At 43.0% G+C, this 576,716-nt stretch overlaps 5 protein-coding genes, 1 long non-coding RNA gene, 1 other non-coding gene and 2 pseudogenes across 18 annotated transcripts; 5 read left to right on the top strand and 4 right to left on the bottom strand.

Moving 5' to 3' along the window:
* Positions 1-8,131: 8,131 nt before the first annotated feature.
* BCAT1 (branched chain amino acid transaminase 1) lies at positions 8,132-129,554 on the bottom strand. The gene is made up of 11 exons (XM_062195527.1): positions 129,478-129,554; positions 88,752-88,832; positions 79,352-79,552; positions 62,748-62,858; positions 59,496-59,615; positions 46,449-46,612; positions 34,256-34,398; positions 28,113-28,198; positions 24,061-24,201; positions 21,843-21,917; positions 8,132-9,947 (listed from the first exon to the last, which is right to left on the bottom strand). Exons 1-11 carry the CDS (start codon positions 129,481-129,483, stop codon positions 9,906-9,908), a joined length of 1,170 nt encoding a protein of 389 aa, XP_062051511.1. The 5' UTR covers positions 129,484-129,554; the 3' UTR covers positions 8,132-9,905.
* Positions 10,102-10,284, top strand: LOC133762594 (U2 spliceosomal RNA). The gene has a single exon (XR_009866282.1). It is a non-coding gene; the product is annotated as a U2 spliceosomal RNA (small nuclear RNA).
* A 10,694-nt stretch (positions 129,555-140,248) lies between the features above and the next one.
* On the bottom strand, positions 140,249-159,415 carry LOC133762209 (transcription initiation factor IIA subunit 2-like; annotated as a pseudogene).
* A 10,021-nt stretch (positions 159,416-169,436) lies between these two features.
* IRAG2 (inositol 1,4,5-triphosphate receptor associated 2) lies at positions 169,437-281,037 on the top strand. The gene is made up of 40 exons (XM_062195232.1): positions 169,437-170,004; positions 171,181-171,294; positions 175,815-175,992; positions 177,106-177,188; positions 177,274-177,352; positions 180,438-180,596; positions 182,070-182,187; positions 185,417-185,467; positions 188,571-188,648; positions 197,710-197,766; positions 199,957-200,016; positions 200,115-200,179; positions 202,100-202,196; positions 203,990-204,124; positions 204,925-205,026; positions 206,625-206,788; positions 212,887-212,911; positions 219,654-219,746; positions 220,171-220,333; positions 228,703-228,767; positions 230,041-230,121; positions 230,836-230,932; positions 233,617-233,761; positions 235,122-235,206; positions 259,785-259,831; positions 259,935-259,999; positions 260,124-260,231; positions 262,209-262,279; positions 265,158-265,215; positions 266,627-266,690; positions 266,776-266,803; positions 267,073-267,213; positions 271,680-271,814; positions 275,196-275,343; positions 276,112-276,155; positions 278,511-278,573; positions 278,671-278,720; positions 278,993-279,094; positions 280,149-280,256; positions 280,794-281,037. The coding sequence occupies exons 1-40, from the start codon at positions 169,437-169,439 to the stop codon at positions 281,035-281,037; spliced, it is 4,338 nt and encodes a 1,445-aa protein (XP_062051216.1).
* Positions 280,084-382,094, bottom strand: DNAI7 (dynein axonemal intermediate chain 7). 3 transcript variants are annotated; one of them, XM_062194945.1, is made up of 15 exons: positions 382,009-382,094; positions 369,683-369,767; positions 368,362-368,453; positions 364,738-364,839; positions 348,357-348,494; positions 344,220-344,366; positions 339,255-339,358; positions 337,351-337,681; positions 309,159-309,234; positions 301,971-302,131; positions 297,767-297,923; positions 285,302-285,516; positions 283,507-283,674; positions 282,248-282,361; positions 280,084-281,620 (listed from the first exon to the last, which is right to left on the bottom strand). In XM_062194945.1, exons 1-15 carry the CDS (start codon positions 382,009-382,011, stop codon positions 281,345-281,347), a joined length of 2,169 nt encoding a protein of 722 aa, XP_062050929.1. In that variant the 5' UTR covers positions 382,012-382,094; the 3' UTR covers positions 280,084-281,344. The 3 variants fall into 3 exon arrangements, 2 of the variants coding, with proteins under 2 accessions (XP_062050929.1, XP_062050930.1); XR_009866234.1 differs by having other exon boundaries at positions 281,534-281,620; positions 282,148-282,361; XM_062194946.1 differs by lacking the exons at positions 301,971-302,131; positions 309,159-309,234.
* Positions 382,095-382,203: 109 nt separating this feature from the next.
* ETFRF1 (electron transfer flavoprotein regulatory factor 1) lies at positions 382,204-390,440 on the top strand. Of its 9 annotated transcripts, none has more exons than XM_062194949.1 (5): positions 382,204-382,301; positions 383,240-383,296; positions 386,597-386,684; positions 389,256-389,350; positions 389,431-390,440. In XM_062194949.1, exons 4-5 carry the CDS (start codon positions 389,300-389,302, stop codon positions 389,650-389,652), a joined length of 273 nt encoding a protein of 90 aa, XP_062050933.1. In that variant the 5' UTR covers positions 382,204-382,301; positions 383,240-383,296; positions 386,597-386,684; positions 389,256-389,299; the 3' UTR covers positions 389,653-390,440. The 9 variants fall into 9 exon arrangements, with proteins under 9 accessions (XP_062050933.1, XP_062050934.1, XP_062050935.1 ...); XM_062194952.1 differs by having other exon boundaries at positions 382,224-382,305; XM_062194955.1 differs by lacking the exon at positions 382,204-382,301 and adding an exon at positions 382,536-382,554.
* A 112-nt stretch (positions 390,441-390,552) lies between these two features.
* KRAS (KRAS proto-oncogene, GTPase) lies at positions 390,553-434,736 on the bottom strand. 2 transcript variants are annotated; one of them, XM_062194947.1, is made up of 5 exons: positions 434,613-434,736; positions 430,839-430,960; positions 411,707-411,885; positions 410,165-410,324; positions 390,553-394,926 (listed from the first exon to the last, which is right to left on the bottom strand). In XM_062194947.1, exons 2-5 carry the CDS (start codon positions 430,947-430,949, stop codon positions 394,810-394,812), a joined length of 567 nt encoding a protein of 188 aa, XP_062050931.1. In that variant the 5' UTR covers positions 430,950-430,960; positions 434,613-434,736; the 3' UTR covers positions 390,553-394,809. The 2 variants fall into 2 exon arrangements, with proteins under 2 accessions (XP_062050931.1, XP_062050932.1); XM_062194948.1 differs by having other exon boundaries at positions 434,626-434,732.
* LOC133761948 (uncharacterized) lies at positions 405,556-410,071 on the top strand. The gene is made up of 3 exons (XR_009866235.1): positions 405,556-405,730; positions 409,014-409,059; positions 409,261-410,071. It is a non-coding gene; the product is annotated as an uncharacterized LOC133761948 (long non-coding RNA).
* Positions 434,737-517,036: 82,300 nt separating the features above from the next.
* On the top strand, positions 517,037-518,059 carry LOC133762211 (magnesium transporter protein 1-like; annotated as a pseudogene).
* The last annotated feature ends 58,657 nt before the right edge of the window (positions 518,060-576,716 follow it).

The following is a 576,716-nucleotide window of genomic DNA, read 5'->3' on the forward strand; positions in this document are numbered from 1 at the left end:
TCTACTGGAGGCCTGATTAGCACAGCTTCTTAACACAGCACTTTTGTGAGGCATCTGTGCCCTCCTTGTCTTTGGGTTCAACATTTACTTACTTATTTTTTTAAGGAAATGCTTATTTATTTGAGAGTCAGAATTGTGGAGATGGAGGAAGAGATAGGGAGAGAAGGAGAGAGAGGGAAAGAGAGAGAGAGAGAGATCTTCCACCTGCTGGTTCACTCTCCAGATGGGCACAATGGCCAGGGCTGGGCCAGACCAAAGCTAGGAAGTAGAGCATCTTCCAGCTCTCCCACATGAGTAGCATGGACCCAGGCACTTGAGCCATCTCCTGCTGCTTTTCCAGGTCATTATCAGGAAGGCAGATTGGAATTGGAGCAGACAGGACATGAACCAGCACCCACATCGCATGCCAGTGTCACAGGTGGCAGTTTTAACTGCTACACAACACCCGCCTCTCAACATTTACTGTCAATAAAAATTTATCCTGTCACACTTTGCACACTATTGCCAATACTTCACAAGTATTGACTTATTTAATAACCCATGAAATTGACATTACATTCTCCATTTTCCCCAATTCAAGCCCATTAGGAATCACTAGGTTAACCAATGGCTCTCACCCATTCTCCCATTAGGCTGCCCACATATCAAGAAAGATGTTTTGTTACATTCTACCATGGCTTGAAAGCAGTCAGGGACTAAAGTATGCACCATTTCTATTCATCATTATGATGAATCAATCTTTAATGGGAAATATTTGATTACATAACTATCCTTAAAATAAATGCAGTTTATCTTTTTTCTGTTGAGTTCTATCAGCTCAGCTTACAAAACTGTGTATCTGGGATACAATCAGCATGAAATCTTTCGGCTTTACAATTTTCTCGTGCAATTTTTCAAAAATCTTACTTAGTGACAAAGGTCACTGGAGAAAAGGACCACAGGTTTCAAGCAACACTGCCCCTGATGCCTTACGGACATAGCTTAAAGAGCAAACCCAGATTATTTGAGACATACAAAGAGACTATGCCTTGAGCTCTGGGTATTTTGGTTCCAGGAAAGCTATCCTTCAAGTTTTCACCATTACAATTAAAGTCAGGCTACAATAGCATATTTTGTTTAGAAATAAGCTGTCATGGTATAAGGCATATACCATATGCCATGTATGTGAAATCAGATTCTTGACTTGAAAAGGATGCTTGAGATCACATTGAATCAGCTTAGAAAAAAATCATTCTACAAGGTCAAAATCTTTTTCTTTTTGCTTCTTTCTAAATCGATGTAAAGAGACATTTTCTACCCTGAAGGTGATGTCTGTCTCATCCGATGTATCACAGAGGCTCCCGTGTATGTATGCCATCACCCTCAGGAATGTCAGAGCTCTGTCACTCTTGTGGAAGCTGCGCATCAACACTGCCGGAGACCTTGGCTAATGACCTCTGCTGGACCTTGCACATTCTGCGTGTAACTTCTTCATAGTCATCTGGATGAAGACCAGCATTTTCATAAGGTAACAAGATCTGGAGAAGAGGCTCACTGAGCTCTCTGACACTTTTTCCAGTTCAGTTTAAAGTAACTCCTTGAAAAGCCTTGGGTTTTGCTGCATTTGTAATTATCTGGACAAATCCTAAGAAAATGAACATGTAATCTATGGCTATATCTGCATTTGGCTTTATTCTCTCAAGTAGATGATTTCAGGACAATTTTTGACAAAAGACTATGTATTTGAAAGGCAGGGAGACAGAGATCTTTGGTTTACTCTCTGAAATGTCCAGAATAGCAGGGCTAGGAAACACTGAACTCAACAGCCGGGAACCCAGGTGGGGTCTTTCATGTGGATGCAGCCATCACCTGCATCTCCCAGGGTGCACATTAGCAGGAAGCTGGTATCTGAAGTGGAGCCAGGACTGAACCCAGACATTCTAATATGGAACATGGGTGATCCAACCACCGTGCCAAGCAACCATCCCCCTTCCAGGGCAACTTATACAAGGCCTGGTTTGGTGAAAAGGACACACCACTGGTGTTCAGATTTTTATCAGATGTCTTTCACCTTATAAAATTTATTTTATTCTAAAGCTAATTAACCACATAGGGGCCTATGGTGTAAGAGTGAATGGGAAAAGGTAACCCTCATTCTGTGCAAAATTCAAAAGACAAAGCTAAATTTTACTCAAGATAACTCCATAACCAGGGGAAAGAACAGCTTTGAAATGCTCACTGTATCTCTCTTACCCAAGTGTTTGAAGACAAGATGTATTTAGATTCCACCAGCTCTTTTTCTATGTTCGTCTTCACTCTCAATGACATTTCAGTTTTAAAATACCCTGTATTTTACAACCCCTGACCCAAAACTTTGAGGACATAAAAACAGTAATTAAGCATTATTATTTCATACATCTAACAAGTCTCTTTTCATGAGGCTACACAAACACGATTCCTTTAATTTGTTTTATTGATGACAGGTTCCATGTATAATTACAGATCTGACGAGGAACTTACAAATGATAGAATGTGTCTATTGCCAGCAAAATGAAATGACTCCAGGTCCATTAGACATACAAATATAGACGTCGTCACACCAGATGGCTCTCGTACAAGAAAGACATTTAAGAGTGTTGTGCTTTCACAAAACCTTCAAAGAATGAGGTAGTTTCTTTCACCCACTCTACTGTGCATGTTCCCATTTGGTTTCATAAGCTTCCATCTTTTCAACATGACCCCTCAGCAATTTTTCATGAAAGCCAATCCTCATGGATGAAGTGTTTCTTTCTACTCCAATTTTCTTAAAACGAATTCCAAAGAAAAACACAAGAGAGAGAAGAAAGACTTGCCATCGTGGGTGGGGTTCATCATTAGAACATACATTGCAATCAGATTCAGATGCAAGAGAACAGGGTCCTAAAGTGCCACAGTGAAGCAGATGTTCTGTTACTACCTACAAGCCCTGATTTTAAAATTCCCTCAAAATACTTACTTTCCTGCGGCTGTCATATCAAGTAGGCACAAATTCTCTAAAAGCGTGGGCAAGACTCTAGCTCCCTGTATTGACTAACTGGGTATACAATACGATCATTCATTTCTACAAGTCACCAAAGAAACATCTGCAGGATTTACAGCACACAGATTAGCTAGCTTATTTTTAAGACCTGATTCAACATCTTCTTATAACTATATTCTCGAGAATTCCTGCGCTCTTCAAAGGATATTTGCCATCCTTTCTTAACGTTGAGAATGACTTTAATGAACTTGTGCAACTGGTCTAAGAAAACTGCAGAATATTGTTAGTTAACCACTTAATAATATCCAATTATTTCCAGATAACTTAATGACTTCCACCAAGGAGAAGGGGACAGCGGTAAACAGTATTTTTATGAAAAAAAAAAAAAAAGTTATAATATACTCCTTCTCATTTATTTAATCTTAAGAAGCCTCCATGAATCTTGGAATAAGTGGTTTAGAAATGATATAGTAGGTCCTACAGTCTATATAATTATAAAGTCTCATCCAAATTGGTTGTAATCTTCAAGGGTTAAATATAACACAGCCATCTGATCACAATGTCAAGATTGTGATCTAATCCTAATATTTGGTAAACTGGCCATAATATTAGTCACTTCCCTAAAGGAGTACCATTTGTATTTGGCACCTATATTGAAAGCTGAAAATCTCAATGCATGGCAGAACAAAAAAAAAGCTCCTCTGGACAACACAGAATATGTATGCCCTCCCCATAACATTCCTTTCTTTACCTCCACCTGTTCTTCCTCTCACAGCTTCTCTGTTTAAATTTTTCTCCATAATTCAATGATAGGTGACTAGGAATCTAGCCTTTATGATAGTGGATGTTCAGAGAAATCATATTTAAATTCATTTCTATGCCAACAGATTATATCAATGTTTACGATGCCAACAGTGGATTACATAAATTGTATGTATGGAAGCAAAGTTTTAGGTATACTTAGTTGGGTTCACTATGGTATGAAAAATATATTTTCAGACAGGATGATTTAGACTTCAATAAACTATCTAGCAGATTTTACAGAGTACTTCAATTTCAAACACTGAGTTTCATGCCTGTATCATTAATTTAAGCACATATGTTTACATGTATCTGACCCCAGGGAATTATTTACCCACAAACACTAACTATACTCTAATGATACCTCATTATCAAGCTGTCCAAATTAAATAATTGAGAAGTATTTTATTATGGTATTATGAGGATTAAAAAAATCACTTTCTTCTGGCTTTGTAGTTCTTAAAAAGATTTATTTATTTTATCTGAAAATCAGAGAGAGAGAGAGGTAGAGACAGAGACCTTCCAACTGCTGACTGACTCTCTGAATGGCTACAACAGAAAGCCTGAAGCCAGGAGTTTCACTTGGGTCTCCTACATGGGTGGCAGGGATCTAAGCACTTGGGCCATCTCCTGCTGCTTTCCCATGCAATCACCACGGATCTGGATTGGAAGTGGAGCACAGGATTCATAGCCCATGTGGGATGCTGGCGTAACAGGTGGCAGCTTAACCCTCTGCAATGCAACACCAGCCCTACCTTTGTATTCTCAACTCCCTGCTAATGCCCCCGGAAAAGTAGCGGAGGATGGCCTACATGCTTGGGTCCTTGTACCCACATGGGAGACCTGGAAGAAGCTCCCTACTTCTGACTTCAGCCTAGCAGTAGCAGCCATGTAGGGAGTGAACCCATGGATGGAAGCTCTGTCTCTCCCTCTCTGTAATTCTGCCTTTCAAATAAAAAATAATCTTTTTCCAAAAAGGGTTCTTTGGCAATGAGAAGAATTAATCTCTTTGTAATACTTTAAATGGCTTTTCTTTGGTAAAACTTCAAATTATGAGAAATCATAGTTCCATGTAAGTTATTTTCTGAGTAGATTCCCAAGGGACATTTTCTTAAAAAATTCACTCTAGGATCATTTTCTTTGTTTATTTCAATATGATCAGCTTTGAGGTGAAGACTAGGAAGGATGTTACAATCTGCAGGGTTTGTTAGATAAAGCATGCTGACAATAAATGCATGAGGTTGGTAATAAGGAGTAAGCCACAACGTGGGTAATTTATACTATACAGGCTGGGACAGAGTAACTCTACAGGCTAACCCTGCGCAGTCGTTTTAAACTACAGAAAAAGGAGAGGAGGAGAGTTGATAAAAAGGACCAATTTCCTTTAAAAATGAGACAGTGTATTTTTTGGCTCAGTGGTTAAGATGCCTACAGCCCCTACCGGAGTACCTGGGTTCAAGTTTCAGCTCTGCTTCTGATTGCACCTTCCTGTTCACGTTCAACCACTTGGACCTTTGCCATCTCTATCTTGTGGGAGATCTGCACTGAGTTCCTGGCTCCTTCCTTTGGCTTGGCCCTGCCCCGGCCGCAGCAGGAATTTATGAAGTAGACCAGTGGATGGAAGATCTCTTGCAGTCTGTCTCTGTAATTCTCTCTCTGCCTTTCAAATAAATAGTAATAATAAGAAACTTAACTAAAGAAATGGGATGAAATAAACATGCATTGTGATTTCTTGATGACAGATGTACTCTGGAATTTCTCTACTTATTATCTAACTATTAAGAATTGTTTCTATATCTAAAACTAGTTCAAGTAATAGACTATAAGTCTCTTAAGCGTATTGCTTACATACTATTTATTTTTTAAACCTAACTTCCTAATCCCTGATCAACATTTATCACACGAACTATAAAACCTCTAATCAATTAATATAATCTCTAGTCAACTACATAATCTATAGTCAACTAATAGGTAAGGCTTCTTGAAAAGCTGGGACCCCTTACACTTATTTTTGGTAGTGGTAGGGGAGGAGCTTATATGGAAAATAGAGAGTGGAACACATTGTACTCCTGGCAAAGCAAGGGAGTTGTTATCAAACAACCCTTTTAGCACTGCCAACTGTAACTTCAGTTTTTACATATCCAGGTAAGGAAAAACCTCAACACCCATATTACAAGGAAGAGTTCTTTGAGCGTTTTAAAAATCAGTTCATGAAATAAGGAGTTTCTTTAACCCTGTCTAAATACTTTGCTTTGGTGCATGCAAGGAATATTAGAAATATTTTAGATATCACTCACTGAACGTGAACAAAAGTTGTTTTCTGCTTAAAACACATCCTCACCCACCCCCCCCCCCCCATAAGGGTAAACTGAATGTGGATGTTTAAAAAAAGCAACAGAACAGAGTGATGGAACATTGAGTGGAACTGGGACTGGGGAAAATAAGTAAGTTTATTTTGGCAGCTGTTTTCATAGCACAATTCCCCTAAAGCAGAACTGAAACTGCAGCTTTAATAACCACAGCTTGTACAATTCTCCTAAGATACACTCATAAACTGCCTTCAAGGGCCCCAGAATGCTCAGATTGGAGCCAAGCAAGACTACTTGTACGGGTACCATTTTATCAAGTAACAAAACCAATATGGTGAAGAAATTTACTCAGGATGTCTGAGGGTACTTCAAAACATTCCTGGAAAATTTAGAATTAAAACTGTGAGTTTGGGGGCAGGCATTTAGCACAGGGCTTCAGTTGCCAGTTAGGGCGCCCACATCCCATCCTGGAGTGGCTGGATCAAGTCCTTGTTCCTCCACTTCCGGTCACGCTTCCTGCTAATACGCCTGAGAGGCAGCACATGGAAGTACTTGGGTGCCTGCCACCCATGCGGGAGACCTGGGTGGAAACTCCTGGGCTCTGTCTGGCTGAGCCATGGCTGCTGTGGGTATTTGGGAAAGTAATCCAGTGGACAGAAGGTCTGTTTGTCTGTCTCCATCTAACTGCTTCCAAATAAAACGAAAAAGTAACTTAAAAAACGAAAGTGAGTAAATTTTGGTGCAATTTTTTCCACCAAATACATGGAAAATGCATCTCATGAAAAAAAATGATGCATGTCTTTAAAAAAAATTTTGAGACCAAAATAAACTCATACTTTAAATGTGTAATTCCTTAAGATTTCTCATTTATTTCTCTTTCCCATTCTCTCTGTGCTTTGAAGAGCAAAGGTGAATTCAGGTGTTATTAATGAAATCAGTTCCTGTTGTCTGTAATGTACAGGTCAGAGTACTCATCCCCGAGCTGGACTCTTTTTGAGAGTTTCATGGACTGAATCCTTAATAAATTATGCTAAGAAAGAAAATTCTTAATAGTAAATCTCGTAGGAAATGTTTAGAATTTTTTGCTACGCCTGAATAACATTTCATTTTAAAATCCCTGTTTCCACAGAGACATTTTAGAAAAAGCTGACAAACTTGGTCTGAATGTAAAAACTGGAGAAAGTGGGAAGAAGAGCACATGGAAAATAAGTTAATCATTATCATTTTAAGTGCCACCAAGTCTGTTTATATTCATGCACATGTGAGTTGCTGAATCTCATTTGATCAACCCAATTAAACATTAAATAATTGCAGCCAATTATGCAAATATCAGCAACAATATTAATTTGTTGATCTTTTTGAGCAGATTAGCCTCACATGTTCCTAATGCTAGACTATCTTACGCCTTAAATGATCAATTAGTGTTGCGATAACTAAGTCTTGAAGAATGGATAATTGCTTAGATAGAACATGGCACTCTTGCTGTATTCCTCCACTGTAATTAAACAAACAGTGAACAAGGAAAAAAGATGTGCAGATGTTCTTTTTACATCTTTTTAACAAGTTAGTGTCAGGGTCAATTTCCATTACTTCAATGAGAATGGCAGACTGTGTTATCTGCATTAGGAGATTTCCCATTTTAAAAAATGTATATCCTTGGCCGGCGCCGTGGCTCAACAGGCTAATCCTCCGCCTTGCGGCGCCGGCACACTGGGTTCTAGTCCCGGTCGGGGCACCGATCCTGTCCCGGTTGCCCCTCTTCCAGGCCAGCTCTCTGCTGTGGCTAGGGAGTGCAGTGGAGGATGGCCCAAGTCCTTGGGTCCTGCACCCCATGGGAGACCAGGAGAAGCACCTGGCTCCTGCCATCGGAACAGCGCGGTGCGCCGGCCGCAGCGCGCTACCGCGGCGGCCATTGGAGGGTGAACCAACGGCAAAAGGAAGACCTTTCTCTCTGTCTCTCTCTCTCACTGTCCACTCTGCCTGTCAAAAAAAAAAAAAAAAAATGTATATCCTTAATCTTCACTGAGTCTGGTAGAAAGGGCATAAAATGCTCTCTGGAAAAGCAATCTGACAAAATCAATGTTCTCTAACTTTCACAATGGGCATGTCCTGTGTATAAAATATATTTATGGCAAACAAGTCATTTCCATTTCTCATAGGAACAGATTCTAGTTATTATGCATTAGATGATCATTAAAATTACCTGAAATTTTTTTTCGAGGCTACTGTATTCAGAATGAGGGGAATGAATTTAGCTAAGCCAAAGCATCCCCTTAGATGCCACTTGGTGAGACAGGAGCACAGAAGATCTGAAAAGGAGAGCCCTCCCCAAGGCTTAGATCTCCAATTAAAACTCTCCCCAAAGATACTGCCACCAGTCTTTTCATCTTACACTTTGTTAACGTCCATTTTGCCATTCAATTCTCAAAGTGACCCTAAGGTAGAAAGTTTTGGAAGAGATTCAAAGTCCATTTACTACATGCTGATAAATGTCTTAAGGAAACTTTTAGAATGTATTTACCCCTTGCTCTGAAAAAAACCAATAAAATATGATAAGTAAAATGAAAATGATTTGAACTGAAGAAAACCAAAATTCAGTATCTGAGAGTTGACTGTCCAAGGACAAATGTTTCCTATCAAGATTTAACTTTCTCCTAGATAAACCAGTTAGCACGCAACTCTAATTCACAGCTCTTCCCCTCTGTCTCCGTGTGCTCACTTGGTCTCCAATCAACAGAAAAGACCACTTACAACAACAGCATATACCTCTTTGTTTTTTACCTATCCCCGACATGAAAGACCATCTATTTTGTATTTAACACATGGAGTATAACATTTGCTATTTCCATTTGCTGGGTGTGATATTATGATTTCTCTCCAGGATGACTGTTTCAGTCTCAAAGTGGTCTTCAACCAGGAAATGATTCCTCCAACTAACTGTGCCTCTGAGTACCTATCCTGATTAAGTAGTCCATGGAAAACAAGGCATGAGGTAAACACACACAAAGTCAGAATCCATCACTAATTCTAAGAAGGAGGACTCATAATAGAGGAACAAAATGCACTTGTACAGAAGCTACATGGTCATTCATTCACCAGGTATACCATGGACTTGAGTACCTAGTGTGCAACAGGCACTGGGGATCCAAAGGTCTTATAAGCATACGATTTCCTGTCTTGTAGATGCCTGACAGCCAATGGCACTGCCGAGTGGAAAGGGCATGGTAGACCCGTGCTCAGGTCTGACATACAGGTTGAGCTTGGAGCACACTATGGCACCAGCAAGAAGGGAGATATGGCCCCTAGGATGGACCTAGTGGTCTGCAAAACCGTAAGGTGAAGAAAATCCGGTTTTTCAGTCTTGAGTTAAAAAAGCAAACACTTTCCAAGGATAAAGATGTGATACATGGAACACTACCCATGAAATGCATTTCAATCAGCTTTCAAACCCACATACAAAAACACTGAGTTTGGCGGAGGAGGAGTGTATAATTTATACCAAGGAGTAAACATTGTTGTATCTAAGTGAAGGACTAAGGGAGGCACTCAAATTACTGAGCAAAGTCCTATGTTAGATGGCTTTCTAGGAAAAGGGAACATAAGCTACTACCAAGCTTACAGAACACCATGAATGACTGCAATTCATTTTCTCTAGCCTAAGAAGAGAATCACCCTTGTAATATACTGATCCTACAAGCTACATTAGGACAACTGACAGGTAGCCAAAGGAATCTATCACAATTCCATTGCAACGGGTTCATCCCAAGCTCATACGGTTGAGGTCTTGTATTTTCCTTTCAGGATAATACAATTGTCCAGTCACTTTCTTCTCTTCCATACTACAATAAAGAAAGCAAGGAAGCATGTGTCAGTACAAAAGTTAACACTGCAGAAATCGTGTAGACACAAACTTACTAACATATCCAAGGTGGAATGAAATATTCAATTCTGTTCTGAACATTAAAAGCATATTCACATTTCAAATGACATTACACTGCTTCTCATCCTATTGGCTAAGATCATGTGTAGTATCTGTTCTGATCAGTTTATAAAGAAGATTATAGGTCTTATATAAACAAAGGAAACACATACAGGGGGATTTTTCATACCAAATACCTAGAAAGAAATCACAAATTTCATAATTATTGCAGAATTTAAATTTAGAGTTGGCATAGGACCTAACATTTCTGTCCAAGGACACTTCAAAAAGTTCCTGAGGGTACAGGTGTTTAGACTTCAATTAAGATGCCCAAATCCCACATCGGTGTGCCTGGGTTCAATGCTTCGCTCCAGTTCCTCACTCTAGCTTCCTGCTACTGCGGAGGCTACAAGGCAATATGGTTCCCTGCCATGCACACGGGAGACCTGGATTGTCTTCCTGACTTCTAGATTTGGCCCAGCCCTATCCCAGCTGTTGCAAGGCATTTGGGGGAGTGAACCAGTAGTGACAATAAGGAACTTTCTGAAAAATGTGCCCTGTGAAAAAACTATGCATGGATTTCAAAATGTTGGTGCCAAAATAAATTGCTCTTTTAACTCCATTTTCTGACAAACTTTTAGAAGGATGTTGTACTTCTGTTCGCCAAACGAAATAATATAGTTAAAACTGTTTTTTGTTTTACTTTAAAAAATGTGATTAAGGGTGGGAATCCAGCAAAGTAGTTAAGATGCCACTTGGAACAGTCACATCCAATAAGAAAGTGCCTGGGTTTGAGTCCCGGATCCACTCCCAACTCCAGCTTACTGCTCTCGTGTGCTCTAGGAGGCAGCAGGTGATGGCTCAAGGACTTGGGTTGGGTCACTGTCACCCATGTAGGAGCCTTGAACTAAATTTCAGGCTCCTGTCTTCAGTATGGGCCACACTGTCCTATCAGTGGAAGGAAGATCGTTGTCTATTTTTCAAAGACACTTTTAAAATTAAAACTAAAATGATGCTGGAAGTGAATTCCTCAGACCGCCAGGATCAGCATAATCTGGCAACCTGTCAGAAATGCAAATTCTGGGCCAGCGCTCACTAGGCTAATCCTCCGCCTTGCAGCACCGGCACACCGGGTTCTAGTCCCAGTTGGGGAGCCGGATTCTGTCCCGGTTGCTTCTCTTCCAGGCCAGCTCTCTGCTGTGGCCTGGGAAGGCAGTGGAGGATGGCCCAAGTGCTTGGGCCCTGCACCTGCATGGGAGACCAGGAGAAGCACCTGGCTCCTGGCTTCGGATCAGTGAGATGTGCCGGCTGCAGCGGCCATTGGAGGGTGAACCAACGGCAAAGGAAGACCTTTCTCTCTCTCTCTCTCTCACTGTCCACTCTACCTGTCAAAAAAAAGAAAAAAGAAATGCAAATTCTGAGGCCTCACATCACAGCAGCAATCTGTGGATGGGTCCCAACATCCTGCGTGTAACAAGCACTTCTAAGTAATTGTGATGTGCATCATAGACACAAATAGTAAGTTAACAAGCTCTATGGATCTTTTTTTTTTTACTTTTTGACAGAGTGGACAGTGAGAGAGACAGAGAGAAAGGTCTTCCTTTGCCGTTGGTTCACCCTCCAATGGCCGCTGCGGCCGGCGCACTGCGCTGATCCGATGGCAGGAGCCAGGTGCTTCTCCTGGTCTCCCATGGGGTGCAGGGCCCAAGGACTTGGGCCATCCTCCACTGCACTCCCTGGCCACAGCAGAGAGCTGGCCTGGAAGAGGGGCAACCGGGACAGAATCCGGCTCCCCAACCGGGACTAGAACCCGGTGTGCCGGCGCCGCTAGGTGGAGGATTAGCCTGTTGAGCCACGGTGCCGGCCAAGCTCTATGGATCTTACACAGGGACTTTGTTCTCTAACTCAAAGTTTTTTCTGTTATGCTAGGATCCCATTTTTTCCTACTCCTTCAAAAGTTATGTAATTGTTATCAATCAGAATTTGGTTATTTGCATTAGGAGAGAATTTGCTTTAAAAGCAAATCTAAGGGGCTGGTGTTGTGGTACAGCAGGTTAAGCTGCCAACTGCAATGGAGACATCCCATACGGGTGCCAACTCAAGGCCTGGCTGCTCCACTCTGACCCAGCTCCATGCTAATGTGCCTGGGAAAGCAGAGGAAGGCGGTCCAAGTGCTTAGGTTCCTGCCACCCACAGTGGAAACCCAGATGGAGTTCCAGCCTCCTGATTTCCACCTGGCATAGCCCTGCCCAGCGTAGCAACTTGGGGAATGAACCAGTGGGGGGAAGACTCTCAGCTTTTCTCTCTGTAACTCTGCCTTTCTTTTTGAAATGCATTAGTCATTTAAAACAAATTCTTTCTCTGTGAAAAGCAAATACAGGGACCAGCACTGCGGCGTACCAGGTAAAACCGCCCCCTGCATTGCTGGCATCCCATATGGCTGCCAGTTTGAATTCCGGCTGCTCCACCTAAAAGCCAGTTCTCTGCTATGACCTGGGAAAGCAGCAGAGGCTGGCACAAGTCCTTGGGCCCCTGTACCCACGTGGGAGACCTGGAAGAGACTCCTGGCTTCAGATGGGAGAAGCTCTGGCCGTTGCAGCCAACTGGAAAGTAAACCAGTGGATTGAAGACTCTCTCTCTCTCTCTACCTCTCTGTAACTCTGCCTTTCAAATAAATAAATGAATCTTAAAAAGAAAAAAAAATAAAGAAGTCAGAGATACAGAGAAAGAGGGAGAGACAGATAGATCTTGCATCTGCTGGTTTACTCCCCAGATGGTTGTATCAGCCTGCGCTGGGCCAGGCTGAATTGGAACAGGTGGGTCTTGAACCGGCATCCGTATGGGATCCTAGCATTGTAGGCTTTACCCACAACACCACAACACCGAGACACCTAAATAAATCTTTTGCAAAAGCAAACCTGGGGGCTGATGCTGTGGCTTAGCAGGTGGGGCGGCCGTCTGCAGTGCTGGTATCCCATGTGGGCACCGGTTTGAATCCCAGCTGCTCCACTTCTGATCTAGCTCTCTGCTATGGCCTGGGAAAGCAGTGGAAGATGGCCCTAGTCTTCCGGCCCCTGTACCTGCGTAGGAGACCCGGAAGAAACTCCTGGCTCCTGACTTCAGACTGGCACAGCTCCCACTGTTGTGGCCATTTGGGGAGTGAGCCGACAGTTGGAGGACCTCTCTTTCTCACTCTGCCTCTGCCTCTGCCTCTCCATAACCCTGTCTTTCAAAAAAATAAATAAATCCTGGGCCAGTGCTGTGGCTCGGCTGGTTAATATCCTGGCCTAAAGCACTGGCATCCCATATGGACACCAGATCAAAACCCGGCTGCTCCTCTTCCAATCCAGCTATGGACTGGGAAAGCAGCAGAGGACAGCTCAAGTCTTTGGGCCCCTGCACCCATGTGGAAGAACTGGAAGAAGCTCCTGGCTTCGGATGGGCGCAGCTTCAGCCACTGCAGCCAGTTGGGCAGTGAACCAGCGGATGGAAGACTCTCTCTCTCTCTGCCTCTTCTCTCTCTCTGTAATTCTGATGTCTAATAAATAAATAAATCTTTAAAAATAAATAACAATCTTTTAAAAAAAAAATCAAACCTGAATTTAAAACTGAATTAAATGAAATGATAAACCATGTCAGAAAGAAAAGGCTAGGGGCTGGTACAGTAGCATAGCAGGTAAAGCTGCCACCTACAGTGTTGGGCATCCCATATGGGTGCTGGTTCAATTTCCAGCTGCTCCACTTCTGTTCTAGCTCTCTGCACCCATGTGGGAGACCTGGAAGAAGCTCCTGGCTCCTGGCTTTGGAAAGGCACAGCTCTGGCCATTGCAGCCATCTGGGTAGTGAACCAGCAGATGGAAGACCTCTCTCTCTCTCTCTCTCACTCTGCCTTTCAAATAAATAAATCCTAAAAATAATATAAAGAAAGAAAGAGAACCCTAGTTCTATATTCATTCAATCATTCATTCAAAAAACATCTATTTAAATAAGCTCTCACCCTTTGAGCCATTATTGCCTGGCAACACCATTATGGCAAGAACTACAAAGACTTATTAATATCTTATTAATCTTAATAGTATCCCTAGGTAATATGTGCTATTACCAATGCCTTTTTATAAATGAAACTGAACACTAGGGAGATTAAGCAGCTTGCTCAGGATTGCAGTTGGTAAATGGTAGAGCCCAGGCCCTAGCCAAGATCTCTCTCCCAAGTTCTATTTTCTTGACCTCAACCTACACCAGCTTCTAAATACACCCGTGGCCACCATAGGTGGAGACTGACATAGAAGAGCTCTCCCTATCTGAGGTATGAGACCATTAAATCTGTCCCCGTATGTTTGCCTGACTCACCCAGACCACATCCATTTTCACATGAAAAGGATCGTCAGTCCTAAAATGACTATAGGTTAAATTAATACGAAACTTCAGAATTTCTGAGTTAGCAAGATCATCAACAACCACAAAAAACACAGGGGATGACCCAAGTGAACGGGACTCTCGGTTTTAATTCTTGGCTTCAGAACAATTCCACTTTTATCTGCTGGATATACTGGGATTCCAGGAAAGACTACTTTTGAATTAAGTTCTGCTGCTCTTCCAAGAGAACAAATTTTTAAATTTTTTAAAAATTAATTTATTTGAGAGGCAGAGACAGAGAGACAGAGGCAGCTCTTATATACAGCTTCACTCCTCAAATACCCACCCCTGAGCAGTGACGTTTAATCCCAGCTTCCACGTCACACAGAGGAATACTAAGGTTCTGGGTTATGCAGTCCCATTCTGCTACCTCTGTACAATGTTCTGTTCTCCAGAGTGCACTGTTCATGAGCCATGCTCCTCCTATAAATGTTAGTGCAATCTATCGAACAGGCAAAAAATACTGCAAGATAAAAATGGGTTTACCCACCAGCTTGTGGTTTGGATGAAAAGGAGGGTGAAGCAAGCCTGAGGACTCTGGGTGACTCACAAAACCCACATCTGAACGAGTTGCCTAAGGAGTGGTGCCTCCCACGATGGCCGGCCTCCCTTGCTTCAGGATGAACCCTGAAGGAAATTGCTTCTGTTCTGCCTGATTTGTGGGTAATGTCAACTCAATTTAAGATTAAGAGTAAAATATGTATTTTATTTCCTGTGTTTTAATTCTCATCAAATTATAAGACATTTTTGCCATTAACAAAAATCAATTGTCAGTGCACTGGCACTCTGGCAGATCTATGAACTGTGATTCATGACCATTATCACTTCATTTGTCAATCTCACCGGTTAAATTTGTCTTCAATTAGTGGTTTTACTTTTATACATGATTAAAATCAACTTTGGCTTAAAATAATAGTCACAGTTCCTATCGCACTGTGAATTTGCATAATATATACTTGGTTTTTAGCACGCTCATCCTGCCATTTATGCTTTAATGTAAGATTATAGCACTTGGAGACACAGCCAAGAAATGGGGTATTACAGGTAACTCATACCTGTAATATACCTAGGCACTTGCAAATCAAACTTTTCATGTGACTGATGGATAATTATATTTAATTTTATAAAGAAAAATGACTAAGTAGGAATGGAAGATCTTATCAGAGATAGAAATTCTATCCTTCTTTAAGAGTAGTGTCCAGAAGCCGGCACCTGGTGCAATGGTTAAGACATGCTGCTTTGGTCACCTGTACCCCGAATTGGTACACCAGGGTTTGAGATCTGGCTCTTCTTCTGATTGCAGTCTAACTCTTTTTTATTATTTTTTTTTTTATTTGAAAGACACAGAAAAGGAGGGGAGAAAAGGGAGAAGGGAGAAAGATGGTGGAGGGAGAGGGAGGGAGGGAGGAGGGGAGGAGGAGAGAGGAGAGAGGAGAGAGGAGAGAGGGAGAGAGGGAGAGAGGGTGAGAGGGTGAGAGGGAGAGAGGGAGAGGGAGAGAGAAAAGAGAGAGAGAGAGAGAATCTTCCATCTGTTGGCTCATTCCCCAAATGGTTGTAATGGCTGGGGCTGGGAGAGGCTGAAGCCAGGAGTCTGGAACACCATCTGGGCCTCCAACATGGGTACCGGGGCCAAAGGTCTTGGTCCATCTTCCCCTGCTTTCCCAGGTACATTTGCAAGGAGCCGAATCAGAAGTAGAGCAGCTGGGACTTGAACCAGCACACATATAGCGTGCTAATGTTACAGGCAGTGGCTTAATTCATTGCACCACAATGCCTGCTCCTGATCCCAGTATATTTTTTTCTTTTAAAAAAAAGATTTTATTTATTTATTTGAGAGGTAGAGTTACAGACAGTGAGAGGGAGAAACAGAGAGAAAGGTCTTCCGTTTGTTGGTTCACTCCCCAATGGCTGCAAAGGTCAGAATTGTGCTGATCCTAAGCCAAGAGCCAGGAGCTTCTTCCCAGTCTCCCATGTGGGTGCAGGGGCCCAAGGACTTGGGCCATGTTTTATTGCTTTCCCAGGTCACAGCAGAGAGCTGGATTGGAAGAGGAGCAGCTGGGATCGGAACCTGTGCCCACATGGAATGCTGGCATCGTAGACGGAGGATTAACCCACTGCGCCACAATGCCAGCCCCCCAGTATAATGTTAATGTGCACATTGGTAGGAGCAGGTGAGGGCTCAGGTAGGTCGATCTACGCTATTCACATGCTCCACCTTGTATTGAGTTCCTGACTCTCACCTTTGACCTGGCCCAGTTTGCCTTACTTTGGGCATTTAGGGAGCAAACCAGAATGGAAGATCTCTGCCTTCCTGTTTTGCCTTTCAACTAAATAAACATTTTTTGTTTAAAAAAGAAAAAGAGTAGGTATGACAGCAAAAGGACAGAGAAAACACATCTGCATGGACTTGGAAGTCAATACACTATTGCTAGTGTCATTACAGAAACAGGCAATACCTTCTGCCCGCCTCTTGTCAGAATGTGTTAACATACGAGAGTAAAACATTTTTGCTTGTTAGCACTGCTCTCTGCTAGTGTCTCAGTCACTCTTTCATTCCTTTATTTGTTCACTCAAAAAATATTACTGTATGTGTGCTGTGTGTCTTGGGCCCTGTGCTGCACACCATGGAATAAAAATAGAAGAGAACAATTCCAACTCCAAGAGTGGTCAGAGAGCAGAGCTGGTTTGGAGAACAGAGAGAACCCCAAACAGTGGGAGCCAAAGTGATGATGCTCATAACGGGAACAGCAAAAAGTAACGGGAAGAAAAGCCATAGAGAAAGCATGGCAAAGGTATTATTCTCCAAGGTCAAGTCTGGCTAAATATGAATGCAGACATGTTTTTCTCTGCTGCTTAAGCAAAGAACCAGGAAAAAGGAAGGCCACTTGTATTTGAAATGCTGCCCTCCCAGGGGGCACTGGTAGAGCAATCTAAGAGCCACAGTGCTGTATGGCTAATTAGCTACATGGGATGAACACTCAACCTTGGAGAGTCTTACTCATGCACAGAAGCAGAGAAGTTAGAAATGAAAGCCAGATCTTGTGGTTCAGCAGGAATTCTCCCCTGGGTCATACTGGCAGGAATCTTGAACGATTTTTGGTGGCTGTTGTTCTCTTCTTCAATTTACCAGAACACTCTGCAGCGAGCATCCACATTCCCATGTTATGCCAAGAGATCAAATGTGAAACGTGATGCAACTCCATGCTTTTTCCGCAATAATTACGGAAATTATTTTTCTTGGAAACAGACAACCTAGCTGCTTGGCGGACAGCACCAATTTGCCATCTTGTCAGGGAGTAATTTTTAGACTTTAGGTTCCATGTGCACAAGCAGAAAATAATTGAAGAAGATGTGGTTTTTGATTACGAATGGATGGATGATCCTTTGATACTTAGCAATTTGTAGCAGATTTGGTACTTCTGGTTTGTGGTTGATTCAGAACCACTGTCTTATCTCTTGCGTCCTGTGACTACATTTGTTTGTGTCTGTTGAGTACGGAGTTCTATCTGTATCATGAGTTTTCAGTGTTACCATCACTATACTTCACTATCTAGGGTCAAATAACCAATTATCAATTGCTTTAGCCACAAGCACTAACTTCCATTCCCTTTAAGTTAGTTAAAGGACGAAGCTGGCACTGTGGCGCAGCAGGTTAAAGCCATAGCCTGAAGCACCGGCATCCCATATGGGCGCTAGTTTGAGACCCGGCTGCTCCACTTCTGATCCAGCTCTCTGCTATGGCCTGGAAAAGCAGTAGAAGATGGCCCAAGTCCTTGGGCTCCTGCACCTGCGTGGGAGACCCGGAAGAAGCTCCTGGCCCCTGTCTTCGGATCTGCACAGCTCCAGCCATTGCAGCCATTTGGGGAGTAAACAAGCAGATGGAAGACACCTCTCTCTCTCTCTCTGTATAACTCTGACTTTCAAATAAATAAATAAATCTTTAAAAAAGTAAGTTAGTTACAGGGAAAAGTTATTTTTCCTGACACTGCGCTACATATCTATTTTTTTAATTTTTAACTTTTTAACATGGGCTCACGTATACGTCGAATCTTCGTGTTTTCCTTCTGTTATATCCGTACTTCAGCTTTTTAAATATTTTTGTCCTTTTTCACAGAGCTATGCCATTGGCATGAAGGACAGCCTCTGGCACAATATTTGTATTCAATATGAGGGCGCTTCAAGAAGTTCATGGAAAAAATGGAATTTTAAGTTACATTTATTTTGGTGGAAAAAATTTAAAATTCACAAGTTTTGCCAGGAGCTTGTTCAGACTGCTTCATAGACATATTTGTTGAGTGAATAAACAAAGAGCATTTCTTTTAATCACTCCCGTTCTTTGGTGTCCACAATACTACTTTTGAAAATGTTCTGTCAGAGAACTTTGATCATGGTTTCCCATCTTAACCAAAATTCATCTCTGAGCTTCTTTTTTATCCCTACTTTTGGGAGTATAATAATATGTAAAATAATTACCGTGTAATAATGATAACAGTGCATACTTAAATATTTATTTATTCATGTTTTTACTTTATTTGAAAAGCAGAGAGACAGAAATAGACAGCCAGCCAGAGGGAGAGACAAAGAGAAAAGGAGAAAGAGAGAGCTCTTCTGTCTGCTAGTTTACTTCCCCAATGCAGGCACCAACCAGAGTGGGCCAGGCTGGAGCTAGGAGCCGGCAGCCAGGAACTCCACCTGGGTCTCCCTTGTGGGTGCAGGGACCCAAGTACTTGAGCCGTCGCCTGCTGTCTCCGAAGACGGCACTGGTAGGAAGCTGGGTGGGAAGCACGGAGCTGGGGCTCACAAAAACACTCTAATGCAGAACGTGGGTGTCCAAAGCAGCAACGTGAGCTGCGGATCCGACTCCGTGCCTCCATGGCACCTGTTTTTGTCACCAGCTCAACACTGCTGAGTCGTATTTCCGCTTGTGCCTCCTTGTGGTTCCTCCCTTAGCCAAAGCCTTAGGACTGTGTCTGCTGACGCCTGTTCAGATCTTTCTTCCAATTGCAGGTTAATAGGGTTTGATTTTTCTCTCAGCCCAGTGACTTGCACCTTTTCTGTTAATCTTCTATAACTAAATCAGACAAGTTTAACATTCTTGTTTCATATTATCTCTAAGGGGTAATCCTGAAATGTTATTTTCTATATTAACTAACTGGTACCAGATACACAATTTATTCAAGAAAATTTTCCACATTGACCCTTCTTTCTGAGTACTATAGCATGTATTCACCTTTTACCAATCTCTAATGTATTCTGGAAAACTCTTTCATAATCTACCAAGCCGTATTTTCTTCTGTTATTTGTTACTTATTTTTTTTAGTAAAAAGCAATAATAAGCATGCTCAGATTTACTCACACAACTCTGAAAACAATAAAAATGCTCAGACCACCCATGCAGAAATTTTTAATAGCTTTCCCTCAGATTACTTTAGTTGTTCCTATGTACAAAGGTAAAAAACAACTCTTAAGTAAACTTACTCCTTTATTTAACTCACAAAAAAATTACAGAAAATTTTTGTTGAAGAGCAGAAAACAATTCATTGTTTCAAAAGGCACAACTAAAAGTCCCTGAGTAGGGCCAGGGCTGTGGCACAGCAGGTTAAACCACCGCCTGCAGCACTAGCATCCCACATGGGCACTGGTTTGAGTCCCGACTGCTCCACTTCCAATCCAGCTCCCTGCTAATGCACCTGAGAAAGCAGCAAAGGATGGCCCAAGAGCTTGGGCCCCTGTACCACACGAGAGACCTAGAAGATCCCAGCTCCTGGCTTTGGCCTGGCCCATTCATAGTCATTGTGGCCACTTGGGGCGTGAACTAATAGGTGATCTCTTTCTCTCTCCCCATCCCCTGCCCCTGCCTCTCCCTGTCTGTAATTCTGACTTATAAATAAATATTTTCTTAAAAAGTAGCCAAGTAAGTCTTTCAAAATTATCACTGTTATCACTATCCAACAATTTCGATCAGTCTTTAGAGACCCACTGCTTTCTCAATCAGCTTTAAATTCTGTTTAGTTTTATGACTCAACATCATCTAATATCACATAAGCCACCACAGTTTATTTTACTTCTCAATATGTGTCTCTTTTCATACTTTTCAATATGTTTCCTCTTGGGAAACTTTTTCCTTACTTACAATGGTGGTAACTGTGCTCAAAAAAATCCTCCAAGAATTTATAAAACATTTCCGACTTAAAGAACAGTCTCTATGTAAACCAGTGGTATCTTGTACTTGATGTGCCTATTTAATCACCTGATAAGATTGTACTATCGGTTGTTGCTCAGAACTAAACAGCAAAACAAAGTTAGCAGCATGAAAAAACTTGTGTATAAATATTTGACCCAACATTTACAACCCCAAGGACTTACTTAAAGGAAATAATCAAGAATATACTGTTTATAAGAGTAGAAAAATTACAAATTGCATACATGTTCAACAATATGATTTATGTAAAAAATTAGTGTATCAGTTTAATGGAATTCAATTAAACTTTATACTCAGTGTTGAGAAAACTGATATAAAAAAAGCTTTAGAAAAACAAAAAGCATATTAAGTAAAAAAACAAGTAACAAAATTATTTCTAACATAATCTTACTTTGCTAAAAAAAAGTATTTCAAAGTATATAAATGCTTAGTTTAACAACAAAGATTAGGAATAGCTGTATCTTGGTTTAACATCAAAGGTTAGGAATAACTATATCTCAATGTTGGAAGCACAGGTAATGTAATTTTGTTACTGTGCCTTCAACAACTTTTTAAACAAAACAAAATTATCCTATACACTTGGTGAAATTTTAAATGTCAAAATTATACTTTTAAAAATTGTTTTATTTGAGAGGCACTGAGACAGAATGAGAAAGATCTTTCATATATATACACACACACACACACACACACTGCTTCTACCCACTGATTTCCACTGATTTATTCTTTACAAACATCTTCCAAGAGCTGGGACTTGGCCAGGCCAAAACCTGGAGCCACAAACTCAATTCAGGAACCAAGTCCCTTGAGCCATTGCCATCCCTTCCCAAGGATGGAGGGCGGAGTCTGGAGCAGGAGCAGCAAGGTGTGAAACCCAGGTATCCTAATAGGGGAGGCAGGTGTCCCAACTGGCATCTAAACTACAAGGCTAACCTTGGCTGCCATATTTATTTTTGAAGATGGTAAGCCATTTGGGGGGGAGGCAGGGGCAACAATATTTTGTTTCTTTTTTTGTAAAACTCAGGGATCATCTTTCCCATTTCTGCTTTGCATGTGCCCACATTTATCATCAGGATTATCTTCCACAGATTAAAATGATTGATTTCAAATTGTAATATTCACTCTCTTCTCTGTATTGAACCATGAGCTGGTTCTAAACTCTCAACAGGTGATATTTAAAAAGAAAGACACCCTTACCTGGATATCAGTCAATTTGCCCAAGATACGGCTTGCAAGCTTAGGACCGTTCTCCATGGTTGGAATGTGCATTTTCTATGAAAGGAAGAGAAACAAGACAAACTGAGTATGTCCACATATCCTAGCAGAGTGATAATAGGGGAGGCAAGCAGCAATTCTACTCTATGAAGGCAATTCCACTGAAGAGTAGCTCCATAGCCTACTGCCCATGGGTGGTAGCTCATATGCCAAAGGCTCCTTTCTACTGGGAATAGGATTAAAACTAACTAGCCAATCAATGGATATTTACTGCCTCCCCACTAAACTTAGGGGACAATATTCTAGATCTGAATCTGAAGAACCAAGGAGAAGCTAGACATACCTAAGATAGTGGCTGAAGGTAAAGAACTGCATCTCTTCCAAGAGTCTGAAGATCTGTGAGGATGAACAGTTATCTTCTACATCTAACCCTCCGGCAGTGAATCAGAGTTCAAGGATACTTTGCCCCAAATTAAAGCAAGTTATTTCAGGGACATCAATTAAAGCAAGTCTATGCCTTCACGTAAGGGGCTTCTAAATGTATCCTGAGCCCACGCTCACACTCCAGGGGCCACAACCTCCACAATATTGGGGAGCATGATTACATTAATGGCTGGAAGAAATTTCCTGACACTAATTTGTATCTAAGTCATGCCCGTTCATGCTTCGCTGGCTTGCAGGCTCTTCATAGTTTGATTTTGGTAGATAGTCTGTGCTCTTAGTATAATAGGATAATTAGATGTACCTTTTGGCTCTAAGTGTCCCCTAAAACAGAACCATTAAAAACACGTTAGACCTTATAAACTTATTTCTAGGTGAAATAATTGGAGTTCAAAAAAATCTGACCTGCTGACAAAATGAATTCACAAAGAGGACCGAGACCATGATCTGGACACTTCTCCAATGAAAAGACACTAAGCAATAGCTTTATAATCATGGTGAGTATTGAAGTAAAATGGGATAGTAATTCCCATGTGAAATGATCAGTTCATACGCACAATTATGTCAGAAGCCATCCCTTAAAAATAAGTTATAAACCTTATGAAACACAGCAGCCAACATTACAATCAGCACAAAAATCGATCTTATCAGTTCAGGAAAAACAATTGTAACACAGGGAGGCAGGGAGGGAGGGAGGGAAAACCATTATGTTCTTAGAATTGTATCTACAAAGCACAGTGAACCTGTTAAAAACTAATTAAAAATTTAAAAAATAAAAAATAACAAAAAAGCTCAGCAGAACTCATTAAATAGGAGATGTGTAGCCTATCTGCATTACAAGAATAAGGCCCACATGCTTTAAAGTTAGGCAATTAGATTCCAATGCTAATCCTAACTACTGGAACTCTGTTATAAAGAGGAAAGCAAAAACACGGAAGAGAAAATGGGAAGAATAGTACAACATAAAATCAGACTTCTTTACTAAGAGAACATTTCTCCCAAGCAAACCTCAGATTCCTTTTGGAAGATCTTAGCAAATGCACCAGGTTGGCCAACTGAAAAGTTTGTGAAGTGTTCTACTTAACAGTAACTATGGCAGGGGCTGGCGTTGCAGCAGAGCTGCTGTGGCCTCAGCTGCTGTGGCCTTCTAGGCAGTCAATCAAGATACAGCACGATGTTTCTCTCTATCTGGGTCTCTACCACCACCACCACGCCCCCCCCCCGCCCCCCGTAACTCTGCCTTTCAACTAAATAAATCTTTTTTAAAACATAGTAACAATAGAAATAGTCACTAATGAAGGAGTTGAGTATTACTAAAATTCATTTCCTATAACCATTGGCCATTACAAAATCAACAGTTTTGGAAGTACTTTAGGAAGCCAGAAATGAAATCTAACTTCCTCTAGAGGAGCACTTGCTTAACGAGCTGGTAGAAAGAGGTGAGAGTGCACGTCTAATGGCGCAGCTCCAACATCAAAAGCAATGTAGGGCAGCTATGATACTTGTCCAAGAAAAAAACAGATTTCCCACCAGGTTTGAACTCAGACAAAAATCACTGGGAAGATGAGAGTAATATTCTAATACAAGTTCATCTGGACAACTGTGCCAGTTAATGCAATGTCAAGTCATTAAAACAAATTAAAAAAAAAAATCCTTTTGCATCTTGGGTCCAACAAGAATTTCATTCACACTTTATAAATTAATTAAATTATAGGCAAGTGTTGGAAAATTACAGGAAGTGAAGAAATACTTATCTCACCTCGCCCTTGTATAGGATCCCAGAAACTGGGCAAACAACACACGCTGTCCCAGCGCCAAACATCTCCTTCACTCTGTTCCCCTCCAGGGCAGCTGTCAAGTCATCCATGGTGAGGTACCGCTCTGACACCTTAAACTCACCCTGTTGGGAATATTAAAAAACCAAAAAGCAACATTGATCTTTTTGCATTATATTCTGAATGAACTCAGTCCCACAACCATCCTTCAAGGGATGGCTGGAAATGATACATAGCCTATTGCTGAGCAGTGGTGCCTAAGCAATCTATGTCAAGGTCACAGAATTGATAAACGAGATGATCATAATACAAAAGAGGAGATTCCCAAAATTAGACACATGGTGTATTTTAATATATGCCTGTCTTTGTTGTCGGGACAAAGTCTCATAACCTGATGGGTTACAGATGCTACTTAACGCACGCTACAAAGTGTCTTCAGCATTACCGTATTGTAAAGGAGCCCACATTGCATTATATAATACCAATTAATAATTATAACTATAATTTGCGGTGACCCTTTATGGAAATTTCAGTAACCCTAAAGGAAATATTATTCCCACTGTACAGAGGAGAAAACAAAGTTTCAAGAAGGTTGTGTGAGGCCAAATAATTAGCACAGGACAGGAACAGGAATCCGGGCCCAGGTCTGATCTGTTTGGGTCCAAATTTGCCCCTCTTTCTATTGTGTCTCTTAGATGTTAAAAACAACAACAAAAAGAAACTTAGTTCAAATATACAAAATATTCATTACTTTAAAAAACTGACATATATTTGGACTTGATGTGAGAAAAATTGTATATATTCTTATAAACTGACTGATGGTTGACTACAACGATAATCTTCTTCTTTCTCTTTTAGTATCAAACCTGAATGAGTTCCATTGTAGAATTAGTGGTATAACCTCACTGACTTTTTTTTTTTTTAAAAAAAAGGTGGAGGTGGGCCGGCGCCGTGGCTTAACAGGCTAATCCTCCACCTTGCAGTGTCGGCACACCGGGTTCTAGTCCCTGTTGGGGCACCAGATTCTATCCCGTTTGCCCCTCTTCCAGGCCAGCTCTCTGCTATGGCCCGGGAAGGCAGTGGAGGATGGCCCAAGTCCTTGGGCCCTGCACCCGCAGGGGAGACCAGGAGGAAGCACCTGGCTCCTGGCTTCGGATCAGCGAGATGCGCCGGCCGCAGCGGCCATTGGAGGGTGAACCAACGGCAAAAAGGAAAACCTTTCTCTCTGTCTCTCTCTCCCTCACTATCCACTCTGCCTGTCAAAAAAAAAAAGAAAAGAAAAGAAAGAAAGAAAGGTGGAGGTACAGAGAGGCAGGGGCAGAGAGAGAGATCTTTCATCGGCCAGTTCACTCCCCAAATGGCTGCAATGGCTGGAGCTAGGATGATCCGAAGCTTCCTCTGGGTCTCCCTTGTGCGTACAGGGGCCTAAGGACTTGGGCCATCTTCTACTGCTTTCCCAGGCCAAAGCATAGAACTGGATCAGAAGTGGAACAGCCAGGTCTTAAACCAGTGCCCATATGGGATGCTGGCACTGCAGGCAGCAGCTTTACCTGCTATGCCACAGCACCAGCTCCACTTCATTGACTTTTGCTGAAAATTTTTATTATCTTCTTTAAGAATAGGAAATTAAAAAGAAAACTGTGATGCTTCTAAGCTATCTGTTTAAACTGTTTAATAATTTTTTTTTTTTTTTGACAGGCAGAGTGGACAGTGAGAGAGACAGAGAGAAAGGTCTTCCTTTTCCATTGGTTCACCCTCCAATGGCCGCTGCAGCCGGTGCACCGCGTTGATCCGAAGCCAGGAGCCAGGTGCTTCTCCTGGTCTCCCATGCAGGTGCAGGGCCCAAGCACTTGGGCCATCCTCCACTGCACTCCCGGGCCATAGCAGAGAGCTGGCCTGGAAGAGGAGCAACCAGGACAGAATCTGGTGCCCCGACCGGGACTAGAACCCGGTGTGATGGCACCGCAGGCGGAGGATTAGCCAAGTGAGCCGTGGCGCTGGCCTAATAATCATTTTTAAAAGATATATTTATTTGAAAGTCAGAGTTAGAGAGAGAGAGAGAGAGAGAGAGAAAGATCGAGATCTTCCATCCACTGGTTCATTACCCAAATGGCCACAACAGCCAAGGCTGAAGCCAGGAGCCAGGAGCTTCCTCTGGGTTTCCCACGTGGGTGGCAGGGGGCCAAACACTTGGGCCATTTTCCACTGTTTTTCCAGAGAATATCAGCAAGGAACTGGATTCAAAGTGGAGCAGCCAGGACTCAAACCAGCACCCATATGGGTTTCAGGCATCACAGGCAGTGCTTTTACCCCTTATGCCACAAAGCAGGCCCCAATACTCATTCTTTAATCTGTTTAATTCCATTCCTTTAAATTAGTGGTTAATACTCAACATTTGTTAACAGGATATTCAAGCCAAGAACAACAAACAATGGATGGCATTAAAAAAAAAAAAAAGATGGAGTATTTTTGAGAACCTAGAAATCCACAATAGATAAAATAGAAATCAAAGCCCTTGGCAAGATTCAAATCATTAGAGGAAGAATGCATTATGCTTTAAGTGGATTTGGAAGGATAGGAAAATATGTCTGAAATCAAAAGATGGCTCCTTGCAAGTTTCAACCTATTTTACTCTCCAATTACAATTATGTTGTTCAAAGGTAAATAAATAAATAAATAAAAAGTCCAGAAAATCAGCCAAGTTATTTGAAAACAAGCTGAGTTTTTATGTTCTGGAAGAGAGAAAGAACGAAGTCTCTTGTAAATAAACAGAATTGTTTTTACTCTGCTCACCCTTACTTGTCTTTGGACAATTTCCCCTGTCTGGCAAGTAGGGGTAACCCCCCACATGCCTCTTGGCATATTATGTCTCACTGTTTTAAAATAGCTTTTAAAATAAATTACAGCTAAGGAGTCAAGAAAAAAACTTCTTCCATAATAACCTATTTTTCATGCAGGCAAATCATTAGTGTGGGAAGGCATCTCCACTTGCAGCTTGTCATCAAACCTTCTGTACTTGGTTGACTTTTTTTGTCTAATAAAACAAAAATTACTGAGCTTTGAAAATATCTTTCCAACTGCAAACATATTTAGGACAGGGCAAGCTGTTTGAAATTATACCAACAGTTTGTAAATGTCATGCCCAATGTGCCAGGCACCACGTGGCAGTTGGGTCTTGTCTACATCAGGGTTTTGTAGAATTATTTATAGACATTTCCTCTTCTTTTTTTTTTTTTTTTTCAAAGCCTTTTCCAAAGAAACTGTGCAAGCACTCTCCCAGATAAGGCAGGTTTCTACATCTGTTCTGTTAGTACCATTTGACCACAGGATGCACAAAGACTTTCCGTGGTCTTTGGAGGCCATTTTAACACATGAGTCAGAGGTTCCATCCACAGGCCTCTGCCAGATAAGCAACTCACTCAATATTCATCTTGAATATGTTATGTCATTTTCAGCACCAAACAGCTACACTTGCTTATCTCACATGGACTTGAAAGTCTACTGAAAACCACTTTTCATTTGCTTCAGTGTTTTGATGTTGAAACATGAAGAAATCTGGGAGAACAAGGGTGTGTAAAGAAGAGAGAAAGCAGACAAACTAATATTACATTAGTAAACATTTACATGTGAGTAAAATTGTTTCATTTCTACGAGAAAACATGGATACAATGAAATAAACGGTGGGAAGGAAGAACTCTGCATTACTGTTGTATGGGAGACACTCTTAAACAGTAAGGGCTGGCTGGGAACACACAAAGTGTAACCTCGGTATGTTGGTAGGAAAACCAACCTGTGTGGCAAAGGGATTGAAACCAGCACTAGGATACCTTGCTGAACTGGTTCCTCTCTGTCCTCTCTACAAACAGGACATTTCTGATAATTCTGCCAAGACACTCTTTCTTGAAGAGTTCTTTTCGCTCAAAGATGAGATAACATTGGGTGGAGGCACAGGATACTATTTCACCACAAGGCTGGGCTTATTTTGATTACTTTCCATTTGAGGTTTACAAAAGTGACTCATGTCAAAGGCACCCACCCACTTGTGTGCCAGGTCCAGAATGCACTGCCTCGTCACTCCTGGAAGAATGATGCCATCTAGCGGAGGAGTTGCCAGTTCTTCTTCTGCCAATCAGAAATTGGAACATTTCAAATTTCAACTTGCATCAATAACCATTCAAAAAACCATTTCTCACAATTTTGTTAGTAGTAAGTATAAACAGACAACATTACTGCTGTGCATTGCTAAATTTCCCAAAATCAATTCACACTCGTGGTAGATCCTTATTTCAACAGTGCAAAAAAGAAAAAGCAAACTATTCATCTGATCATTTTTTGTTTATTCTTTTTGATTAAAATAATGAGACAAAATAATAACTCCAAGCAATAAGAGTCAAAGATTCTTCACAGGGACATTCTGCTGTCAACATTTATCTTCACACAGAAAAGCTGGTTAGCATTTAGAATAATGGGGACAGTCTTACTCTGGAACTCTGGTTATTACCAAACTGTCTAAGAACTCTATGGAGGAGCCCAACCCTGAAAAGTCTGCTCAGCCTGGTCACAGCTTCCATGCTGCCCTTTGAGGAAGTCTACCGGGCCTTCAACCTGCTGGCCCATCAGCAGTAAGTATGCAGACACTAATTTTACCCTCAGAGACTCAGAAGTAATGATCTCCAGGTGAGCACAAGCATGCATGAGAAATGGCTAGAAAGGGAAAAAAAAAAAAAAAAAAAAACCTACTCCAAGGCTGAGCTCCTGGCCTGCCATGAGAGGAACACAGAGGCCGGCGCCATGGCGCAGTAGGCTAATCCTCCACCTGTGGCGCTGGCATCCCATATGGGCGCCAGTTCGAAACCCGGCTGCACCTCTTCTGATCCTGCTCTCTGCTATGGCCTGGGAAAGCAGTAGAAGAAGGCCAAAGTCCTTGGGCTCCTGCACTCTCGTTGGAGACTGGGAAGAAGCTCCTGGCTCCGGATCAGTGCAGCTTTGGCCGTTGCGGCCATTTGGGGAGTGAACCAACAGAAGGAAGACCTCTATCTCTGTCTCTTCCTCTCACTGTCTGTAACTCCACCACTCAAATAAATAAATAAAATCTTAACAAAAAAAAAAGAGGAACACAGTCAGCTGCAAACTCTAAAAGACTTCTTCTGGCAGATATCATCTCTTTTTTCTCCACCTATGACACTTAATCTAATGAGAAATTCAAAACTTAAGTCATCATTTTACAAAGCTGCTGGACCTTATAACAGACAAGGCACTGCCCACCATGCATTTGCAAAGGAATTCATAGTCTGTGTGAAGGGATCACCAAGTAGAAAAAGTAAAGGAGGAATCACAGTGCTAGCTCCAGGTTTACCCAAGCTGTCTTATGTAGTTTAAAAGAAATTCAGAACACACTGTACATCCATATCTCACACAAGAATAAACAGAGGCCCCATAAACGTGACTTGCTAAGGCTGGGGATACTAGTGGACAGCTAAGATCAAAGCACAAGTGTCCTGACAGTGAGACCACCATCTGTTCCCCCAGTGCACAGTGGCTCTAGGCTGGTCTGCTCCACTGTGGTGACATCAGCCTTGCCCAACAAACAAGCTCTGTCTGGAAGACCAAAGCTCCATATTCATGCCTGCAGCCCCCAAACTCAGCATCACGCCTGGCCCATGGCGGGCTAACAAATGGTTTTGATTTTTAAAAATGAACGAATAAGTCCTTTTTGCATGGACACAGCAGTAAGGTTTATAAAATTTGTTGTTTCTGACAATCATCAGCTGAAAATTGCTTTCTGGAAAGAAGAAAATTTGTTCTTGGCAATGTCCTTGGGGCTACTTTTTGTCATGTTTAGAAGCATTGATGATTTCAGATTAAATGTGTGCTTTGCAATAGCTACACACACACACACACCCCAATCTCCAGTGCCCCCAAATCTGCCCTTTCCTGAAGCTTGCTGAGCTCTAAGAACCACGTGTAATGAAGGGGAAGCAGCAGCCCTGCGTGTGCAAATGCTGTTTTGTGAAATACGTTTAACACCCAGAACTCTAACCACTAGCCTGAGGTCAAGGAACAGAACAGCTGCTTTTCGGGTTGCCAGCCAGAGATGATGACATGACAACATTTGGGTGACAAACACTCATTTTCCTCTGCAACCACAAACATGCTTCCAAGAGCCAGAACTCACTCCAGATTGCCCAACATGAGGAAAACAGAACCTCCAAATGCAGCTTGTTTTGGACCGAAGCATCATTTTCAGGAGAAGAGGAATTTCACAGGCAACAGCAGCACAGTTCATCTGTGACTTCCCAAAGTCAAGCGCTAATGGAAACCAGGCCTGCAAGATTGCAGAAGAGCCCGGAACCCCACCAGCACAAGTATTTACTCATTCAACAGACACACACTGAATGCACTACACTGTTCTAAATTCTAGGGACCTGGCAGAGAACACAGATGACACATGAGGGCTCTTCAAAAATCCATGGAAAAACTGAATTAAAAGATGAGTTTACTTTGGCACACTAAACATTTTTAGAGAGCTGTACTGGAAGCAGAGCAGCTGGGACTCAAATTAGCACTCTGATAAGGGATGAGCAGGTCCCAAGCAGTCAAAACATCTGCCCAGCAGGTATAGTTTTTATCACACATTTTCCATGAATATGTTGAAGCTGTGGTGTAACTCCCTGCTTACTTTCTCCTAAGGAGAGGAAAACAATTATTGTGCTAAATAGTACATTACAATATGAGAGAGAAAAAGCAGGAAGAACTGTGGAATTGCAATGGTGGAGGGAGCTTCAAATTTTGATTGAAGGCTCAAGGATGGCCATACTGAGAATGGAATTTGCATGCAAAGACCTGGAGGTTGGGACAGAGCCATCCATGCAGACACCTTGCTCCAGGTCAAGTCAGTATCAACACCTGATGGGCTGGACAAAGCTTGAGATCTGTGAACTGAGCTATGGCTCATTGCCATGGTCACTCTCCCCAACCATGAACTCAACCCCAAAGTCTGGGTCTTAGCTCTCAGAGCACCTCTGTGTTCAGGCCGTGATAAAACTGCTCATTCAGATGCTGAGAAGCAAGTATATGTTGTCAAATTATTCACCAACACAGGAGAGAGAAGAATCAAGGCTGTGGGCTCTTTTGCTTCTAATTTTTATTTATTTACTCACTTATTTAGTTGAAGACAGATGGAGTAAGCTCCCATTTGCTGTTTCATTACCCAAACGGCTACAATAGTCTGGGCTGGACCAGGGCAAAGCCAGGAGCCAAGAACTTAATTCAAGTCATGGATAGTAGGAATCTAAGCCCCTACTCCATCCCCTGTTGCCTCCTAGTGTGCACATCAGCAGGAAGCCGACATTGGGCGCAGAGCTGGATCTGAACCCAGTCACCTTGATGTGGGATGCACATTCACCAGTTTAATCATTAGGCCAAACACCTGCCCTGAGGCTATATCATCTTGGTGTGATATTATCATCATGGCTGCTGTAGTAGAATTAAACCCTCATGAATTACAGACCGAGAGCCACAGATAGTTCCTGTGCTCGGAACTCACACCATCACCCTTCACCAGCCATGCCGTCCAAAGGGAGCAGTGAGTGTGGGTGCTCCTGGGAAGATGGCCAGTTATTCCTGGAGGAACCCTACTTCTACCTCCTGGCGATAAGGTTTGCAAAACAAACTCGGCTGATTTTCAATTCAGTATTTCCTGTTTTATCCCAAAGCCACACAATGCAGAGTTCGTTCAATGCCTTTTTTTTTTCTGCAGCCCAAAGGTTACTCTTCATGTTCTATGTACTACTCTCAGAGTACTGTTGCAATGTATTCCATTTTCTTAATTCAGATTTAATTTGGTCTGTTAGATAAACACACACAAAGGGAAGGAGCACAGCATAGCCAACGTTGGGGTAGGCATTTGGTGCACTGGTTAAGACACCACTTGGGACACCCACATCTCATACTGGAAGATCTGTGTTGGAGGCCTGGCTTGGCTCCCAATTCCAGCTTCCTACTACTCTGTACCCTGGGAGGCAGAGTGATGGCTCAAGTACATGCAGGAGACTGGACTTGAGCTCCTGGCTATTGTGTGCCACTGGGGAGTGACTCAAAGGACAGAGCTGTCTTTGTCTTTCTGCCTTTCAAATAAAAGAACGGCACCAATATTATAATAATACCAATGTTATCTCAGGCATTCACCACAACTAAATAGCCACTCTTTTCAGGGCCTGTATATTTTGCAAGAGGCAAAAGACAAATTCGCTCATTTCCACTCTGACCTTTAAAAGCTACAGTGGAAATGTTCCATGATTATTGTTTGGAAAAGGGGCAATTTCTCACCAGGACACTTTCTCGTTTCGCTGGTTGAATCACGCGGCCCTGATTCAGACTGTGCTGAAATCCCGACATCTCCCAACCATAAATAATGATGGACCTGCTTCTAAAGGGTGAAACTGTTTTCCTGTGGGGTTCTGTGGGTTTAGGGGAAGACCCAGGGGTATGGTAGGCGTGGTTAAGCGGGAAGAACAACTGAATCAACCTGTGACCTTCTAAGTGCAGACTTCAACACCAGCTGTCATGTGTCAAGCAAAGCTTTTGTTATGTTATATATGATAACTCCCACTTTGAAATCACAAGCAAACCACATAAATTTTGTTTTTAAATAGTGCCAAGTACAAACAGCAGGAGTGGAAGAATGACTTGCAATTGTATCCGGCATCTCCCATGCCAGGGACTGCTAGCAGCCAACCCCGGGACAGGCAGTCCTCACCACACCTTCTGTTTATTCTACCTCTGATGGGAACATAAGACTCATCCTGTTAGTCTCCACCACGAACACTCAAATTAGTCCCCAGCTCTGAATTCAGCCGCATCTGAATCACCGTTTTCCTCTTTTTGTTGCCAAATAACATAAGTGCAACAGAGGCCACTGTAGCTGCTTTGAAACTCAAATATTTTAATTGAAGCCAATACTGAGACCTCATAAATATTTGGAACATTTTTACTTTTCTCCTCTCCATACTCACTACCATAAAATGAAAAAACTAAGACCGAAAACAGAAGCCTAAAAGTATGTTTCTGAATTTTGTGTGTCTATCAACATTCTAATGCAAATAAGTGCATATTGATTTATTTTCTCACTGTGGGCCATTTAATTCAATACCACACTCATCACCAAACTTCCCTAAAACCCTAAGGTTTCTGCCAATTAATACAAAAAGATTAACAAAGAATGGCAATGAGCATTCAGGCTATTTCCTTCAGCAGACACATAGAAGCCCTCATCCATGACATAGAATCTGCATACAATTCAAGAGATAGTGATTTGTCTTTTAAAATAATGTCCTGGGGCTGGCACGGTGGCACAGAGGGTAAAGCTGCCTCCTGCAGTGCCAGCATCCCATATGAGCACTGGTTCGAGTCCCAGCTGCTCCACTTCTGATCCAGCTCTCTGCTATGGCCTGGGAAAGCAGAAGATGGCCAAAGTCCTTGGGCCCCTGCATCTGCGTGGCAGACCTGGAAGAAGCTCCAGGCTCCCGGTTTTGGATTGGCACAGCTCCAGCCATTGCAGCCATCGGGGGAGTGAACCAGCGAATGGAAGATCTCTCTTTCTCTGCCTCTGTAACTCTGCCTTTCAAATAAATTTTAAAAGTCTTTAAAAAAAATAATACACTTCAATCAAATGGAGTTCCAGAAAAGATCTGAAGGATTTCTGATATATTAGCAAAACATATAGAAAGGGCAACAATTGGTAACGAAGTATGGTAAAAGAGAACACAAAATTCCTTATCCGTAGAAGCAGCAGGTTGTATTTATTGCTATAGTATTTTAGCTACTGTATAGGATCAATGACCCTAACTAATTTGAGATCTGTCTCCAAAAGCAAGTTGTTCAGATAGTAAAAATATTATAGGACAGCATGAAGGCAGAAAATTTTCAGATCATAGACTTAAATCCCTTAATCCAACAACTCAATAAGTAGGACATCTGTAGTCAACAAACAAAAACTAAGACAATCTTTGCTAACTTCTTTATTCTGAAACTCATGCCTACTGGAACACTGAAGGCACAGGGGTTCTCAGTGTTTGAAACTGTGCTCCTTACTGTTATTCTACGTTTCTAGCTCTAATCTTTCCAGCCCCATTGGAAAAATGGCAGAAAAGGAGCAGAGCTGAAATGTGAGTGGATTACCTCCATCTTCGTTGATCCAGTAAAGGAAAAGATTCATAGTCCCAACTTCGGTTATCTGATTGTCCTCTCCATAGAGCCACAGCACCTGCTGACACCCATGCTCCACTGCTTCACATTGCGCAAAAAGAGAAGAGCCGTAATTCCTTTTAATAAAAACACAATAATTAGGATATACTCACATTACTGCAAACCCCTATATCCTCAAGTTCTTAACTCACACGCAGACAGGGTCAACTATTGCGTTCTTTACATGGATTCTCTAGTTAAGTGCATAAGGTTAAAAGAAAACTCAGTAGAGACCCTTTGTGATGTAACTGCCTTAATTTGAATAGTACAGCTCTAAATCTGTGCTCTCAGGGACTTATTCTAGAGACACATAAATGACAGAGTCTAAATGCTTCCCAGAAATGGCACAAATGTAAAAGAAACTCCTGACTTCAACCAAGAAGTATTCCAAAAGATAATTTTTCTCAACTTCCACTATTCTTCCTGGAATATTAAATCAAAAGAACACAGAACATCTTCCTAGAATGACAATTCAGTAATATTTCATATTTTATTTAAATCTAAATTACCAGATAGGGATGGATGCCTTAAATACAACATGAATATCTTTAAATAAATATGATCTCTGCCTGCTTCTCTATGCCACTAGGTGCATAATTCACTTTCCTTGGCTTTTGGAGGACATTAGCAAACAAAGTGGAGAGGCAGAAGTGGCTTGGGAACAGACTCACCACTGGACTAGGAAGCCCCCAGAAATACACAGAAATGAGCAACCAATCAACTCAAATTACTACAAAACATTAATGTATGTAATCTTCCACAAAATACCTGCGTAGACCCTTAAAAATTATTCATTTGAAAAGCAGAATAACAGAGAGAGGGGGAGAGACAGAAATCTTCCATCTGTGGGTTCACTCCCCAAATGGCTGCAATGGCCAGGCTGAAGCCAGGAACTCCATCTAGGTTTCCCACGTGGGTACAGGGGACCAAGCACTTGAGCAGTCTTCCACAGCCTCCCCTGGTACATGAGCACGGAGCTGGCTCAGAATGGGGCAGCTGGGACTTAAACCAGCACGGGCACCCCAACACTAGCCCCCTGCTTAGGTCTTCTAAATGACTACTTTCTCACCTCGGTAGGACTACAGTGTGTAGTGCTGTCTAGTTTGAAGTGTCAGTCACAAGAGCTATATATATAGTGAATATACTCTGTTTTCATCTGCACAGCTTCCCTTCACACTCTGTTCCCTCTTGATGAAAACAGCCCTTGCTCTGGAGAAATGTCTTTGTGCTTAAGTTTGACAGCCATAGTCAGGGGCATTGACTCCAGTTCCAGTTACCCCACTTCTGATCCACTTCTGCACCCAGACCTGGCCAATGAGGTCATTTGTAAACCAGCAGATAGAAGACCTCTCCTCTTTCTGACTCTTTCAAATAAATACATGAATCTGAAAAAATAAATAAAATGACAATCACAGCATCGTGCTCTACCACAGTTGAATTTAACAGTATGCCTCGGACCTAAGCTGTTCATATTAATTCTTGTCTGGGCTTGTTCACCGATTCATCTTAATGTATAGAACCTGAAAGATGGTCTCCCTCCCAAGGTTGCAAACACCAGGGCACAGGAAACTTGGTAACCACAATGTGAGCCTCTGGAAGTTCTACTACTACCACCCTACTTAGATGAGCCATTCAACCCCTTTGCTACTCGCAACTGGAAGAATACTGACTGGTAACTGAAATATTCTAGAAAGCTGATGATTCGTGTCAAGGTAATGTCAATTTGTTGCATGATCCTCAAATCATTCAACAGATGAAAAAAAAAAAACAGTCCATTTGAAGAAGAGATAAGTCTGACATCTGGAACTTTGATTTGTTAAATGAGCATGAAAAGTCCCATCACTGTCACTCGAAATGGAGGGAAAATAGGCAATAACTAGGGCAGACTTTTGGTGCAGTGGTTAGGATACTGTTTGGGACACCCAGATCCCATCTCAAGTCTTTCTCTGCTTCCTACTCCAGCTCCCTGCTAAGGTGGACCCTGAAAAGCAGCAGGTGATGGCTCAACTAGTTGGGTCCCTGCTGAGACGTGGACGGAGGTCTCAGCTCTGGCTTTGGACTGGTCCAGTCCCAGCTGTTGCAGGTAGTTCAGGAGTAAACCAGCAGATGATTCTCTCTTTGTTCTCATTGTCTCTCAAATAAAATGGAAATTAATTTTTAAAATACACATTTAGTAATAGGTACAAAATGGCCAAAGAGAGGCAGGTGACGTGGGACAGCCAGTCTAGCCACACTCAGAATACCAGCATCGCTTAGAAGCACCAGTTCGAGTCCTGACTGCTCCACCTTCAATCCAGCTCCCTGCCCAGGTACTGGAAGATGGGAGACCAGGATGGAGTTCCTGGCTCCTGGCTTCAGCCTGGCCCAGCCCCAACAACTGCAACCATTTGAGGAGTGAAGCAGCAGATGGAAACTCTTGATCTCTTGATCTTTCTCTTGCTCTGTAACTCTGCCTTTCAAATAAATAATTCTTTTTTTTAAAAAAATGACCAGGCAAATAAAAGAGCTGTCTGCACCTCAATGTTCATTGCAGCTCAATTCACAATGGCTAAGACCTGGAATCAACCTAAATACCCATCAACAGACTAGATAAAGAAATTATGGGATATGTACTCTATAGAATACTATATAGCAGTAAAAAAAAAAAAATGAAATCCGGTCATTTGCAACAAAATGGAGGAATCTGGAAAACATTATGCTGAGTGAAATAAGCCAGTCCCAAAGGGACAAGTATCCTATGTTCTCCCTGATTGATGACAACTAACTGAGCACTTACAAGGAAACTTGTTGAAGTGAAATGAACACTATGAAAAACAATGACTTGATCAACTCTTCTCCTGACTGTCGAGGAACAAATTACTCTTTTATTCCTTTTAGTGTTTTTTTGTTCTACTTAATACCATTGATTGAACTCTTTAGTTAACACATAATTACTCTTAGTTATTTAAATTTAACTGAAAAGTGATCCCTGTTAATATAAGAGCGGGAATAAGAGAAGGAGGAGATGTACAGTTCAGCACATGCTCACTTGGACTTACCCCTAATGGTAGAGCTAGAAATGTGCCAGGGGATTCCAATTCAATCCCCTCAAGGTGGCATGTACCAATGGCATCTTACTAGTCAAAGTGATCAGTTTAAGTTCATAATTAATCAAAAAGATAGGATTAAGTGTCAAAGGGATTACATGAATAAGACCAGTGTCTGCAAATTATTGATAGAATTAAAAGGAGAGAATGATCCTACATGGGAAGCAGGATACATAGCAGATTCACAGAATGGCAAATGCCCTAAACAGCACTCTGGCCTCAGCATCAGCCCTTTAAGCCATTCAGATCTGGCTAAAAAGCCCATGAGAGTTTTGCAGGCATGGAAAGCCAAGACACTGTGGCCAAAAAAAAAAAAAAGACCTCAATGAAAGATCTCTGTGAGTGAGATCCCAGTGGAAAGAATGGGCCATCAAAGAAGGCAGTACCTTTCTCTGAAGGGAGGAGAGAACTTCCACTTTGAATATGGCCTTGTCTAAATAAGATTGGAGTTGGTGAACTCAAGAAGCTTCCATAGCTTGGCAGCTCATGACAAGAGCCTCGGGTGATTACTGATATCATAAATAAGATTGTCAATTGTTATATCAACAGCAGGAGTCACTATGCACCTGCTCCCCATAAAGGACCTTTGCACTCAATACTCTATACCATGAGAATTAATGGTAAAACTACTACTCAAACAGAACTCTATACTTGGTGTGTCTTTGTGGGTGCAGTCTGTTGAAATCTTTACTTAGCATATACTAAGTTGATCTTCTGTATATAAAGAGAATTGAAAATGAATCTTGATGAAGAATGGGATGGGAGAAGGAGTGGGAGATGGGATGGTTGCAGGTGGCAGGGAGGTTATGGGGAAAAGCTGCTATAATTCAGAAGTTGTACTTTGGAAATTCATATTTATTAAATAAAAGTTGAAAAAAAACTGCTTTATTGTTCTATCTTTTATGTTATATGTGTAGTCATATTGTATGTCTACATGGGAAAATTTATTAAGAGCTTTGTTTTAATTGGCTTATAGATAAAAGATTGCTCATCAATTTAAAGAGCTAAAATCAAGCAAAGATACATTTTCATTCATGTGACCTAAATCTCTATATTACATGTTTTAAATCTGTTGGTAGAAAGAAACTAAAAATGTTTTTATATGTTTGTGCTTGAGGTAGTAGGTTAAACAAGCTACACCATGTTAGATACTTAAGAGATGTTTCCAAATACATGTATTCTTAAAATTTATAGAAGGCATTGAACCTTCTGGTAAAGGTTGTTATCTAAGGGTTGAAATTACTTGCTAAGTTTTCATTTGATATTGCTATTGTCAGCAAGCAATCTGGGACTTGCTCCTTCATTTATCTATTCCCTTAAGATGGGAAACTGACTATTCTGAAGGACTCCCCAAGATGCACAAGTTGATTTTTAGATCTTATAAAAGGGATGGCTAACATTTTCTATAATAGCATAGACAAAAGGAAAGCTTAAATTATAATTTCACAGACCAAACAAAGGGAAAGAAAGTTTTAAAGTGAGGACATAGCTTTCTTTCCTCATGGGCATGTCTACCTCAAAATAAACCACCACCAGAACATGCCTGTGACTATAGACTTCTTCTAGTTTAGGCCACAAAGATTAGAGACGGGACTTAAGCACCCCCTTGACTTGCATAATCTGTTCTGCTTTAAAAAAACCAGGAGGAAAAGAAAGCTAGTCATAGAAGCAATGTAAAGATAGGTAGCAGGCCTATTAAAGGCTGCTCTGTACAGTGATCTGCCCTCAAGGAGACCCAGCAAGCCAGTCCACTGCAGTGGTTTTTGATGTGGAAATCTAGGGCTTCAACAGAAGTCAGCTTATGAAGAGCCCTGGCAGCTCTGCCAGCCAAGAGTTGGATCACTGGAAATGGACCTGCCCTGGAATTGAAGGACGACCAGGTCAGAGCCACAGATCTTGCTGGCTCTAAGCTGAAAAACTCTTCACTTGGCCTGGCTTCCAAAGTAACCACTGCTTTGGAGGGGACGGCCAAGTAGGGTCAGCAACATTGCAGGCAGAACTGTAAATTTCCTATTAGAGATGCCACCTGCCTTTACCTGCCAGCTCTCCTCCCCAGCCAGCTAGGTAATGGAAGTCAACAGGGTGCCTTCCCCAAGGAGGTTCACACCTCCCTTAGGATGTACCCCATGTGAAGAGATAGATAGGTTTGGGCCTCATAACTGACAAGGCCTTAAAGCCCACCAGATTATTATCAGGCCCCTTCTGTCAGTTTCTATTTGGCTTAGACAGCACCTTCCTTAGGTCCTCTCATAATGACTCTGTCCTTTGTTCTAGACCTTGTCTAGCCTACTTTGGGGCCTCATTCCTTTGTAATCATAGCCTCTACTCTTACATCAATAGCTCTGCTCCCCCTGTCTTATCAATAATCCTCTCACAAGTTTGGGGATGGCCATCTCCAGGCTTTTATCTTCCAGCCCTTGTCCTCCAACTGGTATTTGCCCCCCTCTCCTGTTCCAATTTTACCATAAGAACAGCTCCTTGTTTACTGATTAACAAATTAGGTATCTGACCCTCTGAGGACTCTCTTGTGTTATCATGAGCAAGCCAGATAGGAAAACCAGGTCTTCTGACCTCCAAGCCAGTGGGCTTCTTGTCCTTGGATTGGTATTCACAGTTACCTTTGGAACTGTCTGGCAGCTGCCTGAACTTTTGTTTCAGAAGGAGCCCTAAGTGGCTGACTGTAAACTAGGACATCATTGGCCTAAGGTATTCTTAGGATAAACAAAAAAGCAACTGTAACTAGACAAGAAACATATGGATGGTTCCAGGGTTGGTTTGCCAGTTCGCCATGGCTTACTACTCTACTATTGGCACAGGCTGGCCCTATAATTCTGATTTTCCCAACCCTGCTTATAGGACTGTGCATTATAAACTGTGTTACTAGATATGGTAGAGAAAGAATTATCACAGTGAAGTTAATAGTCTTGAAAGCAAATTATGAATCCTTAAAAAGTACTGAAGAAGATGAATCAAAGGTTTGATTAGTGTCTAGAGAAGGGGGAAATGTAAAATCAGAATAAAAATGGAGTGTGGCTAAAAGCTAACTGCAGATCTCTTGTTTTTGTACATAATAGCTTCACTTGCTAATGTCTAAGGGTGTATCTTGTGAAACTACTGGTGGGCCCAGTTCCCAGGAACTAGGTTGACCTAAACGTGTCCTTCGTTGTTATCTTACAATTGTATCTTGGATCTGTTACTGGGTTTGTTGTTGTTAACTGTTATCTTACAACCAAATTTTGGTTTCCCACTTTATTGTTCACTGCATACCAGGGGTCTGGTTCAAAATTGTGAGCCCTAGTGGACAGAATACTATAAAAAGATGTGTAACACGCTGTTGGGGGCTACGCTCTGGTAAGGAGTGTTGGTCCCGAACGGTGTCTGGTCTGATCGGTTACCTTGCCTCTCATTTGCTTCTCATTTTCAATAAATTTCATGTGTGACTGTCAAAAAAAAAAAAAAAAAAAAAAAGACCATGGAGCACAGGTTTGGGGGCAGCAAGCCTGGTGGCAGTTCTTCCACTTCTACCACAGATGATCTCCAACACAATGATATTTTGTTCCCCTTACGATGGTGCAAAGGTGGTATGTATTAAATGGAGGCCCATGCTTTGAATGCTGATTGTGGATCCCTTCCCAGGCTAGCGATGTGTGATCTGATTCATCCTGGGCAGTGGCAAGGAATCCCAGCCTCATGAGAAATACTCTACAGTGCACTGTGTTGCTGAGTGATGATGTTTCACAGCTTGGGTGTATTTGATACTTTTTTTTTTTTTATCTTTTTTATTTTTTTTTTTGGACAGGCAGAGTGGACAGTAGAGGGAGACAGAGAGAAAGGTCTTCCTTTTTGCTGTTGGTTCGCCCTCCAATGGCCGCCGCCGTAGGCGCGCTGCGGCCGGCGCACCGCGCTGTTCCGATGGCAGGAGCCAGGTGCTTCTCCTGGTCTCCCATGGGGTGCAGGGCCCAAGCACTTGGGCCATCCTCCACTGCACTCCCGGGCCACAGCAGAGAGCTGGCCTGGAAGAGGGGCAACCGGGACAGGATCGGTGCCCCGACCAGGACTAGAACCCAGTGTGCCGGCGCCGCAAGGCGGAGGATTGGCCTGTTAAGCCACGGTGCCGGCCTATTTGATACATTTTTTGATTTATGGTCAGTCAGGACATAAACACATCATTAAGTCAAAGAGCACCTACATCTCGCCCATGCAAAGTTAAACAAATCTGTTCGTAGTTGTGCCTTATTTAACTCACCTGGCAAACGAAAACACTTGCTTTATTTTAGAATCATGCTGTTTGTAAAAACAAATACAGCAAATGTAACAAAAACAGGTTACATAAGCCTATCATCCTAAATGAGTTTTTTAAGAAATAACTACTTTAATTAACTTTTCTCTGATTTGTAGGTATAACTGTGTGATCTTATTCCATCGGAAAAGACACAATGTCTCTGATTATATTCAGCGCTCTTTACTCTATTCAAAAATTGAGGATTCTCCCAGTATGAACATCTAGACTTACAAGGAAGTGTCTAGAAGGAAACACATGCACACTATTGAAGATGAGGCTGAACTGAATCTATGGCTCCTCAGCATCATGTGGCTACAGGAGCAAGGAAGAGAAATTAAAGATTTCTATTCACTCAATGCATTGAAAGGAACAGGTGTACTTTTTTATGTGTAGGGTTTAAGTGATTGACTCGTGTATTATTATGTCCCATAGATGGTGTTTTTCTCAAATGCAATTTACAATTTTTTTCCCAAAATTCTCTCTCAGGTGTATGCTGCATTATTAATGTCCACAGAGTAATTGCTACTTTGGTAATACAGTTGCTTTCCTTCCCATTTAAGTCAATATTCAAAAGAGAAATACATGTTCTCAGAGAAAGAACAAAATGAAAAAGTGGGAAAATTGCCTACCTAGAGAATGTGCAAGATAATTTAAAATAGAATAAATACCTTGGAGAACAGAAGTATTAAACATGCCCCAACAAGAGAGTACACTCTGCTGTGAGAAAGCCAGCTGTATTCTCAGATAAACAAGAGTCCAAGAGATGAACTAAGGAAGTCAAGTGCAGGCACTGGTGCAGCAGTTAAAGACACCGCTCAGGCATCCGCATGCCCTGTCAGAGTGTGCAGGTTTGAGTGCCAGCTCTGTTCCCGATTCCACCTTCTTGTTAACATGCACCCTGGAAGGCAGCAGGTGGTAACTCACAAAGTTGGGTCCCTGCCATGCACATGTGAGACCCGGATTAAGTTCCAGGCTTCGAGCTGATTCAGCCCTGGCTATGGCAGGTATCTGGGAAGTAAACCAGGTATCTCTGGCTCTTCTCCTCTCAGTGTCTGCTCTTCAACTAAAAATCAATGCATTTTAAAAACAAACAGTGAGAAAGCCTCACCAACCAATGTCTGCTGAGAAGTTTCTGCCTGACCAGCAGGACACTGCGTACTTAACCATATCATTTCTTGGAATCACCTGAAAATAATCCTTGGAGTTTTCATGCTTTTGAGGACTTGAAGGAGTACAGGATTTCACTGTCCGAGATGACACAGACAGTAGGTGTGTGGCTCCAGGAGCTCCTGCCTCCCTAGCCTTTACAGAGTGACGTCAGACCACTCACTTGTTGAAAGCCCCATCCTAAGCACTTTGGTATCTCAATTATCTCAGTCTACACAAGGAAGGCAGGTATTGGTACCAGGATTTTATAAATCAGGAAACGGATACTGCCAGCAGGGAAGCAATTGGGTTTTATGTGTGTGTGTGTGTTTGTGGATGTTTGCTTTAAAGACTGGTTTTTCTTAAAGGCGGTTTACATTCAGACAAGTCACAGAAATTTCTCATACACTCCTTGTCCCCCTCTCCAGCATACCCTATCATCAATGTCTTGCAGCAGAGCGGTACATTTACAACATGGACACACCATTACCGTCACAAGTCCATGGCTTGTATCAGGGTTCATTCCTGGTACTGCATATTCTATGAGTTAGCTTTTGGACGATTTCAATTGGTTGTCAAGGTGGAGCTGCTCATGCTAGAACTCTCAGCTAGGCGCCAATGCATTGCTTTCCTCATTCGTGTATATTTAGAAATAAATGGGTAATACTACCTTCCCTGGTTTCAAAACAGTGGAATAATCTTAGAATAAAGATGGAAAAAAATATTTCTCTCCTTTCCTTAGGTTCAATCAGACAGAAATCAGAAAACTATTGAGTTTATGAGAATCAGTAGACCACAAGGGCCTAAAAAAGTGCTTGAAGGATGGTTACTGGCTTTATTATGTTTACAGAACAAGTATTAATCCACTAATCTGAAGTTGATTTCCAATGTCTTTGCCAACTAAATAGGAGGAAGCTTAATGCAGGTCTTTGGTTTCCTTTGTATTTCCTTCAAGCTGGAAGCTTTGGAGTAGGGAGCTTAAAACTTCCGGCAACAACTGTGCACTTGCTCCTCATGTGGGATCTCTGTCCTTAATGTGCTGTACATTGTGATTTAATGCTATAACTAGTACTCAAACAGTATGTTTCACTTTGTGTTTCTATGTAGGTGCAAGCTGTTGAAATTTTTATACTAAATTGATCTTCTGTGTATAAAGAGAATTGAAAATGAATCTTGATGCAAATGGAAGGGGAGAGGGAGCGGGGGAAGGGAGGGTTGCGGGTGGGGGGGGGTTGTGGGGGGGGGAGCCATTGTAATCCATAAGCTGTACACTGGAAATTTATATTCATTAAATAAAAGTTAAAAAAAAAAAAAAAAAAAAACTTCCGGCAACAACAGGCTAGGTTAGATTAGTTAGATTCACAGAAAAATTGAAAGGAAGGTACGCAGATTTTTGTCACTATCTTCCCTTTTGCCATTTTTGCTTTTATTTATAAGCTCTAATACTGCTTTTTTCTAGCCTCTTCCTCACCTGTAAGATTCATGGCCCACCTAAGAATAGAGTCAGGTGCCACAGCTCACTAGGCTAATCCTCCACCTGCGGTGCCGGCACCCTGGGTTCTAGTCCCAGTTGAGGCGCCAGATTCTGTCCCGGTTGCTCCTCATCCAGTCCAGCTCTCTGCTGTGGCCCGGGAAAGCAGTGGAGGATGGCCCAAGCCCTTGCGCCCTGTACCCGCATAGGAGACCAGGAGGAAGCACCTGGCTCCTGGCTTCAGATCAGCACAACGCACCGGCTGTAGCGGCCATTTGGAGGGTGAACCAACGGAAAAAGGAAGACCTTTCTCGCTGTCTGTCTCTCTAACTCTGCCTGTCAAAAAAAAAAAAAAAAAAAAAGATAAAAAATAGAAAAAAATGATAAAAAAGTAAAAAGATTAAAAAAAGTAAAAAAAAAAAAAGAATAGAGTCAGAGTGTTCATTTTTCTCATAATGCACTCTGTTTTTGGAGTACTTTTAGATTTACAGAAAAATTGAGCGAAAGCTACAAAAAATTCTCAAAGTTCTTCCTCACTACCCTCCCAATTTTGCCTATTATCAACATATTAAATTAAGATGCGGTACACAAGTCCATAGTGTATAGTAGGGTTCACTCTATGATGTACAGAAAATATTAATTAAAAAATTTTAATGTTTTCATTTTATTTGAAAGGCACAGGGAGAAGGAGAGGAGTATGTGGGGAGAGAGAAGACAGGTGGAGGTGGGGAGAGAGAAATAGGCACATGATATCTGCTGGTCCATTCACTAAGTACCCACTAAAGCCATTGCTGGGCCAGTATGAAGCCAGGAGCCCAAAATCAACACAGGTCTCCCATGTGGGTTGCAAGGACCCAACAACTTGAGCCGTCATCTGCTGCCTCCCATGGTGTATGTTAACAAGAAACTGGAATGGAGAGAGCCAGGACTTGAACACAGGCATTCCATACGGGATACAGGCATCCCAATGGCTGAACTACTGCACCAAACGCCTGCCTCTCCGTAAATACTAAGTCCTAGCTGGCCTCCAGTGACTGTATATTCTGTCAAACTGCATCATCTCATCTTTATAATAAATTACAACCTGCTCAAATATAAGCCAATCAAGATTTCTCTGCGATTTCTCTGTCCCTATGTTATCTTTTCCCTGAGCAGGCCGGGGTAGCTAGAAAGCAAGATTTATGAAAAGGAACCTTTATCCTTACTAGCTTTCAAGATGGCCATTTTCTTGTAATGTGTACCCTAAGGAGTCTTAACGTAGTTCATGTGGTAGAAAACAGAGCATACGCACAACTCGGTGCAGAAGTCTGAACAAGTAAAAAAAAAAGCAATCAAGAGAGTAATGCTTTTTCTTCCACCTGCTTGCCTGGGGCAGAGGAAGCAGCGCTCCTAGCTAGCACAGGAAGGCCACTGCCAGCTTCACTATCATCCAGAGGATTATGTTCAGAACTGCCTACATCCAGATGCAGTACCAGGGCCCAGGAGACTGTCCCTGAGTCACCTTCCGGGACTATCACTGTCCTGGGTACATGATGCCCATCACCAGTGAGACAGACAAAGGAGGAGCCCACAACGGTCAATCCAGTTAGTCTGGTTCACCCACTGGGGGATTCCTAAATCTTGGCCAAGTCCACCCTGAGACTGTCTAACACCTTTCAAATGCTCTTTTATTTCCTGCCAGCTACATATGGCCTACGAGACCAGCCTGACAGAGCCAAGCTGTCCCTCCGCCAGCTGGCAGCAGGTGTGGCCATGATCATGACAATGAAGACAGCCCTTGAGCAGAGCAGGCGTCTATGGGGAAGACGCCGTGGAGCCAGCTGACAGCCTCAACCCCAGGACCAGATGCCCTCCAGCACCAACCAGCAGCCTGCAGCCCCAGAGGCCCAGGGTCCAGGGCTGGCTCACTCCAAGCACTCAACTGATTCCTGCTTTACTTTCGTTCTTACCTGGGAATTGTATTACATGCTTCACCCTAATAAAGGTCCCATAGTTATGCTTTAAGTAACTAACATGTTAAAAACACTGAAAACTGAACATGAAACAGAAAGGAGCATTCAAGTTTGACTATCATTATATGTCTTCACAGTCAAGTTCAAGGGCAGTAACTACGTGGTCAGGCAGAGGAACAGAGTTACTTACCCTCCCATCTTGTAGGCTCCAGTTCCCCCTTCCCAGGCTCTTACATACTTTGGGTTGGCCCACAGGGACACAGGATTGAAGGCACCACTTGAAAAATAAGGTCCCACTGGGCTCAAGATCACAAAGAGCAGGGCTTTCGTAGGCTTCTTGATTCCAAGAGAAGCCTGCAATAAGATAAGAACACACACCGTTGTCACTTAGAGCGCAAACACCAGTCTTTAAAGTGAACAGTAGGTCTGTAACTACCTCCCAGAAAGGGCCATCAATTCAAATTGAGTTAAACAAAGCCTGACGGTCTTTTAAGAAGAAAACATTGAAAAATGGAGAACTTCACGGTCAATTTGCTTAGCTTTCTGAGTTAGGCTTTGAGATGAAAAGTGAACTTGTCAGGTTTTTGTTGTTCTAGGACTTTAAAGAAGTAACAGACATAGAAGTTTATTTATTACATATGTATGTACGTATGTATGTATTCGAAAGTAGAGAAACAGCAAACTGGCTCAATCCCCCCAAATGCAGCAATAGTCAAGCCCGGGTCAGGTGGAAGACAGGAGCAGGGAACTCAGTCCATTTCTCCCACAAGGGTGGTAGGGACCCAACTACTTGAGCCATCAGCCATTAACCCCAGGGTACACATTAGAAGGAAACTGAAATTAAAACACAGCTAGAACTTGAATCCAGGCGCTCCAATATGGAATGTGGGCATCTCAAGTGAGTTTTAACTGTTGCACATCAAACATCCACCTGGAGAAACATAATTTGAACAACTAGTTATAACACTTTGTAAGGTTGTATCAGCTGGGAATTGAGAAAGGGAAGAACTCAGATCTTAGTCCTTGGAGGCTGAACACATTCTTTGCATCTCTAATGGACCCTTCTGTTTCAAAGCCTAGCTGTTTCGGACAAGCCAAGTCCTCCAGAAGTGGTAGACTAGGGGAGTGTGCCATTACTACACCTGACTGTGTCGGGTGGAGCACAGCGAGAGCGAGCGAGTTTCGGCTGGACGTTAAGATAGCAGGCAGGCGGCAGGTGTTAAGCCTAATGGTTAAGATGCCTGCACCCCAGATCACAGCGCTCGAGTTCTCTGGTCTTGACTCTGGCTTCCTGCTGATGCAGCTCAGATTGTTGGGTTCCTGCTGCCCACATGGGACACCTCGATGGAGTTCCTGCCTCCCACTGTCAGCCTGCGCCCATCCTAGGCGCTTGCAAGCATTTGGAGAGTGAACCAGTAGATGGGAGCTCTTTCTCTGTCTCTCCAATTAAAACAAAGACACCAGACAGCATAAATACCATCAAAAAGATGGGACAAACTCAGGGACCGGTATCATGCGTAACAAAGGCTGAAGACGGCCTTGCCCACAAATACTGAAAAATCACAAGCAATGCAAAAATCACACAAAACCACCCTCTAATACAACAGCAGTTCTAAGGAGCTGGAGCCACTGGCTTATTAAAGAAGATAATTGAGACAAAAGTTTTGAGAGAGATGTATTTAAAGGGGAAGAAGGTCACGGGCAACAAGAAAGCAAGTCAGGAGTATTCAGTTAAGGTCTCGGGATACAAACCCAGTCTGCCTGGAGAGGGGTAGCAATCTGTCATGCAGAGAACCAGGTAAAGGGACAGTAGACACAACTGTAGCTGATCCTATGTCTCTGCACTGTTTGCCGAAACTCACTGGACGTAAACTTCACATTTTTTTTTCTGGATTTCCATTGCAGCTCTCCCTCCTACCCTGTGCCTCTCGGTCCTCCTGCCCACTACGAACAACACCCAGATCATGCAGAATCAGAAAGGAAAGAACGTGTGCATGGCGTCATCTGAAAAGCATGCCTGCAGGGTGGCGCACAGCACAGCGATCACCAACAGGCAGTCATCAGTCCACACGCAACAGATGTTCTGGTTCTTTGCTCATTTGTGTTTGTCCCTTAATGAGGACTGAAGATGGAGTCAAGGATAGGAAGCTTTCAGGCTTCACTGATCTCTCTTGATATCACTGTTTAGGAAGCAATCCCCTTAGCAATAATACACAACACTGCCAGATCCCCCAGCTCTGACAACACTTGGCTATCTCACCCCTGTGCTTCTGTGCACCTATCATGAAGAAAGTTCAGAGAGAAGCCGGGCACTGTGGCATAGTAGGTCAAGCAGTGCCTGCAATATTGGCATCCCACATGGCTGACTGTCTTTATTCCAATGTCGGCTGCACCACTTCCGGTCCAGCTCTCTGCTACTGCTCCTGGGAGAGTAGCAGAGGATGGCCCAAGTGCTTGGGACCCTGCACCCACAGAGGAGACCCAGATGAAGCTGCTGGCATTGGCTTGGCCTACCTCTGGCTGTTGTACCATTTGGAGAGTAAACAAGGAGATGGAAGATTCTGCCTCTCTCTGTCTTTCCTTCTTTCAAATAAATAAATAAATCTTTAAAAAAAATTTAACAATAGTACTTTCATTTCATGGGAGTTTTGAAGGTTAGGGTTATACATTTTTTTAAAAAAATCAGTATAAAGAAGAGTTAAAAAAGGCTTTTCAGAGCAGAGTTCTGACTCAGCAAGTTAAACCACCATCTGCAACGCTGGCATCTCTTATGGGCACCTGTTCGACTTTAGTTGCTCCATTTATGATCCAGTTCCCTGCTAACGCGCCTGGAAAGGCAGCAGAAGATGGCCCACGGGCTTGGGCCCCTGTTATTCATGTACTGTCCCTGCTACCCCCTGCTATCCTGACTCAGCCCTGGCTGTTATGGTCACCTGAGAAGTGAACCAAAGGATGGAAAATCTCTTTCTCTCCTTCTCTCTGTGCAATTCTGCCTTTCAAATAAATAAATCTTAAGGAGGAAAAAAAAGGCTTTTCAACACAATTGAGAGGTATGATGTGCTGGGACTTGTCTCAGTAATTTACTTCACTTCCACTTGTTCACTGTGGACAAGCTAATAGCATTTTATTGGTTATCATATGAGTATTTGAGACTTTTCTCACTTGGAATCCATGCACTTATGCAAACTTCATTGTACTAAAATTAATGACAATAACTCACTATCATGTAAATTTTTCCCAGAGATAAATTTAACCGTTTTCATCTTTTTGTGATTGACAGGTAAATCTGCATTTATTCCACTAGGTGGTAGTAGAGAGAACACAGAGGGAAAACAGACTAATTCCATACATTTAATCTGTTTCTTGAAAAGTCTGGATAAAATAATGATTTTATTGTTATCAAGGAAGTAAATTATACACATGAATTTTCCAGTGCTGGCAGCAAAGCTGCTTATGTATACTAACAATTTATTTTCTGAAATTTAAGCACTGTCAACTCCTGTCTTGAAAGGACTTCAAGTACGTGGATGCAGCTTAGTCGCCTACATCCCTACATGGTTACTTGTATCGATTATCTTTTCATGAAAGAAACTGGCGATTTTACTGAAAATATTCATACAGCTTCCAGTTAAACAGAAGATCATTCTAGGCAGGGAGCTTGGTGATTATGTCTAGTTCTAGTCTCAGCAATCATTATGTATTGGTTCATTTGTCTTAATTCTCCAATAATGTTCAAACCATTCTGAACAAAATTCTGTGATGACAGGTCAGGCTTCAGATTAAACACAGCAACATTTTCCTGCGTAAGTCGAGAAAATACGAAGCCAGCACCCAGGGAATCGCTTCAGTAAGTCTCACTTCCTTGTGAACATTCTGATTGATTGGCTTCTTACTCTTCTCTGCCAGCTTCCTGGATGATTTAGAACCATAAAGAAGTGAAACTCCCATCAAAAATAAGGACTATAGCATTTTAGAATGCAAACTATGTAACTTCTCAAGAGACCACAGTGTCTTTGAAGTTGAAATGCTGATGTGTCAAAAAGTAAAAAGGTTTTTTTTTCCACTTCCTAGGCCCTATCTCACAAATAAGTAAATACATGGTTTTTCTTTATTCCACACAGAAGGTTAAGACTCGGGAGTGATGGAAAATAAAGAGATATATCTCAGCGAAAATCACTTCTTTCTGGGCCAGTCGGCTATCACTTTATAGAAAGGTGAGGATTTCAGAGGTTATTCAAACAATAGCAGAAAGAGCTCTGGGAGCTAAGAAAACACTCTTAGTCTATGATTTGGCCTGAAAAGCAGAGAGAAGCCCAGCAGTATTGGAAGGCTTGGGAATCAGGACGCCCAGGCAGGTACATAAAAGACAGAAGAAATAAGACGACTGGGAGTAACAGAAGAACATTTGTCAAAATGTAACTTTAAAACACACACACACACAGAAAGAGAGAGAAAGACCAGTGTGATTAGTGTTCTAATACAGCCAGTTTTTTTTAAAAAAGGTTATGCAGCCATTGTAGAAAAAACATTGATGTTCCTCAAACAATAAGTAGAACTACCGTATATGATGCAGCACTCCCACGACGAGGTTGCTATCCAAAGGAACTGAAATCAATTTGTCAGAGACATCTAACGCCCATATTTAGTGCAGCAGTGTTCACCACGCTGTCTATCAACAGATGCACAAAGAACATGCGGTGCACGCACGCTGTAGAACACTCCTCAGCCCTAAAAGCGGGTGCAGTTTGGTCACAGAGCTGCAGGGCATTATACTAAGTGAAATAAGCTAGGCAGAGAAGCACAAATACCACACGATCTTACTCATATGTGGAATCAAACGTTTGTCTCACAGAAATTACTCAAGGCTAGGAAGAATAACACGGGTCAGGGAAGGATACCCACTGACGAACAGGTGCCAAGTTACAGTCAGGAGAAAGACCGGCTGGTGCTCTACTGCACAGCAGGGTGCCTACAGATAACAACAATGGACTGCATATATTTGTTAAAGCTACAAGCGTCTATGTTTTCATCAAGAAGAGATGATACATCTTTAAGGACATAGCTATGTTCTGAATATGACTTGAATATTCTACACATAGGGAGACATCTCACAGCCCCCGTAACGTGTACCATTTGTACTTATCAGTTACAAAGAGATGGTTAAACAGCTGAGTGAGAAAATGGTTAAGAATTCTAGAATGAGAGGCGCTGGAAGATGGCCCAGTTATCCATGGAGGAGGGTGGGATGCTGTCACGCTCCTAGGGGGAGTGAGCACCCCGTTTCCTGTGGAGGCAGAGAAAACCTGACACTTTTAGTCCAAGACTGAAAAAGTTACCTTCTACTACCCATTGCTTTTGGCTCCAGTGATGATCTACAATCCTTATCTCGCGTAGTACAACAGCCCAGGAAGTTTTTTTTTTTTTTTTTTTTTTAACTTTTATTTAATGAATATAAATTTCCAGTGTACAGCTTATGGATTACAATGGCTTCCCCCCCCCCATAACTTCCCTCCCACCCGCAACCCTCCCCCCTCCCTCTCCCTCTCCCCTTCCATTTGCATCAAGATTCATTTTCAATTCTCTTTATCTACAGAAGATCAATTTAGTATAAAGATTTCAACAGTTTGCACCCACATAGAAACACAAAGTGAAACATACTGTTTGAGTACTAGTTATAGCATTAAATCAAAATGTACAGCACATTAAGGACAGAGATCCCACATGAGGAGCAAGTGCACAGTGGCTCCTCTTGTTGACCCAACAAATTGACACTCTAGTTTATGGCGCCAGTAACCATCTTAGGCTGTCGTCATGAGTTGCCACGGCTATGGAAGCCTTCCAAGTTTTCCGACTCTGATCATATTTAGACAAGGTCATAAAAGACAGAGTGAGGATAGTAACCAATGATCCTAAGAGTGGCATTTACCAGGTTTGAACAATTATACAGCATTAAGTGGGGAAGAGGACCATCAGTACACACATGTTGGGAGTAGAGCCATTGGTGGTAGAGTAGAGGTTATGATTACAAAGGAATGAGGCCCAGGAAGTTAAGAACTATCGCTTCCACTTTCACGTCGGAGAAACCAAGGCTCAAAATGAATGATGGGCTTGAGAATTTAAAGTTTTCTACATTATAGACATTCTACTCTGAACCCAAAGCTATTGCACTATATCAAAGCTTCAAAGCAAAACTCTTGAAGCTCCAAAGATGTCCTGACCTGAGCAGAGCTCTCTTGGGTAACCGCCTTCTTCCACGACCCCCTCAGGCTCTGCACCCCAAGCTCACATCACAGACACCATCCAGGCTCCTCCTGTCCCCTCAATGCAGCACTGCCTCCATCCAAGGAACTCTCATCACCCAGCCACCACCAATTTTGGACTGAATTGTATCCCTCCAAATGCGTATGGTGAAGCCCTAACCTTCAATGTGACTGTTGGAGATGAGGCCTTGAAGGAGGGAATTAAGGTTGGATGAGGTCCTCAGGGCGGGACCCTAATCTCCAATACAAATGAGCGCCGTCATTAAAGGATGGAGGAAAGACATCACTGACCTCTCCCTTGTGAACATGCAGCAAGAAGCTGGCCATCAACACCCCAGGAAGACAGGCTTCCCAGACACCAACCCTGCTGGGACCTTGATCTTGACTTCCAGCCTTCACAACAGTGAGCAGATAAATGCCGGCTGTTTCAGCCTCCAAGGCTGTATCCTTGGTTATGGCAAACTAAGACGCACCCACACGTCCTCCTAAATAACACAGACCTTTCAACCGCAGTGGAAATGTCATTCAAATGTCACTCCAGCAAATGATCCCACTGGAACAGGTGAGTATGTGCCATTACAGCACCCTGACCCTCAAGTTCAGGCTAATAAAACACTACCACATTTTTAAACAGATTTAATTAATTCTCTGCCTCTTCATGTTGCACAAGTCCATTTTTGTCTTGTACTTTATAAAAGGTTTTTACTAAAGAATCAAATGATCACTCTCATCTTTTAAAGTTGTCTTTAAAAAAAAGTATTTTTTCATTTAAATGGCAGAGAGACAGAAAGGTATCTCTGATCCACTAATTCACTTCCCAAATGTCTGCAGCAGCCAAGGCTGGGTCAGGCCAAGGCCAGAAACTTGGAATTCAATCTGGGTCTTCCATGTGGGTGGGAGGGATCCAAATATCTGAGCCATCACCTGCTGCAGTCCAGGGTGTACCTTAGCAGGAAGCTGGAATTCAGAGCAGAGTCAGGACTCCAACACGGGCACTTTGATACAGGATGCAGCTGTCCCACAGGCACGTACCTGATGCATCAAACGTCTACCCACAACCAACCATCTATGTGTGTACAGAAAACGTTTGTGAAAATACTTGGGAGGTTCTCCATCATACTCTAATTATTTGGGTTACATGGGCCTTGTGGCAAAGTGTATTCAGCTGTTGGTTGGGATGCTGGCATCCCCTACTGGAGTGCTGGTTTCAATCCCGGCTACTTGGGTTTTGGGTCATCTTCCTGCTAATGCCCACAGCAGACAGGAGATGATGGCCCAAGCACTCCTGCCACCTGTATGGGAGACCCAAATGGAGGTCCAGCTCAGAGCTTCTGCAAATAAATTAAGTTTTTCAAAATTCAAAAATAAAAAGTTTGTATCTGATGCTAATCCTAATACGTTGCATTGTTACAAGAGAGAAAACATTCCTTTCTCTCGTGCCTGGTTTTCTTCAGTGCCAGCCTCGGGACTTATAAGCAACTGATATATAGTCAATGAAAGCCTATCAGGGGCCAGTGTTTGGCACAGTGGTTACGATGCCACTGGGAGATCTGCATATCCTATGACAGTGAGCTCTTCTCAGCTCTGTTGCTGATTCCAGCTTCCTGGTAATGCGTACCTGGGAGGAAACAGCACACAATGGTTCAAGCAGCAGGGTTCCTGCCTCCCACTTGGGAGATTTAAACAAAGCTACTGGCTTCTGCTTTCAGCCCCATTCCCAACTTATGTGGGAATGTGGGGAGGGACCATACCCCTCTCTTTGTCTCTTTCTACTAAATAAATTTTTAAAAACTTACAGGCCTGGGGCCGACGCTGTGGCACAGTGGGTTAAAGCCACGGCCTGAAGCGCCAGCATCCCGTATAGGCGCTGGTTCTAGTCCTGGCTGCTCTGTTTCCAATCCAGCTCTCTGCTATTGATTGGGAAAGCAGTAAAAGATGACCCAAGTCCTTGGGTCCTGGCACCTACGTGGAAGACTCAGAAGAAGCTCCTGGCTCCTGGCCCTGGATCAGCACAGCTACGGCCATTGCAGCCATTTGGGGAGTGAACCAGCAGATGGAAGACCTCTCTCTCCCTCTCCCTGCTGCTCCTTCTCTCTGTATGTAATTCTGACATTCAAATAAATAAATGTTAAAAAAAAAAAAAAAAAAAGACGACGACAGTTTGGAGATACCTCAGAAATCTGAATATAGCCCTACCATACAACCCAGCCATCCACTACTTAGAATTTATCCAAGGGAAACTAAACTGGCAAATAAAAGAACTATCTACCCCTCAATGTTTATTGCAGCTCAATTCACAATAGCTAAGACATGGAATCAACCTAAATGCCCATCAACAGAAGACTGGATAAAGCAATTATGGGATATGTACTCTATGAAATACTATACAACAGTAAAAAATAATGAAATCCAGTCATTTGCAACAATAAGGAGGAATCTGAAAAACATCATACTGAGTGAAATAAGCCAGTCCCAAAAGCACAAATATCATATGTTCTCCCTGACCTGTGACAACTAACTGAGCTCCTAAAAGGAAACCTGTAGAAGTGAAACTGACACTATGAGAAGCAATGACTTGATCAGCACTTGTAATACCAATGGTTGAACTCTTTACTTAACACAGAATTATTCTTAGGTGTTTAAATCCAACTGAAAATTAATACCTGTTAAAATAATAAGGCATAAGAGAGGGAGGAGATGTAGAGTTCGGCACATGTTCCCTTGGACTTACACCTAAGGGTAAAGCTAAAAACTTGCCATAGGACTCCAAATCCCATTAAGTTGGCAGGTACCAATGCCATCTTACTAGTTAAAGTAATCATTTTTAAGTGTATAAGTGATCATAAAGATGGGAATAAGTTGTCAAATTTATCATATAAGTAAGACCAAGTGTCTGGTACTAATAATAGATAGAATTAAAAAGGAGAGAATAATCCAACATGGGAAGCAGGCCACACAGCAGATTCACAGAATGACAAACGTACTGAACAGCACTCTGGCCTCAGAATCAGCCCTTAAGGCATTCGGATATGGCTTTAAAAAAGCCCATGAGAGCATTTCAAGCATATAAAGCCAGGACACTGTGGCAAAAAATGACCTACATGAAGGTCTCTATGAGTGAGACCTTTCCCAGTGGAAAGAAGGGGCCATCAAAGAAGGAGGTACCTTTCTCTGAAAGGAGGAGAGAACTTCCACTTCAATTATGGCCCTGCCTAAATAATGTTAGAGTTTGTGGACTCAAGAGGCTTCCATAGCCTTGGCAGCTCATGACAAGATCGTCAGGTGATTACTGATGTCATAAATAAGAGTATCAATTGTTAAATCAACAACAGGAGTCACTGTGCACTTGCTCCGCATGTAGGACTTCTGCCCTTAATGATTTGTACTATGAGAATTAAAGGTAAAACTAGTACTCAAACAGTACTTTACACTTAGTGTCTCTGTGTGGGTGCAAACTGTTGAAATCTTTACTTAGTATAGAGTTGATCTTCTGTATATAAAGATAATTAGGCCGGCGCCGTGGCTCAATAGGCTAATCCTCCGCCTTGTGGTGCCGGCACGTTGGGTTCTAATCCTGGTGGGGGCACTGGATTCTGTCCCGGTTGCTCCTCTTCCAGGCCAGCTCTCTGCTGTGGCCTGGGAGTGCAGTGGAGGATGGCCCAAGTGCTTGGGCCCTGCACCCACATGGGAGACCAGGAGAAGCACCTGGCTCCTGCCATCAGATCAGCGCGGTGCGCCGACCGGGGTGGCCATTGGAGGGTGAACCAACGGCAAAAAGGAAGACCTTTCTCTCTGTCTCTCTCACTGTCCACTCTGCCTGTCAAAAAAAATAAAATAAAATAAAAATTAAAAAATATAATTAAAAATTAATCTTAATGAAGAATGGGATGGAAGAGGGAGTAAGAGGTGGGATGGTCTGGGGGTGGGAGGGCAGGTATGGGGGAAAGAACCACTATAATCCAAAAGCTGTACCTATGTAATTTATATTCATTTAATAAAAGCTTTCTTAAAAAAAAAATAAAAAGAAGGTACCCACTGACAGAAGCCAGGATAGTAACAAGCTGATAAACAGGTAAAATCAATGAGACACTAAAAAAGAGACAATATTTGATGACACTAAAATGGTAATAGAGCTATGCAAATGAAAATATTGAAAAATGTTGATCAACAGTGGAATGAATATATCAAATGGGTCTGCAACAATGCATTAAAGATGTGGACAACATCCCCATCAGTAATTATAAATTGTGGCTAGGCTAAGTCATTGTCATACCTGCTCAGATTCTTTTGCTTACTAAATTGAAAGGACTGTGATATATATATGCATATATATGCATAAATAAAGACAGTGCATAAATAGAATTGTTTTCATGGGAATTACTGTGATTATGGGTTAAATTGTATGTGCAACATAATGACTTCAGAGTGACAAAAGAAAATGAGGGGCTGGTGCTGTGGCGTAGCAGGTAAAGCTGCCGCCTGCTGTGTCGGCATCACATGTGGCCACCGGATTGAGTCCCAGCTGCTCCACTTCTGATTCAGCTCTCTGCTATGGCCTGGGAAAGCAGTAGAAGATGGTCCAAGTTCTTGGGCCCCTGCATCCACGTGGGAGACCCGAAAGAAGCTCCTGGTTCCCGGCTTCAGATCTGCCCAACTCTGACCATTGTGACCATTTGCAGAGTGGAAGATCTTTCTTTCTCCATGCCTTTGCCTCTACCTCTCTACAATTCTGCCTTTCAAATAAATATTTAAAAATAAAAAAAAAAATAGAAATGAAAGTCACCTCTGAGCAACAGACATGCCCTTGAGCCCCTGTGGAATGAAAGAGCAATGCAAGAGTAGACCAGGCGGGGCCCACCACTCGGATCTCCGTTCACTCACAAGGTGGCAGCAACTCTCATGAAAAGCTCCATGCTGAAAGATTTGCCAGGAAGTTGCAACTGGGAAAAACTGTCTATGTCAGATGATTTAAATGTCTGCATAATTCAATTATATCTTGTGCATCAAAGCCGGGATTACCGAAACATAACACTGTTTCTCCACTTGAGCTCAACTCCTGAACAGAAACAATCCACATGGAGGAGTAAGAAATGAGTGGACGAAGAGAAATGAGTCAACTCCCACAGTAGCCAAGGTCACCTGTCTTATTTCCTGGAAGATTGTGGATCAGCCCGAGGCCTGATCAAAGGTGCTGGGTGGTCCTGAGAGAATGCATGCTGTCTCTAACATCAGACTGGGTGCTTTCCAATGACACTTATTGCCAGCCCTGATATAGCTTAGTGTTGTCTTGCTCTACTACCTTTTGTGGGATATAGTATGACTGAGATAGGAGGAAAAGGCGGAAGGAGGCTAAGAGCAATGATCAACAGGAATTTCATTGTTTATAGTCGTGCAGTTTTGCTATTGGCTGTGGTCAAGGCACCTCTATACTTAGCAGAATCAGAGTGGGAAGAAAATCTGTGTCTGTTTGTTTGTGCCTTCAAATCACCAAACCTGCATGGAGCTAATGAACCAGGCAAGGTTGCATGAAATAGATGGCTTAAAATCAGTAAACTCGGGTCTAGCGGTGCTGGGTTTCCAGTATTGAACCTGTCAGTCATATAATTCTAGCTTCGCCTCTGGTCAAGTGAAAATCTGGAATTCATTCATGTAAGTGTTCTGTGTGTACATGTTATTTCAGGTTTTATCCTAATTTCTTTAACTGATACCTAATCATCAGTTGATTTAAACACTCCAGCTTTTATTTTCTATGTGGTTATCAATCTATAAATAAATGTCAGAAGATAATGATTCAAATGATACTGAAATTCCTCTTTTAAAATTTTTTTTATTCACTTATTTCAGAGATAGATAGAGAGCGCTCCCACTCACCAGTTCATCTCCTCAGTGTTCACAGTGGCCTGTGGCCTGTGGCTGTGGCGTGCGGATTCAGTCAAGGTCTCAGCTAGCTGAGCCATTAGCACTGCCTCCCAGGGTCTGCAGGAGCAGGAAGCTGGAGGAAGGAGCCAGAGCGCTGACTTCAAGTCAGGTCCTCTGATACAGGACATGGACATCCTAACAGGCATCTTAACGGGTAGGCTAAACTCGCACCCTTAAGATGCTTCTTTAATATAAGAATTTTTTGATAATGTGAATGATTTTATCCTCTAAGCTTTTCACAAGGGGTTTATGTAAATTAACATCCAAATAAGAGCATGGATTTAAATGTTTATATTATACCACACAAAAGTCACACATTTCATGTTGGTAATTATCAGGTATTCATGTGCACATTTATGTATTGATATTTAGTACTGTGTTTAAGAATGGGAGTGCAGGGGTCAGCATTATGACAGAGTGGGTTACACTGACACCTACAATGCCGGCATCCCAGATAAGCACAGGTTCAAGTCCCAGCTGCTCCACTTGTGATCCAGCTCCCTGCTAATGCCCCGGGAAAGCAGTGGAGAATGGCCAGAATGAGAAGGCCTCTGCCACTCATGTAGGAGACCTGGAAGGAGTTCCTGGCTCCTAGCTTTGGCCTAGTCCAGCCCCAACCACTGGAGCCATTTGGGGAATAAACCAGAGGATGAAAGATCCACCTCTCTCTATAACTCTGCCTTTCACATAAATAAATAAATCGGAAAGGAAGGAAGGAAGGGAGGAAGGGAGGGAGGGAGAGAGAGAGAGGGAATGAACATGGGAGCTCTTGATGGAGTTCCAGGCTCCTGTCAGGCTCAGTCTGACCCTGGCCTGCCTTGGACCTGGCTGCTGTGGCCATTTAGGGGAGTGAATCAGTTGATGAAAGATGTGTATCTATGTGTATCTCCTCTCTCTGCCCTTCACATAAATAAATATTTTTACAATCTGATAATCAGGAGAAAGAAATAATTAATGTGCCTGTTGTGGGCTATTTATCTACATACTACTAACTTCAAACAACCCTCAGAGGGACAACGTGTCCACCAGACTACACCGAACAGGGAGCCAGCCTGTACCTCAGTTCCGATGAATGCAGGCCGAATATATAGACTGGCAGATGTTGAAGAAGGGACCCACTCTTGATCTAATTTCACAAGTTGTTGAATACACTCCAAAAGCTCTTCCTTATCAAATCCCTGCAAGAGTGAAAAGCACAGCCAATGAGAAATGTTCTCTTACTACAGCATTACAGTCAGTATGATCAAGGAAGCTTTTCGACTATTAAAACTGTAACAACAAAACCAAACAAAATTATTTTTCTGTTACTGATTTTTCCCAAAATAACAAGCAGAAATATATAAGCTCCATAAGAAAAATGAGAAATTAGATCCCCACCTGTTACCATACTTGCAAATCAATTACAATAGGAATGTCTTTCATTAAAAAATCATAACATATCTCTGTGAACTTCAGGTTTGAAAGGATTTTCAAAAAAAAATGCAACAAAAGTTATGAAGGAAATAAATACAATTTGACTATTTTCATCAAAAAATCTAAAGCAACAAACTGGGTGAAGTTACTGGTAACATACATACAACCAATACATCACTATACAATCAATATATGTTAAGGTATCCTAAAAATCAGCAAGAGATAACCTTACAATTAAGTGAAAAAGCAAAGAGCGGTTTATTTCTTAGCAGACAACCTTTTTCGTATATTTGATGGGCGACAGCTTAAAAATAAATTAAGTCTGGGGCCGGCACTGTGGTGCAGCAGGGTAAAGCCCAGGCCTGAAGCGCCGGCATCCCATATGGGCGCCGGTTCTAGTCCTGGCTGATCCTCTTCTTATCCAGATCTCTGCTATGGCCTGGGAAAGCAATGGAAGATGGCCCAAGTCCTTGGGACCCCGCACCCAAGTGGGAGACCCAGAAGAAGATCCGGACTCCTGCCTTCAGATCAGCACAGCTCCGGCCATTGCAGCCATCTGGGGAGTGAACCAGAGGATGGAAGACCTCTCTCTCTCTCTACCTCTCTTTAAAAAAAATTTATAATCATTAAATGAATGAAAACAGAAATTTGTAAAAATGAAGAGTAGGAATGGGAGGAGAAACGAGGGTAGGATGGGAAGTATCACTATGTTCCTAAATCTGTGTACATGAAATACATGAAACTTATATAACTTCAATAAATTTTTTAAAAAATTAAGAAACAATTGAAACTAGGACAAATCGAAAGAATTTACATTAATTTCCTTTATGCTACTATACCAGGTACTTCAAAAATTTTGAAAACTTTTTTCATAATTACAAGACTACAATTACAAACCTAATTATAAGATAAAGTTAGGGGCCAGCACTGTGGTACAAAGAGTTAAGCTGCCCTTGCAATGAGGGCATCCCATATTAGAGAAAGCTTTGAATCTAACTTACTGCTTATTTGCCTCGGAAGGCAGCAGAAAACGATGCAAATTCTCATGTCCCTGTTATCCATGTGGGAGACCAGGATGGAGCTCCTGGTTCCTGGCTGGCCTGGTGTTGAGCTGGCTGTTGCAGTCATTTGGAGAGTCAATCAGTGGATGGAAAAAACATTCTCTCTGGCCGGTGCCGTGGCTCAACAGGCTAATCCTCCGCCTTGCGGCGCAGGCACACTGGGTTCTAGTCCCGGTCAGGGTGCCAGATTCTGTCCCGGTTGCCCTTCTTCCAGTCTAGCTCTCTGCTATGGCCCGGGAGTACAGTGGAGGATGGCCCAAGTGCTTGGGCCCTGCACCCCATGGGAGACCAGGATAAGCATCTGGCTCCTGGCTTCAGATCAGCGTGGTGCGCCCGCCGTGCCGGCCACGCCAGCCGTGGTGGCCATTGGAGGGTGAACCAAGGACAAAGGAAGACCTTTCTCTCTGTCTCTCTCACTGTCCACTCTGCCTGTCAAAAAACAAAACAAAACAAAACAAAACAAAAAGATGACACATTCTCTCTCCTTCTGTCTCTCCCTCTCACTCTGTGCCTCTACCTTTCAAATAAATAAGTCATCATAAAAAATGGTAAATGATGGGGCCGGTGCTGTGGCATAGCAGGTAAAGCTGCCACCTGCAGTGCCGGCGCCGGTTGGAGAGCCGGCTACTCCACTTCCAATCCAGCTGTCTGCTATGGCCTGGGAAAGCAGTAGAAGATGGCCCAAGTCCTTGGGCCCCCACACTCACGTGGGAGACCAGCAAGAAGCTCCTGGTTCCTGGCTTCAGATCAGTTTAGCTCTGGCCATTGTGGTGGTGAGGATTTAGGGATGTGGATTGGATCAGGTTGCTAAGGTGGAGCTCTATGGTCAACCCACGACAGTATACGAGCAGAGAACATACAGAGGGTAGAGGACTAGCAAGCTCCCTGTGTCGGACTGCTTCCTGGTTCCAGGGAACACGGCCTCCACTGGCCTGCAGCAGATGCTGACCCAATGGGGCCGTGCAATCTTAGATGGTGAACCTCCAATCTGCCAGTCAAATAAGCCTCCTTCCTAGGAAGCTCCTCTCGGGAATTTTAGCTAAAGCCATGAAAAGCTGACTAAAGTGTTTTTAATTATTTTTCTACAAACCTTTGGAAATCCCATAACATCATTGTGCCTAAAGGAGGGAGGTAAAGCCTGAATTAAAAAGATAAGCAGGAAAAGGAAGAGCCTAGCTAAAAAAGAGCCATTTCCTTGGATTTAGCTGTACTCAGACTTCTTCGACACACAGCTTGGGCCTGGAGGTCAGAAACACAGAATATGTAACAGGAGAGAAGGGCATTTTTCAATGGAAAAAGATCACCTATAGTTGCGTCTTGTAAGACCGAAACAACCTGAGACACTTCTTACCTAAATGTGAGCCTTAGGGGGTTGCATCTAATAAACCTTATAATCAATTCTGCTCTCTACAATGTTATGGTCAGGATCCAAAGACCGTATAGAAGTCTTTTATGATATCTGCTTTAAATATCAAAACAAAATTTAGGATAAAAATAATTAAATCACTTTATATCGTTAATACCTAGAGCAATTAGACAAAACACCCCTACAATATCTGTGTTGCACAGATTTTGCATTTTCTACATTAAAATTTCATATGGTCCTGAGATCTCTTTATTTTTCTTATCCTATATCACTCATATACACATTAATCTCCCCAGATACCACACAAAGAAATAGAAATACGGAATTGTTAAGTGGTGTTGATGATTTCCTTGCAAAACAGTTAAGAAAGAGTGTCAATGATCACACAGTTGGTACAGAACATCAGTCTCATTAATCAGAAATGAGAAATCCACGACCTTTAGCGAATCACAAAAACCAAATTTACCTACCGGCAATGTTGTCCTCACAGCCGATCGGAGCATTCTATCCATGTTGAGATGGGGTCTGAACAATCGGATCTTATTATCTACTCCTCGGAACGCCTTCAGTCCTTCAAACAACTAGAAATATAAGAGAAATTCATGAAAACAATGCAACAGGCTGACTGTTCTATGGGCACTCATCTCACTCATCCCGAGAAGCTGCTGACATAGATCTGAACTTGATATCATTACACTTAGCACAGAACAGTAAAACCTGCCCAATCACAGAGCATGAGTTAACTGTCTCTCGACAATACACAGACACCAAAGCCTCCAAGTCACTCAGCCGCCCTCAGCCTGCGAAACTATCCATTTCCTTTTATTTCATGCAGCTCATTCAAACTCAGGATAGCAGACAGTTTGGATGTACAGAGCTGATGCAGTCCCCCAAACCACAGAAACCTGGCACTCTAAGACTGTATGATGTCAAGGCTTTGTCTCCTTCTTCAAAGTGTCACCCCAGAAAAACCAGTGTGGGGACTCAAAGATTGTGAAGTCAGTACACACTGATAAATACAGAGCAAAGAGGAAAATCAATACTTTTGGTGGGAAATTTTAACACTCTTTCTCTAAGTAACAGATAAAACAAACAGGCTAAAATGTTCAGTAGAGATTTGGAAACGTGAACAGAAAATCCTTATATGATGGCCAGAGAGACCACAAAAATACAGTTTTTTTCCACAGGTTTTCCAAACACAAGATATACCAGAATCAATACCAAAAAGATAACAACCAAATACCTGTATTTTCGAAAGTCAGAAATTCATTACAAAGTAAACTATGGATCAAAGAAGAAAACTAAGAATGAGAAAATATGTCGAACTGAGTGATAATGAAAAGAAGGGCCCTTAGAGGTTTAGAGCCTAAAGTATGACATCACAAAAATGTAACCACGCAGTACAATTAAAATGTACAAAGACATTGCATTTATGTCCAAATACATTAACTTATTAGATATAATAAAGCTAAAACTTCACTGAAAATCTTGAGGTTGTCAAACTGGACAGAGTTGACAACACCTGAAACAAAAAAAAAAAAATACAGGAAAAGAAAAATTGTGCAAAGATCTAAAATAAACCTAGTGGCATACATACAAGTATTAATAAATATTAAACAAAATAGAACCTTAAGGCAAGACGTTGCTAGAGATAAAGAGGTGACTTCACAAGGTTCAATTTACTTCACAATTTAAAAAAATATACACTTAGAATGATTATTATCAAAAACACAGAAGATTGTAAATACTGGTGACGATGTGGAGAAAGAGGAACTCGAATACACCACTGATGCAAACGTAAATTAGTACAGCCATTGTAGAAAGCTGTAGAGAAGCTCCTCAAAAAATCAGAATTGGAACTATCATAGGATCTAGCACTCTACACCCAAAGGGTACAGCATGTCAGTGAGACACCTGCACTCCGTGTTTGTTGCAACATTATTTACAATAGCCAAGATATGGAATGAATAAAGGTGAATGAATAAAGAAAACCTGGCATATACGCACACAATGGGATACCAATCAGCCTTTAAAAAGAAGGAAACCATAGCATCTGGGACAACATGGCCGAACTGGGAGGATACCAGGCTAAGCGCAAGGAGCCCAGCACTGAGACAAACTGCGCATGCTCTCACTTAAACCAGAACTCTGAAAGTGAAACCCATCAGTGTTCAGAGCAGCATGGTGATTACTAGACGCTGGGGAAAGGAGATCGGTAGGGAGAATTTCAGCTAGAAAGACCTTTTTTTTAAGATGTATTTATTTATTTGAAAGGCAGAGAGAAAGGCAGGGCAGAGAGAGAGAGAGAGAAAGAGAGAGAAGTCTTCTATCCACTAGCTCACTCCCCAAATGGCCGCAACAGCCGGAGCTGTGCTGATCTGAAGCCACGAGCCTGGAGCCTCCTCCAGGTCTCCCACATGGGTGGCAGGGGTGAAAGCACTTGGGTCATCCTCCACTGCCTTCCCAGGCCACAGCAGAGAGCTGGATCAGAAGAGGAGCAGCTGGGACTTGAACTGGTGCCCACATGGGATGCCAGCGCCACAGGCAGCATCCTTACCCACTATGCCACAGCGCCTGCCCAGAAAGAGTAACTTTTTAAGATTAAAATGATTAAAGTGAAATGATAGTTTGTTAATTAGCTTCATTTAAATAATCTGATATTGCATATCTCAAAACATCACACTGTATACCATAAACATATGCAATTATTATTTGTCAATTAAAAGATAGAAAAACAAAAAAGTACATATACTTAATGAGATAGTTTCATATATATGTAAAGACTATAAAAAACTCATTGAGCAATGCAGATTAAACATACACAAAAGAATAACAAAAGATGACAGATTTATTTCAGAAATAGACTGGTTTAATAAAAGAAAATGTGATTTCACAACAGCATTTGTGATTTAAAAAACCTAGGCAGTGATCTCATTTGATACAGCACATGTTTCTAATAAAATCACATACTCATTTATGATTTACAAGTTTTCTTGGATGCAGGCATCTAGAGCAATGGCTAAAACTCCACTTTGGTGCCCAAAGCTCATTTTGGAGTGCTTGGGTTCAAGTTCTGGCTGAGTCCAGCTTCCTGCTAATGAGCACCATGGGGGCAACAAGCATTGGTTCCAGTAACTGGGTCCCTGCCACCCATGTGGGAGACCTGAATGGAGTCCCAGGCTCCTTCCTTCTTTCTAGACCATGCCCTGTTGAGGGCATGTGGGGAGTGACGAGCAGATGGATGACCTCTCTCTGTGTCTATCTCTCTGCCATTCAAGTAAATATTTTAAAGTTCTCTAGGTAACAAAGAAAAAAAGAGTCCTTCCTTAAGTGACAAAGTATATATAAACACATGGCAAAGATGATGATTAATGGTCAAACACGAAAGATTCCCTATTCAAATTATCACAAATGACTTGCTGTAACCACTTAATCAAATAGTACAGCATCAGTATAATAAGGTTAAGAAGAATGGAATAAAATATAAGGTCTGGAAAACAAAGCTGTCATAGATCATGAAACATAAATACTATTATTGAATATATAGCCGGCGCCGCGGCTCAGTAAGCTAATCCTCCACCTTGCGGCACCGGCACACCGGGTTCTAGTCCCGGTCGGGGCACCGATCCTGTCCCGGTTGCCCCTCTTCCAGGCCAGCTCTCTGCTGTGGCCCGGGAGTGCAGTTAGAGGATGGCCCAAGTTCTTGGGCCCTGCACCCCATGGGAGACCAGGAGAAGCACCTGGCTCCTGCCATCGGAACAGCGCGGTGCGCCGGCCGCAGCAGCCATTGGAGGGTGAACCAATGGCATAAAGGAAGACCTTTCTCTCTGTCTCCCTCTACTGTCCACTCTGCCTGTCAAAAATAAAAAAAAAAAAATAATAAAAAATAAAAAATAAATAAAAATTATTGAATATATAGAAAATCCAGATGGAATGATGATGGATAATCTTTTGAAATTATTTCTTCAGGCAAAATGGCCAGATGCAAATTATATTCCTAAATAATAGCAGTAGTCAAAATCCAAAAGCACTGATTATAACAGAATTAAAATACAGTAAATTACTGGTTCAGGCACTATGGTGCAGTGGTTAAGCCACTGCTTGGGGCTCCTGCATCCCCTATCAGAGTGTCTGGTGAGTCTCAGACACTCAGGACTTCCAATCCAGCTTCCTGCTAATGCACCTGAGAGGCTGCAAATGATGGCCCAAGCATCTGGGTTCCTGCCACCCATATGAAAGATCTGGATGGAGCTGTTGGCTCCAAGCTTTTGCCTGGCCCAGTCTCAGCTGCTGCAAGAATTTGGGGGAATGAACCAGTGGGTGAAAGTTCTCCCTCTCCACCTCCCACTCCTCTGTCACTCTGCCTTTCAAATAAAGAAATAATTAACTCTTTTTTAAAAAGGAACATTTGGGGGATGCAGTGGAAATCTAACAAAAGTCAAAGACCCAAAAGGAAAACACAACCTTTTACCAAGTTAGGACCCCTAAACTGATTTCTTTTCGTTTGTCTTTAGGATTTACTTGTTTATTTTGCAAGGCAGCATTACAGACAGAGTTCAAGAGCCAGATCCTCCCTCCGCTATTTCACTCCCCAAATGGCCACAACAGCCTGGACTTGAACCAGGGTTCGCGTGAGATGAAAGTATAGCAGGCAGACGTTTAATCTACTGTGTCACATGGGAAGGAGAATGGCTACAAACAGCCAAGGCACTGCTGAAGGCAGGAGGAGAAGGCCTTGTCCTAGAGGAGACATTAAGACGGTGCAGGGCAACTGTGTAGTCAACCAAGCGTCACAGGAAAAGGGAACAGAGACCAAGACGGAAAAGAAAATGAAATAAAAATAGACGCCCGTATACATGAGACTTGACTCCATTTATCAGAGGGCAAAAGGACAGCACAGTCTATGTGGGTCTGTAGAGGAAAAAAAACAAATAGACCCCACTTCATACAAAAATTAACTTCAAACAATATTTAAAGTCTAAACAAGGCACAGAGAAAAACAGCCAACATAAAGCAAACACTAACAGATTGCTCTGAATTTAAATGTTTCCTGCCATCAAAAAACTATAGAAAAAAAAAAAAAAGAATGTGGGAGAAGATGGGGCCAGTGTTATTGGCTACTGTTTTTGCAGTGGATTAAGACCCTGCCTGCAACACAGGTATACCACATGAGTGCCAATTCCGATCCTAGCTGCTCCACTTCTCAACACAGTTCCCTGCTGATGCACCTGGAAAGACAGAAGATGGCCCAAGCGCTTAGGCCCTTGCCATCCACAAGGGAGACCTCGTGGAGTTTCAGTCTTCTGGCTTTGGTCTAGCACAGCCATGGGGATTACAGCCACTTGTGGAGTGAACCAGTAGATGGAAGATCTCGACCTTTCTTTGTCTTTTCCTCTAATGCTGCCTTTAAACAAATTAAAATGCCATTAAAAAAAAAAAAACAGAATGTGGGAGAAGATATATTTATAACATATATAACTGGCCGGCGCCGCGGCTCAATTGGCTAATCCTCCGCCTTGCGGCGCCGGTACACCGGGTTCTAGTCCCGGTCAGGGCTCTGGATTCTGTCCCGGTTGCCCCTCTTCCAGGCCAGCTCTCTGCTATGGCCCAGAAGTGCAGTGGAGGATGGCCCAAGTGCTTGGGCCCTGCACCCGCATGGGAGACCAGGAGAAGCCCCTGGCTCCCAGCTTCGGATCAGCGCAATGTGCCGGCCACAGCAGCCATTGGAGAGTGAACCAACAGCAAAAAGGAAGACCTTTCTCTCTGTCTCTCTCTCTCACTGTTCACTCTGCCTGTCAAAAAAAAAAAAAAAAAAAAAAATATATATATATATATATATATATATATATATATATAAAACTGACAAAAGATCTATGTCAAAAATATATGAAGTACTCCTACAAATTGACAGATTGAAGAATTCCAAGATGGCAGAACAGGGAATAGCATGCTGTGCTAGGCTAGGGATAAGTAGTAAAAAAAAGAAAAAAAGTGGGGCCGGTACTGTGGCTCACTTGGTTAATCCTCTGCCTGCGGCGCCGCCATCCCATGTGGGAGCCGGGTTCTAGTCCCAGTTGCTCCTCTACCAGCCCAGCTCTCTGCTGTGGCCCGGGAGGACAGTGGAGGAAGGTCCAAGTGCTTGGGCCCTGCACCCACATGGGAGACCAGGAAGAAACACCTGGCTCCTGGCTTCAGATCGGCGCAGCGCCGGCCTTAGTGGCCACTTGGGGAGTGAACCAACGGAAGGAAGACCTTTCACTCTGTCTCTATCTATAACCCTACCTGTCAAAAATAAATTAATTAATTAAAAGAAAAAAAGAAAAAATTTTAAGAAATGCATTGTCAGGGGACAGTTACAGAGAAAACTGCAGTAGAAATTAGAAGCTATAGGAACACTGTGGGTCTGTGTGCAAGATATGGACGTGCAGCCTGAACATGAACACAACACATGAACACAACACATCGGGCAGATGAGAGCCCAATAAAGTGACAGCTCTGGAGACCAAGGTGAGATGTTTAATCTGCAATAACTCCTGTCACCGCTGATATAGCTGGAGGGTGAATCTGGTGTGAGTCCAGCCTGGAGTCCTAAGACGGAGAGGGTACCAGCAGACCCATAGGAAAAAGGAGGACACATTTCTCTCACCCTACCAAACCCACAACGGCACCCAGCAAATGGCTGAGAGAGGGTGGGCGCCATTTTGGGCATAACCGGCAGCCGCGGAAGTCCTTGTGCATGTGCATGGCAACTGGCTGAGACAAGATGCCACCTTCTCAGCAATACTGGTGGTGGCAGCTCCAGTGCAACTGGCAGGGGAGAGGGCGACATCTGGCCAGAGGCTACTGTGTACACATGTGATCCAGAGATTCTAGCACAGGGAAAAATCCGCATTACCCGCTGACTGAGTCAGGCTGGGAGGACTGACAGACTTCGTGCTCACAAATTCTCAGAGTCCCTGGACTGCCTGGGGCTGGGTCACTGCCGTGGGATCCACACTCACACATGCTCAGAGTCCCCTGGTTGCTTGCGGAGAGTCACTGAAGTGGGAGCTGTGCTCATAGCAAGGAGTGCACAGATCCTTTCTATGGTTCATACTGAAGTACAGGTTAAGTATTGCACCCACTAAGGGCTAATACCCGGGCATTGAGCACATTGGAAAAGAGATGAGGGTGTGACCACACCTCTCTTCTGTTACAAAGAGGAAATCTCCCATGTCCAACATGGGTGTCACCTGGCTACTGAACCCAACCTGGACCAGTGACCAGAGATCCCTGGCTAAACCCAGCACACAAGTGGGTACTCACTGAAAGGGCAGACATTCCACTAAGCCAAAGAAGCATAGTTCATAGACAAAACCCATCAGAGGAAAAAAATCAAGTATCTCCACAAATGTCTAAAAATAAACACAGAAATTTAAGAAACAAGGAAGATACCATGATGCCCCGAAAGGAACACATCAATACATCAATATTAGTATGTGAGGATGAAGAGATTGATGAAATGCCTGAAACAGAATTAAAAGATTAATCACAGAATTACTTGGAAGCATTCAGAAGCAAATCCATTACATAAGAAATCCATAGATGACAAGAGTAAAAATTTTTCCCATGAAATTGAGATTTAAGAGAAACCAAATGAAATATTAGAAATGAAGAATTTAATAGATCAAATAAAAAATGCAGTGGAAAGTCTTAACAGACTTGGTGAGGTAGAAGAAAGGATATGGGAGCAAGAAGACAAATCTTGAGAAATCTTTCAGTCAGACCAAAAGAAAAGATAGAAATTAGAAAAGTAACAGTTTTAGAGATTTATGGGATACTATCAAATGACCAAACATACAGCTATTAGGAGTTCCTGAATGTGTGGAAATAGATAATGGACTAGAAGGCTTATTTAGTGAAATAATTATAGAAAACATCCTTGATTTGGACAAAGAAAGGGATGTCCAAGTATAGGAAGCACACAGAACTCCTAATAGACATGACCAGAAAAGATGTTTACCATGACACATTGTAGTCAAACTCTCCACAGTAAAACATACAGAAAAGATTCTAAAACGTGGATGAAAGAAACGCCAGATTACTTTCAGAGGATCTCCAATGAGACCCTCAGCTTAAATCTCATCAGATACCCTACAGGCTAGAAGAAAATGGTGAGATATATATATACCATGCTAGCAGAAACTAAAGAAGAGCTAGCATTGTCATGCTAATATCATACAAAATACACTTTAACTAAAAACTGTTAAAAGAGACATAGAAGGGTACTATGTAATGATTCAGGAATTAATTAAACAGGAAGATGTGACTATAATGAATGTATATGTACCCTATTACAAGGTACCTGGCTATTTAAAAGTTAATGGATCAAAAGGGAGACACAGACTTCATTAAAATAGAATTGTGGACTTCGACACCCCAGGATTTCTGTCAGCAATAGACAGAAAAATCTACAAAGAAACAACAGACTAATCGACACTATGGCCCAAAGGGACCTGATACCCATTGAATTTCTCATGCCCCAGTTGCAGAATACACATTCTTCTCATCACAGCATGGAATGCTCTCTAGGATAGACTATATGTTAGGTCATAAAGCAAGTCTCAGCAAATTAAAAAAAAAAATCCAAATCATACCATGAATATTCTCTGACCACAATGGACTGAAGCTGGAAATCAACAACTCAAGAATTTCTAGAACACATGCAAACAAATGGAGACTGAACAAGATGCTCCTGAATGAACAGTGGGTCATAGGAGAAATCGAAAATTTTCTGGAAACAAATGAAGACACTACATCATATCAAAACTCCTCAGTTAAAAGACAAGACTGGCTGAATGGATTAAAAAAAAAAAAAAAAAACCTATCTATTTGCTGCCTACAAAAAACACATCTCACCAACAAAGACGCATGCAGACTGAAAGTGAAAGGCTGGAAAAAGATATCCCATGCCAACAGAAACCAAAAAAAAGCTAGTGTAGCTATCCTAATATCAGACAAAATATACTTTAACACAAAAACTGTTAAAAGAGACAAAGAAGGGCACTATATAATGATTAAGGGAACAATTCAACAGGAAGATGTAACTATTATAAACCTATATGCACCTAATTACAGGGCACCTGGCTATTTAAAAGACTTGTTAAGGGATTTAAAGGGAGATATAGATTCAAATACAATAGCAATGGGGGACTCAATACCCATCTTTCAGCAATGAATAGATCAACCAGACAGAAAATCAAAAAGGAAACAACAGAGCTAATTGACACGATAGACCACATAGACCTAGCAAATATCTACAGAGGATTCCACCCTACAGCCACAGAGTACACATTTTTTTCTCCGGTGCATGGAACTTTCTCTAGGATTGACCATATGCTAGGCCATAAAGTGAGTCTCAGCAAATTCAAAAAAAATTGAAATCATAGCATGCATCTTCTCTGACCACAATGCAAAGAAGCTGGAAATCAACAACTCAAGAATCTGTACATCATGTGTAAACACATGGAGTATGAACAACATGTTTCTGAATGAACAATGGGTCATAGAAGAAATCAAAAGAGAAATCAAAAAATTTCTGGAAACAATGAAGATTCCAATACATCATATCAAGATTTGTGGGATACAGCAAAAGCAGCGCCAAGAGTAAAGTTTACAGCAATTGGTGCCTACAACAAAAAAAAACTGGAAAGGCACCAAATAAATGATCTATCTATGCACCTCAAGAATCTAGAAAAACAGCAGCAAACCAAACCCAAAACCAGTAGAACAAATAATTATGATTAGAGAAGAAATCAACAAAATTGAAACAAAAGAAACAATACTACAGATCAGCAAAACATAGAGCTAGTTTTTTGAAAACATTAAACAAAATTGACACAACATTGGCCCAACTAACCAAAAAAAGTAGAGAGAAGACCTAAATAAATAAAATTAGAGAAGAAAAAGTAAATATAACAACAGACACCACAGAAATAAAAAGAATCATCAGAAATTACTACAAAGAGCTATATGCCAACCAATCAGGAAACCTAGAAGAAATGAATAGATTCCTGGACATATACAACCTACCTAAATTGAGCCATGAAGACACAGTAAACCTAAATAGACCCATTACCAAAACAGAAATTGAATCAGTAATAAAGAACCTCCCAAAAAAGAAAAGCCCAGGACCGGAAGGCCTCAGTGCTGAATTCTACCAGACATTTAAAGAACTAACTCCACTTCTTCTCAAGTTATTCAAAACAATCAAAACAGAGAGAATCCTCCAAATTATTTCTATGGAGCCAGTATCACCTTACTTCCCAAACCTGAAAAAGATACCAATCAAAATAACAAAAACATTCTTCTCAGATCTAGAAAAAACAATGTTAAAATTCATATGGAAATACAAGCGATCTCAAGTAGCTAAAGCAATCTTATACAACAAAAACAAAGCCAGAGGCATCACAATACCAGATTTCAATACATATTACATACAGTTATCATCGAACAGCCTGATATTGGCACAAAAACACATATGTAGACCGATGAAACAGTATATAAACTCCAGAAATCAATCCACGCATCTACAACTAACTTATCTTTGACACAAGAGCTAAAATCAACCCCCAGAACAAGGATAGTCTCTTCAACAAATGGTGGTAGGAAAATTGGATCTCCACATGCACAGGTATTAAGCAAGACCCCTACCTTACACCTTATACAAAAATTCACTCAAAATAGATCAAAGACCTAAATCTATAACCCGATAACATCAAATTACTAGAGAACACTGGGGAAACATTGTAAGACTTTGGTATAGACAGAGTTCTTGAAAAAGTCCCCAGAAGCACAGGCAATGAAAGCCATCATAGACAAATGGGATAGCATCAAGCTGGGAAGCTTCCATTCTGCAAAGAAGTACTCAAGAAAGTGAACAGGCAGCAGACAGAATGGGAGAAAATATCTGCAAACTATAGAATTGATAAAGGATTAATATCCAGAATCTTAAGAGCTCAAGAAATTGAACAATAGCAAAACATGCAATCTAGTTTAAAAATTGGCAATTGACTTAGATAGGCATTTTTCAAGAAAGGAAACTCAAATGGCCAACAGACACTTTAAAAAATGCTCAGGATCACTAGTCATCAGGAAAACACAAATCAAAATCACAGTGAGGTTTCATCTCACCCAGGTTAGAAAGGCTTTCATACAGAAATCAACAAACAACCAAAGCTGGTGAGGATGTGGGGGAAAAGGTACCCTAATTCACTGTTGGTGGGAATGTAAACTGGTGCAGCCACCATGGAAGAGAGTATAGAGATACCTTAAAAATCTAAATATAGGCCGGCGCCGTGGCTCAACAGGCTAATCCTCCACCTAGCGGCGCTGGCACACCGGGTTCTAGTCCCGGTCGGGGTGCCGGATTCTATCCCAGTTGCCCCTCTTCCAGGCCAGCTCTCTGCTGTGGCCCAGGAGGGCAGTGGAGGATAGCCCAGGTGCTTGGGCCCTGCACCTGCACAGGAGACCAGGAGGAAGCACCTGGCTCCTGGCTTCAGATCAGTGCGATGCGCCGGCCGCAGCGGCCATTGGAGGGTGAACCAACGGCAAAGGAAGACCTTTCTCTCTGTCTCTCTCTCTCTCACTGTCCACTCTACCTGTCAAAAAAAAAAAAAATCTAAATATAGACCTTCCATATGACCCAGTTATCCAACTCCTGGGAATTTATCCAAACCAAAATAAATCCGCATGGGTTATCTGTATCCCCACGTTCAGTGCCGCTCAATTCACAATGGCTAAGGTATGGAATCAACCCAGATGCCCATCAACTGATGACTGGATAAAGCAATTATGGTATCTATACACTATGGAGTACTACTTAGCTGTGAAAAAAATAAAATGCTTTGTTTTGCAACAAAATGGATGAAACTGGAAACCATTATACTTAGTGAAATAAGGCAGTCCCAAAAAGATATCATATGTTTTTCTGAATGAAAGGTAATAGAGTACCTAAAATGTAATATATTGAAGTGAAATGGACATTTTGAGATTAATGATTGTTTACAGCCTTTTTCCTTATTGTTGAGCAAGTGTTTTTTGAACTCTTTATTTAGTATAGGGTTAACTTTCAAAGTATAAAGTATACTAAAAATACATCTTTGTACAAATTAAGAGTGAGAATAGGAGAGGGAGGAAGAAGAGTTGGAGCACGGGTGGGAAGGAGGGTAGGCTGGAGAGTATCATTATGTTCCTGAATTTGTATATATGAAATACATGAAATTTGTATTCCCTAAAAAAATTTTAAAAAACAGTAACAATAAAAAAGGCATGACTAATGAATGAATGAATGAATGAAGAAAAACAACACAAAAACACAGATGCTGTGAACCTCAAAAACTTAACAAGGGGTTGTTGTAACAATTTTATACCTATATATTTGAAAATGGAGAGAAGATGGAAAATTCCAAGAAAAAAATAAAACTTACCAAAAGTGATTCAAGAAACATTACCCATGCACAGATTGAACAAGTTACCAATAAACTTCTTACACAGAAAACCAAAAGATAACAAAATAGAAAAGTGAGCAAGAGATTTGAACAAATAAGCACTTCAAAAAAGACATCCAGTTGACCAATAAATACATGAGATTCAACCTTTTCAGAAGTGAAAAATAATATCCTAATTGAGATGTCATTCTACATTACCTAAAATTATAAAATTTGACTATACTAAGAGTTGTCAAGGTTGTGGCATAACAGAAATACTCACGGTGGGTGGGCATAAAAATGGGTAAAACCACTTTGGTAACAAGTTTTCTCCTTTCTTTTACAACTCATGGTATGATCAGCAATTGCATTCTTTTGTTCAAAAAACATTTTTTTTATTTAATTGAAAGAGTTACAGATAGAAGTAGAGACACACACACAGAGAGAGAGAGAGAGGGAGGGAGAGAGGGAGGGGGAGGGGGAGGGGTCTTCCATATACTGGGTCACTCCCTAAATGGATATAATGGACCAGGATGAAGCAATCCGAAGCCAAGAGCCAGAAGCTTCTTCCAGGTCTCCCACATGGCTGCAGGGGCCCAAGCACTTGGGCCATCCTCCACTGATTTCCCTGGCACATTAGCAGGGAGTTGGATTAAAAGTAGAACAGACAGAACTCAAACCAGTAGCAATATGGATGTCAGTGCTGCAGGCTGGGGCTTTAACCTGCTGCGCCACAGCACCGGTCCCAGCAATTGCATTCTGAAAGATATCGTTAAGCAGCAGTTCTTAAATTTTTGATCTCAGAATATTTTTAGAAATTATGAAGACATCAAAGAGTTTTTTTATGTGATTATTCTATCTGCATATTAAAAATAAGAAAATTTCACAAAAAATAAACTTTGACATGTTAACATATTTTAATGAAAAAATAACTATTTTACAAAAGAATTAGTGTTTTGTATGGCACTGTTTTAAATTATTTCAAATTTAAGCATTTGGCTTAACAGAAAACAACCAGATTCCAGTCTCAGATTCTGCATTCAATCTCCTGCAGTCTTGTTTGGGTGGCAGTAGAGGTAAAGGAAACCAAAATATTACAAGACTTGCAGTCAAGAGAGGGAGGGTATTTTTTACGACCTTTTCAGACAATTGCGGAGATTCTTCTTTGACATCATGCCAAAAATCAACAAATGGCAGTCCTGTTAAGGTTAGTACACTATGGCATCAGAAACCCTATTAATTAAATTCCAGATTCTGTTACTTTTTTACAATCCACTGGTCAGTCAGGGTTCAACTCAAGTATAGCCAGTAGGAGATACGTATATTATGAACAAACTTATTGAGGAGCAGCTGGCCAACTCCCTTGTAGAGCCCGCACAAAGTCTCAAGGACAGGCAGCCAGAAGGGAGACACTGCAAGCAGGCTGGAGCCTAACAGATACGAGCTGCAGCCCCTGGGTACCTGTCAGTCCAGTGGAAGAGACAGAGAGAAACAGAGATCAAGTGCAGGTCTAGCTCTATTTGGAATCTCTCACCTTAGGGAGTTCTCAAGGTCAGACTCACCCAGAAAAATTCTCCCTTTTCACTAATATTCAATCAACAGATTAGGGACTTCAATCACACCTGCAAAATTCCTTCACAGTATCACCTACATTAGCACTTGATGATGAACCAGGAGGTGTGGATGTGCACACAGCCAAATAGCTGCCACTTCCCTCCATACCCCAATGATCCCACCAGAGAGTATCCTAGTGGTTGACACTCACAAGGAGACTAAAGTGGGATTATGGGGACACAGCAAAAGGCCATCAGAGGAGCTGGCTTTGTGGTACAGTGGGTTAGGCCACAGCTTGCAATGCCAGCATCCCCTATGAGAGCGATGGTTCGAGACCTGACTGCTTTGCTTCCAATCCTGCTCCCTGCCAATAAGCCTGGGAAGGCAGCAGATGATGACCCATGTGTCTGGCCCCTATCACTCATGTGAGAACCAGGGTGAGGTTCTTGGCTTCTGGTTTGGTCTTGTCCATCCCTGGTTACTGGGGCCACTTGGGAAGTGAAGAGCATACAGAAGATGTCTTGTCTCTCCCACTGTCATTCTTTCAAATAAATAAATAAATAATTTTTTTTAAAAAAAGCCATCAGAGTATACCTTGCACTTAATAGATTTTCATCCATGCAAAAATTTGTAATTCATGCAGTGGTCATTTGGAAAATATTGGCTCAATGAGTTATGCAGGTCTTTAAAAGATTAACATCTTTCCATAGTGTTAATATAACCACTAATATCATCAAAAATCTCTTTAATAGTTCAAAGTAGTTCAGTTCACAGTGGTGGATACCATTTACCAAAACTCTAATTTTCACTTGAAATTTTGATTTTTTAACAGATTTATTTATTGACTTAATAAGTAGAGGGATGGGGCAGGGGTAGGGTTGGGGAGGAGACACACACACACACACACACAGAAAAAGAGAGAGATCTTCCACCTGCTGGTTTACTCCTCAAGGGGATTCAATGGCTGGGTCATGATCAGATTGAAACCAGGAGCCTGGAACTCCAACTGCGTCTCCCACATGGGTGGCAGGGACCCAAACACTTGACCCATTTTCAGCTACTTTTCCCATGCACATTAGCAGGGAGCTAGATCAGAAGCCAGTGTTGCAAGCTGCTGCTTATCTCACTGCATTAGAATATAGACTCCATGCTCAGTTTAAGAATAAGTGCCCTTGGCTTGGCTACATTCCAAATTTAAAAGCACAAATTCATTATATCCTATGACATGGTAAGGGCTTGGTATAAATAATGAAGAACTCATTCAATGTAATAACTATTAAGGAATAACACTGAGAGTGGAACTTAACTTCCTAAATTCAACAATTTTGGGGTCCATATGCATAGGCAATGAATTTTCAAAATTATTTGATGTATTTTTTTTTTAAAAAATATACTTATTTGAGAAGCAGAGGGGCAGACAGAAGGCAGAGATCCCATGTGCTGGTTCTCTCCCTAAATGCCCATGACAGCCAAGGATGATGGGAGGCTGAATCTGGGAGCCATGAACTCAATCCGCATCGCCCTTATGGATGGTGGGGACCCAATTAGTTGAACCATCACTGCTGTCTCCCAGCACCTGCATTAGCAGGATGCTGGAGTCAGGAGGTAGAGGTGGGTATTGAAGCCAGGAACTCTGATAAGACATGTGGTTCCCTGCCTTCTCATATACTGTTGTGTATTCTTGGGCAAGAAATAAACTTCTCTGAGCCTACCTCTGTAACAGATGCTACTGCTCCATCATGGACTGATGCAGCTAGCAAGTCTGGCTCCTACCACACAGCATGGCTGGCCCTATATGCTGGAATGAATGAGCTCATTTTTATAATTACATGCACACTATGAGTTAGACAGCATCACTACCACAGTTCTATACATAAGAAAATTAAAGCACAGATGACTGCCTTTCCTAAAACAGAGTGCCCTAGGGAGCAACAGAGACAGAATGTGAGCCCAGCAAGTCTGACTCCAGATCCTGAATGCTTAATCACATGCTTCCTCACTTAAGAAAACTAAATGAGGTGCTGCAAATAAAGTCCTTAATACAGGCCACTCTGCAGGATGTCAATGAGCAAAAGTAGTTATTTTACCACAATAACGACTAACATTTCACCATTTTTTAGTCTCTTAACAGGTTGACAATTGTTCATTTCCAGTGTCCCTAATGTTGTGGGAAAGATGTCCAACACAATAAAACTAAAGTAAAATGTGAGATCAAGAGAATGAGGAGTACAGTGTACATCTGGTTAACTGTGAATCCTCAAACGGTCCAGGGAAAGAATTCTCTCAACATTTTATGATTATAGTATTCTAACTCATGCCTGAAGGAGGACATTTAATTACATGTCCCTTAATAGGCACAACGATCTGTTAAAAACATGCAGATACAATTAAAGTCTAATCCTAACATTTTACTCAACAGTGGCCCCTTCTCAATCACTAGAAGATCTGAGAAGTTAACAGCACTGTATAAACAGTACCGTCTTTTTCATTATTTTCACTACCAAAGATACTTTCTATTTGCTCTAGAAGTTTTTTAATTGACATGAGAGAAAATTCAAGATCTGACAAATTAGTTCTTCAGACTTATCCTCAATCCAACTGTCTACAGCAAAAACTTTAAAGGAATTTATGACTTCCTCCAGTAAATATGATACAACTATACTACCAAAAGCTACCTTAAAATTTTTTTAAACTTTATTGGAAAGGCAGAAAGAAAAAGCAGTATAGCTTCCAGTTGCTGGCTCACTCCCCAACTACCCACAACAAACTTGGGCTGGCTCAGACTGAAGCCAGGAGGTTGGAACTCCATGTGGGTCTCTCACCTGGGTAAGCAGGGACCTAACTACCTGAGCCATCACCTCTGCCTCCCAGGATGCTCATCAGCAGGAAGCTGGATCAAGAGCAGGACCCCGAAATGAAATGCAGACTTTCCAACTGTTAACCTAACTGCTGTGCCGAATGCAACCCTCCCCACAAAAGCCGCTGTAGCAGGGGAGGTACTCGTACCCACGTCAAGGAAACACTCGCACCCCCGTCTGGTCCCAAGGACTCACCTCCACTCCATAATGCAAAGCTGAAGATCCAGGATGCAGCGAGAGGTTCTGAAAAGGCTGGATGTGGGGCTTCTCCCATCCACCCTCAGACGACCACTCCACTGTCAACATGTGATCGGTGAACACACTTCCAAACACCAGACCACTCGGGTCTGGTTTCTCTTTTAAAATGGTGGCTGGTGTGATTATTAGATCTTTAGCCTGGGAAAGAAAAATCAGCACCATTAAAGAATAGTAACTGAAGGTCCATAGAGAGGGCCAAATGGGAGAACACTCACGCGACTTTTAATAGCTGGAAACGAACAGAGACGTTAAATATTACATGAGCCAAACAAACCATGCCTGTGCTCCAAACTCAACTGGTTATTCAGAGACTCTGCAGTGTACACCTCCTAACGGATTATCAAACCCAAATTTCTGTGATATTCATGAACAGTGACAAGCTATCATTGGAATAAAATGATACAAAAAAAATCAAACAAATCCACTCTTCACTCCCAGCATATGATTCACATAGAAGGGGTATCTTCTATAATAAAAAACACTCAAGTCCACAATAATATATTTTTTCTAAATAAGAACTATACCTCTCAGGGCCGGTGCTGTGTCCTAGCAGGTAAAGCCTCTGCCTGCAGAGCTGGCATCCCATATGGGTGCCGGTTCGAGTCCCGGCTGCTCCATTTCCAATCCAGCTCTCTGCTATGGCCTGGGAAAGCATCAGCAGATGGCCCAAGTTCTTGTGCCCTAAACCTGCATAGAAGACCCAGAAGAAATTCCTGGCTCCTGGCTGTGGATCGGTCCAGCTCTGGCCATTGCGGCCATTGGGGGACTGAACCAGCAGATGGAAGACCTCTCTCTTTCTGCCTCTGCCTCTCTGTAACTCTGCCTTTCAAATAAAGAAATAATTCTTTAAAAAAAAAAAAAATCACTGCTGCCACTCAAAGGCAATGCTGAATGTGTTTAAAAAAAAAAAAAAAAGAACTGCAACTCTGCTTGGTAATGGCTGTGTGCCAACAACTCTCAAAGGATTCTTGTACGAGCCTTCAACACCTGCTAGATGCACTGCTGAAGAAATGAACACAGGGAAGTAAACACCCTCTAAGATGTACATCCTGTGTCCTGTGGCCAGCACTGTGGCACCGCAGGTTAAGCTGCCACCTGTAATGCCAGCACCAGTCTGAATCCTGGTTGCTCCAGGTCCTGGTAAGGAACCTGGAAAGGCAGCAGAAAATGACCTAAGGGCTCGGGTCCCTGCCTCCCGTGTGGGAGACCCGGAAGCAGTTCCTGACCCCTGTCTTCAGCCTGGCCCAGACTTAACTGCACTCTCTCTCTCATTCTCTCTCTTTCTCTCATTCTCTCTTTCTCACACCTCCGTTCCTCTTCTGCTTTTCAAATAAACAAATCTTTAAAAAAAAAAAAAAACACTTATGTTCTGTACTGGGCAAATAGTGAACAACTGACCTCATATTCTAAAAAAGATAAATAACAGGAAACAACTTCACACTGTAGTGTTTTGCCGGCTCTCCACACAGCCAGCTGCCCATCACAAATGGCTAACTGCTGTATGGAAGCCTTCTAAGGACTGCATTACCACCACGCTGTTTGTAGACTACCAGCAAAACCATGAGGGAAGGAGTTCCCACCAGCTGGAGACAATGGAAAGATCCACACTGTTAACAGGTTGCAAGGAATATCAAAGTTTATTTTTTTTCTTTGTTTTGTCTATATTTATTTAAGAGACAGAGAGAGAAGACAGTCCATTTGCTGGTTCACTCCCTAAAGGTCCACAACAGACAGGGCTGGGCCGAACCAAAACAGGCGCTGGGAATTGAATGCACACTTCTCACTTGTGTGGTAGGCTCCAACGACGTGAGCTCCCACCACTGCCTCCCAGTGCCTGTGCTAGCAAGAAGCTGGAACTAGGAGCACAGCGAGGACTCAAACACAGGCACTCCTCCAATATGAGATGCAGGTGTCCCACCCAGGAGGCATCTAACCACTGGGCAAATAGTCTGTCCTTCGCATTTCCCTTACTACACAAAAATCCTCCTTCCTCCCACCACAGCAAATACAGAACTTTACTTTTTATCCTCAGCATTTATCATTACCATAGTCACTCCTGGATCTGCAGGGGGAAAACACATGACGTTTTTGCCTACTACCTTCTAAAGAATTCCTTCTAACAGCTACTCATGTATCATTTACACTACATTAGGCACTGTAACCAATCAAGAGATGACTTCAGCTGCACAGGAGGGGATGTGGACAGGTTACATGCAAACTTTTTCAAGACTTTACTTGGACATTTGGTTTCTACTGGGGAACCTGGAACTAATCCCCGAAGACACCAAGGGACAGCTGTATTTTTTAATGACATAAATATTTCTGAGTGATTCACTTCGTTACAGCTACCTGGACTTTTGATACCTTAGGAATGATCAGTTATATAGGCTGAAAAATGTGTTCTAAAATAACCAGAAAGCTGCCAGTACAGAGAGCATTAGGACAATCTTCAGCTAGTGTGGTCTAGCCACACTCCTTTGTAACACACCAGTAAAAAAAATGTCAACTTTGGACAGAAAATTGACTTTCTTCCACCACTCTCTAATCCAAATAACTTAACTTCAAATGCCTCACCACATGCCCTAACTTTACGTAAAGGGATATATCTCAACTAAAGCATTTTTCTCTTTGAACGACATTTCTCTCCCGTTATCCTCCAGGCTAAGTAGGGAGTCAGGAATATTTCAGCTGCAGGCCAAATGCAGCAAGCAGGCTAATTTTATAAATAACAGTTTGATTGGACCGGTTGCACCATTCTTTACCCAGCAGCTGTGGCATTGTCCACTGGCTGTGACAGAAACCCGAAGGCTCTCAGCCTACAGTATTAACTGATCCTTACTAAAAAGTTCACTAAAGCCTGTTCTGACTGGCTAAATCTCCAGCCCTAAGACACTGTAGGTCACAGAGAAGAGTGCAGATTTGTTTACTTTTTAAAGATTGATTTATTTATTTGAAAGATGGAGTTACAGAGAGACAGAGCGAGAGATCTTCCACCCACTGGTTCACTCCCCAAATGGCTGCAATGATTAGGGTTGGGCCAAGCAAAAGCCGGAAGCAAGGAGCTAGGAGCTTCTTCCAGGTCTCCCATGTGGGAGGCAGGGTTCCAAACTAATCTATAATAGTGAGGGCTCTTCTGTGAAATACAATCAACAAGATATACCTAAATACATGAGGGGACTTTTTTAAGAATTTATCTTATGTTATTTTTGTAGGCAGAGCTACAGAGAGGGAGAGGGAGATGTTCCATCTGCTGGTTCACTTCCCAGATGGCCACAACCCCAAATGAAGCTGAGCATGGAGCTACATCTGAGTCTCCCACATGGGAGGGAGGGATCCAAGTACTTGGACCACCTTCCACTGCTTTTCCCAGGCCATCTGTAGGGAGATAAATTGGAAGTGGAGCAGCCAGGACAGGAACTGATGCCCATGTGGGATCCCGGGAGGCTGCTTAACCAGCTATGCAACAACAGAGGCCCCAGTGCAGGTTTTCTTAAATACTGACGTCTGGCTGACCTCAGATGCGTACCACAGAGACTCACAGATGCACTCACAGAGGACAGCCAAGACTGAACGGCAGTGAGATTCTAGCAAACTTGTCATTGCATGAATAGAGACACAGTACTCTTCCCAAGGAAGCACATCTGATTTTGTTTGCTTAGTTAGCTATTTTTTGGTGGAATGGGAAGATGAAGATGACTGGCTAAGAAAAATCTAGGACCCTATCAGCCTACTAAGACAAACTTCATGCCCACTTCCTTCTTCTTCTTCTTCTTCTTTTTTTTTTTTTTTTTTTTTTTGACAGGCAGAGTGGACAGTGAGAGAGAGACAGAGAGAAAGGTCTTCCTTTTCTGTTGGTTCACCCTCCAATGGCCGCTGTGGCCGGCGCACCATGCTAATCTGAAGCCAGGAGCCAGGTGCTTCCTCCTGGTCTCCTGGTCTCCTGTGCAGGTGCAGGGCCCAAGCACCTGGGCTATCCTCCACTGCCCTCCTGGGCCACAGCAGAGAGCTGGCCTGGAAGAGGGGCAACGGGGACAGAATCCGGTGCCCTGACCGGGACTAGAACCCAGGGCGCCGGTGCCACAGGCGGAGGATTAGCCTAGTGAGCCGTGGCGCTGGCGCCCACTTCCTTCTAGTAAGACAACTAGTGAAAGTTTCTTAGTAAAAGGGATGGGATAAGGCAAAACAGTGAGCAGAAAGGGTGAACTTTTTATATCACTGAATTTTGGACACATTTCTTGTGAAAGCATTAGACCCTAACTATATTTTGTTCAGTTACAAAAATAAATAATGTGCAGGGTTCTTCAAAAGTAAAATAAAAGTTTCCCTCACCAGCAGCTATTTCTATCATTAGTCAGTTGTGCTTCCAAATATAAGCTAGCTAGACATAACCTTAAAATTTTTTATTTTACTTATTTTACTTATTTTCCTTATTCAAAAGGCAGAGTTACTGAGAGAGTGGGATAGAGAGATCCCATCCACTACTTTACTCCCCAGAAAGCTACTATGCCCTGGGCTGGCTCAGGCCAAAGCCAGGAAATTCATCTGGGTCTCCCACATGGGGACCAAGCTCTAGGGCTATCTTCTGGTGCTTTCCCTGGCACTTTAGCAAAGAGCTGAATCAGAAATGGAGTAGCCAGGACTTGAACTGGTACCCATATGGGATGCCAGCATTGTAGACAGCAGGTTAACCCGCAGCACCAGAACACTGGCCCCAAGATGATCCTTGTTTCTTTAGAAGTATGTGTGCTCTTTAACTCCTCCTGCCATGAAATGAATAAGCAATGGGTTTTTTGTTCCAAACTTAATTTTTTATTAACTTTTTGAAGCCCTTCACACAACTTCAATGACTACGTGCACAAGAATATTTTTAATACAAGACCATGGTTTTGCCTCATCTCAACCTGTGGAGCATTTTGGCCTCCTCCCTTGTTTCTCCAACTTTCTTCACTGTTTTTTTTATGCTTGTGTTTACGTAACTCATTGTACCAATGACTGTACCAGCTCCATGGCTCAGCCATGGCACGAGGCAAACACAGGATGTCCAAGATGCCCATAACTCAACCCCTCCTCCTTGGGGATTCACACTATCAGCCATGGACACATACTAGCTGTTGCTATGATTACTCATTCATTCAACCTAATGTTTTTGAACTACTAAGTAGGTGTACTGCTCTAAGCCCTAAGAAACACCTGAGAACCAAACAAGAAGCGTCCTTAAGAGGAACAACAGCAAGAAATCAACAAGGGGTGATTAATGGATGCAGACAATTCAGCAGCTAAAGACTGGAAGGAGTCCCAGAGGCGCTGTAGCTACTAAAGGGACACAGGGATGGAGCAAGACAGGCAGCTACACCACTGTGTCCTGACCAACACTGCCACTTATCCTTCAACTGTGGCTCTACGGCTCCTAACATCATACCCCATCTTCCTTCTTCCTTCAGGAATCCTGACAGTGGGCTGCTGCAACACAAGGAAGCCCAGTTCAACACCAGGAAGGTTGAAGGAGCCACTGAGGATAAGACTAGAGCTGGGGCTACCACGTTTTAATTTCTTGTTGTTTTCCAAGCAGGAAGGAACAAACCAGGAAGGAAAGAAAGGATGGTTTACACAGTGGTAAAATACAAGAATCTCAGTAATGCTGACCTCTGTCCTTGAGTCTCCACAATTCTCCCTTCCCATCAGTGACTTTCAACTCTGGCTCGGAAAGTCCATGAGATCTTCGAGGGAGATAGTGGGGTGTGGTTCTCAACCCTCACTGCACAGTTACAATCGTTCTTGTGACGTGAAAAAACAACCACACCCCTGTCTCACCTCTCTGAGGTTCTGGTTCAGGATCTAGAATGGGATCTAGATTTTTTTATGTATATATATATATATATATTTTTTTTTAACTGCAAAAGTTAAAATTCTACTTGTAGCCAAGAGCCAGTGTTGAGCTGATCACAGCACAGCCAGCATAGACAACCTTTTAGTTTTCTGACTCGTGTCTTTAAAATACCTCTAGGACCAGCCCTAACGACCGACTGGCCCAGAGATGTGAAATCAGTTAATAACAAAGCAGAGATGGAAAATGGGGCTTTTGCACACTGATCTGAGTGCCCCTGTAATTATAGCTTGCTAAATCTCTAAAGCTTGACTATACATGATTAAATTCCCAAGTATCCGTTCTCTTTCAGCAAACCAAGGCATCCTTTTCTAAGACAGGTGATTTCTCAGCAGTAAGAACAACCCTCAACGACTTCGATGGGTCCACCACTGCCCTACATCCGGTTGTCAACGTAACGTACAAATCAGTGGTTTCAGGGTTTCATCAAGAACTCTAATTTCCTTTCTCTAAGAAAAGATTTGCTGTTCTGAAAACTAAGACGTCTTCAACTTGAACTCAATGAGAAATTACCAAAGACATCTCAAACTAGGTGACACAGCGGCCGGAGGTCCAAAAGTCAACAAACAACCCTAAGCCAAGGTGTGTCTGCACTTCAGAATAGACACGACATGCAGTTCCAAGGAGGAAATGACGGACATACAAGGAACTTGATAAACAAATGTCATCGGTGTTCTTTAAAAGCCACTTTGTTTTTTCCACTTTCCTTCCTGCAGATGGATAAAAACCAGTGGTCCTTCTCCCTGCGTGATCAGCTTCTGACGCTCCACATTCTCTCACGACGTCAGGGCCTGGGAGTTTCCAACCACAGGCTTCCAGAAGAACACGAAATGTCACAAAACTGATTAGGAAATGGGGAGAAATACTGACAAAAGCCATTTCGTAATTCTAAAGTCTTAATTGGTAACCATGCGTTCCGACAAGCGGAGAGCGTGGCAGAGAAATACACCTTGGTTGGATGCACCTGAGGACTCCACAGCCAGCAGTCGCTGAAGCCAAGTCTAGATTGCAGTGGTCATGCAAATCTGCTCCCCAAGAGGCTCCCCAAGAGGCTCCTTTTCTTACCCTATTTGCAAAGCCTTGGGTGCCATCCTGATCTTTCAGAAATACTCCTTTAAAATCTAACAAGGAGATGTGAAAAAGAGAATTACCGTGTGGAATGTAGACAGACCGTTGGGCTCTTAAACACAGAAGAGCCTGTGGTCCCCAGAAAGATTAGGGCCCTGTTAGCCTCACTTTACCAAGGCTGCATCAAAATGGGAGTGGAGAAACAATATGTAAACTGCCCATGAAGAATCGCAAAGAGAAAACAGTTATAAATGGAGTAGATTAACAGAGATAGAAAAACGCACCAGAAGCCAAAGATGACATCCACCATTTTTATCCAAACTATCATGATCATTTTACATTTGCCTCATCATATGTGCAGGAAATGTATCCACCACTGTGATTCATGTTTTGCTTGTAAATAGGCATATCACATGTCCACAGACAACCCTCCCTTTAAAGCCTAACATACAGAAATCTAAATTAACACACAGATTATTGACAGCATGAATTCTTTGTTTTGGAAAGTACAAAAGTATAAAGGTCAGGAAAAATTTTATTTACCTTTTTCCTCTGAGAAACTCACTGCATAAAATGAATCTTAGACAGTATGAAGCAGAGGAGCCATATCTCAGGGGAGCTGAAACGGGCTAGAGCTTAAGATGACCAGAGTGCTGCTGCCGCAGAATTACAAAAAGTATTATCTTAAAATTTTTTTTTAAGATTTATTTATTTCAGGGACCATCGCTGTGGCACAGCAGGTTAACGCCCTGGCCTGAAGCGCAGGCTTCTCACATGGGCACCAGTTCAAAACCCCGCTGCTCCACTTCCTATCCAGCTCTCTGCTATGGCCTGGGAAAGCAGTAGAAGATGGCCCATGTCCTTGGGCCCCTTCCCCTGTGTGGGAAGCCTGGAGGAAGCTCCTGGCTCCTGGCTTTGGATCGGCGCAGCTCTGGCCATTGCGGCCATTTGGGGAGTGAACCACTGATGGAAGACCTCTCTCTCTCTCTCCGCCTCTCCTCTCTCTGTAACTCTGACTTTCAAATAAATAAATCTTTTTTTTAAAGATTTATTTATTTCAAAAGCAGAGTGACAGAGAGGGAGAGACAAAGAGATCTTCTATCTATGGATTTGCTACTCAAATACCCACAACAGCCAGGTCTGACGCAGGAGAAACCCAAGTATGAGCTCCATGATCCACTGCCCCTCCATCCCCCAGGTGCATTAACAGGAAGCTGAATTGGAAACATAGTGTAGCTGGGACTTGAACCCACACCCAGAGATACAAGACGCCAATGACCCAAGCTACAGCTGAAACCACTATGCAACAATGCCCACCCCAGAAGCTAAAATAATACAAATTGAATACAAATTAGAAAGAGAACTCCAAGAGTCTATTGTGTGTGTGTTTTTTAAATCTCTGGTAGCAGAGACTGAAATTTTAATTACTGTTAGATTTCCAATGCCCAGTACACTGTGAAAGCTGAGTGAAACTCCTCAGTCAAGTGACACTCCCTCTCTCAACTATGCCAGGAAGTGAGATCATTAGCACCCTCTACAATGGGTGACAATGACAGGCAGGCAGGCAGGAGAGCACAGCCCTGCACAATGAGGAGCGAAAACCTCTGTTGTTAGGGGGAAGGTAGATAATGACTGATGGGGGAAAGACAATATGTCTGCCCCGTATAGTCTATGACTTTCAAGGTACTGTGATGAGATTCTTATCATCTTATTCCCCCATTTAAAATATAAACCCATTATTCAGACAGAACAAGAAATGCAACCCTTCAGGGCCAGCAATATGGTGGCCTAGGGGGATTAAGCCACCTCCTGCAAAGCCAGCATCTCACATGGGTGTTGAGTTGTCCGGCTGTTTCACTTCCAATCTTGCTCCCTGCTAATGGCCTGGGAAAGTCCTTGGGTCCCTGCACTCGGGTGAGAGACCCAGAAGGAGCTCCTGGCTCCTGGCTTTAGATGGACTCAGCTCCGGCCATTGCAGCCATTTGGGGAGTGAACCAGCGGATGGAAGACTCTCTCTATATATTTATAATGTATCTGTAATTCTGCCTTTCACATAAATAAATCTTTAAAAAAAATGCAACACTTCTGTACAGTGTTACGTGCCCCTTAATGAGATGACTGAACAATTTCAGCTTCTTCCTCCAGGAAAGGAAGGGCCGCACCTAAACTCCATATTATGCACTCAGAGAAAGGTCTAGGCAGTATTTAGCGTTCGCGAAATAAAGCGAGCAACGAACAGCCAGGCAAATGTTTGTTAGGAACATACCCAGAGGACCTAAGCTACATGTAATTCACGCAGTGAAAATTCCCCCAAATCGCAACAAGCCGCGAATTTACCCAGCTGGATGTGGCTTCGCACACTTAATCCCGGGCAAAACAACTCACCTGGAACGTCTTCGCCACCTCTCCGGCTCCTCCATCTCCTCGGTCTCCGGCACCTTCCGCGGCACACGCCTTACTGCAGTCCTTAAAAAAGAAGGCAGGCTCCATTAAGTCCACCCAGGTGGGTGCCGGGGGTCCGCGGGGGTCGCTGGGACTCACCATTTCTCCGCGCGCTCCGCTAGGGGCCCCGGCAACCCCGCTCCGGGACCCGGGACCCGCACCGGCGCGCCCCGGGAGCGCTGCTCTCCGCTGCCCGCTGGGCGCCGGGTCGCGGCTGCGGGCGCCCCTGCGCTGGCCTGGGCAGCCCGCTGAGATTCCAGGCCAGCCAGGAACAGGAAGGCGATTGTCCCCGTTATATCCGAGGAAAGCGTCCAGACTGGGCTTCTAAGCCATTTATAGGAAAATCTCCCGGGCGCGCTCAGCCTCGTGGCCTCGTCAATCACGCGCGCACAATAGCAAGCCTGCAAGGGGGTCGGGGACCGGCGGGAACCATTTTCCCCACGGGCAGGGTCCTCCCGTGCCAGAGCACCGACGCCAAACCCCACCAAGCCTCCTGGCGCTAGGGCACAATTGAAAAGATAAAAAACAGCGTGACCCGAGCTAATTGGGAAAAGGTGCAGGCATTTAAAAAAAAAAAAAATCTGCTCAATAAAACCGGGTCCCAGCAGGGAGAAGGCTGCGGTCAAGATATTTTGGGGGTGGCTGCGAGGGCTGGCAGCCCAGAGATGCCTCCCCCCTAAGCGGCTTCCGTGGCGACCCCCACGTCTCCCGGGAAGGGTCACAACCCCGCGCGGCCGGCAGGGACCTCTATGGAGGGCCGGGGAGAGGCAGCAGCGGGTGCCAGGGTTACGGAAGATGCTGCACCAGGGCGCGGACTCCGCAAGCCGGGTTCCAGCGCTCCCCCGTTCTGCACACGCGGGGGCTCCGGTACCTGGAGGGAGAGGCCCGCGGCGGCGTGCAGAGGGCTGGCCATGCGGACGCTGCGGGGGCGCTGGGCTGCGGGGCGCGGCGGCGGCCGGAAGCGGGCAGCTGAACGCCAGAGCTGGAGGTGCGGCCGAGTGCAGGTGCTCTGCCTGCAGCCCCGAGCCAGGGTCCGGCGCAGAGAATGGCACAGCCCCTCCAGCATCCCCGGGAGGGGAGGAGCCTCCCACGGTCCAGGCCCCCGGGGTGTGCAGGCCTGCCCGAGCCTGCCCCGGACCCTGGGGGCGGGGGTGGTGCCGGGAGCCGAGCAGGCAGAGCTAGAGTCACTCCAGGACGCACAGCGGGGAGAAACCTGGGGAAAGGCATTTACATCTGCTCAGCTCCGGACAAAAGGCTGGCTCTGCCCCGGAGCGCGGGCGGCGGGGGGCTGCCTTTGGGCGCCGGCTACTGCTCGCCACCGACCCCAGCAGGCAAGCGGAAGGGGGAGCAGGCGAATCCGGGATTCACGTTGATTTATTCTTTATCACTTCTGTGCACCACCACCCCAAGTCGGATTTGTAACTCCGGGTGTGAACGGGGTGCCGCGCCCACAGTCCCTGAGATCTCCAAGCCATTCTCCGTTTTCGGGCAAAAGACACCACGATAAACTCCCAATGACCTGAGGCGGACAGGGTTCCGGTGACAGCAATGTTCGGATGCAAGACTGGGAGACTGGGCTTACAAACGGGTCGGGGGCCAGCGCTGTGGCACAGTGGGTTAATCCGCCTACAGTGCCCGCATCCCAAATGGGCGCCGGTTCTAGTCCGGGCTGCTCCACTTCCAGCGCAGCTCTGTCAGCTTTCCTGGGATCTCATCCTAAATTATGAGACTAACTGGTTTTAAATGAATGGGAAGTGGTGACTGGGGCTGGCTTGATTTTGGGAAGGGAGAAGAGCTGTTTATTCTGGGTGAAAGAGATTAAATCCAGTGTGGCTCACGAATTGACCTCATGCAACCTTACTTCTCACTGATGCAGACACCCACCTTCATGGCTCCCTTTCTGCGACACAGAAAAAGGCCTCTTCTGCTCTGGTGGGGTCCCAGGCCTCAAAGATCACAGCGCCCAGGCAGGTCACTTGGGCCGGTGGAATGCCATGTGTTCCTGGAAACCCTAGTCTCTTTATAAAGAAGTTTAAAATTTAAAAAATAAAAGTGTTTTAAAAATAAGCCAAGTAAACCTTAGGATGCCAGTTTGTCACTCCAGCCAAGGTTTAAGAATAAAAAATTTTTAAAAAAAACCTTAGCCAAAGAATTATAAACAGCTGATTTCCATTGGAAAGGCTGGTTTAACCTACAGCAGACATTCACTCAAAGCTTTCTTATTGTTGTTAAAAATTTTGTGGGGGCTGGTCTTGTAGCACAGCAGGTTAAACTGCTGCCTGCATACCATCCATACCTTGTAACTCTGCCATTTAACTAGCCAGGCTGGACCAGGCCAAAGCCAGGAGGCTGGAACTCCATCAGGGTCTCCTGTGTGGGTGGTAGGGGTCCAAGTACTCAGGTCATATTCCTGTCCCTTTCCAGGCACATAAGCAGGGAGCTGGATCAGAAGTGGAGCATCAGGGACCCGAACTGGGGCTCATGCCAGGTACTGATGTCAAGGCAGCTGCTTAACCTGCGGTGCCACAGTGTCACCCCCCCCACACACACACACACACACTGTTGTTTTAAAGGTAGGCAGCTGCACAGCCCCAGCTTTCTGAGCTTTCTGGATGCTTTTAATGCTGCCCGTGAATCCTCCCCTTTCAGCCAGTCCAGCACATGTAGGACTGAGTAGTGTCAGCAACGAATTGCCCTCCCTGCCACTGAGAGGGCACCAGGCCCAGCGCCCTCTTACCTGCCACCATTTCCCTGCCTACAAATGACTATCCCTTGACCGCTGTGCAGTCAGACCACTACACAAGGTTCCTAGAGCCTCCACGCGGCTCAGCTTGCTGTTTCGCTTCTTGTGCGTTTTCACAGTCATACCTATATGCTGATGACTCCAAATACATACTTACAGTCAGCATGGCCTCTCTCCTGTCAACTGGTCAACTGGTCTAGAATAGGAATTATGTCTGTACCACGTGCAAAGCACAGGCAGGGAGGCTAGGGGTGCATCCTGAGCTTAGCAACATTCTCCTCTCTTGCACCGTTCCCAGCCAGAGAAAAAGGTTAATTGTGTTAGCAAGTGTTAACTATTCCCTCCAACAAATGCAAGATCCTGTTTGTAACAAGTGCTACCTGTGCTGGAAGAGGATGGTTTGTAACTGACTCTCAGAGGGCTGAAGAGGCTTTCCAGAAAGTGGTTCTTGTTGGTTTTAGGAAAGAAGGGACGGAAGCCACCCATGAGCAAAGTGAGTTCCAGGCAAAAGGAACAGCTCGGAGGAGGCAAAGAACCGGGGCTGGAGTGGAGAGAGGGTTGGCGGTGGGTACAGCTCTGCCCAGGGTGAGACTGGAGGGTAGGCAAGGGGTAACCAGTAGCATGTTCCATAGAGAGTTAAAGGTGTCATACAGACCTGCAATAAACTCAGTTACAGAACTTCCTTATTTCACATAATGAAGTGACCAGGCAGATGTAAACTGTTTCAAAGACCAGACACATGTATAGATCAAGAATGTTGAACTGAATGTGCAAATGAAAACTGGCTTCTGCACAGTTATCATTTGAATCCCAATCTCATTCGTGTGTCTTCAGGCAAGAATTAGTTTCATTCCTATCAGTTATCTGAACTCAAAAACATTGTAAAGCAAAATAAAAGGACCTTAGAAATCAAAATCCCATAACTTCAATGGTTTGCTCACAGGATGCAGGTTTTCCATTGAAGAACAAAATTTTTCCTGTAGCAGCTCAGTATAAGTTCTTCTTTCAGCTAGTGTTGTAAATCAGCAACTACTAGGGTAAACAGACATATTAGTCACTCTGTTATATTAAGAAGCTCTGATTTAACACTTAATTTTTTTTTTTAATTTATTTTTGTTTGAAAGGCAGAGAGAAAGACAGTGAGCACTTTGCTGTCTACTGGTTCACTCCAGAAATGCCTGTAATAGCCAGGCAAAAGGGAGCAGATGGGACCTCATGAGTCAGCATTAGCAAGAAGCTAGAATTGGGGGTGGAGCCAAGACTGTGAACGCAGGCACTTCGATACGGGATGCATGGGTACCCCAAGTAGAGTCTTAACAGCTGCATTAAAAACCTGCCCCTTTAATACTTTCCATTTTTGTTTAACCAAAGGGCAAGAAAATTCAATGAAAGGTTACAGGTTTTGTGAGAAACGGGGGTTGGGGGGTGATAAATGAAATGTGGCAGTTGCAGTTTGGAGATTGGAAGAGGGTCTTGGTGGAGACAGATGAATCCCCGAGGAAGCTGCGTGTGATGCCTGAACAAGGTTGACCACAGTGACTCCATTTTGACGCCCAGCGACATCAGTGAAGGACTTAGCAATCACCCAGACACATTGCCAGAGTTCAGTGCTGAGAATGACCTAAGGGAGGCAACAGACGACACAGAGATTCTTGGACTTAAGGATAAGGATAAAACCCACCCAAAATAAAACTGAATCCCTATTCTAGTGTCCCTGAAAGCAAGGCCAACATATTCTTGGGACCCAGCAAACCACCCTTAGCTCAGGGTTTCCTTGTGTTCCTTTAAGATTGCTAAAGGACTTCACTGAAGAGAGGGAGTGGTGCAGTTGACCCAGGAAATTCTCCAGTAATTCACATCTAAATGGTCAGTTTCACCAGGTCTGGCTTCCGGGGAATTCTTGCCCAGGGTGGGAAGCAAACCACCTCTTGCATGGAGCTCCCAGAATTACTGAAGCCCACTGGGCCACCATAAACATCTCCTGCAGAGCATGGCATTGCTGACCAATCAGAGGGAGGTCAGGAGCACCACTGACCAACCAGGAACTTGGACATGAGCTGAAGGGGCGCGGCTCAGTCCCAATTTCCATCTCTAAGAACCTTCAGACCTGAAACTCCTCTAAGAATTAACCAACAGCCAACCAGCTCCTTGCTTTTTTTTTATTTATTTATTTTCATTTATTTGAAAGTCAGACTTATAGAGAGAGGTAGGCAGAGAGAGGTCTTCCATCCACAAGTTTACTCCCCAAATGTCCTCAATGGCCAGGCCGGAGCTGAGCCAACCCGAAGGCACGAGCCAAGAGCTTCTTCCAGTTCTCCCTTGTGGGTATAGGGGCCTAAGGACTTGGGCCATTTTCCACTGCTTTCCCAGGGGCATTAGCAGGGAACTGGATGAGAAATGGAGCAGGTTGGACTCAAACTGGCACCCATATGGGATGCCAGCACCGCAGGCCGGGGCTTTAACCCACTGTGCCATAGTGCCTGCTGGATCTGAAGTGGGTATTCTCGTCATTAAACTTCACTACCTCTCATTGCTACTCTGTCTCGTGTCCGAAATACCTTTTTGCGTGAGCACAAGGACTTCAGATCCAGCTGTCTCTAGTAACAATCCCATTCATGAGTTGGAATTGGCAATTGGCCAGGGGTAGTGATAGCGATAGAATCAGCCTGGCATCAGCAAGCTTTAGAATGGATTTGAAGAGGCACAAGGATGAGCAGTATTCTCTAAGAACAATGGAACACTGCTCCAACTTTTTTTTTATGTATTTGAAAAGCAGAGGTGGGATGGGGAGGGGGTGTCTTTCATCCTCTGGTTCTTTTCCCCAAATGGCTGCAACCATCAGGACTGGGCCAGAACAAAGCCAGGAGCCAGGAGCTTCTTCTGGGTCTCCCATGTGGGTGCAAGAGCCCAAGCACTTGGGCCATCTTCTGCTGCTTTCCCAGGTGCATTAGCAGGGAGCTGGATTGGGAGTGGAGCAGCCGGGACTCCAACCAGCGCCCAGGTGGAATGCTGGCAATGCAGGTGGCAGCTCACTACATTACACCACATCGCTGGCCACCTGCTCCAACCTTTTAAGAGCTGTCATGCAGCCTTTATGGCTGAGGAAGTGTTCAGAAGGAACAGTAGAAGGAAGAGAATAAAGGAAAAGGAAGGGAAAAGACTTAGGGTGAGAGCCGACTTGTGGATAAAGAGGCACGCTATCTAGGGGAAGAGGAGGACCATGTTGTCTATTAAACCATAAGCAGTGACAATCGAAGTCCTGTAGTATATTAAATAGATACCTAAGCACTGTGCCAAATGCCTGCCCGTGTCATTTTTGTGTGTGTCCTTCCAGCAGGACCTCCTGTGTCAGTGGGAAAAGTCTGTATCTGCAGTGTTTGCCAGAAGCCTGTTGAGAGCTTGAAATATGGTCAGTTTAATTGAGGAACTGATTTTCTAATCTTGTTTAATCATAATTAATTTACATTTAAATATAAATAGCCACATGTGGCTGCAGTCTTAGTAAGGTTGTGGGCATTGATCTCACCGGTTTCCTGGCTCTATCACTTACTAACCCCACAGTCTTAGGGAGATTGTTAACCCTTTCAGTTTCACATTGAAAATCAGAGTAAGTAATAAGGCAGTGATGAGATTCTAAATGAACTCTGTAGACAGGACTCAGCAGGACTTAGCATTTAATAATCACTCATGAATGTTATTTATTTCTATTTTTAATGTTAAAAAGTCAATTATTTTTCATTTGTAGTCTGGATTAGGGCATATTGATTATTATAACAGCATATGAGAAAAATCTCTAGTATTTCTAGAAGCTTTTTTTGTTTAATAAAGTTAGTGAAAAATAAGACTGAGCTTCATTCAAAAAAACAAACTACACAGCTCTTATTTTCATGCTTCCTGCTTGGTACTGGAAACACAAAGATGGTTAAAGCTTGGGTCTTGCTTGTCCTCTCCACCACTTCCCACCCCCTTTCAAGGCTCTGGGACCATGAGCCATAAGGAAATTTTGGGCAAAGAATCCCCTCGGGTATATTTGATGTCAAAACAAAGGAGCAAGTCTATGTAAGAGGTATGTAGTGACTCTTATCAGTGTCCTAGGGCTGTGATTACAAAGCATACAACCTGGGTGGGTGGCTGAAGACCACAGGCAGAAACTGTCTCCCACTTGGGAGCTGGGTGTGGGCAGAGGGATGTCGCCTTTGAAACCTGCAGGGGAGAATGCTGCCTGACCTGGACGAGTTCAGCTGTTGCCTGGCATCCCACATGAGTGCTGGCTTGAGTCCCAGCTGCCTGGCTTCCAATCCATCTCCCTTCTAAGGTGCCTAGGAAAATAGTAGCATCAGATAATGGTCTGAGTACTTGGGCTCCTGCCACCCATGTGGGAGACCTGGATAGAGTTCCAAGCTCCTGGCTTTGTCCTGGCTCCAGTCCTGGCCATTGCAGCCTTTTGGGGAGTGAATTACCAGACTGAAGATTAATCTCTCTCTCTGTAACTCTGCCTTTCAAATAAATAAAAATAAAATTAAACAAAATGCACATGGAAGATGGGATTGAAAGATGAGTTTATTTTGGGTACAGAAAAATTTTGAAATTCATGCATGGTTTTTAAATAATAGTCACTTTCCACAAAAGTTTTAAAGAGCCCTCACACTCATAGATTTAAAATTATTTTGGCATCAAAATAAACATCTTTTAATTCTTTTTTTGAATTTTTTTTTTAAAGGCAAAGTTACACTGGTGATAGGAGCACAACCACCAGGTCCATCTTCCATTGCATTGCCAGGCACATTAGCAGGGAGCTGCATGGGAAGTGGAACAGCATGGACTTGAACAGGCACTCATATGGGATGCCCAAGTTGCAGGCGGCGGCCTAACCTGCATGCCACAATGCAGTGCCCCCTTTAATTCCATTTTTGTACAAACCCTTTCATGTACGTTCATATATCTTTGGGGAGCACACTTCAACCCAAAACAGTTAAATACTTTAAATAATTGTTTTCTACTTTGAGCAATAACATTTTTAAGAATCAAAGATACTGCTTTACAAAACATGTGACTTTCATGCAACCTTTCCCCGGGGCATGATAATACATCACAGGTCCCTAACAATACAGTCTAAAAGGACTGATCTCAAAAGTGAGAATGAGCCCTACCCCTAATGCCTTTGTTGGGCGTTGTCAGGCCCAGCGTTTCTCCCTCAGTTTGCAGTTCCTCTGGAAAAAATAACTCATTAAATTAAGGGGAGTGACACATGGGTAAAGCCAGTGCCAAGCCCTGATCACAAAGACCCAAGTTGCCCATATGGTTAACATCCCGGTTTTGGCCTCTATTCTGAAAGCTTTGCAGGAAGTCACAGGACCTGCTCAAGCAAAGTAATACCCAAGCTACCCATGGAACCAGACAGTCCGGAGCCTGTCTTTGCCATTCCAAAAGAAGCACACTGGCCCCTATCACTGACCAGTGAATGGAAGGCCACATGCAAGGTGGACCAACTGAGGCCAACACAAGCGCTGATCATGCACCGCTCAGTACCCACTTTAAGCTACAAGATTCACGGCCTTGGAGCCCCTGGGGTGTTAGGGAATCAGTGAGCCATAGCTGCCAGATTCCTTGCTATGCACACTGCAAGTGAAGTCCTGATTTCTTCCACCACCCCTACGTCAATTATTGGTTTGATCTGTGTCAAGTGAGCAGACTCGGCTTCAGGGGTCCCACAGCGAACCCTGCAACCAGTTTTGGAGATATATAAAATAAAGTATGGTTCTAGGTTTTCCTTGTGCCTTTCTTGCCCCAGACAGTAAGTTACCAAGTCACCCTGAACTGGCTCCCTGCACACTTCCTTTCTCTACCCACCTGCCTGCCTGCTGGAACAGCCTGGACCACCGCAGCCTGAAGCCAGGGACCTGAAATTCCATCTGGGTTTCCCGGGGGGCGGCAGGGCCCAAGTACTTGGACTGTCTTTGGTTGCCTTCCCAAGTACCTTGGCAGGTTGCTGTATCTGAAGCCGAGCAGCTGGGCCTCCAACTGGCCTTGCAAGTGATGGCTTAACCTGCTACAACGCCAGCCCCTCGTCTTCCTTTCTTATTTGTGTTTGTTCTGTTTTGTTGCAGCAGTCTTTCAAAGCCAGTTGTCCCCTCTGCAAGGATTCTCAGTTAACGCTGGATGGCCTAATCTGTAAATCTCCTTAACCCACTCACACAAGGGGCTGCAAATCGCAGCCTGCTGGCAGAGAGCAAATGCGCAAGGCTGCACAGGTGGACGGCCAGCCTGGCGGTCCCTCAGGACACTTGCAGCAGTGCAGCAGTGGGGCAAACCATGCACGGGATTTTGTATACACACGATTGTTGAAGTGGATTCATTCTGAGGGGCAAGAGGCACAGAGTCACCACACAGACCCCAGGAGCTGGGGGAAAGCAGGCCAGAGGTGAGCTGCCCTCAGACTCGTTTATTTCAGTTGATACAGCAGCTTATATAGCCAAGGCAGCCAATCCAGTCAAGGAGCGGTTTATGTCCTAACCAATCACAGCCCATTGCCAGGCAGGCTCTGTTGCCAGGTGGTTCCCCAGGGGGTTCCAAAGCCACTCCTGAGTAATTGAGGCTAGCTTGCCAGCGGCCATATTGGCATGACCTTCTCATTCCACCACACACAATTTAATTTCTTTCTCATGGGTGAGAGGGGAAAAACAAGTAGAGTCAGTTCTTCAGGCAGCCCAGTGCTCTCTAGCATATCTGGAGAACACACACTTCCTTAGGGGCCCAGTGTACTGGCAGACAAAATGCAGGCTTTGAGCTTAGGGTGCAGGTTCTGCATTTTGGGGAACTTCCTAGCTTCCCCTGCTCTTGCTGTCCTGCCTAACCCTTCCCTCACTGGTACTTCCCATTCTCCTCCATACAGAGAGGAAACCCTTAGCCTGAGCAGTCTCTAGGTCATGTCCAAGTGCCTAAAAAGGAGTACCGGGGCTGGCGCTGTGGCCCAGCAGATTAAGCCACCACCTGCATTTGAGTGTGGAATTCTGGCTGCTCCGCCTCGAATCCAGCTCCCTGCTAATGCGTCTAGGAAAGCAGTAGAAGATGGCCCAAGTGCTTGGGCCCCTGCACCTGCATGGGAGACTTGGATGGAGTTCCAGGCTCCTGGCTTTGATCTTGCCCGGCCCCAGCCATTGTAGCCATTTGGGGAGTGAAGAGTGAATCAGTGGGTACAGATCTCTCTCTCTCTCTCTCTGGCTTTCCCGCTCTGTGTAACTGCCTTTCAAATAAAGAAATACATCTTTTAAAAAAAAAAAAAGGGGGGGGGGGACAGATGGACAGAAAACGGCTGACCATTCTAGATAGAAGGATTAGGAATTTCACTTCATGTTTGTAAATAATCAGGGTTATACTCACAAATAGAATCACATATCAACTTCTGAGAGGGCGGAATTAATCTTAATTAAATGATGTTATGTTTTAAAATCCAGATACTTTATCCTTGGTTGCTTTGGGGAACATCTGTTTTATACCAGCACATAAGTAAATGCTCTACTTTTAAGAGTTCAGATTAATCTACTTTGAGAAATTAATAGCAAAAAGAAAAAGCATCGGGCTGTGACCAAGGCAGAGACGATTTCAGTGTTATTAATGATTGTTAAGTACACGTAAGTATCCTGGAGGGATTGGCTCCAGGACCCCCAGTGGAAACCAAAATCCGAGGATGCTCAAGTCTCTTATATAAAGTGGCACAGTATTGGCGTAGAGCCTACACACATCTGCTTGTACAATGTAAGTGCTATGGGAATAGTTGCTATATGCACATGGACAGAGGGCTGTATTTACCATAGAATACACAGAAAATACCCATGAAACTAATGCTAGCAAGTACAGGGTCAACATGAGAAAAAGAGAGTAACTGATGACTGACAATAAGCAAAATATATGCACTGGCAGGAAAAATGGATAATTTGGAATATACTACTTTTTTTTTTGGAAAAATCTAGATGTTTCTTTTCTAAATGTGATCCGTGTTTAAAAAACATGAACCACTAACTTATCTGTGCTAGTCTGAGATGCCTGTCTCTCTCACCAGTGAAATAAACGTGGCCCTCAGCATCTCCCCTTTGAGTCCATTCAAAGAATGTGACAGAAAGGACGAGAGGGTCCATTGTGTCTTCGTGGGTGAAAAGGCCAAGGTTTCGCTTGGTGTCAGCAGAATTTTTTTTACAATTTTTATTTTAGAAAATGTTTGATTACCAAGAAATACCTGCACACTGTTATGGGGTACAGTGCAATATTTCAAGACATATAAGCAGCATAAACCAGTCAACCCAGGCCACCAGCCTTTGCACCTGCTTATGTCTTCTTTGTGTCGGGAGCCTATCAGCTCCTCTCTTCCTGTTCTTTAGATAGGACATAATCGAGTATTGTGATCTGTATTTACCCCTTCGTGATTTTTTTTTTTTTTAACTATTTATTTATTTGAAAGACAGAGTTACAGAGAAAGGTCAAGACAGAGAGAGAGGTCTTCTATCCGCTGGCTTACTCCCCAACTGACCACAACAACCAGAGCTGAGCTGATCCAAAGCCAGGAGCCAGGAGCTTCTTCCAGGTCTCCCATGTGGGTGCAGGGGCCCAAAGACTTGGACCACCCTCCTCTGCTTTCCCAGGCCATAACAGAGAACTGTTTTGGAAGAGGAGCAGCCGGGACTAGAACCAGTGCCCATATGGAATGCCAGCACTACAGGCTGGGGCTTTAACCCACTATGCCACAGCACTGGCCCCTCCTTCATGCTTTTTATAAACCTCAGATACTGTTATTTCTAATGTGGAGAGAGGCATGGAACAGTGCCAGGTCTGCCACCTGGAGGAGACATGTGTTTGCTAACCTCCACTGTCCCTCTCTGCCTTGATGCTGTCAGGACTGGAGTCAGGGGATGGCAAAGTCAAGGTCTTCACAGCAAAATGGCCACCACCTGGTGTCTCTAATGCTATGGCAGCAGACAGTCAAACTACCTGCTTCCCAGGCCAGGCTCCACCATGAGCTGGAGAGAAGCCTCAGAGACACAAGGATACTATCCCTGCCAGCAGATTACGGGGGCTTGATGAGAAATTTGACCAACTCAGTAATAGAAATGATCCATCTCTCTCGCAGTGTTTGAAGGCTCCCAATGAGTAAGAGTGAATGAAAGGAAAGTTTTACTTCTGTAAACTGGGACTCAGGCAGTAGAGAAAAGGGGAGCTGGGAACAGAGATTTGGCCAGACGTCCCCCACCTCGGAAGGCTTCTAGCAAGGCAAGGCTTGGGAAAGACTTAAACATAGGTTTGCCAAAGGATAGAATTACAGCAGTTGCAAGATCTTAATTGGGACGGAGAGAAAGCCAAAAATAGATACCGATATGAAGTCAATTGTGGTAGACAAAAAACAAAAATAGATTTTAAATGTGGCTTTCTGTTCATGCTGTGTGTCATAGATCTGTCGAGTGCACTTACTACACAGCCTCTACCTATGTATATAGTATTTTTTTCCCTTTACTTCCTAACCTTTCTGGATTCATAGAGACAAGTCCCTGGGACTCTTTTGGGCTTCATTAGAAGATTCGGTCGTAAGCTCTAGCTGCATTATCAGATAGACGTTTGTCTGGTCGGTCAACCTTGAACAAGTCCTCTACTGTTTTTGACTCTCACTTGAATATATTTGAACACCAGCTACCATCCTTAGAGAAGTAAAAAGGAAATCTATATGTAAGTAAGGATGTTTTGCAAACTACCAAATAGAACACGCCAGTTATTCTAACATAAGCTTATCAAGATGTGGGGCTGGTGCCATGGCACAGTGAGTTAAGTCACCATCTACAATAGCCAGCATCCCATATCTATCCTCTAGTTCACTCCCCAGATGGGTGCAACGGCTGGGGCTGGACCAGGCCAAAGGCAGGAACTGGAACTCCATCTGGGTCTCCCATGTTGGTGGCAAAGGCCCAAACACTTGGGCCATTGTCTGCTGCTTTCCCAGGAGCATCAGCAGGGAGTTGGATTGGAAGTGGAGCACCTGGGACTTGAACTGGTACTCCAATATGGGATGTTGGTGTTGTAGGCAGAGGCTTAACTAACTGAGCCAGGAGGCCCAGGTTCACTATTTTAGAGGTTCGCCATTCAAGATGAGTGGGTCCCATTGGTTCAGCCTCTGGTGATGGTGTTCTTGTTGACAGAATCCCAGGTGGCCCAAGGGTTCACATGGTGAGAGGAAGCACTTATGTATCCATGTCTATGTGGTCTCATAAATTCTCCAGGATTTAATCATGGGGATTCCACCGTAATCACTTGGTCCTATCCAATCACACATACCCCAAAGCCCCTAAATCCATAATTAGATTAAACTACCCTCCCCCTTAGTACCATCAACATTAAGACTTTGGAAACAGAATTCCTGAGTTTGGGGTGATGGGTAATCAAACTACAGCATAGATCTATAGGAAGACCCCATTAGGCAGTGCTAAAGCCTACAGAGACTCTGAGTGATAGTTAGATTCCATTCCAGCAATGCTACTTTCTACACTTGGTCAAATTGTCTACCCTGTCTGTGCCTCACATTCTCCATCTATGAAATGATATTAATAACTCAGTTTTTATTTGGTGGAAGTTAGGGAGGGGGGGAAAGACAGGTGCCTGCCCTAGCAGTTAAGTCACTAAGATATTGGTGTTCCACATGGGAGTGCCCACGTTTAATATCTGGGTCCAGCTCCCAATTCCATCTTCCTGTCAGTGCAGGCCCTGGGAGGCATCAGTGATGGCTCAAGTAATTGGGTTGCTGCCACCCAAGTGGGAAAACTGGAGAGAGTTCCCAGGTTCTAGGATCCGGGCTTAACCTCCGCCATTGCTGCCCGCTGGGGACTGGGCCAGCAGATGGTGGCTGGCTCTCTCTCTGTTGCCCTCTCTGATTCTCAAATAAATGAATTCATACTTTAAAAATGATAATAAGGTTTCTGTGAGGAGCACCCAATATACTTATTATAATTCATATGCTATGAATCATTTACAACCTGTGCTGGGGGCAGCATGTGGCACCGTGGGTTAAGCCACTGCGTACGACACCAGCGTCCCATATCAATGCTAGTTTGAGGCCCGGCTGCACTGCTTCCTATCCAGCTTCCAGCTAATATGCTCCTGGGAAGGCATTGGAAGATGGCCCAAGTACTTGGGCACCTATCAGCCATGTGGGAAACCTGGATGAAATTCTGAGCTCCTGGCTTTGTCCTGGCCCAAACCTGGCTGCTATGGGCATTTGTAGGAGTGACCTAGTGAGTGGAAGATGTCTCATCGCTCCCTCTCTTTGTTGCTCTTCCTTTCAAATACATAAATCAATAAAGCTTTAAAAATTGCTTGTGTAGGGGGCCGGTGCTGTGGTTTAGCAGGTAAAGCCATCATCTGCTGTGCCGGCATCCTATATGGGCACTGGTTCTAATCCTGACTGCTCTACTTCCAATCCAGCTCTCTGCTATAGCCTGGAAAAGCAGTGGAAGAAAGAGGCCCAAATGCTTGGGCCCCTACACCCAGGTGGGAGACCTGGAAGAAGCTCCTGGCTCCTGGCTTTGGATCAGAGCAGCTCTGGCCGTTGCAGCCATTTGGGGAGTGAACTATGGATGAGAGACCTCTCCCTCTCTCTCCCTCTTTCCCTTTCTCTCTCTCTCCCTCTTTCCTCCTCTTTCCTCTCTCCCTCTCCCTCCCTTCCTCCCTGCCTCCCTCTCTCCCTCCCTCTCTCTCTCTCTCTCTCTTCCTCTGCCTCTTTGTAACTCTGCCTTTCAAATAAATATATCTTTCAAAAAATGATTGTGCAATAAGATCTCAATTCATGAAAGTTGCCATTGTTACTTGAAGATATATATTGAGTCTGAAGGTTTTTTGACATAATTTGGAGTCTGGGGAACCTGAATTATTTATAATGTTGCCTCTCTATAAACTGACCCCTGCGGTGCAGCTTAATGAGAGCCCTGCTGCACCGCAGGGGAGTGACGCTTGACCTTGGATGCTCCATGAATCCCCTTGGCACATGGACTGCTCCACGTGGGCAGCGCTTCCACCTCCTACTAAATTTTTCTGAGGTTTTTTAAGTGTTCACACGTGGTCCTCCACTAGGTTAAAACACTTCTTCTTCTTCAAAAAAAAAAAAAAAAAAATACAAAATCAAGTTAACCTATTTCTGTACTTTTAAAACTTTACGGTGGGTGGAGGGAACAAGTTGGCCGTGGACATAATGTTACAGTCAGACATGAGCACTGCACTTATCCATTGCACAGTGGGGTGACTACAGTTAACAAAAACCTGTACTTAAAATCACTGAGGGGCCTGTACTGTGGCGTAGCAAATAAAGCCGCTGGCCGACATCCCATGTGGGTTCCAGGTCGAGACTTGGCTGCTCCACTTCCATTCCAGCTCTCTGCTGCGGCCTGGGAAAGTCCTTGGGCCCCTGCACACACGTGGGAGACCTAGAGAAAGCTCCTGGCTCCTGGCTTCAGATCAGCTCAACTCCAGCTGTTGTGGCCACCTGGGGAGTGAACCAGATGATGGAAAACCCCTCTCTCTGCCTCTGCTCTCTGCAACTCTGCCTTTCAAATAAATGAATAAATCTTTATTAAAAAAGAAAAGAAAAGAGCACTTAAGTCCTGGCCACCTACCTGGGCAACCTGAATTGAGTTCTAGACTCTTGGTTTTTAGGCCCAGCTTTTGTGGGAGTTCGAGGAATGAACCAGTGAGTGGACATGCACTTTCTCTCTCTCTCTCCCTCCCTATGCCTTTCAAATGCATAAGTAAAGTTTTTTTTTTTTTTTGAAAGTTCTTTATTTAAGACAATAATATATGGTCAAAAGTAAGGAACACCCTTCTCTCTACCAGTCTATCTTGTGCCACAGAAAAAGAATTTTTTTTTAAGCTTAAATGTATCTGTTTGAAAGGCAGAGTGGTAAAGAAAGAGGGGGAGAGAGAAAGAGAGAGAGAGAGAGAATCCACCTGCTGATTCCTTTCCTCAAATGCCCGCAACAGCTGGGAACGGGGCGTGCCAAAGCCAGTAGCCAGGAACTCCATTTGTGGGTGACTGGAATGCACACACTTGAGCTATATTCCACTTCTTTCCCAGGTGCACGAGCAAGAAACTGAACTAAAAGCGGAGGAGCCAGGACTCAACTGGGCCATCTGAAATGGAATGCTGGCATCGGAAGCAGCAGCTCAACCCATTGCACCATAATGCCCACTGGAAAAACAGTTTTACAGGTATGAGCACTGTGTATGTTCCTGTCTGTTTCTACGTGTCTCATGCCGCAGTGTGTGCAACTACACCACCAGAGAAATGCCTTCCTTGGTTATTTATTAGATATGATCAAATAAAATATCCTATGCCAGCTCTGAGTTTCAATTCATCATCACCAGACAGCTCTGTCAATGAGGAAGCAGTGAAAGCTAGGGAGTTGCGGGGAATAGAAGAGGAGGAAAATACATTTCACTTTATTATTCAATTTCAGAAGGTAGTTAGAGCACCATTAAGGAGCTTGTATGCCCACAACTTATTTAATGGGCAGTGGAAACCTTTGCCAGGGCATGTGATTCAAGAGGTCACTTGGGGTATCCCCGTGCCAGCAGTGTGCAGAATGGCTTTTAGCAGGAGGAGCACAAAGACAGCAGCCCTGTGGGGAGTATATTCCAGTGTCGTGCAGCCTGACCCAGGGAGGGGAGAGCAGACAGTGCTTGGCCGACATGCTGCCTCCTCCAGAGCTGAACACTGAGCAGTAGGTGGTAGAGCAGAGAGACCGATTTTCATTCCCAAATCCCCATTCCAGCCGCCCTCGACACCACCATGTTTTAATATGTAAACATTAAGGGACCACTAATGGATAGCTGCCGAGGACGGATGACTGAGTAAGAGGCTGCCTCAATCCGGAGCCACAGTGGAAAGCCTGTGTTAGCCTTGAGTTCTGCCCTTGGCCAGGGTGATTTATAGTTGTCTTGAAAGCCAGCTTTCACACAGGGTGATGCTTGTGGCGTTGAGGCATGCTACGTGCCGGCCAGCACACAGTCCCAGGGCTGCGCTGTCTGGAACATTAGAGATACCTCATACTGTGCAAGCTCTCTGCATTACTTAATGAGACAGTCAGCAGCATTCTCCCCATCTCACAACAGCCAGAGGGCAACATTTGAAAGAAGTACAATTGCAGAGGAAGTGTATTTCTGGGGCTGTAACAAAGGAAAGCATCAGAAAAGAAATGCAAATTACTCATTTTTTTTTCATTATTTATGAGGCAAAAAAAAAATATGGGGTAGATGTTTGGTGCAATAATTTAAATACTACCTGGGATACCCACTCCCCTACTGGAGTGTCTGTGTCCAAGTCCAGTTCTGCTGTGACTCAAGCTTCCTGCTCCCGTATTCCTGGGAGGAAGCAAGTGAGGGCTGAAGTACTTGTGCCCCTGACCCCCATGTGGGAGACCCGGATGGAGTTCTGGGCTCCTGGCTTCAGCCTGGCCCAACCCTGGCCACTGCACATGTTTTGAGAATAATAAACCAGCAACTGGAACATCTTCCAGAATGTGTCTGTCCTGTCTCTCTCACTCTGTCTCTTTGCCTTTCAAAAAAAAAAAAAATATATATATCAGTGCAAATTTAAAGACAGTCACTTTTTTGTTTTAACCAAAAAAAGATTTTTCATTTGAAAGGTAGAGAGACACAGGCAGAAATCTTCCATCTGCTGGTTCACTCTGTAAATACCCACAACAGCCAGAGCTGCTCCAGGGCAGGGCTAGGAGCTCAGACCTCAATCTGGGTGTCCCACATGGGTGTCCCACATGGGTGTCCCACATGGGTGGCAGGGACTGAAGTGCTTCAGCCATCAGCTGCTGCTTCCCAGGGTGTGCATTAGCAGGAAGCTGCCATCAGAAGCAACACCAAGACTTGAACCATGATCTCTGATACAGGATCTGAGAGTCCAAGCAGGTTCTTGCCTGCTATGCCAAATGCCCTCCCCATCACAGCAGTATTCTTGTCAAGAGGTTTTGTTTGTTTGTTTGTTTGTTTGTTTTTGATAGGCAGAGTGGGCAGTGAAAGAGAGAGACAGAGAGAAAGGTCTTCCTTTTGCCATTGGTTCACCCTCCAATGGCCGCCGTGGATGGCGTGCTGCGGCCTGCGCACCGTGCTGATCTGAAGCCAGGAGCCAGGTGCTTCTCCTGGTCTCCCATGGGGTTCAAGGCCCAAGCACTTGGGCCATCCTCCACTGCTCTCCTGGGCCACAGCAGAGAGCTGGCCTGGAAGAGGGGCAATCGGGATAGAATCCGGCGCTCCGACCGGGACTAGAACCCGGTGTGCCGGCGCCGCAAGGCAGAGGATTAGCCTATTGAGCCATGGCGCTGGCATATGTGGTGATGGTTGCACACCTTTGGTTTTTTTTGTTTGTTTGTTTGTTTCTTGTCAAGAGGTTTAACCTGAACCTAATTTAGAAAAAAAAAAAATTAGATGGGGGTCGGTGCTGTGGCATAGTAAGTTAAGCTGCCACCTGCAGTGTTGGCATCCCATATGGGTGCTGGTTTGTGTCCCAGCTGCTCCATTTCCAATCCAGCTCCCTGCTAATGTATATGGGAAAGCATCAGAGGATGGCCCAAGTTTTGAACCCCTACACCCACATAGGAGACCTGGAAGGAGCTGCTAGCTCCTGGAAGCTTTGGCCCAGCCCCAGCCATTGTGGCCATTTGGAAAGTGAACAGGTAGATGGAAAACCTCTCCCTCTGTCTCTCCATCTCTCTGTGTAACTCTACCTTTCAAATAAATAAAGATAAATCTTAAAAGATTTAGACAAATCCAGATTGTGAGATGCTACAAGACAACAGGCCTGAAATCTTCTAAGCAGATGTTCTAAACATAATACCTGCAAAAAATATAGGTATTGTTTGACATTAAAAGAAACAGAACCAGAGACAGCATTGTGGCACAATGGCTTTGGCTGCTGCTTACAACACCAGCATTTCAGTTCCACCTGTTCTGCTTCCAATCCAGCTCCCTGCTAATGCACGTGGGAGAGCAATGGAAATGGCCCAAGTACTTAAGTCCCTACCACTTATGTGGGAGACCAGATAGAATTCCTGGCTTTTGGCTTCAGCCTGGCCCAGTCCCAGGTGCTGTGGCCATTTGGGGAATGAACCAGTAGATGCAAGATTTCTCTCTCTTTCTGCCTCTCTGTCTGTAAAGATTTATTTATTTACTCGAGAGGCAGAGTTGCAGACGGAGAGAGGGAAAGACACTGATTCACTCCCCAAATGGCCACAATGACTGGAGCTAGGCTGATCCAAAGCCAGGAGCTTCTTCCAGTTCACCCATGTGGGTGCAGGGACTCAAGGACTTGTACTGCTTTCCCAGGCCATCAGCAGGGAGCTGGATTGGAAGTGGAACAGCTGGGACTCTAACCAGCTCCCATACGGGATGCCGGTGCCTCAAGTGGACGTTTACCTACTACGCCACAGCACTTATCCCTGTTCTTTCTCTTTGTTTCTCCCTCTCTTTCTCTGTTGCTCTGCCTTTCAAATACATAAAAAATAAATTAAAAAAATACAATGAACATATAAGCAAAATAAAATGAATACAAGATTATAAAAGATATTTAAAAAGATATTTTGAGGTAAACTGGGGAAAGTTTATATAGAAACTATATGAGGGGGCAGCGCTGTGGTGCAGTAGGTTAATCCTCCGCCTGTGGCACCAGCATCCCATATGGACACCAGTTCTAGTCCCAGCTGCTCCTCTTCCAGTCCAGCTCTCTGCTGTGGCCTGGGAAAGCAGTGGAAGACGGGCCAAGTCCTTGGGCCCCTACACCCATGTAGGAAACCAGGGGGAAGCTCCTGGCTTTGGATCAGCTCAACTTTGGCTGTTGCAACCACTTGGGGAGTGAACCAGTGGATGGAAGACCTATCTCTCTCTCTCTCTCTCTCTCTCTCTCCCCCCCTCCCTCCCTCCCTCCCTCTCGCCCTCCCTCTCGCCCTTTCTCTTTCTCTCTCCCCCTCTGACTGTCTGTAACTCTACCTCTCAAATAAATAAATAAAATCTGGAAAAAAAGAAACTGTATGAAATGATCTTACTGAATTAATATTACTTTTCTTAGGTGTGCAGTATGGGACAATGTCCCTCTTATTGGGCTATAACATACTTAGATGACAACCATTGTTAGAACCACAGTGTATGTTCAAGTGACTCAGCACTTAGGAGAAAGATGACGTATGTGGAAATCTTGACCATTGGTGGATCTAAATTACGGACAGATGGGATGCTTCTTTGCAATATCTTTCGTCTCTGCAGCAGGGGTGATGGTTCATTTCTGGGTTGCCATGGTGGACCATGGTGCCCTGTTGCTTAGTCAAACACAAGTCTAGATGTTGCTGTGAAAGTACTTTTCAGTGAGGTTATTTAAATTAGCAGATGAGCCTCCATTCTGTGGGTGGGCATCGTCTAAGCAGTTGAAGGCCTTGTGAGAAAAAGACTGAGTTTTCCAGAAGAAAAGTAATTTGGCCTCCAAACCACAACATAGACATTCTACTTGGCTTTTCGTGTGTATTTCAGACTCAGGGCTACACTCTCACCACTAATCAGAGCGTCCAGGCTGCCAGCCTGCCCCGTGGATTTGACTTCTGGTCTCCACAATCCCATGAGCCAATTCTTTAAAATAAATCTTCCAAATCTATATCATCCTGGTTTTTTTTTTTTTTTCCTTGTGGAGAAGTGTTTGTAATTGTAAAATGTGGGTCAGATAATTAAAAACTACAGTCTCCAAACCCTATGTCAACTCTAAATAATTGTTTCTCCTTTATTAAAATTGTTATCTGGATGGCGCTGTGGCTCAAAAGGCTAATCCTCTGCCTTGTGGCGCCGGCACACCGGGGTTCTAGTCCTGATTGGGGCGCCGGATTCTGTCCCGGTTGCCCCTCTTCCAGGCCAGCTCTCTGCTATGGCCCGGGAGTGCAGTGGAGGATGGCCCAAGTGCTTGGACCCTGCACCCCATGGGAGACCAGGAGAAGCACCTGGCTCCTGCCTTCAGATCAGTGCGATGCGCTGGCCGCAGCGGCCATTGGAGGGTGAACCAACGGCAAAGGAAGACCTTTCTCTCTGTCTCTCTCTCTCTCACTGTCCACTCTGCCTGAATAAAAAAATAAAAAATAAATTGTTATCTGTGGGCTGGTGTGGTACGTTGCAGCATCCCAAATGAGCAACAGTTCGAGTCCCAGTTGCTCCACTTCTGATCCAGCTGTCTGCTGATTGGAAAGGGAAAGTAGCAGAAAATGGCCAGATGGCTTGTGCCCCTGCCACCTACCTGGGAGACCCTGGGACATCCTAGCTCCTGGCTTAGGCCTTGGCCCAGCCATGGTGGTTGTGGCCATTTGGGGAGTGAATTAGCGGATGGACAATCTTTCTCTGTCTCTCCCTGTCTGCAACTTTCCTTTCAAATAAATAAATAAATCCTTAATATTTTTTTTTTGTATCCAAAGCAGTTGTTTGCTTTGAGTTAAATGTCATGTCTTTGATGCTAATGAAATGACCAAAAGTCCAGTGATGGTAGAGAAACAAGGGAATTTGAAGAGATTTAGAGAGACAGCCTAAGCAGCAGGTTATTATAGATCTTTAAGAGTCTGCCAGTGAAGTCATGGAGGGTGAACACATGTGTCTTCTTCCTCGTCTTTTTAGAAACTCGCTTACACAACGCGGTTTCCTTATGTTTAGCCCCTAGAGAAAAGAACAGGAGACAGTACAGCAACAGTGAAGGTCATTAACGTGATTTGGAAGCTTGGAAGCTGACAGTGGCAAAGCAGCTTCCTCCCTAGGCCTTGAGAAATGGAAATGATTTTGCCCAAAGAAGAAAATACTGCCGAGGAGCCAGTTTCCCACAGAGAATCTCAGGGAAGTCTCAGAACAGAGGCCCTGGGCACTGCGGAAGTTGACGTGTAAATAGAGATTTTTGATGAAAATGTGTGGTGCTATTTACTGAATGACAAATCACTTTAGGGAGTGCAAAGAGAAAGAGCCGTATGTTTCTGTCACTTCCACCCCACTTTCAAACATCCTTCTCTCCTGTCTGCAGATGATCCGACTGATTCATTTCCAAGTGCAGCCACGTGCTGCGCAGGAAAGGTTTGGGCCGAGACACGCAGTGCGTCCGTCATTAGCTTTGCAGTCGCGTAGACGTCAGAGCGTCCTTACGCAGAACTGCCAAGATGCGCATCGCCCTCTCCCCGAGATACGCAAGGCTACCGCTAGCGTCACACACAACTTTAACTAATAGACATCTCTATTTGTTATTTGATGTCTATTTGATTCCTGTATCTGGGAGGCAGAGAGATGGAGAGAGAGAAACAGACAGAACTCCTGTGTGCTGGTTCACGCCCCAAATGCTCGACATGGCTGGGACTGTAGTCTGTAGTCACCTGAGTTTTTTCTAAGTAGGAATACACTCTAAAATAATAATAGAAAGCATACCATGGGAGTGGGTGTTGTGGCGCAGCTGGTTAAGCTGCCCCTACAACATCAGTGCTGGGACCTCATGTAAGTGTTGGTTCCAGTCCCAACTACTTCACTTCTGATCCATTTTCTTGCTAATGGGCCTGGGAAGGCAACTGAAGATGGCCTGAGTGTTTAGGCCCTCACCGAGCACGTGGGAAGCCAGGATGGAGTTCATGGCTCCTGGCTTTGGCCTGGCCCAGTCCTGGTCATTGTGGAGATTTGAGGAATTAACCACTGGATGGAGTTGTCTCTTCCTCCCTCTCTGTCTCTGTGTTGTTTGGCCTTTCTAATAAAACAGATCAACCAATAAATAAATCTTTAAAAAAGGTAAGTATGATACAGGGGTGGACATTTGGCCTAGTTGGTGTGCTATACTGGAGAACTTAGATTCAGTTCCTGCCTCTAGCTCCTGATCCCAACTTCCTTCTAACACAGACCCTGGGCAGCAGCAGGTGATGGCTCAAATGGTTGGGTTCCTGCCACCCATGTGGGAGATCTGGAGTGAGTTCCTGTTTCTTGGGCCAGCTCCATCCATTGCGGGCATTTGGTAAGTGAACCAGCAGAGGGGATTCTCTCTCCTTTTCTCTCAAATAAATAATTTTTTAAAGTTCAGTCTATACATAGACCAATAACATAGTTGGTTGTTTATTGTCAAGTTTCATGTGCTGAACATTAAGAGTGTATGTATACTTTTAAGGCTGGCAGCACAGTAGGTGTGTTTGTACCAGCATCACCACAAACACATGAAGAATGTGCATACTACAATAGTATGACCGCTATGATGTTGCAAAGGGACAGAAATTTTTCAGCTCCATTATAATCCTATGGGACCACTGTAATATATGATTCTCTGTGTCCCTCTGCCTTTCAAATAAAAATAAGTAAATTTTTTAAATTAGAAAATCAATCTGGCTGGCGCCGCGGCTCAGTAGGCTAATCCTCCGCCTTGCGGCACCGGCACACCGGGTTCTAGTCCTGGTCGGGGCACCGATCCTGTCCCGGTTGCCCCTCTTCCAGGCCAGCTCTCTGCTGTGGCCAGGGAGTGCAGTGGAGGATGGCCCAAGTGCTTGGGCCCTGCACCCCATGGGAGACCAGGAGAAGCACCTGGCTCCTGCCATCAGAACAGCGCGGTGCGCCGGCCACAGCGCGCCTACGGCGGCGGCCATTGGAGGGTGAACCAACGGCAAAAAGGAAGACCTTTCTCTCTATCTCCCTCTACTGTCCACTCTGTCAAAAAAAAAAAAAAGAAAATCAATCAAGGTTGTATTAATTTGCTTTTCATTACTACAGTGAAATACTTGAGACAAGCTATTTGTGAAGGAAAGAGAGGTTTGTTTTGACTAATGGTTCTGGAGGTTCACAGTGCAAGATGGGGCAGGGCCCCTGGGTTCCATTTCTGGTGATGGTGTTTTTGCTGGCAGAGTCTCAAGGTAGCTCAAAGCATCCCATGATGACAAGGCGCACATGTGTCTGTCCCTCCTTATAAAGCTACCAGGATTTGATCAAAGGCCTCCACCCTAACAACCCAGTAAAATCTATTCACTCCCAAAGGCCCTATCCCTAAACACCAAGTTGTTTTAAGTTCCTACCCACTTAGCATCATGAACTTTCAGGAGTCAGCCTTTAACACATGGGTCTTTGTGGGACCCCCAACTAACATCCAAACCATAGCAGAAGTCTAACATCAGACCAGTAAAGGATTGAGGAAGAAAAAAGAGAAAGCTAGGGGGAAGAAATGATATAGGCCAAAACTCAAGAAGATGTCTTCGGGGAATGGTAAAGGACCCAGGTCACAGAGTTTCTGGGTGCTAGAGATAAGGAGAGGCCCTGGATGCTTCAAGAAAGAACCAAAAAGAGGTACAGGTGAAAAGGATCTCAAGTACAAGTGCCCTTGGATTTCTCATTAGTTTCACAGGAAAGTACCAAACAATAAAGGAATTCCCTTAAAATTCTGATGAAAAGTCACTTCTACTCATACCAGCTGAGCAGAGGTTAGGCTATTTTTCCTGAACGGGATAATCGTGGGCAGTTCTTTCACCAGATAATCGCAAGCAGTCACTTTGCAAGGTTGTCTCCAAGGCTCTGTTTTCCTCCCTTGGTCTTTGTTGTAGTTTTATTCCCCCTTCACCTCCCCCCTTTGATGCCCTCTCAACCATCCTAAGTTCTGTTACAGCTTCTGAGTTAACTGGTTGGTAGTTTTGGAGGAGTATCTGAAGGTTTATGGTCTCCAGGTGGGAAGAGATAAATTGGGTTAGTACGTTAAGGGTGCAGGGACCAAAGACGAGTGTCATGAGGAGAGGGCCAGTTAGTGGGAGGAGCCACAGTGCCCAACTTCAAATATTGCTCCAAGAGTTCCAAAAATCAGCCAATTCTTATCTCTTTTGTTGCCCATTTGTTAAGTTGTTGGACCATATCTCTAACCCCTCCTGATGTATTGACATAGAAGCAACACTCTTTGTTGAAGAAAAGGCCAACTTCCCCCTTGCCTTCAATCAGTAGGTCAAGTCCCCTCCTGTTTTTTAGGACCATTGCTGCTACGGAGTCCAGCTGATCCTGGAGAGCCACTAATGATGTAGCAACTCGTTGTACATCATCTGTCAAGTCTCCAAATAATTCGTTGTAAAAGGTGGCTGATAAAGCAATTTCTCCTATTCTGGTACCCACTCTAGCTGTTACTCCCAGGCCAACTAGTAGGGGTATGAACAGGATAGCTCTTTTTATTTGCACTTGCTCAGCTACCAGAATAGGTAGAGTTTGGTTATTGGGGACAAGGTCCATTTGGGAAGTGAGGAAAGCCACGGTGCAGGTGCTCTTCCAGTTGGCTGATAGACATACACAGTTGGCTAATAGACATATCCATTCTGCATATGGGGAACGCTAACCTGTGTGGAGGCAACACTAGATTATGTCAGCAGGAAGATTGTAGGGTCACCAAGTCATCAGTTCACGTATCCGTTCATGTTGGCTGTTCATTAACTCACTGCTGGCTTTGTCCCCATTTTGTTGGTAATATGTTGAGGAGCCATTTGGATTTGCTCTATCCCTCACATTACTGGAGTTAACATGAGGGAGCCCAGTGGGGACTCATAACTGTTTTTATAGGCAGTGGTGTAACCAAATATTGAGGAGCCTCTAGTGATAAGCAAAGCCAACAATCTAGTGCCAATTGGGGGTTAGTCTCATTGAGGAGGTGATGAGTTGTGTTTAGGACCTGGTACAGGTGAGTATCTAAATCTAGGGCCCACTTGATTTATGTCTGGCCAAGAGCTGATAGCCTGGATCAGTGGTCCAGCAGGCAGGGGCCTGAAGTTGTAGGACAGTTTTGATCTGGCAACCCCCAATAATGCTGGGGTTTTTATCTCTCCTCTCTACTATATTTGCCCATTTTATAACAGGAGTAGACTTCTGTATCATAACATCTATTTGGCATTTGGCAGTCACTGACAGCACAGAGGCATGGTAGCAAGGCCACTGTTCTTTTTTTGACAGGAGGATCTGTAGCAGAGGGTACAGAGGGTACAGGGGCAGGAACAGGTTTGTCAGGGGCAATGGTAGGAGAGCAGATAGAACATTGTGGCTGAGGTCCCATTGCATAAGTCTGCCCCTCATGCACAGACTCTGTAATGTGTCTCTTAGATACATCCATCAAGCTTGTTGTGCCATGAAGGGGGGCGGTATTGTTGACAGGTGCATGGTGGGAAGGTGGTATACCCCCATACCTTAGGGCTTAGTAAAACACAGTGTACTATAAGAAACAGAAAATTTCTCCAGGTAGACACACTACCCCTATGTAAAACATGTCTAGAGCAACACTATGCGACCAGCTCCGGTTGTTTGGAGCCGTCTCAGCCAGACCTACAGAAAGTACCAAAGTCAATATTATCATCAGTCCCAGTGGAATAGGGTGTCATCCTGACCCTATTTCCCAGGTGTCCCTTGTTGAACTTTCCAGGCAGCATTTCAGCTCCCAGGTTTGCAACTGGAGCAGGGCTGTGGATTCCTCAAGCTTCGGCCATGCTTAGGTTGAGCAGCCTCCGGTGTGGTCAGAGCAGGGCACTGGGCTTAGAGGGTGACTCTGGGGTTTCAGGATCTCCAGTCACTGTGTCAGGTATGGTGACAGCCTTCACTTGAGAGTGGTGGGTCCAGGTGTCTATATCTGCACACTTTAAAATTGTAGGAATGGTTAAGAAGCACAGAGTAGGGTCCCTTCCATGAGAGATCCAGGTGTACTTTATGCCAATCTTTTACCCATATACTCTCCTGGCCTGTGAGGGGGTACTGGCTTGCTTAAAGGCATAGGAAGTCTCTCTAATACCACCGGTGCACTGGTGTAACTGGGCTATAGTAATGGCCAGGAGCTGTAGCTGGGTGTGGATTTCTAAACTTCCCATTTCTCTCCTATCTTCGGGAACCTTTGTAGGGAGAGGGGCTCCTACCAAACAGAATGTCATAAGGTGAGAGTTTTATTCCCGCTCGGGGTTAGCATCCCACTCAGATGAGAACTGTAGGTAGCACTGAAGTCCAGGGTAATTGAGCCTCCTGATAAAACTTACTTAGGGTTTATTTTAGGGTCTAGTTCATGTGCTCAACTTTCCTTGAACTCTGGGGCTGGTATGCCACATGGCCCTTGCCAGTCCATGAAGGCAGGCCCATTATCTGACCCAAAAGAGATAGGCATCCCATATCTGGGTAAGATCTTAGCCAGCAAAATCCTAGTAACTTCCCTGGCTTTCGTGGTCCTGATGGGGTATGCCTCTGCCCAGCCTGAGTATGTACAAACAATGACCAACAGGTGTTTATATCTTCTGCTGAGCCGTAGTTCAGTAAAGGCTATTTCTAGGTCTTCAAATGGGCTTTGACCAGTCCTCTGTATTCCCAGTGGCCAGGAGTGCCCTTGTTTGGCATTGTTGTAGGCACAAGTTTGGCATCACCAGGTTACATTCCCACAAAGTGTGGGGAGTTTGGCTGCATAACAATACTGGTTTACTGGAGTGGAGTCTGTTCTTCCCATGTGGTTGTTTTCATGAAGTTGATGAACCAGGGCACAGGCCAGGTGGTCTGAGACAACAGGGCATCCAGTGGGTAAAAGTTACCATCCGTCTAGACTCTTGGTACCCTTTTCTCCTCTTGCCCAGTTCTCTTCCTCTGGGGCATAATTTGGGTGCTCAGGCAGAGCCAAGATCTTTAAAATCTTGCCAGGAGGGGCCCCATAGTCATTGGCATGGCTGTCTGTTGTGCTTCGGAGTCTGCCCGCTAGTTTACTTGATTATGGGATCTTCTCCCTTTTGATGTCCTCAGCAGTGGGTAACAGCAACATCTGCAGGACCCCAGACCACTTCCAGGAGACGCCAGGACCTCACGGTGGTCCTTCATGGCCTTGCCCCCTGCAGTGAGGAGTCCTCTCTCCCTATAGAGGGCCCTGTGCTTATAGAGGGTGGCTAAGGCATACCTCAGTTCTGGGTAGATGTTCGTTTTTTTGTCCCTTGCTGAGCTCCAGGGCTCTGATTAGGGCTAGCAGCTCTTCCTGTTGGGCAGATTAGCCTATCGGAAGGGCCCTGACTCTACTATTTGTTTCCACGTCAGCCACATACCCTGCCAGACATTTTGCATCGACAGGAAGCTGCTTCCATCAGCGCAGACGGTATGATCTGCGAAAGGCCAAGGTTGGTCTCTGAGAGCTGAGGGCTCGAGTAAACATCATTCATCTCAGTGCAGTCATGGTCTGGAGCCCCTGGCTCAGCGGGAAGACAGGTGGCTGTGGTCAACATTTTGACATTTTCCAGACACACTTAGGGGTTTTCACAGAGGAGCCCGTGGTAGTGGCTCATTTGTGGGTTGGTGAGTCCGGGGTGCCCTGGGTGATCCATCAGTGCCCGTGACTGCAAGTGGGACCTTAAACTTTAGGCTTTGTCCCATAATCAGTTTGCCTCCTCAGCTAGGAGAGTGGTAGCAGCTAGGGCTCATAGCAAAGCAGCCATCTAGCTGCCCTCGCTTGGACAAACAGCCATGGCTGGCTGCCAGGGTCCTATGTGTTGGGCTAGGACTCCCAGGGCCATTCCCTTTTCCTCATTGAACAAAATGAATCTGTAGGTCACATCAGGGAGTCCTAAGGCAGGGGCCTCCAGCAGAGCCTTTTGAAGGGTGAGAAAGGCCTTTTGTTGCTGTTGTCCCCGTTCAGATGTTTTATTTATTCCCCTCTGTGTAGCTTCGCAGAGGGGTCTATCACTGAGTGACTGGGGATCCAGAAGCAGCAGGAGCCGGCTGCCCCCAGGGACTCTCAGGCCCGCCTCTGGGTTTGTGGAGCTGGGAGCGCCCAGACTGCCTGTTTCTGTTCAGGCCCCAAGGCCCAACGTCCTTGTGAAATCTGAAACCCCAAGGATCTGACTTCCTCTAGACTAGCCTGGGCCTTCTGGAGGACTATCTACCACCCAGCCCTTTGGAACAGACCTAGCGGTGCTTCCACTCCCCTCTTGAATACTGGCACTTCCTGACCGTCCGAACTCTGGCAGTCTCTGGAGATGGGCCTGAGTGCCAACCTTGCCCTCCAGGAACAAGGGACACTGTCGGCCCCTCAGAGGGTGGGCCCCTGGCAATAGCTGGGCGGGTGGGTGGCAGCCAGTCTGGATGAGTTTCCTTTAGTCCCAACTCCAAGGAAGTAGGAGTTCCATATTTCCAGGGCGGGGTCCATGGTCATGACAGGTGAGAGTGAGGTCTCCATTCTTCTGTGGGAATCCTGACAGCCAGGATCCGTGAAGCATCCTCCAAGGGCCTCAGCAGGTGCAGAGGAGCACGGCCATCAAACGAAACTAATGTGGGCCCCAGCGGGGGCAGCAGGTGCCATCCCAGAAGAGGTGCCAGGCACTCTGGCATGAAGAGGAACTCACGTCTCACTCGATGTCCTCCCACTGGGCAGGTTCATGGGGGCACAGAAAGAGTGCTTGGAGGAAGGCCCAACAGCCCCTGTAATTGTGGCCTTCTTTCCAAACATGGCACCTGCTGGTCTGGTGACTCCTGGGTATGTAGCGCCAGTGTCCACCATAAAGTCTCTTGCTTGGCCTCTGACGTCCATGTTAACCATGGGCTTGTGGAGGCTGGGACTTGCCAAGCTGTGTCTGTCTTGGTCTAAGTCAACCCCAGGGAGATTGGCAGTGGGAGGCTCTGCCTGGTGTGGAACACGGTCCCGGTTTGTGGGCCTTTTTCCTTTGAGTTTCTTGGGACAGTCATTTTTCCAATGTGTGACTTCCTTGCAGTTGGCCGGCTGATCTTTCTGTAGGGGGAGGCAGGGTCTGGCCCTCGCCCTTAGTTGCTTGGGCCTGGGTTCTGGGGCCACCTGTCGGCAGAGAGCCACCGTAAGGAGAACCGCCTTTTGTTGCCTCCTCCTGTTGGCCTCTCTCTCTGCCATCTGTTCTTGGTTCACGAAAACTTTGTTGGCTATTTCTAACAGCTGGGGACTGTTCATCGCAGCAAACCCATCAAGCTCGTGGAGCTTGTTTGAGAATCACCCCATGCTTGGCCTACAAAGGCAGCGTTCACCATCTGTTGATTTCCCTGGGCTTCAGGATCCAAGGGGGAGCACAACCTCTCATAGAACTCAGAGCAGCTTCCGTCTGGCTGCTGGGGGACCACAGTAGTCTTGGACATGTTCAGTGGCTTCTTTGCACTTGCTCTTAGTCCTTTCAGCAGAGCCTGCTGGTATCCCTCTAGGCTGGCTCACCCTTCCTGTGAGTCTGGTTCCTAGCAGAGGTTCTCTTCAGGTTGGAGGCCCCTGGACCAAGTCTCGGCATTTAACTGGCACAGGTGACCCTGCTCCCCGTAGTTGCTGGCTCTGAGCTGAGTGGAGACATCTCACTACCTGTTCACGGTCCTTGGATCGTGGCAGAGCTGAAACAGATGGTGGTGGGCTCTGGTAGAGGAGGGGCCCCAGGCCTCAGTGGAGGGATGTACGGAGGAGGTGGCAGTGGGGGCTCTTCTAGATCGCCCTGGAGGCTCGGCGGAAGGCTATGGGAGTCTTAGAGGTTCCTGGGTCTCTCGGCTGGGACTGAGTCCTGGCCACAAGGATTGTACTCTGTCCCTGCCTGCCAGCATAGTACGTATCCAAGGGGGCTGAATTAATGCACTTTGCAGGTGTCTGTTCCCTGGGGCGCTGGTCTGGACAGCGGTACTCCCCAGTTACCAGCAGGTGCACCGCCATTATCTTGGCCAGATCTCGAGTGCCCTCTGGTGGCCATTCTGATCCACAGAGGGCTGTCCGCTTTTTCGGAGCCATTCGAACACCATAATCTGAACAACCCCTTTGAAAGGTTTTGATCATACCGTCTAGGACAGCGGGTTTTGAAGGGGACCCCTCCCCATAGTCTGCCACCCGCTGTTGGCGATGACACAGAACAGGCACTGATCCAGACAGCAGTCATTTCACCTGCTGCCCTCGCGGGGAACTGGACACTTTTTGGAGGTCCTCACTGACCTGCAGGTTGGGGCTCCGTTGGACTCCGTGGCCGCAAGGCCGTGGAGCCGCCAACGCGTTCATGCCACACACTGTCCCCAGATGGAGGTAATTGCAAGACTTGACGGAGCAGACTCCGGGCGCCGCAGGGCATCTCTGTGCAAAAGTCCAGGAGAACCGGCCCGCTCGTGTCGCTCAGTCGGCTGTGAGGAGTCGGTCTGAGCAGAGGAATGAGGATGGGGAGAACGGGGCGGGGGCGGGACTGGAGCCCCCAGCCTGGGTGGACGGCACAGCCGGTTCTGGCCAATGCACAAAGATGCTACGGGAATCTGGGCTGAGGAGGGCACCAGGACCGCGTGGAGGATCAGACACAGTTTATTCACGGGTGGGCTGGATTGGAAGAGGAGCAGCCGGGACACAAACCAGCGCCCATATGGAAAGCCGGCGTCAGAAGCGGAGGTTTAGCCCACTGCCCACAGCACTGGCCCCCAGCTATACAATCTTTATAGTTACTATAATGTTTGGTGTACACATTACATTTACCTTGCTTTCTTGAGCTATAATTAAGTACAAGATGTTGGAAATTTTATACAGAAATATATCTTTGACTTTTTTAATTAATTTATTTTAAAGGCAGAGTTACAGCGATGGAGAGAGAGAGAGAGAAAGGGGGAAGAGAGAGAGAGAGAGAGAGCAAGCGCTTTCATCGACTGGTTTACTCTCCAAATGGCAGCAATGGCCAGAACTAGGCCAGGCCAAAGCCAGGAGAGTGGAGCCCTCTGGTGGGTGAACCAGAGCGTGGAAGATTTCTCTCTTTCTCTCTCTCTCTCTCTCCCTCCCTCCCTCTTTTTCTGTAACTCTGATTTTCAAAACAAATAAATAAATCTGAAGGAAAATGGAAGGGGTGGGAAGGTGCCAGCTCACCAGCAGACACATCAGTAGTGTGAAAGGCTTGCAGTAAATTATTAAGGGGCATAAACCCTCTGGACATCTTATATTCACATATTCACTGAACCACTAACATCATTAATAAAACATTGGTCCCAAAGCCACTGAATTTAAAAATGCACTTTGGTGGACAGCATCGTGCTTTATAACCAAGGAATAAAAGGTGCTATATAACCAAGGAATAAAAGCACCCATAATGTTATTTTTTAAAAAGTCTTGCTTGTTTATGTGTTTGAAAGGCACAGAGAGCAAGAGTGCGATGAGCAGAGGTCTCCCATGGTTCACTCCTCAGCCAAAGGAGCCGGACCAGGCCCGAGTCAGGAGAACAGAACGCAATCCGGGTCTCCCTGTGGGTGGCAGAGACCAAAGTCCTTGGGCCGTCACCTGCTGCCTCCCAGAGAGCACATTAGCAGGGAGCTGGAACTGGAAGCAGAGCTGGGACTTGAACCTAGGCCCTCACATTGGGATGAGGTGTTCTTTGCAATGTTAAGACTGCTGCCAAATGCCCATTGTGTGTGTGTGTGTGTTTCTAAATACACATATAAACTCAAACTATCAGCCTAGTCAAGCATAATGGTTTATGTTATAAGCAAAATAAAAGGAAATAAGTTAAATTACAGGAGCCCTTCCTTCTGCCCAGCTTGGGGGGCCGAATTGTTCACAGGGAACTTAGAAGCTCTGTTTCTTGGAATATCTAGATAGAATGGAACTGATGCTAGAAAAATAAACTCAAAAGAACAATCCTTCTTTGGAAGAAATAAAAGCCCCAAATGACCTAATTGATTTTTTTCTTTTAAAATCCTAGGATTCAATGAACACTGCCTCTAAGTGCCTCTTTTGTTGGGTTTGTTTGTCAGGCTATGCATTCATTAGTTTGCTTAAAAATGGCATTGTTTGCAACAAAGAAAAACATGTTCAACAGTATTGGAATTGGTTAACCTTCCAGACTCATGACCTTGCTCTATATTCTAAGTCAGTTCCGGGTGTTTCCTTTTACCCACTGGCTGATCTGAAAACCGTTCTGATGCAACAGATGGCCTTCTGGATCGGTTCGTTATGACTTGCACAATGTTCGGTCCTGTTGCTGTCTCTGCAGAATCTTTGTGAATGAATTTCCACAGTCATTCACAATTTGTTTACTTACAGTCTATTTAGAATCTACATGTGGCCTTATCTGGAACGTTCTGTAAGAACATCAATCAGCAGACAGCTGCGATGTAAGACAGGTTTGGCAACAGGCATACAGACACATCAGTACTGTTTTCTGTGTCCTTTAGAACCCTCCATATATCTCTGGGGAGTCTATTAAAGCTTTGACCCCAAAGAAATCCAGATGTGAAAAGATATATGATGTACTATTCAAAAACAAAGAGTATAAATAGAACTATTTAGTTTGGATCCTGGAGTTCTAGAAAGATGGATTTGGCTTAAATTTCAGTAAAGCACCAACGATGATGCCATGTTCAGAGTAGAAGGAAAAGCAAGGTTGCTGCTATGGATCATGATGCTGGTTCCTGTCTCCAAAACGCCACCCCCCGACCCCGTCCATCCCACTGGGCATTCATGGTCGCCATTTTGGAAGATGCCTGGGGAGTGAGCCAAATGGTGGGCAGTGTGGAGCAGAGAGGAGCACGGGAGTTCAGAACAGAAGCCAGGAAAAGGAAACGCGAGGACTCGTTCTGAGGGTTGGCAAGTCCTGCATTTTGCTGGGCAGAACACATCCATCTAAAAGACTGATGGAAGAGACTACAGGACGGTCTTCTGCCCTAAATTCAAAAGGCGAGAGGAGTCTGAGATTCTCCGTGGGAGGCTGATGTCAAATTAGTATTTTCAGAGAATTAAGCCTGAGACCAGCTGGGAGAGTTGTGGGATAATTCAAGCAAGAAGTACTAAGAGCATAAACCAGTATGACGGTAATGGGGAAGGGAGATTCAGAGAAGGTGGGATCCCCAGGACACAAGACTGAGTGAATATGAAAGATGAGAGAGTAAGAAAGAAGTAAAAGATGGCTGGCCTTTGGACAAACATCTGCCCTGACCACAGTCAGCCATGGCTGCGGCAGGGTCCTCTCCTGGGAGCATGGCCACCTAGAGCTGCCCCTTTGACAGGCACTACAGTTAGCAGTTACCAATCAGGAAAGTTAGGCGCCCCAAACTACTGTACTCTACCAAGAAACTGTACACTCCAAAAAATGAAACACTCACGCACACACTTCACTCCCGGAGTTTAGACATTTAATAAATTAGAGGGGCTGGCGCTGTGGCTTAGTAGGTTAATCCTCCGCCTGCAGCGCCGGCATCCCATATGCGCGCCAGATTCTAGTCCCGGCTGCTCCTCTTCCAGTCCAGCTCTCTGCTGTGCTCTGGGAGGGCAGTGGAGGATGGCCCAAGTGCTTGGGACCCTGCACTCATATGGGAGACCAGGAGGAAGCTCCTGGCTCATGACTTTGGATTAGCCCAGCTCTGGCCGTTGCGGCCATTTGAGGGGTGAACCAGTGGTTGGAAGACCTTTTTGTCTCTCTCCTCTCAGTCTGTAACTCTAACTCTCAAATAAATAAAATCTTTAAAAAAAAAATTAGAGAGCAGATGCTATGAATCTAGTTTTAGTCTGTGACTACATGAACTTTATAAAATAAAACACACACCACTTAAACTACTGGCTGTCTTTCTCTTTGGACTAAAGAAAAGTGATTGGAACTTATCAGATTCAGCAAGTGCTGTGGAATTCTGCTTATATATTCTCATGTCACAGCTGACTGCAGAGGCCAGAGCTGACAGGTCTCCTCTGCTCTGAGTACTACAGCATTTCAGTATTGTCCACCAGCCTTCCACGCTGCATGCGCCGTATTATCCGTGTTTAACAATTTGGATATAAAATATCATGCCCGTGATTATCTGGACATTTTGCTCGGGTAATTGTCCATAATTTTCATAAGATTTACAAAACAGTGTCAGATTCAACAAAGGCCAGAAGTGCTACAGAAGTGGACAGCACACTGAACCAGAGGTCAGGATGGGGTTAATACTGGCTGCAGTACAGGGTGGGGGCATGTGGGTCAGCTGGTTAAGTTGCTGCTTGAAACACCAGCATCCTACGCCAGAGAACCTGGTTCAAGTCCTGGCAACTTTGCTTCTGATGCTGCTTCCTGCTAATATACACCCCAGGAAGCAGATAGCCCAAGTACTTGGGTCTATGCCACCCACATAGGAAGCCCAGGTTGAATTCTGGGCTCCTGGCTTTGACCTCACTCAGCCCTGGCTATTGTGGGCATCTGAGTAGTAAACTAAGGGATAGAAGATCTCTCTTGGTCTCTCTCTCTCTCTCTCTCTGTGTGTGTGTGTGTGTTTAAGATTTATTTGAAAGAGTTACAGAAAGGGAGGGAAGGAGAGAGATTTTTCAACCTCTGATTCACTCCCCAGATGGCTGCAACAGCCAGTTCTAGGCCATGCAGAAGCCAGGAGTCTAGTCTGTCTGTCTGTCTGTCTCTCTCTCTTTCAGTCTCTCTCTCTCCCCTCCCTGCCTTTTCAATAATTAGATTTTAAAAAAGAATAAAATAACAGCTCCAGTGCTTTCCCCATACAAGTGTTCTGAGCTTACTTCTCAGTGTGAAGCCATTTGCATGGCATGTAGGAAATATAAAGCAACATCATCTCATTTAAACAAGGAAGTTCTCCCTGGAGCCTGAATATTTTTTCAGTAGACACCCAGCGGGTTCTCCTTGTCAAAATACAGGCCTTCACTGCCAAGAAACCACACATTCCCTGGGCAACACGTTCATCTTCCCCGTGGCCACCCTGCTGCTGTTTCAACTCTTTTACCGTCAAAGTTCAGAAGAACACTTGCTCTTTCAGTCTCCCAACCGAACATCTAGCACTAAAATCAGAACATTCCAATGTGATCTCCCAGTCAGCTAAAATGCAATGAGACGTACTTGGCCTTGGCGAAGCACGCTGTCCTGCAGAGGTGGAATGCAAACAGTGGCCCAGGGATCAAAGCAGCAGCTCCACTCTTGGCCTCATGCCCCTGCACACTCAAACTAGGTCTCCACGTTGTCTCTGTCCATCACACGGGAGACAACTGTCGCGTGCTGGAGCTGGAACAACCCAACAGGTGCCCCTTCTCCTGCTCTCAGCAGGAGTCGGAGTCTGAGCCCTCTGATCCTGTGCCTGACGCTCAAGGCACCCAAAGGTGGGTCACCATCTGGATGCAGAATAAGCAAAATCATTTCTCACAGTTGCATGGTAAACTGAATGAAACCCATCCATCCTCGGATCTACTCATCAAAAGAAGGCACTAAAAAATGCCTGCGTTCTTTTTTCAGATTAAACATAGGACTATATTTAAATGAAAGTAGGTGAATTTTACAAAGCATCAATTACTTTACAGTATGCCTTTAGACTGCTCTTGACTACACTGGAATGTTCTCTTTTTCAAGCTTATCTGGGCTTTTTCTGTTTCTTGACCGTTTTCCTGTACGTTGGAAGTATGATTGTCTCTTCCTTTAAGATTTTCTTTTTCCCCATTAATAACTGAACACAAGAAAAATGCTTTGCAAAATAGCTTTTCCCACAAAAAAGGGCATGGTGTGTATGACAATAGGGAACTATTTATGGACCATGCTATGCTATACTAAAAATATACTAATCACCTTATTAGTAAGCATAGCATCTATTCTATAGGATGTATGCACTATTTCTGGGGTAATATGATTTAGATTTCTGTATTTTAGAGAACTAATTATAAGCACAGGTCAAACTTGTACTTGAACCCTGGGGTTATAGAAAAGATTGATTCTGCTTTGGTTGCGCTTAGCCACTCACATTGTGAACTACAGACTAGGTTTTATGATACACATGTGTGCAAATATTTATCAAGGTATGTTGAAGAACCAGGGCATCCCAAGTGCTCATTCTTGAAAACTTGATTGATTTATGTGGGTTCCAATTGTACCGTCCTTGGTTGAGTGGACAGTGACCTATCTTCCCAAATGCACTACAGAGGCTCCGGAAAAGCCCATTGATCACAAGCTCCGTGAAACATTGACCCGATTTGGATATCTGTTATGTGGATAGACACATCAGAAAGGCTGCCCAGCTTCGCAGGTGTAAAAGGAGCAGATCTGCCACAGCACCCTCCCGAGTTCAGAAACAATGCCAGGGGCAGGCACTAGGTCCACCGGTTCAGTCACAGAACTTGAAGTTCAACACCAGCCCCCTCTGGCCCCTGACTTCGGCATCCTGCCACCGGGGAGGCAGAGGTGATGATGCAAGTCACTGCGTTCCTGCCACCCACGTGGGTGACCCGTGTTGAGTTCCAGGCTGCTGTTTCAGTCCAGCCCAGCCTGGTCCCTGCAGTTTTGGGAGTTTCAGGAATGAAGCAGTGATACCTCTCTCTCTCTCTCTCTCATAAATAAAGAAGTTAAAAAGCATGGTAGATAGTGTCCTACAGAAAGGAAAGGAGCATTCCTGGGTTGATAAATTCTATCACAGAAGGTTCCAGACTTTTCCTCTCTAGCAGGACAACCAAAGCCCTTGAGCAGAAAGACAAACACGCCGCTGCGTTTCCCTGGGGTGGCACCTGTTACTGAAAGGAATTACGGTTACCCAGACTAAAGGCAAATATAGAAATCTCTTCTTTCCCCTCTTCCGATACCCACTGGGAAGAGGCCAGAGAAGTAGGTAACCTGAAATCCCAAAAGACAAACCAATCCAAACACTCAAGATGTCCACAATTGGAACCAATGCTTCATTCATGCACAGAAATAATTTATTCATAAGGCCAGCTCTCTCAGGTTAACATGACCCAAGTTCTTGTGTGCCAGTGGAAAGAGACAGATGGCCCTTGTGCCGTAAGCAGAAAGGACTACATTGAGTAGGCCAAGTCAAGGTGCCAGGGTGCTCTCCTGACCCAAAACCAGGCTCCTTCAACAGCCAGGAGGAACAAATTTTATAGGGCTTGCTTCCAGGGAAGCTACTCCTATTCATTAAGCGGTGGGGATATTCCAGGAGGGATTCTGCATACTCACAAGGGGCAGGCATGCGTGCTCAGTAAGTCGTGGAGTCCATGTTCAGTTGAGGGTGGAGACTTCACCAGGGAGTTTGGGCCTTTCTCCATCAGAAAGGTGAAGTTGAGGATGAGACAGCTGGGTAAGGACAGAATCCTTACCCACCTTTGGCCAGATCAGAGCTTAGGGTTTCTTGTCTAGAGTTTGCCCAGGGAACGTGTCTTTATCTAATCACCTGTGATTCCCATCCACTTCCAAGGGCATCTGGTTCATTTTTAATTGGGATTGAGGAGGGGGTGGTGGTGTTTTGCCACCAGCTTTCCTACCCTTCACTTCCTTTTATTTTTTTTTTTATTTTTATTTTTTTTTGAAGAAAAAGAGTCATCTATGCTTTTATATAAAATGTGGGATAGAATACAAAATGCCATAAAGTCAGTGGTGCTACATAAGATATCTTTGTTTCTTTTTCTTGGGAGAAAGGAACTATATGGATACTTTTTTTTTTTTTTTTCATTTTTTCATTCCTCTATGTCCAAAGTTGTAAAGACGTCTAGATACGAGGAAAAAAAGAACAAACTCTACTTGGGAAAGCCCAGCACTAAAAAAAACCATAATTTGATTTTAATTCTTGGCACACACTTGACTTTTTTCAACCTCCTTCCATAAGGTTTTCAGCCCATTTCCAGTAATTAAGATCACCTCGTATGGAACAATGACATAAGGCTCAGCCGTTCTCCCTCATTGCCTCAAATAGATAAACCCTGGAATGTACTCCTTGTCCTTGAATCTCAATAGGGTCTCACACCCTATAGCCTTCATACCCCACCCCCCACAGCCACCTGAAAGACAAGTTCCAGGAATTCCTCTCTTCCAGCTGCCCCCTACCCCACCCCCATCCCCAGCCTTCCTAAAATAGAAAAAGGCCTGGCTCTTGGGGTCAGGGCCATCAGTGTGCCTGTGGGCAGCTGGTCACCCACCTCTATAGATTTATTCTCTCTGGATAAATTCGGTCTGGCTGTAAATTCCTGCACTGCCTGCTCTCTATTCTGCGCCTCCTTTTCCAACATTTTGGTGCCCCGTGTGGGGAGGCACCAATCTGCAACTGTTTTCCTAACAATCTCGGTTTGAGCTTCAAGAGAAATTCTTGCATACAAATGGAAGGTGTTCCAGAAAGTCCCCTTCCTTTCTCCAGATTGTGAAAAATCAAAAGAAGTTACTCATTGTTGAAACTCACCAGATAAAATAATGGCCAAAACCACATTCCCTGCCCGCCCTTCTTTTTCTCGCCACCACGCTTTCTGCCTTCCATTGAGCACTAGTGGCTTAACTCACTTAGTATCTCGGAGTCTGGCCCCAGGCGCCACAGCTGGGGTCTGGAAGGTAAACCACCCCTCCCCCTACCATGCCTCAGGGTCCTCAAACCCCTCCCCCGCTTCCTCCACTCATCCATCCCTCACTGGCAATGATGCACCTGTCCCCTTCAGAATAATTTTAAATCCCTCCCTTAATTCATCAAATCACAACATGCATTTATCGTATTTCATACACTCAACGCATACGCTGTTTCCCCTTCAGCTGCCCTTCTGTCCGCGTCTATCTTAAAAAATTGAGGGTACCTCCAAAAGCTTGTGGCAAAACTGAATTAAAAGTTTATTCTGGTGCCAAAATTTTTGAGATCCGTGCAGCGTGTTTTCATAGAATGTAGTTTTTGAAGATGCCTCGTACACGTGGGCTCCAACATTCTTGGTGAGCAAAATAAAGTTTCCATCCCATTTCCCACAAACTCTTTAAAATTACCGCTGCATTCCTTACATTGTTCATAGAACACAATCATTTCTTTCCCCATCTTGCAAAATATCAGAAAACTGAAATGAGATATGTTTTAGTGTTGCATGTTATAACAACGCTCTTGTGAAAAGAGCAAGGGTTTTTGGACTCAATGTTAAAATAAAAGACACATAATACAGTTCCACAAAACAGGGGAAAATAGGAGAAAAGCAAGTCCATTTATTCTCATAATTTTCCTTTCACTCAGGAAAGTGTATTTTTCTGCTAAAATTAAGCAGACAGGAGCAAGCCAGAAATAGAACACCTAAATATAGAAGAAAGGTTGCTAATTTTTTTTCTACTGTGCACTATGCATTTGTATAATCTCTTTTTAACCCCAAACAGAGTTGCCACCAATGCTTAAGCGTTCTGGAAATTTGCTGGGTGAGTAAGGTGCCAATTTCAGATGATTTATTCTAAATGAAATTGTGGACAGGGCTGTCTTGGTTAAGAACAGCTGAGAACCACACAGCTCCCTCCTTGAAGACTCTGAAATGTGCTTTTATTTCTCCTAAAAGCGCAAACTGCACTCCGGAAACCCCTACGATCTAAGATGCAGCTTTCTAGAGTGTGAAACCAGAGAAAGTGACACACTTAACAACACGGGACCCCGCCACACCTCAGATCTCCCAAGTAATTGACAGCTAGGCTAATTATCCTAGATGAGCATCAGAATACAAGCCGGGTTTAATACACGAGAGTCCCCAGGCTCAGTATCTCCTGGACGCTCTAACTTGCACAAGACACAGAATAAGATGAACATTCCGCTATGAATGACTAAGGAGGGCTTCCCCCCTCCTCAAGTGTCTCCTTCCTGCATCACATACACCCCGCAGGAAGCCTCGTTTGCAAGCTAGGGGACCCGCGCCCCAAGCCGCCTCCTCAAAGCTCCCCTCCCCTCCACCTCCAGCGCATCTTAGAATCGAGAAAAGCTTCCTTTTCCGTCCCCAGCTGCGTCGGCAGCCCTGGCTCTCCGTTCGCCAAGGCAGCGAGGGAAAGGCTCAGCCTGAACCGGGGGCGTATGTAGGGGAATCTGCACCGCACCGAGGGTCCAGACAAAGCACGATGGGCAAAGATGTTGCAAATGCTCGCCGCGAAGCAAGGCATGGGCCTCCCTTTGTCCCCCCGTCTGCCAACCGTGTCCTTTTCGGAGAAATCGCTGATTCAAGTTCAAACATTTTTTCCCCCTTTCGTTAAATTGCAGACAAAATCCAGTTACCTTCATGGTTGGCTTGGCCGTGAGGGTGTAGCTGGAACTGAGCCGAGAGCCGGACCCGGAGTGTCGCGGTCCCCGGCGGTGTGGATCGGAGCGAGGCTGCGGAGCGCGGTCGGCGGCGGCGGGGCTGGCGGCGGGCACACGTGGCGGGCGGGACCGCAGAGTGGCCCTAGCGCGGCGGAGGTCGACAGGCTGCAGATTGCGTCAGCACGCGGCCGGAGGCTGCGCCCCCCAGACAGACGGGCGGCCCGGCCTCTCCCGGCGCTGCCCTCAAAGGTGGGGGTGGTGGCGGGAGCGAGCGCTCCTGGGTGTGTGTGCATCCCCCATTCAGAAGTAGGAAAGCCAACACCGTAGAGCGGATGGGTCGGCGTGTCCTGCATCCCTCGTGTCTGCCCATCATCCCCAGGGCTTACTGAGATGACCCTGGCGCAGCCCGGCTCGGGAGGCAGCACTGGGGTCCCCGCCTCTGAAGCAGGCAGGCCTGAGCCTGGCTTTCAGGTTAGCGCATCTCTGCTGCTCCAGGCCCCTCCTCTAGTCCCCCAGGCTCCAATGCGACCCTTGTTGTTGCCCGTGTCCTTAGCACACGGGAACAATAGTAAGCCCTGGATTTGCACACGCACAGTTCTTCCTGCTCCAGGCCAGCGCTGGTTCTCGGTGAACTGCGCCTCCCTACAGGGCGCCTCTTGGGCGGTTCGCACCCCGACCGTGCAGCAGGGGCCCTCCCGGCGCCCCCCAGCTCCCTCCCTGTCAGTCTGGCCGCCTTTTCTTTGTCTTAATGGCAGGCTTGCTGACTCGCTCCAACAGATGGCCCCTTGTCTGCACAGCGATTTCTCCATGTCCTCCGTTAAGATCGGTTTTCTCAACTCTGTCTTCATTACTTATGGGCACAGATGCTGCTACCCTGGGCGATGAGATTTTTGAGGGCAGATTTCAGGCCGTGTTCCTTTCCGAAACCCAGTGGCCTCTTGGGAAGAGAGGAAGTGTTGCCTGCAAAAGTGTAGGTGCTGTGCAAAGATGTCAGTGCTTTAACTGTGGGCTCAGAGAGTGAGGGATCAGATTGTTCCTCTGACAAATGAGTTATTTCTGTGTCACAGGCACCGTGCAAGAAGCTAGGGAAGAGGGGTAGCAAATACCAACAGGAAACTTATTATCCTCAAGGTGTTTCTATTCTAGTGGGACAAAATAGCCTTAAATCATAAGTCAAGATGTCCATCCATTGATGAAGGGGTTAATAAAATGTGATATTCTTCATATGCTGGAATATTACTGAGCAATGAAAAGAAATGAATGATGTACATAGAGTACCACACAGATCATGGAGGAGCCTTGAAAACATGACACAGAGCTGGGTGTTTGGCCTAGCAGTTACCCTGCCACTTGGGACCCTTGTGTCCTACATCAGAGAGCCTCGATTCGGTTCTGATTCCACTCCTGTTCCAGCTTCCTGCTAATGGAGTCCATGGCAGGCAGCAGTGATGGCTCAAGTCATTGGATCTCTGTCACCCATTTGGGAGACCTGGACATAGTTCCCAGCTCCTGGCTTCAGCCTGGCAGCCCCAGCTGTTGTGAGCATTTGGGGAGGAATCAGTGAGTAGGAGATCTCTCTGTCTAGTACAGAAAGAACCAGTGAGACAAAAAATACATGATGGTTGCCAATCTGGGGAAAGTAGGAAGTAGGAAGTGACCACTAGCAGGTACAGGATTCCTTTTGGAGGCAATTAAAATGTCCTACAATTAGGTAGTGGTGGTGGTTACACAACTCTGCAAACCACTAAAAATCATTGAATTAGGGGGTTCTGTTGTCACACAGCAGGTTAAGCCATGGCCTGCTACACTGGCGTCTCCTATCAGGAGCTGTGGTTCGAGTCCCACTTGCTTCATTTCCATTCCACCTCCCTACCTATATGCCAGGGAAAGCAGTGGAGGGTGGCCTCTGCAACCCACGAGGGAGACCCAGATGGATTTCCAGGTTTCTGGTTTCAGACTGGACCAGCCCTGGCTATTGTGGCCATTTGAGGAGTGAACCATTGAATGGAAGATCTCTCTTTTTCTATCTCCCTCTCTCTGTGTAACTCTGCCTTTCAAATAAACCATCAATTTTTTTTTAAAAGAAAGCTTTGAATTATACTCCTTAAAAGGTTAGCTGTATGATATCTGGATTATATCTCAACAAAGATGCTATTTTTGAAAACCAAGTAGCACATGATACATGTTATGAGAAGCACGGTAAGAGGGATAGAAAGCAATGGGATGGGTGATAAACCTGAGTGAATCAGTGAATTAGCTCCAGAGCAAGTATCGCAATGGTTTCTAAATCCAATGAGATTCCTATGAAAAGATTATTTTAAAAAAATTTTTTTGAGCGGCAGAGAGGCACAGAGTTCAGGGAAGAAAGAAAGGGGGGAGTGGGGAGAGGGATAAGAAACTCCTGTTCACTGATTCACTCCCCAAATGCCCACACCATCTGGGGCCAGGAGACCAGAACCCAATCCAGGGCTGCCACATGGGTGACAGGGACCCAGGTGCTTGGGGAATTACCAGCTGCCTCCTGGGATCCACATGAGCAGGAAGCTGGAACCAGGGACAGAGCTGACTTGAACTCAAGCATTCCGACCCGGGCTGCAGCTGTCCCAACCACGCGTCTTAACGCTGAGGCCAAATGCCTGCCCCTGTAAGGATTCTTCTGACGTTATCCACAAAGGAAGAGTGAAGTGGTGCAAAAACAAAGTGAAAGAGGAACTGGGGAATGAGATTCCTGAGAAGGCTAAAACAGTCTCTCCGTGGCTGCTTTCCATCTCCTGTTGTCTTAGGAGAGGAGGCCTAGGGTTCTTCCTCGGTGCGCTCCCAAAGCTTCTCTCCCAGACGGCAAGCCTGCCTTTCCCTAGTGATGAGGCTCATCGCCAGCCAAGGTGTTTGCACTGCCAGACTCAAGTTACAAGGAAATCACAGTTACAGGATGTTTCAGAGGGAATTCTCCAAACTTGATACATATGGAAGCATTGCTAGGGGCAGTGTTTTGTACTGACCTTGAACAAAAGACAGAATTTCTTATAGTCCCCAGTCCAGTTCCAATGTCATCACTGTTTTTAACAAAATGTGTTATTGTAATCATGAAAAATTGTTGCCAATACCTACACAACTTCTCTCCTGTGTCTTCTCTAAACCTCTGTAGAGGAGGAGAAACTCACAAATCTTCTTGGCCTTGAACTTTTAACAGCTCCTGGGACTTGGGAGGAGAGCTGGTAACAGACAATGATTTTCCCTCTCTCTCTGTCTCTGAAGTGTAGTGGAAAGTCTGCTCTCAGATCCCACTGCACAAACTCAGCAGAGAATGTCCTCTTCCATCTCCATTCTTATATTAAAAAATATTTCAGAATTTTATCTTTTTGATATTTCCTGTCATACTCATAGCTGTTATCTTTTATAGATGTACACACAGAGAGAGTTCAATCCTCAAAAATCATTTATTTAGTATATTATGGGAATTTTTAAAAATTTCTATGCAATTTATAGCCGGTAGATTTATTTTTGGCCTTGTTGAACAGGCTCCAATACCCAATCTGCACATAAAATTAGAATCACATTGGGGCCAGTACTGTGGTATAGTGGGCTAAGTCCCCGCCTGTGGCACCAGCATCCCATATGAGTGCCCATTCGTATCCTGGCAGCTCCTTTTCTGATCCAGGTCTCTGTTATGGTCTGGGAGAGCAGTGGAAGATGGCCCAAGTGCTTGAGCTCCTGCACCTGCCTGTGAGACCCAGAAGAAACTCCTGCCTCATGGCTTTTAATCAGCTCATTTGGGGAGTGAACCAGCAGTTGCTGTTCTCTGTCTCTCCCTCTCTCTATAACTCTACCTCTCAAGTAAGTAAATAAATCTTAAAAAAAAAAAATTAGACTCACTTTACCAGAGAGGTTGGCTAGCCCATCAGAAGCAGATGAGCACCAAGTTGAATGATCCCTTGTGCCTGCAAGACTTAGCATTCAAAGGGAGAAGGAGGGTTACCCACTGGCTTCCTGCTGAATATGGAGATGGTAGTAACCTCCACATGGAAGTCTCCCTAAACAATGAAAGGAAACTCTTCCTGGACAGTGGGGGAAAAGATGAGTTTTTTCACTGCTCCCTTGTTTTTTCTTCTTCGCTTGATTCCTAACTCCCGCAAAGAGCAAGCAGAGCTAAGCCTAATCCTACAGCAATCTCTAACCCAAGAAGATCAAGAGGCTGCTTAATCAACGGCCATCAAACCAAGGGGAGACAGGAGGGAGCCAAAGCAGAAGCCTCAGAGCCATTCCTGGGTTTGTATTTCTGGTTCCACTCATTTGTAAGGTAGGGTCTTTCTCAAGTTACGTAACCTCTCTGAAACCCAGTTTGCGTTTTGAATTCTGATCACTAAGATAAGGGAAAGAGTGCTTAAGTCAGAGGGGTGTAACAGGAGAGAGAAAAGGGCACTAGATGTCCACTGTCCAGTGCCGTGGGCCACTCTGGGGGTGTCCCAGCCAGATCCCCAACCACCTTAGAATAAATACAAGTTCTTCTCATTTACTAGGAGCGAGGGAAGATACAAGCTCAAGTAGCAACAAAGCAACGTGTGGGATATTGCAAGCATGCAACTTATTAAGAAAAGAAATCTATTTTAAAGAAATTATTACTTGTTTAATTATTTATCTATAAGGCAGAATAACAGAGAGAGAGAGAGAGAAATCAATCTTCCGTCTTCTGGTTCACTCCCCCAGATGACCGTAACAGCCAGGGCTGGTCCAGGCTAAAGCCAGGAGCCAGGAACTCCCTCTAGGTCTCCCGTGTGGGTGGCAAGAACCCAAGCACTTGGACCATCATCCACTGCATATTAGCAGTGAGCAGGATCAGAAGCAGAGCAGCTGGGACTCAGAACTGATGCTCCTATATAAGATCCAGTGTCGCGGGTGACGACTGGACCCACCTGCACCACAATGCTGGACCAAGAATCCTAAAGGGGATTCGTGGACTCTTCTGACCTCTTTAAAAATAAGTAAATTCTCATCTGTCTTAAAAGGGTGTTGTAAGTCTTCCTTCTGCCAGTTCAGCCTCAGGGGGCAGAGTGTGCACCTGCTCCCACAGATCTGACCACCTTCGCCCTGAAACTCCTCCCTTGCACGGGCTGCTCCTAATCTGCTCCAGACTCTGCAGGTCCTTTTCCTTGATCACACATGTCCTTCTTCTCCTCCTCCTTCTTTTTTTTTTTTTTTAAAGATTTACTTTATTTATTTATGGGGTGGGCAGAGTTATACAGAGAGAGAGAGATTGATCTTCTATCTGCCGGTCCTCTCCTCAAATGGCCGGAATAGCCAGGGCTGAGTCAGGCCAAAGCCGGGAGCCAGGAGTTTCATCCAGGTCTCCCACGTGGGTGCAGGGGCCCAAGGACCTGGGCCATTCTCTGCTGCTTTCCCAGGCACATAATGAGGAAGCTAGATTGGAAGTGGAGCAGTTGGGACTCGAACCAGCATCCACGTGGGATGCCGGTGCTCCAGGTGGCGACTTTACTGGCTACACCACAGTACCAGTCCTTGTGCTTCTTCTCATGCCCTCCAAATGCAAGGGATGCATCCCACCTGCATCTGATCTCAGGTCTCTTCTTTTTATACGTTGTCCCTGTGTGCCTCGAAAGACCTCTAGTTTGTTCGTTTCCAAAGCTGTAGCAGATATTTCGTTTGTCGCCATTATATCAGGCCCATGTAAGCCAAATGCAAGTACATGATCTTCCCCCCTTAAGTCTGCTGGTCCTGCCATCTTCTTTCACTCTGATGATGTCATTGACATCCTCCTGTCCTCCAGGTTCCAAATCTTAAAATAGTTCATGTCTTTGTGGACAGTGTTTAAAGCGGAGGGGAAGCTATGAGCATCCCACATCCAGTTATTGCTAGGGCACCCCAATTCTGTCTCCACAAGAGCTTGCATTGCCGTCCCTCCTTCTGTTCCCACTCCCAATGCCCCAATCTAGTCATTCATTACACCCTCCCCCTGGGTTTCTGTGATGCCCATCTTTAATCTCTCCTTGCCCCAACCCACCCAACACACAGATGGCAACTGATCTTCCCAGCTCTCTGTTCTAATTAGAAGTTTGCACTGCTCAACAGCGTGTGCTTGCACTCACATGGGCCAGACAGGAGTACATGCTGTGTGTTCATGCCTATCTGAAGTCTTCCATCATGGTTTCCTTACAACATTACTTGGGATTTCTTTACCTCCAACTTTGCTTGCCTAAACAACATCCAGTCTTCAGGATCCTTTTTAGCAACCCTCCCCTCCCCCTTTGCTACCTACTCTGTGGAATGCCTTTGGCAATGTCTGCAGACATTTTTTATTATACTACTGTTACTGGAGGGAAGGCAGTGGAAGCCATGTTCTGGTGTGAGACAGAGAGCAAGTGATAAGGCTTTATTGGGGACAGGGCATCCATCAGGATGGAAGGGACAGAGAGAAAGCATGCCCAGTCTCTTGGACTGGGGGAGAGTTTACATGGTTGAATGGAGAGAATACACCTGGGCAGGCTAGGTGGGCGGCTAAGCTGGGAGAGAGAGGGCTGAGCGCTCAGTCTGTGTGGACTCCCTAGGTGTTTAAGGGAGTCTGTTTACCCACCACTCCTTCTCCTTGAGGACAAAGGGTTTGTTGGGTGAAAATTAGCAAATTTCTCCCCAGAGTAGAGTCTGAGAAGGTTTCATTGCCCCATGTTATCAAGTAACCCATTTGGTCCTGAGGAGAGAGAATTCTCCTGGGAGCTTTCCTTGGGGGAAGGGCTGGGACCACCTGGGAGGTTATCAGGGTCTGAGCAGGACTTTGAAGTGCAAGATGCTGGGCGTCTGGAGCTTCCGCAGTAGGTGCTGGTCTTCAGGCCTGTCTCACAAACACACATAGGCTGAATTTCTGACTTCCTACTTAACACTACCAAGGGGACTATGGGAAAGTTATTACTGGTTCCTAGTGGGTATTGGTGCCAGGAATGTTACCAGGCATCCTGTATTACACAGAAAATAATTATTTGGCACCAAATGCCAGTGTTGCCAAAGTAGAAAAACCTTGATTATAGACTCAGAGCAAAGTTTGTTAGTATTTGTAAAATTATGGATATGCTCGATGGCTTTACTACTAAATTCTACATAACATTTAAAGAGGAACTAACTCTAATATTCTTCAAAATTTTCCAAAATATTGAACAGGATGGAACTTTGCCAGACTCCTTCCATGAGACCAGCATCACTCTGATACCAAAACCGAACAACGACCAAACCCAAAAAGAAAACTACAGACCTATATTCTTGATGAACATAGATGCAAAGATTATTGACAAAATATTAGCAAACTGAATCCAAAGCCACACAAAAAAAGATCATACATCATGATCAAGTGGGATTTATCGTAGAGATGCAAGGGTGGTTCAACATTTACAAATCAGTAAATATTGTAAATCACATCAACAGAATGAAGAATGAAAACCATAGGGCCATCTCAGTAGATATAGAGAATGCATTTGATAAGACTGAACAGCTCTTCATGATAAAATCCCTCCACAAATTGGGGATAGAGGGAGCATACCTCAAAACCATAAAGGATATATGTGACAAGTCAGTAGCCATCCTCTCAGATCTGGCTGAAGACAAGGATGTCCACATCCACCACTGTTACTCAATATCATTCTGGAAGTATTTGCAAGAATAATTAGGGAGGAGAAGGAAATAAAGGGTCTCAAAATTGGAAAAGAGAAAGTCAAAATATTCGTGTTTGCAGATGACTTAATACTGTACATGAAAAAGCCTAAACATTCCACCAAAAAGCTGCTAGAAATGATAAACAAATTCAGTAGTGGTCCAGGTGACAAAATAAACATATAAAAAACAATAGTTTTTTTTGTACACCAGTGAAAGAAATCCCATTCACAATAGCCTCAAAAAAAATCAAATATTTAGGAATAAATTTAACCAAACAATTGAAAGATCTCTACAATGAAAATTATAAAACATTGATAAAAAAAATAAGCAAAGACACTAAAAAATGCAAAGTTATTCCTTGCTCATGAATTTGAAGAATCAGTATCTTTAAAATATCCGTACTTCCTAAGGCAATTTACAGATTCAGTGAAATCCCTATCAAAATATCAACGAGATTCTTTACAGAATTAAATGCAACAAACCTAAAATACATATGCAATCACAAAAGACCGCAAATAGTCGAAGTGATCCTGAGTGAAGAAAATCAAGCTGGAATAAAATGTAGGAGAAATATTGCAAGACATCAGTATAGGTGAGGACTTCTTGGATAAGACCCCCAAAGCAAAGGCAACAGAGCGAACTAGACAAATGGGGTTTTATGAAACTCAGAAGCTTCTGCAGAGCAAAGTAAATGGTCAATAGAGTAAGAGAGATCCAACAAAATGGGAAAAAATATTTGCAAGCAACCTGACAAAAATTAATATCCAGAATACATCAACGACTTAAAAAACTGCAGAACAACAACCAAAAAAACCAGTAAAGAAAAAGGCAGAGTATCTCTATAGATTGTTCTTATAGAAGAAATACAAATGCATGAAAAAATGCTCAACATCATTAACTATCAGAGAAATGCAAATCAAAACCACAATGAGGTATCATTTTACCCCTCTCAGAATGGCTAAAATCCAAAAGACAGACAGTAGTAAATGCTGGTGAGGATGTGGAGAAAGGGGAACACTTACACACTGTTGGTATTAGCACAGCCACAGAGAAAAACACTATGGAGATTTCTTTAAAAACTAGAAATATACCTTGTTGAACCAGTGGTTAAAAATGTTATACTACTCTGTTTTAATGTTCTGGGATTACATTAGGATTTTCTGTTTGTGGATGAATTGATTATCTTTCCATTTGACTTTTGTTTATAGTCCTTGCCTACGGTCTTGCTGAACTACCATAGTTTTGCTTTTTACATGTTGAAATCTTTATTTGGTGGAAATTAAGCCCTGGACTGAATGTAAATTAAATATATGTCATCTCAAAAACTAAAAGGAAAGAAAGAGGGGGGGGGGGGAGAAAGAGAGAGGGAAAATCATTATGTGCTTAGAATTGTATCTATGAACTATATTGAATCCTTTAAAAAATAAAAAAGACAAAATTTTTTAAAAAGAAATTTAAATTAAAAAAAAAAAAAACAGTGGGGGAAAAAAGGAGGAAGCAATGCCGACCACAGTGGGTTGGCAACCATACAGCGTGGACGTGCTCGTGTCCCAGCTGGTGACACTGGAAGCACCTAGCTGTCCCTGACCTCCACTGCTATCATGTAATCAACTAGGGGAGGTCGCCACACAGGCTTGCCCACCAGCTCCTGCACCTGCCCTGACTTTGGATCATCATCGACCTTCTAAAATAGCCCACTGATCTGACCAACCTGTTTCTTTGTTAGCGTGGGTGACGAGTGTGGTGTGTGGGGGTGAATAAAGCATTAAAGTAAAAGGCAAAAAAGCGTAAAGTACTAAGCTTAAGGGTGTGTACATCTTAGCTGCTCTCGTCTAGGATGCCTTTTGGATGTCTTTGTAGTGACCGTGGCATTGGCCCACTGACGACCTTCCTGACTAGGCCTTCTCAATCCCTTCACTCCCCCTCTAACTCTTAGCATCTTCTCGAATATTCTTCTCCCTAAAGGTTTCATTCTCTATCTTCGATTTTTTTTCTCACATTCATTTACATGCTCTCCATAGAATTCATCTACCCTGGCTGATATGGTCACTTACCCACCAAAAGGCCATTTTCCTCCATTTTTTTCTTCTACCACAACTCCGACGTTTTTCAGGGTGGGGGTGGAGTGTGCCAAGTCCTGATGGAGAAGTAATTCATTAATCTAAGGCGCTATGACAATCTCCACATACTCTATGACATACTCATTTCCCCACACTCTGCTAGGAGCAAGGGATCAAGTGCTAGCCAGTAAGAGTTAAACAGAAGACACCTGCGAGGCTTCGAAGAAGGATTTTATCTCCTGATAAGGAAAACAGCAGCTCACGGCAAGGTGACCTGGCTGGTGCCCCCTCCTCCTGCTGCTGCTGCTCCTCTACCTCCTCCCCTTCTTCTTCTTCTGTTTATTTTTCTTTTTAAAAAATCGTATTATGGTAAGAATACTTGATATATGATCTACTCTCATAGCAGGTGTTTAAGTGTGTAATACAGTGTTGTCCACTACAGCACACTGTTGTGTAGCAGATCTTTAGAACATACTCCTCTTTTTTGGAATTTTAAAATGAGTTTATTAAAGAATGTTCTTAGGAAGGCAACAACTTTTGGTTTGTCATTTTAAAAAGTTATGTTTTTCCATGCTGTATAATAAAGATAATGGGGGCTGGCATTGTGCAGTGGGTTAAGCCACCACCTGTGCCGCCATATTGGTTCCTGTGCTGGCTGCTCCACTTCTCATCCAGTTCTCTGATAATGTACCTGGGAAAGCAGCATAAAATGGCTGAGGTTCTTGGACCTCTGCCACCCATGTGGGAGACCTGGATGGAATTCTAGACTCCTGGCTTTGTCTGGTGCAGTCATTTGGGCAGTGAATCAGCAGGTGAAAGATTTCTCTCTGTCTCTCTCTGTAACTCTGCCTTTCAAATAAGTGTTTTTTTTTTTTTAATAAATATAATGTAAGAGGCAATGGAGTTACAAGTTTCTTTCTGCTGGAATTCTGTTAGTGTAGCATAGTATAGTCATTTTTACAATGCTAAGATCAATTTTTAAGTCTATGCTTCCCTTCATAAGGTGATGAATAATAGCAGAATTTTCCCCCTGTTCATTCTGTAACATTGGAGCCAGTATTTTTGCCATCACAGGCTGCAACATTCATTTTACCCACTTTAATAAATCCCGTCACCTCTCTGATTTCAACATGATTGAATGCAAAAGTCTACCCAGTCTGGCAGAATCCTTATGTATTTAGGAATCTTCTGAAATTGACTCCATTCCCACTGTCTGAGCCAGAGATGCATCTATAGCCTCATCAAACTGAAGTGGGACTGGAAGAGCAAGTTAGGGGTGATCTGGTGAGACCTGGTGTCTCCTGAAGGTCGTTTCCCACAGTGGTGTTTCTGTACAACTGCTGTGCCACAGCTGGGGAGGAAGACACTGTTCCTGTTATCCAGGCTGCTTTGTTGTCTGATAGGAGAAGCAATGGTGGCAAGCAGCCTGGAAGGAGGTCCCTCCTTCCCTGACCACCTCTTCAGCCGACTTGAAACAGCAGAGCTGGGCAGATGCCAAGATTAGAACCAATTCCTCTTGAATGACTGAAAGTTTATCGCTGTGGATGGACAGGTTCTCATCTTCCCCCTCCCCCAGTCCTGGGCAGCCATTCTTCTCTTCTTTGTTTCTTTTTCCTCCATTTCTTGCTTGGCCTTTAAACATTTTTCTTTCTTAAAGATTTCTTTCTTTGAAAGGCAGAACGTGAGGGTGTGTGGGTGAGACAGAGAGAGAAAGTGAGAGAGAGAGAGAGATGGAGAGAGCGCTTGCTTCCATCCTGTGGTTTGCAACCTGGATGGCCACAACAGCCAGGACTGGGCCAGACTGAAGCCAGGAGCCTGAAACTCCATCTGGGTCTCCCACATGGGTGGCAGGAGCCATGTACTTGGGCCATCTTCCACTGCCTTCCCACACGCATTAGCTGAACTGGAGATAGAGCAGCTGAGATTCAAGCCTCTCTTTGATGTTGGATGCTGGTGTCATAACGCCCTGTGTGTATCATAAAGCCGGCCCCTCCTTTCTTGTTTTAAGTGTTGTTTACAGATCCATGTTTTAGGGAGCTGCCAACAGTCAGCGTGCAATCATGAGAGACAAACCAAGGATCAAAACCTGTGTACCAAGAACAGCAAGGCAGACTGAAAGAGTGCAGGCTGCTGCTGACGTCACTGAGTCTTCTGGCTATCCCTGGGATTGTCAATGTTTCGAAACTTGTGCTGTATCACCTAATTACATCTCTTTCTTGTTTTGCTCATGTATTTTATTACTACCACTGAAGGCATTCCTTGCTTCCTGTAGCACCATACTTAAGTGCCATCAGCTCCAAGAGCTCCTTTCTCATCATCTGGCTTAATGTGTATTCTCCATGTTGGACCCCAGGGCATCTGCAACTCTGTAGATTTTTATCATATGTGTAATTAACTTACAGTCACTCGAAAATCTTTCTGTGTGTCCCTTTCCTTCTTTCTCTGTAGAATGTCATCAACCACATGCTTGGTAGACTCTTTATTAATTTTCTTTCTTGCGGCCGGCGCTGTGCCCTGGCCTGAAGCGCCAGCATCCCATATGGGCGCCGGTTCAAGACCTGGCTGCTCCACTTCCTGTCCAGCTCCTTCCTATGGCCCGGGAAAGCAGTAGAAGATGGCCCAAGTGCTTGGGACCCTGCACCCACATGGGAGACCAGGAAGAAGCTCCTGGCTCCTGGCTTCGGCTCAGCACAGCTCCAGCCATTGTGGCCAATTGGGGAGTGAACCATCGAATGGAAGACCTCTCTCTCCCTCTCTGCCTCTCCTCTCTGTGTAACTCTGACTTACAAATAAATAAATAAATGAATCTTTAAAAAAATTTTTCTTTCTTTATAACAACACTATTTAACTGATAACCCAAACAATAGTCAGTCAGCTGGGTCATACCTTTCATTTATTCTCTTCCAGAGTGATCGTTTATTATCTCTATAAACTATTATTTCTCAAAATGATCTTTTGTTCTTCACACTCATTAGAATTCTTATCTTGAGTTACTGCCTCTCAGTTGGCTATTGACCCATTTTGTTGAGTAAAGATTTATTTTATTTATTTGAAAGGCAAAGTTACAGAGACAGACAGAGAAGCAGAGAGAGAAAGAGAAAGAGAGAGATATCTTCCACTTCCTGGTTCACTTCCCAGATGACCACAATGGCTGGGGCTGGTCTAGACTGAAGCCAGGAGCCAGGAATTTTTTCCTGGTCTCCCAAGTGGGTGCAGGGGTCCAAGGACTAGGGCCATCATCCACTGCTTTTCACAAGCCATTAGCAGAGAGCTGGACCAGAAGTGGAGCAGATGGGACTCGAACCATCACCTATATGGGATGCTGGCGCCACAGTCGGTAGCTGTACCCGCTGTACTACTTGCTAGGCCACAGTGCCACTATTCCACAACACTGGCCCCAGGGACATTGGGCTCTTAACTTGTATCTATGTGATGTCTTGGTACTTTTACCTGTGTTATTCTTATTTTCTTTTCCTGTAAAATATGGACAATAAGCCATGAGGTTTGCAAAAGAATTGAAAGATTTTATATGTATAAAGTAATTAGAAAAATGCATAGAACATAGTAAATGAACAATAAATACTGGTTATTACTATTTCCTTTAACCTGAACCCTAATTTGTGTTTTTGAAATTATTCTGTGTGATTTTTTTTTGTAGCATAAAATACTGCTCACCAAATCACCACTGCCTGAATCCTCTACTTTAGCACAACGGCCGGAGCTGGGCCTATCGAAAGCCAGGAGCCAGGAGCTTCTTCCAGGTCTCCCATGCAAGTGCAGGGTTCAAGGACTTGGGCCATCCTCCACTGCTTTCCCAGGCCATAGCAGAGAGCTGGATCAGAAGTGGAGCAGCCAGAACTCGAACCAGTGCCCATATGGGAGGCTGGCACTGCAGGCGGCAGCTTTACCCGCTATGCCATAGCACTGGCACCCCATCATTGTCTTCTTAAATCACTCATTTCCATAGCCATACCCTGGGTTAGGATGCTAAACCCCAGGTCTTATCCCAGATCTACTGAATGAAGAATATTAATAAGGGAGGTTCGGGGGTGAGACCACCAAAATCTACATTTTAACCTCTACCAGGGGAACTGAGATGTGATTGCACATAATGAATTAGAGCTTGCCATGTCCCAGACTGCTATATCTACGAAATCTTAATTGAAACGTTATCCTCCATACCAGACCTCCAGCGCCTCCAGTTTTCTCAGTCACGACAAACTTCTCCAACCTCATCTACCCCTTTAGCTTTTTGACTTCTCAACTAGGCATAGAGAGGTCCTCAGCCACGTTTTATTGGTAAAAATGTGATTGCTCTCTCGGACTTCTTCCGGGACTTCGTGTCTTTCTACGTCCAGGTTATTACACCTTTGCCCATCATTTAGTATTTTATTGACATATAACTTCCGGTTTTAAACATAAAGGTTGTTTTGGTACTCTGTGGTTTTTCTCTGTTTGTAGTGCCCCTTTCCTCTGCTGTATTTGATTGTGGATGGAGGATCAGCACCCCTAACCTCCGAGGCAGAAATGCTGCCGCAGCCGTTTGAGAGGCCAGAGAGCTTTATTAAACCAACAGAAAATTTTCTCAACCATGATTGACCTTGCAGTGGGATTCAACACAGACATTCTGCTTGTCTGGGTTTCTCATTCTGAGATTCATCAAAGTTAGAAAGATATGGAAGTTGTACCATATTCTTTTTGCTGTTTTCTTTAATTATAACTGTATGTTCCAAAACAGAGATAAGGTTTGCATAGCATTGGTAGGACTTAGAGAAAATCTTAGAAGAGTTTGTTGTGAAGTTTGTACTTGGCACAATGCTATGCCCATGTCAGTCAGTGTAAGCTGTTAGTCCAGGGTGACCAGCTGTCCCAGCCCCAAGTCACCTAACACTGTGTAGGACACTCCAGGCTCTGCAGGTACCTCCTGCAAGATCCGCTGTTATCCTATCTCCCAGGGAACCAGGCCTTGGCTAATCAGCACACTGGATGTCAAAAATGGCTTTCTGTTGGCAAAACTAGTATGTGTATGTTTATTAAGAAGGTAGACATTAGAAACTAGCTCTCAGGGTGAGCACTGAGCAGAGTGGTTAAAATGCTGCTTGGGAGACCCACACCTTACACTGGAGCCTCAAGCCTGGGCTTAAGTGCCAGTTCTGTTCCCAATTCCCACTTCCTGTGAATGCAGATTCCAGGGGCAGCAAGTGATGGCTCAAGGAGTTGGGTGCCTGCCACCCATGCAGGAGACCTGGACTGAGTGCCCAGTTCCTGGGGTTGGCCTTGCCCAACCTGGTTTTTATGGGCATTTGTAGGTGAGTTTTCATCATAGCACTCTCTGTTGGTCTGTCTCCCTCAGCCTCTCAAATAAATAAACAAACAGTTAAAGGTCTAAAATGTTTTTAAAAGTAAAAATAAATGCACTTTGGAAAAGGAGGCCAGGTGTTTGGTGTAGCGGTTAACATGCTGCTTGGGACGCTCCATCCCACAACAGAGAACCTAGGTTGTTGATTCCAGCTTCCCGCCAGTGTGCACTCTGGGAGGGGGCAAGTGATGGCTCAAGTACTTGGGTCCTTGCCACCCACTTGGGGTCCCAGATGGAGTTCCCTGCTGCAGACTTACGCCCTAATGTGGCTGTTGCAGGTTTGGGGGAAGTGAACCATCAGATGGAGAGCTCTCTCTCTCTCTCTTGCTGTCTGGCTCTTTTTCTTTCCTTCTGCATTTCAAATGAATGAATGAAAATTCTAAAAAAAAAAAAAAAAAAAAAAAAAAAAGGCACTAGCCCTCATGTATAGAAAATATTCTCTGTAGGCAGCACAATTTAGGGAGCGTCCCTAAGTCTGTCCTTAATCCATGTCCTTAATCGGCTGCCCTTGGAGATCCCTGCCTTCCTGTAACAATTTCTTCTGCGTTTGCTGAGCTGATCAGAGTGAGGAGCCTATGGCACTGGTGATGAGATGTCATTTCCAAAATTAGACTTACAAGGACAGCTGCTATTCTTGTATGCTTTCTCTCTTCCTGTCTCCTCTTGAGTTTCTCATCCTGGGGGAAGCCAGCTGCCAAACCATGAGGCCACCCCACAGGGAGGCCGGTGTGGAGGGGGTGGGGCCCAGTGACAACGTCAGCGATCCTGGAAGCAGAGGCACTGGCTAAGCTGATCCGGATTCCTGACCTTCAGACACTGTAACATAGTCAAAGCCTGCAGGTTTGTTATACACAACAAGCCACTCAATCCGCACTTCATTCGGTCATTATTGCCATTTGACAGGTCAAGAAAACTGCTCTAAAGAAGTTCCGTTGTTACAGAAACCTGGGGTGGGAAAACTCTCTGCATTCAAACAGGCACCAGACACAGTGGAGGATCAAGCAGCTTATTACACCAGCAGGCTCAGCTAGAATCATCTCCTGAGAATTGAGCAACAATCCCAAGATTCTTACAATATTCATAGGTTTTTCAGTGTCACACTTCAGCATTGGTGGGTTTAAATTGCAGCCTACTGGAGTTGACAGGAGCAGGACTTAGGACATCTTCCCTCCCTAGACAAGGTAACAGTGGGCAGCTGCTTCACTAGTTAATTGCAAGCAGCCACTTTTCAAGGTTTTTTTGGGAGGAGGGGTCCGCTTTTCTTTCTTTGTCTCTGGTTGCGTACGTATTTCCTCTACACAGTCACCAGTCCACATGGAGAGTTTAGAGGGAAATGCAGGCAATATTGAAATGGAATCCTTGCTGTGTTCATCAGCTCCATAACACTGGCGGCAACTAACTTTGTAAAGAGAGGAGGCATGTTTCAGTCTACAGTTTTGGAGGTTCACAGTCCAAGATCAGTCAGAGGTTTGGTCTCTAATGAAGGCTCTCCTGCTAGTAGAGTTCCGAGGTGGCACAGAGCATTCTCTGGCAAGAGGGAGCACATAGTGCCTGTCTATGTTCACATGGTTTCTCCTCCTCCTCCTCCCTGCTACAGCTGGCGTTGCGTCAATCCGAAGCCAGGAGCCAGGTGCTTCCTCCTGGTCTCCCATGTGGTCGCAGGGGCCCAAGCACCTGGTCCATCTTCCACTGCCTTCCTGGACCACAGCAGAGAGCTGGACTGGAAGAGGAGCAACTGGGACTAGAACTCGGCACCCGTATGGGATGTCGGTGCCACAGGTGGAGGATTAACCAAGTGAGCCACGGTGCTGGCCCACATGGTTTCTTCTAAACTCATTCTGATTTCGTTATCAAGGGCACCACTCTGGTGACCTAACAAAATCACCTTCTAAAAGCCCCACCTCCCAACATCATAACTGGATTAAGTTCACATCCTCTCAGCACCAGTGACATAAGACTTCAGGGACCAAATCTTTAACACATAGACCTCTGGGGGACACGCGACATCCAAACTTGTGTCCAGACCACAGCCCCTGCATCTCACCTCTGTGGTGCAGCCCCTCTGTGGTCCCTGACAGCAGTTGGAGTGAACTAAGTTTGGCAGTAAGGCTATCCTGGGCAAAGGTGGAAGGGGGCATGAACAGAGAGGAAAAGCTGACCAAGCTCTCTAAGACTGAACTTGAGTTTGTAAGTGTAATCTGTGTGAATTAAATTGCTCAGGCTCCCCACCTAAAGCAACCAGTGGACTGTGGGGACATCTGTAATTGGGGGTGGGGGTTGGGGGAGGGGTGGCACTTTTCCAGCAAGGCAGGGGCCCAGTGACAGACATAATGCACGAGACCACCAGGGCTCTTTTGCAGTGTTGTCTGTTTTAGCATTTCTCCCTCCAGCTGACTCACTCAGCAGAAATAGGTTCACCAACCGATTAATCCAAAATAAATAAATCGCTATAGTTTTCTACAAACGAGTAATGAAAACCATAGATTATTTTTTTTCCTTTATCTTCCTTTCTACTAATGCCCTCCAGGCACTCAAACATCTGGCTTTTAGGAGTGAGAAGGAAGCAGGCACCTGGGGTCTCCGCTTCCCCCTACTTCTACCCCCCTAGATGACATGAAGACATTTTCATCTTTACCCTTGGTGCTGTCAGAGCTGATCAGAGGGAAAAACAAAACAAAACACACCCCAGCACCCTTTGATTTTTTCTGATAAAAATGCCTCATTGAAGGTCAGCCAAGCCCCACTCAGCTGTTCCACTAACATGTTGCAGACAGTGGATGAGCAAATTGAGGAAAGTATTTGAATGCAGACAGACATACTGATATCTCTCTCTTATAGCCTACACGAGGCTAATATATATCATGGTGCTAGGATCATCCTACTAATGGGACAAGGTCTTACCTGGCTGCTGATTGCCACAGCCTGATATTTAGGACTAGAAATTCTTCTCTGAGAAACTTCCTGTCTCCCATACCAGTAACAGAGCAGACTCATTGACTTGGGTGTGTAGAGTGTGCCTGGACTTCACCCGGGATGCCGGGTCGATAATATAGCTCTGTGTACTGTGTATTTTGTGAGTACCTTAATGGGGAGGGAAGTCATGGTGAATAGGGGACTCCATTTTGTTTATCATAAAAGCAGGAAAGTAAAGGTAGTATTTGTGTCACAGGAATTTTACCTGCCAGATGGGAAGAATAAAAGGATGCTTGACTTGCAAACTAAACCAGGGTCTAGTTCAAATATATTTTTTAAAATTTTCATTTATTTATTTGTTTATTTTTTGACAGGCAGAGTGGACAGTGAGAGAGAGAGAGACAGAGAGAAAGGTCTTCCTTTGCCGTTGGTTCACCCCCCAATGGCCGCTGCGGCCGGCGCACTGCGCTGATCCGAAGCCAGGAGCCAGATGCTTCTCCTGGTCTCCCATGGGGTGCAGGGCCCAAGCACTTGGGCCATCCTCCACTGCCCTCCCAGGCCACAGCAGAGAGCTGGCCTGGAAGAGGAGCAACTAGGACAGAATCCAATACCCCAACTGGGACTAGAACCCGGGGTGCCGGCGCCGCAGGCAGAGGATTAGCCTAGTGAGCCACGGCGCCAGCCTCTAGTTCAAGTATTTATGATTGCACATTTGGAAGGAATGAAATAGCTCTTCCATTTCAACAACACTTGTATGTGTTCTGTTTGGTGTTCTAGTGTAGAGTATGGAAACACAAACCACTCAAAGGATTATTTTCAAAAGTACAGATTTATAGAAAGGGGAGCTAAATCAAATAGCACAGTCACTCGATGCCATGTGCGGCCTCCTCTGGGAGAGAGAACATAAACTGGGCTCACAGGGTGATGGGAGTACATCACACACAGCCGCTCATTCCATGGCCATGTTCCTGACCTTGTTACCGATAGCTTGCAGCCCCGTTGGATCCCAGATCCTGTATCCCACTTTGACTGCCACCTTCCTCCTCCTGCTGTCCCACCATTCTTCAACCTGACTTGTAGTGAGGCTCTGCAGATGGCACCCTGAGGTGTGGCATTCAATATGCTGAACATGTTGGTTTTGGAATTATTTCTTTATTTCAGTTGAGAGAGAGAAAGAACGAGAATGAGCTCGAATCGACTGGTTCCTGTCTTACAATAGCCAGGGTTGGACTTAGTCAAAACCAGGAGCCAGGAGCTCAACTGGGGTCTCCATGTGGGTTGCAGGGACCCAAGTTGCTGCCTCCCATGGTTCACATTAGCAGGAAGCTGGAAACATGAACAGAGATGGGACTTGAAGCAGGTGCTCACGTGAGATACAGTTATCCCAATTGGTTGTTTAACCGCTTGACCGAACTCCCACTCTAGGCTGAGTGCTTTGAATTAAAAGAAATTGGAAGGCTTAAGGACCTGCCCCAGAACCAACAGTCTGCTTCCCCCCTGCCCTGCCCTGAGCTTCCCTTGTTCTCTCCTACCCAATGGGCAGGGACTTTCTCCAAAGTTCCCTTCAGCATCTACAGGCTGGATCTGTAAACAAGGAATCCAGTTGCCTTCAGTCCTCTACTGAAGTCTCAGCTGCCTAGGAAAATTAAACAGCGCAGAGAGGAAGAGACTGAAGGTCCAACACCACACTTAGAGCCAGAAAACTCCCATAAGCCATCGTCCATTCTACAGCCCACTCATTTCTCCTAAAAAGTATTTGCTCTCTCTCTTAGTTTCCCACAACGGCATTTCCCTCTCCTCTCTGAAAAAGAATACATACATTTCTAAATCTTTTTGGGTAATCCATGCAAGTCAATAAACTTGTGTGTATTTTCTTTGGATAATCTATTGCCAATGGATTTCAGCAGATAAAGCCTGGAACCCTCAGAGGGGAAGGGGAGATTCCCTTTGCCCCAGTGCCAGGATCATCCATCCCCTCACCCTGACCCTCATCCCTGGGGGCCACAGATTTTCATGCTGCCCAGCAGTCCTGCTGTGGTTTCCTAACCATTCCTCTCCCAGACTATTTCACACTTTCTTCTCTTCCGCAAACTTCCCACACATCCTCCCTGTGGTTTAGCTGAGATATGGAAGCAATCAGGGCAAACCATTCACCACTCTCTCCCCTACAGCCCCCTCCTGCATCTGTGCCCACTCTCTGTGCTTTCCCCTGTTCCTGGGCATGGCCCATCTCTGCTGATTGCTAGGTCAAAGCGCTCCACCTGTGCCCAAGGGGCTATCCTCTGCCACAAATTCAAGACAGGTCCTGGCATTCTCAACTCTCTCCTCATCCTCAATAGTTTCATCCTGATTAGATTATTCCTTTAAGCAGGTAAGCGTGCGATTGTTTCTCCCAACTAAAACAAAGTAGCCCGTATCAGAGTTCCTGTGTTTTATATCCACCTCTGTTTCCCGACTCCAGCCTTCTGCCAATGCAGGCTGCAGACCCTGATGGCTGAAGTACCTGGGTCTCTGCCACCCAAGTGAAGAGATCTGGTCTGTGCTCTGGCCCCTAGCTTTGGCCTTGCTCAGACCTGGTGCCTGTCCCTCAAGCTCGGTGTTGTGAAACTCATCTGGTATCCTCCCTCCCTCCAACACCTTCTCTCCCAGTAACAGTTGTAGTCTCCAGTTGCTCAGGCCAAAATCCTGAAATTGTTCTTCTTTTATTACTTCCATACCTCACCTGTGATCTGCAAGCGCCTCCTGTCTTATCTAAGGGTCCATCTACCCACCTACCTACCTACCAGTCCTATCTATCTATCTATCTATCTATGTATCTATCTATGTATCTATGTATCTATCTATCTATCTATCTGTCTATGGCTCCCTACCTATCATTCACCTTTTATATGCCTATCTACCACCTATCCATCTATTATCTAGCTAGCTAGCTGTCATCTAGCTCTGCCTTCCTGCCATCATTGCTCCCCTGGGATGACTGTAAATGTCCAGCCTGTCTCCCTGTATCAGTCTCTGGCTCTGTTCAGTTTATTGACTCATTCGGAGCACATCTCTGCTCTGCTGAAAGCCTTCCGTGGCTTCCCACTTCACTCAGGGGAAAAGCCACCATCCTTCTCCGATCCGAAGGCACCGCCTGCGTTTCTGTCCCCTGTTAATGGTACGACCTCACCTCTTACTGCTCTCTCATGCACTCCTTCACTCCTTGCTGTGTCTGGAACGGTCAGGCGTTGCTCTCTCTCTCTCAATTTCCCTGCACCCACTCTCCCTTCTGCCTCGATGCGTTTGCTCAGGCGTCCTCTGAGGAGTGTTCACACCGGGCCCTGGCAAAGCCTTTCTTGGCTGCCTCACCTGCAGTTGCCACCCTCCCTCCAAACTCAATCTTCACTTTATTTTTCTCTCTCTTTCTTTAGCTTCAGTCTGTAACAAACTAGATTTTTTTTTTTTTTGGCCAGTTCTGTTAATTTTCTGTGTCCCCTTTAGCAAGTGGGTTTATGAAGCACAAAGTTTGTCTATTTTGTTCACTGTGTATCCCTAGCACTGGAATGAGCACAGAAAGCACTCAGTATTTATTGAGGGTGAAATTTAATGTTGATGAACACGAGGAAACTATACGGCCTAAGAAGGCAAGAACACACAAGGTGCTTACTATTCTATATATTTCTTTATTATTATTATTATATTTATTTGAAATAATTACAGAGAGTGGTAGAGACAGAGAGAGGTCTTCCATCCACTGGTTCACTCTCCAGATGGCCACAATGGCCAGAGCTGGGCTGATAAGCCAGGAGCCAGGAGCTTCCTCCAGGTTCCCCTCGTGGGTGCAGGGCCCAAAGACTTGGGCCATCCTCCACTGCTTTCCCAGGCCATAGCAGAGAGCTGGATCAGAAGTGGAGCAGCTGAGACTAGAACCGGCGCCCACATGGGATGCCGGTGCTTCAGGCCAGGGCTTTAACCCGCTGTGTCACAGCGCCAGCCCCTCTATACATTTCTGATAGCTATCGTTCAACAGTTATTATTATTTTAAGGTTTTATTTATTTGAAAGGCAGAGTTAGAAAGAGGGAAAGAGAGCCCCCAATGGCCATAAAGGACAAAACTGGACCAAAGTAAAGCCAGGAGCCAGGAACTTCTCCTGGGTCTCCTAGGAGGGTACAGGGGCTCAAGGACTTGGGCCATCCTCCTCTGCTTTACTGAACACATTAGCAAGGAGCTGAATTGGAAGTGGAGCAGCTGAGACTTGAACCAGTGCCCTCATGGGATGCTGGCATTGCAGGTGGCAGCTTTACCTGCTATGCCACAACACTGGGCTCTGAAATTTGTTATGTTATCTTGAATCATCAAAAATGGAGTCCCATATCCAGACAGTTGTTAAAATGCTACAATTGTGAGCTGCTACCAAAAACGTGTGGTTTCTATAACTGTAGAAAATTCCTGCAGTGACATTTCAAAATTAAGATACAAAAGATGAGCATTCTAATGATGCATTATCTGAGCACAGTAGCAATCACAAAATTGAGGGTATGATGAATTTTAGCGGAGTCATTGAATTTCAGTTAGTCACCAGCAGAGGGTGCTATGGATCCACATTTTTGCACATATAAAAGTGGTTAGGCTGAACTAGAGGGAAGGTTTCAGTAGCTCCAGATAACCTTACCTTACACATCCACAGTATGGGATACTCAGCCACCCACTAGAGCAACTAACTTGGTTTTAAAAACCTATTATTTTTCTTTTTTCATTTAAATAGGTGATGTGATGTTACACAAAAATATAGTATTAAAAAGTATATAAAAATACTTAAATCTTCTACCCACGTTGCCAAATCTTCTAGTTTTGCCTCCTAAATTCTCACTGTCTCCAGTGTCTTCTGTATTTTTGTGCATGTGTGTTTTTTATGTGTTTGTATTTTTTTTTATTTAGGTATAAAAGTCATAAGCATTGCTCTTTCATACTGATTTATAACTTACATTTTGGGATCCCATATTAAAATGTATAGAGCCTTTTCCTCTTAGATTTGTAACTGAGCTGCTTTGAGGCCTGTTAAGCAAGTTTTAAGTATTTTTACACACAGTTTTATGGAGATGTACAAGGTCATCTGTAGGGTAAATCCCTAGAGCAAACTGTGTAGTCCTCTGAAATACAGTGAAGGGGGAGTCCTATTTCCCTACCCATGAGAATAAGTCCTGAATGCATTAAATCACAAAAGCTCTAGAAAAAACACGAGAAAATGTTTCCATGATTTGAGAGTCATAGTGACTTTCCTTTGTTCTTTTCTCTCCGGAAAGCGAAGGTTTTGGATGAAATTCATTAAACATTACCTAATGTTCATCCTTATGACACACGCATTCCCTCCTGCTCCCTATCTGCTGTGACGTAAACAAAGATGTTTGACTGAGGGGCTGGTAGTGTGGCACAGCAGGTTGAAATGCCACCCATGGCCTCAGCATCCCAGGTGAGCACTGGTTTGAGTCCTGGCCGCTCCACTTCTGATGAGACTCCCTGCTAATGCACCTGCAATAGCAGCAGAAGATGGCCCCAGTGCTTGGGCCCCTGCCACCCCTGTGAATGACCCAGATGGAGTTCTTGGCTCCCGGTTTCAGCCTGGTCCAGCCCTGGCTGTTGCAGCCATTTGGGGAGTGAACCAACAGATGAAGGCGCTCTCTCTCTCTCTCTCTCTCTGACTCAGCCTTTCAAATAAAAATAAATAAATATTTTAAAAACTTTTAACTGAAACATAAAAATTGTAGCAATTTATAGAGGGCCATGTGGAAAAGGATTTTCTGAGTCCAGTGTGAACTCAGAAGCCACGAAAAAAATTGAATTCGGACTATGTTAACAAAAAATCAGCGGCTATAAACACCGTAGGAAACACAAACTTCACACGTGATGTGTTGTAAAAATGCAGTTGTAATATACATTTAAAAACTGAAATCCAGGCCAGTGTGTGGCACAGTGTGTTCAGCTGCTGCTTGACACGCTGGCATCCCAGGTTGGAGCACCGTGTGGAGCCCCGACTGCTCCACTTCTGATCCAGCGATCCTGCTAATGTGCTTGGGAAAGCAGAAAAAGATGGCCCCAGTGCTGGGCCCCTGCCGCCTGAGTGACAGACCCAAATGGATTTGCTGACCCTTGGTGTCAGCCTGGCCCAGCCCTGGCTGTTGCGCCATTTGGGGAGTGAATCAGCAGATGGAAGATTCTCTCTCTCTCTCCCCCTCCTCCTCCCCCTCCCCCTCTCCCTCTCTCCCTCTCCATCTCCCTCTCCCCCTCTCCTTCTCACTCTCCCTCTCCCTCTCTCCCTTTCCTTCTCCCCCCCCCGATGCTCTACCTTTCAAATAAATTAAATACATCTTGAAAAATCCTGAATTTAATGTTATACAGTGCTTGCCTAAATTGATAAAATCAAATTTTAGTGAGAACTGGCCAAAGATGACAAACAACTGGAATCTAGACGTGAAAACACAAATACGAATGGTGTAACCACAGACATCTATATCCACAGTGAGGAAAATGCAGCCTGGGAGGAGGAAGACCACCTTTCCACATTTCCCCTGCCACGCTGGCAGAGATGGGCGCACTGTAGTCACGAGGCTGTGGGAGCCAGCAGGCCCCCAGGGGCAGGGGAGACTGTCCTGGACAACACCCTCTATGGAAACCAGCTGGGCAGCAGTGATGAGAATTTGGAAGTAAAAGTTCATGGAGTGCTTTTTTTTTAAATCAAATCTCTTTATTTGAATTAGCTGTGCATCCTCAACCAGAAAGAAAGGTATATGTCTTTAACATGAAAACAAAATGTTAAAATGCTTAATGTTGCATTTTTATTTATTTTCATTTTATTTGAAAGGCAGAGAGAGAGAGAGACAGAGAGAGAGAGAGAGAGAGAGAGAATCTTCCATCTGTTGGTTCACTCCCCAAATGGCTGCAACAGCCAGGGCTGGGCCAGACTGAAACCAAGGGTCAGGAAATCCATCTGGGCCTATCACACAGGTGGCAGAGGCCCAAACACTGCGGCCATCTTTTACTGGTTCATTCCCAAATGCCTGCAGCATCTGGGGCCAGAACAGGCTGAAGTCAGGGGCTGGGAACTCCACCCAGGTCTCCCACATGGTGTCGGGGACTTAAGTGCCCTAGCCATCATTTGCTGCTTCCCCGGGTGTACAGCAGCAGGAAGCTGCAATCATGAATGGAGACAGAACCCAAGCCCAGGAACGCTGATACAGAACCTGGGCACCCCAAGTTAGCTTATCTGCTGCATCAAATACGTGCCCCAAAATGTTAAAAATTTAAGGAAGGTGTTATACCCTTTGTGTTCAGTAGATGATGAATAAGTTGAGCTACAGAAATTTACACGACAACTAAAGGAATCTGGTGTGTGTGAGCAAGAGTGAGAGAGGAAGAAAGAGAGAGGGAGAGAGAGAAGGTCCTTTAGCAAACAAAGAGCACTTTTTTTTTTGCAAGGAAGGCAGAAGAGAGTTTAATTCACATACGTGTTGAGGATTCAAGGGAAACAAGTGGTAGGGGGCACTCCATGGTGCTACCTTTGTGGCTTTAAGAAGCCCTTACGGTCACCACGCTGCCATAGCAATCAGAGTGAGGGAGGACTTACAAACTGGGCCATTTCTTTAGGAGAGGACAGCTGCCAGGCACTGAGGAGAAGCAAGAGTGGCCTGGCAGGGTGGGAGCGGGGACAGCCTACACCCCTGGCTTTTCCTCCTCTTGTCCATCCATGTACCGCTGCTGCCCCTACTGAGCCAAGTCAGCGGGGAAATCAGAGGGCAATGGGGCTAGACTGGTGCCACCAGCAGAGGGCAGTCTCGGGGACTGTGAGACTGCTTACTCTACTGTCCACAGCTTCCTCCGGGTCTCCCATGTGAGTGCAGGGGCCCAAGCACTTGGGCCATCCTCTGCTGCTTTCCCAGGTCCATTAGCAGGGAGCTGCATTGGAAGTGGAGCAGCCGGGTCTTGAACCAGCACCCTGTTAGAGGTGGAGGCTTATCTTGCTAGCTACTACACTGCCCTCAGAATAATATTTTTTAAAGATTTGTTTATGTATTGGAAAGGCATTTAGAGAGAGAATGGGAATTTTCCACCTACTGGTTTACTTCCCAAATGGCTGCACTAACCAGGGCTGTGCCAAGCTGAAGCCAGCAGCCTGGAACTCAATCCATTTCTCCCAAAAGGTAGCATCACCTCTAGACTACTTATAATATCCAGTAAATGGGCATGCTATGGAAATAGTTGACGCATTGTATTGCTTACCGAATGACAAGAAGGTCTATGCTTGCTTAATACAGGTGCAATTTTTTTTCCCAACTATTTTCCACCCCTGGTTGAATTAATCCATGGAGGTGGAACTCACAGAGAGGAGGCCTGCCTGTACTCACTTTTGGGAATTGTTTTTGGAAGAGAACCCAAAGATGACTAAAATTTACAACTGCTTTCTTTCTTGAACAGAATTTTTATGCAAATTGGCCTCCTGAAGACTGTCCTTACTAATTAAAATTTAATTTGAAAGACACTAAAGAGTATAGATAAGCAATAGTATATTTTCTATAGGATGCGTTTTGGAGAAAAAAAATGTGGAGGAGGATGCCACCACCTGAATTTTCTTTCTTTTTCTTTCTTCCAACAGTGCCCCTCGCAATAGAGCCTCTCCCAACAGTGCCTCTCCCAATAGTGCCTTCTCCATCCCATTGATACATGGCTAGACACAGTGATTCCTCTGGATCAACTGCATAGTAGTCTTGGATCAAACAGATTTTTTTTTTAAGATTCCTTTATTTACTTCAGAGGCAGACTTACAGACAGAGACAGGGAGAGACACAAAGAGAGAGAGAGAGAGAGAGAGAGAGATCTTCCATCTGCTGGTTCACTCCCCAAATGGCTTCAATGGCTGGAGCTGGGCTGATCTGAAGCCAGGAGCCAGGAGCTTCTTCTGGGTCTCCCACACTGGTGCAGGGGCCCAAGCACTTTGGTCATCTTATACTGCTTTCTCAGGCCATTATCAGGAAGAGATTGGAAGTGGGGCAGTTGGGACTTGAACTGGTGCCCATATGGGATGCTGGTGCCGCAGGCAGATGCTTAACCCACTATGCCACAGCGCCGGCTCTGATCCAACAGATATTTAAAGCTACTGACTGGATGGTTTGACTACACTGAAGATTCCACTAGAGAGAACAAAACATACAAGGGGCCTCAAAAAACTCATAAAACATGTATATTATGAAAAACGGATGGATTTTAAATTTTTTGCACCAGAACAAAACATCTTACAATTCCAATTTCTGTGAACATTTACTTTTAAAGATTTCTTTTTATTCATTTGAAAGGCAAAGAGAGAGAGACAGAGAGAGAGAGAGAGAGAGAGAGAGAGGCAGAGAGAATATCTTCCATCTGCTGGTTTATTCCCCAAATGGCTACAATAGCTGGGGTTTAGCCAGGCTAGAGCCAGGAGCCAGGAACCCCATCCAGGTCTCCCGTGTGGGTGACAAGGGCCCAAACAGTGGGGTCATCTTCTGCTGCTTTCTCAGCCCATTAACGGGGAACTGGACTGGAAGGGCAGCAGCTGGGACTGACAGTCACCACAGGTGCAGAGTTAACTCACTGGGCCACACCACTGGCCCCTTGTGTGAGTTTTTGGAAGTACCCTCCTAAGTTATGTAAGTAGACCTTCTGACGTATGACATGAATTGCTATTTTGAAGACTGGGACAGGCCTCCCCTGGAGGACTGCTACTCAGGACCACCCAGCTTCTTCCAGGTCCAGCAGTATCAGGGCTCTTGTCACTGCATCCTAAGGGGATATGACTTGGCCAATAAACAACTATGCTCTTCCCAACTCTGTCTCCACTAGAGGCAAACAGGAACCCTTGAATTGGGTTTATTTCTGTAAAGTTCTGCACTTGGTCTCCTTCCCCCCACCCCCCCTCCTGTGTTAGCTACATTTTGGTAGAGAGCAGGTAGGGGATTCACCAGCACCTGCTGTCCAGGGCCTTTCCCTTGTTGGCTCCCAGTGAACAGAGCCCATTATGGTAGGGTTCTATGGGAACCTTCGTGAGGACAGTGTTAATAATGCATTAACATGTGGATCAGTTCAGTGCAGCTCTGCTGGGGCGTGCTCAGGTCATCCCACCTGCTCTGAGAAACACCAGGCAGGACACACTCCAGAGGAGCACGAGGGAAGAGCATACTTTGTCAGACAGGCGATAGGGTCTAGTGGATTCAGCATTTGAATGTTATTTCTGGCTCTGCTGCTGGCTTCTTTATGACTAAGAGGGGAATCTCTGTGGCTGTTGCTAGTTTCAGTATCTGTGGATTGATAGGCAGGTCACAAGCATGGGTGTTAAAATAGCTCATTTCTTGGGGAACTGAACAGAGCACGTCTAAGGAGAAGAATGGCTTAATTGGTCACTTCTTTCTAGGCACAGTTTGGTACGTTCAGAGCACACATAATGTCTCCCTAGATTGGAGTCTCTCAGAAGGTAGATCACAACACCTTACTTACTAAGGGCTCCCATGGGCCAGCACGCTCTGAGGACTCTTTGTGCCTGGTCTCATTTAATCCCTGGAGCCAACCCAGGAGGCTGCTGCATGACGTTGATGCAATCTCACAGCTGAATAACTGAGGCACAGAGCTGCCTACTCTGTCTGGGATTTGAACTCAGGTTCTTTTAAAATTGGCGGGGGGAGGGGGGAGACTGCATGAGAGAACACTCCTATCTGATGTTTCAGTCGCCAAATGCTTGCAACAGGTGATGCTGGGAACACAATCCGGGTCTCCTAAGGAGGTGGCAAAAACCCAGTTGCCTGGGCCATCACTGCTATGTCGCAGGTCTGCATTGACAGGGAGCTGGTGTCAGGACCCGGAGCTGGGCCTTGAACCCAGGCCCTCGGATGTGTTAACTGCTGGGATAGCTGCTTTCCTTTGAACTCAGGTTTTTTGAACCCAAGTCCCCGACTCTTAACTACTGCACTCCTCTTGTGTCTCCCCTGGTGACAGAAATGAGTATCTAGATTTTACATAAGTCTAGATACTATGGAAGTAGATTTGTAAGGGCTGGCTCTGTGGCGTAGTGTGTAAAGCCACAGCCTGCAGTGTTGGCATCCCGTATGTGTGCTGGTTCGTGCCCTGGCTGCTCCACTTCTGATCCAGCTCCCTGATAATGTGCCTGGGAAAGCAGTGGCTGGGGCCAGCACTGTGGTGCAGTAGGTTAACCCTCCGTGTGCAGCATAGGTGTCCCTTATGAGCACCAGTTCGAGTCCCGGCTGCTTCTCTTCAGTCCAGCTCTCTGCTATGGCCTACAAGGGCAGTGGAGGATGGCCCAGGTCCTTGGGCCCCTGCATCCGCATGGGAGACCGGGAGGAAGCTCCTGGCTCCTGTCTTCGGATGGGCGCAGCGCTGGTTGTTGAGCCATCTGGGGAGACAACCAATAGAAGGAAGACCTTTCTCTCTGTCTTTGCCTCTCACCGTCTATAACTCTACCTGTCAAAATAAATGAAAAAAAAAATTTTTTTAAAAGCAGTGGAAGATGGCCCAACTGCTTGGGCCCCTACATCCATGTGGAAGACCCAGGTGAAGCTCCTGGCTTCCGGTTGGCACAGCCCTGGCCATTGCAGCCATCTGGGGAGTGAACCAGTAGATGGAAGACATCTAGATTTTTAGAATACCCTGGATGGAAAGCAGTGGGGAAGTGAGCTGGAAGCAAGGATAGCAAATTGGGTGGGGGGAGGGCAGCATCTGTACGGGGCACCGATGGCCTGGCCAGAGCAGCCCACCGCGACCTCCACCTGCCAGCCCGAGGACGCAGGGCTGCACCTGGGCTGCATCAGGCTGTGCGCTCACAACCTGGATGCTGGCTTCCTTTTCTGCTGGTTTTGTGTTGCTCTGTGTGTGATGCCTCAGTCCCAGCTGAGCCTCCTTGGCCGAGAAAGGCATCGTAGAGCGGGCATTCAAGGCTGACTCCTGCCTGTCCAAACTGACCTCGGTTTCACTGCCTCTCCCCATTCCATCCTCTGCTCACCCCGTCGGCATACTTCCACTCCCCTCCCACCACTGCACGGCTCGGCCCAAGCCCCCATGCACCCAAAGCACTGTGCAAAGCGCCTCTCCTGCCCCACCTCCTTCTCAGCCCGCCCAGAACTCTCCTGACCTGACTTCGCGTGGAGCTCACTGTCCACTCTCCCCTACACAGCCTCTGCAGCCAGCAATGGTAGTGAGCATACAAGACACAACCAAAATCATTCCTGTTTAAAAACCCAAACAGCAAGCTGGCGCCGTGGCTTAACAAGCTAATCCTCTGCCTTGCGGTGCCGGCACAACGGGTTCTAGTCCCGGTCGGGGCACTGGATTCTATCCCGGTTGCCCCTCTTCCAGGCCAGCTCTCTGCTATGGCCCGGGAAGGCAGAGGAGGATGGCCCAAGTCCTTGGACCCTGCATCCGCATGGGAGACCAGGAGAAGCACCTGGCTCCTGGCTTCGGATCAGCGAGATGCGCCGGCCGCAGCGGCCATTGGAGGGTGAACCAACGGCAAAAAGGAAGACCTTCCTCTCTGTCTCTCTCTCACTATCCACTCTGCCTGTCAAAAAGAAAAAAAAAAAACAAAAAAAAACCAACAACACTGTGCCCAGGAGAAACGTATAAAATTCAGATTAAGGCATGATGTGGCTGTCGGGCTCCCTGAGTAGAGCCGGTTCCAGGTGAGCCTGGTTTTCTTGTTAGCCCTGGTGGGGAACGCACCCTAGGCACCCTAGGCCGGCTCCTCTCCTTATCCCGGCGGGACCCAGGGCAGCTGTGGGAGATCAGCCGGCTCCCTCGCCCCCCGGGCATTTGCAGGTCGTGCTACTTTGTAGAAATGAGCTCCACCCCTCTCCATCACCTGATCTACGGGCCTGCGCTCTGTCTTAGTTCTCAGGAGATGGTTCTTGCAGTGCGCGATAGAGGTGAGTTTGTCCGCCAGAGGGGAATGGAAACTTTGCCCGATGCTTGTCCTTTGTCTTCTAAAATCAACAAAGTAGCTGCCCACGAGCAACTAGGGAGGGGAAACTAGATGCGTGGTGATGCTCGTTGTAAACTGGCCTCCATTGCAAAGTGCTCATGGCTGAAGCCATCACCTGCAGTAGCAGTTAGGCTTAGAGGCTCCGCAGGCTCACTGAACGCTGGAAAGCAGACGAAAAAGTAAGGGAAATTGGAAATTTATATTCATTAAATAAAAGTTTAATAAAAAAGAAAAGAAAAAGTAAGGGAAAAGGATCAAGAGTCGAGAGGGAGGAAGCTGAGTTCCGGGAAAGCCCTGCTTTCAACCGTAGGCAAATCCCAGGATCTTTTTTTTCCAAAGATGCTCTTGAATGCATTAGGTTCTAAATGGTCATTTCTAGGCTTAGTCTTCTGGACCCCGGGGCTGGTAAACATGGGAGTCCGTGAATCTGGGGTTAGAGATGATAGTAAGTCCCCTCTCGGTTTCTGAGAAGAAACCCAGACTGCACAAAGTAACAAGTGAAACGGAAGAACACAGCACCGGCGTGACTCTGCTATTTCAGGAGTTGTTCCAATAGTAAGCGTGGTGTGACCCAGCCCAGCAGCTGAAAAGATCATGGTTAAGTGATAGGTGGGAGCATTCGGTCTCTGGCAGTTTGCATTTATGAACCACGAGAAAGACTTGCCCGTGAAGGCTTGGGGGAGCATCTCCTAACCCCGGGGCTTGTGGCTTGTATATCATGCTGAGTATTAGCAGCCACCATCCTAGAAAGGGCAGGAAAAAGCCGGTGTTAGGATGTTACCACATAAAACATGAGTCACAGAGAGACTGGAAACAGTGTAATCCGGCAAATGTAAAATTAGCTGGTTAAGTGGAAAACCATGCTGCACCCTCCCACTGGGCTTGCTCAAGATGTGGCTCCTGGGTTTGTGTTGCTGAACAGGTGTTTCTTCTATATTGTGATGAAGATTGTGCCATCTAATCGTTAGTGAAAGACTGTTTTGTCAAAGAATCGCTTGTTTATTAATATACCTACACAAGCATTTTTTAAAAATTTATTTATTTCAAAGGCAGAGTTAGAGAAGCAGGGGTGGGGTGGGGGGGGTCTTCCATCCACTGGTTCACTCACAGTGGCTAGAGCTGGGCTGATCTGAAGTCAGGAGCCTGGAGCTTCTTTCAGGTCTCCCACGTGGGTGCAGAGGCCCATCTTCTGCTGCCTTCCCAGGCCATAGCAGAGAGCTGGATCAGAAGTAGAGCAGCCAACACTTGAACCGGTGCCCATATGGGATCCAGCACTGCGGGCGGCGGCTTTACCCTCTATGCCACAGCGCCGGTCCCCACATGCATATTTAAATTTAAAAAATAGGTTCATTTATTTGAAAGGAAGAGAGAGAGAGGGGTATCTTCCTATTGCTGTTTTACTTTCCAAATGCCTGCAACAGCCAGGGCTGGGCCAGACCAAAGCCAGGTCCCAGGAACTGAATCTGGGTCTCCCCTATGGTTAATGGCTTCCCAGCTATCTGTTGCCTCCCAGGGTACACATCAGCAGGAAGCTGGAGTCAGGATCAGAGCTGGGATTGGAACCCAGGCGCTCTGATACAGGATGTGGGCACCCCACGCAGAGCTTACCCATGGCATCGGATATCCACCCTTACATTTTTCACATCAGTTAGAGTTTTGCTGTAATGAAATCGCCAAGCTGAGCTTTGTCACCTGAGTTGTGAGATTTGCTTGGATTAGTAATCACATAATCAGTGATTTTTTTTATATAAGTCTTTTTAAAATTTTTATTTAGTAAATATAGATTTCCAAAGTACAGTTTATGGATTACAATGGCTTCCCCCTCCATAATTTCCCTCCCACTCGTGCCCTTCCCATCTCCCGCTCCCTCTCCCATTCCATTCACATCAAGATACATTTTCAATTTTGATACAAACCTTAATAACATTAGGAAAGGGAGGAGAGAAAAGGTGGCTGATAAAGGTAATAACATTGTCAACATAAGCTTTTTTAAAACATTTTTTTGAAAGGCGGCATTACAGAGAAGAAGGGGAGAGAAAGAGAAATTTATCTACTGGTTCACTCCCCAAATGGCAGCATTGGTTGGAGCTAGGCAAGGCCAAAGCCAGGAGCTTAGAACTCCATCCGAGTCTCGCACACAGAGTACAGGGGCCCAAGCACTTGGGCCAACTTTACTGCCTTCCCAGGCCACAAGCAGGGAGCTGGATCAGAAGTGGAGCAATAGGAACTTGAACCTGCATTTACATGGGATTTCACGTGGCAGTGTAACCTGCAGTGCCACAACACAAGCCCCAACATAATTTTTTTTTTTATAAAGGTAGATTTATTTATTTGAAAGGCAGAGTGACTAGGGGTAGCAGGTGGAGGGAGAAATCTTCAAGCCATTGGCTCACTCCTGAAATGGCCACAGTGTTTAGGGCTGAGCCAAGCCAAAGCCAGGAACTCCGTCTTGTTCTCCCACATAAGTGGCAGGGGCCCAAGGACTGAGCCACCTCAGCTGCTTTCCCGGATGCATAAGCAGGGAGCTGAATTGGAAGTGGAGCAGCCGAGACTGAAACCTGCGCTTGATGTGCGATGCTGCTGTTAGAATGCCGGCCCCATCTTTTTGGGGTGGTGGGGAGGGTTACAATCAGAAGACTTTGGTAGGACTTTGAGTCATCCTGAGACTTGCTAACTTTCTCAAGACTGCTGCTTTTGTACCTGTATATAAATTTCATGCCTTTCTTTGCCATGAAATCCAGTTATTGCAGTTGATTGAAGAATTTAGATATTATGTTTGAAGTTCGAGGAACATGAAATGCCAACAATAATACACATGCACAGTAGGTTGACTTTTTTTTTTTTAATAAATTTATTTTTGACAGGCAGAGTTCGAAAGAGAGACAGAGAGAAAGGTCTTCCTTCCATTGGTTCACCCCCAAAGTGGCCGCTACAGCTGGTGCACTGCGCCGATCCGAAGCCAGGAGCCAGGTGCTTCCTCTTGGTCTCCCATGCGGGTGCAGGACCCAAGCACCTGGGCCGTCCTCCACTGCCCTCCTGGGCCACAGCAGAGAGCTGGACTGCAAGAGGGGCAACTGGGACAGAATCTGGCACCCCGACCGGGACTAGAACCCGGGGTGCCGGCGCCGCAGGCAGAGGGTTAGCCAAGTGAGTCGCGGCCCCAGCCAGTAGGTTGACTTTAACTCACTGAACAGATGTCGATTTCTGGGAGTCTCAGTGCAACTTTAGATAAGAACCAAACAAGGCTTATTTATAGATGTTGCTAGGCACCACAGACTTTGAATTACTGCTTTGTAGTTTTGGAGGAGGCAGATGATTGAGAAATGTTGACTCGAGCTTTAACTGGGGCGGGCAATGTGGCTTGGCAGATTAAGCCACCACTTGGGGCCCCCTGGCATCAGGCCCTCATCCAGGAGTGAACCAATGGATGGGCGATCTCTCCCTTTTTTTCTCCCCCTCTGCTTGTTGCTGTGTCTTTCAAATAAAGAATTTAAGACAATAACAGGACTGAAAATTGTATAAACAAGAACCACAAAGCATAATTCGGTCAACAGGAGGATAACAAATAAGATTAATACAATAAGGGGCTTGGATAATGATGAATACGCTTTTTCCTTAGATTCAGCACATTGTGAATCCAAGTGGAAATTCCTAGAGCATATTCATAGTTTGGCTTTAAACGTATTTTTTAAAGATTTATTTGAAAGGCAGAGCATTAATGAGAGAGAGGAACAGAAGATATCTTCCGTCTGTTGGTTTACTCCTCAAATGGCTCCAATGTCTGGGGCTGGGCCAGGCCAAAGCCAGGAGCCCAGAACTCCATCCACATCCACCACGTGGGTGACAGGGGCCCAAGGACTTGGGCCATCCACTGCTTTTCCGAGGCACGTTAGCTGGGACTGGAACCAGTGCTCTGATACAGCAATGCTGGTTTTGTGAGCCGTGGCTTAACTCACTGTGCCACAATACCGGGAAGAGTTCTGCTTTTTCAACCTTGTGTTAATGAACCTGGGTTTAGCGAACAGTATGTGTAGCTTTATGTTCAGTGCATGAAATGCAGTACTGTGTCCTCACTCCCAGACTGGCATAATCTCCTGTTGCATGTTCTCATATCCTCTATCTATACACGCACTTATTATTTGCAAGCTTAATTATTTGCAAGTGTTAGTGCCAGATGTAGCTAATGGAACTAGGAGAAACCCAGGTGAAATCTGAGTTTTGTGTAGACACCAAATAATTTTTCCTTATATGAGGGGAATTCAAACAGTTCATGGAAAATTGGTATTAAGAGCTCATTTGGGTGCAAAGATTTGTAAGAATTCATGCATAGACTTTGCATGATACACATATTTCCCTGAACGAGTTGAAGGCCCCTAAAATATTTTCCATGAAACATCAAAGACTTCCTGGCACTAAAAATCTGTCATTGTTTATTTAAAATTCAAATTTCATTGGGCATCCTGAATTTAATATGGCAACTCTAGGGGCTTACTTGTTCATATTGGAATCCCCATGGATTTATAAAAGTTAGAAGAACAGGTACTCTGTTTTGCTCACCACACTGTCCACAGTGTCTACACAGGACTTAGCGTATAGAAAGCGTTTATTAAATGTTGGTTGACTGCCTAAATCAATGAATACTAAGAGTATTTTAACTGCAAGTAAGTAGAATGTAACTGAGATTGGGAGAATTTAACAACAAGAGCGGGTCTTGGAGTTGGGATTTCTGCAGATGTACCATTGTTACATAAACGCCTAAAACAGACAAATAAGGAAGAAATCCCTTTTCAAAGACAGACTCCAAGTAGCTGATTGTCCTGATAGAGCGACTCTGAGCTTTTATTTGCGGTGAAGGTTTTTTTCAAAGGCAGTTAGATGTGAGTCAAAGTTCTAAGTGAGTCAGCCTGGTATCTGGAAGCATTAGTGAAAACTGTGGTTAATCCTTTCCACCGGGATCTACGATCAAAAAAGAGGTTCCAGGAGAGACAACGAGAGACATTTCCAGGCTATATATGGAGAAGGTAGCACAAATTTGAAATCTTTATCATCCCATCTTATTTATTGAACTCCCACAAATGTTCTGTTCTGTATTAGAAAAAGCAAACACATTAATCTTGAGAAGATCTGTCAGTGTGTGGAAGGCCAGTGTCTTAGCGTACTCTTAGGAAGTGTTACCTTGTTAACTGCCCAGCAGGCTCACTGGCATTAGTCATGGAGTTCAGAAAATCAGAACACAGTTCAGGATGAGAAGAGCTAATGGACAAGGTTGCCTGCTCAGCGAGGCTTTGATCAAGGCTTGAACAGCATCTCACAGCAGTGTTAGGTGACATGAGTGGGCGGGCTGGGAGTCTTTTTACTTTTTTTTTTTTAAGATTTATTTATTTGAAGCCTGGTTCCATTATGTAATGGCGAGCACTCTGGGCTCTGATTTATTTATTTGAAAGGCAGAGTTAAACTGGTTCAGTCCCCAGGTGATCACAGTGTCTGGGGCTGGCACAGGCAGAAGCCAGGATACCTGGAACTCCATTCAAATCTCCCACATGGTGGCAGGAATACAAGGACTTGGGCCATCTTCGACTGCTTTCCCAGGCTTACTAGCAGGGAGCTGGATTGGAAGTGGAGCAGCCAGGACTTCAACACTCATCAGGAATGCTGGCCTGGGAGGCAGTCCTAGAATCTGGGGGGTTCCAATTCTACGATACTTATAATCCTCATCCCAACTTGCGCCTCACCTCTGAGGTTCTAAAAGGGATAAACTCTTCACGGACGTTGAGAACATTGATAGAGACACTGAACTAAATTTTCATAAGACTCTCTGATTGGGGCTGGCGCTGTGGTGCAGTGGGTTAATGCCCTGGCCTGAAGTGCCAGCTTCCCATATGGGTGCCGGTTTGAGACCTGGCTGCTCCACTTCCTGTCCAGCTCTCTGCTGTAGCCTGGGAAAGCAGTAGAAGCTGGCCCAAGTCCTTGGGCTCCTGCACCCACGTGGGGGACCAGGAAGAAGCTCCCGAGCTCCTGGCTTCAGATCGGTACAGCTCTGGCCGTTGTGGCCATCTGGGGAGTGAACCCTCTCTCTCTGCCTCTGCCTGTCTTATTTCTGTGTAACTCTGACTTTGAAATAAATAAATCTTTTTTAAAAAGACTCTCTGATTGTCATAGGGAAGTCAAATATGCTCATGATAAGGCACAGACAGCTGTAGATTTGGGATGCATTATGTTCAGAGATGAGTTCTCTAATTCTGTCATTACTACTCCCTCATATCCACCCTTGAGGACCCAAATGGGTAACTCCTGTTGGGCTTTGGGGGAGTTCTCCAGAGAAGCTGGTAGCTTAAGGGAGTGAGGGGCCAACAGTTATCTCAGCTGGGGGGAAATTCCCTAAGCTTGATGACGATACACATGTTTACATCTCCACCTTGTCAGTTACTCTGACAATTACTGGGTATTTAGAAATTATTGGGTATTTAGAAAAAAAATCACAGTGTGGCTTTTAAATTTCAAAATGTCAAGGAACATGAAGAGAACATGTATTTGAAATAACACAAGAAGATGAAATTTAATTGCAAGACAAAACACGTAGTACAATTCTACAATGTCAGAGAGATAGAGTCCAGTGGGTGTGCACTGATGGCTGGATTTCAGTACAGGAATGTGTTCTGGGCTTGTTTGTGAAAGACCAGCCTTTGGTAGATGAAGAGTGTTGCCGAGTGAGCACATGATGGACTGGAGATGGCCCTTGCCTTAAATAGTCAAGGATTGTATGGGTGGAAATGTCCCGAGTGGAGCTTAGGGCCATCACATTCAAGTTGGAGTAAGCCAGAGGGAGGGGGTTTTGGTTCTCTTCTTCCTAACATGTCTGGATAGTCCTTTGACTTGGAGCTTCTTAAAAATTTCTGTACCTTTTGTTCATTCCTTATGAGGTGGTTTAACAAAGATCTATGGAAATGGTGGCTAAGGTCCTGAAAATCATGACCTTGGAGCTCCTTACAACTATTCAACTGTTTGCAGTTATTCACACTATTAGAACTCTTTGTCCAGAGTATTTTAAATTTTTCCAGTTTTTGGGTGCGCATCTGGCACAGGGGTTAAGATACCACTTGAGAGGCCCCCATCCCATATCAAAGTGCATGACTTTGAGTCCTGCTCAGCTTCTCATTCCAGCCTCCTGCAAATAAACACCCTAGGAAGTGGCCGGTGATAGCTAAAGTATTTGGGTTCCTGTCATCCATGTGGAAACCTCGATGTAGTTCTGGGGTCCCAGTTTCAACCTGGTACAGCTCAAGATATTGTAGGCATTTGGGAAGTGGACCTGTGGATGGGAGAGCTGTCAGTCTTTGCCTATCTGCCTTGCAAATAAGTAGATAAACTTTAACAGATTAAGTAAAATTGAGGATTTATTTCTAAATACCCTAGTTACTGTCTTGCAAAAAGTAAGGTCATGCTTTTTCAAAAAGTCACAAACAAGTATATACCTACAAGATCATAGAAGATGAAATTCAAAGATAAGGTTAGGGGCCAGTATTGTGGCCCAACAGGTTCATCTGCTGCTTGCAATGCTGGCATCTCATATTGGGGTGCTGGTTCCCATATGGGCTGCCCCACTTCTGATCCAGTTCCTTGCTGTTGCACCTGGAAAAGCAGCAAAAATGACCCAAGTACTTGGGCCCCTATCACTCTGTGGTAAATCCAGATGGAATTCCGGGCTTCAGCCTGGTCTAGCCCTGGCCATCATGGCTGTGCCTTTAGCAAAAAAAGAAATTTTTCTTGGTGCAAAAAATTTTGCAATCCATGCAATTATGGATTCTTTAAAAATGTCATGGAAAGTGTAAAGTATGAACATAAGCATGAATTTGGAAAACTTTTGTCCTGAAACCTTTTAATTACATTTTCCATGAACTTAATGAAATATACTTGTATCTGGTCATATAGTAAAATTGTTGGAGTTAGACCTATTTTGACTCAAAGATGTGACCATTAGCAAGTTACTTGATCTCTTTGAGTCTCATTTCCTTATCTGTAAAAAGGGTATTTCCATACACCTGGCAGGCTTTGGGTGAAGTTTAGGCGTGATATATGTAAAACTCTTAATGTGGGGCATACTTAGTAAGTTCTTAATAGTTGAGAACCAGAGCTGTGCTGGTGGTAGGTACTCAAATGGGAGGTCTTAACAGCATTACTGCCATCACCATTGTCATCACTCTTGACATTATTATAAATGAAAATCAAGGTTGTCTAGAATCCAGTCTCAGGGGCTGGCACTGAATCATAGTGGGTAACACTATGTCCAATTCCAGTATCCCATATGGATGCCAGTTCATGTCCTGGCTGCTCCACTTCTGATCCACCTCCCTGCTAATAGACTGGGAAAGCAGAAGATGGTCCAAGTCCTTGGGCCTCTGTACCCATGTAGGATATCTGGATGAAACTCCTGGCTTCAACTTGACCCACTTCTGGCTGTTGAGGCCATTTGTGGAGTGAACCAGTAGACACAGACCTCTCTCTGTCTCTGTTTATCTGACTTTGAAATAAATAAAACTATCTTAAAAAATAGTTTTGGAGCTGGATTGTCTGGGTGGAATCTGGGCTCTGGCACTTACCTGGGGGTTACCCTGGGTCCCTTGTTCTTTGCCTGCTAGTGGAGGCACTATTGATATTAACCTCAAGAAGTTGTCTTGACAATGCCTTGAGCTGATAACATGTGACGGGTTTTAGTCCCATGCCTGGTGCATAGTAAGTCCTCTGTATATTAGCTGTATTCACTTCTAAAAATTGAGTGCCAAAGCTAAATACATGGAAAATTATTTAAAGCAGTTGAATATGTTGCCTTCATCCCACAAAGTTGATTTGGGAATAAACAGCCTATTACAAAATTATGATTAAGATGATGCTAACTTTTAAAAACGTGTCTGCTTTTACCTGTACTTTAGCCATCTCTTCTATTGAACTGGAGAAAAGTCTACGATGGCTGCTACCAGGAAGGGAACTGAGAAACGACATCACCCAGTGGAAAGCATTTGTAGAAAAATCAGAGCCATCCAAAAGAGAGAGGTGACGTCAAACCCAATTCGCCAGATCATCAGATACCAAGCCAGCGGTTCTCAGAGTCCCCGGGCCCACGTCAAGAAGAACCTGGGGGATCTGCTGAGGATAGGGATGGCTGCTCACTTTCCTGTGCCCGCCTCTCCTTTCTCAAGTTCTGAGCAAGTTGGTGCCTTCATTTCTTGTCCTAAGGTGGTATCTCCAAGAACCCCACCCCTCGCCCCTCTAGACTCTCCTGGGAATAGAACATATTCTGTTACACTGACAAGTTCTGAAAATGCTTTGAGACTGAGATCCAGCAGCAAGCAGAGTGGCACACCTTTGCAATCACGGAGGAGACAAGGGATGTTCTTGAACGAGGATTTGGAAACCTGTGGTAGTGAAAATTGTAGAACCTTCACACTTGACTTTGATTCCACTTCTGGCCAAAGCTCTGACTCTATGACTCCCCAGGAGTCAGTGGTGAAACAATTATCTTTGAATGAAGATGGTAAATATTCACTTGTTAATATTCACTCTTCCAATATAGCCATATGCAGGTGTACTTCAGCAAAGTCCACATCACTGGAGTTCGGATGGAGCAATCCACCTGTCCCTTTTAAGTATATTTCCTCCTTTCTTCCCTGAAAATCTTATGGGCCAAATTGTAGGTATTTTGGATGGTTTCAATTAAAAATCTGAAGCAAACTGTGGATTCTGTTTACAGTCATAACCTCGTGGTATTTCTCTACTAATCGGAAAACAAGCCTTTTCCGGACCCAATTAGAATGTCACAGTGGGCAGACTTAGACATAGGAGAATTAAAATTCATACACATCCCCCACTTGCCAAAGTGATCAGTTTTACATTTCTTTGTGTAGGAGTCAAATAAGCTTAGGAAAAATGGTTCCATTGAGTGAATCGGAGGGAAGCTAAAGGAGGCAGTAACTGTTGCACCTGAGTTGTGATTTAGGGAATTCTACTTGGGAGATGATTGACAGAGTAATAGACTCTACAAAGCAAAATAATGTAAAGTGGTGCCCCGCTGTATAAGTGGTTTCTGCTTTCCCTCTTTCTTCCTTGGAAAGCTCATTTTATTTGAAATGGAGCTGTTTCATCTGCTGGTTCACTCCCTGAGTGTCCACAACTGCCGTGCCTGAACAGGCCGACACCCGGATGCTGGAGCTCCATCCTTGTCCCTTAGGTGAGTGGTAGGTGCCCAAGCACTTGGACCACCTTCTGTAACTTCCCCAAGTCTATTAGCAGGGAGCTGGATAGGAAGTGGAGCAGCGGGGACTCGAGCCAGTGCTCATATGGGATGGCAGTGTTACAGGTAGCAACTGAATCTGTTGCACCACAGTGCCAGCCCTTCCATTTCTCTTAAAAATATTTTTATTGGTGTTGTACCTGTTGTGTTTCACACGTACAGTATTAATATTAGAGGGTAAATTTCATGTTTCTCTCCATCTTCCTCCCACCCCCACTTTTATAACACTCTAAAAAAAGAAGAGTGAATAGGGAAACTTTCAAGTCTGTCTTTTGAATGTAGTCATTCAAGTGAGGTCATCGGTACTCACTGCTGGTTATTAAAATAGGCCTTCGTTGTTAAAATTAAACCCCTGAAATGAGAAATGAATCATTGCAGCACAGGAAAGCATCTGGGTTGGCAAATGTTTTCTTCTCATAGAGTGGAAACTGGGAGGTGATGACGGCAAAGATGATGTCACCCCCGGCGCGCACGGGGCCCCGGGGGATGAGCCGCTTGCTGGTATTTTTCATGCATGGGACACAACATGCAGAGGTAAGTTGAAAATGACCTGCTCAGATATTGGCTCATGCTCACCGAGTCATCTGTACTTCCTGTTGTGAGAGAAAGGGAAATCAATGGTTTGCATGGGGGCTGGGTAACTGTCTACATGTGTCGTGGATACAAACTAATTTGGGCGATAGGTTGGCTATTTAGGTCTTGGTTAATTCTTGATAATTTTCTTGTTCCTGTTTGGCTTATTTTAACAGTGACTTGAGTGATGTATTTTTTTTTTTTAGCTCATTAACTGACTTAACAGCTCTGATCATTAATTGGAACTACATGTCACAGGTGTCTTCTCACAAGAAATACACACTTCAAATACAGAAAACCACTATCCAAGTTTAGCTCAAAAATTTTAGCTAATTTTAGATTGTCACTTCTGGTTTTTTTTTTTTTTGAGAAATGTATTTTTATAGTGTTGCAAGTAATTTTTAGTATGTAAATGATTCATGCTCATCATAATGAAATTAACAGTGTGTTGATAAGCAAAAGGAAGGGAGAAATCCGTGGTAATTCTACACATATTTCCGTGAGTAAATACTTGTTAGTGATTTGTTGTATCTCTTTCTGTAGATGCTTCATCGATACGTTGTTTTATTTGGCTCAAAGCATTTTTTAAAATTTTTATTTATTTATTTTTTTGACAGGCAGAGTGGACAGTGAGAGAGAGAGAAACTGAGAGAAAGGTCTTCCTTTGCCGTTGGTTCACCCTCCAATGGCCGCCCCGGTCGGCGCACTGCGCTTATCCGAAGCCAGGAGCCAGGTGCTTCTCCTGGTCTCCCATGGGGTGCAGGGCCCAAGAACTTGGCCCACCCTCCACTGCACTCCCGGGCCACAGCAGAGAGCTGGCCTGGAAGAGGGGCAACCGGGACAGAATCTGGTGCCCCGACTGGGACTAGAACCCGGGGTGCCGGTGCCGCAAGGCGGAGGATTAGCCTGTTGAGCCACGGCGCCGGCCATCAAAGCATTTTTTATTATAGGACATTTCAAGTATATTCAGAAATAGAGTGAATAGTATAATGAACCCTTATGTATGTGTCATAAAGAATTAGGGTCATTTCATAACCAACCCATTTCTCTCTATTCTGTCCTGCATTATTTTGAGGCAAATCCCAGGGATCGCATTATTTTGTCCATAAATCTTTCAGCACCTAATTCTAAAAGGTAATTAAGGTTTTAAGCACAACTCCCATGCCATTATTGTGACAAAAAAGTAATTACTTTCCTAATATTTTCAAATAGCTTGTCAGCATTCAAAAGTTGGCATTTGTGTGATGTCTTCTCAGTTTCGTTGTTCACATCAATATCCAAGAAAGATTGGTTCATTGCATTTGATAGTCTGCCTTACCTCTGTGATAGTTTCTTATCTGCTTCTTTTCCCCTAAAATATAAGTTACTAAACCAATTTTTTCTCGTTTCAGACTTAGTCACAATGTGAGATTTGGTGATTGTGTAGTTGTAGGAACACTTAATCTGAATTTCTGCCTCTACTGAGAGGGGCTTTTTTGAGCCAAGTATTATGCATGGAGAGCATTATGTGTTTTCATATTAGTGGTGAGGCCTAGATCTATTCTTGGAATAGGTATTGCGAATGGTGGTATTCCATTGTGTCTCTCCAATTTGTCAGCTGGGATATGTCTAAAAAGAAACTCTGACATCTTCATCAGTTATTTGGCTATCCCGAGTCTTGGGTCCTATAGGAGAGACAGGATAAAATCTTGATCGTGTCTGTTTATGTGATAGTGTTCAAAACAACAAATTGGTTCTGCAGGTACTTGAAATGACACTAACAAAGTCTTTGGGTATATTTTGAATTAGTGAGTTGCATATGTTTGATATCTTTGATCCATTGTAATTATTTTTCTTATTCACACTCATTAACCTCCGATACCAGCTGGATTCCTTAGGTTGGGGGAGGTGACTTCATTTTCCTAAAACTTCAAACTAACAGAAAAGTTGGAAAACATTGTTGACATTTTGTTCCATTTGCTTTATCATTCACCTGTTCCCCTTTGTGGCTCTGCCACTGGTGAGTAGGTTGCAGCATACATTGTGGCTGTCCAACCCGACCTGCTTTCCTCCCTGCCACACTGGATTATTCTGAGGCCATCCCAGGTGTGTTTTTCCTATGAACAGTGTGTTTGCTTATGGGACCACAACACAGTAATCAAAGTTTAGATATTTAACTAATTCACAATTCTACATTTGAATTCTGTCAGTTGTTCAAGCAATTCATAGTTCTGGTGTTTCCTGGTTCAGGGTCCAATCCCGAATCATTTGTTGCTGGCACAACAGATGGTGGCTTAACCCGTTGTGCCACAGTGCTATTCCATAAATCTGTTTTTAAAAGCAATTATCAAGGCATAAGAATTCATTTTTTAAAAAATATTATTTGAGAGATAGAATTACAGATAGTGAAAAGGAGAGAGAGAGAGAGAGAGAGGGAAAGAGAGAGGTCTTCCATCCACTGGTTCACTCCCCAGGTGGCCACAACGGCTGGTACTACGCAGATCCGAAGCCAGGAGCCTCTTCCTGGTCTCCCACGTGGGTGCAGGGGCCCAAGGACTTGTGGCATCCTCTACTGCTTGTCCAGGCCTCAGCAGAGCGCTGGATTGGAAGAGGAGCAGCTGGGACGAGAACCGGTGCCTATGTGGGATGCCGGCACTGCAAGTGGAGGATTAACCTACTGTGCCGTGGCGCTGGCCCCTGTTGTCACATTTTTGGCTGTCACCTTAATCTTGAACAAATCCTCTGATAGTCAGTCTCTTATGACCTTACCCATTTTGAAGAATGTTACTTCTTCAGCAAACAGTCCATCTGGATAAAAGACACATGCGAGTTATTCATACTATGGTCGCAGCTCTTCTAGTGGTTTTAAATTACAGTTGGCCTCTGTATCTGTGGGTTCCACATCCGCAGATCCAGCCAACCATGAACTTGACCAACCATGCATCGCAAGAATTCAGTCTGTACTGAACACGTGCAGGTTTCTTTTTCTTCCCCAAAACAATACAGAAAAGCAACTGTTTACGTAGCATTTACACAGCATTACATATTATAAGTCGTTTGGAGTTGATTTAAAGTATCTGGGAGGACCTAGAAGGAGATCTTCCCAGTTTTGAGATACAGGATTCAGGGTTTAACATTTTTTTAAAAAAATTAAACTGTTTGAGAGAGAGACAGACAGAGACACCTTCCATCTGCTGGTTTACTTCCCAAATGGCTGCAATGGCTGGGGCTGGGCTAAGCCAAAACCAGGAGCCAGCAGGTTTCTCTGCATTCCCACGTAGTGCACAGGGGCCCAGGCACTTGGACCATCCTTTCCTTTCCCAAATACAGTATCAGGGAGCTGATCAGCTGGGAACAGCTGGAACAGTTGGGACTTGAACCGGCCACTGTGTAGATGCTTGTGTCTCAGCTGCTGGATTAATCCACTGCACTGCAACTCCAGATCCCATAAGTGGTGATCGATTATGCATACAGTCACTATGGAAACCTCAGAGAAATCTGTAAGATGGGAAATCGAGACTCAGAGAGATGATGGAATTTCACAAAGCTGCAGAGCTGGTCATCTGCAGAGCTGAGATCCACTGCTGTTCTGGAACCACCCACGCCTGGGGGCATGCCGCTAATGCATGGCAAGCCAGTCGCTGACATGGGGTGGTGGCTACTTTGCAAAGTGCAGAACAAGGAGCACAAACAGCTACTACTGTACAACACCTGACTCCTCAAAGGGTTAAGGGTAAGGGCTTTCATAGACTGAAGTAGGGGTTGAGAGTGGTGTGTGTCAAGCACGTGTCTGGGTCTCTGGTTGGTAAGCAGTAGTCCTAGTCCTCCAATTTTGTATTTGGGGAGTTTTGATTATGACAGAGTGGGTTTCAGTCACTCTGGGGCCCTTGTCCAGTTGGTAGCTGCTTGTTGCTCAGGGTGTAGGGTTCTGCAAGACTAAAGAGCAAGATGTTACCTACAGGGACTGGCACTGTGGTGCAGTAGGTTAATATTTTGTCTGCCTGCAGCACCGGCCTCCCATATGGATGCCAGTTCTAGTCCCAACTGCTGCACTTCTGATCCAGCTCTCTGCTATGGCCTGGGGAATAAAGATGTTCTCTGTAGGGGAGATAAATGAGCTCAAGAGTCTTTTGACCTTGGACTCTCTGAGGCTGGCTGCACCAATGTCTGAATTTAGTGAGCCAATTTTAGTAGTTTTTTCCTTACAGTCATCGAAGCAGGACAAAAGAACTTTAAGCTAAGGGAGTGAGACTGGGAGACTCGGCCTGTTAGTTTCCAAGATCTGCATCACAGATCCTGGGTTGGGGCTCTCTCTAAACACCAGGACCATTAGATGCCAACCCAAGACCAGGGCCTCCCCCAGTACCCTGCCTGCCCGCCAGGATTGCAAGGTTCTGTCTGTTCCAAACCCAAGAGATCTGAAAGCGGTAAACAGCATCTTACCTGTCAAAACTGTGTTTTTCTCAGTTTTTCAAAGTGAATTTGCCTTTGTTCTTGCTAAGGCTCAGGAGGAGTGGGCAGAATCCTGGATAATCTGAGACACACTGGGCCAGAGCCTGAAGACGGCGGCCTGGAGGAGCTGAGGCGCGTGCTCGACCCTGAAAACAGAGGCCCGAGTGTGGGTCTGGAAATGTTGCAGGCCACTGTGAGAGAGTGGATGACTCACTGCAGAAGCGAACGGTAATCAGGGTCCCAGATGGGTGTGTTCTAAGGCTTTGTTGGAACAGTCCTTATGATCAATGCTGCTCCAGGTTTGTTGGGTTGGCAAACAAATGATGATCTGGAGTTTTTCCTACCACAGCAGCATTGGAACCTCCTGAAAGATGTTAAACCTGATCCCTGGGCCCTGCCACCCTGATTCAATGGGCCTGGGGTGAAGCCTGCTGATGCCCTAATCCGTTGAGACCCCCACCCCCCAATGATCTGCCTGTTTGTGCGTTATGTGTTCTCTTTATGTTAGATTGTAAGTTGATGGGTGGTGCAGTTAATGCTTGATGCCTCTTTGCTGTCCCCCTAAGTGGCACAGAACTGGGATCTAAATAGTCAGAGGTTGTTGTTTTTTTTTTTTTTTTTTTTGGACAGGTAGAATCATAGATAGAGACAGAGAGAGGTCTTCCTTCCGTTCGTTCACTCCCTAAATGGCCGCTACGGCTGGCGCTGTGCCGATCTGAAGAATGGAGCCAGGTGCTTCCTCCTGGTCTCCCATGTGGGTGCAGGCACCCAAGCACTTGGGCCATCCTCCACTGCCTTCCCGGGCCACAGCAGAGAGCTGGACTGGAAGAGGAGCAACTGGGACTAGAACCGGCGTCCATATGGGATGCCGGTGCCGCAGGCAAAGGATTGACCAAGTGAGCCACAGCGCCGGCCCCAGATAGAGGGTTTGAAAACTCAGAATGAGGGTGCAGGCACTCGGTATAGCAGTGAAGATGGCACGCGGGGCACCAGCATCCCCTGTCAAAGTGCCTGGGGCTGAGTCCCAGCTTTGGGTTCAGTTCCAGCTTCCTGTTAAAGTTCACCCTGGGGAGCAGCAGGTGACGGCTCCAGCGGCTGGTTCTCTGCCACGCATATGGTATTCTCAGACTGAGTTCTGGGCTCCTGGCTGTTGTAGGCATTTGGGGAATTAAATCAGTGGAGGAAAGATCTGTGCCTCTCTCTGCGTTTTAAATAAGTCACGAAAACAAAACATTGCAGAATGAAATATCTGAATAGAAAAGCATAGAGCACATCTGGAAAACGAACCGAGCTTTGGTCTAGCAGAGAATCCTAGCTCACTGGTTTTGTTTTTGGTTACAGGGAAGGAGAAACTAGCAGATTAAGCAGCGTCATTGATGATTCTGTTTTTGAACCGTGGGACAGCATGAAGTCAGGTGGGGCCAGTGCGTGTGACTTTCATAGGATTGTCCTGTCAATTCCCTGTGGCCTGGAGAAAATGAGTTTTTCATGAAACTGGATGTGTTTCAGTGAAGATGACCACAGATGAAGTGGATTCCACACCAGGGAGCCTGGAGGCTGTGGGTGGAGCCAGCCATCAGCAAGTCTTGTAAGTGTTCTAGCTTGGAACAAAAGCGCTTCAACATTGCTTATTGATTCGTCTTGCTTAATTCATCAATTTATGTCTTTATGATAAAGTCACTTTGATCTTGTTTGTGTGGTAGAAGAAACATACTTGATGTGAAGTTGGTTTATATTCTATACCCCCTGCATTGCAGCCACCTTCACTAGGAACACATTCTATTTTTACTGCAGCAAATAAACATTCTTTATTTCTATATCATTTATTGAGAGTTTACTGTATGCCTTGTGAGTGACTGGATTTCTATACTTGGTAATGAAGAGTCATTCCAACAACTTCTTGAGGATGATTTTATTATGACATTTTTATTGTTGGGGAACAATGGCTCAGTAACGTGTTCAAGGTCATACAACTCAAATGGTGAGACGAAGACACGGAGGAGGAAAGAATAGTACAGGTTGTTGAGGGAATGGAAGAGAGATGATCAAAAACTTTGGGCACCTGAATCTGTCAGCTTAGAGAAATGACTAAGACATTCATATTCTGTGCAGTCAGAAACAAACTAACTTTGTACATACTTCTATGCAAGAAGTTATCCTGTTGGTGGCAATCTAATTTTGAGTTATATTTTGAAAGCTTCTTTGGTTATGGTTGTCATGAGTAAAACAGTAGCCCAGTTCATAAATCCCCAGATTCAATGCAATGTCTGCCCTGAAGGAAGAAGTAGTACCTGGCGTGCAGGCACTCCTGTCTCCCAGTAGCCTGGGTTACCCCCGCTCTTGGTGCGGTGGTGACACCTCTTGGGACAGGAATGACTGATTTCCAAGCATTAAAGACAGCTTTAATCACGTACCTCAGTGCTACCCCAAGAGTGTATGCTCTAGAAACAGCATTCGAAGACGGGAACAGTCTTGTTAGAGGAGTGATTTGTGATACTGACTTTAAACTGTTTGGGGGGGGGCACTTTTTTCCTAAGATTTGAAAGGCACAGAGTTATAGAAAGAGAGGCAGACAGAGAGAGGCAGAGAAATCTTCCATCTTCAGGCTCGGTCCTCAAATGACTGCGAAAGCTGAGGCCTGGTCAGGTCAAAGCCAGGAGCCTGGAACTTTATCCAGGTCTGCTACATGGGTGATAGGGGTCTAGGGACTTGGGCCTTCTGCTGCTGCTGTCTCTGTTAGCAGGGAGCTGGGTTGGAGACAGTGCAGCTCGAACTCCAGCTGGTGCTCTGACAGGAGAGGCTGAGGCTTAACCCACTGCAATACAAGGCTGGCCCCAGGGGACTTATTTTTAAAAACACCTCTATGATAGATCCTTGTAAGCATGAGAAAAGCTGTGTTTTGCTAACTGTGAGTTTTAGGTCTTAGGAGCAGTGATCATGTTTGTCTGCATTATTTGATCCATGCAAAAAAGTGGAGTAGGAGCCAGATTCTAAAATCTCTGAGCTCTGAGAAGAGAGAGCAAGAGGAAAAGGAGACCTGGGACTCTGGAACACACAGCCCGGTTTTCTTAGTATGATCCTTCCTTCCTTCCTTCCTTCTCTTCCTCCTTCTCTTCCTCTTCTTGCTGTTCTTTTTCCTCCTTTTCTTCCCCCTCCTCTTCCTCCTCTTACTCTTCGTTGTCCTCCACTTCCTTGTCGTCTTCTTCCTCCTCTTCTTCTTCCTCTTCCTTTTCTTGAATGACAGGGGAGGGAGGTGAGAGAGAGAGAGATTGATTGATCGATCAGTTTTGTATCTGCTGGTTCATTCCCCAAATTGCCATGACAGCTGGGTCTGGCTGAAGCCGTGTCTCCCACATAGTTGATAGGGGACCATCCATCATCTGTTGCCTTCTCAGGCACATTGGCAGGAAGCTAGCTCAGAAGTGGAGGAGTCAGGACTCTATCTCAGAGTGTAAGGGCTTGTGATTTGATGTTAGCCAGAAGTGTGACATAAACTTCAACCAGCAAGAAAATGGTAGGAAAGATGAGAACTAAGTCATGAGCTGCAGGTTACAAATATGGGGGCTGTAAAAAGTTCCTGAGTCTGAATCTCAGGTCTGCTGCTGATTCCCATTTCCTAATGTGCACACTGGAGGCAGCAGGCGATGGCTCAAGTAGTTGGGTCCCTGCCGCTGATGTGGGAGACCTGGATGGGGTTCCTGGCTCCTGGCTCGAATCCGGCTCAGCCCTGGCTGTTGGAGGCATTCAGGGAGTAAAACGTGGATGGGAGCTTTGTCTTTTGAAATGCTTGTGTGCAGGAGTTCTTCAAGCGCGTCATTGAAAATTAATATTATGAACAAACCATGTACGGACTTCAAAATTTTCCTTGCACCAGTGTAAACTGACCTTTTAAGCAAAACATTTTCACAAATGTTTTGAAGTCCCTTCTTAAAGGAATCCTGGAATTGTTTCCTAAGGGCCTGCTGACACCTGCCACAGTCCCGTGACTCAATGAGTACCATGGGCATTCATTTCCGGGTCTCCCATAATCCAGGCAGAAACAGGATTGCCTTGATGTAGACAAGAGAGTGATGTGAGGAGGGATAAACAAAAGCTGTGAGAGGGGCGGTCGATATGAGGCTGTGGGTTTAGCCGGTGTGCACACCACATATCAAAGTGCTTATTTGAATCCCTGCTGCTCCAGTTTCAATCCAGCTCCCTGTTAATGTGCCTTGGAAGGCAGCATAGATGGCCCAAGTATTTAAACCTCTGACACCCACGTGGGAGACCCAGTTGGATGTCTAGGTTCCTAGTGTGAACCTGGTCCAGCCCTGGCCGTGGTGACCCTTTGGGAAATGAGCCCATAGATGGAAAATTTTTCTTTCTCTGTCACTCCCTCTCTGTTGTTCTGCCTTCTAGATAGATAAATAAGTAAATACTTTAAAAAACACTGAAAGCTGATTTTTATAAATAGTGAATGTTAAATACCTATCAATTTTTGAAAAATGTTGAATGTATTAATGAATGTTTTTAAATAAATACTTGTTTGTTAAGTGAACTCTGTTCATGATGATGGTAAGGAGAGCAGATCAGTTTGAGAACATTCAGCCTGTTTGGCTTAACCATAGGCCTTATTTCGATCAGGAGGGATTAGAGATGTTGCAGATTATTCTCATTCATACTTTGACCTGCAGAGAAGTGTCTGACTTGGTAACCTATGTAGCACACCTGCATTTCAACAAGCAGAAACTGGAAGAGGAAAATCGTAAGTTTAAGTTGGCAATGGAAACCTTGGAAGAAGCTAACAGCCAGCTGTCAGAGGACTGTGCTGAGCTGCGCCTTCAAGTAAAAAGGTGAGCATGGGGGATGGAGGGAGGGGTGGGCTCTGCATGCTGGAGGCTTTCTGCTTTCCTTTTTCTTAAAAAGTGTTTTTTTTTTTTTATTGAGCAAGAATTTACATAGCGTAAAATTAAACACTTTAAAGTGTTCGATTCAATGTTTTCTAGTGTATTCAGGGCTGGGCCAGACAAATGCCAAGAGCCCAGAACTCAGTCTGGGTCTCCCACATGGATACTTGGGCCATTCGCAGTTGGCTTGCAGAGTGCTTACTAGCAGGAGGCTGGAAATGAGAGTGGGGCTAGGATTTGAACCCTGGCACTCCCATGTGGGATGCAAGTATCCCAAGCTGTGGCCTAACCCCTACAGCATACACCCACCCCTGATTCCAGAACATTTTAATTCCTCCAGACAGAAACCTGGTGCCCATTAGCCGTCACTCCCTACTGCATCTCCACTTTATTCAGCCCCTGGCTGTTAGTATTCTATTTTCTGTCTATGTGTGGAAGTCTGGACTGTGTGTTTCTTGTCAATCACAGAATGTGTGACACTTGAAGTCCCTCAGTGAACTCGCTCTCCCGCCTCCTCCCCTCTCCCATCTCCTCTCTGCCTCTTTACTTCCCCTTCCCTCCCCATTGCCTTAGTTATCTACCTTACAGAACTGGAACACACTCCCATCTTGGTTTGTTTTTATTGTGATTTTTTATTGCACTAATAATAAACTCTGGGACAGTTGGGTTCTCAAGACTGGGTACACTTTGGCCATCTCCTCAACATCCCACAGCCTGGCATGGACTTGGAGCATAGTAAACATGTTTATTGAATGATTAATGTAATTCCTTGATAAGGAAATTTTACCTTCTTTGAGGCTCCCAGAGAACAGTTAATAGTCTGGTGAGAGATACAAATAGGTGTTTCCATGATAGGAATGAGCAAAATGTAATCAGCTTCCTTTTGGTGGATGCTGAGTTCATTTCCAATGCTTTGCTACTACAAACTCCTATTACAAAATAGTTTTATGGAATGTATTACATAGAGACAGACTCCTCATAAATATTTATTAGTTCACTCCTCTTCACCTTCACTGGTATGCAGGCTCGGTGAGGGTAAGTGTAGGGTACAAAATGTGCAACAGCTTCTCAGTGAATACTCATGAAATTGCATCAAACAATATCATACATTTTTGGTAGGATCCAAAAAAAAAAAAAAAAAAAAGTACCTGAGTCATGGGTGGAGCTCAGAGGGGTTCTCCTAGCCATTGACTTCAGGAAAATAATTTGTCTGCTTTCCCTTGCCCCATCACATTTCCCCCAGTTCCTTTCCTTTCCAAGGGCTGTGAAAGACCACACAGGTATTTCTTACAACTGTGGGCATTTGGTTTAAGCCTTTGGTGGGTTTCAGTTGTGTCTAAAAATAGTCCCTAGTTCTCCTTCTGTACTTGACAGTTGTATTTGAAGCTTTGTTCATTGCCTTCTGCCCCACCCCAACAGTGCCCAGCAGGCTGTTATGAGAACAAATCTGTTAAAAGAAGAACTGGAAGAACTGAAAATGAGTATGAGCGTTTCAGAAGAACAGAAGACCATGATCGGGGCTCAGAACAAACAATTAGTAAGTCATCCAAGTACGGTGTCCTTGGAAATTGGCATATGGTTGACACAATCAAAATACAAGTGGGTTTGTTTTGGGGGAAAAAAATCAGAAATCAGGACACTGATGTGGTAATACTTCAGATAAGTAAAGGCAGGAAGTATAAAAGAAACTCTGTTCTTCTGTCAGATGAGAAGGTCCTTACACATTGCTCAGTCAGGTTCACGCTGGTTGATGAAGTTCTGGGAAGTGTCAGAATGTCTGCAGCAGTTGCCAGTTGTATTCAGAAATACCTGATAACATCACCTGGTTTTAAAAAGTTGATCTGTCCAACATCCCCATTTCTCATGATTCTAAGAAAATGAGTTTTTCCAGTCCTTACAGGTTAAGGAGAAGCTCCAAGCTCCTTTCTTCCACCAGGTAAAATCAGGCCCATTATTTCAGATCAGAAACTCACTTAGGCTAAGCTATAAGTCAACTGCCACAGAAATGCTGTTTACTGAAAATGGAAAACCGTTACCTAGAGCACTGATAGTCTTCAAAATCATGACAAATTCCAGCAGCGTGGTGTTGAGGATTCGCTGACTACGCTGAGAGGCCCCAAAGTCAATCAGACGAACTGGTGTTTAGGCATCCGCTGAAAAGCTGTTTTTGGAGTCTGTAAGCCATTTGGGGACTTGGTTTGCAGGCCTGGCCAGTCACCTGTGACCTCCCACAACCAACACAGCTTTGTTGAGCCATGGCTGTTGCCTCAGTAGTAAAATGTGGGCTCCAGAATCATTGAGCGTCAGGTCCTTCGTGACCGAGAGTCTCTGTGGATGCGTTGGAAGGAAGATGTAGCGGGGTACCACCGCGCAGCTCCTGAGTGGGGGCACGGCAGGAAGATGAGCACGAACTCCAACTGTGGAGTCAGCCTGCCTGCCTTCAGGCCTGGCACTAGAGCTGTGTGAGTTTGCACGAGGCAGGGACCATTCCCAGCCTCGATGTCCTGGGTGAGATGGAGGTGACAGTGCCATCTGCCCTAGGCCTGGGCCTATACATGAAGCCGTCCATGTCCATTTCTGTCCCATTGGGGTTCAATAACATTAGCTACTGTTGATCAAAAGTGAAGAGTCCTACATCTAGGATCCTGATCCTTCGCATTTTTAAAAAATATTTATTTATTTTAAAGTCAGAGAGAAAGATCTTCCATCTGCTGTTCACTCTCCAATTGGCTGCAATGGTTGAGCTGCGCCGATCTGAAGCCAGGATCCAGGAGCTTCTTCCAGGTCTCCTATGTGAGTGCAGGGGCCCAAGGACTTGGGTCATCTGCTGCTGCTTTCCCAGGCCATACCAGAGAGCTGGATCATAGTGGAGCATCCGGGACTCGAACCGGTGCCCATATGGGATCACAGCACTACAGGTGGTGGCTTTACCTGCTATGCCACAGTGCTGGCTCCAGATTCTTTGCATTTTACAGTGTCTAATAATTTTAAAACAATATCTGGGGCCAGCGCCATGATGTAGTAGGTTAATCCTCCACCTGCGGTGCTAGCATCCTATGTGGGCACTGGTTCTAGTCCTAGCTGCCCCTCTTACAATCCAGCTCTCTGCAATGGCCTGGGAAAGCAGTGGAAGATGCCACAAGTCCTTGGGCCCCTGCACCCTCATGGGAGACCCAGAGGAAGTACCTGGCTCCTGGCTTTAGACCGGTGCAGCTCCGGCTATGGCAGCTATCTGGGGAGTGAACCAATGGAAGGAAGACCTTTCTCTCTGTCTCTCTGTCTGTAACGCTACCTCTCAAATAAATAGATAAATAAATCTTTATAAAGCAATATCTAACCCCATGGATAATCACAGAAATTCTGTGAGTTAGAAGCAGAAATTGCTATATCTTGGCATCTTAAAAAATCAATAGATCAAGGACAGAGATGTTTTGATCGCTCACAGCTGATTGCTAAATGATAGAGCTAGGACTAAGCTCAGGTATTCTGATTTCAAGTTCATTTATTTGAAAGACAGGGTTACAGAGACAGAAGGGGAGGGACAGAGATCAATCTTCCCACCTGCTACTGTGCTCCCCAGATGGCCTCAACAGCTGGCGCTGGGCAGGCCAAGTGAGGAGCCGAGAGTTTGTTCCAGGTCTCCCATGTGGCTGCAGGGGCCCAAGGACATGGGCCACCCTTGCTGCTTTCCCAGGCACTGAAGCAGGGAGCTGGATTGGAAGTGGAAAAGCTGGAACTTGAATTGGCACCCATACAGGAGGCTGGTGTCACAGGCGGTGGCCTAAGTCTCTAGGCCGCAATGCCGGCCCCTCTTTTGTTTTTCTATCAGTGAAATCCTACTCTGAGATACTTTTACTTTCATTTTTATATTATAAAGGCAATCCAATTATTGTTTATAGCTGGTGTCTATATTCCCACTAAACTGGGGTCTTTTTGCTTTTTACTTGTTAAACTTCTTAATTGGTGAAATATTAAGGCTTTTTACAGTAATGCAAATTAAAATACTTGATCTCAAAAACTGAAAGAGTGAGAAGGAAATAAAGTGGGAGGGAGAGAGGGGGAGGGAAGAAGGGAGTATCATTATGTTCTTAGGATTGTATCTAAAAAACACATTGAATCTGTTAAATAATTAAAATTAAAATTAAAGAGCATACATCTGTCAAAAGTTAGAAAATAAAATGAAAAAGTTAATAATAAAATAAAGGCAATGCCTCCTTACAAAAGTAAGGAAATATGTGTTAACAACAGAAAAATAATCCCACAAAGTCTTTATCTTGAGCTACTCCCAAGACTGACTGTCAGCCTTGTGACGAATAGCCTGTCCTGAAGTGTTTGTTGCTGACGGTTTTGCCTTTCAGGCTGTTACTATGAAATAGTTCTGATGTACATGTGTTCTGGGAGTGTTTGCAATGTAAGCTGGAGCTTCCTGGTTTTCAGGGCTGTTAAAATACCTGAGTTTACAACCAACCACTTGTCTTACATGGTTGGTACTAAAGCAGCAGCCAAAGAAGCCAGCTGGTGTTTGATCTTTGCCTGGCTGGCAAATTAGGGAAGGAGTCACTCCTCACAGATCCCCAGAGAAACTGCAAGCCAAGGCTTCACCCCGTGCGGGGAGCAGCTGCAGCCTAGGGTCACTGTGTGGATGCCACGTTGCCTTACGAAGTTCGTAGAGGGAAGGAGTGTCCACTGCCTTACAGGTAAACACGTGGAAAGTACTCTGCAAACTTCTCAAATTTTTTCCCATTATCTTTCTTACGATGACCCAGGAGACAGAAAACCGGGCTCTGGTTCTCAAGATTCGGATGCTACAGGAAGAGGTACGTGGGAATGACTGAACACTGGCAGAGACAAACGTAGGGAAATGGGTTGACCATGGGTTCAGCTACGGCCATGTGAATATTCAGGCTCTTACAGGCAAAGAGCAGGTTGATTTATCAGATGACAATTAAGGAAGAGTAGGATTTTCATGTTGGACAAAGATATTTGGTCTGCAATTATCCATGGAAGACATGAAATATCACAAATTCAGATTTAAGATGATTTTGGCATTTTTTTATTTCTCTTCAAGAAGGAGGACATGAGCACTATCTAATAATTTTTTTATTATTCCACTGAATAAGGTGGCAAAAATCTTGAATCTAAGGTTCAGATTTTAAATTCACTCAAAGTGTGACCTTGGAGAAATCATTTAGTTTTTCTGATCTAAGAATATTTACTCTAAACAGTTACTTTGGAGTTTAAGATAATTCATGTGAACCATTTGGTATGCCATAATGAAGCTTACATATTTAAGGGAATGGCATATCCTGCTAAAAAAGAATACTCCTTTGCACTATATTCTTATTAATCAATAGAATTAAAGGATTGGAAGAATAGGTAGCTAAGTAATACTAGTATTATACTAGTAATTCTGAAGATCAAGTCTTAGGCAAAGGTTTTAATTTTGGATTTATATAAAGCCATCAGAAGTATTAAGCTACACCGAATAGTTTGGGTAGAAACATAAAATAGGCCAACTGGATAGTAAAAAAAAATCTCATAGTGGATTGGAAAAGAACAGTTAAAGATTGTGAAGGAAACCTACTCTAGATTCAAACATGTTAAAGCTGTAAGGCCAGGGTTTTTTGAAACAAACGCAAGATATTTTTCTCCTATAAAATAGTTTTTTTTTATTTGATAGAATTCCCCCAAATTACTACTTGAAATTATTTGAAAGGCAGACTGGTTAGTGAACCCCAAATGGCTGCAACTGTCAGGGCAGGCCTGGGCCAGGCCAAAGCCAGGAACCAGGAACTTAATCTGGGTCTCCCATGTGGGTGGCAGGGACCCAACCTGCTGCCTTCCAGCTTGCAAGTTGGCAGGAAACTGGAGGAGAAGTGAAGCTGAGGTCTAAATCCAGCTACCACAGTATAGGATGGCTGAATCCCAAGTAGCATCCTCACTTTCGTGCCAAAAGCACAACCCTTTTCTTGTATTTGAATGAATGATAAGCATCAAAGAATTGCACCACACAAGTGTAGAATACAAAACAAACAAAAACCACTACCACCACCAACAAAACCAACAACAACAAGAAGACCTTCCTCATGAGATGGCATTCCAGTTATTGTTTACATTAGAAAATGTATATAAGTGTCACAGAGCTCAGATCCCTTTAGGACGAAGAGTAAGCCCACTGATGTGGGCAGTAGTTCACGTTCGCTCATTGTACACATCCGTTGGGAGCTCTCCATGTGCAGGGACTTACTGGAGCTGCTGAGGATAGGAACAGAAGAGCCCTTGTGGAACTTGTGGGCCAGATGGTAATTAGTGCTATGGAGAAAAAAAAACAGTGCAATTTAAACTGGGGTGGTTTGAGAAAGAGTCCCTGTGAAGTTATTTTCAGATAAGAAACTGGGAAGGAGGTTCATCAGGGAATGAGCGTGCCGAGGGGAGCAAACTGCAAGTCTGGAGTCTCAGGGCTGCAGCCTGCCTGCTCCCGGAGAAGGCCAGCGAGACCTGGGTGTTGGCTGCAGGGTGAACCAGGAGGTTCAGAACATTCATGAACACATGCCGTGAAAAGATACTGTGTGTTTTCCATGAGCGTTTGGAAGCCCCCTCACGTGGGCACTGCAAGGACTCTGGCTTCTAGTTTGTTGACACTGAATGAGATGGGTGCGGTGGGAGAGAGGAATATGACCTCTTCGTGGCTTTAGCAAGGGAACTCCTGCTGCCAGGTTTAGACTCACTGGAGAGACAAGTTGGAAAAGGCAGGAAGACCAGGTCAGAGGCACTTGAAGTGATCTGCTGGCAAGCTGGTGAGAACGGGGACAGAAGCAGGCCCAGGGCAGGTGGACAGACGTGCTCAGCTCAGAAAATGCTTTAAAAACCTTCCAGAGATCTTCATTCAGTTCATAGAGAGGTTCTCTTCTGATTGTTGCGAGTGTGTTGTTGAAGTCCAAAGTAGCCATCAGCCGAGAGTGAGCCTGTGGGAGCGGATTTTGGAAATTCAAGGAACAAGAAGGGAAGGGATGACAAGGACCTGGAGTTGGAGGAGTTTTTTGGAAAGGACCTGTGAGTAAACAGTTTGGGGCTTTGTTGAAACTACTCCTCTGCCTTCATTGTGTGAGACCAGCAATTGATTTCCTGTGGACACATGGACCCTAACAAAACACTGTGCATAAGAACGGGGGGCCAGCTAGGGTTGGCCCTTGGCGGTGGGCTGGGCACTGCTTGTCTACCCCTGATACAGGCAAATGGCTATGTGACTACACTAGGATCATATGATATGGTCTCCACTAAATACAGAGTTTAAAGGTCATGGATTTAACCTCTGACCTGTCAGTCCATTCTTTATTTAGTCCTACTTCTCTGAAAGGGTCCTGGCATGGAACAGGTGACAAGCTAATCTGAGTGCTAAGAAGCCAGGGATAGGCAAGGAAATTGGAGTGGAAGTTGGGGGCTAGAACGGCTGACCATGGAAGACTTTGAGCCGAGTCTTTACTGTGAGTGAGATCATGGGAAGGTTAAAGGGTTAAAAAGAGGTGGTGGGATCAGTGGAGTGCAGATTCCAGTGAAAATCGAAGGTTTGCTGGTGCTGGAAGAAGCAATCAGGAAATATAAAACGGGATGGTTGAGGAATGAGATGCTTGCTATTAGGATCACAGAGGGGTGCCAGTCACTGGTAACGGGCTTGAGGGTGGGATCCTGGGATTGCGTGGCCAAGGAGGCAAGGTGCAAGATCGGAAGACACTACCAGGGAGGTTTCCTGGGTGGTCACATTAGAAGGGTGGTGCAATTTTGGAGAAAATCTGAACTCCTGTGCTTTGCTTGAAGATGGATTATAGCAAGAATGAAAACACCACTTCCTAAAAGAGTTTGGTTGTGATGTTCTTTTGTCTTTCTTGGTACTAAATCTAACCATACTATTTTTTTTATTAGAATATTAGGAACATTATTGATACAGATAGACTGGAAAAGAAGATTGAGGAATTGACTAGAATTGACACAGAGCACCAAGTAAGCCCTTCTTAAACCCTGGTAAAGTATTGCATCTGTCAAACCATTCCTGTTCGCTGAAGTTGTAAATGAGTAATTGGTAAAATATCTTTTGGTTGTAAAGTCTGAAATTGGTACTCCTCAAAATGTCTAGAATATTGACAAGGCAATTTCTCATTCTTATTGGTAATGGCTCCACTGATGAAGTGAATTTCATGTGACATGAATTATTTTAAGGATATAAATCACTGTCTTAGAGTTGGGCAACATCACTGAAGTCAAGCTTAAGACATTTTTATTACCACCCAGAAGAAATCCTTCCTACACCCCACCCCACCCCCTTCCCACGCTAGGCCACCACCAGTCTGTTTTTTGGTTGAACAGACTTCTCCATTCTGGACGTTTCATGCAAATAGAATCTTCTGTGGTTTTTGTGTCTGATATCTTACACTTAGAGCTTCATGTTTCCAAGGCCCATGCTTGTTACACCTTCTGTCAGTACTGTGTTTCTTTTTATTGTTAAATAACTTTCCATTATTTGAATATTATGTTTACCCATTCATTAGTTGGTGGGTGCTTTGTTAGTTCATTTCTCTCTCTCTCTCTCTCTTTCTCTCTCTCTCTCTCTGGCTGTTAGGACTATTGCTGCTATAAGCAGTATGTGTATAAACTTTCATGTGGACAGATGCGTTAATACCTCTTGGGTTTTGCTTAATGATGGGGACATGGTCTGAGAAATGTGTTGGTCGGTGATTTCACTGCTGTGTGAACATTGTAGCACTTAGAGACACCAATTTAGATGGTTTAGCCTGTTCCTCACCTGGTCTGTATGATGTATACTGTTGTACCAGGGTCTTTAGTGATGTTGTTAGGTGGTGCATGACTGTACACATAGGACGTGCACACATCACAATGACTGAGTTTAATTTTTTGAGGAATTGCCCAGCTGGTTTCCAAAGTAGCTTCACAGTTTAATTTCCATAAGCAGAGTGTGGGAGTTCAAATATCTCTAGACCCATGCCAACATTTACTACTTGTTATTAATAGTTGTACATGCTTGGGGCTGTGTGTATTTCATTGTGTGTATATATTGTGTGCTGATGCAAGCATGCTGGTCACCATTTCTCCTTTGACCTGACGTTATGGCTGGACGCTTGCAGCAGCTCTCTTCTCTTCGTTTGTACAGTCTAGACTAGATAGTCGTGAACTACAGTTTTACTACTGTGCCTTGTAACTTTTCCATTATGGTGACAATTTCAAATTTATTAATAGCCAAATTGTGAATTTCTGATTTGCACTTTTATAAGTTCCTATGTCAGGAAGGAGTTCAAATATTGTATCTTTGGTGTAAAATTTTTATTATTTACTAATTTATTTGAAAGATGGAGAGGGAGAAATAGAGAAAGGGAGGAGAGATGGAGAGTTAGAGGCAGATCTTCCATCTGCTGGTTCATTCCCCAAATGCCCACAGCACCAGGGCTGGCCAGGTCCGAGCTGGAGCCTGGAACTCGGTCTGAGTCTCCCTCCTGGGTAGCCGGGACACAAGTGCTTGAACCGTTACCTGCTGCCTCCCAGGGTGTGCATTAACAGGAGGCTGGATTGGAAGTAAAGTACCTAGGATTTGAACTAAGCACTCTAAGGGATTTGGGCATCACAAGCAGTGACTTAACCGCTACACACTACAGCTACCCTAGGTATTGTACCTTCTTAATGTTGCAAATGAAGAGAGATAGGAAAGTTTGCCATTGATTAAATTAGGGGATGGTACCTTATGGAAATGTTTTTGTCTATATTGTATCTATATTGTATTGTATCTATATTGTATATACTTACCTACCACACATTTTAATTGAAAAAATGAAAACAACTATTAATAAATTCTTGGATTTCTGTCACCCTTGTTATCTGTAATGGCCTAATTGGGCAGTATTTTTATTGTATATGTCTGAAATGAAAATGTATTTATATTTTTTAGAATAACAGTCTGTTCTTTACCTTTTTAAAATTTATATAAAGGGAACGAACTTCAAGTATTTCATATATACGGTTTTAAGAGCATAAAGATACTTCTCAGCATACCCTCCCTCTCCCCCTCACACCCTCCCTTCTTCTTTTCCTATTGTAATTTTTACAATGACATACTTTCAGTTTTCTTAATAATCACAAGCTTAACTCTCCACTAAATAAAGACTGCAACAAGTAGTAAGTAGAAAAAACCACCATTCCTCAAGAATATAGGCAAGGGGTATAAACAATAATCAAATCTCAAAATATAACTTTTGCTCATATATATTATACTTTTTGTGCTTTGTGTATATTTGTTACCACAAATCAGGGAAAGCATATAATATTTATCGTTTTGGAACTGATTTATTGCACTAACCATGATGGTCTCCAATTGCATCCATTTTGCTGTGAAAGATTTTCATCCTTTTTTATGACTAAGTACTGTTTCATCGTGTATATATGCCACGTGTTCTTCATCCAGTTATCAGTAGCTGGACATCTGGGTGATTATGAATTTTAGGTATTGTGAGTTGAGCTGCTATAAACACAGGGGTACAGATAGCTCTTTCATATGCTGATTTCATTCATTTCTGGTAAATGCCCAGGAGTGATGTGCTGGGTTGTATAGTAATCTACTTTCAGATTCCTGTGACATCTGCATACTGTCTTCCATTATGGTTGCACTAGTTTACATTCTTATCAACAGTGTATTAACGTAGCTTTTTCTTCACATCCTTATCAGCATTTGTTATTTTTGGATTTTTGGATGATAGCTGTTCTAACTGGACTGAGATGAAACCTCTTCGTAGTTTTTTGTTTGTTTGTTTGTTTGTTTGTTTTTTAATTTCCTTGATGACTAGTGATCTTGAGCATCTCTATGTGTCTGTTGGCCATTTGTATTTCATCCTTTGAAAAAGCATGTTCATGATTTTAGCTGTTTCTTAACTGGATCACTTGTTTTATTGTTGTTGAGTTTCTTAAGCTCCTTTTATATCCTGGATATTAATCCTTTTTAAAAAATGTTTATTTTATTTATTTGAAAGTCAGAGTTAGAGAAGGAGAAGCAGAGAGAGAGACAGAAAATCTTCTATCTGCTGGTTTGCTCCTCCATTGGCTGCAAGGCAGGAATTGCACTGATCCAAAGCCAGGGTCCAGGAGCTTCCTCCAGGTCGCCCATGCAGGTGCAGGGGCCCAAGCACTTAAGCCATCTTCTACTGCTTTCCCAGGCCATAGCAGAGAGCTGGATCAGAAATGGAGCAGCCAGGACTTGAATGGTGCTCATATGGGATGCCGGCACTGCAGGCGATGGCTTTGCCTGCTATGCCACAGTGCCAGCCCCCTGGATATTAATCCTTAATCAGATACATAATTTGGAAACATTTTGTTCCATTCTATCAGCTGCTTCTTAGTTGACTCTTCCCTTCGCTGTACAGAAGCTTCTCAGCTAGGTGTAACCTTGTTTCTCTATTTTTGCCTTTTTACCTTTGCTGCTGGGGTCTTTTGTAAGAAGTCTTTGCCTGTGCCAATGTCTTACAGTGTTTTCTCTAGTGTTTTGATGATTTCAGGTCTTGAGATTTAGGTCCCTGATCCACTTTGAGTTGATTGTTGTATAGGGTGTAAGGTAGATGTCTTGTTTCAAGCTTCTCCATTCAGATTGATTTTTCCCAGCACCATTTGTTGAAGAGACTGTCCTCTATACAGAGAGTGATTTTAAGATTAGTTGGTTGTGGACATGCGGATTATTTTCTAAGGTCTCTAGTCTGTTCTAATAATCAGCATATCTATTTTTCTTCCAGTACCAGGCTGTTTTGAATGTAAGTGCCTATATTATGTCTTGAAATCAGGTATTGCATTGGCTCCACCTTTATTTTTATTGTTTAGGATTACTTTAGTTATTTGGGTCTCTTGTGAGTCCATATGAATTTTAAGGTTTTTTATTTTTTATTTTTTTTTAACTTTTATTTAATAAATATAAATTTCCAAAGTACAGTTTATGGATTACAATGGCTTCCCCCCCATAATTTCCCTCTCACTCGCACCCCTTCCATCTCCCGCTCCCTCTCCTATTCCATTCACATCAAGATTCATTTTCAATTCTCTTTATATACAGAAGATCCATTTAGTATATATTAAGTAAAGATTGCATCAGTTTGCACCCACACAGAAACACAAAGTATAAAATACTGTTTCAGTACTAGTTATAGCATTACTTCACATTGGACAACACATTAAGGACAGATCCCGCATGAGAAGTAAGTACACAGTGACTCCTGTTGTTGACTCAATAATTTGACACTCTTGTTTATAGCGTCAGTAATCTCCCTAGGCTCTAGTCATGAGTTGCCAAGGCTATGGAAGCCTTTAGGGTTTGCCGACTTCGATCTTATTCAGACAGGTCATAGTCAAAGTGGAAGTTCTCTCCTCCCTTCAGAGAAAGGTACCTCCTTCTTCGATGGCCCCGTTCTTTCCACTGGGATCTCACTCAAAGAGATCTTTAATTTAGGTCTTTTTTTTTTTTTTCCAGAGTGTCTTGGCTTTCCATGCCTACAATACTCTCATGGGCTCTTCAGCCAGATCTGAATGCCTTAAGGGCTGATTCTGAGGCCAGAGTGCTGTTTAGGACATCTGCCATTCTATGAGTCTGCTGTGTATCCCGCTTCCCATGATGGATCGTTCTCTCCCTTTTTGATTCTATCAGTATTAGCAAACACTAGTCTTGTTTATGTGATCCCTTTGACTCTTAGACCTATCAGTGTGATGAATTTTAAGGTTATTTTTTTTTTAGACCTGAGAGAATACCTTCAGTATTTTGATGGGTATCTCATTGAATCTGTAAATTCTTTTGAGTGGTATGGGCATTTTGATGATACTAATTCTTGCAATCCATGAATTTAGAAGATTTTTCCTTTGTTTGGCATCTTCTATTTTTTCCCTAATGGTTTATAATTTTCATTGTAGAGATCTTTGACATGCTTGCTGAAATTTATCAAAAGCTATTTAATTTTTTTGTAGCTGTTAAGAGTGGGACTGATTTTACAAGTTCTTTCTCAATCATGGCATTATTTATGTATACAAAAACTATTGATTTTTGTATGCTGATTTTATATCCTGCAACTTTGCCAAACTTACGAACTCCAGCAAACCCTTAGTGGAGTTTTTGGTATTGTCTTTGGCATCTCTGTGTAAAGTATTGCGTCATCTGCAAACTGTAATAATTTGACTTCTTTCTTTACCATTTGTATCCCTCTGATTTCTTTTCTTGTCTATTGATTAAAGCTAAATCTGCCATAACTATGTTGAATAGTAATGGTGAGAGTGGGGATCCTTGTCTGTTAATGAATATTAATGGTAATGCTTCCAGCTTTTCCCCGCTCAATAAAATATTGGCTGTTGGTTTGTCATATTTTGCCTTGGTTGTGTTGAGGAAAGTTCCTTCTATATCCAATCTGCTGAAGGATTTTGTCATGAAAAGATGTTGTATTTCACCAATGTTTTCTCTGCATCTGTTAAGATAATCATATGGTTTTCATTTTATAAGTTGTTACTGGGATGTATTACGTTTATAGATTTTTCATATGTTGAATGATTTCTATATACCAGGGATAAATTGTACTTGGTCTGGGTGATCTTTGTGATGTGTTATTGGATTTGATGAGCTAGTATTTTCTTAAGGATTTTTGCATCTATGTTCATCAGGGATATTAGTCTAGAGTTTTTTTTTTTTTTTCTTTTCTGGTTTTGGACTTAAAGTGATGCTGTCCTCATAGAAAGAGTTTGAGAGAATTTCTTCCCTTTCAGTTGTTTAAAATAGTTTGAGAAGACTTGGAATTAGTTCTTTAAAAGTTTGGAAGAATTCTGCAGTGAAGCCATCCAGTCCTGGGCTTTTCCTTGTTGGGAGGGTCTTTATTACTGACTCAATCTCCATCTTGCTTATTGGTCTATTTAGATTTTCTCTGCCCTTATGACTCAATTTTTGTATATTGTATGTGAACATAAATATATCCATTTCTTCTAGATTTTCTGGTTTGTTAGCATAGAATTGGTATTAATTCCTGATAATGCTTTTTATTTCTGTGGTGTCCAGTATAGTATTTCCTTTTTTTTTTTAAAGGATTTATTTATTTATTTGAAAGGCAGAGTTACAGAGAGGCAGAGGCTGGTTCAACCCCTAGATGGCCGCAACAGCCAGAGGTATGCTAATCAGAAGCCAGGAGCCAGAAGTTTCTTCCAGGTCTCCCACTTGGGTGCAGGGGCCAAAGACTTGGGCCATCTTCTACTGCTTTCCCAGGCCACAGCAGAGAGCTGGATTGGAAGTGAAGCAGCCAGGACTTGTACAGGTGCCCATATGGGATGCTGGCACTGCAGTTGGCGGCTTTACCCACTATGACACAGCGTCAGCTGTAACATCTCCTTTTTTCATCTCTGATTTTATTAATTTGTGTCTTCTACCCACTTTTTTTTGTTAGTTGAGCTAATGGTGTATCAATTTTATTTCTTCAAAAAGGCAGCTCTTTATTTTACCAATCTTTTGTATTGCTTTTATTTCAGTGTTGTTTATTTCTCCTCTAATTTTAATTATTCCTTTTCTCCTACTAATTTTGGTTTTAGCTTGCTCTTGTTTCTCTAGATCCTTTAGATGCATTGTTAGTTCCATTATTTGATGACTTTCCTATTTCTTGATGTAGGCACTAATTGCTATTAGTACTAATTGCTCTCTTTTTAACATTGTTTTTGCTGTATCCTCTGAGTTTTGATATGTGTTGTGTTGTCATTTTCATTCATTTCTAGGAACTTTATTTCCTTTTGATTTCCTCTATGACCCACTCTTGATTCAAGAGCATGTATTTCAGTCTCAGTGTGTCTACGTATTTTCTAGAGTTTCTTAAGTTGTTATTTTCCATCTTTATTTCATTGTATTCTGAAAAGATAAATGGTATGGTTTAAATTTTTTTGAATTTACTGAGACTTGCTTTATGGCCCAGAATATGATTTTTCTTAGACAGTGTTCCATACACTAATGGGGGGAATGTATATTCTGTAGCTGTGCGATGAAATGTTATGTAAATATCAATTAGATCCATTTGGTCCATAGTGTAGATTAGCTCTGTTATTGGTTGACTTTTTGTTTGTTGAAGTCCCTCATTATTATTGTATTGGAGCTTACATCTCTGTTTAAATCCATTATCATTTGTTTTTATACAATTTAGTTCCTAGCATTGGCTACATACACATTTATGGTAGTCAGATCTTCCTGTTGAATTGATCTCATAATTATATAATGCCCTTCTTTTTTTCTTTAAGATTTATTTTATTTCTTTGAAAGAGAGAGAGAGAGAGGTCTTCCATCTGCTGGTTCACTCCCCAAATGGCCATAATGGCTGGAGCTGAGCCAATCCAAAGCTGGGAGCCAGGAGCTTCGTCTGGGTCTCCCATGTAGGTGCAGGGGCCCAAGGACTTGGGTCATATTCTGCTGCTTTCCCAAGTACATTTGTAGGGAGCTGGATCAGAAGTGGAGCAGCCAGGACTAAACTGGGCGCCCATTTGGATGCCAGTGCTACAGGCTGCGGTTCTAACCTGCTGTGCCACAGCGCCAGCCCTTCATTGTCTCTTTGTATGGTTTTTGTGTTAAAATATATTTTGTCAGATACTAGGATGGCTGCATTTGCTTGTTTTGCTTCCCATTAGCATGGAATGTCTTTTTCCATTGTTTCACTTTCAGTCTGTGTCTATCTTTGTTGATGAGGTGTGTTTCTTGTAGGCAGCAAATAGGTGGCTCTTGCTTTTTGACAGGCAGAGTTAGAACAAAGATGCTATCTTTGTTCATATCTGCATGTAGGATTTTGAGTTTGTTAGCAGGAACCAAAAATCATGTGTGTATATACATGTACATACATTATACTAGATACAACTTAGACATAGAGATAAATTCCACAATACAGAAATCTGTCTTTGGGAAATACATCTGCGATAAGGTAGTAGAAACAGCCAAAAGACACGAATTCAGATGCTACCTTCTCTACTTAAAAGCTTTTTAATCTCATATAACTAGTTAATCTTTCTGGTCTCCATTTTCTCATCTGTTAGATAGGTGTGCTATTTTGACCAATCCCATCAGCTTTTTTGGAAGCTCACGTGATTATATGGAAATAACTTTCGAACAACAAAAGACACTCTATATCTGTGATTACATTGATGATTGTGTTTCTAACTTTGTTTTTTTTCCCAGGTTCTCAATTTAGTCAGTGAACATACTTGGCAATTCTATATTTAAAACTTGGGCTAACAAGCCTGCTTTTGATTTGAGTAAACGGATCTTTCTTCAGGATTCACTGTAAAAGGAGAAATCTAGACACTTTCTAATCTATTTGTTTAAATCTTTTTTTTTTTTCTTTTGAATAAGAGAGAGAAAAGTACAGGGTGAGAAAGATTTTCCATCTACTGGTTTACAATCCAAATGGTGGTAATGGCCAGCACCCCATCTGGGTCTCCCATATGGCAGCAGGGGCTCAAGCACGTGTGCCATCTGCTGCGGCTTCCCAGCATATATCAGCAGAGAGATGGATCAAAAGTGGAGCAGTCAGGACTCAAAGGGGCACCTATATGGGATGCTGGAGTGGCAGGCAAGTACGCAGCTGTGTGCACTACAGTGCTGGTCCCTCTAACCTATGTTTGTGGAGGAGGAAGAATCTTCTGTGTGTCCCCTTGGATCTGTTATTGTCCCACCTAGCACTCACTTTTCACCGGGAAAGTGAAGACCATGCGTCGTCTTACTCCACAAAGCATGGAAGAGATCGACTAAACCAGAGGCTCGGCTGTGCCCCGCCTGTGTGACAAACCTCTGATAAATGCGGTAAACCTCTGTTAGCCTGCGCTTTGCTGTCCTTGCTGGTTCAGTGTGGACAGCAAACCCTGCTAACGTGTTTTGAGGCTGGTTATGAAAGTTGTTGGGAAGTGCAGAACACAGGCCCACCCGGGGGTTTCAGAAAAGTGTTTGCTCAACTGGAATGAAATTGTCACCTTGTACTTTGATCACAACAGTGTCCCAGCGGCCCTCCCTCCATCTGTTTCTTTTCAGATGCAGTTGCGCACGTACGAGAACACGTTGCTTACTAAAGATGCAAGCATACGGAAGGTTGGTACTGTCCCTTGCTCCTGGAGGTCTGAGGCATTGGCTGGCTCTCTCCAAGTCACAAAGGAAGTGGTCATTTGGGTACCTGCACCACTCTGAAAAGATCTGACTCTCACAGGATGTCGCAGGCTTTTCTTTTTAGAACTTCAAAGAAGTGTTCTTCTGAGTGATGACTGCTGCCTGCTTCCCCATCTGGGATAAGCCCGAGCATTGCTTGCCCAAGTTCTAGTGGTGTTCAGACATAGATGCAGCCAATATTAGTGTGCCAAGCTACCAACCACTGGCTAGATACGGTGATGTAGCTTTTTTTATTTTTTATTTTATTTCTTTTAATTTTTTTTTTGACAGGCAGAGTGGACAGTGAGAGAGACAGAGAGAGAGGTCTTCCTTTGCCATTGGTTCACCCCCCAATGGCTGCTGCGGCCAGCGCGCTGCAGCTGGCATACCGCGCTGATCCGAAGCCAGGAGCCAGGTGCTTCTCCTGGTCTCCCATGCGGGTGCAGGGCCCAAGGACCTGGGCCATCCTCCACTGCACTCCCGGGCCACAGCAGAGAGCTGGACTGGAAGAGGGGCAACCGGGACAGAATGTGACACTCCAACCAGGACTAGAACCCGGTGTGCCGGTGCTGCAGGTGGAGGATTAGCCTACTGAGCCGCGGCACCGGCCCGATGTAGGTTTAATTGATAGTTATACAAGTAGCCTTTAGTTTTAGGATAGAGTGTACCCCTAAGTTATTTGCTACCTGATTTGAGTGATTAACACAGCTAATATCTTTGTATTTGTCCCTGTATCCTGTGGTCATAGCCTATCTAGTAATAAAAGATGCAGCTGGTTATAGTGGCTTTCAAAGACGGAGGAAGGGCACAGCCCAGGACAGGGAAGTAATGGAAGAACAGCCTTTGGCCTTCCTCCTTCCACTGTACGTTGTGACGTTTCAAAGGAGAGAGTCATAGCTTGTGGATGTTGACCAGGATACGGAATATTGAATGTTCTGTATCTCTTGATCATGGTGTTCTCTGAGTAACGATGTCATGGTAGTAGCCGCTAGACTGTTCCCCGCCCCAGTGTGGGTCTCCCCAGCTTTCTGCACTCCTGCCGGTCCTTATTAGGTATGGACTGAGCCCCTCCCATGTGCTGTCTGAGCACCATGCAGGCCTTGGGATGAAATTCTACATCCTGCACTCACTATCTGGCCCTGCTGCTCTTGCCATATGAAATGATGATGGTAACCAAGGTGTCAGTTGAACTGGATAACATTGGATGCCTTAAGAATGTCGGTCACAAATATTGTATTTTTTAATTGCATCATGATTATAGTTTAAATTTAGGCGTAAGAATCACTTTTTAGGATTTGATTCCATCGAACCAGACAACACAGAACATAATCACACCAGGTAGTTAGAACTGCCTTGTTGTCCTGTACTTCTTGTGTGTTTGGATTTTATTTGTTGGAAAGGCAGAGATAAGGGACTGGCATTGTGACATAGCAGGTAAGGCCAAAGCCTGCAGTGCCAGCCGATCTGAGTCCTGGCTGTTCCACTGTTGATGCAGCTCCCTGCTATGGCCCGGGAAACAGCCAAAGATGGTCCAAATCTTTGGGCCCCTGCACCCATGTGAGAGACCTGGAAGAAGTTCCTGGCTCCTGACTTCAGTCTGTCCCAGTCCAGGCCATTGTAGCCATTTGGGGGTGAACCAGTGGATGGAAGATCACTCTTGTCTTTGCAGCTCTCTCTGTAGCTCTGCCTTTAAAATAAATAAATATTAAAAAAAAAGGCAAAGACAAGTAGATTGCTCATATTTTGGTTTAATTCCCAAGTGTCTGCAGCAATTGGGGCTTAACCAGGCCAGAACCAGGAGCCACGAACTCCGGGTCTCCCATATCAGTGGCATGTACCCAAGAGCTTGAGTCTACCTGCTGCCTTCCAGAAGTCTTAGCAGGAGGCTGGATTGGAATACAGGAAAGATTCTATCCCAGTCACTCTGATATGCGATGAGGGTATCTCAAACAGCAGTGTCAATTGCTCCACCACAGTGCCTGCCCCTTGGTTCACTTTTTGAATAGTGAAATTGTTGGAAGCTTTCATGATGATTGGGCATTTACAGTTCTTGGGTGCATGACATTGATGGTCCAATTAAAGTATGCTGTGGTGGATTTTATTTTCCCTCTGTTAATTGACTCTACTACTTTTCAGAAGGACTTAAGAATAGAAGAACTGAAGTCAACCATCATAGACTACGGGAGTGTTATAGAGGTATACCATAATAATGTCACAGCTTGCAAGGTGGGATTGTTCAGTGTAACTTACCCACTGTAATAACACGTGCATCCTAATATTGTGTGTGGTTGCAGAATTTGCGAGGGGATAAAAATAAACTGGCTCATGAGTTGCAGCACCTGCAGCAGGAACTCATCATGTACGTATGGAGTGAGCCTTGCCAGCCTCCTGCCCTGTGTTGTTGGCTCCCCGAGCTGTATGCCACTCCTGGGATGACCACATTGCTTTCTCTGCCTTTGTATGTGGTATTTTTTCTGCTCTTCTCCATGTGAATTCCTTCACAAGTTTCCCTGACCCTTCGTGGCTGTCTTAGCTCAGACTGAAAACAACAAACGCCTGTTTCTCATAGCTGTGGAGACACAAAGCCCAAGATCAGGATGCCAGCCGGTGTGGATTCTAGTGAGGGCTGTCTGGCGGCTGACTTCTCTGTGTATCTTCATGGAGAGGAAGGAATGGGAACTGTCAGCCCTTTTCTTAGAATGGCTGAACCCTCATAATTCCTCGCCAAAGTCTCCCCCACCTCCAAATCCCATCACATTGGGGTTAAGAGTCCAACTTAGACATTTTTGGGGGAACCAACATTCAGCCCATTGTGGGAATGCTTGCTTGTTTTTCTTCACCTTGCAATTAGGTGGTCCTTTTGAATGCAATTGTGGCACATTGTTCTGACTTGTTTGCTAACACGGATTACTCCATAGTGTCATCATTTTTTTTTTTATTAAACTTTTATTTAATGAATATAAATTTCCAAAGTATAGCTTATGGGTTACAATGGTTTCCCCCCTCCCATAACTTCCCTCCCGCCCGCAACCCTCCCCCCTCCCGCTCCCTCTCCCCTTCCATTCATGTAAAGATTCATTTTCAATTCTCTTTGTATACAGAAGATCGGTTTAGTATATACTAGGTAAAGATTTCAACATTTTGCCCATATAGCAACATCAAGTGAAAAAACTACCATTGGATTACTAATTATAGCATTAAATAGCAATGTACAGCACATTAAAGACAGAGATCCTACATAATTTTTTTTTTCAAAATAATTAATTTTCTATGCCATTTCCATTTTAACACCAGGTTGTTTTTTTTTTTTTCATTTCCAATTCTCTTTATATACAGAAGATCACTTCAGTATATAATTAGCAAAGACCTCATCAGTCTGCGCCCACACAGAAACGCAAAGTATAAAAATACTGTTTCAGTACCAGTCCTAGCATCACTTGGCTTTATTTATTTGAAAGAGTTACATAGAAGGAGAGGCAGAGAGAGAGGTGTTCTATCCGCTGGTTCACTCTCCAAATGGCTGCAAAGACTGGAGCTGCACCAATCCCATGCCAGGAGCCAGAAGCCTCCTTCAGGTCTCCCATGCAGGTGCAGGGGCCGAAGGACTTGGGCCATCTTCTACTGCTTTCCCAGGCCATAGCGGAGAGCTGGGTTGGAAATGGAGCAGCCAGGAATCAAACCAGCGCTCATAGGGAATGCCAGGACTGCAGGCGGTGGCTTAACCCGCTACGCCACAGCGCTGGCCCCATCATTTAGTTTTGAGCCTGTGTCAAATTGCTGGTCTAGGATCTACAGAAGTCACTCAGCCAGTGGTGAAAGGACATCATCTATGTTGTGTGGGTGGCAAACAAGGCAAGTGCAGGACCCATTCAGAGGCAGAGAGGGACGCTCGGTCTAGCTCCAGCTAATTTTGTTACATGAAGACCACATGGTCCTATGGGCCCATATATGCTGATTTTACAAGAACACTTAGAAATCTTGATTCTTAGTGAAATTTCTATTGGATTCAGTTCTGGGAAAAAAAAATGTGGCCCCCTTGCCTGTGACCTCCTGGAATCACTAGCTTGTGCAGCTTCTGGAAAGCAGGAGCTGCCTATCACTTTTCTCCTTGTCTTTAAAAATTCATTTCATTTCTTGTTCCCTGGCACCTTATACAATCCTGGGCACACATGGGTGCTTGCTGATGGCTGAGTGATAAGTGAACCCTATGTTGATGACTTCACCTGTGATGTTGGAGGCCGACCTAACAGAACTGAACTCCCACCTCTGTTTTTTCCAGAAATGGAATCCAGTTGTCGGTCAGTGGAGAACCAAGCGCCTTCTCTGAAGGAGCCCAGTCGCTACATCATGAGCTCCTCCTTGCTACGTCTGCAGAGGTTGGTCATTATAACCAGGCAGGAGGCTTTCAAAGCTAGCCACCCCACGCAGTAGCTCAGTGTTAAGGAAAGGTCTACAGCTTGCTGATTGGTGTAGAATCCAAGTCTGAAGACTGTTAGCCTGCCCAAAGGATCATTTTCAAGTTATGACCAAAAACTACAGTCAAGTTCAAGTGTGCGTTTGTGGAAGTGTACATTCTATAAATAGGAACTGCAGAAGAATTATGTTCCTGGGCTTTCCAGGGCAAACCACCTGCACTGATCCCCAGTCTCAGGCCGTAAGGTAGTACTGGAAATCCATGAGCTGTTCTTCCAGTATTTTCTAAAACTTCCCAAATCGGTGGATTTGTCCCAATTAAAAATGTTCAGAAATGACAGTCATTTCCTTTGCTTTAAGATCCAGTTGCACCAACCTATTTAGTAACACTCATTATTACACCAGAGTGGTTATGTATGAATCTGGAAAGAAAATAGCATTTTAAAATAGGTGTCTTGATTTTTAAGTGGCAAAATAAGTTAGTTTTATAACAGTTTGACTTTGGTGGATCCAATAATTGTTTTCCAACACAGGAGCAAATGCTCTGAAGCCTTTTCTGGAGATAAAACCTTGCTCCCACCCTCACTCCCCATAATTTTTGCTCCTGTTTTCTACATTGGTGCTTGTGTCAGCAAATGCTTTGTTTAGCATGTTGCTTTCTTTTTGCCACGCCAGTGGTCTTTCCACCTCTGTGGGCAATAGATGGGTCAGAATGTCCTCAGTTGACAGCTAGGATATGACCTTGAAAGGAGAGGAAGTGTGTCCTTGGGGCAAAAGCTGTCTGAGCCGGGGGTGCAGAGGTGATGTAGGCTGCCTTCATCCGAAGCTATCTCAGGAATCCCTGGACACGCTGCTGGGAGCTGTGCTTCCGTGACATTTTGTTTCAAATGCTCAGCATTTCACTGTGGTTTTTGAAACCAAGCCAAACTCGCAGACGGAATGGTCCTGTGACAGATCTGTCATGGGCTGTGTGTGTCTCTCCTCAGTCCTCTGAGATCATCATCATGATGTCAAGATGCCAGCCCATAAAGTTTTGGACTTCTCAACAAGGAGTCATCAGCCAGCGAAGTTTTTGCTCTGAAGTTTACCCACTGAGGAGTTAAAACTTCGCAGCTGGAAATAAACATCCTGGAGCCCTCGACTCTAACAGCAAGAGGGAGGCTGAGTGTGTTACTGCATGTCCAAGGGTCTTCAGACAAGACATGGAAAATGTGTACTATGAAAAAAAAAAAAGAACCTGGGCATAGATACCATTTTTTTTGCATGCAAATAGATATCTTTTAATTCCATTTTCCACAAACTTTTTGAAATGAGTTCTTGGGAGTCAGAGACTGTGAAGGAGGTGTAGGCGAACGTGCTTTGTGAATCCTCTCGGAGCCTGCAGTGAGTGGGAGGGAGACAGGACACCAGTCTATTTCAATGGGCTCAATGGATGGAGCACCGTTCGCTTTTCTTCCCTCTAAGTCTTTACCTGCCTCTGTGTTCCTATCAGCATGAGAGCCTTCACAGTCTGTGTCTCCCATTTAAGAATGTCATCTATGGGATGAGTTAGTTTTTCTGACTTAGTAACTTAACAAGTGATTGAGTCCATCCTAGAGGGAAAATGTCAACCCCTCTCGTAGGATGCAGGGGGATTCTGCAAGACTGTCTAGAGCTCTTTGCTGATGACGAAGACAAAGCTCCATGAGCATCATTTTCATAAAATGAATTCTTTATGAGGGTGACAGTGTTGTGAGCATCTTGGTAATTGTTGCAGAGCAGCGAAAACAATCAGCAGGGCAGTCTAAGGAGCCTATCATCACTGGACGCCACCATGGACCAGGACGTTCTGCTGCTGCTAAGTCAGCCCAAACTCAAGGGGGAGGAGTTCACAGCTGCGCTGCAGAAGCTGGTATTACGTGCCATGCATGTGTTGTGAGTTTCGCTTTGGCTCAGACTATCTGTGGATAACGGGCCTACAACCTATTTGCTGAGTCCAGATAGATCTCTGTTCTTGAGACCCAGATTAATCCTGACAGGTTAGTTTCCGCAAACCTTCCTGAGGTTTAGCTTCTTGTTCGGGAGCAGTCAGGATGAGGAAGTTGGAAGTAGCTATGTACTACTTAAGCTTATTTTTCCTATGGGTTATTTTTCAAAGGGCTGAACACATGATAGCTATTGGACAGTTTGCTTCTCTTCATTTTCTTGTTGCTAATGATTAGTATCTCTTTCATTGTATTTTCCCTCACTGGAAACTCAGGAAAGTTGGAGAAATCAGAGAACATTATCTTTATGTTGATATTTCCAGTCCATTTCACAATGCCTAGTGTATGTATTCCAGTTAGCATTTAATTGATGAATGTTAAAAATCAGTGAAAATACTTATTTCCCTCTAGTTGAAATAGGAACTAAAATGGTAGGTTTTGTTTTAGAAAGCGATTCTATCTGTTGATACTCAGCATGTCTTGGGCACCTGACATGAATTAGCATGTACATATGGCACCTGTTACCTCTACATGCATGCATTATCATGTACACATGGCACTATCTTGGGTCAAAGGAAAATCACTTGGGGTATTAGATGAGAAGGAACTCTCTGGGGGTATCTTCCTGACTCACCTATGTAGAACTTCAGTCTAAAGCAATTGTTGTCTTAGAGCGTATGCCTTCCACTCAAATTCCAAGTTGAAGATGTAGAACTCTTTTTTTCAGCATGAAGAAATTTCTGAAGTTGAATCCTCTGTTAACAGCTTTTTACAATGGGTTATTAATCCGGAAATCATTATGAAAGGAAAGAGGGAGACAAGGCTTACTGTAAGTGTTCCATATTTTGTGTTTTCCTTGGGTTTGGTTCACTTTGGTAACCCAAGTAATGCTTATAAGATACCCTTCTTTATCTAAGACTGGTGTCATCTTAGGCTACCTTAGTCTGATGGCGAGTGCTGAGTGTGTCTGGGGCTGTGGATATGTTAGAGGGTGAGGGTCACAATAAAGGTTGTGCTCCTGAGAGCAGGTAAAGAGAGGGAGAGGGAGTGTGAAGTCATACAGAGACAGAATAACTAAGACAATTCAAGACGTATTTGTATCCCTCTGAGAACTGGCTAGTGAAAGCTTGTTTTGTTTTGTCTGTTAAAATTCCTGAACTGTGGTAGAATGATGATTGTGTACAAAATCTTATTGCTGGGGTGGGCATTCTGCTGTAGTGGGGTAAGCCTCTGCTGGGGAGGTCTGTGTTGCACATCAGAGTGCTGGTTGGAGTCCCAGGTACTACATTTCTGACCCTACTCCCTGCTGATGGATCTGGGAAGCGGCGGATGATGGCTCAAGTTTTTGGCTCAATGTGAGATACCTGGATGGAATTCTAGACTCCCAGTTTCAGCCTTGCCCAGCCCGGGCTGTTGGAGGCATTTGGAGAGTGAGTCAGTGGAGAGATCTCTCTGTCTCTGTCTCTCTCATTCTGCCCGTCAAGTATATACAAATAAATAAAAATTCTAAAAAAGATTCTTAATCTTCAGATTGACCATTTTATTTTATTATCTCATAAAGTAGCAGAGCATAGGAAAAATGGAAACTTAAGTAGCTATTCCCAGCTTTGTTAGAAAAAAAAATGTATACGAATAATCTATTTTAATATATCCATCACCTTTTATCTCTGTTTTTAAAAATTTGACAGAAACAGACAGCTCCCCTCTGCTGCCTCATTCCCCAAATTCTCTCCATGGGTCAGTCTAAAGCCAGGAGCTGGAAACTTGATCCAGATCTACCAAGGGTGGCAGGGGCCCAACTATCGGAGCCATCACCTGGTGCTTCTCAGGGCATGCATCAGCAGGAAGCAGGAGCTGGGAGCAGAGCCAGGACTTGAACCCAGGCAGTCTGATAGAGGACATCAGTGTCCCAACCAGGAGCTTAATGGCTAAGCCAGAAGCCCAGACCTCTCTCTACTTCTTGATGGCTGAACTACTTCCTAACTTCCATCAGCCCCCAAGTGAAAGAACCAAACTCTGGTATATTAATTTTACTTCTTTGCTAATGTAAACTTGCTTAAAAGTTCCTTTTCAATATGATAATCCACAGATGCTGATTGCATGGCCCTGCCTTGGCTGATGGCATCCTAAAGTACATGGGATGGTTGATGGAAGGAATGCTCAGGGATCCGCTTAAGGAAAAGGAAAAGAAAATCAACCTTTGTTTTAGATGTACAGTAGGCACTTAAAACATCTTCGTTACTCTCAGATAATCAATCAGTAGGATCGTCAGTCTGTGGGCAGTTAAGAATTGGTATCTGTTTTGCTAAAAACTGGAAGCCCAACAATAGCGAATGCCTCTGAGATGGGTGTGTCCTTAGCATTACATATTGTCTTTGTTATTTGGATTTAGCATTCGCGTGCTGGTGTTTGTTTTGTTTCCTGTAGGAATTCAAATGTATCATGCAAGAGAGGCTAAATCTTTGTAGATTAATGCTGAACAGATTGGGAAGCCACAAAGAATTTCTTGATAAAGAGTTCGTCAGATTCATAGAGATTTTGAAGAAATTCCAGCTGGAGTATTCCTATTTCAGAAAAGAATTTCTTTACAGGTGATGATCATTTATAAATCAGAGGTACACAGTTTTGTATAATGACAAGTTTGTGATTATACCATGGCATTCAGTTTACTTTTTAAATAAGTGTGTACACTGATTTCACAATACTTTTTCAGAAAAGATGTTCTGTTTGAAATTTCTAGTTAAAAAAATGCTATGAAATTGATGAATATGTTCAGAGTTGCAAATGGTGAACTTTAAAGATCTGTGAAAACCAGAAAAATGAGTTTTTCTTATAGAGAAGAAATTTAGAATTATGGAACAAAGAATTATTTTATCCAGAGGGGCCTTAAAGATTGTATAGTTTGTAAATTATTTGGCTTCCAGACTCACATATTGAATCTCCAGGCTCCTATTCTAATTATACTGAGAAGGGTACAAGTTTAATCTGATTGAGGTGGTTAGGGTTACGAACCTTTGGGGAGTGATCACCTTGGATTTTGTTCCTACGGTGGAGCTAGGTCATCTAGCCATGGTGGCCTTGGAGACACAGACACAAGTCTCCCTTTACCACGTGATGTCCTGCGCCTCCAAGGAACGCAGCCAGCAAGATCACCATCCCTGGAGGTTAAACCAGTGGGACCATTCCATCTTCTACTGTGAACTCCAAAACCGTGAGCCAAAACAAACCTGATAAAAATGTGTGCAATAAAGGCCATAGTGATGAGGTTTTGGGTGGAAATGAAGGTTCTCTAGGGAGTTGAATTGAAAGCCATCCTTGTCTCACTGAGCCGAAGATGCTGGCTTTTTTGTGTTCATGTCTTAGACTTGCTGGAAGGTCAAGGTTAAAAATGATGGATGTGTTTATTTGGTGGAGGAGATTTTGAAACAGTAGAGAGTTCAGGTGGAGGACTGGGCATTGGCGACTTTTAGTCCATTTTACAGTGACAATTAGGAGCCGAGAATTTTGCAGGCTGGCCAGGGGAGGAATGAAGGAAAAAATGGTGTGTTCAGGACAGGAAGTTACTGTAGAGAAACCACTTGTTAAAGAGATCAGCATGATGGGAGACCAGGAGGAAGCACCTGGCTCCTGGCTTTGGATCGGCATAGCGCTGGCCGTAGCTGCCATTTCGGGGGTGAACCAACGGAAGGAAGACCTTTCTCTCTGTCTCTCTCACTGTCTAACCTGTCAAATAAATACATAAATATATAAATATATAAAAAAAGAGATCAGCATGGCCAACAGGTAGCCACGTGCTAATTGGCATGACAATGGGGGAAAATGTCATGAAGGCTCTTAGCGACCTTGGAGGGAGCCCTCCCAGCCCAGTCCAGGTGCCTTTCCGGAAGGGCGGAATTGTTTTGTGGAACTTGGCTTCGCATAGGCTTGCCGGAGACTGTCTCAGTGGGATTTATTTGCCTGTGTTTGGTCAATAAAGTGCTTCGTGACTGCGGACATGAGACAGGTGGGCCCAGCTGTGGTTGGTGCTGGCAGCAGTGCCCACGTGATGCTGGTCCTACACGTGTGCAGGATGCACGAATGATAGGGTCATGGCAGCTCCACCTAGGTTTCAAAGGAAAGCCTTCGAGGCCAGGTAGAGTTGGGCCACAGGGTGGGAGCACCCTCATGGGGCCTGCAATGGGACATTACCTAGGGAAGCTGTGCGAGTGAAGTGGATTTGGACACCCAAGGAACGTTCGGGACAAAATAAAGCAAAAACACAGTGACACCCAGTGCCTGCCAGGAAGAGCTGTGGGTGTCGACGTGCAAGTTCAGAGAGCAGGAGTGTGCAGAGAACAGCAGAGGTGTGGAGGCACAGAGGCCTCCGTGTAACTTTGAAAGGAAGTCTTGGACAACCTGGCACAGGGGCAGAGCCCTTCACGCGGACCCCAGTGAGGGAAGTCCCCCACTAGAGCAATCCTAGCTGCAGAGTTGAGACTCCAGCCTCCAAGAACCGAAGCATGGGCAGCAGCCGGCAAAGCCCTGGGTATAGAACTGTCTAAGCCCATGAGGGCCTGGGCACCCCGGGGCAAGCAGGATGCCAGACATGGGGCCTTACAATGTAGTGCTTGCCCTGCTGGGTTTGATAGTTCCTTTCTACTTGTCTGTTAGTCCTTTTAGGAAGAGGTTTGGATATGCCGAGTGTGTTCCTTCCAAGTGTACTTCAAAGTGTGAAACTTGGATTTATATAGGCTCACAGATAAGAGTTTGCTGTGAGTCTCAAATGAAACGTGGGGCCTTTGGACTAACGCTGCACTGAATTAAGACCTTAGAATTCTTAAGGATGGGGTGGTGAAATGTTATATATGAGGAGGACATGGGTTTGGCGTGAGCCCTGGGCAGAATGCTATGGTTAGAATAATTCTACAGAGGACCCAGGCGGAAGGAGCCGAGTGAGCTGATGAGGGCCCAGGAGTTACTACTGGAAGATGTGGGCTTGAGTCCGGACCTGTTGGTGCCTGGCCCACTGGGCTTTGTTGTACCTCTGTAGGTAGTGCATCATTCCCCACAACTAAATTTAAGTTAAATCAACTCATAGGAAATAGAGGCTAATAAAAGTGCAATAACCAACCGTTTATCCTTCAGCTAACCCTAATTCTTTGATTATGTGGAAATTCTTGAAATTTCCATGCACTGTAAACCACATACTAAATAAGGATAATGATTATATCTTCCGTTGGCCACTATTGATACAGCTACTAATGCCACATGTAACACTTACGAAATGCTTTTTGAATGAACACGTGAGCATGGTTATATAGCAAGCTGGACACAATACCGAAACTGTGTAGTTAGAGACTAGGATAACCTTAAAGACAATCGCCAGAAGAAACTGTTCAGTTCCCTCAAATAGAAGCAAACTGGAGACCAGAAGCAAGGTTGATAGCAGGAGGAACTCTGAAGAAAATGAACTTCTGCTTTCCCTAAGAAGCCGGGAGACCAGCCTTCCCCATAGCGGTGAAAGGCGTGGGTTAAGTGGATATGTTGCTTCCTGCCACACATATCCTCTCCTCTGAAAGGAGCATTGAAGTTCTTTATAGCAACAAGACCTACCTGGAGAGAGGCCTGCACTGTTGCCACTTCGGAGTGAACCTCTGTATTATCCTGCTAGACACATAAGCAGCCCAGTTCAGTAGTAACGGGTGTCATCCGTGCAGGGGTTACTGTGGCAGATGTAGTATGGAGAATTTGGCCTGTATGCATCTCCAGAGAGGTTCAGTCACTTGCCCGAGGTCACCCAGCTGGGAGTAAGAGACAGCAGGGCTTCAGACCTAGATGTGTGTGACTTTGAAGCCAGTGTGCTTTCATCTGTTACTGCCCTACCATTGACTTGTTGAAAGCTCTGATGCAACATTCATTGAATACATTCTGGGGACCTCCCACTGGGCAAAGCGCTCCTGACCAACTTCATGATGGATGGAGCTCTGACTGCTGGACACAATTTAAAACAGACCCCGGATTTTAACGACGAGTGAAGAGTCTTGTGTGGGGGTGGGGAGAGTTCCATGTTTCAGTGAAGTAGGAAATGTTCATGCGAGGTAAATATGCAGGGCGTTCGTTGGGATTGAGGGTGCGTCCAGTGAGCTGCAAGACAAATGAGAAGAATCAAGTGGGTGACGGACAGGCAGTGAAAGTACAACCTGCTCTAAGAGGAAGTGGCGAGGAAAGGGAGCTGTGGTTTGTCCATCTGAGAGCCTGCTGTTTGAGGTTTCCTCCTGCCCTCCCCCAGCTGCTCAGGTGCTAGGGGATTGTAGGAAAGAGAAAATGGATTAAACATTAATAGGAGACACAAGTAATGGCAGGTAACACATAATTATTAAATGTAATGCTGTGGAATAATAAGTGATGTGGAGAAAACACAAGGATAAGAAGATAGGGGACATGAAGGTCTGATTGAGAAGGAGTGGCCAGGGATGCAGGGTCTGAAGGGTGATGAGTCGAGTGGAGAGCTGAGTGACGTGAGGGTGAGCCCTGTGATGATGGGGCATGTTTGTCTGTGTGCTGTTGGCCTGGCAGAATCCCTGGCACTGGGTAATGTGTGAAGAGATTTGTTTTGGCGCACGGTTTTGGTAGTCTGAGAGCAGGGTATAAGCGTAGGCTCAGCCTCTGGTGAGGGCTGCATGTTGCTTTCAATTCCAGGTGGAAAGCAGCTGGGTAAGCAGGTGCATGTGGAAGACAGGAGGGAGGGGCCAAGGTTGTGGTGTCATGGGTTAAGCCACTTATTGCAGTGCTGTCATCACATGTAAGCACCAGTTTGAATCCTGGCTGCTCCACTTCCAATCCAGCTTCCTGCTAATGTCCTCAGGAAGGTAGCAGATAGCCCAAGTACTTGGGGCCCTGTCACCTCTGTTGAGACCGACCTGAAGTTCCTGGCTTCTGACTGAGGCCTGGCCCGGCACTGGGTATTGCGGCTATTTGGGGAGTGAATCAGAGGATGCAAGACCTCTTTCTCTTCTTTCTCTCAATCTCTCTGCCTCTGCCTCTGTCTCTCCCTTTCTTTCTGTAACTGTGCCTTTCAAATAAATCCTAAAAAGTAAAAAAGCAACATAGGGTACAAAATACTTTACAACAACCCTTTCTCATGAGAAACAACCCAGCCTCATGGGAACTGCATTAAAATCCATTCATGAGGGCAGAGCCCTCATGACTTAAGTACCTCTTAAGTGCCTCCCACCAAGCCTCAGCTCTAGTTTTGGTGAGGACAAACCATGTTCAGTGCATGGCATCTGGGGTAGACTCTAAGCAGGTGGTATAGCAGGTGCAAAGGCCCTCCTGCTGCAGTGAGTTTGCTGCTTCTGAGCAGCACTAAGAAGCTGGCATTGCCCAGGTCAGGTAGGAATTGGGCTTTGGGAGGAGCTGGGGTCACAGACACAGGCAGGTGAGGTCACACGTGGCCTCACAGCCCATGTTTATGAGTTAGGACTTTATTTCATTTTGAAGGTTTATTTTGTTTATTTGTAACCAGAGTTGCAGATGGAACAAGAGGGAGAGTTAGAGATTGATCTTCCATCTGCTGGTTCACTCCACAAATGGATACAATGGCCAGAGCTGGGCCATGCTGAAGCCAGGAGCTCAAGTACTTGGGCCCTGCCTTCCTAGGCACATTGGCAGGGAGCTGGATCCGAAGTGGAGCAGTTGGGACTTGAACTGGTGCTTATGTGAGAAGCTGGCATTGCAGGTGGCAGCTTAACCCACTGAGCCACAATATCAGCCCATAGTTATTTTTCTAATGTGTATATCAAAACACAAAGAGTTAAGGAAACTGAAGAAATGAGGAATTAGTTTCCAAATAAAAGAATGAAATAAATCTCCATGATCCTAATGAAACAGAGATAAATGGTTTATCTGACCTAGAATCCAATGCAGATAGATGCTCAGTGAGTGTAGGAGCATGAATGGAGGAAGGCCTTTTTTTTTTTTTTTTTTTTTTTTTTTTTTTAGATTTATTTATTTATTTGAAAGAGAGAGGAGAGACAGAGAAATTTTCCATCCTGTGGTTCACTCTCCAAATGGCTGCAACAGCCAGGCCTGGGGCAAGTCAAAGTCAGAGCCAGAGCTTCTTCCGGATCTCCCACATGGGTGCAGGGGCCCTAGTACTTGGACCATCTTCCTCTGCTTTTCCAGGCATGTGAACAGGGAGTTGCATTGGAGGCAGGGATGCCAGGACTCGAACCAGCACCCCTATGGGATGCGGGCCTTGCATACTGCATCTTAACCCTTAATGCCACAGCACCAGACCCAAAGTCAAACTTTCTTTATTTTTAAAGATTTATTTATTTATTAGGAAGGCAGAGTTACAGAGGCAGAGAGAGAGAGAGAGAGAGAGAGAGAGAGAGAGAGAGAGAGAGAGAGATATCTTCCACCCTTTTGTTCACTCCTCAAATGGCTGCAATGGCTGGAACTGGGCCAATCTGAAGCCAGGAGCCTGGAGCTTCTTCCAGGTCTCCCACATGGGTGCAGTGACCCAGGCACTTGGGCCATCGTCCAGTGCTTTCCCAGTCACATTAGCAGGGAGCTGGGTCAGAAGTGGAGCAGCTGGGACTTGAACCAGCGCCCATATGGGATGCCAAGACTGCAAGTTGTGGCTTTACTGGTTACGCTATAGGGCCGGCCCCCCAAAGTCAAACTTTTAACAAAAAGAAAATATTAGAAAGTACCAAACAGAAATTCTCAAGGTAAAGAATAACTGAACTAAAAATTTCACAAGAGGAGTTAGATCCAGCCAAAGAAAAGATCCATGAACTTTAAAAAAGATAATAATAGCAAACTTCTTCAGAGAAGCAAAAAGCAAAAAAAAAAAAAAAAAAAAAAAAAAAAAGGACTGGAAGAGTGACCACAGCTTAAGGTTCTTAAGCGATAACATTAATTAGAATAGCATGTATTTTCAAAATTCTGAAGGAAATTAGATGAAAGGGCAGAAAGGCTACTCAAAGAAATAATAATTCCATATTCCCCAACTCTGGGGAAAAACATGGACAGCTAGATCTAAAGAAAAATACACTGTAACACGTTATAGTGACATTTTCAGAGGTCAAAGGTAAAATTTCGAAAGCAGCAAGATAGAAGATTGGTCACACAAGAAGGGCTGCCTCTAACACTATCAGCAAGTTTCTCGGCAGAAACATGGCAGGCCTGAGTGGAGTGGGATCCTAAATTCAAAAATGGAGAGGATACAGACTTGGCAAGAAGACGCGAGCTGAGGGACTTCCTCATCACTGGATGGACCTTACAAGAGATGTGCAAGGGCGTTCTTCCAGTGGGATTGAAACTGCTGAGCAAGACAAAAGCACATGACGGTGGAAGATGGACCAATAAAGGTAACTGGATAGGCAAATACAGAACATGGTGATACTATAGTGGCAGTGGATAAATCACAATTCTAGTATACAAGTTCCAAGACAAAGTACTGTAAGTGACTATAAAAGTATATTAATGAACATTTAACATTACAACATGTGAGTTGTGACATCAGTAACATGAAATGTGTGAAGGAGGTATAAGTACAGAGTTCGTGTTGTGATTGCAATTAAGTTGCTACTAGCTTAGAGTGGATTATAATAACCATAAGATAGTCTATATTAAGCTGCATGGTAACAAAAGAGAATACCTGTAAAAGAGACATACAACACAAGGAAGGAAAGAAAGCATTGCTGTACAAAAAATAAAAATAAAATACAAGAGGAAAAGAAAGGCAAGAGAATCAAAGTGGCAATAGGAGTTCTTTTGTATCAACAATTGCTTTAAATGTAGCTGGATTCAACTCCACTATGAAGAGACATGGAGTGGCTAAAAGTATTTAGGAAAACAATCAAAATACATACTGTATACAAGAGATGTTCTTTAGATTCAAGGACATGCAGGGTGACACTGACGGGATGGAAAAAGATATTCAATGAAAATGGCAACCAAAAGACAGCAAAGCTAACTATACTTACATCAGTCAGACAAGTCAAAAATGGACTTAAAGTAAAAAAACTCACAAAACACAAGACATTCTATAAAAAGTTCATTTCACCAGAAAGAGATAATAATGACAGATTTGGATATACCTACCACCAGAGTACCTTCACATATGCAGCAAACATTGGCAGAATTGAAAGAAGAAATACCTGACAATATTTTAATAGGAGACTTCAGTTCTCCATTTTCATTAATGGATAGAGCAGACAGAACAGTCAATAAGGAAACAGTATACTTGCACAATGCTACAGACCAGATGGACCTCACAGATACATACTGATCATTCTACCCCACTTGGCATAGATGCAGAACATTCTCCAGGGTAGATCACACATCAGGGTACGAAACCAGTGTTAACAAGTCTAAGAAGTTGGAAATCATACTGAGTATCTTTTTTCTTGCCATCATGTATGAAACTTCAAGGAAGAGTAGAATATTAACAAATACTTGGAAATGAAACAACACACTGCTAAACAACCAATGAATCAAAGAAATCAAAATGGGAGATCTGAAGTATCTTGAGACAAATGAAGACAAAACTCCATGCTACAATCTATGGAAAATAGCAAAAGTAAGTGCCAAGAGAGAAGTGGATAGTGATAAATGCATCATAAAAAGAACAAATATACCAAGCAACAGGAATTAGAAAAGAACTTAAGCCCCAAGTTAGCAGAAGGAATGAAATAATAGATTAGATTAGAACTAAATAATAGAAAAGGCAACAAAGTGCATGTTTTTTTTTTCTTAAACCAAACTTTGACTAAGATCAAAAGTGAAGACAAATCAAATCCTGAATGAAAGAGGAGGAGGCAGGCATTTGGTATGGTGATTAACATGTTCCTTGGAACATCCGTATCCCATGTGGGAGTGCCTGGGTTTGAGTCCGGTTCTACTCCCTCTTTTGACTTCTTGTTACTGCACACTGTGGGATGTGGCAGCAGGCAATGCTTCAAATAGTTAGATCCCTGCCATCCAAATGGGAGACCTGCCTTGTATCTGGGCTTGGGCGTCAGTCTGGGCAAACTCGGGCTTTTGGAGAGAGAACCAGCAATCCCTGCCTCCCTCCCCCCCCCCCCCATCATGTTTCTCTCTTTCTCTCTCTCTCTCTCTCTCTCTCTCTGCCTTTCATATGAAAAATGAAAGAAGAGATACTGTAACCGAAGACAAGGAAATAAGAAAGATCACAATAAAAGATGACTAAGAACAATTATGTGACAACCATGTGCATAATTTATAAGAAATAGATTCTTTGCTACAAATATGCTACAAAGACTGAATCATGGAAAAACAAAATCTGAACAGACCTATAACTATTGAGATTTAATCAGTAATCAAACACCACCCCACCTGCCACCACGACAAAGAAAAGTCCAGGACAAGATAGTTCTACACACTTAAAGAACTTAAATGTCAGGTCCCTTTGAAAGTGTTGAAAATGTGAAGAGGAGGGAGCACTTAGAAATTTGTGAGACCAGCATTACTCTAATACCAAAATCAGGTAAAAGCACTACAAGAGGAAAAAAAAAAAAAAATCCAGGCCAGTACCTCTGATGACTATACTATATATGTGAAATCCTCAGGAAAATACAGCAAGATCCATTCAACAGCATGTTAAAAAGCTCTTACACCATGAGCGAGTGGGATTCATTCCTAGGATGAAAGATGGTTCAACATGTGCAAGTCAATTAATGTAATACAGCACATTAACAGAATGAAAGGTACCACGTGACCATCTCTGTGGATGCAGAAAAGGCATTTGACAAAATTCAAGAGTGTTTACAGTAAAAACTCAAACCAGTAGTTGAAGGAAGCTAACTCAGCATAATAAAAATCATATATAAAAATCCTACAGCTACCATTATGAAAAATCTTAAAGCTTTTTGTTTAAGATCATGAGTAAAGCAAAAATGTTCACTCTGGCCATTTCTATTCACCATAATGCATAGACGTCCTAGCCAGAGTATTAAGTAATAAAGAGAAGGAAATACAAAGTGGAAAGGAGAAAGTAAAATTATTTACCAATAACGTAATCTTATATGTGGAAAACACTAATGATGCCATAAAAAACTCATAATCTGTTATTATAAACAAGTAAAGGAAAGTTGTAGGATACAATGTCAACATATTAGATGAGTTTAATTTCTAAAAAATAGAAAAAGGAAAATAATCTCACTTATAGTATGATCAGAACAAACAGAAGGCTCATATCCTGAAAGCCATACAACATTAAGGAGAGAAATGAAAGAGGACATAAATGAGTGGAAAGACTTTTTTGTTCATGGATTGGAAGACTTAATATTGTTCAAATGTCCATAGTACCCAAAGTGATCCATAGATTAAATGTAACCTCTAGCAAAAATCCTTGTGACAAAAAATAGGTGAGTCTAAAATTCATATAGAACCACCAAGGATTCTGCAAATTAAAATAATGTTGAAAAATAAAAAGCAGATGAGACATTATTCTTCCTGATTTCAACATATTTTACAATATTACAGTAATTCCATCAATATGGCACTGGCATAAAGACAGGAATGGAGCCCAATGGAACAGAATAGAAAGATTGAAAGTAAACTCAGACAAATACACTCAACTGATTGTTGACAAAGATGCCAGACCTACACAGTGGAGAAAGTTTAGTCTCTGCAAAAATGGTGCTGAGAAAACGATGTCCACAGGTTGAAGAATGAAATTGGACCCTTGTCTTAAAGCATACACAAAAATCAACTCAAAATGCAATAAAATGTTGATAGCTGAAACTATAGAGCTTCTAGAAGAAAACATGAGGTGGGGGTAGGACGGAGGACGCTTCCTGATACTGGCATTGACAATGTTGTTTAGGACACACAAAGCACAGGCAACAAAAGCAAAAGTAGATGCTTGAGATTATGTCAGACTAAAAAACCTGCACACAAAAGAAAACAGTAAAGTGAAAATGCAACCTGCAGAATGAAGGGGAATGTTTGCAAACTGTACACTTCACAAAAGGTAATAACCAAAATATGTTAAACTTTCACGACTCAATAGCAGCAGCAGCAACAACCCCACATTTTAAAATGGATGAAGGGCTTGAGTAGACATTTCTACAAAGAAGAGATAAATGTGGGCTAACAGGTATGTGAAAAGATGCTCAACATCGCTAATCATTCTTCAATATCATCCATCTGTTAGGATGGCTATTATAAAAGACAAACTGTGTTGGCAAGAATGTAGAGAAATTATAAACCTTGTGTGCTTTTGATGGGAATACAATATGGTGAAGGTGCTCTGGAAAACAGTACAGAGATTCCTCAAAATATTAAAAATGGAACTGTTTTATGATCCAGCAATCCCACTTAGACATTTATCCAAAAGAATTAAAACCAGGATCTCGAAGATGTATTTGCATTTCCATGTTCATGGCAGCATTCCCCTCAATAACCAAGATGTGGAAACAAACTGGCAGTGGAATAAGGCTAAAGCAAATATGGCGTAAGCATATAGTGGAATATTAAGCAATGTCAGGAAACAAGGAAATTCTGCTATGTGTGACAACATGGATGAATGCAGAGAACTTCTTAAATGAAATAGGTCACAAAAGGGCAAATACTGCATGGCTACACTTACGGAGGCATGTAAACTAGAAGCCGAGAGTGGAATGGTGGTTGCCAGCGGATACAGGGAAGTGGCTGTTCAGTGGACTTAGAGTTTTGTTTGCGTGAGATTAGTACGTTCTTGGGGCCAGCGCTGTGGAATAGCAGGTAAAGCTGCCACCTGCGGTGCCGGCATCCTATATGGGCACCAGTTCGAGTCTCTGCTGCTCTTCTGATCCAGCTCTCTGCTACGACCTGAAAAAGCAGTAGAAGACGGCCAAAGTGCTTGGGCCCCTGGAGCCATGTGGGAGACCCAGAAGAAACTATTGTGGTTTCAGATAGAGCAGGTCTGGCTGTTGCAGCCATCTGGAGAGTGAATTGGTGGATGGAAGACCTCTCTCTCTCTGCCTCTGCCTCTCTGTAATTTTGCCTTTCAAATAAACAAATCTTTTAAAAAGGATTAATATGTTCTGGAGATCTACTATACAATATTATGGCTATAGGTGACCGTAATGTGTTGTTCATTCAAGCACTTGCTAAGAGGATAGAGTTTTTGTTAAAATGATCTTGCCACAGGTAAAAAACAACTAAGCTACTGAAGAATTCTGAAAACTATATGTGTGTGGAGAATTAGTTTGTTTTGTTGAGAGTTTGGTTTGCTTGTTTGCTGCAATAGAAAGACTCTGATGTGGGTCCTGTCCTAACTGGGGCGGGATTTACGCCCATGGACCATTGGTTTCAGACTAGGTAGGAAGCATTTGAGAAGCATGCAAAAAGCCTAAACCTGATGGTACCTTCCTCACTGCTTTGAAACTTCTGAAATGCCTCATCTCTTTGAGTTACAATCCTTATTTAAGTCAAATTGTTTCCAGATAATTATTGGTATGCTGACATATGGTACGGATTAAATAGCCTCATCAGGTGCCAGAAAGCAGGTGCATTTTTATATATTTGGAGGATAAATCTCAGAACCAAATGAGTAACACTGACACTCAGAGATTAAAGGTGGGGCAGGAAGGAAGAGGGAAAGGCTTCAGGAGAGGGGAGGGCTGTAGTGGAATTATTCGAAGCCAGCATTGATCTGTCCTCTGCGTTGGGGGCAGCCCTCCTTGTACTGGATACCTGATTGGCCACGCTTAGGGAGAGAGGCTACAGTCATGAGGCAAAGCTTGTATTTCTCTTCTTTCTCCCTCTCCTTTTCTTTTCTAAAGATTTATGTTATTTACTTGAAAAGCAGAGCTACAGAGAGAGAGAACAAAAACGAACAAGCGCTTTCATCTGCTGGTTCGCTCTCCAAACAGCCACAGCTGCCAGGACTGGGACAGGCTAAAACCAGGAGTTTGCAACTTCATCCTGGTCTCCTGCAGGGGGGACAGGGGCCCAAGTACCTGGATCATCACTTGCCTTGCCAGGAGCATCAGCACGAAGCTGGATCAGAAGTGGAACAGCGAGACTTGAATTGGCTCTCCAATTTGGGCTGTTGGCACTGCAAGTGGCAGTTCAGCCTTCTTCCTCCCCTTTTTCTTCCTTTTTTTTTTTCCCATGTAAGATCTACCCAGGTGTGTAAACATTACACCTGTCACCTTGACCTCATTGTAGAACCATCCTCCAAGCCTGGAACCAGCACGAAGGCGTACGAATGTGGCCGGTGGAGAAGTGAACACACCAGTGTAAAGTGGGAAACACAATGTCCTTGTGGCTAAGTGATCACTAGAATGGCTTTGCTTAGAATTCTACACCTAGGAAGTATGTATATGCTTTCACTTTTTGCTCTGATCTCTCAGCAGGTGCATAAGCTAGAGCTTATCAGAATTTCCCAGAGTGACACTTGGTTGAAATGTCACTGACAGCTTGTGGTTTGCACTTTTTTTTTTTATCTTCAGACAGCAACCAACGCAAGATGATGCTGTCGGGCAGGAAGCTGTTGTCAGGAAGAAGCTTCAAGAAGCCAGCCAAGGGTGGGAGGTCGTGGGGGAGCTGGTAGGTTGCTTCTTGACTGCATTGGATTCGGGGGAAGTCTCCTTGGTGTGCTTCAAGTCAAGGGATAAAAATGGAGGAACCAAAAAAAAAAAAAAAAAAAAAGCAAAAGAGGAACTGTGAAGCCCAGTCCCTAGCGACCAGCAGTGAGCAGAGGAAGTAGAAGGGGAGCTGTCGGAGAGGGGGTGGGAACAGCCTGCTGATGAAAGAGGCAACCTGACATATCAGGACTCTGGTGGCTGTAGAAACAGCTCAGGCACCCCGAGCCCATGCAAACACAGGATTGCAGAAGTCGAGTCGGGGCTTATCACTTCCCTGAGAAGAAAAGCACATTTTCAGTTCTGTGTGCCTAATGAGAGCGAGAGTGCTTGGTAGCGTTCGTCCCTGGCCGCGCGGCTGAAATCCAACTGTAACTGTGTGTGTCCAGGTGGAGGCTGGAGATGAGGCAGCCCAGGCTGCCGGGGAAAAGGCGGAATCTTTGCAGCATAAATTAGAGGAAGCAGTTTCCGAACGACGGAACCTCCCAGCTATAAATACCGAGGGATCGAACACTTTCCAGATACTGGAGCAGAAGAGGAGAGGACTGAAAAGTGAGTAGCAATTATCCATGTACACCACAGCTCAGGCCCCCTGAAGTGGAGCGTTTTTCTAGATCCCAGCCCGTTTTCTAGATCCCAGCTGCTGTGTGGTTGCTGAATTGCTGACACTGGAATGCCTTGGAGGGAGTCAGGAGAGGTCTGCCCAGGGACTGGCATGGGATTGCTCCAGTCCTCTTCCGTTCTGGTTGATTGTTAAGAGCAGGATGTGTCTATGATGATTGCTTGTTTTCAAATTAAAGAAAACTTCTCAATATCTAAAAACAACCAAGGAGAGAAGTCTTGTCCACACGGGATTAATGAGTTTCCAGATTGTTTGCATGTTTTATCTTAATTTTATTAAGTAATTTTTATCCCTCATATGGTTAAAAAAAGAAAAACAAACCCAACCCTACATCATCTATTTTCTTTAAGAGTTTAACAGGTTGAACAAAACTATTAATTTAATATGTATCAAAATATCAAATACATATAAAAAGAGTTTTAAATGTTAAAATTAGTACAGACATATTTTGCATTTAAAAAGTGGAACATTTGTCATTTTTCTGCGTTATATTAAAGAGGGATTTATATGAGAAGACAGTTGTCACATTACAGATGTCCAATTTTTTACAAATCTGTTGTAGTTTACAAATACAGTAGGGTAAAAAGAAAGCTTGATCAAAGCATGTATCAGAGAACTGCTTTTGTTGAGCCGGCTTCTTCTTCTAGGGGGCTCCAAGTTCTGTTTGTAGAAGGTCATTGGACTTGAGTAATAAACAAGTACACGCGAGCTTAGGTGAAGCTACAGATGACAATTTTCAAACTTGTGTTGGCTTTGTTTTTGTTGTGCCCTGGCTTCTATTATCTGAGAAACTACAGCTGATTTAAAGGGATCGTCTGGTTTTAACGTAGCAATGAACATTTTATTATTTCTGGAGCTTTCTGAATTAGCCAGGTTTCAATAAATCTAAGGATCTTTTTGTTTCGATGCACTCTGTCAGGCAGTGTAAGGCATGCTTTAAAGTACGTGGTCTGTATGGTGTTGTGTTGCTCAGAAGAAGTTGGAGAAGGTTCTCTCGTGATTAGAACGGTTCGCATTGAGAGAAGAGCACCTAGCATTCTAAATCTGCTAGGGCATGTCGGCTTGGACACTCTCCACACAGAGCTACCCCCTGGACTCCTTTGGGTCCAGCAGTATGATACCCCGTACTCTTACCAGCTGCTAAGGATGTCTTTCTTAGCCCTCCCCGCTGGCCGCTTTAGAATGTGCTTGGAGGAGTTCCATTTTGTAACCCATCCCACAGTGTGTGTGCTTGATGTTAGGAGCTTGCTGTTGTCTTCCGGTTCATCTTTAGGGGATAATTGTTCAAACATTACAAGCAGGACAAGACACCTGCCCGATACTGAATGTGTTTTTGTTTTTTTCTGCCTGGATAAAGTGGAGTGACACTTCCTTTCCGACCTAGGTTGTGAAATCCTTTATAGGATAGTTTTGCTCCCAAGACCATCTGCTTGTGAAGAGAGGGATGAGAGAAATCTTGGTAGCCTCTGTTTTCTGATGTTTTCCATAACAGATCGTGCCAACGTCAGTAAGGTGGGACAGTTAGCACACAAGCCATCCACACACATCCCACCATGACCGCCGCTACCCCGTGCTGTTTCAGTTCTGAGTCAGACATTTGAATTCTGAGTCAGAAAACAAAAATATTTAAATGCATTTAGCTCTTCTGGAACTCTCTGGCTCGTTTAATAAATGCATGAAGTGTTTAGGACGATTCTTCTCTGATTCATCTCAGACTCATCAGCGAATTGTGTGGGGCTGCAGTGGGTGTGTCCAGGCCAGTGACGATGGACATCATGTTCACACACTGGAGCTAGGGAGTTGTTCATGACTGTGGACTAGACATCCTGGACAAAGTGATGGGTAGGTAAGATTGTTCAGGTCGTCAGCTTGTGCCAGGACTGGTCTGAGAGACAAGGCATGCTTGCCTCCAGAAAATGTGCCATTAGGACTTTTAAATTTCTAGAATGACTTACATATGTGTGTTCTGTTTCTGTTCCTTGATTTTTTAAAAATTTTCTAAGTATCTTGTTACCCCTGGCACTGTTGGAGTATAAGCCATCACCCGTTGTTCACCATTTCTCATCCCTGTTTGACATGAAACCTTCATTAAGTCACTCACTGAATAGACAGTGAGAGATTTACCTTTAGGGAATGAGTATTTGCTTGATGAGCTCTTGATGTTGCTCTGTGTCGTAGCTCCTTATTGGATAGTATGAGCACATGAACTTCACGGCTGGAGAAGACATTCGCTTAGACTGTGTCACCCAAAACTCTGTTCCATCCTACTCTTAGCGTGGAGGATTTGAGGGGGAGGGTTGTGATGCTTGGGATTGAAGGAGTTGGGGGAGGACCAAGGAGATGACCAAAGCCAAACATCATCCGCTCAGATGGGAAGGGATGGGGGCCCACGCCTATCTAAATGACAAATGCAGGTATGGATGAAATAGTCTGGGACTTAGGAGGGTTTAAATGTGGGGGATTCGAAATCAAACCAACCTGTGTTCTTGTGCCAAGACTGAAAAAAAAAAAAAAAAAAAACTGGGCCAAGTTGGGCAAATGACCCTACCACTGGCCTCAGTCTCCTCTTGTGTCAAATGCCTTTGTTGTGAATTACAAATCAGAAGAAATGCAAAAGGTGACCAGTGCGGGAGCATGGCTGGGAAACGTGTTCTGCTGGAGCCATTTCTTGCAGACGCGTCAGCTCGGTTGGGAGTGGTAAGTGGGGAGTGACGTGCTGCAGTGATAGGCAAGTTCTAGTGTTTCCTGCAGGGCTTGCCTGGGAATGGGGTTTGGACTGGTACAAATGGAGCTGTTGTAAGCTTCAGCAGGAGAGGAAAAAGCCCCGGAGTCTTTGTTTTGAGAAAATAACACGTGTTTGCACCTGGCCTTCCCCTTGCCTGGGAAGCTCCCCCACAGCCATTCAGAGCCCTTGGTGCCACGTGGCAGATGGCAGGCCCTCTCGTGTGTTCACCAACGTAGCCCACCAGCTCTGTTCCATTTTGTTTTTTTAGAAAGATTATTTATTTGAAAGGCAGAGCTAGAGCATGAGAGACAGAAAGAGAGTGTGTTCTTCCATCCGCTGGTTCACTCCCCAAATGGCTGCAACAGCTGGTTCTGGGCCAGGCTGAAGCCAGGAGCCAGGAGCTTCGTCCAGGTCTCCCACGTGGCTCAACACTTGGGCCTCCTGCTGCTGCTTTCCCAGGTACATGAGCAGGGAGCTGGATCGGAGTGAAGCAGCCAGGATTCAAACAGCGCCCATATGGGATGCCGGTGCTGCAGGCCACGGTTTAACCGGCTGTGCCACAGCACTGGTCCCACTGTGCCATTTAATGTATCACTGGCATTTCTAGTTCTGTGCATTTCCAGCCCACTCTGAGGCATTTTAAGAGCCTGTCTGACCCACATTCTCCTCCTAGGAACTAAGAATTTACTAGTTGTATTTGTTAGTATTGTGATTACAATGTTACATATACAAGGGACTATTCAGAAAATGTGCTGTATGAGAAAACTCTGCAAAGATTCTTAATTTTATGTACCAAAATAAACGTAGCTTTTCTTAAATGCTCCAAGCCTGTTTCCTGCATAATACTGAGAACAAAGTCATATCAAGGCCTGAGCTAATAGAGACAATTGTATAAGAGTGATTCTCTTCGTAGACTGAACATTCGAATGGTCTGCGTTATTACAAATGACATTTGGTTTCTCAGCATGTTTGTTTCAGCATCTAATTTTATTCTTTAATTATAAACTTTGAACTCCATTTTGCCATGAACCTTTGGAAGAAATATGCTTGTATTAATTGGTTTCTTCTTAACATTATTTATCTCATAAACCCTGTGTTATTTTTATTCTTCTAAGTGTCTCTTAAAATGTCTCATAAAATGTTCAGTTTACATGCATTCCTTAATTAGATAAGTATACATCAAAACACAGAACTTTAAATTTTTTATTTTTTAAAGATTTATTTATGGCCGGCGCCGCGGCTCAACAGGCTAATCCTCCGCCTAGCGGCGCCGGCACACCGGTTCTAGTCCCAGTCGGGGTGCCGGATTCTGTCCCGGTTGCCCCTCTTCCAGGCCAGCTCTCTGCTGTGGCCTGGGAGTGCAGTGGAGGATGGCCCAAGTGCTTGGGCCCTGCACCCCATGGGAGACCAGGAGAAGCACCTGGCTCCTGGCTCCTGCCATCAGATCAGCACGGTGCGCCGGCTGCAGCGCGCCAGCCGTGGCGGCCATTGGAGGGTGAACCAACGGCAAAAGAAGACCTTTCTCTCTGTCTCTCTCTTTCACTGTCCACTCTGCCTGTCAAAAAATAAAATAAAATAAAAATTAAAAAAAATAAAAAATTAAAGATTTATTTATTTGAAAAGCAGAGACACAGAGGTGCAGAGAGAGAGAGGGGGTCCTCCATTTGCTGGTTCACTCCTCAAATGGCCACAATGGCTGGAGCTAAGCTAATCTGAAGCCAGGAGCTTCTTCCGGGTCTCCCACGCAGGTGCAAGGGCCAGGACTTGGGCCATCTTCTACTGCTTTCCCAGGCCACAGCAGAGCGCTGGATCGGAAGCAGAGCAGCCGGGACTAGAACCAGAACCCATATGGGCTGCTGGCACTGCGGGCAGCGGCTTCAGCTATTCTGCCTCGGTGTTTGACCCCAGAATTTTCATGACCCCCAGGAAGTTTGAGCTGCTTCCAAGTCAAGCCTCTCCCCACATCACCACCAGCACAGGAGCAACTTCTGGCTTGGCAGGTTACTTTGGCCTGCTCTGGAATTGAGTTACACGGTAAACACTTCTCTGTGTCTGTCTGCTCCTGCTCAGCACGCTATCTTTGATGTTCATGTATGTTGTTGTCATCAGTAATGGTTTTCTGTATTGTTGAATTGTATTTTCTTGTATGAATATTCCACAATTTAATTGTCTTCTCTTATCAGATAGCTTAAGTATTTGCAACTGTGGGTTGTAATGGATTAAGTTACTATGAATATTTTAGTATAAATACAAGGGAACGTCAAAAAGTTCATGGAAAAATGGAATTAAAAGATCAGTTCATTTTAGTGCAAAATATTTTTGAAATCCATGCATATGAGGAATGCTTAAGAGGTTCGGCGCCAGCACAATGGGTAAAGCCACTGCCTGCGATGCCAGCCTCCTGGATGGGCACTGGTTCATGTCCTGGCTGCTGCTCTTCCAATCCAGCTCCCTGCTAATGGCCTGGGAAAAGCAGTGGAAGATGGCCCAAGTATTCAGACCCCTGCACCCACATGGGAAATCTCGGGGAAGCGCCTGGCTCCAGGCTTTGATTGTCCCAGCTCAGGCTGTTGTAGCCATCTGGGGAGTGAACCAGCAGATGGAAGATCTCTCTTTCTCTTTCTCTGCCTCTCCCTCTCTCTCTCTAACTCTAACATGCAAATAAAATAAATCCTAAAAAGTTCATTAAAAATGTGTATAATGAAAAAACTATGCATCAACTTCAAAATTTATTTGCACCAAAATAAACTTACCTTTTAATTACATTTTCACTGAAATTTTTGAAATGCTTTCTTACATTTTTATTTCATCTAAACTAAATATCTAAGAGCCAGATTTTTAGGTCATAGCATAGTTTTAGTTTTAACTTTTTAAGAAACTGCCGAACAGCTTTCCATAGAGTTGAGAGCATTTCACACACCTACCAACAGTGTAAGGGTGTTCCCAGAATTCTGCTTAAAGATTGTTCCATGGGGCCGGCACTGTGGCACAGTAGGTTAAGCCTGCCTGTGGTGCTGGCATCCCACGTGGGCACCGGTGCTAGTCCCAGCTGCTCCTCTTCCGATCCAGCTCTCGGCTATGGCCTGGGAAAGCAGTAGAAGATGGCCCGGGCACTTGGACCCTTGTACCCATGTGAGAGACCTGGAAGAAGCTCCTGGCTCCTGGCTTCGGATCAGCCCGGCTCAAGCTTTTGCAGCCATTTGGGGGAGTGAACCAGCAGATGGAAGACCTCTTTCTCTCTGCCTTTCTCTCTCACTGTCTGTAACTCTACCTCTCAAATAAATAAGTAAAATCTTAAAAAAAAAGTTCCATCAATCATTTCCATTGTAGCCACTCTGCTAAGTATTTTAGTGTGATTTTAATTTGTGTTTTTCAGATGACTAATGATAGCAGTTTTCATATAGTGGTTGGCCACTGTGCATCTTTGCCTATTTTAAAATTAACTTGGTTGTCTTTTTATTATTGAATATTAACAGTTTGCATGGTATTTCCCTGTGTATTGTGAATAGCTTCTATTAGTCTGGTTTTTAATGAACTGTTAGTCTGCTGTTTTTAATGTACAACTTTATAGAACATGAGGTTTTCTCTGATTGCATATGTACTATATTACAAAAGTCAATATTCCATAAATGTCAGCCATCATTGATAGTTATTGTTACAGCTCTAAAAATGTTACAGTTCTGATTTTTATTTGTCAATCAATTGTGGGCCTTTGCCTAAACTCTGGGCAGTCAGTTAGCAGGTTACTTTATCTCAGCTTTCTTCAAAGGTGATACATGAAAGATACCTGGTTCATCCTGTATCACAGATGGCAACAGTCGAGGATACCGTGGCCATTGTTTTATTTGCTTCTTTGTGGAGCCTAAATGTCCTCGAGATGTTGTAGGTCAAGACCAGACACAGAGAGGAGAATGCAAAGGCGAATGCAAACTGGGGTCATGGCCAGGCCAGCTTGTTTGGCCATATGGAAAATATGGAAATAGTTGCCTCTCATTGCACAAAACATCTGTTGAGCTAAGGTTTTGAATTTGAATGTGTTGAGCTAGACTTTGTAAATCCCAAGAATGCCTGTTGGGAGAGCAGATGTGCAGTTGAGGCTGTGTTAGGGAAACCCCTCATTCCTTTTGAATTGTGGGCTTCGTTCGGGAATTCTAAGCCAGTACTGAGTTTTGTGTTTCGGAGTTACAGGACCTTCAGCAATGTAAGGCCACTTGGGAAAACTTTGGTTGCTGTTCTTTGGCTATAAGTCAAAAGGAGCACGGGCCTTGCTTATTTGTACAGCGAATATAGAGAATCTGGAGCAACTGGGCCTTTATAAGACTTCTAAGAATTATTGAGAAAAAGATTTTTAAATTACTTTAAAAGGTCAGAAACACTGTTTTAAAATACATTTTTTCTCATCCCAAGCCTAGTAATTACTTTGTCAAGTATAGTTGAAAAATAAGTCCTGTTTATTAAAAGTTCTTATAAAATAGAATGTTTCCATGCATAATTGAAGCTCTTACACAGGTTTTCACTGAAGACATTTTGAACGTTAGATTATTGCTCTTCACAAGTTAGAGCATTATTTTCATGGCTCAGAATTTCTTCAGGCTATTGAGATACAAAACTGTTGGTCTTGAAAATGAGAAGCGCCAGCTTTCTATGTGTTCTTGGACACCAGAGTTATGTGCTGTTAATCATTTTCCTGGCTGTTAGTGATAAAAGAAGAAAAGTGATAGCTATTAATAAGCCTCCATCCAGTAGAGCTCCCTTCTCTTGTTTAGTTTTTGCTTTTAATCTTCTGTGGGCTGAGAAAGTAATCAAGCTTGTGAGAATTCTGTCTAAATTCAGAGCCCACTGTCGGAGCCCAAGTGTGAGATTCGCCACGTGAGAAAAGGGCACAGATAGCAGGATCTATTCTGGTCTTTGAAAAAACTGGAGCTTGCTTGCTTGTCAGTGGCTGTATTCCACAGAGGATGGGTTGTCGAGTAATGTTCTACAGACCTCGAAGAGTTACAGAGCCGTCTCCCCTCATGTCCACTATTTCAGAGATAAGAATTTGGAAGTCACTGGGAAGCAGATTTTAGCTCAGTGGAAACACAGTTTTTAATTTCACAGATTGGTACTCTGAATTGAGTGCTGTCGCATGAGTTTCATCTCAGCTCCCTGATGCACCACTGTCGTTTCGATCCGCTAGACCTCCTTGTTCTCATGATCTGTTCTTGTGGGTTTCTCTGGCTCCAGTTCTAGGGCTTGGGCACAGGCTGATTTCAGAAACATTTCCATGTTAAAGAGAGGTTGGACTGGTTGACCTTTAATGTATATTCTTAAGATTGAATGATCCTGCCACTTGGATCTATCATGGTGAATTTTAAATACTCAAGGTGAATAATGGCATGTTTCCCATCTTAAATTGAACCTAGGGACTCTGCCACAGCATGTGGGTATCTTAACCCATGTCTGAATCGCTAGGCCAAACCCTGCTCCGGACCCCGAATGTAAAGCCATGAACATTTTTATCAAGGAATGAAATAAATTAAGGGATGTGGGTAAAAATGATCCTATTGAGTTGGTTGTAAACTCTCTTTGTAGCAACAACTGAGTCGCTCCGAAAGTGGTTGGCTGGAGGGCAGCGACGCCATGGCTTGCTGTTGCAGGTAAAAGCTCTCTCTGATACGTGGGTAGTAACTGTGGGCAAGATGTCCAATCTGAACGAGACTTGGAAGCTACCTTACACTATTTCATGATTTGAGTCATTCCCCTAAGTAACCAGTGTAGAAGAAAATGCTTTTGCAGATTGGTTCTCTTAGACATTCAGCAAAACAAAAGAGGAGGAACTGCCTAGAGTGGGTGGCTCCTTTAACAACATCTTGCAAACGGGAGCTGTTTGAGAATTGACTTTGCCTGGCCACCTTATCTATTCGTGAAGACCCAGGTTTTTAGTCTTACGTGCCTCTTTGCTGATTGTAAGAATGCATCCATCCTTCATTGTAAAATCAAATGTTGAAACCAATGTCAAGTACTCTTGCACAGGTTTTCATGCTTATTGTCCCTTTATTCCCTCCTCTCTCTAATCTGAGTTAAACTTTAAATTCTTTCCTGGCTGGATGTCTCAAGATACCCATGGCAGGGTTGAACGTGTTTCTTTCCCTTTTGGTACTTGGTGAATCTCCTTTTTGTTCATAAACAGAGAACATAAGGAGATGGGGAAATTGGCACTGGAGAAGGGAGGTAGAAAAGGAAAGAAAGTAAGGTGATATTTGCATGTATGTGTTTCCAGGCTATGGTGTGGACACATCTGTTTAAGCAGAAAAAAAACAAAAACCATTATTCATGTGAAAGATGAAACTAGGCAGAGTGCCTAAAAAGTCTCCCTCAATAAACTGAGTTGGAGAAAATTTCATATCTGAATATCATTAAATCATTTCAAGAACACCCATACACTTTCCTCTGCAGAATATTGTCTGTCTCTTGGATTGAGGCCATAATTTTACAATTATATAAATTTCATAGGCTCTATTGTGGCCATTCTGAGTTATGCCTCCAACAAGCTTCTTTGGCCTCTGTCTACAGAGGACAGCAACAATGCTCTGTAGTTTCTTGTTCCTGCTCTTTGAATTTCATTTTCAGATTGAGTAATGGCAAAAATAGGAGAGTACTTTCAAAAGTTCTTGGAAAAGTGAAATTAAAAGGTAAATTTATTTTGGTACAAAATAAGTTGAAATCTAGTTTGTTCATGAAACACATTTTCCACGAACTTTTTGAAGAGTTGTAACGAACAGTTTTGCAATTCTGAGCATAGAGCAGAAGACAAGAAAGGATCTATTTTACGTACTTTATGTAGCCTCTTTTCCCTGAAGTGTAATGTTCTGTGTTTTGACTCTTTGGTTGTTTGGTTTCAGCAATTTTCCACCACTTTTCTCATGACAGAGCCTTTTAGATGAGGAATTTACTTGCTGTCATTCCCTGTCCTGCACAGATAGAAGTCAACAACCTCTTGAAGAACAATTGGTAAGTGTGAGTTTTCTGAAATTCTTTCCATGGGAATGAACATCCATGCCAAGATATAACTAAGACCAGCACGTATGACAACACTGCAGCACGTGTGTGGGAAAATGGAATTAGCAGATGGTGATTTATGTGCTAGAAATTTCTAAATGCACATGTAGTCTTTTCATAATAGACATTTCCATAAACTTTTTGATGATCTCTCATGCTGACAGCATTGGAACGCTAAACCACACTGCTTTGCTTTGAAAGATGATCAGCTGAAGCGATGGATACCTGTTTACCTTCATCATCCGTATACACCTCCCAGACACAAAACCCTGGTTGGTTCTGAGAGCAGTAATATTTATAAGCTGTTGATTACTGTATCACAAATAATTATATCAATAAACTTGCCCCTCACCAGTTAATCTTTCCTCAAAGCCTTAGCTTATATCAGAGTACCCATTATTTGGAATTGATGATGTTAGCAGTCTGTTAGATTACTGAACTGTAATTTTTGAAAATAAGAATTCTAATGACTCATATGATATACTTTTTGATAATGGCATGAAAGTTTCTTTTTACAGAATATCATTTATTTTCTCCGTAACCTCTCTTACAGGGTCGTTTGACACCAATATATTCTTTGTGCCTTTGAAGATGAAGAGAGTAGATTATGAACTATGTTATGTAATGCTGCTATGGACAACTAGTAACACTTGGTTTTCTGTTTAGAAGCACTGTTGCAACAAACCATTTGATGATCAAGAAGGAAGAACACATCTGATACCCCTGACCTTGAAATACACCTGCTGGTGTACACCTCTTCTGGGTGAGCCTGAAAGCTCTTTTCCTGCACCTGCTGAGACGCACATGGGGGTGGGTTCTTTTTGAAAGGGAAAATAATTAGTTATATTTGCATAATTATTGAGTACTTGGAATTCAGTCAATAAATACATATATATATATACAGACATATATGTGCGTGTATATATATATATATATATATATATATATATATATATATATATATTTGTATTTGAGCACCTGTTTTGCGCAAGGTACCACATCATGTATTACAAAATCAAGTCCTAAAATGGCTCATAGGTGAGTGGGGAGCCAGCTCTTAATAGACCTCCATAGAACAGCGGAGAGTTGAATCAGCCCTTGAAAGATGGGTTGGATCTGGAAAAGAAAAAAAGCATGAAAAAGTATTCCAGTGTGAGTGACATGAGCAAAGAAAACAGAACAAGAAAAAAAAAAATAGAATGCAAAAGCCTCAAGTGTTTGATGAATACTCAAAGCCAGAGGAGTCATTTATGAGATGAGAATTTGGGTTTTGATATGCCACAAAGAAAGTTTGGAGAAGGCAAAGCAGATGGTGGGTCAAACTGTGCAATGTGACTCAGTGCCAGCGTGGGAGAGAGTGGCATCTTGGGACACGCTCCCTAGTAGTGATAGCTCTCAGTACAGCCTGGATGCAGTTGAAAACAAAAGCACAAAACTGCTTCTAAAATGACAGAAGAAATGCAGTGATGTGGTTTGTGCATTGTTTAGGGAAGTAACAACCACCACCACTAATGGCCTGTCCCTTTGTGTCAGACAGTAAATCAGTGCTTTATGGAGATTATTTTATTCGCAACATCTCAGTGATAATCAACAGTGACGACATTGAAGAGTACTTGTTGCATACCAGGTGCAGTTCCATGCCTTGAACATAAGTTTTAACTCATTTAATCCTTAGCACATGAGGTACATGCTAATGTATTTCCATTTCATTACTTTATTTACTTGAAAGAGATATCTCCCATCTGTTGGTTGACTACCCAAATGCCCACAGCAGACTGGACTGGGCCAGGTGCAGCCAGGAGGCTGGAACTGAATCCGTATCACCCACATAAGTGGCAGGGACCCAAGTACTTGAGCCATCACCTGCTGCCTCCCACGATGCACATGAGTAGGAAGCTGGCATTGTGAGCAGAGCCGGAACTCAAACCCAGGCACACACATAGGGACACAGGCACGGCCAGTGACATCTTAACTGCTGCACCACACCGCTCACCAATACCCATATTAAAGGTGAGCAAACAGGAAATTGGAGTTAATGGTTTGCCTCAGATCACATACTGCCTTATGAAGAAGGAAACTGAGGCTCTGAGTGGCGTGGGTGTCCCGAGAACGCACAACCAGTATGTAACAGAGCCAGCATTTGAACCAAAAAATTGGGATGGACTCCAAAACCCATATGTTTTTCCTTTAAACTCTGCTGCTTCCTCTTCTCCACAGCCCACATCACAAGATGGTTTTGCAGTGAGAATGCTTTGTCATTCCCATCTGTTTCCCACAGCACTCCGGCAGCCTCTAATCACAGTGTCCAGCACTTTGCTCTTCAGGGTGCTGTGAAGTTGTACTGTAGGAGGCCAGTCAGTATTTGAGGCTGTAAACCATTCTGTTCCTTCTTCAGTGAGTCGACTTTGTGCTTGTCGTGCACCAACAGCAGCGGATAATGGGCAATCGAATGGATGTGGCTGTGTTCTGATAAAACTTTATTTCTGAAAACAGCTGCATGGAGTTTGGCTGCTGATGTATTGACTCTCCTAGATGTTGAAAAGGCTTTCTGTCTTTTTTTTTATTCAAATTCTTTTTTTTAAAAGATTGATTTATTTGGAAGTCAGAATTACACAGAGAGAGGTGAGGCAGAAAGAGAGAGAGAGGTCTTCAATCCCGATGGTTCACTTCCCAGATGGCCTCAACGGCCGGAGCTGCACCGATCTGAAGCCAGGAGCCAGGATTTTCTTCCCGGAAGCTTGGGCCATCTTCTGCTGCTTTCCCAGGCCACAGAAGAGAGCTGGATCGGAAGAGGAGCAGCTGGGACTAGAACTGGCACCCATATGGGATGCTGGTGCTTCAGGCCAGGGTGTTAGCCCGCTGTGCCACAGCACTGGCCCCATGAAGGCTTTCTCTCTCCCTGTCTTTCTCTTACTCTTCACACCAATGTCAATAGAAACTAAGAGGATTTATATGTGGCCAGTGTTGTGGTGTAGTGGGTTAAGCTGTTTTGTGCAGCACTGGCATCCCATATGGATGCCGGTTCAAGTCTGGGCTTGCTCCACTTCTGATCCAGCTCCCTGCTAGTGCACCTGGGGAAGTAGTGGAAGATGGCCCAAGTGGTTGAGCCCCTGCACCCGTGTGGGAGCCCAAGAAGAAGCTCCTGGCTCCTGAATTTGGTATGACCCAGCCCGGGCCATTGCAGGCGTTTGGGGAGTGAACCAGTGGATGGAAGACCTCTCTCTCTCTCTCTCTCTCTCTCTCTCTCTCTCTAACTCTGGTTTTCAAATTAATAAATCTTGTTAAAAAATAGAATAAAAACACAAAGGGGATTTATATGAAAATATTAATAGAATTCAGTTTTCTACTATTTCAGAAATGGTCCGATCTCTCAAGGAGTTATACTTGACCACAGTTTGAACTGGAATTAACTTATATTTTTATTCTCTTCTGTTGTCCTGCATACAGATGCCTTGTGTCTGGATACTCTTACAATTCTGAGGGTGGAAGTGACCCCTTTTCTTTGCATAGCCCACCAAATCCACGCTATATGTGAAAGACTCAGATACAAGGAAATACAAGATGGTGCTCTCGGTGTGACCAGACAACACAAGTGAGTGAAAAGAACAAACTGCGTTCTATTCTTCATGGATGCCTGTTCACATTGCCTAACATTTTATCAGATTCTCGTGTCCTGAGATGATAATATCTTTGTTGTCAAAGTTTTCTCACTTGCTGGAAAATTTGCAATTTTACTTATTTCTTAGAGATTGATTTATTTATTTGAAAAGCAGAGTCACAGAGAGAGGGAAAGACAGAGAGTGAGAGGGAGAGATCTTCCATACACTGGTTCACTTCCTAAATGGTTGTAACTACCAGGGCTGGGCCAGGTGGAAGACAGGCACCAGGAACCCCTTCTAGGTGTCCTATCTGGGTGCAGGGGCCCAAGCACTCGGGCCATCTTCTGTTGCTTTCCCAGGTGCATCAGCAGGGAGCTGGATCAGAAGTGGAGCAGCAGGGGACTCAAACCAGTGCCCTAATGAAATGCATCCTATTCCGTGTTTGGATGTTCATTTATACTCACCTGCCTTTTTAAGTCCATTGACTGAGCTTCCCATGGGAAACACAGACATGTCAGTGGAGTGTGTGAGGACTTCCCACCGCAGCACAGTCTCCTTTCTGGATTATGGATGAGGAAGCAAGACTACTTTGAATTGCAAATTCCTCATTTTCATTTTTGGCCATGTTTTCTATTGTTGGAATTCTCTGGCTCTCTGATAGAAGTGAGAGCTCTCTTCTCCTATGTCTTAAGCCATGATGTAGTTAGAAAATTAATAAAACTGGGCCTTGGAGTAGGAGAACGGGAACAATGTTATACAAGGTCCTTAGTGTAGTTTAGGGGGTGAGCGTTTAGAGTAGCCATCAATATGTGGCTTGGGATGCCCACATCTCAGACCAGAGTGCCTGGGTTCAACTCCTGGTTCTGCTTCCCCCTAATGCAGCTGCTACGATGTAGCATGTGATATATCAAGTATTTGAGCCTCTGCCACCCTGTGAGACACGTGGATTGAGTTCCTGGTTCTTGGCTTTAGTCTGGCCCAGCCCTGGCTGTTGCGGGCATTTGAGAACTGAACCAAAAGAAGGAGGTCTCTGTTTCTCGCTCACTAGTGCTCTCTCTGTGATGCAAAGTTTTTGAAAAATTTTTACTAAGTTTGTGGAAGAGTGAAAATAAAAGATAAGCTTATATAGCTGCTGAAATATTTTGAAATACGTGCGTTGTTTTTTTTCATAACTGTTTTCTGTGAGCTCTTTGAAGACTTTCCATATGCATGGATTTCAAAATACTTTTTGCATCAAAATAAACTTACCTCTAAATTGCAGTTTTCACAGACTTTTTGAAGTGCTCTTGTAGCCCTTATCTGCTAAGTTTAGCAATTTTCCACTGTAATAACAACTCTACTTTCTGCGGCTAGGTACCCAGGCTCCACAGGTGGCCCTGACCCAGGAGCAGATCTTCCAGGTTGTGCCAGAATGAGTGATGACCTTCTAAGTATGGGAGTGAGTACTGACTAGATTTCGATTTCGTATTTTCACATCCTTGTCCTCTGGGCTGGGTATTCTTTTTCTTCAATGCATTAGGAAGAAATTTACAGGAAATTAAAAAATGAGTCATCTGGGGAACTTTGTCCCTTGTCCAGTTTAAACTTTGGGTTATATATTTGATTTTTCAGGCTTAAAACACACTATTTTTTCCTACAGATTTATTTTATTTTATTTGAAGGCAGCATGACAGAGATGTCTTCCCTCTGTTGGCTTGCTCTCCAAACGGCCACAACAGCGAGGGCTCAGTCATACTGAAGCCAGGGCACAGAACTCCATACAGGTCTCCCACAGACGTGGCAGGGACCCAAGTACTTGAGCCTTTATGTGCTGCCTCCCAGGTGCATGGACAGGAAGCTGGATTGAAAGTGCAGAGCCACTGGGATTCAAACCAGGTCCTCTGCTAGGGAACGTGCATACCCTAAGGAGTGGCTACACCCACTTCACACAATACCTGCCTGAACCACACAATTTTTTTCTCTTGAAGTTTCTGTAGATTGTTTCTGACATCGCTCTTTTAAGACAAAAGTCCAGGTGTTGGCAAGGCTGCCTTCTGGGCCGGAGGCCGTGGGTATAATCCTGCTGTAGCCTTAGGCAGAACTCAGTCCTGGATGGTTGTGGAACTGCGATCCTCATTTCCTTCGGTTTTTTATTAGTATGCATTTTATGTACATTGAGGGAGCATAACGCAATATTGTAATGCACGTATACTGATCATAACAGGATATTAGCATCTCCGTTCCTTGTATTGTCTTTATGTGTGTCAGATACAATCTCCTCTCTTGTAGTTCTTCACACCCCAGATCTTTGACACATTGTTGTGAACTGCAGTCCCCTCACCGAGCTGTTGAACACTAGAACTTAAACCTCCTATCCAACTGTATTTAGGTACTCATTACCTAACACCCCTCTAGTAATCGGTACTGTTAACCTCAGACTGACTTTGTCTTTCTGTATCTGGCTTACTTCATTTAATGTAATGAAATCCAGTTTCATCCGGTTCACTGGAAATCTCAGGGTTTCATTCCCTTTTTATGGCCAAATAATATTCTGTTGTGTATACAAGAGCACTTCAAAAATTTAAATAACATGGAGTTAAAAGGTCTGCTGTGCTGACATTGTGGTTTCGTGAGTTGAGCCTGCTGCCGGCAAAACCAGCATCCCATGTGGGCCGCTGATTCATGTCCCCACTGCTCCGTTTCCAATCCAGCTCCCTTCCTATGGCCTGGGAAAAGCAGCATAACATAACCAAGTGTTTGGCCCTTGCAACTCTTACGGGAGATCTGGATGGAGCTCCTGCCTTTGGCTTAGCCCAGCCCTATCTGTTGCAGCCATCTGAGGAATGAACCAGATAGTGGAAGATCTCTCTCTCTCTCTTTCAAAATAAACAAATAAAGCTATATAAAAGCAGTTGATTTTTATGCTAAGGTTTAAGTCCATGCATAGTATTTTGTTTTTTAAAGATTCATTTTTATTTGAGAGGCAGAGTTACAGAGAGAGAAGGTGAGAGAAAGTGAGAGATCCTCCATCCACGGGTTCACTCTACAAGTGGCCACTGTAGCTGGGGTGGTCCAGGCCTAAGCCAGGAGCCTTATCCAGGTCTGCTACATGGATACAGTGGCCCAAGGACTTGGGATGTCTGCTGCTGCTTTCCCGGGCTTGTGAGCAGGGAGCTGGATCAGAAGTGGAGCAACCGGAGCTCACTCAAACTGGCTCCCATATGGGAGGCTAGCATTGTACATAGTGACTTAACCCATTCTACTGCAATGCTGGGCCCCATAATATTTTCATACTATACATGTTTTGAACTTTTTGAAGACACTTCATGTAGACTGCATTTTCTTTGCCCCTTCATTCATCTGTGATCACCTAAGTTGATTCTACAGCTTGGCTGTTGTGAATTGTGTTGCAATGAATGTGGGAGTGCTGGTATCCTTTTCAATATACTGGCTTCATTTCCTTTGGATGTAAACCCAGAAGTGGGATAGCTGGGTTACGTGATAGATAAGATTTTTGGTTTTTTGAGGAACTTCTCTAGCATTCTCCATAGTGGCTGAGATAATTTGTATCTTCTTATTCTTCAGTGATTAAGGGTTCCCTTTTCTGCATATTCTTGCTAATAATTGCTGTTTTTTGGCTTTTGGTACTAGCCATTCTAACTGGAGGGAAATGGGGTCTCAAGGTGATTTTCATTGGCATTTCCTGGACATCGTAAGAATGCTGAGAGTTTTTTCATAAATTCATTGGCCACTTGAATTTTTTCTTTTAAGAAATATCTTCTCACATCCTTTAACTGTTTTTTTTTGTTGTTGTTGTTGTTGTTAAATTTTTAAAATACTTTATACATTCTGGATCTTTTTTGTTTGTTTGTTTGTTTTTGACAGGCAGAGTGGACAGTGAGAAAGAGAGAGAGAAAGGTCTTCCTTTGCCGTTGGTTCACCCTCCAAAGGCCGCTGCAGCTGGTGCGCTGCGGCCGGCACACCGCGCTGATCCAAAGCCAGGTCTCCCATGGGGTGCAGGGCCCAAGAACTTGGGCCATCCTCCACTGCACTCCCGGGCCACAGCAGAGAGCTGGCCTGGAAGAGGGGCAACTGGGACAGAATCCGGTGCACCGACTGGGACTAGAACCCGGTGTGCCGGCGCCGCAAGGCGGAGGATTAGCCAATTGAGCAATGGCGCTGGCCTATATTCTGGATCTTAATCCTTTTTTTTTTTTTTTTTGAAAGTTTCACGTACAAATTTATCCATCACAGGAGTTCCTTCTTAAATATTTTTTTTTTTTAAAGAAGATTTATTTATTTACTTGAAAGCCAGAGTTACACAGAGAGAAAAGGAGAGGCAGAGGCAGAGAGAGAGAGAGATTTTCTACCCGCTGGTTCACTCTTCAATTGGCTGTAACGGCCTGAGCTGCGCCAATCCAAAGTCAACAGCCAGGAGCTTCTTCCTGGCCTCCCACATGGGTACGGGGTCCAAGGACTTGGGCCATCTTCTACCGCTTTTCCAAGCCATAGCAAAGAGCTGGATTGTGGAACAGCTGTGACTAGAACCAGCGCCCATATGGGATGCCTGCAATGCAGGCTGCAGCTTTACCCGCTATGCCACAGTGCCGGCCCCAATATTCTTGTAAAGTTAAAAGATATTTTTAAAAAACTTTAACCATTTAGAGTTTTATCTTTTGTAGTACAGAAAGCATGTTTGGTTGTTTGGTAAGTCTACATTGCCACCAGCTTCATAGTTGAGAGTCATTTTTACATATGTACGTACTTATGTATGTCCTTGGATGTGTCTGGTTTGCTTTAAGATTTGTGAAAGCAGGTGGGCAAGTGGTTGAGTTTGCATTTTCGTTGATCCTTGAGTGTCACCTTTATTCAAGGTGGTGGTTTTGTTGTTTTTTAAAGACTAGTTTCACAATTTTGGCTTCACAATTTCCTATGGACATTTTTCACAATGACCCAAGTGCCTTCTGGGCTAAGCCAGTCTCATTTTTTCTTTGCTTGCTTTTTTGAATCTTTGGTTTGGCTGGATTTTGTCTTTAAAAAAGAGCAATTGATGTTTCAGGTTTGACCATGTATATGTTTTATGTATATAGTTAACAATGCCTCTGATAGGATATAATATAGGGCCATATTTTATTTTTCTGAGAAATCTCTGATCTTTTATTTTCCATTACTGATTGAGACTCAAAAGAGATTTGGGTCTTGGCCAGATGATTGGTTTATACATGTTTTCTCTCATTCTTCCAGCTGTGTCTTCATCCTGCTGTTTCCTTGACTGTTTGGAAACTTTAGTTTGAAATGAGTCGATTGGTCTAATTTTACTTCTATTGACTATATTCAAGGATATTATAAAAAAATAATTGTGGATAGTTAAAATGGTGTTACATACCAAGAGTGGTGATTCTAATAAACTATTATCCATGAGGATGTTTATTTCTGGTATAAATCTTGCATGCTAATAAATAAACCAGAATTCAGAATGTTAAAAAAAATCATTGCCCTGTCTTGAAGTGTTTTCTCCATTTTTTTTTTTCTTAGTGGCTTATTGTTTCAAGTCTTAGATTTTGGTCATTGATCCACTTTGAACTGATTTTTCTATGGGGTGAGAGAGGAGGTCAAGTGTCTTCCGTGTGTGAGGATCCTGTTCTCTCATCACAATTTATTGAAGAAACTGTCCTTTCTCTATGTTTTTGGTGTGTAGAGAATCATTTGGCTGTGTATGTATGTATGTATTTGTGGTATTTCTATTCTGTTCCACCGATCTATGTATTTGCTTGAATGACAATACAATGCTGTTGTGGGCTAGCTCTGTAGTATGTTTTGAAATCCGGTGTTGTGGGGGCTGGTGCTGTGGCATAGCAGGTAAAGCCTCTGATGGGTGCCGGTTTGAATCCCGGTTGCCCCATGTCTGATCTAGCTCTCCGCTATGGCCTGGGAAAGCAGTGAAAGATGTCTCAAGTCTTTGGGTATTTGCACCACTATTGGAGACCCAGAAGAGGCTCCAGGCTCCTGGCTCCAGATGGATGCGGCTGCAGCCATTGTAGCCATTTAGGGAGTGAACCAGTAGATGGAATACACCTCTCTCTATCTCTCTTGCTCTCTCTCTCTCTGTCTCTCTGCCTCTGCCTCTGTAACTCTGCCTTTCAAATAATAAATAAACCTTAAAGAAGAAATGAGGTATTGTAATGCTTTTTAGTTGTTCTTTCTGTTGCAGATTACTTTGGCTTTTGAGCTCTTTCATCCTTCCATATTAATTACATGGTTTTTTCTTTGTGGTTATAGAAGAATGTCATTGATAATTTCATGATACTGCATTGAATTTATGAATTGCTTTCGGTAAAATGAACATTTTGAAAACATTCTGCCAATCCTTGAATGAACATGGGAAATCTTTCCAATTTTTTTGTCTGGTTCAATTTATCTCATCATTGTCTTACAGTTTTCATTGAAGTATTTGTGTAATTTGTTAAATTTATTCCTAGGTATTTCTTATTTTCAGCTATTATCAATCGGATTGTTGTTAAATATCTTTGTTACCTAGTTTGTTATTGGTGTATAAAATGCTACTGATGTGTTTATCTTAATTGCTGCACTGTTACTCAATTTGTTTATAGTCTTTTTCTGAAATCTTCTGGGTTTTCTGCATATAAAAATGTTATCTGCAAACAGGAAAATTTTGACTTCCTCCTTTCCTATTTCTGTGCCTTTTTTTATTCTTGCCTAATTGACCTGGGTAAAACTGCAGTAACACTGAGTAAGAATGGTGAAAGTTTACTTCCTTTTCTGGATCTGAACATTACAGGAAATGTGTTTTTTCCCCCCACATTCAGTCTGATGCTGGCTATCAGTTTATTATATGTAGCTTTTTTTTTTTTTTTTTTTGACAGGCAGAGTGGATAGAGAGAGAGACAGAGAGAAAGCTCTTCCTTTTTACTGTTGGTTCACCCTCCAATGGCCGCTGCGGCCGGCGCATTGCACTGATTCGAAGCCAGGAGCCAGGTGCTTCTCCTGGTCTCCCATGCGGGTGCAGGGCCCAAGGACTTGGGCCATTCTCCACTGCACTCCCGGGGCCATAGCAGAGAGCTGGCCTGGAAGAGGGGCAACCGGGATAGAATCCGGTGCCCCAACCAGGACTAGAACCCCGTGTACTGGTGCCACAAGGTGGAGGATTAGCCTCTTAAGCCACGGCACCGGCCCATATGTAGCTTTTACTGTGTTGAGGTATTTTCCTTGTATACCTAATTTGTTAAAGGTTTTAATGATGATGGATGTTGAATTTTATCAGATGTTCTTTCTGCATCTATTGATATAATCACAAACATTTTAGGCTTCATTATACTGATGTGAGGTACTTTATTTTTTTAATTTGTATTTCTGGAATTATACTTGGATTCTCTGGGATGAGTCCCACTTGATCATGGTAGTGATTTTTTTTTTTTAATATTTACGTTATTCATTTGAAAGACAGAGTTAGAGAGGTAGAGACAGAGAAAGAGCTCTTCCATCTGCTGTTTTATGGTAGTGATTTTTATGAGGTGCTATTGAATTTAATTGCTGCTAGCATTTTGTTGAGAATTTTTGCTTCTATGTTTTTTAGGGATATTTGTCTATAATATTTTTTTGTTGTGTCCTTGCCTGATTTTTGTATCAGGGTGATGTGGCCTAATAAAAAGGGTTTGGAAGTCTTTCGTTCCCTTTTCAGTATTTTGAAATATTTTAATAAAAATTGGGGTTAATTCTTCCTTAAAAGTTAGGTAAAACCCAAATGTTTAGCCTTATGATTTTGGCCTTTTCTTTGTTGCAAGACTTTGCTGGTTCACATGATCAATTACTGGCCCACTCAGGTTTTCTGTGTCTTTATGATACAATTTTAGTATTTATGATACAAATTTAGTATTTCTAGATTTCCCATTTTGTTGGTGTATAATTGTTAGTTATGTTACTTCATGTTCCTATGAATTACTGTGATATCAGTTGTAATAGCAGCTTTTTCATTTTTGGTTTTATTTCTTTTAACCTTCTCTTTTTTTGTTGGTTACTATAGATACAGATTCATTGATTTTATTTATGTTTTCAAAACACCAGTTCTTCATTTTCAGTAGAATATTGCACTTTTAAGTCTACTTCCTTTGTTTTTTTTTTCTTCTAGTAATTTTGTGTTTTGTTTGTTCTTGCTTTTCCATGTCCTTTAGATGCATTGTTAGGTTGTTACTAAATATCTTGTCTTTTTTTTTTTTTAAACTTTTATTTAATGAATATAAATTTCCAGTGTACAGCTTATGGATTACAATGGCTTCCCCCTCCCATAACTTCCCTCCCACCCACAACCCTCCCCTCTCCCACTCCCTCTCCCCTTCCATTCACATCAAGATTCATTTTCAATTCTCTTTATATACAGAAGATCAATTTAGTATAAAGATTTCAACAGTTTGCACCCACATAGAAACACAAAGTGAAACATACTGTTTGAGTACTAGTTATAGCATTAAATCAAAATGTACAGTACATTAAGGACAGAGATCCCACATGAGGAGCAAGTGCACAGTGGCTCTTGTTGTTGACCCAACAAATTGACACTCTAGTTTATGGCGCCAGTAACCACCCTAGGCTGTCGTCATGAGTTGCCAAGGCTATCTTGTCTTTTTGTAAATAGGCACTTACTGATATACATGTCCCCTTTATACCATTTTTATTGTCATGCAATGTTTCCATTTTCATTTGTTTAAATAAATATTTTAATTTCCCCTTTGATTTCTGCAGTGATCCATTAATCATTTAACAGGATATTGTTCACTGTCTATATAATTGTGTGACTCCTAAAGTTTCTTTAGTTTTTAATTCCTAGTTTTATTCCATGTGGGTCAGAAAAGATTATGATAGGGTTTTTTAAAAAATTGTTGAGACCTGTTTCGTGGCCTAATACATGGTTTGTCCGAGAATTTTATATGCACTCCTGAAAAGATGTTTACTACAACCGTTGAATGAAATGTTCTGTAAATGAGTTTTATTCCATTTCATCTATAGTCTGGTTTAATTCTGATGTCTCTCTGTTGATTTTTTTTTTTTTTTTTTTTTTTTGGTGGAGGGGGACTCTGGATGATCCGTACATTGAAGGCAGTGGAATGTTGCAGGTCCTGCATTATTGCATTGGAATCGATCCCTGTATATTTAGTGTTTGTGTAATAAAATAGCACGCTCTGGCATTAGGTGCTTACATGTTTACTATTGCTAAATCTTCTGCTGAGTTAATCACTTAGTCATTAAATGACCTCCTTTTCTTTTTGTCTTCAAGTGTATTTTGTCTGATACAAGCTTGGCTACCCTTGCTTGCTATTCATTTCCTTTTGCATGGACAACATCTTCTTTCCATCGTTTCACTTTCGGTCTCTGTCTCTACTGGTGAAGCGGGTTTCTTATAGGCTGCACATTTTTGCATCTTTTTTTTTCTTTAAATCGATTCAGTCAGTATTTTTTTACTTTAAACATTTTTTAAGGCGAACAAATTTCATGTATTTCATATATACAGAGTTAGAGCTTAGTGATACATAGTGATACTTCCCACCCTGCCCTCCCTCCTGCCCATACTCCCACGCTCCCTCCTCCTTCCTCTCTTAATCTCCCTTAATTTTTTACAATGATCTACTTTACTTTATACTCATAAGATTAACCCTTCACTAAGTAAAGAGTTCAGCAAATAGTAAGAAGAAAAAGACACACTGTTTCCCAAAAGTAGAGACAAGGGATATTAAAAAAAATCATCGAATCTCAAAATGTCAATTTCACACATGTACATGACATATTTGGTACTCTGTTAGTTACCACAGATCAGGGAGAACAGATATTTGTCTTTTTGAGTCTGATTTATTTCACCAAGTATAATCATTTCCAGTTGAATCTATGTTCTTTGAAAAGACAGAATTTCATTCTTTTTACAACTGAAGAGTATTCCATTCTCTTTCACTGTGTGCTTGTGTGTATACACATATATAGTTTCTTGATAAAGTCATCAGTTGATGGACATCTAGGTTGATTCCATATCTTAGCTATTGTAAATTGAACTGCAATAAACATGGAGGTATAGAGCACTCTTTGATGTGATGATTGCATTTCCTTTAGGTAAATTCCCAGGAGTGGGATGGCTGAATCATGGTAGATCTGTCTGCAACTTTCTGAGCTATCTGTATACTGTCTTCCACAATGGCTGTACAAGTTGATATTCCTACCAACAGGATTAGGGTTTCTTTTTCCCTACATTCGCACCAGTGTTTACGGTTTGCTGATTTCTATGTGGGAGCCATTCTAACTGGGATGAGGTGAAACCTCACTGTGGTTTTGATTTGCATTTCTCTAATGACTACCGAGCATCTGTTCATGTGTCTGTTGGCCATTTTAATCTCCTATTTTGAAAAATGCCTGTTGCAGTCCTTGCTCATTTCATAACTAGATTCTTTGTTTTGTTGTTCTTGAGTTTCTTGAGCTCTTCATAGATTCTGGATATTAATGCTTTATCAGTTGCACAGTTTGCAAATATTTTCTCCTAATCTTTGGGTTGCCTCTTGAATTTGCTGTTTCCTTTGCAGTGCAGACATTCTCAGCTTGATGTAATCCCATTTGTCTATTGTGGTTTTGATTTCCTGTGCTTCTGGAGTCTTTTCCAAGAAGTCTTTGCTTGTGCCAATAGTTTGCAGAGTTTCCCCAATGTTCTCCTCTAGTAATCTGATGGTATCAGGTCATAGACTTAGATCATTGATGCATTTTGAGCTCATTTTTGTGTAAGGTATAAGGAGTGGTGTTCTTTCATACCATTACAAATGGAGATACCGTTTTCCCAGCACGATTTGTTGAAGAGACTATCTTTATCTCAAGGATTGATGTTAGCTCCTTTGTCAAAGATTAGTTGATTGTGGATGCATGGATTGTTTTCTGGAGTTTCTGTTCTGTTCCATTGGTCTACACGTCTGTTTTTGTGCCAGTACCAGGCTGTTTTGATTATAACTGCCCTGTAGTATGTTTGAAATGTGTTATTGTGATGAACCTGGCTTTATTTTTGCTGTATAAGATTGCTTTAGCTATTTGGGGTCTCTCGTGTTTCCATTTGAATGTTAGCAGAGTTTGTTCTAGAGCTGAGTAAAATGTTGTTGGAATTTTGATAGGGATTGCATTGAAACTATAAACTGCTTTCAGTAATATGTATATTTTGATGATATGAATTCTTCCAATCCATAAACTTGCAATATTTTTCCATTTTTTGTGTCATCTTCTTTCTTTAATGTTTTGTGATTTTCATAGTAGAGATCTCTCACTTTATTGATTAAAGTTATTCCAAGGTATTAATTTTTTTGTAGCACTTGTGAATGGTATTGATCTTAGAAATTCTTTTTCAGCCATGGCATTGTCTGTGTATACAAAGGCTATTGATTTTTGTGTGCTTATTTGTATATTCTGCCACTTTAACAAACTCTTTTGTGAGTTCCAATAGTCTCTTGGTGAAGTGTTTTGGTTACCCTATGTATAGAATTATGTCATCTGCCAACAGGGATAATCTGATTTCCTCCTTTGCAACTTATATCCCTTTTTTTCCTTGCCTAATGGCTCTGGCTAAACCTGCCAGAACTATATTGAATAGCAATGGTGACAGTGGACATCCTTGTCTGGTTCCAGATCTTAGTAGAAATTCTTTCAACTATTCCCCCTTCAGTATAATGCTGGCTGTGGGTTTGTCATAAATTGCCTTGTGTTGAGGAGTGTTCCTTCTGTACCCAATTTGTTGAAAGTTTTCATCATGAAAGAATTGTATTTTATGAAATGCTTTCTCTGCATCTATTGATATAATCATATGGTTTTTATTCTTCAATTTGTTAATGTCATGTATCACCTTTATTAATTTATATATGTTGAATCATCCCTGCGCACCAGGGATAAATTCCACTTCGTGTGGGTGAGTGAACTGTCTGATGTATTGTTGAATTCAGTTACCTAGTATTTTGTTGAGGATTTTTGGATCTATGTTCATCAGAGATCATTGTTCTATTGTCCCCTTTCTCTGTTGTATGTTTTTTTGATTTTGCAACTAGGTTGATGCTAGACTCAAAAAGGAGTTTAGGAGGATTCTTTGCTTTTCAATTGTTTTGAATAGCTTGAAAATAATTTGAGTTGGTTCTTCTTACTGTCTGTCAGAATTCAGCAATGAAGTCTTCTGGTCTTGGGCTTCTCTTTTTTGGGAGAGTCTTTATTACTGATTCAATCTCTGTCTTGGTTATTGGTCTGTTTAGGTTTTCTGTGTCTTTTAACTCAATTTGGGTAGTGATATGTATCCAGGAACTTATCCATTTCTTCAAGGTTTTTAAATTTGTTGACATGTAGCTCTTTGTATTAATTACTGATGATTGTTTTTATTTCTGCGGTAGCCATTGTTATATCTTGTTTTTCATCTTCGATTGTGTTAATTTGGATCTCCCTCTTTTTTTTTTTTTTTGTTAGTTGGGACCATGGTGTATCAGTTTTATTTATTTTTCCCAGAAAATCAGCTCTTCTTTTTCTGATCTTTTATATTTTTTTTTGTTTCAATTTTGTTTATTTCTACTCTAGTTTTAATTATTTTTTTCTTCTAATTTGGGATTTGCCTTCTTGTTATTTTCTACATTCTTGAGTTGCATTGACTGCTCGTTTATTTGATGCCTTTCCATTTTCTTGATGTAGGTGCCAATTGCTGTAAACTTGTCTCCTAACACTGCTTTTGCTGTATCTCATAAGGTTTTTATTCATGATGTATTTAAAAGGCATATTTACAGAGAGGCACAAGCAGAGAGGGAGAGAGAGAGAGAAAGTGAGGTCTTCCATTCACTTGTTTACTCCCTAAATGGCCACAATGGCCAGAGCTGGGCCTATCTGAAGCCAGGATCCTGGAGCTTCTTCCAAGTCTCCCACCTGGGTACAGGGGTCCGAGCACTTGGGCCATCTTCTGCTGCTTTCCCAGGCCATAGTAGAGGGCTTGATCAGCAGTGGAGCAGCCAGGACTTGAACTGGTGCCCATTTGGGATGCTGGCACTTCAGACGGTGGCTTTACCCACTATGCCACAGAGCCAGCCCATCCTGTAAGTTTTGCTATGTCGTACTCTGATCTTCAGTTGTTTCCAGGAGATTTTTTTTATTTCCCTTTTGATTTCCTCCATGACCTGTTCGTTCAGGAGTTGTTAATTTCCAGCTTCATTCCATTGTCAGAAAAGATGCATGGTATGATACCTGTTTATTGAATTTGCTGAGATTTGCTTTGTGGCCTATAGTATGGTCTTTCCTTGAAAAAGTTCCATATACTGATGAAAAATATGTTTTTTCCTCAAGTGTGCAAATGAAGGTTTCATAGATATCAGTTAGGTCCATTTGGTCCATAGTGTAGATTAGCTCTATTGTTTCCTTGTTGATTTTCTGTCTAATTGATCTGTCTATTGATGAAATGGACTGTTGAAGTCCCCCATTACTAAAGTACTATAGTCTATGTCTTCCTTTAGATCTATTAACATTTGTTTTAAATAGCCAGGCATCTTAGTGTTGGGTATATATACATTTATTATACTTACTTCCTCTTGTTGAATTGATCCATTAATCATTACATAATGTCCTTCTTTGTTGCCTTGAATAGTTGTTGTTGTTGTTGTTGTTGTTGTTGTTGTTGTTTTGGCCAGGCAGAGTTAGACAGAGAGAGAGAGAGAGACAGACAGTGAGAGAGAGGCCGAGAGAAAGGTCTTCCTTCTGTTAGTTCACTCCCCAATGGCTGCTACGGCCGGCGCTGTGCTGATCTGAAGCCAGGAACCAGGTGCTTCCTCCTGGTCTCCCATGCAGGTGCAGGGCCATCCTCCACTGCACTCCTGGGCCACAGCAGAGAGCTGGACTGGAAGAGGAGCAACTGGGACTAGAACCCAGAGTGCTGGTGCCACAGGTGGAAGATTAGCCAAGTGAGAGCCACGGCACCAGCCCTCCTTGAATAGTTTTGTGTCAAAGTCTGTTTCATCTGATACAGGATGGCTTCATCTGCTCATTTTTTTCTTTTCATTAGTATAGAATATCTTTTTTCATTCTTTCACTTTTAGTCTGCATTTATTCTTGTTGGTGAGGTGTGTTTCTTGTAGGCAGCACATAGATGAGTCTTGTTTTTTTAATCCATTCAGCCAGTCTGTATCTGTTAACTAGAGAATTTAGGCCATTTACATCCAGATTACTATTGATAAGTAATGACTTTGCCCTGCCCTTTTCCAATAAGTATTCCTGTTGTTTGTTTTGGATCCTTTGTACTTTTACTGTGAGATTTTCTGCCTTTCCATCGTTCTGTGTGTAGCACATCTTTAAGCATCATTTGTGAGGTTTGATAAATTTGTGAGGTGAAAATAATCTTTTGATATCTGTCTGTTACTGAGGGTCTTTATTTCACCTTCATTCATAAATGGGAACTTTGCAGTGTATTTGAGGTTGACAGTTTTTTCTTTTAAGACTGGAACTCTTTCTCTGTTCTTTTCTAGCCTGTAGGGTTTCTGATGAGAATTCAGCTGTGAGTCTAATTGGAAATCCTCTGGAAGTACTCTGGCATTTCTCTCATGCATGAGAATCTTCTCTTTATGTTTTACTGTTAAATGTTTGACTACAATGTGTTGTGGAGAAAATCTTTTTCTGGTCATGTCTATTAGGAGTTCTATGTACCTCGTGTACTTGGATGTCACTTTGTTTTTCCAAAATAGGGAAGTTTTTTTTTTTTTTTTAATTATTTCACTGAATAGGGCATATACTCTATTCTCTGTCTCTGTACCTTCAGGAACTCCCATGATCTGTATGTTGGGTCATTTGCTATGTCCCATAAATCTCCATTTTTCTCATTTATTCTTCTTTTGTTTTTCTTTTTGGTCTGATTGTGATATTTCCAAAGATTTATCTTCTAGCTTGGATAATCTTTCTTCTGCCTCACCAAATCTGTTATTAAGGCTTTCTACTGTATTATTTATTTGACATGTTGAATTCTTCATTGCAGGTATTTCAGTTTGTTTTCTCTTCAGAATCTCAGTCTCAAAGGAAAATTTTCCCTCCATGTTACATATGCATTTCTTAACTCATGCATTTGCTTTTCATTACTTCTGAGTAATCCTATGATCATTCTTCTGAATTCCTTCTTAGGCATTTCATGAATCACTCTGTCATCACATTATAATGTTGAAGTATTGTTGTGTTCCTTTTGGGGAGTTATGTTGTCTTCCTTATTCTTGTTTCTTGAATTTCTGTGTTGTTCTAGGTTGGGGTGAGTATCTAGGCTGACATGGAAGGTGGACATGGTAAATCTCCTCTATTGACTGCAGGGGCAGGGTATGATCACTTCTGTTGGCGTAATCATAGCTTCACCTCCTCTTTTACAAGGTGATCAGTGCCTGGGGTGATCCCACAGTGGGTGTGGCAGTCACGTGCTCTGCTGCATGACCTGCACAAAGGAGCTATGCAGTCCTCAGTGGCAGCTCAGTTCCCTCCGCAATGGACCACCCCGGTCAGTCGGGGGGCTCTGAGCCTCTTGCACCAGACACAGTGATTGCCCAGAGACCCAGTTACATCCTGCGCCCTACTGTGCCATCACAGAATTCCCATAGTTGAAGCACACAAGGCTCCCACTGTCAAAGGGTGCAGAGGACCCACTCTGCCCTGCTGGTCTATCCTGTCCACAGAGTGAACAGAGACATTCCCAGACCCAGCTGCATGTGGGTACTCTGCCTAGGCCATTTGAGCCCCAGAACCTGTGATATGTTGAGAACCTGGGGCCACCTCACAGTCCAACATGGGTGCCCAAAACCCTGTCAACCCTTCCAGCCAGACTCAGGTTCAGTGGGGAATGCAAAGTTCTCTGTCTGGTAAAATCCCTGATCACATGCACACAGGATCCACTGCAGCCTGTACTTGTATCAGAATGGTTCCTTCTCCCCACTGGTTGCTGGGCTCCCTTGTGGGAGGATGGGGAGAAAGAAACATGTTTTCTTTGACTGGATTAGGCAGGTACGCTGCCCCTGGCTGGGGCTCCATTCTGGACTCAAAGCAGTGTGGTCCACAAGGCGCTCAGGCAATATCACGGGTGGCATAGGCAGCCACAGTCTGTTCTCCCTTTGCTCTCCAAAGCTGGTGTCTCCTCCAGTTCCCTGCTGTGGGGGTGGTGTGTAGTTTCTACACTCGTGGCTGCATGTCTTCACCTTCCAGGCTGCTCCATAGTGTCACTCTTCCTTCTGAAGAATGTCCACTGCAAACGTCCCTCCAATTCTCCCCTGGGAATGCATTTCCTCCACTTTTCTTCTAGTTTCTCCTTGTCTACATCAGCATGTCTTTGCCCTCTTCAGCCATCTTGGAATCTCTAGTATATATCTTTTAACTGGGGAATTTAGTTCATTTAATTTCCAAGTTACTGTTGATAAGTAATGACTCAGCCTGATCATTCTGTTGATTTTGTTTATTTTCCATAGCCTGATTTCTTCTTTTGTTGTTTTTCATGTTTCATGGTTTGGTGACTTCCTGTATTGATGATGTTTGACTCTGTTTATCTGTATCCGTCTGCTTGTCCAGTGAGTTTTACACTTCCTCATGTTTTAATGATAGTAGTTATTTTTCTTTAGCTTCTAAATGTAGGAACCCCTTTAGCATCTTAAGTAAAGCCAATTAGGTGGTGAAAAATTCCCTCGAATTTTGGTTACCTTGGAAAGCCTTTATTTCTCCATCATTTATAACAATCTTTTGATGGGTACAGTAATATTGATGATTGGCAGGTTTCTTTTTTTCTTTCACAACTTGGAATATGTTACTCCAGTCTTGCTTGGGTTACAAGATTTCTGCTGAGGAATCTCTTGTTAGTCTAATGGGGATTCCCTGAAATGTGACTTGGAGTTATCTCTTGCATGTTTGAAAGTTGTCTCTCTGTGGTATGCTTTTGGGAGTTTGCCTATATTTCCTTATTTACTCATCTGATGATGGACACCTTGGTTGATTCAAGATTTTGGCTATGGTGAACAGTGCTGCTGTAAACATGGTGAGCCTCGTGAGTTCTAATTCTTCAAGTGTGTATATCTGATTAGCTAAAGTAGAGAAAAAGGAAATGAGTGTATTTTGCTGTTAGAGGATTCATAAACTTATAATGAGGGAAGTTGAGCCTGGAAGGTTATAGAATGTTCAGTTTTTAGTCATTTCCCCTTTCTCTCGCTGATGTCACTCAGAAGGGGGAAGAACCAAACAGCAGTTGGGTAGCGGGCATTTTGTAGGAGAGCATTTCCACCTGCCCTGTTCTAAATCCTCCCCACTGCTCTGAGTGATGGGAAATCTCTGCTTTATGCATGAGGCACCTGAAGTTGAAGGAGTAAAGTAACCTGTCCATGATGACTCAAGTAGTAAGTAGCAACCCTGGGATTTAAATTAATACTGATGTGGCTTCAGGGACTGTGCCCTGTTCACAGTCCCTGTTAGTGTGCTGAATTTTGACATTTCAATCAGCATTACATCTCAGAGTTCCCTTCCGAGTGTTGTGTTTTGGTTTGGTTTTTGCCTGAGGGATGTACAAAGAGCTCCTAATTCACTGTCGTTGGAATGTGTGGCTGAGTCGTTGGCACTGGACCTGTTAACGATTGCAGCAGAAATGCCTGCCACACAAGCCAGGGGAAACGGGCAGGTCCCCCAGGGGTGTTCCTCATGCCTCACCTCTTGGAGAGCTAGTCCTGAGGACGTGGCCTGTTGGCTGTACTTTGTGGCTGGCATTGCCATGTCTGAACTTGACTTCTCCAGGCTCCTGCTTCACCTAGTAATCTCTGTCACTCGCAGCTGTCCTTGCTGCCTCTTCACCATCACTCCTTGGGCAGGTCTCTGCTTGCTTCCCGTCGTAGCCCTCCCCTGACTCTTAAGCAGATAGAAGTCTCTCCCGGCAAAATCACTTTGCTACAGAGTCAGAGCTGTGGTGCAGTGGTTTAAGCCACTGCCTATGATGTGGGCATCCCATATCAAATGGTAGTTTGAGTTCCAGTTGCTCTTAACCGGTGGGTGGTAGCTCTTTGTTTCTTTCTTTATCTCCCTCTCTTTCCCTCTGCTTTTCTTTCTCACTCTGCCTTTCACATAAATAAAATAAATTTTTAATAAGGAAAAAGCTTTCCTAAGCATTTTCATCAATATGAATAAGTAGAGAACTAGAATAGATGATGAGGATACTTCAAAAATAAAAATGGAAAACAAAATTTAAACATAAGGTCATTTGGCACAAAAATTTTTTTGAAAATATTTTTCCATAATACACATCTTCCAGGAACTTTTGAAGACCCCTCATGTAAGATAAACAAACAAACAAACAAAAAAATCCATATTCATCCCAGTGGACTCCAATATGAGGTTTTTTCTTAACTCCTTGACTTTAAATGAATTTTTTCATTGTCTACAACCTTGTAATAACCAGTTTAACCTCGAGTCTTGCTAATCCAGTCACAACCTACAATTCCACCTTGATTTTTCCCATCACTGTCTTATGGTTACCAGCCAAACCAGGCAACACATAATGCCAGAATGTAGCCCACAAACCTGTTGGCGCTGTTTGTCCACCCAGGACTCTACTTCTCCGTTCATCAAATTTGTGTTTGACTGTCAAGGCCCCTGTCAAAACCCAGCTGTTCCATTAATCTCTTCTCGTGATAGTATACAATGCTGCCAGTCCAGCCCCTCCAGTCCTGTTTGAGGGAGAATCATGAAAGACTGGGAGTTGGGAGAACAGGTGTCTCCCTGGCTTGGCCTCTGCGTGATTCTAGAAAAGTTACATTATGGTGCCGTAGTCTGATTTCTCAGCTATCTCACTCTGGAAAATACTAGGTACACTCTGTTCTTAGAGACCCCAGTGACTTTGTCTTCCTTTGTTGTCGCCTGTGTTCTGGTAGCATGGTATGTATTCCTGCACTATATAATGAGGAGCAGAGAGTTCACCTGCTTGCCATTAGCCAGTGCTTCTAGTACCCTGTGTGGGTTTGCTGTGCCATAGCTGCCCATTCGTATCTGCAGAGTCTCCAGGATCTAATTAAGACGTTAAGAGAAGACATTTAATTAACTGACTGCTCTCTGGCTCTTGTCTTGGGGTTGGTGTTCCTACGAACTTGAGATTTGCTATTTTAAAAGTTAAAAATTGGGGCAGGGGTAGTTTCTGATGGAGCTTACATTCTCTGAGGTTTACCCAGTTTGTTTTTTTTTTTTTAATTAAAAAAAAATTTTTTTGACAGGCAGAGTGGACAGTAAGAGAGAGAGAGAGAAAGGTCTTCCTTTTCTGTTAGTTCACCCCCCAAATGGCCGCTGCAGCCGACGCACCGTGCTGATCCGAAGCCAGGAGCCAGTTTCTTCTCCTGGTCTCCCATGCGGGTGCAGGGCCCAAGCACTTGAGCCATCCTCCACTGCACTCCCTGGCCACAGCAGAGAGCTGGACTGGAAGAGGGGCAACCGGGACAGAATCTGGTGCCTTTACTGGGACTAGAACCCGGTGAGCTGGTGCCGCAGGCGGAGGATTAGCCTATTGAGCCATGGTGCCGGCAAATTCAATTTTTTTCATGAGATGGAGTACTTAGGGTAGGCATGTAGATGTTGATGTAGTAGAAGGGGCACAGTACAACATTTCATTTATGTGTACAGTATAATGTTTCCATTTCCTTTTATTTATTTTTAAAGATTCATTTATTGTTTTGAAAGTCTGAGTTAGAGAGACAGAGACACAGAGAGATCTTCCATCCATTGGTTCACTCCCCAGAAGGCTGAAATGGCCAGGACTGAGTCAGGAGCTCGAAGTTCATCTGATCTCCCAAGTAGGTGGCTGGAGTCCAAGTACTTGGGCCATCTTGCACTGCTTGTCCCAGACCAAGGGCCAGGGAGCTTCATCCGCAGTGGAGCAGCAGGGACTTGAGCTGGTGCCCATATGGGATGCAGGCATCATAGGTGGTGGCTTTACCCACTGTACCACAACACTGGCCCCTCCTTTTCTTATTTATTTATTTATTTATTTGAGCCGACCGGCTCCTCTCTGCCAGTTATTCACACACTCTTGCAGTGTATCATACATTACTGCAAACTGTTGCTGTCCCACTAGACTGTAGAACTGTAGCCAGTTACTTCTGTGTTTTCCTATTATCCAGCCTCCCTCTATCATCTGTCCTCCCACACCTCCCATCCCCTTGTAATCGCCAGTCTAAGTTCAGATGCATTTGTTTTTAGCTTCCACTTACATAAGAAAGAACATGCAGTACTTGTCTTGCTCTGTCTGGCTAAGATTTATTTTGTATTTCTCCCTTGTATTTGCAAAGGAAATGATATTTTAGCCTCTTTCTCCGAAGGCACAATACAAGGTAAAAGTGAATTTCAGTATTCATAAGAGAAGATTTAATATCTTTTTTTAAAGGTATATTTTTATTTGAAGGGCAGACTGATAGAGACAGACAGACAGACATAGATAGACAGAGATTCTCCATCTGCTAGTTCACTCCCCAGATATCCTCAATAGCTGGGTCTGTGCCAGGTCAAAGCCAGGAGCCTGTGACTCCATCTAGGTTTCCCACTTGAGTGGCAGGGACCCAAGTAGATGAGCTGTAACCTGCTGCCTCCTACAGAGTGCATTAGTGGGAAGCTGGATCAGAAGTGGAGCAGGGACTTGAACCCAGGCACTCCGGTACGGGATGCAGGCATCGGAATTCTGGAGTGAGGACAGAGACTCGAGCAAGATGATTGTCTCAGAAAGGACATCTCGTAATAAAATGATTTGGAGCCCATGTTGGGATTTTCTCAGTGAGGACAGCTTCTTTATTGACCTGATGAATTAGTATATTTGAGATATTTTGGTGTAGCAAGGAAAAAGGTCATAAATTCTTTCTAGTCATCATCTTTTAGATATTCATACTGAAATACTGATGGATAAAATATTACATGTGGAATTTGCTTCAGGACAATGTGGTGTAGGTTTAGTGGGTGCGAATGTAGATGAGATGGAATCTACACAAAAGGTACACACAGATGATCATTCTTTTTGGTCTACTTTGGTGTTGCTTTGAATCTTTCCCTAATCGTGCCTTAGAATTTTTAGTCACGTGGCATGGGCTTCAAAATCAAGCTGACCTGGTCTTATAACGGTCACCGTTTCTTGTTTGCTTTGTGAACTTGAACAAGTGTCCTAAGCTGAAGTTGTCTATAGCATGTGTGAAGCAGAGATCCTATAGGGTTCTCTTGAGGATTTGAATATACTCATACACATTGATAGTGTTTTATTTAGGTACATACGCATGTCTGTGTGGCTACACTCTGGCCTTACCAGTACAGGAAGCAAACCACGGAGGTGATACGTGGGGGAAAGTCAGTGGTGCATAGTGCATTGGTGAAGAGAGCCTTGGTTTTTCACGGGGTCCCTTTCCAACATGTTCGAGACTCTGCAAAGGCACACAGCAACACATCCTGTGTTCTCCATCCTCAAAAGCTGCTGGGTTCTGAGTAGACTCTTACTGCTTGAGAGATTCCGGGACAAGGTGTCACCATGCAGATCTCTGTGGTCCCTTTGCTTGGTGTCCACCCTGCCCACACTCCCTTCCTGCACAACTACTGGCCTCTTTGGAACTCGGTGTCAGCCTTCTCATGATCTCTCTTTCCTGGCCAGTAGAGGGTGGACTCTGACTTCCCTTTGCAGAATATGCAGCGAGGGGTCCCCTGGTTGTGTTGCTGTTAGGGTCAATACAATGATCACTATTCAGCAGGCCACAGAAATAGAGCTGCAGGGCTGAGAGAGAGTGGTCAGTAGGACAGTCTCCCATTGATTCTTGTATGGATCGCCTTCAATTCCCCGTCTTGCGGCATTGTCTCTCCTTAGTATCTTCATCTCCCCTTTGTCACTGTTCCCACCATTGAGTCAGAAAGGCAACCAAAGGCTTTCTGGGCCTTTGAAAACCTGGATATTTGCATAGGTCCCTGTCATGTCCCCAAATACTCTAAGAAGTTTCATGAAAAGTTCTGACAAAACTCACTGTCCTTTCTCTCTTAGGCAGTCTCACATGCGACCCCAGCTTTGTAACACACATGAAAAGCTTTGATCATGGTAAACACTCAGAAGCCAGTGGGTGATGATGACCCAGAATCAGAAGTTATCAGCAGTGTGAGGCTCAGAGCAAACTTGACCCAAGCCTTTGGCTGCTCCAGAAACACCACATATATCAAATTCTGAGTGTCTTGCCTCCCTTTGTTCCATTTCCTGTCACTACAGGTTTTTGTCCAAGACACACTATCACTAGGAGGAAGAGCAGATTTACTGAGGCAAAGAATGGGGTCGATTTCAAAATATCTCGAGAGAGACTTTTCTGGGCATTGTCCTGTTCTTTTCAGCTGCATGCCCGTGAAGCATTAAGATTGTTGGAGAATAAATGACACCGCTAATTGCAAACTTGAGACATGTAGAAGTTGAGTGATAACTGTATTACACATGAGCCTCCCAGAGGCGGGTGTGTCCCGTAGATCAGAGGGTGTGGTGAGCTTCTAGAAATTGAAAAGAAAAATGCCGATAGGGAAGTTTAGCTTTGTTTAGGTTCCAGGAGATCTAATCTTTTCAAGTTCAGCTGAAGGTTCTTCCTCTTCTAAATGGACCCTGAGTACAGTCTGGAGCAACCCTACAAGGACTTTCTGTTTATTGTTTTGTTCGGAGAAATCACATTTATCTCACTAACATTGGTTGGTTGGCAACACAAATGTTTATTAGTAGAAGGGCTGAACGTTTCTGATCATAGAATCTATAGTTAAACTGGTGGTACCTGTAGAAGAGCAAAGATAAAGTGATCCTGCGCTGTTACCTGGGCCAATTGATGGCCATTAGTAATATCTTAAAATTTTTTTCTTATTGTGCTTGATATTTTGCTATGTAGCTATTGAAATGGTATGGTGCTGTGTGTGTGTGCGTGCGTGTGTGTGTGTGTGTCAAACAGTGGGCTGCACACGGTAGGCAGCCCATGGGAGACTCGGTCTGATTTTGTTCCATGACTGAGTGTTAGAGCTACCCCACCCTATGTTGGACTCTTACTGCCACACCAAGTGGACTGGATCAGGGATTTTCATGTAAATCCTCTGCAGGTGAACATTTGAATGGCTTGAAAAGGAAGAGCGCTCTTCCTGCCCGGTGCTGGTGCCTGTGGCAGCCTGCGTCTCCTCCAGCCCATCTTCTACTGTAAGTCCTTCTTCTGCACTTGCCGTTTGCTCGCTCTTGATCCATTGCTTGAATTTCCTGGTTTTTAAAATACACCTCTGAGGTTATCATCTTAGCGATCTGTGCCAGTGTCTGTGTGAGGGTTCTTCTGGACCTGGGACGCTGGTTCGTGTGCTAGGGACTCGTGGCCTGGGAGAAAGGGCAGAACTGTGGAAAATTTTTGCACGGTTGCTGCTCTCCCCACTGCGCATTTGCAGGTACTTTGGGCTGTACTCCAGCTTTCACGAGCTAGAATCCTACACTAAGAAATCTTTATATTGGCTACTTTCATAAGAAGAAAAGTGTCATTTGTCTAAATTTATGCCAGTTTAGGATTGAGAGAGGTTGTATGTTGAGCTGTTTACTGATCGCAGATTTAGGCAGGTTGGTGATTTGGAAATGTCTACTTGCTTGTCTTGGGACTGTTCAGTGACAATGTAGGAATGTATGACTACCGCATAGATGAGATTCCTCCAAAATTATGCAGTCGTTATTTAATCATTAAATATGTATTTATCAAAAGGCTTCTCGCTGAACTGATTCACATGTAAGGCACAGGGAAAAGGCTGTGCAAAGCATTATGGTACAAGAGTCATTTCTAATACAGTGGAAGTAAATGGGGCTTTTGCTGTGGTTGCCACTTTGGCTTTAAAGAGCTTGATAAATTGACTTTTTTAAAATACAAACTCTGCAAAAAAGTATGTGTTCCTGCTTGCCTCATTTTGGAGTCCAATTTCATGGGACAGGAAATACTGCATTCCCTTTTTTATTTCTTAAGTTAGAATATAATACCTACTCTGACAGATAGAAAATGAAGGCTTGTCTAACAAAGTTAACTTGTCATTATAGTGCAGTAGAAGGTACTGTTTCAAGTCACACAGAAATAATTGTTATGTTGTGGAATATTAAATGGGATTGATTATTTTTTAATATTAAGAAAGTAGTTTGGGGTCAGCTCTGTGGCGCAGTGGGTTGTCACTGTCTGCAGTGCTGGCATCCCATATAGGTTCTGGTTCGAGTCTCAGGTGCTCCAGTTCAGATCCAGCTCCCTGCTAATGAGCCTGGGAAAACAGTGGAAGATGCCCCAAGTCCTTGGTCCCCTGCACCCATGTGGGAGACCGGGAAGAAGCTCCTGGCTTCAGCCTGGCCATTGCGGCCATTTGGGGAATGAACCAGTGGATGAAAGATTCTCTTTGTCTCTCTCTTTATCTCCCTCTCTCCCTCTCTCCCTTTCTTTCTCTCCTTGTCCCCTCTCTCCCTCTCTATCTAACTCTGACTTCCAAATAGATAAACAAATCTTTTAAGAAATAAAAAAAAAAAAAAAGAGTTCTTGTTGGTACTTCTGAAGTGCCAAGGTTAGTGACACTGAAGGATTCCTGTCTTTCCTCCCACTTTGATAGCTTCATTGCTTATATATGTATTAGAGTGTAGGTAAATAAGCATATAATTGCTAATCCAATGATTCTGAAGATGTAGGCTGCCATTACTGAACTGTTAACTATGTATTAAACAAAATTTTTACCTTTTGTGGCAAATATTTTCTTGGATAGTTTATTTTTTAAGACATTTAAAAAATGTATCTGACAGGCAGAGAGAGAGAGATTGAGAGAGAGAGTGAGTTTTCTCCCATAGACTGATTGATGCCCAAGATATCAAAATTGTCAGGGCTGGGTCAAGTTAAAGCTGGGAGCTGGGAACTCAAATATCTGGGAACTCAAATACTCAATGCTGGGAACTCAGATACTCAATGCTGGGAGCCCAAATATCTGAGCCATCACTGCTGCCTCCCAGGTCCACATTAACGGGAAGCTGGAACTGGGAGTGGAGCCAGGACTCAAACTGAGATCCTCAAATATGGAAAGTAGTTGTCCCATATGGCATCTCACCTTCTTGGTGAAATGCCTGCCCTTGGACACTCTTAATACTGTACACAGTATAGAGCACTGTTCTGTAGAAAACCATGGTTGGTTGTGGCAGTTACTAATGAATTCTGTGTTCGATTATGGAATATTTAATTACCTTCCTTCTTTTTTTGATTTTCTGTGACTTTTATGTGCTAATGATCTTAATTTTATTTTCCTAAAGCAAATAATAATGAAAATAAAATATGAAAAGTTCAATAGAAGTGAAATTCTGTTCCTACTGTGTTTTTTCTTTAAAGAATCTGCATGTACTCACAAACACTAATGTCCTGGAGTTCCCTCAGATCAGTGATCTTGGTAGAAGGTACAGAAGTTCAACTGAGACATTCAAACATGTGCCCTGGCAGGCTGGGGCCAAAGTTTTGTTAAACTCTTTTTGAATGCCACGTAATGCATGCTGACTTAGATGTAATCCCTCAGAATTTTGAGAGATGGATTAAGTTTCAGGTACATGATTTTATCAGCTGGAGAAAACAAGAATCATTTTTAAAATGACTAGGTGAAAAGTTTTAGGTTGAGTAATATTCTCATAAATGGAAATATTGTTTTATGCCCATGTAGAATGTTCTGCTTAAAGAAAACTTGACATAAGTTCATGAAATACACTCTGCTGCCCTTTGGGTTTAGAATTTGTTTTGCTTAAGAATTTATCAGATTTTCTTAAAATATCAAATGTGTAAATATACTTAAAATTGGGTGTTTTTTTGTACGTACACCTCTGAGGTAGCGTGTGCATCAGTGTGCCCTATACCGTGCTGGCCCAGTAGCCTCTCCAAAAGAGCCAGGTACATAGGGGTTCATTTGAGGCTGCATGAAAATGTTTGCTTAAAATAACCTTTTGAAATGGAAAATGTCAAATTGCGGAACTTACATCTCCTTGTATTTTTCCTTAAGGAGCATGCTGTTGAACGCTCATCCCCTGACAGCCTGCCACAGTCCAGGTTTGCTGTTTGTGTTTTATGGGGATCTGTGCCTGTTCAGCTGGGTTTTAAGAGAGTTCTCTAGATCTGACACTCCGAGATATTTCTGCTGCTCTTTCTGCAGGGAACACCCCACACTACCATCGCCCGGACACACTTCATCCACAGACAGTACTGTGACTTCAAGTGGTGAGTGGACTTGGAAGAGGTACAAAAACTGGGTGTTATAACTGTTTTTACAGCATGCAAATGAGAACATAGGCCAACACGTCTTTTGCATACTATTCATAGTATTCGTATCTTCCTGTTACAGAATCTGGATCAGAAACTTTGAATATGGCTTCTGGTGACCTTGACTGTAAGTCACTGTGTGAGAAAGCAGAGAATGTGAGATCAACCTCGGCCATGATGGAGAGCCAAGGTAAGCTGCTGAAGGGTGTAAGGACTTTCCATCCTAACCATTAAGCAAACCTTTAAGTTGTGGAGTAACTATCCTTGGTAGCTCAATATTATTCAGTATTGTCTTATAACATTTTTATAGAAAAAACTTGAAGACATAGTCTACAGCAAAGATGTCCAAGTGGTAACCACAGCCTTCATGTATGAAGATGTTGCAATTCGTTGTCCGTTTTGTAGACAGAAGAAAAATTATTATATAATGATATTGAAATGGGACTTAGGCAACTTGGAGATTAGGAGGTTCTTAGCCTGCTCATTAGAATCTGTCAGTTGGGAAGGATGAAACACTCAGGAGACAGGAGAATCCACCAGATAATATGGTGTATCCTTTCCTGCTACTTGACTGTGAACACAAAGTAGTTATTCTCCACCATTACCAGTGAGACATCACAACAGTTAGAAATTCTTACTACACCCCTCTTCCCAATCAAGGAAAATCTACTCTGTTGTTTGAACTTGACATTGACATTTGAGATATGTGTTAAATTAGAGTAGTTATAATATTGCTGAAATGGAATCTATTCCATGGGTTACTTGAAGAACATCTTTATACTTTAGTTTGTATCCTGGTATGGAAATGTTTTAGTTAAAACTGCTCCAAGATACCAGTTTTCACCTGTCATACAGGCAGAGGTACAAGGTTGAAGGCGTAAAGAAACTCTTATATGTTGCACATATGCTCCAATATAGTCGTTTGGTTTGTGGGAATTTATTGATATCTGTACAATATAGTATGAAATGTGAGTAAGTTTTTGTGGCATTGTCTGTAATAACAAAATATTGATACCCAGGTTTTAGCTGTCAACCAAGACTATATTTTGGCATATACATGTAATGAGATACTAATAGGCAGGCAAAAAGAATGTATAAAGAGATTTTTTTCTTAGATGTCAAGAGAAATAACAAAAAATGAAAAGATATCAAAGGATAGATTTTTCTTAACAAATTATATAATGTTGTATATACAGTTTGCAAAATTGTGTGAAAGAGGAAGAAAGTTTTATGTATATATTAAATATCTCTGGAAGGGTAGAAAAAACTAACATTGTCTATGGGGTGGGAAAGTGGGTTTTCTGGAAGATGTAGATGGGAGAGAAATTTTTCACTGTAAAATGTTTCATACTTTTTAATTCATGGACTATATGAACCCACCATCTGTCTTCAAATTTAAAGAAAAACTAAAGTAAAATTTCTGTACAGTAAAAATTGTACCACTGAGGAAACTGGATGGCATTTTATTCTTAATTCCATATGATTTTTTTAAAAATACAGCACATGTTTCAGATATTTATTTTTCTTAAAATGAAGCGGACCCTAACTGTACCGGCTAACCTTTGTGCCAGTGCAGGACAAGGTATCACTCTAGAAGGATAACCGTCAAGCATGTTCCGGTACAAGTAAAGTACACCAAAGTAAAGGGAAATTGCAAAAGGAAACAGCATCACAGTGTACCTTTCCTTTTTAGTTGGATGACATCTGACTTACATATTTTATGTAGACGGATATCCTACTTTGTTAACAATTTTGCATATGTTCTAAAAATATTTGTCAAGTTAAAAAAGAGACTTGACTGACCAACTGTCCATCCTCCCTTTGTCTACTTTCTATTGTTTTACCAGTAATGTGCTTGATAAAAAAAAAAAAAGCAACAATGTCCTAAAGAAGATTTTAAAAATACAACCTAGTATTTGAAGGCCATTTGTACAGATAGATACTCACTGCATTAAGAAATCTTCCATGGGCTTCTCTGTCTTATGGGCCTTATTTGCTGCATCCCTGATCCCAAATCAATGGGCACATTTATATTTTTAACATACTTTGTGCTTTGTCTCAGATGTCAAAGCCTTTTTCACTGACTGGTTTGCCCATAATTCCATCCTGTTTCTTCCTCCTTGTTAATGTTCCCCCAAAAGCACAGCATCTTCGCTTTATCCCATAGGCACCAGTCGAGCTCAAGAGAATATTGCATGCCAAGATGCTGTGACTACAGAAAAAACCACAATAAATCAGGTAAGGAAAGATACACATGGTCACAGTAAAATTATAGATACATGATAATGGCAGACTTGTCTCTTAAAGTCTGCAAAGTACTCTTAGAAACATTATTGTTTTCACCTATAAAAGCAGTATGAGGCTACTAGAGTTTAATTATATCAATAGTATGTAGGTGAGGGGTGGGAGACCTTTTTGCCAGGGGCCATTTGGATATTTATAACATCATTGGCAAGCCACTCAAAGTGATCAAACTACAAATCAGCCTGCTATGTATTTTTGAATTTGAAGTCTTACCTGCGGTTATGTAGGCAGATCCAGACCAAACCATTTTACAGGCCTCATATTGCCCACAAGCCGAATGTTCCCCACTCCAGCTACAGACAAAGAAATGGAGGTCAAAGAGTCCTTGAGACTTATCCGGAGTCATACAGTAGGGTTGGAGCTAGGACCTCTTGGTTCTACCTTGATTTTCCATTCATTTACTCATTCATTTACTTCATAAAAAATCTATTAGAAATGAGCCAAATATCCCTTAGTAGATGACTACTTAAATAAATGAATGTATTAACAAAAGTGAATACAACACTGATCTTCAAGATGGTTCTAAGCAGGTGAAGAAGTAGATTACTACTCAAGAGTGTGATTAGGGATATGAAAGAACAATTGCTTGAGGTGGAAGATAACATAGAGGGGGGTACCATGTGGGTGGCAGTGAATGTTATACAGTAGCAGACCTAAGTGCTATAAAAAACTATAACTATGAATGTTCATAGGGAACACTTGAATTCCTTTCCTTAAAGAAAAGACTGATTGTCAGCTGTATGAACTAATCATTCTTGAAGTGTAATTCACAGACTATGGTTCTAGATCTATGATTCTTTAAGAATGTTGTATGTGTAGAGTTGTGTGCATATTTTTTTCATCTCAATTCATAAACATTTTTCTGGTTAGGCACATTTGGCTGTAAGAAACAGGGACCCATACAAGCTAACTCAAGTTCACAGGAGTTGATGACATGGATACTTTTGGGGCAATGAGGTAGATAAACACTTTATGGCATTCCAGTTGCAAGGGAGTGGAATGAGTAGATGTGTGATGAGTTAGAATGATCCTTACTTGGATATGAAGAATACCTGGAGCAAAACCTTGGCTAGTGCACATGTTGAAAAGCAATGTCTCTTATTATCAGAAAGGACGGAAGGAAATTCAGGTCCTTGAGTCTTTCGTGGTAGGTTCTTTTGAGAAAGAAATTCCCGTCTCAAAAAGACAAGATGCTTCAAAAAATAATAGAGTAAAATAATTTGTAATGGTTGCAGTGGGACTGATGAGGGTGCTGTTGGAATGACTCAGGTAAGAGATGGAAGTTACTGAGGACTCAGTAATGTGAGATACATTACATAGTGGAGTTCATAGTAGATTAAGTTTATCAAGGGTGTGGGAAGAGGTGGATACCCAAGTTTATGGCTTAAGATAAAAAAGGCATAGGGAGGGAGGAAGAGGAACAGAGTTTGTAAAATACAATCTAGTAGAGACAAGTTGAGTTTCAGCTTGATGTACAGGAGACTTTACAGATAGTTATATACCCACAATCATAAGTTCACCCATATGACTGTAGGAGCAGACATGTTTGTGAGTTATCAGCCAAAGACCCAATGAGTAGAGATTTCCCAGGGACTCCGGTGAGCAGGCAGGGAACAGTAATGGAGAAAGTAAAGGCAGAAGAGACTGGGAAGGAGCTCTTGAAGTCATGGAATTGGGAATATCCCAGGAGGGAAACCAAGGGAAGAAAAATCTTAGAGGAGGGATTTACAGATTGTGTCGGATGCACTATAAGATCAAGTGAGATACGGATTGAAAATTACCCATTGAATTTGGCAATCGGGCACTCATTCGTGACGGCTGAGTTTACTTGGAGTGTCAAGGGTAGTTCACTGCTCATGAATGGGAGAGGAAGAACCAGAAACAGCAGCTGTGGAAAAATCCTCCCAGAAGTGTGGCTGTGAAGTGTAGGAGGAGAAAATGCCACAACTGGGAAGATCGTGGCATTGAGAATGGATTCAAAAAACCTGAATATTAAAATGGTGATGAGCATAGCCCAGTACTTCTGCTGCATTGCTGTGTGTCACATCTCATTGAAACCTAATTTCTGTTGTCAAAAAAATACACAGCAGAGTTATCTTCTTAGACTTATTATTTAATGGAAAATTTCTCTGGTTGTCTAGGTTTCTCCATTAATCTGAGAATGCTGAATAATTAGTTCCATAGAAATGACTGTGTAGTCAAGTTTCACTACTGGATAGCTTCACAGAACACCATGTAGCCCTTTGCTATGGTGATCTCTGTTATACAGATACATTCCTCGGCCACTTAGTGGCCTTGAGGCATTTTCATGTGGGCTAAAAGCCTAACAAAACACAATCTTAGCACCCTCTTTGTCATAGTTCCCTCAGACAGCCATAGAGAATGGATGCCACACATGATGGCTGCAGGCCCTCAGTTCACCTCTCCCACCATCCAGTCTGGCCCTCTATCTGCTGCAGCTGCTCCTATCTGCAGAAAATGTCCAAGCTACTCAAGTCAGGTGGTCTCTCTCCTTCCTGTCCAGAGCACTTAGACATATGTGTCTCATGTATTTGGCAGTCAGTTAGTTTGTCCAGTGGTAAACTGTGACATAGGTTTACATAACTTTTCATGTATTTATGTACTTTTGGCCTCAGCTAGATTGGAATCCCACTTGGTGCCAGTGTTGTTTTTTTTCTTAACCCCTAGTATAGTTCCTTGAATACTACAGGCTGTCTATGACTCCATAGGGTTAGGAGAGGACAGGATTTTGGGAAGTGATTGGTTATAATTCTACTCTATGTGCAGCAGTAACATCTCCTTACGATTTTAGGAAGCCAAAGAGGAACCCCAAACGACAGAAGAGCAAGGGAAAGCACGTGCCGCAGGAGGTAAGGAATGTTCTTTCTGACCCTCCTGTGAGCTGCTCTGTCCTGACAGTTGTATAGGTGAAGTCTGAGTTAAACCACGCCCCTTCCAGTGCTGCATTCATGCCCAAGACCGGGCAACAGACCCCAGTCTTGCTCCATTTCTCTCCTTGGAAAAAAGCAGCAGTTACACTGTGTTTGATTTCATTGCATTACATTGATCCCAGAAGACTTGGTATAACTAGAGCTCTACCGTGAACTGGGAACCAAGCCAGTGTTCACAGTCGGTTTAAACTCTGCTTTGAATTCCTTTTCAGGATCCCATCTAAAAGTAAAGAACTCCTTATTTATAAAGTAAGCACTAAGATTCTCCCCTCCTCAACTGACTGAGGATGGACTACTGGATAGAGTTCAGGCTTCGGAGTCATACAGGCTCTAGACTGGGTGAATTTCTGACTAGCTACGTGATTCTGCAAGGTTATTTAACCTTGAGTCAGTTTTCCATCTGAAAAATGGAAAAGATGAGCTAAAAACAATCTTTGTTGAGGTTACACCTATGTGCTATGTACTTGGCTGAATTAGTTCTGTGCAGGGTTTTTTGTTTTTGTTTTTGTTTTTAATCTTTCAAATGTTACGTGAATTAAGTAAATGATGATAGGCAGTTTCTAAGCCTATGAAATGCAGACAGTAGCAGTATCTGCCACAGAGAGTTGCTGTGAGGATTGAAGAAATGAAAATGTATGGGGCACCTGGGAAAAGCTTGGCACAGAGGCAGACATTTGATGGAGTCGTGCAGATGTTGCTCTGGACACCCGGATCCCACAGGAGAGGGTGCTGGCTCTGCTTCCCATTCCATTTCCCTGCTAATGCACACATGGGAGGAAGCAGGTGATGGCTCAGGTACCTGGGTCCCTGCTATCCACGTGGGAGACCTGGATTGAGTTCCTGGCTTCTTCTGTTGGTTTGGTTTGACTCCAACTCTTGAGAACACTGAGGGAGTCAATCAGCAGATGGAGAAGCCCTGTCTGCCTGCCTGCCTGTTTCCATCCCTTTGACTCAAGCCTTTCAAATAAATTTGTTAAAAAAGATAGAAATTCATGCATAATTAATAGGTTACTATGCATTTTCTATGAATTTTTTGGAGATTCGTTGTATTAAAAGCATTCAAATACAGAGAGAACAAACTGGGCTGTTCTTTGCTTCTCAGATATCTTATGGTTTCAAAAAGTATTCACAAGCTCAGGTGTGAGCCAATGATTTTGATGTCATTGTGATTTTAGTTTCATAACATTATCTTACAGTTGACGCAAGTGCATTATTAGCTGTCATATTTAGAAAATGCCCTTGTTTAGTGAAGATAATACATCATTGTTAAAAATATGCTTTTATATATTACATTTTGTTAACCAAATAATATTTTATTGTCTTGTAATAGACACTGCAGTTTCCCATCTTCCTGGAAGCACTGTGAAATCGGTTAACTTTAGACAAAGTGACAGGTAAGCTTTTCTTCACGTTGCATCTTAACCTGTTGTACGTTTCAGTTGGACTATATTTGAATAAGATCTTTGTTTTATCCCACAGCACTTCTGCTAATGAGAAGGAGGTGGAGGTGAGTTTAAACTAAATGTGTTTTTGTTTTAACAAGGAAAAAAAAACCTGTTTCAGACTCACCTGCTGATGTCATTGCATGCTCTAGTATAAGCTGTTTTAAATTTGCTATGTGTTTGCCTTGGCGATGGCTAAGTACAGGTAAGGTCAGTGCCTATCAGCATGATGCTGGGAGCAGAAAGAAGTGCCGCCCCATACAGTCCGGTGTTATCCTGAAATACTTGGGCACACCCAGTTCTTTCTCTTGAACTTGTGCTATTTTGACCACAGGCGGAGTTTCTCAGAGTGTCACTGGGATTTAAGTGTGACTGGTTTACTCTCGAGAAGAGAGTGAAGCTCGAAGAGCGGTCTCGCGACTTGGCAGAAGAAAATCTGAAGAAAGAAATTGCTAACTGCCTAAAGCTATTAGAGGTGAGAATTGGAACAGGAGGGCACTGTCACATGGGGTCATGTTTTCCATACTGTTTGCGTACTTACAGATGAGTTGACTTGTCTGATGAACCAATACCAAATACCAAGTGCTGTCTGACTGAAATGCAAATTAATGGGACATGAAGAATTCAGGATTAGGCTGCAAGAACTATTTCACTAACAGACAGTGCTAACAATCAAACACCCAAATGTCTTTCTGAGTAGGCTGTGTGAGTCATCTGTTTTCTCTCTGGATTTTCAAATAGATTTTAGGAGGAAGAATAATGATGCCAAAAACTGAGCAATAGGAGGAAAAGGCAGTTTTAAGCTTTATGGAAGAGACTCAAAAGTCTATTTCCATATTGATTAACTTAAGAAAAAAAGGACAATGGCTGATTAGAGTCTCATCAGATGACAGGGCAAGTCTGCTCGGAAGAAGAGCAAGGTGCAAGAATGACAGTGAGCATTATCTTTGCATCTTGTGAAGTTTCTTCCTTCCTTCCTTCCTTCCTTCCTTCCTTCTTTCTTTTCTTTTCTTTTCTTTTCTCTTTTCTTTTCTTTTCTACAGGCAGAGTGGATAGTGAGAGAGACAGAGAGAAAGGTCTTCCTTTTTTGCCGTTGGTTCACCCTCCAATGGCCGCTGTGGCCGGCGCATCTCGCCAGGAGCCAGGTGCCAGGTGCTTCTCCTGGTCTCCCATGTGGGTGCAGGGCCCAAGGACTTGGGCCATCCTCCACTGCCTTCCCGGGCCTCAGCAGAGAGCTGGCCTGGAAGAGGGGCAACTGGGATAGAATCCGGCGCCCCAACTAGGACTAGAACCCGGTGTGCCGGCGTCACAAGGCGGAGGATTAGCCTGTTAAGCCACAGCGCCGGCCTGTGAAGTTTCCATAAACTCAGAGATGGGTTGGAAAAATCAGTGACTTGATTTTGGATGGAGAAAATAAAAATTGAGAAGCAATGTTTTGCTATCCTGTTGTGATCTGAAATACTTATTTTTATTTGTTTTTAGGGATTTATGAATTTATTTGCAAAGAAGAGTTAGAGGGAGAGGCACAGAGAGGGAGACTGAGACCTTCCATTTGTTGGTTCACTCGCCAGATGGCCACAATGGCTGGGGCTGGGCCCGGATGAAGCCAGGAGCCTCGAACTCCATCCAGTTCTCACCTGTGGGTGTAGGGGCCCAAGTACTTGGGCCATCTCCCACTACATCCTTGCACACTCCAACAGGGAGCTGGATCAGAAGTGGGGCAGCCAGGACTTGAACAGGCATTCCTATGGGAAGCCAGCATCTAGGTGGTGGTTTAACTCTTGGTGCTACAATAGAAACTTCTGTTCTTTTAAAAGGTTGTTTTGGCCATTTGGCAATTGTTGGTTCCATACAGATTCTGGAATATGTTTCTATTTGTACAAAACACAGTGGCGATTTTGATAGAGATTGCTTCCAATCTCTAGAATGGTTGGGGCAGTATGGAATCTTTACTTAGGTCTGCCAATCCATGAACACCAGTTGTAGTTGCACTGATTTGTGTTTTCCTTAATTTCTCTTAGCAGTGTTTTGTGCTTTTTGGTGGATACGGTTGTCACTGCCTTCATAAGGTTTATTCCTAAGTTTCTCAGTCTTTTTGATGCTATTGTAGATAGAGCTATTTTTATACTTTCCTTCTCAGAAATTGTGTATAAAATGCAATTGATTTTTTTGTGCTAACATTGTATCACTGAATTTTGCTTCTGTTGTTTATTCTAAATTTTTTGTATGGAATCTATCACGTTTAGCACAATAAGATCTTTAATGTTCAGTATATCCAGAGAGGATGTTGCTTCTTTCTGTCTTTCAGGTTAGAATTCCTTGGTGTGTGTGTTTTTTTTTTTTCTCTCTCACTTAATTGTTGTAGTTCCTGTGCTAGTACTCCAGGATGTTGAGTAACAGTGGGAGCAGCCATCCTTGCCTTTTTCTTGAACTTGGGAGAAAAAGCTTTGAGTCTTCTAACTTTGAGTATGATTTTGCTGTGACTTTTTCCTAATTGACCTTTATTCTATTGAAGTCGTTTCCTTCCATTCCTAGATCTTTGGGTATTTTTTTTAAATCAAGGTAGGACAAAGAGACTTGTCAAATGTTCTTTGTATCTCAGCTGAAGGAGTCATGAGGTTTTTGTCCAATTTTCTCAATGTGATAGATGAGGAGCCTTCAAAATGCTCATTGAAAATACTATGAAAAAACCTATGGATGGGGTTAAATTTTTTTATTAAAATAAACCTTTTAATTCTACTTTCCATAGATAGTTTTTGAAGTATATCGTACATCATGACTAAGTGGGAGTTTTTCCTGGGGAGGATGGTTCACATAGAAATAAGTGTAATAGGAGGATACTTCATGAAGTTCATGGAGAAAAGGAATGAAAAGATAAAGCTATGAGGCTGGCATTGTTCCATAGTGAGTGGATTAAATTGCCACTTGAAAGGTTGGCACTCAGAGAGCTAGTTCAATTCCCAGCTGCTCTGCCTTCCTACTAACTCTATATTATTGTGCCTGGGAAAGCAGTGGAAGGTGGCCCAGGTGCTTGGGCCTCTGCCATCCACATGGGAGGCCTGGGCTCACCCTGGCCATTGTGGCTACTTGGGGAGGGAACCAGCAGATGAAAGATGTCTGTCTCTGTTTCACTGCCATTCAAATAAAATAAAAATTTTTTAAAGGGAGCATTTTGGAGCAAAAGTATTTACCTGTGCCAAGCTCTTTTTTGTACTATGCATTTTTCCATGAAGTTTATGAAGACCCGTGGCACAATCCTTTCAAAGTGTTGTTGAATTCAGTTTGTAAGTGTTTAGTTCAGTATCTTGCAGGCGATACTCACCAAGGTATTGGTCTGTAGCTTTCTTTTATTGTAATGCCTTTGTTGGGCGTTACTATAAAGGTAATGCAGCCCTTACAGAATGAGCTCTACGTGCTCCATCTTCTTCAAGGTTTTGAGGGGAGAGGGTTTTTGGAGGATTGATATGCAGTCGTCTTCTAATATTGGGCAGAATTCAGCAGGGAAGCTGGGCTCTGCTTTGTTGGGAGGTTTGGATTGCTGCTTCAGCCTCCTGAGTGATTTCAGGTCTGTTTGGCTGCATTGGTTCTTGAAGACTTGATCTCAGCTGGCCATATGCTGTTTTGTTAACAATATCTCCTTTTCCCTTCCCAGTTGGGGGTGGTTATTGAAACTACTGTAGGAAACTGCCTGTCTGAGCATGGCCATTCCAGTTGGCTAACTGCTCTCCAAGTGCAACTCCGATTGATCTGTTTCCAAAGCAGCTGCCATTCACTGAGCACCTACTGTGTGACAAGCACTTGGCTTCAGTTATGTCTCATAGCAAAGTATTCCTGGAAAGGAGATGTAATCCATCTGATTTATCAGGAAATAGCCAATGATACACGTTTACATGTTAACAGTTTTAGAATCACAATCCAATGTACAATCAATGGTGCCTTATGGTTTTATTGGCAGCACTTTCTCTTATTGATGTACAAAATAATGGTGTTTCTTTGTGTCTTGGGGATTTGCTCATAAACACATGGCTAATGAACAGTTACTTATTTGCTTCCAAGTCTGCTGATTTCTTAATTTTCTGTGTCTACCCTAGTGAGAAGGATGGTTCTTCATCAGGCAGGGCACCATTTTGTATAATGGGTGCAGGTTCAAAAGGAGTATTCATAAAGTAGTAAAGGATACCCAATCACACCCTATCGATGGAAGAACAAGTGTAGTAACCAGAGCCAATTCTTAATCCAGTGTGTTTTGCTGCTTTCCTTATAAATTTCACCCTATGATCCTCATAGGATACATGAAAATCAATTGTAAGCATAATTTTTTATGACTATAGTAAACTCTAGGAGAGAGATACAAAGGCACATGAAGGAGTGATGAATTGGGAGATAAATAAGGGATAGAGATTAGACAAGAAAAATGTTATGAGCATCCATTAGCCAATGAAGTTATTGAAATTTCAGTATGCTGTATCACTGCTCTTTGCTATTCCTTTTGCTCCTCCCACCAAGATCATTGAGCTGGGACTGCATCTACTTGTGCAACTTTGTAATAGAATCACTTGCAAGGGGCCAGTGCTGTGCTGCAGCAGGTTAACACCCCATAACGCTGGCATCCCATATGGGTGCCAGTTTGAGTCCTGGCTGCTCCACTTCTGATCCAGCTCTCTGCTATGGTCTTGGAGAGCAGTAGAAGAGAGCCAGAGTCCTTGGGCCCCTGCACCTATGTGGGAGACCTGGAAGAAGTTCCTGGCTCCTAGCTTTGGATCAGCTCAGCTCTGGTTGTTGTGGTCATCTGGGGAGTGAACTGGTGGATGGAAGACCCCTCTTTCTCTCTCTCTCTGTCTCTGTAATTGTCTTTGAAATAAATAAATCTTTAAAAAAAAAAATCACCTGCAGAATGATTGTGTTAGATGGATAGATTGTAATACTCTGCTCTCTCTACAGTCTTTAACACTTCTCTGTGAGGAAGACAACCAGGCCCAAGAAATCATTAAGAAGCTGGAGAAGAGTATAACATTTCTTAGCCAGTGTAGCACGCGAGTGGCCAGCAGGGCTGAGATGTTGGGAGCCATTAATCAGGTAACCTCTCTCCATTTCTCTATTTACGATGGAATTATGAAAAGGATTTATTTCCCTGAAGATGGTGGATTACATTTCTACAAATAAGTGTAAAGAATATTTACTTGTATAAAACATGCTAGTTTCACACAGAACAATGGAATATGCAAATGAAATGATAAAATATATATGTATACTAATATAATACCGCACACACTCCAAGTGTCAAGTATCGGATGGTGAAAAACATTGTGGCTGTAAGTAAAACATTATGTAGCTATCAAAAGGAATGCATTTTTGGTATATGCTGCAACACAGATGAACCGGAACACATTATGCTGAACAAGAGTGGTGGAGGTTTCCTATTAAGAGTCCATTCACTTGAAGTATCTGGAATGGGTAGATCCTTGGATCACAGACTGGATTGGTGGTTGCCAGCCGCTGGGGCAGGGGACACTGTGGAGTGAACTGCTTAATGTGTGTGGGGTATTTACTTGGGGTGATGAAAATGCCTTTTTTTTTTAAACTTTTATTTAATGCATGTAAATTTCCAAAGTACAGTTTATGGATTACAATGGCTTTCCCCCCCCATAACTTCCCTCCCACCCGCAACCCTCCCCTTTCCTGCTCCCTCTCCCCTTCCATTCACATCAAGATTCATTTTCAATTCTCTTTATATACAGAAGATCGATTCAGTATATGCTAAGTAAAGATTTCATCAGTTTGCACCCACACAGAAACACAAGGTGTAAAAATACTGTTTTAGTACTAGTTATTAAATCACAGTGTACAGCACATTAAGGACAGAGATCCTACATGAGGAGTAGGTGCACAGTGACTCTTGTTGTTGACTTAACAAATCGACACTCTTGTTTATGGCATCAGTAATCACCCTAGGCTCTTGTCATGAGTTGCCAAAGCTATGGAAGCCTTTTGAGTTCACTGACTCTTATCATATTTGGACAAGGTCATAGTCAAAGTGGAAGTTCTCTCCTCCCTTCAGAGAAAGGTACCTCCTTCTTTGATGACCTGTTCTTTCCACTGGGATCTCACTCGCAGAGATCTTGCATTTAGGTCATTGAAAATGTCTTTAAATTAGATATAGTAGATGCATACTGAAAGTGTATTAATGTCCTTGATGTTATATTGTAAATAGTATATTTGCATGGGACAAGAAAAGCAATACATGTATGTTATCAGGGTCCAATTACAACTTGTTTCTGTGACAGCAGGGGAAATGTGATGTTGTTGCTGTTGGTTTTGTTAGATGTGACCATGGCATTGAGATTCTTTAAGAAAGAGCATTTACTCTCAATGAGGTATTCAGGAATGAAATAGTTCCTCTTGCTTTTATTTTTTTTTTAATTAAAAAAAAAATGTCCAAGAGCTGAAACTCTCATGGCAAAACGCTGCTGGTTCCTGAAGCTTGCTGATGGATACATGTGGGTTTCCTGTGTACTTTCTGTATCGGGCAACTTTAAAAGTTTTTAAAAATTGAAGAAAACTAATAAGTTAGTGATGATTAGTTATAATAATTGTGCCAACATAATTGTGACCACGTACATTGTATTGGTCTATGAAGATGACTTTTCCTTCTCTGTACAAATTCATGTTCTTCCTGAAGTTAATTTTCTCTGCTATTTTTTTCTTTGCTATGGTTCGTTGTCTATTTACCTAGCTCTAGTCCATCTGAAACTCGTCTGAAGAGCCAAGGTCTCCCAAGACATTTAAACTCATGGGTGTTCTGCTGGTTTCATTGTTCAGATGTTGCTTCCTGAGATTTAGATGTGTTCTAATCTGGACGGGTCGTTTGGACTTGCACAGAAGTCCTGCAAACTCTCGCAAGTTGAGTCTCTTTTTCCTGAGTTCCTTCTCTGTCTCTTACTTCTTTAACTTTTTCCATTTCGGTGGAAGGTAAACTTTTTGAGACGTCAAGTGACTGAGGTGGCTTTATGTTCTGGCACCTAGCTGCTAGTGAGGCTGTGTGAAGGATTCCAGGTCGCAGACAGTTTCTTCTGGGATCTGTCTGGCATTGCTCTATCATCTTCCTGGGTCTGGTGTTGCTATCAAACGCTGTGACTTCTCTAACTCTGGAGCCTTTGCCTATAACATTTTCTACTTTCTAGAATCTTGTAGGATGTTCTCTTTGCCCTACTACCCTCCTTTGGTTTATTTTTATCTACTGTTTTAGGCTGTGAGTTGCTATTTTAGAGGTGGAAACTTAAGTTTATGAGTTCCGGAAATACTTTCAAGTAGTTTCATTTTCTATATTTTATAGCTTTTTTTTGCATCTTTAACACTTCCTTGAATGTTAGATCTTGTGACCTTATCTTTCTCAACTTTTTGCTGCCTTGGTATTTTTGGCTTTAGTTTCAGGGCAATTGCTTCAATTTTATCTCTAAACTCTGCTATTTTGCAACATGTTTAATTTCCAGAAGTTCTTTGAATTAATGTTCTGAACATTATTTTCAGTAATATCTTTTTCATGCACACAATAAGTATTAACTCTGAGGATATTGCTAGCTTGCTTGAAGTTTGTTTGCCTAGAAACTATTTCTTCTAGGTTGTTTTTACGTGTTTTGGTTTGCCCTAAAATCTGATCATCTGGGTATCAGAAAAAATCCTTAACTCTAAGCTTTGTATGAGTGAGGATGATTCACTGGGGTACTACCCCTAAGGTCAATGGTTAAAAGAATTCCATCTTGGAGTATCAGATGCCCCAGGGAAACATCTCCCACCTGTCTACTTCGCAGGTATAATTTTGGCTGTCAGCATTTGGGAGTGGAATGGTTACTAAAGCTGGGATCTCCGTATTCAAGATGTGTACAGACCTTTGCTTACATCTGTTGTCTTCAGTATGACACATACACCAACAACCCTGTTCCTTTCCAACCATGGACACTCTGTTCAATTGTCTCTAAGTATTCGCTGTACAGTCTTTGACTGAAGTAGTGGAGAGGAAGTTGGTCTGCTGGCGAGAATAAGGGAGGAGATCTGTGGCTCTACGTAGTTTTTACACAGAGTTTCAACCAATTCTGTGCATATACCCACCCTCAACTTGGGTCCCAGAGGCACTGATCATTCTGAGGCCTTTGGGGTTTCTGTAGTGTCCCCTCGGTTGCTTTTGGGCCTTGCTTATCCACCTTCTTTTAGGATTTAGCTTTTCCAGGTCTTAGTCATGTACTCCTAGTCTTCCTACTGTCCACCTTGCAAAATCTTGTTGAAATGAAATCATCTTCTGTTCTCTCTGCCCTTGTAAATTCATACTTTTTTTTTTAAAACAATGTGATTTATTGTCATTGTGATTTAGGGAAGGCGTGAAGGTAAGGTCATGTGTTCAGTCATCATCTTTTGTATACTGAGAATTGTGTTTGCAATGTAAATCTGCTTTTCTCTGTGTAGGAAAGCCGGGTCAGTAAAGCAGTGGAAGTGATGATTCAGCACGTAGAAAACCTGAAGAGAATGTACGCCAAAGAGCACGCTGAGCTGGAGGAACTGAAGCAGGTGCTTTTGCAGAATGAAAGGTCTTTTAACCCTCTTGACGATGAAGGTATCAGTGATGTTTCTCTCGCATTCTCCTCGTCCATGCTGTTATTAAATCTTACTGTGTCTTTAGGTTAAGGCTATAATCAAAGACGGTCTCATTTCTTTAGCTTACATGGCCAGAAGTAAGGTGTCAGAAAGCAGACTGGGACACATGAAGGATTTTTGGTAATGACAGATTTAACAACAATTTGTTAATTTAGATCGCTGAGATGAGAGGATATAGTTAATTCACCTCACTAAGTTGGCCTTAGTGTTCCTCTATGTAGGGTATGTTGGAATGGACTGCTTTTCAGTGTAAAGTAAGGCACAGTATTATTGATGAGAGGCTCATTGAAGTTAATTTTGGATTTCTCAAAGAAGCAATGACCTTGGCACAGTGTGCTGACTAACGGACTGGAGAGAGACACATGAGGCCGTGGAAAATTAAATAAACAATGAGTTTTCTGACGATTCTTATTTTCGTGAACTACCCCCTCCTCTAGAAGTATAACCAGAGCTGATAACTCTTTTGCGGTAGAATGTTAGATTCCCTTTTACAGCATTCACTTGCTTAGTGCCTGCCACGTGCAGTGACAGAGGGCTGTGTCCCACTGGCTCTGATGGCAGTTTTTACACATCACCCCGTAAGTGATAACAGATATTTATACTGCTTAGCATTCTCTGGAATCTTAAACACATCTTTTCTGTCCTTTGCTTTATTTTATAAAGAGTTAAGGGCAATGCTTCAACATGAATTTCACGAATACTGTCTAAAATGTGTGTTTCCTTTTAGAGGACTGCCAAATTAAAAAACGTTCAGCATCTCTGAACTCCAAGGTAATTTCTCATTCATTTAAGTGCCTATCAAGTGCATATAAGCAAGACAGGTTTAAAGTATTTGAACTCACATGCCTTTAAATCTAAATCAGCGAACCGTGCCATTAATTCATACGTACGGGGGGTATGGTTATGCATGCATCTGTTGAAGTAAGTATGCCTTTATACTTCCTGCTCTATGTGTATATCTAGTTGGCCTGACAGCAGAAGGGCCAGCCAGTATCACAGTAGTTTTTCTCTGTAATGTGTAGCCACAGTGGGTTCTCAAAAAATAGCAGTGCGGCTTGGCACCATCCCTAAGAGCCAGTCTTTTTTCTTGCTGCTTCACTCTGTCTTTGGCTTCCACCTCATGGCCTCGGTGACTACTTCAGACCCAGGCACCGAGTGCTGGTCATTATATCAAGGCATAGTCCACGAAAAAGGAAGAAGCGAGACCAGTGTTCCATCTGCCTGTAAAGACGCTTCCTAGAAAGAAACATAACCTTGGCGTGTTCATTCTTGATTGTGTACAAGACTGGAGAATACAGATATATTCTGGAGTCTGTGGACGGGGCTAAAACTCAAGTTCAAGATGGGGAGAATGGACAACTGAAGTGCAAGGGGCAGTTTTTGCCACAGTTTGAGAATCAGGATTTCATAACTTTTCAAGTCATTCCATCCCAATCCCTCTCTTGCACTGAAAAGAGAAACAGAAAAGTTATAATCAAATAGTGTCAGAAACAGGATTATAAGCCAGGTTGCTTGGATATTGCTTGAATAGTCTTGATGCTCACTAATCTATGAAATTAAATGAAAAGGATGCATATTAAACCTCTAGTTTGCTACATTTGAAATATTTGTATATCATGAAGTTTCATTTATTTAAACTTTTAGAACCACATAATACTTGGCCGGCGCCGCAGCTCAATAGGCTAATCCTTTGCCTTGCGGCGCCGGCACACCGGGTTCTAGTCCCGGTTGCCCCTCCTCCAGGCCAGCTCTCTGCTGTGGCCAGGGAGTGCAGCGGAGGATGGCCCAAGTGCTTGGGCCCTGCATCCCATGGGAGACCAGGAGAAGCACCTGGCTCCTGCCATCAGATCAGCGTGGTGCGCCGGCCGCGGCAGCCATTGGAGGGTGAACCAACGGCAAAGGAAGACCTTTCTCTCTCTCTCTCTGTCCACTCTGCCTGTAAAAAAAAAAAAAAAAAAAAAAAAAAAAAAAAAAAAAAAAAAAAAACACATAATACTACATAAAACTTTGCTGTGAAAATCACAAGGCTGATTTAGGACCACAGTCAGTCATTAAAATAGCATGAGAATCTTTCTTTTTTTTTCTGACAGGCAGAGTGGACAGTGAGAGAGAGACAGAGAGAAAGGTTTTCCTTTGCTGTTGGTTCACCCTCTAGTGGCCGCCGTGGCCAGCGCATCGTGCTGATCTGAAGCCAGGAGCCAGGTGCTTCTCCTGGTCTCCCATGCGGGTGCAGGGCCCAAGGACCTGGGCCATCCTCCACTGCCTTTCCAGGCCATAGCAGAGAGCTGGCCTGGAAGAGGGGCAACCGGGACAGAATCCAGCGCCCCAACCGGGCCTAGAACCTGGTGTGCCGGTGCCGGCTGAGAATCTTTAACAGTATGTTAAAGGAGAAAAAATGAAATCATTAAAATAAAAGCCATACATGTACATAATTATGTCCTCTTGAGCTAGAGGAAATCTTTGCAACCATAAAGCAGCAGTAGCAATAGAGAAACATGTACATGATTAATAGGGGCAAATGTCATACAGAGGAGATTGTGAGTTATTCATGGGTATTCAAGAGAGAGAGCATGCTATGTTTAGGGTCTGGCCCTGTGTCATAGAAGGTGAAGCCACCCCTGCAGTGCCTACATCTGATATGGGTACCAGTTTAAGACCCGGCTGCTCGACTTCCAATCCAGCTCCGTGTTTGTGTGCCTGGGAAAGCATCAGGAGATGAGTCCTTGGGCCCCTGTACCCACATGGGAGACCACGAAGAAGCTCCCAGCTCCTAGCTGCAGTCTGGCCCAGCCCCAGCTGTTGCAGCCATTTGGGGAGTTAACCAGCTGATGGAAGATGGCTCTGTCTCTGCCTCTTCACTGCAACTTTGCCTTTCAAATTAAAACAATTTTTGTTTTACAAATTTAAATCTGTTCTGAAATGTTAAACTAAAAAAAAAAAAAAAAAAACTAAACAAGAACTCGAGTGTTGAGATAAGTGGTCTAGAATTGGTAAAATGTTTTTGGAAGGCAACCTGGTCATAATAAGATCCTTGAAAGTGAGCCCACTGTTGTGTGTTCATCACTGTTGCGTACAAACACAGAATGCTAAGAATTTTCTAAATGCACATTTCCTTCCTTCTGGTAGCCATCTTCTCTTCGAAGAGTGACCATTGCCTCTTTACCCAGAAATATCGGAAATGTGGGAACGGTAAGAAAACTCCCAAGCGTTCTTAGTATCAAATTCATTCTCATATAAACCTCACTCAATCTGTATTTATCATTCCTGAACATCTGAACCCTGGAAGGCGGCTGGAGCAGAGAATAATGACCGGTTCACCAGGAGGTCAAGCAGTTGGTAAGTCGTTTGTCTGAAGTAGTTTGGGAACTTTATAAATGGGGTAAGTGAGTACCTGGAGTAAGTGATAATGTAACTTTTGATATGTATAGACTATACTGAAGCAGATTATATGCCAGTTTTTGTAATTATTTACTGAAGCTTTAAAATTATGAAACAGAAATTAGGTAACTTTGGCCAGGAGAAATGTAGAAAATACAACTCCCGTGCTGACTTCACCTGTAGGAAATCAGTTATGACTACAGATTGTATTTTGTTTGACCATTATTTAGGCGCATTTTGGGGTCAAAGCAGAGCGAACAACGTCCTTCCTTACATCGATTTATCAGCACCTATTCCTGGGCAGATGGGGAAGAAGAAAAATGTCCACTAAAGTAGGTGAAGCTTGCTGTGTTGATTGTTATTAAGGATTTATTTATTTGAAAGATAAAGGGACAGGTGGATCTTACATCGGTTGGTTCACTTTCCGAATGGCCACAATAGGCAAGGCTGTACCGGGCTGAAGGCAGGAGCTGAGAACTCCGTCTCTGGTCTCCCACATGAGTGGCAGGGGCCTAATCAGTTGAACCGTCTTCCACTGCCTTCCCTGTGTGTTAGCAGGGAGCTGGAAGGGTAGCAGTGACACTGACATTCCCTCATGGGATGCCTCCCAAGCAAGTGGTGTTACCCTGCTGTGCCAATTAACCTCATAGGTGGGCATAAACAGTAGGGGTCATCATGATTCCCTGGAGATGAGAGCAGCACTGCATCACCAAAGTGATATTAATTTTGAAAGATTCTGATAAACTGTAAGGTACTCTATCAATGTTATTTGCGAATACACTTGCCTTATAGCCTCACAAGGTGTCTTCAAAATTTTATGGACAATACATTATGAAAAAAACCACATACATTTCAAATTTTGATGCCAAAAAAAACTTAAACCCATGAAGACACTGGAAAAAAGTTCATGGAAGAATGGAACTATTTTCCACTTAGGTAAATGGAGAGCAGAGGAGACAGAACTCTCCATGTGTACACACAGAAAATTAAGATTGCTCTGGTGGATGGTTTGGGGAAAGGGAGGCAGAACATAACCCAGTGTTGGTGGCAGGCACTGCTTGGTCTTCATTTCCTTTGTTCAATTAGGAGATCCATGTGGTACAGTATACGCAGGGCTAATGGATACGAAGATACGCAGTACTAAGTTCCTATCCTCAAAGATAACATAACCTAATGGATCTTTTCTGAACTGATTGAAGATCTTTTTGCCTTTCAAAGCTTCAACTGTCAGTATGTGATAAGCTTGGGATTTTAAAATTCACAGGGGACGCTGATGTCACAGGTGGTGGCTAAACCTTCTGCATTACAATGCCAGCCCCAAGTATGCGATATTTTATAAATGTAAACATTTTTAGTTACAAACATTTAACAGCAATTTATTTCCAGAACTAAAGATGACTTAGAACCACCCAGAGAAGAAATAGTAGAAAGAACAAGGAAGTCAAGTCTCTCTGAAAAGAAAAATAACTCCTCCAAATGGGATGTCTCCACAGTGTAAGTTGTCTCTCTGCTCAGTAGTACGCTCATGATGCAAGGGTACCGTTCGGTTATACAATAAGCGCTGTGTTTTCTGCAGTGGAGAGGCAGCAGCCATTCCGTTATCTTTGACATAGAAGGTAATGGTACCTATGTCACGCGGTTATTGTCATTAGATGAATTAGCGCACAGAAAATGCTTGGTTATCCTGGCGGTAGACAGTATACTAGTTTCAGACTACTTAGAGTCATTTCAGTTTGTGGGTGGCTCTAAAACAAATACAGGTTACGTTACAGTGTAATGTATTTCCCACATATAGTGGGAAATATGTAACATGGGGCATGATCATATACACATTCTGCCTAACTACCCAGGAAACAATATGTATACCTGCTAAGAGTTAATGCCTAAATCCCCGAATTTTCAGATTCTTGTAGCACAGCATTTCTGACAACTATACCCCAAACCAAGATGGTCCATCACGACAGGAAATGCAGAAGGCTGTACGGGTGGTATGTAGGGATAGGCATACCCAATGCTGTGTTTCCCTTGTAGTTACGACACAGGAGCTTCCTGGGCAGCACATCTGAAGACCTCCATCCACAAGGCGAATAAGGCCCTGTGGCTTTCTGTTGCCTTCATCGTCCTGCTGGCAGCTTTGATGAGCTTCCTCACGGGACCATTCTTCCAGAAGGCTGTGGAAGCGGCTCCCACCCAGGAAGGGGACTCCTGGGGCGCCCTAGAGAATCTCCTGTGGCCGTTCACCAGACTGCGACACAATGGGCCACCACCGGTGTGACTGCAGCACCTCTGAACTTTGTAAATTAGTAAGTTTTACCTGGGAGAGTACTCCAAACGAGAGGTTCTCAGAATGACTGTCAGATATTTTGCATCCCCTCCATTCGTGCAGGGTGTGGTCTTTTAGAGAAAGATATTATATATTGTTCGCTAAACTTTATTGAAATAAAGAACCATTGAAATACAGTGAACGTTCAGCTTAGTGCTCAAAGACAAAACTCTACTTTGTTTAAAGTAAATTAACCGCAAGTGAATGCTACAGTCACTCATACCTGATGCTTCTCTACCATGCTTAGTGGAAGTGGCGATTAGGAGTAGCTGAGGAGTCTCGTGGAGAACAGCAGGTGGCACACGGAGTCGATCAGCAGGCACGGCGGAGCCCGCACTCTGTCCATTGCTTCTGTAGAAGCAAAGTCCTTGACCATGTGAAATAAGGTGGAATGGAACTCCGTGTCTTCTCTGAGTGCTTCAGAGAAGGACTCGCTGTCCTCCTCCATCCTGAGTCTCTGCGCTCTGTCCCCACTGAACAGTAAAAGCTCCCAGGTGGGATTCTCCACGGGTTCTTCTGTAAGGTGTTCTCGCACCTACATAAAGTCAGACACAGCAATGAAGTCTGAGCCCTTCAAGTCATATTCCACTACCATTCATCCCCCACAGTCCTGAGGTTAAAAGACACATTCTTAATGTCCCATCATTGTATTCACCCAACTCATGTTAACTGAGAGCCCAGCACTATGTCAGGCACTGGGGATAGAACAGGTGAAGATAAGTAACTACAAGAGCAAAATCCTGCCTTCGTGGAACTTGCATTGCAGTAGAGGAAAAACAATCCATAACAAAACCACATTCACTAACTGCTGCTAAAGTGAGGGGAGGGTGGATTTTAGAATGTGGTGAGAGGCCTTCTTTCTGTGTGTCAGAATATGAAGGCGAAGGCCTCACACTCTCAGAGGAGGACTGGTGAGGCACTGAGGAGAACCCTGGCCTCAAGTCCAGAGCACTTGATACCATAACAAACAACAAAGGCATAATCTTCGGAGAGCTCGGTTTGAAGTGAGACAAAGTTAAAATGTAATGCTTAAAATGTCTTAACTTTATTGTATTGTTTTACCTTTTTAAGAGGAGGGGCCATGGTCTACATTCCTTCAGGTTTTGAGCACTTTATCTTCTTTTGGAGGACAAAGGTGCAGTATGGATTTTTCATACTATACCTTAAATACAACTTTTGTAGAATTGCAGAGCATATTCCACTTGCTCCAACCAAATGCAAAAGCTGAACTGAGCAGGGCCATTTGTCGGTAAGCTTTCATTTCTACCAAAGGAAGCTGTCAATAAGACGAGAAATAGGATTGACCTCAGAATTTCCCAGTAAGTCTCCCTTTGATTCTCGGCTTCTTTCAGTCTGCTCTGAGCACCAGCGCCAAGGGCTTTCTAAGAGATTGACAAGACTCTCTGATCAGAAGCCACCCTTCCTTCCCCACCCCCCAGCAGCTTTCGGGCCTTACCCCACTCTATCAGTTCTGGGTTCCCTGTCCACTGTGCTCTTTCCTCCAGTTGGCAACACACTGGGCTGCACCTTGTGCTCTATCAGTATGATGTTCTCTCTGCCTGGAAGCTGTGTGTCCAGACACACATTTGCGTCAACTTATGTTCAAACCCTACCTTCTTGTTACCTCAGCACTCCACTAGATACTAAAACCGTGCATGGCCAACGTTCGTGACTATGGTGGAAGCATGCACAGGATACAGTCTTCAACATTACAGAGTAGCAGGCAATTTTAGTTACTAAAACCAAGGAGTTTCTTTTCTGCGCCTAGATTTACATATGCCTTCCTACATGCTGTGCCATTTTCTAGTCTGCTCAGGAGTGTGTTCTTGCAGTTTGTATGCAGCAGAGTTTCACACTCCCTTTCACGATCAGAAGTTACTTTGTGTCTTCATTTGTGTACCATGTGTATTCTAAGAATTAGCGACTGTTCCCCCAACAATGTTAATTCTTCCGTCTTCAAGGAGCTTAGAGTTTAACATAAAAGGAGCCTATTGAATGGTTGAGGAGGAACACAAAGTGCATTTTACAAACCTAGGGCCTCCGTCAAGAAGTCAAAGGAAGTGGATTTTGAACATGGGTGATCCTTGTGTGTGTGTAATTTTGCCTGATTTAGCATGCTTGGGAACATGCAGGATTATTTACTCTTTCATGAAATCAGACATATATGCCTTCATGGAAAAACCAAGACAATACACAAAATGAGAAGGTGCTCAAACTACCTTGGCACTACACTGACCTGCTGTTAATAGGAAAGATAATAATCTTCACCAAGAAAATAAGCACGTACTAAGAGAACCTTGGGTTTCTGGTCTTTCCACTTACTCTTTCCTTCAAGTGGACATAGAAAATTCATGGTGAACCTTGACATACAATACTTGTCAACATTGTATCTATAATAAATTTAGAAATTTTCATTCTTGCCTTATGGTTCATTACAACATAGAAATGAGAGTATTCCGAAGGGAAGATATTCAGTCCAGCTTCTTTCAAAGCAGTAATGAAAGGAACAGGAGCCATCCATTTTCCTTCCAAAAGAGAGAGATGTTCTTGGTCTTTCAGTCTGATCGAAGCTAACATGCAGAGGTTTTCCTGGTTTAAATAAAAAAGGAAAGCTTACAGAAGGTAAGGAAATCATCATTTCAGTATGTTCTTGGTCCATCTTTACGTTGCTACCATTTGAAACCGTACCACTCCACACTGAGAAGAAGGCAAGGCAGGTGCATTTCAGGCCTGATCGGAAGGCTCCAGGCGTACAATTCCCCACCTGACCTCAGCAGTCAATGAACAGGACCCTTCTAGTGCTTCCTCTGAACAACTACGGCAGTGGACCAGAAGCACTCTCAAGTCTCTTCCTATCCTCTAAGCTTTAAGACTACTGCTTATGCCCATACTCAATTAAAAATACTTGATTGTACGTCTAACGATCTTTAATTTTATACACACATATGATGTAACGATGCAAAACTTACCAGTTGTAGAGTTTGGCAAAATGGCCAATTGAAGACACACAGATTCATGCCTCTCATAATTTAAAAATACTCTATCCAACCTATAAAATACTTCAATATGTAACCAGTATAAAAAGTAATGAGTTTTCATTTTGCAGACCAAGTATTCAAGGTCAAATGTCCTTTCTGTAGTGGCAGTGTATAAATGTCGGCTAGTCACAGGTCAGGAGCTCAAGCCACAGAATGCCAGTAGCTACTATATTAGCACGGATGCTCCTCTGACATCTGCCCTGGTAAGGTACACTGAGTGACTTCGGGGTTTCCTTCTTCCTATTAATAAATGAGTATGTGTGCAAGCGTTGGTATGTCTCTGTGGGGAGAAAGGAAGAGTTTGTGCACAGGGGGCTGCAGGCCTGCGGGGAAGGTACAGGAGAAACAGCATCACATGGGTTCAAAAGCTCACTCGGCACCAGCTCTGTCATCCCCTTCACAACCTTCTGAAAGTCACTCAGCTTCATAACCTCTTGGGGCCTCCTTTTCCCTCCCTATAAAATGGGAGGGTAAACTACCAGCATGTGAAGGGCCCTCACAGCACAGACGATCCTGAGCTCTCCATCTCCCAGTCACTGCTGTTCTAGTCACCTGTCACAACTCACAAGAATTCCAAGCTATGTCTCTTTACAAAAACAACACGGAAATAAGTTTTTATACCATAAAATTCATCACTTCACATGTATTCCCCAGTGATTTTTAGTAACTGAGTGGTACAGCTATCACCATGCATCACTTGTAGAACATTTCCATCCCTCCCATAAGATTCGCCATCACCGGGGAAGTTATCACCAGCCTCCTTCCCTACATTCAGCCCCAGGCAGCCACTGGTCGACTTCTGTGCTTGGAGATTCACACTCTGATCGCTAACTGATGAGGAATGGAGTCTCATTCACGTATAGACCAACCTCGAGGGGGACTTCAGTGGTTGGAAGACAAAGATCAGGAAGCCCTTCATGAGTGCTCCCAACATTTCTGAAATGGATACTGCAACTGGGCTTGTTGGTCCATTCATTCATCTGTACAACTTTGAGCCTCACTGCTTACCTGTCATTGCCTATTCAGTTAATCACCCAGAAATGATAGCTCCAAGGGAATGTCAATGCAATGACAGAGTTGTAGTTCGATATATACATCAGCAGTGATAGATTTAACATACTATACACCACCAAACAGGTTGCCTCTTTGATAAAACTTCTTGTACTAGAGTAACTCACCGTAATTTGTATTTGAATCTCAGTGAACACTGTCGTCACAGTCAAAAGTACTGTATTTGAATCCATTGGCCTTAGCTCCCATGATTGGTACGGCATGTTAATGTGAGTATCTTGGATCAAGGTGATAGGGCCAAAAGTTTCCAGGCTAAACGTTATAAGTCTTTCTTTCTGTTTGTACGATATGTTGCTGATGCCATCGGTTCTCCAATATTGACCTTAATAAGTGAAGAAAGTAACATTGGTCATGAAATCACAGAAATGCAATGTGTACAAATGACCCTCTATACTTAGCGTTGAATCTCAACAAAGAGTCAGGTTGCTAGTTTTCTCCTCCATACAGGACCAAGGCCAAGCTCCTCGGCATGGTAGGGAGACCCTCAGCATGCAGCTTTCACTCACTCCTCTGTCTTGATCTTTGCCACTTCACACACTTGTTTCCAGCCCCATTTCTGTTCCCTCCCCATCAACGTCATGTGCTTCTGGGTCCATGTACTTCTTTGTTCTTAAACGATCTTGATCTTTACATTAAGACAATGCTAAAATTCACCTGTTTTAAGTGTGTAACTATTTTTAGTACAATTTGCTCAGCTATGAGACAATCACCACAATGTAGTTCTAAGACATTTTGAAAAGTTCTTAAGTTTTTCACTTTATCTGAAATGCAGAGAGAGAGAAACATATAACTTCCGTAAATGCCCACAACAGTCTAGAACATCGTTATTCCCCTAATAAAAATCCTCTAGTTCTATATACAGTTGATTCAATTCCCCTCTCCAGTCTCAGGCAACCACTACCAACCTCTCCTTGCCTTTTCTGGAATTTTCATATAAACACAATCATAATAGTTGATATTTTATGTATCTGACAACTCAAAATCCAGCTTAGAAGTGGATAAATGATTTAAATAAGCATTTCACCAAAGAAGACAGAAAAATATAATAAGTTAAACAAAAAGTTGAGCCATATTAGTCAATTAGGGTAATACAGATTAAAACCACCATGAGATCCAGTTCACACCCTCTAGAATGGCTATAATAAAATGATACAACAAATGTTGGTAAGAACATGGATAAATGGGAAACCTCACACATTGTAGGCACATAAAATGATACAGCCCCTCTGAAAAACTAAGAATACCTACAAAGTAATCTATAGGTGTGAAATTGACACTGAGATGTGATGATTTCAAAAAGCCGTTGTCTCAATTATTGAGGAGCAGTGGTTTTTTCTTCATACTAGTTGCAATTTTTACTTAATGTAGGGCTAATCTTACGTGTATCAAGTTAACTGAAAATAGATCTTTGTGAAAAATAAGAATGGGAATAGGAGCAGCAGGAAGGGGAGGAGAGGGTGCAAAGTGTCACTATGTAACTTCAAACACATAAAATTTGTATACCTTCAATAAAACTACAAGAAAAGCTGGTTTACATCATTAAAATTTTTTTTCGTTTTCTTAAAAAAGTCATACAAATGTACCTGTGATCTTAGCATTTCCCTGCCCAGGCATACCTTATTCAAGAACGGCAGACTTGCGTGCAGCTGTTCTGTCTTTACAAGCCGTGTTCCATTTCCCACCCTTGAGAAGCCTTCCTGGACTCTGCAGATGGACCTAGTCCCAGTCTACAGCTCTTCCCAGCTATGCTAGCTCCTTCCTACACTGCAGGATGATGTTGCCCTCTGCCTCGCCTGCAACTTCCAGGACTCCTAGAGCAAAGAACTAACAACATCCCGTTCCTCTCTCTTTCTCGCTGTCCAGCAGAATAGGGCACATGAGTGAAGGAAGAGCTCCCAGCCTTAGCGAGCCCAGCTACTTCCATCCACGGCACACACAGAAATCCGTTTACACACGGGTGAATGTAAAACAGCCTCAACAGCAAAGCTACATGACATTTAGGATGCTCAAAACCACGTCCATTCAGCCATGAAGATCAAGGCCTTCAGAATTCAGCCAGGCTGACTGGCAAGATGGCTGCACAGCGGTGCTGAGCTCTTGCCTTCCCCTGTGTGAAAAAGAGTGAGGACAAGAAATGGCTGCACTTGGAGCTGACGCACAGCCAGAGGGGGCAGTGACAGCAACCCTGCAGGACACGGGGATCTTCAACAGCGGCAGGGACTGCAGTAAAGCCACCAGGAGGCTGTGACTCTGCTGCTCGCCCAGGGCAACTCCTTGGTGTGCAGGAAAGGGTGAAAGGGTGCACCACAGACAGCGGGACCTACCCTTGTGGACACCAGCAACCTTAGTGACAGGAAAGCTACACAGATGTGGTGCCCTGGGGCCGTGTTCGGGCAGCTGCCTTGTGTTCACATCGACTTTCACTTCAGGGCAGTGACTTGGATCGTCTCCTCCCAAGCCACTGCGATGGTATGGGGAGACACTGTGTTCAGAGTCATGCTACCTGTGTGTCACTGACCTCACATATACACTGCTGCACCTGAGTTCCAAGCTACTATCCTTCAGGACTAGTCACTGCTGGGCCACAGAGTATGCGTTCCACCATCCACCTTCACCGTAGCAGCACCAAGAGCCACCCACCACCAGCATGCAATGGGCCTGAGACAGCACTGTGCCCACCTCCCCCACATGAGACTACTAAGGAAATACCCAGCTTGCTCCTTGTTTCCAATGCTATCGCTCAAACCGCTAGATTCGTCACATAGAATGTGCACACACCACACCTACTTGGGCCACCTCAGTACCCCCTCCCTACACATGGATCCTGGAATCAGAAGAGCTCTCAGATACCACATCTGCATGTACCTTGCCCAGAGCCATGGTGTCCCTATGGAGCCAAAGCCAACTAGCCCACCAAATCAACATGCCTCGGAGATACAGCCTCAGGGGAAAAAGAATCACTTATTATAAAAGCCACCCGATAAAAGTGATAGAGAAAACTGATCTGTCCAATCTGTGAATCTCAATATGGGAACAAAAAAACAAGATACAGGAACATAGTAACTCTCTAGCAACAGACTCCGAAGAAAAGTAGATTGATGACGTGTTTGATAAATTAAAAAAATAATTAGAAGTAAACTCCATGAGGTACACAAGCATACAGATTTGATGAAAGTAATTAGGAAAACAATTCATGATATGAATGAGAAATTCACCAGAGAGAGAAAGATCCTGAAAAAGGAGCCAAACAGGAATCTTAGAAAATAACACAATAAGCGAAACAAAAAAATGCAGTTAAGAGAGTGTCCCTTAGGGCAAATGGTTAGCATTCCTGCATCCTGCAGAGGCCACCCTGTAGATTCTTTTCTGGCTCCAGTTCCTGACCCCAGCTTCCTGCCAGTGCGGACCCTGGGAGGCAACTGTGACGGCTCAAGAAGTTGGGTTCTGGCTACCCAGGTGGCAGATGTGGAGTGTTCTCCTGGTTGCCATCTTTACTCGAGCTCTGACCATCATGGACATCTCTCTCTCTCCATCTCTCTTCCTCTTAAATACATAAACAAAAATTTACAAATTTTAAAGAATACAGTTAAAAGACTCAAAAGCAAACAACACTATCTGACCTTGAAAACAATATCCAAGGCACACACCCTGCCCACCAAATGATGACAACTCTGAGACCTTTAGAATTCCACTACATAAACAGATATTTGAATTTTGGGGCTATCTGCAGAAGAGTAAAGGCACAGAAAAACTATTTCATGACATAAAGGCTGAAAATATCACCAATCTTGATATGGACATCCAAATACACAGCGTGGACAGCACCTCAGAGAGACATACCAGAGAAGAGCCTCACCGTGCATATTATGAGGAACCAGCAAAGTACAACACAAAGATTTCAACTAACAGCAAATTACTCAGCAAACATCTTACAAGCCATGAGGAAAAGGAATGACATATTCAAGTTCTAAAAGAAAAAAAAAAAAAAAAAACTGCCAACCAAGAACACTAGCAAAGCTATCCTTCAAAATCAAGGGGAAACAGATTTTCCAAGACAAGAAAAACTTGAAGGAATTCATCACCACCAAACTGGCCTTTCAAAAGATGTTAAGGGGAGTTCTATACCCAGAAGCAAAATAAAGATAACAACAATCACAGGGAGGGCATGTGGCATACCAGTCACATTTCTGCTTGGGAAGTCCACATCCGAGATTGGAGTACTTGGTGTGAGTCCAGGCTACTCTGCTTCTCACCTCGCTTCCTGCTAATGCAGACCCTGGATGGCTGCGAATGATGGCTCCAGTACTTGGGTCCCTGCTACCCATGCCAGTGACCCAGGTGGAGTTCCAGGCTCCTAGTTTTAGTGTGACCCAAGTCTGGATATTGTAGGCATTTAGGGAGTAAATCAGTGGATGGAAGATCATTGTCTCTATATTTCTGCTTCTCTGCCTTTCAAAAAATGAAAACAAAATTTTTAAAAGATTATGTCACAAAAAAACCCACATCAAAGCATAAAACCTACTAGAAAACATTGAAGTATAAAACCATACACAAATGGAAAACTGCAAAGATTCAAACCTTTTCCACTCAGCAAACCAACAAAACACAAAGGTCAACAACCAAACAGGAAGAAAATAATATAACACATTAACAGTCTTCACTTACCAATAATAAGCTCGAATGAAATTGATTCCCCCCATTAAAACATACAAGCTGACTAAATTTAAAAGAAGAAAATGATGATAGGTTGCCTACAAGAGACTCACTTCCCTAGTAAAGACACAAACAAAAAGTGAAAGGGTAGCACATGATATTCCACACAAACAGAAACCACTATACCTAAGAATCACCCAAAATAGACTAAAAGAAGAACTGAAAAAGGCAAAGAAGAAGACTATATAATGACCAAGAGACTAACTCAACAAAATACAGTAACTATAAGCATCTTTGTACTTAATGTCAGATAACCAAATTTAATAAAGTATTAAATCTAAAAGGAGAGATGGACTCCAGTACAACAGTGGGGACTTCAACATGCCACTGTCATCTATGGACAGACCATCCTGACTTAAATATCAACAAAGAAACATCGGAATCACACTTCATTGTAGACCAACTAAACCTAACAGACGTTTACAGAAGAACACATATTATTTTCATCAGCATATGGAATATTCTCTAAAAAGAACCATATAGCAAGCCGCAAAACAAGTCTAAACAAAATCCAAAAAATCACAATCACAACTTTGCTGATCACCATAGAATAAAATTAGAAACCAACAACAAAATAGCTTTTAGGAATTACACAAAAACATAAAGAGCTAACAAATGCTTCTGAATGAATTTAAAGGGAAATTAGGATAATTGAAATAAAAATTGAAAGAAATGAAAATGGAAATATATGCCAAAACTTATAGGATGCAGAAAAATTAGCACTAACAAAGCAGTTTATAGTAGTAACTACCTACACAAAAAATGAAAGATACTGAATAAAGAACTCAGTGATGCATCTCAAGCACCTAGAGAAGAGTCAAAGTTAGAAGGAAGGAAGTAAATTTTAGAGCAGAAATAAATGAAAGAGACTCAGAGAAACAAAACATCAGTGATCAGTTCATTTTTAAAAATAAAACTGAGAAGACTTTAACCTAACGAAGAACAAGAGAAGGCTAACAAACGTGAAGATCAGAGATGAAAAAAGCAGACATTACACCTGAGATACCACAGACACACAAAAGATCATTAAAGACTGCAAGGAGATTCACTGTGGAAGAGGGTCAGGATGGGAAGTTCTGAGTCGCATGGGGAAACATGGATAGTGAGAAGTTTGCACAGAGTGGCACAGGCATCCGGCAGAGACTGCTCAGGTCCACACTGGGGGAGCTGAGAGGAAGGAGAGGTGGCAGACGTGCAGTGAAGGAGCGGCACAGGGACTGAGCAAAGAGATTGGTGCTGCCAATTCAGCTAAGCAGGTGAGAGATCCATTCACAATAGCTCAAAAAACAAAACAAAACAAAACAAAAAACAAAAACAAAAACCAAAAAACACTACCTTGGAATAAATTTAACCAAGGATGTCAAAGATCTCTACAATGAGAATTACAAAACATTAAAGAAACATAACAGGATACAAAAAAAAAAAAAAAAAAAAATGGAAAACTCTTCCATGTTCATGGATTGGAAAAATCAGTATCATCAAAATACCCATTCTTCTGAAACTAATTTTGATGTCAATCAGAATACCAGACATTCTTCTCAGATCTAGAAACAAGGATGCTGAAATTCATATGCAGGAACAGGAGACCTCGAATAGCTAAAAGCAGTCTTATACAACAAAAACCAAGCCAGAGGCATCACAACACCAGATTTCAAGACACACTACAGGGCATTTATGACCAAAACAGACTGGTACTGCACAAAAACAGATGGATAGACCAATGGGACAGAACAGAAACACCAGAAATCTATCCAAGTATCTACAACCAACATATTTGATCCAGGAGCTAAAGCCAATCCCTGGAGCAAGGACAGTCTCTTCAGCAAATGGTATGGGAAAACTCGATGTCCACATGCAGAAGAATAAAGCAAGACCCCTACCTTACACCTTACACAAAAATCCACTCAACAGGGATTAAAGATTTAAATCTATGACCCAACACCATTATTAGAGAACATTAGCGAAACCCTGCAAGTCATTGGCACAGGCAAAGAATTCCTGGAAAAGACCCCAGGGGCACAGGCAGTCAAAGCCAAATTTACAAAAGGGATTACTTCAAATTGAAAAGCTTTTGTATGGCAAATCAAAGTCAGGAAAATGAAGAGGCAATTGCAAGACTGGGAGAAATTATTTTCAAACTACGCAACCGATAAAGGATTAGTAACCAGAAGCTATGAAGAGTTCAAGAAACTCTGCAATAATAAAACAAACAACCCAGTTAAGAGATGGGCAAAGGACTTAAAAAGACATTTTTCAAAAGAGGAAATCCAAATGGCCAAGAGACACAGGAAAAAATGTTAAGGATCACTAGCTGTCAGGGAAATGCAAATCAAACCCAGAATGAGGTTTCGCCTCACTCCAGTTAGAATGGATCTCTTGGGGGCAGTAGGTTAATCCTCTGCCTGTGGCCCTGGCATTCGATATGGGCACCGGTTCTAGTCCCGGCTGCTCCTCTTCCAGTCCAGCTCTCTGCTGTGGCCTGAGAAAGCAGTAGAAGATGGCCCAAGTGCTTAGGCCCCTGCACCTGCATGGGAGACCAGGAAGAAGCACCTTGCTCCTGGCTTTGGATCAGCACAGCTCCAGCCACTGCGGCCACTTGGGGAGTGAACCAATGGAAGGAAGATCTTTCTCTCTCTCTCTCCCTCTCACTGTCTATAACTCAACCTCTCAAATAAATAAATAAATCTTTAAAAAAAAGAACGGCTATCATATGAAATCAACAACAACAAATGCTAGAGAGGATATGGGAAAAAAGATACCTAATCCACTGCTGGTGGGAATGTAAACTAGTAAAGCCACTATGGAAAACAGTATGGAGATACCTCAAAAACCTGAATATAGACCTACTGTATGGCCCAGCTATCCCACTCCTGGGAATTTACCCAAGGGATATGAAATCAGTAAACAAAAGTGTTATCTGCATGTCCATGTTTATTGCAGCTCAATTCACAATAGCTAAGACATGGAATCAATGTAAATGTCTATCAACCAAAGACTGGGTAAAGAAATTGTGGGATATGTGCACTATGGAATACTACATAGCAGTAGAAAAGGATGAAATCCGGTCATTTGCAACAAAATGGAGCAAGTTGGAAAACTTTATACTTGGTGGAAAAACCCAGTCCCAAAGAGACAAATACCATATGTTATCCCTGATCAGTGAGAATCAATAGTGCTCCTAATATGAAAACTATAAAAGTGAAATTGACAATTTTAGAAACAATGACTTGAACAGTCATGTCCTGATGGTTGAGGGACAGTTTTTTATTTTTATTTTATTTTTATTTATTTTTTCTTTTCTTCATACTATATGTTGAACTCTTTAGTTAACACAGTTAATCATATCTACATAAAATCAACTGAAAACAGATCTCACTAAAAAAAAAAAGAGAGGGAGTAAGGAGGAGGAAGTTTGCAACTGTAAAGCTGTAAAATGCCATCTCAATTGTTAAAGTGATCATATTAAGTGTTGAAGTGAATATATTGATAGGATTAAGTGTTAAAGAGATCATATAAATAGCATCAAGTGCCTGGTAATAATAATAGAGAATGTCCAACATGGAAAGTAGTCCACACAGCAGACTCACAGAATGACAATCGATATAAGTAAACTCTGACCTCAGAATCAGCCCTTAAGGCTTCTTGGTCTAGCTAAAAAGTCCATGAGAGAAATTCAGGCATGGAAAGCCAAGACACTGTAGCAAAAAATATCCTACATGAAGAATATCTGTGAGTGAGACCTCAGTGGCCCCTTCTCGGAAGGGGCCATCACAGAAGGATGGACTTTTCTCTGAAGGGAGAAGAGAACTTCCACTTTACTGATGGACTTGTCTAACGACTGACGGACGCAGTTTGTGGTCACAAGATTATTTCATAGCCTTGGCAGCTCGTGGAAAGAGCCTCAGGTGATCACTGATGTCATAAATAAGAGTGTCAATTGTTACATTAACAACAGGAGTCACTGTGCACCTACTCCCCATGAAGGACCTCTTTCCTTAATGAATTCTGCTATGAGAACTAACTGCAGAACTTGTTCCCAAAGAGTACTTTTTATATGCACATGTGTGTGTGTGTGTGTGCAAACTGTTGAAATCTTTACTTATTATAGAGTTGGTCTTCTGTATATAAAGGTAATTAAAAATGAATCTTACTGAAGAATGGGATGGGAGAGGGAGTAGGAAGCGGGATGGGAGTGGGGGTGGGAAGCTGGGTATGAGTTGAAAAACCACTATATTCCTAAAGCTGTACCTATGAAATTTGCATTCATTAAATAAAAGCTTTAAAAAATTAAAGACTAAAAGGAAAAAATTTATGGCCAACAAAATGGAAAGCCTAGAAAAGAATAAATTTCTCCAAACATATTATCTACCAAAATTCAACCATTAAGACACAGAAAATCTATAGCAAATAAGGAGATTCAATCAGCAATAAGTAGTCTCCACACAAAAAAGCTCAAGACAGGATGGCTTCACTGCAAAATTATACCTTCCTTTTTTTTTAAAAAAAAAAAAACAGATTATTTATTTGAAAGTCAGAGTAAGAGAGAGAGGGAGAGAGGAGGGGGACAGAATGGAGTGAGAGAGGGAAGAAATAAAAGACTACATGTATTAAAGAAGGATGTCACATTATCCTGTTTGTAAATGACATTTCCCTATATAGAACCTAAAGGTTTCACCAAAAGACTCTCAGAGCTGACACAGGAGTTCAGTCAAGATGTAGACTACAAAGTCAGCATCAATCAGAGGTGTTTTACATACCACTAACAAACCTGCTCAGAAAGACACTTTAAGAGCAAAGCAGTCTACAACAGTTATAACAGAAGTATGATACTCAGGAATAAAATTAACCAAGGATGTCAAAGACCTCTACAATGAAAATGAAAAGCACTAATATAAAAAATTAGAGGGGCCATCATTGTGGCAGAGGGTTAAGCCACTGCCTGCCATATGGGTACTGTTCAAGCCTCAGCTGCTTCACTTCCAATCCAGGTCCTTGCTAATGCACCTGGGAAAGCATCAGAACATGGACCAACTGCTTGGGCACTGCCATCCACTTGCTAGATGGAATTCCAGGCTTCTGGCTTCAGCCTGGCCTGACCCTGGTCACTGCAGCCATTTTGAGAGTCAAAAAGTAGATGGAAGCTCAGTATCTCTCTCTCTCTTTCTCTCTCTCAACTCTAATTCTTTAACTCTTTTAAATAAAATTAAACCTTTACACTAAAAAAGAACAACTGGATAAGAGAAAAAAATAAATAAAAACTTCCCATGTTAATGGATTTGACTTTTTCTACTAATTCTGGGGCTGGACCTGTGGCATAGCTTGTAAAGCCACCACGTACAATGCCAGCATCTCATATGGACACCGATTTGAGACCCGACTGTTCCACTTCCAATCCAGCTCCCTGCTCTTGTGCCTGAGAAAGCAGGGGAAGATGGCCCGCGTGCCTGGGCCCCAGCATCTACACAGGAGACCTGGATGAAATGCCTGGCTCCTGGCTTTGGGGTCATTTGAGGAGTGAACCAGCAGATTCTCTGTGCGTAACTCTTACAAATAAATAAATAAATCTTAAACACACACACACTCACACACAAGTAATCCTTCTTTACTACCCAGAATGATTTACAGATTCACTGCAATCCCATGAAAATGACATTCTTCAAAGAACTGGAAAAAAACAATTCTAAAATTCATTTGGAAGCACAACAGACCCTGAATAACCAAACCAATCTTGAACAAAAAAAAGAATGAGCTGAAGGCATTACACCATCTAATTTCTATACATACTGCAGAACTACAGTAACCCAAGTAGCATGGTATTAACATTAAAAACAGATACATACAAGAGAAACAGAACAGACAGCACAGAAATAAATCCATGCATCTGCACCCAACTGATTCTCAACAAAGATGTTGAAAATTCACTGGAGAAAGGACACCCTCTTCAATAAATGGTGCTAGGAAAACTAGATTTCTATATGTAGAAGACTGAAATTAGATCTTAACCTCCTACCCTATATAAAAATTAGCTCAAAATAGGTCAAAGATCTAAATGTAAAATCTGAAATAATCAAGATACTAGAAGAAAACAAAAGGGAAATATTTCAAGACTTCAGTATAGGCAATGATTGTTAGGTAATACCCCAGAAGTACCTGCAACAAAAACAAAATTAGACAAATAGGACTCTATCAAGTCAAAAAACTTCAGCATAGCAAGAGAAACAATCTACAGAGCAAAGACAGAACTTGCAGAACGGGACAAAATATTTGCAAACTATTCATTTGACAAGGGATTAATATAGATAGTATAAAAGAAACAAAATCATCAATAGAAAAAAGCAACCCAATTAAGAAATGGCCAAAGGATCTCAATAGACATTTCTCAAAAGAGGAGACACAGGAGGCCAACGAATACATGATAAAATGCTCAATACCATTAGCCATCAGAGACATTCAAATCAAAACCACGATGAGGGATCAGATGCTATCAAACAGAAAAACATGCTAGTGAGAAAGCAGAAAATGGGGACTCTTATGCTGTTGGTGAGACTCCAAATTACTGCAGACTGTTGGAGAACAACATGGAGAGGTTTCTCAACAAACTAAAAAGAAGTCTGTTATATGATGCTCTTACCTTAGTTCTGGGTACACAGCCAAAGGAAACGAAACGGGCATACCGAAGCAATGCCTGCACTCCCCTTTTCCCTGCAGCACTAGTCACAGTAGTTAGGATACACACTCAATCTAAATGTCCACGAATGGATGAAAAGATAAAGAAAATATGGGACACACACACACACACAATGGAATATTATTCAGCCACAAAAATAAAATTGTTATTTGCAGCAATATTACGTTAAGTGAATTAAGTCAGAAACAGAGAGACAAACACCATGTGTTCTTATTAGTTTGTGGAAACCAAGAACAAGTTGATCCAGAAATATAGGATAGTGATTACTACAGGCTGCAAGGGACGCGTGGAAGTGGCGAGGAGGAAGTTGTGCAACAGAGGTGGAAAGATCCAACGTTCTACAGCAGGGAGGGCTGACTACAGCTCCCAGCAGCACATGGTGCACTTCCTGAGGCACCTGAAGGGAGGAGCTTGACATTTCCAAACATTAAGAAATGGTAAGGAAACAAAAATGCCAATTACCTAATTTGGTCAAGACACAATGACACAATACACAACGCAGGTACTGAAATACTGCATTGTGCCCCATAAAAATGCACAAGTATTACATGTAAACACCACCCCGAATTCAGCCGGCCTACAAATATGAAGTTATTTGTTAATAATTAATAATTATTAACTTATATTTGTTGATGCTTATAATTCTATTAATATTTAATATTTTGAATGAACGATAACTTCCCATGGTTCAAGAATCAACAATTCTAAAACATATGGTTCTCTTTCTCAGGTATTCCATTTGTCCACTTCCCATTCCTACAACTTGTTCGCAATTTGTTCTAAATGATCAACATTAAAATAATCAAATATTAATAACCCAAGTCTGATTATTTATTTTATGAGGGTAGGCTCCTTACTTTTGATGAATTACATTGATATTTTCATTCATTTTCTTTTTTTAAGAAATAAAATGATGTAACCATAAAGTAACTGTTCATAGAACATAGCACATGTAAATAGTTCAGGTACTAATAGCTACAAGTTTAAAAAAAATTTTAAGACTTCTAACACTATATTCATTTCCATCAAGAACAAACAAAAATGCTAGAATTGGCATTAGAAATATGTAAGAAACTATTGATACACTATATTTTGTTTTAACTTAAAGATCTGTACTATCATTTCCATTTTTTATTACATAATCTAAATAATGGTTAAGGTATTGCTGTACCTTCGGCATCCCACCTGACAACTTCAGGATCCTCAAAGAAGACCACATTTTCATGAACCTCAACTGTGACCTCGATGGGTGGGAAAGCGTTTTCTGTCTCATTGTCTTCCACAGATTCTGGAGGATATGTGTACTTCTGTAATCCTTCTTTGAGCAGCTTTTAAAAATAATCAGAAGAATACCAAGTTAGAAGCTGACAGGTAACAGTGGAAAACACAGTTATTTTTAGGAAGCACTGAAGTTTGGTCCCATTGATCTACAGACTAACAAAATGCCACAACAAAATTAAATAAATGATGGAGGTGGAAAAATCACTCGATTTCACTTTAGTTACTGACCTTCCTATTGACCAGTTCTATGCTGGGGTCTTTTCTTTGGTTTATTCCCCTAGAAAGCCTATATGGGTATTCAACACAGAAGACAACTAAGATGCACAGAAACCAAGTAATTACAGAGAAACTACAAGGAGGCAACAGAACTCAAAAACAGGCCTATGGGACCCGGGCCGCAGTTTCTGCTCACGTCAAAACAGGCCAGGGATGGGTACACCAGCCCCAAAGGAATGTGGCAGAGGGAGCAGCAGGGGGCTAATGCACATTAATTGGTACCTGGAATATTTTAGGGAATTTGCAAATTTGCATCTAAATAGACCTGTCTCTGAAGATTTACAACACAGCTCTAATCCCTATCTTAGACCACCGGACAAAATTCCTTTTCCCAAATCCTTAAGTTGATGTGTAACCTTGCCTACCGCCTGCTGGCTTGTGGACTTGCTGGTACCCTCTAAATACAGTGAGAGCACATAGCTATCCAATGGCGCACTCTTAGAATGGACGCTCCCGTGTCCTGTCTCCCCATTTGAAAAACCCTACAATACATTAATCACCCCAATCTCAATGATTATTTTACGACAGAGTACGCTTTTCATCAGTTTTTGATGTGCTGAACCCAGTTGATATTTTTTTGTTTCTTTTCTAAGATAGTGTAATTATGTAACCATAAAATACTTTTTATAAACTATGGCAAATATAACCAGTTTAGGTACTAACAGCTACAAAATTCAACACAGTTGAAAACTGCAACCCCTATTCACTTCCATCAAGAACAAAGATCCTAGAATTGGCATGGGAATACGTTAAGACGTACAGGTGAGGAGAGAAGGAAGCGCAGACAACATGCCGAGAAAGGCAGCAATGAATGGATGGAAGGAAATCAGCAGACAGCAGACTTTTGCAGGGTGGGGAAGATCTGTGCATTGTCAAGTGCAGCAAGAAGGGTCTAGAAAAGTGCGGAAGATTAGAAATGCTGGAAAGCAAAGGAAATACTGGGTGGGGGAAGATTCCAGGGGTGGAAAGTTACTGAAAAAAGGCGGGCAGAAGGAATGCTTCTTCCTTGCAGGAGAAAAAAATCCAGGTGTGAAGAAGACTTCCCGGGGCTCGCGTGCAGAGCTGGGAGTGGTGGTCTCAGCATACCGTGACAAATGAAAAACCGCAGATCTCTGGATGGATCCTGGAAAGCTCCAGCTCAGCAGGGACCTCTGGACAGGCGGTTTTCAAAGCCTGCCTTTAGCAAGCAATTGTCTTTCTTGGACAATTCACTCCCCAGATATGAACGACTGACTCAAATTCATTCTCAGGTAGCTATAGACCACATTATTTCCCCCCCTACACTGGCTCAAATCAATGTATTCTCCTTAGTGGGGACAAAGGGAAAAGAATGGCAGTATCATTCCCATGGGGGTGAACATTAGTTGGGTGGGACAGGTGAAAAAATTACTCTGGGGGCAGGCATTTGCTCAATGGTTAAGACAATGGCTTGGATGCTCACATACCATGTTGGAAGCTGAGGTTCCATTCCCAACTCTGGTCCTGATTCCAGCTTCCTGCTAACTGCTAACCCTGAGAGGCAGCAGGTGACGGTTCAAGTAATTGGATTTCTGGATTGCCAAGGCCCAACTCATTCCAGGTATTTGGGGAGTGCATCAAATGAGTGCTTGCTCTCTCCATCGTCTCAAATTTTTAAAAGCTATTCTTTTGTATATAAAGCCCAGACGGACATACAATGTGTAAACAGATAAACAAGGTATCTGCGCTGGAGCCGGCACTGTGGCATAGCGGGTAAAGCCACCTCCTGCAGTGCCAGCATCATATATGGGTGCCAGTTTGAGTCCTGGCTTCTCTACTTTTGATCCAGCTCTCAGCTATGGCCTGGGAAAGCAGTGGAAGATGGCCCAAGTCCTTGGGTCCCTGCACCTGCGTCCTTGGGTCCCTGCACCCACGTGGGAGACCCAGAGGAAGCTCCTGGCTTCTGTCTTTGGATGGACCCAGCTCTAACCGTTAGGGCCATTTGGGGAGTGAACTACCAGATGGAAGACCTCTCTTTCTGCCTCTCTGTAATTCTGCCTTTCAAATAAATAAATAAATATTTGTGTGTGTGTGTGTGTGTGTGTGGTATTAAAATCAGGAGGAGGCTGGGGCTGGCGCTGTGGTGCAGTGGGTAAAGCCGCCGCCTACAGTGCTGGCATCCCATATGGGCACCAGTTCGAGTCCCGGCTGCTCCTCTTACAATCCAGCTCTCTGCTATGGCCTGGAAAAGCAGTAGAAGATAGCCTAGTCCATGGGCCGCTGCACCTGCGTGGGAGACCCCGAGGAAGCTCCTGGCTCCTGGCCTTGGATCGGCGCAGCTCCAGCTGTTGCGGCCAATTGGGGAATGAACCAGCGGATGGAGGACCTCTCTCTCTCTTCTCTTTCTCTCTCTCTCTGCCTCTCCTTCTCTGTGTAATTCTGACTTTCAAATAAATCCAATAAATCTTAAAAAAAAAAAAATCAGGAGGAGGGACAGAGGAGGAGACAGCAAAGACCGTGAGGAGAGAGGCTGTGGGTGGGGGTGTGGACAGGGAGGGGATAAAGGAAGGGAGAGAGAAAGCAAAGGGCAGGTAGACTCTGACCACATAACTAAATATTATGGTAGTATACTATGGGACACAAACCACCATTAGATCAAGTTCAAACAGGGCAAATCAGTAGCTGGGCAAGGGATACTGCTTGTGATTCAGGAGCAAGACACCCTGGAGGATGACCTGCCAGGAGCTCTCATCGGTACTGTCACCCAGGTGCGCTCCATGTACCGACAGCCTTGGACTTCCCTGGATCAGTGCTTCTCAGGCTACTGTTTCCAGGTAACACTGATGCTCCAGACTTCGTTTTTATCCTTTTTTTTTTTTAAAGATTTTTTTTAATTTGAAAGTCAGAATTATAGAGAGAGAAGAAGAGGCAGAAATAGAGAGTTCTTCCATTCACTGGTTTACTCCCCAGTTGGCTGCAATGGCCAGAGCTGTGCCAATCTGAAGCCAGGGGCTTCATCTGGGTCTCCCACGTGGGTGCAGGGGCCCAAGGACCTAGGCCATGGCAGAGAGCTGGGTTGGAAGAGGAGCGGCCGGTACTCGAAATGGCACCCACATGGGATGCTGGCACTGCAAGTGGTGCCTTCACCTGCTAGGCCACAGTGCCAGCCCCCAGACAATGTAAATCAAGGATTCAGACCAGGGCTGAAACACAGAGTGCTGAGCCTCACCTGCAGAGTTTCTGATACAGTAGTTTCAGGCCAGGCTTACGGGTTGGCATTTCTAAGAGGTTCCAGGTGATACCCTGGGATGGTGCTGCTTCTCCTCAGGTGACCACATGTAGGCAACCACCGATCTAAACCAGAGTCCACAAGCGATGGTCCTTGGGAGGGACAAACCACCACTGATTTTTGTAAATTAATGCTGACTGGAACTTGGCTGTGCTTATTCATTTAGTACAAACCACAGTTTCAGCATATGATGGCAAAGTTGAGTAGTTTCAACAGAGCTGGTATGGGCCACAAAGCTGAAAATATTTCCATCTGGCTTTTTACAGAAATGGTTTGCCAACCTTGGATCTAGACTATCATTATTAAGGCAAATTTGGCAGTATCAAAACATACTGCTGTAGGTTTCACACTTAACATCTATGAATTCATCTTAAATTGCGTATTATTTCAGAGTCTTCCAGTATCTGATTCAAATTTTCAGTATCTATAAATTGAAGACAGTTTAAAATCCCACTTTTTTGCCTTAGTGCTTGCTTAATAGGGTTAAAGCTCCTTAGCTGTCAGAGCATTTTAAATAAAGTAAGGATGAGAAACTTTGACCTTTGGGTTTCTAGTCAGGAAATCAACCTACTTCCACAATCATCCATCCCCTCACTGCTTTACACTGTGGAGGAAGCTCCAGGATCTCCAAGTTGTACACTCCACCCAGAGTTGTGAACTGGAACAAGTCCACTTCGTTTTCTTCAAAGGTATCAGGCTTTTCAGGAGCATTCTTGATGAGCAACAACTGTGCTAAAGTTAATCAGATAAATACAGTTTCCAAATGCATCACAACATTTGTTTTATATTTTCTTGGAAAGGAAATGAAAAAAAAATTCTCAGACTGGTAGAGGAGGTTGTTGTTCAACTACCCACTGACACTTCTCCAATAATGAACTCAAAACTTTTCATCAAGCTATCCTTGGAAGTGGGAATGGACGTGTCTGACGGCAGGCTGTAGGGGACGGTTTCATTTATATTTCACACAGAAACATGTTTAGCAATTTGCAAAATATAAGCTTGTATTATCAAGATAAAAAATACATTTTGCATTGATAAAAATAGTTTAACAAAATTCAACTGCCAGATTAATTTAAAATTAAACATTATAAGGCTAAAAATCTGACAGAAGAAAATAATGAAAACATAGATATTGTCTCATATATAAAACTAAACCTGTCTTTTTTTTTTTTTTTTTCAACAAAAAAAGGCCCTGCTCATAGGAAAACAGTGGAGCCCTGAAAGTGAAAAAACTAGATTGGATAATCTGCAGTGTTCAGAGATTTTATGAGAAACTCTGTGATTCCATGGTTCTCAGCACACAGTCAGAAGGAACAGCTGAAATGAAGGTCTTTGTTTTGTTTTGTTTTTAGAGAGAGACAGAGAGAAAGGCCTTCCTTTTCCATTGGTTCACCTCCCAAATGGCCACTACGCGCCGATCCAAAGCCAGGAGCCAGGTGCTTCCTCCTGGTCACCCAGGTGGGTGTAGGGCCCAAGCACTTGGGCCATCTTCCACTGCCTTCCAGGGCCACAGCAGAGAGCTCAACTGGAAGAGGAGCAACCGGGACAGAACTGGGGCCCCCAACTGGGATTAGAACCCGGAGAGCTGGCGCCACAGGTGGAGGATTAGCCTAGTGAGCCATGGCACCAGCCAAGGGCCATTCTCAACCTTCAGTGAGATTTATATGAAGTTGTGCAGTGGTGAGAAAGGGAAGTCAGACCACTCACTACCCCTTCTTAGCTCCCTTTGTGTAGGACCTTGGCTAGGATGTGTTAATGAACAATCTCGGTTCTCAATCTCATAATCTACAAAACACATACAGCAGTAGTGTCTATCTTTCAGATGTCAGAGGACGAGTGAGTTAATACATGTCAAGAGCTTAGAACTGGTGCCACACATGGTAAAAACCCAGGAACTGATGTTGTTATCAGTTATTATCATAACTTTCCTCACCCATGAAGGGAGGCACTGGGATGGCACTGAAATGAACTCATGGGGATCTGCTGTTCAAAATGAATGGACATAACCAAAGAAAATTCCAGTCAACTGATTGCCCTTCACTCCCCAGATATATTCAATAAATTGCAATCTCTAATTTTTAAACGTATCCAACTAATAATTCATTTACCCCCAAAAAAAAAAAAAACAAGAAAAAAAACTATGTCCAAATTTAGATAGTTGGTATTTATATTATTTGGGGATCGGCATGAAGAAAAACTTTGTATCATTGACAGGGGCTCATTATCTGACTCTTGTGCCATATTTTTAGCAGGAAAATTATGTGGTAAGGACTACTGGAAGATTATTAAGATTTAATCTTGATGACTGCTGAAATAATGAGAAAGTAGACAAGAGGCTGTTATGAAAAATGTACAAAATATAGATTCCTTGGAAGTTACAGGGAAAGAAGCATAATGACAAGGTTAATGGAAAAAGATGTGCATAAATCTCAAACTGAAAGACTGACAAACTAGATATCACTCTCACATTGACATTTCCAAATCATATGCAATTCCTACATGCTAAGACTGATTAAAAAAAACCTGGACGTGGGCCAGCACTGCGGCTCAATAAGCTAATCCTCTGCCTGCGGCGCCGGCACCCCAGGTTCTTGTCCCGGTTGGGGCACCGGATTCTGTCCCGGTTGCTCCTCTTCCATTCCAGCTCTCTGCTATGGCCTGGCAGTGCAGTGGAGGATGGCCCAAGTGCTCGGGCCCTGCACCTGCAAGGGAGACCAGGAGAAACACCTGGCTCCCGGCTATGGATCAGCATGGTGCGCCAGCCGCAGCAGCCACTAGGGGGTGAACCAATGGAAAGGAAGACCTTTCTCTCTGTCTCTCTCTCTCACTGTCCACTCTGCCTGTCAAAAAAAACAAAACAAAACAAAAAAACAAAACAAAACAAAAAAAACAAAACAAAAAAAACAACCTGGACATATTCAAAAGTGTTGAGAAATTCCCAACTGTGTCTGTGTGCCTTTCAAAGTTTATTACAATGTTGTTTGTAAGAAAACATTAGAAGAAACCTTATTATCTGTCAGTAGGAATTTAATAATGCTCATTATTGGATAGAATTACACAACTACTAGAACAAAAACTCATATTAATATTATTAATTTGTATAGAATATGGTGCCTACATCAACAAACTGGAAAGGTACCAAATAAATGAACTCTCTATGCACCTCAAGGATCTAGAAAAACAGCAGCAAATCAAACCCAAAACCCATAGAAGAAAAGAAACAATTAAAATTAGAGAAGAAATCATCAAAATCAAAACAAAAAAAAAATACAAAAGATCAGCAAAACGATTAACTGGTTTTTTGAAAAAATAAACAAAATTGACACACCACTGGCCCAACTAACCAAAAAATGGAGAAGATTCAAATCAATAAAATTAGAGATGGTATATGAAATGTAACAACAGACACCACATAAATAAAAAAGAAACATCAGAAAACTGTAAAAAGAGCTGCATGCCAATAAACTGGGAAACCTAGAAGAAATGGATAGATTCCTGGACACATACACCTTACCTAAATTGAGCCATGAAGAAAAAGACAACCTAAACAGACCCATAACTGAGACAGAAATTGAATCAGTAATAAAGGCCCTCCCAACAAAGAAAAGCCCAGGACCAGATGGATTCACTGCTGAATTCTACCAGACATTTAAAGAAGAACTAACCACAGTTCTTCTCAAATTATTCAAAACAATTGAAAGGGAGGGAATCCTCGCAAAATCTTTCTATGACACTAATATCACCTTAATTCCTACACTGGAAAAGACTCAACAGAGAAAGAAAACTATAGACCAATCTCCCTGATGAACATAGATGCAAAAATCCTCAACAAAATCCTGGCCAATCAAATCAAACTACACATCAGAAAGATCCTTCACTTGGACCAAGTGGCATTTATCCTTGGCATGCATGAATGGTTCAACATTCAAAAATGAATCACTGAGATACATCATTTTAACAAACTGAAGAACAAAAACTATATAATTATCTCAATAGATGCAGAGAAAGCATTCAACAAAATATAACATCTTTTCATGATGAAAACTCTAGGCAAATTGGGTTTAGAAGGAATATTCCTCAACACAATCAAGGCAATTTAAGACAAACCCATGGCCAGCATCATATTGAATGGGGAAAAGTTGGAGGCATTTCCACTGAGATCTGGTATACCAGTCAAGGATGCCCACTCTCACTACTGTTATACAGTATAGTACTGCAAGTTTTAGCAAGAGCCATTAAACAAGAAAAAGAAATCAAAGGAATACAAATTGGGAAGGAAGAATCAAAATATCCCTATTTGCAGATGGCATGATTGTATATATAGGAGATCCAAAAGACTCCATCCACTAAAAGACTACTAGAACTCAAACTAGAAGAGTTTGGTAAAATAGCAGAATACCAAGTCAATTTACAAAAATCAACAGCCTTTGTACATACAGACAATACCATGGCTGAGAAAGAACTTGTAAGATCAATCCAATTCACAATATCCACAAAAACAATCAAGTGCCTTGGAATAAATTTAGCCAAGGATGTCAAAGATCTCCATGATGAGAATAACAAAACTTTAAAGAAAGAAACAGAACAAGATACAAAAAAAAATGGAAAACTCTTCCATGTTCATGGATTAGAAGAATCAGTATCATCAAAATACCCATTATTCCAAAAGCATTTTACAGATTGAATGTGATACCAATCAAAATACATCCTTCTCAGATCTAGAAAAAGGATGCTGAAATTCATATGCAGGAACAGGAGACCTCGAATAGCTAAAGCAATCTTATATAACAAAAAAGGCCAGAGGCAGCACAATACCAGACTTCAAGACATACTAAAGGGCAGTTATACTCAAAACAGCCTGGTACTGGTACAAAAACAGATGGATAGACCAATGGAACAGAACAGAAGTGCCAGAAATCAATCCAAGCATCTACAATCAACTTATATTTGACCAAGGGGTTAAAACCAATACCAGGATCAAGGACAGTCTCTTCAACAAATGGTATGGGAAAACTGGATGTCCACATGCAGAAGAATGACGCAAGACCCCTACTGTACACCTTATACAAAAATCCACCCAACATGGATTAAAGATCTTAACCTATGACCCAACACCATCAAATTATTAGAGAACATTGGGGAAACCCTGCAAGTCACTGGCACAGGCAGTCAAAGCCAAGTTTACAAAAGGGATTACTTCAAATTGAGAAGCTTCTTTATGGCTGAAGAAACAGGAGAGTCAAGAGGCAACCAAAAGACTGGGAGAAATTATTTGCAAATTATGCAACTGATAAAGGATTAATAACCAGAATCTACAAAGAGATCAAGAAACTCCACTGCAACAAAACAACCAACCCAGTTAAGATAAGGGCCAAGGCCTTACACAGACATTTCTCAAAAGAGGACATCCAAATAGCCAAAAGACAAGTGAAAAAATTTTCAAGATCACCAGCTGTCAGGGAAATGCAAATCAAAACCACAATGAGGTTTCACCTCACTCCAGTTAGTGTGGCCCTCATACGGAAAACAACAAACAATAAATTCTAGAGAGGATGTGGGCAAAAAGGTACCCTAATCCACTCTTGGTGGGAATGTAAACTCGTAAAGCCACTATAGATTTTTGAGATACCTCAAAAATCTGAATATAGACCTACCATATGACCCAGCCATCCCACTCCTGGGAATTTACCCAAGGGAAATGAAATCAGTAAGCAAAAGCGCTATCTGTACCTCCATATTTATTGCAGCTCAATTCCCAATACCTAAGACATGGAATCAATCTAAATGCCTATCAACTAAAGACTGGATAAAGAAATTGTGGGATATATACAATATGAAATACTATATAGCAGTAAAAAAGGATGAAATCTGGTCATATGAAATAAAATGGAGCAAGCTGGAAAATCTCATACTTAGTGAAATACCCCAGTCCCAAAGAGACAAATACAGTATGTTCTCCTTTATCTGTGAGAATCAAGAGCTCTCCTAAAACGAAAGCTACAGAAGTAAAATTGACACTTTTAGAAACAATGACTTGAATAGACCATATCCTGACTGTCAAGGGACAGTTTTTTATTTTAATTTTTAGTTTTGTATTTCCTTTTTCTTTGTTTTGCTTTTCTCTTCTTTATACTATATGTTGAACTCTTTACGTAACACAGAGCTAATCATACATATATAAAATCAATTGGAAAAAGATCCCGGTAAAAAATAAGAGGGAATAAGAGAGAGAGGAGGTAATCTATAATGTAAAGGTGTATAGTTCTGCATACAGTCCTATGGACTTACTTCTAAGGGTACAGTCTAAAAACTTGTCATAGGACTCCAAACCCATTAAAATCGGTGGTATAAATGCCATCTTAATTGTTAAAATGATCATATTCAGTGTTAAACTCAACATGTAGGTAGGTTTAAGCGTAACAGTGATCATATAAATAACATCAGGTGCTTGATAATAATAGAATTAAAAAGGAAGGAATGTTCAATATGGTAAGTAGTCCACACAACAGACTCCCAGAATGACACTCGCTGTAAACAACACTCTGACTCAGAATCAGCTCTGAATCAGGCTGAAAGGCCTGTGAGAGCATTTCAGGCATGGAAAGTGAAGACTCTTTGGCCAAAAATATCCTACATGAACGATCTCTGTGACACCTTAGTACAAAGAAGGATGTACTTTTCTCTGAAGGGAGGAGGAGGGAACTTTCACTTTGCTTATGGCCATGTGCAAATACTGATGGAGTCTATGGTCACAAAAGGCTTCCATAGCCTTGGCAGGCCATGGCAAGAGCCTCGGGTGATCGCTAAAGTCACAAATAGTAGTGTTAACTGTTAAAGGAAAAACAGAAGTCGCTGTGCACTTATTTCCCATGTAGGATCTCTGCCCTTAATGAGTTGTACTATGAGAATTAACTGCAAATCTTGTTCTCAAGATTTGAACTCTATATGTTGTGGGGGGGGCGGTGCAAACTGCTGAAATCTGTACTTAACATAGAGGTGATCAGGGCTGGCATTGTGGTGCAGCGGGTTAAAGCCCCGGCCTGAAGCATCAGCATCACATACGGGTGCTGGTTCTAGTCCCGGCTGCTCCTCTTCAGATCCAGCTCTCTGCTATGGCATGGGAAAGCAGTGGAAAAGGACCCAGCTCCTTGGGCACCTGCATCAGCGTGGGAGACCCAGAGGAACCTCCTGGCTCCTGGCTTCGGATCAGCACAGCTCTGGCTGTTGTGGCCATCTGGAGAGTGAGCCAGCGAATGGAAGGGCTCTCTGTCTCTACCTCTCTCTGTAACTCTGTCTTTCAAATAAATTAAATATATCTTTAAATAAAAAAAAAAGTAGTTGGTCCTTTGTATATAAAATCAAACTAAAAATGAACCAAGAAGGGGATGGGAGAGGGAATAGGAGGTGGGATGGGAGTTGGGGTGGGGGGGCAGGTATGGGGGAAAGAACCACTATATTCCTGAAGCTGTACGTATGAAAATGCATTCATTAAATAAAAATCTTTAGAAAAATAAAAGGAAAAAAGGAATATATAGTGCTCAATGTATATAACATATTAGGTAAAAAAAGTAACTTTCCATAAAAACATTTGTGGAATTAGATACATAATTCCATAGTATTATTAAAATCGAGAAACAGCAAATAAGCACTATGAGGAATTCTTACTTTAAGACCTTTTTGCTTATCTGAATTGTTCTTTACAATGATCACATAAGAAAATTTCAATAATATTAAGTCCCAAATATGTCATTTAGAATACCTGCTGAAATTTTTTTACTTAGTAATGCTATCTTCGGTTCACATTTTGGGGGTTCAGGTTCTTCCTTGACAGAAACCTATAAGAAAACACAAGGACAGTCAGGTGTGATTATTCTGTCTGCTCCAGTCCCGCATCTAGTGTCTGCTGTCTTAATGAGGGGGCCCACACTGCCACTCTGTCTGGCACAGAACTGGATTCGAAAGCAGTATTTTTTTTTTTGACAGGCAGAGTGGACAGTGAGAGAGAGAGATAGAGAGAAAGGTCTTCCTTTTTGCCGTTGGTTCACCCTCCAATGGCCGCCGCGGTAGGCGCGCTGCGGCCGGCGCACCGCGCTAATCCAAAGCCAGGAGCCAGGTGCTTCTCCTGGTCTCCCATGGGGTGCAGGGCCTAAGCACTTGGGCCATCCTCCACTGGACTCCCAGGCCACTGCAGAGAGCTGGCCTGGAAGAGGAGCAACCGGGACAGGATCGGTGCCCCGACCGGGACTAGAACCCGGTGTGCCGGCGCCGCGAGGCGGAGCCTATTGAGCCGTGGCGCCGGCCTCGAAAGCAGTATTTTAAAAAGCAATTAAAATGAAAGCACATTTCCATAGACACAGATTCTTCGATGAAAATCCTCAAGTATAAAATGCAAAAACAAGAAAGCAATGCAAGCTATAAAAATATTATGCATATTTCCATATTTGGTTTAGCCAATGGGTAAATTTTGCTTAAATGTAATAATAAGTTCTCTAGTTATTTTTTAAAATTTGTATTTATTTATTAGAAAGGCAGAGTTACAGAGAGGCAGAGAGAGATAGAGGTCTTCTATCTGTTGGTTCTCTCTCCAAATGTCCGCAAGGGCTGGAACTTGGCTGATCTGGAGCCAGGAGCCTGGAGCTTCTTCGGGTCTCTCATGCAGCTGCAGAGGCCCAAGAACTTGAGTATTCCTCTACTTCTCTCCCAGACCATAGCAGAGAGCTGGATCGGAAGTGGAGCAGCCAGGACTCAAACTGGCATCCACATGGGATGCCAGCACTGCAGGCGGCGGCTTTACCTACTTTGCCACAGCGCTGGCCCCAATGGCAGAATTTATTTTTCCCATGAACAGTTATATTGAGATATAACTCACATACCAATTTGCCTTTTATAATTCAGTGTGCTCAGGAGCTTGACAGAGTTGTACAACCATCACCACTACTTAATTTCAGAACAGTGTCATCACCGCCCAGCCATTAGCAGTCCGTTCTCATTCTTCAAGCCCAGCACCCTACCAGCTCCTGGCAAACACGAACTTTTCCATTGCTATGGATTTTCCTATTCTGGGCATTTGATGTAACTGGAGCCATATAGCATGCCGCTTTTGTAATGGGCTTCTTTCACTTATCACGTTTTCAAGTTTCACCCAGGGGAGCAGGTGCAGTGGCACAGATGGCGAAGCTGCTGCTCAGGACGCCCACACCCCATAGCAGAGTGGTCGGAGTCCCAGCACCTCTGCTTGTGATCCAGCTCCCTGCTGATGCACCCCGAGAGGCAGCTGCCCATGAGGGAGACCCAGAGCGAGTTCCTGGTTCCTGGCTTCAGCTTGGCCCAACTCTGGCTACTGCAGGCATGTGGGGAGTGAACCAGCAGGTCGAAGACTGTCTGTCACTCTTTCACATGGATGGAAAAGAAACACTTTAAAAAAATAAACAAGTTTACCCATTTTAAGCATGAAGCTTCATTCCTTGCTAAGGCTGAATAATATAGTATTGTATGGATATGCCATGTATCCCTACATCGGCTGACACTTGGGTTATTTTACCTCTTGCCTTGTATGAGTAAAGCTACCATGAACAGTCACATAGAGCAAGGATATGTTTTCAGTCCTCTTGGGATCTAAGAAGGGACTTCAAAAGTTCATGGAAAATGGAATTTAAAAATGTGATACAAAATAATAATTTTTTTTTTAATTTGAGAAGCACAAAGACAGAGAGAGCTCCATATCCATCGGTTCACTTCCCAGTGCCTGCAAGAATCTTGGCCAGGCCACGCCAAAGCAGGGACCACACTGCTACAGCCATCTCCTGCTACTTCCCAGGAAGCCGGAATCAGGAGCTGGAGCTGGAATACAATCCCAGACATTCTGATACGGGACGCAGGCATCCCAACCAACATCTTAACCACTACACCAAACACCCACACTTGGTGCAAATAATCTTGAAATCCATGCACAGGGTTGATAAAATACACATTTTCCATGTATTGTTTGAAGACTCCTCATGCCTGGGAGAACTGCTGGTACATGGAATGCTTATTTTTTGAGGAACTGACAGAGTGTTTTCCAAAATGGCTGTACCAATTTCACATTCCCACTGACAATGAGGGTCTCAGTTTCTCCTGCCAACATTAGATGATAGCCACCCTAGAAAGTTACCAGATCCTTATAACAAAAGAAACAAATGCAAGGTGAAGGGAGTGCCCCGTAAGCTCCACAGTGACAGTGGACATCCTCCAGGCAGGCGTAATCCGGAACCCACTCCGAGCAGAACAGAGGGATGACACCGTCCTACTCCCACTGCCTGAGGGTTAGGGCTGGGCGTCTCTAGGTCTATAGAGTTGAGATCATGTGAAAAGCAGTCAGAAACGTAGGTTCTTGGACTCCACTCCAAAACCACCGAGCCAGAGACCCAGCACTGTGATTCCCGGTGATTCTGATGCCGACTAGAGCTCGGGAAAGGCAGAGTCCACGGCAACTCTCCATCTGATTAGTGACCATCAAAGTGCACCAAATCCACCGCTTGCAGGAAGGACGACAGTGTCACCACAGTGAACTTTCTCAAGGACTCAATCCCCCACATCAAGCGGAAGGGCTTGATTCCTCCCAGTGATGGTGATACTTCTTTATGGAAAACGTGCAGTTAGTTTTGGACACAGAAAACCCAGCTGGGAGGGCAACAGGAATTTCATAAGCACGAGCAGAGACAGTAACAGAGGCTACCATTTCCCTTCCCACTTGCTGTTCCAAGTATTCCTGTCCCTTCAAAACCTCCGGGAGACTCTACCACAGCGTCTGCACTCCCAGACAGAGGACGGCACGAGGGCTCCACAGAACAGTCACCTACAGCAAGAAGAGACCCGCCTGCCCCCGGTGCCAGCCGAAACAGCCCACAGCACCCTGGGGAACCTGCAGGGTCAACACTGTTGTATAAATTCGGGGAGATAGGCCGGCACCGTTTTTCAACAGGCTAATCCTCCGCCTTGCGGCACCGGCACCCCGGGTTCTAGTCCCGGTCGGGGTGCCGGATTCTATCCCAGTTGCCCCTCTTCCAGGCCAGCTCTCTGCTATGGCCCGGGAAGGCAGTGGAGGATGGCCCAAATGCTTGGGCCCTGCACCCGCATGGGAGACCAGGAGAAGCTCCTGGCTCCTGCCTTCGGATCAGCGCAATGCGCCCGCCGCAGCGGCCATTGGAGGGTGAACCAACGGCAAAAACGAAGACCTTTCTCTCTGTCTCTCTCTCTATCCACTCCGTCAAAAAAAAAAAACCGGGGAGAAATGCGCCTTGAAGAATTGTCACGTGTTTCTTTCATAGACTGCCATATAAAAATCTTTGTGTACACATTTCTTGCAAGTTTATATATTCAATCATGAGAGTAGGCAAAGTCTCTTTATGGTGCCCTTGCCCGTGCCAGGTGGGGCCCGGCAGAGGTGCAGGCTGCCCTGGGGCCTGCGCAGCCTCCCATTCACAGCGGGACAGGCCCAGGGCCACATGTCAGCATGGCCCATCCTATGCTGGGCTGCATAAGGCCTCGCCAGACTCCGAGGGCTGCCACACGCTCTCCTTCTAGTTATTCTGAAGTCTATTTTGGGTAAGCCTCACAAGGAAATTCAAGATGCCATGCACCAAGTGATATAAAAGATATTAAGGAAGATAGTATCTCATTATAGTCTGTTACAGTCAGAAGAATACTACAATGAGGGCAGGCGGGATAATGTTATGCTTACATTTGCCAGTAACTGACCTTTCTGTCCTCGAACAAGTCATTTAAGCATTCTGAGCTTAAAATTCCTAACCTCATCATCACTGGTACCTAACGGTGTACCCGACATAATATGTCTTGGAAAAGATTTCCAAAAAATAAGGAAACCGAAGCTCAGGGAGTTACCTGCTCTGGGGGTCAAATAAAATAACGGAAATAAAACAACATACTAGAAAGCGCTTGATAAACACATTGTTGTTACTATGAACATCTGATATGTGTGTGCCAATGATTGCCGACTGGAGTATATAAGGCAACTTTCATTTGACCTCAAATACCACCTGCACTTCTGCAGCAACAATACACCCTAATTCCAGAATGCTAGCCAGAAACTCGTCACCAGTCAACTCCACCAGGATTTCCAACCTCAACCATGATACACAAAGTCCCCTTAGTAAACTATCCTCTCCCTTACTCTAATCACCATCATGCTTTGCTGTCTTCTTGAACCATTTTAACACTGTTGTGTTCTCCTCTAGCTCTTTGCATCATACTCTGAAACACTCACTCACTGAACTGGTATTTATACAGATTCTATGTTGTACAGGCATTGCTAGACCTGGAAATTCAGAAACAATGAAAAATCCAAGGTTCTTAAGGAATTTTCATCTTCTTAAGGCAGGCAAAAAACCAGAGGGTTCCAAGTGCCCCAAGCTGTCCGCTGTGGTTAGAGCTAGGCATGCTGGGATGGTGGAAAGATCTGAGCCTGGAGAGACACAAGAGCTTTGCATGCCATTCTGAACTTCTCCTCTGGGTCAAAGAAACCCGTAAGAGCCCTTCAGTAGAGAACTAACAGGAAGAAATCTGCCCAAGAGATGATGATGGTGGTGGCCAGATGGTGAATGGATTGTTCAGTGAAGTGTGAGAAGCCCAAGACAGAGCGGATCTCCCCCAAAGCAGAAGCAACGGGGCCCACTACAAGGTGCACACCTGACAGAGCACCGGTAGTAAAATCAACACGGCTGTGATGGTGGCTGGATACAGAGGCGAGGTCAGCAAGGCCCGAGAGCCTGCACTCAGCTTACTGACAGGCAGAGACTGGAAACTGAGGACAGGAGGGGAAGGACAGCTATGGGGGAAAGGAAGTAACTCAACTGTGGATAGGTTACATCTGTGATGTCTGGGGGACATCCAGGAGGCCTTTTGATACTATCTGCCTTTAAAATGTAAGTTGCATTTCTTCTTGGTGGGAAGGATTAGAATCATTAAAAATACCAGAGATACCAGACCAATAAGGAGATGAGGCTAATACGTATCTTCAAAGTCGGAACTCTCCTAAGATTTTAGACCAAACTGGTTTATGACCTTGAAGGGGTATTAGCAGTTCAGACTTCCTTGGTTGAACTTCCCCCTTGGTAACTACAGTGCTTCAGTGGGCAAAAACAAGAGTGGGTCAGTTTCTATATTCTCAGCTGAGAAACAGTAATCTTGTACTTACTACACTGCCTTTACATAATTCAAAAATGTATTTTATATTATTCTAAGCTGAATTGTTCATTCTTGGAGTTCAACTTCTCGATGAAGGAAGCAGAGGGTGGGTTTACTCTCGAGGGCCAGCTCCTGAATCTTGACTGTTCTAGAATGTTTTCCTGTGAGGGCCATGTTGGGGCTCAGAAAGTCATACCTGTGAGTACAGTGTTCTGGCAAGCTGCGTACTTGAACTACAGCGAAGTGGAAGGCCTAAGACGCTGCCTCAGAGACAAAGGCCCTCTAGCCTGCCCTGACTTTGCCATCACCCCAAGCAGAGTTTTCTTTGAAGTTCCTGCTTCTACTTGCAGACTGGACAGTCAGAATCCGTATCTGAGGCCCAGAGGGCTTCTCTTCAGGCCACTGTCTTCTCTTCACGGTCACTCACCTCCCCTGAACACCACTTACTCCCTCTGCAAATTCCCTATGTCCCCGACTTCCCTCTCTTCCGGGGAGAGGATATTTAAACTTCAACCACTGTAGCCTTCCTTTGAGTTTGACTTTGCATGACTCATGTACACAAATTAATATGCCTATTTTTTCTCCTAGTAATTGTGTATAGTGAGTTTCTTTCAGCAGAGTCAATAGTTAAGATTTCAGAGAGAAGGTGTGAATGTCCTCACGGCAGCTGTGTCATCACAGCATAACCCCGCCTTGTGTGCTCCCAGTGAACCTCCACAGCTCCTCACATTATAAAGTTCCTTTTGTTTGCTGGCCGCGAAGCTTAAAACACATTCCTTTATTCCTATTTCCATCACTTTCATATCTGGTAATCAAAGTTCTTTTATAAAACTGGTTGGCCCCATTTTTCTTTTAAATTTTAGGTATGTTTTAAGAATGCTTTGTCAAATCTCAAAAACTGCCAACTAGAACTTTTATTACATTAAATTTACAAATTTATAAAAACTAGTACTTTCCAAAAACACGTTTTCTTGGAAATCTTAAGAGAATATGAAGCAGACACCATAGTGGAAGTAAAAGTTTTCACTGATGTTTTGACTCGGTCTCAGACTGTCCTCTAATATGGATGAACTTCATGGAATGCCAGCAAAACATTTTTCATTATAACTTGAAAAATGCGCAGATATTATAACATGGAAATGCTTTTGATATGTGTGTAATCTGCATTTGATATAAAAACACAATGTTGATTATAAGTAGATGGATCAGTGAAAACAGAATACAGATTCCAAAAGTAGATGTTAGGAGCCACTTGGGAATTCAGCATAGAGCATTTCAGATGAATGGAAAAGCTTAGATTTATATGCTAAGAATTTTTAGACAGTTGGCTAAGATCTGCAATAAAATAAATTTAGATTCATTCTTCCCACTTTATACTAAAATAAATTCCAGATGGATGAAAGATCTAAATGTAAAAACATAACTAAACCAACAAAAAGCCATAAAAATCAAAGTATTTGAAGAGAATTATACAGTTATTAATGAAATAGGTGATCTTGATATTGCCATTTGATCTGTAAAATGTCAGCATAAATGTTCAAATTTGAATGTTTCACTTTTTATTCATCATCTAAAAAGGGCTATACAAAATAAGTTGAGACATTAAATCCAATTTTTTCATTGAAAGATAATTTAAAATTTTAACTTCAGAAATGAAAACATGGCATTACTTGCTTTGTTTTGGACCAAAGTTACACATGATTATCCTGATGGGATGGCTGGGCATTTAGTGCTGTGTAGAGGACACTGTTTAGGAGGTCCTCATCTCATATTCGAGGGCCTGGATTCCAGTCCCAGCTCTACTCCCAACTCCAGTTTCCTGCTACTGTGCACCTTGGGAGGCAGCAGTTGATGGCTCAAGTAATTGCATCCCTGCCACTCCTGTGGGAGACCCAGCTCCTGGCTTCAACCTGGCCCAGCTCTAGCTGTTGCAGACAGTTAAGGGGTAAACCAGTTGATGGGAGATCTTTGTCTTCCTATTACCTCTCCCTGTCTCTTAAATAACAAAAAATGATTAACCTGAGTCTGCTGAAATCTCATTATATCCTGTGGCTTTAAGTGCCAGGTATATGTCACTGATTCCCATATGTAAGCCAGTGAGGCACATTAGGCCAACACATTGTGCAACGACTCCAGAAGTACAGTACATCCTAGGCACACATGGTTGCTTTTTTTTTGACTTTTCCTGCAACTCCAGATTCTACCTAAAATAACCACTTGTGTATTGTATATACACCATGACCCAAATAAACTCTTACTCGGCTGCCGCTCTCAACTAGCTTGTCCTGTTGTATCCTGTCCACCTCAGTAAGCTGCACCACCATCTGCATAGTCTCTCAAAATAAAAACTCAACAAGATCCTCTAAAACACATCCATCTCCCCACTTACTTCTTTTCTTTATTTGAAAGGCATGCATACACACACACAACCTTTCCTCCACTGGCTCACTCTCTACCCACAGCAGCCAGGCGTGAACCAGGTCAAAGCCAGGAAGAACTTAATCAAGCTAGGTTTTCCATGTGAAGAGCAGGGATTCATTTACTTGAGCCATCACTGTTGCCACCCAGACAGTGCATTGGCAGGAAGCTTAATATGAAGTGGAACACTCTGATAGGGAATGAAGGCCTCCCCAACCAGGAGTTAACTGTTGTGCCAACTTAACACCTGCCACCTTCCACAACTGGTTTTCTCTTCATTATTTTTTTAAGGTGAACAAATTCATGTGTGTCACATATACAGATCTAGGAGCACAGTGATACTTCCCATTCTATCCTCTCTTTAGCCCACGCTCCTACCCTCCCTCTTCCTTCCGTGTTCTTTAATTTTTACAATGACCGACGGAGCCGCCCTGAGCCGCACCTAGCAGCGCCCAGCTGCGTTGCGCCGACCCGACCCCCCGACCCGACTCGCACTGAGCCGCGCCACGGACACGGGGGCCACTAGAGTTGGGAAAACAGTGAACCCAGCTACAGAAGCCCACCCACAGAATTTGAGCCGCAGCGCTGGAAGCACAGGTAACCCGAGACATTGGCCGCGAAGGTTAGACCTTGGTCTGAGCTCACACGGTGGGGAGGGGGAACTACACCAGGCTGACTGGAAGAAAAAAAAAAAGGGGGGGGGGGAACCAGCTGGGACACTAGCCTCTCTGCACTCCCCTTACAAACCCCAGAAAGACAAAGAGCAGGGACCACTTTACATAAGAAAAACAAACTCTTTAGCCTAGGCAACACTGAAGAACCAATCAGAGCTCTTTGGCCACACCTCCAAGATGCCAAACAAACGTAGAAACCAAGGTAACAAGAGCAAGGAAGACACTCTCATGCCCCCAAATGAAAAAGGCACCCCAAGCCAAGATTATGAAGATGATGAGATAGAAGAAATGCAAGAAGCAGATCTCAAAAAATTGGTAAGATCATTAAGAAGTTCTCAAAAACAAATTCTTGAACTACAGAAATCCTTAATGGACAAGATAGAAAACCTCTCTCGTGAAAATGAAATATTAAGGAGGAATCAAAATGCAATGAAACAACTAGTAGAACAAGAAACTGTGATAGTGACTAGAAACCATAATGAAATGAAGAATTCAATAGATCAAATGACAAACACATTAGAAAGCCTTAAAAACAGAATGGGTGAAGCAGAAGAGAGAATATCGGAATTAGAAGACAGAGAACAGGAAAGGAAACAGGCAAACCAAAGAAAAGAAGAGGAAATTAGAAATCTAAAAAATATTGTCGGGAATCTACAGGGTACTATTAAAAAACCCAACATTCGGGTCCTAGGAGTTCCTGAAGGCATGGAGAGGGAGAAAGGATTAGAAGGCCTTTTTAGTGAGATACTAGCAGAAAATTTTCCAGGTTTGGAGAAGGACAGAGACATCATAGTACAGGAAGCTCATAGAACCCCCAATAAACATGACCAAAAGAGATCCTCACCAAGACATGTTGTAATCAAACTCACCACAGTGAAACATAAAGAAAAGATCCTAAAATGTGCAAGAGAGAAACGCCAGATTACTCTTAGAGGATCTCCAATTAGACTCACAGCTGACTTCTCTTCAGAAACCCTACAAGCTAGGAGAGAATGGCGAGACATAGCCCAGGTACTAAGAGAGAAAAACTGCCAGCCCAGAATATTATATCCTGCAAAGCTCTCATTTATGAATGAAGGTGAAATAAAGACCTTTCACAGCAAACAGAAATTGAAAGAATTTGTCGCCACTCGTCCAGCCCTGCAAAAGATGCTTAAAGATGTGTTACATACAGAAACACAGAAACACGGTCACCAAAATTAAAGAAGGTAAAGGAAGGAAACCTCAAACCAAAAGATCACAGGAATCTCAAACTATATATTAGAAAGTATCTTTGGCAAATGGCAGGGCAAAGTTACTGCTTCTCAATAGTCACATTGAATGTTAATGGCTTGAACTGTCCAGTTAAAAGACACCGATTGGCTGATTGGGTTAAGGAACAAAACCCATCTTTTTGCTGCTTACAAGAAACTCATCTTTCCAACAATGATCCATACAGGCTGAAAGTGAAAGGCTGGAAAAAGATATACCACGCCAACAGAAATGAAAAGAGAGCGGGCGTAGCCATCTTAATATCGGACAACATAAACTTGACCACAAAAACTGTTAGGAGAGACAAAGAGGGGCACTATATAATGATTAAGGGAACCATTCAACAGGAAGATATAACGATTATCAATGTATATGCACCTAATTACAGGGCACCAGCTTATTTAAAAGACTTGTTAAGGGACTTAAAGGGAGACTTAGACTCCAATACAATAGTACTGGGGGACTTCAATACTCCACTCTCAGAGATAGACAGATCAACAGGACAGAAGATCAACAAGGAGACAGTAGATTTAAATGACACTATAGCCCAAATGGATCTAACAGATATCTACAGAACATTTCATCCTACATCTAAGGACTTTACATTCTTCTCAGCAGTACATGGAACCCTCTCTAGGATTGACCACATACTAGGCCATAAAGCAAGTCTCAGCAAATTCAAAAGAATTAGAATCATACCATGCAGCTTCTCAGACCACAAAGGAATGAAATTGGAAATTAGCAACTCAGGAATCCCTAGAGCACGTGCAAACACATGGAGATTGAACAACATGCTCCTGAATGAACAATGGGTCATAGAAGAAATTAAAAGAGAAATCAAAAATTTTCTGGAAGTAAATGAGGATAACACCACAACATACCAAAACCTATGGGATACAACAAAAGCAGTGTTAAGAGGAAAGTTTATATCAATAGGTGCCTACATCAAGAAATTGGAAAGGCACCAAATAGATGAGCTTTCAAGTCATCTCAAGGATCTAGAAAATCTGCAGCAAACCAAACCCAAACCCAGTAGGAGAAGAGAAATAATTAAAATCAAAGAAGAAATCAACAGGATTGAATCCAAAAAAAACATTACAAAAAATCAGCCAAACGAGGAGCTGGTTTTTTGAAAAAATAAACAAAATTGACACCCCATTGGCCCAACTAACTAAAAAAAGAAAAGACCCAAATCAATAGGATCAGAGATGAAAAGGGAAACGTAACAACAGACGCCACAGAAATAAAAAGAATCATCAGAAATTACTACAAGGACTTGTATGCCAGCAAACAGGGAAATCTATCAGAAATGGACAGATTCTTGGACACATACAACCTCCCTAAATTGAGCCAGGAAGACATAGAAAACCTAAACAGACCAATAACTGACACAGAAATTGAAACAGTAATAAAGGCCCTCCCAACAAAGAAAAGCCCAGGGCCAGATGGATTCACTGCTGAGTTCTACCAGACATTTAGAGAAGAACTAACTCCAATTCTTCTCAAACTATTCAGAGCAATCGAAAAAGAGGGAATCCTCCCAAATTCTTTCTATGAAGCCACCATCACCTTAATTCCTAAGCCAGAAAGAGATGCAACATTGAAAGAGAATTACAGACCAATATCCCTGATGAACATAGATGCAAAAATCCTCAATAAAATTCTGGCCAATAGAATGCAACAACACATCAGAAAGATCATCCACCCAGACCAAGTGGGATTCATCCCCGGTATGCAGGGATGGTTCAACATTTGCAAAACAATCAACGTAATACACTACATTAACAGACTGCAGAAGAAAAACCATATGATTCTCTCAATAGACGCAGAGAAAGCATTTGATAAAATACAACACCCTTTCATGATGAAAACTCTAAGCAAACTGGGTATGGAAGGAACATTCCTCAATACAATCAAAGCAATATATGAAAAGCCCACGGCCAACATCCTATTGAATGGGGAAAAGTTGGAAGCATTTCCACTGAAATCTGGTACCACACAGGGATGCCCACTCTCACCACTGCTATTCAATATAGTTCTGGAAGTTTTGGCCAGAGCTATTAGGCAAGAAAAAGAAATTAAAGGGATACAAATCGGGAAGGACGAACTCAAACTATCCCTCTTTGCAGATGATATGATTCTTTATTTAGGGGACCCAAAGAACTCTACTAAGAGACTGCTGGAACTCATCGAAGAGTTTGGCAAAGTAGCAGGATATAAAATCAATCCATAAAAATCAACAGCCTTTGTATACACAGACAATGCCACGGCGGAGGAAGAACTTCTAAAATCAATCCCATTCACAATAGCTACAAAAACAATCAAATACCTTGGAATAAACTTAACCAAAGACGTTAAAGATCTCTACGATGAAAACTACAAAACCTTAAAGAAAGAAATAGAAGAGGACACCAAAAAATGGAGAAATCTTCCATGCTCATGGATTGGAAGAATCAACATCATCAAAATGTCTATTCTCCCAAAAGCAATTTATACGTTCAATGCAATACCAATCAAGATACCAAAGACCTTCTTCTCAGATCTGGAAAAAATGATGCTGAAATTCATATGGAGACACAGAAGACCTCGAATAGCCAAAGCAATCCTGTACAACAAAAACAAAGCCGGAGGCATCACAATACCTGATTTCAGGACATACTACAGGGCAGTTGTTATCAAAACAGCATGGTACTGGTACAGAAACAGATGGATAGACCAATGGAACAGAATAGAAACACCAGAAATCAATCCAAACATCTACAGCCAACTTACATTCGACCAAAGATCCAAATCTAATCCCTGGAATAAGGACAGTCTATTCAATAAATGGTGCTGGGAAAATTGGATTTCCACATGCAGAAGCTTGAAGCAAGACCCATACCTTTCTGTACTTCAAAAGAAACAGTCAGGAAAGTGAAGAGGCAACCAACAGAATGGGAAAAAATATTTGCAAACTATACTACAGATAAAGGATTGATAACCAGAATCCACAAAGAAATCAAGAAAATCCACAACAACAAAACAAACAACCCACTTAAGAGATGGGCCAAGGACCTCAATAGACATTTTTCGAAAGAGGAAATCCAAATGGCCAACAGACACATGAAAAAATGTTCAAGATCACTAGCAATCAGAGAAATGCAAATCAAAACCACAATGAGGTTCCATCTCACCCCGGTGAGAATGGCTCACATTCAGAAATCTACCAACAACAGATGCTGGAGAGGATGTGGGGAAAAAGGGACACTAACCCACTGTTGGTGGGAATGCAAACTGGTTAAGCCACTATGGAAGTCTGTCTGGAGATTCCTCAGAAACCTGAACATAACCCTACTATACAACCCAGCCATCCCACTCCTTGGAATTTACCCAAAGGAAACTAATTTGGCAAATAAAAAAGCCATCTGCACATTAATGTTTATTGCAGCTCAATTCACAATAGCTAAGACCTGGAACCAACCCAAATGCCCATCAACAGTAGAGTGGATAAAGAAATTATGGGACATGTACTCCATAGAATACTATACAGCAGTAAGAAACAACGAAACCCAGTCATTTGCAACAAGATGGAGCAATCTGGAAAACATCATGCTGAGTGAATTAAGCCAGTCCCAAAGAGACAAATATCATTTGTTTTCCCTGATCGGCGACAACTGAGCACCAAAGGGGAAACCTGTTGAAGTGAAATGGACACTATAAGAAACAATGACCTGATCAGCTCTTGTCCTGACTCTAGATGTACAATGTAATACTTTATCCTTTTTAGTATTTGTTGTTGTTGTTGTTGTTGTTCTAGTACTAGTGGTTGAAGTCTGTAATTATCACACAATTATTCTTAGGTGTTTGAATTTTAACTGAAAAGTGATCCCTGTTAAATTTAAGAGTGGAAAAAGAGAGGGAGGAGATGTACAATTTAGAACATGCTCAATCGGACTTGCCACAAATGGTGGAGTTAGAAATGTGCCAGGGGATTCCAACACAATCCCCCAAGGTGGCATCTACCAATGCCATCGCACTAGTCCAAGTGATCAATTTCAGCTCACAATTGATGGCTCTGATAGGTCTAAGAGTCAAAGGGATCACACAAACAAGACAAGTATCTGCTAATACTAACTGATAGAATCAAAAAGGGAGAGAAAGATCCAACATGGGAAGCGGGATACACAGCAGACTCATAGAATGGCAGATGTCCTAAACAACACTCTGGCCTCAGAATCAGCCCTCAAGGCAATCGGATCTGGCTGAAGAGCCCATGAGAGTATAGTAGGCATGGAAAGCCAAGATATCATGGAAAGAACGGGGCCATCAAAGAAGCAGGTACCTTTCTTCGAAGGGAGGAGAGAACTTCCACTTTGACTATGACCCTATCGGAATAAGATCAAAGTCAGCGAACTCTAAAGGCTTCCATAGCCATGGCAACTCATGACTAGAGCCTAGGGAGATTACTGACGCCATGAACAGGAGTGTCAAATTGTTAAGTCAGCAACAGGAGTCACTGTGTACTTACACCCCATGTGGGATCTGTCCTTAACGTGTTGTCTAATGTGAAGTGATGCTATAACTAGTACTGAAACAGTATTTTTTATACTTTGTGTTTCTGTGTGGGTACAAACTGATGAGGTCTTCACTAATTATATACTGAATCGATCTACTGTATATAAAGAGAATTGGAAATGAAAAAAAAACCTGGTGTTAAATTGGAAATGGCATAGAAAATTAATTAATTTTTTAAAAAAACTATTATGTAGGATCTCTGTCTTTAATGTGCTATACATTGTTATTTAATGCTATAATTAGTACTCCAATGGTAGTTTTTTCACTTTATGTTGCTATATGGGCAAACTGTTGAAATCTTTACCTAATATGTACTAAACTGATCTTCTGTATATAAAGAGAATTGAAAATGAATCTTGATGTGAATGGAAGGGGAAAGGGAGCGGGAAAGGGGAGGGTTGCGGGTGGGAGGGAAATTATGGGAGGGGGGAAGCCATTGTAACCCATAAGCTGTACTTTGGAAATTTATATTCATTAAATAAAAGTTTAAAAAAAATTTTTTTTACAATGACCTACTTTGTTTTATACTCGTAAGAATAACCCTACACTAAGTAAAGAATTCAATAAATAGTAAGAAGAAAAGAACACTGTTCCTCAACACTAGAGACAAGGCTGTCAGCAATCATCAAATCTCAAAATGTCAATTTTGCTTATCCACATTACATTCTTCGGGTATTCTACTAGTTACCACAGATCAGGGAAAAACATGGCATTTGTCTTTCTGGGGCTGGCTTATTTCACGAAGTATAATGGTTTCCAGTTGCATTCATTGTGTTGCAACAAACAGGACTGCATTTTTTTTTTTTTATGGCTGAGTAGTAGTCCATACTATATTATACCGCGATTTCTTTATCTAGTCATCAGCTGAAGGACATCTGGGTTGATTCCATATCTTAGCTATTGTGAACTGAGCTGCAGTAAACTGCCCCCCACAACTCTTACTACCACATTTCTTCAAGCCACTATGACCTCTCATGCCTCGATGGAGGTTCTAACAGTAGACATGGTGCTTTATCCTGTGATCCCTCACAAATCATTCCATGGTAGCCGGTGTAAACTTCCCAAGCCATACATCAAATCATGTCACTCTCCTACCCTAAGAGCTTCCCACTGTATCTGTATTGAAAGGCCAAGCTCTCGATCAGGCCTGCAAAACCCTGCTTTAGCTGGCTTCTGCCTGCTTTATTGACCTTATCCCAGGCTACCCTCTGCCTTCTACTTGTCCTTATTTCTGTCTTATGACCTGTGTAGTACCTGTTTCTGAAGACTCAAGTATTTTTACCTTAATCACTACATGGCTGATTCCTTCTTGTCATTTCTGTCTCAAATTAAACAATACCTCATCAAACAGGCCCAACCAAACTGCCCAAAAGCCACCATCAGTTTCATTCTGTTTAACTTTGGGCAAGGCATCTATTACAAGTGTCTTATATTTTTTAAAAAATTATTGTTGATGATTTCTCTTGACTTGTATACAAACTGTCAGAGTGGGAACTTTGTTTATCCTTTCACTCCTATTTCCTGAGGGCCAGAACAGCATCTACCACACAGAGGTAGCCATTCACAAAGTATTTATTAACTGAGGAGGTAAGAGCAAGACCCAGGGTATGACCACAAAAATGTTTTGTGGGCTGTTGCATATCAAGGAACTTTTCTATGAGCTGTCTTGCATGGACTAATCTCATAAACACGTTTTTAATTTATCTACAGTGATTCCAACAAGTACCAAAATCTCAAAGGCTGCTTCATGAACCCATACCCTCCCTTCTCACAAGAGTAACTTTTCCCTTAAGCACCTCTATTAGAAGATTCAGCTCAAATTTTATCTCAAAAGAGAAGGCTTCCAAGATGTTCAGTTTTTTAACTTTCAGATTCATTTTTATCTCTTAATCCCCACACATAATCCTTTATTGCACACATCAGAAAGTTTGCTAACCTTCTCCACAATATGGCCAGCTCATTAAAACCAACTATCATGTAGAATTCATTGCAGCAGGTGCTTTGTAAATGTTTTATAACTCATGTTATACATAAATGTCATAAATAAAATATTTATGTTAAATCCTTTATCCATTTGTTCAGAGTATCTTAAAGAAAGAGACTGCTTTTAAATTAAGATTTTAACATTTGAAAGACCTGGGCAGGGGTTGGGCCTAGCAGTTCAGCTGCTGGCTGTGATGCTCACACCCACTCGGGAGTCCTGGGTTTAATTCCCAGCTGGTGATTCCAGCTCCAGCCAATGCAGAGCCTGGAATGTAGCAGGTGATGGCTCAAGTGGTTGGACTCCCATTACCCACGTGGGAGATCCTAGCTGAGGTCTCTGCTCCAATCTTTGGTCCCTGGCTGCTACAGGCATTTGGTGAGTCAATCAGTGGGTGGGCACTTTCCTTACCTCTCTCTCTGCCAAATTAATTCTTTAAAAAAGTTGAAGGGCTAGCGTTGTGGCTTAGCAGGTAAAGCTGCTACCTACAATACTTATCCCATGTGGGTACCGGTTTTGACTCTGCTCCCTGCTAACCTACCTAGGCAAGCAGCAGAAAATGGCTCAAGCACCTGGGCCCCAGCACCCACATGGGAGATCCCAAAGAAGCTCCTGGCTCCTGGTTTCATAATGGCCCAGGTCCAGCCATTTGGGGAGAGACCCAGTGGATGGAAGTTCTTGTTCTCTGTAACTCTGCCTTTCAAACAAATAAATCTTAAAAAAAAAAAAACAAAAAAAAACAAAACAACACTGGAAAGGCTCACATTCTGTCATATATCCCCTTAAAACACTAAAATATTTCTGAAAATAATTAGCATATAAAAACCATCTCTCATAAGTATGCTATATTTCAGCTAGGTTTTTGTAAATATTTTATATAATTAATTAAAAAGACAGTATTATCCAATTCCTACAATATTATAATGCTTAAACTAACTAAAATGTGGTATTAAGAGCCCTCTAGTGGCCAACCCCTTTTTTTAAGAAAAGATTTATTTATTTATTTATTTATTTGAGAGGCAGAGTTACAGAGAGAGGGACAGAGAGAGAGGTCTTCTGGCTGCTGGTTCACTCCCCAAATGGCCACAACAGTGGGAGCTGGGCCGATCTGAAGCCCAAGGAGCTTCTTCCAGGTCTCCTGCGTGGGTGCAGGGGCCCAAGTACTTGGGCCATCTCCCACTGCTTTCCCAGGCAGGTTAGCAGGGAGCTGGATCAGAAGAGGAGCAGCCAGGATATGCATAGGTGCCCATATGGGATGCAGATTCCAGTGGAAAGAACAGGTCATCAAAGAAGGAGGTACCTTTCTCTGAAGGGAGGAGAGAACTTCCACTTTGACTATGACCTTGCCTAAATATGATCAGAGTCGGCAAACTCAAAAGACCTCCATAGCCTTGGCAACTCATGACAAGAGCCTAGGGTGACTACTGACACCATAAACAAGAGTGTCAATTTGTTGGGTCAACAACAGGAGTCACTGTGCACTTACTCCTCATGTAGGATCTCTGCCCTTAAGGTGCTGTGCATTGTGATTTAATGCTATACTAGTACTCAAACAGTATTTTACACTTTGTGTTTCTGTGTGGGTGCAAACTGTTGAAAGCTTCACTTAATATATACTAAACTGATCTGTATATAAAGAGAATTGAAAATGAATCTTGATGTGAATGGAAGGGGATAGGGAGTGGGAGATGGAAGGGTTGTGGGTGGGAGGGAAGTTATGGGGGGAGGGGAAGCCATTGTAATCCATAAGCTGTACTTTGGAAATTTATATGCATTAAATAAAAGTTAAAAAAAAAAAAGATGGACAGGCGCTGCGGCTCAATAGGCTAATCCTCCACCTTGCGGTGCCAGCATACTGGGTTCTAGTCCCGGTCGGGGCGCCGGATTCTGTCCTGGTTGCCCCTCTTCCAGTCCAGCTCTCTGCTATGGACCAGGAAGGCAGTGGAGGATGGCCCAAGTGCTTGGGCCCTGCACCTGCATGGGAGACCAGGAGAAGCACCTGGCTTCCGGCTTCGGATCAGCGCAGTGGGCTGGCCGCAGCGGCCATTGGAGGCTGAACCAATGGCAAAGGAAGACCTTTCTCTCTGTCTCTCTCTCTCACTATCCACTCTGCCTGTCAAAAATAAAAAAAAATTTTAAAATTTTTAAAAAGATGCTCACATGCCTCCCCCCCAAAAATAAGCGTCCCAATCTAAAATTTTAAAGCCAAGCAGTTCACCCTAAACAAACAAAACATTTTAAGAAACTGAAATTTCTTCCCCTAAAACTGAAGACAGTAAGTTTTTCTACTGGTCTTATAGGTGAGCCACAGTCCACACACAGCTGTTGGATTTTGTGAATGTACATGCCAGTTCTCAAGGTTTAGAAAATGTTTTGCTCCCCTCAACACACACAATTAGTGTTAAACACTACACTGAAAGTCACAGCAGTTCCCACGTGGCTGGGAGGACAGGTAACTACCAGCTTCAGGAGAAGTACTGCTTCCTGCTCATTTGTGGATTCTTGGTGGATTGTGAGCAACACAGCTTTCCTGGGGCCCTGCAGTTGTGGCACCCAAGTTCATCACCACGGACTCCTGGGGCTCCGGGGTGCAAAGCTGAGAGAGTTTCTACGGACAGGCTCAGACCTTCCCTAAACGTAGCAGAGACCACTTCTGGCACTCCCAGATGTCCTGGAGAGAGCCTTAGGCATCTGTCAAACAGAAAAATTTTCCTGTTCCTACACAGGGCATTCACAACAATCAGCCTCAAGCCATAACCTGCCATTCATCACTTAACTATCATTCATTCATTGATCTAGAGTGCATAACATATAACACGCCTTGTGAAATGCACAGTTGGGGCCAGCGCTGTAGTGCAGTGGGTTAATGCCCTGGCCTGTAGTGTCCAGTTCCCAATGGCACCAGTCCCAGTCCTGTCCGCTCCACTTCCAATACAGCTTCCTGCTAATGCTCCTGGGAAAGCAGTAGAAGATGGCCCGAGTGCTTCGGGCCCCACACCCACGTGGGTGACCTCGAAGAAGCTCCTGGCTTCTGGATGGCTCATTCCTGGCTGATGCGGCCATCTGGGGAGTGAACCAGTAGATGGACGATCTCTCTCTCTCTCTGCTACTCTGTGTTTCAAATAAATACACGGTCTTTTTTAAAGAAATGACATAGACTACAAAAAATATAATATCAATGAAATAAAGAGTTGGGTTAAAATCAGTAAGCCTGTAGCTAGGCTAAGAAAAAATGAATATTCAAATTCAGATCTCAAACAGAGGATATTATAACTGACACTGCAGAAATACGAAGAATCATTAGGGACAATTAGGAACAACTATATGCCAACTCGCTGAAAACCTGGCAGAAATAAATTCCTGTATACAAAGGACTTACCAAAATTAAACTGTGGAAGCACAGAAAACCTGATCATATCAATAATGAGTCATGCAATTAAATCAGTAATAAAAAGTCTCCCAACAAAAGAGCCCAGCACCAGATGGCTTTCCTGCTGAATTCTGTATTTTGGTAAAGAATTATTATCCAAGTATTTCACAAAAAAATTGAAAGGGAGAGAACCCTTCCCAAATCACTCCAGCAGACCAGAATTATCCCAATACCAAAACCAGACAAAGCCACAACAAAGACAGAACTATAGGCTACCATTCCTGATCAACATAGATGCAAACATTCTCAAAAAAATGGTCAGAAGTAAACTTCAAAAACGAGGGTTGGGACAGAGCACCCCCTTCGCTGATATCCTAAAGACTGCATCCATGTCTATTTTTGTAGACCAGGAGGAACAGGAGTGAGCCAGGCAGAAACAGCAGAGGAGAGGAGAGGAGGCAGGCCCACCGGACAGTTGCTTTCTGTGGTATTCTGGAGTCAAAAGGACCCAACAAAGCCAGTGCCCCCCTCCCCCCCAGTAGCACCTGTTTTCCATGAGGGAACCCTACTTTTCTATTGTGACAGAAGCCAGCTTCCCAAGAGCCCTGTCAGCTCCGCCAGGAGTTGGGTCACTAGAAACAGAACAGCCCTGGGGTTGAAGGACTCACGTATCAGAACCACATACCCTGCTGGCCCTAAGCTCAAGAAGCCTTTTGCCCCGCCCGGCTTCCCGAGTAACCACTGCTATTGAGGGGACACTGGGGTCCGCGACGTCCGAGGTGAGACTCTAAGCCTCCTTTCAGAGATGCTGCCTGTTCAGTGCCAACTTCTTCAATGGCCAGCTCGCCTTCCTGTCCAGCCAGGCAGTGGGAGTCAATGGCACGCCTTCCCTAAGGGAGTTCACACCTCCTTGTGATGTCTCTCCCAGAACCCCACGTGCAGAGCTAGACAGGTCTGGGCCCCACACACACCTGGCTAGACCTTAACACCAACCCAGTGATTATTAAACCGAAAACTGCCTCCTGTCAATTCCTATTAACTTTAAATGAGTTAGCAAACAGGCACAAAGCAACAGCTAACCTGGACAATGTGTGAAGTCGTAAGGGTTTATCGACAGTGCTGCAGCTATTTGGACAGGCCCTCATGAGAACGTCAAGAACCCACCTCTTGAGAGGATAAAGATAATCCAGCAGTCGCTTATCTCACTCGCCATGTGAGACTCTGGCCCTGGACATTTAACTAACATTCCCAACTTCCCTGGATATCCAGGGAGAAAGCAGTTAGTCCTCCAGGCAATTTCTTCCTGGCCTTGTCTTCACTTTTGGGGAAGACAGACTGGCCCTCAGGAGCGTACAGGCCATGCAGCAATCCCTATTACCACAACCTTGGGACAGCTGCAGCATTTCTCAAATTAACAGGTTACGAATCCCTGGGTACAGAAAAACAGTAAAGTTCCTGTACCAGACTCCCAAGAAGAAGCCTGAACGGGGTCCCCATCCTTTAGGAAAAAACGAAACATGGGCGTTGCCCAGTTAAATGCTGCCTAGGGTGGCTAAGCCCAGTCCTTTGTACTAGGCAGGCAGTCAGACATGCTAACTGCTTCCCAAGAGGGTGTCTGTGTCTTACTCCAAGAATGTTTTTGGGTCAAACCATAGATACAAAACCATATTCACTATTTCTTGAATGAGACCCAACAACTCCAGCATCAGGCTCAACAGATAATAATTCTGGCCCAGCAATGGATGGTGGAAATCCTGGTTGTTGTCTCTCCTTGACCCTGTAACTCCCATATTCTTACTGTTTCTCTGTAGACCATTTGTCGCTAATGTCCTTATTCATTCTGTCTCTAACACAGTAAAAGGCATCCAACCACAGATGGCTGTGAGGCAGGGCTTCTGGCCTATCCTGTCAGGCGAGGTGACCAGCACTCTGGATTGACAAGACAGTGTTTCCCAGGTCACTTTCAAACACCACAGAACAGACAGCAAGAGAAGGATATCTGTAACCAGCTCTACATTCGCATGTTATCTCAGGAAAAAATACAGATGAGCCTTCATCCATGTGTTCAGTAACCTGGTTGGGTGGGGGTAGACTAGGGAATCTGCCCCCACCCTAGACCAAGGGGCTATTTAGGTCCATTGTGAAATTCTGAGAGGAACTTTAGGAATCTCAGGCCCAGGAAGCCCTTCACCCAGTACAGAGGAGGAAAAAAAAAAATGGAGGTCCCATACCCATATTCATGAAAACTCCAGTCTCAACACACACTGGGCTCTCAGTTCTTCAGTGAGACACCCGACTCGTCTGTCAGGTGTACTTTTTGCATTATTTCATTCGCTTCAATATTAAAAAATTAGTATCTACAATATATACAGATGTCAAAAAACCAAAAGAGCAAACAATCCAGTAAGGAAATGGGTAAGCGATCTTAATAAACAGTTCTCAAAAAAAAAAAAAAAAGGCCAACATATACATAAAAAAATGGACAACATTACTAGCTATCAGGGAACACAAGTCAAAATCACAGGATACCATCTCACTCCAATTAGAACTGCTATTATCTTAAGAAGGAGAGAACAATTCAACATCGGAAGCAGGATACACAGCCGACTCAGAATGGCAGATGTCCTAAACAGCACTCTGGCCTCAGAATCAGCCCTTAAGGCATTCGGATCTGGTTGAAGAGCCTATGAGAGTATTTCAGGCATGGAAAGCCAAGACACTCTGGCAAAAAAACAAACAAAAAACAAACAAACAAAAAAACACAAACAAATCTAAAATGAAAGATCTCTGCGATTGAGATCCCAGTGGAAAGAATGGGCCATCAAAGAAGGAGGTACCTTTCTCTGAAGGGAGGAGAGAACTTCCACTTTGACTATGACCTTGCCTATATAAGATTGGAGTCAGCGAACTTAAAAGGCTTCCATAGCCTTGGCAACTCATGACAAGAGCCTAGGGGGATTACTGACACCATAAACAAGAGTGTTAATTTGTGAAGTCAACAACAGGAGTCACTGTGCACATACTCCTCATGTAGGATCTCTGTCCTTAATGTGTTGTACAATGTGAATTAATGCTATACTGGTACTCAAACAGTATTTTACACTTTGTGTTTCTGTGTGGGTGCAAACTGTTGAAAGCTTCACTTAATATATACTAAATTGATCTTCTGTATATAAAGAAAATTGAAAATGAATCTTGAGGCGAATGGAATGGGAGAGGGAACAGGAGATGGGAGGGTTGTGGGTGGGAGGGAAGTTATGTACTTTGGAAATTTATATTTATTAAATAAAAATTAAAAAAAAGAACTGCTAGCATCAAGCAAGACAAAATAATAGCCAGTGACAAGGAAGTAGAGAAAAGGGAACCCTTAAACACTGTTGGTGGGACCCAACTATCTCACTTCTGAGTATGTATCTAAAGAAAATAAAATCTACACAGCAAAGCAATACCTGGGGCCAGTGTTGTGGCCTAGCAGGTTAAGCCACTGCCTGTGATGCCAACATCCCATTTGGGTACCAACTGGAGGCCTGTCTGCTCCACTTCCAATCCAGCTCCCTACTAATGCCCTGGGAAAAGCAGAAGAGGATGGTTCAAGTAGTTGGGCCTCTGCCACTTATCTAGGAGACCTGAAAGAAGCTCCTAGCTCCTGGCTTTGGCTTAGCCCAGTCCTGGATCTTGCAGCCAATTGGGAAGTGGACCAGAGGATGCAATCTCTCTTTCTCTGTAACTCTGACTTCCAAAATAAATAAATAAATCTTTTTTTAAAAAAAGAAATGCCTATACCTGCATTTCCATGTTCTCTGCTATATTATGCACAATAACCAAGCAATAAAATCAACTTATCTGTTCATCAAAGGCTGAATAAGGAAAATATGACAAATATACAAAATGGAGCATTATTAGTCCATAATAAGAAATACATCTGGCATTTGCAGCAAAATATGTGGAACTATGGATCATTATGTTAGGTGAAGTCAGTCAAGCAAAGACAAGTAGTGCATATTCTTGCTCATATGTAGAAGTTAAAAAAAAAAAGGTAATCTGAACTTGGAATAGTGAATACTTGAGGTTGGATAAAGTAGAGGTAGGGAGTACAGAGGAAGACTGCATGACAGGCACCAAGACCCTGTCAGACTCTAGCGTGCCATCACTAAGTGGCACAACAGTTCACAATAACTGTGTATTATATACAGAACTGGAGGAGCTGGTAAGCCCCAAACACAAAGAAAAGGAAATGGAAAATTAGTTGCACCATATCCCATAAAAATTTAAACATAGCGCATGTCTACTCAGCCTTAATAAAAACGGCTCGTGTTGGTCACAATGTGGCAAGTGCAGACCAAGCTGACGGTTCTCTCCTTTCCTCCCTGCCTAGCATGACACACTGTCTTAGCTGGGGGAGTCTTCTTGGCAGGCAGTCAGCCACCCTGCTGCTCCCTCAGAAGAGGAGATGCGCCTCCCCCCAAGGTGCACTTCCCCGCTACTGTGGGGTTCTTCTGTATATCGGGAAAGATACACACTCCAGCATTGTTCATATGAGCTTTTGCAGAATGCTGTGGGGTTCTGGAAGAATCACAGCACACATACACATAAGCGCCTATTTGGTGAGAGGGACAAGATCCCTTCTTGGAAGTATGGATTCTGAGACAATTTAATTTTCACTCTTTTTTAAATTTTTAAAGATTTATCTGAAACAAAGAGTTATAGACAGAAAGAGACAAAAATAGACTAAGAGGTCTTCCATCTACAGTTCATACTCCAATTGGCTACTCCAAAGCTAGGTCAGGCCAAAGCCAGGACCCTAGAATCCATCCTGCTCCCCACATGGATTCAGGGGCCTGAGCACCTGGGTCATCTTTAACTGCTTTCCCAGGCACATTATTAGGGAGCTGGATTGGAAGCAGAGCAGTCTGGACTCAGACTGGTACACACACAGGATGTCCATGTTGCAGGTGCAAGTTTAACCCACTGCATCACAATCCCTGCTCCTTTTCTGTTTGAATATTTTTAATTTTTAATTTTTATTGTTTTGGACAGGCAGAGAGGACAGTGAGAGAGAGAGAGAGAGAGAGAGAGAGAGAGAGAGAGAGAGAGAGAGAGAAGGTCTTCCTTTTGCCGTTGGTTCACCCTCCAATGGCCGCCGCGGCTGGCATGCTGCGGCCAGCACATCGCGCTGATCCCAAGGCAGGAGCCAGGTGCTTCTCCTGGTCTCCCTTGTGGGTGCAGGGCCCAAGCACTTGGGCCATCCTCCACTGCACTCCCGGGCCATAGCAGAGAGCTGGCCTGGAAGAAGGGCAACCGGGATAGAATCCGGTGTCCCAACCAGGACTAGAACCCAGTGTGCTGGCACCACAAGGCGGAGGATTAGCCTATTGAGCCACGGCGCCGGCCGCTGAATTTTATTTCAAAGGCAGACTGAGACAGTGACACAGAGTTAAGACACATCTTCCATCCACTTTGCCTTCTCTTTTAAAACTTCCTAATACCCTAAAATTCCTGCACTAAGCTCCCTCCATCTACCATGCACGCAGTAACTGACTGAGCTTCTCAAGTCCTGGAGAAATTCATTTCACTTTTCATTAAGGCAAGCAATTTCTCTTGCCATATCACTAGTCACCTGCCCATTTTTACTCTATTCAAAGATGCCCTCAATATCCTATAAAACTGTATTTTAGCATCCACGATAATTTTTTACTTGGTGTGTGTGCTTACACACACATTTTCAATATAAGCACTTGTGTAGCTTTATTCACCATAAGCTAGAATTGTTCAGCACCACATTAACCATATCCAGCTTTTGTTTAAACATACTGGTCAGGGTCAATCAAGCTAGGAATGATTAGTTTGGAACTTTTTCAAGCTCACTGGCTAAGAGTGAAGAAAATATTTATTTACTGTAATAGATGACAAATCTATTACAAAATCTTCATTAGATTTTATAAATGTACCATTTGGAATTGTAGCAAATTCATATGCTAATGTTTTAAGAATTATTTATTTATTTACTTATTTGAAAGACAGAGTAATAGAGGCAGAGGCGCAGAGATAAAGAGAGGCCTTCCATCCACTTGTTGACTCCCCAAATGGTCACAATGGACAGGGCTGGGCCAATCCGAAGCCCAGAGCTTCCTCCAGGTCTCACGCATGGGTGCATGGTCCAGGACTTGGGCCATCTTCTACTGTTTTCCCAGGCCCTATCAGAGAGCTGGATCAGAAGTGGAGCAGCAGGGACTTGAACCGATGCCCACATCGCCCATATGGGATGCCGGCATTGCAGGCGGCAGCTTTACCTGCTACGCTATAGCACCAACCCCCATATTCTTTTATTTTTAAAACTATTTCCATAATTAACAGAATGATAACAAATCATTTTTGATAGACAATGAATACCTTGTTAGGTGACTTTAACTGAGATAAGCACATAAGAATTGCTTTATTTATATAAATTCAATAGTGGTACAAGTTAAATGTTTTCTAACAATGCTTTCACAATTTTAAGTTAATCAGATGAAATTTTCATGTAAAATATTAACTGATTTTTTAAAGATTTTATTTGTTTGAGAGGTAGAACTACAGACCGTGAGATGGAAAGACAGACAAGAGAGGTATCTTCCATCCACTGGTTTACTCCCCAAATGGCCACAACAGCCAGAGCTGGGACGATTCAAAGTCAAGAGCCAGAGGCCTCCGCTGGGTCTCCCACACAGGTGCAGGGCCCCAAGCACTTAGGCTCTCCTCTATTGTTTTCCAAGGCCATAGCAGAGCTGGATGGGAAGAGGAACAGCCTTGACTAGAACTGGCGACCATATGGGATGCCAGTGCCATTAACCAACTGTGCCCAAATTATTTTTTTAAAACAAGATTTGTTTAATTAACTTAACAGGCAGAGTGACCGAAAGAGAGAGGCAACCAGAAAGAGATCGTCTATCTGCTGGTTTACTCCTGCTATGCTTAAAACATTTGAGGTTGGGCCACACCAAAGGCAGGATCCAGGAACTCCATTTGGGACTCCCACATGAATGGCAAGGACCTAAGTACTTGGGCCATCATCCACTGTCCTCCCAGAAATATTTGCAGAATCTGAGCTTGGTCTGAGGCAAAGTAGCTGGGACTCGAACCAGCACTCTTATGGGATGAGGGCATTGCAGATGGTAGCTTAATCCAGTGTCTGCCTCTTAAAAGAATAAATCACTCATTTCACACCTTTATAAAATCAGTTACGCACAAATTTATGGCTTCTCCTCCCCTTATACCTTTAAGATGTTACATGTTATAATTATACTGTAAATACTACCACTTGTACTTAGCATTATGTGATATTTATTTTCTACATTGCTATACAGTCTTCATAATGTGTGATGCTGGGATGATATTTAAAATGGAAAATTTCAACCATGTATGTTCTTAGAATTGATACTTAATAATTATTATTTCTTACGTCAAATTTTCACTCTAATTCTTAACCCCTTCCTATGTCTAAGAAAAAAAATGAATCAGTAAACCAACACTCACCTAATTTCCAGCCTTAAGGACTTTTTAGGAAACCTGACATGTATGGTCCCTCCTACAATTCTATAGCTTAACAAATAAGCTGCTTAATTATGATAAAATATTAAAAATCCTCAAGAGAATTTTTCTAACATACTAAGTAACTTGAAAATTACAGCAATAGAAAAAGAATCCAACAAAGGAATATGATTATTAAATTGCTCAACTAATATGTTATATCCAAAGACATCAAGCTTTTCAGAGAGGAGAGTATTTTAAGAAAAAAATTTTAATTTATAAAATTCTTTCATACAAAACCTAAAGCTAAGGAAGTACCACAGTGATGCAATATAACACTTCAGTGTAGAAAGTATCTCCTGCAAGTTTCTGGTTAGTGCCAAGTTCCCTTCAGTGAGTAGGAAAGAGGTCATCAACATACAAAAATTAAATGGTTTTAAAGATTTCCTGGAATGTAGCTAATATAAAAATGATCAGTTCCTGTAAGAGTTTTGGATGTTGAAACAAATGGCTTGACCCTGAATAGTGACTGTAAATGGGAGGCAAGAAAAAAGACATACATTAAGAACTGATATGGGGTAGGCATTTGACATGATAATTTAGACACTACTTGGAATGCCTGCATCCTGTATCACAGTGCCGGGGTTTGAGGCCCGGCTCTGCCTCCAATTGCAGCTTCCTGATAATGCACACTCAATGAGGCAGCAGGTGATGGTTTAAGTCATTAGGTCCCTGCCACCTATGTGGGAAACCTGGGCAGAGTTCCCAGCTTCTAGCTTTGGCCTGGTCCAGTTCCAGCTATTGTGGGAATTTGGGGAATGAATCTGCAATGGGAGCTTTCTTGTCCCTCTCCTCTGCCTTTAAAGAAAAAAAAAAAAAAAAAGAGGCACTAGCAAGAAAGGGCTTTCAGACAATTTCCAGTTGTGCAGGGACACCGCCTGAGCATGCTCCCAGGAAACATGACAAACATCGTCACACGAGGAAAAGATAGATACATTTGCAAGTGTCCTACCGTGTGCACTTCATGAACAGGATCTCCTTGATCCTCAACTCTTACTTCTTCTTCATTAATTAAGTTAGATTCACTTTCTTGCTGCCTGGACTCTTCTTGGTCCTCTTGGTTGACGGCTTCTTCTACAACCTTCACTTCCTCTTTGACAACCTCAGGTACTGTGGGAGCATTTTCTTCTTCTTCGGGTAGTGGTGGTGGTGGCGGCAAAGGGCGCAGGGGAGTAACGTGGTCGTAATGAGTATGGAAGAGACGTAGAGCAATATCACTTGCTGCTAATATCCTCGGAATTTCAAAGCCAATTTGTGTTTCAGAGAATCGGACACTTCTGTGCCTGTTAAGGATTAATTTTTACAAAAAGGATGAGACCCTAGGGAGCTCTAGCTCTGCCTCAAATTGCTAAGCAGTACTTCTCCCACTTTTAGTTGGCCCCAGTTTTGGGTCCTGACTTTCTTTCTTGGCAGCATCTGGACCCCATTACTTCTCAGACAACTCTTGGGATCAGTAATCCCACTCTCTTCTCTTCCACTTCAGCAGCTCCTCTGTGTGGCCTCTTCCTAACCATCCCTTAAGCACTGATGTTACGCAGTATTCCATCCAACATTCTCTTTCCTCCCTCTACACACCCTCTCTCTGTATCTTATTATATCATTGGCTAACTTGCTATGTACATTATCAGGGTTTATTAGAGAGAAGAGACATTGCTGAATGACCTCTATGAGGTCCAAAAATGCCCTTCCAAATGTGTGAGCAAATGTCATTATTTGGTGCTCAGAAGAATTTCTAACTCCTTAAAACTCAAAAAGCCATTGGCCTACATGCTGATGACTCCCCAAAATATACCCCACCTCAGATTTCTCTCAGTGCCTCGGAGAGCTGCTAAGTTCTTCAGACTCTACAAGCCCAGCCCTGAAAGTCATCATCCCCAAAACTCCCACCACCACCGGCATTACTATCAAAATACAATAAACCGTGTCCTGCCTCCACGGTTGCTTTGCACAGTTAAAGATGCCCTCCAATTCTCTCTTTAAACCTGGGCAGTAAATAGAAAGGTCCTTATTTTATTTTTATTCTTTTAAAAATACAGAGATTAATTTCATCTTCTGTATGTTTCAAAGTGGAAAATGGCTAAGGTGTTGTCAAGGATGAGATCTAAATCGGAGTACTTTTCTTTGAAAATGGAACTTGGGGAAAATTTTCTCCTTTCTTTTCATAAGTATAAACAATGAAGTCCAAATTTGTCCCATGTCATGTAACTAGTCTTTTCAGAGACAGGATCAAATCCTAAGCTTCCTAATTTGTAACCTAGTCATTTCCCCAAAACTCTGACGCACTAATTCAACTGATTTGAGTTATTTAAGGTCATGCTGTAACGCAACGATCATGGGTTTGTCAGTTCTATCATTCTTCAGAGAGGTGGTTCTTTCTTTAAAATGATTGAGCAATTATCACTTAAATGTGTAAATACAACCATATGAAATCCTATTATTTTTAATGGCTCACAAGGTTTCACATACAGAGAGTGCGTTCCAAATAGCTCAGTGGAAAGCATCCACCATTTCTTCTACCCCTTCAGCAGGAAGAGGGGTTCAATGAGTGAAGGGGGAAACGTGAAATTTACTGAGTTTATCTTTATACTAGACCCTGTGCTATGACTTTTTATGCATATTTAGTCCTCAATCCAATCTTACTAAGTAACATAGCATTTTTCTGATGGCACACCACAGCTCATCGAGACTAAGTGACCTGCCTACCGTCAGCCCGCAGGTCTGTGAATCAAGCCCTAGCCGGCTAATTTCCTAACCTGTGCCTTCCAAGAACACTCTACTGAGATTCAACAGGAACCTGCCCAAAATGCTGGATGCTAACGTTTGTCCACCTAAAGGAGTCTGTCACCCAGGTGGTACCTCGGATTCTTCTTGAGGTTCGCCCAAATATACAGCGTGATGTTTTCACCGTGAATGATCCTTTCCATATTTCCACTGTCCAGATCCGCTAAAGTACTAGCGTGCTGTGAGAAAGAATGAGAACATAATAACTAGCAGAGGCTTTATAAATTATACAATTTATACAAGTTAGTGCATTACCTACGTATTAGATTCCTTTCAATAACCACCTAGAAGAATACCTTGGGTTAGAAAGGGTCAGTTAAAATGGTCAAGAACTTAAGTCTCCAAAGGATGCACATGTATTTACTTAATTAAATGCAGCTTGCCCTTTTCCACTCATTTTCTTCTTAAAATGTCCAAGGATTAATGCTGTTCCTACATTCCTCAGTAATACCTGTGGAATACTATTATACCACTCCTTAATTTTAACATCAGAATCAAGGTTTTTAACCGGCACCGTGGCTCAATAGGCTAATCCTCCGCCTAGAGGCGCTGGCACACTGGGTTCTAGTCCCGGTTGGGGCGCCGGATTCTGTCCCGGCTGCCCCTCTTCCAGGCCAGCTCTCTGCTATGGCCCGGGAGTGCAGTGGAGGATGGCCCAAGTGCTTGGGCACCTGCACCTGCATGGGAGACCAGGAGGAAGCACCTGGCTCCTGGCTTCAGATCAGCACGATGTGCCGGCCACAGCGGCCATTGGAGGGTGAACCAACAGCAAAAAGGAAGACCTTTCTCTCTCTTTCTCTCACTGTCCACTCTGCCTGTCAAAAATAAAAATAAATTAATTAATTAAAAAAAAAGAATCAAGGTTTTTCTTTCTAAACATCAACATGCTTCTCTACTTGCATCTTATTAAAATGAAAACTGTTGATAGTGTCAAAGGTAGCCTATTTCTGAATATAAAGTTTAGAAACAAAACATCCAGTTTATAGGATCCCGGTTAGTTAGGTGTTTTACTAGTTCCATACCTGATATCCAACATTAAACATGTAATTTAAGAAATGGTCTTAAGAATTATTACATAAACACTTACTTAGTTTTCTGACTGCAGCTCAAGCAATCAGCCCTCAAAAAGGGTCTGCGTAGGTCAGCATGTGTAGGGTTGTGAGGTAAACACTTGTGAAGATTACATATATTGTCAGTTCTTCTAAAAAAGTAATTATTCAATCATGCTATGCTACTTTTTCTGTGATATTAACTTTTAAAAGTCCAGGACAGCTGTTTTGTGAACTATTCCCCGTTGTGGAATGGTATGATTCTTTCCTCACAGTATTATTTAACTTTCTCCTTTATTCCCTTAATTTTCCCACCTGGGAAGATAAAGAGGATTTTTTTTTCTTTTTTTTTTTTTTTTTTTTGACAGGCAGAGTGGACAGTGAGAGAGAGAGACAGAGAGAAAGGTCTTCCTTTTGCCGTTGGTTCACCCTCCAGTGGCCATTGCGGCCGGCGCACCGCGCTGATCCCAAGGCAGGAGCCAGGTGCTTCTCCTGGTCTCCCATGGGGTGCAGGGCCCAAGCACTTGGGCCATCCTCCACTGGACTCCCGGGCCACAGCAGAGAGCTGGCCTGGAAGAGGGGCAACCGGGACAGAATCCGGCGCCCCGACCGGGACTAGAACCCGGTGTGCCAGCGCCGCAAGGCGGAGGATTAGCCTGTTAAGCCGTGGCGCTGGCTCAAGAGGCTTTTAATTAGATACACCTCAACCATCTTCAGCAAGAAAGCTACACTATGTTAGGTTCTTCACAGCACCTCCTATCAGGATGGCTACGATATCTCACTACTAATTATGGAATGTGACCACTTGGTGAAGGTGTCTGACCACCACATGACCCTACTGCCAATACATTTCCCCAAGTGATTAGTAAACTGAGGACAAACACTCTGACACTGTTACTAGTGTGTCCCTCACCTTTTCACCTAGTCATTTAGGTAACCACTGAGGACCCTTCTCTAAAGCAATTATTACACTGGGGATTGAAAAAATGTGATAGCTGCTCTCCCCACAATCCACTTTCCTCCTTCCTTTTTGGATCATTCTCATAGACTGATATATTCTTTCTGATATTCAAATTAAACCAGATTTGGTCAGGGTGGCCTCACTGAGCAAGTGCCCATCCCTTGGATATGACCCTATTATTAGTCTCTGGGCATTTACTTGCTTTGCAGCACACTAAGATAATCCAGCCTCACTGTTCACTTTTCTTGCCTCTGACCTTGAATTGGCCATTTATTCCAAATAGTCCTGGCTCCTTTCTATGGAGCAAACAGAAACCTGATTCATACAGATATTTGCTTCAAATTTATCATTACAGTATTTTTAAAGTCTTTTCTCTATCTGTTCCACTTAATTTTTTAAAGATTTACTTATTTATTTATTTGAGAGGCAGAGTTAGAGAGAGAGGGAGAGACAGAGAGAGATAGAGGTCTTCCATCCACTGGTTCACCCCCAATTGGCCACAAAGGCCGGAGCTGCGCCGATCCGAAACCAGGGGCCAGGAGCTTCTTTCCAAGTCTCCCACATGGGTATAGGAGCCCAAAGACTTGGGCCATCTTCCCCTGCTTTCCCAGGCCATAGCAGAGAGCTGGATCAGAGGTGGAGCAGCTGGCCCTCGAACCAGTGTGCATATGGGATGCCAACACTGCACACGGCAGCTTTACTGCTATGCCACAGCACTGATCCTTAAAATCTTGATTAATAATCCTAATATATTTCTTTATTGTCTTTGTCTTCAATATACATTACATAGTTGCAAAGTTATAATACATTAATAAGCTGGGTGAAGCCTTTTTGCAGTACTTTTATAATTAGAACTTTGTTGTTGTTGCTGTTTAAAGATTTATTTATTTGAAAGGCAGAGTTATAGAGAGGGAGAAAGACCAATCTTCTATCCACTGGTTCATGCCCCAAATGGCCGCAATGGCTGGGGCTGGCCCAGGTCAAAGCCAGGAGCCTGGAACTCTATTCAGGTTTCCCACATGGGTGGCAGGGGCCCAGGCACTTGGACCTTCTTCCACAGCAGGAAGCTGGACCAGAGGTGAGGCAGCCAGGATGTGAACTGGCATCCATATGGGAGGCCAGCATTGTAAGCAGTGGCTATACCCATTTGGGAAGCTGCAACACAATAATGGCCCCAGTTAGAACATATTCTAAGGCTATACATAGACCATGTTTTGCCAAAAACACAATGCACAAGACTGAAATTGACATTTTGAGCTTTGATGATTGTTTATAGCCCTGACCAGTGTTTTTTTTTTTTTTTTTCTTCTACTTGCTGAACTCTTCACTTAGTGTATGGTTAATCTTATAAGTAAGTATAAAGTAACTGAAACTAGATCATCATAAAAATTAAGAGAGGGATTAGGAGAGGAAGGAGGGAGAAGGGTGGGAGCTTCGGTGGAAGGGAGGGTAGGGTGGGAACCATCACTATGTTCTTAAGTCTGTATACATGAAATACATGGAATTTGCATACCTTTAATAAATTTTTTAAAAAATTAGGAAAAATACAAAAGACTGTTCTAGGCCAAAAAAATTCAGATAAATATCAAAAAGCAATCTATGAACATAGATTATTTTCTTATTTTAAAACAAGAACAAACAGGGCCAGTGCTGTGGTACAGCAGTTGGAGCCATGGCCTATAGCATCGGCATCCCATACAGGCACTGGTTCGAGTGCTGGCTGCTCCACTTCAATTCCAGCTCCCTGCTGGTGTACCTGGGAAGGCGGTGGAGGGTGCCTTGGATATTTGGTCCCCTGAGCCTGCGTGGGAAACCCTGAAGAAGCTCCTGGCTTCAGATGGGCTCAGCTCCAGCCATTGTGGCCATTTGGGGAGTGGGCCAGAGAATGGAAGACCTTTTTTTCTCTTCTCTGCCTCTACCTGTCTCTATAATGCTTTCAAATAGACAAATAACTCAAACAGATAAATCTTTAAAAAAAGAAATACAATATATCCAACCACAAAAGACATTCATAGAAAATTAGAGGAAATGTGAATACAAACTAGATATTAAAAGATATTATTAAATTTTTATTTTTCTTACATATAATTTTGATCATATGGATATTTGATCATTAGATCAAATATAGTCATTAGATCAAATCAAATTTCATCAGTAGAACTGAGGTATTTGGGGCTGAAGTGTCATAATGCTGACAATTTTCAAATAATAAAAGGAAAAAATACAGAGATAAAATATTACAATGTAACAACTGAGTTTTGTTTGTCAATTACAGTCAACAAAGCTCAAGGCCATCAAACCTAGATGGAAGGACTGTGGGGCTTCACAGCACTATTATTTGAACCTCACATCTGAATACAGTTTTCCAAAATAAAATGTTAAAGAAAAAAACCCCAATAACTGTGATCTTGAGATAATTGATCTATCTAGAGTGATTATATAATTTATGTTTTATAAATTTGTTTTCATAATGAACTTAGTAAATCTTGGCAAGTATTAGAAAAACTAGGAATGTGGGGCTGGCACTCTGGCATAGCGGGTAGGGCCAATGCCTGTAGTGCCGGTATCCCATATGGGTTATGGTTCAAGTCCCGGCTACTCCACTTCTGATCCAGCTCCCTGCTAATGTGCCTGGGAAAGCAGCAGAAGACGGCCCAAGTACTTGTATCCCTGCCACCCATGTAGGAGACCTGGAGGAAACTCCCGGCTCCTGGCTCTGGCCTAACCCAGCCCTGGCCATTGTGGCCATCTGGGCAGTAAACCATAGAATGGAGGATCTCTCTCTCTCTAATTCTTTCAAATAAATAAACATCTTTAAAAAAGAAAAAAGAAAAACTAGAATGCATACTGATAATGTTTTGTTTTTTAAAAAATAAAACACTAACAGTTGTTAGATCTGGATAAAAATCTATGTGTTTAAATTCTAGCTGTCCCATAGACTTAATGTTTCAAAGAATAACAATACGGTACTATTATACAGGATAAAAATTCAGGCTCAAAATCTAATAATGTTAGCAAAATCACACTCACCCTGAGAAGTATTTCTGTAGCCACATTAAACTTCAGATGAAGGAGCTCCTGCAGTTGTAGAATTGACCCTTGGTATTGTTTTATAGTTTTATCTTCCAACTCATACAAAGGGGTTTCCATTAAAATTAGCTTCAATTTCTCAATTAACTATAAAGTAAAAGAATGCTTACACTGAGTAAAATAGTCAAAGGGAAAGTGAGCAAAAAAGGACATGGTCTATCACTTTTGAATTTAACATTTTATATTCAGGAAAACATTTAAGAATCTTGTCCAGCATTTATTCTGTATCTTGAGATCATGGAGAAATAAAACATCTCCTTCAAAAACTCCCTTGTAAGTATTCTTAACTGTGGAAAACAGAGCTTTGGTTAGCAAGTTGGTGTATGACTCACAACCTGTCATTACTTCACACTGTGGAAAAGGAAGGTCTTGCTCTGTTTCCTGTGACTGTAACAGAACACTTAATGATGACAAGTTTACTTGGATCATATTCCTGGAGATGCAGGTCTGATAGGCTGGCATCTGCTTGTCTCTGGTGAGGCCCTCAAGGCCCATGGCATCTCAGCAGCATGAGAAAGTGGGAGAGTGTTACTTGCAAAAAAGGGATTCAGGGAAGGTACTAGGGTTGCTGCTAACAAACCAGCCTTGAGGGACCTACCCCACAGTACCTGACCCAATCTGCAGGACAGCATTAATCCATACATGAGGGTAGAGCCCCATCACCCAATAACTTTCCCCAGGCCTCCACGTCTTGAGGTTACACCACCGCAATATTGCCACAGGGGGCACCAAGCTTCTAGCACATGAACCTTTGGGGACAAAGCATTTCTATACCACAGCAAGGAACAGTAACAACGTGAGAACAGCAGGAAAGAAGAGGAGAACTACTGATACTACTGATACTCACAGAATCCTTATTATGCTCTAGGGACTGCTGTAAATACTCATGTTTGAATTTGGCATTGCTGTAACTGTGAGAGAGATACTATTGTTCTGCCTATGATATGGATAAGGCAAGTGAGGCATGACATACTTCAAGAACAACTAGTAACTGGCAGAATTGGATTCTGAACACTTAAATTCCAGGTAATATATAGAAAACTGTCAATATTAAGAGAGGCGGTATATGGGGTCTGACATCGTGGCGCAGCAGGTTAAGCCACTGCCCATGACACTGGCATCTCACATAAGCACAGGTTCGAGTCCTGTCCACTCCACCTCAGATCCAGTTCCCTGTGAATGGGCCTGGGGGGCAGCAGAAGATGGCAGAGTAGGATGAACTAAAGCAAGAATCACTACCCACCCCTTAGTGGCAGTGTCATCTGTGCCTCACCTCCCACATTTGTAAATTGAGGGTCAACAGTGCCTACCCCACAATGTAATTATGTGTAATTATGAGAACTAGGAAAGTTAACATTTCCAGGGGCTGGCATCGTGGCATAGTGGGTAAAGCCACTGTCTGCAGAACTGGCATCCCATATGAGTGCCAGTTCAAGTCCCAGCTGCTCCACCTTTGATCCAGCTCTCTGCTATAAAGCAGAAGATGGACCAAGTTGTTGGGCCCCTGCACCTGCGTGGAAGGCCTGGAAGAAGCACATGGCCCCTGGCTCCTGGCTTTGGATCGGCACAGCTCCAGCCATTGTGGCCAACTGGGGAGTAAACCAGTGGATGGAAGACCTCTCTCTCTCTGCCTCTCCTTTTTTCTCTCTTTCAAGTAAATAAATAAATTAAAAAAAAAAAGTAAACATTTCCAAAGGCTTGCATAGATTAAGTGCTATGTGAGTATGCTAAATAAAACTGAAAGCTCTGAAATTAGTATGGGACCATCTCCTTCTGTTACAGCTATCCAACTCTTCCTGTTCCTCTTGTGGCTTCCTGCTTTAGTTTCCTGTTGCTCTGATGACTTTCACCTTTTGCCTCTTGATTCTTTTCCCATTTTCCCTATTGTTCTATACTTCACATTTTTGTACTAACAAGATGTCCCTTTCAGTTCATCAATGGTATAAAAGCTGTCAATCGAAACAAAGTCTCTTGTGTCAACCCTAACAAAAAATAAAGCTTATAAAGGTTATAAAGAAAGATTTCTTAGGCATAATTGCCCAATAGTCTCTGGTGATGAAAGACTGCCAAACCTAACTCTACCCAAAGTCATCCCAACGTTATACAACAAGTGGTTCTACAAGAACGTCTGCCAGAACCTCCCTACGCAGTCTCTGACTGGTATTCATCAATGTGGGCAAAGACGGTGGTTTCAAAATATCTTGTGCACGCCTCCTGATTTTGCCTTTCGAAAGTTCCTCACACCACAGTCTCTCTGAATACAACTGTAGTTCATTATGAGACACTTATTATCCATTGCAATGCTATTCCCAAATAAAACTTAATTTCATTTCTATTTCAACCTCTGTGTTTCTCTCATTTAATTCTGGTGAACTCCAGTGCTACTTCTCACGGCCTCTATGCTCACTGCAGAGCACCAGGTTCCTAGACTGTGTGGACAGTGGCAAGAACACTGTTTGATGAACCCCTGGCATCTGAGTAGCTCCAGCTTTGACAGATGCCTTGCGATGCTGGGGCTCAGAACACCAAACCCCAAAGGATCGTTTCTTGCCAGGATGACTACCTTCAAGTTATAAAACTAATTGGAAGACGAAAGCTAAACATGAACAAAACATACTTTCTTATCTCCTTTCGCAGAAGTGGATGTTCCCCAATATATACATATATATATATATACACACACACATATATACATACACGTATATGTATATATAATTGTGTGTATGTGTATATATATACATACATGTACACATATATATATATATTTATTATATACTTGAGTGTCATAGCAATATTGGTTCAGCTTGCCTCCTGATGGCCCTTTAAATGAATGCTAAAGGGACTGTGTTGTGGTTAAACCACCATCTGCAATTCCAGAACCCCATATGGGCACTGCATCAAGTTCTGCTGAGCCACTTCTAATCCAGCTTCCTGCTAACATGCCTGGGAAAGCAGCAGAGGATGGCCCAAGTGCTTCAGGCCCCTGTAACCACACGGGAGACCCAGAAGAAGCTCCTGGCTCCTGGCTTTGGCCTGGCCCAGCCTCAGCTGTTGTACCCATTTGGAAAGTGAATCAGTAGATGGAAAGTATTCAAGGTATTCTTTCTCCAACTCTGCCTTTCAAATAAATAATTTATTAAAAAATGAATTACAAAACACTAAGGGTTAACAGATAATCTCTGGGAAGCCACTGGCTTTAGAACTGTTTCAGTTTCTAAATTATTTTGTCATCTCTAGGATTTTACCTTACCTTTTTGTGAGCTAGGCAACAGATTTAAAAATTCATTAAAAATCTTGCTCCTATGCCTTTTTTTAAAGTTGTTTATTTTGAGACATGGAGACAGAGAGAACATACTCACTATGCTATGGATCTCTTCCCAAATGTCCACCATACCTGAAGGTGGGTCAGACCAAAGCCGGGAGGTAGGAACTCAACCCAAATCTCCCATGTGGGTGGTAGGGACCCATTGCCTGCTGCCTCCCTGGGTGAGCATGAGCAGGGAACTGGAATAGGGAACAGAGCCAGGAGAAGAATCAGGCACTCAAGCGTGGGATGTGAGCATTCCAACTGGTGCCTTAACCACTAAGCCAAACAGTTGCTCTTGCCCTGGTATTTTTGAGTGTGTTGTAAAATGGAAGCTTCTTAGGCTAGCCTATCCATCCTATTTGCAAATGGAACTTAGGATTTTCTTATTCATCTTTGTATCCCCACAGCCTAAGATATTAGAACCAGTAAATATTACAGATCATGGGTGCCGAATTAGTGAATAGTAGATAATTCCAGTTGAGGATAAAAATGGCCTCTCTCTAAGACCAAGAAAACTAAATGCCCAATCTTGGTATTTGTTTTGCCTGAGTTAAACATTTGTTTTGTTGCTATTATCTAAGGGATTTTTAGAAGTTATATAATTTTAGAAGCTGTATTAAAAAATCAAAAATGAGAAAATACCTTTATAGCCAAGGATTCAAAGCAGTAGTGTTATTATCTGACAAGTAAGACATTCATTTAGATTTTCATTTTAGAATCAGACTATTGGTAACAAATATATATAGACAGGATCACGCAGAGGTACTTACACTTAGTACTAGTTTACTCTTCTCAATCACTTGCTCAAAGGTCTCATTTGTTTCCTCTTTCCACAAGGTAATGAAAGTATTCAATTCTTGGGATACTGAAGGATCAGGGCTCCCGTCACATTGAATATAGTGTTTCCACTGTGGGATGACAATAGTTAAATCTTCAGTGTAAACCTTCAAACATTAAATTTTTTTGGAAGTATAAATTCTCATCATCCAGTTTTCCTAATTTAAAGAAAAGCTTTTGAATACTTGAACTAGTCACTTGATATATACTGAATAACTGACTCAATGACCAAACTAACTAGATTCCTTTCCATCCAAGTAATTTCTAACTTTAAATATTCAAATAACAATATTACAATAAATAGAATTTCTATTTAAGATATAGGTTGGCATTATTTTACTTAAGGCGAGTCTTCGGAAAGTTCATAGAAATGTGTTTATAACAAAACTATGCATGGATTTCAGAAAAGTTAGATAAATATAAACAGAGATAGAGAGATAGAGAGATTGATTGATCTTCCACCTGCTGGTTCACTCCACAAATGCCACAACGGCAGGGCCTGCACCACACCAAAGTCATGAGCCTGAAACTGCATCCTGGTCTCCCACATGGGTACAGAGGCCCAAGCACTTGGCCCTTCTTCCAATGCTTTTCCCAGGCATTAGAGGAAGTTGAATGAGAAGCAGAGTAGCTGACTCTGGTAGTTAACCTGGTACCCATATGGGATGTTGGCACTGCAGATAGCCCATTAACCCACTATGCCACAATGTCAGCCCTACAAAAATTTTTGGCAACGAAATATTTTTTGTAAGATAAAGGAGACATTTCTTTTTTAAAAAATGTATTTATTGGCCAGTGCTGTGGCTTAACAGGCTAATCCTCTGCCTTGCGGCGCCGGCACACCAGGTTCTAGTCCCGGTTGGGGCGTCGGATTCTGTCCTGGTTGCTCCTCTTCCAGGCCAGCTCTCTGCTGTGGCCCGGGAGTGCAGTGGAGGATGGCCCAAGTGCTTGGGCCCTGCACCCGCATGGGAGACCAGGAGAAGTACCTGGCTCCCGGCTGCGGATCAGCACAAAGCGCAGGCTGCAACGGCCATTGGAGGGTGAACCAACAGCAAAGGAAGACCTTTGTTTCTCTGTCTCTCTCTCACTGTCCACTCTGCCTGTCAAAAAAAAAATGTATTTATTTATAAAAATAGATACACACATGCATGCACACAGACACACACATACATCCCATCCACTAGATTATTTACTCTCTAAATGCCTGCAAAACTCAGCCCTGGAGTCAGGCTGAAGCCAGGAGCTGGGAATGCTACCCAGGTAACAGAGCTAAAAGTGACTTAAAAAAATTGCACAGGGGCTGGCACAGTGGCATAGTGGGTAAAGCCACCACCTGCAGTGTCAGCATCCCACACGGGTGCCAGTTCGAGTCCCAGCTGCTCTACTTCCAATCCAGCTCTCTGCTATGGCCTGGGAAAGCACTGGAAGATGGCCCATTTCCTTGGGCCCCTGTAGACACGTGGCAGACCCAGAAGAAGCTCCTGGCTCCTGGCTTCGGAGCAGCTCTGGCCATTGCAACCAACTGGGGAGTGAACCAGTGGATCGAAGACCTCTCTCTCTCTGCCTCTCGTTCTCTGTTCAACTTGACTTTCAAAATAAATAAATGTTTAAAAATAAATTAAAAATAAAAAACTGCCAAAATTCTTAATCTGAAAAGTATACTCTGAGCAAAGTTAAAAACACAGTACAGCAGACCAACAGCAGAAGAGATCAAACAGAACAAAGAACCAGTGGGTTGAAAGACAGGCTGGTAGAAAATACAGTCAGAGGAGAAAAAGAAGAGAAACAGAACCAAGGGACCTAAGAACACTTCTGGGGATTCAAGGACTTACGGAGGTCAAGAGGGACTTTAGGGCGTCACAGGAGAAGAAAGCATATTCAAAGGGGGTGATAACAGAAAATTTCTCAAATCTGGCCGGCGCCGTGGCTTAACAGGCTAATCCTCCGCCTTGCGGCGCCGGCACACTGGGTTCTAGTCCCGGTCGGGGCGCCGGATTCTATCCCGGTTGCTCTTCTTCCAGGCCAGCTCTCTGCTATGACCCGGGAGTGCAGTGGAGGATGGCCCAAGTGCTTGGGCCCTGCACCCGCATGGGAGACCAGGAGAAGCACCTGGCTCCTGGCTTCAGATCAGCACAATGCGCCGGCCACGGCAGCCATTGGAGGGTGAACCAACGGCAAAAAGGAAGACCTTTCTCTCTCTCTCACTATCCACTTGCCTGTCAAAAGAAAGAAAGAAAGAAAGAAAGAAAGAAAGAAAGAAAGAAAGAAAGAAAGAAAGACAGACAAAGTGGAGAGAATCAAACCTTCAAGAGAAAGGAAACATGCAACACATAAAGGATCCTCAGCAGGAACCTCAACAATTAGGAGGGAGGAGAACAAGGCATTCCCATCATTACGGAAACACTGCCGGCCAGCGAGTCACACCCAGCAAGGCTACCCTTCACATGAAGACATTCTCAGGGAAACAAAAGCTGAGAGATTAGTCATCACTGGCAGGGTCCTACCAGACATGCTGAAGGCAGTCTTCCAACTGAGAGGAGGAAATGATAGTAAGTAAGAAGAACACATTGGAAGCCAGAAACTCTCGGACAAGCAGTAACTTTACAGATACGTTCAGCATGCTCCAATATTGCCAACAAGGTACGTAAGCCATTCACTTCTAAAAAGCCACTACATTAACATGCTGAGACAGGCAATAAAGAAAGGAATAATGTGTGTCATCAAAAATTGACAATGTGGGGCAGGATAGACTGCAGGTATAGTTTTAGTACTGTTCTGTCTCTTGATCTCCTTTTCACCTTTATTAATGAGAAGTTGCTATCATTTCAAATGGCTTACATTTCTGTAAGCCTCATGGTAACAATACAGCAAAAAAGTATAGACTTAGCAAAAGCAAAAATTAAGGAAGCAATCACTCTAGAAAAAATGTAATCACAAAGGAAGACTTTAAGAGTATTAGATGGAGTATAATTAGAAAACAGGTATCAAAACTCAAGTGGTAAGGCCTTACCTATCAAAATCATTTGGTGTGTAAATGGATTAAAAAAAATTCAAGACTCAACTACAAGCTTCTTAAAATTCACTTCACCACTAAAGGCTCACATTGACTGAAAGTAAAATAATGAATGATCTTCCATACTGGGGCTGGCATTACGGTACAGAGTGTAAAGCCACCACCTGCAATGCAGCCAGCCAATGTAGGTGCCGATTCGTGACCTGGCTACTCCATTTCCACTCTAGCTCCTTGCTGATGGCTTGGGAAAAGCAGTGGAGAATGGCCCAAGTGCTTGGGCCCCTGTCATCCACCTGGGAGAATCAGAGGAAGAATCAGACTCCTGGCTTTGACCTGGCCCAGCACTGGCCATTGTGGCCATCAGAGGAGTGAATCCATGGATAAAAGATCTTTCTTTCTCTCTCTCTCTCCACTACCCCTCTCTCATTATGACTCTTAGAAATAAACAAACCTTGGCCAGAGCTGCGGCTCAATAGGCTAATCCTCCGCCTGCGGCGCCTGCACACCGGGTTCTAGTCCCGGTTCGGGCACCGGATTCTGTCCCGGTTGCCCCTCTTCCAGGCCAGCTCTCTGCTGTGGCCCGGGAGTGCAGTGGAAGATGGCCCAAGTCCTTGGGCCCTGCACCCGCAGGGGAGACCAGGAGAAGCGCCTGGCTCCTGCCATCAGATCAGCGCGGTGCACCGGCTGCAGCGCGCCGGCCGTGGCGGCCATTGGAGGGTGAACCAACGGCAAAAAGGAAGACCTTTCTCTCTCTCTCTCCCACTGTCCACTCTGCCTGTCAAAAAAATAAAATAAATAAACCTTTTTTAAAAAAAGATGTTCCATACCAAAGGAACACAAAAGAAAGCAGAGTTACCAAATGAAATAGATTTTAAATCAACATTGGTGAAGACAAGGAGGGTCATTATATAATGATGAAGAGTTCAATTCAAGAGGAATAAAGGAATATTCAGCAGGAATATAAAGAATTGCAAATATGTACGCACGTCATTATCAAAGCACCCCAATATATAAAACAATTATTAATAGACCTAAAAGAAGCAATATGGCTTGCTACTATCATTGTATTTGGGGTCTAACACTCTGCTTTCAGCAACAGACAAGTACTACAGAAAGAGGCGGGGGGTTGGGGAAGGAAAGAAATAGAGTTAAACTCCACCCTAGATCAAATGAACCAAGGAGACATCTTCAGAACATTCCATCCAACAGATATAGAACACACATTCTTAACAGCAAATGAACATTCTCCAGAAGAGGCCACTTATGGTAGCTGCAAAACAAGTCTCAATAAAGTTTCAACAACTGAAGTCATATTAACTATGTTTTCTGATCATAAAGCAACAAAATTAGGAACCAATAACAAGAAAAACTTGGCAACTATATGCATATATGGATAGTCAACTTATTCTTGAACAACCAAGTGATCAAGAAAGAATTAAGAAATTTAAAAACGTACCAAAAAGTTATGCAATACAATAAAATCAGTAACACAAAGGAAGTTTTCAGCAACCAATGACTACATGAAAAAGGTAGGAGGAGGGCTTGTACTGTGGAACAGCAGGTTAACCCGTTGATTCAAATGCCAGCATCCCATACCAGAGCGCTGGTTCAAGCCCCTGCTGAACTCAGATCCAGCTTCCTGCTCGTGTGGCTGGGAAGACAGTGGAGCATGGCCTAAGTGTCTGGGTCCCTGCTAGCCACGCAGGAGACCAGGACAGAGTTTCTTGTTCCTGGCTTTGGTCTGGCTCACCCCTAGCTGTTGTGACCACTTGGAGAGTGAACCAGCAGAACAAAGATCTCTTTCTCTTTCATTCCGCCTCCCAAATAAATATTCTTTCCATAAAACAGAAGGATCCTGGGGCTTCAGCTGTGGTGCAACCGGTTAAGCTGCTGCCTACAACACAGGCATCCCATTGGGTTCACGTCTCAGCTGCTCCTCCAGGTCCCTGATAATATGCCTGGAAAAGTAGTGGAAGATGGCCCAAGAACTTGGGCCCCTACCACCCAGGTAGGAGACCAGAATGAAAATCCAGGCTCCTGACTTCGGCCTAGCCCACCCTTGGCTGTTGTAGTCATTTGAGTAATGAGCCAGCAGATAAAAGATCTTTCTTTCTGTGTTGCTCAAATAAATAAATAAATCTTCAACAAAATACTAGAAAACTGAATCCAAGAGTATATTAAAAAGATGATTCACTACAATCTAGTGGGATTCATCCCAGGTATGCATGGATAGCTCAACACATATAAATCTGTAAATGTGATACACCATACCAACAGAACGAAGGCTGGAAAAACATGACCATCTTAACTCACGCAGAGAAGTTATTTGATAAAATCAACATCTCACGACAGAAAAGCTGAACCCATTAGATACTGGAAGGATATATCGCAACAAAACAAAGGTCCTATATGTCAAGCCAACAGCTAATGTCTTTCAGAATGGGAAGAAGCTCCAACCATTTTCTACAGGTACAAAACAAAAAATATCTGGAAATAAATTTAACCAAAGAGGTGAAAGATCTCTTCACTGAGAACTATAAGACACTGATATGAGAAATTGAAGAGGATGCCAAAAATGGAAAGACATCTCACGTCCATGGACTGGAAGAACCAACACCATTATGATGTCCACACTACCCAAAGTGGCTTACACATTCAATCGTGACCCAGGCAGCCCACGGTCACCCCCGGGTGCCTCAGAGGAGTGTGTGGAGCAGGAGCCCAGGCTACATTTCCTAGAAGCTCTGGGGCTGTCCCGCCCTGAGGGAAGTCTCTGGGGGTCACTGGCATCTCAGCCCAGCTGCTGCGGCCATCCCTGTTGGCCTGTGACTGGGACCAGCTCAGGCCCTGGTGCCTGGCCTCCTGTACTGTCAAGGGACCCAAGTTCATAAGCCCCAGCCCAGCTGGCTGCTCCTGCCTGCGAGGGTCCGGCCGTTGACTGACTGCTAAGGGAGGACACACAGATGTCAGAAACACCCGATAACCTCAGAAGACACCCCCTACCCCCATTAACTGCCTCCCACCACACAAAAATTCCTATTAAAAAAATCAATGATATCTTTCACAGAAATCAAAAGTACTATCAAAATTTGTAGAGAATCACAAAAGACCCCCAATAGCCAGTACAATCTTGAGCAAAAAGAACAAAGCTGGAGGTATCATAATACCTGAGCATAAAATATACAACAAAGCTACAGTAATTAAAGCAGCATGGTATTGTCAAAAACAGACACACAGACCAATGAAACAGAAAAGAGACATCATGAGTGAATCTATGCATCTACAGCCAACCAACTGGCCTTTTGAAAATTATTTTTTATTTGAAAAGCAGAGAGAAGGATAAGGGAGGGAAGGAGGAAGGGAAAAGGAGGGTTAAAGAGACAGACTGACAGAGTAGTATCTTCCATCCACTATTCATTCATCAAATACCCACACAGCCACAGCTGAGCCAAGCTGAAGCCAGAAGCCTAAGACTCAATGTATTTCTCCCACATGGGCGGCAGAGATCCACACACTTGACCCATCATCTGCTTCCTCCCATGGTGAACATTAGCAGGAACCTGGATCAGAAGCCAGGGACCCAGTTCTTGAATCAGACATTTTGATACGGGATGGGGCTTTCCGAGTGGCATAATCAAACATCTGCTCCAGACCTCTGACCTTTGTCATGATATAAACACACACTGAGGGCCCAACATTGTGGTGCAGGGAGTTGAGCTGCTGCCTGCAATGCTGGCATCCCAAATGGGCACCAGTTTGAGCCACAGCTGCTCCATTTCTAGTACAGCTTCCTGCTCATGTGCCTGGGGGAGCAGCAGCAGGAGATGGAAGAAGTGCTTGGGCCCCTGCACCTATATGGGAGGCCCAGATAGAATTCTGGGCTCATGGCTTCTGCCCGGCCTAGTTTCAGCTTTAATAGTCATTTAGAGAGTGAACCAGTGGATGGAAGATCTATCTTTCTGTCACTCTACCTTTACAATAAATAAATGTTAACAAAACAAAAAACCACTTGGATCAAACTCCCAAAACACAGGAAACAAACGAGAATGTAGACAAATGGAATTTTTTTAACTTTTTTTTAAAGATTTATTTATTTATTTGAAAGGCAGAGTTACAGAGAGGCAGAGGCAGAGAGACTGAGAAGTCTTCCAGGCGCTGGTGCTGTGGCATAGCAGGTAAAGCTGCAGCCTGCAGTGCCGGCATCCCATACAGGCACCGGTTCGAGTCCCAGCTGCTCTACTTCTGATCCAGCTCTCTGCTGTGGCGTAGGAAAGCATCAGAAGATGGCCCAGGCACTTGGGCCCCTGCACGCACATGGAAGATCCAGAATAAGCTCCTGTCTCCTAGCTTCATATCAGTGCAGCTCTGGCCGTTGCGGCCATCTAGGGAGTGAACCAGCAGATGGAAGATCTCTCTCTCTCTGCCTCTGCTTCTCTGTAACTCTGTCAAATAAATTAAAAAAAAAAAAAGCCACATACATACACACACACTTCCCAAATGGCCACAATGGCCAGAGTTGCGCCAATATGAAGCCAGGAGCCAGGAGTCTCCTCTGGGTTTCCTAAGTGTGTACAGGGGCCCAGGGACATGGGCCATCTTCTATTGCATTCCCAGACCACAGCATAGAGCTGGATTGGAAGTGGAGCAGCTGGGACTCGAACCAGCACCCTATGAGATGCCAGTCTTGCAGGTGGTGGCTTTACCCACTACTGCACAGTGCCAGCTCCGATAAATGGGATTTCAAAGCTTCTGCATGGCAACAGAAATAATGACAATCTACTGAATGTGAAAACTATTAGCAGGTCATCATCTGACAAGGGGTTAATATACAGAATTTTTAAAGAATTCAAACAACTCAATAGCAAAATTCAAAAACTAAAGTCCAAATAATCCAATTAAAAACTTAACAGTGGATCTAAACAGACATTTTTCAAAGGAAGACAAACAAAAGATACATTAAAAAAATCATTAATCATCAAAGAAAAGGTCATCAAAACTACCATGGGAATAGCTCACTCCACCTAGGTTAGCTATTATCATAGACACAGAAGATGACAAGTGCTGGCAAGAATAGGAAATTCTTGTTCACTGCTGCTAGAAATGTAGATGAGTAAATAGCCACTGAAGAAAAAGGTATGGAGGATCCTTAAAAAACAGAAGTAGAGGGATGGGCATCTGTTATAGCTGTTAAGTAACTGCTTCAAATGCTGTATCCCATATCAGAGTGCCTGGGATTGAGTCCTGGCTCTGTTTCTGATTCCATACCTGGGGGTTGGTGGTCACGACTCAAGTACTTGGGGCTCTACAACCCACATGGTAGACTGGGACTGTGTTCCAGGTTCTTGGCGTTGGCCTGCCCAGCTATGCAGACATCTGTGAAGTCAACCAGTGCATGGATGACCTGTCTCTCTCTCATGTAAAATTTTTAAAAATCCTAAAAATAGAACTTACATAATCCAGTTATCCAACTATTAGGTATATAACCAAGGTGGCGGGGGGGCAGTCTGTTGGAGAGACAGCTAGACTCCCAAGTCTACTGCAGCACTATTCACAAGAGCCAAGAAATGGGAATAATACTTAAGGGTCCAAATAATGGATCAAGTGTGGTATGTAACATATACACAGCGGAATACTCTTCAGTACTAAAAAAAGAATGGAATCTTGTTAGTCACAACACCATGGACAGAAATGAAGGTGATTAAGTGAAATAAGCCAGGCACAGAAACACAAGCACCACATAATGTCACCTGTATCTGGATTTTCAAGTACGTACATCTGACGAAAGTAGAACGATGGTTATCAGCAACAGGAGAGCGAGGGGTGGGGGAAAGAGTGCTCAAGACTGACAATAGATACTAAGTCATAGGCTGACAGGAGTAACAATTTCTTGTGTTGCCACAGTAGGGTGACTACAGATAATGATAATGAAAAGCAGGCCGGCGCCGCGGCTCACTAGGCTAATCCTCCGCCTTGCAGCGCCGGCACACCGGGTTCTAGTCCCGGTCGGGGCACCGGATTCTGTCCTGGTTGCCCCTCTTCCAGGCCAGCTCTCTGCTGTGGCCAGCGAGTGGAGGATGGCCCAAGTGCTTGGGCCCTGCACCCCATGGGAGACCAGGAGAAGCACCTGGCTCCTGCCATCGGATCAGCGCGGTGCGCCGGTCGCAGCGTGCCAACCGCGGCAGCCATTGGAGGGTGAACCAACAGCAAAAAGAAGACCTTTCTCTCTCTCTCTCACTGTCCACTCAGCCTGTCAAAAATTAAAAAAAAAAAAAAGCGATAATGAAAAGTATACACAGAAAAAGTGACTATAAGGGATATTTGACATTTTCACCATAAAAAAATGCTAAGTGTTTGAGGAGACACATACTTTAACTCTGATTGGACATTACTCAATGTTCAGGTGTATCAAAACATCACGTATGGAACCCCATAAATGTGTCATTTTTATGTGTCACTTAAACTGGAAATAGGGGTAGGCATTTAGCCTTCTCTTTCAAATAAGTAAATAAATAAAAATAAATAAAAATGCATATACCTTAGTTTAAATTTTATGCACCTTACTGCCAAAAATAAGCTAATAATCATTTGGATGGCTGCTGAATTTTGGTGTGGCTGTGGCAATTTCTTAAAATAAAGATTTCTTTATTTATTTGAAAGCCAAGAGTTACACACAGAGAGAAGGGGGGGGGGGAGAAGGAGAGGCAGAGAGGGAGGGAGGGGGAAGGAGAGGGAGAGGGAGGGAGGGGGAAGGAGAGGGATAGGGAGGGAGAGGGAGGTGTGGAGAGAGAGAAAGAGAAAGAGAGAGAAAGAGAGAAAGAGAGAGAAAGAGAAAGAGAGAGAAAGAGAAAGAAAAAGAGAGAGAAAGAGAGAGAGAGAGAAAGAGAGAGAAAGAGAGAGCACGAGAGAGAGAGAGCGCGAGAGAGAGAGAGCGCGAGAGAGAGAGCGCGAGAGAGAGAGCACGAGAGAGAGCGCGCGCGAGAGAGAGAGAGAGAGAGAGAGAGAGAGAGAGCGTGTGCGCACGAGAGAGAGAGAGAGAGAGAGAGCACGCGCGCGAGAGAGAGCGCTTCTCCATCTGCTGGTTCACTCCCCAATTGGCCTCAATGGCCAGAGCAGTGCCAATCCGAAGCCAGGAGCTTCTTCCAGGTCTCCCATGGGGGTGCAGAGGCCCAAGGCCTTGGGCCATCTTCTACTGCTTTCCTAAGCCATAGCAGAGAGCTGGATTGGAAGTGAAGCAGCCGTGACTTGAACCGGCGCCCATATGGGATGCCGGCACTGCAGGCGGTGGCTTTACCCCTATACCACAGCACTCGCTCCTGTAGCAATTTCTTAAAATAAGATAGCAATGACTCTTCATTCATCAAGGATTTCCCTGTAGTACACAATCCTGTTTGATAGCGTATTAGAAACAGAACTTCTTTCAAAGTTGGAATCAGTTTTCTTGAATCCTGCTACTGCTTTACTAAGTCAATTTATGTAATATTCTACACCCGTCATTGTCCCTGACAGCTTTCACAGCCTCTCCATCAGAAATAAATTGTATCTCAACAAACTACTCCTTTGCTCATACGAGTCTTGATCCCCTTAAAGTCATCTATGATCTCGAATCAACTTCTCCCAAACTGCTGTTAATTTTATTCTGGCCTGGATCCATGATTCTGAAATATTTTCAATGACACCTAGAATGGTAAAATCCTTCCAGAAGATTTTTTATTTACTTGATCTAGAATAAAGAATCTCTTCTTATGTCAGTCATAAAATTGAAAAAAGTTTAAATTACTCCTTGATCTGAGGGTTGCAAAATGGATGTTGTCATAGTAGTCATAAAAACAGCATTAGTTCCACTAGATGTCTCCTTCTGAGCTCTGGATTGACTAGGCACATTGTCCATGACAGTAACACCTGGAGAGGAATCTTTACTCTGATCAGTAAGTCTGCACAACAGGCTTAAGATGTTCAGCAAACCATGTTGTAAACAGATACGCTGCTATCCAGACTTTGTTCCATGTATAGAGCACAGATAGATTTAAAGTAATTCCTAAGGGTCTTAGGGTTTTTAAAATGGTAAATGAGCACTGATTTTACCTAAAATTTGCCAGCTGCATCAGCCTCTAACAATGAGTCCACCTGTCATTGAAAGTAGGAAGCCCTGCATTAACTTCCTTAACGTTACTCAAGCCCCGGATGGCATCTTCTCCCAATAACAGGCTGCTCCGTGCACCTTGTTTGGGTGCACGTGCACGTGTTTAGAGTGCACGTCAATTAACTTAGCTGGATCTTTTAGATAATTGGTTTCAGTTTTTCAAAAGATCTGTTTCAAACAGTTACAGAGATGAGACTTAGGTAGAGGGAGATCGTCCATCTGCTGGTTCACTCCCCAAATGGCTTCAAGGGCCAGGGCTTGCCAGGAGCTTCTTCTGGGTTCACCACATGAGTGCAGCGGCCCAAGGACTTGGCCATCTTCTATTACTTTCTGAGGCCATAGCAGAGAGCTCTCCCAGGCCCATCAACAAGGAGCCACAGAGCCAGCCCCTGTTTCAGCTTCTACACCAGCACTTGCTGCTTCACCTTGCACTGATTAAAAGGACAAGTCCCTTAGGCCAATGGCATTAAGCAGAGTTTGAGCAGAAAAACAAAAAAGAAAACAAAACAAAACACAACTCACAAATTAAGCAGCAACCCAAACCAACCCCTGAGAGTTCCAACCAACAATATTATCAGACAGCACCTCTGGATAAAAGATGTGAAACACAGAAAATAACTTAATTGGCTACAGCTTAGTCTATAATTTCACAACTTGCAGCATTAATTGGCTACCAGTCCTCCGCAACTAACCTAAGCTTAGTTACTTTGATTAAACACTACAGAGGTTTGGTTAGTTGGGCCCAGTTCAGGGGCCCAATCCAAATGCATGGACTCCCACGATTTTAACGAGCAAGCCCCCCATTTTTGACCAAGCCACCAGGAAGTGACAATTTAGCTAATACTTAGGATATAAGCACTACTCTCCACCACCATCCTCGGGATTTCAATCTCAAGGCACTCATGGGTTATAGAATCCTCAAGATCACATGCTTCTTTGTTCTTGTTCCAGCCAAAGAATGACCATTTACCATAAACAAGTGGCTGCAAGTAGGTGTTTAAGACTTCGGCAGAGTACAGAACCCCAGAGAGACTACTATTCTGACTGCTGCGACAATTCCACAAGTTTGCAACATGCTCTTCAGCAAGAGCCTCCAGAAACCACCACGACCCAAATCCAATGTCTGAATGAAGACTAAGATGAGCAGTCAACTCATTTTAACCCAACAGCCTTTTAGTTAATTTTCATGTAACTGAGTTTCTCCTATCTTCAATGTATTTATTCAAGTGGAATAAAAATATTACACTTACTGTTTAGTGATAAATAATCCAGCATCCCTTAACGAAGTTACATTTAAAACAAGGAAGCAAACTAAGTGTTCCGAAGGGCTTAGAAATCTGGTTACAACGTTATCCTGCCAAGAGGAAGAGGAAGACTGCAGCGATGTTGAGAGTCTCATCGAGATAGGAAGCCTTGTTTCAACATCTTCAGAAAATCTAGCTGCATCTAAGATGTTCTATCTACTTCTGGGGAAGCTCCTTCTTGGTCAGCTTCACCTTAAAGTATCCAACAAGTATCTAGCTCCTGAAGTCTGGAGCAGTCCCCTTAAGTTGTAACACACAGACCCAAGGGTTGAGAGTTACAGCTTTACTGGGATGTGACAGAAAAACCGGACACAGTTCTTTCCAATAGAGACAGCAAGGCCAGCCTGTCTCTGACCTCACTCCCAGGACCCAGTCCTGAAGCTCTAGAGTGTACAAAGTCTGCTTATCATCAACTGATGGGTTACGAGGAGCTCCCTTTAACCTGGTGAAAATACGCCCTAGCACAATGCTCTAAAGCCATAAAGTAACCTAGTCACATGAGAAAGTGGGAGAATAGAAGACACAAAAGCATGATGACATGGGAAGATCTCTACCCACAGACACAGGGTCTTGATGACACAGGACGAGAATTCTCCACACCCAGAAAGGCCTTGTTATCCACCATCTTCTGTGCTTCTGCCCATCCTCTTGCTTCAAAGCCAGCTACTCCGAGAACACGGTTCCCCCTCACTCCCTGCTTTACCCACTTCAGCAAGGCAGCCGGTTAGGCCCCTGCCCTTTGCTTGATTCACCTGCGCCATTATTGCCCTAAATGACTGTTAGCTAGAGTGCCCGTTACAATCAGAGTTCAAGCTCAAATACCATCCTCTGCTGCGATGAAGAAACATGTGAGAGAGAAGCTGGGTCTGGACAAACCGGCCAAAGGCAATCAACGCTTTTTATACAAATGCAAGTCTATTTGTCTTCTCTATTGTATACAACAAAACAAAACAAACACACAAACCCCCTCTAATGACAGTCCTTCCTCTCTTCCCAGGACACAGGGGGAGACACTCCCACCAATGGAGGCTGTCTTTACAAATATTTTCTTCACTTGAGATAATTTCAAAATATCCAACAGTCAGCAGCATCCCAACACAGCCTGGCTTCTTTTAACTAAATTACTGAGTTCAGGGCAGACTGAAATACCTTAATTATTGCTCTGAGCTTAATATTTTAACCAAAGCACAAAGGTGCCTAAAGAAGCAGACCCACCAATCGAAGGACTCAGATTCTACAAAGAACTCTTTTTTTTTTTTTTGCTCCTTAGTCTCTTAAAAGCCTCTGTGTACTAATTTAAAAACATCTTGTTGTTTCTACAAGGTTTTTTAATCCTTTCTTTTGTAGTAAGCCTCACTAGTAAGCACTTTTATGCAAACTAAAACTTTCTCTTTGTGGTCGTTGTAATTCCAAATTGTAACTGGTAAGGCTGAGCGATTTTTTAAAAAATAGTACCAGGGCTGGGAATTCTTAGACATGAGACAGGCAGCAGCACCACAGAGAGCAACTCCAGACCTTAGACTCAGTCCAGCTTCTGTGTCACCCAGGCAGCCCCCACAGACCCCAGAAAGGCCATGTGTCTTCTCACAGTACAAACTGACCCTTACCTGCGCCCAAATATGCTCGCTCGCAGCACAGGCTTAACCCTGGGTGGAGTTCCACAGATGGAGGCCTAGACTCCCTCCCCAGCTGGACACACGATTCCCTGTCTTCTGGTCACTCTACTTACCTCCTGAGCCCAGTCTGGTTTCTTCCTTGTCTGACCCAAATGGGCACCTGAGGCCTCTCTACAAGACCCAGTTCTGTTCCTACTGAATCCCATCTAGTTTCTGGTTGGCCCTGTGGCCCTCAATCCACACCAAAATTTTGCTCAAACTCCACCCGAAACCCAAATCCTTGGAACTTCAGAATCCAAAACAGAACCTACCCACAATGCCCAGAGGCAGGAGGAACACCGTGGGCACAGCAGACCCAGTGGGTATGTCTGCCTGGTCACCTGACGCTCCGGGGTCTGCTTTGCTTTGTATCCTGTCGACTAGCCCACAACTGTTAAAAAAGAAAATGCTCAGGCCAGTTAAGTCAAGTAGGGTTTACCTGAGCAATGAAAAACCAAGCAAAATGCCACACGAATGATGAGCCGAACAGTTCCTAGAACCAAGGCAGGTTCCAAGAACTCCAGCCACCAACACCGTGGAACAGAAGTTACAGAAAAACCAAGGACGGCACAGAAAACAACTTAATTGGTTACAGTTTTGTCAAACAACCAGCCAATGGCTTAGAGCCTTCATTAGTTCATTGGAGACGGGTGCTTCTGCAACCACCCAGAGCTCAGGGACTATTAGACTCTATTGGTTCAGTCTGTTGGGCCCAGGGTAGCTACCCAGTCTGAATCTATGACCTCTCGCCAATTCTTTTTAACAAGTTTTTATGTTAGCGAGACTGCTTCTTCCCTCAGACCTCATGAGGCAGCCTCTGCTGGCTGCAGCCTTTTCACCTCTCTCAGCCTTCATGGAACTTAAGAGAGGTAGGGTCTTGCTCTGAATTAGGCTTGGGCCACAGGGAATGTTGCAGGTGCTTTGATCTCGTACCCAGGCCACTAAACATTCTCCCCGGCAGCAGTAAGGCTGTTTTGCTCACCATGTGTGTGTTCCCCAGACAGCACTTCTGGTTTCCTCTGCACTGTCAATCCGCCTCCGTGTTTGGTCCAAGAGACCCACCGCGGCTGTCCACATGCCTCCTCGCTAAGCTTAGACGTTTCTAGCTTGTGTTTCAAAGTGAGAAACATGTGACCCTTCCTTTCATTTGAACACTTTGAGGCTACTCTAGGGTTGTTAATTGGCTGATTTCAATATTCTTGTGTTTCAGGAGATAGGGAGGCCCATGGGAAGGGAGGGCGTGGGGTCATGGCCTGACAGCGAAGCACCCACAAAATTCATCAACTAAGTTTGTCATTGTGGGACACAGTGTGTGACACCCTTAAGCAACTGCAATGGTAACACCAAAGGTCACTGATCATGGGTCACTACAACTAGACTGAAAAAAACAAGTCTCAAGTACTATGAAAATTGCCAAAATGTAACACAAACACACAAAGTAGCACACAATTGAAAAAATGTTACCAACAGACTTGCTCAACACAGGGTCCCCACAAATGTTCAATCTGTTAAAACCTTATTAACCGCCGGTGCCGTGGCTCAACAGGCTAATCCTCCGCCTTGCGGCGCCAGTACACCAGGTTCTAGTCCCTGTCGGGGCGCCGGATTCTATCCCGGTTGCCCCTCTTCCAGTCCAGCTCTCTGCTGTGGCCCGGGAGTGCAGTGGAGGATGGCCCAAGTGCTTGGGCCCTTCACCCGCAGGGGAGACCAGGAGAAGCACCTGGCTCCTGGCTTCGGATCAGCTCGGTGTACTGGCCACAGCACTCAGGCTGCGGCGGCCATTGGAGGGTGAACCAACGGCAAAGGAAGACCTTTGTCTCTCTCTCTCACTGTACACTCTGCCTGTCAAACAAACAAACAAACAAAAAACCCTTATTATCAGTGAAACACAATAAAATAAAATACAACAAAATGGGGCATGCCGGCATAGATTGCCAACAACTGAGTACCAGTCAAGGGGTATCAACATTTCAAAGGTACTGACAAACATCTCTCTACAGTTATATCAAGTCACTCCACCATAAGCAAGAGATTTGTTAGATCAAAAAGGTTTTTGTTTTAAATAGGAATGGTATCAAAATGCATAGCAGTGTACAGCTCCCTCTTGTGGTAACAAACATGTTAATGACCTCACACACACTCACTCCACCCAACTCCACTCCTAAAAAAAAAAAAAGAAAGAAAGAAAGAAATCAGTCTTACCCGAGAAAGCAATCTAGTCTCTCGTTTCAATTTCTCTGCTTCAGGAAAACACGCCTCTAATAAATAGAGTTCCTCAAGTTCTTCTCTTCTCCTTTGCCGATCCTGATACATAGGGATATACAGGTTGATCTCCTCTTAAATTTTAGCTCTATGTTTCACAAGTAACATCTAAAAGTTATTTGCTTAAACATGTAAGTATAGTTTCAAAATGAATTCTAAAATGAGTTTGAATGTAACTGGATAATTCCTAAACGTTTCATCTGAAAAAGTGAGTTGAAAAGATATTTAGACTCTCAGTGGGTCATCAGAAATCATTCAGGATATGTATGGACAAATCTATTTTCTTTTTTTTTTTTTAATATTTATTTATTTGAAAGGCAATGCTACAGAGAGGCAGAGGCAGAAAGAGAAAGAGAGAGGGAGACAGATCTTCTATCCGCTGGTTTACTCCCCAAATGGCCACAAAGGCTGGGGTTGGGCTGATCTGAAGCCAGGAGCGTGGAGCTTCTTCTGGGTCTCCCACACAGGTGTAGGGGCCCAAGGACTTGGGCCATCTCCCACTGCCCTCCCAGGCCATAGCAGAGAGCTGGATCGAAAGTGGAGCAGCCAGAACTCAAACCAGCCCATACAGTATGCCAGCACTGCAGGTGGCAGCTTTACCTGCTATGCCACAGCACCAGTCCCCAAATCTATTTTCATAATTATGTTGAGACCTTACTTGCCTTTTCCATGGTGTTCATACTGGAACTGGCAGTGAAAGATGGTATAAGGCTACTGATGCCTTGGCACATATCAAGCAGTGGTGCCATGCTATGCTGATTTCAGGGGCATGGTGAGGAAGAGGAGCTAGCCTCACATAAGAATAAACTGAAGAGGTGACAATTATTTTTATTAAATCTCAATGTTTAGGTATGCTTTTAATATTCTGCATCAACAAACATGGAGTATGCATAAAACACACAATGTCTTTTTTTTTTTTTTTTAAATTTAAAGGCAGAATTACGCAGAGATTTTCCACCTACTGGTCCACTCCCTAAATGGTCACAATGGCTTAGGTTGAGTCAGGCTGAAGCCAGAAGCCTGGAACTCCATCCAGGTCTCCTGAGTCCAAGGACTTGGGTGGTCTTCCACTGCTTTCCCAAGCACATTAGCAGGGAGCTGGATCAAAAGTGGGGCAACGAGGACTCAAACTGGCATCCACCTGGGATGCCAACACTGCAAGCAGTGGCTTTACCCACAATGCCACAATGGTGGCTCAACACAAAATGCTGGAAAAATAACACTGGTACAATTATTTGACTATTCTGGCAGATAATCTCTCAAGTATAAATGAATTGAATATGTCACCTCCAGGATATAACTCAAAATACATATTGCCAATGATAAAATTCAAGTTCTCAAGCAAAATTCAAGTTTTAGAAAACTTATATTTACCATGGTAAGTTTGAATGTTTCCCAATCTTTAAAAATTTCTGATTTGATTACAGGTGACATTACCATATGTGGCTTTTTGATAATGAATAATAAACTGCATCAACATTTGAAAGTAAATAATTTAGTGAACAAAATTTTTCCAGACAAGCCATTCACAATACTACAAAATCATGCACAGATACAACATTTATTCAGACTATAAGACAAAGGCAATGTTTTAATGTAACAGGTAATGAAGAATTAATAAATAAGGTTTCAGGTTCCACATTAATAAACTACCACATGTGGCAGGCATTTGGCAGACTGGTTAACATGCCACTGCATCCAATGTTGGAGTGCCTGGGTTGGCGTCCCAACTTCCTACACCCTGGGAAGTAGCAGGTTATGATTCAATTGGTTGGGTCACTGCCACCCACATGTGAAACCTGGGTTGAGTTCTGGGCTCCTGACTTCAGCCTGCCCCAGACTTGGTTATTGTGGGTATTTGGCCAGTAAACCAGCAGATGGGGAATCTCTGCTTTCCTGCCCTTTAAATAAATAAAAGAAAGTGGTAAAAATTAAGAAAAAGAAACTAACACTTGCTGAGTTTTGGTATAGTATCAGAGAAGAACATCCACAACTATCTTAATCTATTATGTCCCATCATCCTATTTATAGAACACTGGTAATGGCATAAATTGAGAATAAAGATACCACTTATGGTAACTTTGATATAAATATTATGCTATTGAAATATTTAGGATTTAATGGGTTAAAGGCTAATAAAATATTCCTCCTTTTTCCATCTGCATTTTCTGAATCAAGCCAGATTTTCATGATACACTTCAATCAAAACAACACATTGCACCTGACGGAATACTGCAGCTGATATGAGAATTTGGCTGTCTTCTGTTAAGTCTGACAGTAAACAGATTTTAAAAACAAACAATAGCATTAGTTTCTCTAATTTAAAAAAATATAGCTTTCTTTAAAATATTAACATATTATGTTTATTAAAGTTTATTTTTATCCATGTTTATTTAATGTCTATTAACATAGTAAGTTTTAAAATTTATCATTTTCAATTGCTAATACAGTAAATGTTGATAGATGTAATCCACATAAACAAAAGTTCCTTGAGGTCTTTTACTTTTTTAAGACTTATTTATTTGGAAGGCAGAGTTACAGAGAGAAAGATGTAACTGCTGTTTCACTCCCCAAATGGCCACAACAGCCAGGGCTGGGCCAGGCCAAGCCAGGAACTCCATGCAAGTCTCCCACGTGTGTGCCAAGTTCCTAGGAATTTAGCTCATCTTCAGCTGTTTTCCCTGGCACCTCAGCAGGGAGCTGAATCAGAAGTGGAACAGCCAGGACTCAAACCGGTGCTCCTATGGAATGTCTGTTGTCACACAACACCAACCCCGGGGTCTTCAATTTTTAGGACTTTAATGAGTTTTTCGTTGAGACCAAAACATTTCAGAACTACTGATCTAAAAGATTCTGATTAAAAGAAAAAAAAAAAAGGAAAAAAAAGGAAGGGAATGGAAAGGAAAGGGAAATTGAAGGAAAAAAAGTAAAATAGAATATTGTGAACTGCTGCTTTTTGTCCCTGTTAAATAGCCTAAAAAACAGGTTCGTGTGTGCCAATGCCTCCGAGCATGGGCTCTGAAGCAAGACTGCTTAGGTCTAAGTCCTGACTCTGTCACCTATTTGCTGCCTAATTTATCTACGCCTCAGTTTCCTTATCTGTAGAAACATAGGTAAGATCGTCACTTACGTTATGGTAGGGTTACATGAGTTGAAATACTTTATGTAGGAGTAAAATATTGCTGGTAACTATGGAATGACAAGGACATTGGATGGCAACAGATCTGATAGCCACAGTTTAAGCCTTCAATGCAGAAGCTGCCTTTTGGGCCACCCACATCCCATATCTGAGTGCCTGGTGTGAGTCCTGGCTACCTGGCTTCCTATCCAGCTTCCTGCTGATGTGCACCCTGGGAAATAGTGGATGATGGCTCAAGTACCAGGGTCCCTGCCACCCACATGGGAGACCCATACTGAGCTCTGGGCTTCTGCCTTCTGCCTGGTCCAGCCCGGGCTGTTGTGGCTGACTGGTGGGTCAGCCAGAGGACCAAAGATCTCTGTCTGCCTTTCAAATAAGATGAAAATAAACAACACGTTAAAAGAGCATTATTCATGCTGATTTACTTTTTCTTCCAGTTGACGCCATTTCTCTTTCTCAAGACGCTGTATTTCAAGCCTTTCCTGTTCTTCTTTCTCATATCTCAAACGGGCTTCCTCTAAAAAACAGACAAAAGAAATTCTCCCTGATTGGGGTACTGTATTTTTAAACCTTAAAATTACCCCACATATTTTCAAGTAGTGGTGGTGGAATAGCTTGTAGTAGTCACAGGCTTTGGGAAATGGTGCAAGTGAGAAAATGTTAAGCTTTCCTTTCTTCAAAAAAATAACAAGACTCCCAAAGTTTCTGGCTAACAAGTAGGCCCAGAATGGCATTTCTCTTCTCCAGTAAGTTTACAGCGATCCAAGAATTATTTTAACCAATAAAACATGACAGATCCACCTTGGGTAACTACAGGCAGGTAAAGTCTTCCGGTAATTTTCTCAATCTGGAGACAAGGATGTCATCAGAGGCAATTTTCCTTAATCTCCTCTTGTTCTCAAGAACAAAATATGACATATATGGTGAAGACAATCAGTTTAACCTAACATTCCCCAAAATGTATACCCGCATAACATATGCTAATTATGGGTCACTTAGAAAGGATTTATATGATTTTAAGTTTTTTTAAAAAAGACAATGGAATTGGAAAGACAATCTTTCCAAACCCTGAATCAGAATCTAAAGATGTTCTTAGTGTTGAGAGCTAAAAACATTTGGAATATTCAGACTTTTTAAATCATTTTTTGGTATTTTAATTAACTGAGGCTTTTATTAATATTTAGCTGATTTTTAAAATAAATGAAATGGACATTTTAATTTGGTAAATAATTATTACTGAATGGTATAAAGCGAAGGCTGCTGCGTTTCTTGCCAGTGAGCATGTCCGACAGGGTGTTTCGGGACTCTCACTGCGCAACCAGCACCAGTGGCCCTGATTTCATCAGCAAATAAACACACTTCAAGATGGAGGGGGAAGAATTAGCAAAGGAAAATGCAAGATGCTCAGTTGAATTTGAATTTCAAATAAAGGACATTTTTTTAAATTTAAGGATGTCCCAAATAATGCATGGGGCATATTATCCCAAATTAGCCACGGTTCATCTGAAATGTTTAACTGGGTTCTTGTGTATTTTAGATGACAATCCTAGTCTAAAATGTACCTGAACGTGTTTGGTTATGTCCTAACAGATCTTTCTGTGCACCCCTGTAAACACTAGATATGTATTATAAAGAACAGCATGTTATAGAAATCAAGGAATTTGGGGGAAAAATCAACTGGATTCTAGAAATACCAGTTTATTGCTGGTATTACCTGTTTCTGAAGATAGGATCACTGTTTCTTACCTTCCTCCCTCAGTCGTCGCTCCTCCTCTTCCTGGAGCAGCTTCAGTCGCTCAGCTTTGGTCAGCTTCTTTTTCTTACCGCCAGGCTTAATGAAAGCCACAACAGGAAAAAGGCTGTCAACATGCCCCCAAGTTACTTAAAAACACACCTACTTTAACAGGAATTATGAAAAGCAGTTTGCATTCACGAAACCACTTTTTCATGCATTCATTGACTAAAGAACACTGCCTTTTAGTGCAAAGGCTCGACTCAGTACACTGATGGACATTTCTGGATGCAAATAAAAATACAGGCATATAAACTGTTCAAGGGCGGGGTGACTGTGACAGGTACAAGCAATTTAAATAATTCCCTCATTCCTGGTTTCCGTACCTTTAAATTGGTGCTAAATGTTGTAAGGAATAATGTAAAATATATGTAGACATAGTCTGAAAACGGTGCAGCCATAAGATGAGAAGTATTTTTATGACTAGCAAGTATACAGAGAGTTATCTTGCAAATTTGAAGGAATGAGAGTATATTTTCCATAGGAAGGGTCAAGTAAAAGGTTTATAGAGTAGGTGGCACTCCAGGTGGCAGTATTTAAGGACTTTAACATTCAAGGAGGTACAGCTGAGCCCCCTCCGCACTGCCTTGAACGCAGACGCTGGATGCCATGAGTCCCGGTCCCCCGCCTCCTCCCTGTAGCTTACTTTCCTTTCCCTGCTCTGATGGTGGCTAATCAACCCCTTACTAACATTCATGCACTGAATTAAGATGTGGTACAGCCGGTCCTGCAAGGTCCCTAACCACTAGACTCATTTATTTATTTCCCCTACAGACAACATCTTGATATTTGGTCTTGTCTGGAGGGGTTTCTTTTTCAAGAACCCCAAGCCCCAAGCCAAAAAGAACTACCACCTGCACATTGGCCCCAGACTGACTGATATCCCTTTGGGATATCATTAAAATTCCCTAAGGGACATGATACTGTTGGCCAATCAAAGGAGGGCCATGAGCACTGCAGACCAACCAGGAACGTGGACAGGAACTGAACACGCCTCTCTGCCCTCACTTCCATTTGTAAGAACCTTTACCTCTAACGCCTTGGGGAATGTTGATCAATGGCTCTGTGTGCACTCAATGTGCAGTCCCAGTAGTGGAGGATCCATAGCATGTCTTCCAACTAGTTTTGGAAATCACTCTTTTTTTAAGATTTTCTTATTTATTTGAAAGCGTTACACAGAGAGAGAAGGAGAGGCAGAGAGAGGTCTTCCATCTGCTGGTTCACTTCCCAACTGGCCTCAACAGCCAGGGCTTTGCCGATCCAAAGCCAGGAGCCTGGAGCCTCCTCCAGGTCTTTCACGCGGGTACAGGGCCCCAAGCACTTGGATCATCTTTTACCACTTCTCACAGCAGTAGAGAGGCCACAGCAGAAAGTGGGAGCAGAAATGGAGCAGCCGGGACTCGAACCAGCGCCCACATGGGATGCGGCACTGCAGGCAGTTGGCCCTACCCACCACACCACAGCATCGGCCCCTGGAGATCATTCTACAACCAAATGGCAACCATGAAGGAACTACTGTCCTGAATGGGCATCTTCCCTGAGTCACTACTGGGAACTGTCCGGCAGCTGCCCAAACACTTACTTTTCTTGATCTGATTTTGCTGTTAAGACACTTTTGGGGTACAAGAAATCGGCTTAAAATGTAGGGAGACATCTTTGGTGAGTACCAGTCTCATGCATGGCAATGCCAGCGTAACATCTCTTGGGCTAATTTGGTTCAACTGTAACTGGACATTGGACTTAAAGGGACCTCTCCCTTTTAGGAGGTAGAGAGCTGCTTAGAGAGAATGCTTTGTAATTTGCCAAACTTGTTTTAAAACTTGGTTCTCTGACAGGTCCTGCAGTACGCAGTTCTACCTGTATAGTCCCCTAGGGTGTATTACCCAAAAGTAAGAAATGATACATACAAAAGTATTTTTAAAAAACTAAAGTGATGCTGTTTCACTGTAATATTCCTGGTACTATTTCATTACAATATAATAATATTGCTGTATTACCATACACCCTAAGACTGATAAGTGGTAACTTAATAGACTTCTGAGTGATGTCACTTTTTCCCCAGCTAGAATTTTTTCCTGAAAAGATACGAAAATGAGAATAAGTTCTGTATATGCAAGATTTTATGCTATCATATCAGAGAGACAATACAGAAAAAATGGAATACACCTAAAATAATGGTTCAGAAAAACTGTAATAACCTACATGTCTGTTGGTTCTTATAACTTAAGCAAATTTTTGATATATAAACTGCTTTAAATTTGTTTTTAGAAAGGGTAAAGATTTCAAAATTGTTAAAATACATTTGTGCCTAGATTTGCTTGCCAGGAAATGTTGTACTTATCCTTGTTGGTAATTTAGAATCATAAAAGTCTAACTTTAGCTCAGGAACAAATAATGCAAATTAAGATGCCATATAGTATTTATTGTGTCCTGTGTGTTAAGCACAATAACACAGTCTTTAGAGTTTTTCCTTGATGAGAAAATTATTTAAAATTATAATTGTGCTTGTCTAATATCTCAGTTTCTCAATTAATCTAAGTATAGTTGTTAAATATGAATTGGGTAAATTAAATGAGACAAATGTTTCTAAAGATAAAAATATTCTTAACTTCTTAAATTCCATAAAAGGGACAGTACCTTTGGTACTGTTGATATATTTTCATTAGTTGTTGATATGTGACAAAAACTTCAAGACTGCTCGAAAGTAAAGTTGGGGGGCTGGCGCTGTGGCATAGTGGGTAAAGCCTCTGCCTGCAGTGGGGCATCCCATATGGGTGCCAGTTGGAGACCCAGCTGCTCCACTTCCAATCCAGCTCTCTGCTGTGGCCTGGGAAAGCAGTAGAAGATGGCCCAAGTCCTTGGATCCCTGCACCCTCATGGGAGACCCAGAAGAAGTTCTTGGCCCCTGGCTTCGGTGGTGCAGCTCCTACAGTTGTAGCCAATTGGGGAGTGAACCAGCAGATAGAAGAAAGAGCCCCCCCCCCCCCTCTCTCTCTCTCTCTCTGCCTCTGCCTCTGCCTCTGCCTCTCCTTCTCTGTTTGTGCAACTCTGACTTTCAAATAAATAAATAAATCTTTAAAAAAATAAGAAAAAGTAAGTAAAGTTATAATTCCATATGTTCTTTTACTTGGAATTTTCTTTCTTGTTTAGAGGTTTTTAAAGCATTACTTTAAAAGGCAATTAAAGGAACCAGCAGATAGGGGAGAGAGAAATACAAAGGAAGCCACAAGCATGAGAATGCATTCTTATTTTTGGATAAAGGACACAGGACACTGTAGATAAAATTTCTGTCCTCAAGCAGAATGAGTGGATTATTCTGGTACGGACAGGAAAAGGGGCAAAACCTGAGGCTTTATGTAAGCCACAGAGGTGTGAAAAGTCACAGAAGGTTTGAAATAAATCTTAGAAAAGCTTGTATGTGATAAAAGTGACTATAATTTTAAAAATTAATAGGGCTTTCTAAAAATTCAGCATTAATATCAAAGGTATACTGACATGAAAGAATCTGATGCTCTGTGTTACAGCAACAGGGTTCCTTAGTGAAGTTTGCCAGGAACTTTCATCTTTTAAGTTTCCTCTGTTTTGCTTTCATTCTTCCAACCATCTTCTGAACGGTGGTCTTCCCTGTTTTTAAGGTTTGCATTTAGTTGGTGGCTCCCTTCCTTTACCATATACTGATCTCCTTTTAGCTCCTTTCCTCCCTGGGATCGATTCTAGCCTGACACGACACTAAAAATGTTTACCTTAAAAGCTTAACTGCCAAGATAACTTCGTTCTTTGTTGGTGGCTTTACTTTTTGGTAACTAGCCAAGTAGACAAAAATTCTGTAATTTATTAAGGTCCTCTCTTGTATTCCCTGCTGTTTTTTTTGAAGACTTTGGTTGTTCAGGAAAACTTAGTCTTAAAAAAAGGAAATAAAGATTTTGAAAAGATACCTATTTTGGGGGCTGGGCCGTGGCTCACTTGGTTAGTCCTCCACCTCCAGTGCCGGCATCCCATATGGGCACCGGGTTCTAGTCCTGGTAACTCCTCTTCCAGTCCAGCTTTCTCTGCTATGGCCCGGGAAGGCAGTGGAGGATGGCCCAAGCGCTTGGGCCCCTGCACCTGCATGGGATACCGGGAGGAAGCTTCTGGCTCCTGGCTTCAGATAGGTGCAGCGCCAGCCATAGCGGCCATTTGGGGAGTGAAGCAAAGGAAGGAAGACCTTTCTCTCTGTCTCTCTCTCACTGTCTATAATTCTACCTGTCAAATAAATTAAAAAAAAAATATATATATATACCTATTTTGAAGACATTTAAGGGATCACTTTATAGTTATGAAGAAATCTGGTCTATTTAGGATTTAAAATCACCTGATTAAATGCATGACTATCATTTCACCAATGATCAGGGATCCCATTTTGACCAAATGACATCTTTGCAGGCTTTCTGAGGATCAAGTTTCTAAATTCTTTCAACTTTGCAATTTCTAGATGGGTCTGTGGAGATCACTAAAGGACAGATCTCTCATTTTGTAGAGATAATAAGCTAATTAGGATATCTGGATTGTAAGGCAAGCACTGCCAAGTTGTGAAATGATGCTAAACTTTAAGTTATAGTTATCAATGCGTATTATTAATGTGAATGCTCTACAGATTATATAAAGTTTATAAAAGCCTAGTGGTCCTGGGGTGACATTATCAGTCATGCTAGTTCCTTTCATGAAAGAGAATCCAAGGGCCTTTCAGAGACCTTTGAGACCACCCCTTGTGTCATGGCCCAGAGACCAAAGAGGGACAGAAACTCTGTGAGACTGTGCAGGTGTTTTCTAAAATGCTTCATGTGATGAACATAGCTGGCTCTCCCTGTCAACTGCTCAGCTGCTGTAATTTTAACCATGGCTATTTTTAAACCTTTTGTTAGTCACAGTTCTGATTATTCTCTACAAACATTTGCAATCATAATGTGTGACGCTGCTGCCTGCAAGGCTGATATCCCATATGGGCGCTGGTTTGAGTCCCGGCTGCTCCAGCTCCCTGCTAATAGCCTGGGAAAAACAGCGGAAGGTGGCCCAAGGGCTTGGGCCCCCGAACCCACATTGGAGACCTGAAAGAGGCTCCCAGCTCTGGGCTTTTGCCTGGCCCAGCCCCAGCCATTGCAGCCCTCTGGGGAGTGAACCAGCAGATGGAGGATTCTCTCTATCCTTCTTTCTCTGTAACTCTGATTTCCAAATAAACAAATCTTAAATATATATATGTATATGTGTGTGTGTGTGTGTGTATATATATATATATATATATATATTTGCAATCAAATTCAGGGAGAAGACTCTTTTTTTTTTTTTTTTTTTGACAGGCAGAGTGGATAGTAAGAGGAGAGAGAGACAGAGAGAAAGGTCTTCCTTTTTGCTGTTGGTTCACCCTCCAATGGCTGCCACGGCCGGCGCACGGTGCTGATCCGAAGGCAGGAGCCGGGTGCTTCTCCTGGTCTCCCATGCGGGTGCAGGGCCCAAGCACTTGAGCCATCCTCCACTGCACTCCCGGGCCACAGCAGAGAGCTGGCCTGGAAGAGGAGCAACCAGGACAGAATCCAGCGCCCCGACCGAGACTAGAACCTGGTGTGCCAGCGCTGCAGGTGGAGGATTAGCCTATTGAGCTGCGGCGCCGGCCCAGGGAGAAGACTCTTAACAAATATTTCTGAATACAGGATTCTGACAGCTGTAAAATAAAGGGACTAGGTAAGAATTTCCAGAACTCTGAAAAAAAAGAAAGAAAAGAAAAGAAAACTGATCAAGTCATGAAACTGCTAATGGAATTAAAACGAGACAAAAACTGACTACATGAGATTGAATAAATTAAAGAAACTTGAGGATTTCTGTCTTTTACTTAAAATATTGTTGGTTTCATACTTAAATACTTCATTGTGGTTACTTTTTCTAGACTACTTAATTCCTCCAAAATTCAAAAACATTTCTGAGGGCCGTGCCAGCCCTCTTGGCTAGTCCTCCACCTGCGGCCCTGGCACTCTGGGTTCTAGTCCTGGTTGGGGCGCCGGATTCTGTCCCGGTTGCCCCTCTTCCTGTCCAGCTCTCTGCTGTGGCCCAGGAAGGCAGTGGAGGATGGCCCAAGTGCTTGGGTCCTGTACCCGCATGGGAGACCAGGAGGAAGTACCTGGCTCCTGGCTTTGGATCAGTGCAGTGCCTGCCGTAGCAACCATTTGGGGCGTGAACCAACAGAAGGAAGACCTTTCTCTCTGTCTCTCTCTCTCTCTCACTGTCTAACTCTGCCTGTCAAAAAAAAAATTTTTTTTTTCCTGAGGATTTTTGCCTTTTAGTGGCCCTGTGATTACTTGCATGGGTTCAGCAAGAATTTGTTTTCTCCATAACAAGATAACAGCTTGCAGCATTATCATATCTAAAAATTATACACAGAATACCCAGCTTCAAGGGTCCCCTGACTTGCACTGAGTAAATGAAGTTGTCATCTTTCTGTAGGCCCCAAAACTTCTAATGACTAGAGACTCTGCTTTCAAAAGAAAAATCTAAGTATCCTTTGGACTGGCATCTTAATTTTGAGAGTTTTCCAAATCAGACATTACTATACGGTAAACCAACCTTCCTTACTGCACTTAATGCGAATAGTCAATAGCCAGAATGCAAAAAACATCTACTTTTAAATTGTAACTCCATTTTTAAGATGCAAAATTGATTTTTCATGGACGCAAATCAACCCCTTATGAAAATTAGCTCACTGAATTGAGAAGTGGCGCAGGGCAGCAAGCCCTAGACGGTCCCTGATCATCAGACACATGACATCATTTATTTCCCCTGAAGATAATATCTTGACGTTCCATCTTCTTTCAAGGCGTTTCTTTGCCAGGAATTTTAGGCACCATGGGAAAGTAACCAACACCTACATGAGCCCTGGTACTGAACGGCACCCACCTGGCCATTATCACAATTCCCCTAAAAGACACAATGTTGCTGAGCCATCAGTGGAGTGCCAGACTAACCCAGAGCTTGGAAAGAAGCTAAACACACCTGTCTGCCCCGACTTCCATTTGTAAGAACCTCTACCCCAACCCCTTGGGGAGTACGGGAATTAAATGAGAGCTGTCTTGCTCCTTGCTTTGTGCTTTGCAATAAACATTTACTTTCTTCTACCACCCCCATGTCTGACTGGCTCTCTGTGTACTGGTAAGTAGACCCAGTTTGGGGGATTCTATGGCAACTCTTCCTACCAGTTTTGGGGATTCATCTATATCATGAAGATAGTAAGAAGGAGGAAATGCATGTGTGGGATTGGGAGTTGGAAGAGCACTGGATAGCTGACAAGTTCAGGGGGCCCTGGGAACAGTCCAAGAGGTGAGAAAGGAGATGAGACCATGAAATAGGGTAGGGCCTGCACAAGAGTCTGGAAATTAATCTGAGAGAAACGAGAAACTCCAAAACATTTTTGAGAAGGTCTGTGGAAATTAAGAATATAATTTTAAAAATTAACCTGGTGTGGTGGGTGCTTGGTCTAGAGGTTCACACATAAGCTAAAATGCGTGCATCCCATACCAGAGAGTAACAGTTTGATCACCAGTTCTGGCTTCTGATTCTCTAGCTTCCTGCTAATGCAGACCCTAGGAGGCAGAGTGGTTCAAGGAGTCAGGTTCAAGTCATCCATGTCGGAGGCCCAGATTCACTTCCTGTCCTGGCTACTAGGGGCATCTGGAGAATGAATCTGCAGATGGAAGATCTCTCTCTTTGTGTTTCATTCTCTGCCTGTCACTCTGACTCTCATATAAATAAATCTTTAAAAGCAACACGAAAGATACAATTTTTGTAGTCTGAATGTTTCATCAATGAATTGCATTGTGAGAGGTTTTTTTTTTTTTTTTTTGTCACTGTTTGATAATTTTCTCATGGGCAGCACCGCTAAACAAACATTTCCACCATGCCTACCAACCCACACTACAGTATAGATGGGCCCAGAATATCTCAATACTTCTAACAACACAGTAAGACAAAAACGAAACAAAACAAAACAAGGAGCCATCGGTGCCTGAGTGATCAAAGAAAGCTTTGCTAATACCAATGGTTTGAATTGTCAGGTGGTTTCATGACCCAGACACCAAGGCAATTATTTTTTAAATCCTGTTCATACAATATAAATGCTTATAAAAATCTTTTTGAAAAAATAACTTCTACATACCTGTTTTGCTTTGGCACCCTAAAAGTTGGAAGACAAAGGAATTTGTAAGTTTTTTCAAAGAATTCAGATACTTTTAATGAAAAAGTCATCATTATGTAACATGTTAAAACTGGGACAACTGATAAAGGGCATAAAGGAACTCTCAGTGCCATCTGTGCAACTTTGCAAATCCAGAACTATCCCAGGGGCCGGTGTTCAGCAAAGTGGTTAAACACAGAATTTCGGTATAGATGTACAACTGTATTTTTTGTTCTTAAAATTTTATTTATTTATTTTATTTGAAAGGCAGAGAGAAAGAAAGAGAGAGAAATTTCCCAACTGCAGGTTCACTCTCAAAATGTGCACAACAGCTGTTCTGGGCCAGGCCAAAGCCAGGAACTCAGTACAGGTCTTACATGTGGGTGCCAGGAAACCAAACACTGAGCCATGACCTGCTGCCTCCCAAGGGTGCACCAGCAGGAAGCTGGAGTGAACAGAGGAGCTGGGTCTCTAACTCAGGCAGTACAATACACAATGTGGGTATCCCACGTGGCATCTTAACCACTATGCCAACTGCCCACCCGATGAGTATAATATTACTTGTAACTTCCTTATTAGGTCCCTGTATCCCTAAGATTTCTGGTAGGGAGTTGGTAGGAAATGTTATGACGACAGATTATGTGCTTTAAATTTTTGAAGAGCCATACATGGAAAATATTGGTTTAAGTTACATGGCTATCACAATAACAGATTTCAATTACAGAATGAACACATCAGATTATATCTTCCTGAAAAGTGTATATACTTGGCCGGCGTCGTGGCTTAACAGGCTAATCCTCCGCCTTGCGGCACCAGCACACCAGGTTCTAGTCCCGGTTGGGGTGCCGGATTCTATCCTGGTTGCCCCTCTTCCAGGCCAGCTCTCTGCTATGGCCCGGGAAGGCAGTGGAGGATGGCCCAAGTCCTTGGGCCCTGCACCCGCATGGGAGACCAGGAGAAGGACCTGGCTCCTGGCTTCGGATCGGTGAGATGCGCCGGCCGCAGCGGCCACTGGAGGCTGAACCAATGGCAAAAAGGAAGACCTTTCTCTCTGTCTCTCTCTCTATCCACTCTGCCTATCAAAAAAAAAAAAAAGTGTATATACTTCACTAATTCATTGGGCAGATACTTTTTTTTTTTTTTGACAGGCAGAGTGGACAGTGAGAGAGAGACGGAGAGAAAGGTCTTCCTTTTTGCCGTTGGTTCACCCTCCAATGGCCGCCGTGGTAGCGCGCTGCGGCCGGCGCACCGCGCTGATCCAGTGGCAGGAGCCAGGGGCTTATCCTGGTCTCCCATGGGGTGCAGGGCCCAAGCACTTGGGCCATCCTCCACTGCACTCCCTGGCCACAGCAGAGAGCTGGCCTGGAAGAGGGGCAACCGGGACAGGATCGGTGCCCCGACCGGGACTAGAACCCGGTGTGCCGGCGCCGCAAGGCGGAGGATTAGCCAAGTGAGCTGTGGCGCCGGCCGGGCAGATACTTTTTAATGATTTATATACAAGGTACCCTGAAGTGTTAGAATTAACATAAAGAGTAACAGTACAAACTACTCTTATAATTTTTACAAATGGGTTCTTTTTCTTATCATATTTTCTATTAATAATTAACATACTTGCATTTTAAAATAAGTTCTAGCCATCATAGTTCTAATGAGCACTATCTGTTCTCAAGCAGATAAGCATTTTTGTAAATTAGTTAATTATTTTATTTGAATGACAGAGTGACAGGAGGGGGAGAGACACAGACAGAGAGAGTGATTTCCCATCCACTGTTTCATTTCCCAAATGTCCACAACTGCCAGCGCCATGGCAGACTGAAGCCAGGAGCCAAGAATTCAATCTGGGTCTCCCGTGGGGTCATTACAGAAGCAAAGAGAAACTTCACCTTCACCCTCGGAAGAACTGCTGGAATAAACTGACGAAGACGGACTAGATAGGAGAAAGGCGTGCCATTTCATCAACGTGCAAAGGGAGTCGGCACGGGGGAAATCGTAGGAGTGCACCCTCTAACCCAACACGACACAAAACTTATTCCTTTCGACAGGGGAAGAGGAAAATGGGGGAAGAAGACATGTTTCAGGTGAATAAAAAATGACTTTCAGGCGGCCTCAATGGCCTGGAACACCTGTTGGGTCCACAGAACAGACAAGAGGTTGTAAATGATTCTCTGTGAGACGAAACAGAAGTGGCAGGTGACAAGTCTCTGCCTTCAGTCTCTCTCCCTACAATATGAGTGCAGTCTTCTAGGGGTAACAAAATTTCAGTAAGGAGACCGAAGGCTATGCTGGCTGTCTAACCCTCGCAGTCAAGCAGACAGGATGTTCCGAGAGCCTTTCCTAGGCTGGGAAGAGGAGAAACGAGGGCAGGCCAAAGGGACTTGGGACCTCAGTTCTAAGGCCAATTGGCAACTCAAAGCACCCATGTTGGAGATACTGCTCTCTGAGCCCCGACACAGTCTCTCCCTAAAGCGCTGACTACGAAGCAGGTTTGAGCAAGTGCACATCCCCACCTGTCCCGTAGGTCAGAAGAGAGAGCCATCAGGTACTGCAGGTGTTCTAAGAATCACCTGGGGAAGCTTCTTAGCAATGGATGTTCCAGGACTAAAAGTGCACTCACTCCCTTTCCCACACTGGGATGAGTATGAGTGACGGGCTGAACTGCCTTCCTCTAAAATTCACACGCTGCCGTCTTTAACCCCTAGAACCCAGAGTTTACCGGACTGAAAATAGCTCACCGTTGATTCAAATTAAGGTGAAGTTCTCCAGGAAGAGGGTGGGCCCCTCGTCCAATGTAGCTGGTGTCTCCACCACAAGGGGCAGCGAGGGCACAGGCGCCCAGGGTAAACACCATGCAGAGCCTGGAGCCATCTGGAGCTAACAGCGAGGTCTGACCAACCGCTCGCTAGGGCCTGCAGAGGGAGCAGAGCTGTCTGCATCTGGGACTTCCAGTGTGCAGAACAGCGCGGCTCTCCTTGCTCACGGTGTAACTTCTCACTTAGGCACCCCCCAGAAACGAACTCAGCGGATCTGGAGGGGGGCAGGCCCCAGCATGTGCGGGATCTGTAAGTACTTCAGATGAGACGGAAGTGCGGGGAACAGTCCATGGGCCACACTTTGAGAAACATTGCTGCAAGTTCCAAGAAGCAGCAGCTGAAGCACCCACAGGAAAGTAGCAAGTAGATGCTTGCCCTCCCCGAGTTTATCAGCACTTAGAGATGGGCTTAAGCTCCGTTTGCACTTGGCCAGGAACGCGCCCCACTCTCTCTTGCCACCATTTACAGCGGGTTCAAAGCCACCACTCCGTCCTTCCTTCCTCTGTCTGCCTCCCATGCACCCATTTCACGTCCAACCGTGTCTTACCCCATTTTAGGTGCTTCCCACTGAGACAGTTACAAAGCGGCCTCGCAGATAATGTGTTTCATCTGTCTCCCACAGCAAGGTGGTCACAGCCATCCTTGCATTCTTGGCTTCCAGCCCAGCGCCAAGCAAACGGAACACACTTCATGTTTCCCCTTAATGCATGGATGAAATAACTCACACCGAAAGTACACCCTCCACTTGCTCCGGTTGTACCCACAGGCGATGTCTTGGTGCAAACGACACTGACAACAGCGGGGGGGGGGGGGGAAATCTCACGGCGGCCTATCAGCCGGAGCGAGCCCTGGGGAGGAGCGCATTAAACCAAGACAGACGCTTCAACACAGCTAATGCGAGCTGAGCATCTGGAATCCCCCCAGAGCCCCTACAGACCCCCACAAAAAGCCCTCCGAGACGACTTCTCAGAGTAAATCGCACCAGCTCGACGAACGCCTGGGGGAGCAAGAGAACACCCCCGCCACCCGGGACTGCAGGGGCCAGGCTGCGGCCAGCGCTCACGACGACCCGTGTGCGACACTGGGGCGCCGAGCGGCCGCTCAGACGCCAACTCGGACTCCCCGGGGGCCAGACAGGTCGGTGGTCACCACCCCGGGAGGACGCGTTCTCGCCTCACCGTACCCGCTCCCTTGGGCTCCTGGGACACCATTTCACACCGGACAAGCAGAATCAGGGCTCGCCCCTTCACCCGTATCCCTCATCGTCCCAACTCACCATGAGGAGGCGGTGGCCAGCGTCCTCCGTCCGCGGTCAGCGCAGGAGGCTATGTGGATAAACGCTGCCCGGTTGTCACGACGACAGGCCCCGCCCACTCGGGCTCCGAGGCCGAGCCGGCGCGCGCGCGCAGCGCCCTGCGCAGCCGCGCTGGGGTACTTCCGGCTGGCGCTCCTCCCCTTTCGCTGACGGCTGGATCCTCCCCCCTCACCGCGCCCCGCCCAGCTCTCGCGGTTGACTGACGGGAGCCGTGGAAGGGGTCGGCGGCGTTTACGGCTGTGGCGTGCCGGAAAGTGCGTGAGTGGCCGCGGCGTTTTCCGGCTCCTGGGGTCTGGAGGTGGCCGTGTGCTGTGGGCGCGGCCTGCCGGCTGTGCGCAGGGTGTCCCAGCGTCCCCCGATGCTGACAGCCGGTCTTGCTCAGTTTTCCGAGCGGGCCTTCCCGGGGGAGGGTTCGCGATTGGATCCAGCGACTGGCACCCTGGGGGGCTGCCCACGGCCGGGGCCGGAGGGCCGCGGGACTCCTGGTTCGGCCAGGGGGAGGAAGAGGTAGCCGCATGGGCTCTGGAAGGGCTGTTGACTTTGAGATGGGTGACCTTCGGCCTGCTCTCGGCTCGGCGTTCTGTTTACTTCCTGGGCGAAGTAGACGCCAATTCCCGAAGGGCAGCCCGGAGCCATTCCTGGGCCAGCCCGTGGCCCGCAGAGGAAGATCGCCAGGCCCGGCGAGAGCCCAAGGTCGCAGGCCGCTGGACCTCCGCACCTGCCGCCTCCCGCCTGGCTCTCTACACCCCGGGAAAACCAGATGCGGGGCTCCTTCTCCCTGACCCTGCAGCCTCTCTGAGCCTTGCACTGGGCCGGAGAAAACAAGGGGACCCAGGCTTGCGTCACGGGACACTGCCCCCCAATCCTGGGAGCAAGATGCACGCGCCTTACTGGGACTTTTAAGTTCTAATGTAGTCTCCCGGGGCTACTCGGTCTGGAAGTCTGCTTTTGTTTTGAATTCATCTTTAACAGAACTGACAGTGTAGAATGCAAGCCCGCCACGGTAGGATCGGTGGGAATCAGGAGGCGTGAGGGCGACCCCCAGTTACCTTAGACTGCTGGGGCTCCAGGAGAGGACTCTGAAACCCGCCTCCCTGCCAGGGAGGAGGCACTGCGGTGGGGGTGTCAGATTCCGGGGGGCGGGCCCGTGTTCTAGGAGTCACAGCTTCATTTTCCTCCGGCACCTGTACAGGCTGCGGAACTGACAAGGCCGCCCCGTTCCTGGCCTCTCCTCCTCACCTTCAGGCAGGTTCGTATCTGCCCCTTCTAAAAACACATCCCCATCTCCTTGCGTCATCGCCGAACTGGCTGGCACTCACCTCTGCTTCCGTACTCTCTGAAGCGCTTGGGTGCAGGCTTCCGGGCTCACGGAAGCCAAGCAGTGACAGATAACGAGGTACCAGCGTAGCTCACTCGGCCAGTTTCCTTCAGCTTCAGTTACCATTGAACTTCACAGGGAAGAGTGACTAACAGCTTTGGGCACCGTAACCACTAGTGAAGTGACAACTCTCCTTTAACCCAGGACTGGGGCTGCTTCAGCTGAGGCCAGTCACTGGAGAAAACCTACAACACAGTGGGGATCGCACCCCCTATAACCCACCACACACTCGAGTCTCAGAATAACGAGGGCTTCTCGCAGTCGCCAGCTCATCCGGCTCTGTACTTGGGGCAGTTACCTCTCGGACTTCACGCAGGGTTAAGGAGTAGCCCAGGTCCCTGCTGCATTTGGACTGCTCACCTGGGAACCCTGGGGCCCTTTTTCTCCCCATGGCTAAACCAAACCTGCTGCCTGAAGGCCAAGTGTAGAATAATAAAGATGAACTACATTATTCTGTATAAACTCAAGTCAAAGACTTGGACAGACTTACCTTAGTTCCATGAGCTTTTTTGCTAGGCAGATATTGTTATGCATAAACTCTACAAGGGACAACTTCAGGCAGGTGTCCGAGTTTCACAGGCTACACGCTGAATTAACTGAAGCTGTGCTCTGCGTGGCATTCCGTGGGCTATAATTTGCAATCTGAAATTACATCTATGTAGTTTTAATTCTGATTTGAAAAATGCATTTTTTTTGGTCATTTCTCAGTAAGAATGAATCATGAATCACACTGGAAATGAGTCTCTACCAAAAGAAAAAGATTTTTAATGAAAGGGACACTCCTTGACATACATGGGGTTATGTCCTGATAATCCTATCATAAGCTGAAAATAAATTGTAAGTCACACATACATTTAATATGTCTAACATATTGGACATCACAGGTTAGCATAACCTTAAACCTGCATACAACACTTAACTAACCTAAGATTACTGTTGGGCAAAAGCATCCAAGACAAAGCGTATTGTACAACAAAGTGCTGAGTCTCTAAAACGGGAATTTTACAAATATGATGTGGAAGCAATGGCAGTTCCTGGGTGATTTTTTTTTGCCCTAAGAAAGGAGCCAGAGACGCAGATGTATGAACTCCAGCAACAGGTTACAGTGGCCACTCAGCCACTATACTGGTGGCATTTGTCCATTTGTATTTCAGGTTTACGCAGCATCTTCAAAAAGTTCACAGAAAATGCATACTATGAAAAAGTGCATGGATTTCAAAAATTTTAGCAGCAAAATAAACTTACCCATTAATTCCATTTTTTTCCACAATTTTTTTAAGTACCCTGGTACTTTTTAAAAAATGTCAAATGCTTACATGCAGGGCTTCCTCCCCAGAGAAGCATACAGGTTTTGTGCAGCCAGACTGGTGGCAGGCTGGACTAGCACCCTACCCTCTGAGAACCTTTGGTTTAGACAGATCTCTACTTCCAGGTTTCTCAGTGTCTCCTCGCTCTATGCTTAGTGTTGCCAGCATTTCTAGTCTGTTACTTGTGAAATTTTACCCAGATACAACTGACATATAAAAAGCTGCACTTAAAGTAATACATTTGACAAATTTGATATATGTACACACCTCTGAAACCATCACAATGAAGATAATAAATATATCCATCATCCCTGAAGATTGGTTTCCAGGCCCCAGGTACGCAACTAGTTCAGCATTTTTTTTTTTTCTTAAATTTTTGAAAGGCAGAGTGGACAGAGAGAGAGAGAGAGAGAGAAAGGTCTTCCTTTTTGCCGTTGGTTCACCCTCCAATGGCCACCGCGGCCGGCGCACTGTGCCGACCTGAAGGCAGGAGCCAGGCACTTCTCCTGGTCTCCCATGGGGTGCAGAGCCCAAGCACCTGGGCTATCCTCCACTGCACTCCCGGGCCATAGCATAGAGCTGGACTGGAAGAGGGGCAACCAGAACAGAATCCTGCACCCCGACCGGGACCAGAACCTGGATTAGCCTGTTGAGCCACAGCCCCGGCCCTAGTTCAGCAATTTTAACATCTCTGAAGTAGAATCCAGCTATGATCAAAGAAATCTAACTGGTCCAAATGACCTGTCTAGGTACCAATTTCTGATTTTTGCTCCAGTCCTGATTACAGCTGCATAGGTTTCAGTGGTCTGCCCCAAAAGTATGAATTTCCCTCATAAGCCCTCTTATTATTAATGTTTTTGCAAATGAAAGGGTTTTCTGGAATCCATATATTATGCAGCTGCACACTTATATTGTATCCCTGAATAAACAAGAACAAAATACCAAAAATTGAACTTTTATAGTAATAAAAAGTATTCCTGGAAGTTATGGTGCAATTAAAAACTCAGTAGAATGCCTGAAACATGAAGATGAGAAAATCCTCACAGAAAGCAGACTATAAAGAAACAGAAAATGCAGGGGGGAAAAAAAGAAAAGAAAGAGGAAATGTCAGAAGTCCACCATTCAAACAGAAATTCCGGGAAGGGAGAAAAGAGAAAATGGGAACGGAAGCAGGAATCATGAATAAGATCAAGTGTTTTTTGCCAAATTGAAAGAAACAAATGACAAGACTGCAAGGCCCAAGTGCTGAGCATGATAGATGAAAATAAACTCACATCAACATTTCATCAGAAAATTTCAACATCTTCATAGAGAAGATTGTTAGTCTCTAGAAAGAGGAAGAAAATACAAAGCATTTACCTGTAAGGACTGCTTTACAGTTCTTGACAGCAAAGATGGCAGCAAAATTACACATGAGCAACTACTTCAAATATTGAAATTCAGTTCCAGCTTGGAATTCTATACCTAGCCAAACTATTAACCAACTTTAAGGAAGCAGCCATTTTTAGACATCCAGAAGCTCATTTACCTTCATGTAGTACTTTCAAGACACTAGAGAGGATATGCTTTGCCAACACAAAAGTTAAATCAGAAGACAGAACAATTTAGATAATGAGAAATATAAAAGTCAAAAGGTATTTCTAGGAGGGTGGTGAGTAGCTGTGCCCCTCAATACAGAGCAGCTATGTATGCAGTGTCTGAGCAGTGGACAGGGTGACTCACACTGGTCGCTGTCACCAGCAGGAACCCTGCTTCCAATGTACCATCTTTCTGACCTGAACACACCCGGCCCAGATTCTTATCCGTACTTTTCTGTGTGTTGATTTCGTGGTAATGAAATTCCTGCTCTCTTCTGTGCCTACAGACTGGGAGCAACAGAGGACATTCACTTTTTACCCTTCTGCTTCAACCTGTCCTCAAAGTTGATCTGGGCTTTGGTGAGAGTAAAGCAGGTAACAGGCTTCCCCAGCCCCCAATGTCAGAATTCACTGAAAATACAGTTCCTTCTCCAGAGGGACCTACCTTGAACCTGTAAAAAGGAAAGACAGCTGAGGACTGTCTGGCTTTAACAGCAGGATGGTTCTTTGGATTCATGCTTGCTGCTCAGACTGTCAAAACTAAATGTATTATTTAGAACACAGTTCATGGGTGGGAAAACTACAAAGCAGGTGAATAATGAGGGAGTCGGTGGCTATGTTGGTAGAGAACGGGAAGGAAATGCAGGTGGAAAGGGATATGCCAGCTTCTAAGACTTTCAGTTTTCTATTTCCTGATTCAAGTGATGGGTACCCAGATGTGTATTTTATTTTGTACATGTTAGACACTGTTTCTTATACAAATTATGAAAATTTTCAGATGAAATACATGAACAGCACTGATACTCTTTTTCAAATTATAAAAGATGTATACTTTGTCAAAATTCCCCAGAAGATGAGGGATTCAGGAGGCTACAGTAAAGTCGCAATAAGAATGTACACTATTATCCTTTAAGGCTGACCCAAGTAACAGGAATGAAGGACCATTATTCAGCACCATTACTTTAAAAAAAAAAAAAACTTATTTATTTGAAAGGCAGAACTAGAGAGAGATCATTATCTGGTGACCCTCTCCCTCAATGGCTGCAGTGGCCTGGGCTGAGCCAGAATGAAGCCAGGAGCCAGGAATCTCCTCAGGGTCTTCCATGTGGGTGGCAAAGGTCCACAGACTTGGGCCATCTTCCGCTGCTTTTCCAGGTGCATCAGCAGAGAGCTGGATCAGAAATGGAGCAGCCAGGACACAAACTGGCACCCACATGGGATACTGACACTGCAGGCAGAGGCTCAACCCATCAAGCCACAATGCTAGACCTCGCACTATTGTTTTCAATTGAAGTGAATGCTATAATTTTAATCTATTTTCTGCTGCTTAACTATGACTCTTAAAACTGATCTAAGGGGCTGGCGCCATGGCTCACTTAGCTAATCCTCTGCCTGCAGCGCTGGCACCCTGGTTCTAGTCCCGGTTGCTCCTCGTCTAGTCCAGCTCTCTGCTGTGGTCCGGGAAGGCAGTGGAGGATGGCCCAAGTGCTTGGGCCCCTGCACCTGTGTGGTAGACCAGGAGGAAGCACCTGGCTCCTGGCTCCGGATCAGCACAGTGCCGGCCATGGTGGCCATTTGCGGAGTGAACCAACAGAAGGAAGACCTCTCCCTGTCTCTCTGTCTTAACTCTGCCTCTCCAAAACAAAACAAAACAAAACAAACTGATCGAAAAGGTCTTTAAGTTGCTTCCTGCTTGTGGTTCCGATTAATTCAGTGCAAAAGCCAGTTAGGTGGGGCCAAGCAACGCAGGCATCTGGGAAAGGGGTAGGAGGATGAGAAATAGTTGGCAAGGCAGCAGCCCAGCAAGGGTAACCAGAACCAGTGTGGGATGGGGGTGGGGTAATGCATGAAAGCAGCCTGGCATGAGGTGAGAAGGGCATTCTTAGGTGGTGACACAGGTTGGAGTCAGAACAGGAGAAAGAAGTGGTGTAGACTAAGTCATTTGTGCCCAAGAGAATGGGGAGGATGAGACAGTGGTAATGGTGGTCTGGCACTAGGTTGCAGGGCTCACTCAGTAGAGTGCTGGGTGGTCAAAGTGACAGGAATTTGGTTCCACAACAGGTAATGATCCAAAAATCTGTTTCTCATTATTGGTCAAAAGTGGCAAAACCATGGACAGGGAGAAACTAAAAAAAATCTTTATAGTGTTGGAATACAATTTTAGGTGTCAGATTGTATGGAGACTGATAGATACATACTCATTAGTATCCACCTTTACATTTGCAGCATCGTCCTGTTAGTGGACCTGGGAATAGTGATCACCCTGAAGTAATGAGGACTTCTGGCACCCAGATCTTGGCTTCTAACACTTCCATCAAGATTAGTTTCTAAATACAGTGTTAGGAACTTTATGATTAATTGCTACTCCAATAGTCAGAGGTAGACATTCCTTTCCAGGTTTAGGCTGTTGTACAAAGGCTGCTCAGTGGCCTCTTCGCCACCTACTTGTTGCCCATCTGCCTTTGCCAGCCTGCTCTGTTTCTTCTGGGTTTTAGCTGCCGCTTGAATAGCTTCCTTCCAGGTCTGATCAGGGCTCTTTTTGATCCTCTAAATGGATCTGGCCTTCTGCTGACAGCAGGTAAACACAGTCTTTCTTCTGACAAGGAAAGTAAACAGCCTGAAAATTAGGCAGCTGGGATTAGCTGGTTCAGATCTGTTCTAATTTGTTCCATGGTGGCACACGAGGGAAGATACTGATAATCCACTTTCTCCTTATAGCATCTGTCACATTCCCAAGCATTCTTATGTCCCCCCTTAGAAGTCAGTTCTGTAAAAAGAATAGAACTGATTCACAGGTATATCCCAGTACCTGGGACATAAAAGTACTCAATATTTATTGATTGTAAAAGCTACTGCTTCCCAATATGTAATGTTTCTTCTCTGATTAATTTTAAAGACTAAAATATACTTATTTGCAAAAAAAAAAAAAAATCTTCTTTTCTTTAGGTATCTTATAAATGGAAGTAGATAGCTTCCAATTTCCAAGATAAATGAACATGGCCAATTCTTTAAGAGGAGAAGTACTGAATCTTTACAAAAATGTAAGTAATTGTGTTGCCATTCTTACAAATGTATTTTAAGACATGAATTGTTTAGAAATATATAATCTTTCTTTTTTAAGCTGCTGTATCTTGGACGAGACTATCCAAAAGGAGCAGACTATTTTAAAAGGCGTCTGAAGAATGTTTTCCTTAAAAACAAAGATGTGAAGGACCCAGAGAAGATCAGAGAACTTATTGGACGGGGCGAATTTGTAATGAAAGAGTTAGAAGCCTTATACTTCCTTAGGAAATACAGAGCTATGAAACAACGCTATTACTCAGATACCAACAAAACTAACTGATCATTGCTACTGTAACTGGCTAAAAATGCTGTGAAATAGTTCTGACTTAAAATTGTCAGATACACAGGCTGTGTTAAAACACACACACAAATGCTGTGCTGCCCTACTCTGGTTGAATTTCACCTGCTATTCAAACTGAGAGCTTCATTAGCAACCTTTCATGCTCAAATTTTATACTAAAATAGCAATTAACTATACCTTCAATTACAAATTAACAAGCACCCCTTCTTGAATGAACATATAATATACTTAAATGTCTGATTTAATAGATTTTAGCCAATTACTCTGCCTGTTTCTCCATTTTACTGACAAGAGATTGCTATTCAGTGTCCAATTTCTTACACATTTATTCCTCTTTAAAGTATTTTTGACCCAATTTGGTACATTAACATTACATATTCAAGGTTCACTGCAAAACAAATAGCAACTGCTAATGACCTCAGTGTAGTTACAGAAATAATATGATGTATGGAGTAAGATTACTTCTGGCTCTGAAATTCTCTGTTGGTGACTGGCATTACATACATTATTTCCATTATTACTTTGGCTGCTGACTCCCTTTGGGCCTTCAAACAAATCACCTGTTGTGCCCCACTTACCTTCCTTGATAAAAAGTAATAAATGTTGTAGACTCTTGTCCTAAGGCAGATTTGTTTCACATCTACTTCTCAATAAGTTAACATGACAGTGGATCTAGAGCTAATATGGTTTTATGTTTAAGCACTTAAACCTCTACATGATGTTCACAACAGCTTTTATAAATAAAGAATACTTTTCCTAACTTACAACCTGGTATACCTGTAAGATTCACTGGTGTGCTACAGTGTCTGTGGTTTATAAAGTACTCCATGATCAACTTTGAGGTAAATGATTTGAATTTCCATCAAGAAATACACACTATCATAGTCACCATAACTATTTTTATTACATTACAATAATTAGGAGCAGTACAGTTCATGACAAAAATATTACAAATTTCATATCACTTCACAGCACATACTCCTATAAACATTTAAAAGTTAATTTTAATTAAAAGAGTGGTCACTTTAAAATTTAATGTTTGATATGACCAACATTCCTAAGTCAGCGCAACCAAAGGATGGAAAACAACTGGATCACACTGCATATGTCCCACAAAAAAAGCACAATGTACAAAATGTGCATGTTTCAGTTTACACTATACAAAAATAGTTAAAATACATTCCAGGTAAACATGTTACATTAAGAAATAGTACTAGTAAGAAATTGGCACTCAAAGGAAAAATTCAAAAGTATTTTCAACATGAAAACACAAGACAGTGGAACTGGAAACTTGGATAAGCATCATATAACTCACTGAGCGCTAGTGGGGGGGTGGGCCTTCTGTGACGGATGTTTCTCAGATAATAACTTTTGTCTTTTCTAAGTCCATCTAAATTGCCTCTCATCATCCCAAACAGGCACTTCAAACTAGTCAACTAAAACACAAATCTTCCTCTAGTTATGACTATGCATTAAAAACTAATGTGAACGCATCTCTAAGAAATAATTTTCATTTTCTGACAGAATTTACAGCTATTAGTTGTATGTTATTCAATTTCTCAATGCAGAATTCATGCTACCCAACAGTAACAAAGAAGTTATTAAATATAAATTGTTTTAAATTAGCTGCTGGGTTTTAAAAAGCACTACCAAGCAATGACCAAGAAATTACTATTTTTGACAAATGGAAATGTTTTCAGATAGTCTGCATTGCCTACCAAAAAAATTCCTAAATGTATATGTATTTGTTTGGGAAAAAAAATGGTGCACAGAAGAAAAAAAAACAGCTCTGGAATACAAATGAGATGAACTTGTGCAAACTGTAACTTAAACATGCTTCAGAAAGTATCTATAGATGAATATATTAGGACAAAATTGTGCAATCATGGCAAAGGTTTTGTCTGATAACCCAAAAAAGTTATATTCTAAATTCCTATGCAGTGTGACTCAGTTAAAATAGAGCCTAGAATTCCTAATTGGGACTATTCCACTCAAATTATGCTACATATGCCAGCTAAGTTCTTCCACAAACATGTTAATGCCTAAGACTATATAATTCAGCACTGTTTTCCAATTTCAATGAGGATTTTTATGTTTAAGGCTATTACAATTAGGTAACATTTATGTTATTTCTAGAATTCTCTCCACCTTTAAAATCTCTAAAGAAACCTTTTGTTAAGCCATTCAAAACTCACACCAAAAAGGATCATTACCACTACCTTCAAAACATTGCCCAGCTACATCAAATATCCCCTCACTTATGCACTGCAGTTCCTAAAGTGTGGTCATGTCTCTCTGTGTAAAAATGAGAAGAGGTACTGGTTAAGTCGTAACACCCTATCTAGACAAAACTCAAAAAAATCTGCAGTTCAGCATAGCATTTCACAAATCATACTCGTTTTTACATAGAAGTTCCCTTCTCTGTGAACTGGTTCAGGCACCTGCTTGTACCCAGATGAAACTATTTTGGAAGCCAATATTTAATTTTTAAAAGTCTATTTTAATTATTTCTACAAAGATAAAATTGGAATATTACATACTTTGGAATTTAAATTAGTATCTGACATATAACAATGTATACTATAACTGTCTCAACAGAATCACAGTTATGCCAAATAAAAAACAATAAAATCAAGTTTACTCTATTAAACAATGAAGTTAAGTGATTTACATAAAGTAACTTGATTAAACAGTTACAATGGAATCATAGCAGAACAATTATCTTAGAACTGGAAGAACCCTCACAGCCCAAATCCCTTCTTTGCAAAAGTAAAATTCACATTGTGTTCCCTCTGGGTCGCGTCCAGATGCCTTGCTGCGGCATTACAGACTGTGGCAGCACAGTGAAAGGCCAGGGATTATGCCCCTCCTTTGGGTGTACCTTATCTGTAGTTCTTTGTGTAGTGGCTGGCATCGGGGAGGCACTCAAAGTATTTGTAAAATAAACGAGTTCTGCCACAAAGCACTTTAAATTAAATTTTGAAGTATTTTTCACTGTGAGAAGACTTCAGTTACCACAAAATGGAATGCATCATTGGTAGCAGAGCTAGTCCTACTTGTAGACTGCAGCATTCCCTTTGTTAACTTCTCCTTCCACTGGAAGCACTATCTATTCAGATCTAGCTTGAAAATTCCTAGTCACCAGAAGACTGGGCTGCAAAGAGCTGACGTTTAAGGGTCATGATTAAATTGCTACAGGTACCACACAAAAATGAACTCTTAGGTCAAATTCCATTATAGTATCTATCAGATTATTTTGAGCCCTGAGGAAATAACATGTAGGGCATTTTGAATGTGACCTACTGGGAAAATGTCACAGAGACATCCATAGCAGCAACACATTTTGAGGTTAGGGGAATTAGAACAGGATTAAAAGAAAGCTGCATCACGGCATGGGTCTTATGGAAGCATAGGCAGGCAAGAAGAGACACTAATGTGGGAGGGGAGTCTGCAAACTGCAGATGGCTACTTACAAATATAAACTTCACCCCATGCACAATTTTGCCCAAGACTAGCAATGAAGATGGTATCACAGGTAAAAGGTTAGACTGTACGGAGTTTGACAAACACATGCATGCTTATTAAGCTAACGTAAACCAAACGGCTATGGAGTTACACAGAGCCTTTGAGATGATGACTTTTAACATGAAGACATGGACAATACATGATTTGCTCAAAATCCAGAATTCTACAAGAAACGTATTCAGCATCTAAGTTACCTTCCTCCTAGTCTGGTGCTATTTTCAACTCATCATATCATCTCATTCTAAATGCATCACAAGAACTTTTTATTGATGTTAACTTATCTGTTCTTAAGCCTTATTTTCAAATTTGGATCAGGATGGAAAATTGTTTATGAAATGTTACTTTAGCCAATGTTAAGAGAATTCATGAAACTAGAGATTTTGAAACTTTCTCACTTCATAGCTTAAAAAAAATGTGGACATATCCCAACCCCCAAATTTCAACTTCCAAGTTAATATTTAAAAGTAATTTTTTAAAAGTTAAAAAAAAAATACGTGATGCTCTTGATTTGTCTGTGGGACCACCACATCTTTCTGAGCTGTGCAAACACTCTCCTGGTCCCCACTGTGACCAACTGATGCCTGGCAACACTAGATGAACACAGGATAGTCTGTGCCCTGACACTCTCGGGGAAGCCTCAAAGGTTCCTACAGGCCCTGGCCTTACAACCTTGGTCTCTTCAACAACTACTAAGCTATATCTGGCTCATAGAATCATCAATATCACTACTGGAATTAATAATCTTTTCAAAGACTGAGGTCCAAGATGTAAATGTATGCTAAGGAACAGCAATCTGACACAGGGAGCCTATGTTTAATTCCTATGAGAATTTTTCACACAATTAATTTGTTTCATTTATTATAAAGATTTAGTAGCACATAAATATAGCCCTGAAATGGCTGCTATAATCCCCACTTCATACTTGGTTTGCCTTAATAGGAAAAGCAATATATTAGGAGTCTTAGTCTTTCCATTGCCCTGAAATTTTTACCATTTTTTCCTTTTTCTAGAAAAAATATAATATTTGGAGGACAGTGACCATAACCAGCAGTGGGAATACGAGAAAACCTTGGGAACAGTGTAACTTTCTATTTGTGAGGATGACACACTGGAGGACATGATGCCTAGATGAATCAACAGCAAGTCCATACATTCGTATTCCCTCAATGTTTCAGGAAAACCAATCAAAAAATCTCAACTGAAGTTAGTTGCTAATTAATGCATTTAAGTGACTAAAGAAAACATAAAATAGGGATGATCTGAAAGCTTCATTAATTTGCTTCACACCAACGTTCACAATTATTAAGAAGAACAGGAAGGAATCGAATGCATGCACCAGAACCCCAAGACGGCCATCTCAGGTGTTCAGTTTCTTTTTCACAGGCTTTGCTAGGAAAACCAAAATCAGGGAATACTGGCACGTAGAGGGGGAAAAGGAAAAAAAAGTTTCCACTGTCATTTTAAAATAAGCATTTAGGATAAAAGCTAACAGTCTGCATGGAGCTGAAAAAAAATTAAGTAATGCTAAAACAAATGCTAATAATTTAGTGTAATGTACAAAAATTACCACTTTTACTTAAGTATGCCTTAAGAAAAAAGTACAAATTGTATTTACATAATTATACACTTTGTCTTTGACTTCTTTTTCTTCTTTTTACCATCTTTGCTCATCTTTTCTTTATGTTTTCGAATTTCTCGAACTAATGTATAGAAGGCATCGTCAACACCCTGAAATACATAAAAAGTATTAAAACGTGATGATTTATATATGATGGCTTGAGGTACACAGTTAACAGATTGCCTTTCATAGAAACATTAATTTGAGAAATAATAAAGCCACTTTATGTTTCTCCAAGAGCACCTCAATATACATCTCACATATAGCACTTTTAGGATTCTTAAATGGATATTCTATCAACATTACGAACAGGAAAACTGATTTTCACAACAAAGATAATCAATAGTACAAAATCAAATTAAACAAATGACTTTTTTCCAGGAGAACTTAATTAGCTACTAATTCTTCCATAGTGGCTAACTTTAGTCACCAAAACCTATTGTGTGTATGTGTGCTTGCATGTGTGTTGTTTGTGAGAGAGAGGGGGCAACAGACATTTTTGTTCCTGAGTTTCTGGACTTTATATATAAGTCATGCAACTATAAATTATTTTCATATATAAACACAATAACAGTATTTGAGTCCTGATTCCATACTTACACAAATCTACTAGGTTTAACTAATTTACTAAGAAGTATCCAATAACTGAATCTACTATTCTAGTTTTCAAATTATGGTGATAACAGTTTTAATTTATATACTATATACTTATCATTAAGAAAAGGGTCTAAAGTGACCCTAATATGAGATAATATTACTTTGGAAAATGAAACACTTCTACTTTGTAGAGAAATGAGCTAAAATGTTCATGCAGTACAGTTTAATTTGGAACAGATTCTCTCTTATTTATTGCTGCTGTGGTTTCTGTTTAATACACGTGAGATTCAGGAGTTTGCCAGATAAAGCCAAATGCCCTGTCTTCAAAGAGTTTTCTTCACTTGGCCATTGAGGTCTATGTCTATTTGTGATCAAAGCAAGATACCTAAATCAGTTATGGCTAAAAGTGATTTTTAATTCAGAATAATTAAACATTATAATCTGAACATGGAACAGAATGTATCTTAACACTGCAGTACTTAAACTATGCATGATAAGTAAAGGCAAAGCTAGAAGCATGAAGAAAAAATAAGATCTTCTCTGTATTCAACTATTAAATGAAAATCTGTTAGTCTAATAATGCTTCCAAACCTAGACACTAGAGGGAGTCTTAGGAACAAATTACCAACATATTAAGTTGTATAAATCAAGCCACTCTATGAACAGTGAAAATTGCATTTATACTCATTATAATCACCCTTGTTGAATATTATAAATTATACATATTGTATCTTAAATATCATAACATGTATAAATGTACTTATTTAATTCTATTATCTTGAAAACAATTTTAAAATAAGTGATATGACTTCTCCTTTATAATATCTTCAGTAATTATATTTCAAAATAACAAAAATAGTCCAGGACATTTTCTTTCAAGTTATATTTAACTAATTTTCACAACTGATCTGTAATTCAAGAAGAGTAAAGTAAGCACACACTGGGAATGGGAGAATTGGCCCACATTTAATCTAGTAATAGGATAAAAACCAGCATTACTGATAAGAATATTAGTAAATGCAAGTCCTGAATAGAGTTGCACTAATACATGTTTTCCACTTCCTGGTATCAATACTGATAAAATATAAACACATGCTTTTGTTTATCCCAAAGGAGAAAGAGTGCTAAGAAGTAACTTAGATGGCAATGCTATCATGGCTTACCCATTTATTTCTCTCTATATACCAATCTTCTTAATACACAAAGAGGGTAAAACTTCAAATGATACAAAGACTATTCTATATAGTAACAATACTTAACAAGTTATAATTATAAGCCATTAGAATGGAATGGAATCTTAAAGCGGATATAATCTTTGGGGCTGGCACTGTGGCAAAGGGAGTTAAGTTTCTGCCTGTGACACCAGCATCCCAAATGGGCGCCAGTTCAAGTCCTGACTGCTCCACTTCCAATCCAGCTCCCTGCTAATACACCTGGAAAACAGTGGAAGATGGCCCAATGCATTGAGTCCCTGTACCCATGTGGGAGACTCGAAAGCAGCTCAGGCTCCTGGCCTCAGATAGAGCCCACCTCTGGCCACTACAGTCATCTGGGGAGTGAACCAGTGGATGGAAGCTCTCTCCGTAATTCCACCTTTCAAATAATTAAATAAATCTTTAAAAAAAAAATCTAACTCTTCTACCCTTCGTGAATTAATTCCCTTTGATCATAAATCCTTACATAGTGAACTGTTTTGACTACTACTCCAAGGAAGAAAAATGCAAATGGTTAGAAGCAGAAAAAAAAAAATGAAAAACCATGAGACGGACAGAGAAGCTAGACACATTCTAAGATAAAAACAATGTACAAATATTTAAGAAAAAAATAATGACAGAATCTGATGAGATGACATCATCCACTTCTAAGATTCTTCAAATACCCTAGTTCTTTCTTGTTGCACTACTTTCCACATGATCTTATTAAAATGAACTCATTTCACTGACTAGAGAAATGTCACAATCTAAACATGTAGTGAACTATTCATATTGATACATATAGGTAAAAAATAAAAGCAGTATCCCAGTAATCAGTTTGTATAAACCTATGCCTTTCTGGGCTAAGAAAAACTAACTTGTAAACATTTGTCATTGTCAAAATTTTCTTTTAAAGAAAATTTTTATTTAACTTTAAATCGCTAAAAATCACCCAGTACATTTTTTGTATAAATGCTGCTGGTGCCCATGAAAAACACAAGGATTCACTGGGTCAGTTATTTCAGTAGTCAATGTGAAAACATAAGTTTGCAGAAATTAGAAATTTTACAATACATGCTACATCTTTTTTGACAGGCAGAGTGAGTGAGAGAGAGTGAGAGAGAGAGAGAGAGAGAGAGAGAAAGGTCTTCCTTCCATTGGTTCACCCCCTCAATGGCTGCTACGGCCGGCGTGCTGCGCTGATCTGAAGCCAGGAGCCAGGTGCTTCCTCCTGGTCTCCCATGCGGGTGCAGGGGCCCAAGGACTTGGGCCATCCTCCACTGCCTCCCCGTGCCACAGCAGAGAGCTGGACTGGAAGAGGAGCAACTGGGACAGAATCCGGTGCCCCAACTGGGACTAGTACATCTGTGTTTTAAATATATTTTATTCTAAACATTTTAAAATTCACCTAATAGTGAAACAACAGGAAGAGAAAATGAAAATGCATGGTACTGCTAGTTAAAAAGGAACTTTTCAGAGTGGGCACTGTGGTATAGCAAGCTAAGTTTCCCCTTGTGATACCTGCATCCCGCAGTGGAGTGCCACTCTGAGTCCTGCTCCTTCCCTTTTGATCCAGCTACCGGCTAAGATGCCTGAGAATGCAACAGAGGACGGACCAAGTACTGGGTCCCCGCCCCTCACAAGGGAGACTTGGATTAAGTTCCTGGCTCCCAGTTTCAACCTGGTCAGTCCCAGTCATTGTCAGCATTTGGAGAGTGAATCAGTAGACAGAAGTTTTGTCTCTCAAATAAATAAACAAAAAAGTTTAACTTTGCAAAGTGCACTGGAATGCTAAATTTTACAACTTCTAAAATAAAATACAGCTGTATATAATAGCACTCAAAAAACAATGAGTTCATAACTGCCCATAAAAATTAATGCCAGCCATGATTTGTTTCTCTGATATTAGGTGGATGAGAGATTAGTACACTACACAATATCTTTGGGGAATGAGTCTACTAAGATATGTATTTTACACTTTTGGGAGATAAATTATTTCAGACTTAAAATTCATACAACAAAAAATAACAGCAGTTTTGAAAATTTTGATTTCATTCACATTGCCATAGAACATTATATATTACAAAAATATGCACTGAAAGCTTAAGCTTTGACATGAACTCTCTGCCTCCTACTGAATGAAGTGCAAGACAGATTCATATGAGTCAGTGTAGAAAGGAAATTGAGAGACGCCATTCAATAAATCTTTACTGGGCAGCTACTCTGTGTCATATATAGCAATGGCTATATAAAGATTAAGGACATACATGATGCTGGATCTTTAAGATTTTACCTATCTAATAAAGTATACTTCAAATTATACTTTTCTTTTTTTTTTGACAGGCAGAGTGGACAGTGAGAGAGAGAGACAGAGAGAAAGGTCTTCCTTTGCTGTTGGTTCCACCCTCCAATGACCGCCATGGCCGGCGCACTGCAGCTGGCGCACCGCGCTGATCCGAAGGCAGGAGCCAGGTACTTCTCCTGGTCTCCCGTGGGGTGCAGGGCCCAAACATTTGGGCCATCCTCCACTGCACTCCCGGGCCACAGCAGAGAGCTGGCCTGGAAGAGGGGCAACCGGGACAGAATCCGGTGACCCGACCGGGACTAGAACCTGGTGTGCCGGCGCCACAAGGTGGAAGGTTAGCCTACTGAGCCCCGCCGCCGGCCGTAAATTATACTTTTCAAAAAGGGAATTAAAAGAATTTTATTTTGGTGAAAAAGTTGAAATTCATGTATAGTTTTTATAATAAGGATTTTCTATAAAATTTCTGAAGTACTCTTTTACAGGTTCATGAAACACCAATGAGACTGTTTCGGTGTAACACGAGAAGCATTTAACAGTTAGCAAGAGCATATTGGGAAGACACAGGAACAGTTGCCCAGTTGAACAGTTTGAGAAGTTTCTTACAGAACAGGCAATAGGAGAATCACGAAAAAGCATAAGCTAATTAACAAGACCAGGGTTAAGAATATACCTTTTCAAGTAGGTGCCACAGGGAAGGTAGGGAATAACATGGTGTATATTACATGAGGCCAAAAAAATTAAAGGTAATTCCATTCAATGATGACATTTTTTAGATATACACCACCAGTAGGCTGGTGACATAAGGTGTTAAGGACTAATTTTGGCATGCTATGGTATTGAGATTTTAAATCTAGTCAGTGACTAGATTTCAAACAAAGAGAATGGTATTTCCTGGTAAACCAAACAAGAGGCATCTTAACAGTTCTGGCAAGAAATTACAGGGGCCTGAACCAATGATGTGATAAAAGACAGAGCTGGAACAGAACAGTATAAAATTTACGGCTGCTTCCAAATAGAGTAAGAAAGAGGGACGTAGCAGTCATCCCCAACTCCCAGGCTTCTATGCAGGTAGAAATGTGCTGTTGATGTCACTGAGTTTGAGAACACAGGTAGATAAACAGTTACTTGATGGTGCAATGACCAAAAAGAAAACCCATTGTTAAGAGGGAATCTTTTCCACCTTCGGGGCCATCTGATCTTACCACTCTGTATTTCTTTTTCTCCCTCTCAAAAAAAAAAAAAAAAAAAAAAAAATCAAAAGCCGATCACTTCAAAACTTGAGCCTGATTTCCCTTAAAAATAAAGATCAGTTGCCAAACGATAGCTTACCTTAGACTAATTAAATCATCAAACCTTATGCCAAATGTAGTTTACTACTGCTACCAAAACTATCTCGATTAAAATATTCATTGGATTAAAAATAAATGTACTAATTATGGGAATAAACTACAAATTTCTTATCTTTGAATACTTGAAATTTGAATATCATACCTAAGTAGTTGCTACTTTGTTACCTTTGAAAGATACCTGCTTTCTGCCAAAATTAATATGCTGAACTTACCAGATTACATTATATTGCATTTTTTAATTTTCACACAGCCAGGAGTCTTTTCTTCTTTGCTGATTTTTTTCAATCTGTATTGTCGGATCTCTCTCACCAATGTATAAAAAGCATCCTCCACTCTCTGCATTGTAAAACACAACTTCTTTAAAGTCTGTTTCATTGGTAACACTAATTTACTGGGATAGCCATGTGCAAGAAGTTTGAAATTTTGAGCTTGAGAATTTTTTTTTAAACAGACATCAGATTGAACTGCAGACACAGTTTTAAATATCGGCTAGAATTTAAATATGGGCTAGAATCCTGGTTTGTTCTTTAAGTCACTTTGTTTCCTTAAAATCTAATTAGAGGGGTCAGTGATGTGGTGTAGTGGGTAAAGCCATGGCTTATGATGCCAGCATCCCACGTGGCCACAAGTTCATGTCCTGGCTGCTCCTCTTCCAATTCAGCTCCCTGCTAATGCTAATGGGGAAAAAAAAAAAAAAAAAAAAAAGGGGACAGCCCAAGTGCTTGGGCCCCAGCTACCCATGTGAGAAACCTGGAGGAAGCTCCTGGTTTTGGCCTGGCCCTCTGGGAAGTGAACCAGGAGATGAATGACCTCCCTCTCCCTCTTCTTCTCCCTCTGTCTTTCCCTCTCTCTCTATAGCTCTGGCTTTTCAAATAAATAAATATTTTTAAAAAGAACTAAACAAACAACACCTCAAAATAAAGGGGCATCAAGAGACTGGAATCCCGAGTTTGAGCTTTAGCAGCACACTTTCCAGTCAATTTATAAGGTCTCACAGTTTTGAGTACAAAAACTTTTGTGGATGGAAAACTACAAATTTTAAATTTTTAAATGAGGGCTGTTTACCATAATATAAAACATTGTGAAATGTTTAAAATATACACACAAAATAGGAGAAAAACAGTCTGTGTCTTCTCTACCAGTCTTAAAAATATTTTTAAAACAGTGTCCAATTATACTGGCTTTGTACCTTCTATTCTAATATAAATAGTTTAAAGGAGTTTTTCCTACAATAATCTACATGTAGTACAAATTAACTTGAAAGATACATGTATTCATTCTTATTAACTTTTTTAAAAAAAGATTTATTTTATTTATTTGAAAGGCAGAGTTACAGAGAGAGGGAGGGAGAGACAGATGTTCCATCTACCGATTCACTCCCCAAATGGCTGCATTTGAAGCTGGGCCAGGCCAAAGCCAGTAGCCAGGAGCTTCATCCAGGTCTTCCACATAGGTGCAGGGACCCAAGGACCTGGGCTATCTTCCGCTGCTTTTCCAGGAGCATTAGCAGGGTGCTGGAATGGAAATGGAACAGTGGGACTTGAACCGGCGCATACATGGTATGTCAGCACTGCAATCGGTGGCTTAAGCCACTATGCTGCAATGCTGGCCCTATTCCTATTAATTTTAAGAAATTATGAATTACTTACTAAAGTAAGTAACTGGCATATTTTAACTTTCTGAGATTGGTAACATCAGTGTTTCACAGTAAACAAATGAGACAAAAATGGACCCAGCATTTAAAAAGCTAATACAGATCTAAACTAGGATCTGTATTCTTAAATTCCATTAGGCACAGAGAATCAGCTATTAATTATTAATAGTTTGAGCCTACTTTTTGCCTTTAGAAGCCATCTGTGCATTTACTGACTCTGAGAGTTGAGACAAAGATATCTCAATTCGTTAGGTCAAAGAACTTTTCACAGATCTCAAGAGCATATTAAGAACAAGTGTTTGACATAAGAGTTATGACATCTCCCATCCCTTTAGGATTGCCTGGTTCAAGTCCTGGCTACTTCACTTCCAATACAGCTTCTTGCTAATGTGTACACTAGGAAGCAGCAGGTGATAGCGCAAGTACTTGAGTCCCTGCCACCCATCCGGGACTGGATTCAGGGCTCCTGGCTTCAGTCTGGCCCAGCCCTGGCTGTTGCAGGCAATTAGAGCACAAACCAGCAGATGGAAGATCTTTTTTTGCCTTTTCTTTCAAGTAAAATTTTAATTTAAAATCCAGGAGCAGTTGCTTGGCACAGCAAGACACCACTTGGGATGCTGGCATCCCATTCAGGGTGCCCAGGTTCCAGTTCCAGCTCTGCTTCCAATTCCAGCTTCCTGCTAATGGTAAGGAACACATGATAATGGCTCAAATACCTGGGCCCTTGTCAGCTACATGGAAGACCCTGATTTAGGAGTTCCAGAATCCTGCCTTTGGCTGGCCCAGATCAGACTATTTTTGGGCATATAGGAATGAAACAATGCACTGAAGACCTCTGTCTCTGTCTCTCCACCTTTCAAATGAATAAAAATAAATTATTTTAAAAATTCCAGAAACTATGTAATAAGAAACAGGTACTGGGCTGGTGTTGTGGCACAGCAGGCTAAACAGCCACCTGCAATGCCAGCATCTCATGTAAGTACCAGTTCGAGTCCTGGACCCTTCACTTCCAAGCCAGCTCCCTGCTAACATGCCTGGGAAAGCACATGAGCTACCATGTAGGAGACCCCAACATAAAGCTCCTGGCTTTGGCCTGGCCCAACCCCAGCCACTGTGGCCATCTGGGGAGTGAACCAGCAGATGGAATATCATTCTCTGTAACTTCACCTGTCAAATATTTTTTTTAAAAAAGCATGGATTTTAAATAAGGTGATTATGTATTAAAATGCATATTTCAAGTTACTAACATAAATCATCTAGTGATAGGTATGTTTCAGTTAAAGTATCTAACAACAAAAATTATAGTCCAAGAAATTTTATTTTTAATGGAAACAATGAACAAGCTAGCTAAGCCATCTAGAAACAAAAATTTTGAAGCATTTTTTGATAATATTAAATATGTTGGTAATTTAAATTAGAATCCCATTTGTACTTGGATGTAGTTTTTTAGTAGTTTATAACTGATTCTCAAGTATTTATTATTTTTACTCATCTGTCTTTGAAAATATTATATATTAAAAATTGTGAGTACCAAACAAGATAATTTAAGGCATAAAAACAACTTTTTATAAAGTATGTAAAATATAAAAATGATCTGTTACCTAATATACTTTTACAAATAACTTTCAACTTAAAAATCAATTTTAATAAATGGAGATACATATATATATATATATACACACACACGCAAACCAGGAAAAAGCTCATATTTCTTAAAATTTTTTAGGAATGTGAATTTCTATTCCTGTTTAAAAAAAAAGTCACAAAGTCAATGCAGAAGGCATGCCAAGAGGGGAGGAAAACATGTATTGGTCCTACACTAATTTAGAAGTAAACTTTGATTGTAACTTATCTCTAAAATCAGTTTGGATGTCTGCTTTCTAAGGGTGAACACTCCCATCACCAATACCAGAAAATATGATTTTTGTTTCCAGCAATGCAGAGAGAATTGGAAGCCAACAATTTAAAAAGAGGAGATTATTACCCACCACCAAGAATTCAGTTTTAGGATCTCAGTGGCTAAGAGAATTAACAACACTGAGAAATAGTTACTCCAGAGTGACTTTTCTTATTTCTACTAATAAGAAATTTAAGTAAGATTTTAAACAGTTATTTACAATATTCTTCAGACTTAAAATAGTCATTTCTTCATAATTTGCTTTAAAGTCATACTAACATCAAGAGAACGTGAGAGTATTGTTATGTATCCTTGTAAATCCTTTAAAACCACTAGCTCTGGCTCTTATTTTCAAAAACTGCATAAAAAGTACACCTATGAAAAAGCACAGTGGTTTCATATTCCCAAATATGCATACTTTTCAAAGATCAAGTATTACTAAAACAAACATTTAATACCCACGACAGCTAGTTACTAAGCTCTCAACCAGCACTCAATACTTTGTTCTTGAGAATATGGCTGGTTGCCAAGTATACTCATTTTAAAATGTTACTTATACTCTAAGCACAACTGTAAATGTTTATGCAGGAACAAATATATACAAGTTTAAATGTGTAAATTTTTATAATCAAGAGATTTGACAATATTTCCAGCTCAACCATTAACTGAAAAAATACCAGTAAGACCAGCAAATTGTTAAATAGTATCATTATATCCTTTTGTTTATGCTTTTACTATGAGTTGTTTTTTTTTTTTTTTTTTTTTGGACAGGCAGAGTTAGTGAGAGAGAGAGAGAGAGAGAGAAAGAGGTCTTCTTTCCGTTGCAAATACCTGCTTCAATGGAGTCATTCATGAAAAAATTCTTGTACATCACATAGCCTAAGCATACACAGATGCAGGAATACAAGCCCTCTTAGGGGATGAGAATGGGGAGAGGAAATGCAGTCTAAAAACCAACTTCACATACTTGGTTATCTGAAAAAACCTTCCAAACTATGGCTTAAATAAAGTGGAGTTCAGATGCAGCAATACCACTGCTTAGGTGGACATGCACCACGAAGAGCAGGTGCAGGGCCAGGTTTTGTTGATTTTTAACTGGTAAAAAGCTGAAGTGCAAAGTATTCATCTCATGTATACAAACTCCACTATTGTTCGACACAAGGCACTAAGGAGGGTTCTTGCTTATTCTGCTATATAATTTCATGAGATTTTTGTTTTTAATTTTTTTTTTTTTTTTTTTGACAGGCAGAGTCAGACAGAGAGAGAGAGAGAGACAGAAAGAAAGGTCTTCCTTTTTCTGTTGGTTCACCGCCCAAGTGGCTGCTCAGGCCAGCGTGCTGCGGCTGGCACACTGAGCTGGTCTGAAGCCAGGAGCCAGGTGCTTCTTCCTGGTCTCCCATGCGGTGCAGGGCCCAAGCACTTGGGCCATCCTCCACTGCACTCCAGGGCCACAGCAGAGAGCTGGCCTGGAAGAGGAGCAACCAGGTCAGAATATGGCACCCCAACCGGGGTTAGAACCCGGTGTGCCGGCGCTGCAAGTAGAAGATTAGCCTATTGAGCCGCGGCGCCGGCCGAGACGTTTTCTTTAATGGAGATCTTCTAACAACTAAAATTAAATATCTTGAAGTTAACAACAAAATAGGAAATTAATCACTCAGTATCTTTATGTTCATAAAACTAGTTGTTCCAATATGTTCAAATTGAGTCCTCCAGAAAGCAAAACAGCGGGAGCAGGAGCAGCAGACTGAAGTACTGCTTCTGCCATCTATGCACCGAACTCTTCCCACTTTGGATTTTTACAGACTGAAACACACACTGATCCTATTGTGTCAATGTTTCCGTTTAAACAGCCTTTGCTGATCCTGCCATGCACAACTCAAAGGAACCAGAAAAATCCATCTGAAACACCTCTTTCCCAGGTAAATGTGAAGTAGGTGTCAGCCCTTATGCACTAGGAACATGGGGATCACATACTATGTAGTAGTAGAAAATAACTCCTTTTGCTTTTCAAATATGGACTAAACTGAATATAAAAAATATATAACGTATTATATTCTGGCTAGTCAATGACTTTTCTATTATTACAAAGTAACTAAGCTGGCAAAAACATACTCTGAAATCCTTTTCTGATAAAGTGCCAGAGTGGGGGCTGGTGGCAAACAAGTGCCTGGGCCCCCGTACCCATGTCAGAGACCCGGATGAAGTTCCTGGCTCCTGGCTGTTGCTGCCATTTAGGGAGGGAATCAGAAGACAGAAGACCTTTTTTTTTTTTTTTTTTAATTATTTGACAGATAGAGTTAGACATTGGGGAGAGAGACAGAGAGAAAGGTCTTCCCTCCATTTATTCACCCCCCAAATGGCCACTACGGCCGGAGCTATGCCGATCCGAAGGTAGAAGCCAGGAGCTTCTTCCTGGTCTCCTATGCGGGTGCAGACGCCTAAGCACTTGGGTCATCCTCCACTGCCCTCCCGGGCCACAGCAGAGAGCTGGACTGGAAGAGGAGCAACTGGGACTAGAACCCAGTGCCCATATGGGATACCAGCACCACAGGTGGAGGATTAACCAAGTGAGCCATGGCGCCGGCCCGATGGAAGACCTTTTGTAAAACCTAAGGTGAAAGTCAGTCAGGGCTCAGCAGCTGCCAACTCACAGGCCAAACGTGGCCACAGTTTATTTTCGTGCTATGTACAAGCTAACAATGATTTTTCCATTTTCAAAGGAGTCTAAAAAAAAAAAAAAAACTAATATACAACAAGGAATACTTGTGACTGAAAATTTTAAATATTTATTACCTCGCCCTTTACAGAACACACTTGCCAGCCCTGACTTGTAACTAATTAATGTTCTTTCCCTGCTAACCTGTATGCTTCTTTTTGGTGTTTGTGTTTTAGGCTCATGATCAAAAAAATCAAAAATTAGGGCACAAAACTAGCTGCTGATAAAATACAAGGATATTTATGAAGTTATTTTGTTCAAATAACAAATAAATTTATTGAACAACAACCGAGTAACAAAATATGCTGCAGAAATAACAAAATATTCTGCCAAGGCTAGAGCTTCAAAGTTTCACAAAACCTAAGATATAAAACTCATTAAAATTTACATATTCAAGTTTACTATCTATAATTACTTGAAACAGCTCTTTAAAAATCTTGTAACACATGCAAATATTAAATTTATTTCAACAGAGGAAGATGCATGAACTGATTAAAGGCTAACTTATTTCAAAGCAAATCAATCAGTTCACTTAATAAAAAGAACTCAACAGAAATCAAATGTCATTATGGTTTAGCAACATAAATTTCATAAATACATCAATAAAGTAGGATATAAATCTAAGATATATTAGATTTAGGTTAAGAAAGAGAAATATTCTTTCATATTACTTCATTCTATATTTTAATTAGATGGTCCACATTAATGTCTACAAAGCAAACTTCACTTAATCCACTTCTATATCATATTCCTTTAAAAAAAAAAATCAAGGCCTCAAAACAGCATAAAACTAAAAATATATTTTAAAAGAAAGCCAGGGTAGGGGCCAGCACTGTGCCATAGCAGGTAAAGCCTCCGCCTGCCATCCTGGCTGCTTGCTGCACTCCTAATCCAGCTCTCTGTTGTGGCCTGGGAAAGCAGTAGAGGATGGCCCAGTGCTTGGGCCTCTGCACCCACATGGGGGACTCAGAAGAAGCTCTTGGCTCCTGGCTTCAGATCAGCCCAGCTCCAGTCACTGCAGCCATTTGCAGAGTGAACCAGTGGATGGAAGACCTCTCTCTCTCTGCCTCTAACTCTGCCTTTCAAATAAACTAATAAATCATTTTAAAAAAAAAAAAAAAAGGCAAGCAAGCCAGGGTAGTTTTCTGATTAGTTATGAATAGCTGAATGCTTCAAACATTACAGCATTAATAACAAAACACCAAGAACCAGCTAACTGGTGCTTCTGCAGCAGCCATCAAACAACAGGGAAAGGAGTGAAGAGCTACACTGTGGTACTAACAAGGAAGAGTCCTTTTAGTATCATCTAACTGCCTTTCTACTTCAAACTGTGGTCCATGGACCAAAACCAGCATCACCTGGGGTTTGCTGGACATGCAGACTCACAGGATCCAACCTAAACCCACTGATTTAGAATTGGGATCTTAATAAGCCCTTGGATCTGCACGCACTGTAATGTACTAGCACTTCTCTACTGCAGCCCTTTATATTAGGTTGATCTGTTTACCTTTTTTATGTGAAATGCTAACAAAAATGTTCAAAAGACTAAAAAGAAATTTTAAAATCTATGAATAATACAACTACAATAAAATATTAATAACAGTATAGATGGCTTGCTAATGTTTTCAATAAAATTCTTTTCAATTTTATATCCGAAATTTTTTCATAAAAAAATATCGGAGGGCTGACGTCACGGTAGAGTTGGTTAGGCTGCCAACTTGCGACACCACCATCCCATATGAGCATCAGTTCAAGTCCCAGCTGCTCCACTTCCCATCCAGTTCCCTGTGAATGCAGCTGGAAAAGCAGCTAAAGATGGCTCAACTGCTTGGGCCCCTGCCAACCATGTGGGAGACCCAGATGGGGTTCCAGGCTTCTCGCTTTGGTCTGCCTGTAGCTCAGCCTCAGCCATTGTAGCCACTTGGGGAGCAAACCAGCAGGTAGAAGATCTCTCTCCCCTGGCCTGCCTGTTCTCTCTCTAATGCTCCCTTTTGAATGAATAAACTAAAAAACAAAACCAAAAAAAGGATTGGAAGAAAAAGTTATAAGTATTATAATCATGTTTTCTGAGAACCTTCTTTTCTGAAGAAAATTGAGACTAGTCAGAAAGACAAGAGAAACACCCCCCCCAAAAAAAACGACCCTAAAATTTGGAACTTGGGAAGGAATTTGAATGAAATCTTAATTACTCTGAAGTGAAATACACCAAGTCTTTACTTTAAATAATTTATCTGCCATAGAATAAATATGTATATGATGGAAAAACTGCAAAAATTCAGTTTTGAATTCCAAAACAAACACCTAAATAGTGTACCAAACCAGGAGGAGCTACTTATGATCTCACTGGAGAAGTAACTCATAAATAATAGCTGAATAACTTACACTTATGTTTTTATCCCTTTACAAAATTCAACAAACATCTAGAATGCCTGCTTTTCTGAGTTTAACTATGTAATGAGTTGTTTATCAATTTTTTAAATTCCTAGCAACACAAGAGTTAAATTCTACAAAATCATCTTTGTGGACTCACAGGTACGCATAACCAGAAAAAACTCCCCCCTCCCCCAAAAATGTATGGAACATATATTGTACAAGTTCTTACAGTCTATGCATGAAAACTGTATTCTATCACATCTTTGTGTTCCTATCCAGAATTTTCCTTTTAAATGTTAAACTCTTATTTCATACAAACAGGTTAGATAGTATTAGCTAAAATTATTTTATTTTACCTAGAGAAAAAGTTTTAAAATGAAGATGACTGGGACCAGCATTGTGGCATAATGGTTTAAAAGCTGCTGCCTGCAACACTAGCATCCTATTTAGACACCGATTTGAGTCCCAGCTGCTCCACTTCTGATCCAGCTCCCTTGCTAATGTGTCTGGGAAAGCAGTGGAAAATGGCTCAAGTCCTTGAGCTTCTATACCCATATGGGAGACCAGGATGAAGTCCTGGTTTCAGCCTGGCCTAGCACTGGCCATTGCAGCCATTTGGTTAGTAAACAAGTGGATGGCAGATCTCTCTCTCTCTCTCTCTCTCTCTTTAACTCTGCCTTGCAAATATTTTTTTTTTAAATGATGATTTCTTTAACAAAATTTAGGTTCTAACTGGCATTAATTTTTGCCAGAACAATGCACTAAATGAATAATGGAATTTCGATTCACTTTCAAAATACTCTTCAATAAGAAAAAAAATGCCAAAGTAAAATTTCTTCAAATATAACAAAATTCAATCTAGAAACATATGACATGATACTCTTAAGAGCACAAACTCAAAATCTGTTCCCCTGTTCTTTGTCTTTACATAACGTGAAATCGCACATTTCTTTAATGTAAGATGTGCTCAGAGCAAGGGAAATTTTTACTGTGGAAAGAACTCAAAGTGGAAAGTACTACCATAACACTACCTTAAGAAGCACTGTCTGCTCAAGAGAAGGTACCATTCTATATGCTATTTTAACACACTGAGAGAAAAACTGAAAATCACATCAATGACAGAATAGTGATGTTTTCACATATGAACACATTAATTTCCTTCTCCTACCTTTAAAATGATGCTAAAATATCTATTAGTAAAGTATGATTAATGATCGAAATATTTTGCAGAAAATAGATTTGTATTGATTCCAGCTTTACTTACCTGTCTTGTCTTTGCAGATGTTTCAATAAAAGGAATTCCATAACTTCTTGCTAAGTCCTGAGCTTGTTTTGTGTCTACTGTTCTAGAAGGCAAATCACATTTATTTCCTACTAGGACCATAGGTACATCTTCAGAGTCTTTAACTCTTTTAATTTGTTCTCTGGGGAAGAAATAAAGTTATAGCAGAGCATTAGTAAGGCAAAAATATTTCCAAAATTGTCCACAACTTCTGTCTTACACATTTTGGATAAAAGAAGACTTTTAAGGAAATTCCTAGCTTCAACCATACCAATCTCCCTTGCTTCTCCTTCTAGTTATTGTTTCCCTCCACCTTATACAAAGACCTTATATATTGCTTAAAGATTAACTGCCTAGAAATTAATATGCAGGTAGATTGCAAAGATAAAATACTGAAAACTTCTAGACTTAAAGTGTTATGCCTAATTTCAATAGCGATAATCTCAGAAACATGTATGTGGTTCAAAGTTTAAGTATAGAAATGAAAATATTTTTACAAAAACATGAATTATAGCATTAACATAATTTTCACATTACTTTCTCAAAAAGGAAAAGTGAAAAAGCAGAAAGATTTTAGTTTTTATGTGGACAACACTGCTTACTCTGTTAAGTCTTTCTTATGTAGCTAATTTTCAGTATGCAATACGCATAAACTCTACATTTGGGGTAAAATTATATTCCTTCACAATTTTAGGTGATTTTTCAAAGAAGTGGCATGGAAGAAGGAGCACAGGAGATAACACAGCAGGGTTGATTGAAATTCCTACTTCCCCTGCCTATGGATTAGCTGAGTAAACCCAGGTCAGTTAACAAATTTAACTTGTTTACTACTCTATAAAATAAATACCACTACCACCCATCGCCTAAACTTTTTTCTTTAATACTAGACTATAGGGTAAACATGCTATCAGAAATGATCTTAAATAAAAGGTTAAACCTCTAAAGTGGCTAACTTAGTTACATGATATAGCCAGTAAGTGGAATATTTGTTTTAACAGCTTTAAAAAAATGGTAAATCTTCAGAAATAGAATATAATTTTGAAGTAGTTTATGCAAAGTTCTTCGATTTTAAAAATAATCTATATTGCTCTAATGCTTTTTATTTTTACATAAGTATAATTTTAAATACATAAGGCCATTGTTTATCTAATCCAAGAAATTCTACACTGAATATACATTATTCTGAAGACCACCTCAGATTGCTTTTTCATATTTTCATGTATCTAAGACTTTTAAAGTCCAGTTTCTCTACTGTAGGGAGGTGAAGAGGACAGAACATTTTAAAGCCAGACACGTTTAGGTTAGGTTTCAGTCCCAGCACCAACACTATCTATGGAATCCAGAACAAGTTACTTAACTGTTCTAATGCCCCAGAACTTCATTTTATGTAAAATAGGAATTTGACGCTCAAAAATATTTTAAAATTTGTATTATATAATATACACACTGTGGTAAGAAATACTCAATACATGAAAGCTATAATTACTCCTGAATGCTAATTTATTAGATTCAATTTAAACCCACCTATAATGGTGAATATCTTCAAATGATTTAGTATTATTTATGGCAAATACACAAAGAAAGCCCTCCCCAGTTCTCATGTACTGGTCCCTCATTGCACTGTACTCCTCTTGACCTGCTGTGTCGAGAATATCCAAGAGACAGGTTTCTCCATCAATTACTACTTGTTTCCTGTAGGAATCCTGAGAAGGGAGAAACATAGTCTGGATTATTATAGTGCAGCTTTTACTTGTGAAAAGGTGTTATACAACAACCAAAAAGACAAAAAAAAAAAAACACATCCCAATTCAAAAAACGGGCGAAGGGCTTGAAAAGGACTCTTCTCTAAAGAAGAGAGATAAATGTGCAGCAGCTCAACAGTATCAATTATCAGGAAAATTTTTAAAAACTTGTAAGAAAACAAAGACAAATTCAGAGGTTTGGGCAACGATATGGAGAAACCGGAATGCTTTTGTTACTGGTGGGAATCCAAAATGCTGTTTTCCTGGGCAAAAGTATGGCACTTCCTCAAAAAACTAAACAGTGAATTAGTATACAATCTACCAACTCCATTCCTATGTGTATAATCAAAAGTGAAACAGGACTCAAAGAGATACATGTACACCGCTGTTCACAGCATTATAGCAAACCACAGAAATAACTAGTGTCTATTAACAGACGAACGAATACACAAATGATAATGTGCACATACAATCGAATATATTCAGTCATAAAAAATTAAACTTTGCTAAGCGCTACAACTAGATAAGCCTTGAAAACATTATGTTAAGTAAAATCAGCCAGACATAAAAGTACAATCACATGATTCCCCTTATATGGGGTACCTAGAAGCTGTCACAGAGACAAAGAGATAGGAGAGAGGTTACGGAGGATGAGGGAGGGAGGACTGGGAGCCAATATTTAACAGCTAGAGTTTCAGTTTGGTATGATGAAAAAAGTTCTGAAAACAGTATTAGTGCTTACACAGCTCTGTGATGGTTGTATAACACTGTGAATGCACTTCATGCCACTGAACTACACAGGAAAAAATGGCTACAATGTTAAATTCTGTTATCTGTATTTTATCACAGAGGTTTTTAAAAAAGATTAGCCTTTTTCCCAAGAGATCAACAATTCAAGTGCATACATTAGTAACAAAAAATTATCTATTAAAAATAATTACTACAAAAATGGGACAGTTTTATAAATTTTAATACTGAAAGCTGATACACACACAAAAATCAATTCACAAGTAACTGTCACATACCTTCTTTACCTGAGAAGATGGGTAACATTCAATATTTCCACTTCTGAAAAATATGGGCCCAATATCTAATATGATAGCTACTCTAATTCTAAAGGCACAACTCTTAGAGCTGCAAATTTTGAGAGGCCTCTATTAAAAAGAGCAAGACATCTGAGTAAAGAAAGGAGGTAACCTCAATGGAATCTTGAAATGAAAACTTAATTTTCCCCTAAGGACATTTACGTTCACACTGCCGAAATGAGCCCCCCAAAGAGGGGAAGGGGGTACTACAATGTGAAGCCTCTGATTAGGCCTCAGGATTGATAACGGACATAAAGTTATAAACAGACACACTATTTCTTTTTATTCCACTTGTAGGCTATGGTACTTGTAAATACCTTTAGTTCATGAATTACTTTATACACTATTCTACCACTGAAAAGAGTGAGAAAGAAAGAATGAGAACTTTGTTTTTATTAAAATGTTTACAGTTTAACAAAATAAAGATACATAAGTAGGATGACCTCAATAAAATGTCCACATATTTATGTTTCCATGTATATATTAAAAACTGATGGCATATACATCAAAATGTTAGTCAAACTATGTCTTTGATGGAGATGATTTAAGATATTTATGTCTTGCTTATCTCCTTTCTTATACTAGATGCTACATTAAATATATTTGACCTTAAAGAAAGCACTAAACTATAATCTCTTCTTAGTCTTTTAAAGTACACTGTATTTTCCAAATGGTCTATAATAAAAATTAATTATCTTATTATAAAAAAAGGATGGATATTATTTTCTAAATAAGTAGCTCTTTATAATAAAGATTTGGACATTTCATTGACATTTAATTATTTTAGCTTATTACCTGAATTAATTACTTGAAAGAATTGCAAGTTATCAACTAAAAACTAGTATTTCTGAAGAATAATGAAAGGGCAATAACTCAAAGCAAAGTACAATGTCTTTAAGAGACTTTTATTTCTTGAGTAGGGATTTCTCTAAAGAAGAGAGATAAAGGGGCAGCAAACACATGAGAAGATGCTCAACAGTATCAATCATTAGGAAAATGCAAATCAAAACCATTAAAAAAACTTATAAAAAAACAAAGACATGTAAAAACAAAGCATGTAAAACTGACTAAAGACTTTTACTTACCTATGCCTGTCACCTCACATAGTTCCTCAACAATAAGTGAAAGGTTCTTTTGTCTTTAAGATTTTTCATAACAATAAAATGAAGCACTACAGTTTCCAGAGCCAAACAAGCCCACTTAATATCTAAGGCATGGCTCTGGGATTACTCACATATACATCCTCCTAGATAAACCTCAATACAGTTCTAAATAGAACTGTAAAGACAAAGTTTCCAAACACTGTTTTTCAAAAGTATATGACACAGAGTATCAAATCTGCATATTTCATGAAATGTTTTCATGCATACTCCAACAAACGGTCAAAAACTGGAAAAGCAGTCCCCATTCACTGAGAGCTCATTTGTACTACTATTCTTTTCCATATCCTAAAAATATCGATAGCCATTTATATAAAATAGTGGAGCCATTATCAGTTATTTTAAAAACTACTCCACAACCTATTCCTAACAATGCCAATAATTAAAATAAAGTAAGTTTATGTTAAAAACCCAGTATTTCCAAAGTAAATTTTATCCTTGGAAGCACAGTCACTGAACTAATAAAAAGGCAGTGCAACCTGGTAAAAATTAAAGAACAAAAGTGTTAAATGATGGAACTGTGATCTAAACAGAACTGATAGGTTTGAAGACAAAGCAGAAAACGTACAACAAAATGAAACTTAATAAAAATACAGTTTTGTTTCAACCTCAGGTCAGCCACAAGAAAAGAAATATATGGAGGTAGAAAAAACACACATTAGTGTAGAGTCTTTCCAAAGATTAGAGTCTAAATAAGTGTTCAGCAAACTACCATTCAGGCCAAATCCTGCCTACTTTCTGGCTTTTAAGCGAGTAGTTTTTCCATTTTTAAAGAGATTAAATGTATATATATATGTAACAAAGACCCAGGCAGCCCTTTATAGAAGTTTGCTAATCCCGGCTGTAAGCTAATAAACACCTTTTCACAAAATTGAAATATTCTGAGTATACATTATTTATTCTCTTTATGCTTAAAAAATCAGTACTCAGGAAATACAGGTTTATCAAAGCTCTACAAATTAAAAAATTTAAAAAAAAGAGATCCCACAATGATATTAGTTATTGATAGAGCAAATAAAATGATCAAGATTTTACAATTTTAATTAGTATTACTTCCAGCCCTTCAAATAAAGTAACCTTTTAGATCCAGTACATAGGTTACTAATAAACTAAGAACACGGTCACTTAAACTAATACACCATAATAAAACATTAAATGAAGGAACATTATTTCATGTATTCCCCTCACTTCCAGCCATTTTTTATAATTACCTAACTACTAAAAAAACTTTCTAAAAGAAATGCATTATACTGGCAAGTGTAAATTGTATATAGAATTCAAACATTTCTGGTGAAACAAACAAAAAAAATCCTTTAGGAAAACAAGTACAGATTTATCTAGAACCACACAAATGTTCATAGCCTTTGTTACAGTAATGCCACTAAGTACTTTATGTTATTCCTCCAAAAGATTATTGGGATCCATTACAGAATGATGTGTTCCACCACTATTGGTTATAAGTCACCAAAAGTGGTTGTAGAAAGCTAGCTCTCAAAGTCAGCTAGAAACATGTACAACAGCCTAGTACGTCGTAATTGTAACAAGGAAAAACAAGGAATTTGAGTATATAAAAAGTTTAAGAACTATTCCCACCCACCCACCTCACCCCTGCTTTGTTTCATAGAAACAATCACTGAGAACACTTCAGTGTCACATATTAGATCAGGCATTTCAGTTTTTGACCTCAAAGAAGTCAGTCTAGTAGAAGCTGTCAATGTAGGGGCTGGTGTGTGGTCCTGCAGATTAAGCTACTGCTTAAGGCACCGACATCCCATATCAGAGTACTGCCTGGAACCAGATGCTCAACTTCTGATGCAGCTCACTGCTAACATGCCTAAGAAAGCAACAGAAGTGCTCAACTTCTGATGCAGCTCACTGCTAACATGCCTAAGAAAGCAACAGAAGGACGGCCCAAGTGTCTGGGCCTGCACCCACGTGGGAGACCCTGATGGAGTTGTAGGCTCTGGTTTCAAGCCTAGCTCAGCCCTAGCTGTTGTGGCCATTTGGGAAATGAACCAGCAGATGGAAGATCTTTTATTTCTTTTTTTTTTTAAAGCTTTATTTATTTATTTGAAAGGCAGAGCTACAGAGAGGCAGAGGCAGAGAGAGAGAGAGGTTTTCCATCCACTGGTTCACTCCCCAGATGGCCACAACCGCTGGAGCTGAGTGGGTCCAAAGCCAGGAACCAGGAGCTTGTTCCAGGTCTCCCATGTGGGTGCAGGGGCCAAGCTCTTGGGCCATGGAAGATCTTTTTCTTGCTGTGTCTCTCAGTCACTCTTCCTTTCAAATAAATAAATCTCAGAGAGATGGCAATGTGAATATAAATAAATGATTAACACAAACAGAAATGCAACACAATCTGCAAGATAAAGTACAGTGGTAACACACAGGAGAGATTAACTTTGCTCAAATGAATTAGGAAAGGCCATTCCATGTAAACAAACAAACAAACAAAATGCCCAAAAAGCAAGAAACAGCTTGAGTATATGTAACCAAGGACTTTTAGCTTAGAAGGGTCACCAACAATCTGCAAGTGAAACGGGCCCATTAGCAGGGGACAGTCTGGGAAAGGTCTTCTTGTATGCCTCTTTAAGACTAGATCACCGAAAGGCTTCTAAGTAGGAAGAGTCGGAATTACCAAGTATACCGTTAGGATTACAATGACAAATGAAGGAAAGGGATAAGACACAGTCCCCTCACACACACTGGAGAGGCCCAGGCAGCAGCACAGAGCACAACCTGTGCACAGCTGAGCCTCAGCAACACTGGGCCGCTCCTGAGCTTCTAGTCCTAACAATCCCCAAATCTTCCCTGTACTCCCCAAACCCTAGGGCAGTAGCCACGTTTTAACATACTGCATTACTTCAGTGTTCTCTTTTTGCTTTTCAGTCCTTCAACAACTAATCAGCTAATACTCCACATTAACGTCTCCAAGTATCTATCTAGTATGGTTTCTATTTTCCAGGAATGGAATTCTGAGTTCCCTAAGTGTGAAAAATGGGTCAGCCCTGTAGCACAGCTGGTTAAGCGACCATCTGCAATGCCAGCATCCCAGGTGGGCACTGGTTCAAGTCCCACTTGCTCCACTTCTGATCCAGCTCCCTGCTAATGCGCCTGGGAAGGCAGCAAAGGATAGTCCAAGTTCATGGGCCCCTGAACCCACACGGGAGACCAACATGAAGCTCCTAGCTTCATTGTGGCCATTTGGGGAGTGAATAAGATTGAAGATGTGCTGTGTGTGTGTGTGTGTGTGTGTCTTTCTCTGCAACTCTGCCTTTCGAATAAATAATCTTTAGGAAAGAGAGATGGGACTGGCATTGTGGTGTTAACGGGTTAAACCACTGCCTTCAACACCAGCATCCCATATGGGTGCTACTTGAGTCCCAGCTGCTCAACTTCTAATCCAGCTGCTGTTAATGCACCTGGTAAAGCAGACGTACCTGGCCCAAGTCCTCTGTCCCCTGCAACCACGTGGAAGACCCATACGAAACTCTGGGCTCCTGATTCGGCCTGGCCCAGCCCTGGCTGTTGCAGCCATTTGGACAGCGAACCAGTGGTTGGAAGATTTCTCTCTACGCCCCTCTTCTCTAGTTCTGCCTTTCAAATAAGTAAATCTTAAACAAGAAAAAAAGAGAGAGAGAGAGAAGAGGACTAGGGATGACGGAGAGGGAGGTTAAGGGGGAACTGAGTATGAGAGATGAGCTACGAAAAGAAATGACAGAACTTGAACTAAGGGCAGTAGCAGTAGTATGAATGGAAGAGATTAAACTGATCTGAGAAATACTTCATAGGCAAAATGGTCAGAATTAAAACTCTAAATTGCTGGTAGGAATCTAAATGGTATAGGCACTATGACAAACAACTTGGCAGTTCCCCAAAAAACTTAAGGAGCCACCTTATGACCAAGCAATTCCATGAGAACTGAAAATACTTGGATGTATATTCACATAGAAACTCATACATCAATGTTTTTAACAGCACCATTCAAAAAATCCACAAAGATGAAACCCAAACAACAATGCTGATGAATAAACAAAACAGAGTACATCATACAACAGTGCTGTTCAGCCATAAAAAGGAATGAATGGGGGCCGATGTTGTGGCACAGCAGGTGAAGCTGCCGCCTGCAATGCCAGCAATCCAAATGCGCACAGCTTCCTGTTCTGGCTGCTCCACTTGTGATCCAGCTCCCTGTTAATATGTCTGGGAAAATCAAGGCAGGATGGCCCAGGGCCTTAGGTCCCTGCTACCCACGTGGGAGACCTGGAAGAAGCTCCTGGCTCTGGGCATCAGCCCAGACCATCCTTGGCTGTTGCAGCCATCTGGGGAGAGAAACAGTAGATGGAAGATCTCCCTGTGTCTCTGCTCTCTCTGTAACTCTTTCAAATAAATAAATAAATCCTTCAAAACAAAAAGGAATGAATAATATATACAACAATGTGAACCCTAAAAACATTACGCCATGTGAAAGAAGTCAGACACCAAGAGTCACATACTTATATAAAAAACTCCAATTTATATAAAATATTCCGAATAAGCAAATCCAGAGACATGAAGATTAATGGTTGCCATGGACTGGTGGGAGAAAGGATTGGCAAGTGACTGCTAATGGGTATTAGCCTTCTCCTTGGGTGAAGAAAATGTTCTGCAATTAGAGTGTAGTGATGGCTATACAATCTTATGAAGACACCAAAATACACTGAACTGCATACTTTAGGACAAATTTTGTGCTACATGAATTATATCTTAATTGTTAAAAATAGGAGCTTACGACAGCACTGTGGCATAAAGGGTAAAGCCTCTGCCTGCGGTGATGGAACCCCATATGGGCGCCAGTTCGAGTCCCGGCTGCTCCACTTCCAATCCAGCTCTCTGCTATGGCTTGGGAAAGCAGCAGAAGATGGCCCAAGGGCTTGGGCCCCTGAACCTGTATGAAACCAGGAAGCAGCTCTAGGCTCCTGGCTTTGGACTGGCCCAGCTCTGGCTGTTGCAGTCATTTGGGGGAATGAACCAGCGAGTCTAAGATCTCTCTGTGTTGTTAACTCTACCTCTCAAATAAATAAATTTACAAAAAAAAAAAAAAAAAAAACCCGGCCCATAAAAACTGTACATTATAAAAAGAAATAGGAGTTTACTGATAGGGGATGAGGACAGAGACAAAGGCAGAGGGATGAGCTCAGTTTGGAGCCTGTTCATGGGTTGCTTAATGGTTACAACCTGCAAGCAGCTTGCTACACAGGGCTAGCACTCAGGACAGGAGTCAAGGCTGCAGACAGACTTGGGAGTCCGCAACTTTCAGGCAGTCACAGAACTCCACTTACTTGTGATGAGAACTCGGGCACACCACTTAATCCCTCCCTCAGCTATTCCAAGCCGTTCCTTCAGCAGTCAAAGTGGGCATATGAACACACATGGGATCATGTACATCTATGGGTTTGGATTAAAGATCAGGAAAATTCCTTTGTAAAATGAAAAGTGCTGTAAAAATTATTTTATAAATTAAGTTACAGAAGCTATCATAGTTCAAAAAAGTAGGGGGCAGACCAAAGTTTATTAGGAACTATGCAGAAAATGTATATAAACCTTACAAAATCACTAGACATCTATAGATGGAGTTATTTTTGCAAAAATGATCACTATGTTTCTAAATAAATATAATGGAGTTGAACAAGTTCCAGGGAAAAACGGCAAAAACTGAGGTTAACAGGATTTCTGTTGTGATTAAGGGAGCAAGGGTTTTAAAAGAGCTTATTCTTACATCAGAATTTTCCACTAAAAATTAAGACATTAAAAGTAAGAATAAAAAAAACAACTACTGAGGTCTTTACTAATTATATACTGAATTGATCTTCTGTATATAAAGGGAATTGGAAATGAAAAAAAAAACAACCTGGTGTTAAAATGGAAATGGCATAGAAAATTAATTAATTTGAAAAAAAAAATTATGTAGGATCTCTGTCTTTAATGTGCTGTACATTGCTATTTAATGCTATAATTAGTAATCCAATGGTAGTTTTTTCACTTTGTGTTGCTATATGGGCAAAATGTTGAAATCTTTACCTAATATATACTAAACTGATCTTCTGTATACAAAGAGAATTGAAAATGAATCTTTACATGAATGGAAGGGGAAAGGGAGCGGGAAGGGGGAGGATTGCGGGCGGGAGGGAAGTTATGGGAGGGGGGAAGCCATTGTAACCCATGGGCTATACTTTGGAAATTTATATTCATTAAATAAAAGTTAAAAAAAAAAAAAAAAAAACAACTACTTCTTTAAAAATGTTAGGTAATTGGAATTACGGTGATTGTTAAAGAAGAATAAAACTGCCATAGTTTGAAAAATCCACATAAATTCAAAGAGAATTTGCTTAACATTTTGAAAATAAGAATGTCTAAGAATACATCATGTAATCCATTGAAGTCACTCGGTATTCTCCCACAAATACTATCTCATGTCAGGAAAAGAATATGAGGCTGGGGGCTGGGGCTGGTGCTGTGGCGTAGTGGGCTAGGCTTCCACCTGTGAGGCTGGCATCCCCTACAGGTGCCAGTTTGTGTCACAGTTGCTCCTCTTCTGATCCAGCTCTCTGTTTATGACCTGGGAAAGCAGTGTAAGAAAGACAAAATGCTTGGGTCCCTGCACCTGCGTGAGAAACCAGGAAGAAGCTCTTGGTTCCTAGCTTCAGATCAGTCCAACTCCAACTGCTGTGGCCATCTGGGGAGTGAACCAGTGAATGAAAGACCTTTTCCTCTGTCTCTCCTTTTCTCTGTAACTCTCTCACGCAAAATAAATAAATGAATCTTTAAAAAAAAAAAAATGAGGCTGTAAAGATCATGGATCCAATCTTAGTAATTAGATGCCAATATAATTTTCACATTTTATATTATACATCCTTCAATTATTCTTTACTTAGCTTTTATAACAATTTCTTTAGGATTTATTTATTTATTTGAAAGCAGAGCTATAGAAAGAGAAAGAGAGACAGAGAGAGAGAGTGATTTTTCATCCACTGGTTTAGCATCCAATGGCGGCAACCACTGGGGCTGGGCAAGGCCGAGGCAGGAACCAAGATCTTCCTCCTGGTCTCCAATATGGGTGCAGGGGCTCAGGCACTTCGACCATCTTCCACTGCTTTCCTAGGAACATGAGTAAGAAGTTGGATGGGAAGTGGAGCAGCCAAGTCTTGAACCAGCATCCATGTGGGATGCCAGCATCACAAACGTGGCTTACCAGCCCCTATAATAATTTCCTTAATCAAAGAATGTAATATCGGCATTATCCCAACTTATTAACGCTTTGAATAGAGGGAAGTATGAAATAATTTAACAGTTAAGTAATACTGCAAGGTCCTGTTCTGTCTCCAAAATGAAGTTAATTTTTCCTCAACCCCACAATGTATGTTTTTTTAAAAAAATATTTATTTGAAAGGCAGTGACAGAGATTGAGATCTTCCATCCATCAGTTCACTCCCCAAATGCCCACAAAAGTATGTGGCTAGGCCAGGCTGAAGTCAAGAGGCAGGAAATCCACCCGGGTCTCCCATGCGGGTGACAGGAACCCATACATCTGGGCAATCATTTGCTGCCACACACACTAGCAGGAAGCTGGACCAGACGCAAGGAGTAGAGTAGCCAGGACTCAATGCACGCATCTTGCTTAACCCACTGTGCCACAATGCCTGCTTTAATGAATTCTATTTTAAGAAACCCAAACACCATAAACAATGAAAGTAATTAAGTTTGTTTTTAAATTACTGGAATCATAGTTGATACACTGTGCTAAGATTCAGCTTCACTAGCATAATGACATTTCTGGAAGTCAATAAACAGAAATTTACTTAATCTTCCTAGGCAACTTTATAATACAATTTGTACAGATACACCCTAATTTAAATCATCCATTCTCTTTTAGTAAATGTATAGATTATTTTCACTTTTAGGAAAATCATACATGGCAGAGTCAGCATTGTGGCACCTGCAATGCTAGAATCCAGTAACATTTCTATACATATATCCTAAACATTTACCTAAATCCATGGGATAAGTTCCAAGAAGTAGAATACCTGGCCAAAGGATATGTATTTTAAACTTTGATACTTATTTCCAAACTTTCCTCCAGAAATATTACAACAGTTTATAACCCCACAACATCAAGAAAAGTACACATTTCTCCACATCCTTTCCAGCACACTCTAATCTCAGCCAAAACAAAAGAATAAAATGTTATTTATTGTTTGAATTTGCATTGTATTAATGAATTAATTATGTCTTTATACGACTATTTCCATTTGTTTTCTTCCTTTGGTAGACAGGCTGGTTGTTTATATCTTTAGATCAATTTTGTTTTTCCTATTTGGATGTTTGCTTTTTTCTAATTCATATATAAAATTGTTTCCTGTCACTTGAACCAAATAGTTTTCCCAGATTAATTTTTATGTAGCTAAATAGTTCAGCCTTCTTCCTAAATGTTTTCCTTAATGACTTAAGGGAACTCTGCAAATCAGACAGGATTCCCATATTTCTAAAGGGAGAAAAATATTTAATCCTAATTCCACAAATAAGGAAACAAACCTAATGTTACATTAATTCACATAACCCGTGTCACCTATATCACACTGTGAGAACCAGGATTTAAGACTGACATTATCAGTTTAACTTCACAGATACATACAGTTTAAGACTTATACATGATAGATCACAGGTCTGGCTGTGGAATAAAGATCTGGAGGAAGGTGGGGAAGAAAAGCAAATAATAACAAATATTTCCTAGGTCTGGGCATTGAAAAGGGTCTAGCAATGAGTCAGCCCAGCAAAAATTAACACACCTAACATTCAGGTATTGATTTCTTTTTTAAGATTTAATTGTTTCTTCATTTATTTTCATCTACTTGAAAAGTAGTCTCTCTCTCTCACACACACACAGAGGGAGGGGGAGAGAGAGAGAGAAAAAGACAAAACAGAGAATTTTCCATCTACTGGTTAACACCCAGATGTCCACAACAGCCAGGGCTGGCACATGCTGAAGCCAAGAACCTGGAACTCCATCCCCATCTCCCAAGTGGGTGACAAGGACCCATCTGCTGCTTCCCAGGGTGCATTAAGTTGAAAGGGAAGAAAAGCACCCAAGACTTGACCCTTGGACACTCCAATATAGTTACAGGAGTCCCAAGTGGCAACTAAACCCACTGTACCACAGTGCCCATCCCCAGATCTAAATACCATTCACCACCAAAAGGAATCATGCTTGAATCACGGGTGTCGACCAGAAAGAACCAAGTAATCCTGGAGCACACTCAAGGACTCAAAGTCAGGGGGCATGCATGACAAGCTGCTACCAGAGCCTGCTTGAAAGGGATTCCCCTGGCCAATCAAACCAAATCTCCATCAAAATAATTACAGATTTCACTATGCTGAATGTAAAAAGAGTCCATGAATCTATACTCAGGGGAATAAAACTAATCAAATAATAAAAGAAAGAAAGTAAAAAGAGTCTCTGGGGCTGACATTTTATCAGCAAGTTACGCCACCAATTGCAAAGCTACCCACATGGCCAGTTTAAGCCAAGCTGCTCCACTTTTGATCCAGCTCCCTACTAGTGTGCCTGGGAAGGCAGCAGCAGGTGACCCAAGTACGTGGACTATGCCACAAACTTGAAAAACTTGAGTGGAATTCCTGGCTTCTGGCAGAAGAGAGTGAGAGAGAGGTCTTCCTCTATCTGGGACTTGAACCGGCCTCTCCTCTCTATGTGTAACTCTGATTTTCAAATAAATAAATAAATATTTAAAAAAACCACTTTAAAGAGATTTTTAAGACAGGATAACTAATTTTTGATTATAGATCAGGAAAATTAAATGCCATTCTTAAGAGAAGGAATCTGGCACACTTGGGATGCCCTCACCCTCTGCGGGGAGTGCCTGTATTCAAGCCCAACTCCAGCTTCCTGCTAATACAAACCCCTGGGAGGCAGCAGGTAATGGCTCAAGTACCTGGGACCACGCTACCCATGTGGGAGATCTGGACTGAGTTCCAGGTTCCTGGCTTTAGCCTGGCCCAGCCCTAGCTGTTGGGGAAATCTGGAAAATCAACCAGCAGATGGGAGATTTTCTCTTTCTATCTTATAAAATAAATAAAACAAACAAAAAAGGATATTCTTAGATCTGATAAAATTTGAATATGGACTACATATTAGAAAAAGCATTTTATCAACAGTGAATTTCTAAATTTCAGCACTGTGTTGTGGTTATATATGGAAAAATTCTTTCTGTCACAGGTCAGAGAGAAAATATCTTAGGCTTTTAGTCTCTGTTGGAGCTACCCAACTTTGCTGCTATGGCATGCAGAGTGTCCACGGTCAACAGGAAAACCCACAAGCATGGGTGTGCGCCAATACAACTGTATGAAAAGACTGGGCCAGCTTTGGCCAGCAAGCAGGGCACTTACAGTTCTCTTAGAAGGCAAAGCCTAAAAAAGGTCAAGACGTGTAACATTCAAAGTTTACCAAAAATAAAGAACATACAAGCACACACACATACAGATCTAGAGAAAATAATTACGGCAAAACATTAATTAGTGAATTACGTTAAGGATAAAAGAGATTCATTACATAATTTTCAATTACTTTCTACAGATCTGAACATTTTCAAAACACAAAGCTGAAAAAAATCACCTCAGGTATTATGTCCCTTCTCAATCTTTTTAATATTTTATTTTTTACCTCCCATTTCCATTACTTTTTATCATAATTAAGATCACAACAATTTCATAAAACCTAGACACCATGAGACAATCAAGGTAAATTATGCAAAAAAAAAAAGAAAAAGAAAAAAAAAAAAACATTACGCGCCTTAAACTACAAAGCCTCTGCATTAAGTAACACATAATTGGGATCACTGGATAAAAACCCCGCCCTTCAAGTATATCTACAACTAACAAGCTCCAAAAGGACAAGAATCTGCTCCGTGTGCTCCTCAGTGTGTCTCCAGCCTCTAGGAAGACTTCAGGGTTCAAAGTGAGCACCAAATAATATTCCTGGGATTCAGGAAATGTATCTGTTAAAACCAGAATCTCTTACCCTGTCACTTATTCCATGTGTATGTTTTTAAAGTTTTATACTTATTAACAGTCAAAAAAATTCCAGTAAATTTTAACATTCAGGCCTATATAAACACCTCAAAGTAAACAATCTCAAAGTGACTTAAATACAACACCTGAATTTGGTTAGTTTGTTCTAAAAATCACATGCCCCACAATCAATCTACAGTCCCATAAAAATCTCCAAAACATGATTTTTCCAGAATTGGCCATTGGGAACAGGCCCTTCCTAATATGCCCAGACACAGCTCTGAGCTTCGGACTCTGCAAAGTAGCCCCTGACATTCTGAGAGACATTCTGAGAGCCACAGTGCTACATTTTGGGCCCTCAACAAAATGCTACAGATGGAATCACCCCATGTTCTCCTACACTATCATATTCCCTTTCTTAAAGATATTCTCCTTCTTATTTAATGAGTTAGGCCTAAGCAGTCTAATCAGTAATCCAATACTGACAGTAAAACTGGTATTTTCAGGCTTCTTGTAAAAAAATCAATTATATAAAATAAGACCTTTTAGCAAAACTGATATACTTATAAATTGATTATACCTACATAGATTAAACAGGAAAAATATGCAAATTTACAATTTCATTGTTACCTACTACAAAAGCAAATTAAGTAACCAGCAGAGGGCACTCACAAAAGAGGGGAGGGCTGGTCACAGCCTCAAAGAGCACTGCACTTACTTACCTTACTGTAAAAACAGCATTTTCATAAAACACTGCAGTAAGGTAACCTAAGTCTCACTAGCTACAAAAAATGAGGTCTGTATTAACATAATGACTGAAAATCTAACATAAACCTTACACTAGGGTCTTGTATCTGACCATCTAAAATTGTGTGTAGCGTATCAGGATTTGAACCTCAGCACTACTGACGTTTGGACCAGGTAATTGTTGTGGGGGCTGTGCTGCACACTTCGGGAAATTTAACAGCATTCCTGGCCTCCACCCCACAGAAGCCAGTAGCAGCCCACTCTCCTAAGGTTGTGGCAACCAAAAACTTCTCCAGAGGTTGGCAAACGTCCCCAGGGGGCAAAGTCATTCACCACCCTTCATTGTTAACTACTGATACACATGTACAAAATCACAAAAATTAATAGCTTACATCATTACATAAAGCTTTTCTTACACCACTCTCCAAAACTGGTTTAGTATTATTTTTCTCTCTATAATTCTAAATACCTTGCTTCTATAATTGACATGGAAAAGAAAAAGAAAGAGAGAACCCAATAAGCCTTGGTAAATAAAGTACCCCATAGTTTAGAACACTGAAGATGGAATACATCAATTCAATTATGAATCCATTCTGCCTTACTGAGTAAGGCATATCACTTGGACTGAATTAGAAGCGGGACATTAACAAGAGCAGGCAGATGTCAAATAAGTAGAGCCCCAGAAACAGTTCTTCTTGTTTTGTATTTACTAGCACATTATATCCAGCAGATACTCAATATATATTTGCTAATTAATCAAGTGATCTTTGTCTATAATTATCTCTAATTTTAAACTCAAATTTTACCTTGGGAAAAAAAAATCTCAGGAAGTATGTTTTGGTTACAAGTGATTTCTAAATTATAAAAGCATACATTTCTGTTTTGAATGTTTAATAATCTTGTCCCACTAATGAGGTATTTCATTCTCTCTCTCTGAAACTATTCAGTGGACTTCAAGGGAGATCGACACATGTTCTTTCAGAACAGAATTAAAGGTGATTATCATATGCACAGCCTCAAATATAAACATGCTCCACCTATGTGTCAAGCCTAATTCTGCACTGTATCTAGCTAAGTTCAAATTTTGGTGTATTGATAAATCTAAATTAGTCTCTATCACTAAATATTTTCTAAACGGGAAAGACAGCTAGTTTTTTACTTTTAGAAAGTTTTACAAGGCTCTGTAGAAATTCCATTTAACTTGGTTTCAGAAAATTGATATTAAAATCTCACCACTTAGCAGCTAAACATCCTTGGATGAGTTAGAACCTCTCCAAGACCATTTTTATGTAAAAAATGAAACACTGACCACCCCCTTACCTACCACAGAGTACATTTTTGCAAATTCTTAATCACTAAAAAAATACCGTATCATTTTATTTAAAATGCTTTTAAATTTCTTTCCGTCTTGTTAATGTAGGAAAACTGATGAGAATTCCAAATGTGTCGAGTCTATATCCACCCTAATTTTCTCCGAGCCCACATTACTCACCAATCAAAACCCAACAACAGCACTGAAATCTTCTGTCCTCCAATTCAACTTTCTACAGTAACATGGATTCAACATTTTGAAATAGAGTCAACGATTTATTATACTACTAGTTTCTTTTGCCTTTCTTATAGTTGAACCAAGAACTGAATACGTCAATTCTGTCATAGACTCACTGTAACTTGGAAGATAAGAGATAATATCAGATGCCTTTCCCAGGAGGCTAAACCATGAGAGAGAATGTCAGTTTCAAAGTTCACAATCAATGCTTCTCAGGGATAAGACTTCTGGTTTGGCAGGAATCATGGAGTTATACGTTTAGGTTTATGAACTTTTTCCACCTTCCTCCCAAATAATGGATTAACTATTAGCTTTACTTCTTTAAGATTCGTATTAACAATTTTGAACAAAAGGTTCCCTAACCTATTTTATCAAATGCGTGCACTTATGATCTCACGCCATGTACATTCATGATCTCTGATAGGAAAAGGTGTAATGGAATTTATTCAGATTTTCAGGGAAAATGGAGAGCAGTTCTGTTGAAATCATCTTCCAAAAATCCCAGGAAAATTTTCATGCTTAACCTGAAGTCTATTTAAACCTCCTTTTACATCTGATTTAAATAGTAGAGTAAGCCAAGTAACAATGAAATAGGTGACCTATTCAATTCTTCTTAAAGAAAAAAAATAAAACTGTAGTTCAGGATTAAATTGATTTATCCTGATTAATTAAGTATAAATAAGTAAAACAACGTAAGAGGTCACATCAGCCAAATGCTCCCCTTTAAACTTGGAAGGCAAATAATAATGACTTTAATGTACCTTTGGAAATACACATTATTTCTCCACTTCTTTGTAGTACCAAGCACTCTGACATTTCCTTCAGATTAGTTATCTAATTGATCCTCAGAGTTCTGAGCTATGGGGCCAGTATCGTAGAACAGTGGGTAAAGCTGTGGCCTGTGGTGCTGGCATCCCATATGGGTGCTGGTTCCTCTCCTGGCTCCACTTCAGAACCAGCTCCCTGCTAATGGCCTGGGAAAAGCAGTGGAAGATGGTCCCAGTGATTGGGACCCTACCACTCCCATGGGAGACCTGGAAGATGGTCTTGGCCTCTAGCTTCAGTCTGGCCCAGCCCTGGCTACTGCAGCTATTTGGCGAGTGAACCAGTGGATGGAAGCTCTCTCTATGTATCTCCCTCTCTCTTTCAGATAAATAAATACATCTTTAAAAAATAAATAAATAAAATGTTCTGAGCTACGTAAACATTTTCCCAAGGCCACCTATGCCCTCAGAATCTACCTCAGTGCAAAGTACTTCTAAGACACTACACAGCACAGTACCTTGGCATGCTGCATTTACTTACAAAATTTGTATATCAAATCTAGAACAAAAACTAAGTGATTACAATTGAGTAACCTGGGGTAAAGAGAACTAAGAAATAATCCAAAAAAGGCTATTTCAGATTAAATGTATATATTTATATCTCCACTGATGTTAAACTTAGGGGCTGGTGCTGTGGCATAACAGGTAAAGCTGCTGTGTGCAGTGCCCATACCCCATATGGGTGCCAGTTCCAATCCCGGCTGCTCCACTTCCAATCCAGCTCTCTGCTATAGCCTGGGAAAGCAGTAGAAGATGGCCCAAGGTTCTCTGCACCTGCATGGGAGACCTAGAAGGAGCTCCTGGCTCCTGGCTTTGGATGGGACTAGCTCTGGCCATGTGGCCATCTGGGGAGTGAACCAGAAGATGGAAGACCTCTCTGCCTCTGCCTCTCTGCTTTTCAAATAAATAAATAAATATATTTTTAAAAATTAATGTGAAGATTTACATTATGCATACAATTCGCTAATAATTACAATAACAACTGTTAGGTAATATCCTTTTACCATTCCCCCTCCCCCCCACGCAGGTCTCTGGGATTAAATAAATCTTTATCTGCTTGGGATACTTTGAGTGTTGCTGCCAGAAGGCAGCAAGAAATACTACCTGGCCTCTCAAGGTCTCTTCCCATCCTTTACCACTGTGCTGTTGGCTTTCTGGTAAGGTTTCATCAAACATAAAAAGACTAAAAGTAATCCTGAAAAGCTTATTAATCAAACTGTTAAAAAAAAAAAAAGCAATCTTAACATTTCCTCAAGGAAATTTAAGAAGGATCACACAGCAGAGCCAAGGACTGGTAGTGGTACCTTTATGCAGCACATTTTAGGCAAAGAATGAGCTTTTAAAAATGCACCAGGGGCCGGCATTGTGACGTAGCAGGTTAAGTCGCCGCCTGCAGAGCCAGCATCACATATGAGCGGCAGTTTCAGTCCCGCCTGCTCCTCTTCTAATTCAGCTCGCCGCTATGGCCTGGAAAAGTAGTAGAAGATGGCCCAAGTCTTGAGCCCCTGGCTTCAGATTGGCACAGCTCCAGCCGTCGGGCCATCTGGGAGTGTAACAACAGATGGAAGACCTTCTCACCTCTCTCTCTGCCTCTGCCTCAAACTCTGCCTTTTAAATAAATAAATAAATCTTTTTTTTTAAAAAAAGGCATCATATGGGGTGGGTGCTGTGGCACAGCAGGTTAAGGCGATGCATGGATGTCAACCTCCCGTATTGGAGTGCCTGGATAGTCCTGCTTCTGCTTCTGATCCACCTTCCTGTTAAGACGCCTGAGAGATAGCAGACAAGAGCTGTGTACGTAGATTCCAGCCACCCACATATGAAATCCAGAGGGAGTCTCTGGCTCCTGGCTTCAGTCTGTCGCTAGGCATCTGAGAAGTGAACCAGTAGATGGAGGATCGATTTCTCAATCTCAATCTTAGACTCTCCTTCCTCACCACCCCCACCACCCCATCACTCTGTGAAATAAATAAATAAACAAACAAATCTTTTTAAAGAAACAGACCAGGTGAGTGGTAGATCTCCAATACTTTATCGTTGAGAGGAAAATATTCCCAATTAAATTTTAAAAGCAACCATCAAACTTCAAATGACTGCATTTCACTAGTACAATTCAGTCAAACTTCTACATATGATATCAAAATATGAACTTTAAAAGTTACATTTCTCAGGTACAGTTAAGATGCAAATTCACATTTTCATTCTCACAAAAGTTCTGAAATACACATTCCCAATCAGAATGCCCATAAAATGAAACAGCACAAACATAATGAATCTTGATACTCTCTAAGACTCTATTCAGAGGCAGGTGTCCCCACACCTCTCATTAGATATAACTTTGGAGGAAGCCTTGAAACACAAATACATTTCACATAACTTTGTCCGTATAATTAATTACCCTCTAATAAGTACTCACAAAAATGATCAGAGAGACCTTTTTTGGTATCAAAGGGTGGTCCTGCGCAATATATATTAAAATAAGATTTACCTCTATTGTAGGGTCATATTCATCCACAAAGTGATTCTGAATTAGCTGTATCGTCAAGGCACTCTTGCCTACGCCACCAGCTCCAACTACCACAAGTTTATATTCGGTCATTTTCAGCAGGCCTTATAATAAAAATAATGAAAATATGACTAAATTAGAATGTATCACTCATAACGTTAATATCCTATCAAATTATCACTGCCTTTTAACAAAGCCACCTGCATGTGAAACACTCTAAGAGATTTTTTGAAATGCAATGATAAAAATTCCGTGATGCAAACTTCAGCTGACTCCAGATATGTATTAGGTGAACTGAACCTCATCTACAAACTCCCTCACCGACATTTAAGAAACACGCACACCAAGTACATAGACAGTTCCTTTATCTTACGTTCAGGTCATTCTACCTCAACAGTCACACTGCTGTTCTATGGCAGCTACGCGTGCCATGACTTCACGGGGTGCGAGCGGCTAGCCCAGCGCCTTACACCCTGCAGACACACCCACACAGACTTGCTGCCAGCCAGCTCCACTGCTGCCGCTGCAGTGTTCCCTGTCCACTCTGGCCTCTAGAGTTTGAAGTGGACCCTGAGTGTCTCTGCTGGGCAGCCAACAGCTATGAGAGCTTTTCTAAAGCATCACTGTGCTCATTCTCCATAGTATCAGCAATCAGATAGGGGTAGGAGGGACAAGTCAAATCAAGCTGGACTGTGCCATGGAGGAATAAAATTTAGACAATGAAGAAGATAAAGATGGTATCTGATGATACTTTAATCTGTAAAATATTTTCTGGGGAAAACAAAGGCAAATACCAAGAGATCTCTGCAAATTTTAAGTCAGCTGCTCAGTAAAGGTGATCTGATCACCAATCATAATATATGATCCTGTATTAGTGCTGTAAAACAGCACTTGTGCACTAGAAAAATATAATAAAAAAAATTTAATGACAAACACTGCTTTCAGTAAAAAAAAAATTAAAGCTGTACGTGAATATTGCTCAGTAATTTATGTGACTTTTATTCTTGACATCTCTTAAATCTTCTCCCAACAGGTGCAATAAACATTGACAATATGTACAGTTTCATGCACAAGCTAGAAAATTTTATTTTGAACTTTTTCAAATAATATAGTTTTGAATTTTTTCAAATAATATAGTTAATTTTATCTCCTTTCCCTTACGTAACAAATTATTACAAATAAGAAGTACAGTGCAGAAATGGCAATAAACTTACAATGATTTTTTAATAGGGTAAGCAGTTCCAGATTCATATGTATATACCGTAGATTAAACCAAATACATGTACTATTCTATTTCCTGAAGGCCAGGAAACATCCCAAACATTACACCCCAATGACCCCCAGAAAATGATCACCCAGTTTCCAAATACCACATTAACCTCCTCACCTTACTCTTGAGCCCCTCCCAGAGAGTGCCAGAGGCTACAACACTGTATGAGTAGCATGGGTATCACAGTGCACCTCCCAGTCTCTGCTCACTGAGTGTCTAGGACAGAACTGAAAGCTACCTCACATCTCTTACTCTGCTTGCCCAGTCTTATTCCAGATGTAGGCAACCTGCAAAAGGGATCCCACCAAAGAGAATCCCACCAAAACGTTTTCTCTAGCTCCCTGCCACCTCAATGTCCACAGCAGACTGGCCGGCCCCAAAGAGCTGTTTTAAAAATGTGGGCCGCGGAACCCCCCAGGTTCCCAAGACTTCCTTTAAGGCCTAAGAGGTGGAAACTATTTTCATTACAACACTAAAACATTATTTGTCCTTTTCACTCTCATTCTTTCACAAGTGTACAGCAGAGTTTTCCAGACCTATAATCACAATGAATTGAATGGAGAGGCAGATAGGAGAATCCAGATGTGTTCCATTAAGCCACATAACTAAAGGGATTTACTAAAGTGTGAAACAGTTCCATTCTTACTGATTTTTGGTTTTGATCTGGAAAATAGTTTTCAATAAAAACATTTATTCATGTTACCAAGTAATGAGCTTCTTATTTCTATGTCTAAATGAATTCACACATTTTTAAAATTCTCAGTTTAATTTCCAATACAGTAAATATTGACAATACCTCCTGATACAACAACTTTTGATATCCTCAATATTTTTATGAGTGGTAAAGGGATCCTTATGGCCAAGAAATGTGCTGACCCAGGAGGTACTGCAAACAGATAGATTATAGTTTAGTTATACACATATGTGTGAATTCAGAAACACACACCTTTTGGTCTATGTGTTTATTATGCAGTGGTTGTTTCTAGCACACACACACACAAATTACTAAATCACTTTCTCAAACCAAGTAATATTTAGATCCTTTAGAAAAAACTAGGTAGGTCTCCACAGAGTCTTACTGATGGAAGATCACAGGCCAGAAGAGGCCACTTGCCCTAAATTACAGCAGCTAGCAAGCGGTCAAAGTGGGACTAGACCCCACAGAACTGCCATCCACCACCTCGGCGCAGGAAACACGCTCGTGGATGGGGCCAGCCTCAAACCCAACAGTGCAGACAGCGACCATTTTTGATGTGCACAGCCCATCCCACGTCGGAGTCAGCACCGGGGACCCCAGAGTGACACCGGCCACACGGTTATTTCGGAGACCCTTACTACCAACAGACTGAAAAATCAAGGTCTAGCCCAACCGTATAACCCGCAAAGCCCTCTGCTGTTAACCCCTTGTTCTGAAGGTTCAAGCCAGCTGGCCTGGGCCTCCAGCTCTAAGGACCTGAGAGTTTACAGGGGGCCGGTTACTACAATGAACTCCTGGCGTGAGTCAGTTTTTTTTTTTAATTGCTTTTTAGGAGTACTGCGGTAACTCCTGGGATAGGGAACAACCCTGTAGGGAGAAGGGCAGTCTAGACGAGCCTAAGCAGGCGCCAAGCACAGGCAAATTCAACTTCAAGTACTATGAGAGCTACCGGGGTCTACTACTGCACTGGCCAGGGAAAAAAGAAAAAAAAAAAAAAAAAAAAAAAAAAAGCCCAGCTTCTGCTCGGCGGGTTTCCTCGCCGTTTTTTTTCACCCGACAAAGCAAAACAGACCTTCTGGGATTAACTTTTTCCTTTCCGCCGCGGGCCCCACGGCTCTACGTGGAGGGCGTGGGCCACCTGTTCTTCCACCACCATCACCACCTCCTCCTTTGTGGCCACGGCAATGTCACAGCTCACACCGGGGGTGGGGGGGAGGGGAGCCGCCAGGAACTCGGCGGGCAGGGGCAGTTCTTTCCCAGCACAATACCCTCCAGCGGCGGACTCCGAGCGCGTCCGGGCCGGGGGCGCCCCCCGCCGCGCCGCCGGGACCTCTCCCCCCACCCCCACCCCCACCCCCGGGGCCGGCCTGCGCTCCCGGGGCAAGTCCAGCGGCGAGCCGGAGATGCAGCCGGCGCCGGGGAGCGGGGAAGAGGTGCGGGAGCCGGGGCCCCGGCGAGCGGGAGCGGGAGGGGGGAGGGGAGGCCGAGCGCGGCGGGAGTCACCTCCACCGCGCCCGGCGAGGAGGAGGAGGAGGAAGGAAGGGGTTCCCCGTCCAGGAAGCGGCAGCAGCGGCGACCGCCGCCAGCCTCACCCTCCTCAGCCCCGCACCGCCCATTCCTCATTCCCCCCGCGTCGCCGCGACCCCCCCCGCCGCGGACGCCCGCGCGCGCCCCCCGCCGCCTCCAGGCTCCTCCAGGGACCCCCCCCCCATTCGTTCCCGGGCCGCGCCCGGCGCCGGGGGTCCAGACCCGGGCAGCGGGGCCCGGGAGGGGTGGTCCGCTCCCTCACCTCTCTCCCGCACCTGGGAGCCGCCGCGCCTCAGGCCCCCGCCGCAGCCCTCAGGGCCCGCGCCGCAATCGCTCCCAGTCCGAAATGGCGGGGGCCGGGAGTCCTGGCCGAGCAGCCGCCACCGCTGCCGCCGCCGCCGCCGTCGTCGCCGCCGCCACCACAGCCGCCGCCGCCGCCACAGCCGCTGCTGCTGCTGCTGCCTCTGCCTCCGCCGCCGCGGCCGCCGCCTAGGGAAATCGAGCTCCGAGCACACCGATGAGTTCGGGGCCGGGCGGCCGCAGAGGGCAGAGCTATCGATGTGCTCCACGCTCGACTCCTCTCCAGACCGGCGCTGAGGAGGGAGCGGCTGAGGGCGGTGTGGGAAGAGGGCGGAGAGGGCGGCCGCGCGCGCCGCCGGGGAGGCGGGGCGCGGGCTGGCCCCGCGGAGGAGGGGGCGGCTGGGGCGCGGTCTGGGCGGCGCCTGGGCGGGAGGGAGGGGCCGCGGGAGCCGCCGCGGCAGGTCCGGACCCCCGAGACGTCGGCGCGCCCTGCGCGTGCCCACCCTGAGGAGCCCCGGGGACCCCGCGACCCCAGCACACCCCTTTCGTGTCGTCACCTGCACGTCCGTGAACAGGCAGTCGCCAAACGGGGGAGGCGACAGTGGTGGCTTCGGGAGAGGCCCGGGGCTTCGTGGTCGCCACCGACCCCGTCCTGGTACTGGGGGTCCGGGTTGGTGTCTCTGGGGCTTCGAGCCCAGCGCAGAGTCTCCGGGGAAGGGTCTCCGAGGTCCCCGGTGCCCCCGGAGCCCCAGCAGAAGGCGAACTCTCTTTGGGTGGAAGTGCCCCTGGCAGTTTGGGCTGGAGGAGAGCCCCGTTCCAAGGTTCATTAGGAGGCTGGGTAATGAGCTAAGCAGGTCAGACATGGAACAATGGGGGCGATTGAACGCCTTAGCGAGCCCTGAGTCTCCCTGCCAAGGCCCTTGGGAGAGCTGGAGGAACTGAGCAGGCCCCGACACCCAGCAGGCCCTCCGCTTCCAGGGCGGTCCCTCCGGGGCCCACACCACAAACCAGCAATTCGGTTCCCTTAGATCCCAGCCATTGTGTCTGCTAACCAAGGCTTGACATCAGCGAGCACCGTTTTCTTTCTTTGCGTGCATGGGCTTTAATCCGCACGACTTTTATCCCAGCCTCCCGCGTCTCCCAGCACCAGGTGGGAGGCAGAGGAGACAGGTGGAAGAAGGATGTGCCTACTCCGTGTCAAGTGTTGGCAAAATGTTTTGCACAGATCATCTTACTTAATCATCACAACAACCTCCTCAGGGTGAATAGTTTTCACTTTCTTTTCACAGATGAAGAAACTAATTTAGAAAGGTTAAAAAAAAAGTGGTCTAAGTTCACTAAGTTAAAATGTGAAAGATTCTTCATGGCAGATCATGGTCCATCCTAACCCCCAGCGAAAATTCCCCACATGCTACATGACTTTCGATTATCTGCTGCCCCCGACTCTCTAACTTCTCTGAACTCTTACCCTGGTACTCTCCTTTCTTTGTTTCCATTTGTACACACTGCTGGCTGGCAGCCTCCCCTGAAAACACTCGGTCTGCTTCCTATACACAGAACGTACAGGTTCTCAAGGATAAATGCCTCCTGACTCACTGACTACGCTTTCTAAAAACTACACGTTCCTGGGCCCCTCACCTAGATTCTCCATTCAGCTGGTGCAAAGTGGACTAGACATCTCCATTTTTAATAAATCAGGTGATCCTAAACTGCTGGTCAGCCGTCTGCCCTCTTCAGAAGCTGATCTACTCAAATTCTTTTCTTTTAAAAAAAAATTTATTTTATTTATTTGAAAGAGTTACAGAGAGAGAGACAGAAGGAGGGGGGGGGGATAGAGTTTCTATCTGCTGCTTCACTCCCCAAATGGCCGCAACAGCTGGAGCTGAGCTGATCTTAAGCCAGGAGCTTCTTTCTGGTCTCCCACATGGATACAGGGGCCCAAGAACTTCAGCCATCCTCCACTGCCTTCCCAGGTGCATTGGCAGGGAGCTGGATGGGAAGTAGAACAGTCAGGACTTGAACCGGTGCCCACATGGGATGCTGGGGCTTTAACTCGCTATGCCACAGCACAAGTTCTTGACGTCTGTGCCCCTCCTGACTTCGGGGTCACCTGCCTCAATTCTGGCAGCTGTAGTAAGTAGTCCCTTGGCTCTTCCTTCCTTCGGCTCTCCCCAAGGGCAAGCATTCAGGCCTGTACTGCAGTCACAAAGAGAAACAGCAGAGGGAAAAACCAGGTAGAAACGTGGAGTTTCCGGCCTCTAAAATGTACCTGAAGTCTCTCCTCTCTATGCTGACTGTTCAGGAAAGGCGGCTACATGCACACACACACACACACACGCACACATCCTTGATCTGCAGTTTGAAGACCACGCTCACCCTTTCCTCTACAAGATTGGCTCTGCTGCAGACAGAATGAAAGCTAAAACAGCAGAAGTCCCCTTGTGTTCACTGGCTTCCTGTGAGATGCAAAATACTAGGACACGGCAAACGCTGAGTGGAAGGAAACAGATACTTGAGAAAACCCATGTGACCATCCTGAGACTGTTTGGTCCAGGAATCAACTGCGCTTCCTGTGACCCAGCAATGGGCTGCGGTGCCCGGCTCATCCCCTCGTGAAGCACCTGTTGCCTGTAACTCGTCATTTTGCCATTCTCGTGAGCCAGCATCTCTGCTGACAGTTCACATACAGTCTCACTCTGCCCTGCGAGCTGTACTTCTACTGACCGCTCTCTGAGACTTCCATCCCAAGCAAGAGAAAAGATCTCACCGCACCTGCCTTTCACTACTCAACAGGAAGGGCCTTTGTGGGACTCCACTTTCCTAATTGGCAGCTGGCCTTCTTTATGTCTGGCTAAAAGACCATTGCCTTCATTCGTGTGCCAACCTTGGGTCTGGACAGTTGCGTAACTGGATACAGGGATACGGAGTCATGGGATACAGGGCCAGGGCACTTAAGCAGGAGGAACCACCTATGGATGCTTTCATGGACTCTACTTCTCTACAGCTTGTTTTCTCCTGTGGGAAGTCTGTTGAAATGAATAGGTGCTATTTGATTTACCAACACTGTATCCCCTCTAGACACTTATTTCATTAGGCTTCTTATTCCTTTTGTGCATAGCTGTTTTCTTTCCCTGCCTCCTCTAACTGTAGTCCCATAGCTCTTAGCTCACAGTAGATCCTCCGTAAATATTTGTTGACATGAATGAAACTGTAACAAAACTTCTGCTCCATCTCTTCAGGGTCACTTCATTCTCAGTGAGCCAGTTTCCTGGATCATTTCGAGAGGAATAGCCTGTCGTCATCTCAAAGGCTTGCCTAAAACCAAGCTCCCAGTCTTGTTCCTCAAGCCAGCGCACGCTTTCAATGCTTCCCTCTGATCTGAGCGGTATCACAGACCTTCCGAATATTTACACCTGAAAACTTCCATTCTTAATCCAGTCTCACTCAAAGCGGTTAGAGCTCCTTTCAATTATGCTCCCTACGTATTTTTCTCATCTCTGCCCTTTGACATTCCTCCCTTCACGGCTACATTTTCTGGAACAGCGTCCTCATTACTTCTCTGCCTCCTGGCTTTGTTCGTTTCAGTTCAGGCCATGTGCAACTGCCAAATTAACCTTCCTTGTGCATGTCTTTCAACATCATCAAACATTTACTCTGCACCTCCTCCATCAAGGCTGCACGCAGAAAAGGTACCTAGTTTTAAAGTGCAAAGAGTTACAAGCTGAGTACCTAATGAGTACCTAATGATGATAAGTACCTGGGAAATTATAGGGGAAAATGATCACCGGTCTCAGCTAAGCCTTCATGCAGACTTAATCTTGCTTACAAATATGGAGTAATGTCTTACATCCCGCTGAATCCACTCCAAATCTGTGGTGCCCAGCTTTTGAGAACATCTATCGTCTGGCTTCATCCTGAGCCTGTGACTTTGTTTCCAAACTCCGCAAACACCATATTTTGCTTTCCTCAAGCAAATCCCCTTCCCATGTCATGAGAACAGGATATCGTGTGTCTCTGCACCTTCTCTCACCTAGCACACTTTGCCTCTGTCTTTGCTAAAATTCTTTCTCGTTCGAGGTCTAGCACATGTCCTACCTTCTCTGTGAAGGCTCTGTTGTACTCTCTGATCTCTCTCTCCATTATTTCACACGAGTGCACTTGTCTCCCAAAGAAAGATGGGAAATCCTAGAGGCCACAGCCGTATTGCAGGTGTGTGAACCCCACCTTCACTGCAATTACTCAATAACTACATGAATGCACATAATGTACTTATCAGCAAGGTCAACACGATGAGAGCAGTGTTTGAGGAAGATTAGAAGGGCAGCTACTTGCAGTGAATATCAGAAGGAACAAAGACCTCAGGTAAGGCGTTTTGTGGATGGCATGACAGTACGTTAAGGCAGTATGCATGGTGCCACCATTGGCTTGATTTACTGCTCCCACGAGCTAGTGCAAATCTGTGAATGTGGGCAGGCGTCACATCTAAGAACGCAGTAATGACCCAACAACTACCATTTAGAAAACTCCTCCTAGGACTCAAACATGGCCCTGCCGGCCAGCCCCTGTCTTTCAGGACTCAGCCTGACAGCACGTTGTCACTCAGAGATTCCCCACCGCATCCAGTCCAAATCAGAACTCCTCACTGCATCCCTGTCTTTTTAAAAATTATTTACCTATTTATTTGAGAGGCAGAAAGAGAGGAGACAGATAGAAAAAACTACTGGTTCATTCCTCAAATGCCCACCACAGCCTGGGCTGGGGTGGCCCAAAGCCAGGAGCCGGAAACTCCATCCAGGTCTCCCATGTGAGCAGCAGGGAGCCATTTGAGCCATTACAGCTGCATCCCAGGATCTGCATTAGCAGGAAGCTGGAGTTGGGAGTCAGAGCCAAAGTCACCAAATCCAGATACTCCAATGAAGATGTCCTAACCAGCATCTTTAAAGATTTATTTATTTACTTATTTGAATGGCAGAATTACAGAGAAAGGGAAAGAGATCTTCCATCTGCTGGTTCACTCCACAAATGACCACAACTGAAGCCAGGAGCCAGGACCTTCTTCAGGGTCTCTTGCGTGGGTACAGGGGTCTAAGCTCTTGGGCCATCTTCTGCTGCCTTCCCAGGCACATTAGCAGGGAGCTGGATTGGAAGTGGAGCAGCCGGGATGCCAGTGTAGCAGACTGCAGCTGAACCTGCTGCACCACAGCACCACCCCCCTAAACAGCACCTTAACTCCTAGATCAAACACTCACTTCCTGTTCCCTAACTTCTCACTGTGGCTTCTTTTATTCTTTTCCTTATTGCTTTTCAAGTCTGAAGTTACCTTGATTCTTTGCTTGCTTGTCTGTTGCCTCTCCCCTGAAGCATAAATTTCATGAGCCAGGGATTGTGAATCTTTCTTGCCTAGAGAAAGCCTGCCACATACAGTTATTTAACAAGGATTTGTTAATATGTTGCTATAAGGAAAATAACATGACTAATAACAATAGGTTAAGGGAGGTCTCTAAGTCAGTTTAGATCCCTTGCTTTTGTTTCCATCTACATAGTGCTTACTTACTCAGTGCTTGCTTTGTTTATAACGATATTAGAAACTGGAAGTATTTTCAAAAAATATTTCCTCTTGGGGCCGCTGTTGTGGTGCAGCAGGTTAAATCCCCAGCCTGCAGTGCTGGTATCCCATATTGTGGCCAGTTCAAGTCCCGGCAGCTCCTCTTCCAATCCAGCTCTCTGCTATGGCCTGGGAAAGCAGAAGATGGCCCAAATCCTTGGACCACGGCAACCGCATGGGAGACTCAGAAGAAGCTCCCGGCTCCTGATTTCTGATCAGCTCAGCTCTGGCTATTGCAGTCATTTGGGAAGTGGACCAGCGGAATGGAACACCTCTTTCTGTGTGGCACACTTACTTTTCAAATAAATAAAATAAATCTTTAAAAGAATTATTTCCTCCTAATTCTCCAAGGATGTGTTAATAGGATTATGATCTTCTGATTAAAGCCCGATTTTCCTAGTTCCTGTCTCTTCTCTCTAATCAGAGTTATTGGATATTTTGTGAGGTGCTTTTATCCCATTCATGGTAATGTGTTTGTAAATAGCATCACTCACGGCGTGATGATGTTTTAGTCAATGACAGGCTGCATCTGTTGTGTATGTACCAACGTGTGCAGTAGGTTCCGGCAGCCGGGTTTGTGCAGGTACACTCTAAGCTGCATACCACAGATGGAGTCACCTAATGACACATTTCTCAGACTGTATCTCTGTTGTTAAGTGTCCTAAGCCTGGTGAGCATTATTTGTACACATTAGTTCATATTCTGGAGTGTGGACGCAGTGGTCCTTTGGGACTGGGCATGTCATTTAGAATCCTTACTGTCCTCAGTTCAATAAAGCAAATCACTCTCTAGATAAGTTCTGGACTCTGCAGAATTAGTCAGTTTTGTCAAATAATTTCCTACACCAGGGGTCTGTAAATGGCAAGACAGTAAGTGGAAATATAAATGACTAAATCACTTTATTCTGAGTTCTTTTCATGAATAATTCTAATGTTTATGTAAAACATTTATATCCTTAATATAAGCTCAAACTTCAACAACCCCCAAACATTGTCCAATGTTACAGCCTTAAGAGGAACCTGTCTTAATTAATCTAATGCATCAATATGCTTTATTTATTCACATACTCAGTAAGTATTTGCTGAGCATTTACTATATGCCAGGTACTGTCTTCAGTATTTGGGATGTGTTGATGCTTATAACACATAAACATTGCTCTTTTGAAGCTAATATTCTAAAGCCGTGGTTCTCATATTTTTTGGTCTCTGGATCCTTTCACATATTTAAAAAACTATTATTGGTTATTTATGTATTCACTTAACATAGTAATAAAGCAAATGCATGTTATTATAAAACACACTGTGAAAATAACTACATTTGGAAAAAAAAATGAGGAATTGGGGTTGGTGCTGCGGTGTAATGGGTAAAGGCCTGCAGAGCCATCATCCCATATGGGCGCTGGTTGAGTCCCGGCTGCTCCACTTTCCATCCAGCTCCCTGTTAACGCACCTGGGAAAGCAGTAGAGGATGGCCCAAGACCTAGAAGAAGTTCCTGGCTCCTGGTTTCGGCCTGGCCCAGCTTGGTCTTTGCGGCCATTTGGGGAATGAACCAGCAGATGGAAGGTATCTCTGTCTCTCCTCTCACTCTCTAACTCTGCCTTTCAAATAAGGAAAATAAGTGTTCCAAAAAATCTAAAAATAGTGAGGAATGGCAGTTTAAAAACATCTTTATTGAGACATACTTCATATAATACACAATTCACCATGTAAAAGGCATAATACAGTGGTTTTCAGTATGTTCACTTGTGCGGGTGTATGGGTCAGATCATGTACTACTGGCGTTTGTGCCTGACTAATTTCACTTAACATAGTGTTCTCCAGATTCATTCGTATTATCCCATTATTATTATCTTTTCATATGGCTGAATGGTATACCATTGTTCATGTGTACCACATTTTCTTTAGCCATTCATGGATATCTAGTTTGATTCCATATCGTGGCTATTTTGAATAGTGCTGCTGTAAACATGGAAGTGCAGGTATCTCTTTGACACACTGGTTTAATTCCCTTGGCATATGTAGTCTGTAGCTGGATAATATAGCAATTCTATTTTTAATATATTTTGAGGAATCTCCATATTGTTTTCTATAAATGATTAAGTTCATTTTTTTAAGATTTATTTATTGATTTGAAAGAGTTACAAAGAGGCAGAGTCACAGAGAGAGAGAGAGAGAGAGAGATCTTCCATTCTCTAGTTCACTCTCTAAATGGCTGCAATGGTGGAGCTGCACCAAACAGAAGCCAGAAGCAAGGAGCTTCTTCCAGGTCTCCCACACAGATGCAGGGGCCCAAGGACTTGGGCCATCTTCCACTGCCTCCCCAAGCCATAGCAGGGAGCTGGATGGGAAGTGGAGCAGCCGGGACTTGAACCGGTGCCCACATGGGATGCCAGCACCGCAGGCAGCAACTTGACCCGCTATGCCACAGCACCAGCCCCAGTTATGTTCATTTACATTCCCAGAACACCCTCACCAACAATTGTTACTTGTATTTTTTGATCATGGAAATTTTAACAGATGTGAAATGATATCTCATTTTGATTTTTATTTGCATATGGCTGATGATTTATGATGTTGAGCATTTTCTCATATATACCTTTGGCTATTTGTGTATTTCCTTTAGAGAAATGTATATTGAGGTTTTTTGAAGACTGTCATTGCTTGAACATGTTTGCAACTCACTTAATGTCTGGGCTAATATAAGAAGCTATATTCTCATATGCACTCTTGCATTGCTTCTGCTTAGATATCACAAATATACACTGGACATTCCATTGCACACCCAGAGAAGAAGGAAAGTGAAAAAGGAAAGTAACATCTCCTTGTCATTGTGAGTACTGTCAAGGTCTCATGACAGACCTGCTGAAAAGATCTGGGGACTCAAAGGGTTCCCAGATCACACTTTGAGAACTGCTATTCTAAAGAATTTTTTATTAAGCAATTTTGCTAATAAAACAGTGCTAAACTTAGTAAATTGTGTAATAATTAGCCTTTCTAAACTTACTGGTTTAACCTCAGAACAAGCTGAGTCCCTGACATTGGTTATCAAGAGGATTTACCACTAGAGCAATGCACAAAAGAAAACGGATGCCCCACATAATATATTTCCTTGCAATCATTGAAAAGTCTTGTTTGCAAGCCAGTGTTACATTCCTAAGGACCTCAGAGCTTCCCAGGTTGCCAGTAAAGTGCTTCCAAACACATTTCTGGTGCACTTTGCAGATTAACTGGCAAACAGTGTTGGAAGGCTGGTCCTGGCTTGAAGGGAAACTGCCTGATTATAAACACACTACATTGTTTTCAGTCTGCTTTCGTTTGCCAGCTTTCTCAGGAGCATAGAGTATGTTGCTATAATGAAACTTTACTCCTGGAGTGAATGTTGTGATACAGCAGGGTAAGTCACCACTTGGGATGCCTGTATCCCAAATCAGAGTGCCTGGGTTCAAGTCCTGATTCTGCTTCCAATCCACCTTCCTGCTAATGCATCATGGCTCAGCTTGGGCCCCTGCAGCCACACAGGAGACCTAGATGGAGTTTTGGGCTCCTGGCTTCAGCCTGGCCCAGTCCTGGCTATGGTAGGTATTTGAGGAAGAAAACCAGCCAATGGGAGATCTCTCTCTCTCTCTCTCTCTCTCTCGATCTCTCTTGATCTCTCTCTCTCTCCTTCTTACTCTGCCACTCTGGCTTTCAAGGGGATGGAATAAATAAACATTAACAAAATGAAGCTACTGCTCTCAATGTCTTAACAATATTTTTTAACTTCTTCCTTATTTCCAACCCCTCTCTCTCTCTCTCTCTTTTTTCTCCTACCCTCCTCCCTTAATTTTTTTTCCAAAAAAATTTACCAACACAAAGAACTTGATAAACTCTACAAATTTAACTTGATCCATGAATCTTATACCAGCTCCATAAAACACCCAGGTTTTTGGAAGTCAACCCATCAGTCACCCCAAACTTGTCTTGTAGCCCACCCACTGATGCTCATGGTAGTCACAACAAAAGTTTGTCATTCTGTCCACAGCTTTCAATGGCTTCCAGTATCAAAAAAAAAAAAAAAAAAAAAAAAAAAAAAAAAAGGAAAGTCCTAAAGTGATCTGGAAAGAGCTCCTCCCTTCTGGAGCTTGTCTGTCTGTCTCCTGCCACCCCGGCTTCCTCCTGTTTCCTGGAACATAGCAGGCAGACACTCACAAGGCCTTGCCACTTCCTGTTCCTTCTGCTGGGAAACCTCTTGCCCCAGATGACCACGCAATTCACTCCCTCACCTCCTTCAGCCCTTGGCTGAAATGCCACCTCCTCAGTGAGGTCTTCCCCGACTCCCCTACTTTTTAAAAAAGCAACCTCTATTCCAGAACTTTCTCTTCCCTATATCTGCATTTCTTTTTCCTTAGCACTTAATACCATCTGCCACACAATATGTTCCACTTATTTATTTGTTCACAGTCTGTCTTCCCTGCACTGGAAATCAAGCTGAACGAGAGAGGTGGGATTTGTGTCTGTTTAATTCACTATGGATTTCTCATCACTGGAGCACAGAATAGACATTCAAAAATATCGGTTAAATTGAAAAAAAGAAATCATAGAGTGTACTTTGACACTGAATGAATAAGAATATGTTCATGTACTCTGTATTGTATGTGTGTATTTCCAGAACAGCATCCCGAAACAAGCTATTCCACCAACAAGCAAGGACAAACCTATATGTCACTCAACTGTTTCTCCTAGTCTTGGCATTTTCAACAGCTTGTATTATTTCTGAAAAATTAGTGATGGGATTGACATAATGAAATTTGTTAATAGATAAATCAGGATATCTGTGTGTCAGTTCTCCTTATGATCTTACATGAGAGAAGTACTTAACTACCTTTGAAATGACTTTATATATTTCTTGTTTTCCTTTCAGAGTTCAGGAAAGCTTGGTCTGAAATCAGTTTTAGTGAAATAAAACAAAGTAAACCCTCCAATAACCAACTGGATTTTCACAATGGAAATTTGTTGTAATGAATTATAGGTTACAAAACCAAAGCATATACCACACAAATAAATTTCTGAGTGTGTTTGAAGAAAAAAAAGGTAAGAATGTTTAATTACAACTGAGAATGTGTGGACTTGTGTGTGGATGATGGGAGACTTGTCTTATGCCTATACCTTACCCAGACTGAATGAAAAACACTTGGATGATGATGTCATCATGAAGCCTAGCAACTCTCAATTAAGCAAGGTGTTGAGACATGTTTAGTTATGAGGATCTCCACAAGTTCTTTGTAATGCACGTTAAAGTACTTCATACCCAAGTTGGCTTTAAAAATCTCAATTCACATTCAAGGTTAACCCAAGCACATGCTTCTGAGGCTAGCTTGAATTATCATATGCCGTCTTTTCTTCAAATTAATTTTTTTTATCTGAAAGGCAGAGAGACAAAGAGAGAGAGGGACAGAGACAGAGGCAGATCTTTCATTGACTAGCTCATGTTTCCAAATGCCCAGAAGAGCCAGGAGTGGGCCGGGCTAAATCTGGGAGCCGGACAGTCCATCCAGGTCTTCCACACGAGTAACTGGAACCCAAGTCTTTGAACCATCACCCACTCCTTCCCACAGTGCACTTGGGCAGGAAGCTGGAATCAAGCTGAGCCACAGCTGCCGTCCAGGCACTCCAACACAGGATGTGGCTGTCTTAACCACCATGCCAAAGGCCCACCTATTGTTTCCAAGTGGGAGCTGCAGTTAGTTCTCAAGGGTACCTACTGTAAAAGTGATTATTCTCAATCACTTGAGTATCAGAGAAAAAAGACTGAGAATCATTGGTCTGATTATTTCTGTAATAAAAATCAGAAACCCTACAAAATAAAGAAAAAAGCAAAGCTTTGACGATAAGCTGTTGATCATCTTTTTTCAGATATTTCTAGAATGCAACACTACAAGCCATTCATTATGAATATGGTTTCAGATGGTTAGAGGCTGGCTGCTGTAATGCGCAGAAATCCACAGAGTGACAAGTGAATTTATCAAACTGCAAATGATGCAGTGTTATACACGAACACATTAACATATGAAACTCGACATTCAAAGGTAGCTTGCTTTCAGTTTTCTTTTAACTCTAAGGATTTACAAAGCACTATTTTGTAATTTGGGACTAGTTAGGTTTTGGTACCATCTCTACACAAAAATGTTTCTAGTGTTTATTTTTTTTTCCTTATGTGCTGTTGAGGAATCAGGTTGTTAGGAACTTTCCCACGTGGATACGATCCCGTTGGCATGAATTAAAGAAAGATGTATAGTATTGCTGTGGTACTCACTTACCATAAAGAGCTATAATAAATAAGTAATGAGGATGTGTGTCAATGCAAGACACCAACACAAATACTCAATGGTAACACTGAAAACATGTAGTTTTAAAACAATAATATACTATATCTCTCACTTAAGCTTTTGTGCTGAGTTCCCAAGTGATGCAACTGTAATTTTTGCCCCTTCAAATCCCCATCACATACTATTTTCAGAATCCTATTGAACCACAATGCTGACATACCTCCCTTGTTTAGCAATCATAAATGGATCCAGCATAAATATCTACAAAAGAAAATTCAAAGCTAAATGTGCTTTTCCAACCTGATTTGCCAGTAATATTCCTTTCAGTTTCCTTATCTGAAATTAAAATTTTTTTAAAGATTTTATTTATATGAAAGCCAGAATTACAAAGAGAGGTACAGACACAGAGAGAGGTCTTCCATCCATTGGTTAACTCCCCGAATGGCCAGAGCTGCGCCGATTCGAAGCCAGGAGCCAGGAGCCCAAAGCCAGGAGCTTCTTCCAGGTCTCCCACATGGGTGCAGAGGGCCAAGGACTCGGGCCATCTTCTATTGCTTTCCCAGGCCATAGCAGAGAGCTGGATTGGAAGAGGAGCAGCCGGGACTAGAACCGGCGCACATAGGGGATGCTGGCACTTCAGGCCAGGGCTTTAACCCACTGCACCACTGTGCCGGCCCCTAAAATTGTTTTCTTAAATTCGTGTATTTATTTAGAAAGTCAGAAAGAGGAAAACAGAGAGAGAGACAAAGAGAGATCCTTCATCTACTGGTTCACTCTCCAAATGCCCACAATAACCAGAGCTGGGCCAGGCTGAAGCCAGAAACGCAGTCCAAGTCTGTCATTTGGGCTGTAGACCCCAGTACTTGACCCATCGCCTGCTGCTCCCAGGATGCACGTTAGCGGGAAATTAGAAAGGACAATGGAGGCTACACTGGTATCCAGACACTCTGTGATGGGATGCAGGCATCCCTTGCTGTAGCTTAACTGCTGTACCACACACTGGCCCTGAAGCTAAACATTTTTTATTCCCCTATTGTCCTGCTATTTCATCCACTGTCTGGAATTCTTATTTCCAGGATGGAACCCTTCCTAATCTTCAAGCATTCAGTAAATCAGGCTCTGGTGGGGACAGAGTAATCGACCCTGTGCCTTGGGTTTATGGGAAGCGAATACCTTCAGAGGGGACAGTCCTTCGATGACTATTTCCACGACATTCTCCCTAATGTATCTCATCCCAGCCTTCAAACTTCCACGACAACAGAATCCCTTTAAAGAAGAGGGAAGTCTTACTTTTAGAGAATTTGTTGGGAGGGAGCAATTCCTTCCCTTCACCCCCAAATAGGCACCTTCCACTGACAACCTCTCCTTGGGTGACAGTGTCAGCACAGCCTGCTCTTCAGTTTTCTCAGCCAGAAATAATTTCTATTCCTCTTAACTCACGTTGTGCTTTATCCGTTCCTGGTATTCTCTCAAGCATCTGTATGACCTCTCTGTGCCTGGTGCTGAAGCCACAGGAGTAAGAAGACTCCCTCTGTGTGTTTGCTGTGTTAGGAAGAGTGTTTCCAGTGTTCTGGGAATGGGCACACCTAGGGGACCCCTGAATTAACAGGAAAATGTAGAAGCTCTGCAGGGAAGCAAAAAACAAAAAAGGTTCCCAACAGCCAAATCAATGGAGACAAGAACCTTTACCGGACATGGCAATGCTTGGGACCCTCCAGGCTCTGAAGCTCCAGCCAACTGCTGCACCTGCTGTCCCCATTACCCTGACTCAAGCTGCACCGCACTGTGCTCTGTGTCCCCGTGTTCTATGATCACTGCGAGTTAGCAACCTTCCATCACTACACCTTCCACCCCCGTCACATTACCAGCCAATTTACTTTCTCTGAGGAGCTCATACAAATTTCTGGAAGGTGAACCTAGACAGCTTGGATAGTGAATGACTCAGCAGTGTGGGACTCCTGAGTTGGGTAGAGCTCGTGCGTCAGATCATCTCTGAGAAAAGCCTTCCTCTCCCATCCAATTTTCAACATGCTGGGATGCATAACGTATGCAAAAGAAGCAATCCTAGGAACAGGCATTTGGTGCAGAGGTTAAGATAGGAAGCCCACATCCCATATAGGAGTGCCTGGGCTCAAGTCTCGGCTGCATTTCCAATTCCAGCTCCCTGCTACTGCGCACCCTCTGAGGCAGCACGTGATGACTCAAGTACTTGAGTCCCTGCCACCCATTTAGGAGTCCCAGATTGAATTCTGGGATCTGGCTTCAGGTCGGCCCAGCTTTGGTCCTGGCTGGGGAGTAAATCGGCAGATGGAAGATTTCTGTCTCTCACTCTGCCTCTGTTTCTCTTTCAACTAAAGTGAAAAGAAATAAGAAAAATTTTAAAATTGGGAAAATTCACTTTAAAACTATGCTAGCTGTTTTTCTTTGAAGATGGCCATGTGTCTATCAAAGTTTCATAGATGCCATACCTTTATTATAACTGTATGAGTGTTTTTTTCTATCCTCTCCTTGAGGGTAGGCCCCTGAAGACATGATCATGTTCCATTCATTACTGTATCCTCCATGGAAAGTAGCTAAGTCCCTAACACACTGTAGGTGCTAAATAAAAATATGTTAATCAGGCTCAATAAAAATATGTTAATCAGGCACAGGTATAATTCAGATTATACCTGAATATAAACCCTACCCCTCCCAACAAAATGTGGTGAAGTACAACTGTGCCTTGGTTATTCCTTACAGTGGTTTTCTGTTACCCATGTTCTGAGCAACAGTCACACTACAGTGGAGTTGCTTTGTCTTCATAAGGAGTCCTGGGTAGAGGGAGGCAAAGCCCAAGCCAGAGGTAGGGGTAGCTTGTCAGCTTGCATTTCTCTCCACCCTTTCTATTGGAAAGACCTATCAGGATAAATTCTTCAGACAGCTCTTTTTCAGTCTATATAAGCACTAGTGTAAGATTTCACTAGGGCATAGGGCCCTTACCTGCAGAAGAAATCCTGAGGTCATTACAAAGTGATGTTTTAAATGTAGTGGAAAAGTATTTCAGGGCTGGAGCAAGAGTGTGACACAAAGTTTCTGTGCAGAGCATACAACCCCATTTCTAGTCTGGTTCTAATCTGGCTGCCATCCAGAGGGGCCACTTGGAGGCACAGGCGAATTTGTAGAAACTGAGATACACCAGTGGATTTTGTGGGTTTTTTTTGGCTGAATAATTTATTGTTTCCCCTTTACCTTGATATCTTTTGAATTGTGTTTCTAGGTAGTAGCCCTACACTCCCATGAAACATAACATTTTTATTTTTATGGTCTTTAACACTATTCTTTGTATCACTAGGTTGTTTCTCATATTCTTCTTTCACTAAGTTCTAAGTTCATATTTTACAAGATCCCTTTATTTTTCAAATACAAATTACCTTTGACTGTACTTTGTCAAATGTATTTCTGACGTGTGTATATTTATTTTAGCCATGATTCTTTCTTGAAAAGAACAACGGTCAGGATAACTCAACCAAAAATGTAAAATGTTTATGTAAAATCTCATTTTACTTTCAAATCACTTATCAAATATGAACGCTTTCACCCCAAAAGAAAATGATTTATCTGCCTTCCCTGCATGATTACCTCGATATGGAAAAAAAAAAAGGTACACATAAATTGTTTTTGTTAGACACTTAGCTTGAAATTTTTTCATTAGAAACATTGCAGCTTGAACTGAAAGACTGAGAAGAATGGATGTTGCATGCACAGAAATTATCTTAGGTTAAAAGAAACAAGCACTAGCCCATGTTGAAATTAGATTAATTCCAGTTGAAGGCGTTCACAAATTAGCAAAATGAATATTTTTCCTTTCGGTTGGAAAGACACATCAGGCTGAATCCTTCAGACAGTTCTATTTCAGTATATGATCCATCAGTTTTAACCTCTTGAGTTGACTTGAGAAATTGTACAGAGAATTTCCATAGGAAATGTACTGTTACCCAGAGAATGTAGGCTGCTCTGGTGTAGCTCTTCAATCTTATACATAATGTATGCTTACCACCAGCATCAATTTATATCCAGCAAGTCTTTGTTGCAAGGCATCCATATAACTTTACAAATCACTCTGCATTCTCCATAATGAAAACGTTAATAGTCCAAATGGCATTCTATTTTATCACTACATGTTCTTGTTGTCTATTATTTGCAGATTAAGCAATGTGACTCACATTCATCAACTAATATCATCAACCTACAGGAGCCCTTCAAGACTTTCAACATTATACACCATCTGGGCATTGCTCCTGCAGGAATCTGTGGGAGCTAACAATATGTTTACAGTCACAGTTACCCTATACTTGAACATTTTTCTTAAAAAATCCTCTGTGGAGTGAGTATGCGGCTCAGTGATGAAGACATTGTCTGAGGCATCCATATTCGGTATTGCAGCACCTGGGTTTGAGTTCTGGATCTTCTTCATATCGTGTTTCCCACTCATAAACCTCCTGGGAGGCAGCACATGATGGCTCCAATGCCAGGGCCCCTGCCCCCTCAATGGGAGACCCAGATGGAGGGCCAGAATCCTTGACTATTGCAGGCATTTGGGGAATGAACAGTGGATGGAAGACATCTCTGTTTTCTTGTTTCTTTGTCTGCTTTTCAAGTAGAGTGCTTTTCAAGTTCATATATATATGAACTTCTCTGAAAATATTTTCTATGTTTATTTGGAAACATTGACTTCCAGTGTTCAACAGCATCATTTACTTTCATTTTAGGAGATAATCCCCTACCCTAAAAGAACACATTTTTATTGTTTCAGGCCTCAGCCAGGGGATTCTTAAGGTAGACCACAAATTATGCTGTATCTGCATAAAGTAGGAACACAGTTAGCAATTAAGCCTTGTCTTCTACTTGCTTGCTTACATATTTGGAATGGAAAGATTCAATGAAAAGACTTTGGTAGCCTGATGTTGAATTTCTGGTTTGTTCCTTGATGGGAACATTTCCTTTTAAGTACTTAGAACAGCTTTCAGATAGTAGGTTCCTCAGTAACTCCATAATCCACAGTCTAGGGAGACCTAGACTAGGCAGGGCCTCTGGAGGTGAGACTCCTAAGGGATGGCTCCATTGTTTCTCTTCTTCTCTACATCATAGAGTTTGAGCAGAAAGAACAAAGCCTCCACCAACAATAAAAAGGAAGATCAATCCTAAAAGGCCAATCAGGAAGAGAAGCAAGCTATAGAAACACACTAGCAGCAAAACAGAGAACAAAAGTTTGCCTCAATTCAACATATTTCATTTCTGAGCAGAGTTGAAATGCCTAAGAGTTAGAAATATTTGTCGCATCACCCCCACCCTCCCCTCCCTTCTTACAACCTGTGGGAAACTAGGGAGACCAAATTCTGTGACCCCTGGCTTTCTTGAATCATCTCAACACTGGATCTGATGCCTCTGTTCTCACTTTATCTCAGTGGGGCCCTTACTGCCTGCTTTTTTTGGACAAGAGTCATATTTGATTAATTTCTTTTTTTTTTTTTTTTTTTTTTTGACAGGCAGAGTGGATAGTGAGAGAGAGAGAGCAGAGAGAAAGGTCTTCCTTTTTGCCGTTGGTTCACCCTCCAATGGCTGCTGCGGCTGGCGCATCGTGCTGATCCGAAGCCAGGAGCCAGGTGCTTCTCCTGGTCTCCCATGCGGGTGCAGGGCCCAAGGACTTGGGCCATCCTCCACTGCCTTCCCGGGCCATAGCAGAGAGCTGGCCTGGAAGAGGGGCAACCGGGATAGAATCCAGTGCCCCAACCAGGACTAGAACCCGGTGTGCTGGCGCCACAAGGCAGAGGATTAGCCTGTTAAGCCATGGCGCCAGCCAGATTAATTTATTTTTTCATTCAACAACATTAACTGAATGTCTGTTAAGTACCAGTTACTATCTGGGGTACAGGGATATGGCAGTTAAAAAAAAATAAGACAACCAACCAAACCATACAAAAATCCCTGCCCGGGCATGGCTGACCCTGAAAGAGGCTCAGTGCTGAGTGGCCTTTTCAGACCTGCTGGACCATGAGTATTCCATGATTTGATGTCTCTTGTCCCGCAGACTTTTCACTCCCTGACCCTGTTCCAACACTAAGTTTTGCGTAGTGCCTGGTGTTCACTAAATATTTACTGAATGGAATAACCACTACTCTGTATGCAACAGAACTATGGCTCGGGGAATTCCTAAATTTAGAAAGCCACCAGGGGAAGATGTTTGGCCTAGTGGTTAAGACATGTGTGTCCTTGGGTTTGATATCCAGCTTTGCTCTTGACTCCAGCTTCCTGCTCATCCTGGGATGAGGCAGGTGATGGCTCAAGTATTTGGGTCCCTGCTGTCCACATGGGAGACCCAGATAGAGCTGCTGGTCCCACATCATCCAGTCCAGCCTCTACTGTTGGATGCATTTGGGGGGTGAAACAGCTGATGGAAAACCTTTTCTGTCTGTCTGTTTCTCTTTCAAGTGAAAATAAATAATGTATTCTTTAAATAAAAAGATTACTGGGGCTGGCACTGTGGCATAGCGGGTAAAGCTACCACCTGCAGTGCCTGCATCCCATATGGGCAATGGTTCGAGTCCCAGCTGCTCCACTTCTGATCCAGCTTTCTGCTGTGGCGTGGGAAAGCAGTACAAGATGCCCAAGTGCTTGAGTTCCTGCGCCTATGTGGGAGACCCGGAAGAAGCTCCTGGCTCCTGGCTTTGGATCGGCCCATTTCTGGCCATTGTGACCATTTGGAAAGTGAACCAGCGGATTGAAGACCTCTGTCTCTCTCTCTGCCTCTGCCTCTCTGTAACTCTGCATTTCAAATGAATAAATAAATCTTTTTAAAAAATAAAAATAGATAAAAAGATTATTGAGACGTTGATGGTAGTGAGGAACTTGCCCTGGGGCCATCGGCCACGACCAAGGTAAGAGCTGGTCTCAAGACCATCATGGACCCCTTTTGAAGGTAAAGTGTTTAGTCCGAGCTGTGCTAGTGCCCAGTTTTAAGCTTTCCACACAGTTGCTCTTTTACATTAAACTCAGCCTTCACTATGATTCATTAAATGTCTATAAACTAAAGCATTTTTACAATGGCTTGTATTAGCAAAAAATGGACAGAAGGGATTTCTAGCATAAAATGTAGGTGTAGCCACTTAAGAACACCAGATAGCTTCTAAGGATGGTGATATGAATGTACATTTATTATAATTATTTCAAATATATTGTTAAATGAAAACAATGGATTACAAAATGGTCTGGTCTTATTTTTGGAATAAGAAATAAATATTTATATGCAGTGCGAAAAAAGTATTGAAAGTTATTCATTGAGCTAATGCTGAAAATGATGGTTTGTGAAACTCAAAGTTTTAAATTATATTTAAGTTCTAACAGTAAATTTGTTACTTTTAAAATAAAGACTGTATGGCTTAAAAACAGAAATTAATCCATTGTCCATTAACATAAGGCTTTGGGGACCCAACATTTGTTATTCTTTTTTCTTTTCAATTTTTACTTATTTTAAAGGCAGAGTTACAGAGACTGAAGGAGAGACAGAGAGAAAGGGAGAGAGGGAGAGAGATCTTCCATCCACCGGTTCACTCCCCAAATGCCTATGACCTGGGGTGGGCCAGGCAGAAGTCAGGAGCCAGAAGCTTCATCCAGGTCTCCCCATGGTGGCAAGGGCCCAAGGATTTGGGCCATCTTCCCATGCTTTCCCAGGCACATTAGCAAGGAACAAGATCTGAAGTGGAACAGCTGGGACTTGAACTCTCATCCATATTGTTGCTGATGCCGCAGATGCTGAGGTTAATGCACTGAGCCACAGTGGCGGGGCTCAGGGACTCAGCCTTTAACACATGGGCTCTTGGGGGGCATCCAAACTAACATCCAAACTATAGCAGGCCCCCAAGAACAGCACCACCCTAGGAGTTCGCCACGATTTATCCCATAATGGAGCCAAACATGGCCTGGCTTTGGACTCAGGCAAAAATGAGTTCAGCCATGTTTCCTGTGAAGCTGCTGAGTGGAGCCTTCAGTTTCTATGACCCAGGCCTAAGTAGTGGTTGTCTGTATTATTAGTTCTTTTTTTTAAAGATTTATTTATTTATCCAAAAGGCAGAGTTTTACAAAGAGAGAGAGAGAGAGAGAGAGAGAGAGAGAGAGAGAGAGATCCTCCATCCACTGGTTCATTCCCAAATTGGCTGCAATGGCTAGAGATTGGCTGATCTGAAGCCAGGACCCAGGAGCTCCCCCCAGGTCTCCCACGTGGGTGCAGGGGCCCAAGGACTGGGGCCATCCTCCATTGCTTTCCCAGGCACATCAGCAGGCAGCCTGATCAGAAGTGGAGCAGCCAGGACCCAAACCAGCACTCATATGGGATGTCAATATTGCAGGCGTTGTCCTTACTGCTACACCACAACACTGGCCCCAAAGAAACTGGCCCCAAAGAAATTTTAGCAATGGTGCAGCTTAGCTTTAGTATGGTAATGAGTTGAATTCTAAAGGTGCTGAGAGGCATGTCACTGTCAGCAGTTCTCAGATTGGTCTGCCAACCCAGGGTCAGTGCTGTCCCTGGAGCTGTGAGCCCTTATACTATGTGCTGATGAAGACATCAGTGAAGATAATGCCTGACAATCCATGTTTGATTAACTGAGCACGCCTACGCATGACATTTGCCAGAAGCCTCCAGGGAGAGGGGAGAATTAGTTATTCATCCACACACATTCACCACGCACTATTTTATGCTAGGTATTGGGTTGAATGGCAACTATAGGGATGAACAAGCCAGGCAATGCTCATGTTCTCCCCAAGTGCACAGCAGCAAAAGAAAAGACCACATCCACAAAATAGTTTCTAAGAACAAAGTCCAGCGGCAACCAACAGAAAGCTTGCAAAGCACAGGTTCTTTGCATTAAAATTAAGACATCAGAGCTGGTGATTCTATTTTTTCAAATTCTGTGTTTTACAAATGCAGTTTTAATCAACTTGTTTTTTGTAGGGTTTTCATTTGCAAAGGAAATGCTTAATCTTATTTTTAAGGCCAGCTTTATATAATAGAACACTTTCAGATTTACTTAACAATTGTGAGCATGGTACTGTCTAGTGATTTTAAACGTGTCCACTTCCAAGCAAGTGACTTAATCTATTTGAATCTCAGCCTCCTTATCTATGAAACGGGAAATATAGAGTTAGTTCCATAGGTTGGTTGCAAGAATTAGAAGTAAGGGTTCTTTAAAACATTTTTTAAATATTTATTTTACTTATTTGAAAATCAGAGTGACAGAGAGAGGGTGAGAAAGAACAGAGAGAGAGAAAGAGATCTTCCCTCCACTAGTTCACTCTGGCTGGACCAGGGCAAGTCAGGAGCTTGAAACTCCACCCTGGACTCCCGTATGGGTGACAGAGGCCCAAGCACTTGGGCCATCTTCTCCAGCTTTCCCAGGTGCATTCGCAGGGAGCTGCATTGGTAGCAGAGCAGCTGGGACTTAAGCCAGCACTCTGATATGGGACTTGGGGTTGGCAAGCAGTGGCTTAACCAACCGCACCATAATGCTGGCGCCAGAAATCATAGTTGTCAAGTGTGGCCCTCCATCCGTGTGACTGGGTTGGGCTAAAGGCTATGTCATTCCTGGACCTGCAGGCCAGTCATTTATGGTTTTTCAGTCTCTGGGTCATCTGTCTGAGGGACACTCAGCAGTGGTCACATCTCAGAAGTGGCCTTGAGTCAACACCAGTGCTGAAAACACAAAGGCCGTATTCTAGGGAATCTTGACTATGTACTGGTTAAATCGTGGTCATTCTTTTAGACAATTAGCATACTTACTAGGTTGGAAGAATCTAGAATTATAACCCTTCATATTCTCCCACACGCCTGCCCCACAGCCAGCTGAATTCATCCAGAAATGAGCAAGAACAAATGACTCACTAATGGTGAGAATGGCCAATCAGTGAACTCGGGACAACAAGAGATTTTTAAGCGAACATCCCCTAACATTTCAGGCTATGCTCACGAGATGTGCAGGGCTCAATCACTGTGTGCGTGTTACGATTAATCTATTCTCACTAGGTTTTTATAAGCCTTTCTTTGAAAGCAAGATTATTCTTAGATTCATTATTTGGGAAAACATTATTTTTAAAATGAACATGCTTTTGAGCACTATCAATACGCCAAGCACCAGGCCTAGTGTTGTATGTGTATTTTCTTGTATGATCCTCACTTCAACTCCGTGAGCTTGGTTGGCTGCATTGCCCTATCCACTGCACTGACGTTAAAAGTAACAGTAAGTTTGATTCCAGAGCTTGTGCTTTTAACTCTTCTGTGCCAGTGATGGGTGGAAATGCCTCTGCTAGGAGCTGAGCTGCTTCCAGCGAGAAAGGGGAGCAGGACAGACTTGGACCCCCCCCACCCCTTCACACAGCTCACAGTGCAGAGGAAAGACAAGCAGGCACAAGGCGACTTCAAGTACTGTAACAGGAGGAGCATTGGGTGTCAAGGGATTGGAGCCAGAGTCTATCTTATTCCAGCTGAGCTCTCTCAGTCCCTCTGGGATTTAAAGCATTCCATAGAGAAATCTGGGTTGTTGATTACATGTCATTTAGTTCAAAAGCCTATGATCACTTGACATCTCAGAAGTTCTTCTACCTCTCCCCTCTTCCCGTTATCCCTTTCTCTCTACAGCTACATGAAGACTAGGGGGGCAGATACTGGACACCGGAGGTAAGATGCTGCTGGGAACACACATCCCCCTTCAGAGTGCCTGGCTTCAAGCTGCATCTGCTCCTGCTTTGAGCTTCCTGCTGACTGTGCACACCCTGGGAGACAGCAGGTGATGATGGCTCAAGTACTTGGGTCCCTGCTACCCATGTGGAACCACCTGATAGAGTTCAGGATCCTGGCTTTGGCCTGGACCAGCTCTGACTGCTGCAGACATTTGGGGAGTGAAAGTGGATTGCAGATCTGTTTCTTGGCCTTTCAAATAAATAAATAATCTTCAAAATAATATAGCTAGGTTTTTCCCTCTGCTGCCCATTAATTTTCTGCAATTCAAATTATAGTCTGTGTGTTCATAACTGGAAGAAAAGAATTACTTTTTTTCCTGTCATACAAAGGAAGAAAAAATATTTGGCGAAGCTTGAGGTCAAGCTCCAAGAGCCATTTACGAAAACATCCAATTCAACCCTTTTCTCAGAAGGCATTTTCAGGGTCCAAAAACACTCCTTAGTTCAAGCACTTATTGAATTTTTAAACGTCTATCAATTCCTATTAAGCAATTCTGAGTTCTGTATAACAAGTCAGAACGATATATGTTACATTTCCCTTGCAATCATTTGAATGGTAAGAAGAGAAGTTCACTCAGAAAATAGATTTTATTTTGCTAAGCCCATAATATTTGAAAAATAATTAAAAATACTTTGTGAAATCTCATATCCCAAGAGATTCATCCATCTCTCCCAAATTGTTACAACATGTTTTATTACCACACCTAAACATCCAATTTGGATCTACTCCTGGAATTAAAAAAAGGAAACATTTAAAGCAAGAGGCGAAAAAAGTGATCAAACTGAAGATCCCAACCAATGTGTCTTTGGGATTTGAGAGTTCATCTGCAGGTTTCTTTTTGACTTGTAGGAGCTCTTTTTAAAATACCAGCAGAAAAAAACAAAAACAAAAAAACCAGCAAAGAAGGAGGTAACTTTCTCTGAAAGGAGGAGAGAACTTCTACTTTGGTTATGGCCTTGTCTAACTAAGGTCGGAGTTTGGGGACTCAAGAGGCTTCCATAGCCTTGGCAGCTCATGGCAAGAGCCTCAGGTGATCACTGACATCATAAATAAGAGTGTCAATTGTTGGCCCGGCGCCGCGGCTCACTAGGCTAATCCTCCGCCTTGCGGCGCCGGCACACCGGGTTCTAGTCCCGGTCAGGGCACCGATCCTGTCCCGGTTGCCCCTCTTCCAGGCCAGCTCTCTGCTGTGGCCAGGGAGTGCAGTGGAGGATGGCTCAAGTGCTTGGGCCCTGCACCCCATGGGAGACCAGGAGAAGCACCTGGCTCCTGCCATCGGATCGGCGCGGTGCGCCGGCCGCAGCGCGCCGGCCGCAGCGCGCCTACCGCGGCGGCCATTGGAGGGTGAACCAACGGCAAAAAGGAAGACCTTTCTCTCTGTCTCTCTCTCACTGTCCACTCTGCCTGTCAAAAAAAAAAAAAAAAAAAAAAAAAGAGTGTCAATTGTTAAATCAACAACAGGAGTCACTGTGCACTTGCTCCCCATGTAGGACCTCTGTCCTTAATGTGTTGTACTCTGCGAATTAATGGTAAAACTAGTCTTCAAATAGTACTTTATACTTTGTGTGTCTGTGTGGGTGCAAACTGTTGAAATCTTTACTTAGTATAGAGTTGATCTTGTGTATATAAAGATAATTAAAAATGAATCTTAATGAAGAATGGGATGGGAGTGAGTAGGAGTTGGGATGGTAGTGGGGGTGGGACGGCAGGTATTGGGGGAAGAACCACTATATTCCTAAAGCTTTACCTATGAAATTTATATTTATTAAATACAAGTTTTCTGTAAAAAACAAACAAACAAACAAACAAACCAGCAGCTACCATATATGGAGCTCCTAGTATGTTCCAGATGCTAGACAAGTTTCTTTCAATATTAGATTTTTTGGGGGGGTGCAAAGAACAGAGAAATTCAGGCTTCCAAAAAGGGATATGATATGGAGAAGTAGAAACATTCAGATAAAGGCCTCCTTGGCAGGCTGTCACTTGGCCACTGGGCCGCAGCTCGGTTGCACTGGCTCCAGCCCAGTCGTGTTGCCTCCCTCTGCTGACCTCATAGCCACTCTTGGCTCTCTGCCCTACACGTGACTCAGCGCTTTGCTGTCTGCAACTCTCTACCTGCTTATTTTTCCAAATATTGCTCCTAATGACGCGCACGGACTTTCTCTCTGCCTCATGGCTTTGCTTACTCATGGCTTCTGTTTCCTGCCTTCCGTCTCTCCACTTCTGCAATTACCCAGGGCTGACCCTCCCTGGTGTTTCATACTGAAATACTGTAGGAGGGAGAAAGGGCACTCCTTTGTGTCCGGCTTCATCATAGGCAGTAGCCTTTAGGCCATGTCAATCCAGGCCTAATCAGCAGGGTCCTAATGGCAACAGCACTCCTACAGGGAATCGCTCACAAAGAACTGGGTGCCTTGCAGGCCCACATACATGTGATTGTTTAACTTGGAAACTGAACAAATGCATGATGTCTACACAGATGAAACCCTATCCTCCTCACCATCTTCATCCTCACACCTTGTAAATATCTACACTTGACAGTTATTACCTTTCCCAAGTGGCGCTCTGGCTTTGCAGATAGTCTTGTTTATAGAGAACGGTTCGGCACATGAAGTGGGGACTGCTGATTAGAGAAAGCCTAGCATAAAGGAGGCGTCACGGAGTGATGCGCTAGTTCTCACGCTGCAGGGCAGGGGAGGCAGGGACAGGAAGACACGGGAATCAGCGGAACAGCTGCGCTCATCCAGAGCCTCCACGACTTTATCTGTCTTATATTCTTCCCGTGCACAGCAGTGTCTACTGCGAAAAAGATTCCACAGCTTAACTAAAAGCTAGAAAACTAGCATTAGAGACATAGGGGTCTTCAAAATGCTCGTGGAAAATGCGTACTATGATAAAAATGATGCATGGATTTCAAATTCTTTTTGCATCAAAATAAACTTAACTTTTAATTCCTTTTCTTCATTTTCAAACTTTTTGAAGTACCCTCCTATGCTCAAGTTCCATTCTGTCTTCTTTCTTGCTATGTCAAAATGCGTAAATAAATTATTTTTTTGCTGGTCTTTCTTTCTTTTACCAGTAGGGATAATGATAGCTCCACATTGTGGATCTAAAGAAACACAGCACACAAGGTTTATTGAAACCAGGTAAATGTTAGTTCCTGTCCATTTCAAATACTAAATGATAGAATGTCACAGGCCATGACTAAATCTTTTCTTATTGGTTTACAGAAGGCTTTTTCAGAAACTCCATAAATAAAATTTTAACGAACAGATTTATATACAATGTTTGCTTTTGAAATATTTATACTGTATTATAGAATCTGTGATAAAAATTCAGTATTGGGAATTTTTCATTGTATCATCAAGAATTTAACAAGGAGATAAGGAAGAGATATTACCTCATTTGACTATTCATACACATTATCTAATAATTAATTTAGTTTTAAAACATCATTATTTCATTAAAATGTTAAATGCTTTTCAAATATAAGGTATTATCATTTTAAAAATTATGACTCACTCCTGGATTCTTTGTGGGGTTTTTCTGATAGTATTTAAAACCATTAATTTCAAGGGATTCCAAGAGGGTGGAGTAGGGAAAGGTTGTACCGCTTTAGGCTAGGGGAAAACAGCCACAAAATAGTAGAGGAAGTGCATTCCCAGAGGAGAGCTGGAGAGAAATCGGCAGGGAAATTCTATAGAAGGAAGAGGACACCACGGATCAGTGCAGACGGTGTGGACACGCAGCAACACACAACATGACACACGAGCCTTGCAGCTGTGAGCCGGGAGAAGCCTCAGCTCTGGAGAGCAAGGTGAGGCCAGGCTGCAGTAGCCCGTGCCACTGGCAATATAACTGGAAGGAGAAGCTGGCGGAGTACACTATCCTTGGGCCCAGCCTGGAGCCCTAAGACGGGCAAGGTACCAGTCTAACTCAGAGAAGAAAAAAAAAATGTTTCTTTCTTCCCTTCCCCTCACAGTGGCACCTGGCAACCGGCTAGGACAGGGTGCCTTTCTGACACCAGTAGAGGGTGTGATGGCTCGTGCGCCCACGCCCAGCAACTGGTGGGGACAAAGTGCCATCTTGATACCAGTAGCGGCTGCAGCAGCTTGGGTGTGCACACCCAGCAACCAGCGGGGAAAAGCTGCCATTTTGAAATGAACGGTGGCTGTGGCACCTCTTGTGCATGTGTGTGACATGGGGATTTTACCAGAGGGAAAAATTGACGTTCCCCACTGAACTGGCTGGGAAGATTGGCAGGGGCTGGGCACCCACGAAGGACTGTGAGGTACCTCCAGCTCTCAACAGATCTCAGGCTCCAGGGCTCAAAGTGCCAAGGCAGAGCACACACGAGCAGCTGGCTCTGGAAACATCTTTGTCTCTCCATGGACAGGATAGACTCACAGGGCAGAGTGGATCCTCTGTACCCCGTGATTGTGGGAGCCTTGCGTGCTGAGATGGTGGGAACTTTGTGACTACACAATAGGGCGCAAGGTGTAGCTGGGTTTCTGGACAATCATGGTGTGTGGTACCAAAGGCTTAGAGCATCCTGACTGCCTGGGATGGGTTATTGTAGCAGGATCTGTCTTCACACAAGGATTGCAGAGATCCTTTGCATGGTCCATACAGCAGTGCAGGTTACAGTTGCACCCACTGTGGGCTAACCCAGGTCACTGATCACTTTGAGAGAGAGGAGGTAAGGGTATGATTACACCAACAGGAAGATCATACCCTCTTCTTTGTTGATAACAGAGATCTACCGTGCCTAACTTGGATGTCACCCTGGATAATCGCCCCACCCAGACCTCTGTGGCCACACCTAGCACACACCACTGGGTATTCACTGACACAGAAGACACTCCACCAAGTCACAGAGGCATAATTCAAAGATAAAAATCCATCAGAGGTGAAAACCAACAAATATTTCCACAAATATGTACAAATAAACACAGAAACTCAAGAAATGAGAATTAGGAAGACAACATGACTCCCTCAAAGGAACACAACAACATTTCATTATTAGAGTGTGAAGACAAAGAGATGGATGAAATGCCTGAAAAGAATTCAAAAGTTCAATCATAAGATTACTCTGAAGCAATGAGAAGAAAATTCAAACAAGTTAAAAAAAATCCATACATGACATGGAAGAAAAATTCTCCCATGAGATGGATATTTTGAAGAGAAATTAAGCTGAAATATTAGAAATGAAGAATTCAATATGTTAAACAAAAAATGTAGTGGAAAGCCTTAACAACAGACTTGGTGAGGCAGAAGAAAGAATATCCAAATTAGGGAAGTTTTGTGCAGTTATTTCACTGAATAGGCCTTCTAATCCTTTCTCTCTTTTCAACCCTTCAGGAACTCCTGAGACCCATATATTGGGTCATTTGATAGTATCCCACAAATCCCCAACACTGTTGTTAACTGCTCTAATTTCCTCCTCCTCCTCCTCCTCTTCTTCTTGTTATTATTATTATCATTATCGTTATCGTTATCGTTATTGTTATTGTTATTTGGTCTGAGAAATTTTCAAAGAAGAAGAAGAAGAAATTAGAGCAATTAACAACAGTGTTGGGGATTTGTGGGATACTATCAAATGACCCAATATTTGGGTCTCAGGAGTTCCTGAAGGGTTGAAAAGAGAGAAAGGATTAGAAGGCCTATTCAGTGAAATAACTGCACAAAACTTCCCTAATTTGGAGAAAGAAAGGGACATTCAAATACACAAGGCACATAGAAATCCTATTATACATGACCATAAGACACTTTCACCACAACACATTATAGCCAAACTTTCAACAATAAAGCATAAAGATTCTAAAATGTGCATGAGAGAAATGTCAGATTACTTTCAGAAGATACCCAGTTAGACTCACAGCTGACTTCTCATCAGAAAGCTTACAGCTAGGAGAGAATGGAGAGACATAGTTATGATTATCTCAATAGATGCAGAGAAGGCATTTGATAAAACACAACATCCTTTCATGATGAAAACCTTAAGCAAATTGGGTACAGACAACACAACACAAAACACAACAATCAATCAAGGCAATTTATGACACACACAACACAACACAATCAAGGCAATTTATGGCAAACCACAGCCAGCATATTACAGAATGGGAAAAAGTTGGAAACATTTCCACTAAGATCCAGAACCACACATGGATGCTCACTTTCACCATTGCTATTCAATATAGTCCTAGAAGTTTTGCCCAGAGCCATCAGGCAAGAGGAAGAAATCAAAGGGATACAAATTGGAAAGAAGGAAGTGAAACTAACCCTATTTGCTGATGACATGATTCTATATATAGGGGAACCAAAAGACTCCACCAAGAGAATATTGGAACTCTAAAATAATTAGGTAGACAGAAATAGACAAAAAAAAAAAAAAGGAAAAATTTTCCATATTCATGCACTGGAAGCATTAATATGATCAAAATGTCAATACTACTGAAAGCAATTTACAAATTCAACGAGATTCCAATCAAAACACCAATTGCATTCTCCTCAAATCCAGAAAAAATGATGCAAAAATTCATATGGAAACACAAGAGACCTTAAAAAGCTAAAATAATCTTATATAACAAAAACAAAGCCGGAGGCATCACAATACCAGATTTCAAGACATACTACATGACAGTTATAATTGTAACAGCCTGGTATTGTGACAAAAATAGGCATGTAGACCAATGGAACAGAATAGAAACTCAAGAAATCAATCCATGCATCTATACTCACCCAACGCTTCTTTGACTAAGGAACTAAAATCAATCCCAGGAGCAAGGACAGTCTCATCAACAAAAGCTGCTGGGAAAATTAGATCTCCACATGCAGAAATATGAAACAAGACCCCTACCTTACATCTTATACAAAAGTAAACTCAAAATGGATCAACATACTAAACCTATGACTTGAAACCATCAAATTATTAGAGGATAACATTAGGGAAACTGCAAGACCCCACAAGCACAATCACAGACAATCAAAGCCAAAATAGACAAATGGTTTACATCAAGCTGAGAAGCTTCTGTATGGCAAAAGAAACACTCAGTGAAGCAAAGAGGCAACTGACAGAATGGGAGAAAATATTTGCAAACTACGCAACTGATAAAGGATTAACATCCAGAATCTATAAAGAACTCAACAACAACAAAACAAATAATCTAGTTAAGAAATGGGCAAAGGACTTGAACACACATTCTTCAGAAGAGGAAATTCAAACGCCCAACAGACACATGAAAAAATGCTCATGATCACTAGCCATTAGGGAAATGCAAATTAAAACCACAATGAGGTTTCACCTCACCCCAGTTATTATAGTTCTCAAATAGAAATCAATAAACAACAAATGCTGGCGAGGCTGTGGGGCAAGAGTTACCCTAATCCACCACTGGTGGGAATGTAAACTCGTATAGCCATTATAAAAGACTGTGGCGATACTTAGGAAGCTGAAAATAAATATATCTTATGACCCAGCCATCCCACTCCTGGGAATTTACCCAAAAGAAAAGAAATAAGCATATAAAAGAGTGATTGTACCCTCGTGTTCATTGCAGCTCAATTCACAGTTCATACAAAGAATCAACCCAGATGTTCATCAACTGGTGACTGGATAAAGAAATTATGGTATCTATACACTATGGAATACTACTTAGCTATAAAAAAGAATGGAATCTTGTTTTTTGCCTCAAAATGGATGCAATTGGAAACCATTATACTTAATGAAATAAACCAGTCCCAAAAAGACAAATACTATATGTTTTCTGTGATCTGTGGTAACCAATAGAGAACATAAAAGGTAATATATAGGAGTGAAATGGACATTTTGAGCTTTGATGATTGTTTGCAGCCCTTGTCTGTACTGTTGAGGAACAGTGTTTTCTTTCCTTTTTACTATTTGCTGAACTATTAACTTAGTGTAGGGTTAGTCTTATGAGTATAAAGTAAAGAGAAAGTAGATCATTGTAAAAATTAAGAGAGGGATTAGGAGAGCGAAGAGGAGGAAGTGGGGGAGCAGGGGTGGGAAGGAGAGTAGGGAGGGAAACATCACTATATTCCTAAATCTTTATACATGACATACATGAAATTTGTATACCTTAAATAAAAGTTAAAAAAAAAGAAGTACAGTGCAAATAAAGATAATGGATGCATAGAAACATTTAAAAAATCATTAATTTTACTTTTTTGGAATCTTTCCAATAGCAAAATCATGCAAAACACAACTCCAGGTACCAAGAACACATGAGTAAAAATCGATTGTCTTTTACATATATTGATTATTGGTTATTGTTCTGACCTGCCAGTTTATCTGATGGATAATTGAGGATACAAAATTCAGGGGCTTTTCCAATTTTTGGAAGTTTAGGATTGTACTTGTTCAAAGCACAAGTCCACTGATAGATGAAATCAAACCTAGAGAAGGTACATGATGTCCCTCCATGGCCAATGCTGGGGCCGTGAGAAAACATAGACCTGTTGATTCTCAACTCTGCCTCCCATCAGTGGAATAGCCACCTGTTCCATGTGCTGAGCAGTTTCTCCAATTTGAACTTGAAACGAGGAAAAAATGCAATAATTATCAAAACCAGAAAACTCTGAGAACAAAAGTAGAAAAAAAGAAGAAAAATGTAATGCTATTTAACAAGACTAAAACACTACATGAAAAGATGGAAAGATTTTATTTGTGTTACAATCAAACATCAAGATAAAAATCCAATCTTCTGGTAGAGAAGTTAATTTGAAAATGCAAAAATGAGAGTCCTCTCTTGATGACAGAATTCCTCAATTGCTCATTTGTTTGAGATAAAGTGTTATCTTCATTATATTAATGACTGTGAAAAGTGTACTTAAATGTCTACAGTAAGCTAATATTTATTTTTCTGTTCTGTAACAGTGCCTGAATTTTAATGTTTAAGTGTCAATGCAAAATTCTATTTAAACAGATTATTATTTGTTTTATAATGGAATTACAACAAATTGATTTGCAATTCTTCTACACTGAGACATTAACTTCCATGATGGTGAATGCTAATGTACAGGCCCCAAGTAAGTATGTAAAGCAGATGGGAGATACGAATACTCAGTGTCATGGTTTCTAACTTAGCCACTGATATCTTTCTCATAAATGACCCAATTATTGTATTAGGCATCTCACTTTCCTTTCATTTTTTTTTTTCTCAATATCCCTACAAGGTTGAATGAGCGATTTATTGTTCTATTGACAAGAATTTTCTTGGGCTAAAAAATTACCTCACCATTAGTTGTGTGAAAGAGTAAAGACATTTCTTATTCCTTAAAGTTTCTATGGGCAGGGAGTAACTTGGTGGCTGGTTCTGAGTAAGGTCTCTCATGACAGGGGTGCTGGAGGAGCTGCTTCCAAGGCGGCTCACTCCCATGATGCCATTTGGTGGTACTGGCTGTTGGCACATGCCTTAATTCCTCTCCATGTAGCAACTTGAGTCTACTTTTTACAAGACTACTTCAGTGTCTTTACAAATGGTGATCCAAAAGACCAAGACAGACTACTCGATCCTTTTTATGAACTAGCTACAGCAGACACACCATCATCTCCCCAAGAGTTTATTCATCACATTCCTATGTAGTCTAAAGCTACCTCATGAGGGTGTGACTACCAGAATTGAGGGTTACTGGCTGCCATCTTGTAGGCTGCAGGCTGGTGATCAAAAGGACAATGTATTCACTGGCGTTCTTTGAGTTCTCAAATGACAGAAGCGTCACCCAAATTTACTTAGGCAAAGGACATTTATTGGTGCACATAACCAAACTGACATTCAGGGTGGGTGAGTGTGCACCTTAGGTGTTCACGGAACCCGAAGATCCAAGAACACTCTGGCCATCCCACCCACCCATGCTTTTGTGGTTTGCTATGTGTTAGTGGTGTTTTCAAACCGTCTGCCCCCACACAGTCATCATATGGGGAAGCATACCCCTGTTACCCTTGATTCAGAGAATCAATCAATCTCGTCTCTAAATTCCAATTAAGAAAGTCCTGGAGAAATACTCTGATTGGCTCAGCCTGAATCATATGATCACTCCAATGGCCATTGGTTTGGGGACTGTGGTTGGCTGTCCCCATCAGAACTACCCGATTGGAGTTGAAGACAGAGAAGTTTTACAAAATAAGCAATTCCATTCATAGAAGAAGTGGGGTATTACAGAATAAAAAAATCACAGTGGTCTACAAAGATTGTCATGAGTTACCTAAACACTGATCTCCTGGCACATTTCGTTTCGTTTGTTTATTACTCTACACTGAAGTGCCTCTCTCGCCACTATTTCCTTTTATTCAGGTTTACCATTCATTAACTTTTCCTTTCCATAGAGGAAATATTTGTTAATCAAGAAAGCCTTCAAACACCTTTTTCAAAGTTCATTTTCAAAGCTGTAGCATATGCATTATTTTAATTTGATATTAGTGTAATTTCCAAATGGTGCAAATGAACACTGAAGATACTAAATATTGTGAAGTTAATACATGATCATTTTAACAGGAGGGTGAACAAACAAAATGTTTTAGCCTGTAATGAGATGAGCTTTGATGAAAATGCTGAGGACATCAAAATTGCTTCTCCAGCTACATACATATAAGCTTCCAAGTAAGCAGACATTATATGTACATGTCCTAATGCACACATATGTCAGTGTGTTTAGAGGTACATGTATCTAAATAGGTACAAATATCTAAACAGGTACATGTATGCCTACAAACACGCATATATGTATGTGTTTACATACATGCATATGTTTAAGTATACAAATATATTCAAAACAGAAGAACAAAAAAGAGACTGCTGACAATGTATGGTAAAATATTGGTGGACTAAAAAACACGAAATTCCTCAACTTCTCCTCCTTCCACACAGAGAACACTGAATTTCCAACTGGAAAGGGCAGAACAATCACTGTTAAAGGAATGCTGAAGCCCGGGATGCCTAAGAGGCTCACAAAGGAGCATCCGTTCAGTTCTGCTGGTCAAGCCAGAGGCTTGTAAGTCACTACACAGCCCGCACATGTGCAGGAGGACTCACTTCCAGTAATCCTGAAGAAATCATCAGCTTCTTCAAGAAGGCTGTGCTGACCAGCTGCTACCACTGAGTGTAACCCAGAGTATTTCCTAGTGTGGACGGGAATGAACCAAGGGCGCTCTCAAGGGTATTAGCCCCATATCACCTCAGTCACCCCAAGAACAATGGCCGTGTGCTTCAGAAGCGTGCCCCGGAGAGGCTTAGTACAACCCAGGCACTGGAGTCAGTTCATACAGTTTCCCAGGTGAGAGTTAAACTCATCCACAGTCCACAGACGCTGCTGAGAGATCCCAGAAATCATGGGGAGTCATTTACTGCAGCCACAATTGCCACACTCCTCTTTTAGGAAACCCTCACATAGTCTATACACATCTTGGAAAACTATTTCAATGACTGGCTGGCTATAGGACAATCTTGCTTCTTGGACAAAGCACTTTCCAAGGGAGACAAAATGGAGGCCAGTGTTGTGGCACAGTGAGCTAAGCCACCACCTGCAAAGCACGGGGGAGAGTGCTGGCTGCTTCACTTCCGTTCCAGCTCCCGGCTGATGCTCCTGAGGAAACAGCTGACGATGGCCCAAATATTTAGGTGCTGCCACTCACGTGGGAGACGTGATTAAGTTCCTGGCTCCTGACTTTGACCTGGCCCAACCTTGGCCATTGCAGCCATTTGGGGTGTAAACCAGTAGATAGAAGATCTCTCTCTCTCTCTCTCTCTCTCTTTCTCTCTCTCTCTTTCTCTCTGTATGGTTCTCCCTTTCTCTCTATAACTCTGTCTTTCAAACAAATAAAGTACATCTCAAAAAGAAAAGAAAAGAAAAAAAAAAAGAAGTATAATGCAGTCCAAAAATGCTATTTTAAATCTAGTAGTCACATCAATAAAAGTAAAAATGAAGAGATAAAGTAAATTCAATAATATATTTTACTTAACAATGTATTTTTAAAAAACATAATCTTAACCTGTAATGAGTATAACATCTGAGACACAGTCCATATTTTATTTGTATTAAGTCTATGAAATATACTACACTCGTCACATTTCAAGTGCTCAGTATCCACATATAATTAGTAGCTACTATACTACACAACACAGCTCCAGTCTAGGGTTGTGGATGGGTGATCCTCAAATACTATTTCTCCGGTGGCCAGCATTGAGGTGCAGGGACCTAAACTGCCATCTTCTATGCCAGCATCTCATATCAGAGTGCTGGTTCAAGTCCCAGCAGCTCCCCTTCCTATCCAGCTCCCTGGTAATGTACCTGGGAAAGCAGCAGAAGATGGCCCAGGCATTTGGGTCCCTGTCACTCATGTGAGAGACCTGGAGGGAGCAGCCCTGGCCATTGCTCCCATCTGGGGAGTGAACTATGAGATTGTTCTCTTTCTCTCCATACCCACCCTTACCCTCACTCTGCATTTCAAATAAATAAATCCTTTGGAAAACGTATTGTTTTCTCCTTTCCAAGAAGACTCCTGAAGACTTTCTAAGATGGTTCCTGCTGATATAAAGGGAGCCTGAGGCTCCTTTCTATCCCCTGACATGAATGTTCTTATCTTTCTGTGAACTTGATAGCAATTCAACACGTTTTCTGTACCTTGCTCCATTAGCAAAGCTAGTTTAGAACATGAGTGAAAGCTATATCTGAGTTCAAATTCCACTGTTACTACCTAGGATTACTCTAAAGATTTCTAGTTGTCCCTGATATCTGTTTAGTCTTAGAAAACTTAGCAGGGCACGCAGCCACTCCCAGGGGCAGGCATCTGGTGCACTGCTTGGGACACTCTCATCCCATTTTGGAGTTCCTAGGGCTGAGTCCCAGCTCTGCTTCCAATTTCAGCTTCCTGCTAATGTGCACCTTGGGAGGCAGCAGGTGATGGCTCAAGGACTTGATCCCCTATTACCCTGATGAGAGACCTGGATAGAATTCTGGGGTTTTCTTCCTTCCTCCCTCCCTCCTCCTTCCTTCCCTCCCTCCTTTCTTTTCTTTTTTTTTCTCTCCTTCCTTCCTTCCTTCCTTCCTTCCTTCCTTCCTTCCTTCCTTCCTTCCTTCCTTCCTTCCTTCCTTCCTTCCTTCCCTTATTTCTTTCCTTCTTTCTTTCTCTCTCTCTCTCTTTTGCAAATATTTGTATATTTAAAAGACAGTATTACAGAGAAGGAGACGCAGAGAGAGAGAGAGAGGGATCATCCTTCCACTGGTTCACTCCCCAAATGCTTGAAATGGTAGGCGCCAGACTAGGCCAAAGCCAGGAGCCTGGTGCTTCTTCCAGGTTTCCCACATGGGTACAGGGGCCCAAGTATTTGGCTGTCTTCTACTGTTTTCCCAGGCGCATTAGCAGGGAGCTGGATGAGAAGTGGAGCAGCCGAGACTAAAACCAACACACATATGGGATGCTGGCACCACAGGACAGTGGCGGCCCTCTGGGTTCTTTTCTTTGGCCAGACTCAGCCTGGGCTGTTATAGGTTTTTGGAGAGTGAAAAAGGGAATGGAAGTTCTTGCTATCTATCTGTCTGTCTCTGTCTCAGTCTACCACTTAAATAAAGAATAAATACGAATTTAAATAATAAAGCAATATCCTACACTTTCCAGTCTAACCTGCAGCTGCATAGGGCCCCATTCCTGAGTTCTGAGCAGCCAGATGAAAGCAGAAGTATCCGGGGAAGCGTCAGCAAAACTTCCTACAGAGTAGCATGTGTGCCTTGCTCTAACCACTTCTTCCTTCCTTCTTGGAACACAGATGCTGACCATAGGGTGAAGGCCAGGTACACCTTAAAGCACTGTATCAGCTCACAAACTTCTACACAAGAGAAGAACACCTCTATCTGTGTCGCTCTTGTTTTGGACATTCTGTCACTTTCACACACACACACACACAAAGAATCCCAATATAATGATCTTGGGTAAGGATCTGACTTCTAAAGCTGTAAGAATGAAAGGAAAATTTATTTATTCTAACACCTAGTATATTTATATAACACTTCTGAAAAGTATATTAGCATTACCAATCCACCAAACTCTGCAAATTTCTAAATAACTCATTTGCTCCTCTTCCAGCTCAGGTTTCAGGCTTGTTTCTGGACTGCCAGAGGATGACACAGATGTCTCCATCACGTTTGCATCTCTCTCCAGAAAACTCCCTGACTGCTGGTGCCGTCAGATTCATGAGGGCCTGACGGCTCTGCAAAGGCTCTGCTTGAAAGTTGCAGATAAATATTTAGAAAGGCAGTATGAGAACACGTGGCAGTGTTAGTCTAGAATCTCTAATGAAATGAGATACCAAAATCGTGACCACACATCTCAACCAAGCACATCTAATAACTCCATTATTCTTCTCAAATAGGAAAATAAAACCATGAAAGAATTCATTGCACTGGTTTCTCAGTGTCCAGGAGAATGAGAAGCAGGGAATAAAAAACAGGGAACACGCAACGTTCTATCAGTTGCTGTCAAGTTATTTTTTTTGTAATAGAAAAACACGTGAAAATTTTCAAGGAACCCTAGTTTTTTAAGAACAAAATTGTAAATCATGCAGTGATATCAGGAAGCATTTATTAGCAGAATGCATTAATTAAAGGTAGCTGCCAATGCAAAGTCAATGTGTTTAATTTATATATACTACATCTCTCTGTGTGTTGTCATTTATTGTTCTTTAAATGGTAATAAAAATTTTAAAAAATGGGAATATGTCAAAAAGATGCAGGCATTAACCTGAAAGGCTTCCAATGAGCAAAGTTCGAATAATTTGAACAGAAAATAAACAACAAATATTATGCTACAAATCAAAGAATAAAACAAATATCCATGAGTCTATCTGATATAAATAAATGACTGAATAAATAGGCAAACCTTTCTTATAAGAAACTATGAACAATAGATACGGAGATACTCTTGCATTGGGAGATAGACATAATACCCCCTCTCTTGAATATGGGCCAAACTTAGCTTGCTGTCAAAGTGTAGGAAGAAGGGGCTGGCATCTGGCCTAGCGGTTAAGCTACCGATCAGGCTGCCTGGGTCCCAGTCAGCATCGCTGGATTCAAGGCTCAGCTCCAGCCCTTAACTCCAGCTTCCTGCAGATACAGTCTCGGGGAGGCAGCAGGTGATGACTCAAGCAGCTGGGCCCCTGACTGTCATGTGGGAGACCTGACCTGAGTTCCTGGCTCCCACTGTGGGCTGGACTGGGCCGTTGTGTGTGTTCAGGGAGTGAACCAGTAGATGGGAACACACACACACACACACACACACTCTCTCTCTGTCTCTCTCTCCCTCTCAAAACAAATATATAGCAACTGTAACAAGAATCCCAAGACCAAAAAACAATGGTATGGAAAAGAAAAGGAGTAGAGAAGTAAGACGCTGGCAACTGTACAGTGAAGAGCCTGGCAGACACACTTGAACCAGCGGTCAAGGTTAACATCACCAGTGAAGAGTCATGTTGATGTCATATAGGCTATGATACAATGCAATGAGAACGGCACTTTACCTCTGCGGGATCTTCCCCAAACCAGAACCCTAAACTAAGAATGAGGGGCATTCTACAAAAGTAACAGATCACTACTTCTCAAAACTATCAAGATCATGAAAGTCATAAAAAGACTGAGACCCTGCTACAGAGAGGAAGAGATTAAGAAGACACAATGATTGAGTGTCATGGGGTATCCTGGACCGGTTCCTGTAGCAGAAAAAGAACACTAGTGGAAAAACTGGCTAAGCTGAATGAAGTCCCTGGTTTGGTTAACAGTTTTGACAAATGTGCCACGGTTACAGAGGAAGTAAACATGAGGAGAATGTTAAGTGAACCTTGAGGAAAGCCTATTAGGTGTCTAACTACACTAAACTGCTATTATAAATGTAGAATATATATTAGTAATATGCTATAATACTGCATTTATATTAGTAATATTATATATATATTACACACATATATATACCATATGTAATATTCCCATAGTACATAGTTCACTCAACAACTATTAAGGGAAAGAAACACAGTTGCTTTTAAGAAGTTAAACTCTAAAAAACACAACAGAATCATCTCTTAAGGCTAGCTAGTATTTATTTAATACCTAATGTATACTTGCACTATTCTAAGAACTTTATATATACAAATTAAATAATTCAATCCTTCTGAAACTCCATGAGGGAGATATTGTTGTTCTTCACATTTTTCTTTTATTTTGAAATAATTATAGATTTAGGGCAAGTTACAAAGAAATATGCAGGAAACTCTCATTCACACCCCTCCTTCCCAATGTCAGTTTCTTATACAACTATAGTACAATAATAACACAACCAAGAAATTGATGTTGGGTACAATAACTAAAGCTTACTCACCATTTATAATGCACTTATTTCTGTATGTATACATATATATTTTTTTCTTTTAAAGATTCATTTATTTGAAAGGCCGGCGCCGCGGCTCACTAGGCTAATCCTCCGCCTTGCGGCGCCGGGACACCGGGTTCTAGTCCCGGTCGGGGCACCGGATTCTATACCTGTTGCCCCTCTTCCAGGCCAGCTCTCTGCTGTGGCCAGGGAGTGCAGTGGAGGATGGCCCAAGTGCTTGGGCCCTGCACCCCATGGGAGACCAGGAGAAGCACCTGGCTCCTGCCATCGGCTCAGCGCGGTGCGCCGGCCGCAGCGCGCCTACCGCGGTGGCCATTGGAGGGTGAACCAACGGCCAAGGAAGACCTTTCTCTCTGTCTCTCTCTCTCTCACTGTCCACTCTGCCTGTCAAAAATAAAAAAAATAAATAAATAAAAATAAAAAAAAAAGAAAGGCAGAGTGGCAGAGAGAAAGAGAGGGAGAGACAGAGCCAAATAAGTGAGAGAGCAAGAGAGAAAGAGAGAGACAGAGATTGTTCTGTCTACTGGTTCACTCTCCAAATACGCCACAATGACCAGAGCTGGACCACGCTGAAGGCAAGAGCCAGAACTCCATTCATGTCTCGCAAGTGGGCAGAAGGGCCCCAAGCACTCAGGCTATCTTCTGCTGTTTTCATAGGTGCTGGATCAGAAACAGAGCAGCGAGGACTCGAACCATCCTCTGATATGAAAGGCTGGCATTGCAGGCAGCAGCTTCACTCGCTGCACCATGACACTGGCCCCCATGTCTGTGTATGTAGTTCTGTATACAAAGGGACTTCAAAAAGTTTCCAGAAGGCTGAATGAAAAGGTAAGCTGGTTTTGGTGCAAAAAAGTTTTGAAATCCATATACAGTTATCTTTCATAAAACACGTTGTCTATGGTCTTTTAAAAGATTCTTCATGTTGTCACTACTTTACAGCAGCGGAAGTCAAAGTTTAGAAAGGCTAACTGTCCCAAGGTCACTCAATCTGTGTATAGTGAAAGTGTTTTCAACACTGGGCAGTTTGGCTCCAAGGTCCATAATCTTAATCATTAAGCTCTATTGTATCTCAACGTACTATATTGCAGTAACTTGAATTTCAGCATCTCTAAAGAATTAACACAATTACAAATCCGTGGAAGGACTAAGAGAGGGAATCAGATTAACACCTATCCAAAGAACTGTGCCCACCCCGTAATTGCACAGGGGTAAGGTGTTTGGGGCCAACTGACTTCAAAGTTGGTGGTGTAGACCCCCTAGAAAGCAATCTTATCATTTACAAAGTGTATTTGACAGAAGGACTTGTCTCAGGAATGGGAAGCAGCCACAGAAGAATGTTTTAGCCATCCGCTTACTTGTGAAGTCTCATTTGAAAATGGAGTCTTTAAGAACTATCACATTAAGGCAGCGGAAAACTGTAGGAGGGCAGGGAGGCGTCTGTCCCGTTCTCTCGGCCTTTTGTTGAGTGTGTGAAGGAACACAGGGATAAACAAAATGCATGATCGAAGGTGTTGTCAGCAAACCTCCCCCACCCTGCCACTCTAGGGCAGTCTTCCAGCTGAGGAGTCCTTCCATGTCTCCATCTTTCATTTATCTTACTTATATTTTCCCACCACCAAATCTAGCATCCTGCTACACTGACACCCATATTCTTCTCTTCCTCTCGCGATGGAATAAATATCCTTGTGCCTAAGGCCAAGCTCTCCTCTTCTGTTCCTGGTTTCATCTTCTCATTTCCATAAGGGTCTTGTTTACCAAATTATTTCCCTCTTCTTTGACTTTACAGCTGGCTTATTTCCATCCGCACACAAACATGCCTTAATATCATCCTGGTAAAAACGCATGAATAGAACAGATCTCTGACTTCAGTCCCCCTCTCCCTACTGTGGACGTCTCTGTACTTTCAGAGCAAAAATAGGAGGTTGCCAGGGCCACCGCCTCCTTTCTCGCCTTGTAATCATTCATGTATCCACTGTGATTGAACTTCTGGGTGTGCCACTCTGCTAAAATGGCTTTTACTAAGGCCATCAGATAATTCCACTGGGCCAAGTCCTTATGGGTCAGATTTCTCTACATCACTTGCTCTCTTACCCATTCTTTGTTGAAACATTTTCTTCTCTAGGCTTCCTTGGCACAATAGGCTCCTGGCTACAGTTCCTTGACACAATAACTCCTGGCTACAGTTCCTTTTCCAGAATATCCTTTGTCTCTTGGTTCTCATTTCTTCTCTGGTGACCTCATTCAGGCCCCTGGTTTTGGATACCTGTTGTTGTTCTCATGATTACTGGCAATGTCCAATTCTGACACTTCCCCTGAGTTCCAGATTCAGGCCTCCAACTATCTACTTGACTTATTGTCTCAAATATTTAATAGGGGCCGGTGCTGTGGCGTAGCAGGTAAAGCTGCCACCTGCAGTGCCAGCATCCTATATGGGCGCCAGTTCAAGTCGCGGCTGCTCCACTTCCTACCCAGCTCTCTGCTAATGGCCTGGAAAAGCAGTAGAAGATGGCCCAAGTCCTTGGGCCCCTGCACCCGTGTGAGAGACACAGAAGAAGCTCCTGCCTCCTGGCTTCGGATTGATGCAGCTCCAGCCATTTAGGCCAATTGGGGAGTGAACCAGCAGATGAAAGACCTCTCTCTCTCTGCCTCTTCTTCTCTCTGTGTAACTCTTTCAAATAAATGAATAAATCTTTAAAAAAATATTTACTAGGCATCTCAAACTTGACATTCGCATAATAGGACTCCTGATTTTTTCTCTCTTCCCCTTCCTTTTCCCCTCAGTCCAGAGGTTCTCCTCCCCTTCACCTCAGTAAATGGCCCAATCACACTCCAAAGGCAGACACAGCGGTAATCACCCTTGATCTTATCCTCATATCTCTTCCTCAAGACCTGTCTATGCCACCTCCAAGACAGTCCGCAACTGGTGGCCACTGTTCAACTATTCCAATGAGGAACTGTGACTCAAATCTCTCTTATCTCTCACCCAGACCATTGCACCAGTCTCCCAGCTGGTCTTGGGTCTTCCTCTCTTGGCCTTCAACAAGCATACACTATACCACATGCTGACTTGAACAGCATTGTTTATCACTAATAGTCATGTCTATATGCCTTCCTGCAGTACCTAGGACCCACCCTCCCACCTTCCTCTATAATCTCACCTCCCTATCTTTCCTTCCCTTTGTCTATTTCTCCTGTTTATTCAGTTCTCTCTTCCTAGAATCTTTTCCCTCTGGCTTTGCCAGCAGCATCTGCTGCCTTATCCCAGCCCTGTGACGCTTTCCCAGCCGCCCTTCTTTGTCGGGCATCCTTAAGTGCTCAGTACTTGTCCCTTCTTTGGTCTAAGCTTGATTTTATCCCAGAGCTTTTACACTTGCTGCTCCTCCGACCGGAACTCTCTCCCCACTCCCACCCCCAGGTTCTTAGGAAAGGTTCCATTTTTATCACTCATCTCAGAGTCTTCTGTAAGTACTTGGGGTGCAGTAGTTGCACTCCATCCTCCAATGCCTCAATGCCTTCCCCTGGTTTTGCTGTCTTTAGATCACTTGGTTTCACCTGCAATTATTTTATGTGATTATTTGTGTGGTTTGTTTCTGTGTCCCACAGCTTAGATGTCACCTCCGGTATACAGTAGACACACAATAAATAATTTAATGGATAAAAACGTTAAGTACATTTTACTATGTATCAGTTACTCTATAAGGTACTAGGAAACAATACTGAATAGAATATTGCTCCCTCCTTATGACCTTTTAGTCTACTTGGCAAGAAAGATAACACACAGCTGGCACTACAGCGCAACGGGTTAAGCCATCATCTGCAGTGCTGACATCTCATATGGGCGCCTCTCTCTGTGTCTCTGCCTTTTAAATAAATAAATACATCTTTCTTAAAGATTTATTTTTTTCCTTATTTGAAAGAGTTACAGAAAAAGGCAAAGACAGAGAGACGCAGAGATGGAGAGAAAGAGAGAGAGGTCTTCCATTCGCTGGTTCACTCCCCAAATAGCTATAATGGCTGGAGCTGGGCCAATCCGAAGCCAGGAGCTAGGAGCTTCTTCCAGGTCTCCCACATGGGTGCAGGGGCCAAGAACTTGGGCTGTCTTTTGCTGCTTTCCCAGGAGCATTAGCAGGGAGCTGGATTGGAAGTGGAGCAGCGGTGACTTGAACCAGCGTCCATATGGGATGCCGGTGCCGCAGGCCAGAACTTTAACCTGCTGTGCCACAGCGTTGACCCCAATAAATAAATCTTTAAAAAGAAAGAAAGAAAATGCAACTCAAAACAATTATAATACAAGATAATACTGAAGCTTGTACAATCAGTTATAGAGCTCAAAAGAAGGAATTAATTATACCTCTAAGGAGGATTGATTGGGAAGAATGCTGTTTGAGATGAGTGGCAATGAGTAAGAGCTGTCTTTCAGTAAAGACAGAAAAAGTGAATTCAGGCAGAGGAACTAGCATACAAGTCAGGGAGGAACAAAATCTGTGAAAAAACTGTGGACACAAAATTGATCTATAAATTGAAGGCATTCATATCATAATTCAAGCAGGGTCCTGCTGTGTTTTTTTTTTTTTTTTTGGTATTGTAGAAATTGAGAAGCTGATTCTAAAATTTATATAGGAATATGAAGAACCTGGAATGAAAAACAAAGCTGCAGAAACTGGCACATTTATACTACATGATTTCAAGACTTACTATAATGTGACAAGAATCAATATTCTAAGTACAGGGCCTAAATATCAATAAGTAGATCAATGGAATAGAATGAGAGGCCAAAAATAGACCCACATTTAGAAGGCCATTTGGTTTTTTTCCAAAGCACAAAAGCGATTCTATAAGAAAAGGAAATTCTTTTAATGATTGGTTTTTGAAATATTTGTCTATTGATAGGGGAAAAATGAATCTCAACCCTTACCTCACCACTGCAAAAAGTAAATCAAGTTGGATTACACATAATTCTAAAGATAATGGTTAAAACCACAACAGTTTCAAGCGAAAACATAGAACATTTTTGTGATGTGAGAATAGGAAAAATTTTCTTAGGACTTGGAAAGCAATGATCAGAAAATAAATTTGATAAATTAGGCTTAATGATATTGAAAACTTCTAATTACTAAAAGACGCCAGTAAGAAAGTAAATAGGCAAATAACAGTCTGGAGAGAACATTGTAAAAACTTACATTTGACAAAGGATTGGTGACTAAGATTAAAAAGAACTCCTACAACCCAGTTACAACAAGACAAAAAAATGAACAGATATTTTCTGAAAGGAAGCAAACGGGTGCACAACAAGCACAAGAATGGAGCTCCAGAGCATCTGTCCTCAGGGAAGAGCCAGTCAAGCCACAACAGGACGCTATTCCACACACATCAGAAACACTAACATGAAAAAGACGAACAACATCAAGCGCTGGTGAGCATGTGGAGCAACCTGAACTCTCACACACTGGCTGAGAAGTGTAGGGTAGCACAACTACTCTGAGAAAAGATTTGGCTATTACTTATAAAGTTAAACTTCTACCTACATTATAATCCAGTAATTCTATTAATAATGACTTACCCATAAGAAATGAAAACATTGTAAAAATGTGGAGAATGTCCATAAAAGCTTTATTTGTAATAGCCAAACCCTGGAAACAGCTGAGGTAACTGTCGACAGGTGAAGAGGTAATTAATCTTATGACATATTAACACAAAGGAATACTACTCAATAATGAAAATAAATAAACTGATAACCTTGACTAAACAGCACTCTGGACGAGAGAACACGTACTGTGTGATTCCTTCTCATGAAGCAGCATGACAGGCAGGACTAAGCTCATTGCTGCCAGAAAAATATTTGAGCAGTGACTGCCTCTGGAAGATTGAAGAGGGCCTAAAGGAAATTTTTGAACTGATGGTTAAGTTATACATCTCAACAAGACTACGGCTTACACTGCTACTTGCACTTAACAAACTTCATTGAATGACATACTTAAGATTTGTGCATTGTGCTATATGTAACCTTTTACCTAAAAAGGAAATAAAAGTTCAAAGATAAATATTGATCTCTACTTAATGAATAAGGTGTGTTGGAGAGTTCTAGGGGAGAGTACTGGTGGCTGCAAAGTACCTTGGGAAACAGAAGGAGAGATGGATAAATAGATCTAATATAAGTTCAGTCACATAAAAATAAAATCTACGTAGTGGGTACATGGACATTCACTATAAAAATTCTTTAAAACAAATAAAATTCTGGGAAAAAGGCATAGAGATGTGAAGGATGTGGGGAATTTCAGATGGGGTTCAGTGGCTGGCATATGAGGTTGCTTGGCAAAAGATGAAGCAGAAAAGGCAACCGGAGTTCTGATGGTGAAGGGCCTTTTGTGTCTCGCTTAGGAGTTTGTACTGTGGCTGGACAGCTATGTTGCTCAACCCTCTCTCCTCCCATCTTTAGCCACGCCCTAAGCAGCTTCATGTGGGCTTTCCCAAAGTATTTATTTAATCAAACTGGAGTGAACTGGATTCGATACGAAGGATGCATGTATATTTTCTGTGAATTTACAAAAAGTTTCCTGCTTTAATGTCCGACAAATTTGAGGTTTTAGCAGATAAATAGGAAATGCTTTGTGAATTTCCAGTGGCAAGGAGATTCCTAGCTCTTAGGGTCTTAATTTGATTTTTTTTTTCCAAAATAAGCAAGGAACAGATGCAAGTTTTACAAATGGACAATGAGAAATGAATTCACTTTATGTTTCTCAGTATAAACTATTCAATCAAATGTTGGATATAAAATACTGTAGTGAACACTAGAGAGCTGCATACATGATTTAATTACAAACAAGAACTCCTGCCTCAAAGGTTTTGACAGTCACAGCAGCTATACTCTATGAAACACAGATACAATTCCTTCAAATTTATGCTTTGTTGACTGGAAAGACATACATTGGTTATACTCTGTGGGTTTTCTCTCATCTCTCTTCCCATATGGTAATGAGGTAACTATTTGCAAAGGTGTAATGGAAGGTGATATCATAGGCTTGGGCACATGAAGTGTTTACCATCCATGGAGATAAAGTAACAGCCTGAGAAGTCTTCTAGTTCTCAACAGCTCCCTCTAAAACACAAGCTCCCCTCCGCACACAGGGCAAACAGTGCTTGTTCTCCCTGCTTTGTGACAACTAATACACAGAGCACAAAAGTAAATGAAACTGACATTTTGAGATTTGATTATTGTTTATGGCCCTTGTCTGTGCTCTGGAGGAACACTGAAGAGGAACACTTTACATACTACTTGTTGAATTCTTTATTTAGTGGAGGGTTAAGCGTGTGATTACAAAGTGAATTGAAAGTATGTCATTGTCAAAATTAAAAGAAAAATAAGAGAGGAAGAAAAAAGAGTGGAAGGGAGGGAGGGAAGGGAAGGTGGGAAGTATCATTACACTCTTCAAACTTACCTGTGAAATACGTGAAATTTGTTCCCTTTACAAAAATAAAAGAAGTGGAAAAAAATTAGTTATAGACCAGACCATTTAAGGATTTGAAGCAAATTTGACTTAACCATTTATTTTTCCTTTCTTTCATTCTCTTTGAGAATGTGTTTTCATTTGGACGATTTTGAAATATGGGTAACCCTCCAAAGATTCAAGCGTAGAGGCCTACTCTGTAAAACATCTATCTGTTCACTAGAATCCTATCTGTTTTGCCAAATTTTATATTCCTAGAGTTCTTCCTGATGCCTGCAATAAAACATAATAAATGTATTTGAAGCAATGACTAAATGAGTCAGTACAACTATGATGTCAGGTAGTACTAATGGTTACATATCTAAACATTAAATTAAAAATGCTCCTCCTAGCACTAAACCATCAATCATTATCCATGCATGCATCAAACTGACTTCTCAGTAAATTATAGGAGGCATGCTGTACTTTGTGAAATCTGTATTGCAAAAGCCAGTCATTTTATATTTTATTTATTTCTATATATCTATATTTTATTAGCTATGGTGGGGAAAAGGAAGCATGGTACCCTATTTAGTATTGTATTCAATAATATATATTAAAAGGTACTTGATAAATAGAAGTCTCTACTGATAGGCATTTCTGTGAATGATGTACAGTAATAATAAATATTAATTAAAGATCCATTTAAAATGAGAGTAGAGCCCGAGGCAGAAGTCTGAAGCATGTGGATTTTGTATATGTGGCTCTACTCCTTTCCCTTGCACTTCACAGAGTGATGTATCCTCTGTGGCACACACTGCTTGCCTAACCGTCCACCAGTTTCCTTGCTTTTTCTGTCGGAAAAGAACTTCACTTTTGGTTAGGTACCCATCCTCTTCCTTAGGGCTGAGACCTCCAAGGGAGGATTAGTCCCACCCATTTAGCTGCTGGGGCTAAATTCCGATTGGTCCGAGGCAATCATGGCTTCCTCACCTCCTTGGCCAGAATTCGGCTTAGGTGCCAGTTTGTGGCATCATCTTCCCAGGGGAGATGTTTGCCGGGGCTTCAGGGAAAGGCTTAGCCATTCTCCATGACACACGTGACAGTGCCACGTAGGTATCAGGTGCAGAGGTTTAGAAGCCTGAAGCCCACATCCAAGTGCCTGGTTCAAGTCTTTGCTGCTTGCACTAGCATTCCTGCCAGTGTGCACTCTGGGAGGCAGCAGATGATGGCTCAGGTTCTTGAGTTTCTGTCACTAGTATGGGAAACTTAGCTGTTGCAGTCATTGGAACCAGTCCATGGAAGGTCTCTCTCTCTCCCTCCCTCTCTCCCTCCTTCCCTTCCTCCCTCTCTCCCTCCCTCTCTCTCTCCCTTCCTCCCTCTCTCCTTCCCTCTCTCTCTCCCTTCCTCCCTCCCTCCCTCCCTCTCTCTCTCCCTGCCTCCCTCCCTCCCTCCCTCCCTCTCTCTCCTGTCTCCCTCTCTTCCTTTCAAATAAAAGAAAATGAATAAAAAAGGGGAAAAAGAAAGAGACAGTATCTTCTAGATGTTGTAGGGTTGGGTCTGCCTCTAACACCTGGAACTGTTACGATCTCCTTACCTCAAGTTCAAAGACAAAGGCAACACGTGAGAAAGGGTCAGGCAAGGTCACAGAGAAGTAGACTCCAGCACTATGTGTTTGCAGCCTGCCTGCCTTGTTTCTGTGTAAGCTAGTTTTAATCAGGTTTTCTGGTACTTGCTACTAAAAGCATAGTTATGATGCCGCATGGCTTTTTATCAAGTCTGAATCTTGGAAAGCTAAACATGTCTGAATGGCTGTTATAGGAATGTAATTCGCCAGGACATCTGACTTTCAGTTTTAATCTGCTCTGGAAGATGAGAACTTAATGTGTTTTGAATAATTAACATAAAACTGTTCCCTTAGGTCTTTATATCGGGGCTAAAACTCTATGACATTTGGTTACACAAGGAAGGAAGGGAAATGATTTTCTTAAATAAAGGCAATGTTTCACTATCATGTATTGTACAGCCCACTAATAACTGATTACTGAGAGAAGAGCTTTATTTGACACTCTGATTATTTAGTCTCCACAAAGCTTGTCAAGTGAAAGGGTTTCATTCAAATGGGGGCCTCCCTAGCTCCAGGATCACAGGATGGGCTCTCAAACATTGGCGCCACTTAATAGGTTGGTGGTTAAAGCTCCGTCTGAGTGAGCTGAACATGTGACTGAGGATCAATTTCACATCATCACAACTGAAGATTTCTTTTTTCATATACAGTTCTTTGGGGGATACTTTAAAAACCTCAGGTCAAGTGACAGAGGAGCCGAGAAATGCTTTTATGAGCATTTATGATGAAAGGAGCTATTTTAAAGAATAAGATGGAAAAAAAAAAAAAAAAAGAAAGAAAGGCAATGCTTCCTGCATGGGACACATCAGGATTTCCTTTGGCCGAGGGCTCAGACCAATCATGGCAGCTCTACTTTCCCACCAGGTACAGGGCACCACGAGAAAGCAGCTACGCTTCACCGTGCCTAGAACCTGGTATGGAGGAAGAACTCAGTCATTATGGAAAGGCATCAGACTGCTTCCCCAAGAGTCTCCTTATTTGTTTGCTACTATAGCTTTCTGGTTTATAGAGACTATACATCATAAGAGTTCCAATTGATTGAGCACTGACTATATACTAGGTCCTATTCAGATACAAAGATCAATAGAAACAGGGGTGCTGGTCCTAAATAAATAGCCACCAAACAATAATCAAGATAGGAACAAATCACTCTCTGATCCCCAAAGAGAAAGCAATGAATTGCCTAGGAGAGGCAGCTGCATCCCAGGTAAGACCTCAGCCTTGGGTGCTGGAGTTGTGGCATAGCAGGTAAAGGCATTGCCTCCAAAGCTGATATCCCATACAGCCATCGTCCGTGTCCCAGCTTCCTGTTAGTGGCATGGGAAAAGCAGCAAAAGGTGGCCCCAGTGTTTAGGTCTCTGCTCCACACATGGGGACCTAGATGAGACTCCTGACTCTTGGCTTTGGCCTGCCCCATCGCTGGCTGCTGTGGCCATCTGGAGAGTTAACTAGCAGATGGAAGATCGATCTCTCTTGCCTGTCTCTGTCCCTCTCTCTTTGCGTAGCTCTTTCAAAAGAAATTGATCTTAAAAATAAAATCTCAGCCTTACAGTCAGTGAACACTTCCTGAAGGCCTACTACATGCCAGAAGCAGGCATTTCACCGGCAGGACAGAAGTGGGAAGCTTACCAGAGCTCAGGAGGGCCAGACTGGGAGAATGCCCAAAGGTTTGGTGTACCAGGAGTCTGTGCAGATACTAGGCGGGGGGGGGGGGGGGGGGTGGTGGTCGTAGGAAATAAAACTACAAGCTGTAATGAGTCCTCAAGATTCCAAAGAGAGGGACAGACATGATTGAATATTGTTTTGGAAAATGCATCACGTGATGAGTCAATTAGTGGAGGGAGAGATCAGAAGCTGAGGAGCCAATGCGGAGGTCATTTCAATAGCTCCTGAGATAGAAGGGTGATTTTCTGAGCTAACGACATCTCCAAGGGGAAGGAGGATCGGCTGGAATCTGGGAGCATTTAAGAGTGAGCAAAAGTACACAGGTGACCGATTAGCTGTGCAGGAGAAACGGGGATGTTGAGAATGATTCATAGGTTTGTAGTACAAAAGTCCAAGGAAACGTACAAATGATTTCTTCTAGAAACTCCTATCGTTATGTCCCTGAGTCACTGAAGACATCACTATGAAACTCATTGATAATTTATTAATAATAGATAATAGAATTATAGATATGATCTGGTACACAGATTTGAAGAAAAGATTTTCATTGAGCTTCTAATGTGAGTGATTTTAAATAGAGTATTCTCTGAAATTCAGCATATATTACACTTTGCTATTATTAATAGTATTGATTTTATCCATAATAATAAATAGTAATTATTTAAAATACATGATCAGGTACATACAAGAAGTCAGAAGAAACATGATAGTTTAAATTCTGGTTCTAAATCTTGATTTGGAATTTTTCATTTCGTTTCCAATTTTTATCTTGAGTTTCCTGACTTAATCCTCACATATTTAGCTGTAAAGTCATATCAATGAGCATTACTAGGAAATTTAAAAGAAAAGGAAATAGCTAAGTCATCTGTTTTCACTTTGGATGCTGAGTTGGTCTAGACGGGATGAATTCATTTTAACAGAGCTTTCGGCTGGTGGCCATTATGCCCTGAGCAATGTGATATTTCAATTGAGGACACGCTACTCTAGTATTTTTCATGTTAAGAATAACGGTTCTTTGGTCTTTGGAGGTATTTGCTTATTGTTGCCAATAGAAATAAAGACAATATAAACATATGGCATGCATGGTACATTATAGTGTTAAAATGCCTTTATATTTCTTTATCTCAGGCTTAAAAAATGTTTTTAAAACTTATTTGAGAAGCAGAGAGACATTGAAAGAGACCATCTGTGGATCTACTTCTCAAATCCCTGCCACAGCAGAGGCTAGACCAAGGTCAGAGCCAGAAGCTGAGAATTCAATCTAGATCGACCACATGAGTGACAGGAGCCCAATGAAGCCAGTGAAGCTGCTGCCTACAAGGTCTGCTGGAGTCGGGATCTAGGCCTGAGAATTGTACCATACGCCCTCCAATGTGGGACACGGGTATCTTAATCTTTAGGTTAAACACTTACTCCTCATAACAGATATTTGATGTAGATAGACAGTGCTCACAGAATTAGGTCCTTTAAGATAAAATGTAACCCCCTCACTAGGAAATATAGCATCTGTATAATAAGGTGCACAAAATATGGAATAAAGGAATGAACGGAACACCTGTGCAACCATCTTGAAGCCAGGGATCATCATCAGATCCCAAATGGACCCTCATACCCTTCTCACCTCTCACCCCAAACTTTACACATTGCACTACGCTTTTGCCTCCCATACTTGCATCCCTAAGCACTGTAATCTCTGACTGTTTAACTTGCTTTAAACAGGACTGCACCATATGGATTGTTTAGTGCCTTACACCTTGGACTCAAGATCATTTTTTTTTTATTTGACAGGTAGAATTACAATGAGAGAGAGAGAGAGACAGAGAGAAAGGTTTTCCCTCCGTTGGTTCATTCCCCAAATGGCCGCTATGGCTGGAGCGCTGCACCAATCCGAAGCCAGGAGCCAGGTGCTTCCTCCTGGTCTCCCATGCAGGTACAGGGGCTCAAACACTTGGGCCATCCTCCACTGCCCTCCCGGGCCACAGCAGAGAGCTGGACTAGAAGAGGGGCAGCCAGGACTAGAACCTGGCCCCACTATGGGATGCCGGCGCCGCAAGTGGAGGATTAGCCAAGTGAGCCACAGTGCTGGCCCCAGACTCAAGATCATTTTTTTCTATATTTACTGATGATATTTTCAGCCACAGTTTACCCATTTTTATTTCTATGGAGTATTTTCATTGATTGAATATATCAAATTTCTTTATCCATCTACAACTGACAGGAGTTTGGATTGTTTCAGTGTTTGGCCAACACAAATGCTTTTTTTATTTTTTATTTATTTATTTTTCTTACAGGCAGAGTGGACAGTGAGAGAGAGAGAGACAGAGAGAAAGGTCTTCCTTTGCCGTTGGTTCACCCTCCAATGGCTGCCGCGGCCAGTGCGCTGCGGCCAGTGCATCGGGCTGATCCAAAGCCAGGAGCCAGGTACCTCCCCAGTCTCCCATGCAGGTGCAGGGCCCAAGCACTTGGGCCATCCTCCACTGCACTCCCTGGCCACAGCAGAGAGCTGCCCTGGAAGAGGAGCAACCGGGGCAGAATCCGGCGCCCCGACCGGAACTAGAACCCGGTGTGCCAGCGCCACAAGGCGGAGGATTAGCCTATTGAGCCACACCACCGGCCACAAATGCTTTTATGAACTGTCTTGTACATGTGTGCTGGGGTGCACATGTGCACAAATTAGGGTAGAAAACATCTGGTAATGGGGTGGCAGAGTCACAGACTGTGCACTTACTAGGTAATGCCAAATTGTGTTCAGGTGGTTATACAAATTACACCCCCGACAGCATACAACAGTCTATTATAGATTGTTCCTTTGGCTGCTTATTTGATCCTTTCTGATTGGTGTACAGTATTAGCTATGTTTTTAATTTGATATTACCAATGTAATTGAGCCCCTTTTCAGTGTTTACTGGTTGTTTGGATATCTTTTTTTAAGTGTCTGTTGAAATCCCTTACAAGTTTTTCTATGACTGTCTTTTTCTTTATTGAATATTAAGACTTCGTGATATGATACATTTTGGATATGAGTACTTTGCCATTAATTTATACTACAGATTTTTTTTCTTGTCTCCTGCTTGACTTTTCATTTTCTTCCTGGTATCCTTTGAATTGTTCATAATTTTTAAAAAATTATTTATTATTTATTTATTTTCATTATTTGAAAGGCAGAGTGACAGAGAGAGAGAGAGAGAGAGAGAGAGAGAGAGACAGAGAGAGAGAATGCTTCCATGCACTGATTCACTCCCCAAATGAAGCCAGGATCCCTAACTCCATCCAGATCTCCCACGTGCACGTGAGTAGCAGAGACAAAAGTACTTGAGCCATCATACATTGCCTCCAGGGTGTGTGTTAGGAAGCAGGATTGGAAGACTGGTAGCAGAGGCAGGACTTGAACACTGTATTGCGACATGAGACGTGAGTATCTCAAGCAATGGCTTACGTGCTGCGGCATAACACCTGCCCTTGGATGGTTCTTACTTTGTATTTAGTTTCAATTTATCAATCTTTTCCTCTGTGGCTGGTGTTGTTTGTTTTGTTTTGTTTTTTGTTTATTGTGCAAGACCTTTTGACCTCCAAAGACATAAAGCTATATTCGTTGATAGATGAGCAAAGAAAGACATGGAGGTGAAATGGCTTGCCAACCTTGACTCTGGGTATTTTGACATCCAATTCTGTATTATTTCTAGTTCATCATGCTAATGTCAATTTCTTATGCAAAATTATTTTTATTTAGTTTGATAATTGATCTTTTTTCATTATTTGAAAAAGCACAAAGCTTTAAGAAAATAGAGGAGCAGGTGGTGGAATTCAGAGATGAGCAAAGTCCTTAAGGGGCCAGCGTTACGACACAGTGGGTTAAGCCATATGAGGACAGGTTTGAACCCACTTCTGATCCAGTGCTCATGCACTCGTATTTGGGCCTCTGCCAGCCACATGGGAGACCTGGTTGGAGTTCTTGGCTCCTGGCTTTGGCCTGGCCCAGCTCTGACCACTGCAGCTATTTGGGGACTGAACTGCAGATTAAAGAACTCTTTTTCTGTCTGTCTCTCCCTCTCTCTGTGTAACTCTGCCTTTCAAATAAGTAAATGAAACTTAAAGAAAAAAAGTCCGGAGAGCTCCCATTTGTCAGCCAGCGTGGAAGGAGATTTTGTAAATGTTTTCAATTCCAATGCTCACACCAGCTTTCCTCAGTTGACTAATACTTCCATGTTTCCCTGGCCTCACATTTTATGACACTGGAGACCAGACAAAATCTGATACAAGGGACCAGCACAGGGGTGTAGGATCCAGTTTGAGTCCTGCCTGCTCCACTTTATCCAGCTTCCTGCTAATGTAGCTGGGAAAGCAGCAGAGGATGGCCCACGTTCTTGGGTCCCTTCATGTATGTGGGAGACCAAGAAGCAGCTCCTGGCTTCGGCCTGGCCCAGCTCTGCCACTGCAGCCATTTGGGGAGTGAACTAGCAGATGAAAGATCTCTCTCTCTCTCTCACTCTCTCTCTCTGTAATTTTGCCTTTCAAATAAAGAAAATAAATATTTAAAAACTATAGCTCAATGGCAGATGTAAATCCATACAAAGTATACCCTAATCAATAAATCAAATATTAAGTCTTTGCTTTTGTTGTCTGGGAACGGCAAAGTATTTGGAAAGTTTTTAAGATGGGCATAGTGAGCCAACTTGGTTCCCGCCGCCAAGGGCCTCCCCAAATTTCCTTATGGAGGCTCACTTGCACATAACACCACCTTTGCTGAATAAGGATTCTACCAGATTCCAGAACCATCCAAGGTTCCTGTAAATATTCTGGACACTCCCGCTAAATCATTTTAAAAGCCTCAGGTGTATCTCTGCTTGCTCATAACCCTAAGAGTTGCTTTTATGACATAATCTTAGACTTGAAAAGCTATATGCATGCGTGGGTCTCCCCTATGCTCTTTCCTTAGATTTACCACTTTTTTGAAATATTGCTCTATTTGCATTATCATTCTATCTGCTTACATATTTTTTAATGAAACCTGTAAGAGTGAATTGGAGACCTCATGCCCCAGACCTCCTAAACATTTCACTGTGCTTTTCCTATGATTAAAAATCAGGACATGCAATGTAAACAAAACACTGTTATGTAATCCAGGGTTCACATTCAAGTTTTATCAATGGTCCCACAATATACTTCATTGCTGGCCCCAATCTAGGATCCAGTGTAAGGATTCATTTCGCATTTAGTTGTCTTCCTTAGTCTCGAATAGTTCCCAGCCTTTACAGATTTTTCTTAGCTCTACTGTTGTTCAAGAATATGACTGCAGTTTTGTAGGATGTCCTTCAGTGTGTATTTGTTCCATGTTTCTTCATGCTAAGATTCAGGCTACATATTTTGTCAAAAGAAACACAGAAGTGAGGGTATGTCCTTTGTTCTGTGTCAGTCACAGCAGGAGGTGCGATGTGTTGGTGATTACCTTTGGTCACTTGGTTCGGTGGCTCTCTCTAGGCTTCTCCGCTGTGACACCATGGAAATAACCTGTTCTGGATCAAAGTTTGATACATTTTTAAAATCTCTTATTTCTTCTGTATTTCCATATAGTAGTTGGCTTTCTTCTGTGAGGAAGAGTTTTCATGTCTGTCTGTCTGTCTGTATGTCAGTATGGGAACATGGGTTTTCATTTTACTCAAGTATATTGCTCAGTTTTATCTCAGTATAATCCTTTATCATCATTATTTATTTGGATTTTTAAATCAGCCAGAATGTGGCCAGTGGGAAATCCCTTACAGCCATCTCCTATGTCCTTATGACGTATCTCCATCATTTTTTGAGTAAATCCTAACCTTCTAATGCAGCAAAATAGTCTAGACTCATCTTGCATTTCTATGCCAGAGCTTTGGAATCAGCTTTTCCCCTTCAGAATCTCCAGTTCTCTTTAGTGGAGAATGATATTTAGAAAGGGAGATCGGGGTGGTGGTTATATAGCCATGCCAACAAAATCTGTAAACTTGTATGCTAAAAAGGGTGATTTCTTTCTTTATAAACAGAGAGTTCTTTTTAAAGATTTATTTATTGGAGCCAGCACTGCGGCAGGTAAAGCCACTGTCTGCATTGCTGGCATCCCATATGACTGCCAGTTCCTGCCCTGAAGGTTCCACTTCCAATCCAGCTCCCTACTGATGCACCTGAGAAAGAAGTAGAAGGTGGCTCAAGTCCTTGGGCCCCTGCACCCACATGGGAGACCCTGAGGAAGCTCCTTCTTCCTTCCTTCCCACCTTCCTGCCTGCCTGCATGCCTGCGAGTGACTGACAGGGAAAGACAGAAAGCTGTTTCCCGTGTTCTGGATCACTCCCCCAAGTACCTGCCATAGCCAGGGTTGAGCCTGGCCAAAGCCAGGAGCGAGAAACTCTGCCCAGGTTTACCACATGGCTGGGAGGAACCCAAGCACTTGGGCCATCATTCACTGCTCCCCAGGGCATACATTACCTGGAAAATCCATTAGTAGCAAGGAACAGCCGGGACTCAAACTGGCACTCCCATATGGGACGTGGGCAACTCCTGCAGTGGCTTAACTCCCTGTCCCTATTTGTTTTCTTTCTATGCCTTAGTATTTAAAAGATAAAGAAATCATTTGAATAATAAAGACTAAACACTTTCAAACTGAATTAGGGACCACCTGCAATGTGACCTTGTAAAGTGTGCACACTAAGCAATCCTTACATAGCATCGTAGCATCGTTTCCAGCACCCTCAGAAATTCTCTTATGCGTCCTTGGGCACCCCTGTTCCTAGCAACTATTTATTTTCTTCTCTTATAGTTTTGCCTTTTGCAAAATGCCTTATAAGTGAAATCATACAGGTTGTAGCCTTTTCCCCCCTTAATGTTATGCATTGAGCTTCTTCCACGTTACTGCCTATGTTGATTGTTTGTTCCTTTTTATTACTAATATTCCATTGTGTGTACCATGTTTATTCATTTACAAGTTGAAGAACATTTGGGTGTTGGTAATTTCGAATAAAGTGACTTCTAATCTACATGATATGATTTTTCTGTTCTCTTGAGTAAACACTTAAGAGTGACATTACTAGATGATGTGCTGTGTTTTTGGTTTTTTTTTTTTTTTTGACAGGCAGAGTGGACAGTGAGAGAGAGACAGAGAGAAAGGTCTTCCTTTTGCCGTTGGTTCACCCTCCACTGGCCGCCGCGGCCGGCGCATCGTGCTGATCCGAAGGCAGGAGCCAGGTGCTTATCCTGGTCTCCCATGGGGTGCAGGGCCCAAGCACTTGGGCCATCCTCCACTGCACTCCCGGGCCACAGCAGAGAGCTGGACTGGAAGAGGGGCAACCGGGATAGAATCCGGCGCCCCGACCGGGACTAGAACCTGGTGTGCCGGCACCGCTAGGTGGAGGATTAGCCTGTTGAGCCACGGCGCCGGCATAACTTACTTTTAATTTCCCATTTAACACTGTGTCATTCATATTGTTCTAAAACATGATGTTGTTTTCTTTAAATTCTAAGTAAAGGAAGGCCTAGCAAATGTAGAAAAATGAGGAGGATCTCTGTAATACAGTGCCACTTTCCCTAATGCAAATGAACCTAGATTTTACATTCTGGTGCTGGAAGGAGACTTGTGTCCAGTTCTTCCCCATGACTCACCTTCCCTCTCAGAATAGCCTGTAGATTACTATTTAGCATTCGGAATTCAATTTCTCCCATCTCCTGATGGTCTGCTAAGGTAGCCTTTGGTTGGTCGTGCAACCAGCATAATAATCCCCTTTGCACTTCAGCCTTCAATGTCTTTCCTCCTTTCACCTCCCTCCAGTCCAGCTCCCAGGGTTCTACTCCTGTCTCCAAGAGGGAAGTGTCCAGGAAGAGTCTAATCCTCTCCTGGCTGTGTAGGAGACCTTCCCAAACTATTATCCTTCAGTAGCGACCCCAGGGAGGGTCTCAGCACCATGGCCACCACTCCTATTTCCCTGAGACCCATTGGATTCCTCAGAACTCAATCATCCATGACCATGCCCTCAACCAATTCCTAGTTTATCAGCGTTGTTCCAGTTTTCCAAGGGCTTCCCACATGCCTCCGCTGGTGCTGATTCCATCAAGCTCTTATTCTAAGGTGAAGTCTCTGTTTCAGTATTTCTATGGAGTCTTCTGTTTAGCTAGATAGGTTTTCTAGAGCAAGACCTGTAACCTATTTTATGGTTTTGGGCATCTCACTCATATGGATATTTGACAGCAATTGGTGCTTAACCCAAATCAGACAATGACTTCTCAGGGCTGTCTTGCCCCCTGCCTTGGGCTTGCTGCCCTTTGGCACAGGGCTGTTCACAGCAGAAGCCGTTCAATCCTCACACTCTCTGTGCCCTTCTTTCCCCAGGAGACAGAAAGACAGTGTGGAGAGGAATCCCAAGAAAGCCTGCTCGCAGGCCTCCATCCCCAAGGGATCTCTGACTCTGCTGGCCAAAACAAAGCAAAATGACCCACAAAGTACAAACAAGCCGGATCCTTTCTTGTGTTGAATGGGCACTTCCTTCTCCCCGGTGAAGTGAAAGACTTACAGGAAGCAGGTTTCTCCACTAACTCATTCCTCCTCCACGTTGGTAGGGTCTTCCTTCTGATCTTCATCAGACACCCAGAAGTTCCTCCCAGCTTAAACCCTGCCTCCACTTGGTCTAGTCTAGGTATATTTCTAATGCCCAGAGTAGGGATTTTCCTCCCTCTTTGTTGGTGAACCCCATAAAGACAAGCTTATTCATCATCTTATCCATCAAAATCCCAATGATCATCAAATCTCACCAAAATCCCAATGGTCACAGATAGGGTGGGAATGGACCAGAATGCTGATAAGATCTGAGTCTTTCTCTTCTATTTAACATTTCTCTGGGTTTCTCAGTTCTATCAGGCCTTCACTATCTATCATTGCATTGTGCAACAAGTTATCCCAAAGTTTAGCAACATAAAACACAACAAGCATTTATTATCTCACGGTTTCTGAGGGTCAGGAATTTGGGTGACTTGGCTGGATCACCATGCTCAGGGTCTTGCCTGAGGTTGGCGTCCCCATATCAGCCAGCTCCATGGCCTGTGAAGACTTGACTGGGACTAAACACCATTCTGGCATTAAAGCTTTGTGATGTCATCACCGACACTCTCACCCCATCCTTCTCTTTCTAATCTTTAGTGGGGACACTTATAAATCTGTAACTGTCAAATAAGGCTTTTATTGGAAGGCTGAGCAGTTATAAAGGAAGCTAGCAAAAAAAGAGTGTAATACATTTAGAAAATCCAGCCAATAAGCTTACTTAGAGACTTTGAACTTAAACTCTGCTCTGAGGTACTGGTCTATCCTTTCTAGCTACCACCTGTATCCACCAGCAAAGGCCACTGTTGACCCCAAACAGTAGGGCCTGCTTTCCTGACTCCCAGGTTCTTTCTCTTTTGGCTAGAATACAGACAGAGCTCTTTCCTTGCATCTCCTGACAAGTCACATCCACAGTTTCTCTGCTTCAGGAATTGCCTTTTTATTTTCCCCATGAATGTTCCAGGGAGGGTACTTCCTGCTCCTTAGGGGAAAACTGCTTCCAAACCAGAGAATGGTGGCTCTGGCCTGGTCAGTCTTAACCAGAGAACTATTTTTAAACAGGTGCAGTAAACCAACAGTCACATAAGTGATGCAAAGCTGGAAACTGTTCTCTTAAACTACTACCACATTCAATTATTTTAATTTTTGATGTGATTCCAAGTCAACCCAATTTCTGCTGTGAGGAAAATTCTCAGAGTAATTCAGAAAATGGCTGCAATGGATGCTTTGACGGGTTTCTTTAAAATAGTTTCTGCTGCTAGGATTGGTACACTTAATTTGACATCTTTTTAAAACGGAGATGCACAGTCCAGTCGTCAATCTCCCATCACATAGCTTCACACTGGCTTTATTTCCTAGGCTTGCATTGAGTATAAGAATGGCATCTAGAACTTTCTAAAGGGGTGAAACTACTGGAAGACGGGCTTTAAATCTGGAACCAATCTTAAAACAAAAAGCAGTGCTCAGAATGTGTCTTTCCTCTGCACAATACCTATCATTCCAATATGTAGCCACAAACTCTACCTGGGACAGTATTATGGGATGGCAAAAGAATTTCCTGGGAAGTCTGGAGTACTGTACTGGGAACAATGATTAAGATTACATTCATAATGAGTAGAACAGGGCCTCCATGACCAGACATTTTTGCACTTGAGTCTGGTTGATCTCAGGTAGCCAACATGTGTAAATAGGTCTTGCCCACCCTAAACATCAACTGGTTGGTGCATTTTAACAGCACCTCATGTTCCTTGACCATCAGTGTACCTAGGCCAAAGGCTGTCCAATTCCAAGGATCTTTAGGAAACAAAGTCTTCACTCATTCATTTTCCTACTCCATGGAGGGTAAACTCAGGTAGTTCTTTTGATTGAGGATGCCAACCAAAGAATGGGAAAAATGAAAATATCCTTATTTATACCTTTTGGTGAACTTTCATTTTAAGAGGAAAAGTTTTAAATCACAAAGCTAAGCTGAGAATCTTAAAAAGAATTTGTGAAGTTACTATAAATATCCAAAGCATAATTTAATGTAAAGCAAACTGTTTGAAAAGAATCTCAAGAGGGCAACAGTTTCTCTTAATGCGAAGGAAAAAAATCCTCCTGACATGAGTTTATCAAACACCACACCAAATATCTCAGGCATTCATGAGAACTTGTTCTGGAAGCCAGTATAAAGAAAAGACATATTCATTCTAGCACCCACATAGTTGTAACGTCCCTCCCAACAGACTGCAGAGTTCACATAATTGGCCCCAAGATTTTCAAACGCTTCAGCCAAGTCCCTGGAGTAAAAACATTTGCCATTTAAACACTTTTTGTTTTTCCAGCCATATTTCTTTTTTTAAAAAAAAACACTTGCCATTTTTTCTAATAATTAATCTTACTGCTCTATGTGATCACTGATATTTTCCTCACATTTTTAGGATGGACATATAGCTTCAGGGCAAAGGAATAGTTTCAGGATCTAGGACTGTCACTTTACTCAATTTGGTCCTGATACGCCACTAAATGAAAGATCACTATGCTGGTTTATACGGCAGTCAGGAAGGCTAGTGTTTTTCTATATATTTGAAGGTGAGAAGGAGTTACTAATAATTAATAGGACATCAAGTCTCCCTTCATGTAACTTGTTAACATTTAAAGTATTATCAACATTCAATCGATTTTTGAACCCAATAAATCTTTGCTAAACGCCTACCATGCACACTGTGTGGAAGCAGACAGTATGAGAGCTAAAAGACAGAATCCCTGCTCTGAAGAACTTATAGTCTCCCAAAGAAGGTAGGCATACAAGTATAATTTCTTATTCCATGACAACTGAGTAACATTGATTATGGCTAAATTGACATGTTCCCATTCCAAAAGAAATGTGCTTCAAGGTCCTTTTGTATAAGATAAAGAATTTTGGTCTTAATCTGTTCTATAAACCTACAGTAGTAATGGAAAAGAGTTCGGAGTTGATTCCTGTGAAACCAGCAATCTTCACATATGAACATTAATTCACAGCTCTCCGCTGGGTTATGATGGTCTGTATTGGTCACCTTTTCAGAACTATAATGAAGTACTTGAGAGAGGCTACTCTGTGAAGAAAAGAGGCTTATTTTGGTTTGTAACTCTGGACACACAAGGTACAAACAGCACATCACAGCTTCCTGCGTGCCCCACCCCTCTTGCCCGGCTGCATTACATCATGGTGGAAGCATCAGCCAGTCGGCGTGGCCTCTCCATTTCTCCTTATAAAGCCATCAGGATTCAACCACGGAAGCCCCAGTCTAAAGCTCTAATAAAATCTACTCACTTCCCAAAGTTATCACCTCTAAACACCACAGACGTATTCAGGTTCTATCCTCTTAAAATCACTAACAAGACTTTGGGCATTAAACTCCTGCATGAATTTGCCAGACAAATCATATTCAAACCATGGTATAGTCCCATCTTACCCCTCAAGGAATAGAATCTCATCAAGATTATCTGACATTCCTTCAAAGCCAAGTAGCTGGTAAGAGTTAGCCATATCTCAGATATTTATATTCCAAGTTCAGTTACAACATATATCCAAGTTAGCCTTGAGATTATGATAAGTGTCTTTTTGATACACAGAAAGGCCTCACAGTGAAGGGGTAGGCAACCCAGTAACTCCATTCTCTACATTTTTACATGTTTTTTTTTGAGCAAGAAACATGACCTCACAATTACACTTTTGTCGTTCTCCAGCTCTACCAAAGAAAGGAAGAGAAAAAAAAGTGTTAGACATTAAGCTATAAATAAGACTTGAGGTATCAAACACCGCGATGAGTTATGGATGGTAAATGTGCCATCTCGAAATGTATCTAACAGGACGAATTGGCCGGCGCCGTGGCTTCACAGGCTAATCCTCCGCCTTGTGGCGCCGGCACACCGGGTTCTAGTCCCGGTCAGGGCGCCGGATTCTATCCTGGTTGCCCCTCTTCCAGGCCAGCTCTCTGCTATGGCCCGGGAAGGCAGTGGAGGATGGCCCAGGTCCTTGGGCCCTGCACCCGCATGGGAGACTAGGAGAGGCACCTGGCTCCTGGCTTCGGATCGGTGTGGTACGCCGGCCGCAGCGGCCATTGGAGGGTGAACCAACGGCAAAAGGAAGACCTTTCTCTCTGTCTCTCTCTCTCTCTCACTATCCACTCTGCCTGTCAAAAACAAAACAAAACAAAACAAAAAAACAGGACGAACTATCTTCTGCCCACTGAGATTTTTCAACACAGTCCTGCCTGAAGGTCAAAGAGTAGAGCCAGTGATTTCAAAATCCCCATAACTGCATAACCTAGAGAGCACTGCAGTGAAAACATTTTTATCCCTACTGGAAAAAAATATTGGATGTCCAAGTCGATGGTGAATGGCAGACAGGATGAACTTTACTTTGTATAAGCATTTAAATGAGACATGTTTAAAATAGAGACATTTATCTCAAGCTTTTTTATTTGTTCTAGAATAGAGACTTGGCACAAGGAAGCCAGACTCCTCTACGCTCTTGCAGCCAACGCTGTCCCTGAAGACAACAACTTCAAACAAGAAGAGAAAGTGCTCAGATGTGAGATTTGCACTAGCATTTCTTATCACTAAACAGGCATGCATCCAGCACAGCCACTATATTTAGAGCCTGTGCAAGAAACCAGAGGGAGTACAGGGAAGAATAAGAGCATTTGTAACTGGGCCAAGTGCAGTGATTTTAGTGGGATAAGGTTTGAGTCACCAAATAGCAATAAATCTGCATAATGAATTTGCAGTTTTAATTAAAACTCCCCAGAATCAATTCTTTAAGTCATTGCCCTAATTCATTTCCAGTCAGCCCTATGGTTTTAAGGTGATCTGAACAGCTTCTGCAAAGACTGTGGACAAAATCCTTGGCAATCATATGTCTTATACAAATATAATTTACATTTAAAATCAGAGAAAAATGCATTGAAGGAACTCTGATGGAAGAAACCATAGAATGCCCCAGATTCTTCAGTGTTCCAAACACATATAGGCACCTGATATTTGTTGACTAAATAAAGGTGTTATGTCAGATCTATCAAGGACGTAAAGGTTGGGAACACATGACTCCTGTCTCTGGAGGTTCATTCTCCATGGGGACAAGGACACACACACGACAGCTGGCAAGACAGACCTGCCTGTATCAGATCCCTGAACCGCTCCTACATGACTATAGCAGAGGTCATGGGTGCTACATGAAGGTGGTTGTGAGTCCCTGAACTTTGCCCAGGTAATTTCTGCCTGCTCATCTTGCAATGTCAGTCTCGAACCACCTCACACATCGGTGCATCTCATTCCTGATCCCGACTGCTGATGTGTGGCTTCACTTGGACTTACGGCCTTAGTTAGAACTGCTTACCTTGGTGCTGCCAAGGAAACCCATAGGAAAGACAGCATCATAGTAGTTAAGAGCACAGACTGTTAATTACTGGTGTCATTGCAGGCATTTAGGGAGTGAGCCAGTGGCTGGGGTTCCGTCTCTCTCTTTCAAATACATATAAATATGTACAACCTAAATAATTGGATTATCTGAATTTGAAGCCTGACTCTGCTATTTCTCATGATCTTGGGCAGCTCATACCACTATCGTGCATGTGTGCCTCAGTTTCCCAGGCATTTGAATTAGAAGTGTATTTAGTACCTAACAATAGGATTGTTACAAGGATTAAACAAATTAATATTTCCTGGCCACTTAGCAATGTTCCTAGAACATAGTTTCTGTGTTCAATGCAGGTGACCTCGCTGTGGTTTCCTCTCAGTACTGTTTGAGTAAATGCAGAAAACAGGCCTCATAACCCCACCAGGTCCTGGGATACCACTACCCGGCAAAGAGCACACAGAGCCACAGTAAGGCAGTGGGGAGGTGAAGAAGGTGTCATTTAGGGTCCAGACTGCCCAGGGGCCAGCCCCGTGATGCAGCAGGTTAAGCGTCTGCCTGTGATGCCAGCATCCCATTTGAATGCCAGTTTGAGTCCTGGCTACTTCACTTCTAATCCAGCTCCCTGCTAATGTACCTGGGAAAGCACTGGACGATGGCCAAAATTCTTGGATCCTTGCCACCTATGTGAGAGATCCAGATGGAGTTCCTGGCTGCTGGCTTCAGCCTAGCCCAACCCCGGGCCACTGTAGCCATTGGAATGAAAGACTTCTTTCTCTCTGCCTCTTCCTCTCTGTCACTCTGCCTTCAAATAAATAAAATAAATCTTAAAAAGATTAAAAAAAAAGAGTCCAGGATGCATAAAGCCTGGGGTTTAGGGGCCTGGCTGTGTCACAGTGATTCTAAAGGGCTGACAGGACCAGGTTGTGGAGGAACTTGGACACCAAGATGGGGAGCTTGTCACCTGTTCTGCATGCCGTGTGGCATCCTGGGATCCTCACAGTGCTCTAGAAAGAATCCCATTACATCACAGCCTGGAGGTGGACAGCAGGCTGGAAGATGGGGTGAGCACAGCAGTAGGTTTAGAAAAGTTGCTATCTCTAGGGAAGAGGTAATGAGGCATGAAACCAAAATGGAGGCAACACGAGTGACCTCTAGGGAAAAGATGCTAACACAGGAGAGGGAAGAGACTGGAAGCAAAACTGAAAAAAAAAAAAAAAAAAGGAAAATTATCTGCATCTCTGTGCCAAAGGTGCACCTACAAAGTACTTTGTAAACGTGACCTCATGAGCTGGTGCGGTGTCTGGGCTGGGTACCTATGAGTGCCTGATGAATTCAGATGAAGAAACTCAGAAGATAAAGCGACGCATCCGAGGTCACCATTCTAGAAAGAGGCCTCACAGGCACTGGCCCAGGCCCCTCTGATTTCACAGGCTGGTCTTTTCCTCACTGATGACATTCACGCAGGGAAGGAAAGATAGGAAAGAGCTGAGTGTGCTCACAGACGCTCTCAGAGGCCGCGATTGCAGGGGTCCAGGTGAGCAAGTGTTAAATGTGCGATGATCCGTTTTTGCTTCAGGTGTAAAGTTTGACATAGTTCTGGGGATGTGGTGATGTTTATCAAGCGATTGGAAATCCAAGCACTGAATTAGTAGAGAAGTCAGGAGGGGAGACATGTTTCAGAGACACTGCATAAAGTTGAAAACACTGACTGGACGAGCTCCTTAAAGAAGAGCACAGGAAAGTGTGAGATGAGGGTCAAGAACGACCCTTGGTAGCAGCTCAGTTATTTTCACTTTATTGAAAAGGCAGACACACACACACACACAAGTACACAGATCTTGCAATCACTAATTCACTCCCCTGCCTGCCTGCCTGTAACAAGCCAGGCTGGGCCAGGGAACTCAGTCTGGGTCTCCCAGGCAGATGACAAGGACCTAAGCACTTTGAGTCATCAACTGCTCCTTCCCAGAGCACGCAGTAGCAGGAAACTGGATTGGAAGTGGAGCAGCTGGGACACAAACCAGACACTAGGATCTGCATGTGGGTATCTTGCCTGCAGCACCCAACGCCCACTCCCTGGTTGCACCTTGTTTAAGGAGAGAAGACCAAGAGAAATATGAAAGGTAGTGAGGGCACGGAGTCCCAGCCAGCAGTCTAAGACTCAAGGAAGAGGAGTCAGCTGTCAGCAGTGTCTGCTGCTGTGAGAGAGACCAGGGAGATGCAGCCCAGGGAAAGTCAATGGATTTGCGTTTAGGGAGGCCGCTGGGGACCTATAGGAGAAGACTTTCAGAAGAGTGGAAGATCTATGCTTAAAACTAAAGAGGGGAAAAGCCCAACAACAATCAAACAGGACATTACAATAGGGATGGGGAAACGGGACACATTTACAAGTCAAGGTGAAGCCAAGGCCACAAGGGTGCCGAGGGTTCAAGGTCACGATGCTGCAAAGGAGCCTGGGCTTGGCCGAGCGGCGTGCTTGCTGGGCAGGCAAGTGCCTTCACGGTGGAGGGCAATGCAGGAGCAACTCAGGTTGCCTGATCTTTGCTTCCCCCCTAGCGTAGACAGATGGAGATGAAGGGCCTGGCGGGCATGTCAGGGACAGGAGAGGCAGAGAAACAGCCCCAGCCCTGCTCTGTCCCTCTTCCTACTGCATTGTTGGAGACCCGCTGCAGACACTGCAGGCCTGGGTCTTGTCTTTATTGGCTTCAGGCTGTTCGCACTGGCATCACGTGCCACACAGCAAGCATCTAGCTCTTTAAAGAGTTCTAGATTTCTCCCAGCACTTACAAAAAAGCAGATCTAATATTTCACAAAGAAAATGAAAAATGCCAGAAGAGGATAGAATTATGGCAAAATGATTAACAAGTAATTAAATAAGTACAATGACAACCTAGCATAAAAATGCTGGCAAATGAAGCATAAATGAGATTTTTTTTTACAGTTTCCTGAAAATGATATTCAAATCACATCATTCAGTTCGGTCTCAGACGGCCATGTCTTCTTGGCATGATCCTTGGAACATGAGAGCGCTGCTTTCCCTCTCCAGGACTGTGCCTCGCACTTCATTTTCTCTTGTTCAAGATAAGAGGAAAGGTCTTTGTGCAGTGGAACAATAAAAGCACTGTTGAGAAGAGCCACGATGGAAACATTCCCAGTTCTTCCAGACTGCAGGCCAGGGACGGCACTCCAAGGAGGACACCGAGACGGGTGCAGAACGAGATGCATCCCAACCAGCCCCTGCCCAGCGCTGCTGCCTCCCCGCCCGCCCCACTGTCCAGGTTTCTAGAACTTGGGGTCATGAGTGCCCTCAGGGATTCTCCTGGTGCTAAACAACTGGATGGTTTGTAGCTGCTCTGGTTCAATGCCTACAGCTCTCTAAGGAACACAGGGAAGAGCTGAACCCAGCAGCTGTCTTGCTGGAAGCTCGGGAGAAAACAAGAGGAGGATGGATGAAATGAAGCCTTCATGTGTGGCACATTTTTGATGTGGCTGAAAGAACTGATTGGAGTAACACTTCCCTCTGTTACAACACTTTTCATCTAAGCAGTGCGGATGATTTTAGCCTACAGACAAATCCATGGGGTGGACAGGTGTAGTCTCTAGCGTAAGATTGAAGAAACGACAGAAGAGAGACTCAGTCGTTTGTTGAGTTCACTTAGTAGAGGCTGGGGTCTGATCTCGTCTTATATTTAATCACATTTTCCCCTAAGGGAGGGCTATGCATCTTTTTCTTCTTAAACTTGTATCTATTTATTTTCATTTTATTTGAAAAGGAGACAGAGAGAGAAGAGAAACAGAGAGAGACAGCAAGCAAGCGAGAGACAGAGACAGAGAGAGAGAGAGAGACAGCTTTCATCCACAGGTTCATTCCTCAAATCAAACCAAATTAAAACCAATACAATGTGTACCTACAATATTAATGCGATGCCTGATGTTTTGCTGAAACCGTATTGTCAGTGTTGAATTACGCGCCAGAAAGATGCGGTCACAGGTTTTGTTCTACTTGCCTACATGATCCTTTTGCTTTCCTGCATGATGAATACTTTGACTCACTGCCATCATCTTTACAGTTAGTTTTTCTTGTCAACGATTTGGCGATCATTTATTACTTTGTTCTGCCAATAATTTTAATAGTGTCTTGCAAAATGCAATCATGAGCATATTTTTGTTAAGTTTTAAAACTCTACCTCTGCTAATGCTAATGAACCTTCCTAAGCTGGAATGTAAAAACACAGTGTATACTCTACAGATTCTGTCAAGCAAAAAGGTTTGTCAACCACAGCACATTTTCTCTTGTGTTCAAGTCCGTACTCCACGGTCATCATCGTGGGTGAATTTTCCTACCACTTTTCTCTATTCAAAGTGCTGAGAAACATTTGCTTGTGAAACAAAACATGATGTCATTTGGCTTGCTATTAAATCAATCATAAGTAGAAATGCAAATGAGGCCACTTAAATCACGTGACATTACTCAGTTATAAGACAGTCTGTTTCAAACTGTGTTCATTTTAATTGTTTTAGATCAGCAATGAAAAAGCACAATATTTTTTAAAAAATTCTGTCTCCTGCGAACACACAGATACAAACACAGGTTCTGTTAGATAGTAGCTATAAAACAAACTTCTATTGCTGAATATGTTTGGGGAACTCATTGCTATATTAAAGTCTCTGAGAAATCCTAGTTAACTTTGCTTTGTTCAACTAAAACTAGTATGTGCTTTGCTGAAAGCTGATCGAAGCAACTATACACAGGTACTAGAATCAATCCATCTAGAGGAAATCACGTAACTTCAAATAGAATCATCTCACAAGATTGACTGACAAATCGTTTTCCTCTTCAACTTCTTAAAATTTGTTTTTCACAGCTCAGTCACTAAAGGTCTATAGAAATCAGTTGTTGGAACCCAGTGTAGCCTGTTATCGTAAAGGGAAGAAGTCTATCTTATATTTTTAATATGGCTACAATGCCTCGCGCAGTGCTTTACACACTGTAAACACGCACTGAGTGTTTGATATTTGACTGATGATGCAATTCCTCTAGGCCCCAACTGTAATTCACAGGTGTGATTTCTGTTGATAAATAGTCCAGTCCACAGGGGCTGATACAGACGAACAGAACGACAAAGACATTGTGCTGCCAGGAACTTTAGACCTGTTGTTGCTGAATAAGAGTAAATAAGCATTTATGATATATGCATGAGCACATATACGCTAGGATGTTTCTGTTTATGAAGAGAATAAATGGGATTGGAAAAACATGGGATGCATTTTTAGTTCGTATTTTCTGGATGTTTTGATGTTGCATGTTTTAAAAGGGCGTTTCCATGTCCTTTGAGATTTTCATGGGTACATTTCAGCTGGGGAAAACCACCGTCTCCTGGGGCATGAGGTCCGCAGAAGCTGCCTGTGGATTTTGGCCCCGGGGGTGTACGCATTATTGTGTATTTCTATAATTTTTCAGGGATATGTAACTTGCCTATAAAAATATGCCTGTGGGCTGAATGTTGGCAGCTAAGATTTTCATAAGAGAATATATTTAGACATCTGCATGTCTAAAAGAGTAGCACACAGGTAAGCTATTTTTAAAAACTGGGTGACAAAAACATTAGTTGTTATTGCCACCTTTTGAGTGTGTTTGGCTGCAACTAAATATCAACTTTCAAATTTATTTTTTCAAAAAACATTTGAGAAACAAGCATTTGGATTAGCCCTGCACTGGCTCACTTCATCATGAAAAACAAATAACTCAGATCCTTCATCTGGAAAATTGGTGACACTGAGGTAGACTTTGAAAATCTGAATTATTTGAGTACTAGGCCTTTCCACAGCCTCTGAAATATTGACTTATGTCAGTACTTATTGACTTATGTTCTTGAGTTCAAATTTTGATGGATAGTGACTTGGGTTCTCATTACGTATGGGCAATTGTTTCATTAATTCAATTAGTTTAATATGAGAATGGAGAAGGGTTCGCCATCCTCTCTTTGTCTTCGAAGTATACAAAGACAGCAGGTAAAAACTGGAGGGCCTTGTCTTTGTCTAACCAAGAATTCGAACTGAAAAGTGAAGATGAAACAAATTCAAATAAACAACATTGCAGGGTAAATGAAGCTTGTGTTCAGAGGTCTTGCCATTAATAGCTTATGGAAGGGGACACAAATAAATTAACACACAAGTTAAAAAAGATCAAAAAGAATAAATAATACACGTATTTGGAAGGCAGCTTGGTGTGGTAAAAACCTCACACTTTGAAGCCAAGCTCTACCACTGTAACCTAACCTCCCTTAGCCTAATGCCTTCATTTGCAAAGTAGGGATATTTATAGCTAACTTGCAGGATTGTTTCAAGATTAAAGACATGCAAAGTGCTCAGCAACACTACACAATAAATATTCTTTTCTTTGGCTAAATCTCCACGGGAGTTTGCAAACTATTAATTGGTAACAGTGGTTCTCAAGAAGAGAAAAGTGGGCTAGCCAAAAAGACCCTGTCCTTGTAGAGGTGAGACGTGAGCCACCAATAGATGGTAGGCGAGATGATGATGGAGGAGGAATGCAATGGATCAGCAGAGGCTTGGCTGGGGATGGTGCCTTTTCTGACCTTAAATAGCACCTAAAGCCTCTATCTAAAGCCCTACAGGAGGATGACAAACTCCAAATCTGCGTTTTCATGCTCAGTGCTGTAGCCTATTGCTCCCCGCACGAAGTTTAAGTTGGATACGGTTATTATGACTACAATTTCTTTTGTTTGGCCATGAGAAAGAGCTTAGGGAAAACCTGTTGTAAGACTAAAAAGGGAAAATAATCAGACAGCACCGGCACTAATCTGTTTTTGGCTGTATTTTCATGTTTTGAAAATGACACTGGCTTACCTTCCAAGCACGTCTTGAGCTGAGCGCTAGGCTTGGTGTTTTGCAGACATGATCTCATCTCACCCAGCCAGCAAAGCTGGGAAGTGAGCTTTGCTATCCTCATCGAAACAGTCTCAGGGTGTCCAGCGAGCCCGGCTCGCGTCTGGATTGTGCTTTCCTCTAAGCACACAAGGTTACATGTCACATGCATGCCACATATCACAATGATTTTCTACTGCTGTTCTTAAATGTCAAAAATGGGGGGAACTGAAGGGGGGGAGAACGGAGATGTGGAAATATATAGGCACTCTGCTGGAAGATAGCACACGAACCCTGGGGTCGAAGAAGGGCTGGGTGCGGGGAGACCACAGATCATCCAACCACAAAGCTCTGGTTGGCCAAGGTGACGTTAGCTCATCAGCTTTGAGGATCCCCCATGAAGCCCCGGAAACACATATTTACTATTGTTCTCTTTTGCCTGTAAGAGCTCATAATTTGGGAAGGGAAGGTGTGATTTGGTATCATATTGATTTCCATGATATGTATGTTTGAGACAAGCCGCTACTGAAACCCTACCTCTTCCAGCAAGCCTTCCAGGACTACCACAAATATGTAACGACTCTGAGTGACCTCCGAGCAGTCTAGACAGCGGCCAGCTCCTGTGACTGCCTCTCTGTTGTCACAGTTCAGATCTGCTGGCATTTCTTCTTCTGCACAGTTAACCTTTTCCTGTTACTCGGTGTGGACAACAGCGCTGTCTGCACCTGCTCTATAGTGGCAGCGTGTGATCTGGTTTACCTGTCTGCCTTGCCTGGGAAGTCAGAACTTCCTCACCATTTACTGGAAGCTTTGGGAAAGACCTTGAATGTGCAAACTTGTGTTTCCTCTTCAAGGAGGGAGGCAGAACTGGTGGGAGCCAGACCAGCTCTGTCAATAGTGTCCTGGGATATTTTCCAGATGCCCCCTTGCCCTCCTAGTTACTAGGGTCGCTCATGGTGTGGCTAGGTCATTTTTCTTTTTCTTTTTTAAGATTTATTTATTTGTTTATTTGAAAGTCAGAGTTACACACACAAACACACACAGAGAGAGAGAGGAGAGAGAGAGAGAGAGAGAGGTCCTCCATCTGCTGGTTCACTCCCCAGATGGCCGCAACAGCCGGAGCTGCACCGATCTGAAGCCAGCAGCTGGGAGCTTCTTCTGGGTCTCCCACGTGGGTGCAGAGGCCCAAAGACCCGGGCCATCTTCCGCTGCTTTCCCAGGCCATAGCAGAGAGCTGGATTGGAAATGGAGCAGCCAGGTCTCAATCCGGTGCCCATATGGGATGCCGGCGCTTCAGGCCAGGGCATTAAGCCGCTGCGCCACAGTGCTGGCCCCAGGTCATTTTCAATAGCAGTAAATTTCCACATCCTCTCCTAAAAAGCCCAGCCCCTCAAGCTCAGGGTCCCCAACTCTAGGCAAGTGTTCAATGACCCACAGAGTTGGGGATGGGGTCGGATGGCAGTTGAGAGCAGACTACTGAATTAGTTGAGCATCAAGGTTAGAAGGAGCTGAGCATACTGCTGAAGCCTCTTTTACTCTATTAGAAAAGGAATATGGGTTTACTGCCCTGGCTTTGGAAAATGCAAGCATTTGATGGGATTCAGGGACAACAAACAAGAACATTTATTTCTTTGCTGGTTTGGGGGCCACGCTCCTTCCCACCCCTCTTTTCCCATTGAAGGGTAAATGTGACATAAGGGATCGAGACGTTTCTCTCCCTCTTTCTCTTTTCAAATCTGCCTCTCAGAGAAAAGGAACCATCTAGAATTTTACTCAGAAGGGCTGGAGGGGCCATCTCCTGTCACAAAGAGAGGATGAAAGCTGTGAGTTCGCACAGCACTTGGCCCATGACCTTGAAGCTATCATGCACTCATTGCAAACAACGGCTCACGGAGATGTTTGGAAATATGACGGCTTCCCAGGCCACACTCCCAGTGCTGCCACGGCAGCCAAGGAGTGTCCATTAGACGATTCAGTTGTTTACTGACGGCACAAGCATTTATTGAGCACCTTCTATATGCAATGACATAGGGTAGAGCTTAGACAAAAAGAGAGAGAAAAACAACAACAAAAAAACGGGCCTGACCTTATGGGGTTTTTAAATAACAAAAGGACTTTGTTTGACATCTAGGTCATTTCCTACTAAAAATAATACTGTGATGAAATCCCTGTGGTTGAATTCTCTTGCACATTTATAAATATTCCCTGGGGATACATTTTTAGAAGGAGACTACTAAGGTGTCAGCTTGATGAGCTTTTTGAACTTATGAAATAACGTGACAAATCAGGAGACATAGCCAGAATTTCATGATTATTAATCTACTATGTATAAGAATTGGCAGTTCTGAAGCTTAAAAGCCTATGAAAAGGAGGCAGGAGTTTGATTAAAGAGATTCTCAAATGGCTCAAAAGCCAAGGAAATACCAAGCGCAATCAAACGAGGCAGCTCCAGGGTGGGCATTGCCAATCCTAGTCTGATTTGAAAATCAGGAACTAAAACAACTCAAACCCCAGGGCTTTGGCTGAGTGAACACCTTTTATCTCAAATGATGAAATCTCTGTTGTAGGCTACAAATAGGGCTCTGGGCTACAGCCCTGTCCGTTCATAACCAAGGATCCAGTGTCGCCTTAGTGTCTGCTACCTGGTCCCTGGGAAGTGGCAACAAGCTGAACACATGATCTAAAAATGACATACAGTGGCAACTCCCTGAAGGGTGACGTCATTATCCCCAAGTGACCACGCATCTTCCAACTCCAAGGAAACTTAGGAGGATTTTCATTGAGCTCTCATGGTTTGTGTTAGGAAATCTGTGTATATGGAGCACTTTGGGTATTTTCAATGTTTGTCATCTGGCCTATTGTAGTTAACAGATCAGTTTTTAGTTACAATTTAAAACATACGGTGCTCAGTGAATTTAGACTGGAAGTTTACATTGAAATCTTACTGAGTTGATTTACATATACTATTCTAAAAAGAGCTCTTTAAACTTAGTTTATTTTACTAGATTTATGATTTATGGCCACAGGAAGGTCGGTTTTTTAGATCAATTGTAGTTAAAAAGTTAAAATTATAGCTGAAAAGAAAACAGATTAAGTTTATAAATAGAGTTTAAGATGGTCAAATGAGTTAATTTATCTGAAATTAAGAGCGAACACTGATTGATGGCCCTTAAATATGATTATTAAAATTTACTGGACTTTTAAAAAATAACTTAAATTTTAAAAATTCATTTTTTGTTCAAAAGGCAGAGTTACAGAGAGGGAAAGAGGGACAGACAGAGATCCTCCATTTGCGGGTTCGTTTCCCAAAAGCCCTCAACATGGCCTGGCTGGCTCAGGCCAAAGCAGGACCCTGGAATTCAGTTTGGGTCTCGCCCACGGGTGGCAGGGATTCCAGCCCTTGAGACATCACCTGCGGCATCGCAGGCTGCACATGACAGGAAGCTGGATTGGAGTCCGGGCCAGGACGTGAGCCCACACACTCTGACGGGGGATGCAGCGTCCCAAGTGCCGGCTGGACCCCTGCACCAAACACCTGCCCCTGGCCTTTGCAGGACACTTTACCGCAGAAATACTTCAGAGCTTGTGATTTAATTAAGAAGTCCTAGACCACCTTTTCTACATACAAAATCCTCCCATAAAGGTACATGAAAGCTGCTTTTCATATACAAATAATAATAATAACACATTTTAAGTCGTTTGCTCTAATCTTACTTTCTTTTCTTATTTTACTGAACCAGGGACTAAGGAACAGCCTCTGATACAATTTACAAGCTGATTGGCATAATAGCATTATAGGTGAAGATAAATAAATTGTTTAAAGATGCAGAGAAAAAAACAGAAGGTTGCATAATTTTCTTCAGCAAGGATATCAATGCGTGCTCTAGACAGGCGGGCATTGCAGAGAAATCTGGTGGATGGAAAATCTTCCCACCTTCAGAAGGAAAAAGAATTGAGATGACTTTGTGAGAAAACTACAAAGCTAACTAGGGTTCTGTGAAACACGCCACTTAGGGAAAGGCCTAAAGAGCTGGGATATTTCAACTAAAGAAAATGGAGGTGAATAATGTTGGCTTATAAGTATTAGTACCGGTTGGAGTCTTTCCAATCGCTACCCCCAGCCAAGAAAGCAGATAAAGCTGACTTTAATGAAAATTCTTCAGCTGCCGCTTCAGGGCAGAATAGAAGGGTCTCTGGATGTGGGAAGAGACGTTCTTGTGTGATGAAGTTATTTTATTTCCTTTAGAGATAGTTCCCAGACAGAATTAGCTTATACTGCAGCATTGAGATTCTAGGTAAACAGTAGGGGAAAAAAAAGACCTAAGATTGCATATCAATATATTATCTCTGCTTTTGGAAGAAGAAACTGAAATGCGTAACAAGCAGGCTTTCCTGGCTATTGGAGTTGACTATAAAAAGGTGCTGAGAAAATGACAGGGTGACAGCGGGCGCAGGGAAGAGAGAAGAAACATCTCCTGAGCTGACTCAAACCCTGGCCGATGGCAGAGGTCAGGTGCAGCCACTGAATTCTTCCTGCTGCCACGGGGCACACCTGCTCCCAGGAATCGAGCTTCTCTGGGTTCTCACTCTGACAGTCGCTGGCTTGGAACCATACCGCTCTCATTCCAAACCACCTCGCAAGCTTCTCTCTTCCTTGGATATAAATCTGCTCATCAAACCAGGTGGCACACATGGAGGTGGGCACCGGTACCCCTTGGCTGATGCTATCTCTGCCTGATGCTATCTCTGGCTGATGCTATCTCTGCCTCATACTCAGATGTCCTGAATATTTCTAACTTCATTTAAACAACAGGAGAAAGCTCCAGAACTTTTTCAGGGCAGAGTTGGGGAGAGCTGATTTGGAGGGATCTAAAACCCCCATGTATATTCATTCATTCGACAATTAATTATTAAACACCTCATGTGTTCCAGATACTACTGTGGGCATGATGATAACAGGGAGAAATGAGATGATGTAATGTCCTATCCCACTGGGGCTGCACTCTGGCAGGATCTGGGGAGGATGCTGTCATGTCGTCTAACAGGAAGCACTATGAAAACAAGACACTAGGGTGATGAGGCAGTGATGGCAGATGGTGGTCGCCACTCTTCTAGAGCAGGCTACTCCTGGAGCTCCCCTCCTAGGAAGCAAAACTTGAGCCGAGAACCTGAGTAACATGGAGCTTGCTAAAGGAAGATTTGCAGACACGAAGTAGTTCATGCAAACCTGCAGATGAGGTTGAATGGCCTTTGTATGCATTCAAGAAAAGATATCCCAAGTCCATATGGAATTAATATTGGTCTCACATCTTCTCTAGAGGTTCCAGAAAACTCTAGGAAATTCAGACCAAACTCTGACATCTTCCATTATCTTCTTCTTCTATTTTAATCTTCTAAGGCAATGAGAACAGACATACTGTGTTCATACCAGGTTATTTTTCAATAGTTCTTTAATAGTCACTTAATAACTGTTTATAAGCATCTACTATGTGTCAGAAAATACAGTAAAGGATTAAACAGATAACAATCCACATCCGTATGGAGTTTGCATTTTCAAATGTGCAAGGGAAATGAAGTAAGAATAATACCTTATTCTATCAAGTCAATGATGCATCTTTGCAACTGTAGAATGACTTACGGATGCCATCATACATCAAGAACTGGCAGCAATGGCTTGTATTTGCATGTGATTCAAAAATAATGTTGTATCTTATAATTAAAACTATTTTTGAAGTAAGTGCATGGTTTTCTAGTGACAAGTGCAAAATAGAAAATAAAGCAAAGACACAGGATAGAAAGTGCAGGTAATTGAGGAGGTGGTGAAGGAGTTACGATTTTGGATGGGAAGACCCCATTGAGGAGATAACATTTGTGCCCACATCTATGAGGGAGAAAACTATGTGGATTTTTCACGCAGAACTGCAGGTGCAAAGGTCCTGAGGCAGGAGCTTGCCATCTGCCCTTAAAGCAGCGCAAAGAGGGTCCTGTGATGAAAGCAGAGTGAGCAAAGAGGTGACAGCAGGAGAGGAAGATGGAGCAGCAGTGAAGGGTCGTACTATGCAAGGCTCTGTAAGCTGATTTGCCACTGATGGAAGCGGAGAGATTCGAAGGGAAAAGTATCAGAAGCCCAATATGGGGCATGCTTTAGGGACGTCGAGATGTCAGTTAAATGGAGCCTCAGACTCCAGAGAGGTCCCAGTTAGAGAGGTAAGTGTGGGATATGTATGACCAAAGCAGGCACGAGTCTGCAAGGTATCTAAGTAATTCCAAGGACTGAGCCCAAGGCAGTACTCCGTACCTGCCTGTGACACACAGAGGCCAATTTGACCTCAAAGATGATTTACCGGGGCCAGAGCTGTGGCCTGGTGGGTAAAGCTGCTGTCTGCAGTGCCGACATCCCACGTTCGAATCCCGGCTGTTTGACTTCCAAACCAGCTCTCTGCTATGGGCTGGGAAAGCAGTAGAAGATGGCCTAAGTTCTTGGGTCCCTGCACCCACATGGGAAACCTGGAGGAAGCTCCTGGCTCCTGGCTTTGGATGGACACAGCTCTGGCTGTTGAGGCCATTTGGGGAGTGAACCAGCGGATGGAGGACCTCTCTCTCCCTCTCTCCCTCTCTCTCTCTCTCTCTACCTCTGCCTCTGCCTCTGCCTCTCTGTAACCCTGCCTTTCAAATTTAGAAGAATCTTTAGAAACAACAATGACAAAAAAGATGATTTACCAATTCTCCACTAGCAAGAGCATCATGGAGGCTTAAATTTTCCTAAATCCATTCCAATTAATTTAAAAGGCCCAATGGGAATACACTCGGCAACACCACGAGTTTATCACGGTGGGCGGATGCTGTGACACTGGCTACTCCTTGGGGAGCACTGTCTTCACTTCTTTCTTTCTGCTCTAGATTTCCTCCGATACGGTTACATCTCTGCAGTGTGCACAGTTCTACACACGATGCCTTCCGACCCAGATACCTGTCATTCCTTGGGAGTTTACAGATAATTATGCCAATTCTCCTCCTCATAAAATGCGAGTTTAAAAGCTAGCTCACACGATTATAGTGATGATCAACTCAAATAAAATATTTAGTACCGCACCTGGGAGAATAAAGTCCATAAATGTTCATTTATCTATTTCTTTTCCCAGATAGAGTCTTACTAGTCTTATTTTTTTTAACCAAAAAAACCCACTGGATCAGAATATAAAATTCTCCTCCAGAAAACCAGCCAGTAACACACACAGTTATAAAAGAAAGAATGAGCAGAGATATTTCAAGATTGTCCAAGGAAAAGATTTAAATGCAAACCCTCTTCTGTCTTTGTAATGTGTAAGAAACTACTGCATCACTGAAACAGGTCTTAACTGTAGCTTAAATTACATCAATAATACTATTAGCTCATTTTGTCCATTTTGCAGACTCATAATAAAAAAGAATCCAGTTTCCAGAAGAAATGCTATTTCTAACATAGTGCTCCAGCATGCATGTCCTTTAGCACAGTTTCTCCAGTGGTCCCTAGATTACATACTAACATGGGTTACTAACATGTAACATACTGTGTTCCTTTCACAACCATGTACCGGATAGAAATCTGTTGGGAACTAGCAGGCCTTCAGAAACAGTAACACACAGTAAGGTCGATGAACACAGTGGAGTAAGGCAAATGCGGCAAGAGGAGCAAGTTCAGCACACTATGGGAAAACGAGAACACCCGGATTTCTCCTTCTCTTTTTGAAAAAAATGTTTGTTTATTTTTACCTACTTGAGAGGCAGAGCAGCGAAAGAAAGAGAGAGAAACAGAGAGATGGCGGAAGGATGGCGGGAGGGAGGGAGAGAGAGATCTTTCATCTGCTGGTTTCACTCCCCAAGTGCCTGCAACAGCCAGGGCTGGGGGAGGTGAAGCTAAGAGTCCAGTCTGGGCCTGGGACGGCAGGGGTCCAAGTACTTGAGCCATCATCTGCTACCCCCCAGGGTACCTAGGCAGGAACTGGATGGAAGTGGAGTAGCAAGGGCTCCAATCAGAGATCCAATATGCGATGTGGGTTATCCCAAGGGCTGACTTAAGCCACCGCTCCATAGTGCCTGTCCCTATGATTTTTCTTGAATCCAGTGTCAAGTATAGGAACTTCAACCTCCCAGGAATCTAGGTCTGATGTTGTAATTCCACTTGATGTGTATCAGATGATTTAAAATATTTCTGTGGAGTGGAAAGCCGCAGTAAGAGCATTAAACTACCTTTCTTCCTTTCTACAACCAGATGTGTGAATGGGATTACCTAATCCTAACCCCAGCACAGTCGGCTACAGTAAGAACAAGTACTGCCGTCATCCTGCAGGGCAAGCCTGGATCACACTTTCAATGAGGAAGTGATCTCTCTGCAGACCTTTCGATAAAGGCAGGAGAACAGGCACGTTTCAGCCAAGGAACACCGACCCTAGGTTCCTCCAGGAAAACTGTGATTTTCTTCCTGGAGTATTCGTATTCAGTAGTTCCTGGAAACAAAATTTCCAAGTGGACATAGTTCCGGTACGATGGCTTCTTAAACATTTGAAGAAAATATTCATATTTTTAAAAATTTATTTTCTGCTTTCTTTAGAAATATAATTTCCATTTTCATGGTGAAGAATTCTTACAGTTTTTGCTCAAAATGAAGCAGCACTATTTTACAGCTAGGGCCAGCAGTAAATCATCTTCCGCATTTCCCAGTGAAAAGTCACGGTAACATTCCAATTCATACCGCTTGCAGGTGGCAATGTCTTTGGCACACTCTGGTGCGTGTGCTCACGAGCGCTTACACTGCCAGGGGTTTTCCAAGTGAATCTGAGGTTTGTAGGGAAGGATGCAGGCTTACAATTCATTAACAAAGACAGAGCCATGCTAATTGGGCCCATTAGTGAAGGAAGGCCCTAGGTCCCTGGATTCGGTAAATGAGCTGTATTGTACGTACTTCTTTGCCTCTCTGATTAGACTGAGAATTCCTGGAGATTAGGGACCCCCTGACTTGTCTTCATAGTCAAAAAATTAAGGAGACACAGTCCTGGCAAGAGAGTGGAAGGTCAATAAATGCTTCTGGAACTAGATTCCAAACAGGCCCTGCATGGGAATACATTATGCACAAGCAAGAAACAGAATGGCGATTAAAAATAAACACATGGGTCTGATCCTGTCTTTAAGACAGCGGCAAGTCCCAGGATTGCTAAGGTGCAGGGCGGTGAAAGTTAACACGGACCGCCCTCCAGCACACCAGCATGTTTTATGAGCAAACTCTGGGAGTAGATTTATATTTTGGCTGTTTTTTTCCTGGTTGTTGTTATTTCTGGTATCTGCAATTAACTGAAATGAACTGCCTGCCACATCCAACAGTTTCCAGCGCTTTTTGTCTACTTCAAACCAAATTTAGCAAGATTCTCAAAACACTGGCTTCCTATAATGGCTTTACTGTTTCCCCTCTGAACAGCTGTGTGTGTTTATGTGCACCGTGTGTGTGTGTCCACGTGTGTGTCCACGTGTGCGTGTATGCTTTTCCACATCATTATTGATCTATTTCAAGAAAAAACTACTGAGAAAAAGAAAAGGAGGACTGAATCTAGACTGCTCTGACAAGCTCGACATTTGAAAACAAAAACAAAAACAAACCAGTTTTGGTAAACCATCTTTTACCTCACTATCCAAACACTGGATCCGTCTGCAAAATGAAGAAACTTTAACTTAAAAATCTGTGTTCTCCCTAAAATGAGGAGGAATCTTCAAAACGGTCACAGAAGATGCACAGGATGAAGAAATGAGGCGTGGTCTTCGAATATTTTTACAACAAAATAGACCTGTCTTTTAGTCCCATTTCCATGAATTTTCGGAAGTTCCCTTGGATACACTAAGGAGGAAGTATACTACAGTCACTTCATCACGGCACAGCCCTGTTCCACCTGCGAGGTTTCCAGGGTCCACCTGAACGCATCACTCCGACTGTCTGATTTTAAAATCCTGGCCTCATTCCACCCTCTGTGCCCAAAGGCTGAGCCTGGCTGTAAAGAAATCAAACTCCTTTTTCAAACAGCAGCTCCTGCAGCTATCCTCCTATCATGAGTTAGTCACATCCCTAACAACCTCCTGAGTGCTTAGTAAGGACCCCTCACCGTGGGGGACACACAGAAGAAAGAGACTGGGTTCATCTCCTTGGTGAGCCACAGAAGAGTTACTGCGGTTTGTACCCAGAGCACACAGGATAGGGTCACACAGCCAGCCTGGAGCATCCTTTCAGCAGGATATGGGAGATGGGCCACGTGAGAGGTGGAGTAGGGGAGTAGGGAAGAGGGCTATGCAGGGTCTGGGTGTCTACATACTCTCCAAACTCAGAGGTTGAAATCCTAACCCCTAAAGTGGTAGTTTCAAGAGAGTAGGGCCTGGGGGCAGGCAGGGATTAGATCAAAGGCTTTGTAACTGGGGTTTGTGCCCTCATAGAAGGCCCAAGCAAGTCCATGGGCCCCTGGACCCACGTGGCAGACCTGGAAGATGCTCCTGGCTCCCAACTTCGGCCTGGCCCAGCCCTGGCTGTTGCAGCCATTGGGGAGTGAACCAGAGGATGGAAGATCTCTCCCTCTCTCTCTGTAATTCTGATTTTCAAATAAATAACAAATCTTTAGAAAAGAGCCACCTGTGGAGTTCATTAAATATAAACTCTAGGTTCCACATTCAGGGACGTTGGTTTAGTGTTCCATGAGGATCCATGAACTGCAGAGTTAACAAGCAGCTGGGAGTTTCTGAAGCAAGTCACCTTTACATATGTGTGTATGTTACATGCTTTTCCTGTTTTCTAACTTTTCCAATTTTGAGGTGTTAAATTTTTTAAGGTTTTTTAAAAGATTGATTTGTTTGAAAGTCAGAATTATGGGGGGGGGGAGGAGAGAAAACAGAGAGAGAGAGAGAGAGAGAGAGAGAGAGAGAGAGAGAGAAACTTCTATTTTCTGGTTGACTCCCCAAATGGACAGAGTCAAGCTGAAGTCAGGAGACTAGGACTCCATCCAGGTCTCCCACTTAGACTTGGGCCATCTTTTACTGCTTTCCCAGATGCATTAGCAGGAAGTTCAATTGGAATTGGAGCATCTGGAACTTGAAGCAGTGCTCACGTGGGCTGTCACATCACAGGTGATGGTTTAACCCACTGCACCACAATGTTGGCCCTAAGAATGTGTTATTTTTGTAGTCACAAGCAATTAATAGTTTTAGGAAAAATCATGTGGGGCTGGTGCTGTGGCGCAGTAGGTTAATCCCCCGCCTGCAGCACCAGCATCCCATATGGGCATGGGTTCTAGTCCCAGATGCTCCACTTCTGATCCAGCTCTCTGCCATGGCCTGGGAAAGCAGTAGAAGATGGCCCAAGTGCTTGGGCCCCTGCTCCCATGCAGTAGACCAGGAGGAAGCTCCTGGCTCATGGCTTTGGATTGGCTCAGCTCTGTCTGTTGTGGCCAATTGGGGAGTGAACCAGCAGATAGAAGATCTTTTTCTCTTTCCCTCTCACTGTCTGTCACTTTACCTTTCTAACAAATAAATAAAATCTTTAAAAAAAAAACCTCATGCTTCTTTAGGATAGTAAAAATATTTTATGAAATTCCTGGTGTATCCCATAATTTTTTGCTGAATTTTAGCCACTTAAGGATGTGCAACCAGCAGATGCAATCGTGAACTAAGGAGTAGGATGAGACAATTAAATTCTAATGTGTTAGGACTTCAATGGCAATGATTCTTTGAGAATTAGGCACAAGGCAAAATGGAGACCAGCAACTATGGCAGCATGTGGGTGGTTTTGGGCTGTCTCTGTGACCATGATGGTGGTGCTGCTCAATGTTGAGTAGCCTCTGCCCAAAGGAAGGTGGAGATGGTGTTATCTGACACGGTTAGACAACTGATAGAATGGGCCAATAAAAGATCTGCAGTGAAAATGAATGGAGACAAGTTTCATCATCTTATTAAATCCCCATGGAGAAACTTCTGTCATTCACTGCTTTCCAACTCCATCAACAGCATTTGCAAGCAAGCTGATGAAGAGTTCCAGAGCCTGGCTAACTCTTGGCAATACTTGAGTGCATTTACCAACAGGGTATTTTTTTTTTTTTTTTTTTTTTGCCATGGTGGATTTTGACAAAGGCTCTGACGTATTTCAAATACTGGAAGTAAATCCAGCTGCAACTTTCATCAGCTCTCTTGCAAAAGGGAAGCCCAAACAAGCTGATCACAGGAGTTGCAGGTGCATGGTTTTTCAGCTGAGCAGATTGTCTGGTAGACTGCAGACAGTGCTGATGTCAACATTACATACTTAGATCCTCAAATTACACTGGTCCCCTTGTATTGGAATTGTTTTTGGCTGTTATTGGTGGACTTGTGTATCTTCAAAGAAGCAATCTGGACTTCCACTTTAATAAGACGGAGTGGACATTTGCAGCTTCGTGTTTTGTGCTTGCTACGACATCTGGTCAAATGTGCAGTCTCAGAGGAGGACCACCATAAGCTCCTCAGAATCCCCACCCAGGACATGTGCATCACATCCGTGGCAGCAGCCAAGCGCAGCGTGTGAGTGGAACACACACTTCTGTCAATGGTGGCATTCTTCTACAGACGGTGGTTTTATGTGAACCTGCTGCCTGTGGTCCTGGGGAGCAGAGGATAAGCTATGTGGCTGGTTCCAGACGGGCTGTCTCATTCTTCAGTTGGATGCTCTCCACATTCAGATCTAACATCATGGACATCCATACTTTCTGATGAGTTTAAAAAGATTCCAGGGATATGGAAAATGGAGGAATGGAAACTGAGAAATGTGTGGGTTTGAAAAAGAAGAATGCAATGTGTGCTCTTTCTGTATCCCCTTTTACCAAGTGATTTAAATACTGAATTATTTCCTCTCAAAATAGCGAAATATTTGGAAATTATTCTCCTCTTAACCTTCTCTTCATAAATGTTCTTTATGGAACATTTAACTGAGAAGAATTAAGTACATTGTAATAAATTTTAAACTACTACTTCATTTTAATTAGAACAAAACTCATAAATGCTTTAGTTAACATTTGGTCATGTTTCTATTTTTTTTAAAGATTTTTTTTTTTTAAATTTTAAAGGCAGAGGAACAGAGAGAGTGGGAGAGACAAAAAGAAAGAGATCTCAAATTGTTAAGTCAGCAACAGGAGTCACTGTGTACTTACATCCCATGTGGGATATGTCCTTAACGTGTTGTCTAATGTGCAGTGATGCTATAACTAGTACTGAAACAGTATTTTTACACTTTGTGTTTCTGCGTGGGTACAAACTGATGAGATCTTTACTAATTATATACTGAATCGATCTTCTGCATATAAAGATAATTGGAAATGAAAAAAAAAACCTGGTGTTAAATTGGAAATGGCATAGAAAATTAATTAATTAAAAAAATATTATGGATATAAATATATATATAAAATATATATAGGATCTCTGTCTTTAATGTGCTGTACACTGTTATTTAATGCTATTAACTAGTACTCCAACAGTATTTTTTTCACTTTGTGTTGCTATATGGGGGAAAACTGTTGAAATCGTTACCTAATATATACTAAACTGATCTTCTGTATATAAAGAGAATTGAAAATGAATCTTGATGTGAATGGAAGGGGAGAGGTAGCGGGAAAGGGGAGGGTTGCGGGCGGGAGGGAAGTTTTGGGAGGGGGAAGCCATTGTAACCTATAAGCTGTACTTTGGAAATTTATATTCATTAAATAAAAGTTTAATTAAAAAAAAAAAAAGAAAGAGATCTTCCGTCTGCTGGTTCACTCCTCAAAAGGCTGCAACAGCCAGATCTGGGCCAGGCTAAAGCCAGGAACTCCAACTGGGGCTCCCAAATGGGTGGCAGAGGCCCAAGTACTTCAGCCATCATCTCCTGCTTTCCCAGGTGCATTTAGCTGGGAGCTGGATTGGAAGCGGAGCAGCTGGGATTCAAACCAGCACTTACATGGGATGCCAGTGTCAGAGGAGGCAGTTTAACCCCTGCACCACCATGCCAGCTCCATCTCATTCTAGATTGTCTTATCCAAAGGTGGGAAAAGAAAATCCTGACTGAGAGTTCTGGCACAGGCCTGTCACAGGGGACTGCAGCCGGCATCGGCTCTCGGCGTTTCCATCTGTGCGGGCATGTGTATACTTCCTCCATCTTTCTTTTGGGATGGACAAAGCATGCGTGCTACGTGGTCTTCTGAAATGAACACTACTCTTCAGAGCGTGTGTGTAGGCTTCAGGAAGACTGGCCAGTGCCCCTCCTGCGTCTTTGCCACTGAAATCCCACTCTCTGTGCTTCCTCATCACAATATGTTCCTGAACGCATGAGTGTGTGAGAACAGCCTCGTATTTGGGAAGACCTCAGGCTCATTTCACATTCTTAGTTTTCTTTTATTGAAGGTGGCCATGTCTAACAAAAATACAGCTTAATGCAAACCCCAGTAACCCATACGGGATCTACAGAGTTCTACCAATTAGAGATTCACATTTATTTCATTTTTACCCAGCAGAAAAGTAGATTTAGTTGTGCTTAGGAAAAGCCCTGAGAATGGGCAAAGAAAATCATGAAACACTGAATTGTCCTTTGTATACAGAAATTATTTGTTGAAACCTGTCCTGTTTATGCTACTATTTCAGTCTACTCCCTTCATCTAAGCGAAGAACAAGGTAAAAACTTGAACTTTTGTCTGAATTTTGCCTTTTTGTCTGTAGAAATGACCATATGTGCTACCCAAATTTCTGTGAAGAATGTTTTCTTGGTAATTGCTACATCTAACTGTAACTTCTCCTACACTATGAAAAGCAACCCAAAATGCCACTATTGTGGAAATATCAGAATACTAATTATGAAAAAAATAAAGAAGTATTTGAAATGTTTCATTAAAAAGACACCATGGGAGCCTGATGTTGTGGTACGGCAGGTTAAGCCGCCGCTTCCAAATCAGCATTCCATACTGAGTGCTGGTTCAAGTCCTGGCTGCTCTGCTTCCAGTCTAACTTCCTGCTAACGCTCCTAGGAAGGCAGTGGATGATGGCTCAAGTGCTTGGGCCCCTGCCACCCAACTGGGAGATGCAGATGGAGTTCCTGGCTCCTGGCTTCTGCCTGACCCAGCCCTGGTCTTCATAGCCATTTGTAAAGAAATCAGTTGATGGAAGATTGACCTCTGTCTCTCTCACTCACTCACTCACTCACTCTTTCTCCCCCCTCCCACCTTTCAAACAAATATAAATAAAAACTTTAAAAAGAAAAATACTATCACTATCTTCTGCTTTTTCCATCTAACAACCCACTCATGCTGTATAGGTTTGCAAAATGAATATAATTGTCTCAGAAGAAATTTTTTAAAAAGATGTATTCATTTGAAAGGCAGAGTTAGAGAGGGAGGGAGAGGCACACAAAGAGATTTTCCATCTGCTGAATCACTACCCAGATGGCCACAATGGCTAGAGTTAGGTCAGGCCAAAATTGGAAGTTAGGAGCTTCTTCCAGGTCTCCCACATGAATGGCAGGGGCCCAAACACTTGGGTCATCCTTTGCTACTTTTTTGGGTGCATTAGCAGGGAGCTGGATCAGAAGTAGAGCAGCTGGAACTCGAATCACACCCATATGGAGTGCCAGCATGGCAGCTCAACCCACAGCACCCCAGTACCAGGTCCAACGTTTTACTCTTTAATGGAGACACATCTTGTTCATTACTCTTCTGTAAACTGTGTGATTCTAGATTCCTTATCTGTGTTCTTGTGTTTGTTGCAGGCCAAATAAATTTATGCTGTGTTTCTTACGAAACTTGTATGCAGATTTGCACAGAAGGCCCAGGGGAATACCACTGTCATATAATCTCTGTAGCTCCAGACAGTGAGCAGCAGCCTTGAGAGAATGCCAGCCTTTTGTATGTGTTTTGTCTCCCTTTAGCACTACATTCTTCTCCAAAGAGAAAGGCAGTGTTCTGGCTAACATCTGTGGAAGACAGATTTACTATACTTAAAACACTGTCACTTGGGTGAAAATTTTGAAGTCAGCTTTCTTCTGAAGTACCTTAAGTAGACTCGATTTATTTTTCTAGCAATGGTTGGAATATGCATTTTTAAGATACTATTCAAAAATTAAGCCACCACTTGCAACACCAGCAATATATATGAGCGTTGGTTTCAGTCCCAGCTGCTTCACTTCTGATCCAGCTGTGGCCTAGAAAAAGCAGTAGAAGATGGCTCAAGTCCTTGGGCCCCTGTACCCATGAAGGAGACCCAGAAAAAATCTCCTGGCTCCTGGTTTAGGTCTGACTAAGTTCTGCCATTGTGGCAATTTGGGGAGTGAAGCAGCAGATGGAAGATCTCTTTCTCACTCTCTCTCTCTCTCTCTGTCACTCTGTCTTCCAAATACATAAATAAAAACATGACAGACTTACAGAGGTGATCAAATGTCTGGCTGTTTGCTTTTAAAAAAAAAAAAGATTTATTTTATTTTTTTGAAAGAGCTACAGAGAGAGGTAGAGCCAGAGATAGAGAGAGAGGTGTCTTCCATCCCACTAGTTCACTCCTGAAATAGCTGCAACGACCACAGCTGAGCTGAGCCAGGAGCCTCTTCAAGGTCTCTTATACAGGTGCAGAGGCCCAAGGAGTTGGGCCATCTTCTACTGCTTTCCTAGGCCATTGCAGAGAGCTGGATCGGAAGTGGAGCAGCAGGGACTCGAACCGGTGCCCATATGGGATACCGGTGTTGCAAGCTTGGGGCTTTAACCCACTGAGCCCACAGGCTGGCCCCGGCTGTTTGCTTTTTGACCACAACAGTAAACTTTTGCAAAATCTAAGAAAAAACAACAACAACGATAATAAAAAGAGTGAGGCTCCGAATTCCAGCGGTACACACCCAACCAGGTCAAGAGTGTCTGCAGCTGTCCAATGGAATACAAAGCACACAGCTCAGAAGGACAGAGCTTGCTTCCCGGCCTTCCTCCCTCCCAGCTTTCTCCAGCACAGCCCAGGTCCCTGGGCCTCCGGGCCCTTGGTTCCCAGGTGAAGAAAGCCCCAACCAGCCTGTCAGGGTAGCTATGGCAATGACCTCACGCTCCAGGTATTTGTTTCTCCTCTCCAGATGAGCAACTCTGCCCCCAAGGGAGCTGGCTGGTTTCAGGGGCTCCTTGGGGAAGCTCCTTAGCGCCACAAAGGTTACTAGGGGTACCCGTGGAGGAAGAGGGGATCAGATTTGATGGGCACCTTGAGCCCCAGGCAAATGCCATTCTCAGATTTCACCTATATGAGGGTATTTCAGGAAGCTCGTGGAAAATGCATAATATGAGAAAACTGCATGGATTTCAAACATTTTTACACCAAAATAAACTTAACTTCTAATTCTGTTTTCCATGAACTTTTTGGAATCCTTGCATCGAATCCAACCTAGTGCCATCCAAACTTCAGTTACCTTACAATTTGGAGAGATTCCCAAAGTCACACAGTTGGTAAGGGCCAAGTCCCAGCTTCAAAGGCCAATCTTTCAACCCCCAGAGTACCCTGCGTTCAAGGGGCTCACGTGGGAAATATGGACTAAGACAACTCAAGGTACATAAGAAAATCTCCAGATGCAGCAGCAGCCCTGAAGCCATGCAGCTCAGAACTGGGTAACTGAGAGTGAAGAAATCAAGGGATGACAATGCTATGTGCTATGTGTCACCCGTCTTTTTGTTTTTTCTTTTTTTTGCTTTGGACACAAAGAAGCACATTTGCAAGGATAATTTCATCCTTAACAAGATAGAAAACACAGCAGAAAGAAAGAAGGAACAAGTGTTTATGCAGTGACCTTCTAAGTAGAACGATGAAGTCAACAACAGCAGCATCTTAAGAAACTATGATGTCAAGGGCATGTGTATTTACAACAAAGACTAGCACTGTTCAGATCAGCTGAACTGATACATGTTTTGCAATCAGTAGAAAAACTATACAACTATGACAATATGTTATTTATAAGGAACTTAACGAACCAGAAAGAGTTTGTGCCATATTGTTTTAGTTCAAATTATAATTCTATAAAAATGTTGTTAGTTGAGCAATAAGAAGACATTGAACAGTGTAGGTGTGCAGTGTCAGTTTCCATGACCCAGTCAGGTAATGTTGCCGCTCTGGTACTCTACGGCATTGCCCCGTTCTGTTTTATTCAGAACTCTTAAGTGTTATTTGAAGTTATCTTAATTTATATATTTATTTCTTAACTACAATCTTCAATAGAATATAATTTCCATGAGTGCTCTCTGGTTCACCACTGTATACCGAGTGTCTACACTTGGTATAGACACTTATATCACTTATAAGTGATATCTTATACTTATAAGGTATATCACTTAGTATGTGCCTGACATATACTAAGAGATTATTATGAATATGAGTGAGTAAGTCAAAATACTTGCATCAGTCATAGGAAAAAACTGCACTAATCTAAATGTTCAGTATTTGGATCTGGGGGTAGAATAATGGCTACATCTAAAAAAAAAAAGACTACATTATTTGAATTTTATTTACCATCTTTTAAAAAGAGTGTCCTTAAAAGTACATGTGAGTAGTGAATATAAAATATAAAGAGATTACCCATAAAAGCCAATATTACTGAGTGCTCACTATGTGCCATTAAATCCTTGATTCCTGTAAAAACACCATGAGCCGGAACAGTATTTTTATCCTCTACATTTTTCTAGAGGATGAAATTGAAGTAAAGGGAACTAGGGTAACTGAGCATGTTTTCCAGCAGGAAAGTGGGGGAATTTGATTTCTCACTTAAGACACCTGGCTCCAGAGTCTACAGTCTCAATCACTGTGTTCTACTGCCTATTATACACCAATGTTACACATCGTTACACATGTTACATTACACATTGTTATATACAGACACACATACACAGATTTGAATACACCACATATATAGAAATCACCACATATATAGAAAATGTATCTTTACATTTTTTAAATTTAATTATTTTTATTTCAGAGCAAGACACACAGATAGAGGGACAGAGTTCCCACATGTTGGTCCATTCTCCAAACGCCTATAATAGTTGGGGGTGGGGCCCAAGCCAGGAACCTGGAACTCAATCCAGGTGGCAAGAATACAACTACTTGAAACATCTCTGCTGGTTTCCACAGTATGTATTAGCAGGATGTGGGCATCTTAACCAGGGACTTAATCAGTAGGCCAAACACCTGCCCCTGTAGAAAATACATTTTTGCAAAGCCTGGTCTAAAATGGGACCCCATAAATGCTTATGCACCCCCAAGAGGACAACAGTAAACTATGCAGGTGATAAATGAGAGCACACCTTTGATGTACATGAGGGGATATTAATTTCTACTTCAGGTTCTTGTCATGCACAAACATCCTAAGTGCTAATATAAATAAAAGACACAAAGTGATGAATTTATTCAAAAGATGAGAAGCAGCAAACACACATACCCATGGCCATGGGATGTCCCACACAGAGAAATGCCAGTCACAAATGGGCACTAGGCAAGAAGATTTGCCTGAAAGAAGAAGAGATGGGGGAGGGGAGACCCCTCCCAGCTGTTGGTCTACTTTAAGGGGTCAGGGCAGTGTCTCTCCAGGTGTAAGGCCACCTGAGATTTATATGGCACTTCCACAAGTGGACTCAATATTGTATTCTCACGACACTCTGCTTACATCCCAGGTTACGAAGATCTTAACGGTGACCCTGGGAACGGTGGTGTTCTGATTGACAAGTATGAGGATGGAATTACACATGGGGTCTTGTGACTTCCGGCTCAACAGCCCTAGACTAACTTTCTGCCTGTGCATCCATCACCTTGACCAGGTGATCAGTATGAAACCCTCAGTGAGGATGAGACTGACTTCAGGTACCCATGGAAGGAAACCATGAGGTCATAACGTCATTCATATGACGAAGCCTAACCTAGATCTAATCACGTGAAAACAACCAACAACCCCAAGGGGAGCTATCACTGTGAAACAACCACCTGCAAAACACAAATATCAAAGTCATGAGAATAGACTAAGGCACCATTTCAGATGAAAGTAAAATGAACAGCAATGGCAACTGAATGCAATGCACAGTCTAGACTGAATTGGGTACTGAAGAAGGAATTGCTATAGAGCTCACTGTTGAAAACATTGATGCAACTGGAACAGGAATTCTAGAGTAGATTAAAATATTCTAACAGGGGGAAGTGATTGGCCTGGAGGTTAAGACACCTGTTACAACAGCTATGGCCCACACTGGAGCACAAGGGTTCGAATCCCAGCTCTGGTTCCTGATTCTAGTTTCCTGCTAATACAGATCTTGGGAGGCAGCAGGTGATGACTCAACAGGTTGGGTTCCTGCTGCTCATATGGGAGGCCTCGACTTGGTTCCCAGCTTCCGGTTTGGCTTTGGCCCACCTGGACTGTTATGGGCATTTGAGAGAATGAATGAGTGGGTGGGAGCTCACTCACTCTCCCTCTATCTCTTTCTGCTTCTCAAAGAAAGGTTTTTAAAAATTCTAGTTTTAATGAATTTCCTTCATTTGTTAACACTATTGTGATTATATAAAAATGTACTTATTCATAAGAAATACACACTGAGTTGAAAGGGGATAAAGGGAAAAGATGCATACAACCTATTCTGAAATGCTTCTAAAATGATATGAAATTTTCAAGAATTAATCTGAACAAAGTGGATATGGACATTCTCTACTATTCTTGAAAATTTCTTGTAAATTTGAAATCATTCCAAAATCAAAGTTTACATTTAAAGAAAGTAAAAAGGTAGATATAATCTTTTAAAAACATTTATTATTTATTTTGATTTACTTGAAAGGCAGAGTGACAAAGAGAGATCTTCCATCTGCTAGCTCACTCCCCAAATACCCACAAGAGCCAGGGTTGGATGAGGCCAAAGCCAGAAGTCTAGAATTCCACCCAGGTCTCTGATGTGGGTGGCAAGGGCCCAAGCAATTGAGCCATTATTTCTTCCCATGATGCAATAGCAGGAAGCTGTGCCAGAAGCAGAGCTGCTAGGTCTCAAAGTGGCGCTCCAGTCCAGGATGCTAGCGTCCCACGCAATGGCTTAACCCGTGGTGCCACAATGCCCACTCTCTCTCTCTCTTTTTAAAACATGCAGGTGCTTCAGAGAGTCATTGAATTTATGACTTGATATAACTGATTCACGCAGACTATGTTTCAAGAAACAGTACATGCTCAGCTTCCTATCTAAACTGGACCCAGGTAGTTACCTATAGGTTGAAGCTGATGGCTTTGTCACCGTGATTCAGTCGTAGGAATCACAGCAGTTGTCACTAATTATGCCCGTTTATTAGTAGTACTTTGTTTCTCATTTGTCAAACAGCTACTTTTCAAGTTGGCATAGTATCTTACCCTCCTTAACGATTCTGGGATACTGAAAGTGAAAAACCAGTTCCAACAAGAGGATGTCTTACTGACAAGTGGAGACACTGAGTGCTTAAGAAAAAGATGAACAGGCTGGCGCCACAGCTCACTAGGCTAATCCTCCGCCTGCGGCGCTGGCACACCAGGTTCCAGTCCTGGTCGGGGCACCAGATTCTGTCCCAGTTGCCCCTCTTCCAGGCCAGTTCTCTGCTGTGGCCTGGGAGTGCAGTGGAGGATGGCCCAAGTGCTTGGGCCCTGCACCCACATGGGAGACCAGGAGAAGCACCTGGCTCCTAGCTTCGGATCTCCACGGTGCGCCAGCTGCAGCGCGCTGGCCGCAGCGGTCACTACAAGGTGAACCAACGGAAAAGGAAGACCTTTCTCTCTGTCTCTCTCTCTCTCTCTCACTGTTCACTCAGCCTGTCAAAAAAAAAAAAAAAAAGACAAACAAATCATTTGATTAAATCTCTGATTTTATAAATTCAAATATCATCTAGGTAACTGGTTAAAATTATGTGTTAGTATGAAAGAAGGAAAAAGTGAGTTTGGGAAGTAGGTTAATGAGAAAGTAGTAGGAGAATGCATTCTTTTTAAAAACAACAACTGTTTTGGTAAGTGGCAATTTTGTGTTATTAAAGGATTTATTTATTCACTTGAAAGAGAGAGAGAGAGAAAGAGAGAGAGAGAGAGAGAGAGAGAGAGACAGAGAGAAACTCTTTCATCTGCTGGTTTACCCTGCAAATGGCCGCAATAGCCAGGACTGGGCCAGGCTGAAGCCAGGAACCAGAAGTGCACTCAGGTCTCAGGACAAGGGTAATTTTAGCCAAGAACCTAGGAGCTTCCTCTAAAGTTTCAGTCCTTTTTATATTCTGGCCACAAACTACATTTGACATCATTTACTGAATTTTACATGATGGCGATCATTACTGATAAACAGAACTTAAAAATCTTCCCCCAGACATGGCCCCAAGTGATGACAGACAGTGTTTCCGATTAACAGCTTTTACATCAGTGACTCCAGCTATCTGGATAGTAATCCCAATACTGTATGATCAAATCTATTAGGCAAAACCTGAAGCCATCAACAAAACTTGATTCTGCTATTCACGGACCTAGAATTAGAAAATTACTTTTTCCAGAGCCTTGGATGTTACATAAAGCACTGAAGTGGCTTATTCCTAATGTGGGTGGGTGAAACTAGAAACAAGGAAAATAAGATTATTTCCTCTACAGGACTGCTGCTATTAAACATGTCTAAGAATAACCCAGGGGTTGGCGCTGTGATGTAGCAGTAAAGCTGCCATCTGCGGTGACAGCATTCCACATGGCACCAGCTCAGGTCGCAGGTGCTCCGCTTCCAATCCAGCTCCCTGCTATGGTGTGGGAACGCAGTAGAAGATGGCCCAATTTCTTGGACCCCTGCACTCGTGTGGGAGACTGGGAAGAAGCTCTGGCTCCTGGCTTCAGATCGGCCCAGCTGGGGCCATTGCAGCCACGTTGGAAGTGAACCAGCAGATAGAAGACTTTCTTACTTTCTTTCTCTCTCTCTAACTCTGTCTTTCAAATAAATAAATACATCTTTAAAAAAATTAAAAAGAATAACTCAAGAGGGGCCAGCACTATGGCACAGCTGGTTAACGCACAGCCTGCAGTGCCAGCATCCCATACGGGCACCAATTTGTGTTCCGGCTGCTCCACTTTTGATCCAGCTCTTTGCTGATGTGCCTGGGAAAGCAGCAGAGGATGGCCAAGGCCTTGGGCCCCTGCACCCATATGGGAGACCCAGAGGAAGCTCCTGGCTCCTGGCTTCAGATCGGCTCTGCTCTGGCCATTTTGGCCATTTGGGGAGTGAACCAGCGGATGGAAGACCTCTCTCTCTCTCTCTCTCTCTCTCTCTCTGTGTGTGTAACTCTGTCTTTCAAATAAATAAAATCTTAAAAAAAAAAAATAGAATAACCCAAGTGCTGGCAACAGTGAAGATAGCTTTGGGGGTAAACACAAAAAGGAACCCCATCAGGGAGGTGCGAATGGACGTGACCATAAGTAAGGACAAAATTTCAACAATGCCGTACATACAGCGAGAAAAGACCCCTCCACAGAAGCAGGTGGAGCTTTGAGAAGTGGAGTCCAATGACTCTGGATGTGGCGTCTTGGCTGAGGAAGATCTGTGCTCTCTGGGATGGTCTGGCCTGCTCACCAGCCTCCTCTGGACCTGGATGAAAATCCCTCCAGGCTGGCTTCCCTCCTGGTTGCATTTCCTTTTCTCATGAAACTACCCCAACACACTGGGCTGCTCTAAGGGAGACAGTGCTCTGAGATTCCAGTCCGTTGGTCAGCTGCATTTGTCGAAGTGAGTCAAGCTTTGTGCTTCAGTTTCCTGTAGACATCTCTCAGTTCACTTGGCAACATCAGACTCCTTGTTTCTCTGTGCAGTGCCTGGTTCTTCAAAGCTGCAGGCCAGTGTCTGGAAAGCCATGGCCACGGCCAGGTAGTGCCAGATGAAAGGAGTTGTACCCCACAAACTCTCTGTAAAGAACTCTTAGACTATAATCACTGAACATGTATCATTCTGCTAATGAACCATCATTAATTTTACCACTTGAGTTCCACATTCCATTGGTTCTCATGGTATTTCAACATATAAACCTGTAGCAACTAAAGCCTTCCATCAACAACACACTAAGTAGTAAGTAGTAGGTCCTACTGTTCTGCTCTCTGCCTTCTTCTAAGGTGGGCGGCACGACTAAGCCAGAAGGAGAGAGACAGGGCCTGGGGTGGGGTGGTGGCTAAGGACAGGCCGTTGTGATGAAGAACTGGGTTTCTAGGTTGCGGGCCAGAGAATCTTGGAAGTGTCCAGCAGACCGGGAGGCAGCACAAGAATGAGCAAAGCAGACAGTCAGAAGGGAGTCTGAACTCAGTGTTCCCACTCCCGGGGAAGCGTGTAAGTCGTGACTGTCCATGCCCACCCGCAGGTGGGTGAGTTGTATAAAATAGCCATTTGGTGTAATGGTTAGGAGGCTGCTTGGGATACCCACATCTCACGTGCCTGGATTTGAGTCCCGTGCTCCACTTCTGATTCCAGCTTCCTGCTCATGTGCACCTTGGGAGGCAGTAGGCTGTAGCCAAGGTACTTGGGCCGCTGCCACCCATGTAGCAGCCTCACACTGAGCTCACATCTCATGACTGCAGCCTGGCCCAGCCCTGGCTCTTGTGGGCATCTGAGGAGTAAACCAGAACATAGGAGATCTCTGCCTGCCCTTCACATGAATACAATGAAAAATAAAAATAAAAATCATACATACATACATTTAAATTTAGATGAGGAAACTGAGATCTATAAGGGTTAAGTAACATGGATCAAAAGTCACCCCCCATGGAGCAGAAGCACAGAAGTGAAATTTGAATCTGCCCATGTCTCTTCCTGCCGGGGTCCCCCAGCACACACTTGGGTGAATTCCCAGCCAGCTGGGGCCACCCTCCCTCCCATACAGACTATTTCCTGAAAAGCCTGCTGAAGGTACACAAAATTCCCCAAGGTGCCAGAACTAAACAGCTCTCCTTCCTCGCCTCCAGAGACTGACATTTATCATCATCATCATCATCATTTTGCCTACAAAAGACAAACACAACTTTGTGCAAATGTCTCTCATCTCTACTCTCGTCTTGACTTTAAGCTTCTTAGAGGCTTGGCACTTGTCTTCCTCTCATTCTAAACATGGTGGAGATAGCTGACCCACATCCTTTCAGACGCTCACACGCACACTTTGGAAATCTGAGGTTTGCTTCAGGGGAAAACACTTCACGAACAAAAGGCTGCAGGGTCCCAGAAAAGCCAGAAGAATTGGTGCTGAGGAACCCCAGGGTCCAGGCCACAGGCCACAGGCCACAGTGTGTGCCTTATAGAGGTTCCGGAACAGGTTGATGTTCACTAAATACGAAATGACATACCAAATGAACTGAAATAATCATTTGGCAATTCAGGATAATTTTATACCTCTGCTAAAAGGAAGTATAAAGAAAATGACTAAAATTGCTACTTGAAGATAGTATTTTTAAAGCATTGCCGCCTCCTTCCCTTTGTCTAGTAATTATTTTTAAAACACGAATAGTGTTTTTAGTGTTGCTATCATTATTTTTTATTAAGAAAAGGGAATGAGAGAGACTGTTGTTTTTCCAAGGTAATACGAGGATTGCAGATCCAGTCATAGCCCTTGGTTTAATTAACTGTGCTGTTGTGTTCCAAATCTTTGTTTCCCAAAGAAATGTTTTACTTGTTCCTCTCATTACCTCTGAAGAAGGAAGACACTCAAGGCCATGATCCAGGACAACATGAGAAGGTACTCTGCATCTGTAGTTTTGAATAAATTTGATATTTGGGGGGGAGGCATTTAAAATTAAAATCAAATAAACCTATATTCTATAACTTTATATAACATGTTATATAACATATAAATCATATGAAATATAATACAGATTATTTGGTTTTAATATTTTTGGTTACCTATTTGTTGTAAAATATACAGTGTAGAACATGGTATACATAAAAATTAGAGCAGATGCCTACTCATAATGATTTTCTAGTCAACCACATTTGAGTCAGTTTCTCTCTCCATTTGTTGAAGGGCAATTCCTTCTCTATTGCTCAGGACACTGCTTCCAGATAGAGGCTGCCACAGGTCATGGCCATCAGTGACGGTTAGACAGAGGACGTGTGACTCAGTCTGGGTCATGACGGAACCTTCGATGCCGGCCACAGCGACTGGTGCAGGCGTAGGCCTGTGATCCAGTCTGGCCTTGCCCGAAACTTCTGCTAACTCAAGAGGGGAGCAAGAATTTTCTTATCAGACATCATGAGGACGTGAGCTGCCTGAGAGCGCGGGCCATGAGCACACCTGGCAAAAAAGACAAGGCCACAGTTGAGGCTAACGCTGAGAGTCAGAAAGAAAAATAGACACTTGTGATGGTATTTAGATCCTTGCTTCTAGGTCTTCTTTAGGTCAGGTTCTAATGCCCATCCTACATTTGGATAAATGAGCTAATAAACCCTTCTCTGTTGATGCTAGCTCAAATAGACTTTCTATCACTTGTTGCCAAAAAAATAAAATTTTTGATTAGCAGAAGAAATAAAGCTGAATGTGAAGTCTCTCCAGTTCCTTCTCAAGAGGTGTCAGTCAGGGCTTATGGATATGAGTACCAGAAGCCCAACTTGGTCCATCTTACAGAGGGAGATTTGTTGGCTCAGGTAGCCAAGGCCTCCCAAAGGCAAGCATGGAGTTCTCCGGAACTCTGGGAACCAGGGACTCAAGTTCTGGCTCACCCCCGCATTTCTCTCACGTTAACCACATCCTCTCTGACTGGTTTTCTTCCACTGGGGATTAAAGTGATCCTCAGCAGGTCAAGAATCATCTCTGTGACTGTAGGGGAGAGAAGTCTGCCTCCTGCGCTTAGAAGAAGTCAGTTAGCAAAGCCTTGAGGAAGACCTCAGTTTAGGCAGGCTTCGATCACTGGCTAATCTCTACGTGAATCACTGTGGCCAGGGTCTCCTGTGTGGTCAGCTGGCCAATGCCTGCAGCCAGTGAAACGGAATCGAAAGGAACACGGTAGCGCCTATTTGGATCAATTGGCCAGAACAGGCAAAGGAGTAGTTTGTCAGAGAGACGGTTGTTGTTCAAGAGGAAGGTGTGGAATGGTCCTTAAACGTCTAGGATTTCCTCTGTTAACACTCCGATACAGATCCTTCAAGACTTTTTCCTCTTGTGAGCCAAGGTAGAAACATGAACAGCTCAACGAATCTGCTTAATGCATTCCAATATTGGAAACAAAGCTTGGATGGAATCTAGGCTTCTCTTTCTCTAATAGGTGGCATTTTGATTCTTTTCAAGACCAAGGAAAACCAGAATTTCCCCAAGAAAGCAGGAGGCTTAGGGACAGTCCTGGGGACTTTAGAGTTGAAGCCCATGCCTAACTTTCGGCAGAGGATATCATTCTGAAAAGATGCTACACAAATATCCTTTAGATAAAATTCTGAGATGACTGTCACATCTCTTAAGCACAGTTCTGGGTATATGCCATGTTCTTTTACAGTTCCTACTTATTCATTTGAGAGGCAGAGATACACAAAGAGAAAGCTCCCATCTCCTGGTTTATTTCTCAAATGCCCACAATGGCTGGGACTGGTTCAGCTGGGAGTTCAGTCCACGACCCCTCCTGTGTGTGGCAGGACCCCAATTAATTTAGCTATTACTGCTGTCTCTCACGTTCTGAATTAACAGGAAGCTGGAGTCAGGAGTCACAGCCAAGCACTTGGATGTGGGATGTGCGTATCAACTGCTAGGCGAACCACCTGCTCCCGCCTCGCATGTTTTTAAATAGATGACTAATCTACAATAGACATGTATTTTCATCAAGTTTCTGCTGTTCAGCAGATATTTTTATATTTGAAAAGTATAAATATATACTGAATAGAATTTTTTATATTTGCAAAGAACTCAATGACTTTGCAAATATAATTTGCAAAAGACTCTGGTATGATTTAAAAATGATCTGTAAGGCTTCCCGGAATAAGTATGGCCTGCCAAGGGCCTGGATTGATTCTCCGCTCCACAGTGCCTGGGCGCTGGTACAAGTCTGTTCCCACAGTGAACCAGGGTTGCTCTGTGGGACCAGGAAAGACAGATGGCATGGGAAGGCCAGTGACTGCCCCTGTGCCTTGTCCTCCTGTGCTACTTACTCGGGGGAAGGCAGGTGCCAGGTTATAGATATTCAAGGATCTCTATGCAGGTAAAAGGAAACAGATCTCTTGGTAACAGCCACGGCCAACTTGCTGGCTTGTGAATGGGTCACCATTAGCCCCAGGGAAGCCTCTCCATGACGCCATTCCTGGTGTGAACTCAGGAAGAAGTGGAGCCTCCACCGCGCAGCCAAGCCATTCCCTACCTCCTTGCCCCTTGGTTACTGTGAGAAACAAGAGGATGTTTGAAGCCACTGAATTTGGGGATTTGTTGTTAGAAGGCAATAAATAGCTACCACATAAGCAAGCAGGAAAAGTAAATTTTAACAAATATAGCTGAGTCAACTGAACCATAACCTTTTGTTTCGAAATACTAAAGTCAACCATAAGGTGTCCAATGAGGAGTGGGCGTTTGGCCCAGCAGTTAAGACTCTGCTTGGGATGCCCACCTCCCATGGCAGAGTACATGGATTTGAGTCTGGGCTCTACACCTGACTCCAGCTTCCTGCTAATGCACACCCAGAGAGGCAGCAGGTGATGGCAAAGTACACGAATCCCACCATCCATATGGGAAAACTGAACTCAGTTCCCTGCTCCTGGTGTGGCCCCGCCCAGCCCTGGCTATTGCAAGCATTAGGGGAGATCTCTGTCCTTCTCTCTCTCTGCCTTTCAAATAAACAAAATCAAAACAAATAAACTATCTTAAAGAGAAAAAAAAAGACATTAACTGAGAGCCCGTGACCCTAGTGGAACCTGTTTTCTGTTTCCTTCTTCCCGATGAATCTACTTTCTGAGAAGTGTGCATCTGGAAAGCAGTCCATCTCTAATAATCAGACGTTTGTCTTCAGCCAGTGAGGTCTTTGTCACAGACAGAACTAGACGCTCTATTTTCTCTACCAGTAGTAAAATTTCAGGCAAGAGCTGAGGTCAGCACCACAGAGCACAAAGCAGCTGAGAGGCACTCCCCTCTCCACCCTACCCAACGAGTGCCCATTTAGACACGGTGCACACCTACACCCTAGGAAAACACATACAACACAAATGCTACTGTTCATATATTTTCAACTTTTGTTGTTTACTTTCACTAAGCCACTTGCGGAGAAAATGCCTGCTTCTGAAATATTTTTAGTTATGTAAACTCCCTGTTAATTGCTAAAGGAAGGGGTTTTGGAACCACTCAGGCTAATATTTGCTTTCCTCAGTACCAGCTGTCCCTTCTGTGTGTTCAAAGATTCAAAGAGCTTTCAACACCGCAATGGAGGAAGAAAGCAAAGATACATTTTTTTAAAAAAGAACTATTTTTAGAAAAACTGTACTTTGATCTAGGTGTCCTAGCAAGAGTAATAAGGAATTGCCATAAGTTGATGTCTAAAATTAGAGAACTTAACATGAGTAAATATGAAAACATCCTTTTCTACTTACAGGGTTTTAAAAAAATGATTCTACCAAGTTAAAAATCTCTGTCATTTAGAAAGTCCATTAGTGGTTGCCTGGGACTGAGGGAGTCACTGCTACTGGGTCAAGGTTTCTTTTGGGGGTGATAAAAATGTTCTAAAGTGGAATTAGAAAGATAGCTGCCCATCTTTGTAAATACATATAAAATAACTGAGGTGTACACTTTAAATAAGAGAATTTTAACATACTTAAATTATATCTCCACAAAGCCATTAAAAGATTATAGTGATGACCCTGAAGATAGTCTGCTTAAGAATTAGCAGTGTGAAAAATGTCACTGGAAGAATGCTTCTATTACAAATATCACCTTCCTCTCGCTTCCGTTCAGTTCCATGTGCAGAGCGGAAGCTGAAATCCAATTTTAAGACACCCCAATGCTACATTTAAAAACTCTCTAACAAGAAATACAACCAAGAGACTCTTTTATCTCTAAACGTTTGCTTTATCCTGTGCTCGCTTGCTCGCACAATAAATTTGATAGACTTTGAACTGGCTGTCAGAACTACAGGTTAATAGCGACTGTCACTCGTGGTTACTATCAGGGCAAATCTGATGCAAAACTGAAAGTTTTACAAACGAAAAAGGCACGCTTTCAACAGACATATTGTAACTACAACGAAGTCTGTTAGGTATTTTTCATTTTAATTCTTTCAAAGGATTGCAAAGGAACTGTTTTCCTATAGATTATCTTAAATATGCAACTCACTCTAAAATATACAAGTTATTTTTCAGGCTTTTTAAAACATCTGGAAAGCTAAGAAAAATATTATGTTGATCAGATTATCAGATTTTGTTTACTGTCTGTAATATGAACTTTTTTTTTAGGGTGGAGTTTATTTCTTAAGTAAAAGGCTAAAGATGATGGAAGATACCTTAACCACAACTCTATCCGTACATTTACACATTAGTAAAAGCAACCTATTGTTATTAACTATCCTAGACTCAAATTGTCATGAAAGATAATCAAATGCACTATTTAAAATGAGGGAGCCAGAAATTAAAGATTATTTCTCCAAGATGTGATTTATGTCCTGTAGTGGTGGAAAAAATGAAACTGCAGGGACAGAAATCAGATGGGCGCTGGTCAGGAGCTGTGGGCACTGATGGTGCACAGGTGCCTGGGCAGGCAGCCGACACAGAAGTTCAGCTGCGGCTTGGGACACACAAATCCCATCACGCAGTCCCTGGCTCAAGTTCTAAGCATGGTAACTGTTCTGACTAGGCTTCATGCTAATACGCACCATGGGATTAGGGGGGCACAACGAATCATGGTTCAAGTACTTGGGTCCCTTGTCACCCACGTGGGAAATCAGGATTCAGTTCTTGGCTCCCGGCTTTGGCCTGGCCCAGCCCTGGCTGTTGTGAGCATTTGGGGAGTGAACCACTGCATGGAAGATCTCTCCACCTCTGTTTTGTGTCTGTCTCTATCTCCATCCCTTTCAAATAAACTGAAAGTTAACTTTTACAAAAGCAGGTGCCAGGGATCTTTCTGGATGATGACAGCATTCCCTATCTTCATTGTGGCTGTCGTTACCTGACTGCACATGTGTCTAAACTCATCGGATTTGTACAGATAAAAGGGAATGAATTTTAATTTACATAAATTATACTTCAAGATCTGATACAAATTTTAAGTGTGCTTATACTACACATATTAGACGTCACTGCTCAGATCAAAGAGCATGCTATTAAACTCAAGCAGGTTGTGCCATCAAACAAAAAATGGAGTGGATATATGCATATAGGTATATATATTATATATGCCTAAAAGTTTGCTTCCTTCTGTGCTCGCTCACACAATAAACTTGATAGCCTTTGAACTTGCTGTCAGAACGAGAGGTTAACAGCCACAGTCATTTGCAGTTATTATCAAGGCAAATCTATGATACAAAACTGAAAGTCTTACAAGGCGAAAAGGCAGCTTTATATTTATGTAACGTCAGTGAGAAAGAGACAATGAGAATTACAGATAGAAAGCAAACTGCTCCTCCACCAGCTCACTCCCCAAATATCAGCAGCAGCCAGGGCTGGGCCAGATTGAAGCTAGAATTCAGGAAGTCAATTGAGTCTCCCATGTTGGTGGCAGGGACCTAGGGGCTTCAACTCTCCCAGCTGTGTCCTAGGTCTGCACCAGCAGGAAGCTGGAGCTCCAAAAGGGGCCAGAACTGAAACCTAGGATGTTGATATGGGATGGGAGAGGGGCAATACCAAACCTTATCTTACAACTAGGTCAAATGTCGCAAAGTCTATATTTTTTAAGCCTTTCTGGCAATCAAAGGTTTTAATATTCATCATACAAGCTTTGGTGAGAAAAAATGCTTTACAACATTTACCCCATTAGCCACAGAAAACACTTTTGGTTTTTTTTTAAGATTCATTTTTTATTTTTTTGAAAGGCAGAGTTATACACGTGTACACACACACACACACAGAGAGAGAGAGAGAGAGAGAGAATGAATGGTATCTTGCACAAGTACTTGGGCCATCTTCTGCTACTTTTCCAGGTGCATTAGCAGGGAGCTAGATCAGAAGTGGAGCAGCTGGTATCAAACAGGCACCTATGTGTGATGCTGGTGTCACAGTTAATAGCTTAACCTGCTGCACCACAGCACCAGTTATCAGGATAGACTTTTTTATGGCCTACTTCTTCATATGTAAAAACCAGAATTCAATGAACTCATTGGATTATTATTAAGATGAAAAAGCATAAAGTGTGTACAAATGACTAGCACACAGTAGGCATTAGGTAACTATCAGAAATTACAAGTCTTTTAGATCAGAAAAAATTATATTACAATGTGGATGGTCTTTTCTCTCTCTGCAAAGTAAAAAGGCATCTACAGCAAGAAAACTAACTCAAATTCTTTTCAAAAATCATATACACTGGACAATGCCATGGTGATGAAACACCTGGAGAAGGGTGGCCTTGTTTCACTGTCAAAATATTACATAGCCATCCAGAAGAGACATGTGGTAATCCCTGCTTTAACACCAGGAAAACAAAGTCCTGCCCGCCTACCCCACGCTGGCCCAACAGTCTCTCCTTGCACAGCCTCATCTCTTCTTCATAAGGCTGTTCACCTGATGGAGGAATGTGGTGAAGGAGGACTCGGATCCCTTGTGCGGCCGGGAAAGCAGCGACTGATGGAGTGTGACAGGGCAGTACTCAAGGCAACACTGCCACATCTCTATCAGAGTTAACGTCCACCAGAGGAGGACTGGGTCAAGTGATAGTGAATCTCCACAGATCCACTGGGTGGAAATGTTAACTCTTAAGGCGACAATTAGCTCCAATGCAGATGATCAAATGATTACAGGTACTTATCTTCAGCTCTCCCTTAATTATTAATCATTTATTATATCCTGTAATTCCCCTTCTGCTTTTATTAATACAACCACTTAGTAGCTGTTTCACCAAAGGACTATTTATGTCTAGTCTTCTTTCTATATATCTACATGGATTTATGAGAGATCTTTAAAAATTTCATGGAAAATACATATTATAAAAAACTATACACAGATGTCAAAATTTTTAGGCACCAAAGTCCTTTAATTCCATTTCCCCACAAACTTTTTAAAGTATACTCATATATAGCATATAGATATGAACACATGTGTCAATTTTATGTCTAGATAAATAAAATAGGAGAGATTTGAATTTAGATTTTTTCCATTTGAAAAATCTATAATCATGTTTATTTTATTTCCCACTATAATTTGAGTGATTTAGAGGAAGGTGTAATATGTTATGTGTCTATTTGGTTGCATTCTCTACTATACCTACTTCAATGTAATGTACATAACAGATGCTCAAATACCGTTTCATGAGGACAGAACTGATTAATATTCACTAAATAGAGTTCTATTATAATACCTAGTCCTGTACATAAATATCTTAGAAGTATATTTATATTAAGAATTTATAAGAAGGGCTTCGATGCTCATCAGTAACAAAAGTGATTCATCATTTACCCTTGAGTGTAATGATCATTTTATCTTTTTTAAAAGTGACAAATACAAAAGTATTTCTATGTATCAGAGCAAGGCTTGGAGGCATAGCCTGTTTCAGTTCCAGTGAATTTAAGATGGCATTTCACTGTGGCGCTGATGACTTCCACAGAACGGTGTTCACGTCCTTTTCCACCATCCTTTGCATGTGCTCACCTATTCTGCAGAGGCTGGGAAGCCTCCCAGATTCTTTGCAATTGGGACCCAGAACTTATTTACACTCAGCCAATGAGAGGCATTTTTGTGAGAGCAAAGGCTCATGTGTTGCCTTGACTGGCAAACATAGTTGTGGAGGAGTTGGGCTTTTCTGCGGCAGAGTTAGTAGAACACTGCACTGTCTAGTCACCAGCTTCCTGGGCGCCAGAGGCAGGAGGTGGGGTGTTGGCTTTGCTGCTGCTGTGGCAGCAGCTTGCTGATCGTGGCCAGAGTCAGAGAGTTCTGATACCTTCCGCTCCCTCAGCAGGTCAGTTCTGAGGAATGGCTTTGGGAGCTGACCTTAAATCTTGACCTCAAGTTTGTTTCTTTGGCCATGTCAATGGTTGTTAAGCCATTTAACACCCCACAATAAATCTGTTCCCACTTAAACTGGCTCGAGTACATGCTATTCTCTGCAAATGAACCCTGACCAATTCAGAAATGAAACGGAGTATGGTCATCTATGGACAAAAATGAAATGGAGGGAACCACAATTCTGTCAATTAATGCAATAATCAAAATGACTCATGAGCCTCACTAAAGAAATGGGTTTACGCTGTGATTGGCTTGGACGCTATTTGTAATCTAATGAACTCCAGAGAGAAGGTCAAATGGAACATTACTTGAAGAAAGCATTGATCAGGACCTCTAAATTCATGACATTTTCCTTTTGTTAGAACTATATAAAAGTGATATGAGGCACGATTAAGCAAAAATGGAGATTGGAATACGTGATCGAATCACACAAAAATATTTTTGAGAGAAATTTTTCTCCGATATGCTAACTGAATGAGAAGCTGCTGACTTTAGTTGGCCATGAGAAATCTTGAGAAAGTTGGTTGTGCTTGAAGCCCTCCAAAGAGGTAAGCCCTCAAAAATACATGAGGAAAGTATTTAAGAATGCTGGATTAAAAGGGAGCCTTCCACGAAAAGTTGTGTTTGAGAATATAAAGTTACACCCGGGAAATAGGTCTACAATTTTACTTTGAAACCATTTGATAAATTAGTGCTTAGCATGATGAAATTTTTGAAGACAAAGTAGCCAAAATGTAAAATGTGATGGTGATGATGATCTATTTTGAAGAACATTTTCCTTGAATGCTACTATGGCCACTGAAACAACTTTCACAATGCTCTAACTTAAAATAGTCAAAAGGCAGTCTTAGACTGTCATCTAGACACCCAGTTCATGTCACTGCCATCATGTCAGCAACGTAGAAGTACTATTTTAAGAGTGGACATGCTGCCACAGTACATTAACTGAAATATGTCATGCAAAAACCATGATGTAATTTTCCCAATATATGCAGGTTTGGTGAAGCCCATGTTACAAACTCCCATTTGGTCTGAGGTTTCATATTTTTAAAAGAATGTGGAGAAACTGGAAAGGACACAGAACATAGCACAAAGGGTGATTAAGACTCAAAAAAATAGGGCATACAAATGGTAAGGAAACTGGCTTCATTTAACCTGAAGAAGGTTAAATATTCTTACCATGTAAAAGCATTCTTGACTATAAAAATAAAACAGACAAATCACACCTAGAAGCCCTAACCACCCAGACAGTAACCAGTAACAGCATAGATTTAAACAAACAGTAAGGGTTGCAACAATCACCTGAGAACTGGTCTACCTTTGTATGCCAAAATAGCCAGATTATCTCAGAGGTTCACAATGTGAGAACCCTAGGAAAATGGAATGACACCCTGTGGTGTCCATGGAGAGCTCGATGCATATTTAAATATTTCATTACAGGAAGAAATACTCCAACTGTTACTTACAACAGGGAGTAATGCATACAACTGTATGCATTGCAGATATTTTCAGGAATAGAATAATACCTTCCACAGGTATCCAGCTAGCTGTATTAGCAAGTTGCAGCAAGTTCTATGAATAATTGCATAGGACATACCCAACATGTACTGGCAGATTTAAATCTCTAGTAGTAACACTCTTGAAAGCTAGGCTGCATACTTACCAGGACAAAAATATTATCAGCTATTGATTGAATTCCTGTCCATGGTGTGTGAGCCATCTATGTTGTCACAGTTTCTGTTTTAAAGAAGAATCCTGGCGATCAGGTTGATCTCTAAAATAAACCAGACTAGGATAGAATTTAAGAAGGCCAAGGAACAGAAGACTGTTAGCCAATGTTGCTCACTGCTTCTGTCAAAAAAAATGTCTAGGGGCTGCTGGTGTGGTGCAGCAGGTTCGGCTGCCACTCACAACGCCAGTATCCTACAATGAAATGCCAGCTGTTGTGTTTCTGATCCAACTCTCCGCTAACATGCCTGGGAAGGCAGCGGAGGACAGCCCAAGGGCTGGGGCCCCTGCCACCCACATGGAAGACCCAGAAGCTCCTGGCTCCTGGCTTCAGCCTGGTCCAGCCCTAGCTGTTGCAGCCATTTGCGGAGTGAACCAGCAGGTAGAAGACAGATCTCTCTCTCTCGCTCTCGCTCTCGCTCTCACTCTCGTTCTCACTCACTTTCTCTCTCTTAATAAAAACAAACAAAACTACCTTGAAAGGAGCAGGCGTGTGGCACAGTAGCTAAGATGCTACTGGGGACACCCACAGCCCATGCTGGAATGCCTGTTTGGGTCCCAGCTCTGCTCCCCATTCCAGCTCTCTGTTCAAGTGTGCCCTGAGGGGCTGGCATTGTGGTGTAGTAGGTAAAGCCACCCCCTGCAGTGCCAATGTTCCATACGGGCGCCAGTTCGAGTCCCAGGTGCTCTGCTTCTGATCCAGCTCCCTACTAACTGGCCTGGGAAAGCAGCAGAAGATGGCTCAAGTGCTTGGTCCCCTGTACCCATGTAGGAGACCCAGATGAAGCTCTTGGCCCCTGGCTTCTGCCTGGCCCAGCCCTGGCCATTGTGGCCATTTGAGGAGTAAACCAACAGATAGAGGATCTTTCTATCTCTCCCTCTCTCTTTGTGCAACTTTGCTTTTCAAATAAATAAAATAAATGTTTAAAAAATAAATAACAAAAAATAAAGTTCACCCTGAGAGGCAGCAGGTGATGGTTCAAGTCCATACCACCCACATGAAAGACCTAGATTGAATTCTGGGTTCCTGGTTATGGCTTGGCCCAACCCTGGCTCTTGTTGGGCATTTGGAGAATGAATTAGCAAGTGGAAGAACGTTCTTTTTAATAAAATAAATGAGAATAAAATACTTTGATAATTAAATGAGGATCTCCAGTTGCAAAGTAAAAAATAAAAAACACACACAAAAAGATGCCTGATGGCAAAACAATGCCTTAGCATCCAGACCATTTGAGGAATAATAAATCAGAAGATAGCCACAGGGGTTTTCTGAAAGATTTCTTGAAGAAAGGCGTGAGGCAGGGAGATGGATCCGAAGTGGAGCAGCTGGAACCCAACCCAGTTCCCAGTGCTTTACTTGCTACACCACAACACCAGTCCCATCTTGTTCTTCTATGTTCTATCTTCATTCACTTGCTTATTTATGCTCAAATCTATTTTCTGTTTTCCCTGCTTTCTTCTTCCTGCCTTAGGTTATGTTTTCCAGGCTCCCTGGCCAACTAGTTTTGTATTAGCCAGCTTTTCTTCGCTGTACCGAGATACTTGACACAGGCTGCTTAGGAAAAACAGGCAGAGTTGGGTTCGTGATTTTGCAGGGTCACAGTTTGGCGTTCACCAGGTGGCCACGTCAGTCTGGTGTCTGTTGAGGGTGATGCATGGCAGAAAGCACGCAGACGAAGGATCTCATGTGGAGCGAGGAAGCAGAGAGAGGGGCCAAGTCTAATTCTCAGGCTTGTGCGACTGCCCCTCTGGTGGGAACGGCCTCCCAAAGGCACATGTCAATGATGTAAGGGCCTTCCACTAGCCCATCTCCTAGTCACCATACCTGGATCAAGTTCTCACGTGCCTGGTACCATTCACCTAGGACTTGGGGTTTATACATTAAATATCTGCAGATGCTCAGGAGCCGTATCCTATTCAAACTGCTGCAAGCTTCTAGTTAGGTTCAGTCAACTGCAGATTGCAGGGCACGGGTATTTCCCCTCTCTCTTTATGCAGACTTCTCCCCTACTGCTTGCGTCACTTTTATGGTTCACTTCCATCCGGGCAGCCGCAGCTCATGGGTGCTGCCAACACCACTGTCCCTTTGGTCACTGCAGCCTTCAGAGTAGTGGCCGGGCTTTTCCTTATGACAGGGCTTCCTGCTTCTTATTTGCTTTTTCAAGTTTTCTAATGTCTTTTTTTTTTTTTAAGATTGATTTATTTATTTGAAAGGCAGAGTTACAGAAAGGCAGAGTCAGAGAGAGACAGAGAGGTCTTCCATCTGCTGGTTCACTCCCCAAATGGCTGCAATGGCCGGAACAGTGCCGATCTAAAGCCAGGAGCTTCTTCTGGGTCTCCCACCTGGGTGCAGAGACCCAAGCACCTGGGTCATCTTCCACTGCTCTCCCAGGCCATAGCAGAGAGCTGGAAGGGAAGTGGAGCAGCCGGGTCTTAAACAGGCTCCCATATGGGATGCTGGCACAGCAGGTGGCAGCTTTACCAATTACACTATAGCGCCAGCTCCCTCTGATTTTTTTCAAAATGCCCCCATGATTAAATTTTTCCCATTAGAGCTTCCTGCATGAGTTCTGTTTGTCTAAGCAGATGTTGACTGACAGAGTTCTGTCCCTCCAACTACTGACCACACTTGGGTCACTATCTGCGCATCTATAGCTCTGTATATTTCTCTTCACTCCTTTCTCACTACCATGGCACAGGCCACCAACTGTTGCCTGGACTAATCTAATGCCCATTTCTAGGGTCACGAACTTTACTCTAGTTTCCCTTATAGGTCTTCTCCACACTGTAGCTGGAGCAACACTCTCTAAAACATGCTGCTTTATTGACCTTTTTACTACTTAAAAATCCCCTCAGTGCTCCTCAATCCTACAAAGGGACTTCCAAAAGTTCACCGAAAACGGAGTCAAAAGTTAAGTCTATGGGGCTGGCACTGCGGTGCAGCAGGTTAAGCCATTGCCTGCAGTGCGGGCATCTCGTATGGGTGCCAGTTCCAGTCTGGGCTGCTCCACCTCTGATACCTGGGAAAGCAGTGGGCGATGGCCCAAGTGCTTGGGCCCCTGCGTCCATGTGGAAGACCTGGAAGAAGCTCCTGGCTCCTGGTTTCAGCCTGGCCTAGCCCTGGCTGTCTGAGGAGTGACTCAGAAAACAGATTTCTTTCTGTTTCTCTGTGTCTCCCCCTCCCTCCATAATTCTGACTTACACATGAATAAATAAATCTTTAAGACAAAAAAAGGTTCAGTTTATTTTAGTCCAAGAAATTTTGAAATCCATGCATGTTTCCATAGTACTCATTTTCATGAACTTTTTGAAGACCCCTCATATACATGAATTTCAAAAAAATCTTTTTGCACTGAAATACATCATTCTTTAATTCTACTTTCCATGAACTTTCAAAATTTTTTCTATTATTTTCATTTTATTTGGAAGGCATGGAGAGAGAGGGAGATCTATCTGGTGGTTCACTCCCCAATTGCCCACAGCAGCCATGGGTGGTCCAGGCTGAAGCTGGGGACCAGAAACTTGATCCCAGTTTCCCACATGGGTGGCAGGGACGTAAGTACTTGAGCCGTCCCCTGCTGCCTCTCAGAGTGTGCATTTGTAGGAAGTTAGAGCTGGAAGCAGAGCTGGGCCCTGACGCAGGTACTTGATGCGGTACATGGACATCCCGAGCAGTGACAAACTGCCATACCGAAGGGCCCCTGACCATGAACTTTTCATTGAGTGCTAAGCTCCATAACATGATGGATAAGGTTATTTATAACTGGTCTCCTTACCCTGCGAGCTTCATCGCTGGCTTCCCATGCTCTAGTAACACCAACTTGCTGACACTGCTCACACTCCCACTACTCACAAGCATGCACACTTGTCACTCACACACACATCCTGCCGTTGTTCCACCTCGCTGGGCTCTGTCGTGTTGTTTCCTATCTGCTTAGGGCTGACTCTCAGGGGCTTCAGAACTCAGCTCCAGGGGCCGGCACTGTGGCATAGTGGGTAAAGCCGCCGCCTGCAGTGTTGGCATCCCATATGGGCACCAGTTTGAGTCCTGGCTGCTCCACTTCTGATCCAGCTCTCTGCTATGGCCTGGGAAAGCAGTTGAAGATGGCCCAAGTCCTTGGGCCCCTGCACCTGCATGGGAGACCAGGAAGAAGCTCCTGGCTCCTGGCTTCAGATCAGTGCAGCTCCAGCCGTTGCGGCCATCTCGGGAGTGAACCAGCGGATGGAAGACACTCCTGCCCCCCCTCCCCCGCCTCTCCTTCTCTCTCTGTGTAACTCTGAATTTCAAGTAAATAAATAAATCTTAAAAAAATAAAAAAACAAACTCCAACTCAGCTCCAGGCTGTCTTTTCCAGTTTGCTTTTGCAAAAGCCCAGGCTGGGCTGCCTCTAGCTTGCCCAGCGGCTTGTGATGGGAGTTACTGGATTTTATTAACATGCCCTGTTGATGAGTCTCTCTCACCTGCCTGGCATTCCAAGAGCCCTGACTGAGCCTTCCTTGTTTATCCGTGTTTCTGTCAAGAGATACTGGGGAAAGTGAACTGATCCCCCTGTGCCCTAACGCTACAACTTAGGACCCACTGAGTGATCCTTAACTTCTTTCTCCAATTGTTCAACAAGTCTGAACTATTTTTAACGCTTATTGTTAATATGTTTAACGTATTTGATAGAAGGTGGGAGACAGAGAAAGAGAGAGAGGGAGACACGAGCTAATGAGAGAGAGCTCTCCATCCTATTTCACTCCTTAAATGTCTACAAAGACCAGGACTGGGCTGGGCCGAAGCCAGGAGCTGGGAGCTCATGCCAGGTCTCCTGTGTGGATGGCAGAAATCCAACCACTGGAGTCATCAGCCGCTGCCTTCCAGGACCTGCACAGCAGGAAGCTGGAGTCAGGGGTGGGTGCCCTTTCAAGCCCAGGTACTCTGGATCCGATGGGTTATCCCAACCGACAACTTAACCCTAGGTCAAATGGCGATGCCAGCCCAAGTACTGCACCTCAGAAATTTCTCTGATCACTTGACCCTTCTCACACTTCACAGCCACTACCTCAGTCTTCTAGGTCAATGTTTTTTTGTTTGTTTTTTATGGTGAGAAATTCATTTTGCATTGTAACCAAGGAAATGCATTTTGAAGTTTAATTAAAAAAAAACTCACTTTTATATAAGATGAAAAGAAAAATGCAATCAAGACGGAGTTATTCAGGAGTTAAATGTAATACTTTTTCTTACTCCTTTTACTTCCAGGTAATAAACCCTACATCACATTTAGTTTCTTCAATGCTGTCATGCTTTGCATCCAAAATGGCAGTGCCTATGTTGAAATATAATATTCCTACAACTGAATATGCAAAACATTAGGTAAATGCACTTTCACTCTGAAGAATACTGAAACCTATTGGAGTAGTGGATTTATTAAGCATTCAAACTGCTCAGAAAGTTTAGGTATAGCACACAAGTACATCAAACGGGAGACTGACAAAATACCATTACCCTTTCTACATAAGATACTCTGATACTGCCTTTTCTGGTCAAGACTGTTTCTTCCCAAACGCACGTGTGGCTCGCTATAATCACGTCAAGACTCACTAGTGCGTGTAACCCGCAGTTTGAGAACCACCGTTTTGTGACAATCACTTGCCTACACTGCTGCCATCACTCCCCAGTTTGCCTCCTGTACATCTGCTAGCTTTCACACACCACTTCTCTACAGGAACAGATTTACGTGTTTCACTTTCCTCCTGGGGGCCGGGGGGTGTCCTGGGAGTCTGAAGCAAGGTTACCTACAGAATACAATCGATGCTCCTTAGTGCAGAAACCAGAACCAGAACCAGGCCTCATCTGACTTCCTCACCTTCGTCTCCGCCCACTGTCATCGCTTTAGGGGTCCCCTAATCGCCCACCCCCACCTTTCCCCTCACCCGCTGACTTCTTAGGTCCACGCACTCGCCTTAGCTGATCCCTCCATTCCTTAGCAGTCTGCCCATCCTGCTGTGGGCTGCAAGGCCCAAGCGCCACCGTCGTTATTTCTACCTTCCTCACCCTCCCCTCACTTCTGAGACTAGCAGGTTACCTGCTCCAACCTGGTAAGTTCAGAATTTCTTAGCGGCTTTATATGCATATTACCAGGTGCCTGTGTCACCTGGCTGACTGTAAGCCTCTTGACTGTGAGGGCAGACTCCTCAGCATCATTCAAAGAGACAGTGGGGCAGGTGTTTGGCACAGCAGTTCAGACCCTGGCTGGCAGCACCCAAATCCCATTTCGAGTGCCTGGGTTCAAGGCCTGGCTGTTTCTGATTCCAGCCTCTGGGTCTTGGCTACCCTTGGCGCTCAGGTACTTGGGTCCCTGTCACCCATGTGGGAGACTTGGATTGAGTTCTAGGTTTATCATGGCTGTTACAGACATTTGGGAAGTAAAGCAGTGGAAGGAAGATCTTTCTGGCTTGTGTCTACCTTTCAAATTTAAAATAGATAGATAGATAGATCGATAGATAGATAGATGGAAGGAAGGAAGGAAGGAAGGAGGGAGGGAGGGAGGGAGGGAGGCAGGCAGGCAGGCAGGCAGGCAGGCAGGAAGGAAGGAAGAAATCGTGCTGGTGTTGCAGCATAGTGGGTAAAGCTGCTGCCTGTGGCACCGACATCCCATATGGACACCAGTTTGAGTCCTGGCTGCTCGACCAGTCCAGCTCTCTGCTATGGCCTGGGAAAGCAGCAGAGGATGGCCCAAGTCCTTGGACCCCTGCACTCGCATGGGAGACCCAGAGGAAGATTCTGGCTCCTGGCTTCAAAGTCAATCATCCCAGCTCCAGATGTTGCAGCCATTTGGGGAGTGAACCAGTAAATGGAAGACTTTCTCTCTCTCTCTGCCTCTGTGTAACTTTGTTTTTCAAATAAATAAAATGAATATTTTTTAAAAAAAGAAAGATAATCACTGTAAAGCACTTGGAAGAGAAAGTTGGCAGACTAAATGGACATAAATTCTTTTTCTCTTCATTCTCCTTTAAGGCCTCATAACCTAAGTACATGATACTGAGTAAACATGTCTTGATGTCCAATCAGTCCCTAGCTCTCCAACCCAGCTCTTTTTTTTTTTTTTTTGGACAGGCAGAGTAAGACAGCGAGTGAGAGAGAGAGAGAGAAAGGTCTTCCTTCCATTGGTTCACCCCCCAAATGGCTGCTATGGCAAGCGCTGCGCCAATCCGAAGCCAGGAGCCAGGTGCTTCCTCCTGGTCTCCCATGCGGGTGCAGGGCCCAAGCACCTGGGCCATCCTCCACTGCCTTCCCAGGACACAGCAGAGAGCTGGACTGCAAGAGGAGCTACCGGGACAGAACCGGCGCCCCAACCGGGACTAGAACCCAGGGTGCCAGCGCCGCAGGCGGAGGATTAGCCTAGTGAGCCTCGACGCCGGCCATCCAACCATCCAACCCAGGTCTACACCTACAGTATGTATTAGTGACTTACATAGTACTTTACATTTCTTGAAGTACTTGTAGTCTGAACACCAAGGGAGTATTATGTCAATAGAAGTTTACCCGTGGAGAAACCAGAGGCTCCCAGGGAGGACTCAGGTCACACGGCTACACTCAGGCCCAGGCCTCACTCCAGGTCTTGCTGTGCCTTGTTTTCTCGTGGCCAGGACTACCCCAGGCCAACACCTTGCAGTAACCTTCCCGACGGCAAAGCCGCAGGACCTGGGAGGGAACCATGAGCAACCCTGGCGTGTAAAGGCTCGAGGGGGAGAGGAGGCAGCAGAGGAGGGCAAGGCTACCAGCAGAGGCGTGGCCAGCTGCTCCCAGTTCAGATGAAGAAACCGGGTCGGACTGCACAGCTGTCTGTGGCCGTTCTATTGCAGTGGCGGCACAATGGACTTCAACCTCTGGCAGACAACTGGTTTCCCATCCCTTGTTTCCCTGTTCACAAATGCCACTATAGGAACACGTGCAACCTTTGAATCATTCCTCGCTTGAATTCTCCCTCCCCATCTTCCCAAACCACAGGCAATTTCCTTTCCCAGTGCCTTCCCTTGTCTGGATTCTAAAGACCCAAGGATAAGGCAACCAAGGGGGCGAGCAAAGGCAGGCTCAGGGGGCCTTAACTGAGGTTGTCAGCTAACTCCCAGCGACACCTCAGAGGAACTCCCTCTCTCAGGTCCCTGCGCGTTTACTGAGAACAGATCTACCACCACTCAAAGGCCTCAGCTAGGAGTGACCGGCTGTACAGTTTAATCACTACACTGTTGCAAAGTGGAGGCGATGAGAAAATGAGTTGTATTTGGGTTTTGCTGAACAGTCTGTCTTACGTTAAACACACGGCGATGAAGCCCTCTGCCTTCCAAGTGCAAGGTGGCTGAGTGTGGAAGGTACCAGACCAAGGTCATCAGCAAGGCCATAATGAGGCTTTGGAGTTCTCCCAGGCAGTAGATGCGTCAATTCTCAGAATCCGCTTCCGTAGCAGGGGACGTAAGTAGGGGATGGTAGTACGCACCTGCCCTCACTTGAGCTCACCGCTGGCAAAGGCACGCAGCCTGCTGCCCAGCGCAGAACAGTCAGTAACCATGAACTAGTACCACCACCTTTGTGTGTTAAGCTTTACCCCGGGGTGCAGTGGGCCAGGACCCCAGGGCAACAGGTTGTTAGGGACCCTGAACCCAGATGTGAGGGAGCAGCACAGCAGGTGTGCCCAGCGTCGAATTCCTAATTTTCCTAGAGGTAGAACGGTGCTAATCCACAATACTCCGCTGCTTGCCTGTTTGTCCCTAAACAGCAGCGACAAGACCTCGACAGCCTGGTCCATGAATACTGAGACCCGAGACCCAGGACAAGGCGTCAAGAAAGCCCCCAGCCCCTCCTGCTCGGCTCTCTCCCCGTCCCCCGCCTCGACAGGGGGCCGCGCTCATCGAGGGACCGCAGTGGGGCACCAGGTGCGGCTCTCCAGCCCCTGCTGGGATTCTGGCCATGTCTCTCTGAAAGGACTGAGCTGTGAGAGCTCGCCCCCCACCCTCCTCCCCGGGGAGAGCCGCACGTGGCCGGCTGGGGCTGGGGCTGGGGCTGGGGCCGGCAGGTGAAGTTCCCCACCGTCGTCACCGCCCGCCCCTGGGCCTGCCACCCTGGTGCACCTCGCCTCGCCTCGCCAGGGCAGCGCCCAGCACACTCTTCTAGAAAAAACAATAGCCCCAACAGCGTGCGGGTCGCCGGCCGGGAAGCCCGCGGATCAGTCCCCCAGCGCCGCGATCGTCACCGCCACTATCTATCCATTTATGTTCCACCAGTGCTCTCTCGCCGGCCCAGCGAGCCCACGGCGCGGCGCTTGCCAGGAGGCTTTGCTCGCCCTCCGCCCAGGAAGGCCGAGGCGAGCACCGGGACCCCGCGTGGGCCGGGCCGGGGGCCTCTGGAGCAACCAAACCGCCGGCTTTGTCCGCAGCTAGAGTGTTGTCAGAGACGGCACTTCCTCCCCCTCTCCAGAAACCGAGCCAGGAAGTGGGCAAAACCCACCAGAGAACGTGCCCGGGCGCTCCCCCACGCCCCCTCGGGCCGCGGGCGAGCAGCGGCCGCCCCGCCGCCCCGCCGAGCGCAGGGAGACTCCCAAGGGCTCTTTAAATACGATCTATAAATACTACGGCCGCATGGCGCGCGCGTCACGGCCCAGCAGGCTTCCCATTGGCCGGCGGCACCCCGCTCATTTGCATGTCCCGCTTGCACAACAGGGCGGCGACCTCCGCCGGGGCGCGCGCGCCGCCGCCGCCCCTCCCCCCCTCAGCGGGCGCGCGCGGGGCCACGGGCGCGCGGCGGCGGCGCGTGCACTCCGTGCTGTGGGCGCCGGGTGCTGCTCAGGGGTCGCTCTCTCTCTCTCTGCTTTTTGTGGCAAAGTTTGGAGGGGCGCAGCCGAGGGCACGTGCTGGGAGGCTCCACCGCGTGGGACCCGGAGCCGCGTCCAATGGCTGACGACTCGGGGTGTCAAAAAAAAAAAAAAAAAAAAAAAAAGAGGCCGTTGTGTGAGCGCTCGCGAGGGAGGGCTCCGGAAGGCTTCCCGGCTGAAACCACGAAAAGAACAAAATCGGGGTACCAGTCCGGCGGCCCGAGCCGCCTCCCCGGCCGTCGGGGGCGCAGGGGCTTCCGTGCGACCGGCGGCTCGGTCACGGTCACGGTCACGGTCACGGTCACCTGGCCCGCGCGGTTACCTCAGGATGCAAACCGGGCCGGGCTCCCGACAGCCGCCCGGCCGCGGAAGTGAGTCCCCGGCTGTCTGTGCCTCCCCTCGAATTCATTATTATTATTATTATTATTATTATTATTATTATTATTATTATTGGTTTTCCTCTGAAGAGCTGTGCCCTCACGAGCGTGTTCTGAGGCGCCCAGCCGCTCCGGAGCATCCTGCTCACCCGCTAGACCTGCGAACCCCCAGAGTCCTAGCAGGTGCTGGGAACCGGGACCGTAATCAGTCACCTGAAGTCAGCGTTGCACTGCGACCAGAGTTCAGATCGCCCCCGGTCCTTGGAAGGCAGCGCCGTCTGGCCCCCAAGCGTCGAGAAAGGAAATCCGGATTTTAACAGCAGGGCGCCCCCTGCTGGCCGATGCTGTACGGGCACCACACCTGGAGGATCCTTCCGGAATAGGCCTGCGCATGGCAATGCTGGAAACGAGCTTTCTGGTCATTTTCATGGAGACGGTCTCTTCAGTCACCGTTTCTAAGAGTTTTTGTTCACTTGTGAATACTACCTTCAAAGTCTTTCTCGTTTCCATAGCTGTAATACCAGTTTGTACTTTAAAACCCGTATTGGTATTAAAGCCAAAGAGGAACTTGTTTGGCAGTCATTATTCTCTGCATTAATGGGTACCAATGCAAGAAATTGTTAGCTCTGTGCATTGGAATCGTCAAAAATGGACTGATTTGAACACACAGGACTTGAGACGGTCTTAACCTGCCTTTCCCTTCTCAGCTGATTTCTCTCTGCTTTGATCAGTGTTTCTCAGGCCAAGAATAAAAATTTATAACTGTTGACTTCTTAGTAATCATCCTTTCCTTTTCTCTTTTTAAAAAATGTTACACCTCTGGGGTTGGCACTGTGGCATAGCAGATTAAGCTGCTGCTTGTAGTGCTGCATCCCACCTGGGCACCGGTTCAAGACCCAGCTGCTCCACTTCCAATCCAGCTCCCTGTTTATGTGCCTGGGAAAGCAGCAGAGCATGTCCCAAGTGGTTGGGCCCTTGCACCCACTTCGGCTTGGCCAAGCCCCTGGCTGTTGGGCCCATCTTCGGAGTGAACCAGTGGATGGAAAAATCCCTCTCCCTCCCTCCCTCCCTCCCTCCCCCCTCCCACCTCCTCCCTCTCTCTCTCCCTCCCTCCCTCCTCCTTCCCTCTCTCTCCCTCTTTCTCTTTTTCTTTCTCTTTCTCTAACTCTGCTTTTCAAATAAGTAAATCTTTTTAAAAAGTAAAAACGTTGTACCTCCTAATTTACTTTTTTGTCCTTAATTGATATGCCCAGATGAAAAAAGATTTCTACAAGTCCATGTCACTGTGTAAGGTGAAATCTGCACATCTTGGCTGCCACCTCCATTGCTGCTTGCTTTTCAGAGCTACTATGTTGAGGAAAGAGCTGCATTCAGGGGTTGGCTGCTAGTTCAGCTCTGAGTCATCAGTTGGTAAAAGGACAACTGGTAAACCACAAAGTGATGGAGGCGTAGTGTGTCTCTGTTGTCAAGGCTAACAAGGGCATCTCAGCGGCATTTTACACAATGAGCACTTCACCTCCTTGTCAGAAACACAGATAACGAACACAAGTTATTCTGTTGTTCTCCACTCCCTCTCAGGTGCATAGGCAGAAATGGAGACAGCATTTGTTACAGTGCAGGAAAATGTATTTAGAAAAGCTCTGGTACTCTCCGAGTCCAGGGAGATTCCATCCTCAATATCAGCCTAGAGGGAACAGTCCAGCCCGACAGAAGCACCCAGCACTCCTGATGCTCTGTGGCTTGTACCCTGTTATGGCCAAATCGTGTCCCCCCACCCCCAACATCATACGTTGAAGTCCTAAGCCCCAGTACTTTTTAGAGTGTGAGTATATTTAGAAACAGCACCTTTAACGAGATAACTGAAAGTACACGAGGTCATTAGGGTGGTCCCTAATCCAGTGTGGCTGGTGTTTTAATAAGAGCAGCTCATGATGGAAAGCGAATGGGGGGAGGGGAAAGGCCATTGCAAGCCAAGGATCGAGGCTTCAGGAGAAACCACATCTGCCCACACCATTTCTGTCGTGGAAGCCATTAAGCCGCCCTATGGTGCTTCACGCTGGCTGTTCTCGGGAACGGATACAGGCTCACTTGCCAGGTAATGTGCAGGAGCCACGTCTCAGAAGTACCACGGTAAGGTCACCACACCTCCAGCCAGTTCCAGAAGTGGGAAATGGATATCGGATGTTGGTGCCATTAGAATCTATCTGGTGATGTTTCTGTCTTTGTGGAGTTGGTTTTTGTTTATCATGAAATACTTGAGTCAGGCCATAAGAAAAGAGTTTTATTTTGACTCATGGTTCTGAAGCTACAGTCTAGGGGCCTCGGCTGGTGGTGGCCTACTTGCTGGCCAAGTCCCAAGGAGGCACAGAGCTCCACAGGGTAAAAGACAGGCGGCGTGCAGTGTACAAGTCTGTGTGTCTTTTGGGCCTCAGTTGCCCTTCTTACAAAGCCACCAGGAATCAAGCACGTGGGCCCCACGCTACTGACTTTATCTAAACCTAATCACTTCCCAAGGCACCTTGCAGACACTGAGTCAGATTAAGTTTCCATACCCTTACTGCCTCACAATGGAGGTGAACTTTCAACACATGAAGTTTAGGAGACAGTCAAACCATATATAAATCATAGTAGCCTTCTTTCCTTTATTTAGTAGTAATTACAAATCGTCCTATCTTCCAAAATTCATATTGCTTAAAAATACTTATTTGAAAGCCACAATGACAGAGAGAGAGGGAGAGAAAGAGAAAGAACCCTTCCATCTGCTGGTTCAACCCCTAAATGGCTACAACAGTCACAGCAGGGCCAGACCAAAGACAGGAGCTAGGAATCTAACCGGGTTTCCCACACAGGTGGCAGAAGCCCAAGTACTTGGCTATCTTCTTCTTGTCTCCCAAGCACATTAGTGGGAGCTAGATCAGAAGCAGAGCAGCCAGGACTCAAACTGGAGCTTCGATGTGGGATGCCTGTGTCACAAGTTGTGGCCTAACCTCCTGTCCCACAACACTGGTTCCCCAAAATTCCTATTATTTTTATTTATTTATTTATTTTACAGGCAGAGTGGAGAGAGAGAGAGAGAGAGAGAAAGGTCTTCCTTTTTGCCGTTGGTTCACCCTCCAATGGCCGTTGCGGCCGGCGCACGGTACTGATCCAAAGGCAGGAGCCAGGTGCTTCTCCTGGTCTCCCATGTGGGTGCAGGGCCCAAGCACTTGGGCCATCCTCCACTGCACTCCCAGGCCACAGCAGAGAGCTGGCCTGGAAGAGGAGCAACCGGGACAGAATCTGGCACCCCGACCGGGACTAGAACCCGGTGTGCCGGCACTGTAGGCGGAGGATTAGCCTAATGAGCCACAGCGTCGGTCCCAAAATTCATATTCTACTGTGCATACATAGTAGATTAAAAAAAAATCTCTGTTGTTAGGGGCTGATGGAACAAAGACATAAGCCTCAGCCATTCTTGCTCATAGCCCAAAAGATAAACACCGGAATGTGTTCCTTGCCCTTGAATCAATTGGGTCTCATACCCTATTGCCTTTATACCCCTGCGTTCTTTCCCAGGTTCCCAAGGCCCTACAGGGCCACCTGAAAGACCAGTCCCAGGAATTCACCTCTGCCTGCTGGCCCCTACCGACCACCCCTACCCCCATCCCTAGCCCTCCTAAAATATAAAAAGGCCCAGCCCCTGGGGTCAGGGCCTTCTGCCACGTGTTCCATCCATATGCATACAGGCAGCTGGTCACCCACCTCTACGAATGTATTTTCTCTGAATAAATTTGGCCTGGCTGTAGATTCGTGTACTGCCTCCTCTCTATTCTGTGCCTCTTTTCCTAACATTTGTGGCGCCCTGAGTGAGGCGGTACCAATCTGCGCCTCTGTTCCTCACAGGGGCAGGTTCAATTCACGACAGAAGCATGTACACTGGCCCGGCTTCCCAGCAGCTAGGTCAACCCGTACCTGACCTAGAGTGAAGAGTAAGCTCATTAATGTGTAGCGGACTGAGTGCTGGTGTCTCAGCTCCACTGAGGACGGCCTCTGCACAGTGTGACAATGTATTTGCTTTTCTTCCTAATAGGGAGGTTATATTACCCATGAAATTATATACCACATGAATATGGGAGTATGTGCATTTACTTTTGGTAAAAATACACAAAATCCTTATTTGCTAAACATGGATATTTGACTTTTGTGCATGTTATCTGTTGAGAAACTCATATATCCTGCTTAAAAGTCCAAGCCACTTTAGTTTTTATAAAAAATGAATTTACATGATCCAGTAGACACATTTTTTACAATCATACCTTCAAAATCATGCTTCCCCACTCAAACACACTTCCCTTTGAGTAGTTTTGCCCTATAGATCAGAGAATTCAAAGGACATTATCGGTAGAAGAACTACCAGTTAACGAGTATTAGCAGATATCAGGGACCACACTAACAACCCTCCCCCCTCCAAAGAAGAAAGACCCAACCCTGTTTGTGTCCTAGTTAAAGTCCACCAGGTGTCCTTGCAGGTGGGCGTGAGTCACAACTGACTGGCTGAAGACGCATTCCTGGGGTGAAGTTCCCCTGATAAGAATGTGTGAGCATGGTCTGCTAAAGCTGCCTGCGGATTCTACGCGTGTGCAGAGCTGCACCCTCAGCTTCGCTGTTCTGACACAGACTGACTCAAACCTCCTCACTGTAATTCTAAATCCCTACCCCCAACTGAACCTGCAATGCTTGTTACATGAACACTTAATGGGCATGTGTACCCACCCTGATTTTTAATATGCATGACCCTTCCAGAAACTTGCCAGAAAGTGAATGAACACATTTATGGTTTGCCTAAAGGTGAACCCTATAAAACTGGCAACTCTTGTTTTTGGGGAACCTGGTACTTGATCATTCAGGACAAATGCACTCCTGGCTTGCATAACTTGAATAAATTCCTTTGTGCTTACAGCTCAGACACAGTGTTTCCATTGGCATTCAGGCTAGATAAGAACCCTTTTGTGTTCTAAGGTCTCTTACAATCCTTACAATAATCTTATAAGGAAATTACTATTGCTATTTGCAGTTTACAAATAAAATAAGATCACATTACTTTCCCAAAGTTAGTGTCAGAGTTAGGTTTCAAATCCAAGTCCATCCAACTCCAGGAGAAACCTTCAGAGAATAGAAGGTAATACTACAAATACATAAAATCGGAAACAAAAGCAATAGATCTAATACTAACCAATTTATATATCATCCTAGAGTAATTCTTTCCAAATTATTTGTTAGAAAATGTTAGTACTGGGCCAGTGTTGTGGTACAGCAGGTTAAGCTGTTCCTTGCAATGTCAGCATCTCATATATCAGACTGCCAGTTTGAGTCCCAGCTGCTCCACTTTCCATCCAGCTCCCTGCTAACACTCCTGGGGAGGCAGTGGAAGACGGCCAAAGTACTTTGGGCCTTTGTCACCCATGTAGAACACGATGGAATTCATGGCTCTTGGTTTCAGCCTGGAGTGAACCAACAGATGGAAGATCTCCTACTCCCCACCCACATCACACTGCCTTTGAACAATATAATCAATCTTTTTTCAGAAAGAAAAAAGTACTACATGATATGTATCAATAGCAAGAGAAAACAGTTCCATGATCAAATACGTTTTAGACATACTGGAATAAACCAGTATTTTTAAGCCATGTTAGTGGGTGCTATTGACACTTGTAGTCATTGTGGGTTTATACTGTTGTCACATAGTTTTTCAGGTATCTTGAGTAGGGAGATTTTTTACTGACTTGCACAGTGGTACCATTTGAGCTATTTGGGGGGGTGGTTAGAGATGGGAAGAGTTTGAAACTCTTTTTTAAAAAAAGATTTATTTTATTTATTTGAAAGACAAGGTTAGAGAGAGAGGTACACAGAGAGAGAGAGAGAGAGGTCTTCCACCCGCTGGTTCATTCTCCAAATGGCCACAACGGCCAGAGCTGAGTTTCCAAAGCTAGGAGCCAGGAGCTTCCTCCGGGTCTCCCACGTGGGTGCAGGAGCCCAAGGAGTTGGGTCATCTTCTACTGCCTTCCCAGGCCATAGCAGAGAGCTGGATGGGAAGTGGAGCAGCTGGGATTTGAACCGGCGCCCATATGGGATGCTGGTGCTGCAGGCGCTGTGGCCCACTGCGCCACAGTTCTGGTCCTGAGTTTGAAACTCTTAACACACCCCAATGTCATCTTGTTTCACGCACTGCCAACATCCTAACTTTCTAGTGTTTGTGAGTTTCTGTACCAGGTAGATTTTTAAAACAGCTTATTATTTTTAGGGTTTTACAGTGCGGTATACTGCTCCCTACGTGTGTAAAACATGTGCTTGGAAGCCAAATGTTTTCTTGAAAGGAAGAAATTTCAAATGGAATGTGAATACTGGGATGATGAAAAGGTAGTATTATTTATATTATTTTACTTTTTCATTTTATCTGAAAGCAGAAATAGACACACACACACGTAGTCTACCTGCTAGCTCATTCCTCAAAAGAGCCAGGTTGAAGCCGGGAGGGCAGTACTCCATCTGGGTCTCTCCTGTGGACAGCCGGGGCCCTAGCACTTGATCCATCATCTGCTTCCTCAAAGGATGCATTATCAGGAAGGTGAATCAGAAGCAGAGTAACGAAGACTCCCACTGGCTCCAGTACGGGATACAGTATGGGATACAGGCTCCAGTATGGGACACATCCCAAGCAGCAGCCTAACCTGCTGAGCCACATCAGCCTAGTGTCACTGTTTTATCAATGACCTAAGAATAGGCAATTGACTCAAGGAAAAATAGTTGAAAACAACGTGCCTGCATCCATACACATGCATAAATAGATTTTGAACTTCTTGGGTAGAGAGGTTTTATTTTGTTTCTATCCTTGCCAAATACCTTTTTACAGTAGGCCCAGATTCAATGAATGGTTTCTGTGTACCACGCATGATTCTATTCCAAGCTCTAGAGACATGAGTGAAAAGGTGAGACTTTTGTCTGTAGGGAGCTTCCATTTTACTGGGGAGAGAGCAACGATAAACTGAAAAAGGAAAAGGGCGAAACGATACACGGAGTGGGTAATGGTTATCAAAAGAGTTGCAGGGTCAACACATGAGAATTCTTAATGAGGCCCCCAAATTTCTGTAGTGGGGTGTGGAGGTAAGCGTGTAAGAAGTTGGGAAAGGTCTGAAACAACATTTAAGGAGGTGGTTTAATTATTGGTAGGAATAAAGTGACCTTCGGAGTTTAGGACTAAGAGGATTACATGGAGGATGAGAGAAGATTACGGGAGAGAAGGAGGGTGAGAAACGTGTAAGGAATGATGCTGACTGGGCCAGCACGTGGATGTGTAGTATCTGCACATGGTGACAGAGGCAGAGAGAAGACACAAGCTGTGTGCTGCCATCCTCAGTGAGGGACATGAGGCAACCAAGAGATCAGAGAGGACCCCAAAAGAACACGCGGACTCTTGTAAAGCTGGACGGAACAGCTTCCTAGGAGGTGGGGCTTTTGAGGGTGGAAAGACAAGGAATGGCCTGGAAATGGCAGTTTATGTAAGATCGGGTCCAGGGTAAAAGATGAGAAGACAGTGGGAGTGCATCCACAGGAGCAGAGAGATGTCAATTAGACCAAGAGTGTGGAGGAAGGATCTTTCCCGAACCAATGAATACTGAGTTCTCATTTCGACAGAGCTATTTTGGGTCACTTTTTACTTAATAAACCTTTTAAGTTTAAAGCAATGCATTTCAATTTCCTTTGTTCATACTTTCATTTTTGTTTTAATATACTCATAAGATAAATTTGAAAGCAGATGAGAGATTTCGGAATTTATGTCTATATTATGAGGGCAACTCTTGTGTTTCACTTTCTATACTTCAGTACTTTTGAATTTATTGCTATTACTACTCCTTTTGTAATAAAAAGGATAAAAAGTACGTGTCTTTGATCACAGACATCTGAAAATCACACCACTGAAAAGTTAAAATGGCTACTCTGAGCTACTTTCATTTCTTTCAGAGAAGGAAATAAAATCAATATCCTTTTTTTCTAGATTATTCTGCCACCTCCATCTCCTCATTATCAAGGGAGCTGGGGTTAGATTTTTCTCCTAGCAACTGAGCAGTAGCTTTTTCGTTCTTTGTGCATCAATGGACCCTAATAAGTTCCTAACAAGTTCCCAGGTCATGGCCAGGCTCTCATGGACACAGACTTATAGGATGCCAACAAGTTCTGCTAAATCTCTGGGCAAAGTATAGAATAATACTTTAGGCCAAATAATACCCCCTCTTGGGTAGTCCCCATATATCCTCTATTTGACAAAAACAACAAAAGTGAACATCTGCTATGTGTAAGATACTGTACTAAAAGCTAAACTCAAATTTAGTAATTATTCATAATACCTCTTTGAAGTTTGAGCTATTGCTAGCAATTTACAGATCAAGAAACACAGACACAAGGGCAGTAAGGCACCTGGGGTCAAGCAGCTACCAACTCCTGGGACAGGACATGAACCCAAGTCTGCAGTACCCCTGAGTCTGTACTGTGAGCCATTAGGCTACACGGCCTCCTTAAGTTACTCAGTGGATATTTTCATTTTTGCTGTGTTTTGATGTTGACTGCACTGGAACTGGATATTTATGCTGCAGGGTTTCAAAATGTCTTCAGGATTTGAGAAATTTCAATTTCCATAAAAGATCATCTCAAAATCATTATGTAGTGATACCAATAAATGATATTGCTTTAAAGTACAGTGAGGGCCATTAATGATGTGGCTTGAACTGAGAAATAGTAAGAATTTTTGTGACTCTTTACCAAAAAAAAAAAAAAGAAAAAGACAAAAAATGAAAAGACAAGATAAAAAAGTAAAGTCTATGAGAAAGTCCCAGTATTTTGAGTAACAAATCTGTATTAGGAAAGGAAGGGATAGAATATTCAACCAGGATTGTTTTAAAAAGATGTTTAATAGAAGGATTATTTTCAGAGTTTTGTAGGTGGATTAAGGGATACAGGGACCCTAGGGAAGGGAAGGCATCCAGGGATTGGTGCCAGTGGAAAGTCATAACCTTCATAGATCTGAGGGGCAGAGAGGGGAGGGAGAGTGGTGAGGGGTAACCCAGCCACTTCCAGACCAGTCAGTCCGGCAGGGGTGTTAGTTTGGAAGCTGAGGCTTCAACCAGAAGCCAGAGTGGAAGTGACAGGGATGAGGGTGAGGAACTTCCTATCACACAGGTCACCTGCCCCCCAGCCCCCAAGCCATGGCACAGAGCAGCGGGGAGAACAGAACTGGGGAAAAATGAGGAAAAAATACCTATTAGCTGCCAAATTTAGATGCAGGGGTGATAATTAACAGCCAGGTAAGTTATTACATGGTGGGAACAAAGCTACATTCATAAAAGCAATATTTTAGGAAACAATTGAGATTTACTTGTGTAAGATATTAGTTCAGGTTGGACCTACAAGGACAGGCACTTGAGCATATAATTCACCAACTGAAAAGTTAACTGTAATCCTTCCCTTTTGTTCCCATAAAAAAGCTAGGAATTTGTTCTCTGATATTTCTCTTCATTCTTTTTATCTGGAAATAATTGTATACTTATATACAAGTTACGAAAGTAAGTTTTAGAGTTGCTGTTATACCCTTCACCTGCCTTCCCCTAATGTCATAATTTATATAACCACAGGAGAGTTATCAAAAAGAAATTACCATTGTCACAATAGTAGTCAGTAAACAATCATTTCACCACTTCTTCCCCGGTAGATCCTTTCCCCTTTGTTCCAGGGTCCCAATCTGTCACAGCTCCTCATTTTTGCCTTGTCTTTTATGACCTTGGCCTTTGATGAATCAGCCATTTTGAAGAAAGGGCTCTTAATTTGAAATCTGTCTGATATTCCCTCCAGATTCAATTGAGTTTCTACATTTTTAGCAAGACTAACGCAGAAGTAAAGTACCTTTCTCTGGATGCCATTGCAGGGGACACATGACGTTGGTATGTCTTCTTGCTGCTGATTTTACTCCTGGCCATGTACGTCTTGGGTTTCTTCAATACAATATTATTACTTTTCCTTGTGTACATAACTACCTTGAGACAGGTTATTCTTTAATTCTTGATCGTTTAGGGATGTCTTGAATCAGGAAGAGAAGGAAGTGAAACTTACTAGCATTTCGTATTCTACGTATTGAATACTCACAGCATGGCCTTGAGACAGAAGTAACTACAATTTTTGTTGTTGTGTACATGAATTAGCCAAGGTTATACAATTTAGTCTGTGGGGCTTTTTTTTTTTTTTAATAATTTTGATGAACTGTTGGATTTCCAGAAAGATTTATAAATATAATCATACAACTTGTGATAATAAAATCCAAAATGCAAATTTGTTTTATACTAGACATAGAATGATTGTTTCACTAACTTCCAGGCACTTGCAATGTGCTAGAATTTACAGTCTGTAAAAGCAAGTGACAGCTTGGTTTTTTTGAAGCACTAATTTAAATCCATGGGACAACTCCAAAATGCATTTAAGAAGTAAGTGGTTAAATTAAAACTTTGGTCAGATTATTTGAGTGCTTTTTAACAGGTGGGCTGGAGTTCAGGCAAAAATGATGGAGGAATAGCTTTTGCAAATGTTGTGTCATGATATGGAGCTCCAATTCAAAGATCATTTATTACAGATAAGTAAATATAAAATGAATAACCATAATGATTACAGCAATTTTTGAGCTGTGTAGCATAAGAATTTGCCAATTAAACCATTATGAGTAGCTTCTGAATATATGTTAAATTTGAGCAAACACGCAAATAGCACACAATCTAAATCATGTTTGTATTGGCAGAGATAATCGTGCAATGACTATCAAAGTGCTAAATAGACACAAGCATTAGTTATATATGAGTACTTATTACGTCCAACAAAATTGCATAGAAAATTAATTTTTAAAAAATATCATGTAGGATCTCTGTCTTCAATGTGCTGTACACTGTTATTTAATGCTATAACTAGTACTCCAACAGTATTTTTTCACTTTGTGTTGCTATGTGGGTGCAAACTGTTGAAAGCTTTACTTAATATATGCTAAACTGATCTTCTGTATATAAAGAGAATTGAAAATGAATCTTGATTTGAATGGAAGGGGAGAGGGAGCGGGAAAGGGGAGGGTTGCTGGTGGGAGGGAAGTTATGGGGGGGAGCCATTGTAATCCATAAGCTGTACTTTAGAAATTTATATTCATTAAATAAAAGTTAAAAAAAATAAAAAAATTACATCCAACAAAGAGAATCTAAATTGAGTTAATCTAAGTCAGAATTAAAATAAAAAAGAAAAAAAGAGTTAAAACTAAAGCTAAAGATATGATAAATGATACTCTTTATTTATTTATTTATTTATTTTTAAAGAATTTAATTTTTTTTTTAATTTGACAGGCAGAGTTAGAGAGAGACAGAGAGAAAGGTCTTCCTTCCATTGGTTCACCCCCAAAATGGCCACTACAGCCGGCACGCTGCGTCGATCTGAAGCCGGGAGCCAGGTGCTTCCTTCTGGTCTCCCATGCGGGTGCAGGGGCCCAAGCACCTGGGCCATCCTCCACTGCCTTCCCAGGACACAGCAGAGAGCTGGACTGGAAGAGGAGCAACCGGGACTAGAACTCGGTGCCCGTATGCGATGCCAGCGCTGCAGGCAGAGGATTAACCAAGTGAGCCATGGCACCAGCCCCAATGATACTCTTTAAAAGATATTTTAATTCCCTACCCTCCTCACATCTGCATCCAGTTCTCCAAACATTTTTACCTCTTTTTAACATACTTTGTATTTACCTACATTTATCTAAGGAACCATTATCTATGGACTTTCTACTATCAAAAATGATGATTTAACTCTCTTACAGACACTTACCCTCCCGATTCCCCCTCCCTATCCTATCAATATAATTTAATCATAATTTTGGGGAAGAAGTTATTCAGTGTTTATCACATTAGGAATTTGCGAAGGTTATTTGCATTTAAGTCATGTAGAAGACTTTGATTCTGCTTGTTTCCTTGGATAACCTCTGTTTTCCCTAAAGTTCATAATTGTCTTTGTCATTTGCTTAGTTTTTGTCATTGATCCTAAAACTCTCTGTTAGAAGTTTCACACAAATAGGGTAATACAATTATTTTCCTTCTTCCCATTTCTTTCTCTCCCCTTCTTATTTTTTAAAGATTTATTTATTTATTTATTTGAAAGTCATAGTTACACAGAGGAGTGGCAGAGAGAGAGAGAGAGATGGAGAGAGACGGGGGGAGAGAGAGAGAGAGACAGAGAGAGGGAGGTCTTCCATCTGCTGGTTCACTCCTCAATTGGCTACAACAGCCAGAGCTGCGCTGATCCGAAGCCAGGAGCTTCCTCTGGGTCTTCCACATGGGTCCAGGGGCCCAAGGACTTGGGCCATCTTGTACTGCTTTCCCAGGCCATAGCAGAGAGCTGGATGGGAAGTGGAGCAGCCCAGTCTTGAACTGGTGCCCGTATGGGATGCCCGGGGCCTCAGGCCAGGGCGTTAACCCACTGAGCCACAGCGCTGGCTCCTCCTCTTCTCCTTTTATATTTCCTCCCTTCCTTTTCTCCCTCCCTCTCTCCCTCTCCCTCCCTCTCTGTCTCTCTAGGTAACATTCCTGGATAGTCTCTCTTAGTCCACTCTGGATTGGCTACTCTTCCCACTTGCTGTACACCTGTTATCCTGGGATCTCCCTTCACTTTCACACTAAGGATTCCATTTGCTTTCCTTTACCGTTAATCATTTCTTGGAAAAAGTCAATGAGAATTAATTCTTCAGAACTCAAAGACTTGAAAATTTCTTCATACATTATTGTATTTACTTGAAAATTGGCTAGGTTGTTTTCTGCACTGAAAACTTTGAGGTCTTTCTGTTTTTTTCTGGTATTATGAAATTCTAGAAATTATGGATTTTCTCATGTTTATAGTTATTTATTTGATAGGTCCTTTCAATGCAGAACACATTCTTTAGGTCTAGGATGTTTTCTTTTCTCTCTTCCTTGGATAATTATTAATCATATATCTGTTGGTATTTGCAGATGATATTGTCTGGGCTGGTCAGTTTCTTGGAAAAGGAATTCCCTGGCAGCCAAAAGTCAGGTCTGCAGTGTTTGGGGAGCCCAGCAGAGAAAAATGGCTGTGAGGTTTCACTCTTCAGTATTTACAGACACTCCTACCAGTCTCATCAGCTCAGAGTGGAATCCTCAAGTTAAGAGACTCCTCTAGGGTTCAACGTCACCAGAGAATCAGCTATCTACTACGAAAGAAAACTAGTCATGTGGTTGTCCAGGGTGCAAAAGGGGATGAGGGTGGGGTCCCATGGCTTCCCACAGACTTTCAACCACATCTACAGTCCTACCCCCCACCTCATTTGGAGGATTACCACGTGCCTTCACCTCCTCCCCACTTTGGGTTCTTTCTTTCTCACTTTGCTAAGTCAGAAACCACAAGTATTCATGTGCTTTCTATCATCCAGACATTCCCATACGGCTGCCTCCATTCTTCTCGACAGTATTTGGATCCTTGATTCTTTTCTGTCATTTAAGTGTAGTTTATGGAGAGAATACAGATTTTTTTTTTACAAAAAATCTTTAACTATTTTATCTCTGGGGTAATTGTAATATTTTTAAAGTAGATTATAAGAGACTATATGATATTTTCAATTGCACAAAAGTAAAAGAATAATTTGGACAAGAATCTGCATCTAAGATGGTTCACGCACACACGCATTTTACAGCTGAAAGACTGCATAGCTACAGATTCTTTGCTTAGCATGCGTAGGAGAAAGCAGGAAAGAAAAGGATTAAAGGTTATCATTCAACTCTCACCATTTTCAGAGAATACTTATTGTAAAAGATAAAAAATTAAAGTACGGCTTCCATTTCCAAAAAGACGGAGTCCATGTACTTTTCTTGGTCCTACCTACTGAGAAGAGCTAAAAATCATTGACAGCAAAAATAAAACAAACCAGACAACTCCGGAGGTTGGAGAAAGCAGGCTGGCCAGGAACCTTGCATCTGACAAATACCAGCGCGATGACAGCTTTTGCTTTTCTTTTTCACCTCTAGTGTCCTGAATGTGGAGCTCAAGTAGCTGGCTGCCCAGAAATGCAACTGGTATTAACAAAAACAAATTAAAAAACTTCACAGACAAACCAACAAAAGGCTGCACTCTTCAGCCAAAGGACTAGGAAAAAGTCTACAAAGATAGAAAACTTCTCAACAATATTCACTGTAGAACTGCCAAACTCCAGTGAGGAAATCGTGGCACCCACCCTCACTCAGAACAGCAAAGGCCAAGAGGAGGACCCTGTAAGTGTTAGCACTGCTGGCTGCAAAGTGCACTCGTGCTGGGACACTGAAGAAGCAGTCTACTCCTCCCAGGCAGAGAAGGGACCCCTACCCCTTCCACTGAGTTAGAGGTGGCCTGGTAGAGTCGGAACTTAGACAAACCATCACCCAGCAGTAATGAGACCTCGCTACCTTGGACAGCCACAACTCCCACCCTGCCTAGCACCAGCAAGGAGGTTCCTGCTCTTGCAAATGCAATGTCAAAAATGTGTTGCACATGGTTAAAGCAGTGCTAGGGGAGACAATGACAGTACCAACCAACTTCAGAAAACAGGAAGTCTCAAATTGATAATGGAGGTCTCAGCTACAAAACCTGTAAAAAGAAGAGCAGAAACCATCCAAAGTAAGCAGAAAGACAGAAATAATGAAGAAAAGAAATCCTTAAAGTTGAAAAACAAAAGCAATAGAGGAAAGTAAAAGGAACAAAGATCAGGTTCTTTGTAAAGGCCAGTAAATTTGACAAACCTCCAGCAGGACTAACAAAGAAGAGACAATTCACCAAGGTCGGAAACAACCCTGGGGTATCCGCATAGACCCTGCAGACATCAGAAAGATAAGGGAATACCTTGAACAACTGCACACATTAAATTTGAGGGCTTTGAAGAAATGGACCAATACCTCAAAAAAAAAAAAAAAAACCCACAAACTACCACAACTCACCCCTAACAAAATAATCTAAATATCCCTAACACTTTTAAGAAAATTAGATCTGTAGTTTAGAATCTTCAAGCAAAGGAATATCCAGACCCACATGGTTTTACTGGAAATTCTATGAATTCCTTAAAGAATTAAACACTAATTCTACACAATGTCTCTGAAAAAATAAAAGAGAAAGGGATGCTGTTCAGCTCATGTCATGAAACCATTATGGAATTGATACCAAAACTAAGCAAAGACGATACACACACAAATGGAAATGATTGACCAGTATCCCTCATGAATACAGTGTAAAAATCCTTAATAAAATATTAGCCAAAAGAATTCAGCAATCCATAAAATGAATAATATGCTGGCTATGTTTATTTCTGGGAATGCAAGGCTGGTTCAATATTTAAAAAAATCAATGTAATCTAATCTACCACATTAACAGTCCTGAAAACAAAAGTCAGATCATATCCATTGATGCAGACAATTCACGTGACAAAATTCAACACCCAATTGTGATGAAAACTCTCACACAGGTAAAGACAGAAACTTCCTCAACTGTATAAGGAGCATGCAGACAAAAGCTATAGCTAACCTTACACTTCACAGGTAAAAGATCATGGCTTCACTCTTAGAATGGGGAAAAACGCTAACTCAAAATGGTACAATAGAGTATGAAAAAGAAGCAAAAGTCTTGTAGACCAGAATGAACAGAACTGTCTGTATTTGCCGATGACATGATTGCCTACACTAGAAATCCCAAGGAATCTACAAAAGACGTTTCCTAGAACTGAGTTCAACAAGGTCACAGGATATACAATAAATATATGAAAATCAATTACATTTCACATATAATCAATAAACTCATTAAATACCAAAATTAAAAATCAGTGCCATTGCTGAAGACTCAAAAAAAAAAAAAAAGAGGAAATGCTTAGATGTAAATCTAACAGAATACATATAGGCTTTGCAAACTAAAGACTACCATAGCAGGGAGGGTGTTATGACCAGTGGGTTAAACCACTGCTTCAGATGGCTGCATCCCAAACCAGAGTGCCAGGGATCAAGTCCGGCCTGCATGTCCCATCCAGCTTCCTGCTAATGTGTGCCCTGGGAGGCAGATAAAGTCTAAGTAGGTTGGTCCCTGCCATTCATGTGTGAGACCCGCATGGAGTTGCTGGCTCCCCACTTCAGTTCTCCCATCCATAATTGTCAGAGTAAAGCATCAAATGAAAGATACCTCTCTCTCACTTTCTTGCTCTGTCTCTATTGCTCTGCCTTTCCAATAAAAATAAACAACTTTTTGAAAAGGCTGCTTAGCATGATGAAGGCAATCACAGGAGAAGTAAACTGGAAGACTCAACATAGAAAATATTATCAATTTCTCCGAAGTCATATGTTAGTTTAACACAATCCCTATAAAAATTCATGAAAATTGCCTAATAGATATGTGCAAGGTTATTAGCATGAACAGTTTTGAAAAAAGAGGAGTAAATTGGGAGGAATTAGTCTACTTGATCTTGAGACTTATTTTGTGGCTACAGTGGTTCAGATCACATGATGCTGGTGGAGGGAAAGACAGACCCATGGAGCAGAATAGGGAACCCAGAAATTCCCCCATATCAATATGTCCAACTGACTTGTTATCAAGGTGCAAAATCATTTCAATGAAGGAAAAATCGCCTTTTCAACAAATGCTGCTGAAGCAAGTGAACAGCCATAGGCAAAACAAACAAACAAGACTCTTGGAAACAGTCTCACACTTGACTCAATAATTAGTTCCGAATGGATTATGGAGTTAAATGCAAAATATAAAGCTATAACAATTTTTAAAATTATAGAAGATGTTTTAGAAGACAGCAAAAGCGTGATCCATAAAAAGAAAAATTGATTACATTGCAACACATAAAATTAAAACTTTTGTTCTATGAAACACCATAAATATAACGAAATGACAAGTGGCAGAATGTGAGAATATGCTTGCAAATGAGATACGTGAAAAGGCCTAGTTTCTAGAATACATAGTAATAGTTTAAAAAGTCAACAAACCCATCAATTAGAAAATGGACAAAAGCCATGAAGAAACATTTCACCCAAGAGGATATACAAATGACAAACACACGAATAATTATTTGACGTCATTTGCCATTGGAGAAATGAAAATTAAAATCAGTACATTATAATCCTTCCACAATTTTAAGAATGCCCGCAATGAAAATAGGTAACATGAAATGGATCGCTCCTATAATGCTAGTGGTATAATTGCTCTGAAGTCAATATGGGAGTTTGTCACAAAATAAACATGCAAGTACCACACAACCTAGTCCTTGCTTATGTTCATCCCTTGCTTATGAATTCAGACTTATTTTTACACACAAACCTATACATTAGTGTTTATAGCAGTTTATTTGTGACAGCCCCAAGTCAGCAACAACCCACAGTGGTCTTTCACAGGTGAATGCTCGAGCCAACTGTGACAATGCAGACCATGGAATAGGAAGTACTGGTCAGCAATAAAGAGGATGCATTGCTGATCCATGTGTCTGCCTAGATGAATCTATCACGTGGTTAGCAAAGGCAGCCCCCAAAGGTTACCTATTGTGTGATGGCATTTATATAACATTCCTGAAGTGATGGAATTACAGGAATGGACAAATGTTTAGTGACTGTCTGGGAGTGGGAGTGGCAGAGAATGTGAGGGATCCAGGGGTGACGGGAATGTTCCCATGTCAGTATCCTGGCTGTGACACTGTGCTATGGCTTAGTAAGATGTTACTACTGGAAGAACCTGGTAAGAGCACACGGAATCAGTCTGTATTTTTTTTTTTTTCAACTGAATGTGAATCTACAATGATCTCCAAATGAAAAGTGTAATATTTAAAAAGTGAAGGTACCATTTTCACCCTCTAATCCCACCTTCTCCACAGTTTAAAGAACTCTAAAACTTTTTGGTGAGCTTTTGTTCCAAATGGTGTGGTTGGACAAAATACAGATTTGAGGTCAGCATTCCATAGTCTTTTAGAACCCACAACATGCTCTTGCCTGAAACATTCACCTTTTCCATTGAACAGTGTGTCCCAGACAACTTCCCAGCTCAGTGCCTCTCACCCCTCCCTTTCTTTCGAGTGTGGTCCATCTTGGAGCAGCACCTTTCTCATCCCCTTAGGATGGACTCTCCAGTTCTTTATAAATTGAGTTGTGTCCTTCATAAAAAGCTATCCTGCAGTTGTAATCCTTAGCATCTTAGAATGTGACCTTACTTGGAAATAGGGACTTTACCAGGTGACCAAGTTAAAAAGAGGTTATTAAGGTGGGCCCTCCTCTAATATGATTATGACCTATAAAAAGGGAAAAAATTTAGATATAGAGACAAACATACACAGAAGCAAGATGAAGTGACAACAACTTGCTAAATGATCCACCTAGAAGCCAAAGACCATCGAAGAGTGCCACCCGCAGAGCTACTGTAGGATTTCCCTATGGTTTCAGATGTGGCATGGCCTTGCAAACACTTTGATTCGGGATTTCTAGCTTGCAGAACTGGGAGGCCACACATTTCATTTGTTTTAAGCCACCTGGTTGTGATGGCAGTTCTTTTTTTTTTTTTTTTAAGATTTATTTATTTTACTTGAAAGTCAGAGTTACACAGAGAGAGAGACAGAGAGAGGGAGACAGAGGTCTTCCATCCACTGGTTCACTCCTCAATTGGCCGCAACAGCTGGAGCTGCGCCGATCCGAAGCCAGGAGCCAGGAGCTTCCTCCAGGTCTCCCACGCAGGTGCAGGGGCCCAAGGACTTGGGCCATCTTCTACTGCTATCCCAGGCTACAGCAGAGAGCTGGATTGGAAGAGGAGCAGCCAGGACTAGAACCGGCGCCCATATGGGATGCCAGTGCTTCAGGCCAGGTGTTAACCTGCTGTGCCACAGCGCTGGCCCCTATGGCTGTTCTTAGAAAGTAACACAATGTTGTTCCAAATTTTTGCTACTACAAATTGCTAAAATCAATGTTCCTATACACATAGCTTTAGACACATTATTTCTGTAGGATGGATACAATTTATGACTCACAGTGTAAATATATGATATTCGTGTTAGTATGTATACCACACGTGTTACTATGTCTATGAACACAGGCAAATTAGTCACATTAACATGACTTTAATGTGTGAAATTAGGTTAAATTTATCTTTAAGGGCATTAGGGTTGGAGTTACAGATTCTGATGGAAGTCACTTCTCCATACTTACTGTACCACCTGGACACTTCCATCTTGATCCTGTATAAATGGGGTGTTACCGGTTCATAAACATCTTATAGGATAGCTCTACTCTGTACTATATCCATCCTGCCAATGCAGTAACAGAGACAAAGACCAGAGAGCTATGAGGACTACGGAGCTGCTCCTAGCCCCGTCTTAGGCTCACTGATCACCAGAGCGTGATCTTCTTGATGCCTAACCCGACTTTCCTACACTTTCTCTCTCGGCCCTTCTCAAATTCACCTGGTCCTTTACTCTCCAGCCTCACAAACTCGGCAGACTCATTTTGTGAAAAAAAAAAAAAAAAAAAAAAAAGATTATAAAATCAATCAGTTATAGGGGTTGGAGCTGTGGCTCAGATTAATCCAACCGTTGGGCTGGCATCCCATATGGGCTCCAGTTTGAGTCCCTGCTGCTCCACTTCTGATCCATAGGAGATTAAAAACGTAGCTTATGGGGCCAGCACAGTGATATAGCGGGTGGGGCTGCCACCTGCAGTGCCAGCATCCCATATGGGCGCCAGTTCGAGTCCTGGCTGCTCCACTTCCAATCCAGCTCTCTGCTGTGGTCTGGGAAAGCAGTGGAGGATGGCCCAAGTCCTTGGGCCCCTGCACATGCATACAAGACCCGGAGAAAGCTTCTGGCTCCTGGCTTCGGATCGGCGCAGCTCTGGCCATTGAGGCAATTGGGGAGTGAACCAGTGGATGGAAGACCTCTCTCTCTCTCTCTCTCTCTCTCTCTCTCTGCCTCTCCTTCTCTCTCTTTGTATCTCTGACTTTCAAATAAATAAATCTTACATTTGAGCATGTGATATTTAAACACATTTTCCAAATGCACACACACACATACACACACATATCTGACAACCAAAGGTGGTTTCCAAAAACAAGCCCTCATTTGTCATTATTAAAGAACGCACATGCCCGTAGGCTGTAGCCTGCTTGCCCGCCCCTCATCGGTCTGTTAAACATTATTAAGAAAAATACAGAAGCAGCAAGGCCACCGCTGGCCTGTCTTGAATGCCGATCGCAGTGTTTCCTTCCCTTTTCCCATGCACACCCTCCCGGAAGGAGAAAACAGATGCAGCCTTCCCATCCCTGGGTTGCGAAGTCTTCGGGGCTCAGGATCAGCCGCACACAAGCCGCAGCTTCATGTTCAGCAGAGAGCGGGTGTGGAGGAGAGAGGGGAGAACGCTGAGAAAGTGCGAGAACACTGGCTTCTCAGACGTCAGTTCTGTGATTTCAGAGTCTCCGAAAGCCATTTACCCAGCGGAAGCCTGGTAGACAACGGACCCGTTCCTGGCGTTACTGGAATCTCCCCACTTGATGGCAGCGTCGGAGGTGAACAACCTGTGTAAACACAGCTAGCATGACCTCAGATTTCTGAATGAAGTGTTTTTTTCCTCCTTTTGGGCCCACAGTTGGCAGTGCTGTCTGGGTCAGGCTCTCCAAACAGCACGGTGCAGGCTGGGAGGACTTCCCGGATGGGCTCAGCACACAACACCCACGTGGGCACCGGTCTTGCCTTGGGTAAAGACAAGGCATGATATTCTTGATGTTTTGACATTTACTCTTTTTTGAAAGATAGTAATTCCACGGAACATTACACAGTATCCTGATATTTCCATATTCCGTATTCCCAACTGTCTATTATAAATATTCCAACTTGGGCCTTCTCATGAGGTCTAGTTTAACCTAGCTAAAGCCAAATTGATCAGTCCTCACACTCTGGTCCCCACAAAATGTATTCACTCACTGGGAGAAAACTGGGTGTTTTCTTTGTGCCAGGCACTGGGCGAGGTGCTAGCAACAGAGATGAATGAGGTGGGAGCAATCCCAGCCCCTACACAGCCATATGCTAATGCGTGGCTTCAGAGGTAAAACAATCATTACCCTCGTGACTGTACCATTACAGTTGAGGTGGCTTTGATAAAGGAGATGCAGGAGCCGGCATGGTGGCGCAGAGGGTCAGGTTGCTGCCTGGGATGCAGCATCCGCAAGGGTTGGAGTCCTGGCTGCTCTGCTTCTGATCCAGCTCCCTGCTAATGCGCCTGGGAAGGCAGCAGAATGTGGCCCTGGTGCTCGGACCCTTGCCGCTCATGTAGGAGACCCAGTTAGAATTCCTAGTTCCTGGCTTCTGCCTTGTTCAGTCCCCATCACTATAGCCATCTGGGGAGTGAACCAGAGGATGGAAGATCAATCTCTCTCTCTCTCTGTCACTTTACCTTTCCAACAAGTAAAATCAGATCTTAAAAAAAAAAATGAAGGAAATGCACAGGTGTGATGAGTGAGTTTACCTTGGGAGGGGATCGGACTGAAGCTGGAGAGGCAGGACACAGTTCCCCTGAGGAAACAGTGTCTTAGGTAAGCGCTTATGGACTGGGCTCCCGGATGGGGGTCCATAGGGTGTGTCCAGGGGCACAGGCAGAGGACAGGAAATGCGACATGTGCTGAGGAACAGCTGGGGTGACAGGAGAAGCCAGTGAGCAGAGAGGGACTCCAACTGAATTGGGAAATGTAGGCTTGGCTCAGCCCACGAGGGCCTGGTGGGTTTTATTCTAAGAGCAACAGAAAACTGTTCAAAGATTTGAAGCCAGGGATGCTATGGCATCAGATTTAAACTGAAAAAGAATAAAATAACCTTGGCTTCTATACAGATGGACGCAGATGTGGGTAGTTAGGCTTTTTGTTCATCCTGTATCCCTGCCTCCCCCAGCACAAGTCTCCGGGGCTGTCTTCTCCCGTCACAGGATGGGCACACAATCCAGTCTGCACCTCTCGAAGTTCTCGCTTCTGGCCTGCTTCGTTAGTTCAGTGTTGGGCACGTGACCCAAGTTAGACAATTCAATATCCACTCTAGGACTCTGTTCAAACTCCCAGGGGGGAGACCAGTAATGCCTGTCACTTTGTAAGGACCATGGCCGGTCCGGCAAGATCAGAGAGCTGTCCCTTCCTCTGGGGGAAGCTGAGGGAAGAGCAACTAAGAGATGGAGACAAAGATGCATTCCTGAACAAATCAGGCGAGCCCATAGATGTGGTCAAGGTTAGTTCACTCCCTGATGACATAATTTCCTTACTTTAAAAAATTAATCTAGTTTGAATAGAATTTCTGTCGCTTGCGATCAGAGTCCAGGACATACTGGGGTAAGAAGAGATGCAGGGAGACTGATTTTGTAGGCCACTATGCAGTTAAGACATGATGATGGCTTGGTCTAATGTGGTCACGATGCAGCCAGAGAGAAATTGACACATTTAAAATCTATTCAGGAGATACCGGGGCACTTCAAAAAGTTCATGGAAAAAACGAAATTAAAAATAACTTTATTTTGGTACACGAAGAGTTGATTCCCTGCATAGTTTTTCCATAAAACACATTTTCTGTGAACTCTTGGAGGATTTCTTACATGCATGGATTTCAATATTTTTTTTGCATCAAAGTCAACTAACCTTTTAACTATGTTTTCTATGAACTTTTTGAAGTACTGTCAGCCAGCTGCTAGGCTGTGCTTGACCAGATGTGGAGTGAAGGGGGACAGGGAAGCATCCCGGCTTGTGTGTGTGACACCGCTTACTGAGCCAGAAGCACCCAAGGAAGAGCTGGCTTTGCTGGGGGAGGGTGACAGAGATCTGTCACTGAATTTTGATCCTGTTGGGTTTGGGATTCCTAAAAGATCCTTGTCTGTGAATAGCAACATGTCCCTTAGGTTTAAAAAACATTGTCTTTGACTCGCCTCTCATTACCGTTCCTGCATATCCAGAAACTTAAAAAGAATTCCGTATTTGTTTAAAAGACAACTTTTTTGAAGCATACTTTATAAAGTGTATATACTTATATTTTTATGCACAAAGGGTTGTGAATACACATAGAGTTGTGTAACCATCCACACAGTCCAGATGCAGGACATTTCTATCGCTCAAGAACCTTGTGTTCTCTCCCAATCTGGTCCCTGCTCTTCCCACCCTCGTCCTAGGCAAACACTCATTTTCCTTTTTCCCTGTAGGTGAAGTTTGCTTTCCTTTGCCTTCATACAGATGGAAGTATCCAGCATGGAGGCTCTGGGGTCCGTATTCTTTTGTTCAGGATACTGTTTGTGACATTCATGCGTTTATTCCCTTGTATGGGTATACCAGGATTTGTTAATTCACTTGCCTGTTAATGCATATTTGAACTGTTTCCCAGTTTTGGCTTTTGGAAATAAAGCTGCTATAAACTTGTCACACGCAATTCTTTGTGCAGACATATGTTTTCATTTCTCTTGAGTAAATATATCAGAGACGGACTGCTGGGTCATACGGTAAGAGTATGTTTGTTTAACTTTACAAGAAACTGCCAAACTGTTTTTCCAAAGTGGCTGTACCTCCAGCAACGCATGCAAGATCCAGTTGCACACACATCCTTATTAACACAGATATTATAATTCTTTTTAATTTTAGCCAGCCTGGTACGAATGTAGTGGTGTCTCACCGTCGTTTAATTTGCATTTTCCCAATACTTAATGATGTCAAGCATTTTGTCAAGTGCTTATTTGCCATTTATAAGTAGTAACTGGAGAAGCATCAGTTCAAATCCTTTTTATAACAAGTTTTTAAATTCTGAAGTAACTACAGGTTCATAGTAAGTTTCAAAAATAGTCAAGTTCCATGTATCATCCACCTACTTTTCCAAAGGTGACAACTTAGATAGCAGCAGTGCATTATAAAAACCAAGACATTTTCATTTCAAGCACTATAATTTTCAATTTTGATAAATTTATTTTTGTTTTGGTATGTGGAAATGTATGTGTGAGGGGTTCTGTGTAATTTTATCCCATGCATAGATTTGTGTAATCACCAGATACATAGCTCTTCTATTATCCCAAAATAACTCCTCATGTACTTTGTAAGCACGCCTCCTACCCTAGCCTTTGTCTCATACTGTATCTGTACCCCAACCCTAAACTTTTACCATTTTGAGGATAACACAGAAATAGATTCATATATATGCAGTCTTTTTTGATTGGCTTTTTCACTCAGCATAATGCCCCGAGATCCATTCAGGTTGTTTTCACAGGCTGTTATATGAACACAGATTTTTACTTCCTTTTGATAAATGCATAAAAAAGGGATGGCTGGGTTGAATGGCAAGTGCATGTTTAATATGATAAGAAATTGTCAAACAGCTTTCCACAATGGCTGTACCATTTTACATGCCAAGCACAAACAGACAAGCAAATAAGAAACCATTTATCTGTGTTCTTGTTAGAATTAAATATTGTCTTTTTTGTTTAAGTTTTAGCTGGTTTAATAGGTGTGCAGTGTTCTTGCTGATATTTTTAATTGGGATGTTTGTCTTCTTTTCAATGACTTATAAGACTTCTTTCATGGTTCTTATACTCCGAATATCTGAGAGTACCTCAAAGGTCCATGGAAAAATGCAATTAAAATAAACTTATTTTGGTGCAAACATTTTGAGATCATTCACAGTGTTTCATAATATACATTTTCCATGAACCTTTTGAAAGTTCCTTGTATGCATGGATAGCAATTTTTTTGCACCAAAGTAAACTTACTTTTTCATTTTATCTTTTTAAAGATTTATTTATTTATTTGAAAGGGGGAAATAGAGAGAGAAGGAGAGATAGAGGGAGACAGAGAGTGATCTTCCATCTGCTGGCTTGCCCCCAAATGCCCTCAATGGCTGAGGCTGGGCCAGGCTAAAGCCAGGAGTTTCCTGTGGGTTTCTCACAGGGCTGCAGGGACCCAAGTACTTCGGCTGTTTTTCACTGCTTTCCCAGGTGCACTCCAGGGAGCTGGATCAGAAGTGGAGCAGCCGGGACTCGAACTGGTACCCATGTGGGACACCAGCACCTCAGGTGGAGACTCAACCTTCTATGCCACAGCACTGGCCCCTTCATTTCATTGTCAATGAACTTTTTGAAGTTTACTAGTATGATATATATGTTTTTTTAAATGCCTCAATGAGTTTGTAGCTTGCCTACTTTATCATCCTTTTTTTAAAAACAAAGAATTTTAATTTCAATAACCTCACTTTATTAACTTCTCTTTTTCATGCCTTTTTTGTCATATCTAGGAAAGCTTTGCTTAGCGCACAAACAATATAATTCTACTTTTGTTAGAGTCATATACTCTCTTGCTTTTCTATACAGATAT

Source organism: Lepus europaeus, chromosome 6 (assembly GCF_033115175.1).
Source record: "Lepus europaeus isolate LE1 chromosome 6, mLepTim1.pri, whole genome shotgun sequence".
NCBI lineage: Eukaryota > Metazoa > Chordata > Mammalia > Lagomorpha > Leporidae > Lepus > Lepus europaeus.

Excerpts from the sequence above, each read along its gene's own strand:
- BCAT1 (XM_062195527.1), bottom strand. Across the intron at positions 79,553-88,751 it reads AGGTGGCGAAGACGTTCCAG|GCTAAAGATCTAATAATCAC; the intron begins GTGAGTTGTTTT and ends TTTCTTTCCCAG. Across the intron at positions 62,859-79,351 it reads CTTTGCATTATGGAGTGGAG|TTGTTTGAAGGACTGAAGGC; the intron begins GTGAGTCCTTGG and ends TTATATTTCTAG.
- IRAG2 (XM_062195232.1), top strand. The coding sequence starts at position 169,437 with ATGGCTGCTACCAGGAAGGGAACTGAGAAACGACATCACCCAGTGGAA. Across the intron at positions 177,353-180,437 it reads GCCAGCCATCAGCAAGTCTT|AGAAGTGTCTGACTTGGTAA; the intron begins GTAAGTGTTCTA and ends TTTGACCTGCAG. Across the intron at positions 271,815-275,195 it reads TGTTGGGAGCCATTAATCAG|GAAAGCCGGGTCAGTAAAGC; the intron begins GTAACCTCTCTC and ends TTCTCTGTGTAG.
- DNAI7 (XM_062194945.1), bottom strand. Across the intron at positions 337,682-339,254 it reads AACCTCAAGAAGAATCCGAG|GCACAGAAGTGTCCGATTCT; the intron begins GTACCACCTGGG and ends AATCCTTAACAG. Across the intron at positions 285,517-297,766 it reads TGTCAGGTGGGATGCCGAAG|GTCAATATTGGAGAACCGAT; the intron begins GTACAGCAATAC and ends TCACTTATTAAG.
- ETFRF1 (XM_062194949.1), top strand. The coding sequence starts at position 389,300 with ATGAACATGGCCAATTCTTTAAGAGGAGAAGTACTGAATCTTTACAAA. Across the intron at positions 389,351-389,430 it reads TACTGAATCTTTACAAAAAT|CTGCTGTATCTTGGACGAGA; the intron begins GTAAGTAATTGT and ends TTCTTTTTTAAG.
- KRAS (XM_062194947.1), bottom strand. The coding sequence starts at position 430,949 with ATGACCGAATATAAACTTGTGGTAGTTGGAGCTGGTGGCGTAGGCAAG. Across the intron at positions 411,886-430,838 it reads AATATGACCCTACAATAGAG|GATTCCTACAGGAAACAAGT; the intron begins GTAAATCTTATT and ends CTCCCTTCTCAG. Across the intron at positions 410,325-411,706 it reads GAAGATATTCACCATTATAG|AGAACAAATTAAAAGAGTTA; the intron begins GTGGGTTTAAAT and ends TTTCTTCCCCAG.